The sequence below is a fragment of the Lepisosteus oculatus genome, chromosome 2, assembly GCF_040954835.1.
Source record: "Lepisosteus oculatus isolate fLepOcu1 chromosome 2, fLepOcu1.hap2, whole genome shotgun sequence".
NCBI lineage: Eukaryota > Metazoa > Chordata > Actinopteri > Semionotiformes > Lepisosteidae > Lepisosteus > Lepisosteus oculatus.
Genome location: NC_090697.1, coordinates 7,564,252 through 8,029,617, shown reverse-complemented (window position 1 = coordinate 8,029,617; position 465,366 = coordinate 7,564,252). Strand labels below are relative to the sequence as shown.

At 42.0% G+C, this 465,366-nt stretch overlaps 12 protein-coding genes and 1 long non-coding RNA gene across 26 annotated transcripts; 6 read left to right on the top strand and 7 right to left on the bottom strand.

The window, feature by feature from the left end:
• Positions 1 to 8,883: 8,883 nt before the first annotated feature.
• Positions 8,884 to 13,099, top strand: pnrc1 (proline-rich nuclear receptor coactivator 1). The gene is made up of 2 exons (XM_006626218.3): positions 8,884 to 10,054; positions 11,311 to 13,099. The coding sequence occupies exons 1-2, from the start codon at positions 9,644 to 9,646 to the stop codon at positions 11,782 to 11,784; spliced, it is 885 nt and encodes a 294-aa protein (XP_006626281.2). The 5' UTR covers positions 8,884 to 9,643; the 3' UTR covers positions 11,785 to 13,099.
• Positions 13,100 to 15,777: 2,678 nt separating this feature from the next.
• On the top strand, positions 15,778 to 18,780 carry LOC138241980 (uncharacterized). Its single transcript, XR_011191247.1, has 2 exons — positions 15,778 to 16,120; positions 16,319 to 18,780. It is a non-coding gene; the product is annotated as an uncharacterized lncRNA (long non-coding RNA).
• A 2,761-nt stretch (positions 18,781 to 21,541) lies between these two features.
• Positions 21,542 to 29,611, top strand: LOC102689303 (xaa-Arg dipeptidase). Its single transcript, XM_006626219.3, has 7 exons — positions 21,542 to 22,279; positions 24,115 to 24,263; positions 24,764 to 24,906; positions 25,064 to 25,218; positions 26,604 to 26,739; positions 27,758 to 27,865; positions 28,219 to 29,611. The coding sequence occupies exons 1-7, from the start codon at positions 21,851 to 21,853 to the stop codon at positions 28,419 to 28,421; spliced, it is 1,323 nt and encodes a 440-aa protein (XP_006626282.2). The 5' UTR covers positions 21,542 to 21,850; the 3' UTR covers positions 28,422 to 29,611.
• Positions 29,612 to 29,825: 214 nt separating this feature from the next.
• On the bottom strand, positions 29,826 to 66,011 carry LOC102689509 (gamma-aminobutyric acid receptor subunit rho-1-like). Of its 2 annotated transcripts, none has more exons than XM_069196446.1 (11): positions 65,478 to 66,010; positions 50,279 to 50,353; positions 49,325 to 49,384; positions 47,392 to 47,498; positions 42,359 to 42,426; positions 40,634 to 40,857; positions 36,130 to 36,212; positions 35,877 to 36,017; positions 35,312 to 35,464; positions 34,812 to 35,008; positions 29,826 to 33,738 (listed from the first exon to the last, which is right to left on the bottom strand). In XM_069196446.1, the coding sequence occupies exons 1-11, from the start codon at positions 65,579 to 65,581 to the stop codon at positions 33,445 to 33,447; spliced, it is 1,506 nt and encodes a 501-aa protein (XP_069052547.1). In that variant the 5' UTR covers positions 65,582 to 66,010; the 3' UTR covers positions 29,826 to 33,444. The 2 variants fall into 2 exon arrangements, with proteins under 2 accessions (XP_069052547.1, XP_069052548.1); XM_069196447.1 differs by having other exon boundaries at positions 33,490 to 33,738; positions 35,312 to 35,399; positions 65,478 to 66,011.
• A 29,215-nt stretch (positions 66,012 to 95,226) lies between these two features.
• Positions 95,227 to 131,123, bottom strand: LOC102693400 (gamma-aminobutyric acid receptor subunit rho-2). Of its 4 annotated transcripts, XR_001479176.2 has the most exons (10): positions 127,149 to 131,123; positions 124,642 to 124,748; positions 110,782 to 110,849; positions 106,301 to 106,524; positions 103,994 to 104,076; positions 103,102 to 103,242; positions 99,521 to 99,673; positions 98,098 to 98,294; positions 96,329 to 97,233; positions 95,227 to 96,197 (listed from the first exon to the last, which is right to left on the bottom strand). XR_001479176.2 is itself a non-coding variant. In XM_006626152.3 (9 exons), the coding sequence occupies exons 1-9, from the start codon at positions 127,271 to 127,273 to the stop codon at positions 96,928 to 96,930; spliced, it is 1,404 nt and encodes a 467-aa protein (XP_006626215.1). In that variant the 5' UTR covers positions 127,274 to 131,123; the 3' UTR covers positions 96,213 to 96,927. The 4 variants fall into 4 exon arrangements, 3 of the variants coding, with proteins under 3 accessions (XP_006626215.1, XP_015209659.1, XP_015209649.1); XM_006626152.3 differs by lacking the exon at positions 95,227 to 96,197 and having other exon boundaries at positions 96,213 to 97,233; XM_015354173.2 differs by lacking the exons at positions 95,227 to 96,197; positions 124,642 to 124,748; positions 127,149 to 131,123 and adding an exon at positions 117,405 to 117,505 and having other exon boundaries at positions 96,213 to 97,233.
• Positions 131,124 to 131,225: 102 nt separating this feature from the next.
• ube2j1 (ubiquitin-conjugating enzyme E2, J1) lies at positions 131,226 to 158,873 on the bottom strand. Its single transcript, XM_069196438.1, has 8 exons — positions 156,416 to 158,873; positions 143,019 to 143,092; positions 142,198 to 142,329; positions 141,355 to 141,439; positions 139,050 to 139,155; positions 137,429 to 137,558; positions 135,528 to 135,656; positions 131,226 to 132,210 (listed from the first exon to the last, which is right to left on the bottom strand). The coding sequence occupies exons 1-8, from the start codon at positions 156,444 to 156,446 to the stop codon at positions 131,962 to 131,964; spliced, it is 936 nt and encodes a 311-aa protein (XP_069052539.1). The 5' UTR covers positions 156,447 to 158,873; the 3' UTR covers positions 131,226 to 131,961.
• A 91-nt stretch (positions 158,874 to 158,964) lies between these two features.
• rragd (ras-related GTP binding D) lies at positions 158,965 to 183,683 on the bottom strand. Its single transcript, XM_069196434.1, has 7 exons — positions 183,181 to 183,683; positions 176,132 to 176,427; positions 175,024 to 175,223; positions 173,613 to 173,727; positions 170,135 to 170,277; positions 165,264 to 165,412; positions 158,965 to 161,409 (listed from the first exon to the last, which is right to left on the bottom strand). The coding sequence occupies exons 1-7, from the start codon at positions 183,311 to 183,313 to the stop codon at positions 161,258 to 161,260; spliced, it is 1,188 nt and encodes a 395-aa protein (XP_069052535.1). The 5' UTR covers positions 183,314 to 183,683; the 3' UTR covers positions 158,965 to 161,257.
• Positions 183,684 to 184,679: 996 nt separating this feature from the next.
• On the top strand, positions 184,680 to 239,119 carry ankrd6b (ankyrin repeat domain 6b). 4 transcript variants are annotated; one of them, XM_015352958.2, is made up of 17 exons: positions 184,680 to 184,848; positions 205,114 to 205,172; positions 220,348 to 220,620; positions 224,689 to 224,787; positions 226,254 to 226,352; positions 227,635 to 227,733; positions 228,249 to 228,347; positions 229,947 to 230,045; positions 230,444 to 230,542; positions 231,715 to 231,792; positions 232,599 to 232,703; positions 233,324 to 233,440; positions 233,775 to 233,951; positions 234,887 to 235,039; positions 235,844 to 235,957; positions 236,664 to 236,901; positions 237,590 to 239,119. In XM_015352958.2, exons 3-17 carry the CDS (start codon positions 220,498 to 220,500, stop codon positions 238,186 to 238,188), a joined length of 2,298 nt encoding a protein of 765 aa, XP_015208444.2. In that variant the 5' UTR covers positions 184,680 to 184,848; positions 205,114 to 205,172; positions 220,348 to 220,497; the 3' UTR covers positions 238,189 to 239,119. The 4 variants fall into 4 exon arrangements, with proteins under 4 accessions (XP_015208444.2, XP_015208437.2, XP_015208428.2 ...); XM_015352951.2 differs by lacking the exon at positions 205,114 to 205,172; XM_015352942.2 differs by lacking the exon at positions 184,680 to 184,848 and having other exon boundaries at positions 204,890 to 205,172.
• Positions 239,120 to 240,717: 1,598 nt separating this feature from the next.
• On the bottom strand, positions 240,718 to 242,885 carry lyrm2 (LYR motif containing 2). The gene is made up of 3 exons (XM_006626224.3): positions 242,682 to 242,885; positions 242,187 to 242,327; positions 240,718 to 241,396 (listed from the first exon to the last, which is right to left on the bottom strand). The coding sequence occupies exons 1-3, from the start codon at positions 242,724 to 242,726 to the stop codon at positions 241,316 to 241,318; spliced, it is 267 nt and encodes an 88-aa protein (XP_006626287.1). The 5' UTR covers positions 242,727 to 242,885; the 3' UTR covers positions 240,718 to 241,315.
• A 1,335-nt stretch (positions 242,886 to 244,220) lies between these two features.
• Positions 244,221 to 323,994, bottom strand: mdn1 (midasin AAA ATPase 1). Its single transcript, XM_069196410.1, has 102 exons — positions 323,708 to 323,994; positions 322,341 to 322,567; positions 321,989 to 322,213; positions 320,941 to 321,048; positions 319,714 to 319,897; positions 317,766 to 317,975; positions 317,188 to 317,319; positions 315,857 to 315,960; positions 315,109 to 315,223; positions 313,821 to 314,017; positions 311,625 to 311,706; positions 310,864 to 310,959; positions 310,136 to 310,248; positions 309,098 to 309,246; positions 308,227 to 308,287; positions 306,806 to 307,017; positions 305,658 to 305,761; positions 305,100 to 305,244; positions 303,563 to 303,659; positions 303,247 to 303,360; positions 303,002 to 303,149; positions 301,358 to 301,465; positions 301,095 to 301,246; positions 299,989 to 300,167; positions 299,207 to 299,415; positions 298,675 to 298,821; positions 298,455 to 298,596; positions 298,027 to 298,161; positions 296,731 to 296,869; positions 295,934 to 296,072; positions 295,342 to 295,472; positions 294,772 to 294,910; positions 294,437 to 294,566; positions 293,950 to 294,189; positions 293,448 to 293,645; positions 293,129 to 293,337; positions 292,778 to 292,900; positions 292,314 to 292,511; positions 291,701 to 291,808; positions 290,645 to 290,833; positions 289,129 to 289,218; positions 288,543 to 288,821; positions 287,863 to 288,118; positions 287,355 to 287,514; positions 286,148 to 286,264; positions 285,677 to 285,885; positions 284,600 to 284,748; positions 283,844 to 284,046; positions 283,129 to 283,349; positions 282,509 to 282,622; positions 281,789 to 281,918; positions 281,393 to 281,514; positions 280,873 to 281,009; positions 280,590 to 280,750; positions 280,145 to 280,265; positions 279,550 to 279,763; positions 277,487 to 277,730; positions 277,121 to 277,244; positions 275,299 to 275,466; positions 274,874 to 275,085; positions 274,007 to 274,397; positions 272,432 to 272,544; positions 271,524 to 272,187; positions 270,607 to 270,762; positions 269,740 to 270,016; positions 269,171 to 269,406; positions 268,833 to 268,928; positions 268,650 to 268,744; positions 268,393 to 268,517; positions 268,009 to 268,164; positions 267,249 to 267,358; positions 266,870 to 266,943; positions 266,480 to 266,663; positions 265,723 to 265,876; positions 265,004 to 265,150; positions 264,643 to 264,769; positions 264,170 to 264,275; positions 263,664 to 263,779; positions 262,000 to 262,446; positions 261,567 to 261,796; positions 260,998 to 261,141; positions 260,411 to 260,589; positions 259,879 to 260,040; positions 259,239 to 259,376; positions 258,688 to 258,826; positions 256,833 to 257,014; positions 256,326 to 256,466; positions 255,924 to 256,068; positions 255,426 to 255,718; positions 254,832 to 254,996; positions 254,245 to 254,346; positions 253,262 to 253,460; positions 251,991 to 252,158; positions 251,670 to 251,833; positions 250,830 to 250,919; positions 250,368 to 250,483; positions 249,483 to 249,657; positions 249,042 to 249,115; positions 248,193 to 248,307; positions 247,604 to 247,670; positions 246,246 to 246,388; positions 244,221 to 245,543 (listed from the first exon to the last, which is right to left on the bottom strand). The coding sequence occupies exons 1-102, from the start codon at positions 323,801 to 323,803 to the stop codon at positions 245,358 to 245,360; spliced, it is 16,656 nt and encodes a 5,551-aa protein (XP_069052511.1). The 5' UTR covers positions 323,804 to 323,994; the 3' UTR covers positions 244,221 to 245,357.
• Positions 323,995 to 324,868: 874 nt separating this feature from the next.
• casp8ap2 (caspase 8 associated protein 2) lies at positions 324,869 to 340,039 on the top strand. Its single transcript, XM_015355294.2, has 10 exons — positions 324,869 to 324,954; positions 326,159 to 326,263; positions 326,754 to 326,840; positions 326,952 to 327,058; positions 328,597 to 328,671; positions 329,647 to 329,762; positions 330,230 to 332,865; positions 333,249 to 335,799; positions 336,404 to 336,503; positions 338,026 to 340,039. Exons 2-10 carry the CDS (start codon positions 326,203 to 326,205, stop codon positions 338,086 to 338,088), a joined length of 5,796 nt encoding a protein of 1,931 aa, XP_015210780.2. The 5' UTR covers positions 324,869 to 324,954; positions 326,159 to 326,202; the 3' UTR covers positions 338,089 to 340,039.
• A 2,775-nt stretch (positions 340,040 to 342,814) lies between these two features.
• On the top strand, positions 342,815 to 347,811 carry gja10b (gap junction protein alpha 10 b). The gene is made up of 2 exons (XM_015353348.2): positions 342,815 to 344,537; positions 345,819 to 347,811. The coding sequence occupies exons 1-2, from the start codon at positions 343,029 to 343,031 to the stop codon at positions 345,855 to 345,857; spliced, it is 1,548 nt and encodes a 515-aa protein (XP_015208834.1). The 5' UTR covers positions 342,815 to 343,028; the 3' UTR covers positions 345,858 to 347,811.
• A 5,718-nt stretch (positions 347,812 to 353,529) lies between these two features.
• bach2b (BTB and CNC homology 1, basic leucine zipper transcription factor 2b) lies at positions 353,530 to 454,045 on the bottom strand. Of its 7 annotated transcripts, XM_069196357.1 has the most exons (6): positions 453,703 to 454,045; positions 452,304 to 452,335; positions 378,580 to 378,834; positions 367,067 to 368,602; positions 357,548 to 357,754; positions 353,530 to 355,591 (listed from the first exon to the last, which is right to left on the bottom strand). In XM_069196357.1, exons 2-6 carry the CDS (start codon positions 452,322 to 452,324, stop codon positions 355,085 to 355,087), a joined length of 2,526 nt encoding a protein of 841 aa, XP_069052458.1. In that variant the 5' UTR covers positions 452,325 to 452,335; positions 453,703 to 454,045; the 3' UTR covers positions 353,530 to 355,084. The 7 variants fall into 7 exon arrangements, with proteins under 7 accessions (XP_069052458.1, XP_015210414.1, XP_015210405.1 ...); XM_015354928.2 differs by lacking the exon at positions 452,304 to 452,335; XM_015354919.2 differs by lacking the exons at positions 452,304 to 452,335; positions 453,703 to 454,045 and adding an exon at positions 452,221 to 452,303.
• Between the last annotated feature and the right edge of the window lie 11,321 nt (positions 454,046 to 465,366).

The window sequence follows — 465,366 nt, the reverse complement described above, 5'->3', positions numbered from 1 at the left end:
CTAAACTGTAAAAGGGGCACTGTCCTTTGAAGGAGACATAAAACTAAGGTCCTGACTCTCTGTGGTCATTAAACATCCCAGCGTGTCTCTTGAAAAGAGTAGGGAGTAACCCTGGTGTCCTGGACAAATTATCCACTGGCCTTTACCAATCATGGCCTCCTAATAATCCCCATCTCTGAACTGGCTTCATCACTCTGTTCTCCTCCCCACTGATAGCTGGTGTGTGGTGAGCGTTCTGGAGCACTATGGCTGCCATCATCTAGGTGGGTGAGGAGAGTCCCTATTACCTGTAAAGCGTTTTTAGTGGGGTGTCCAGAAAAGTGCTATATAAGTATAAGCAATTATTGTTATTTACAGGAGGAAAAGCCAGTGGGCTCCCAGGACTTGATCTGTAAAACACTGTGTTGACAGGGTGCCAACACTGAATGCAGCTGGAGTTCTGTAGTGACAAGCCACTCCTCCCAAGTCTGGGTGATCTTAAATGTTTATTTTAGGGAAATTCCAAGTGTTAGTAAACCGGAAAGCGAGACCGTTTTAATAAAATGAACAATTCCCTAAAGTAAAGCTATCTCACTAGACTGATGTTAAAGAAAGAAACTGTCTACAAGACTGATGGTTTGGCACAAATCTGAAAAATACAGCCCCTTCTCCTAAATTTTATCTGGGTCCTTCCAGTACCAGATACTTGACAGGTTTCTGTTTGTTAATGGGAGCTCCAAACTGCGGTACTGTTTGTATTACACAAACTCTTAATTTCTCTTGTTTTTTCTGTGACTTTTCCTCATTCATCTTCCTTGCTTTGATCTGTGCTTTAAACAGTGTTGAGCACAAGTGCTAGCCCTCACCTCAAAAGGTGTCAAAACATTTGGTTCGCTCCACAAAATTGTGAGCTTCTGTCCAGTCTAATTACCCAGAGTTGTAATTACTTTACAAGAATTTACAAGAGACTTTACAAGAATTAAAAAAGAATGATCATAATGTTACTTTTGTAACTTGTAACTTTTGTAAGTGTTGAGTACATTTAAAGAAATAATTTTATGATTATTCTGTCAGTTGGGGGCTGCGCGTTGGTGGTAGTGAAGAGGGGTCCCCATTACCTGTAAAGCTCTTTGAACTAGTGAAGTGTCCAGAAAAACGCTGTATATGTACAGCATAAGGATAACTTATATGTATTATTTATAACAGTGCTATGGGTTCTTAAATATAAATCTAAAAACAAGAAGAAGAAGAAGAAGAAGAAGAAGAAGAAGCATTCCTCCAAAATTAAGGTGTTTCTGTTTATTTACTGTATGTATCCAAATATAATAACCCGGTATCAGAAATCAGTCTCAGCCCGACCTACATACTGCAGCGATCAGCTGATCACAGCCGTTTCTCTACTTTCTTTAGTTATGTAAAAAATGAAAACTTGCATCTTTTTTTATCTAACCAATCAAAAGGTAAAATTCAAAGTCATGTGATGAAACTTTCCCCCAGCAACACGGACTAGGGAGCTGTTGCCTGGCATATTTCCGAGTCCAATCCAATCCAGCCTGAAAACCCTGCTTAAACGCTTTGCCACCCTTCTGGGGATGCATCTCTAGTGCGCTGAATACAAATGTCTACTTGGAAAGCAGACCATTATCTGTGTATCGGCATTGGTTCACATTAAATTTTTTAAAATTAAAATACAAACTGAATGCAAATTTCTCGTCTTGTGCTTGTGTCCCGCGTGTTAATACCCAAATCGAGTAACTACAGCAGATCGCATTCCCAGATAGCGCCTTTAACTCGCCATTACTGACCTTTTTCATAAAACCACTAAATACAATAATAAAATCGAGGATAAGAATCGGTCGGGGAAACGGAGAATCAAGGCCAAGTTTCTATCAGCTAGTGAAACTAAAATTGTACAATTTAAACCGTCCTGTTGTTGTGATGGTGCTAATTAAAGGGAATATGCTGTGGCAACGGCTTTAAAAATACTGTATTTTTTAAAAATATAATGCAAAACCGGATTTTTTTCTAAGAAATGCAAATTGCAACTGTAAAACAAAGGAAACATTTGAGCGCACTGAGCACAGGTGACTGGCCACGTCAGCGCTGTACAAATTGTGAAACGAAAGAAACGTCTTGGAGTCGGAAAAAAAAAGACGACAAGAGGAAAACAGACGAAGCCACAAACTGTATCGAGAATCTGCTGACATTAGTGTGGGCTGTTAGGTGAAGTGTTGAACCCAAACCCGACCCCAGAATGAACGCATCCACTAACAATCACTCCCGGTGTTTTCTTCAGCAGCTCTATAAACACTCATAGCCCTAGCAGATTTGTTTTGTTTATCGTTAATGTCACCGAATCACTGTTTTTTTTACTGTTCTCAATTACGAAACAACAACAGTAATACAATAATCTCATCCACAGCCATGCCACTGTACATACAGTAAGAACAATGCTTATTTACTTAAAAGACAGAAAAATATCCAAGACGATGAAAGAAAAAAAAAGGTTTCCATTTGATTTTATTGGGTTCATACTGGCCACTGGTCACCAGTCCATCGCAGGGCACACACAGAGGCACAAACACACACTCATGCCAGAGCCAATTTGCCCAGAAGCCAATCAACCTACCAGTATGTCTTTGAGCTGTGGGAGGAAACTGCCAGAGGAAACCCACGCGAACACGGGGAGAACATACAAGCTCCACGCAGACAGCACCCCAGGGCCCCAGCACTGCTTACCACTGTGCTACCATGCCACCCTGTTCAATGTTCTTGTTTAATAATATTGATGATGTGCAACACACAACACAGTATAAAGCTCTGCTGCTGCTCTGCATGCTAACATAACATACTGTCATTGTCAGCAGCCACATCACCCTGCAATTAACAGCTGGCAGCCCACTGAAGCTCAGAAGGTGTGAGCCTGGCCAGTACCTGGGAACCTAAGGTTGCTGCTGGAAGAGGTGTTAGTGGGACCAGCAGGGGGCGCTTGCCTTGCGGTCTGTGTGGGTCCTAATGCCCCAGTATAGTGACAGGGACACTAGACTCTAAAAAGTCTTTTGAATGAGACCTAAAACTGAGGTCCTGAATCTCTGTGGTCATTACAAATTCCAGGGTGCTTCTTGAAAAGAGTAGGAGTGTTACCTTGGTGTCCTGGCCAAATTTCCCCTCCGTGTTTATCAATCATGGCCTCCTAATAATCCCCCTCTATGAATTGGCTACATTACTCTGCTCTCCTCCCCACTGATAGCTGATGTGTGGTGAGCGTTCTGGCACACTATGGCTGTCGTCGCATCATCCAGGAGGGGCTGCACACTGGTAGTGGTGGAGGGGAGACCCCATTACCTATAGAGGGCTTTGAGTGGAGTGTCCAGGAGAGAAATTATTATTAACATACTGCCTGAGACTCGGTGTATCGACTGAGAGATCCTGGACAGGCTTAGAGGATGCGAGGGATGTGCTTGTCATGTTCGGTAGTCTAAGGTACAGTCTGGAAAGGGCTTGGTTCTTCCTGGATGAATAAAAAAACTTAACAGCAAGGACACTGCCTCTCATTCTGCCAATTCCACACCAGCACCGGCGTCAGGAAAGCAGAAGGAATGCCAGGGCGATGTGATCTGTCCCAGACACAGGCTGAGGGACTCAGAAGAGCCATCAGAGCCCAGCTGCTCCCGTGGCAGCGAAGAGGGCGTAGACACCCTCCCAGACCCCAGGGGGCGCTGTGAGATCCAGGGCAGGGTGAGAAGCAGGTAGGAGATTGCATCACCTTGGTGCAAGGTGGCAGTGTGTGGTAGCTCCCAGAAGACACCCGGGTGTTGATGATCCCACGCCAAAGAGAGTGTCACGCCCTCTACTCACCACATTCTCACACGGAAACGCACACGCACTAATTACACTCCAGCCCTGTGCACTTCTGCCAAACGACACCGCCCCTGCAAATCAGCCAACCCCGACACTTCATCAATCAACACACCTTCTCCCTCGCACAATTCTTAAACCCTTCTGAACCCTCTGCTCTTGGCCTGGTATTGGTTGTTCTTTTGTGCATCTACCTCGCCTTAGAGTCTGTTCATGTCTCACTCTTTGTTACTCACCTCGGAACTCACCTTCAACTACATCTACTGTCTTGCCCTCCTTCGGATTTGGAAGCCTTCGCCTTTTGATCACGGAACTGCCTTTTTGACCACGACTTCAGCCTTGCCCTGTTCTGGATTGGAAACCTTCTCTCCTGCCTTTTTCTATGAACCTCGGAACTCGACTCGGACTTCGCCTCTCGTCTAGCCCCTTAGGTACCTCATAGGGTCCATCTTCCCGTTTCCTCAGCGGGTCACTCGTGACAGAGAGGAGAACTTGGCCTGTTGGCAACAACAGGCAATGACAGGCTGCTATCTGAACTGATAGGGGCTGGTGTGCCTCGGCGACAGAGTCAGCACAATGACTTTTACACTCTGGCATTAATCAATTGGTAAATACCTAAAAGGATGTTTCATCTTGGAGAAATATTATATATATGATTTAGTGTTGTATTTTGTTGCATCTACTTTTTCTGCTGTCTTTTCATATTTAAATGGTGCCTTGGCACATTCAGTGATTTCATCCCCTTTTGAAAGTGAAGGTTGCTCTTTTGCTAATTAATTCAATGATTCAATTAATTCAAATTGCTGAGCATTGGCAGCAGTGTCCTAATTTGGCCTTCCACTAGTCAGAGCCTTGGGAATTTCACAGGGAGAACAGTCTAACATTAGAACGAGATCATAAACCGTTCTATATCAAATGTGTCTCAGTATTACACAGTTTATATTACAGATCAATTTGTTTCATGGTCTCTGTTATTAGAAGTCCTTTTTTTAAAAAGCAAGCATGGCTAATGATAGCTGACACTGGCCATGCTAATAAATGCACTCATTTTGAACACACACAAGCACTTTAAAAGGACTACAATATACTGTACATCTATTAATATAGTATTTGTCTGAAAAACAGTGTACCACACAAATTGTGGTCTTTCATACATCCAAATACTACTGCATAACGCAACACTTTGGATCGTCCAAAAACCTAATTTGAAGGGCAGTTAGATCTTGAAGATACTCCATAAAGCGGTTTACATTAAACTTGAAGAGGCATTGGGATTCACACTGCTTTACGACATTAGCTAATATTGTAGCAGGGAAGTAGTACCCTACAAGAGGATGACGAAATAGAACTGAAAGGTCTATTTGCATAAGAGCGTGCCTGATATTCAGTAGTGGTGTAATTGATGCCGATTGTTGCTGGTGATGTTCTGAAACTATTCTCTGTGTGCTAGCTGACAGAATGTGTGGGCTCTAGCACTTGGAACCCTGTAGGGTAGTGTCTACTGGGCAGCTGAGGAGACTTCAGCTTTGGCTGCAGGCACCTGGCAAAAAATGGAAACATCTGGGTAAAGGAGAAACATCAAGCAGATTGAAAGCTTCTACACAGGTGTGGCTCATGCATTAATCCAGCGAATGACATTCCAGCATGTTTAGGGTCAAGAATAAAAGTTCTGGACAGGTCAGAACTAGCATGGCTGAAAGAGGAGATCTCAGTGACTTTGAGAGAGCGGGTGCTTCTTGGGACGTGTTTGGTAAGAGCTTCAGGGACCAAGATGGCTCAATTTCCTGAGGTTTCATGAGTAACTGTGTTGGAGGTGATGTCGACATGAACTTCTGCGGGAAAGCTGGGTGGAACAGTGGAACGGGAGGGCCCTACTCCAGGATTGTGAAATCTGTGCATTTGTTTGAAGCTCAGGGCAAAACAGTCGAGCAACTGGAGATCAAACTTTAATTAAACGGGCTGGTGATGGCTCCACAGAGCAGGACATCATCGGGCTGCAATGCACAAACTGCTTGTTGCACCTGACAGTGCATGTTTGCAAGTCCACTGGTGTAAAGAGTGCACTGCATAATCATGGAGGCATGTGATCAGATGATTCATCTTTCACTGCTTTCTCAGTAAATGGATGAGTGCTGACTTGAACTCTATTGCTGAGAGTGCCTGATCCCAGCTGTGAAGGGTACTGATGGTTCTGTGGGATTGCGGGGTTCATTTGTTGGTATTTGGGCAGACTCATTCCACATTCACTCGGTCAATGCCCATAGCTTCTTAATGGGTTTGAGTGACCATCTTCAACCCATTTCTCTCCTGCCATCAGGGTTGTTCCTGGATGATGCAGCTCCTCTCCACAGAGCTCCTGTGGTCACCCGGTGGTTTGCGCATGACAGTTATCCATATGGATACTGGACTGGCCTTCTCAGTTACCAGCCCTGAACCCACTGAGGTGTTTATGAGATACTCTGGAGTACCTGCTTGCTTTCTACATCCATTAACCAGGCATGAGTTGTCTGATAGTTGAGATGAGTTGCCACATCCCTCCTGCAGAATTCCAAATACCCGCAGACTCTGTGCTGTGGTCCATATGTGCCACACAATGCCCTATTATGTGTGTTTACATTGTTTGCATTTGCTGTCCACTACCCATAGGCAGTCAACGCTTTGTGTGAAGAAATGCCTCCTGTTCTCAGTAAAATATACTCCCTTGCACAGCTCCATCTGAGTGCTCTGGTTTGTGTTGTTGAGTTGGAAATAGTCCCTAGTATTTTGATTACTGAATAAGTTCCCCTTATTTTATTCTCTGCTTCACCATGTGATTTCTTAGTCTTAATTTGTGTTAATCTTCCAGCTCTAGTATAACTTCTGAACTTAACTTACTTTACCACAATCTAGATTTTTTTATATAAATTAATAAGAGTAGTGGTTTTCATATAGCTCCTGTGTGGTATACCACCACCTACAACTCCCCAGTTTTAAACACACCTTTGCTTTCTGTTTTATATGCATTAACCAATTCTCAATTCAAAGATACTTTAATTTGATTATCCACCACTTGCAATTTGAGAATTATTTTTCTGTAGAATTTTATCAAATGCCTTCTGAAAGCTTAGAAATACACTAGTTCTTGTTCTACCCATATCTGCTTTAAAGAAATTGAATACTTTGAAGCGTATTTATTCTGAAACCAGCTGAATGAGATTATTGTAAACAGGGGCCAAGCAACTAATTTCATAACGTGTTAAAGTATTTTTTGTACAGCTGAACTAATTTCTGTTTGACATAGCAAAGGGGTGAAAACCAAAAACATTATAGTTTTTCCTTTCAGTTTTTGTATACATTTCATTTCTTTCACCCATTAAAAGTTTTGATTGAAATAGTGCGTGCATCGCTTGCATTTCAGTAAAATAGGACATCATTGGAAAATAAGTGAATAATTTCGCAGGACACAAACACGAGAGGATGCAAAGTATTTTGCAGGACATTCTTTTTGAATGCAGCATGTGAGCATTAAAACTGAATAGCTGAACTCTTTTGCCCCATGCCCTGGCTAATCCAATTAGTGTTTTTTTCTATGAGTTGTACACAATTATTTGGTTTGTGAATCTATTGTTCAATTGTTCAGTGTGAACAGGAAGGGAAATGGAAAAAAAACCCATTACAAATACAATTCAAGAGCTGTTGGTTTCATTTTGTTATTGGAAAATCCTTTTCCATGAGGATGAAGTGAATTCACAGTAGAGGATTATGGACAGTTTTTGATCAATTTAAGTGCACATTGGGAAATACCCACAGTTAAGTGCAACTTTCTTTCTTCCTGCATGAAACATGACTGCACAAAGAAATTCCAGGAATGACTCTCACTTCTACTCTTCATTCTCTATGTTGTAATAATTCCTTTATTCTAGAATTTGTATGGCTATTTAATGTAGATTGTTTGAATATTTTTTCTCATCAAATTCACTTTGTAGTAGTTGGATCTGTGTAATTGAGTTGAAAGACTATGGGTTCACATTTTCGATGGAGCACTGCTGTTCGCTCATACTTCTATGGTAGAAAGCCGAGCTGTATAAAATGATACACATGGAAGTTGCTTTCGTTAACAACATCAGTTAAATAATTATTTGACTGAATTACTCTGATTGTCTTTTAATTATACCAAAATATTTAAATTACAGTAATTATTTATATATACTATGTCAGCACTCAAATAATCCTTGGGTTACAGTACAGCACGGTTACATCTCAAACAGTGGCCAAGTCCTGCTCTTGTAAGCTATATTTAAATCAAAAGGTTTTAGGGTAAAATACTGTACCACTTACCCTGGTTATGAGTATTAGGAGTAGAATATGAAGCATCACTAGCAGTAGTATTTACAGGAATATTCTCTTGAAATATTCCTGTAAAAGTCTGTAAATTACATCATATAAAACTTTCCAATACAATTGACCTAAATAAGAAGGAATTGATAAAGTTGATAAGGAATACCATATATATACTGTATAAACGTAGGGATGTCCGTAGTTTTTGTAGCTCACTAAACAACTGAACTTGTTGTTTCGCTAATACAATTTAGCCTGTATTAGCGAGTGAGAAATTGTATATGCACAATAAGTGTTAAGCTACAACACTAAATGAGCTAAATATTTTCTGTACAGTATTTCATATTATGAAAATGAGATTTATAAATGTTTTATAGAGCGTTACCAAAGAACAGTCATCAGAAACAATCCACGTTTTCATAGAATTTTAATTTAATTTTAATTAAGTCGGTTACAAATGACCAGATTACAGGGCTTCACATCGCTGATAATATATATATATGAAAAATATTAAACATATATGCATTACATACTTGTATATAAAGACCGACTTTACACTGTGAATTCCTTTGCAGCGCGTCACGCTGAATTACTGTACATTGCATCATTAAGCAGTTTCCACTACGTAAGGCAACCGGTCGAAGTTTTAATAACTTCCTCAAAACTCCCAGTTTCGGAAAGTCCCTGGTACAACGAGCAAATGAGATTGAGATGTTGCGTATATGACGTCTCTTAAAAAGGAGGTCCCAGTGGCAGGAATAGAAACGGGCGATTGGCGTAGCAGTTGTAGTTAATACCTTCGAGGCGTTCCCGTGTTTGTTTTAGCCTGCATTGTGTTGCTTTTATAGAGGAGGTGCGGACGGGGTTTGTGTTGGTAAAATCATTAAGCAACATAGTGGGAGACGGCCTTGAAAAGCATAAAGTTTGAATTTCTGAGAACATTTTAGACAAAGGGCAGCGTCTTGATCGACACCGAGCAGCTCGACCTAACACATCTAACTCAAATTTGCGTCGTGGTCTTGACGTTGTTTACGAAACGTAGCGCATTAAGTTTTCAGGTTTCAGAATACAGATGTTAAAATCCACGCAAAAGGGTAGATCGGCGAAAGTAGCACTCGTTTGCTTTTTAATCTTGTTTCTCTTTGCGCGGAGTCGTTGGCGTGTTCTCGGATTTTTTGTTTACAATAAGGAAGTGAATCTTCCTGCTCCGCCATTTTCGTTTACTCTGTATCCTGCGCCATCTCTTTAAAGGGGACTTTTTGGCAAGAGAAAAAACAATTTTTTCGGAAAGAAAAGATTTTCGGAATCGGAAGATAAACAAAGGCCGAGGCTCCAGGTACAGCTTTACTTGACTTGTTTAGCAAGCGAGCAGGTTGGACTCAACAAAGAGTGAGGAAACGGCCGTGCGGAGCAAGTATATGGGCTCATTGACAAGGAGTCGGAGCTGTTTTGAAAGGAAAGTTTTTTTTTTTGCCGCTCCAGGTAGCCGATGTATCCTCCTTCGTGCGACTTTCAGATCATGCTCGGGGAAACTCTCAGCCACCACATCGAGTCTAAACTCGATAACATCGAGAACAGCAAGCCCACCCCCGTCGGGTCGAACCTGAACAAAAGGCAGGCGCTGCTGAAGAAAGGGGGGAGGCGAGTGCGCTCAGCCTCCACGGGCTTGCAGAACCGACACCATTACCACCTCCTTCACCACCACCACCACCAGCAGCAGCAGCAGGGCCAGAAACACCCGGCTCTGCTCCGAAATGGCACCACACGCTTCACAGACATCAACAACAACAGCAGCAGCAGCCCCGGGGCTGGCATCAAAAAGACTGAGGCTGTCGCCAACCGAGCGCAGGCTGCTACTGCAATTACACTCCACCACCTCAAGCAAGGGGCCAAAAAGGAGGTAAGATGTCGATATAGTTCTCGTTTGTGAAACATCACCGGGTGCGTGATAAAGACGAGAACAACGGGTGGCGATATTACTGTTGTAGAGGGTCCCAGGAACCGTGTCATCGGTGTCAAAGGTGGTGGGGGGCAACAGCTTGTTTTGCTACCTGATGTAATTCGCTTGATGTATACCAATAACGGAAGTGAACATTTCACGTTTTATTTGTTTAGAATAGTTTAGTAACGCATCCATGCGTAAATATTGTGGTCGTTGAGGTGACGACACTTCATTAAGGGCTGTGGGTCCCCAGCGTTTGTTTTGTATACATTGCCCATTATGTGGTGCGCTGGGTTAGCTGCCCGCTACCGCTGTTCCAATTCGGCGGAAATCAAACGAGTTTGGTTGACCCACCGCTGGAAAATATGACGGCGGTTCTCAGATCAGCCAATCAGCGCGGCGGTCCTCGGCAATATGAATAAGTAATGAGGAGCCGCGAGCCTGCGGGGGCGGGCGGTAGTGGGTTAGGTTGTGCCAGGTGCGAACGTGCAGTTTGAGCCGAGGTTGATGAAGGATCCTCAACAGTTTTCTGATGGCGCTGTGCCAAGGCGGTCGGGTTATTATGTAATAATAATAACCCCGAAACCGGATGACATAGCCTAATAACCGCCTTGTTGTTTAAACGTCATTACTGGATTTATTTTTCTTGCGATATAAGCTTGACCTGCCCAGCAGCGGGATGAAGTTGGAAATTACCCCTGAATGTTCTTCGGTTACCTATTGTAGAAATTACATAACGTCTAGAATCACTACTGTAAACAAAAAACGCAGATTCCTTTGTAGTTTGTGATTGAAGTATCGGATAACATGGAAAGCATGTTGCACTATTGTGCTTTTTCGACACTCAATCTGAATATACCTATGCACGTTTTGTTTTACAGTGAGCATATTTTGCAAACACTTATATATTTATTGTGTATTACTGTACGTATTTTAATTTTCCGTCTATTCTGATGTCTTGTTTTTGCTTGTCTTGGGCTGGGCCTGCTGTAACGCCTCGATTTCCCTTCGGGATCAATAAAGTCTTGTCTCTCTGGAACATCAAAACCTCTTTAACCGACACTGAAAGTGACAACACAAAGAGTTCAAACAGCGAGGTCGTTTCTCCGATGTACTGCGAGATGGGAGAAACATTTTTCTAAGGAGCCGTCCTTAAACGCGGGTTTAAGTTGTTGCGATCTAAAGGCGCATTTATTCTTATTTATTCCCCTTAGGTATTGAAGTCAAAAACAGGAAGAGCCGACAGAGCCCCCTTTACCAGCGGCCACTCTGTGTACAACCTGAACAAATGTGAGCAGCCAGCCCAGCCTCTGAATGGCAGCAGCCAGAGGGCCAGGCCCAGCACGCTCGGCGAGGTCTCCCCAGCGAGGGGGCAGGAGAACGGCCCCCGCCTCAGGTCTCCTCCTCTGGAGCTGTGCGGCGGCGAGGGGAAGAAACCGCTACACTCGGGTGACGTTTTCCACAAGCTGGCCGCAGTCCGCGCGGCCGAGCCCGGCCCCGAAGAGCCCCTCAGGGATGGCGAGAAGAACTACGCCGGCGCCAAGTTCAGCGAGCCGCCCTCCCCCAGCGTGCTCCCCAAGCCCCCGAGCCATTGGGTGGGGGAGAGGGGCCCCCGGGCCAGCGGCCCCAGCCGGGAGCTCATGACCGTTCACCTGAAGACTCTGCTGAAGGTCCAGGCGGAGCCGTGACTGGAGATTCGGAAGCAGAAGAAAAAAAAAACGTCGTACCCCTCTGGGAATCGGCACTGAAAACACGACTCGGAGGAGCACTGGAATAGGAAATCGTTGCAACAGGAAGTCCCGAAGTTTTGGGCTGTTTTAGATTTTATACTTGTGCAGAACAGCGGCCTTGTACAGTTTAAGAAACTTGTGTAAATGTAAATACTGTAATATTTGTGTATATTTTTTCATGTTATTTTAACCAAAGTAAAATATAGTTTTGTTACTGAAACTTAAAATGTATTAAGCACCCCGAGGTGTTGCACTTTTTAAATGGTTTTATTTTGTCTAGAAAACAAAACTGAACAAAAAAAACCTATACATTTGAAGACTGCAGTACCCATTGGGGCACAATGAAGGTAAGAAGAGATTCTTACAAATTTGCACAAGACTGATAACCACACAGGTGCTGAGGCACCTAGCTTCTAACATAAATGGAATGAACTGTGGTTCTTAAAACTGCGTCATCCTGAATGGCTGCTATTCATTGAATGCACTGCGGAGGATTCTGCAATCCAAGTGGCACAATCTTTGTGAAGTCCAAGAGCTGGGATGAAGATGTGAAAGTTTTATAATGTAAGAATTGCGACCTCAGAGAAGGAAAGCTGCCTGCTAGACTGTTAAAGAAGCATCGTTCTTGAGGTGGTATTACCAGCACTGACCTGAAGTTCAAGAAAGAACATTTATTTATGTGTCTTTGTTGTATCTTATAATGTCATCTGTGAGTTCTTGGGTTAAGATCCAAAGAAAATATAATGGAAGTTGTCAAAGGAAAGATGTTTTCTTGTGATTAGATAGGTTGATTTTAAAATAGGCTTGTTCTCTCATGCCGTTTTTTAGGGGTTCCCAGCTTGTAGCTTTGAAATGTGAAATCCAGCAGGGTTTCTATGTCTCCTGTAGGTAGCTCTTCATCTAGGAGAAGTGTTAAATTGATCCAACTTTAAGATTTAATTGGAACTTTTTCCACAGCCTTAAGCACTTGTTTTAAAAAGAGACTCGAAAGACCTACTGGACTCTAGTCCATAGCTGGGAACCTCTGCCATATGTAGTCAGGCAGCTATTTTGATTTCTTGGATCTAAAAAGGTGCAGAAATGGAAAGTAATATACAGTATCAAAATTCCAGACTTTGTGTTGCAACAGTTTATTTTTATTATTCCAGGATCATGTGATAAGAAAAAAAAAAGCATTGCTGCTTGAGCCCACTAATCTGCAATTTGTTGAGTGTGTGTCACACACGTGTGTGTGCTCTCAAATTTGAATTAAAATATTTGGCATCCCCCACAACAGCCTTTTTGTCCTTCATTTAATTTTACCTTGAATGTGTTTTGGTTAAAATCGTTAAGTCCAAACATAAACCTGTAACTGTCAGGCATCTTGTTCTCTACAAGGAAAAAAAAGAATCTATAGGTCCTCATTGCTTTCTCTAACGAGGAGTATACAATATGGAGAATGATTTCTAGAAGAGTTCTCTGTGCTACAGGATATTCGAAAAATGTAAAATACACATGGCCGAATGTACAAACGTGGTGTTGTGATGGTGCGTGGCTCAATGTGATTGGTTCCCAGCCCATCACTTGCTCTATCCTGTGACACTGTAAAGTTTGAAACGTGAGGTGAATGCAGTGGCTCTTGGGTAGAAAATCATTTGCAAACAGTATACAGAGCTCCACGCATGTCCCCAAAGCAGTGGGAATAGTCGAGATGGGAAAACCCGAACTGTTTTGTTCAGCTAGTTTCTAGCTTGTTTAACTCGTCTAGAGCTGATCTGGAATGAAACCCAGCAGACACACCTCCTCTCTAGGACATGTGGACACATCTGGTCTAGTCCTTAATTGTATAAGAAGCAGACACTGGCTTTTGACACTGCAGGTTGTGTCTGGCAAGTAACCTTTGGGTAAGTACAGAGGTTTTATTGGTTATACATCCATCTGATGCAGACTACATGTCGACCTTTATTGGCATGTTTAATAAATACAAGAAGGAATAACCTAAGCAAAAGAAGAAAAGTGTGAAACAATGAGCCTGATTGTAATGAATGCAATATGTGTGTGATCGTGGTCTTGATAGCTGAGTAGTAGATCAGTCTGCCTAGTGTGTCACGACCAGCCAGAGCTTCAGCAGCTCATCAACATGGAAGTTGTCGTTTGACACTCCAGCAGTGTTTTACAACTGAAATTATGTAAAGGCCTGAAATGGAAATCTAATAAGTAAATTGATTCTTAAAATGTAGAGAGCTTTAGGAAAATATATAACAAGGATGTAACTGCTCTGCTACATGCAGATTTTTAGAAGACAGTGTGTCAACAAACTACGCACTGTCTAGGTTACTTTTAGAAGACAGTGTATCAAAACAGGATGTACTGTCTGAGTCATTAGATTAGCTGAAGGTAACTGTTAAGCTTTGAAACAAATCTATTGGTGCTTCTTCTTTCGTTTTTATGATGTAATCTGTTTTGTCTTAGGGAAAGGGGAAGTGTTAGAAGGGACAAAGTGCTGAGCTTTCTCTTACAGCGCAACATCTTATAAAAACCCTGTCCTGCTTGTAACGAGTTGAGTCTTTAATGCACGCTGCAGAGTGGCAGCAGGGCTCCCAATATTGCAATATTGAAATAAAGTCCTTACTTAGGTGAGAACTCTCTCTTGTGGCTTCCTTGATAGTTATATTTCCATGACAGGCCCCGTTTGACTATTAAAAGCACATTGAAATTAAACATTTAAATTCAGATTTATTCTGTCTGCTGTTTGAGCAACAGCCAGGATGTCTGTCACTATCACTAAGGTGCCTTATTATGCCAAGTTATAAATTCACAACCATCTTCCAAAAAACAAAAAAAAAATCAATGTTGATCAAATTTCTGATTACCAAAAGGACAGCCAGAGTAGCCAGAGCAAACAAAGCAATATCACAGTGTCTCTGTGCTGTTCAAATGTGTGTGTGATGCAGTTACTTAGGATCATAATAATTAATTCTTTACACTTATATAGTGTTTCCCCAGACACTCCACCCCCTTCACAACCACCAGTGTGTAGCACCACCAGGATTAGTCAACACCCCTACTCTTTTAGAGAAACACCCTCAGATTTTTAATGAGCACAGCAAGTCAGGACCTCAATTTAGGTCTCATTCAAAGGACAGGGCCTTTTTACAGTACAGTGTCCACATCACTATACTGGGGCATTAGGACCCACATGGACCACAGGGTGAGCGCCCCCTGCTGGCCCCACTAACACCTCTAACAGCAGCAGCCTTAGCTTTCCCAGGAGGTCTCCCATCCAGGTACTGACCAGGCTCCCACCCACTTAGCTTCAGTGGGTTGGCAGGTGTGAGTTGCAGGGTGATAATAGCCACTAACATGACAGTTCATTAATCATTTGTACTTATGACTGAAGGCCATTTTTACCATTTTAAATTTCTCAAAGGTTTTCAGTTTGATTTTTTTTTCATTTTAGAAAATACGATAACATGCAATCCAGATGAGAAAAATTCAGTTTTATATCATCCTGTATAACTGATATGTACATCTTATTTTTTTCTTCCAACAAATTGGAGGGCGTTGTATCTCATTTTCAGAAAGCAGGGTCCTGCTATTTAAATATGAGCTAAACCAACAAAGAAATATTGGCTATCAAAGAATCAGAGTAGTTGACTGCACCTCAGCTACAAAGTAGTCAGAACTAAGAACAACGCCTTGTATTTCTAACATTGTTATAGCCTGTTGGTTATAGTTAAGGTCTTATCCTACAATGCAGTAACTTCTGTACTGTTCAACAACAGTGCTGGTAGAACCCAAACTGCTGCTATATATCATGTAAACTGTAGAAACAAAGTTGAGCAAAATACATGTATTCATACATTAAGGGGCTGCTTACACACTACAGTATGTGTGTCACGATTGCAGTCCCTCCCCCTTAAGGGCGCTCCGGCTCGTTCACTTTTTAGTTGCTGTTGTGCACCTGCTCCCTGTTCCAGCCCACCTTTAAAAGCCCGGCGCTCACTCTGTTCCGGGCTCTGCTCGGGAACACGGGCGCCCGGAGACTCGCCTACCACCGAGTCGCCCTAAGTCCGCGGCTCGGGTGGCGTTCGCCTCCTAGGTGTCCTGACCCAGCCGAACCCGGGACCTGGAGCGCCTGGTTCCGTTCCCCCTTCCCCCCCCCGACCCTTCGCCGGATCCCGCTGCGGTTTTTAACTTTGTTTTATTTCGTCTTGGATTGATCTCCCGGCCCTGGACTTTCGCCTGCACTGGATTTCCCTTTGGACAGTTCGCCTGGACCACGGGCCCCCGCCCGCTTCCTCGTCTCCCCCCAGTGTGTGTTCACTCCCCTCCGGATTGTGTCCTCTGTTTAGGGTCCTGAAAGAACGTCTCGTAACAATGTGCTTATACGTTATGTGTTGTGTAGATATTGTGCAACCTCTATAATTATACAAACTATAATATAAATACATTTATGCGTGCGTGCGTGTCTAGTCCGGGAACAGATGTGTTGCTTTTCACTGCTTTGCAGATTGTCTTGCTCTGTTTCACAGCACTCCAATCAGTGCCTTTTGATGATCCACCTTCAAGCTAGAAAGGTCGGACAGATCTTTTAACCGACCTGCTGCGAAATGCAGATCAATTTCTTTCCACGGTGGGGGAAGTGAGACAGACCGTGAAGAAGCCTGAAGCTGTGTGATCGATGCCAAGGCTGTGGACGTTTATGAAGACGTAACCAGTTAGAGGAACATGACAGAAGCGTGTGAATTCTCCTGTAATTTAAAACGAAGAGCTTCTCTTTACTTCCTCAGGTTATTACAGCCAGCTGAAACATTTAATAGTGCAATTTTATTTGTCTTTATTGTCGGTAATAATTAATCGCTTTGAAAGGTGAGAAATGATCAGCCTCGCAGTTCGCAGTTCAATGTGGCTGTTGTAATATACTGTAAACACAGATGATGGATTTTGATTCACAGATGCCGAAAGCCCCCTGCTGTTGAAAACAGCAAATCTTGAATGTAGATTTTTGGGTACAATTCCAACTACTAATGCTGCTGCTGCTACTACTATCTACTACTGCTGCTACAAGTAGTACAAGTCCTAATTCTCAAAGCACCCTAATAAGACCGCGGTAAAAAGAAGACCGCGCCCCCTAGTGGCAAATGTGAAAACCTTCTGCGTTTGTAAACGACGTGTCCTGAGTTTATTCCTGGGGGTTGTAAACATCAAAGCTTTCGAGAACTTTGTAGAAGTCCTGAATATGTACAGTCATATGTGCCTTGTGGGTAATGGTCTTTCATGGGAAAAAAAACCAGAACAAATCTCAGACGAACAGAATGTACAGACACAGAAAACGATTGTTTTTTTAATAGTAATAATTATATATATGATAATAAAAACTATAATAAACTTTATTTTATATAGCACCTTTAAAGGTGGCTTCTCAAAGCGCTTTACAGGATAACAATAACAATAAATAAGGAGAATACACAAGATAAGACACAATTACAATATATAGAGGAGTGGTACTAAGGAGTGGATGGTGGTACTAAGAGCAGAGGGGTGAAGAATGGAACCAGTTAAGTAAAGGCTTTTCTGAAGAAGAGGGTTTTGAGCCTGAATTTGAAGGAGTTTAGAGAGGGTGACTCTCTGATATCTTTGGGCAAAGAGTTCCAGAGCTTGGGGCCATAACAGGAGAAGGCCCTGTCACCCATACAATGTAGATGGGCTTGGGGGACAGTAAGGAGGGCAGAATGTGAAGAAAATTTGGACATACTGCAGTTTGTTCAGAGTAGATTTTGATACCCCTGCGAGAAGAGCATTGCAGTAGTCAATTTGAGAGAATACAAATGTGTTGATCAGCTTTTCAGCCACAGTTAATGATAGCATAGGGCGTAGTCTTTCGATATTTCTAAGGTGAAAAAAATATGTTTTGGCAGTATGCTGCACATGTGGGTCGAATGTTAAGCCAGAATCGAATATAACCCCAAGGTTTTTCAATTTTGATTGAAGCTCAAATACAGAGCCATCTACACAGGGTTACAGGACTGGCTTTACGAAGTTGATGGGGGGTGCCAATAAGCATGACTTCAGTCTTGTCACAGTTAAGATGAAGGAAGTTTTGAGTCATCCAAATTTTTATGTCAGAGATGCAATTAGATAGAATAGAGACAGCCACATCAGTGTCAGGTTTGGTATGGATGTATATTTGAGTATCGTCAGCGTAAAAATGAAAGCTGAGGCCATGTGATCTTAAAAGCTGACCAAGAGGGAATATGTAAATGCTGAAGAGCAAAGGGCCCAGTATTGAGCCCTGAGGAACACCAGACTTAACAAGACCAATTTCAGACCTGTACCCATTAAGAGAGACAAAGTGGCAGCGATCAGTGAGGTAAGATTTGAACCAGTTGAGGGCAGTGTCAGAAACTCCAAACACAGTCTCGAGACGAGAAAGTAAGATGTCATGGTCAACAGTGTCAAAAGCAGCACTGAGTTCAAGGAGGATGAGTATAGAAAGAGAACCAGAATCAGAAGCTATTAGAAGATCGTTGGTGACTTTGACCAGGGCCATTTCTGTGCTGTATTACTTATTATTTATGTATATTGCGTATTAATTCACAGCTCGTCTATATATTTTTATTTGATGGGAAGTGGGGCTGCTGGTGTAGACGTAACCGATTGTGTAGCACTGCATAAAGCAAAAAACAAAATCACACAGCCCCAACTTCCAGAAACATAGGCATCTGTTTTTTGGATTTATTGGCTTGAACGGCCAAATACATTTAAACCAATCTATAACCTTAAAAAAGTTAATCTTGAGAACAACTTTAGAACCATATTTTCGAGCAAATATTGAACATCTGCTGTATGCCTGTATGCCTGTAATGTCATGTACTGTCACACTGCTTCGTTAAATGCCTTGGGGCAACCTTGTTGTGAAAGGCGCTATATAAAAATAAATGGAATTGTATGCTGACAGGAGTGCTCCTTCTACTGATGTTGTTACATAAACATTCTTGACATCGTGTGCTCACCAGGAGAATCGAGATGCTGTTTTATTAACTATTGTGGAAGAAATTCACATATAAAAATTAGATCACTTCACAAATAGCAAACAGCACCTTTAAATCACCAAACCCTACTGATAATGTGTCACATCCTATCACACCAAATCAAAACTGCAAGCAACTCCTCAGCTGTACGCAGAAATGTCTAGTGTGTAACACCATATCACGACGTTACTGCCCAGTCCACACTGGACGTGTGTATATTGGATAGCTCTCGGATATCCTCAGAACTTTTATTAAATGACCAAATTGGCAAAATCCACACTGTTGTCTGAAACAGCTGCTCACTAGAAGGGCTGGACATCGTTTAATGCTCCTGGGATGTTCCCGAGGAAGATCCTGAGCGAAGCAGGTGAGTTGCACACACTTCGGATGACAAATTCCAATGAGAATGAAAAAGAAAACTGAGTGCTCCCCGTCAGCCTCACCACAGTCATCATTTCTGCCCTCTTTTTCCAAAACCATTTCCAGACACCCCGAGTCTCCCAGAAATCAGCGGCTCCACCCTGACTCCCTCCCGCCAGTGATCCATGATCTCCCGGAAATCGGCCCCCCCACCCCCGCTCCCAACGTTTTCTGTTGGCCACACCCCCGGCCCCAAAAACCATCAGCAAATTATTTAATGATATAAAATGACCTTGAGCCATCTGAGAATCTGCTCAGAACTGCTAAACATGCCGCATCTCTGTATGACGAGAGTTTGCAAAGAAAGTGAGGTTATTCAAGTGGACTGGTGAGTTATAGTATTTATAGTGTAATACATACAGTATATATATATTATAGTATCTATCGGCAAATTATTTCATTACATGGCTGTGATTTTTTTTAAAGGGGGACGGGATGGACAACCCCCCCCTTCCTGAAAACAATTTTTCAAAGTTGGGATGTCTGCATCTCCTTTTAATTCTTACACCCACGATCAATCCATCTGGTCCTTTCTACGAGCCCTGGCACTGCGGCCCTTGGTCTTGCCTCATTGCCCCACGTGACTGGCACCTGTCACCCGATCCCTGCACAACAGCGGAAGGGGCTGGAACTGAAAGAGGGGTTTAGACTCACGTCTGCAGCTCCCACTGCCAAGAAAGCTGTTATTGTCCCCCGAGCGCTGCAACTGATACCAAGAATATCACTGTGACTGATTACTTTCCAAACTTGTTTATGCTCACTAGTTTAGAAGAATGCAGTACACTGTAGATATGAATTCTGTAAACTGTATAAACACTTCCCTTGCAAACTCTTCTCTCAATAGAGATCCTTATTGAGGTAATAAGTTGATCATATGACTGTTTTGTAATACTTAGAACTTTCTAGTTCCAATTGCAGTAGATGCAGTGGCACAAAATGTCCTTACCATATTGTAACAGACAAATAAGTTCTGGATCCCGAGATCAAGTTTAAACAACTGAGTTTATTGCATGAAAGGAACAATAAGATTAAAGTATTGTTTGTAATATAGGTACAAAACATCCAGTTTATACAGCAAACTTCAGCCACTTCTGACGCAACTTGTTACCATGGTAGTTGGGGGAGGTCACCTGTGTTCGGGCATTCCCAAGACCTTGAGCACTTTGAATGGCCAGTTGTATCTTCCCTTAGTTAGGGAGTCTGTCTTGAATTGGATTCTCTTATCAGTTAACTCCCATCCCTGCCATAACTCAAAAGTGCTTAAGCACTTGGAATGTCTTGCGTCACGAGAAGTCTTTGTGCAGAAAGAAATCAGTTAACCCGTTTTTCACATCTTATATCTTTCTTCAGTCTCATTCAGTACAGTTTCTAGCCTGCCACCTTACCATGTCCTACTCTTCCACATGATAATCTCCACAGTGGACTCCAGTAACCCCTAACCCTGGACTATCGTATTGTACAGTATGTGCGATATGATAGCCAAATACCAGCCACTGACCTACTAATCCCCTGCCACACTGGGGCTGAGCAGGATCTGGAATAGGCCTCCTTCACAATATCACACAGGAGAGACGTATCCCAATATGTCTGGGACAACACAGCATGAAGAACAGCAGGATGCAAACTACTGCATTTTGGAAGGGACCCAAAGACTGGCACAGCCATGTAAGAGATGTTTGCTCTGGGATTGAACGGCCAACACAAGGGGCAGGAATTTATATACAGTATTTCCCCCATTTTCATATATAAGTGTGGCTCCCTCGAGCAGGTGGAGTATGATTTGAAGAGTATTTCGCGCCAGGAATGGACAGCAGTCCCGCACCACAGAACAGCAGGTTCCAGGTTCAATAAGCGTAACTTCATTCAAAATCCTATTCAAATCCTTCTCTTTATTTTCGGAGTGCCACCTACCTCAGTTAAAATGTTTCCCTTTAAAGAAGAGTGTCTAATGTATTTTAGCTTTGTAGAGGTCCGCATGTTAATCTGCTTTTCACGGTACCGTGCAAGACCAGTTTTCTGGGAAGTCAACAAATACTTGATTGACCGCCCCAGTTCTGCGGCAGGTTGCGCAACTTCACGATCTGCGCCTGTCAGCAAACACAAGCGTCTCCTGGCTCAACTTCCAGAACTGGAAGCAAGAAAAAGCTAACTGCATGCATGGACATGTAGTACTGATCAATTTTGCTGTGAGGTTTTTCTGCCTGAAAGCAATTTCTGAAACTACAGTTACCACAATGCATCGATACTGACGGTCCCTTTAAAGAGAGGTTGGTCAGGGTGCAGAAGTGTATTGGTGCTTGGGTGTACAGTAGGTGGCTCATGTAACGGGAAAGCTCAGCTAATTTTAGAAGAGGACAGCTGTCATTAGACTTTTAGCGACACAAATAAAATGTATTATTTTTTAAAAGTCAGAAATATACAGTTACTCATACAGTAACTGTCGGATAGCCCAAAAGATTATTAAACTCACAGTTTTACTTATAGTTCAGGCAGCATCTTAAGGGTAAATCTATTAACCGGTATAGATTGACAGTTTTCAGACTTGTCTTCAGTCGGGGAAACACAGAGCAGTGGCAGGTGTGTTCTTGGCCATGTGCTCGGCGGACCGGGAGGCAGGGACGTCCCTGCAGCAGCTGAAACGACTCGCCGGCAGCTGTATCGACGCGGCTCGGGACAGGCTGTGCGCCTTGAGCAGGGACATATGGAGCTGCCCCGAGCTCGCTTACGAGGAGAAGAAGTCCCACGACATCCTGGTCCGTTTCTTCCAGGAGGAGAAGGGCTGGAGCGTCGAGCCCCATTACAAACTGGACACCGCGTTCCGGGCGACCTGGGGACCCAGCGGCGGCGGCGGCGAGGATGGGGAGAGTTGTCTAAACATCGGGTTCCTCTGCGAGTACGACGCCTTGCCAGAAATCGGCCACGCATGCGGGCATAACCTGATCGCAGAGGTCGGTGCAGCCGCAGCCATTGGGTTAAAAGGTGTGCTGGAAAGCGTGGGCGATCCTTCCGTCCGAGTGAAGGTAAGGCACGCCGAGCAATGTACAGTACGAATAGTGTCATGAGCTTATTATTATTATTATTATTATTATTATTATTATTATTATTATTATTATTATTATTATTATTGCCTTCGCCACAGTCAGCAGGATAAGCGGCGTCCTGATGATATGTAATGTTGTAATTAGACATGCGATAGAGGTGTCTGTGTGGCGCGTTTATCTTTGCGTCTTTTCTGTAAGTTTATATTTAGCTGTGCAGTGAGAGCAAAGTGCCTCCTTCCCGGCTTGCAGACAGTTTTGAGACACTGCGAGAGGGCACAGGACAAGTCATTTTGCGCGAGTGTCATAAAACAAGGTTAAAAAGTGTCAAAGCGTTTCATAAGCGACAATACAATCAATGATTTTGCCACGGAGGCAACAATGATAGTGCAAATTAGCTCTGCGTGTATAATTTCACGTACAGTATGTTGGGCACACAGCGCAGTTGTCATGTCATGTCATTTGCCAAACCACTTTATATCATACGGTGTCGCGGGAAGCCGGAGCCTACCCGGCAAGCAACGAGCGCAAGGCAGGGTACACCCTGGACGGGACGCCAGTCCATCGCAGGGCAAGTGCAAGCCAATCATACATGGGGACAATTTGGAGGCCACGGTAAAGGCCGAGGGGTCAGAATGTGTCCCGGACTCCGGCATAACTCCGTACTCTTATCGAGAAATGCTCCTGGATCTTTAATGACCACTGAAAGTCAGGACCTCGGTTTAACGTCTCACCCGAAAGACGGCAGCGCAGCGGTCATGTACCGTATTGCGTCAGTGTCTGTGCGCACGGTGGTCGCACACGAGAAATCCCTTTCGAAAGCTCTAGAAGCCGGTCGACGTCAAACTTTCCCCCCAAGTGATAGGACTTGCAACATAGGACACAGCCATTGGAATTGAGCAAAACTGAGAACAACCAGCTGCCTGGGCTGTGTTTTGGATCAGTGTAGTTGTAGCGAGTTACAGGTCCTGTTGGGGACCTGGGATAACAGGAACATGTTGTGAAGAGCGCTGCCGGCGTGGGAGAGGAACAGGGTGGCGAGTTTTACAGACTCGCTGAGAGTTTTTTTGCCCCTTCCATTGGCACCTGTATGTAAATAATTTTCGATAATTTATTATATTTTTTAATGATTTTATAAAATGTAATAATCTTCCAATAATTTTCGGTTTTTGCACTTACAAAATGTAGCCATATGATGAGCTACTACTGTTTCCCCATAGTAGAAAAATTATATGTTCAAATATTCGGTTTTTGGTTGCAAAAAAGTCCCAGCCCCCAGTTACATATCTGGATCCCTGACCACGGAGCTACACTGCTGTTTTGTGTCATGTGCTGTACAAGGCCTTTCCTAGGAAAAATTGTACAGTTAACCTTGGCCACCCTCAAGGTCTGGTTTGGTGCCGAATTAACCGTGATGTGAGTGCTTGAAATTTGTAATCCTTACAGTGCAAAAAGCTTCTACAGAACAGTAGGTTGGGAAATGCTCATGACGCATGCCTAATCCGGTGTCGGTGATCATGGTGCATGACTCGTCAGCCTAAGAGAAGGGTAATTTATCAATATTTTATAGGTAAAATATTTAGATTCTTTGGTAAAGCTGCAGCAAGTTGGCCTGGCGGCGGAGATATTGCTTGTTCGTGTCTTCACCGCGGCAGGAAGCCCGTCTGTTTGGCTGGCGCAGGAGAAGGCAGTGGCAGGTGCCTTGGAGGCTTCAGTAATCCAGAAGCCTGCCGCCGCTTCTACGGTCATCTCAGGCGCTCGGCGGGACGATGGCGGTGCCCTCCCGTGCGTGAGGAAAGAGTGTTTGGCGTCTGCAGGTGACGGCGATCGGGACTCCGGCGGAGGAGGACGGGGGAGGGAAGATCGACCTGATGGAAGCCGGGGCGTTCGAGGGCTTGGACGTGGTGTTCATGGCTCACCCTTCTCAGGAGGATGCTGCCTACCTCCCTGACATGGCGGACCACGAGTAAGGGGAGCTGGTTACCGCCGAGTGGGCACACGGGGGAACTGCAGGGCTACAGATGGAAAGCCCAGGAGCAAGCGTTTCTGCAATCATTGTCTCCCACACCTGTGCAGAATCGAAGTACAGCTTCAAAAACAGAGTTATTTATTGACCAAGCCTCGGCATTTAGCCGCAGAGTGATCCGAGTGGCTAATGCTAACTATAAATGTTACGGGACAGTGACGAACTAAAGATCTATACTCATTTTGGTGCAAAGAATCATGAATTGCGTTGGGAATTAACTCTACTCTTGAAACTCCAGTAAATAAAACAATGCAAATATGTAATTCCTCCAAATGTACAGCATGACCAACACTTTATCTGACAAAGGTATAGAGCACTGTTGCACACAGAGACCAAAAAAAAACATATTAAGTGGTTTGTAAAGTGCTTGTCTGTTGTGACCAAAGCTAAGTGAGGTCTGAATTTACCAGTACAGACGTTCCCGTGTTTTTGTGTTTCAGTGTGACTGTGAAGTTCTACGGAAAGCCTTCCCATGCTGCCGCTTACCCCTGGCAGGGGGTCAACGCGTTAGATGCCGCGGTTCTTGCTTATAACAACTTGTCTGTGCTGAGACAGCAGTTGAAACCTGACTGGAGACTCCATGGTGAGGACCCCCGCACTACTGCTGTTTATATTCCCTCTCGCTGACCGCGATGGTTACCTGAATGTAACTGTTTGCAAAACAAATATTGCTTTAGCTCCACGTGACCGGCTGGCTGAAGTTTCCAGTACTGTTAGTGTCGCCTCCCTTCCTGTTTCAGGCATCATCAAGCACGGCGGAGTGAAGCCCAACATCATCCCGGCCTATTCCGAGATGGTGTTTTACCTGCGGACGCCGAAGCGCTGGGACCTGCCTGTTCTCCGAGAGAAGGCCGAGAGGTGCTTCAGGTCCGCGGCCTGCGCAACGGGCTGCCAAGTAAGCATGAGGAGCAGGGTGTTAGTTTGGACCTCACGGTCTTGCGCTTCACTGTCCTCACACGCCACACGGGCCCCTTGTAGAAGGGGTTTGGACGGCAGTTGTGAGCATGAAATGAACCCCGCTGTAAAAGCAGCCTGGAAGATGTCTTAGAGCAGGGGGTCGGCAAACGTTTTACAGCGAGGGCCACTAAAAAGTTCTTACTAACCTTGCTGGGCGCCCCCGCGTGAAATCCTCTTATCTAGCCGGTAAACTCACCGACTGGACTAGGCCGCGTTTCTCCGCGCACATCTCCTCCGCGACCTCTTGCAGACGCTGCTGAATAAACTCCCCGTCCGCGGGGTTACAGGTTTCGTTAGGCAAAGCAGGTCTTGCCAGCTGCTGCTAGAAGCCGTGATACTCGATAACTAGCTCGGGTAGCCCCAACGTTTTCTCAGAATCTTCTCTTGAACAGTTTATGTAGCCCCCTAAGCGACTTTTTCAACTCTTCTAATTTTTCCCTTTGTCCATCTCCTGTGTGTTCCGGAAACTTAGCCTGATGTTTTGTCTTGTAAGACCATTTTTATGTTGTATTCTTTAATCACGGCGATTGTTTCCTGAATGATAAGACGCTGTACATGACCTTTTCTTTCCAAGGGACACAAAACGTTCTCTTCTGACCACTTGTCGTTGAGTTTCTGACCCTCTGCATCGATCTTTCTTTTTTTCGACATGGCAGGAATATCTTACAGTTAGCCTCTTGTCAGTTATGACTTTTAGAACCGTTTGAAATCATGACCTGCTTTCAAACAAGATAGCAAACAGTAGACGTCATTTGCGTGACTGAGCCAATCACAGTAGGCAACAAAAATCCGAATGTATCTACGGTAAGAATCAGCTGTAGCACAGGCGTATGTAACCTGAGCTAAAGCTAGTCTGATAGGCTAAAAGTCAAATGCTTTGTGCAAAAGGTGTTTTTCTGCAATTGACCGATAGTGCTGAGATAAAGCAGCAGAGCCACTGACGGAAGATTTTCAATATCTGATGCAAAAAGTTACCCCCAAGATTCAAACAGTAGTGGGCTGCAGGCATTTGGGCCGCGGGTAGTTTGCCAACCCCTGACGTACAGCCATATAGACAGGACTATCCTCTCCTTAAAGAGGATCCTTCCCACCAGACAAGTTCTGAGGCCCGTTGTCACGGCACTGGTGAAAAATGGCCTGTTTTGTGACGCTGCAGTTGATGGACTTTCTCTGCGTTGGAGTCTTTGGATTTTAAATTTTCCATCGAGTCCTGAAAGCTTCACATGAAGTAAAAGCCGGGACGTTATGAAGCAACAGTTACACAGTGCTTCTATTTTCAGCTCATTGTGAAATGGCAATTCAAACCAAGGCTTTGTGTTTCAGGTTGAGCTTCAGTATGCGGCACATGAATACCACAATGTTCTTCCTATTAAAACGCTTCATCGCCTCTATGAGGAGAATGGAAAGTTACTTGGTATCGAATTTACAACTGATGAGGAAGTCCTAACTACTTCTTCAGGTAAAAATAAAGCTGGTTTCACACGTGGTGCTGTTTTGTTGCTATGTTAGTAATACGAGTGGGCTGGCACAAATACAAACTTGTTTCCAGCAGTGGGGAGCGAGGCATGAGTAATATTACATTTCAGAAACCCTTATGAAAGTTAGTGGTTCAGGAGCTAGAAGCAATACTAAGTCAGCCACAAACCGCTTTTTAGTGTTTAGTTTTTTAAAGGACATCACAACTGACAATGTGCAGTGAAGCATTTTCAGTCATTCCTGAAGTTTTATGCCAGTGTCAGGGCTGTGTGACTCTAATTGTTATTTTTCTCTGCTCAGTTTGTGAAGATTTTAAATTTATTCCAAGAAGTAAAAGATGGGAATAATGCTTTTCAGGCAAAAGAGAAAAAAGGCTTCCTGACCAAAGTGAAAATAGAATGAGATGAACTGTTAGCTGCAGAGTCCATAAATGAAGCCAGTTATTTAAGAGCAAATAACTGGTTCAAGAACAAACCATGTTTAAAGTAGAAACAAGGACAAAATCCTTAAGGACTTAAACTCGCACTACGTACATAGGAACATGGAAACACGGTTTAAGAAAATTGTTAGTGGCTATAAGAGACGGTTGTGTGAATATCTTCTGAAGCCACATACTTGAAGTGTAACACAGTTAGACTTTGTGTGACGTATTTTAACTCATGTCCAAATACTCCCCTTTGGATTCCTGTGTAAGTGAGGTGATACACCTCCATGAAGCCTTGGGAGTATACGGTTTTAAATAACTCTTTTAATAAAAGTATCAGCATATCATTTTAGTGAAGTTCAATAAAACCCTTTAACAAAAAAGACAGGAAAAAGAGTTTATAGCACTTCTGGTTGTTGGTGAGGAACCTTGAATTCAAGCCTGTAACTCCTTTAGGACTGGCTTTTGAAAGTCTTATGCTAGGCATTTCTGAATGAACCTAGTTAAAAAAAAACGTTTTTGTGTGATTAATAGCACTCCAGTAATTAAAAAATAATCTTGTTTTTGTTCTTCACAGGCTCCACAGATTTTGGCAATGTGTCACAAGTAGTTCCAGGAATCCACCCCTATTTTTACATCGGCTCCGAAGCACTAAATCACACAGAAGAGTATACTGCTGCCGCCGGTACGACTGAAACACGGGTCAAAACGTCTACCGCTGTGCTGTGACCAAAATCCAGAGTGATGATCATAAATATTAGCTCCATAGGCGCCAAATAGCATTTCCTCACATTCAATAACAAAAACCTGTTTCATTTAATTACTGTATTTGTTTACTATTTCCCTTTTTATCTTTCCTGTTGAAAAGTTGAACTTCAAATCCATGCAGTTCCAGGTTTCGTTAGGCAAAGCAGGTATTTGTAAGACTAATTAAACGAGGTTCCAGGTTAGCAGGCATGGCTCAGTATTATGCCCACGTCTTTGATCGTTGGTGTTTTTGTGCTGAAATGTAAAAGACAGCATTACTCTCTCCTGCAGGTTCAGAGAAGGCTCAGTTTTACACCCTGAGAACTGCTAAAGCCCTGCTGATGACGGCCCTGGACCTGATTTTCAGCCCGGAGCTGCTGAAGCAGGTGAAGGAGGATTTTGCGCTGGCCAAGCGGAGTGAGGAAAGACAGCTGCGAAGGAGAGAACAGGGCAGAGAGTCAAACTCTGTGCACTGCAGTGGGGCGTCTCAGTGAACCAGAGCACCAGGCTGCTGTCCAGCCAGGCACCTGCTTTTATTCACTGTTCACCATCACTGTAACACTCTTTCTACTGTCAAACATTGTACCAGTGGCCTTTTGTACTACATATGCTGCATAGACTTTTTTTTTGCTTGAGACTTTTTATAGTGTGTTACCTTTACAACTTTGATATTTTATTGGATTGTGACGTGCAAGCTCTCCTGATGGAGCTTTTAAGGACTGACAGTGGAAATAAGGGTGGCATCTTTCCTTTTTGTTTTACTTTTTAATGAATCGTCAGGCAGCAGCTTGTCCAGGCAAGCCTGGGTACTGACCGGGAGCACAATGTGAACGCTGGCCATTGCTCCACACCTCCTGCTACAAGAGGACATATTTAATCCACCAAAGACGCACCGGCCTCAGGAAAGCCAACCTGGAAAATCCCTCCTCAACAAGGCTCATCCAACACCCTCCTGGCCTTCACCTCCCAAGACAAAAGTGCTGCACTCTGAACTGCTTTAGGACTCAGACTAAATTAAAGACTAAATTTAGGACTTAGACTTAGACTAACTTCAAAGAGAAGCTTCAGGAGAGGAGTCTCGAAGAATCCTAGTCAAGTCTCAAAGCCAAGGCAGGTAATATTTAAGGCAGAGAGGTTGGTGAGTGGAAGGACCTCTGTTCAATTATAGTGAGGTTTTGAATTGCTTGTTATTTTTAATCTCGCTGATGCTTTAAGTGAAAGCATTTATACTCATTTATAGACTTGTTGAGAAGAACAGATCACTTTGATGGCTTTGAACTGTGAGGGAACTCCAGATAGGCTGGAGGCCTGTAGATATTAAATACAAATATCACCCATTTTTGGGGGAAAAAAAAAGTACTGTATTTAGCAGGACACTTTAGGTTGGTAGTACACTAAAAAACTTGTTTCCATTTCTTGGACTTGCCAGGACCAGATATTTCAGCTGTTCTAACTACCCTGAATACAGGTGTATTCCCACAAATACAGGTGTATCCTCTTATTCAGTTTTCTGACTGCTGCAGGACAGTATGATGTCACAGTTTTTAGTCTTTGTGCTTCCTTTTAGTACAAAAGTATAATTTGCATATAAACTTTCCTCTATGAAGGTAAATGGATTTTTAAATTAGAAATGGAATACTTAAATTATGGCAAGAAACAATTGAATAAAGACAAAAGTGGAGTGTTTTGAAGTACATTTTATCTTCACTAAACTACATCTCTCACAAAGTGAACACAGATCTGTTACCTCATATTAGGAAAATAACAAATCGGGTTCATTCTGACAATAATAGTTAATCTTTCAGAATTTAATGTCTTTTCAACCTGTTCACAAAATTGTGCTTTCCATATTTCAAGTGGCACATAAGAAATTGGGCACAAAAAAGCAAATTCTAGTCTGAAAAATTGTTGTCGGTTTATTAACGGTTTCGGGGGGTCACATCTGAAATCTTGCAGAAAGACAACATGCCATTCTTCCAAAACTCAAACATGATCTGGCTTAAAAATAAAAAAGTGTGACAAGAAAAAGTTAACGTTATTTAAAAACAATAGCAAATATAAAAGCAAGACACCCTGGAGGTCCCTGGTAAGGAAACAAATATAAAAACCTGCATGTTCACATACAGCACGACAGTTTGCAACACAGTGATCATTTCAGCTGAGCACTTCAAGCTTTTCCAGATTCAACGTATTGGTGAAGTAGTATATACAAATCAGTTAATTAAAATGATTACAAATAAGACAGATAAAACATGTTTTAAATGCTACCAGGAGCATCTACAAAACACTCTACTGCACTGACTCCTCTTTCTAAGGACAAATGCTATCTCTGATAGTATCTCTAGCAGTCTAAGCTAATCAGTCTGTTGCTTACGGCCTTAGATTTTAGGAATGATAAAGACAGTTTAACTACAATACATTTTCCAAACCTACAAAAGATTTAAGACCATTCTTCAGAGCACTGCAACAGTGTTTTCCCAGTATTTATCCTTCTAAATGAAAACGAAGCACAGAATTGAACAGTACTATGTTATCTGGAAGCATCCATGAAGTCCACGAAAAAAAAAAAAAGGTTTCAGATGTTCCTGGTTTGTTTTGTGCACTATCAGACTGAAAGACACAAAATACTATGCAAGACATTCAAGAACTCAAGTTAGTATGAGCACTAAGCTCAAATACTGAAGTCGACAATAAATGCATCATAATAGTTGCGCAAATCATTTCAGGTAGTGCTGTAAGCCAGCTATTTAGTCAGAAAAAGTGGATGAATTATACAATTATAAATGCATTTCAGATTCATTTACAAAGAAATGTAACTCAAAATGTCAACATATTTGTATTTTAAATAAATTGTGGTTTAGTTGCTCACTTCTACACTTGTAACGTTTTAGGGGAGTATGTGGAGCCTTTATTTCCTCTGAAAAGATTTTATTTAGGTATTTCAATGGTCTATGTATATATAAAGAAAATCTGCCTTATTGTTAAAAAATCTATTTAATTTCCAAAATTCAAAGCAAAAGGTTTTCGGGACCTATGGTACCAAAACGCTGAAGGAAATCTAATTTAAAGCCCTCTGTTGAACGATGATGTACAGCATACTACCACCAGAGGGCATCGTTTGCTACATTTAGTTTTTTTAACTGTTGTAATATCGATCTCTACTCCTCTTTTTAATAGCAAATGTTCAGGACTTAAAAACTTCGAATGATTGCGAAGACTGTTAACCGCCATACTTTCACGGATTATAAACACTTGGGTCACCAGCCTGGCTCGCTTGTCTTGTTGTTTCAGAGCAGCTGAGGTGAAAAGGCTGACAAAGGAGAAACTTAAAAGTTGTGGCATTCTAGGTTCACAAGTTGAGACGTGATCTTTGCTGGGAAATGTAAAATAAATTAATCTGTTCAATAACTCACACTAAAAAAATAAAATCACTGTTGTAATAGGTCCTCCCTGAAGTGTGTTAGTATATGGAAGATTTGGGGAAAGGAGAAGGAAAGTGTGGCCTTTGGACCATCGGAGGTTCAAAAGTGTTTAACGCGGTTTTAAAAATGTCAGTGTAAAAACACGGACATTGCATTTTTCAGGGAACAATAACATCAGTAGTAAAATGCCGAACCTGTAACTACAGAATGTGACTTGTAGTCCTGAGTGTCAGTTTCCACAAATACTACAATCAGGTATTAACGCAGCCTAAGTATCTAAAAATGTACAATTTCCTTGTGGTCTCCTAAACATTTTCAATGATATATGGTCAGCATCTGGAGAAACGTTTTCATCACAGAGCTGTCTTCTCAAGCCAGTGACACTGATGAATTGGAGGGATTTATATATACTGAGCCATCAGATCGTCACTTCTTTTAATGAAAGATAAGCACAATGAAGTAAATGTGAGGGGCACAGCTCCACAGTCGTGATCATTGCAGAGCTCCAGCTCTGAGGCCCTGGGTTCAGTTCCAGATTTGGGGCGCTGTGTGCGTGGAGCTTGTATATTCTCCCCGTGTTCGCGCGGGTTTCCTGTCTCACAGGCGTGCTGGAAGGTCCATAAGCATCTGGGGAAACGGGACCTGGTGTGAGGGTGTGTGTGATGGACTGGCAGCCCCTACAGGGTGTACCCCACCTTGTGCCCTTGGCTTGCAGAGATTGGCTGTGGCTCCCCTGCGCCCCAGAATTGTTTAAGTCATTAGGAAATGGATTGATAGAAATAAATGTGCAATGAATTCAGAAAAAAATGAATTATACTCTATGTATTGTGGATATTGATGAAAAGCTTTCTGGTATCATTTGGATGAATTGATTGTTTATTACTGACTGTGACCTTTTTGCCTTGCGTATTAAATCACCTCACCTTTGCACCGTCAGTATGTCACTGATATAAACTGGGAAGAGCAGTGGTCTTACTGCTCTATTTCTTGACTTTCTCCTGAGGCATTGTGACATGACTGGATTCCAGCAGCAATACAATAGCTTTCTTATGGCATGGCAATGAGACCTGGGCCCCACTGGAAATCTGGGGTATGAGCAGCCCCGACCTGCGGCATCTGGGGCTCAGAGACCAGTGAACAGGCACAGACAGTACAGGTTCAGGGTCTATGAGGAATGAGACCCAGTGCAAAGCACGTGTCGCAGTTGTGCATTTTCCTAATGTGAATTTGTGGATGTTCTAAGTTTGTTTTGGTGCTCCGTGTACTGTATAGGAGTCTGAACAGGGTTTCCTTTCACCGTATCCTTCCTATAAGGCAGGGGTCACAAACAGGTGGCCCTGAAGACCTTTCATTGTAGCCCTGAGAGGTTACAGTTATAGTTTATAGCATGAATTTCAATGTCAAAAGTACACCTCTCGGGTTTTGCATTGCTAAAGATAAAAAGCTGTGGGGGAAAAGATAAAAATAAAGATAAAAATGTTGTTCTGTGTTGTTTGTGCGTTTATTCTACATTAGGACTGAGAAACTGTGGGAAAAGGTTATAATTTTAAGTGAGAAATGGTGGGAAAAAGTTTTACACTGTATTTTCAACTAGCCACGACTATGTTTCTTTAACACTAGTGATTGCGTGGATATGCTCCAGAGAAAACGCATTATCTAGTTGTTCTTTTTTGGCTCATTGTCAAAGGTTTCTGTGACACCTATATGGTAATTGAAATGTTTACATTCCACTACACGTTCTACACTTGCCATTTTGTTTAGGAGCTATTGAAAACCTGCACACTTCCTGCGGCAGTGCGAACTGTAGGGTAGACGGCCAATTCGATAGTGATGCTTTCCCACGTTCACGTCCATTGGTCTAAATCTCCCCCAATGCCTCCTCCTTAGAGTACAGCCGTGTATATCTGACATTTATATCTGGACTGCAATTCAACTTTCAAAGTTTCAACACGATTTAAAAACCTGAAGTGTTCTTGCTAGAAGCCGATTTTAAAATCGGTAGACAATGGTACTAAAAAAGTAAGAATTATTGCATCGCCACTTGAGTTAGAAACCAATTGATCTGCAGTCGTTTCCGAGCAATGGGACTGCAGGACTAAGAGTAGATGGACCAGTAGATGATGTTGAAGAGGATGTAGGCACCAGGAAAGATGATGCGGGAGTACTTGTCGATGGCGTGCGTGTCGATCCACATGCTCACGTAACTTCTTGAGTTCTTCCTTCTACTCGTCGTCCGATCATCCCCCAGCGCCAGGTGCACTAAGATCCTCTCCTGCTTTTCCCCGTTCTCGGGCACGCCGTAGGTCCCAGTGGTGTTGACGTCGACGTCGCTGTAGCTGGTTCCCATGATCAGCTGCCGGGGATGTGCCAGGCCGCAGGTGCAGGGGAGCTGCCGGCGGAAACACGGATCGCACAGGTCACCCGCCTACTGAACGTGCCCAGCACAGGACAGCCGTCTCACCTCGACGCGATCGCGCATCAGGCTTAGGGAGTGGTCGCTCGTTAAACTGTCGCCTTTATCGACTCGGGGTGACCTGTCTTCTAATGAAGGTGTTCACTCTGCTCGGCCTGTCTCGGCCCTCTTGCCTGTCCGTTCCAGGAGGGAGAGCGGAACTTTTGGAAATGCCCAGAAAAGTTGCGTACTACTGTGCAGGAAATGACAGATGTGAAAGGGCCTCTTTCTTTAACTAAACGCTCCTAACTCAAAAAGAGCTGGAATCTGTGAAAGAACTGAGAGTTTTCAAAAGAATGAGTGGAGAGAGAATCTAGAAGGTGGTAGATCCTTTGCAGCTTGCACTCTAGTGCAGCTCCACTCCAGAGATTTGAGCCTTACGCATTTGAAATAAACAGGTTTATCGATGCAGGGCCTATTCTCACCTCCCATTCTCTTGAGATCTCAGATTTAAACTCTTTCATCAATATTTATGCTACACACCCACCCAATCTGGGCCCACCAGTTGTGTTAAGGCTCATCTTTCTGGCAACGTCTCCTGTAACAACTTAAGAAAGTGACATGTGGTCATGCTGCTCTAGAGCTTGTCACGTGACACTTCATCAGCCCCACAAGGCCTAACAGGAGTGTATTCTCCAGTTCAAGTACATCCCTGACTGATACCTCTGTGTGTGCCGGCAGGCACCTGGAAAGATGCATCACTGTGTCTCTGACTGTCCTGTCCTGGCTAAGACAAATCCCACCAGCCTGGTGTCACTTCTGTGTCCTGTTGCTCCAGAACACCATCAAAGTCAGCTAGTGACAAGAGCTTAATTAATGTAGGCTTAATGAGGCATAGATTTGGTACATCTGGGCTCAACCTACTCTTGCAGCAAGCACCTTTACTGAATGAGCCTCTCGACACTTTCCCTCCCCCTTCCCAGCGACAGCAGAACTTGTGTGCTACAATAATAGGGATCCTACCCACATCTGGAATTCCTCCTCCTGCTCCGGCACTTGACAGATCTTACCCTGTCTCGTATCTTTCTCTCCTTCCTCTCCTGCACGGTGGTCAGGTAGTTGACGGCGGCGTACTCCAGCACCGACAGGAACACGAAGACGAAGCTGACCCAGAGGTAGATGTCCACCGCCTTGATGTAGGAGACCCTGGGCATGGAGGCGTTGACTCCGGTGATGATGGTGGACATGGTGAGCACCGTGGTGATACCTGTCACACAGCCAGAGAGCACCCTCGTTAACACGGGGCCCCGGGGCTCCGGCTGCTGCTCGGCCAATGGAAGGCAGAAGGCAGGGCTGTGGCCAGCGAATGGGAGGACCAGAAACACCCACGAGACTTGGCGGCAGCTGATATGGCTGCAGAGAGCAGCTTGCTATAAATTATATAGGAAACCAGTGCAAACAGCGTGCATGGAGGTGTCGATAGAAATACTGTTATAAGTCAACATGACTCCCTCAGATCTTTCTCATTTCCCCACTGAAGCCAGTACTGGCTTTGAAAAGACGTCCTCACCCAAAGGGACTCGAGCTGGTACGGCCCTGCGGTCGATCCAGAAGGACACCCAGGACAGCATGACCATCAGAGTGGCCGGGAAGTAGGTCTGGAGCAGGAAGAAGAAGATGTGGCGCCGCAGAGTGAAGTTGATGTACAGCCTGTTATACCAGCCTGAGAGGGAAACCGCAAAACACACCGCTGCACTTACTGTATAAGCCCATGTTCCCTAACACAGTCTGGGATGCTGAGTGCCTTTTCCAAAGAGGGGGACTTTTTCGCTGCTCTGCTTTTGCAGATTTTGTTTCAAGTGATTTCACTATTGTACGGTGTAAAAACAGTGGTAAATTCAAGATGGAGTTATTGTAAATGGCACTGACATCTCAGCATTTGAAACAGGCCTCTTGCATCTCGGTGTCAGATAAAGAACACATCGGCTTCCTGCCTTTTGTGCAAGATGCTCTTTCACTTCAGAAACCTGCATATGCTTCTCAGCATTGATAATGCCGGCAACATTTTTTGTCATATATATCATATATATTTTTTGTCTCCACAAAGAATATATAACAGTATCCAAAAACAATACCTGTGCTGCTGTAAAATGCCAGCTTTGTGGTTGTGTGGAACTTCTGAATGAGAAACTGGGACAGCGATATCCTGTCATCAGTTTTGAGCGAGTCATTCCCTTTCTTCCAGTACAGCATCAGATCATCATCAGTGTAGGCATCTGAAACAATATCAACTCTCTTGATTGATACCGAGACGATGAGCTGCCCGATTCTCTCAGCTCTACAATAATTCAGAAAGCAGAAGGTTCCTGAAGGACGATGGAAACTTACAGCTCTCGATCTCTAAGGAACAGGTTTGAGTGTCCAGTGGGAAACGACTCAGGTCCATGTTGCACATGGCCGTGACTGTCACCCTGAGGATACACAATAGTATTAGGGACGGTGTGGTGGCTCTGTGGTTAAGGATCTGCGCCTGTGGCTGGTTGCTGGTTCGTATCCCACGGCTGCCAGAGGAATCCTACTCCATTGGGCCCCTGAGCAAGGCCCTTCACCCCAACTGCTCCAGGGGTGCTGTATAAATGGCTGACTCTGTGCTCTGACCCCAAGCTTCTCTCCCTGTCTATGTCTCATGAAGAGCAAGCTGGGGTATGTGAAAAGACAAATTCCTCATACAAGAAACTCTATATGGCCAATAAAGTGATCTTATCTTAATAGTAGGGTAATGTGGGTACAATAAAATGTATTTCTACTTCTTTTTTAACAAGAGGAATGTTTTGGTTTATCCACTGGTTGGAAGAAATACACTCAAACATTTCACACATTTTAATCTATAATAGTTAACAATGCAAAGATAATTGAGTACTCCTGTTAGGTGCAATATCATGAAATTTCATGTTGAAAAGTGATCCACACAGGAAGCAGGAAAATACACTGAAATAATTCCTTGCATTTATACAGCACTTATAATCCTTCAGTATCTCAGCGCACAACATGTCCATCTACTACGCCCACCACTCAAGTGCAGTAAAACCTTGTGGATAAAAGCAAACACAAAATTGCAGTGATACATAACATATAAATAATGATACAAACGAGAGTAAAATGTAAAACAACAGGCAAGGGGCGTTATTACAGCTGTAATTTTCTGGCTGCTGGGGAAAGGATGACCAAAGAAAAATAACGATATATTAAGTTGTACCTGACTTCCCATTGTGTAAACACGTCATGTACCTCAAAATTATGGCAAGCTGGGGCGCCAGTGGGAGCTGCTACCTCACAGCTCTTGGATCCACAGTTCAGTTCTGACCTGGGGACACAGTCCGTGGGGAGTTTGCATGGTCTCTCCCCAGCCAAGTGGGTTTTCTCCCACAGTCCAAAGACGTGCTGCTGATGCACACTGTCCTCCCTGTTACCCTCCTCAGTGCACGTGTCTGACTGGCTATCTGTCCTACCCTGTGCCCACTGTCTGCTGCCTGGATCGCGCCGTGTGGTGACTGGAAACAGGTGGCTGGGAGAAATGATCTTTTGGCTCATTTGTCAGGAGCTGTCAAAACAAATTTCCAGTTTGTTTTGGAAAAAAAACTACTTATGAAAGGTGGCAAGCGGCCCACCAATGTGTTCTTGGTGTCTTCGATGCACCAGGGTGGGAGTGGGGGGTTTTAACGGAACAGCTGTCCGTCGTCGACACGGTAATTTAGATGCTTCCCACAGATCTCCTTATAGATTAGTGCCGTGTTCACTGTGTGAGCATTAAGCCTGCAGCCTCCCTGCGCCAGTACTCCTGTAATTAATGACATATTTGTTCTAAAGAGAAATGACGTGGGTGGAAACCGTCTTCTTCACAGCTTGTCGCGGTCAGTGGCAGGCGGTAGTACTCCGATTTAGCTGTAACGTGTTCCAGAGAATTAACTTAAAATAACGCACCACAAATCTTAAATTCACCCATCTGCACTCATGCCTCTGGGGTAACCAAAACATTTTCTTTGTGTTTGATAAACATCTCTTCAGTTCTTTATTATTTTATAAAATTCTATCTTCATTCAATTAACCATTATTATACCATTCTAAAGGAAAGTCCACAAGTGCTGTATTGGATTGCTGTAGGTCTGTGCCAGTATTTGAATCGGCTGTTTTTTTTTAAATAAACATGCAAGTATTGGGATTTTAAGTTTTCATTCTGTTAGAAAGTGAATATTTCGTTTGAAAGAAACATCAGATTTTAAACGTCCGGCATGAACGTTCAACAAAGTGGTGAAAGGAAGTTTTAATATTAATTAATAGTATTATTTTCACACACCTCTAGAAGAGGAGTGTGTCTTTTTTTTTATGTGGAATTTACATCTGCTGGCTTTGCAGCTGCCTTTTACGTTGACACGGCTCCCAAAATACAGTCCTCACATTTTGGTGTTTTAACTTGTGTATGTTCTGACTGGCCACAGGGCTACTGAGCATGTGTGTCTGGATTATCGTATAGCCACTCCGTTCAATCCAGACGGAGGAGAGCTGTGAAGTCTGTAAGGAAGCTGTGAAGCACACAGATACATAGAAACCCTTCTTTACGTCGGAGGTATAAAAAGCACTAGTGACTAGTATGTAGGAGGCACATGCCCGGAACAGGAAATCAATTTCTCGAATGCTTTATAATTATATGTGGAAGACTGTGTTTTGGAGGGAATTAAGTAATACTGGACCTGCCACTTGTGGTCACCAACAGCCTCTGGCACATGTCAATAGGAGCAACAGTTGATGTATTTACTGGATTATTATTGACGGGATTAAAATTACAAATTAATGGTGTGGTGGTATATAAAAAATCCAGGCAGAGGGAAAAAGTTTTGGTGTCGAGAACAGGGTTCTGTGGTTTTTGACCTGCTAAACCTCCACAATCATCATGAACCTCGAGGACAGTTATCGTGAGCTGTGCTCTCAGAGGTCTGGGCCCTTTTTAATGTTTTTTTTTTCTTCAAACTGTGTAGTTACCTAATCTGTTAAATTATTAAAAAATATTGTACACATTTCATAAGTATTGGAAAAGCTTGTTGTGATACTTTCAGACTTGAAGAGCTAGCATTTCTCTCTGGAAATCTCTTGAAGTGAAAAAATACTGGACAAGAGCAACAGTGCATTATTTCATGTAACATAACATAACTTTATTAGCCCTATACAATTTCTTGCACTAGAAATTCGTCTTTTCGTATACCCCAGCTTGCTCTCCATGAGACACACAGACAGGGAGAGAAGCTTGGGGTCAGAGCGCAGGGTCAGCCATTGTACAGCGCCCCTGGAGCAGTTGGGGTTAAGGGCCTTGCTCAGGGGCCCAACGGAGTAGGATTCCTCTACCGGCTGCGGGATTTGAACTGGCAACCTTCCAGCTACAGGCACAGATCCTTAGCCACAGAGCCACGACTCCGCCCCAAAGCTTTTTTCTTTGTGGGCTTGAACCCAGATCTGCACTGACCAGACATTAGTCTGGGTATGTACCCCATACAAACACTGATGCTTCAAATGTGTGGCCATCAGAAAGCCCTTTGCACTGGAAATGCTTACACTCTCCCCTCAGACAATAAAAAGAAGGTGGAGAGAAACTCAAACTCACAGCAACAGGGACTGCCTGAGTTAGAGTGTCAACATAAGCACATGAAACAATAATGGTTACAAATGAAAGGACACCGTTTGACTGCTCTCGTTTGGTAGTTAATTGAGCCAAGGATCATACAGCTGTTTCTTGAACAACAACAGGGTTTCAGCATCAAAAACACAGCTGGGTAGCTTGTTCCATACTCCCACAAGCCTTTGGGTAAAGAAGTGCCTCCTGTTTTCAGTTTTAAATGCGTGGAAAGTCGTGGAAACGGCTCTTGCTTGGCCATTGTTGTTAAATCGGTAACTGAAGCTCTGCGGGTGATGAGATCATGCACACAGTAAATGGACCTCAACTCCATCTGGACAGATGTTGTGTGAGAAGGGTGTAGGCATGTTCCTAGAGCAGGCATTGCTCCGCATAATCAGAAGAATCACTTTGGAACTCGGCTGTGGATATTTACTATGGAAATAGTGGAAATGTCCAAAAGGAAAGCATTTGCTTAGAGGGTTACAATAGTACTCCAGTGTGGCATCTGGTCAACTAAGTAACCACAACCTGGTAATGAGGTCCTGAAAAGAAAGAGAGAATCCCCTGCCTATCACTGTGCTGTGACATGTCAGAGCAAGACAAGTGTTCTTCGTTGGCTTGGTGTAAAGAATTTCTCTTAAATGATTACTTGGTAAGGTTTGCAGAAGAATGGGGAATGTTTGAAATTCTAGCAGGGATATCTGCCTGCAAAACCACTCCGTCAGCCTGGCCCACCTCCTGTTCGTCTTGGCAGATTGCTCAGGATAATGAGGTTTCGCCACCCAGTTCATCAGGCCACCCGGGTGCAAAGTGATTACATCTTTTATGTAACAAGAGTCTTTGGCTGCTAAACTGTTACCCAAGCATCAGGGCTTCTCCCTTGCCTGTCTGCCCATCTATTACATGGCCAGTCCTAGTGTTTGATAAGTACTGTGAAAAGCACCAAACAAATGATAAACTACACTTCCCATTTCGTTCTGCGGCACTGTGGGCACCCATTTAGAAGGAGGTGCAGTTAGAGGCTCTTGTAGTGAACAAAAAATAACTAGAAATAAAAGGGGAATGAAACAGTAGAGCCTTGATCAGGAGAAGAGCTGGGATCACGATAGCAGAAAGGGAACTGCCAGTTCCCAGGAGAGGAACCACAGAATTACCTCGCACCAAAAAGGGTGCAGATTATGAACAAACATATTGGTGCATCAATGTTTTCAGAAAACGAGTTATTACCTTAAGCTATAAAGGACCTTTCCATCTGGGTAAACTCTCAACATGACATTGTCGGTGGTTGTGTCGTGGATGAAGGACCTCTTGGAATGAACAAAGAACATGTCTGGGACCCAGATCTTCTTCACCAGTCTCCCATCAAAGGTCATGCTCTGGTTGTTGGTGCTCGGAAAGGCTAATCGCTCGTCTTTCCAGTAGTGTCTCAAGTACAAGGTCATCGTGAAATCCTGAAACACGCAGCAACAGTGTTAGATATTCTCAAATCGCAAAGTGGATCAATGGCAGTAAACGTGATGGCAGCAAACTACACTTTTCAGAAGGCTTTTTCTAAAGTAATGAATGTTTTTGGATAGAGAACTGCTTAACCGGTGAACAGACACCAGCAGAATAGACACTATTCAAATTTATCTTTATGTTGACTAGTTTGGGTTTTATGGGGTACGCCTGGTTGCTATTTTTTGTTAAAATATTTTGTGTTCACCCTCTTCTCTACAAAGTGCTTTCATGTGATGGGTGTAGGCCTGTTTTTGTTTTAGATTTGAACGCTTTTTTTCCTGTATCTGGATTTCATCAGTGACCAGGAAGGGGCTTCCACAAGACCCAGTTGGGAGGATGTTTCAAGAGCAGAATGTGGTGGGCACACAGATTTCACCACTGGACACAGTAGAGGACGGGGACACCAGAGGTGTACCCTACAGAAGGAAGGCTTAGAATCCATCTACCTCTCCCTGCCCTGTGTCAGACTCGCAGAAACAGGGTGAGGGAGGATAAGGGACCTAACTGTTTAGGAGGAGCAGGACTGAAGAATTTGCCTATCAACACCAAAGGGCTATACAGTGGAAGAAGACACACTAGGCTACAGATCAGAAGTATTTCATGTGAGTATTGCTTTTAGACTTTTCTTTCCTTATTTGGGCCTGTGGTTTTAGTTTACTGGGGACTGTGACCATAATGTGTTTCTGTGAGTGCATGTGTCCCTTGTGTCCTCTGTGTGATGGGTAGGCAGTGTTGACTGCTGTACTTGCTTGAGAATAAATGTGGATATTGCCTTAAGCAATCCAAATGGTTTTCAAGCCTGCTAACACGTCAATGATTCGTAATGATTAAAAACTAAGATCTCAGATTATTCAAATAGAACTTGCTATCCATAATGAGGAAAAATGGAATGGTTAGTGCAAATATTTAGATTATCACAAAGTAGTAGTCAGGATCCATTTAATGTCAAGGGACGTTCATAACCAGCACATCAATTTCAATCAAGTTATTCTTTTTGATTTAAGCAATTTAGGAGTAATCTGATGGTGTGCTTAAGGTTACCATGCTGCCAGACAAACCCTTAATCAATTAGCTCAGATTACTACACTGATCTGATCTGAATGTAACAGACATTACTACTGAACTGTCCTCCATTTTTGTTGTAAGCATTTTTGGCAACTAATACAGTTAAAATTCTTTAGACTTACTTTGTATGTGTCAACAGCAATGTCCCTGTGAAACTTTACTTACTGGCTTGAAATGCCCAGCAGCTACTTCATGTAATGCAGCACATTGGAAGCTGTTACACCAGCACGAACACATTAAAAATATGAACAAAGCAAAAGGGCCCACCGACGTCCCAATCAAGAGGCCAGGATAATTCGATCTTGGATTAACAGGGGTAAATGCAATACAAGTCTGGCAAGTCAGTCAAAAGCTATATGTCAAATTATTTGAATTTGAAATGTTTACCATATCAACTTCAGAAATCGTATCAAGGCTCTCAACCTGAACATCCACTCCAACAGGGATCGCTGGGCCTAGAATAAAATCAGAAAACCATTAAAAGGTTTACCCCTCTCACTCACCATGACGTCACAGGGCTGGACATCCAAGCTCTTTCACTCATTCAGACAGATGCTTGACACACAGACACATACAGTGCCTTGCGAAAGTATTCGGCCCCCTTGAACTTTTCAACCTTTTGCCACATTTCAGGCTTCAAACATAAAGATATACATTTTTTATTTTATGTGAAGAATCACCAACAAGTGGGACACAATTGTGAAGTGGAACGAAATCTATTGGATTTTTGAAATTTTTTTAACTAATTACAAAAATGAAAAGTGGGGCGTGCAAAATTATTCGGCCCCCTTGCGTTAATACTTTGTAGAGCCACCTTTTGCTGCGATTACAGCTGCAAGTCGCTTGGGGTATGTCTCTATCAGTTTTGCACATCAAGAGACTGAAATTCTTGCCCATTCTTCCTTGCAAAACAGCTCGAGCTCAGTGAGGTTGGATGGAGAGCGTTTGTGAACAGCAGTTTTCAGCTCTTTCCACAGATTCTCGATTGGATTCAGGTCTGGACTTTGACTTGGCCATTCAAACACCTGGATACGTTTATTTGTGAACCATTCCTTTGTAGATTTTGCTGTATGTTTGGGATCATTGTCTTGTTGGAAGATAAATCTCCGTCCCAGTTTCAGGTCTTTTGCAGACTCCAACAGGTTTTCATCCAGAATGGTCCTGTATTTGGCTGCATCCATCTTCCCCTCAATTTTAACCATCTTCCCTGTCCCTGCTGAAGAAAAGCAGGCCCAAACCATGATGCTGCCACCACCATGTTTGACAGTGGGGATGGTGTGTTGAGGGTGATGAGCTGTGTTGCTTTTACGCCAAACATATCGTTTTGCATTGTGGCCAAAAAGTTCGATTTTGGTTTCATCTGACCAGAGTACCTTCTTCCACATGTTTGGGGTGTCTCCCAGGTGGCTTGTGGCAAACTTTAGACGAGACTTTTTATGGATATCTTTGAGAAATGGCTTTCTTCTTGCCACTCTTCCATAAAGGCCAGATTTGTGCAGTGTAAGACTGATTGTTGTCCTATGGACAGACTCTCCCACCTCAGCTGTAGTTCTCTGCAGTTCATCCAGAGTGATCATGGGCCTCTTGGCTGCATCTCTGATCAGTCTTCTCCTTGTCTGAGCTGAAAGTTTAGAGGGACGGCCAGGTCTCGGTAGATTTGCAGTGGTCTGATACTCCTTCCATTTCAAGATGATCGCTTGCACAGTGCTCCTTGGGATGTTTGAAGCTTGGGAAATCTTTTTGTATCCAAATCCGGCTTTAAACTTCTCCACAACAGTATTACGGACCTGCCTGGTGTGTTCCTTGGTCTTCATGATGCTCTCTGCGCTTTCAACAGAACCTTGAGACTATCACAGAGCAGGTGCATTTATACAGAGACTTGATTACACACAGGTGGATTCTATTTATCACCATCAGTCATTTAGGACAACATTGGATCATTCAGAGATCCTCGCTGAACTTCTGGAGTGAGTTTGCTGCACTGAAAGTAAAGGGGCCGAATAATTTTGCACTCCCCACTTTTCATTTTTTTATTAGTTAAAAAAGTTTCAAAAATCCAATAGATTTCGTTCCACTTCACAATTGTGTCCCACTTGTTAGTGATTCTTCACATAAAATAAAAAATTTATATCTTTATGTTTGAAGCCTGAAATGTGGCAAAAGGTTGAAAAGTTCAAGGGGGCCGAATACTTTCGCAAGGCACTGTATTGTGTTTAATTTTAACCTACACTTTATTTGTAAAATCAACCTACATGCGAGTATCAACCTACAAACTTGTTGGTGCTCATTCCACTGTGTCACCCAGTCAAAGCAATGGGAAATGTTCTGCATCAGGTACCTTATACAGCAAAGTCTGCTCAGCATTTGATCAAAAAGAGCAATTTGTGGAAATGAAAAGCAGGGAAATTTCATGCAGTGTGAAATACATTTTCTAAATTTACATGATATCAAAGTAATGTTTTAATGCTCTTAAGATGTACTGGAAGTAGAACAGTCAAATTGTTCAGTAAGCCTGAGCAAAAAATAATTCCCATAGATGTAAAGTGTGAATTCAAAGATTAGTTCAGAAATTAGAACGTGGTGAAAATAAAATGTCCTTAAATAACGAATGGTTTCTTTTTTACAAAGGGGCACTGTGTGCAGTGAGCTCTTAAAAAATAGACCCAAAGTTCTACTTTAGCAGAACTGAAGTGGTGCAGGAATTTCTAATGGATACACAGAGAAATCTGATGATTTATCAATCGTCTTTCACTCCCTTTAAATATGTACTGGTATGTACAGTAGCTGTTTGGAAAGGGTGTTGCTTCAGCACAAAACATGGCTTTGTGATTTGTCTGTGTTTTGGGGTCATGTTGTGATCATAATACTATTTTATGGTTGCTTTTGTCTTAACCTTGTTTCAGCTTTTGTGGTATGTCATCCTCAGTGGAGCAGAAACACAATTAGGTCAGAGCAGAAAAAAACTCTGGACATTTAACAGCTGGACGGCATCCAAACAGCTCTTTTCCCTGCAGATTTTAAGCTCATCAGGGTGAACATTCAAAATTGTAGACCGCTGAAAGAGGCCAGTAGGGTCATTTTCTTCTGGGTGATCTTTATTGGGATTATGGAAGCATTTTGTTTTTCACCCAGGGGCAGCTGAGGAAGGTTTTCCTTTGATGCAACAAATCTGTTATTATTGTTGTCTGGTGCATATTGCCCAGTGTAGCGCAGCCATAAATCCTGATGTGAAATAGTTGAGGTAATGGAGAAATTTGACACCTTTTTGCTCAACCTGTTGCTGAATATTTTTTCAACACATTTTATTTATAGCCAGCTGACAAAAATTACATTTCATTCTGGCTCATAATAATGGTTTCCCCTGACTCCTGGCTAAAGGTGAATCAATTGTAGGTACTTGGTCTGACTATAAATACAGACAAATGATACTGTACAACCACTTCACAAGGCATCTGAATGCATGTACATGACATGAATAACTCAGGGTGATGTACACTCATTGGATATATAGTATTTATTGTTGCCTGTCCTTTGCTTTAGGGTGGTGCAGTGGTTCTGTGTCTGAGGATCTGTGCCTGTGGCTGGAAGGTTGCCGGTTCGTATCCCGCGGCCGGCAGAGGAATCCTACTCCGTTGGGCCCCTGAGCAAGGCCCTTCACCCCAACTGCTCCAGGGGCGCTGTATAAATGGCTGATCCTGCACTCTGACCCCAAGTTTCTCTCCCTGTCTGTGTGACTCATGGAGAGCAAGCTGGGGTATGTGAAAAGACAAATTCCTCATACAAAAAGCTATATACAGGTATGGCCAAAAAAGTGATCTGATCTTTACATTTTAGGCATCTTCTGTGTTCACTTCATATTGGTGTCTCCAAAGTATTTTTGCCCAGTTTTAAAAAATACTTACTGTAAATGGCTCACACCTACAAAAAGACCTTCATAGATATTTGATATTTAAAATGCAATCTTGGGTACACTAATTATCTAGAACATAATGAAATCCAGCACTTAATTCTGTTGTCCAAAAATCCAAAATATCTAAATACTGTAAACCCATCCTGTTTATTAACAATATATTCCAGTAAGAAATGGAAATTCAGAGTAAGGTTGGTTTGCTTCTGTGTATCAACAGGACTACACAGCAAGGTGCAAATGGAGCCCTAATTGCTGTGCTGGAAGTTTCCAAAATCATCTTGACTTAACCAGCTGTCTTGTGCAGAGAGTCAGCGGACAATGGGCTATAAGATCAAGGAAATGATATAATTTAGTACAACTTCCAAAAAAGAGAGGAACATTTTAAATTGGATCAATTACAGAGAATCTTGAATGAATTATGTGCATTTATAGCGAGCAAAAATACACATCTCCTCTATTCACTGTTTGTGCTGATAAAATCCCACACTAAAAGAGCCTGCAGCTCTGAGCTGCAAGACTGGAAAAGATTAAAGAACAACTTCCAAAAACTAAAGCTTGAAACTGGCTCAAGACTGGAACTAATGACTAAACCAGCCAGCGCTTAATCCTGTGTGAGTTATGTGACCGACAGATAGCATGAACTTCACAAGACTCTCTTGTTAACATCCAAGATGTTGTCCCTTTTATAACTAGAAGATCGATAAAAAGAATTATCGAATGATATCCACATCAGAAAGACAAAAATTCTCATATACGAACCTTTCTGGGGAATATTTTTCCCATGTCATATCTTCTGTGCACGAGGTCACAAAATTCTTTTTGTTTTTGTTTTGTTTACTTCAAAGACAACACGAGGAAATAATTCAGGCCACAGCTCACCTGCAGTCAGTCAGCAGTTATAACCAACTTTAAGCAGTTCAGGGGATATCCGTTGGCATGAGAAACAAATGACTTTTTGTATGTTTTTCAGTAGCTCTATCATTGCCAATCACAGAGCACTAAAATAGTACAAGGTAATTTATCTGCAGTCTGTCTATGCCGCTTTGGACAGATTCACGAGGAATGACAACGCCCAAAATCGAAGCGCAATGAACTACTGTGGAGCGAATATTTGTCTTAACCCGCTTGGCTGAGGGCCGACCTCCTGGCCAGAGGACGAGGAGGCCAGGACTCCCCCTCAGGATTACCAAGGGGCCGCTGCAGAGGTGGAGTTGGGCTGGAGGTGGGATGCAGAAGTCACACGCGAGGGAGAGAGAGATCGCATTCGGTATTTATAGTGTTCGGCGGAGGAAGGACGAAGGGAGTGATTGCTAATCGCCGACGGCTGGGGATGATTGAGCGTGGTTGTTGTCACCCCTCCCAAACTTTAGTTCAATAAACTCCATTTATCTCTTCCACTAACCAGTATTAGTTTAATTAATAATTGTTCACAGTAGATACGGTATTTGGTCAGTATTCAAGAGATAAAAAATACAGAGTACACATCAAGAAATCTGGATAAGTGCCTCACCTCCAAATCCTGGTCTCATTGTAAAGTCATGGTCGTCTATTCTTAGAAGCTGTTCAGATTTGGTCAGTGGTGCTTTGGTGATATCCGGACTTCTTTTCAGGATGGGGCTGGAACGAAACACAGATTTCAGGTGGCTGTTGGATAGTCCCGTTCTCAAGATAACGATTCTAGCATGTTTCATCTGAGCTGTGCTTCTCCGATAGGCAGCAGGGGACAGAGGGTTTTCTACATTTATAGTGACATAACTGTATTCTGGATTGGCAACGTCATTAAAAAAAAAATGCCCTTTACAGGGTAGATATCCCATACAAAAGCGAGCAGTACATGCAAATATTTTACAAGTAAAAAAAAATATTTTTGAAGGCTTTTGTTGTCTTAAACAAACAAAGAAGAAAAATAAAATGCCATGAAATAAGTTTTTAAGGCCTGTGAACCACTAGCTTATGTAGTTTAATACTTCTCCCCAAAAATGAAAATGTTTCTTCCTTCTTCTGGGGAACCTGCAGGCCACCCTAAATCCTGAGTTGCCTTTCCCTGCAGTGAGAGTCAGTCCGAGCAGGACCAAGGCACTCTGGCCACAGAGATTGTTACTGCCACGGTATCACGGCCAAACAGTTAGGAAGCAGAGGGGCTTAGCAGAGTTAAGCTCTCTAAAATTGTCTTTAGTGTTGTACGTGGATTAAAGGCGGGTGATTAATCAAAGCTGTTTTTGATTCTGACCTCTTCAGCCGGGGGTCTGCACAGTCTTGACCCTGGCTTTATTATTACTCTCGAGCAACAATATTAAAAAATTGTACTTGTCAAATAACCCTCACTGCATTCACAGCAGAAGAAAATACCACTATTATTAATACTACACATTGCTAATGAAGACAGTGATGGGCAACCTCCTAAGGTATTCAACTCATCCAAGAGCCTAATTAATTGAATTAATAATTTGAATTTGAATGAATTAGATCCTCTTTTGAGGTCTTATTTAGGTGCCAGTTGAACAGCTCCTGTTGTACACACACAGGAGTGGATTTGCATGCCTCTGATGTCAGATATGAATATCTGATAAGAACCATGTAAAGGCTCATACGTGACCCGCGAGTCCTCCCAGCTCTAGTGAGTTCTTTACCGTGTTTAAACATTTTCTACCTTGTAATCTCCTAGTGAACTTCCATTGTTCTGGATGTTTTTCATTGTGATTGAGTGTCGCCACAGAGGCGCCCAATCAGTAGCATTTTGCAATCCTCTGTAATACAATTAAAGATGCTGAGAAAGTGCTGTGGGGAACTTGATTACTTCATAAAGATACCCTTAGCACACCAGCATATCAGACTTCACAATGTAAAAGAATCAATATACTTAAGACTAATTTACCGTATCTAGGACTAAATCTGTAATCTACATGGCCATAATTACTACCACAGATAATTATATTTCTGCAATTCATAATTTTTTAGTTTTTAGTGTATATACAGTCTAGCATCACTTTTCAGTGTTGCTTCTTCACAGCTCTATACTCCAGGATTCAATTCTAGTTCTGTGCTACGTCTCCATCTGGAGTTTACATGTGCGCGTGTGTTCATGCGGGCTGTATCCAGACACCTCCCAAGGACACGCAGCACAGGTCCGAGCGTCAAATTTAAATCATCTCTGCCCGTCTGCAGCTCTTGGCTCTCTTCAGGAAGGGAGCTGGTGGAGCAATTTCATCACATGCCCAAGAATGGCACAGAGGGGTTCATTAAAACCTTCAGATTACCTGTACCCAGGAGCACAGGGGGTAGTTCTGTTCAGATTCGCAGAAAGAGTCCCCTTTAAACATTATGCTTGTAAATCTTTGCAAGTGGGAAATGTTCCTCCCGATCCGGACATTTCAAAAGGCTATGTGGATATTTGGGAAGAACTTGCCTTCGATATTCAGTGCAGCCTGTGGCTCCCCACTCACCTGCCAGGCTTGTGGGTCTCTCCTTCCTGTCTGGGGGCTTCTCTCTTTGCCCTGTGGCCCCTGTGGACAGTCATGGGGAACAGCAGAGACCCACGCATTAATATGACAAACACGCAGCTGTATCCTGTGCAGTTTCTCATGATGCTGTGGAGAATGTCTTTGAGCGCACAGCTGTGATACTAACACGAAACAATGCCCCAGGACAGCGACAGACCATGGGACATACCGCATCGTTCAGTTCAAAATAATGTGAATTGGCATGTCATCTCTCCAGAGTGCAAATGTTGGTCAAATTTAGCATCACTGGCAATATTGTAATGTTAAGCTAACTAAATCACTACATCACTGTATTGTTCACTACAATAGTTCACAACTCCAGTGTGCTCTTATTCACTAGGCATGAACAAAGGTGCCAGTGAGCAAAACCTCCAAGTTCAGTGCTGCCTTAATCATAAAGACACTTAAAAAACATTGCATTAATATACCAAGTGACATTGCATGGGTCACTACTGATGCATCCAAATAATTTGACTAAGCTCCTTTTTCATTATTTCCAGGAACGCTCTTCAGATTTGTGCACGGTTGCACAAGTGCATTATCACCTCTCTGCCCTCAGATCATCAGACTGATACTGGCTCTTCCTCAGTGCTCCTCTCCTATTGCCTTGGAGACCAGCTATTAATAAAATTAACCAGCTATTAACTACCAAACAGATGAGATGAGCTGGATCACCTCATGTCAACTGGAACATTAACCATCAATAATGTTAAGATGACAGCAAAAACCACAGGCACATTGAGCCCGAAAAGCCTGAACTATGAGGTCTCAGACATGTAATGACATTCATTTAAGCATTATGTTTTCAGACACTATACATCTAAGAGCTGTGCTCAACAAATATCCAAGCTCCTGTCTTGGAAAGACTGCACAAGTGCTCAGTCCTGCAGCTCGCACCTGGTCAGTTTGCGTGCTGCTGCTGTCCTCCAGGGCCTCTTTGAAAATGTGATGTGAACTCTGGAGGGTTCCCTCCTGGTGGAACAGCAGAGAGAGTACAGTATTAACGCAAGACAAGGCCACCCAGAAGGACACTTTCCACACAAGAGAGAGGGAACGGGCTCATATCCCGGGACTTGTTATCTGAGACATAAGGAAAATAAATTTCCCACCTGCAACGCTGTTCGGCAACAATCATCTCAAGCCTTATGAGATCCGGTGTATACGTAACCAGGGTACAAATGAATGTGACAGGTGACAGACCATCTTTCTTTCCTTCATGCTGAGTGTGTTTGAGCTCTTATCTTCATTCCCTACGGGATTAATAAAGTATTATCTATCTATTATATCCATTGCTTAAGGGCCTAATGAACTCATTTATCTAGGAGGTCGTTCCTGTAGTTTTGTTTCTTTTTCGTGTTTTACAGTGAGTTTAACATGAGGGGCTAAGTCAGTAAATAAAGTGAATTTGCTAATAACCCCCACCTGCCAAAACCCTGTTTTATTTTGCCTTCGTAATCCAATGATGTAGGTTGGTCCCTTGGAAACGCCTGCTGTACTTGGACTTCAACACCCCCATTGAAGATCTGACCCGGGACGGCTCCCTCTGGGAGCTCAGACAGGTGTGAGGGTGGGCTTTGCAATGCACTGTACTGCAGCCCTCTCAATGCAGACATGCTTGGCCATGTGGTAGAAGGGCAGTGGAGGTGAGCGCCCCCAACATGTCTGGTATCAATCCCAGAAATGCAGAGCGCGGGAATCTGTATTGACCAAAACATCCTCCTGGATCCACAATATTTCCACCTTGCCTTTTCTGACACTGGGACTTGAGGTGAAATTGTGGTCTACTGCATTGTATGAAGCACCATTCATTTTTTACTGCGCTGTGTAGTTATTCTCCCACGACTCCTCACCATGTAACAGTGAGCTTTTGTAAAGACCTTTAATTTGGCTGAGGCTTTTTTCCAAAGAAGCTAACAAAACGGTACCCATTTACTCCCACCAAACAGACTGGAACAAGCTGGGTAACGTACCTTGTGCAATACAACGGCAGGGTTGTATTATTAAAGCGTATTAAAGAAAAGGCACTCTAATATGAGCAGCAGACACGTATCTAACATGCAGGTATGTAACCAGAACAAATTGAAACAACTCTGCAAGAAACTTAAAAACAGGACCAAATCGGAATTTCTCAGGAATCCTACCACAACCGGGCAAAAGCCAACAATGGACAAAGATAATCTGACATCACAACACATAGATGGGAACATGATGTGCAGTAGGGAGCTTTAGATATTTTGGCCACAGACTATCTAGGATTACATCAGGACAAAATGGGCACCAGTCATCTTGACACGAGGATCCATGAAGGAGTCCGATAACATTTAAACTGGGAATGGATGAAGGGAGGAACCGAAGGTCATCGAACAGGGAATTACAAAGACCAAGGGAACCAAAGGGAAAAACAAATAAGCGAGCAAGGCAGACACCGGGGCACAGCGGTGAGCACTGCTGGGGCCCTGCGCTCAGTTCTGGCCCTGGGGTGCTGTCTGTGTGGCGCTTGTAAGTTCTCACGGCTTTTGCCTGGGATTCCTCAGGGTTCTCCAATTTCCTCACACAATTCAAAGACATACAATACATACATGGCCAGCAGTCATATCACCCTGCAGCTCACCCTGCCAGCCCACTGAAGCTCAGCAGGTGTGAGCCTGGTCAGTACACCTGGATGGGAGACTCCTGGGAAAAACTGTGTTTGGTGCTGGAAGAGCTAAAACTCCCAGGGTGTTTCTCAAGAAGAGTCGGGGTTTTCCCCCTGGCCTTTACTAGTCATGGCCTCCTAATCATCCCCATCTCTGAACTGGCTTCATCACTCTGTTCTCCTCCTCACTGATAGCTGGTGTGGGGAGTGTACTGGTGCACTATGGCTGCTGTCACATCATCCAGGTGGGGCTGCACACTGGTGGTGGTGGAGGGGAGTCCCCATTACCTGTAACATGCTTTGAGTGGAGTGTCCAGAAAAGTGCTATATAAGTGGAAGCAATTATTATTATTATTCTTATCCTGGAAGGTTACACGGATTGCTTGTTGGGATAGGCTGCGTTAACCCTGCAACCCTGTATTGGATAAAGGGGTTAGAAAATAGATGGATGATCAAGTAATTAAGTGTTTCTGTCTAAATGCTGGAAATATCAGAAACAAAAATCACATTAGAAAGCAATTATGATGTTACTGGAATCACATAGACTTGACTCACCAAAAATGTTGATGAGGAATGTAACAGTAGTTGATATATTCTGTTTCAAGAGAGAACAGAAAAGAGGAGCAGGTGTAGCACTACATCAAAAAGAGCATTCAGCTCAGGAACTCAAGCTGGAAGAATCAAGACTCTCTGACTACTTATTGGTCAACTCAAAAAAAAAATCTATCCAAAGGCATAGGGTTAGGAGTATGACTTAGTTCACTAAAAGAAGATTTTCTTTATAATTCAATCATCAATGTAGAATTAAATAATAACTTATGTGCAAAAGAAGAAATTGTATGGGGATCTTTCCTGACAGAGTAAAGAGATCTCTAGGAGTATTAGCAGCAGTGGTACACAGCTTTCTCAGCCCGTTCTTGGAGCACCTACAAGAGGAAATACTTGCACGGATCTTTCCACACGAAGATGGTGCGCTTTCAAGTCTGCTCTGAAACGGTTCAGGATCAGTCCAAAGCAAAAGAGAGTTTAACATTTCCAGGAAGATGATTTAAGGAATGAGACAGCTGAAGAGAAGTAGAAAGGGACAGAATACTGTGTTGATGGCCAACCCACAAATCACAAAATGTCGCTCTGATTCAGCTCATCACCTTAACACCCGTGCAGCTGAATGTGGTCCGCCACTGCATGTTACAGACAGAACCTCTTTGGGCCCCAATATGTGCCAGTAGAGAAACCCGCACAGCCCACTGTTCGGCTGCTTGTCCTTCAGAGATTTTAAGAACACACGCAACAATCCATCGTCCACTCTTCAGATCACCTCATCCGTTTTCCGTGTCTGGAAGGCCGTAGTGGGTGAACTCCTTAAGCTAGGTCTCTCCATTACATGACACAGACTTGTCCCTTGTCTACTCAGACACCTTGGTGCCTTTAGCTAAGCTCAACCCTTTACACCCAGTCTCTTTACTGTAGCAGTACTAATCACCTTCCCTAATGGGACACTGCAGCTTCATAAACTAAATACTGGCATAGGTCACCAGAGTAAATGAGCTACCCAGTCACTCTGGGTCTTTCTTTCAGTAATCACCACAAATCCTTAATCGCAGCTCTTGTGAACTTCTTCATTCACACTCACTCGTGTTAGAGCTTCTCTGGCACAGAGCCTGCAAGCCTGGCCTCTGGTACTGGAGCACATGAGCCGAAAGACCGCACCTGCGCTACAGTACCTACATGGATTTCTGAGCTCTCACTCTCTTGAACTTGAACTTTATTGCCATATGTAACCGGTACCTGTACTGGTACAGTGGGATTCTTACTTACAGAAAGTCTCTCGGTTGTTAAAACAAGTGTAAAAACACAAAGTGCAGACAGAGCATCAAGACAATACACAAACAAACAGTAGACAATGTGCAGGTAAACAAGTAAACAGTTTGAATGTAAACAATGCAGACATGTAAACAGTGACTGGAGATGTGCGATAGATAAGAAATCATAAAGAGGGAGATGGTGATGGTGTAGGTGTGGTCCGAGGGGCATGGCCAAATGTGTTCGCCAATCGCACTGCTTGTGGGTAGAAGCTATTGAAGAATCGAATTGTAAGTGTCCTTATGCTCTTGTATCTCTTCCACTCCTCCAGGAGCCCAGACACAGCTTCCAGCCCTTGGCCAATTACCCACAGAGCCAATGACAGAATCCACCTGTGTAACGTCACACTGGAAGTCAATAGAGTGAGCTATACATGTCTAACCTTCACTCCAATAGTGAAAAACAAAGCCCCCACTTTCACCATCACAGACAGGTAACGGTTACAATTAGGATGGCAAACTGATTCTGCTTAAAGGGCAGAACAAATTTACCCAAAAAGAGATTAACTCCGAAGTTAAAAACATGAGCACAAATGGCTCAACAAATAAATGAGGAAAAAACGATATGAGAAAAGAGAACCAATTATGAAATTATATAAAAACAACAGAATCCAGTTAAAGACTACAGAGTACAACAAATTGCAAATACAGGTACAAAAGGATATTAGAAAAGCCAAGAGAGAAACTTAAAAGGAATATTGTAGTTGGGTCTAAAATACATAAGACATTCTTTCAGTAATACAACAGCAAATGCACCATCACAGGTGAAGTAAAATGTATCTGTGACACAAGAGGTAAGCTCCTAGACAATGACAGGAAATGGCTGATGTACTGAACAAGTACGCCACTTCATTCATTCTTAATTGGACAGTATTAGCATAGGAGACGGATGTGTGTTTTGGATATAAGAAGCAGTCAAGATAAGTAAATCCCCAGGGCCTGAGGGCATTTTACCCACTGTAGTCAAGGAAAAGACCGGATTTGCCTAACCAACCTGTTAGAGATCGTTCAATAAGCAACAACAGGCATGGACAAGGGGCATATGGCATGGTGGGATTTAGATTTTCAGACTTCCAAAAAAAGCTTAAGTCTCAAATAACAGGTCTTAGACATTCAGGGAAAGGTTTGGGTTGAGAACGAGCTAGGATGAATGAGCATGCAGGGTGAATACTCAAAGTGGGGTGTGGAACATCACAAGGCCCTGTTCTACACCCACTGCTCTTCTTAATTAATATCAAAGACCTAGACTGCGGAATAATGAAGTACTTGCCACTCTGCAGATGTTACCAAATCAGGAGGATGAGCAAACATTGTAAAAGCAGGAAATAACATTAGAAATGATTTAGATCAAATTCAAAAGTGGGCAGAAGACATTCACTGTAGACAGCAGTCATGTAGTGTAGGGTATTGCACACAGGCAGTAAAAACTTAAATACATACAGCATGGGAGAGGTTGTGTCAGGAGAGACTGCTCAAGAAAAAGACCTAAGTGTTTATTTTGACATGTCATTTACATCTTCGAGACAATGTGGGGAAGCAAATAAACAGGCCAACAAAATGCTAGGATACAGTATATACTGTAAGATTTAGATGAAGGGATGTCATGTTATAGTTGGATTGTACCAGTAAAGCCTCATTTGTAATATTGTGTGCAATGTTGTTCACTCCATTACTGCTGCTTTACTGGAACCAGTCCAGACACCTTTAAGGGCATAAATGCACAATGTTTGGTCTTGAACAAAGGAAATCCTAATTTGGGCACTTCTTTACCCAAAAGATTGTGCAAGTATAGCTCCCAAGCTAGCCAGCCATTTTGTTGAAGCCGATACTCTGGTTTATTTCAATAAATGGCTGGATGAGATCCCTCAATCAATGAACTACTATCAACTGGTCTAGCTGAGACAGATGGCCTCCTCTTCTTTGAAACCTTTCTTAAGTTCTTATGTTATTATTACATCAAGGGCTTCTGCATTGTGACCCATTCATATTGATGTAAGCTACATCTAGCATATGGACAAAACAGAAAAAGAGAAAGCTCCATATGTTGAGTTTATGATATAGAGATGTTTTCAGTCCAAATTCAATCACTGCATCAAAATTCCCCTGGGTATCTGCAGTTTAAGTAGAAGAAGGTAAATGCCTTTACATACAGCCAAGGAATTAAATGTTACACAATAGCCAACCTCACAGGACTTCCAGGAGGATTAGACATGATGCTTACAAATAAAAAAATACCCAGAAATAAAGATATACTAATAATATGTAAAATAATACAGAACTCTTGATGCTACATGACCTCACAGCCTTGCAGCTAATGCATCCAAATACACATATCATGTTTTTTTCCTCAATGAGAATGTTATCCATATGCTTTTAATTCCAAACACATTCCTCCAAAGAAATAATACTACCCTTTTCAAGGTCATTGTAGATTATATTTGAAAGTGAAGTCCTTCAGTTTATCTGTTAGCCTACAAGGATTATGACCATAAAGTTGAAAATCCATCTGTACATCTATCATGATTGTGTCCTTCTGTTTACTGATGTCTTTTGAAAACAACATTATTAATAACAATCCCAGGTTTGAGAAGCAGTAGTATACATTTGGTAATAATACACTTTAATAAACATACTAAGCTTATTCCCATGTATTGTTTTACACACTAGAACAAAAATCATAATTAATAATTCCTTACACGTATATAGCGCTTTTCTGGACACTCCACTCAAAGCGATTTACAGGTAATGGGGATCCCCTCCACCACCACCAGTGTGCAGCCCCACCTGGATGATGGGACAGCAGCCATGGTGCACCAGTACGCTCCCCACACACCAGCTCTCAGTGGGGAGGAGAACAGAGTGATGAAGCCTTCTTTTGAATGAAACATTACACTGAGTTCCTGACTACCTGGACCTTGAAGATTCACCGTTATCCAGACAACAGTGAATGGAAATGCAAAATATTAAAGTACTGTAACACTAATGAATGAAAATCACTGCAGCTTGTGCAAATATCAGGACTGATTTATGCCTATAAATGCAGTGTTTAATCATATTTATTTCTAAACCCTTAAAGGTATCAAGTACTTTCCTCTTATCAGCATGAAAGCAGCTCTTACCCTTACATCTGCAAGGCTGAGTCTTTTGGAACTTGGTGCAATCGAGAGCTGTCTCATTCTGTGCACCTGTAATTTGTCACTTTCTTAAAGAGCAAGAACTCTGGTTTGGAGAGGAAAACGGCAGCCATACACCTTCCTATCCGAAAGAAGATGTAAAGCTGGAAAAACCTGCGTGAAACATATCAGTGTGATTTTGTCACGATTGTAGTCCCTCCCCCTTAAGGGCGTTCCGGCTCATTCACTTTTTAGTTGATCTTCTGCACCTGCTCCCTGTTCCAGCCCACCTTAAAAGCCAGGCGCTCACTCTACTGCATTGGAACACAGATGCCCGGAGGCCCACCTACCACCGAGTCGCCCTCCGCCCTCCGCCCTCCGCCCTCCGCCCTCCGCCCTCCGCCCTCCGCCCGCGGCTCGAGGGCATAGGCCTCCTATCGGTGTCCCGAACCCGCCGAGTCTGGAACCTGGAGCGCCTGGTCCTGTTAATCGTTTTTATTCCCCACCTCGCACCGGAACCCGTTCCGGCTTTTAACTGTGTTTTGTTTCATCTCCTCCTGCATTTTTTGGATTTTTTTTTACTTCACCCCGGTTTTTCCCCTGGATTCCCTTCGGACTGTTTGTCTGGACCACGCCCCCCTGTTCGTCTACCAGCCCAGTTCCTCGTCTCCGCCCCGTGTCTGTTCACTCCCTTCCGGATTCTGCTGTCTGCACAGGGTCCTGAAAGACGCTTCGTGACAGATTTGCCAGCATCACCATGATCCCGATGTCCTCCTGTCACGGTACAGTATATTTCTTATTTGTCTGCAATTTGTGACTTTGTGCTGTGTAGCGACATGGAGAAGGTACTGAGGGACTGTCACCAACCAAAGAGGCAGATTTCCCCACAAGAATACAGAGCACTGAAGTGTCTAATCTCCCTTTCTCCCGCACAGAAGGGAGTTCTGAGGCTTAACCTTTTTCAGAGAGAAAAAAGGGCAATAAAGAAAACTAACACTTCTATAAAAAACTGAAAGGAAAAAACTGTCTCAACCTTCAATGTCGTTAACAAAGGATTCCCAGGAAAAAGCTCACCGACCTTACTCTGTGGTCAGGGTAGTATCCTCACTAAAACTCTGAGTGCCATCTTAAAGTCTTGGAGAAACTCACTGAGATGGCTTCCAAGCAATGCACAGTCAACCACACTGCGGGAGAACAATATAAACAATACATTTACAAATTCACAAACACAGAAGGCCAGGGGTGACATACATAGAGACTGGCAGTTTAACATGGAGACAAACGCCTGCTCTTCCCACACTGGCATCAAAATGAAACTTTGTCACTTGTAAAAGTGTACCAATGTCAGTTTACAGCGGTAAACTGTGAGGTTCTCTTTTACATTATATGGTCGAACTGACAATATTTTAAAAATTCGACAGTTCCAATTATTAAGCAGTTTTGCTTCTAGCTTATAACCGCAGCGTGGGAGGACAGCTTGCGCCTCTTCAGGGTGTCTTGTGGATTGTTTTTCTCTCTGTGCAGCCCACAGGGTTAACTGACCACATGTCCACAGTGTCCACATGAAATGGAGGGGACTTCGCTGCCGTAGAGTCACCATGGCCGGTGATACACGGTCACTGTTCTGTAAGCGAGACACTTGCAGCACGTGCCACAGCTGGGGCGACACAGTCAGCTAACGCCAAAGCCAAGACCGTCAAAGTGGAGATCACTTGGGCCCGTGGTTCAACCTGCACGCTGAATGAATACTTTCACATCTCGGCTCACTGGGAAGGCTAAATTCTCCTGCTGTTTTCAGTAACAACAGTGCTAAACCCTGCATTTTCTCTAGCGATGATATGAATCAATATTTTCATACGCTGTATTCTGTAGCGATGCAGGTGCAGTATACAGTATGTGACTTTTCAAACAAACAGATACAGTACATTTTAAAAAGACCCTACCTTGGTACCAAAACATTCTCTATCTAAATGCCAGGTACAGCTTTAGTTAAGTAAAGCCTCAATATATCTGGTCATTGTTTACATTTGATGTTACCTACTGTATACAATTTGAGAAAATGAAAATAAAGATAAAGTGTTCACGTCGATGCCATCTGGAGCTCATATCGACGGGGCGATGTAGCCATACACGTTAGTTTATATTTTATCTGGCACAGAATTAACCAGGATATTCTGACACATTTAGTGACTCTCAGTGCATGTGACACGTCCAAACTCATTTTCAGTTTGAGGAACTGACTGAAGTGGTCTGTTTGAACCAAAATATCTGGAGCATCTGATAGTAATGGTACAGTTTAGAATTACACTGGTGACCCACTGATCAGTCCAAGCTATAGTAGTACAATAACAACTTATGCTCAGCACTAAATTCTGATGACTTTCTGATCCATTTTCAATACACATATAGAAGCTACATAAAAAGTGAAGAGCAACATTTGCCATAAATATTTTGAGTTACAGTATCTAAAGGCATATTCACTCCTCACAAGGTTTGCCATGTTCTATGGATCGCGCATCTTGAAGTAGCGGCTGGCTTCTCTTCTTTTTCATAGGCTTATGTGTAAAATATTTGATCAGGAGACATACAGTCCTGCTGTAATAAGTTTATATCTGAATAGCTGACATCGGGTTTATTAGTTAGTTTTGATTTGCAACCTGTTAGAGGCTGGTGTGCCTAAATGAGATCCCAAAGATCATGTTTTGAGAGATATAAATGCACCGTGTCTTTAAATACAAACATTTATTTAGATTCCTGGAAAGCAACTGATATGCTTTGCAGAGTGACAACTGCTGGATAAATTGTGGCAGAATCTGATGCTAAAAGTTTAAGCCAAGACCAGCTGCCTGCTAATCTAGCTGAAGCTATAATATCCAAACTTCCTGTACCCACAGTAAAAAGCTGCCTCCTCTTTTCCACAGGGCCACACATTGTCTGTAACCTCATATTCTGAATGAAGCTGAACAGAATTGGATGAAAAAATAATATTCCAAAGCCTACATACAGTATATTATGAAAGTAAATTAGAATATTTTGTGTTCTTTTGTTTTCATGCTGGTGTATTGCTCCAAGGGGGGCGTGTCCAGTGTGGAGGCGGAGCCCTGGAAGAAGGGTGGCGCCTTGTCTTTGTAGTCCCAGCTGTCCTGGCTTCTAGATGATGAGCCCCAGCCGGGCAGGTCCTATAGAGGCACACTGGACACCCCCCTACGGGACGAGCTAGGACAGCCCCGGAAGGGGGAGTTTATACCAACAGTCCCAGAGGGGATTGCACCTGTGTAAGGTGTTCTTTTTCTTTTTCTTTTTACCTGTCCCATCACAATTTCATCGGGACAGACACACACACATACACAAACACAACCTTTTTCACACACAAAGTTCTTGTTTTTTTTTTCCCTTACACACCCTGCTCACCAGACTGGACCCCGCTAAACCGGGTAAGCCCAGCCTGGAGGTCACGAGGCACAGCGGCACACTTTCTTTTTACCTTATTTGTACATTTTGTTTATTCACTCTTTTTGTGTCATTTTTGGTCCCTGCCAGTGCTTCTGTCCCCTCACCCGGGGCGTTGACTTTTTACCGGTGCCTGCCGCGGCGCCTCCCCCACTGCACTGTCACAGAGGATAGCACAGCGGACAGTGCCCAGTGGTTGGCATTGCCCCCTCACAGCGCTGGGGCCCCGGGTTCAATTCCAGACCAAGAATCCACCATCTGCGTGGAGTTTGTATCTCCTCCCCATATTCACATGGGTTTCCTCCAAAAACATACTGATAGGTTATTGGACTGCTGGGAAAACTGGCCCCGGTGTGAGTTTTTTCTGTTTGTCCTGCGACGGACTGGTGTCCTGACCAGGGTGTACCCTGCCTTGTGCCCACTGCATGCTGGGATAGGATCCAGCTCCCCTGCGGCCCTGAACTGGATGAAGCGGTCAGAAAATGGATGGATGGATAACGATTCGACAATATTCCACTTTAGATGTCCTTGTCCCAATATTTTCATGAATTAAATTGGAGTTCAAACAAAAGTCTGTGAAGGGTGAGGGCAGCCAGCCTAATTCAGCTCAGCTGCCGCAACCCACAACCAATCCTGACGTAATTCCTCAGATTCCCATATATACCGTACCACGTCACCCTCTCCTCTTCCTCGCTCATTTTGCATCCCTCCTCCACCCCAGTTCCACTTTTGCAGCTGCCCCTTGGTCACTCCTCACTCTTCACGGGCATCCAAGCCTTGCTGTCCTCTGGCCGAGAGATTGCCCCTCAGCCAAGTTTCCACAGACTCAATAAACTCTTCACACAATCTTCAGTCGCCCTCACTCCTCCTAAAATACAACGACCCTCAGCACGCAGGCAGATCTACTCTATTACAGTTTGAATGAGGAAGAAGATAAGGGCGGAGCGGTGGGACTGTGGCTCAGGATCTGCGCCTGTGGCTGGAAGGTTGCCGGTTCAAACTGAGCGGCTGGCAGAGGAATCCTACTCTGTTGGGCCCCTGAGCAAGGCCCTTAACCCCAACTGCTCCAGGGGAGCCGTAGAAATGGCTGACCCTGCGCTCTGACCCCAAGCTTCTCTCTCCCCGTCTATGTCCCATGGAGAGCAAGCTGGGGTATGTGAAAAGACAAATTTCTAATGCAAGAAATTGTAGATGGCCAATAAAGTGATCTTATCTCATCTTATTATGCATTTTGAATTGGCCAAAAAACATAAACCCTATTGGGATGTGACAGCAGAAACTGAAAGGAGCTGGTGATGGAAGGCCCTCAAATGTCCCCGACATGAAGCACTTCTGTAAAGACCAATGGGCCAGAATTCATCCATGTTTTTGCGAGAGATTAATCAAAAAGAAATGTCTACCTGAAGTAACTTCTGCTCAAGGAGGTGCAATCAGTTACTGAGGATATTTACTGTTATTAATCATCTTAATCTTTTCTTAAAGCTTTCATGAAGATCAAACGATCTGGTCATTAATCTATGAGAACACAGACCGACATAGGGGCTCCACAAGCTTTTTCTTGGCACCATATGTTTTAGCATTTACAAAATGGAGTGGTCAGGTCTGGTAGGTGAGATATAGAAGACAGCCTTCAGCAAACTTTGTGTGCTGAGCTGTACCTTCCTTTCCCCATAGCAACACTACAGAGCTGGTATCCTGCTATGCTATTAAATACTGGACAAAACTATAGGTTAAATGAGATTACTGGCAAAAAGGATGATTCAGATAAAAAAGGAGATTGAAACCTGACAGAATTGTTTTATGTCCCTGCTGGAGGGCTGTAGGACTAAATCATGTAAATAACTAATCCTTATTCCAATGCCTGCCCATTAAATTCCACCCCCTTTCATTACGTAAAATACACTGTTCAGCTGCCATGCTAAGAGAATGATAGGTGAAAAAAACATTTTTTGCGATCGGGTTCAGCAACAAAACCAGGCACATTTATAATACACCCTAAAAAGAGTCTTGTATCTCATTCTACCTGTAAATCAAGGATACTGTGTTCCAGAAAATCGGTGCAGTTGCCGAGGTGATGCATCATCATTGATTTAACAATGTCTTAATTGAAATTAATCTAAAAAATAAATATTTTTTCTATAATGGGCAAATTAAAATTTAACAACTAAATCTTCATGGGAACATTTTTAAGTTGCTGTATTGTAAACTAGGACCCAGTAAGAGCTCTTCTGCTGCTCAAACCTTAATCATAAATGCTATTTTCAAAAAGAAAGCAAAAATGTTTAACTATAGTTTTCAAAACCTAAACCCTAAAACTAGTGTCTACCTCCAACAGTTATCTCTACAGTAACTCTGGATTGATAGATCAGAATAAATCTTTACCTGATGATTATTCACATTTCTGCTCATTTACTGCAGTATCCTTACAGTTTTTTTAAAATATTTTAATTAGATAACAAAGCTTTTATCTTAGGAAGACCGGAATACTCTTTTATTTGTAATCGGTTTTCTCATTTGTATTTGAATTGACATATCATTTACATCTTCAAGACAGTGTGAGGAGGCCATACAAATGCAAACACAATGTATATACAGTACAGTCAACAATACAGAATTGAAATCAAAGAATGGTACATTAAAAACTATATATTGCATAAGACTTGTTTAAAATGTACAGTCAAGAGAAAAGCAACTAGCTCTAGTACATTCCTAGCCTCATACTGACACCTGGTCCCTTAGGAATGGCTGGGCAAGTTCCTTGGATCAGTTAGCTACTAACCAAACTACATAAGATGAATGGACTACTGTCATTTCTGACCTTGCCTGTGTTCTTCATATTTTCCAATCAGTTTGACATTTGGAGCAATAACAAACTACCACCTAATTTCTGGCCTCTCGTTAATAATTAACCTAAATAATTAATAATTCACAGAGCTAACACCCTGGAAATCACATTAGCACTACATACTATAATCCAGTAGCTGCTTTTAGATCACACCTCTTAGGAATTGCATTAGTATAATAAAGCCTTCTTCCCTGCCTGTAATTGCCAAACAGCTGCCAAAAACCGTTCAACAGTATAGGTATTTGCCTTGACAATAGTAGGCTGCTACAAGTTGGGTCATATACTGTAGATACAGATTTAAAGAAAGGTCTACAATACTGAGTTGTTGACCACGTTTGTTTAGAATTTTTTTTCAAGTATTTTATAAGAAGTATTTTATAATAGAAAGTTCAAGAACAAGAGTAACAGACTTTGATTCTGGCATTAGCTAATACAAATAAAGCTCATATTTCAGAAGTGATGGAGTTCCATGGGTTGGATGTGTAAATATAACATTACATAATTTATGTCACTGCTGTGACAGGGAGTAGGTAAATACCACTCAGCACTTCACAATGATTAAAGAGCACGCTGTAAATCCATGGATTTTTTTCTCAAATACTGTCAAGGACAGCAGTGGATACAAGAATTGCATGGCACTGGCTTGGACATACTGGGCAAATGGTAAAAAGTCACTGTTCAAGTCAGCGTTAGTTATTCAGTATGTACTGCCTGTGTTTTGTACACTGGAGTTCCAAGACAAACAAGGGTGTCTGCCTTCTAAATGGCGGACACCTCACAATTTAAAACTGTTCAAAAGTTGCCAGAATACAAATTGATTGAACAACATCAAATCATTTCTGGATCCTCACATGTAAGGAAAGCTATTAAACACTACAATACTAGGTGAATATGATTGTTTAAGGCTAGAAAATGGGCAGTATAAACTTAATTTTTTTATTGCACCACACTTTGATAGTCTGTTTTTTTTTCCAGAAACCTGTCTTTGTTCGAAGCAGCTATATTTTACCCACACAGAAACGCCCAAAACATACAGACAGTACCAGTAAACTTTACATTACAAATAAATATAACATTACATATCAGACGTATCTATCCATACATATCCATTTCACAAAGATAACCGAGATAATTTCAGATTGCCCCACTTAATCACCACAACCGATTATTAAAAAAGGGAGGTAATGACTCTACTCTTAAAACAGGGAAAGCAGTCTTTAAACATAGTCTTGAACGACTTTAATATAATAATACACATATTAATTAACTCACTTTTTATCTATTGTGCACGATGTAATACTTATTATATTATATATGTAATATATAAGCGTTCTATTGTGGCACAGCCATAAATATATATGCAGTATTTTTAAATATTCTCATCCCATTTTACTATTCAAAAAGAAAAAAACAGCAACATTTGAAATCAACACTCCGATGGATAATCGGTTTTAATCAAACACACTTCTGGTTTCCCAATGTAAAAAGAAAGGCGGGCCGTGCTAGCCTATCCTTCCCTTGAGATAACCTTGACCAAGCTGCCAGATTGCCGCCATCTGGATGATTGCAGAAAACTGCAATAAATTAAAAACGCAGGACAGCGCTGTAACAATAATAACGATTAACGTCTTTCAGGAGAAAAGACTAATTCCAAGTCTGAACTCACAGACGTTGTCTATTTTTCCATTTCAGGCAGTAAAATAATTTGGACCCAGATTCATTAGAAATGTGGTGATTTATTGTCAACAATAGCAACGAGATGTGAAAATCTCAACAGGTTGACATTTCCTCTAACAAATGGCTTTGAGGTGCAACCGAAAGAACATCAGAAGAGCTTTTGAACAAAATAGCCATTCCTGTACTGTCTTTACTGAGAGGGACGTGTATATTACTTTGCATGGTACCAGACTGGCAACTGCATGAGCCGTTTACAATCTCCCCCAAAATGACACGGTGTAAGTTTTTTTTTTTACATGAATAACGTAAGGATCACAAACCGTGAAACACTTTCAGTATTTCCAAAAATGACTCACTTTACAGGTCCTTAACATCAATTTGTGATTCCCCCCCTCCTCTAAATCAGATCTGATCTAGTCTTATCCAGAACTCCCCCCCCCCAGAAAAAGGCAAAGGCATTCCCTCGAAAGGTATCCCACACCCTCTTGGTTTTCTTAAAAGGCTTCTTCCTTACCTGCTTTTCTTGTATATTTCAAATGCCTGGCTGCTTTGCCGAGCAAATCTCCCAGCAGCCCCCAGCATCCAGAGGCAAAGCAACAGCAAAATATCAACCTGCATGGCGCACACAGCCCAGAGTCGGACCCAGGCACGGAAATCCGAAAGTTCAGTTCCCCAGCAGTCGACGTTAAAGAAACAAATCTTCTCCTCCCAGTCACATTATCGCTTGCTTCAGCGTTGTAACAATGTGCGGTTATACGCCCCCCAGAAAAACTACCCCACGGTATTTAATCTCCACAGTGGGAAAGCAATTTCGTCTAAACCGATAAATCCTTCAACGTCAGCTGGCAGGGATTTTCTTTTCAGTCTCAAATACGCGTATCTCCCGGACTGTTTCTCATACGCATTTTTTTTTTCAGTCGCGCAGGTTAAGGTGACTTACATTATGGTTCATCCACTGGCACTAAGCAATTCCATAACGAGTTTGCAAGTAGTACTGTACTCGTAATGCTCTTCATGTTGAGACTCTTGTGCTCCTGTGCAAGCGTTACAATGATACACTTAACTTTCATTCCACGCGTTGTGTTGTGCACAGTGTTTGGGTCAAGAATCAGACCTAATTGATGTTGCAAGCTGTAACTCAAAATGGAAAACGTGCACATTCTAATCTGGATATTCAGACATTCATAGTATTCTGAACTGTGCAAATTTCAAAGGGCGTTGCTGATAGAGCTTCTATACAATATCATACACACTTCTCCGTGTTCATTAGAATTATTTTTCTAATTCATTTTCACTCACAATACAATTACTGGAATGTATACTTTATGCATTGGCATGGATCCTGATAGACCAGTGTTTCAGCTGCAGTTCAGGCAAAACTAAATGACCTGATAAGATATTTAAGGGTTAGAAACTGTGGGGTAGGCTTATAACTGTCACTATAGTTTTAGATTACAGATTGTTGGGGAATCCCAAGAGCTGAAAATAAAAAAATGAGCAGATTTCAGAGGGATCAGCATGAGATGGCTAATCGTTGCATTTTTAAACTGTGGAAATCTGTTTTTTCCTCTCCTGTATTCAGAAATTTAAACATAATTTGGTTAGGACATCAAATCACATTTAGCCCTTGCCAAATCAAACAGGACATTTGGATAGAATTTATACATACTGTACTGTATAAACTTTATGCACACTTTGTTCTTATGGTCCATATGCTAACAGAGTAATTATGAAAGGTGAAGACACAACTTCAATTTCAACCTTGGAAGAGTTACAGCTGAAACATTCCCTCTCTGTGATCAAGAGTCAAAGAAAATTGTATAAAACAATGTTAACTTGTGCTGAAGCAAATATTACAGTAGGTAAGAGCAGAATCTCTAATGCTTAAACAGAGTTGCACAAATTTGTTGCACAGGGGAACATATCAGAACAATGGGGTTCAATGCACGTGAACCCACAAATTAACAACAATTAAAATATGTTTATGCAAGGTTTTCCCAAATTCATGTATTTTTCACTAAGAAGAAGACCAGGCTTTAAACAGGTTCTATCTTGTGAAAGAAGTATAACTTTTTGCTAATTGTTTGCTTCAGGACAGAATTTCCTCAGATTGCACACCCTCCAGTTTTTTTAAGGCACACACAGAACAACTGATTTGTCGCCTGATTCTTTGTCTTGTAACTTGATTTCATAGTGTCAAAGAGAATTCAGTCTTCACTCAGGTCAGGAGATTGTCAACAGAGATCTTTAATTCAATCAGCTGAAGGGGAGCACATCGCAGAGAAAGGGTTTCCCCTAGCACTCAAGACATGCTCACTGGACTGAAGTTACACTTTCCTTTTTATACATTAAAAGTAGGCAAGACTTTAACATATCAAAGGAACATACAGGGAAAGGGGCAGTGTCAGAAGTCATACGAACAGGACAGGAAGATGCCATTTGGCATCCTGCAATCTGTTTCAATTCTCTCTGGTTAACTGGGTGTGAGGAATCACAGGCTTTAGTTTGCAACTAAGACATTGGTCTTAGGTGTGAACAGAAAACCTTTCCCGCGCAGTCACCGTCTTGACCTTTTGTCTCGGTCTTCAACAATAGCCAACATTGTACCATTTAAATTGCCTTCATTTAATTTTTCCACAGTACGTCAACATGTGGCCAGTGTAAGCATAATGAAAGCAAATTTCCCACTTTTTCCTTTCTCATGTTCTAAGAAGTAAAGAGTTTCTACCGAAAGTTTGGGAGGGCTGACAACAACCAAGCTCAATCGGACTCAGCTGTCAGTAATTAGCCATTGCTCCTGACATCCATTCCTCCACTAAAACGCTATAAATACCTACGATCCCTATCTCTCTCTTGCATCCCACCTACACCCCAGCTCCCCCTCTGGAGCTGCCCCTCGGTCACCCTGCAGGGCGGTCCTGGTCTCCTTGTCCTCTGGCCGGAAGGCCAGCCCTCAGCCAAGAGGGTTAAGCCACAAGTTTGCTGCATAATCCTTTCATGACGCTTTGATCTTGGGCATTGTCATTCCTAGTGAATTTCCTTTCTCATGTTCTAACAGGCATGTGGGAGTCTGGAACAAGCTACAGTACAAAGCCATGTTGTTGAAGCCGATACCCTGGTTTCTTTCAAGAAATGTGAGATCCTTCGCTCAAATAACTAGTAACTACCAACTAGCCTAGATGACCTACAAGACCTCCTCTCATTTGTACTTTCCTTGTGTGGCTGGGTCTGGGAAATGGTAAATAATGTTGGAGGACCAAAAGGGTTTCACTTTGCCTTCAGGACCCAGATTTCCAAAGCCCAGTCCACATCTGTGGTGACAGGGGCCCCTGCTGTCCGAGGTGCTGTCCTGCAGATGTCCTGACAACTTGGCCATTAAAGGGCTCGCTCCTAATCTCGTCCACGGAAATCTGTCCCCTGATTCAATTCGTGAAGTAATTTCTCACTACACTGTCTGATCTCCTGTGCATAGTGGGTGTCGTACATTACTCAGTCTGGAGCTGGATGAAGTGGGTTTCCTTCATTTTGGGATATAACGACCTATGCAAACAAAAATAAGATTTATCAGCACATAATATTTTAAAGGCTCAGGGGGAAAGGCGTTACTCAAGAAATATCTTTTCAAAATGATCTGGCAAATCAAATATAAAGCGTGATTGCTTTAAAAAAAATAGGGACCCACCCCAAAATAACTAATAATAGTTCTTTTGGGGTGGGTCCTCTCACACCCAAAGAAGGCTCCATGGCCGAAATGTTGTGTTTTCTTTCTTCTCTTTTCAGCATGGAATAAACCTATTACTTGTTCCTTAGCCTAACTAATAATATATACTGTAGATGCAGCAGCACATATCGTGATGCAGCTACTCTTACAGGAGTCTTTAGGCAGTCAGGCAGAAGCAGTCAATGTCAGAGAGGACGTTAGGAGCCCCAGGTTGGACCCTATGCGGCGCTGAGCCTGAAGGTGATCGGATGCTTGGATGCTTTTGGGCATCCAAATCCCGAAAGCAAAAGGCAAAAGTTGGGGTTGAAACAAAAGAACAAAAGGTCGGGTAGCCAAAAGAATCAGGTCGAGTGAATCCAACTTCGAGACGAGAAGCGAGGGGAAGTCGAAGCAGGAGGAAAGAAGGTCAGGTAGCTGGGAATCAGGTCAAGAGTAGTAGCGCGCACGAGAGAAAGCCCAGGGTTATTCTCACTAGTGAGCGGGGACTAAGTGGAGTGAGAGGGTATTAATAGGGAAGAGTGTGAGGAGTGACAATTGATTAATTAGTGTGCGGGTGTTGGCGGTGAGAGGTGTTCGTAGGAATCTGTTTCATGACAGAAGAGAGGCTGACTCAGAGATCCCTTTAAAGGAGAACTGCAGTCCCAGTTCCTCAGACTAGTTATTAAATATCGGTAACAGAATAAATTAATTGATGGTATTGCAAAATGTTTAAAAATTCAGAATTAGGTACAACATCTCACAGGCTAGAGTGTGCAAAAAATGATGGACTAGAGAGAGAGTTCCCATGAATTGCGATGTGATGTGGCCCTTCCTGCTCCCTAGTCACTGTGATGACTAATGTAACACGATGTATGAGCAAATAAGTACAGGTTGTACAGCAGACATTAGAGTTCCAACATGATCTGCACGCAGAGTTAACAGAGTCGATTCACAAGCCTGCTTGTTTACAATGTTTTAGGTGTGCTTCACCTCGCTGGAAGTTTTGTTGCCTCGCTCTGAATCGCAGAATATGGCGCCGTGCATAGAAATGTAGTCTATTTTGTGATGGAAATTGGAGGTCTTCCACATTCTGTGTACACTTGCTTTCATTGTGATTGGAAATGCATTCATCAATGCTGATTCTTTCAAACCCCGAAATATAAAAATAGTGTTGGAGTTCCCCTTTTAAGTCCTGTGAGTGCCTCAGTGAGGGGTTCTGGTTAGGGCTTCTGCATTCACACTACTCATCATAGCTTTAGCTGAACACTTCTGCCTGTCAGGAAGCCAGTACAGTCTAGTACAAACGACATCCACTTGCTATGATCAGAGCATACTAGAAGCACACAATACTCCCCTGACACACTGTAATAACAAAGAGAGACACAATTCAGTAAATAGGATTGTTTTTTGATAGGTTGAAATGGTAAGTAACGAATCCATTCAATTCTGTGCCAGACAGAAAGCTCAGATTAACACATATAAAATGGCACGTTGATGCTAAAATACAGCATCTGGCAACTGGAGCCCTCTGTACAAATGCTCAGTATGCTGTTTTACGCAACTAGCTTTCTCCTCTGCAACCCACAAATTAGGGAGAACAAGTTTAGGCTTAAAGCACAGAAGCCAGATGTAGATCTTTCTAGTCTTTAACTTCACAGTGAACAAGCTATGAACCTAAACAATACCTTCCTTTTGCAATGAACAACAGCTAATGGAGAAAAAACACTGAAGTGTAAATTAAACTCTGATAATGAGGTGTGTACCTGTAATAACATTAAAAAATGATAGCATCATTTTATTGATTGGTTGTGTAAGCAATACCACCTATGCTTAATTCTTTATGAAAAGTGGGATCATCAAAAGAAACCTTTAATAACGTATTTATTTAAGCACAAAACACAATTATTTAATGTTGTAAAATGTCCTGTTTAGTGTGAGTGTAAAGTTAGGGAGTAGAATTGCTTATTATTTTTGCTCATCATGGTACTTAACATTTTCTTACATTCTCACCCCTTCCCTTTATCTGCAGTGCTTTAACCTGATGGTAGAGTGTGGTAATAGGACTCAGAAATAATCTGTCACTCCTCTACAGTTAAGATTAATTTTATGTAATTCCTATATAGGGCTGATGTGTATTTGTAGCAGTATACTGAAATGTTGGCTGCACCTGAACTGTGCTGTGAATATCATTGCATCGCTGTAAATTATGTCAAAGGGCTGATTCCAGTTGCCATACTAGGCTGGAAGACAAGGGTGTCAGAAAGTCAGCATCCGCCAAACTCAAGGCATACAAGGCTGCACCTTGGGCTAGCAGGGGAGTATTCATCGCTGTTATTTCGTGGAGTTTACAAATATCCAATAAACTACAATGAACCACCATCCTCCTCCATCTTTAGAACCTTTCTAATGTTCTTGAACATGATGCCAAAAAAAAGGGGGCTTTTGGGCCAACTCACTTCTTGACGGTGAAAACTCGCGGTCACTCATTATGAGAAACTCACCAACGTCAGTTATAACTGAGACCTAGACTGAGTCCATCCAAAGTATTCAATATTAAGACAACGTAAGTCCAATGTCCCTCAGATTTCTCCCAGTCCTATTTAGGAGGAATGAGTTTGAATTTCCATATTCTTCCCACTCCTGACCTACACTTTAATCCAGGGGGTAGTGTGATTGAATTTCTCTGCGGTTCTTCCTGTAGCCTGAAACTGCTGTCTCATTCCGGCAATGGGACTAAACTGCAGACCGACACGAGGGTTTCCAGGGCACAGCTCGAGAGCTACAGCCCAAGGCTGTGTGTTTGAGCCTGGGCCCAGTCTCCCCTGTCAGTTCTGGCCTGCAATGCCCACGCACACGCACACGACTGGCAGGGTGCCGCTGTGGGTGAGGCTGGGGTTCGTCAATAATGGGGTTCTTGCGGCTCTTCAGAAAACCAGTGACTCCCGGACATCCCCACTGCCTGTCACGCCCTCTGCAGCCAGAGGGCGCTCCTTCTCTGTCCTGTCCCTAGTTTCCGTTCTGCTGTCCTTCCTGTCCCTCTCTTTCCCTTGGGCTATATATTTCCGGGTCTTGCACTCTGTCCTCGCTCAGCATTGACGTTCGGATGTCCTGAGACCCGCCTAGCACCAGGGCGCCCCACGTCCGCTCCCTGAGGGCATAGGTTTCTATACGGCATTCCTGAACTCTTTGCACTAATGAGCCCGGGCCTTTTTCCCGTCTCGCCGCTACGCATATGGGTCTTTTTCCGCTCTCCTGCTCCCCACGGTTAGTCCCTTTGGACGTCCGTGACACTGCCGCAGAGTTGGTAATATAAAGAGTATACAAAGATTCATCTGTCCCACACTTGGCACCATCACTCCTGGGAGGATCTCCAGTGGAACTCAAGGTGTGTAAAATGAAGGCCTGGATAACCTCAGCGCTTCCCCTCTTGATTGGAATTCATCAGTTTCTACAGAACTGTTCCCCTGTGTGGTATTTTGGTCACTTCTTTACCTGGTCCAGTTACAGCACCACCCCAAGGTCAGGCCAGACATTGTTTCCTTACTGTTCAAAACTGTAAATATCTGCTCAGGACAGGTTTCGAAAAGGTGTCTGTAATTAAAGTTTCTTCGTTCCTGACTTTGGCGTTTCTCATTAAACACAGAAGTAAGTGGAACCTACTGTACCTATTTGGCCTTTAACAGTGCTGGTTAATTTCTGTACTGTAATTAACCAGCACTGTTAAAGGCTAAACAATAAAATAAAGATTCCCACACAGCAAGTTTTGATACAGAGGTTAACACTTTATCTTGAACATGCATGGCATGTATGTTTTGGAATTTTATTTTTCAGGCTTAGTAATTAATTTAGAAGTTACAGTACGTGTATACATGCAAAATTAGATTTTGAAGTAACAGATTTGTAACAAGTGGTCCTGGTTTTAGAAAGTACATAGTGAGCATAGGTCTTTTCATATGTCCCCTTTTGTCTCTTTATTTATTTAGCCACCTGAACGGTTGGATTTTAATAGTATGATTTGGGTAATCCCTGCCAAAATACAATTTAAAAATTAATGTAAGCATTGCTACGCACTGATCACGTGAAGAAAGGAAACAGGGACGTTTCAATCGACTTAAGATCTTCAGCACACAAGCAGGATACATCCTGCTGTTGTTGCTATTAAACAGACACATTAAAATAGAAATATGTAGGTCAACAGTACCGGGCCTGTGCTACTGCAGAGGATAATGTGATATTTTTTTCCTTCTACTGCTTCCACTTTGAATTCCATGGTCTAAACTCGTGTCTATACCTACAAAATGCCATTAGTAGATTTCTCTCGTTATCAGTTACAACAATCATACATCACAATCTGGTAGCATGAATCACATATCAGTAAGAACAGCTTTATTTTAATTGTATTGTAATGAATTAAAATACAGCCAAGCAGGGATGAGATACAGTGAGTTTACCTTCCTTTACCTTTAGTAAAGAAAAGGCAAGATCACTGTATCTCATCACTGTGAAAGTAAAGAAAAGAATGGACTTCATAAAAGGTGAATTAAATTATATTTTACATAGGCACACACATAAACTGAACTCGCTTCCACATGCACATATAGTGTGTACAGGTACTGTATATGCTTTTTGTGGTCATATTGTTTCACAATCAGTTTTTGACCACAAGGTCATTTCAAATGACTAATACTGTACATTTAGGTTTCATAGCAGGATGAACTGCAAAATTCTTTATATATACTGTATAAGTATAAATATGACATGTACTGATGCATTCAATAAATACATCAATTAGCTCTACTGGATTTATTCATATATTTTAAACATGCAGTAGAAAACAAAATCACAAAAATTTAAAGCAATATGGCTCAAAGAGTGAAGATGCATTGTCACAATGAAAACTTTACAATGTAAGCGCTGGGTTTGACTGCCCTGCACATTAACCTACTTCTCTCACATCATTGAAAATCACCAAAACAATCCCAGACATCTTTTCTCCACCATCAACAGACTGCTCAAGCCAAACTGCCCCACCACATTACCTGCCTCATCACAACTTTGCAACACATTCTTAGATTTCTTTAGTTCTAAGATTGACAACATCCGGCATCACATTCTCTCCACTACGGATATAATTTCCACACCTCCTCCCTCCTCATCCAACTTCTCTGGTTCCCGTCTCTCCAGCTTCTCTCTTCTTGACTCAGCATCCCTAAACAAACTAGTTACGCGCATGAAACCCACCACATCTATTTTAGATCCCATTCCCACCACTTTATTCCAGTCCTGTTTCTCTTCTCTCTGTCCCATTGTCCTCAATATAATACATGAATCCTTGAGCACCGGCATTGTACCAACGGTCCTCAAAACTGCTGCTATTACCCCAGTGCCAAAGAAGCCTAACATGGCTCTCGACAATCTTAACAACTTTCGCCCCATCTCCAACTTACCCTTTCTCTCTAAAATTCTAGAACGTGCTGTCACACTTCAGTTACATAACCACCTCATGACAAACAACCTTTTCGAACCCCTCCAATCTGGCTTCAGTCAACTTCACAGCACAGAAACCGCCCTAGTCAAAGTCACCAACGATCTCCTAATAGCTTCTGATTCTGGTTCTCTTTCCATACTCATCCTTCTTGATCTCAGTGCTGCCTTTGACACTGTTGACCATAACATCTTGCTTTCTCGTCTCGAGACTGTGTTTGGAGTCTCTGACACTGCCCTCAAATGGTTTAAGTCTTACCTCACTGATCGCTGTCACTTTGTCTCTCTCAATGGGTACAGGTCTGAAATTGGTCTTGTCAAGTCTGGTGTCCCTCAGGGCTCAATACTGGGCCCCTTGCTCTTCAGCATTTACATGTTCCCACTTGGTCAGCTTTTAAGATCACATGGCCTCAGCTTTCATTTTTACGCTGACGATACTCAAATATACATCCATACCAAACCCGACACTGATGTGGCTGTCTCTATTCTATCTAATTGCATCTCTGACATAAAAATTTGGATGACTCAAAACTTCCTTCATCTTAACTGTGACAAGACTGAAGTCATGCTTATTGGTACCCCCCATCAACTTCGTAAAGCCAGTCCTGTAACCCTGTCTGTAAATGGCTCTGTACTTGAGCTCCAATCAAAATTGAAAAACCTTGGGGTTATATTCGATTCTGGCTTAACATTCGACCCACATGTACAGCATACTGTCAAAACATCTTTTTTTCACCTTAGAAATATCGCAAGACTACGCCCTATGCTATCATTAACTGTGGCTGAAAAGCTGATCAACATATTTGTATTCTCTCGAATTGACTACTGCAATGCTCTGCTCCCTGGGGTATCTAAATCTACTCTGAACAAGCTGCAGTATGTCCAAAATTCAGCAGCCAGAATCCTGACCAGATCTAGTGCAAGTGTTCACATTACTCCTATCCTGGAGTCCTTGCACTGGCTTCCGGTCAAATTCCGCGTAGACTTTAAAATCCTCATGCTCACCTACAAGGCTTTACATGGCTTGGCACCTCAATACCTGTCTGAACTTTTATCGCCCTACTCCCCACCTCGCAACCTCCGCTCTTCAAATTCTGCCCTCCTTACTGTCCCCCAAGCCCGTCTACATTGTATGGGCGACAGGGCCTTCTCCTGCTATGCCCCCAAGCTCTGGAACTCCTTGCCCAAGGATATTAGAGAGTCACCTTCTCTAAACTCCTTCAAATCCAGACTCAAAACCCTCCTTTTCAGAAAAGCCTTTACTTAACTGCTTCCATTCTTCACCCCTCTGCTCTTCTTAATACCATCTTCCACGGTCTCCTCTATTGTTATTGTTGTATTGTTGTAATTATAATTGTGTCCTGTCTTGTGAAATTTTCTTATTTATTGTTGTAGTCTTCTTATTTATTGTTATTGTCATCCTGTAAAGCGCTTTGAGAAGCCACCTTTAAAGGCGCTATATAAAATAAAGTTTATTATTATTATTATTATTATTAACCCAGTCCTGACAGTTCTGGCACACGGACTTGTTCAGTCTTGGATCAGGAGAAAAAGCCGGGCACTGCAAGACCTTGACATTCTTTTTCAGACATACTGTAATGTCATTGTTACCGCAGCACTGTGTGGTCTTGCATTGTCCTGCTCAAAGAACTGATACTTATTTAGTCTGAAGGATTTAAATTAAAAGACTTATTCTAAAATTACAGGCGATAGGCATTTAGGGAAATACTTATGTTTGGATTGAAAATCAGGGAGTGGATTGCAAACAGGGTATAAACAGGCAGTGAATGTTCTGACTGGGCCAGTGTTATTAGTGGCATACAGTAGGGATCTGTACTAGGAACACTGCTCTTAATTGATAATATCAGTTATCTAGATTCAGTTTAGGTTAATAAACCTCTTGAAATATTTAAAACCCTTGATGGCATTGACAAAGTAAACTAACTAGAAAATATAAGTGGAAAACTACCTGGATGTATATTTAAACTCAAGAACAGGAAGGACTTCTTCATCTAAAATGTGTGTGTGTATAGAACAAGCCACCCATCCATACTGTTGAAGCTGATATCCTGGCTTCTTATATGAAATGATTGGAAGAGATCCTCAGATCAGTCTTCATAGTCACTAATCAGTGAGCACTACTCATTCCACAACCTTCAAAGGAGCTCAAGTCAGAGAAGGGCACTCATGGCATAAATGCCACATTTGCAGCTCCCAACAAACTGTTGTTACTGTACATGAGCAACATGAGGACATGTGTTGTCCTGGTTGAATGACCTCACATTAGAATGGACCTGCAGGGAAGAGAGAATGAGATCCTGAAACCTTATCCATGTAGCACCATGCGGTCGGGTTGCCACCAATCACTACAAGTGGAGACTTCTCTGAATATATACCAAAGAGAATCCAGGAGGAGAAGGCAGAAGGCAGACAAATCCAAAACGCTAGACGAGATCAAGTCAAAAGGTAAGATCCGGGTTCGAGTATCCAAAAAGCCAAGAGGAAGTTAATAATGCGAGGCGAGGAGTTCCGAAGAAGCTAACAATACCGAGCAGTGTTCAGTGAAACAGAGGAGGCATAAGTAAGTCTGGAAGTGGAGGGTGTGTCGGCAAGTGAGGAGCTCTGATTGGATTGAGGGATAGATCGGCGGCAGAGTTTGCGGAGATTGCCTCCGGCGGGCGCTTGATTGGGACGAGACCGTTTGTGTGGAGGGTTCTGGTTAGCAGTGGACGTGACAGAGATAGCCACAGGGAAGGGAGTGAGATGGAATCATGTTGCACCAGACATCATTGAAAGCTAATATGCCATCGTGCCTGGTGCAAGCTTGATGTTCCAGAGAATCTCAGAGCAAAGATGGTAATTAAGGGTCAAGAGCTGCCGGTTCTTTCTCCGTCAGAGTTCTCAGCTTTGTAAAACTTTTGTATTCAGAAGGTGCCCTAGCTGGATCTGAATTCAGTTTCTTCTGTAGTTTATCAGCCTCAATTTTCCTGAGACTGCTTCCAAATTGAGATTTGTTATAACTGGGGATTTCCATGGAGACCTTCGGGAACGCAACTATCACCTTACGGCAGGACTGGCTGACCAGTGCTGGAAAGGACAGATCTCATGGTTTGGAGGAGCACCAGTTGCCTGTTATAGCTGCTGAGGGCTACAGTATGTTAAGCTGCTACCCAGACCATCTGTTGCCACCCCAAGCATGTGGACAGCAAGTCTGGGATAGACAAGCACTTTGCCAGACAACAGAAATGTCCCCAAATTGCACATCAAGTATATTAACAATCAAACCAAACATTAAAAAATATTGAAAGGACGTCTGTTACTCTTCTGTGAATAGCCTGGACTGTGATTATGCCTTAATGCTTTTAAATTGTCAGGGTTGTTGTTAATAACAGCATAATACGGCCTGGGACTTTTCCAAACTCATTAAAGCGTTAAATCCCAAACTGGTCACAAAAACCTACGAGACTAACATTATACAACAAATCAGTTTGAAAAACAAGTCTCAGCAGTCCGTTACGAAATATGCATCTGCCAAAAGCATAAAGAAGCCCTGTTACCAGTTTTGGTAAATAGTTCTTGCTAATCTGTTTTTCTGTATTCAACCTTAAACACATGGATGCAACAAGCTGTACTGGTGGCTGAATATTCGCATAGGACTACTAATAGATTCTGCAAACATTCATCATGGAAAATTAAATGTTGGTACATTTGGTGCTAGAAATGTAGTGCAATAATCAGAACATTACTGAGCAGTCTGGCTTTTCCTGGTTTGGTTCCTAACTATAAGACACTTTGCAGGAAATAAACCAATGTAATTGCTAGAATTTATAAGATGCGAGGACTAGTTTCTTCTTGCACAGGTTTGCTGCTGTGCACCAACAGAGCAGCAAAGGGTTCAACTTCACAGAATTGCTGTATTATTCTAGCAATTACAATAAGGTGTCAACAATCTACTTAAAAACAAGGGAACACTAGAAAAAAACAGTACCCAAGTGTCCACAAGGGCAACACACACACAAAAAAGAAATTAATATGGGTCCCATAGTCCCCAGTCACCCCAAAAAACAAATACCAAGGAGCATTCCTTACATAGTATATAGTCTCATCCCTCTCTGTTCCTTGCCACATCCCCAAAATAATTCAACAGGGTCCAGTTTCTCAAATTATTCTTCAGGCCTGCTTCTTTCTGCCATAATGAAGAAGAAGAACTCATTGCAGGCCATTGGTAGTCTCTAGGATCCTCATGTAATCAAGCTCCTTACATCATGTTCTATTACACTTCCCCCAACCTGTTGTCTGCAACACATACTGTACAGAGGAGGGGGCAAATGGTCACACCGTGTGTTGCTGTTTTGTCCAGTGCTACACATACTGTACAGCCAGAGAAGGCAGTATTCAGTGATATGCTCTGGTAGGCTTTATTTCCCTATTATGCACTTATCTCTAGCTGTAGCTGAAGTTTTTCATTAGAATCGTCCATTATGCTTTTGTTAATCCCACCCTGTTTAGTGGTGTTCACATCTCCCTTATGGGGTCAACTGCAATGATCTTAAAGCTGTGTACCAGCTGGGAACAATCACATAGTTACTATGTAGTCCATTCTAATTCCTTAAATTCATTGTAATTGACCTTCAATGCATTGATTGCTCCATAGTAATATGTTTTGTATCTTAGCCTTTCCTATGTTATTTGTGGATTGTATTTGCAAACATCCGTGTGTTTTTTCTTCTTTAGACCTTAATGCATTTCAAAAGCTAACTATGTCCTGAGGGTTTTTTCTTAATTGAACTATAGACTCTTTAGATCTCTGTTCTCTTGACTTTCTCTTGATTGTGTTTGGGAAGACTTTTCTGTGTTCCTCTGGTAATACTTTGTTTCCGTCTTGCTGACCGTCCACAGTGATGTGACAGAATAAAATTAACACCTGTGTTTCGTTACATTGAAGTTCTTAACTGAAGTTTGTGAGGGAGGATGACAACCAAGCCACATTCACCCAGCTGTTCTTGTATCCCATGCAACCCGCCTCCTCCTTTGCAGCTACCGGTCAGTTAACAGGTTTGGCCAAATCTCACTAAACATAAATGCTGAACAAAAATTCTCAAATGCATCTAATTCTCGGGTGTTGTTATCCCTCATGGAATGTATCACACAGGATTTAGACTGTTGATGCAAGTCTAATATGGCTTACTCATGAAATATCTCATATGAGTTGGAAAAAGGAGGCAATGCGCTTAGAATATAGAGAGCTATTCAGTGAGCTCCCCTGGAATCGGTCTTATCCATTGCGGGCGTTAGAGAAAGGATGAAGTGTGTCGTACCGCAATAAAAAAATGAACACAATTTCCAACAGCATTATAAAATAAACAAATACGCAATGGAACGAGTTTTATGGCCGAAAAGGTTATCTTGGTTTTAGTAATATACTGTAACAAGACAGCACATGCTAGTGTCTCCTCTCAGCTGGCAGTGAAGAATGTTTATCTGAGAGCGCCATCTTCTGTTTGGTTCAAGCATCAACATTTCTGGCGGGTAAAGGCACAGACTGGAGCTTATTGGTACAGTACAGTATAGGAAAAAACAGATCTCTACTGCTCTCTGTCTACAACACATCCGCACAGCAGTACTTAAATACACCAGGGCCAGCAACAACATGCCTCCAGTATTTTCTTCCTTTGACATCTCAGTTATTTATCCTTCTATCCTCAAATTGTTTCAATCTCTTAAATATTTGTAGGTAAAATTACATACTGGTGTCATGTGACACGTTAAGGTTCATAGCGGAGAGAGAGACCCTGGCACTGATACTAGAAAATTCTTGAATTAAATTATTTTGATTCATAGTAATCATACAATTGGGCTTTGTTTATTTATTACATATCTCTTACAGACTGTATGTGTTTTTTTTGTAAATGCCTAAACTGTTAATTGTCCTTTATTTGGCATTAGATAGTTTTGCTTGTTTCTGTTAACATTGTGAATGTAATGTATACTCTGAAAATCAATTAAAATGAAAAAACTGTGGACAAAATAAATAATTAGCTTAATTTAAAAAATATTTCTGCTTAGTGATTTAGACCTTGATTCCTTTCTGAAGAAAATGTTAGAAATGAACATCTAAAGATTAAAACAGCAGATTTTTTTGTATTTCGTTTTGCTACGACTGTTCCTGTATCCATGCTCCTAGGCTGGGACATTTGTCAAAGAGTCCAGATCTTGGCTGGCTGAATAGGTGACAGACTGTGAAAGGAGGTGTGTCTGCTATGGAAATAATAACTTTGTGCTAAGAGGCGGGCGTCTGGCTCCCACCAGAAAGCTCCCATGAACGAGGGCCACGTTAGGAGGCATTTCCTGAAACGACTACTTCTCTTACTTCAGAAAGAGGTGGTGATCTTCGCTCCAGAGAATCAGATGCCTACTCTGTCTTCAGGGGTCGGAGCGCAGCACTGCTGACGCCGTGGAGCGCCTCGTCCTGCCTCTGACCAGCGGGGGTCACGTTTCCGGGGGGCTGTAGGAGGAGGAAGCACTTTCTCCAGTGGCCAAAATGAAAGGGTGGGGGGGGAGTGACCTACCCAAAAAATGGGTGAAGGCAAAAGAGAGTGAAGGGTCTCGCAGCAATGGGGGTAGCCTCTCCTCCCTAGTTTCCCAGCTGTGTCACTGGAAGCCCGCAACGGGAGCACTGCCTCAGTGGGTTTGTGTTGAGCCCAGTGAAAAATACGGGCCTGAATGAACTGGTGGAGTAAGAGGGAGGAGATACAGGTTGTTGACGGAGCTGCTGAGAGGCTCAGTACTACAGGTGCTGCTGCTCATAAACAGGGGGGATCATGTTTTCATTCCAGGCACTTTGCACTGGTTACTGCACACTGGTTCGGTGATGCCAAGCAGGGATACCTGTCCACAGTCAGCAAAGCCAAGAGACAGAAGGACATTAGGGGCAGGAAAACTGCTGGGCTTATATGCCACTGACACCTGCAGTCAAAGACAGAGCAGGCTTTTGCAGGCTTGTTGAGAGGCCTGACCTGCCCAGCCTACATGACCACCCAACCCCCACCTCCACCCAATCACTGGACTCATGAAGTCTGGACCAAGCGTTGCCGAGAGAGGAGAAGATAAACCTGGAAGACAGGGAAAGCAATCAGAGACTGAGGAGGACCCGAGTTGCCGGAAGAGGTGGAGGGAGAAGCCTGCGTTGCTCCACCTGAGAAATCTGAAAGCTCCTTCTATGGTGAATGAGGAAAGCATGGCCACCTGAAATCTAAACGCTGCAACCAAAAAAAGACAAGTCTAGAGCAGCTCTCTGTGACCAAATAGTTCTCAGGGAGTCTAGTTCTAGGGACAGACTGGTGAGGGCAGCATTTTGTCTCTGGACAGCTGTAACCGATTCAACACAGAGGACAGCTTGTGTGCGAAGCCCAGGCCAGAGGGCAGACTCTAGTTCTTGAATTCTGCCTGGCCCACTGATCCATGCTTATCTGGGCTTCATTTTTTCTAGTGGTTGGGGAGCAGCTGGAATTAGGAGCTTGAGAGTTATAACCTGGGGAATGGGTCTTATGGGTCATCTCACTGACTAAGAAGTCCAGCAGTCAGTTCCTCGATCCGGAGGACTGTCAACAGATGTTGGAGCTGGATCACAGTTGAGAGCCGTAGGCCGTGCCAGCCATGGAGCATCAGTGTGCCCCCAAGGGTGGAGAGAGGACGGGGCCGAGTCAGGCTAGCCCTGAAGAAGCCAGTCCAGACAGCAGATGGAGGGTTGCGGAACACCCTCCGACCCGAAAAGCTGAGCCAACTGCTTCCTGTGGTGAGGGCCAGGCAGAAGAGGAGCTCTGGGAAAGCAGCGAGCGTGGTAACGGGGTGACTCGGGGACAGCGCCAGCCCTCAGCTCCCGGCCACCACAAGGGCCCGTATGAGGAGGCAGAAGCAGACTGCAGCTGGGAACATGGTTGAAGCAGATGACAGCAAAAACACCGTGACTGACATGAGAGGCGACACCCGACCCAGAGGATGCGGACTGGATTTTCCCAGCCACCTCAGAGGACAAGCCGAGGCCCAGGGACTGTAAACGGCAGCTGCCCCTGCACAACAGCAGCGGTGTGGAGATCCCGACTCCGGGGGCAGCCGGGCCAAACCCGCCAAGCGCGGGCTGAGCAGCGGCAGCCTGTGCTGTAATGGACACAGCGAAAAGATCGGCGACAGCGGAGTGCGGCGTGGCTCAGCAAGAGTGGGAAGACAAGAAAAACGTGCTTGCAGCTGGGGATACTTGGGATAGAGAGGCACACCTGTCGGGAGCAGCATCGATCCACCAGGAATAACGACACCTGGGGATGAAGCGTATTGAAAGGATTATAGAGTGGTTCAGTCCAACTTTGGCTTAACCTGCTTGGCTGAAGACTGACCTCTTGGCCACCGGACGAGAAGGCCGGGACCCCCTGCAGAGTGAGGAGTGACCAAGGGGCAGCTGCAGAGGGGGAGATGTGGTGGACGGGGGGTGCAAAAAGATGTGTACAAGGGAGAGAAAGGGATAACATATAGGGTTATAATATAATATATTACTCGAGGAAGCGACGTCACGAGTGACTGCGGATTACTGACAGCTGAGTCTGATTGAACTTGGCTGATGTCATCCCTCCCGAACTTTCATTAGAAACTTCATGTGCTACAAACTCTGTGCTACCGGGGGCACCCCAGCAGGCCTGACGTGTGTTCAGCCACCGAGCTCAGACCGGCGGGGGGGGGGGGGGTCCTGAGTTATGGAGGATCGTGGTGGAATGGTTGAAGCAGAAGAGACGCTGTGGTCTACAACACGCAGGGGTGTGAGTTTGCCTTTGGAGAGCAGGTCAGCAGCTTTTGCGCCCCATTACGATCAAGGACTTTCACCTACGTTGTTCCTGGCCTGGAGGGGACACTGTGTTGTTGTACTGGACAGACTTTCAGGGGTTATTTAACGGGGCCCAGGGTAGAACTGTGTAAGCGAACGAGTAGTTCTGAACCCTGTGCAGGTCACTGAGAGGGCCCGATGGCTACGAGTCTGAGAGGAGTGAGGCAGCAGAGTGGTTGGTAGCTCCAGGCTAGAGGTCGGAGTCCGGTTAGAGAAGGCAGTGAGGCAGCGAGGTCAAAAGGTCCAACGCTAGAAAGGGCTGTATTTCAGTAGCCAGAGGTTCGAGGAGGTTCGAACCCCTGGCTGCTCAGGTGGCAGATGGATTCCTGATACCGAGCGATGTTACCGGGCGAACTGAGGGTTTAAATAGTGAAGGAAGGGGTGTGTGAGGGAAACTGGGTAATGAGGGGCTAATAAGGACCAGCTGCAGCCGTAACAAACCGGGGGCCAGTGTGAGGCGCTGGGACAATGGGACAGAGGAGCCTGTAATGACCGAGGAGGCGGACGGCCTTCTACCGCCCAGGGCTCCTGTACTGCCACCCGCGGGCCTGAGATGTGGCTACGGTACTCAGCAGCCCTGGAGTGCCTGGCTGTTCATGAGAGTCGTGCAGGAAGGCCGGGACTGTTGTGTGCCCAGGCGTGTGTGAAATAGCTTCTTTTACAGAAATAAAAACCTTTCTCCTCGGTGAAGGTGACCATAGGTTCTGTGTTCTGTCCCACTGATGCACTGCGCCCAAAACAGGCCTGTGACGAGGAGATGCAAGAATCAGGGGTGATCCCTAGAGCAGAAAGGATGACAATTGTATTTTTTTTCCAAGCTGAAGAGGACTTAGGACTTGTTCAAACACCCAGCTAAGGGGGGTGGGGACAAGTCTATGAAGGAAGTCGCAGCAGAGGGGTTCTGCAAATGTCAAAAAGCTACAAAATAGGTCAAAGGGGATTCGGGCAAGAGCAAAGTGTTCTTCATTGATAACATTACGCATTGCAGTACAGTGCATTACAAAACACATTGGGCCCCATTAGAACTGACATCACACATCCAGAGACATGTAGTTACACTTCTGTACAACATCAGTTTTCTGTAAGAAAATAAATCAATGGCATTGATAGTAAGTTCTTCCATGACACTGAACACAGGGATGAATATAGAAAAAAAATCATTAACTTTTTCATTGTAACTATTATTTTTCAGTCACTGTGAAATAGCCTTGTGAAAGGAGTAAACAATGGAATTGCTGACCACACTCGGCACAAAGTGGGCATGGCATCTGGTATTTGAATATCGTTAATACCTCCTGCGTACCTGTCCTTTCTTCCACATCTAACCGTTTGAACCTTTCGAATAAAGAACCAGAAAATCCTTCTTTGTTGACATTGGAAGAAGCCGGGCACAGTTTTACCACAAACACTAATCTTTCAGTTCTGAAAATGTCAGATTTTTCTGCAATCAAAACGTGCTGAAACCCTTGCTGTTTAGGTGCAGTTTTGTGGTACCTTGGACGGTAATTTTCGAGAGCTGCCAGATTTTTTTCCCCCCCAGCGGGGTTAATCCGGATTTTATGGTGAGCTGTGGGTGGAAGATTGTAGTACTTGATGTAAAGCCAAACGCATTACATTACATAAGGGTTTTTTTTCTCCTTCATTAGGAATTAATCTGTACTAACCAACTGTCAACCGAAGGAGACAGATCAACAGAATATCACAGGAGGGATATGGCAGTTGTATGGCTAGTTTTATCCGATGCTTCAGCGTAATATGAATAGTGAGCAGCACAGGGCTCTCGCTTTTGCACAAATTAAGTTCTTTCATTTTTAAGCCTTTTTGCTCACGTTTTTTCCTTTTAAAAGACAAGCATTGCAGTCCCAGAGTGGCTTATCTGATAAAAGCTTCATTTGTCAGAATGTGCCCTATGGCCAAAGCCAGCCTCTGTAACCACCTGCCTGCTGTCAGAAACTCACAAGTGGCTGAGCTCCAATGGCCTTCTCCCAATGTCCTCCAGGGGCAGAGAAGCGTACTGTACATATGACAGGGACTGGCTGCCCCCCATCCCAAACAAAGGCCTTGCTGTTAGCTCTTTGGGCTACTGAAAAGAGCAGTACAGGCGATCTGACATTTACATGACGTAATATTTGATACAGCCCGTTTCAAAGCTTACCGTGGTGTTTTTGCACTTTTACCATGGATGCATCTTACAATTGCCATGTTTCCCTTTGAGTTTTACTCTGCTTGTCTTCACTGGGCCTTAGCAATGCTGTGATATTCCATTTCAATTATTGTTTACAACCAATCTGAGTGGAGAGGTATAAACTACCAGTGTGACAACTTGGAGAAAACCTTACAGCTGAAACCTTGTGTTTCTTCCTTCTACTTTTCAGAGTGGAATAAACTTTTACGAGTTTCTGACCAACATCGACTATGTTACACCATCCATCCATCCATAACCAGCAGCTATATCACCCTGCAACTCTCAGCTGGCAGCCTGCTGAAGCTCAGCAGGTGTGAGCCTGGCCAGTACTTGGATGGGAGACCTCTGCTGGAAGAGCTGTTTGTGGGGCCAGAATCTAAGTTCAGACTGATGGATTTCACTCCATCAGAGTCTTATAGCTGAAAGCTTTCTTTGCAACCATAATGTGCTCAGGGAACTTCGTCTTAAAGAATACCCTATATTTTGAATCGATAGAAGTTCATTGAAACAAGCAGGAGCATCAAGCTGGATACATTTAAAAAGAAACTGGTATCAGTGCAGCTGTCACCTGTTGGAAAGCAATAAGCATTGAAGTTTCTCATACATTAGACAATGGTGGGTTCTATAAGGACATCCGAGAATAAATCAGCATAGATTGTTGTAAGTCACATCCAGCGTGGACAGCTGATTCTTAGATGCTTTCCCATTGATTGTCACCATAATCTATGAGCATCAGGGGCTGGGATACAAGTGTCTTTCTCATGTACAGTATATATTATAATTAATATGTTTTACAAAACACAATTCAGAGTGAATCCTCAAACCTAAGCATTTCAAGCATTCGAGCCTTTCAAGTGCTGAACCAACACTGGTATAAATTATCAAAGTATGTTTTACAGTTCTCAGCCTTTGTCTTGTACCGTATAAATAATATAATGTAGACTTTTTCCTGAGTAAACCTACTACTTTTGCGTCGCATCAAAGTCAGTTTGTAAAGACATTTGTATATGACAAATTCAAATTAGAGGTGTAAAGCATCTGTATATGAATGAATACTTGAAGTTGTACATAATAAGCATAATACTTTGATCAGAAACCAGACTGAAATGGTCGTGATAAATTGAACTCATTAAAACAATCAGATATTTGGGAACAGTTGTACAGATTACTGATATCATTCTATTATTATTTAAATCAGAATTGCCACCTTTATAAGGCACATGCTAGACTATAGACCTTTAAAATTGTGTTGTTGAAATAAATTCAAAATTTATTTTCAGCATTATGCTCTTATAATGGGACAGTAACGTGTGTCTGAAAGTTATGTTACAGTAGAACCTAGCGCACCTTCAGCAGATGTGTTTTGCTCAAAGTGCAATGAAAAGTCTATGGAAACATTCAGAAGTTCAATTTGATCAATTTAAATGAAGAAAGGAGGTTCTGAATGAGGCAAATGTGCAATACATGAAACAAAATCTTACCAAGCACAGAATACCAGAATGAAATGAGTGTAACGGTCATTGACAATTTCACAAATGCCATGTGTTGTCCAACCAAGAGTGAAGAGGCCAACAGAAGACTCAATCTCTAGAATATTTTGGACTAAGAGTCAGTAAGTCAACTGCACATTGCGGAAATGAAAGCTGTGGTGCTACAGAAGCTTCTGAAAGAATGGTCACCTTGCTGTGTGTCTGTGTGGAATGGCTGTGTTTTCATTGCGTTTCTGTGCGTCAGAACGGAATGGAAAGTGCAGAAGTCAGCAGGGGATGTGGCCGGACTCTCCGCACGCTCTGCAGGGCAGTAGTATGGAAGAGATGCTCCTGGCAAAAGAATGACATTCATCTGAGGAAATCCAGCACAAGATCATGACACACAACAGAATTTGAAGGGGTTCTGCACAACCACAACTGGACGCAGATATATTTGGGGCTTTTTCATAGAAACGAGGAATGAGTGCAGGCATTGTGGCATGAATACATTCAGGTATGTGTCCAGTAATTGTACAAGTGCTACGCTGCTGATTAGGTGAGTGGATGAGAATTACGCATGTGTCTTTATCAGCATGTACTTAAGGTACTGTATGTGAGCCACGTTCACCAGTACATCCGGAGGTCTGTGAACTTTGTCACATTTATTTGATTATATTAAGAATTTATGTATCCTGTGTTGATATTGTGTAGTTGGTATTTTGACTGATGATAATGTTTGTTAAGGGTTTGTCATATGATTGTGCCGTAGTGCCTAAAATGAACATTTCAATCAATTTCATGTTTTGATTCTATGAGTTGCTTTTACATGATGTATAGTATATCTCACATTTCCCTCCATTCCCTGCTACAGGTTTTTGATGCTTGCATGAGAAGTCTGGGTTTTTGGTGTTAAGAGTTTTGTACTTCAGCATGGATACTTACTGTATGGTATGTGTCAAACCAAAGGTAATCAGTTGAAAATTGAAACCAGATTACCAAATTACAATTCTGGCCTCTCCATTATGTATCATTGTAGATTGTGTGGGGAAAACACGATGCCTTGTTGACGACAGAAGAAAAATTGAACCACAGAAAAGTCACACGCAGCAAGTGCCCTGAGACTGTAGAGGATGACTAAAGCTGATGGTGTCCAAATTGAAGGCAGTATGGAACCCGTCCATAAACACTCAGTATCTTAGACCTACCTACTGACCATGGTTTTACACATTCATGGATCCCTGCTTTAATTAGTCTTAGACCTCACAACAACAATACAAACGTAAATGCTTGATGTCTAAATGACCTGGCGAAGATGAAGCTGTAGTCCCATTTAGGAAGTAAACACGAGTTTTGCTAAGCTACTGTACTTCCAAATGGTAAGGTTTGTGCTTTCAGTGTTCATCAGGAGGTGGAGGAGTTTGATTTGATGTATTACTAGATTTGATTCCTGGCTGATCCGCAGCCCTTTTATCCAGGACAGGCCACCAGCACTCGGGAATTGCAAAGGTGGCACTAACCATCTGTCAGCAGGGACCAAGTATTTATTCTGTATAGTACTGTACGTCCATGACGCAATGACTGGCAAAGCTCTGCATTTAATGGAAAGATGCGCATTAAGATGTATCAGTCCTGATTAGGTAGCAAGAGAACAATGCGTTTCTGACCAACGTCGGGTGCTACCGTACGTTACTGTGAAGGCCTGCAATCGCACTGTGTCGTACACATATTGAACGTATGAAACAGCTGCTTTATTGAAGAATGAATTATTTTAGGCACACAAAAAAATCAGATTCTCAGAAAGGAGGATCATGTGAGGCTTTGTAGTTTATTTATGGATTTCACTATTCAATTCTGTTTCATACTCTACTTTTCAGTTCAGCAACCCCAATGACAGCATTTTCTGCAGTGTTCGTGGAGGTCAGATTTGTGGTCATCGTGACATCTACGCATCTGTCTGTCTAAAGGTAAAGAGCCGTAAGCATGTTGCATGAATGTTATTCTATAGTTCCCAAGGGCCGAGTCCAGGTCTCTCCTGAGAGTTTCTGTTTTCAGTTCTTTGTACATCTGGACAAGTTACAAGTTGACCATATTTACAGTATATTTACAGTATGTTCTCTCTATATGGAGGAATGTATGCAACACACCGCACACTGTGATTTCTGTTCCTAAACAGCAGAAAAAGACAGCCAGATTTAAAGCCTCTGCTTTTTTGGTTCTAACTGTCTCCCAGCCATTTGTCTTTCATCAACGGGTCAGGTGACGGAGGACGGCAGATCACAACTCGTTGCCTTCTGAGAGAAGCTCCATCTTTTCTCAACCTACCACCCTGCTGCAATACATATGGAGAATCATTTAAAGCACAGCAATTTGGCATTAGAATAGGATTAGCTGAGTAGAAATGAAGACATTGCATTATGCAGCTCTTTAAATGATGCCTCTACGTATTACAGGTAACAGTCAATGTGGTGCACTTGCTTTTGTTTTTAGTTACTCATGCCTTCTGCTCTCTGCAGTTTTGTAAGAAGAGAGCAGTCTTTATTAGCAAACAAAAATAGTGAATTATTTTTATTAGATATTGACCATTGCAACATGAATGTATGTACTGTAAGCTGCTTGTATCAATATACTGACATATTCCTTGATCTCTCTCCTCTTCGGCCCTTTGGAAGTGAAGTAGAGAAACTTCAGAACTGCAGTTACTGATTAATTTTTTTTTCACCCTGACTGAACATGATCGAGTAGTAAAAACATTTAAAAAAAACAAAACTCTCCACAAGAGGGACTCACTCTTGATGACAAATGTCTTTTCACGCCTATGCATGTCTGTGTCTAAGTACTTGGAAATGGATTAAAAAAAAAAAGCAAGAATCAACATTGTGTGAACTGAGATCAATCAAACGAGGCAGGCAGCTGTCTTCTCTTGCTGTGATTCTCAGTTGGAATAATAAGACCAAAAAGGAGGCTTCACACGATTTTAGTGCAGAGTTCTGGACAAGGTGACATTCAAGGGCTGGCAACTTCAGGACAAAATCTTTAAAAGCTCCAAAACATGCAATTAAACCCTTCCAAGGAAACTGAAATGACTTCTTGATACATAGCCTCACCTCTCATTACTCCATATTCAGCTGGCCTCCCAAATCTAAATCAGAGGGAATATTCTTAAAATCTGCAGGATTATATGAAAACCTCAGACAAAGCCCCAAATTAAAATGTTAGCGACATATTGCATTAGCATGAAGTGATCTCAATTTGCTTATGTCATCTGCCCCTTCAGGCCATTAGAGAGGCATTTACTACAAAGAGATTAAATAAAACATAACCATTTGTATAGACAGAGTCTGAATTCCATAATACCCCATTTTTCAAGTTTCATAAATATGAACATTTATTAGTTTTTTCCTAAAAATGAAATTCAGGCTGTGAACCAAATATGCAATACAAAGCACATGAATATATACAGTATTTGTGCTGTACAGAGTAGACACCAGTAAAACCGATATTTAATACTCACATGTAAAGCTCTTGATATGGTTCCTTTTCCAGCTTCTAGTAGCTTCTATAGATAAACAGTATATAATTCATTTTTTCTCTGGTATTGTAGAGCTCTTATGGCGTTTACCATCATCTTCACCAGGGTCAATACAAATCCATTTGCACAAGTGGAGGTGGTCTTTTGTATGTCTCTTGTAAAACTACTATCACATTCACAGTTATTTGCTACTTGTAGTTGTACTTTTGGAAACTACTACTCAAAAGCAGTTGTAATTTATTTTGAAATATCATCACAGTCTTGAGACAAGCATTTTAAGCCTCTGGTTTACATCATAAAATTGCACCACAAGATAAATCCCAGCTTCGCTGAATTTTCCATCGCACTTCAACATCAGTATTTATTATGATCTGTGAAGGCATTTATATTTAAGTATTGACTCAAAGGTTACTTCTATTGCCTCGTTATAAAGTAAACAATCTTTCTCACAATTATCTTTATACTTGTTGTATCATCTACTAACTTGATGGCTCGCAATGTAAAATCAGTTTCAGCAGGTTTTCATACTTTGAGTCCATGCCAATTTGTTCAGAATTAATTTCCTATCTGACTTTCTATACCGAGGAATTAAAAAAAATACAACATTCTGTTTTCATGACTCTTAGAATAGTTGGTGGGTTGAAAAAGTCCTCCCGTTGTGAGCATGAGGGTTAAAACAAGCCCATTACAAGTTTATCATGGAGTCCTGTCTCTGGCATAAATTGTGTTTGCTCAGTTCTCAACACATTATTTCCATGCTGTGGAAACTGTTTACAAGCGGCCTCTTTTCTGGCAATAGATCTACAAGATCTATTTTGCAACACTGTTGGTATGTTACATGTAATTTTAAATAAGATAAATGAGCAACGACATCAATAGAGACGTTACATTAAATCAGACAACACTGCCACCTTGGTGCCCCTGCTGTGTGCTGTGTGTGTTGTACACTAACTCACAGGGAGGATGCCACTCTTAATTATGTGGGGTCTAAATTCCACTTTTCAGAAACAGAAATGAAAAGATGAGGGATACAATCAGAAACCAGATACCAGCTGTTTATGAGAGAAAATGCAAAAATGTGGAAATAAAAACGACCCTTAACCCAGGCCTGCCTGATATCTGAATTTCTGGACTCTCTCTTCATACGGGCTACAGAAGTGGGTCAGAGAGACAGCCAGGGAATGTTAAAGGGATGCCAACTTCCTAACTGGATTTACTCAGAAGAGCGGTTTGATTGCGCTCTGATAGTGTAACAGATCCTTCCGTGAAAGACATTATACAGCTTTATGCAACAGAGGAGCAATTACAGCAGATCAATGATGGTTTCATGGTCGCTTCAGACTGTTGTCAAATTGCTGAAGCAAATCTCTGAACTAGTAGAGCTAGTCTGTTGTAATGAATTGAAACGTCCGTGACCTTATTTTTTACTTGAATTACAATTTCAGAAAAGTGTGTGATTACTATGGAAGAGCGTTGCTTCCATCAACAAAATATTTCTTCAGTTATCTCGTAATAGCGAGTAAATTATCTTGGAAATACGAGATACCGATGATAATTTGAGTGTACGAACAACTGGTTGCATTGTGCAATGACGACACCTGGAAGCTTCCGGGCTCGGCTCTGACTGTGGAAAAGCTTTGGCTCATCTTTGGCTGTGTTCGTGACCGTGTCCAGCGCTCAGAATGTGCACGGTCATACTTTCCACCTGGGTTTAGTCATTATGACGTGTTTCAATTTGTGAACACAATCGTTATAACCATGAGGACAGTCACGTGTATTGTTAAACAAGAATGAGTGTAACATGCAAACGATTTCAAATTGAAAGTCAGCTAATGATAATGTAGGAATTGCATGGCAATTGTGGTGTCGTGTGATGATCACACACAGTACGCAAGAATGTGCTATCTCATTATTCCGATATAGTCTGCTATCTGGCAATTATGAGATAATTTTCTTGTTATTACGAGATAACTAAGAAAAAATGTTTTTGTTGACAGCAGCAATGTGCAATGTGTGGGCTACATCTCATTCACAAATGTATTCACCTATAAGGCTCTGCATGGCCTTGGCACCTCAGTACCTGTCTGAACTATTATCGCCCTACTCCCCACCTCGCAACCTTCGCTCTTCTAATTCTGGTCTCCTTACTGTCCCCCAAGCCCGTCTACATTGTATGGGTGACAGGGCCTTCTCCTGTTATGGCCCCAAGCTCAGGAACTCTTTGCCCAAGGATATCAGAGAGTCACCTTCTCTAAACTCCTTCAAATCCAGACTCAAAACCCTCTTCTTCAGAAAAGCCTTTACTTAACTGGTTCCATTCTTCACCCCTCTGCTCTTCTTAGTACCACCATTCACGGTCTCCTCTATATATTGTAATTGTGTCTTATCTTGTGTATTCTCCATATTTATTGTTATACTCTTCTTATTTATTGTTATTGTCATCCTGTAAAGCGCTTTGAGAAGCCACCTCTAAAAGGCGCTATATAAAATAAAGTTTATTATTATTATATTATTATTATTATTCTGATGCCAGTTCCTTTGCTTTCTGAGTGGTATTTTCCAGCAAAGGTAAGGAAAAAAGGGCACCTGAAGACATACTGGACATCCAAACTCCCCTCAATGAATTTTTTGAAAATAATGAACTGTAACTTTGCTTGTTTTTGTGACCAGCAGAAATCAATCCTTTATATACAGTAATGACCTAAAACAACATACTCTTTGCTTTCATTGATAGCTTCTGTCATCCATGAACTGGAAGTCCCTTGGAAAACACATGACTCGACCTGTGGCAAGTTGTTTTTGTGTATGATGACTCAGCACAAACAGTGGCCCTGAGAATTCCCTGAATGTCTTATGTAAGACCTCTGCCCGGTTGGATTCTCCAAATAAACGTTGACAGGATGCGGACTCGAGTGCTGGCGGCGCAAAGCACTTAATATGATTTGTTGATTGTAGAGGATTATGTCGTTCTGGAAATCTGGATCAGACCGAAGTACGTCACCCTGGAAGATAGTCTCAGGACTGTAGATTTTCTTCTGGGTTGAATAAAAATATGCGTTACCACGCCGCTCCTCATCAACAGAAAGATGAGGCTGCATTATGGAAGTGTTACGGGCACAGCCGGACCTCGTTAATTACCGATCAACATTCCGCACATGACTCTCTATTAAATCCCTCTTCAACCCGCACTTCACTGCTCGGTATTGGACAGCCTGCTGTTTTCCTGAGCTCCTCCTCCACCTCCTGAGACCTTCAGTGAATAACCCCTTCTACTGCTCTGGATCCTAACACTGCTTGCCTCACGACTTCGTCTTCGTCTTCGTCTGGCCCCTTCGGATTTGTTCGTTTTCATCTACGGAACTGACCTGCACAGGGTTCTTCCTGACGCTCCGTAACAGGAAGTTCTTCACTGACGGTCAGGAGTGAGAGCATTGACCAGTGACTCCTGCCTCAGCTGTTCCTGATGTCATTTCCTGAAAGTTGTGTATCGCGCGTGAAGCTCTGTTTTCCCATCCCTCCACCTCTGCTTCTACTCCTCCCTCTGCAAGGGGGATCTGAGCCTCCTTGTTCTACGACCAGGGGCCTGGTCCTCAGATAATAATAAAATAATAATAATAATATTATTATTATTATTATTATTATTATTATTATTATTATTATTATTATTATTAAACAAGAATAACAATTTATTATTAAACCCACAGATGTGTGGGTTAAGCCAAATCTCACTAAACCGAAAATACTCGATGAACAGCCTCAGATACATCGAGTTCTCAGGCTATGTTATTGGTCATGAAGTGCCTTTCAAATGACTGCGGCTCGTTTTCAGATCTGAACGCGCAGGGCATTGGTTAACAGGGCCGAAGTGGCAAACCTTTAGCCTGTTAAAACTAGAAGAGTCTAAAAGAAAACACTGTAGTTTGTTGTTGTAAGGTGAGTGGGTATTTTGAAGGGTCTCATCACAAATGGCAATCGAGTCAGACTTTGAAGTCTGAAGTGAATTAGAGTGGGGATCTGTGGTGTGTTTCTGATAACACAGAGGCTGGAAGGCAATGGAACGGCGTGCAGGCAAAGTCACTATTTCCCAGATGTTATAGCTTGGATATTTAAACTGAAGGTACATGTCTTCTTCTTTTTTTTTTTAAACGCCTCGACCGCAAGTTTTTGAAAGGGAGTTTCTGATTTTACTGCCTAGGTTATTTCTCAACACTGGAGGGCAACTGAAAACAATATGGACAAGAGTGTGTACACCACAAGGTCTGCGGATACAGAAGACAACAAAAGTACTGCACAAGTAGTATGACAATTTATGCCAGCAGTGCCTGATAGTGTATTTTCATTCTTTTCCAGGATACAGTATTACTTTAATCACTGTCACGATCGTAAACCCCTCCTCTTAAAGACACTCCAGCCTTACCTTGTTTATACTCATCTCCTGCACCTGCCTACGGTTCCAGCCCCCTGCGCTATATAAGCCATGCCTATCGGGGCTCAGCTTTGGAAGATGGACGCCCGGAAGCCCACCTACCCACGAGTCCAGGAGCGACTCGACGGCATCGGCTTCACAACGGCGTCCTGACCATCTGGGTCCGGGATCAGGGAGCGTCTGGTCCCGTTACCCCTTTTTTATTCCCCCATCCCTCCACCAGATCCCGCTCCGGCTTTTAACTTTGTCTGTCAGGATGGATCACCCGGTCTTGGACATTTGCTACACTCCTGGATTTGCCTCGGACTCCCTTGGACTGTTTGCCTCGGCCACTCCTCCCCCGAACACCAGCGCACCGTGGACACGCCTCCTGTTCTCCTTCCAGCCCCTTGCATGCCTCTTTCCCCGTGTTTTCTTCACTCCCCCCCGGACTGTGTTGTCTGCATAGGGTCCTGGAAGAACGCTTCGTGACACTAACAATATCAGTCCTATCAACGGTTCCAGTGATGTACAGTATTTGCAATTGAAGCGAGTTTGTTTTCTGCAAGTTACTTTTATAAAATAAAGACTTAATGAACATCATACTCATAGCCACATTGCTGCTGTCGGTAGGTCATAATTGTGACAGCAGACTCCTTTTACTTTGAATTACCGTTTAAGGCTTGAAGACAATATTCTCCTCACAGATTGTAGGAGTTTTCTTTTGTTTATTGAAGCACCTAAAAACAGCTTGGTTTATGTTTTTCTCTCTATTTTATTGCATTGGTCTTACATCTCATGAATTGGCTCAGCTGCCTGAGGCTTCTTTTTCTTTTTTTGTTAGACTTATCTTCAGACTCATAATGGGAAAATAAAACTGCAGTCAGGGAAGTGCTCACAAACACCCAGTGCAGTCCCTGAAGGGGTGTGTGGCATAGGCATAGGGAATTTCATTAAACCATGATCATGTTAAATATTCATGAGCCATATTCTTCAGAAGAATACACAGTGAGTGAAACAATTTAAAAACAGCGACAGCCTGAATGTTAATCTTCGAGAAAAGTAATTGAGGCAAAGCTGTTTATTATCCATAGATGCATTTAGAATATTTTTAGTGTTTTCTATCCAGTTTTACTATGTAGATCCTGATGAGTCTTCTTGTTGTGTTTTTAATAATATAAACAATAATGGAACGCGCATAATGTTTTATAGTATACACCCATCATCCTTCCTCTGAGCAGGTAAATTATAATGAGCCTACTAGTGTGCTACCAGAATGAAAGATTTTCCTCCCTTCAGAAATACCTTCGATGTCAGCTCTATTTCATGGTGCAGCTGATCCCATCACTGCCTTGCAGTCCTGAGCTGGGGTGCTAACCTATGTGTAGAGTTGGTATTTTCTTCCTGTGTTCGTGTGGTTTTCCTCCTGGTGGTCTGGTTTTCTCCCACAGTCCAAAAACCTATTGGAAGCTGAATTGGTTTCCGGGAACACTGGGCCTGGTATGAGTGTGTGTGCCCTGCGATGGACTGGCGTCTCTGCCTTGTGCCCATTGCTTTCCAGGATAGCCTCTGGCCCTGAGCAACCCTGAACTGAAAGAAGCAGTTAGAAAATAGAGGAATGTTTATGTGTATATTTAACAAATATATACACGTTTACATACACACATATATGTACAGTATATAAAGAAAGAACTTGTCAAACAAACTCAGGTGGGGCTCACCCAGATTTTGACTCATAACTCATAACACCCGAAGAAGGCTCCACAGCTGAAACGTTGTTTCTGTTCTTCTCTTTTCAGCAGGGAATAAACCTTTACGTGTTCCAGTTGTAGCTGTAAACGCGTGGCAAAATTGCATAAAACCATTGTGGAGCTTTTGCAATCACATTTGAAAAAATCTTTCAATATTGTTATTTCAGTCTTGTGTCGACAGAAGTGGGCAGCCGACTGCAATCTTCAACAACTGGGATTTATCTGGCATTGTTGACTGATTCTTGTGTCCGTATCCATCGGTCTCCGCAGTTCCCTTGTCTGGCAGCTGGGATGTCTTACTTGTTGAAGCACAATGTTGTTTTTGAAGGTCACAGGGCAGATACGGTAAGTAACGAGGATCGTGATAAAGCTGGAGTCGGTTAAAAGCCGGAGGTACGAGAAATCTTTGACTTTCGAGACGGAACATGCCAGACAAAAAAGACACCCCAACGCCCGCCGGTCTGGAGCGCGCGCGGCGGTCTGCCCCCCTGTCCCTCCCTCGTCAGGATCCCGCTGGCGCCGCCGTGCCGGCTGGAAACAGACGTCCGGCGGGATCCCGCCCTGGAAGATCAGCAGTAGACGGACCAGTATATCAAGTTAAAAAAAATGTAGGCGCCAGGGAAAATCATCCTGGAGTACTTGTCGATGGCGTGCGTGTTCTGCATGATCCGCAGTCCCCTGATCCCCTTCTTCTTGGCCGCCGTGGACTCGCTGCTCATGGACAGGTGGACCACCATGCGCTCCTGCTTCTCCGGCTCCTCGGGCGCCACGGCGGTCCTGGTGTAGCCCGCCAGGCTGTTGGCGTCGGCCTCGCTGTAGGTCCCGTCGAGCATCATGGTGCGGGTGTGGGACATCCCGCAGGTACAGGGCAGGGACTGCGGGAGAGAGGGAAGACACAGCGGCTGTGACCCATCCTGGCGGAGGGGTGGCTCTGTGGCTCGGGATCTGCGCCTGTGGCTGGAAGGTTGTCGGTTCGTATCCCGCGGCCGGAAGAGGAATCCTACTCTGTTGGGCCCCTGAGCAAGGCCCTTAACCCCAGCTGCTCTAGGGCCGCTGTATAAATGGCTGACCCTGCACTCTAACCCCAAGCTTCTCTCCCTGTCTGTGTGTCTCATGGAGAGCAAGCTGGGGTCTGCGTAAAGACAAATTCCTCATACAAGAAATTGTAGATGGCCAATAAAGTGATCTCATTGGGAGGCTGACATTTTGACTCTATGTACGCGGAGTTTTGTGTTCACTCTTTTCCACATGTTTTTTTTAATGTTTCTGATTTTTTTGTGTTCTTTTTTTTCCCTCGGTGTACTGTACATGGGTTTGGCCTTTAAACATGAGTAGGGCAAGCCCTGAAGAAATGGAAACAAATTCAGTATCGGACAAGTTCCTTTTTTATGTTTTTAAAGTATATTTGGAAGACACACGCTGCACCTTTGCCTGACAATATAATAAAAAGCAGTACCAGCTATACCAGCAGTGAGGCAAATATTCTACAGTCTTTTATGCAGGATGTCTATTTACTATTCACATCTGTAATCTAGAATTGAGTTGTTAGTTACTGTTTTTACATTACTTCAGCACCTACCTCCTCCTGCCTGACCTATGCTGATGAAACAGTTTGAATGATGGAGCAAACGCTGACTGCATCACTTCTACACACCACCAGGATTAGGTCTGACATCCAGACAGAATCCATATGATGGCGGCTGTAACAGTCTTGTGTTGCAACCTCCCAGTATTCTCACTTTTTCTCGGAGCTTTCTCTCCTTCCTCTCCTGCACGGTGGTCAGGTAGTTGACGGCGGCGTACTCCAGCACCGACAGGAACACGAAGACGAAGCTGACCCAGAGGTAGATGTCCACCGCCTTGATGTAGGAGACCCTGGGCATGGAGGCGTTGACTCCGGTGATGATGGTGGACATGGTGAGCACCGTGGTGATACCTGCACACAGCCAGAGAGCACCCTCGTTAACACGGGGCCCCGGGGCTCCGGCTGCTGCCTGGTTATGAAAGATGACTGATTTCTATAATGGAACAAGCCGAAACGTTGTTTCTTTTCTTTTCTTTTCAGCGTGGCATAAACCTTTACTTGTTCCTCTGCAGCCTACGCATGCTGACGCAGCTGCCTACTTGATTTCTATAATTGTATTATGGCTGTATGTCTTGAGAAAAGGTAAGCGTGTTAAGAGAGTAATCCTACTTTGAAACTCATCGTCCACAACATCCTGTAAAACACTGACATATTCCAGTTACGTTTATTGTGTACGAAGCGAATCCTTTCTAGTTTTCCTCTTAGGCACTACTATGGTAAGTTCACCCAGTGATGGGAGAATGAAAGGAGTTCTGTGTTTTGTCAGACGAGTGAAAACTGCTTGTGCTCGTGAAATGTTCACTTTCTGGGCTCAGCGTACGTTCTCCTGCAACGATGCAGATCAGGAGCACAAGAGAAACGCAAAAAAGGTGTTAAGAACAAAAATTACATCAAGTAGTGTGGTAAAAAATATTTAGGATAGAGGAGTCCCTGCAAACAGCATGCCCAAGGCAGGGTTCATCCTGGACAAGACACAAGTCTATCACAGGGCACACACACACACAAACATCGACACAAACAACACGCACACAGTCACAGCAAGTCCGGATTTCCCAGAAGCCCCTTAACCCACTTGCATGTCTTTGTACTGTGGGAGGAAACCCACAGAAACATGGGGAGAGCACGCCCACGTTTGGACTCCAGTTACCTAGGCTGGAACTGAAACCAAGGCCCAGCACTGCAAGGCAGCAACGCTAACCACTGCTATGCTACCAAACATTATACAGAACTCTACATATAAAGTGAAACAATACGAGACAGAGCATTTATAACAAAAGAGGAAAGGAATAGAATACATCTGAGCAGCAAATATGCAGTGGGATTAAAATATGAAATAATGCTGTTTGTAGTTTGTCCATCCTTGCTCTGTTGTGCCAAGCAGCACAGTTCTGGTAATGACAGATTGTAGGCTGGAAGTTAGCATAAAGAAGGAAATATTGAATGAAAGGCTCTTGTCATCTGACCTCCCGTGATGGGTAGCATGGACTAATATTGCTACATAATAGGTTTCTGCAGCCATTTGGCTCGTTCAGGGTCCCTACAACGAAACTCATCGTGGTGACGTGTGACCTTCTCACCCAATGAGACTCGAGCTGGTACGGCCCTGCGGTCGATCCAGAAGGACACCCAGGACAGCATGACCATCAGAGTGGCCGGGAAGTAGGTCTGGAGCAGGAAGAAGAAGATGTGGCGCCGCAGAGTGAAGTTGATGTACAGCCTGTTATACCAGCCTGAGAGGGAAACCGCAAAACACACAATTACTGGTCTTGCATTACTTCCCAAAACAATGATTATGAGACCAATTTGCTAACTGTATCATAGAGAGAAAATGTCAGAGAGAGGAATATCAAAACATTTCATAAACATTTAAATGATTTATTACACTTTTTGGAATACAGTTGTAATAACAGCAATACACTTTACGGTCATTTTATCTAATGAGATTTTGTTCAAATAAAGCACCATTATCTGGAGTTTTCCTAAGGGCATCTTACTCTGGAATATTTACTGCGTAAGAAGTTCGTTATAGAACAGTAACGGGAAAGAATACTGAGAATTCTGCAATAACACAACGATGAGTCGATAAACGTCCTCTGTAAGGTCACCCATGGTGTAGAATGCCGAGAGGAGGAGTCTCCTTTCTGGCCGCTTGTGTCTTGAGAGCCTGCAGTCTGTAGACTATCAGTGATTTGGTGAGCTACAGGTGTACTTATACACTTCAGACAGAGAGCTGGCGGGACACAGAAAAGATGCGGGAGAATGTTCCTCCCGAGCCGCATGTTGTAGTGTTGTTGTGTGCGCCTGGCACATGTGGAAGCACGGCAGTAAGGGCAGCAGGACCTGGAGCAGCCAGGTATACAGGCAAAGGCTGGCGGCTCCATGTGTAGTTGAGTAATACAGGAAGCTGGTAAGCAAAGTAGGCGGCAGTCTTCCTTCCCTGCAAGGGGAGTGAGTGTTGTAGCGTTCTTACCCCGGAAGGGGAGTGAGTGAGAGCTGCACTGTTCTTACCCCGGAAGGGGAATGAGAGAGCTGCACTGTTCTTACCCCGGAAGGGGAATGAGAGAGCTGCACTGTTCTTTTCCCGGAAGGGGAATGAGAGAGCTGCACTGTTCTTTTCCCAGAAGGGGAATGAGCGAGAGCTGCACTGTCCTTTTCCCGGAAGCGGAATGAGAGAGCTGCACTGTTCTTACCCCGGAAGGGGAATGAGAGAGCTGCACTGTTCTTTTCCCGGAAGGGGAATGAGAGAGCTGCACTGTTCTTTTCCTGGAAGGGGAATGAGAGAGCTGCACTGTTCTTTTCCCGGAAGAGGAATGAGAGAGCTGCACTGTCCTTTTCCCGGAAGGGGAATGAGCGAGAGCTGCACTGTCCTTTTCCCGGAAGGGGAATGAGAGAGCTGCACTGTCCTTTTCCCGGAAGGGGAATGAGAGAGCTGCACTGTTCTTTTCCCGGAAGGGGAATGAGAGAGCTGCACTGTTCTTTTCCCAGAAGGGGAATGAGCGAGAGCTGCACTGTTCTTTTCCTGGAAGGGGAATGAGAGAGCTGCACTGTTCTTTTCCCGGAAGGGGAATGAGAGAGCTGCACTGTTCTTTTCCCAGAAGGGGAATGAGCGAGAGCTGCACTGTTCTTTTCCTGGAAGGGGAATGAGAGAGCTGCACTGTTCTTTTCCCGGAAGGGGAATGAGAGAGCTGCACTGTTCTTTTCCTGGAAGGGGAATGAGAGAGCTGCACTGTTCTTTTCCCGGAAGGGGAATGAGAGAGCTGCACTGTTCTTTTCCCAGAAGGGGAATGAGTGAGAGCTGGGAACCTGGTGGAGATCCGTGCACAAGACTTCAGTAACAGCCTGTTCTGGAGGTGTGCCAAAGGAACAGCTGCAAAGCTGCTGAGCTGCTTGTCACGCCTGTATGACTGAGGAGTTAAGCAATCTACGTGTAAGTTTAGTGGCCTTATGTGAGTTACTGTAATGCTTGTGCCTGCAATCCCAGAGGGTACTGGGGTACTGGGGCGGAGGGGTGGCTCTGTGGCTCAGGATCTGCGCCTGTGACTAGAAGGTTGCCGGTTCAAATCCCGCGGCCGGCAGAGGAATCCTACTCTGTTGGGCCCCTGAGCAAGGCCCTTAACCCCAACTGCTCCAGGGGTGCTGTACAATGGCTGACCCTGCGCTCTGACCCCCAGCTTCTCTCCCTATCTGTGTCTCCTTGGAGAAAAGCTGGGGTATGTGAAAAGACAAATTCCTAATGCAAGAAATTGTATAGGGCTAATAAAGAAAGAAACATTATTATTATTATTATTATATAAAGAGACAGCCTGATCTGGGAGTGAGAGAGAACAGGTCTGTCTAAGTGAAGTGGATGTTTACTCACAGTATGTGTGTGAAGTTTAGTGAGTTAGTGAACGAAGTCCAGAGAGCTGTGGTGTGACAGAAAGTCCCTCACCTCTACACGGAAGGTCCAGAGTGATTCAAGGGTCTGACCAGCTGCTGCCTCTGGCCGTGGCGCGGAGCACGGGCTGGCAGAACACAAGTTAGCCCGGTAGCTCCAGGGTGAGAGTGACGCTGAGACTGGGCATGAGGAAGATGTGGCAGCAGCTGTGCATATTGTACAGTGTGAGTGCTCTTTGTTTATTTTAATATGGCAGACTGGCAGCACACGAACGGTTATCTCCACGTTATCTGTTAGTTAATGCAGCCTGGTGGTGAAAGGTACAAGCGCGGGCAGCCAAGAGCAAGTCGGAGGGCAAGCTGGCTCAGATGGCAGCGTGATGTCGATGCAACTGACTGGCAACTATCGGCGTGTTCAAATACACCAGCCCAGAGCTCCCATAAACAGGCCGAAGAGCCTGGTGCTCTGAGTTATGCATCTACTCCGTGTTTTTATACCTTAAAAACGACAGGAAATTGATTCCAGTTGTCAGATCACGTATACGCATACCTTAGCTTTGTGAAACAACCTGAAACTTTCGGGTACCAAAAATAATATTATTGCTAAACATATGCCATTCTAATCTGCAAGCGACCAGAATATAGAATACGAAGTTTTGTATAAAAATGCATTAAGTCCTGTTCTACACCTGCATGCTTTGGAAGCACTGGCCTACCTGTATACAAAATATACAAAATGCTTTTAAATCTAGCATTACCACACACATTATATATATAAAAAGTATTGATTTATATTAATGTCGAGGACATGAGTGCTCTGAGTTAGGGGAACCACACGGTGTGGAAATAGGCTCCGAAATCGTGGCAGGCTTGGTCCCTGCCGTGTCAGACCGCCGTTAAGGTTCAGGACGCGGTAGAGTGGTTCTGGCCAAACAGGGATGACTGAGAGATGGGTTTGGCACTGATGCTTCCCATGAGCAACATTTGTCCGAGACAGCTCTGCTCCGAGTCTCCGTGAGTAAGGGGAGAAGGGTGGGATGCAGCTGTGAAGAGGAGTTTCATGAAGAGAAGTTGAGACCAGTCTGAAATCCATGGCTTAGTTTGAAGGTGTCACGGGTATATTCAGGTGGGTAGCTGCGTCAGCATGCGTAGGCTGCAAAGGGGGTATATGGGTGTATTCATGCCAGACTTTAAGGAGATCAATTTCTACAAATGAAACCTGCCACAGATTTCTTTAAAAACAATTTCAATTGTTCAATTTCAATTCCACTGACTGTTATACCTGTGCTGCTATAGAACGCAAGCCTGGAGGTAGTGTGAAACTTCTGTATGAGGAACTGGGACAGAGATATCTTCTCATCTGTTTTTAACGACTCGTCTCCGTTTTTCCAGTACAGCATCAGATCCTCATCAGTATAGGCATCTGGAGAAAGAATTCAAGCAATCAGACCATCTCGGTTTCCTCATAGATTCTACTTGTGTCATGTCTGTTAGATTGAATTGTCAATGTAAGTCCTACATTTCTGTTCTTCCATATCTCCAATACTTTTAGTAAAACACATTTACTCTACACCTCCTAATGCTTATTAGCTAGACTAAGTCAATGGAGAACAGTAGTGTCACACCCAGGAAACACATAAACATGCAGATTTGAGTCTGGAGCACTAACATTACTACATACTGTATTGTCCATATTGCCACTATGTTGTATGAATTCCGTTTCAATAAGTCGACAAGTACTAACCTCAGTACCGGTATACCACAGTAATGTAATGTAAATTAAAAACCATTTAATTTACCACAAATGTAATGTAATACCTGATATTTAAAAATGATTACTCTTTCTCATAGATACATTTATAAATTAACAATTTCATGCAGGGCCTCTTATGGCTACATTTCTATTTTCTGAAGCCGAATTTGAGAGAAAAAAAAATATGTTAAAAAACGTCAGCTGGGAGCATGTAAATTATGTTCACAGTTTCAGATTAAAACCTGATAACATGTACAAGTCACGATAGGTACCATTTCTCTACCCTTATTAGTTACAGCCCCCATTAAATCTATCTCTCAGCTAGCCCAGCTTAAAGCTAAGTGAGCTGGCTTCACAACTGTGTGTTATCTGTCTGCCGGTCTGTCTATGAAATTCTAGCTGGTAAATAAGTGATACTTACAGCTCTCCAGTTCTAACGAGCACGTTTGGGAGTCCAGAGGGAAACGACTGAAGTCCATGTTACAGGCAGCTGTTACAGTGACCCTGACGAAAATAAACCACATAGCAGACAGACTATTAGGTATCACACCACATCACAGCCTGGAGACTGATACGGCTAAACTGAGATTATCCTCTTTTCCCTGCTGGAGAACTCCTTGGTTGCTTTATCTATATGTTTTGGGTCATTGTCACGCTGTATGAGGAAAACCTGCCACATACTGTAAATAAAGAAGCGATTTCTTCTACATAAGCAGTCAAAATGTTCCTGTAAACATCAATTCATTTTGCTGCTGCCTTCGTTAGTTACATCAGCAATAAAGACGAGTCAGAGAGTTCTTGATTCATCCTTGTGGGCCCATGCTGAGAAATCACCACTGCTCATCTTCAGAATTGGTTCTGAAGTACACAATAAAGCCAGTTTCAGTTATCTGATGTGTCTAAAATCCCTAAGTGTGATTGTGTGGAAATGACTGTAATCCATCTTTGTGCCCATTGCTTCTCGGAGAGTCTTTGTTGAGTTCTGCAGGAATGTGCTCTTGCCAGGAATAATGTATGGAAGGATTTAAATTAAAGACACTCAGACAGACCTAAAAGGCAGGGTGCTAGCCAACTTAGTAACAATAATTATCACCTTCTGTCAGTATTATACACTTACAAAAAGTGGGGCTTCAAGGTTGCTCAAATCTACATGGCCTTTCTGTAAGTTTGCTTCTTGACTGATAAACAATTCTGCTCACAATGGCTCAGGCCACTGTCTGACCATCGTTTGTAATCTAAAAGTTATTTCCAAACTGATTTCAAGCTTTTTAAAAGTTTTTTTTTAAATAATGTCAGAAATTTAATGTCAGAGTAAATTTTAGAAAAAAGCAATGGGTATATTCATTAACAAATAGTAAAATATTTTAAAATACACATTAATACAGTTTTGGCAGTTGAATTCAGTATTACCTATTTTATGATTAAACATTTTCAATTGTATTTTATTAATTGTGAAAAGTTTTCAGTTCAATTATAGTTCATTTCTACATTTTCAGCAAATTTGATTTAATCCGTGGTCAAGTTTCATGTTGACTGGATTCAGAATCCAGAGCAAAAACAAACTAGGACAGATTTGCCAACAGTGACGTCAAGGTCTTTGCATGCTGGATGCATGTCCTTGAAAGGTCAAAGAGATCTATAATCTCTTTCAATTATTTAAAAAAGAGGCCCTGTCTGATATTGGTACAAAGAAATATACAAACTCAGTGTCATCACCAAGCCTCTGGTGTTTTTCTTTGATGTGATGGAGACATAGTTCAGCTTTGTTTTCTTCTGTCTGGTGCATTTCAAAATGTGTAGACATCCTGCTGACCTCCTTACAAAATGTGATGAAACACAGCCATAACCTATCCCAAGTTTAATAAGAGGTTCACTTCTGCATCCAGTAATTTTCACACTGCATGACCCAGGATTGTGAAAGCAGTTGGGGCACTATGGAGTCTTAAGCAAGAAATCCTGAATTGTATGTTTTTAGAGGGGGGTACAATTATTAAAACGGAGAACTATTATAACACGAACTGGAGGACACAAGTGGAAATTCCATGGAAGTGCACTTAAAAACAAGAATAGGAGGCACTTCTTTGCACAAAGGATAGTGGGAGCATGGGCCAGCCTTGCCAGCCATGTGGCTGAGGCTTATTCTGTGGCTTCTCTAAAATGAGATAATAATAATAATAATAATAATAATCGCTTCTACTTATATAGAACTTTATTTGACACTCCACTCAAAGCGCTTTACAGGTAATGGGGTCTCCCCTCCACCACCACCACCAGTGTGCAGCCCCACCTGGATGATGACGGCAGCCATAGTGCGCCAGTACACTCACCACACACCAGCTATCAGTGGGGAGGAGAGCAGAGTAATGTAGCCAATTCATAGATGGGGATTATTAGGAGGCCATGATTGGTAAGGGCCAATGGGAAATTTGGCCAGGACACCGGCCCCACTCACATCACTTCCAGCAGCAACCTTAGCTCTCTTCCCTGGAGGTCTCCCATCCATCCAGGTACTGACCAGGCTCACACCTGCTGAGCTTCCCTGGGCTGACAGTGGTGAGCTGCAGGGGGATATAGCTGCTGGCCATAATGAGATCCTTGAATCAATTCGAGACTACCAAATTCGCTAGATGTTTTTGACCTCTCTTGTGCTCTCATGAGTGCACAGGATGTTTCACCCAGACACTAGGAACGGGAGTGCAAACTTCAGGGAGAAACAGCCTTTTCTCACCTCAAGCTGTACAGCACATGACCGTCGGGAAACACCCTCAGCATGATGTTGTCTGTGGTGGTGTCATGGATGAAGGACCTCTTGGAGTGGACAAAAAACACGTCAGGAACCCAGATTTTCTTCACCAGTCGGCCGTCGAAGGTCATGCTTTTGTTAGTGGTGCTGGGGAAAGACAGGCGCTCGTCTTTCCAGTAATGCCTGAGGTACAGGGTCATGGTGAAGTCCTACATTGGAGGAAAAGAGATCAAGGTATTTCACCCAGCACGGAAACCTTGGGCCCTTCTACAAAAACGGAGAAACATGAAAAATGACCACGGGATGGCTGTTATTTCATTGCTCATTTCCTTACGTTGTCCTGAAATGAAACTGCAACTTCACTTCAACTATTCACAGCAAGGGAGGGGAAGCGTGAGAGAAGTTAAGATTGGAAAACGTCTTAACTGTATCTCACCAAGCAATGCACTCCAAAATATACCATGGGAAGTAATAAGAAATCTGGAGAGCTTTACGTGTAGTTAAACAATGTCTTTGGCACTGTTTTGGAAATGAAAGATCGAGCTTGTAATGTTCTAAATCCAGACCCTTTAAAAATGTGTTTAAACTCTAAATTGTGTTTGAACCTTAAACTGTTAAATTTAAGATGTGTGTATGATGCCATGACATTTCAATGCATTGTTTTCACCTTTAGAAAACAACAGGTGTGACGTGAATATAGGAAGAGAAAGCAGAAGAAGGAACTCATGACAATGATGTGTAATAAACATGCAAATATTCTGGCAGTTTCTTATGATTAAAACTCTTATGATATCAGTATATCAGTTTCTTATGATTAAAAGATGGAACTATTATAAAGCAATGTTAGAATGCCAAACACACTGTACAATGACAGCTGTAGTAGAATTCAGCAAATACTTGTTAATCACAAAATGTATTGAAACTGGATGGATGGAGTTGTTAATGCATGTGGGTTGAAATTCTAAATTAACTGCATCTCATTCTGACTCATAAACCATATACACATACAGTCTGGCATAGGTGACGCGCTGTCAGCTGGGCACACTTTGTATCTGAAGTAACAAACATAGTTTTGTAACGAAATTAGATCTGGATGACGACCAACTCACTTTTGCCCAGCTGTTCTAAATCATAATGTTCCCTGGCGTTATTTCTCCTGAGACATGTACGGTATACATGTCACACACCGAGCCCTCTGCTCCCACCTCACCTCAAGCAGCCCAGCTCCACCTTTGCAGGTGATCTCCTCTCCCTACTGGGGGGTCCCACCCTCCTCGCCCCAAGTGGGTTGAGCCTAATACCACCTGTCTTGATTATTCAAACCTCCTCAGACACATTTAATTCCAGTGTGTCACCCCTGTTAGAGTGTTTCTTCACATCTTCTGTGCTGGATGACACAAACAGGAGCCCTTGCTATACATGGCTATACAGTACACATAACAACACGCATTAATTCTGCTTTCTAAAAATCCCACCTGTAGCATCCTCATCACAGTTAATATTGTGAGATCGATCTAAAAACATTCATCTGGAAGCTTATTAGTGCCATGGAGAAAATAAAAATGTTTGCATTTAAACAAGGTAGTATTGTATTTAAATTAGAAACGTACTGTGTTTATAAGAGATAGTATTGCATTTAAACGAGAAACCTCTTGCGTTTATACAAGATAGTATTCTGTTTAAATGTGATAATTAATTTGTGAACAATATTGCCTTCTATGTTAATATCTTGTATTATATATGCAGCAGTATTGTCCCATTCAAATTTGCATTGACTTTAACAACAGAAGAATATTATAATGTTATTCTTTTTGTAAAAAAATAATCTACAGGAGCACATGAACTGTCTTTTATATACCTGAAGTATAACACAGTGTCCGTTAGCATTCCTGGGTTAAATGCGTGTCGTTTTCTCTGTTTCTGTACAAAGTAGAAATAACACAGCTTTCCCAATGTATGTTACTCTGTTTCTCATATGAAACTGCAGAATCATGTACTGTACATGGGTTTCTGCCTTCTCTTTACACATTGAACGGAACACAGTCACGATGACCTGACAGTCACTTATACCTACTGTTCGCTTGTGATCTGACACAAGTTTCTTTTTCTTACTAAAGTATCTGTATTAATATACAGCAGTAGCTCGCTGATGGATCCAAAGATTCATTCCCATGTGGTACAATTACATAAAGCTTGCAATTCACAGTCTTTCTTTAGTCACTGAGTTACATGAACTGAAACTGTAGTGCCGAGGGTCTGCTGGTGAAGTTCATGATGAATAGTAGCAGAACGAGCACTAAATTCCCAAGACAGGTTCACGCTTTGGATCAGTAGCTGTCAGTCCTTCCTCTAAACCACCCATCCAGCTTACAAACTGTCTTATCCAGTCCGGGCTTGCAGGGGAGCCGGAGATTATCCCGGCAAGCAACAGGAGCAAGGCGGGATACAACCTGGGACAGGCCCACACTCACACCAGGGCCAATCTTCCCAGAACACACGTAACCCACCAGCATGTCTTCGGGCTGTGGGAGGAAACCGGAGCGCCCGGAGGAAACCCATGCAAGCACAGGGAGAACATCCAAACTCCACACAGTTACCGTAGGGCCCAAGATTCAGGATTTCTTTATCTGCCATACACAACAAGTGTGTTGCAATGCTTACTCGTTCAGCTGTGCCCAGTAACATAAGAGAAACAAAATAGGCACAAATGACAAACAGACATGGACAATAAATTTAGACAACAGACATTATAGTACAGCCAAGACAGGGCATACTGTAGTGCAAACAGTGCATTACCTTAAACTGCAGGCGCTAATTTGTGCAGGTGCTAATTTGAGCTGTTTAAGATGCGGCCTGCTTAGGGGAAGAAACTATTCTTGAATCTATTGGTCAGTGTTCTGATACTGCGATACCTCCTAACAGAACCCAGGGGTGAAACTAGGTCGTGGCCAGGGTGAATTGGGTCCCAAAGTATAGCTCGAGCCCGGCTGTGGCAGCGGTCGAGATATATCCTGTTGATGGAGGGTAGATCGGTCCCAGTGATTTTCTGCGCGGACCTCACAACCCTCTGTATGGCTTTTCTGTCCTGTACTGTGGCTCCAACAAACCACACTGTAATACCACCGGTCAGGACACTCTCAATGGTATTACAGTAAATATTGGTGAGTGTTGTCTTGCTCATCCCCCACTTCCTTAACTGTCTCAGGAAGTGAAGGCGCTGGTGGGCTTCAGTGAGGATGGGAGCAGTGTTCTCTGACCATCTCAGCCTCTCAGAGATCTGGAGTCCGAGGAACCAGAAGGTTCAAATGGTTTCGACTGGAGCCCCGTGAATGATGATGGGTGTGTGATGTCCATCGTGCCTCCTGACGCACAGTGTCCTCAGCACTGTATCCCCAGAACTGTGAGGCAGGAATGCAATAATGTGCCAACCCCCCCCAGACCAGACCACCTGAAAACAAGTACGACGCACCAGGACACTGTGCTGTAGGACGTACTCTCCTTTGGATGAGATGTTTATAACTGAAGTCCTGATTACTTGGTCTCTAAAAAGTCCACGGGTGTTCACTCTGGGTGTTGAGTGGATTACTTTCACTCAGCTGTCCAGTCTGACATCCCTTAAATTTCCCCCTAATGTAATAGGTGATAGTAATTTCTCACTTCTCTACCTGATCTGCTGTGCACTGGGTGCAAAACTTCAGGTGTTCTCTTAGTCCAGAGGGATTAAGTGTGCTCCTATTAGACACCCTTTAGTCTATACTTTTAAATAAAAAGTGGTTTGGGATCTTTACAAAGACAGGTAAATAAAATCCATACATAAATGCAAGGAATTATTATTATGTGAAGAAGACCTGGCTAACCACAGTTCAAAAAACAATTAATGTCCGTCATGAGCCTTCTCATTCCAGTAAAAGACCACCCCAGATATGATGAGTTAACCATAGTTCAATATATGTTCAAGCTAATTAATGCTGCATATTTATACAACTGTTTAAATGGAGCTATTAGGATGTAGTAATTTAGTGATTGGTGTTAAATTGCCTGGCTAAGGAAATGACAACCCTGGCTATAAGGTCAAGGATGACAGAACCCCCCCCCCACCTCACTTACAAGGAATGAACCAGGGGGGCAGCTGCAAGGGTGAAGATGGAGTGGAGAAGGAGGTGCTAGAAAAGATGTTTGCAAAGGGTCGCTCAGCAGGCAAAAAATTTATATGTGTGAGAGTGGAAGTGAAAGGTTACAAATGGACCTCCTGAGCTTCTGTTTAACAATGTTGCTCATTTACACAACTACAAAGGCTGCATTGCAGCACCTCTTGGGTTCTGGATTTTGAACACTAACACAGGACCATCTTACCCTTCAAATCTTTGTTGTTTTTTTTTAAACAGAGGTGTCGTCTCTTGATTCTGTACTATTGTGTTTTTGTGTTTACAAATGAAATGCACGATCATAAATCTTGATGTTCTTACCATGTCTACTTCGGAAATACTGTCCAGGCTTTCAACTTGCACATCCACTCCAACTGGAATTGCAGGGCCTGCAAATGAAATGTCAGAAATCAGATACTTTTACACGTTGGTTTCAAGATGTGACAATGAGCATCAACATCAGCATAGCTAGCTCAGGAGCAAAAATAAAAACTAAAATGAATGTGTTTTAGCTTCTCCTCACTGGGTCACTGTGGATTTCAGAATAAGATTCAAAATCTCTGATATTTTTTTTCCAGCTCCCTATACTTGAAGACAAATCTCAAAGTCAGTGGAACAATCTCCTGCTCATTTAAGATTTTGCAGGTCAGTCAGCACTTTCGAATCCTGTCTTAAAACCTACATATATGCACATAGTGTGCACAAACATATCCATTTTAATGAGTATTTATCTCCAGTTGCCTTAGACTATGTGTTGACAAGGTCTTAATCGACTTTAATAACATGGGTATCTTGTTCTATAAGCCTTTGTGTAACGAAATGCCTCTTGCTCTTCGTTCTAAATGCATTCCACATACAGTAGTTAGCACTTGTGTCCCCTGCTTTGCAATTCACTGTTCAATTGGAAGAAATGTGGTGCAGTTCAGAGAGTGAAACAGTGTGTCAAGATAAGGTTCAAGCTCTTTGTAGATATGAGAAAAGCCCTTGCACATATCCCAGGCAGCCCCTGCCCAGGGACAGAGGTTTTTTGGCATCACTGTCCTCCAAGGTAGGGCACTGTCTTTGTACAGGCTGCAGCATCATGGATTACTCTGTTTTCCACCTTTGCATGTTCGTATTTCACAGCTGTGTTTAAGAACGCTACAGCTCTTGATTTCATTACGTTCCTTGCAAAGAGCACATATGAGCACATATTAATTTTCTATTCTGCTCTAGAACACATATGAAGTAATACAGCATTCAGGCAGCATAGATTCAAGTAAGAATTTGAGTTAAACCACTTTACATCACTCAGCTGTACATCATGTAATGCAGAGGGATTACAACAGATAAGGGTGTTCTTTTTAGACCTTGGTGAGTCTACACAAATACTGTGCATTTGCATGAGAAAAAGCAGCATAGCTCATAAGAACTACTACATTAAAGCAATATCATATTTATTTTTTCAAGTACATATCTGTTCATGAACGTCTACACAGAACCATTTCCAACAACAACTACTGGATGTTGCATACCTGTAGTCTTCTATTACAAAATCCACTTACACCTTCAGAAAAGGGTCATTTCTACCAATTGGCAAGGGGCAATTTAATTCAAGCTTTTTAATTTAAAGACACTGATATATCCAATATATAAACAGAGGGACAATTTGTGTTCAGTCTTACAATACACTGTCAAAAACGGATACAAATGAATATCTGGTGAGATTTCTTTCGGTTTACTGGTCGATCTACAGTAGCGTACGTCTCTGTCCTCACCTATGGTCATGAGCTGTGGGTAATGACCGGAAGAACGAGATCGCAGATACAAGCAGCAGGAATGAGGTTTCTCCGCAGGGCCGCCGGGCTGACTCTCTGTGACAGGGTGAGGAGCTCGGCACTCAGGGAGAGCCTCGGAGCAGAGCCGTGCTCCTCCGGATTGAGAGGAGCCAGTTGAGGTGGCTTGGGCTTCTGCTGGAGCTGTTCCGGGCTCGTCCCACTGGGCAGAGACCCCGTGGCAGACCCAGGACACGCCGGGGGGATTATGTCTCTTGGCTGGCTTGGGAGCGCCTGGGGAGGAGGAGGAGCTGGAATCTGGCGCTGGGGACAGGGAAGTCTGGGCTGATCTGCTCGGCCTGCTGTAGCTGCGACCCTCACCAGGAAAAGAGGAGTGAAGATGGACGGATGGATGGAGATTTTATCTTCTGGCAGTATGGTGGCGCAGTGGTTAGCTTTGCTGCCCAGGGGCCCTTGGGATCAATTCCAGACCTGGAGGGCTGTCAGGGTGGAGTTTTTACGCTCTCCTCGTGTTTGTGTGGGATCCTTCAGGAGCGCTGTCAGGGTGGAGTTTGTATGCTCTCCTTGTGTTTGTGTGGGGTTCCTTCAGGGGCGCTGTCCACGTGGAGTTTGCACACTCTCCTTGTGTTTGTGTGGGGTTCCTCCAGGAGCGCTGTCTGTGTGGAGTTTGCACACTCTCCTCGTGTTTGTGTGGGGTTCCTTCAGGAGCGCTGTCCGTGTGGAGTTTGCACACTCTCCTTGTGTTTGTGTGGGGTTCCTTCAGGAGCACTGTCAGGGTGGAGTTTGCACACTCTCCTCATGTTTGTGTGGGGTTCCTCCAGGAGCGCTGTCTGTGTGGAGTTTGCACACTCTCCTTGTGTTTGTGTGGGATCCTTCAGGAGCGCTGTCAGGGTGGAGTTTGCATGCTCTCCTTGTGTTTGTGTGGGATCCTTCAGGAGCGCTGTCAGGGTGGAGTTTGCATGCTCTCCTTGTGTTTGTGTGGGATCCTTCAGGAGCGCTGTCAGGGTGGAGTTTGTATGCTTTCCTTGTGTTTGTGTGGGATCCTTCAGGAGCACTGTCAGGGTGGAGTTTGCATGCTCTCCTTGTGTTTGTGTGGGATCCTTCAGGAGCGCTGTCAGGGTGGAGTTTGCATGCTCTCCTTGTGTTTGTGTGGGGTTCCTTCAGGATGAATAAGCACTTATGGAAAGTGATGATGTGATAAAACACATGTACAAGTACAGGCTAATTCCATCAATGAAAGTAGAAAGAAGAAATAAAGTTTTGGTTACTGAAACTTTTTCAGGTGTCAACCTACTAAATTTCTAACGCAGTTAGGCACATGTGCTTGCCAAGTCATTCCACTTTCACATGCTACCATGTACAGTGTCCAGGACATGTTAATATATTTTATAGGCTTCACACATCAGGAGCATTTACACCCTGTCTCTGTTTTTGAAATGTTCTGCTACGAATGTGAATCCAGCTTTAATGTCATCCATGAACCCTGTGGTCTATATACTCTCCCTGCAGTGCAGGTCAAATATTCTGTCATTAGGATTGGGGGATTCGGCTTTTGAATTGAGCCAGTTAAATAGATATGTAGCTCCTCAGATAAATCGATTAAATAGTGCCCTGAGTGCAATCTAATATAAACTTTGTGCAACTCCCTGAATGACCTTTGTAGGGGGTTTATGTTTTGTGGATTATTTTCCCACTGTTTGACATCTAATATTCAATTTTGCAGACAATGCAAGAAAGATTCTATGTGTACCAACTCAAATCAAGCAGTTATAGACCAACTAGTTTAACTTGTATTGCATGTAAGGCTACGAAAAAACAATAATGTGAACTCGGGGATCATCTGTATGGCTACAGGATTGTGGAGGATAACCAACACCAGTTTAGAAATGATAGATTTTGCTTATCAGGCATGTTATAGTGCTTTGAACTATTACGGCTGTAAGGGATACAAACAGATATAAAATACATATTCTAATGAAAGATGAATTCTCTGTTTGAAGGCATTCAAGGTAACGTGTTTCTCTGGATTGAGACTTGGTTACTGGAGTGAAAACGGAGAATACAGTTATGAGGTGACTGCTCAAATCGGACCATAGGGATCTGTATTAGGACCACCGTTCCCACTGCTCCTTCTATTTTGCAGTGATCTACTGTAGATTCTGGTATAATAAGTAAACAACAGTAGGCATGTTTCCAGATCATACGAAAATACGAAAATAGTTTGGTCGGTGAACCAAATAAAAGCAGAAAGGGACCTTCAAACAGTCTTGGAAAAAAATCAAGATTAACTGAAGACCTGGAAGATGACAGGAATGCTGCTCTTGATACATCCCAGAGGAGAGCAACCAGATACATTCCTGGGTTTAAAGAAATGTCCGGAATGTTTCTAATCGTAAAGGCAGAAGACAATGAGGAGAGTTGATCTAAGTTTTCAAAGCCTTGAAAGACATTGGCAACGGACTTCTTCATATTCAGCAGTGACGAATCAGCAGTGAACCACAAGCCAGAAGAAACTTTAGAGAAGTGCACTCAAAATTGAGAACAGGAGGCACTTCTGGACACAAGGGGTTGTGAGAGTATGGAACAAGCTGCACAATCATCCTGTCAAAGTTAATACACTTAATTCTTTGAAGAAACAGGTAGAGCAGATCCTCAAATAAATTAGGTGATTGCTTGTAATGGTCCTTATTTTCTTAATATCTGAAATATTTAGCAAACTGAGAAAACCATGCCTGTAAAGTATGCATTTCTCTAAAAACAATCTTTAATGTAATTTTACTATTCTAAAGATCCTCCCTTCACAAATCAATACTTTTTTTGTATAGTATAGCATAGTAAAGTAAACCAAACATAAACACACCAGAACCACAGTCAGCCCCACTTTGAGAACAGCTCTCAGTGGAACCTTGTCTGTTGTCTTTATAGATGAAACCTAAAGGTCAAAAAGGAGATGGGCTGTGTATTCTCTTTACTTCAGGGAAAGTAGAAGGGAGTGAACTCACAATTATAGCTTGAAATGGGGAAGTGTTCATAGGAGAACAAGTAGGATTATGAGACTTTATCTAAATTGTGGAATAAACTCCCAAAACGTGCCCCTACACTCAGCCTTTAAATCAAGAGTCAAGACCTATTTCTTTAGTCTGTTTGTTTTAGCCTTGGTCAGCCTGAATGCTCTCTACAACATACAGTAGGATGGTAAAGAAGGCTAAGAGCATTATAGTGCGACTGGCTCACCATCAGCACTGTGAGCTTTACACTCCTCCCATCTGGGAGACAGCGCTGTGCGCCCCGGGGTAGTGGCTCTGCGATCTCACTCGCAAACACACCAAAATGCAATAGAAGTTAAAATGATATATTCTAATGAAAGAGAAATTCTCCATTTGTACACGTTCAAGGTAACACATTTCTTCGGACTGAGAGCTGGTTAACGGAGTGAAAACAGAGAGGACAGACACTGTATCTCTTACTTCCGAAAACACTCCTGTGTCCCATTCTTTAATGGTGATACAGTAGTTGTCTGTCTCTGTTGTACTGTTGTGTTGCACTCTGCCATAAAACAAACTTCCCCCAGGGGATAATAAAGCTTGAATTGAATTGATCTGAATACTAACGGGGATGCCAATGTCCAGAGTGCGTCAGATAAAACATGGACCTTAACTGTTTCTCCTGGTCAGTGTTACACACTTTCCCAGCTTTCTGTTTTCCCATTGCCTGGATCCTGGCACTGGGATCTGACTCTGAACACGCGTGTCCTGACCGACTGCCTGTGACATCTGAACCTGGAGCACCAGACGCAAGCTGGCAGACTCAGGAAACCTGTTACTTTACCCAGATAACCCTGTCGACAGACCCAGCACGACAGAATCCCAGCTCTTAGCCTTACGGAGACTGTTTGTGATCTATTATGATTTGTGCACCACTAAGTGCCAGGAGGGTTACCAACCACTTGGTCTGGAACCCCAGGGGTTTCATTCCTCCCACTGGGAGTTTCTGTTTTCTGCTCTGTAACCACATGACCCAAGTGCTGCTGGACAACTATCTGCCAGAGCAAATCCAAGAATGACCAAGCTTTGAGGATGACGGTAATTCACATACTGTCTAATACGCTATCTGCCTGTTTCTCTGTCATGGAAACGAAAAACAAATGTATTTCTCTCAAAGTACTGTGCAGACTTTTTGGAACAATACGCTTTACTTCCCCAGCGTGAGTGCAGTTGTATTAAAAAACGAAGAAAAGAGCAATCACTTGGCTCCTGCACATTCCAGTCCATCCTAGTACTTAGTAGCACGCAGGTTGTTAATAATAATAATAATAATAATAATAATAATTGCTTACACATATATAGCACTTTTCTGGACACTCCACTCAAAGCCCTTTACAGGTAATGGGATCTCCCCTCCACCACCACCAGTGTGCAGCCCCACCTGGATGATGTGATGACAGCCATAGTGCACCAGTACATTCCCCACACACCAGCTATCAGTGGGGAGGAGAGCAGAGTGATGAAGCCAGTTCATAGATGGGGATTATTAGGAGGCCATGATTGGTAAGAGCCAATGGGAAATTTGGCCAGGACACCAGGGTTACACCCCTACTCTTTTTGAGAAACGTCCTGGGATTTTTAATGACCACATAGAGTCAGGACCTCGGTTTTACGTCTCATCCGAAGGACGGCGCCTGTTTACAGTATAGTGTCCCCGTCACTATACTGGGGCATTAGGACCCACATGGACCGCAGGGTAAGCGCCCTCTGCTGGCCTCTCTAACACCTCTTCCAGCAGCAACCTTAGTTTTTCCCAGGAGGTCTCCCATCCAGATACTGACCAGGCACATACCTGCTGAGCTTCAGTGGGCTGCCAGCTGTGAATTGCAGGGTGGTGTGGCTGCTAATAAAATTAAAGAAATGGCTACAGTGAAATGAAGAGCTTGTTCTTGTTGTCCTTGCTGACCTGGACACTGTATTGCAGGGGAATGAATTGGGAAATTCCTTAGCGGAGAGACCCTATCCCAGACCCGTCAAATAAGGTCTGAATATCGAAACTGGATTACACACTCCACCGCCAGCGCTGCAGTTTCGCAGGTTGAGAGAAGGCCGGGCCACAGATCTCCTCAGTGCTGAATAAGGTAAAATCTACAAACCAGACACGGCTTTTTTTTTATTTACTTACTTCCAGCAAATCGCCTTAATGCTACTGCACACGATTCCCCTCTGTGCAGGCGGGGCACCTGGCCTGGGCCAACAGCTGCCGCGTGGTCACATGAGTCAGGGGGCTGTTGCGCGCATTAATCTAAGCAGTCATCAAAAACTCCCGCTGGCCTAATCTCCCGGCACAGAAGTCAGCTGCAGAGCCGGCCATGGCCCAGATGGTTTGCCGAATCCCGCCGCGTCGCGCTGCTTAGAGCTTAACGGGAAAGCGAAATCCAGAAAAGCGCTTTGCGAAATCCAGAAAAGCGCTTTGCGCGCCTCATGCCCCGTGTGCGCGGCTGCCGGCCCCGCGGGCGCGGCCGGGGCTGAGGGTGATGTCAGTCGCTGCCGTGACCCGCCCTGAAGGGACAGCCGCTCATGAAAGGAAACCGAATGATCACCAGAGAACAGAGACAACAAAAACAGTGAAGCTGCACAATCCAGCCACTTAAGCAATTAAATCCGCTCTTTATCCTCATCGAATTTCACACGGACGGTAAACAGACACTTGGCATATTGCATTTGTTACTACAGCATTTACAATAGATTATCAAAAGATGTCTGTTTATGTTCCCAAATGTGAATTTTTGATGGACTGCTTATATTATCTTTGACTCAGCCTACATCCTGATTTATAAACTTCCATTAAATAGCAAAACACATTTTACAGCTCAGAGAGTGGCGAGAGTTGTGTTGTTTATGAAGAATAAAGTTGATTCAGTATTTATCAGAATCGAGGAAGAAATGGAAACCTGAGTCTCCTATGTCCTCCACTGCAGTTCGGGAGCTCCAAGCATTTAAAAGGAGTTGTTTCCTGGGAGATTGTGGTAATTCTGTACCTCTTTGTAGTGTCCACTTACGCCCTCCGGTTCGTGTTTCACTGTTGATTGGAAAGAAATCTGCTGAGTTCACTGTGTCAATGCCTTTCAAGATTAAAACAATCTAATTTAAGTCCCATTGTAGTCTTCTGTGTTTAAGGTTAAAAAAGCATCAGTTCTTTGAGCCTGTCAGTACGAGACATTCCTTCCATTCTGGAAATGCATATTGAGAGAGTCCAGCCCCCATCAGAGATACAGGTCAGGCCCTGCTCTAGCACTGAAATCACACAGGAGGATTATCTTTGTCCTTCTTGCATGTTTTTGGCCAGGACTCAGTCAGTATTGTATATATCCATTCCCTGGCATCCTCAGGTGTCCCAACTGTGTACACGCTGTGTGTAGCTGTGCAATTTTACAAAACGGCAAACCACAGCAAGTACAGTACCTGAACACCTGTGCACTGCACATGCTGGGCTGTGCGGCAAGGGGCAGTCAGATTTGTTGGCTCCGTCCCTGCTGCCACTAGTCTGATACAGCAAGGGTCTTTGGCACTTTCCTGCTTGTGGACCTGTTCTCAAGAAATTACTTTTATTGTTGATTTACTTATGTTTTTTTATTAACATACAAAGGTAACCAGAAAGAAAAAGAGTTGCCAGTCATCTCAAAACCTCACGTATTACAAATATGAATGAGTATAAAGTCTGTTGTGTATCATACGTTTGCACCTGTACAGAGGGCGTAAGGCGCGAAGTAATTCTCATTAGGTTCTAGAAATAAGCCACCTCTCCCAGTATCTCTCAGAACCTTTCTTCTGGAGTCTTAACTGAAAGGTAACTTTTTTCCATTTCATAAATCTCTGAAACAATAACAATCTAATTTTCTTAGGTTGGGGGGTCTCTTTGTAACCATTTACATGTTGTAGCTTTCTTACTCATACTTTCAGTTTGGGTGTCCAGTTCAAATACTTAATCTGGTGCAGACACAGTTACTCTTAATCATTCTAATCAATACTATTCTAAAAACCATAAAAGCACATCAACATATCCCCCATACGGTTCTCCAGTCCCCTGGATGAAAACCACTGTGCTATAAGCAGACAACAGCACATCTTTTCATCAAGAGCACGTGCTGGGAGAAAGGAGATCCAGGCTACGTTCCCTGGAGCTTGTGTGAATACTGCCTTTATATTTGGAAGACACAAACTTGCACAGAGCATCAAAACAATAATAAACATAACCACACTGTGGTATTCATATGATCTGACTGTTAGTATGGGGAAAACACTTTCCTATCGGTAGAGAACACAATAATGTACTGTAGTCTCACATAGCTTTAGCGTCACTACATGCATGCTGGCTCTACAACGTTATTTATGAACAGGCAGTTATTTTTGGAGCACAGTCATCATCATTTTTGGTTTGTCTTATTGTCTTATATCTTGTTGTTCCCTTAAGCTATCATTATACCAATAGTCTTTCTCATTCTTACAGGGAGAATGTGTTGTATTAGCCAAGAAATGAAGATGACATTATAGGTGTAAAGGATTAATATTATAAAAGCCATGTTTGCAGTTATTATATAAAGGTTATATACCATTGTCTTAAATGAAGTCTGGTCTGTGGCAAAACTACTATTTTTGATTATGAGTTTTTTCTATTTGCTATTTTGAAATTTGCTACTTTGTTGAATTTTTCATGGCTCAATAACAGCTATAATGCTATTTGATTTGCTTGAAACAGTAAATAAAAAAAAAAGAATTCCTGGTTGTCATTTTGTTGATTACATTGCCAGAAAATATATAAAAAAATAAGTTAATCCATACAAATGAACACTTATTGAAAAATATATTTATCTTTATAACAATAATTGAGCGTATATTTTAAAACTCAGAAGATTATCGGCTTCTATTTACAGAAATGAGCTCAATCCATAAAGTGTTCAGGTGTGAAGTTAAGAGATCCAGAAAGTGTTCCTCATTAGAAATGTCTTATTAATATACATTTGCCTTCAACATTTTCACTGCCCACACCTAAAACAGGAGATTGAATGATTCGCCTTAACAAGGTGAACAGCAACTGGATCAGTGAAGTTCCAACACATCATAGAGTTACAATATTCAGCAATGTTTTGCATTTTAGTTTTACTGATATGTGCCTTTCCATAAGGACAATCATAAACTGTACAATTACACACCGTGAGATAATTCCCTTTAGTTGTACTTTTCAAAGGTTCAAAGGAACCACAATTAACAGTATGTACTATTACACTGTGCGCAAAATGCACAGGTTTCAAAGGAATTTGTGTAGGCAATCAGCTTAAAGTTCCAAAAAATCTTAAGAAACGATTGTATATATATACTGTAGTAGTTCAGGTGGGTAGCTGCATCAGCATACGTAGGCTGCAAAGGAACAAGGGATAGGTTTATTTCATGTTGAAAGGAGAAGAAAGAAAACACGTTTCGGCCGTGGAGCCTTCTTCAGGTGTGAGGAGCCTGAAGAAGGCTCCACAGTCGAAACGTTGTTTTCTTTCTTCTCTTTTCAGCATGGAATAAACCTATCCCTTGTTCCTATATGTACTGTATACTGTATTTCAATATATACAAAATAAAGTTAAAAGTTTGCTTTACTACAGTCTTAAAGGAAATGCAATCACCTAACAACTAGTTACAGCACATCATCCACTTGAGGGTCACAGGGGAGCCTGAGCCTATCCTCTCAAGCAATGGGCGCAGGGCAGGGTACACCCTGGGCAGGACGCTAGTCCATCACAGGGCAGACACACACACACACTCACACCAGGACCAGTTTGGAAATCAAACAGAAATAATGCAGGGCGTAGACAAATGTGAGTATGATGGAAAAAATGATCACATTGAAAAGTCTTTGATTTCAGTAAGGTGTTCTCAGGAAATGACTAGCTCTCTAACTCTAGCCCTGCTGTTGCTGCAGAGCGTTAGTGCATTAAGGGCAGGTTAACAACACCAGCCTGCAATTCACCGTTCTGCTCAGAGCTGTTCGGTTGTTGAGCTGGGTCCTCCTCTACCTGGAAGCTTCCCTTTGGGGTTGGAGAGGTTTGGGAACAAGGGAAAGCTGGGAAGAGAACCGAGTAACAGTAAGAAGCGGTGCAGGACAAGAGCTTCACCTGCTGAACCACCGAACCTCATGTTAGAAACACACCTGATGCCCCTGCTGATCAGAATGGATCCAGACGCCTCAGCTGCTGTGTTTCTAGCCGGCGGCTCAATCGTTGTGCCTCTCGAGGAAACGTTTCAGGGTCCCTCAGAAATGCTTGTGGCATGGTTCTCATGTGCTGGCGCACAAGGTTTTACTTTTTAAAAATCCACATTTAAATGACACAACACCAAGGGGTTGTGCATGCTGGCACCAGTGACAAAGGCATCGAGAGAATCTGAGAAGAGAGGCTGTAAGTTTCTTGTTAAATGTTAGATAAATCAGGTAGGAAAACAAAAAAATTTTCAAGACCCCGTTCCTGTAATGGGTAGGGTTTGTGATGCATTTAGCAGATTGTTTTCTGGAAACGTAGGACCCAAACAGTACTAACAGGGTGTCTGAATTACTGCGTTGGGTCTATACTACTTATTGTTGTTCTGGCCCTGATAGTGCTACTTCTTTTTTGTGTGTAGTGACACATGCACTGCACTTCCTTTAACATCCATATGCTCTCGTTTCTCATTTAATTTCTTAAAATTAGTTTGTGTATTAGTAACACCAAACTGTTTTTCAAAAAAAAGTAAAGGATATCATGTTACCTCAAACAGTATTCCCTGACCTGGGGCTGTATGTTTTATATATCTGGTATTAAATTGCTGTAGCTATTACAGTCGACAATCAGTCACATGAAGTACCCCTACAAATTCTATTTGTTGCGTTTTGTGAATAGTTATGCCTGTTTGAAATAACGGTCAAAAAGAGTGGTGTGCTTGTTACATACTGTATGAACACACAAAGTGCCAGGATGAGGACTAACAGGACAGGTTGCTGTATCTAAGGTGATGAAAACAGTGTACATAACCTCTACAAAAAGCAGAAACACAAAGTGCTAACCACTTCGAGAGAAACAGCGAAAGAGTCCGAATTATGGCGTGACTTTGGACAGTAGAAGTGTGTATATGTTTGCGTCCTGCAGCAGTGCTAAGCTGTCATCATTCTGCCTTCAACTTCAATCTATTAATGCGCAGATTTCCCGCCCCCACAGATCTCCGCAGCAGTAGGTTTACTGGCCATTTCTTATTACACTCATTTTAGTAATGGTCGTGTCGCGGAAAACAAACCAATTCAGGGTGGCGGCTGATCCAGGGCAAGCAACAGGCGCAAGGCAGGATACGCCTTGGACAGGACGCCAGTCCGTTGCAGGGCAGACACACAGACGCAGATGGATATATGCACACAATCACATCAGGGACAATTTGGAAAGCAAACAGAAATAATGCAGAACTGAGACAAATCTGAGTATGGTGAAAAAATCTGAACACGGCACCAGGTCCATACACTGAAGTCAGTAATAAAGTTCCAAAATAATTACATTACATACAGTAGCTACAGAATATGAGCTTTTTTATCTTCTGTGTACTAAGAGAAATGCATACTAAGCCTCCACTTAAAAATTAGAAAGAATTGTTCCATGCAGAAAAACTATGTTGATATTTATATACAGTACAATATATTACAAAGGAGTGTTTGCAGACAGGTCTTTAACAACATAAACATTTGTGCTGTTCTACTTTAATACAAGATTTATTATGGCTCTTATTGATGACAACTTGATCATTAATCTTATCCAGAGCTAACACAGTATGTCAAAAACAGCGAGGACTGGCCATTTTACTAAAAAGCTAAACACAAAAATTACTAAAAACAATACTCTGAATAAAAGGTTAAAAACAGCTTTATTTTAAGAAACCACAATTATGTTTGTTGTATAATGATCAATACAGAATAATCCATGAAAATCTATAATTATGTCCTTTCTTGTACAGAAATGTAAAATCAAAGCAGAAAATGAGCAGGAATTTATCTGGATATCCTTGTTGTTCTGCATAGGCAGCACACACCATTACTGGTGAATTAAAACGATTAAGTAATAAACTGTTCATAAATTAATTGTGAATTTGATAAACACATTTTGCTTTGTTTTTTTCTTCAGTATATATCAGATAAAACACAAAACCTATGTCCTGTAGTTTTGAGTCATGTACTCTAGAGGGCGCAATATTCAACCCTTTTGTGGTTAACAAACGGCAGCACTCCTAGAAAGTACAATTCCTATCGCTCAATCCCCAGGACAACGTTCTTTACTTTATACCACACAGCCTTAACCCATTTTCACTGACAGTTTAGTGTGATACAGGTGGAGACTAACCCAGCGCACCACAGGCACAAGGCAGGATACACCCGGGACAGGCCATCACAGGACACACACATATTCAGGGGACAACTGTGAGTCGTCCACCAACCCTGATGGCACGCCTTTGGCTGGTGTGAGGACACTGGTAGAATGCCTAAGCAGCAATGGGGAGAACATGCCAGCTCTACATAGAGGAAGGGAGGTGCCCCAGGCCAGTATCAAGCCCAAGAAACTAAACATCTGTGAGGCAAGACCATTAACCCGACCCCATGACAGGAAGGCAAACTCCCTGTATCATTCAGTGCTCTTGAGTCCCAGATATTGATGGTGGTGATTACCACTGGCTGTGTGTTCTGAACATCTGATCCATTACCTCACTAGTGCTTTGTGATTTTTCAATAATAAGGAATCCCAAACCACCACTTTATGAATATGAGACAGAAAATTACTTCACCAATTAGATTAGACATAATTTAACAATAATAATAACAACAACAACAACAATAATAATAATATTACTACTACTACTACTACTACTACTACTAATAATAATAATAATAATAATAATAATAATAATAATAATAATAATGCTTTTTCTGGACACTCCACTCAAAAAATTCTACTCCCCCCACCACCACCACCAATGTGCAGCCCCCACCTGGATAATAATTTATAATAATTCCTTACACTTATAAAGCATTTTTCTGGACACTCCACTCAAAGCGCTTTACAGGTAATGGGGATCCCCTCCACCCCCACCAGTGTGCAGCCCCACCTGGATGATGTGACAGCAGCCATAGTGTTTCAGTACACTCACAACACACCAGCTCTCAGTGGGGAGGAGAACAGAGTGATGAAGCCAGTTCAGAGATGGGGATTATTAGGAGGCCATGATTGATAAAGGCCAGGGGACACTGCGGGTAACACAGTGAAACAAACTGTTGAGTGGTTGATACTGTATACAGGTGTATCAAGAGGAGCTCCAGGCACCACTTCAGTGCAAAATCGCACATTTACAAAAGGTATTTGAATCATTACCTGCAAATGCTGGTCTCATTGTAAAATCGTGATCGTCTACGCGGAGCAGGTGGTCCGTCTTCACTTTTCGCGTTTTGGTCACGTCTTGTGTCTTCTTCGACAGAGGACTGCAAAAACACAACACCCGTGTGTCCCTCGTGACTTCGACCCCGGGCCGTGCTGACAGCGGAGCTCTGAGAAGTGCACAGCCACCTTTGAGAAACTACCAGCTTGGGCTGGGACCTTGCAGGGTGAGCTGTAAAAGAGCGTGGTGCTTGTCTCAACAAGAAAGCCACTCGCTCACTTGCTGTGTTGATGCTCAGTGTGTGGTGAAGACCTACACATTTTACAGCGATACTCTGTCGCAGGCGATATGCCAGCAGAGTTGTGATGCTCTAACTCTCTATTTCTGCGCTTCACTTCAGTGAAACTTACAGTAAGATCTCATTTTAAAACCCGGATCATCAGAAGGTTCCCCTTCCACAAATATACGGTCTGGTAAGCACTGGATCATTAAAGAGAGGAAATGGCACAGAAAAACAGCAGCCCCTGATTTGGAATTTGGATTTACCACAATACCACACAGCTCTCCTCACGGTCAGTGTGCAACATCTTCTCCTTTTCCCTACTGCAGCTGATCCAAGGGAAGACCTTGAATCTCGTGCCATTGTAGCCTTCTAATAGTGGGGTAATATCAAAGGGGTCTGATGGACACTGGACCTTGTTATGGCAAATTTACAGGCAGTGTTTCGGGTTCATTTTGAGAATCAGGTTGCACGAGGCAATCCATTCTGTAAGCTCTGCTGTGATCCAGGGCAGTCTTTAAGGGTTGTTTTTTAACGCATTTGAACGGAAGATGGGACCAATGTTCATATTGTTCATGCAATGCAAAAAGATCTAAGTGATAATAACTCTGACCTGGGGGTGTATGTTTTATATATCTGGTATTAAATTGCTGTAGCTTTTACAGTAATAACTGTATGATTACTGGATATGAACCCTACATATCAGGCGTGAGGTTGTTTTAACAAACCGCTGCAAAAGCACCTCAATAAACCCACTTCCAAGAGCTCTCTCATCGCGATTCCGCACTGGGAACAGGCAGTTTATACGTAATTCAAGGACGTCGCTGGATTCAGATAAAGCACAGCTCTTTTTCGGAATATTAACTCTAATATTTAGCTATTTTGCTAAACAAAGGCTCTAAGGCATTTTGGGGGACAATTTTGTCCATCAGTTTCCACATAAAATTAAAATTTCAAAGAAACGTACCATTTAAAAAGAGCTTTGAACACATTTAGAAACATGCTTGCTTTCTCCAAACTTCCATATTTAAGTCCTGAACATGGGCTAGTCTGGCCCCATCCTTATAGTTCCTAACATACAGTAAATAACATTCAATAAATAACATTTCGACTGCTTGAGGAGACCAGTTCCAAATGCAGCAGCACAAGCAACAGCGATATTATTGTCAATAAAGATGGTGATACTGATTGTTACATTTAAAAATATCCTATGATACGATATGGGAGAAAATGTAAAACGTTTTATTTTCTGATCTAACGGTAATCGAATCACTTTATTTGCCTATTAGGCATTTACAGGAAAAAAACAGATCTGTAAAAATACTCAGTCGTAAAAATGCTAGGATCTTCTGAATGGAATGTGATTAAGACACGAGGTGAGATACATGTAAACAAATCAAGAAATATCGATTGCCAAGATGGCTTTGCAAAAATAGCGGATATCTATTTAACGCAAACAAAACGTTTTCTTCAATGTATAGGTAACTGAGAAGTTAAAACGAAGATTACCTGTCGAACAAATCAATCGCACAGTAATGTAAAACAACTAGGATCGCCCTATCCCAAATTACTATATCAAGTGTGGCTTTAAAACCGCCGGATACACGTGGAGTAGACACCCTCACGTCGGCAATACAGCCCACCTGTCGCTGAGCTAAAGGTGAGAGAATCACCTGTGGAGGTGATGTCGCGTCTGCTCCGAGTGCCCATAGTGGCTCAGTCTGTGTCGAGCAATGCCAGTTGTACGCGTTTGGCAGTATGAAAAAAAAACAACTAAATCGCCTGCTATTTACACGGATAACGGGCGGAATTCAGACAGGCATAAAGACGAATAAAAATATGCCGAAAGAGGATCCCGTATCCGCAAACGGAGCGTGTGTTCGCTTATTCCAGGTACCGTATAAAGTTATATGTATTCTTGCCATCATGAGCGATACACCAGTTCCCAACATAACATACAAGCAGTGCTGTATGTAACTGGACTGCAGGTAAATTGTACGGTTAACGAAGTATACCGTATATTAGCGGCCATTCTCAAAATAACTTTATTGCTAAGTACAAATAAAAGCTGCTGCCAGCCGTGCAACGCGGGAACCGATCTTTGAAAAAACCCTGGATATTTGGGAAATGCCTTCATAGTAACTAGTATTAACAAATGACTCCAGCTGCTGAAATTATAGCGTTTTGAAAACCCGTTCTTGGGGGAAAAAAATCGCCACTTACAAGCCATGCTTATGCGGCTCCACGGCTCCCGTCCATCTCCTTCTCCTTGTCCTGTGCTTTCGGCACTCACCGATGAGGATCAGACAAAAAAGTAGAAAAAGTAGTTTTTCAAAATAAGGCATCATGAGTGCATGCTTAAAAATCCGCGAATTAGCTCAGAAACCCCTTTCATTAGTCCTGCGCCGCGAAGGAGTGCGCACTGGATCATCTTTCTCGCCAGAGCCGAGGAAGCGCCGCGCCCGTCATCGCTACGGGAAAGCTCTCTGCGGGTTGATTAAATATCGGAGACTGATATGTTTTCGACTCCAAGCGGCTTTATCGTGCTTGTTTTCTGATTGGTTCGCCGTCGTACAGATGTTCGCGGTGATTCAGAGCAGAGCACCCCGCTCGTAGGGTCGCGATAACGCTGAGCTGTGTGTAGTAAGCTTAGAGTTTACACAACTGGCTTAGATGCAGGGATGGGATTGTGTTCACACACTGCATTGTGCGTACATACTGTGCGTATCCATCACAAACATTTGGCAGTGGGTAAAAAGTGTGAATTCAGTACCACCTTTACAACGGGAAGGGCTGTCAAGACATATGGCTTAGTATTGAACGCATCACGACAAGGGAATGTCTTGTAATTCTTGTAACAAGAATTGCAAATTAAAGAAATAATATTGGTGAATGGAAAATATGTATTTTCCTAAAGCTTCATTGTACCTAATTTGTGTCTGTGGGACCGTATCACGGTTTTTGTTCCGCAAACAGATTTACGTTTATTAAGATAAAACCTTTTGTCATTTCAAGGAACATCTTTCAGGGGTTATGTTGTCTTTAGATCAGCCAACACAATGCAAATATTAATTGACTCTTTCCTTCTAAACGCACACACATTATGTACATTTATGACACATTTTGCTATTTTATTATTTCAACTCTCTCATTAAAATACTGTCAATCTCAGTTGTACATAACCTGGGCATTCTGTTATATAACTTCAGCTGTATTTTGCTCTTTACTGTTGCCCACATTGTGGTAATCTTTTGCCATGGCTCATTTGATGTCGAAAACACTTGTCAGTGAGACTTCGGAACACAATGTTTCCCTGAAATCTGCTATTTTCTATCTCAATTCCGTTTCTTCAGCAATTTCGTTGGTCAACGTGTTCAGCATAGTGACTTTGAAAGAAAATGGGTTTTAAAACTAATGTGCTGGTATCAATTAAACTTTAATGATGTGCTAGCTGCGCTGAAGCATGGATTTGACTACTGTTTTAATTGGCGTACTATATTCTAGGAAGAGATTAGGGCTGTTTAGACTAGAAGCAATATACCACTAAACTTAACTTAGGCACAAAATGTGCTACAGCAACAGCTGAAACGATGACATGCCTTCAAGACGAGTATATAACAGAATGAAAAAAAAATGTATTTAAACTCCTCCGGAGCCGATTACATTTTCAAGCATTAATAGTTAATGGTGATTTGTTCTCTCCTAGTTGCATTTCAGAAATCTGTGCAGATGAGCCCATCATTTTGCCTACTGGTTATGTAAGGGAGATCGTCCTAGTAAAGGTTTTTTTTTTTGTGGGAATCAGGAATAGGAACACTTGCCCCACCAATGTAAGATGAGTAACATTTCAGAATATACTGAAAAATACTGAAAACCGGTGTATTTTCTAATCACACTTTATTCGACTGTACAGCATTTTCAGCCATATGAAATGAAGGTGCTGCATGTGAACAGATTAATGCCCAGTGGGAGTGAAACACAAAGCAATGTTGAAGTGAGAGTGTATGTCTTGGAGGGGGTTGCTTCATATACAGTATTGCTTTGTGGATTTTACTGATCCACAAGGGACCACAGGACAGTATTATATCTGGTCTTTAAAAAATAAAATGTATAGATGACTAGGAGGAAAAAAGTCAATTGTTTTAATGGCCTACAGGATCCTAATTCAGAAATACTGTAATAATGTTTTAACTCTTTTCTCTCTGTAAATAATGGCTAGTAAGCAGCATCTGTAGATACATGATTTACAGAAACCTGGGATTTACAATCCTGTATTGCTATGACAGCTATGCCACAGAGTAACTAAAAATTAACCTAAGCAACAGTTAGACAAACTGTGAATAAGCAGGCTAATCCACAAGGTGATTCTCTAAACTTTCTACTCCAGACTAAAATCTGCTCTAAAGTTAGCAGCAAAAGACACCATACAAGCAGACACACACATTTTAACACCATATTGTTGGTGTACACATTACTGAGCTTTTCAGAGATCACAAAGCACTAGGCTCCACTTAGTGAACAGCACGCTACATTATACAATTATCAGTCAGCCCGTCAGCAGTGAGAGGATGCCGATAGTTGTGAGGTTAACTTCTCTAATTATACCAAATGCGTTTAAGGTGTGTCATCAGGGGACAGTCCTGGCCTTTGTACACCATTGCTTGCAGGAAGCCGAGAAGAGTCAAATCCTCCAACTGTTTAGATCAGGCTCCTCGCTGTTGCAAAACTCGCGATGTGGACAGAGCGCAACATCACAATGTCTGGTAGTTATCTGGGTCTCTGGGGCAGCACTGGTCATCACCTTCATGATTTGTAACCTTCTGTTGTGATCTCTTTAAACTTCAGAAGCTGCGAGAGGCCGGGACTGGTTTGTACAGGGACAGGAGACTTCTGAGGAAAGAATTTCCAAAACCTGTTTAACAATGGTGCTGGTGGACACTGTGCTGTCCTTTGGATAAGACCATAAACTGAAGTCATAATGACTTGGTCATTAAAGATCCAATGGCACTATTTGCCTGAGCAGAGGTGTTAACCTTGGTGTCCTGGCTGAATTCTGCATTAGGCTTGCACAATCGGGACAACCTACATTTCCTCCTCTACCTGATCTGCTTTGTTGGGTGGATGTTGGTAGATAATGGCGGCCGAAGTGGGTCCCCTCCTGTATGTGAAGTGCTTGGGGGATGTTTGGGACATTTGCTAGGGTGATAAGCGCTATACAAAAGCAATTATGGTGGACCTGCAGTCGAAAGCTGGGTTATGACACCTGCTCTTGACTGTTTAAGGATACCAGATCTTCACAACTGCTCCCAGGGTTCCCAGTAAAAAGCAGAAACAACCTTTGGCCACCGTGGGCTTTATACCAGCACCAAACTGAGGCAAATCCTCAAAAGAAGGATCTGGGAGTGTTGAATTAGCACTAAGATGTAGAACAAGTGGCACTTCTTTACCCAAAGGCTTGTGGGAGCATACAGTAAGATACCCAACATTTTGTTGAAGCCGATACCTGGCTCCTTTCAAGAAATGGCCGTGAGATTCTTGGATCAATTAACTACTCACTTCCACACTGGCTAGACGGTTTCAGTTAATTTGTAACCTTCTATTATGTTTTTACCTGCTCAATAAAATCCGTGTTTAAATGCACTCATGTGGGTTGCAGAAATAAATACCACTGATATTCTCTGGGACAGCACTGATCATCACATTCATAGTTTTTCCATTGCAAATCCAAACCTACACTGCCATTTCTCAAGGGTGACCTGAACTGCGATTTAACCAGAGGCCAGCATTATTGTAAACCAACTATTGCTAAAAAGGGACAAGTGATAGGTTTATTCCCTGCTGTAAAGAGAAGAAAGGCAACACGTTTCGGCCGTGGAGCCTTCTTCAGCTCATACCTGAAGAAGGCTCCATGGCCGAAACGTTGTGTTTTCTTTCTTCTCTTTTTTAGCATGGAATAAACCTATTACTTGTCCCTTTGCAGCCTACGCATGCTGATGCAGCTGCCCACCTGAACTATTGCTGAAAAGGGCACATATAATTAATATACTTTATACTATAAAAGTAAAAATTGTAGTTTTTCTCTTAATCATGTTGGGTTTCTGAAATAACAAGCCTGATGTGAATGAAACTGTATGTAAGTGACTGAAATGTAGTAACATTACAATGTAATGGAATATAACTGAAAAACTGTTAAGTAGGCCATATTTCTGTTATGGGTATGCTTTTCTTTTGCCGACGTTTAAACCTGAATATTTAACAAGACAACAGAAATGTAAGAATTATTTTTCAGTCCAACAGATGTTTTGGAATTTTAGGAGGATTGTATTTGGAGAAAGAAAACACAAAGCAAAACTTAAACTTTACAACTTTACAGACACGAACTATGTATGTCTAATTCTCTTTCAAAATGGGTACAGGAGCTGTGCTGGGGTCTTAAAAGAACTACCATTTCCAAATTTAGTGGATACGCAATTGAAAATACTTGGCAAGTCTAAATTGTTTTTTTAAAGTGTTTGGAACATTATCATGTCACAATTTAAAATGTTGCTGTTCACACATTATGATCAAAACCAACTGCAAATATAGAGTATGGTGTTAGTATAAGAGTTGAAAAGTATGCAGTTAAGCATCTGTATTAGTATTTTATTACGGGAGCGATTTAGGTCTAAACATTTGGAAGCACAGGTTTCACAGTTGAGATATGCAAATATGGTGAATTGAATACAATTAAGTTTAAGTGTTTCTTAAGAGAGAGGCAGAGAAACAGAAGGAATAGCTAAGCTACTGCTGCTTCTTTTTGATCGGGAAGATCATCAAAGACCACTCTAATATCAAGGTCTGCTGCTTACTTGACCTTGATCTGCAATCTGACCACTTGCTGACCTCTTGTACACAAACCACGAGCGAATCAGCTGTACGTATTGCTTGCAAGCCAACTCCCTCCGCTGCTGTAAACCGATGTTGACGGGACACTGCAGCAGACGGGACGACAGGCCGCGACGCGCCGTGTCCGGTCCGTGGCGAGGGGAGGGGGAGGTCACAGTTCGTAGTCTAGCTTGTACTCGTTGGCGAGATAGATCCTGCGGAAGATGAGGGCTGCCAGCGCCAGGGTGAGCAGCACGATGAGCACAGCCGAGCCGGTGTGATGGGCGTCCGCCGGGCGGCGCTGGATCTGGGCGAAGGCGGGAGAGGCCGGTCTCCGAGGCTGCTGGGCGCGGCGCTGGCGGGGGCTCAGGCGCCGGCTGGGCTGGGGGGGCTCTTCAGTGGGGTCACTCTGAGGCGCAGCCTGAAAGGGAGAAGAGGGACATGGCTTCTGTTCCGTAAAAAAACAAAACGCTGAGACGCATATCTAAAGGCATGTGCTGAAGGTCTGCATTATAAAGTTGCCTCATAAAGTAAATTAATTTTAAAGGTTAAGTTTACTCCTACCGTACATCACAAAAAGTGTGGTTCTGGAGAAAAGGCTTAGGGCTCAGTGCGACTTTGGGGACACAGTTTATGTTGTATAGATCCATACGTATGTTGTTTTTCAAGGCACCAAAAGCCAGTACCACAGGTGGTTTGCAGATTATTTCAGAAATTAAAAAATATTGCAAAGAGCCAAGTTTAATATTCAAAATCCTTCTTTTTGTACAGATGGCCAAGGAACACCGACCATGCCAGGAATTTGGAAAACTTTTAACATAACGGATGCACTGATGGACAATGGGGCAGCAGTCAAGCTTTTTTTTTCAGCTTAGTTTGTTTTTTTTGCCATTAGCCAGACTTTTCATTGCAGGCCCACTCTGTACAATGCCAAGCCCTGACCTAAACTTTCAAGCTCTAACCTCCATTACTGGCAAAATCACCCCCATTTAGTAACATGACTAATATATTCTAATATAGGGAATCACTGAATTTTAATAACAGGGAGACATAAACAATCCTGAAGGTCATTATTGGTTGTATTACAGCCAACCTTACATGTCTTTATAATAAAACTCGACTGACCAGGAGATGGTCGTCAATTATACCCTGTGGCAGACTGGTGTCCCGTCCAGGGTGTATCCTGCCTTACACCCAGTGCTTGACGGGATACACTCTGGCTCCCCAGTGATCCTGTATTGGATGAAGCAGTAAGAAAATGCATAACCATCCATCCATTACCAGAAAGCCGCTTGTTCCTGTTAAGGGTCACAGCAGCTCGGAGCTTATTCTGGAAATTTACAGAAGTACACAAATCAGGACTACATGGACTTTAGATCTGAACATACAAACACCAGCTCAAAACTGAACCCAGGACCCCAGAGCTGTGAGGCAGCTGCACCAACCACTACACCACCATGCCAAGAGAAGGAGATAATAATATTCTCATAACACAACACCCAGATAATCCAGAAGGATATTTTAAAACCTAAATCGCGATCATTATTAGGGAAAAAACATTTATTTTAAGTCGACTTCAAAGCAACGCACAGGGAAGAGCAAGCAAGACAATGCAGTTTTATTCGGAGTAAATCTTAGCCCACCAGATTCAGAGCAAAAGGCTTGAGGGGGAACCGTGGCTCACAAAACAAAGAATTAAAAACTGGCAAATCGCACAGGGTTTCTCCCAGCTTCGGCTGACCACAGGCTGCTCCGCCTTCCAGGAAGAAGTGCAGCAGCTGTAGCAATAGACAGCCCCTCGGTACAATGCTGGAGAGTTGGTTCTGCAAGCTGCAGTTACAGAGCTGTGTGTGTTTGGGGATTCAGGGCCGTGAACTGTTTTCTGCAGCACGACCGGACGTCACATGTAGCAGCAGATGGTCTGACGTTTTATGACCCCCCACTCATCTCTAGTCCTGCCACTGCGGAAACACAGCTTATCCAGGATTGCACTACAATTTATCACCGAATACCAGGCTGCATTCACTTGAAAAACGGTGACTGTACTGGACTAATGCCAGTGTCTTTAAAGGATCAGTTATGTAAAAGTTAGTCTGGCTTCCAATATGAAAGAATAAATCCTTTTGGTTTATTTAGGTACGTTTCACTTCCTCTGATATTTTTATATCCACAGTTATTTTTACAAAAAGCCCTCTGAAATACAAGGAAAGGAAATACCTTGTAATAAAAATGAAATGATTGCACTCATTGGAGAACAGGACTTGATATTTCTAATTTAAATGACTATTTAACACGTTATGCAACAAGAGTCTGGTTCAAAAATGAAGATCGGCACTGAATTACAGTCTGTACCAGCAAGAATTGTATTAGCCTAAGCACAACAGTGCACACAAACAACAAAAGTGGACATTCAGAAATATAATAACATACCCACTCATACGTTAAAAAATAAAATGCAAGATGTATTGTTTTAATTCAACACAATGAAAGCAAGAAAAGTGCTTGAGTTGAAAAATTCTTTATTTGCAAGTATTTATTGAAAACTGTCAAGTTTAAAATGTAATATTTTTTAAACCAAAAACTACATTTTTTAGTAACTCAACTTCTGTTCAATCTAGCCTTGTCATAATACCCCACACTGATACATACCAACTGTGGAGTCTCATCTAATATCCCTACTCAGGTTGATAGCATCTTCTAATGTTTATCAATAACGATTTAAAACAGGTCATCCCTGAAGGGAACTGATGCTGAAATGTGAGGAGTAAAAATAGTCCCCCCTCAGTGCTTGCTGTTCCCCACAGAGAGCAGTCCGCACCTCCGCTGTGAACTTGCAGTTTTAGTCAGTGGTTGGCGTTGTGTGAATTTAATCTATCAACCTAAAAAGTATGGGACTCATCTAACATTAAGGCCAGAATCTTTATCCAGACAGACTACTTTAGAGCTGCTATTATAAAAATATCATTGATCTACAAAAGGAGCTACACTTTGAAGAATTGGAAGATTACATAAACCACTACCAGAAATAAGGGATAACAGCAATTATATACTCCCTCTTTATCCTTCATTGTAGCTGTACATGACATGCTCAGATATTGAGCAAAAATCATTTTGCAATTAAACTTCTACCATAATGGGACTATTACAAAAGAACAAAAGGGCTGAGGTGGATTTAAAGATTTGAGTATTTGAGTGAACTGACCGCAAAAGAACCTGCTTTACTGTTGAAAACACTTTTGCCTCTCCTTTTCAAAGAGGAATATAGTGACAGTCATCTTTTTTGCACATTGCCTGTTGTTGTTTTGCACATTGCCTGTTGTTGTTTTTTGCACATCGTCTGTTGTCTCTGTCTTTCTTTTGCTACACAATTGTATTGTTGTTGTTGTTTTTTTCTCTTTGTACTACTTATGTCCGAGAGCTAGCTAAATAGCATTTCGTTATACCATATACCATGTATATGAGTGCAATGACAAACTTGAACTTGATCTTAAGAATTGCTCTAGGACTACACGGAAAGCACTTCGATATCCCAAGTGTCTGAGGTCGACACACTGATTTTTTTATCGGGCAACCTCACATTTTGCTCCCATGCACCAAATGGATTTGATCTGTATAACCGCAAAGTACAGTAAATAGCAAAGCGAGATAACTTTATCCCGCTAATTAAAGTTGGTTTTGCCTGGCTGCAGAGGGAAGAGGGTTAAAGACAAACAGATGCTTCAGAGAAGCATTTCTCACCGCTTCAGGCAGAGCTGCTGCTGCTGCTGCTTGTGTCCCTGATGAAAGGGCCTGTGCCTGTGTGCCAGAGGTGGGGCTGCTCTCTGCTCCTGGGCTCTGTGCATCTGTACTAGATGTGCTCGACTCTGCCTGCAGGACAAATGGGGAAAGAGCAGGCACAGGATCCTGAGAGGTGAGAAGGGTCAGAGTATGTATTCAACTCTGGGACTGACATCACCTGGCTTAATTTAAGGCCTAACAAGTCTAAGTTTGGAGGCCTTAAAAAAAGTCTCAATGGATCAGGGTGCCCAGACTTTCGCACATGCCACATTCACAGTTGTATTTATTTTCAATCTGTTAAATTCTGCAAGTAAATAAAAATTATCCATTAAAATGTGCAGAAATATGTCATGTTTACGTTTGTACCCTGTAGAGGTTGTGTTAACTTGTTTTCACTGAGAGATTCGGCGAAACATGCGATTTGACCAGGGGTGCCCAGCCTTTCGCCTACAACTGTACCTGTCACTGGGAAAAAAATCCTGACCAAACAGTACACAGCAGCATGTAGAAAAATGCTTTAGTATATAATCCTCATCACCTTAATAAGAACATAAGGAAGGCTGCAAACAAGAGGAGACCGTTGGGGCCCATGTTAGTAGCTATCTGAGAATCTCTTCCAGCTGTTTTGTGAAAGAAGCCTGGGTATCTGCCTTAACAGCTGCAAAGAAATTCCCCCTCCTCTCCTGATTTGTGTCCTTTGCTTTGGTTCAGTCCACTGGGTGGCGTTGGTCAGGCAAGACGTTTTTTCTGAAAAGTTGAATCAGGTTCCTCTGCAATCTCCTCTCTGAGTGGAGGAGGTTCTCTGAAGCCCTGGCACACCCCCGGTTTCTCTTCTCTGGACTGATTCCAAAGCAGCAATCTCTTTTTGTGATGTGGTGACCAACAGAGTACACAATATTCTACATAAGGCTTTACAGGTTTATGTAATACATTGTACAATTTTCAAAATGATTCTAACCTATTATCTAACCAGATAAGACATGAGAGAACAAATTCTCAATTACTGTGATATGCTGGAGAGCACCCATTTGTACAGCAGGGCTTTAACATGGAGCAATCGGAGTGAAACCCCTTGCTCAAGAGTTTTAAATATCCGCCCACCAGGAATTAAACCTCCAATGCAGGATCCTGAGCCCTGATGACTACTCCACACTGGTGCACATATTAATATAAGAAGCTTTAGGCATACTTCTCCCTGTACATGAGGTGCTTTACTACCCTGCCAGTTAGTAGTGCCTCTCTTGAGATTTCCATGTGCAAAACTCCTGCCAGCAACACTTCCAAGACTACATTCCCTCTCCTTCAAACCCGTTACAGTACGACTGAAACCAGTGAACCTGTATGCTGTTTGTGCACGCACACATCCTCTGCAAATTCACATTGCTCCGTTTACCATACTTTTCAGCATTTTGTACTCGGGGGTGTAACAAGGAGAGGGAAAAGCGATGCGACTTTTGACATTCTCTAGGGGGCAATCACTACTCAACCAGGTTCAACAGAGAGCACATCGTTTTCAACACCCAGGCCTGAAAACACACAACGTGGCAGACTAAAATTTCATGGAAATGTATTACATCAGAACTGAGATTTGAACCACTGCATGTGCGTGACCAGGTAATATGCAGTAGAGGGTAACTATTAATGTGACAGCTGGGATTATGAGCTGCTGCATGAAACGTCATAAATTAAAAAAGACAAACAGAACAGTTGGCAGAAATATCTGATGCACAAATCTGTTTTTGAGAACCACCACTATTTGTTTTGGGAGAGGTTACAGTCAGTCACCACCTTGTTCTTTCTGCAGCATATGCTGTCACGAGTAAACCCCGTCGTAGGTACACAGATAATTAGCCAGCTGCTACCTTGAAGTTGATCTGTTTTGCTAGTTCTTTGGCTTCCTTATCCTCCTGGCTGGGGTTGCTGTTGGAGGTGAGAGGCATGAGAGCCGTCCTCATGGTGCAGCCACAGGCCTCACAGTGGAAGTCCTGGGACCTGGAATACACAGGTGTGTGTGTCATTGTTTAACAGGTTGTCCATCCTTCATTACACAACTGACTTGGAACAGATAACATGAAATGGAGAAGAGGTGACACACCACAGTGAAGAGAGATCATTGTTGTTTGCGATTGAGTCACAATCCACTTGGAACAATTTTACATTTAATAATTATAATAATAATTGCTTACACTTATATAGCGCTTTTCTGGACACTCCACTCAAAGCGCTTTACAGGTAATGGAGACTCCCCTCCACCAACACCAATGTGCAGCATCCACCTGGATGATGCGACGGCAGCCATAGTGCGCCAGTACGCTCACCACACATCAGGTATCAGTGGGGAGGAGAGCAGAGTAATGAAGCCAATTCATAGATGGGGATTATTAGGAGGCCATGATTGGTAAGGGCCAATTTCAAATGCTAATACCAATACTATCAAAGGAGAGAGCTGGCCATATCTGACCTAAGTGAACTAACTGCTACTGTTAAAACGGATAAAAAAATCACATGGTCCAAATCATTCCAAACTGATTATTTTAGGGTGATTAATAATATCCGATGAACTGTGTTACACCGGACTTCAGTGTATTACAGCCTGTAGGAAGAACAGTCGAGGAGTTTAATATTATAACATACACAAAGTTAAAAGAGCAACCTCTTTCGCAAATAAGGAGCTGACTCAACCTAGGGCAATGTGAAGCCACATTTTATTCGGGATAAGGACAGAGTTTTATTTATAGAAATGAAGATGAGCTGTTTATCACAGTGGCTTTTCGTCATCCTAATGAAGCCGTCAGATACTGATACTCCTTCTGGCTTCCATTTCTACATCTCTGGAGCAAAATACACAAATTGTCTATCAAGAAATACCACAAACACTGTGATCTACATTTTTATTTGTGATTTATTTCAAATAATCCAGAGTGGACCGGTAGCATGGGGTCTACTTAGATTAACCACCAGTTACTACTAGTGGCAGCTACCCATTAACACACAAACTCAACATCTGTTTTCTCGCTAATAAATTAAAAACAATTATACATTTTTGCTCTTTCAGCTAACTAAATAAGAAAGGGCATAAATGACATGAGATAAAATAGAAATTCATCTGCAGTAGTGCAAATGCACACTGATGTAGCTCTATAGGGGCGGAGTGGTGGCACTGTGGCTTAGGATCTGCGCCTGTGGCTGGAAGGTTGCCGATTCAAATCCCGCGGCCGGCAGAGGAATCCTACTCTGTTGGGCCCCTGAGCAAGGCCCTTAACCCCAACTGCTCTAGGTGCGCCGTATAAATGGCTGACCCTGCGCTCTGACCCCAAGTTTCTCTCCCTGTCTGTGTGACTCATGGAGAGCAAGCTGGGGTATACGAAAAGATGAATTCCTAATGCAAGAAATTGTATATGGCCAATAAAGTGATCTTAATCTTCATCTAAAGTCTTAAGGTGACAATGTGTGCACTGGCGCAGGGACATCTCAGAGACTAACTTTTTGGCAAGAGATTTCCTTTCTTCTGGAGTATAATCAAGAGATCCAATCGCACCCTCTCCTTTGGTTGGCATGAATCCAATTATAGCTATTAGTGCAGTTCTTACTGAAAGAGAAATAAACATAAAAAGACAAAAATTAAAACTCAAAACCCCAGCCCATCGTTGCAATGATAAATTAAATGAGTCTATAATTCACATGAAAGAACATCACATTCTCTAAAGTTAAACACCCGTGTTATGCAACTCGAAGTAATGCATTGTTTTTTTCCCTGCGTAAGCCTGGATTTACAGTCTTTCTAAGGACAGATTCCCATTGTGTTTCTCCTCAAAAGCCCCCGGCTGAGACAGGCCGGCTTTCCCAATCCGTTTGTGTTGAGCAGACATAAGATTAAGCCACGGTGTCGATCAACAGACATGGGGAATACACAGGGCTGCAATACACTCGGCTCTGCTGAGCGGAGGAACATGGAAAGCAACAACATGAAAAGCAGCATTTGCTGGATTAGGCACCTCCTGAAACGCCTACAAACACGCGGGCTCAGATTCACTGACGTATAGCCACACAACATGACGGTTATGAAGTCCAAAATTTTAAAAGGCAAGACCTGCAAATTAATAGGTGCAGAAACTTTCATTTTTCTTTTTATAGAGAGCTGTAAACAGAGTCTGTTGCTCTCTAGCAGTTTTGCAAAACAGTTAGCCATGCACTTTCTTCACACAGGTCTGGTGTGAGATTTAGATCTTTTCCTATTTTGAAAGACTTTCTCTTCAATATGCGCTGCTATGAAAAATTAAATCCTCCTGTCAGTCCTAAAACCAAAAATTAGCGTTATCTTTCTAAAATCCGAATGTGGGAAGGTCCAGAACAAACATTTTAGTGCAGCAAATGCAAAGTACAGAAAAACCACAAAGAGTGAGTATGATCAGTAAAAACGAACAAGTAAAGGCTTATTCCATGCTGAGAAGAAGGCTCCACAGCAGAAAAGCTGTTCCTTTCACCATAGAATAAACCTTTACTTGTTCCTTTGCAGCCTACGCATGCTGACGCAGCTCCCTACTTAAAGGTGCTCACAATAAAAACACAATAAAAATTGTGAACGATAATTTAATTTAAAAAATGGTATGGATCCCCAAATGGCATAGTAAGTAAAGAGTCTTTTCTTAGTATATTAACACAATACAAACATTACTGTTGGCTCAAACATGGCCTTAAAAATCTCATGAGTGAATACCACAAAGGGATCTCAGATTCTGCAGTTGTGAGACATGATATTCTGAAGGTCTAGTCTTTTCTTCCAGACTATCTCTGAAATAATATAAAAAAACAGATAACTGTAGCTGATGAGAAAAAAATAATTTTGAAAGTGCTACTGGATTTCCTTGGAGGGATGACATGACTGAAATGAGATCTGACAAGCAGAGCAAATAATAAAAAGAGAGACTAACAGGTGTATGGAAACAACCATGAGCTAATAACTGGCAGCAATATTACAGATGCCTGTCAGCAGTGAAAGGAATCCGTTATAGTTTTCTTTAAAAAATTCTGCAAAAACCTGCTAAGAATAAAACCATAAGAGAAAGACAGAATATCACATTCAAATCTCTTATACCGAGTTATATCTAATGTTGAAAGACATCCCACAAATTAACGTCTGGGCCCTGTTGAATTGGTTTTAACATAAAACTACTGTATTTTCACACTTCAAATATTTAACTGAGATGTTAGCCAAAATATTTCCCCCCTAATTCGTTTACTAATGGTTTCGTTTTGAATCTTGTTTCCGAGGTTACTGCTTCTAGCTGTAGTAACAGATAAATAAGTTCTGGAACCCGAGATGAAGTTTAAACAACTGAGTTTATTGCATGCAAGTAACAATAAGACCACAGTATTGTTCGAAATATAGGTACAAGACTTCTGTTTATATAGCAAATTTCAGCCGCTTCTGACGCAACTTGTTACCATGGTAATGGGGGGGGGCACCTGTGTTTGGACATTCCCAAGACCTTGAGCACTTTTTAATGGTCGGCTTTATCTTCCCTTATTAAGGGAGTCTCTATCTCGCACTTGGAATTTCATATCATTTAACTCCCATCCCAGCCATAACTCAAAGGCGCCTAAGCATGACATTTCTTGTGCCACAAGAAGTCTTTGTGCAGAAAGAAATCCGCTAACCCCTTTTTCACACCTTGTATCTTTCCTCATAGCTATGGGAACTGCTTGGCACACGTACTGTACATGACCGTTCCGTATGGAGAGCGTTCAGGCTGAGAGTTAAGCCCCGGAGAGCTCTGTCTCTACTTACTGCTCCAGGAGGGCTGCCAGGTCTCAGGGTGGTGTCCAGAGATGCTCAGGCAGATCTTCTTACCAACTTCAAATCTTCCATTGGACTGTAAAAACAACCACACATCAACACTTCATAGATCTCCCTTTTGACTTAATTTACCATGTGTTTTATATACAGTGTATTCTTAACAAAGCCAGTCTTCAACAAAAACCATGCAGAAAACCTCTTAAAAGGTGACAGATGAATTATGAATTGAAAAACTAACATCCAGATAATACATAAATTGCTTTAGACCAGAGAGTTCTTGACTATAGTCATTCCCCCAAAACATCAATAACGTAATTTTAGGAAAATCTCTTTGAATTCCTTTGTTTCTAAATAACACTTTTTGCTCTATTGTACAGATTAAAAAAACATTTACAGTATGCATTTCTGAAAGTGGCAAACAGTTTTTCCACCACTTTGTAAATGTCATGTGCATTGTAAATCACAGTACTAAGAAGAAGTGTCCATTATCAGCCATTTGTAATAATTAAAAACAGTGTTAATCAGACACCAAGTACTGTATACGTCTACTATTAATATTTACATGTCAACATTATAATATTAGCAAAAGGTAAATTTTATTTAAATACAGACCTAATGAAATGCTAATAATTAACTCAAGGGGGTGGTTGAGCACTTTAAAACACTGTTTCACGTAACAATAAGTTGTTCACAAAGTGAGAAAGTTTCAAGCCAGGTGTTGACCTTGTTTGGAGGACCACAGGCTGACACTGAAGCCTGATGCGAGGGCCCTCTCGGATTACCCTTATCATCTAGAAACAGAAACGAGTTTGCGGCACGATGACGGGCTCTTACGGTGAGGAGGATAATGCTGGGCGGCTTCATGGGGTAGTCTGGAGGAAGCACTATCCTTCCGTGATATACCCCACCGTCGAACTCGGAGTCAGGAGGGCCCCTTACCGAGAAGTGCCACTCAAAAAGGTTATCCTGAACACAAAGGTAGTCAGAGCATGGAGACGGAATTAGAACAGTCGTCTCTTCCGCAGTCTACTGAAAATACCCAGGCAGTAAGACCTGCCTTTCTTGTAGTCAGCAATACTGAATTTGGAGGTTCCAAAGAAAAATCTCTTTCAGCAAATATTTTACATATAATCAATTTGCAAAAACACGTTTCCTCCTGATATTTTTTACACTACACATAATTAATAATTGTATTAATCTAAAGTTGTTCATCTCCAAGGATCCTGAGGCACTGTACACATAAGAGGGGCACACACGGCCTACTGCACCACTCAAGCAGGAGCCAGGACAGAACACAGGATGCAATGGGCACTTTCTTACAATAAGGTCTCTGGTCACCCTAATGGGGCACTGGTTTCTCAAAATTGCTGTGCACTAGAGGTCATGAGATTCTGACAAGATAATAGTAACATAAGTGCTTCAGGTTATGTGAAGAAGCAGGCTGTGCTGTGCTATGGTGTGAACAAACAGGAGACAGAAAGGAGAACTTCCTCGTTTGTTAGAAAGATGTCCTCTGGAAGACATGAAATCGAATTTTAATTGTCTCTACAGGCACCTAGCAAGACGTGTCATTTTCATTTCCCATCAACAGAGTTAGTACCCTTGTGAAGCTGTTTAGCTTACGCTGCTGCTGCAATATGTCAAAGTCGTCTCACCTCTAGGGGCTGTGCGTGGTAATGTTCTGTTGGATCCCTGAGCTCAGCTGCTTCCTTCATCAGCCGCTTCACAGCTACAGGTGCACAAAAAAAAAGATGTAAAACAAAAGGCTGATTTCTCAAGTGCAGGGACATGTCAAGAAAGGACTACACTCTGGACTTGATGTGTCCACCACAGCCCACCGCAGAGTGTACGCACACACGCCAGAAGAGACGCCAGTGACCCTGGCCAGTACATCCCAGGGAGGAGACACATGGAAACTGCATGAAGAAAAAAGCAGTCCAGACTGCAACTGAACCCAGGACTCTGATCTGATCACAAAAAGTGTCTTCTAAATCAATCATGTTTGTTAAGTAGTTTGATGTGATTATTGAAACCTGGAAGTTTATCCCAGTGGCACTGTAAAGCCGTTCGCTGGGAAATATAGAATAACAATCTGTCCCCTTCCATCAGTGGCTTTCCATCCAGATGCAATTAATGAACAAGAGGGAGGCCAACTTAACCTAAACTGTTTCTAGTTAATTGAAGCCATGTACTGTACATCACATGTTTAAAGGAGTGGCAAGCTGTTTGCTAACATGGTCATTTGCATGAGGACATTTCTCTTTGCTTAATCTGTGCTACTCCTAACTGTTTTTGTATGTGGGAAATGTTTTAGTCTGATTGACCACTCTTTACTGAATGATATCGACAGATTCATTTAAGAAATCTAAAACAAGACCTTTATTCCCTAAGTGTGCAGGACAGCAAGAGGCAGAGGAAGATTTAAAATACACTTTCACTCGGGAGACTGACTGATGGTTTGAACTCCTTTTACATTTTGAAATACTTGCATTTGCCAAAACAACTGCAAAGCAAAAAAACAAAATCAGGCTCATAACGGAAAAAATGGCATAAACAAGTTATTAAGGTCACTTAATTACAATCTGTGGGCATTAAGACACATGTGACATCCTTCCAGCAGTGAAAACATCTGTGCATTTTAACCCTTGAGTTAAAAGTATGCTGGGCTACAGGGCAAATTTTAATCTAAGGAAAGACAGACCTAGTTTTAGCCCAAACCCGATTATAGAAACCTGGGCCATGTGAGAACATTTCTGGAGAATAAGTTGTGGTTTATGTAAGGAAACTTAAGAAGCAGCCCCGGGCCTTAATGCTGTCAATGACAGCTGCTGGAGAGTATAACTGCAGAAGACATCATGCTTTAATCATGCTGCACTGCAATCAAAAGGCAAAATGAACACTCCTCCATGCTGCATTTGTTATTCATGCATATTTATTTATTTTTGTGCTTATCTTCTCGAACCCTGATTGAGAGGAGGTGCGGTCTTGACATTCAATCTGAATGGGAGGATCTGGTATTCCCCCGTGAGATCTGTCAAACCATCCTGAGGCAGCCTTGCTCTCTCTTGCACGGGGCTTGGCCTGTGGTTTGACTGCTTGTGCGCATTAATGGACTGACTTGGATGTTTTCTTGACATGTTCACAGTGCCTTTCGGGGTTCGATTTTCTCCTTTTCTCTTTCGTATCAAGGCCCCGGCTAGCTCTGTTGGTAGAGCATGAGACTCCAATCTCAGGGCATGTTTTGTCTAAAAGTCGTTATTTTGTTTTATGTAAATATGGCAGTGTGAGTTTTTGGGACTGAGTCAAGTTAGTGTCGGAGTATGTTTGGATTGAAGAGCGTATTTTTTTTTTTGATTCGCTTTTGTCTGGAGAAAGGAAATAAAGGCCTGTGTTCCGTATGTAAATCTGTTGTTTCTTTTATGTTTTGGTGTATGCTACGTTAATGATATTATAACAGAACCGGGCTTTAGGCTGTAACAATATTGTATGAATATATCATTAATAACCATCAAGTTGTACCCAGTAAGAGGAAAGGGCTATTACAGGGCAGGGGGTCTGAACCGTTTGTGCAGCTCCACAAGGCAAGAGGTGCAGTCCTGTCTCCCCGGGGGAGCACTGCAACAGCCTCATGGTTCAATAAGACCAGTTACATTCACGTGACAGTGCACAGCAGGGTTTCCCCACAGTGGTATAGGGGTCAGGTGGGCTGCCTGGCCAAACAAATGCATGATCGCCAGCAAAATGCACACAAGAAGTCTGTATTGAATCAGTGTTCGGTAGTGATACACTGCAAGATCATCTGTCAGCCAGCAGCCACAATGGTACAAAGAATTCAAACCTCCTGCCCATTAGGATGCCTTTCGTTTTACTGGGTACAACTTTATGGTTATTAATGATATATTTATACAACACTGGTATAATCTTACAGCACTCAAGTCTCACACACAGCGGGACCAAGTCTCACGGACTCATGCCTTGGTCTGACAACCTCACGCATCTGCCATCAAGTCTGGCTCGATTAAAAAAGGACAAGATGAATGGAAAATCTTGAACCTGCGGTAGAGATTAATTAACCAATGCGTTTCTTTATACCTGAATAAAGGAAACAATCAATTCAAGAACTATGCAATCGCAGTTTTCGACAGAAAATCTCCCGTTTTAGGGATTTGGACCTTCGAGAGCTACGTTAGTGACTGATGAAGAAACCCCCCCTCCCAAAAAAAAAACCCTGCAAAAGTTGGCAACAAACATCGTTTCTCGAGAATAACAAAGGAAGCAGAAGCCACTTAATCATCAAAGTGAAAAAAGACTTACTGCCTCAATGAGCATAAAATAAATAAACAGTGTCTCTACAGCAAAAACAGCACAGCGATGGCTGGATGCAGACAGAAAACTGCACACAGCAATGCATTTCAAGCACACAGCTCTTCCCTGGGCAGCATCATGAGCGGCTTACATCTTTAATGAAGCCCACACAGCGAAACTAGTTCTTGTGGTCACATGTACTGGGACAGGGTGTATCGTGCCATACTGAGCCTGCCAGTGGAGCGATCAAACTGCAGCTGAAAATGGGATTCAGCACAGACAGGCAGGTGCCCGAGTCCAGCAGCAGCACTTACAGTATACCAGCACAGTGCCACCCACACAACGGCCTGAAAGGGGACTATCTACCAACGTACCCCTGTGTCAGGACAAATAACTACGAAAGAAGCAGAACAAAAAATGGCAAAACTAGACCTCGCTGCTACAGTTCTAAAAGACACGGGCCAATAAAAACCTGTCTGTGATACAGCAAACAACCCAGACTGACCCTAAGCGCCACAGACTCCTCTTGACAGACGGGTAAGACTCACGTAAAGATTTAAACAGGAGGCGGGTGAGGGTCTGCAGCCAGACACAAAATGGCAGAGTAGACTGGAGACAAGGACAGCACTGTGTCTTGGCTGCGGAGCATGTACAAATACAAGTAACAATCCATCCATCCATTTTCTACCTGCTTTATCCAACTGGAGGTCACGGGCAGCCGGAGCCCATCCTGGCAAGGCAGGACACACCCTGGATGGGACGCCAGTCCACCGCAGGGCACACACACACACACACACACACACACACACACACTCACCGCAGGACTCCTCTTCCCTCAAGCCAGTTAACCCACCAGCATGTCTTGGGACTGTGGGAGGAAACCAGAGCACCAGGAGGAAACCCACACAAACACAGAGAGAACATAGAAACTCCACGCAAATACAGACACCCCAGGCCAGGAACTGAACCCAGACTGCAAGGCAGCCATGCTTACCACTGTGCCACCAATACACAATTCAACAATACTCATCATAAAAACGATGATGTGCAAAAGAATAAAAATAGAATAAAAGTATAAAAAACAAAAAAGTAACTACGTATTTGCAATAAACTAAACTACTGTAGGAAGGAAACAACCACTGATGAGCAGTGAAGGTGATGGCACAGAAGCTATCAAGCTGGTACTGTGGTTCTGTTGAAACATCTTTTTCTCACATGTTATCTCAAACTTGCTGCACAACATATTTCACAGCTAATCAACAAGGCCTATAGGGAGCTCTATCTCAATGACAGGCATTTGTGCACCATTAAAAGATTAATGGTATTTATGACAAATATTGCATGCTAAACCCTTAAGGACACAGAAAAGATTATGATATGCTCATACAGTACCCACTGAGTGGAAAATACAGTGCAGAATATTGCTACCACCAAAGAGTAAAGATGTACAACAAGTTTGTTTTTTGAAGGGTTTCTTCTTTACATTACTTTGAATACATTTTTGATGAGACCAGTTAAGCCACCTTCATTATCTGAATGAAATAAGCATTGAACAAAAATACACCAACTTCTTTTCCCACAGTCCTGCTCTGAGCATAACAAGATGTGTTTAAAAGCTACACAAATGATACAACCTACACAAATTTCTATGAAACTCTGGTTCTCATTTGGGGGGGGGGTCTCGCTTTTATTTGGAAAGGTTAGTTCTTGTTCCACTTTTTTAATGATAGCCTTCTTTATACTGAAAGCAATATAAGATCAGATCACTTTATTGGCCATATACAGTTTCTTGCATTAGGAATTTGTCTTTTCACAGACCCCAGCTTGCTCTCCATGAGACACACAGACAGGGAGAGAGAAGCTGGGGGTCAGAGCGCAGGGTCAGCCATTTATACGGAGCCCCTGGAGCAGTTGGGGTTAAGGGCCTTGCTCAGGGGCCCAACAGAGTAGGATTCCCCTGCTGGCTGTGGGATTCGAACCGGCAACCTTCCAGCCACAGAGCCACTACTCTGCCCTTCTCCTGGATACATCATCTCCATCCCATCTTTCACTCTTTGAACTGGGTTCACTATAAGAGTCCACCACTGAAAGGACACATCTGACGTCTGACCAGAATTTCAAGACAAATACCAAATCTGCTGGAAAGCTCTTGCAGTTGATTTTTTTTTAAAAAAAGACCATTACATGATGCAAAGCTTTTATGAACAAGCTGCCTTTCTGCAAAGCTGACAGACCATTCTGAGGGCAGCTTACAGGGCAACGACAGTGAAATTAAACTACTGGCTCGGGAATTAAAATAACAGTTATATAACTTTTAATTATTTTTAAACTTCAAACCATTTGTTATGAAGATAACACTATAAGCCTTTCCAATGAAAGTTAACGATGTTAATATAATATTGCCTTTTATTAGTCATTGCAAAATATAATCCATCGCACAGGATTTGTCTTCTTGCTTCAAAAGTTCTGACAGTTTCCAAAGGCAAGCGTTTTCCTCGAAAATGGAGTAAGCCAATATTGTCATTTTTTGCAAAAAAAAAGCAAAAATCTGGAAGTTTAAAACAAAGTTTCGTCAAAAATGTGTAGCTTCAAGGAAGCTTTTTTTGTACAACGCCTTCAGAAAAGTTTTTTTTTTAACAAAAAGAAGCAGAACCATTATTTACTGTAACTCCTGAGCGCTCTTGTGTAATACGTGCATCTGTTACAAGGGCATAACAGAGAACACGAGTTGAATCCAGTCACTTAAAATAAAACTCTCCAACGAATGCGTTTCGCAGTGGCTGGAGATGACAACGCGAGACAGTTCTGTGAATAAACATCTTTTAAGAACTTCGCGTGATGGCAGTGATGACAGAGGAGAAATAACAGGAGGGGGGAAACAAAACTATTTTTAATATCCCTGTGGGAAAAGGCCAGCTGCGCGCAGCACAGTACCTCTCTCTCTCTCTCCTCCGAGTGGGTGTAAAATCCAATCCAGCTTCTCCAGCAGCAGATGAAAAAACCCTCAATCTGAAGTGACAGCTGGGCAGGCTGGGGATGAAATGTGTCCTGACAGTGTCTGCCAAGGCCATGGCAGAGCTGGCGCAGTCCTGCCACAACCAGGTTCGGCCCAAGAAGAGCCCCTCCTTCCAAACAGGCTGGAGGATGCCCAAGGAAGATCTCAAAGTGCAGTAAGGGCTCTGCGCCGATTTCCACTTGATCACGGCAAGTGTGCACCAAGGACGGGAGAGTTTGTGGTCAGTTCTTGGACGAATAAAAAAAGGTGTTTCTGGAAATCGTCAGCAACGTCAAGGAAAACCCCAGAGTCTATTCACATACCGCTGATCAGAACGTTAATCAATTGCTTGTTTTAAAATAACCTGGACCAAATCTGATTTGAAGTAGAAGATGATGTGAAAGCGCGTCTTGTTTTCACCTTGAATGTTTGAAAAGAAAACAGAAGGTGGTAGGGCACTGTCATACACCTGGAATCTCTGACTGAACTAGTGAAATCCTTCAGGAAAGGTGGAAGGAGTCAACAGCCTGGAAGCTGGCTGATTGTTGGAAACTTACACCACACAAGACCCAACCTGACGATCTCTGCCAAGCAGACAATTTTCTGGGGGGGCGATCTTCTCTCTGGCCTCCCGGGAGATGCTTTCAGTAGGGGAAAACCCCGCCTTTCAGAGCCCTGGGCTGAAACGGTGTAAACAGCCAGGCAAACAACTGCTTCTCAGGCCAGGCAGAGATTTCACGGTTTTATTTTTAATCAGGGGGTGTCAACAGGCACGTTGCAGGTTAAACTCCCACATGCAGCAGCGCACAGGACCACAAATATTCTCAGAAAAGTCAGAAATACTGTATTTCTAAACAAAGGGGAGGGTGGATTTTGTGTCAGGTATGCCCCTGTCCATTTGAAAACCAAATACACAAAGGCAGGAACAAATCTGGATTTGACATAGAAATGGTCAAACGTGAGTTGGACTTCGTTAACAAGATAGGTGAGCACATGTGAAAACAGCAGCTGGAACCACAGATAGCACAGTGAGGCCAGTAGTTTCAGCTGACTTGCCACTAGAGATTATCTAGGCGTCTACAGTGTGGAAACACGTCCTGAATATTAAGTTAGATAACTGATGAAGAGCTGAGAGACACTTTCACACACGGTCAGATTTGACTCACCGTGCTAGTTGATGTTGTGTTGCTTTTGAGAATGCTGTTGTTTAAGGGGTATAAAGGTACATAGGATTTTTGCTGAATACAATCTCTTTGTTGTCCATCATGCTTTCTGTGTGCTCAGAGGGAGGGCTGGCATGTACAGCTGTACACAGGCAGGGTGACAGACTTCTGCGGTGCTGGCAGGAGTAGGAAGGCAGTCAGAATAATAGGACGAAATGGAACAGAACGAACCAGGGAAAACGAGAGGAGATCCACTTTATCAACCAGTGAACTGGAGCTTCCACCTCAGTGATACAGTCCAGCAGATCAGATGGAGAAATGAGAAATGACTTCACTGATTACATTGTTCAGAGAAATTGAAGTAGAATGGACACTCATTGCAAGTTTCAATTATGTCCAAATTAAACAGGAGGAGCACAAATGTTACAACAAAACAATCCAGGCTGTAACCTGGAGAAATCGGTTTCAAGTTTCCTGCTTCCACTGTAGAAAATGCTTTAAAAAAAGCACAGACTTCGTCTACTGAAAATGGTGATGACCTAGAGTCTCCCCTCCCCAAAGTGTGTGAAGAGAAAAGGAAAATTTAAATAGTAAAGCTGAAAATCGCAAGTCTCAAAAATTAGAATTTTTGTCGCAAGGATCTTTAAATCCTTGAAAGCCGTTTGGCGTCACAATGCAGTGCAGCCTACACAAAGCCATGTAGACTAATACAAAGAAACAGAACTTAGCATTAGTTTATCACTACCAAGCAGAAAAAAAAAAATCGCCTCGACTGCTGGATTTAAGGACAACAAAAAATAAACAGAAGGGAAGTTGCTATGGGAACTACCTGATTTGCAAGTCTGAAGAGTAATCTTCGCTCACCTCCCATGCCTGTTACTGAATGTAACACTTGTGTTTCAGAGGCTGCTGCCTCTTCTTAACTGTTCTGTTCTAGAGTGCCTGTCTAAAATGTGTAAATTGACACGAGCATTTTGTTCAAGCAAATCGTCAATTTACGTAGGAGGGAGCTCATTAACATGACTGAAAAAACGGCCACAGTATTTACCGGGAAAAAAGTCTCAGATTCAGGACAACACAGGTGAAATCAATATCCTTTCACAACAAAGGCTGGAAACAGGTCCTTCCTCTAAAACACAGGAAAAGTTACAAGGGAACCTTAAAGCTATGATGGACCAAAGACTGCAGCAGCTTAGTTAATTTCATGTTCACTGAAGCTTCTTATCAGACTGATATAAGTGGTTACTAACCCACACCTCCACTTTGTTTGGAAAGACGTAGACTAATGCTAAGTCTTTCTTAAGATACTTTTAGTACTGAGACAGATTTAAACTATTTTGCAGAAATATCTTGTGAAAGTATGGTCCCGTTGCTGTTGCAAACTCCTGATCTTGCCACGGGGGACAGCAACAGTTTTGCAAAACTTGAGATTCACATACAGCAGAAAAAAACGAATTAAAAATGACAAAACAACAGTGAGACGGATCCGTATCGGAAGTGCAATCCCTCTACAGCGCGAAGCAGGGTGCGAGCACCGTCCATTGAGCACTAAACGGCGTGCAGGTAAGGAATCGGCGACTCCAGTGACGTGGGAAAGGCACGGAGCAGAGACCAGAGCGAGTCCGTGATAAAAGCTCACAGCTGCGTGACCAAGATCAAAGGTGCCGTCTGAACAGATGAGTGTTGAAGAGATGCCGAAAGGCTGAGCAGCTCTGATTTTAATGCGTTGTTCATTTAACCACCGTCACCAAACATATGAATATAAATATTGTAGTAGGCTTTACATTTGTATCTCAATGCCCCTGTTTAATCTCTATTTAACCAGCACCACATCACTGAAAACCTGTTTATATGCTCTCTAAATGTCATTTGGAAAGAACTGTACTGCATTTTTACATACATACCCACTGAATATACACCATCTGATCTCATGCAAAAACACAAATTTAAGACTAATTACAGAGCTGATTTGTTTTGATATTTTCATTAGCCACTGTAACAGTATGACTGCCTGTTCTATAGAAATCCTATCTTTTCTTAAGATAAATGAAATATAGCAGGTATAGGTTTGATATCATGGTCATCGATTGTAATATTCACTGACAACTTATATACTCTGATACTGTACATTTTATCACAACATAGTGACCTGCGCTTTAGTGCAAAAGTTGATTCTCCTAGTGTTCTCCGTTATAACCACAGCCTTGTTTAAAACTTGATCAACAAAGCAAAGAAAACCACACATGGCCATCTATTATAAGGCTTTTACCAGCAGCTATATCACCCTGCAACTCTCAGCTGGCAGCCCATTGAAGCTCAGCAGGTGTGAGCCTGGTCAGTATCTGGATGGGAGACCTGGGAAAAACTAATGCTGCTACTGGAAGAGGTGTTAGTGGGGCCAGCAGGGGGTGCTCACCCTGCGGTCCATGTGGGTCCTAATGCCCCAGTATAGTGACGGGGACATTATACTGTAAAACGGCACCGTCCTTTGGATGAGACGTAAAACCAACGTCACTCCACTCAAAGCCCTTTACAGGTAATGGGGATCCCCTCCACCACCACCAGTGTGCAGCCCCACCTGGATGATGCGACAGCAGCCATAGTGCACCAGTACACTCACCACATACCAGCTCTCAGTGGGGAGGAGAGCAGAGTGATGAAGCCATTTCAGAGATGGGGATTTTTAGGAGGCCATGACTGGTAAAGGCCAATGGGAAATTTGGCCAGGACGCCGGGGTAACACCCTTATTCTTTTCGAGAAATGTCCTGTGATTTTTAATGACCATAGGTCAGGACCTCTGTTTTATGTCTCATCCAAAGTGTCCCCGTCACTATACTGTGGCATTGGAACCCACACAGGCCGCAGGGTGAGCACCCCCTGGTCCTGCTGGCCCCACTAACACCTCTTCCAGCAGCAAACTTTGTTTTTCCCAGAAGGTCTCCCATCCAGGTACTCACACCTGCTGAGCTTCAGCGAGCTATAATGCACTTCTTTGCGTTTTCAACTACAATATGGTTAGAAAACTGCATCTTGAATTCTAATACTAACTGGCTAGTATTCCACCCATCAATCTTCTAACGGCTTCTTCCAATGCAGAGTCACAGTTGAGCTTGAGCCTATATCAGTTCACAATGGGCACAAGGTAGGATACACACTGGACAGGACGCCAGTCCATCGCAGGGCAGACACACACACAAACGTTATGGTGCTTATAAATGTGATCTTCTTATTTACGTATGAGTATAAGTAAGAGGATAATCAATGCATTTACAGTATACAAATCTGAAAACACAAAGAACTATGAAAATGTGTTTTAACATATTTTGGTTTGATTTCTTATGTGAATTTTTAAATACAATTTGCACCCATTCTGTTGTGATTAATTTACCTCTCCTTGAAAAATTACTGAACTATGGTGTGTGTAGGGGGAGTGGTATAGAAACAAAAATAATGCACTGCAAATACCACTTCTTTAAATAAGGATTTCAAAAAAAAAAGTAATTTACTAGCAATTCAGTATTCCCAGCTCCTCAGATCACATGTTTTAAAGTTAAACAATGTAAAAACAAATGAACCTAAACTCCCCCCCAGCCCCAGGGTCCCTGTACTTTAACACACTGATTCTAACTAGCAAATGCCTAACAGATCAAAGTGCAGTGATGACGCTGGATTGGCTGAAAGTCATTTTCCACAGCCGCTCGGTCAGCCAGATGGCAGCAAGATTGAGATAAGACTTGAGCTTTGGCTCGTGCTTACTGTACTTTCCCATTACTTTCCCTGGTGAATGGAGAGGTGTAGGTTTTTGCAGCTTCGGTTATCGGTGAGAAAAGAAGTTGTGAGAATCGACAACTCGGATCAGCGGTCGCCTTGTAAAACAGCATCTCGAGAGCAGTGTCCCAGCTAGGTCTGCAGTGTCAGCCTCAGGCACCGTCACTGTCCACCCTCCTCTAAACTATCCTAGAACCCCTTTCCTGGCCCTTCGGTTTGTGTATACCGTGGTTCCCCAACAAATAAACCCCAAAGATACGTAGTGCAAAGACGCTGCTGGGAGTGGAGGAGATTTTTAGTAAGAAGGCAGTTGGTGGGTTTATGTTAATTAGGCCTTGTGTTTACACAGTGATTTTTATCCAAAGTGTTTTACAAATAGAACAGGACCAAAACCCCCACCAAATCGCAACAAGGGATCTTTCACGACAAAGCAAATCGGGACCTTGGACAGCAGCTCCTACATGTTCCCAGTCATCATACTGGTCTGTTCTGGGGAAATTCAGGTCCATCTGCCAGTATGCCAACACCACTTACTGCAGGAACCTGCAATTCCTTGGAGCTCTCGTCCCAGTACTGGCCAGGTCCAGTCTTGTTGCGGTCTGACACAATGAGGCTAAAAGACACATACTGTAGTTCAGGTGTGGAGCTGCATCAGCATGCGTAGGCTGCAAAGGAACAAGTAAAAGGTTTATTCCATGCTGAGAAGAGAATAAAGGAAACAACGTTTCGGCTGTGGAGCCTTCTTTGGGTTTGACACCCAACACCCAAAGAAGGCTCCACAGCCAAATCGTTGTGGCTCTGGTCAGCATGGAATAAACCTTTACTTCTTCCCTAAAAGACATGTAGGCACTCTGTGATAAAATGTGTACAGGCAGAAGACACTTTTGCAGAAATAGCTTGAAACAAGCATGATGCTTGAAATCCCGCACAACAATTCCTAACACTGTTACCAGCTCCTCAAGAAGAACCTGATTAATCTCTCACTTAAATACTGACACCTATTTTGGGTTGACAGGGGTTTATCTACTGTTACTAAACACATTACATAGTGAAATCAGCTACATCAAGCAAGGTACCCAAATGTGGTCAAAAGGCAGGCAGCAGTCACTACAGTACTTTTAACAAAACAGCACATTATTACTAAGATCATCGGTGACAAAAAAAGTCAATTGTTTTACAAAGTTAAACGGGACTTACTTAAAACAGAAAGAACTGTACCCTTAAGCCTGTGCACAAATAAATACCAAACTGACATTCAGTCCATTCTGGTCCTGCACATTAGCATAACGTTGGTTAAGAATTTACATTTACATCGTTTTACTGCATGTGTGGAAGAAAGCAAACAAAAACACTTGCTACGTCGGCGTTGCAGAGACGCTGTTGAAAGAGAAAAGACGGGCACAAGGCCTTGGGCAACACTGGCGAAGACGCACAGCTACCCTCCACTGTCAGCAAGGGTGGCTATATCGAGGCTGACGGCAGCCTACCCTGACTAATTTTCAGAGGTTCTTTTTCCGACAGCTTTTTAAAAAATGTTTTTTAAGGAATAAAGATGAATGAAAGTGACAGGAATAGCCCCTCCTGTATCCAGGAATAGATAATGGGAGCGACTCCGGTGGCCCGAGGGCTTTCAGTTAACTGCCGCAGGGGAAAGATTACAATTCAGAGCACACAGCCCTGTTGTATGAAGTCCCGTTTTTGAACTGAGAAGTATTTTTTGTCAAGCAAGGCTGTCGGTCTTACAAAACATGTCACATCTCAAGAGAACCAAACGCAGCTTTCAGTTAAGCCCAATATAAATTCTATCATTTCCCCCCAAAAGATGAAAAGGTTATTTTCTGTAGGCCTAAGCACACACAGACAGGACTGCATGGGGAAAGCCAGTCTTGTCTGTGATTAATGTCACCAGCTGCAGGAAGCCGGCGCTAAAACGGTTGGTTTCAGAACTAGTATGATGCTGTATATTAACATTTTATGTAAACAAAAAGCACAAAAATGCAGAAATAGTTGAACACTCCAACAACAGTGCTCACCACTGAAGCAGCTGCAGCCAATCGATGTCCTCGCTTCTCCGAGTGCCTTACCAGAAGCTACAGACTCTACAGACCATTACAAACTGGAAGAAGATGCGATAAGACAACCGCAGAACAATACCTTACCGTCAATTACATCAGGATCCCTCGCTTGTCACAGCCCTGATACTCACAACCTCACAACAAACACACATTTATGTTACGGATGTCATTTTCGCTCTACAGTCCGTAGATTCACCCTCGTTAAAAAAAATGAAAGGGAAGAAAAAAAATATTTCTGACACCTCTTTATATCATACTTTAATGCTTTATTTTCCCCATTTCCATTAACTGCTACAACACCTCACGCATTACTTTGTACTGTATGTCACGCCAGTGCGGACTGATTGAAATTCAGTGCCGCACAAGAGCAGTCGGGACTGAAAAGGCCAACAACATCAACCAGCCCACTGTCACTGACTCACGAAGTTGATTCATTTTCAAAAACCACCAGGGCCACAGCTCCAGCCCCACTACACACGATACTGCCCGCGAATAGCAATAAAGTTGACTTGAGCACAAAGCGAAACAAAGCCGACTGGCCGTCAACACAGCTCAGCGGCCCTCTGGTAAAGATTCAGGATGATCTGAATTGAAACTACTGCGTGATTGCGAGCAGCCTTAACAGAGCGCCCCTGTGGCAGAATCACCCCTCATATTTGTAGAACAAACAAAAATAGAAATACGGAAGTAAACCACAGCCCCCCCACAGTGCCCCTCGGCTACAGTCACAGTCTGGATCGCTTACCGGGACTCTTCAGGTTGTACTTGGTTTCCATCTTTATCTGCGCAGGTGGACGGGGGGCGGCGGGCGCACGGATGTCTTCCCACGTTGTTTTGGTCCGAACAGGGTTCGGTTTCTCGGTGCCAGCTAACGGCTTCGGTTTGTTTCCCGGCCCCCTAAAGCTGCCATAACATAACGGAGAAAGCCACAGGAACTACAAAAACGCGTCCCTTCGGTGTCGTCGTGCCGGAGTAGTTAACTAGCATCCCAATCTTAGCAGCCTGACGTGGCACAATCCTCCTAGTTTCGCTCAGCGGCACCGTGACAGGTTTGAAATCACTTTCTGTTGCTCTACGAACATGTCACATGAAGAGACGAAAAGAGGAAGTGTACATTTGAAAAACGAAACTTTATTTACATCCCCGGCCAGGAATCAGCTGCGTTTCTGTCGGTGACTGGCCAAGAGAGCACTGCCTGTCTCCGGGATGAAAGGACGTCCTACTGTACAGTCATCATAATACTAATTGGTGTGACAGGATTAAACTTTGTTACAGTATATACGTCTTAAGACTGTCTAAAGCACGCATTGCGTTAGAAGAGTCAGAGCAATACAGTACATGACAACTGGGTTGAAACCAAAGACAAAAGCAGTTTGAAGTAATGCGTTTTAAACGAAACTTTTAATGAAAATGTTTTTGCGTTATGTTCTCTGTTTAACTGATAATAAAGAAGCTGATGTATCACGATTACCGTCTGATTCCTTTGCTGTCCGTAAACTGAGTACGCAGATTGGTAGGAGACACTAATGAGACGTGATGTGTGTGACGCATAAACAGGAGAGAAAGTGTTTAATTCTAGCCTGACGGAATAAGCCCTGCAGGGAACTGTTTTCAAGTTGCAGTAGTTTTGGGTAAATTTCAGAAGTGTATACAATAACACAATCAAAACACACCCTTATAACTTCAATGAAACACCCATCATTTCACAAAAAAAACATAAGAAATAAATATGCAGTGCGCTGTATTAGTAACAAATGTGCAAATATGACAAAAACAGCAGCAGTGCTACCAGGCATAAGTACAGACAGCAGCAATGAACCAAAATAGGTGGTTTCAGAAATGTATAATTTTCTTCAGTTAAAAGAAGCATCTTCTATTAATTGGGAATATCTGGCAAAAAAAAAAACATTTTAATTCTGTTCTCTACTGTATGTAACAGTTATTTTCCTCAAAAGCTTCACTTTTTTCAGTTAATTCATTGCACATCGCAGGCATGTCAGGACACGAGTGAACATTTGTTTTTCATGTAACATACGGTACCTGTATGCCACATACAGTATATACTGAACATCCAAAAAACATTATTTATGTGCATTTGTAAAACAAATAAAGCATACTGGTTTTAGATAATGATAAGTCAATATTATTAGTTGCTTGGACATGGGCGATGAGGCGATTTAACCTGTTGAATGTCAAAGATGTGAAAATCGAAGATGAACAACACAGCAAACGATAAGCTCCCCATATTGATAGAAGTAGACCTTCATGCCTTAGGTATGTTGGAGGTTGAAATAAGCTGAGTCAAATGCACTTGCCAGCAATGCAGTCCTCTTTCGTCGTGAATAAAGAGCCTGATGGACATCAGTGTGTGTCAGATGTGCAGAACGATGCGCTGATTCTGTACAATAGAGCAACCAAGGGGAAGGTCCCAGCCTCACGGTCTTTAGTAAGTGGGCTACAGAATTCATGCATGACTCGTCCTGTGGACCTTGCTTGTTTGCCTTCCCGTGTTTTCATCTTGCAGTGACAACTCTCCTCACGCTGCTCGTGCATCAGAAGCCTTTTTCCGTGACGAGATTGTCTTAATTATCTCCTGCTTGCCGCCCTGAGTGAGCATTTCTGGGATCAGCTAAGACGGTTTGCGCCATCTGGAACAGACAGAGGTGCTTGCCCAGGCTCAGGGAGAGCAATGGGACGGATCCCCCCCAGGAAGCACCTGCAACCTGCCACAAGCCATGCAGTACGTTGCAGATGTACAGCTTGTATGGTGACACAGACTGCAGGGGCCCTATACTACACCCTGTTGAGAGCGAACGTTAATCAGAGATACAGGTCATGTCTGTTTAACATAAGATCAGTGCACCTACTACAAAACAGATTGTGTATTTTCCAGATATTTTGTGAATTTGGTGCACTTATAAGTGAAAAGATTTTTTGTTGCACATTATATGTACAGAGGCTTGATAAATAAACAGAAAAGAAATGACTTTGTTACTTCTCCCTGCTCTGCCTTTGACTGATGCATGACTGCTGTTGTCCTGCACAGATTTAGCATTTTCAGTCTTCAAAGCATGTTTTAGAGGAGTATTCATACAAGGACTGATTAGCATAGCCCCATTTTGCTCAGGGTGTCTTTTTCATCTTTGCTTTGTACAGGCAGTGTAAGCTAGTCATTCAATGTCTTCATTGGACATATAGAGAAGCTGCCCCTCTAATATAATATTGATGTATCCAGTGTACAGGCAGCTACAAAACCACCAGAGGTGACCATTCAGTTATACAAACAGTATCCTACACCAGGGATAGTCACTTTATTATCATTTACAAAAACATTTCAATTAAAAATTCCTGTATGGGAGAGTGCCTGAGCCCTGGCTTAGAAATTTAACTTCTGAACAATACATGGGAAAAAGGCAAAAAGGTAGTCAAAGAAACAGCACTGTCGAGAGAGAGGAGTATTTTGTTTTGCTGTTGCTGCTTACATCTAGATACCAACATCTGCTGGCTGGAATCACAGCATCTGGCTCTTTTGATCCCTGTTTCAGCAACCATCTCCCACTCAAGACCAGAAATGCTGCAACGCTGGGTGATATGAAAGGTTACATACGACAGCAGGCCAGTCCTTCCATCTAGCCCATTCGGTAGTAAGATCGATAGTCATGTTTCTTTTTGAATAGTGAAATGTCCTTTAACCGGATTTGCATTTCTTTATGTTCTGAGTTTCAATTTGTACTGTGCCCTACAATGCTTTTACATGGAGGGTGCAATATGCAAATACAGTGTGCATGTTGTAATTAACTCTGCACAGTAACCCATGCTGTGGAGATATACAGTATTGTATACTCCTAGAGTGATCTGGTGTTGAAGCTATGGCTGCCCTTCAGCTGCAATTGACCATGGCAATTACTGTTTTTTCACTTCATATTCTATAAGCCTCTCATCTGCAAACTACAGATCACCATGAAAGTACATCAGTACTCACAAAGCTTATTGTACAGCGGCATGTACAGTATGTGTTCTTATAGACTGCAAACACGAGACGTAAAAGCATGATATGGCTTATTTTGATTTTAACATTATCTACCTTTGGCACCTTGGTACCTTTCACAGGTCCTGCTCACCTGCTGTGGTTGGTTCGTTTTTTTGTTAAGATTACTTTATTAAGATCACTTTATTAGCCATATAAAATTTCTTGTTTTAGGAATTTGTCTTTTTTGCTTGCCCCAACTTGAAGCTTGGGGTCAGAGCGCAGGGTCAGCCATTTATACGGCGCCCCTGGAGTAGCTGGGGTAAAGGGCCTTGCTCAGGGGCCCAACAGAGTAGGTTTCCTAGAGCTGTAAAGCCAGGCTGTAAAACAAGAACTGGCAATTTCACTTCTAAAAACAACAAACACCTTTTTCCTCAGACAGAAATGGTGTCGTAAAGTAGCTCTTTACCTTTCAACATGACCAGCCTCTTTAAAGGGCTACATGTATCTTTTCAACATTATTCAGCATTAAAAAAATATATCTTTTAAAAAGATTTCTATAACACCTTAAATCTTTTTTTTCTGGACTCCAATTAAATGTCAATTTTTAGATTTGTCACAGGCCAGATTGTTACAGATCTGGATCCTTTCAAGTGTATTTTCAAGTGATTAACAGCGGTACCCGTGTAAAACAAAACATATGTTTCAGATAGATTTTTTTTTCTTCCCATGACTGCAATTTACCTCCTTAAGTTGTATGGCAATTGCCCTTAATATTTTTTAATTAAGGGCAATTAAGGGCAATTAAGGGCTAAACAAATTAGCATTGGAAAATGCCTCAATTAATTTATCTTGAAATGTTTCTCCCATAAAACCTACTGATTGTCAGATAATTTTGTATTTTGCATACTGATGATAAGAGTGTAATTCTTTATAGGTTTGCAATGTTTAAAGAAACTATATTGATTTAATTATTTTAAATGTTGCAATATATGACGTGGACTAGTGAGTTCACATTGCAGTAAATCAGCCAAATGATGCTGTACATTGTCAAAGTGTACAAAGTGTGGTGCCATACTGTGACCTCCATCCACTTCCACGAACTCAGGGGTGTGTGCTCTTATCCAGCCCATTCTTCGGAGTCTTCACTTGTAATGACCTTTCAGAGTGTTTGAGCACCTGTTTTTCACTCGGGGATCATGTGTCGCAGTGTGTAAATAAAGGTAAAAGAAATTATTTTTAATGCGTCTTGATTTCAGGCGGCTAGGCCACAAGATGTGCTACTCTGGAAAGGGCGTGGAGACCTTCTGCAGGCACTGTAGGTGGTTTGCAGGTGTCAGGCTGCCTTCTTGTTTAGCCCGACGCGTGGGAAGAGAGGACAATTTGGTTTCTCTGTCCTCGATTCTAAGACGCAGGCAGTACCTGACAGGTTTTCGAGTTCCCGGGTGGCAGCTTTCCGAATTTCCTACTTAGCAACGACCGCCGACGGTCTTGGGAAAGGAGCGGACGGAAAGGTGCTGGGCCGAGCCTTCGGGGCCTGGCAAAGCTCCACGGCCACAGGCACCTGGGCTCGGCTTCGCGCGTCCCCCTGCCCAGGACGTCCGGCGGACGGGGAGACAGTCAGTGCGGGAGTCCTGGAGTGCCATTGGGAGTGGCCTGCTTACTCCTTCTTCTCTGGCTCAGAAGCCTCCGGGACTGCAGCACCTTCACCCGGACCTCGAACACCTCCTGGATGGCTTTGCGGAAGCAGTGGAAGTTGTAGTCGATCAGTCCTGAGAAGAGACAGATCAGAGAGATCATTGTATACAGTATATTTGACTATATAGACTAGATATAGGGCAACTCCAATCTTTGAAGTTAGAGTCTCTCAGATTGTACAAGTACCACTGATTAAGATTAGAAAAACAGACAACTTGATACCAGGCAACAGGCAACTTCATTGAAAATAATTAATCTATTTAAAAGTTATGAAGATCACAGGAATCATGAAGGTAGAGGGCTCTGCTGCCCAAAAAAAAACACTGGAGTTCCAGGCCATTTTAGTTGGACATGATCATAAATTAATATAACTTAAAATGTAATACAGTATATACTAGATTGTATTTTAGAATGATCTATAGATATACTCATGATCTTGGGTACATAGCATATTGAAATACAATGTTTATATTTTGAATTAGGAAACAACAAGAAAAAATCCAACTCGCATAATAGAATACAAATGATCAAAGAATCAAGAACAGACTGAGCTATGGTTATTGTACATTTGAAAATAGGATATCTAAAGTCACTTGGGACCTTGGGTCTATTTTAATTATCTAAAATGAGGTGCCACAGGTTTACAGACACCCTTTATGACAAGGTATGACCACTTTTTAATGACCACGGTTTCACTACTCAATTTCTTCACACCAGTGCCAGCTTAGAACTCTGAACGCCAGTCAGTGACATCGTTCTGACAATCCAACAGCAGTATTATCAATGTTCATCCACACAATCTCCCCGTAGGCTTCCATCTGCTGTGTGAATGATGTGAATGTGACTGCAAGGTCATTAGGTGAGACGCACTGTACGTGTTTAGGAAATGGTGGCCAAAATATGTACCACTTGATGACAACCGCAAACATGTTGTTTGGCTGTATTGACTGACGCCAGAAGAATGGTAGTTACTCAACTCTGTTTAAAATAGTCATTAATTTGTAACTTTAACACGAGGTGGAAATGTGCCGACAAGTCAAAGTCTAATGACTAGTCTACTTGTTCATAGTAGCATACCGAGAGGACAAACACAAGATTTTTGTTCTCCATTGCAAAACTGCAGAAAATGGCCAGAATAAAAGATAGGACCCCAGAGCTGAGAACCTCATGTGTATTATTATATAGGAATAGGTCCATATATAGTTGTGTGCAAACATTTAAGCACCCCTGGTCAAATTTTACGTTTCAGTGGATCTAAGTGAAAAGAAGCTGACACAATCTCTGCATGGTACAAATGTAAACATCTTTCTGGAAATTTAAATGCACAGTTAGTATTTATGTACAGTTTTGTAGATTTTCAAAATCATAAAACAGTGTACGTGGGAAATGCAAACATGTGGGCACCCCGTCAGTACTTAGTAACACCTTCATGGAGGTGAAATCACAGCTTCTAAACGTTTCCTGCAGCCAGCCAAGAGTTTTCTGTTCTTGCTTTTGGAATTGTTTCCCCACTCTTCCTTGTTCCATTCTACTCCAGCTCAGAAATATTCTTAGGTCTTCATTGACCTCCCCACAGATTTTCATACTTTTCAAGTCTGGGGACTGTGGAGGCCATTCCTTTCGTTCCTGTAAGTACTTCATGGTTAATCTACAGGTATTTTGTGGATTGCTGTCTTGCTGATATATCCGACCACTTTCCAGCTCCAGTTTCTTCACTGACCCTGGGATATCAGCTTCTAGGACTTGTTGATATTTAGTTGAATCCATTCGTCCTTCTACCCGCACAATATTTCCTGTGCCACTGGCTGCCAAACCTCCCCAAAGCATAACAGATCCACCCACCCCCATGCTTAATGGCTGGCAAGCTGTTCCCTTTCCAAACGCTTCTCCCTTTTTTCTCCAAATGTATCTTCCGTGGTGGTGGCAAAAAGTCCAATTTTCATTTAATCACTCCACAGCCCTTTGTTCCAAGAACTTTCCATTGTGTCAAGGTTGTTTTGTTGCATACTTTAGACATTGGGTTTTGTGATGAGTACAGTACAGCAGAGGAGTTTACTGCCATATGTACCTGTACATTGGAATTCTTATGAAGTGGTCGTGGGAAAGGTTTTCTTCTGACAACTCTCCCATGAAGATCATTTTTGTGAAAGCAATGATATACTGTGGACCTGTGGACAACTACTCCTGCGTCAGCTAAATTGTTCTGGAGGTCCCCTGTAGTGCTCTGTTGGTTCTGCTTCACAGTTCGGACCCGTTTTCGAGCAGTTCGGTCAGAGAGTTTTCCGTGTCTTCCAGATCTTGCCTTGACTGCCAACAGTTTCCCTTAACTTCCATTTTTTAAGGATGTTCTGAGTCTGTCCCAGCTGCTCAGCTCCGAGAGGCAGCAATGCTAGAGTAACTACTGCTCCACCATGCCACCCGCACCTACAGTATTATCTAAAACAACAAAGAGCACCATGTACTGTATTTTCTACTTACATTAAAGAAAGGCTGTACTGTACATAAGATTTAAACCAGATGTTATTTTTGGCACCCCAACTAGCTGATAAAATGATAACTGAAAAATGATTTTATAAATTTATGAGACAGAGGTATTCCATTTTTCTTTACATGAATATACTGTATGGTGGGAAAGGAATTATATGAAAAAAAATGATTTTTTAAGTTCTTATTACTGAGCTAGATAGCTGAAGAGGAAAATACTGTATCCCTTGTGTGAAGCAGGATTAAACGCAATCCTGTGGTTCTTATTATTAACATGTGAATGCCGGAGCCCTCAGGGCTGCATTTTGATCACCTCTCCCCCAATAAATCAAACCTACCAGATGTCTACTCCCACCACACACGACACACACTGGAGACATTTTAAGCAAGCCAATCTTAACAAGCCTTTTAGCTCATAAAATGAGCTTTTCTAATTTTAAAAATTTCTGGGTATTATAATATAGGGCCTAACATTAGGGATAGATTTATATAAAATAGTACTGAAGTGGGGGAAGACAGGGGAACCTGGGTAATTTCATCTAGGAGTTTTCAAATCATGAGACCACAACCTCTTACAAGCCTTCTTCTTCAGGCCTGCGCGCTCCAAGGGACAGGACGTCCTCATGCATATATCCCTGCACTACAGTTTCCTGGCCTCCTCTCAGGAGGATTCGCAATTGGAAATGTCCATTTGTATGACACCCCCCCCCCTGCAAATTTCTCTGCGTTACTGCCTTCCAGTCTCATCTTGTCAAATCTCATAAAATCTACTGGATCCACTGCAAGTTGACGGGCTGGGAGACCTCTAAAGAAAACTGTGCTGTAAGTGGTGTTGGCAGACTACACCAATGCTCAAGTATGGTGGCAGGGGACCTCTGCCGTACATTAGATGAGACGTAAACTGAGGTCCTGATTATTTGGTCATCAAAGATCCCATGGGATTGTCTGAAAGAGCAGAGATGTAAACCTAGGGTCCTGGCTAACTTATATTCTGGGTTTATGCGATCTGTTTAACCTAAACTTCCCCCATTTATTTCAACTGGTGAAGGAATTTCTCAGTTGTCTTCCTGCTGTGTTGTGTAATGTGGCTGCTGGCACACAATGGCTGCTGCATCTTGGCCACGTGGGGTGCCGTCTATACTGTATGTTCTCCTTTAGAACCCAAAAGCAATATATAAGTTACAAATAATTATTACTACATTATTAATGATTACATCAAGAAGAAGAGTGTGTTTCATCTTTAAGGCAACTGCTTTCAAAGAACAACACCTGTGAAAAAGGTAATCTACCGAGGCTGTGAAACATGAGATACTGTAATAGTGTCACAATTAATCTCAAAGACAAGACTGTAGAGTTCAACACATATACTTTTCAGGGATATCACCAACGTTTTTTTCTCACTCCTAAACAGGTTGAAAGAAATTCCGTGTTTTACAAAACTCACCTTTCCTTTCAAAGCTCTCCTCTCTGAGGAAACACACCAGAGCCAGGAACTTGGTGACCTCTTTCAGGTACATGACCGTGGTGTTGTTCAGCCTGATGATTGCCATCGACTCCTTGTCATAGGGAGTGGCCATTTCATCCCCTGTCAGACTGAAAACAGAGAATTGTCAAAATCAAGTACAGGGGACTGCCTGTGCCATGCCCTTCATAATAATAATAATAATAATAATAATAATAATAATAATAATAATAATAATAAATAATTGCTTACACTTATATAGCGCTTTTCTGGACACTCCACTCAAAGCGCTTTACAGGTAGTGGGGTCTCCCCTCCACCACCACCTGTGTGCAGCATCAGATATTGAATCATACTGCACACCTCAGCTGTAGTAATGTTCACGCAAATGTCAGTCTTTATATTGATCTGTGGCATTAACATGGACCAGTGGTGAACAGCCCTGAGCTGGTGATGATCATGTTACTGCACTGTATCAATTCAGACAAATGAAGGTATGCGGCTCTTGCTTTATTTATTGAAACACCTTTTTCAGGTTTTACAGTCTGCAGGTAAACTACTAGTATTCAGATTCCAGGTGGAGAACAGCACTACAATAACAGCTCACATTACTCTACATGAAGGATCAACAATTATTACACCTAACATGTATTTAAAAACAAACAAACTCCTTTGTCTGTCCAGACATTTCCAGTTTGCATAAGAGCTAAATTCCTATTTTATCTCTCTGGATTTTCACTATTTTATTTAAAATTGCTACTGGAGGTCAAAGTACATCAATAATATGTGCTGCAGTATCGCATGGATGTCTACTTAATGATGCATTTAATATCTTAAATGGTGATGCTCTTTTGTTGGGTAATCAGATTAATAACACAAAGCTGCCATCATGTGAGTAGATGGTTCAGTTTTATGATGGAGGTAGATTAAATTGCATAAACACATTTGGACAAAATAAGCAGATGCTTCTGCATTACAGTTATGAACAACTAACACATTTTTCAAATTAGGCTGGACATCATTCAGATTGAATTATTCTGAAATGAACAGATATCATTAAAAATAAGTAAATCAAAACCTGTGCTTTGATTGGGATTAGATAAAGAAACTGTGAGTGGTCCTAAGCAGAAAACACATCAGCTTGGGTCCCAAAATAAATGCAAGAAAGAAAATCACTGCCAAGATTTCTTTCTCTACAAATCTCAAATGAGAAAAAATATTTTCCAGTTTTGCTCTATAAATCCATGAAAATACTTCACTGCATCATTTTGATATTCTAATCACTTTCCAATATTATATAAAGGATGACCTGACCTGATTACAAGATTCAATATCCAGGTGGTTCTGGATAAATGAACACCACTCGAGAAGCAAACAGAAGTTCACATTTTATGCTAGCACTAGGACTTTTTCCTTTCAAGATACCCTGACAATCAAAAGAAAATGACCAATTCTAAATCAATTTTCCACATTATTACCAGAAAAATGGCAGATATGGCAATCATATTTGTAGCAGGTACACCTAAACTTTACTGCAGGCAAGATACAGATAAATTCCTTGCAGCGATTTGTCATCCGAGAGCCTACAGTGAAGGTCTCAGACTAGTAGTAGCATCTGTGGTCACTGTCAGAATCAATACAAGCTGTACACCTACAGTACAGTGTCTCCTGTCTTTTGATACAGCTGTGGAGTTTAGCACAAATGTTCCTGCCTCCGGCACTGATGCTTGAGAATCATGCTGAAGGTCCCACGGATCTATGTTTTGTAAGCAAATGAGTGGGGGCACCGTAAGTGACGTCTGCGGGGAAAGAACAGTGATGCTTGAATCAGAAGTGAATGAGACAGTGAGGAGACTTTTCAATCGCACACACATTTTCTGCACAAGCCTTCACCTACCTACAGTACCTGGAAACCCCTTCACTGACAGCTACTGTACCAGCACTCCCCTTCTCCCATTTCAGAGCTTTGCTCGCAGCACCGTGCTGTCCCAAAACTTCTTCTTCCATCCCTGCTTCTTGTCCGTTTGTGTCAGTGGAGTGTACATTTATTATAGATAGTTTTGGCTGTGATTCTTTTGACATACATCCTCAGGCAAAACACAGTTTCTGCTTTCTGAGCTTACAATCATGACGATTTTCAAATGGGACTTAATATTTAGGATTTACACAATCCACTACAAATTGATAAACCTACAAAATGCTGATGTGTAAGCTGGCAGGTGAATTAGTATTTTAACGATAATGAGAACGCTCTTAATTGCATATGTATTCAATCCCTTTGTTACAATGACCTGAAGTCTGCACATGTGCAGAAGTGAAGCTTGAAAGGTGACAAGACGTATGTAGTGGTTATTGGGATGTATCTCATCAGCAGGGATTGGGAGGTTTGTGTCTGACTTGCTTGAGAACTGCAGGCCATCAGCTATCACCACAATAAACCCATCACTGGAGTACTGGAGAATGTTTTCCAAAATGACATCATCCTGTCAGGCAAAGCTGGTAGAGTCCTATCCACTTTGAGGCAAATATTAATAGTATAGGAGAAACGCATGTAACCAGGTGATTCTGTAATAGGTTTTCAAACTGTATCAAGGATTGTCTATGCAATAGATAGAGTGTTGGTAAGCTATTTTCTACATAATCAGAGAAATGCTTGGAAGTTCTTCAGCATTTTTTTCACTTGATTTGTTAAGTTTTGTTAAGGAAAAAAATGGCTGTACTGTATGTGCATAGCACCTACTGTACACAGTGGAGACACTAGCTTTGTGATGGGACAAAGATGAACCAATAACTGATATTGCATTTATGAAAATAAACAAATGAGTGGGTAAGGGCGAGGTACGAGGAAACATTCTGATTTGATCTTTTACCAGTAGGTGCTGAAAGGCTCGATTTTTACATAAAGATTCTCCTTATGTTATCTCTCCAAAAGAAAAACTTTTAAGCAACAGCAGTTGTAGGAGTCTTGAGGAATATACCATACCTGTGCTGTCGAAGCCGATACCCTGGCTTCCGCCATGCACGGTGCCCTCCTGCGTGCAAGCTTTCTTGTCCAAATATGAAATGGTGTGTGAGTAATGGGGTGGAACTGCCCACCAGCTGAGCCAGGCTTTACAAGGTTTGAGATACGGGCTGTTCTGGCCAGGGAACGTGAGAGAGTTTGTTCATTTGACTGCGGCTTCCTAGTATTCTGAGGAATAAATGTCTTAGATCCTGTATAAGATCTGTCCTTAAGATTTTGTGCTTTAACTCTCAAAAGAGACTCTGCGGTAACGCAGCACAACAACATCTAGACAAATGATTCAATTCCTACCGCCTGCACCGTATGCGTTGGTTTTGCAATGTTATAATGAAGGTATTCTACAATTAAAGGCACTGTATAAGCTTCCTAATTTTGATGATGTGCTCTGTGCAGGACATTCTCATTTCATTACATAGCTGGTGCTGCATACGGCCACTTTCTTGCTGCTCTCTGGTTGGGTTTTTTGAGGTCGTGTTCCTTCGAACGTCAGATCTGTATCCTGATGCGGGCGCTCTCCCAGCCCATCTGCTCTCCCAGCCCTTGCCCCCGGCCAGCTGTGCTGCCCCGGCGACGCCCCCATCTCCCCGCGTTCCTGCAAGAGCATCCCTGCGGAAAACCACTTCCCAGGCGGAGCCCGTCAGCCCGCGTTACCGGAAAATATCTTCTGCAAACAAAGAAATATCATCTCTCTTATGTGATCCCAAAGAGATTCTTTTTCCATACAGGAAGGGTTCTTTCTGCTGGCCTCAACAAAAGTTCAGTCAAAATGAATCCAAAAGCCAAATGCGACGTACTGTACACTTCATAGGTCTAAATACCACCTCACAAATTACTTTTCCCTCACATATTCAGACCCAATTACAATTTTGTGAAATAGTATGTAAGACCTCACAAACAAAGTCAGCGAATGATAATATACAGTAGGTATTGTATGACAATTGTGCCATTGGGCGACTATCACATAAGGTACGGGAGGATGTCCTATCTTGTAACACTAAGATCATTTTCTTGTAATTACGAGAAAACACAGGAAATATTTGTTTTTCCTTAATGGCAGCATTGTGCTTCAGTAATACAGTCAAAAGCTTCACATTTTTAAATTAACAGATGCTATGCAACTGAAAGGCCTCTTTTACAATCTCGGTCACCACACTGTAGAAACGATACTGCAGCTCTAAAGTCAGTTCAGAGAAGAGCAGCTACACGCTTTCCAAAACTTAAGAGAATGTCCTACACTGACAGGCTGAAACATCTGAACCCTTTTAGCCCTGAACAGCGAAGACTGTGAGGGAACCTGACACAAGTATTCAAATTTCTCAAACGCCTGACAAAGTCAAGCTGAATAACATTCTCCAGCACCAACAGCGAAGCAAGGACCACAGGGCACCCGTGTATACTGTGTGGCAGTGCTGGTACAGTACAGCCAAGATCTCTCAGCCAGCTCGGGAGCCCCCCAGGAGGAGCTGGAGACTGCTGCTGGGGAAAGCGGAGTCCGGCCTGCTACCACCACGACACTCTCCGGGAGTACTTGTCTAAAAAATGAACCAATGAACGAATCCACAGAACATCTAGCGGCATTCCAGAAACTGCTGGATGAGAATCTTAGATTATTTAGCTAATACCAAATCGGCTAAATGGGCCAACCTGCCCCAACTGATTTATAACCATTCTATGTTCCAACGTTTACACATACAGTAGCAAATGCAGTAACATCACAGCTCTCCTTACGAAGACAGGTGAATGCATCGAGGCACAAAAAGTTGACAGCGACACTTATGACACCCAGACCCACTGGTGAAGGTGCCATAGACATGTCTGCACATGCAACTCACCCGTATATGCAAGAGATATCAATGACCACGTCGATCATGTCACAGCACAGCTCATACGTCTGCATGTCCACTGGTGTGCTGTCTGTTGCGATGTAGATTTTACTGACAACATCAAAAAGAAATGCCTTTTCAATCCCAGAATTCTGCAAAGGAAAACATGAGTTAAATCAATAGAGGCATTTATTGAACAAGTGCAATCTATACATACTGTATACTTGTACACTGATTACCTAAAAAAATGTACTACTCAGGTTTTGTTAGTATTGATGGAACAAAATATGTACATTTGTTACTTTTTAGAAGCCAGTTTGCATTTGAGAAGGCAAAGCCTGGCCAAATCTTTCACTATTTCATATAAAAAACGTGTTTAGAATGGGGACCCTGAATGGAAGAAGCCTGTCATCATCAAATCTGCTAACAGAGTCAACTATTCAGTCTGCATAAATGTTCACATTATATGCGCTTTTACTGGCTTCTTTCAAGAAGCGAATCATTGAGATCCACAGATCAATCAGCTCCAAACAACCAGACGGGCTACATGTGTCAAATAGCCACCGCTTCTCAGTACACACTCTTGTGCTCTTACACTGAGTACCGGGTCTCTTACTAAAATATCAGATTGATTACCGAATCCCAGACATCCCAACGTACCCTACTTTAAGTGAAAACCTCTCTCAATTAATATTTTTTCAGTGTCTGCTTTACTACACAAATATGGTATTTTCTTTTTGCCACATATGGTGACCCAATCTTTTTTAAAATCTAAAACTGGGGAGTAGTGTGTGGGGAGGGGGGGTAAATGCAATGGCACTTTAATTCAATGACCTTAAAAGCCTTTCACATCTGTATGCCTCCTTCTAAATCCAGCTCAGGCTACGAGGACATTTGCCTTGCTGCTCTTCTCCCCAGTGCGACTGGCCCACATCACAACACTACCTCAAAGGTTAGAACAGCTGGCTACAATGTTTACGGAAAAGAGGGTGGATATTCAGCTAGTGCTTCATTTCTGTACAATTCTGGACCCGTGCCGTTCACATGCGACTTAAAAATCTCATTATTTCTAGTCCGAAATTCGTTCGCCCATCTTGTAATTTGTCCTCCTTGGGCAAGTTCTTGTGGTAACTCATACACCCACCCCCAGCAATGTTAAACATTTTAGGATAAATTCAGAGATTGTTTCTTGCATCTGTGAATCATTTTTTCCAATACCAAAATGAACAGGACATAACCAATTCTCTTGGAGCTGTGTTAATACCGCTCATGAATCAGCCACAGAAATTACACGCGGCTTTAAAGAGTCATCAACACGTTTCATTTACGGACCCATAGTATTAGCCGGCATCTCCCTTTGCAGTTCCATACGATGCAATAGTTTACTTCACACCCTGCATCCGATTTACAAAATACCACACCAAACCTAAACGCATGTAACGGTATGAATCAAGAAAACAACAGTCAAGTATACACAATTAATATGTATACCATCTATGAACTGGCTTCATTACTCTGTTCTTCTCCCTGCTGAGAGCTGATGTGCGGGGAGCGTATTGGAGCATTTTGGCTGTTCAGACGGTGGTGGAGGAGAGGTGGAGGACCTGTAAAGCGCTTTGAGTAGAGTGTCCAGAGAAGAGCTTTATAAGTGTGTAAGAAGTTAATAATAATAACAACAATAATATTATTATTATTCCAGATGGAGATCATATTCCCCCCATTTTCACATGTACAGTGCAAACTCACGGTACTATGCACATTCTTCATACACACAATCAGCATCTGATGAGTTTAAAACAAACTACTCTGGGGAATTTCAAATGAGCACTAAGATCGTTCTGACCCGAACTCAGTTGTGAAACGCTGGTCTGAACGGGGGAAGAAGGGATAGTGGAGGCTTTACTGTTTTAATCTCCTATTGCTAGAATACGGCATCATATGCTTTAAAGTTTGATCTCTTGTCAGTGGGGCTGAAATGCTACGCATGGAGGTGAAGCATGACTTTCTGCTTTGCTGTCTGCTTCCACCTGCTGTCTAAACAGAGCCTTGCAGCTTTATTGGTGTGTAGCGTATGCACGTTCCTGTACAGCAGCTCTTCCCAGACCGGGTACTGCCAGTTCATTTGAGTCTTCTGAGCTCCTAATCTGCCTATTAACCCCCTAAGTGAACCGAACGATTGATTAACAGTTTTGCAGGACTTCCTCTTATAATCTGCCTTATGTCTGCCATATTAAGATATGCAGTGAGTGGGAAGTTGTTTTTAGCTTGGCTTACAATTGTTGTTCACCTACAGAATAGCTTTCAGATCCGCTCTGTTTTCAATTGATGATGCACATATACGGGTGGGAAGGGCTGTCAAGCATCATCTCAGTCAGCTGTGTTGGCGTGGCACGGGCCCACTGGTGAAATTCCAGCAAGGCACTGAAACTATCAGCTTCATCCCAGCACCTGGTACAGGTTTCATGCTACTGTCTGACCCCCCCAGAAAAAAACAATGGCAAAGCCCAGCTGGAATGAAAGACAAAGGAGTGCTCCCGGACCAGGAGGGGAAGCACCACAGTACATAGTCCCCCTGCCACACCAGGCAATAATGTGCTCATGTCCAGTTGTCCTGACACGTGTATTACCATACACTTCACACACGAGTCTTGAACACTTGAGTGTTTTTGAAAAAAATAATGTGTAAGGAAACATTTAGTAGACAAAACATTACATAGTTTTTTTGCCCGGTAAACGTAAAACAGTTTTTAAACTTCTTTTCTGTTCAAAATGCTTAAAAGTGATACAGTATGTCCGGATTTGAATGTTCGCCTGAATTTTGTGGTTTATAAAAATATGAGCATGGCAAGAAAGCTAGTTGATGTGCAATTTAGATTTAAAACCATTACTGGAGATTAACCTCTAAGCCTCTTCTACACTCTTTGAAGTATTGAAAAGAGTACTATAAATGCACTGTTCGGTAAACAAATCAACTAAACTGCAGCTACAGTATATAGCCATTCAAATGATCATTGTTTCTCCACACTGTGGTTCTGTAAGTGATGCCTTTTATTTAATTCACTGCTGGATGCTATGTTAAAGAAAGAAACTGCACCAGATAACACATCTATACCATCACAAAAACGAGAGAGTCTGATTAGTACAATAGAGCAAGGCACCGTGTACTAGTAAATAACTATTTTTGCTTTGATAAACACTACAGGAATGCCTGTGTCACTGCTTAATGTTTATGCTATTTCAAAAGAAAAGGATTGAACCTAGTGAAGATGTACAGGATGCAAGAGCGTTCTTCCAGCCAATCAAACACGTCTCTGCACTTACTGGGTAACCGGCAATACTCCCCATAGTGCCTACAGCCCAACTTCTGTACATGCAAGTGTTTAGCACTGGAGAAACATGGCTGACATGTCAGATTTTATTCCTCTCTAAGTGCATGAGTTTCTGTTGCCATTATTTATAACTTTGCACTCCGTCAGGTTCTACTTACAGAAATAAAAATGTTCAGCAGATTCTCCAGTGTAGGAAGCTGTGGGATGAGTTTCTGCACCACTTTGCTGAAGGCCTCAAATATGGAGTGATCATAAATGCTAGTCAGATAAAAGCTGGAGGCAGAAAGATGTCAGATTAGATTTAGCACCACGTTATTCCCAGAAAACAAACCACAAAAGGTTATTCCCAAAAGTGACAATAATAAGAAGGAGCAGAAACTGTGAGTAGTTATGCAACACACTTCTTTTTTTATTTTCTTAAAGTGTTACATTTGAACTGCCATATTATTTTACAAAAGGGAAATTCTGTTCAGTTTCTCTCTGGATGGCAGATGCATGTATTCTTCTTGAGGGTTTGCAAAAAAAAACAATGCCAAATAATTCAAGAAATAAATCAGATGAATATTGATAAGGCAAACGAAAAACTGTGTTGTGAGAATGAATAATATGAATAATTATTATTACTGAAGTTTCAAATGTTACTGATACAGCATATTTTGGGAAATTAATGTACATATCTGTTTAATCATAAAGAAATGGAGAAGAAATAGGGCCAAACACATGATGTTCTGTTTAATTATCTTTTATACAGACCAACGTTTTTGATCCAGTGTGCCTTCAGACATTCAAGGGTGTAACGCAGAAGTTTGGAAACGTCACTTTTGAAACAAAAAATGAACGAGCTGTCGTTTACTTACATGTATATTTGGAGTAACCAAAGTGTCATATTGCACATTTGGCGTAGAAACACATACAGTACAAGCTGCTCTAGGGTTGTTTACGTGGGAATTGCTTGCGTGGGCTACAGTACTTCAATTCTTTAAGTTTGACGGACATAAAAAAAAAACCCGAAAAGAAGAGAAACTGTGGGAGCAGGAGCTCCGTGTTTCCCCGGCAGGCAGCTCCTGCCCGGAGGGGACGACTGCGCCCTTCGGGGCCAACTCGGAGTACACCCTGAAATCCGCTTCGTTCCCCAAGTGAATCGTGTCCCTGGGCCGGTGACGAGTCTGAGCGTGTCGGAAACAGCGGCGGTGTGCCGTGGGAAGGAACAGACAGACCGGGTGCTGGCTTTCAGCCTTGTGGCCCTCGCACACTCGCTCATAAATCACGTGTTACTTCATTTAGCGTACCTCGCTGTAAGGTCCAAAATGGCTCCGTTTACAAAAATAAAAATCAAGAAACAACTGCAAAACGCATGGTGTGTAGACGGCTTATCGTCACTGCCCAGGAACAACCGAGCTCATAAAAACCACACATCTTTCTCTTCACCTCTGGGGGCGACTCCTCAGGACAGGGAAGAGAACCAAGGCGGCAGGCTCATCGTTTTAAAAGTTTTTGGTAAAACTTCAGTTTCTAGTGCTACCCAACCACTTGCTTCATATGAACGTTCATTAAAAAAAAATACTCTACCTTAAATGTATTCTTTCTAGAGCAGCATCTGCCAGATCGTCATTGGCTCGCTTGTGAATATCCCTCTGCTTTTCAATCTTGTGATCATCTGACAGCCCGTCCACCTTATGAATGAAAACTTCGAAGTTGATGTCAGGATTGACTTTGTAGGCTCTGGTCACGGTAAGATGAAGCCTGTTCAGAGCTTCCACGTAGTCGTCCTGTGCAAGAACACGGAAAACCAAACTTGCAGGGACGGACTGGGACAAAAACACATTTCAGACATTTGGCAAAAAAGGACAAAAAATAATGCTGATAAACTTTCGTATCTTGTGAATGCCTCTTGACATAAAAAGGTTGATCGGTACTTAAGAAAAAGATTTGGTACACAACGGCAGCGTCGTTTTTTGTCATCAGAAGTAGTTTTTTTTTTACTTGTGAGAATGCGTTATGCATGTACAGTATTTCGCTTTCTTCTCAAATGCTATCAGTTCAGATTCTATTTAATTTACGAGACAGAAATGTGATAGGGCCTGTTCAAAACACAGCCCAGGGCACAATGGCATAGCTTCATGCTTTAAGAACACCGAGGTAAACAGGTGAGTAGTACCGACATTCAACCCAACTCCCCTTGAGGACTTCGACAGCCACATCAAATGAGTTCCCATGAGCTTTTTACAGTATGCCTGCGCCAGTGCAGCTAGTGAAACTCCAGAATACAGACACAGCTGTTCTTTCACTGTGGTCAGCACTGGGACATGTGGCTGGAAATCACGAATTTTCCCGAGTCCAACTGCTACGTAACATTTGCGAATTTCAATGTCATTCAACAGAATGATCATCTTGATCGCTACTGAGCCAAGAAAGCATCGTGTTACACGAGAGGTCATCTAATTTATTTGCCGCAGATAAACAATTTAAGAAGCGGTTCGGTCAAAAAGAAAACAAGGGAGCACTGGCCCAGATTCTAAAAGATGGAATAAACAGATTATATTTAGTCTGCGCCAGAATTAAAAACACCCTCATGTGCTCCGGTTACCTCGTGAAAGTACCGTAACGTTAGCATCACAGCAGAAACTCAAGACACACGCTTACAGGGCCCGCGTGGCCCCCTCTGGAGGAGCCTGACCTGGGAGTCGATGACGAAAATGAGCGCCCCCGTCCCCCGGAAGATCATCTCGTAGTCGAAGGTGGGGTCGAAGAAGTCGATCTGGCCCGGGAAGTCCCAGATCTGGAAGCTGACGAAGGAGCTGTTGGACACGTCCTCCCTGCAGATCTTGTTGGTGCTCTCCAGGAACAGCGTCTCGTTGGGGGACATCTTGTGGAAGACCACCTTCTGGATGGAGGACTTGCCGCTGCGCCTCAGCCCCATCAGCAGGATGCGGGGCTTCACCTCGCTGCTGAAGGGGTCGCCGAGCCCCAGCACTGAAACACAATCGCACGGTGGCTCAGAACGCGCCGCGGGATGGCAGCAGGCACGACAGGGTGGACCCGGGAACGAGGGGCTGTCGGCCCCCACCTTCATGACAGGAAAAGGCCGCTTTGAGGAAAAAAAACGTCTCTTGATTTTGATTTTGGTTGAAAACAAACAAACTGCATAGGCAGCACAGTGGTGCAGTGGCGAACGCAGCTGCCTCACAGTGCTGGGGTCCCGGATTCAACTGTAGACCTGAGGCTCTGTCTGTGTGGAGTTTGCATTTTCTCCCCATGTTTGTGTGGGTTTCCCCCGGGTGCTCAGGTTTCTTCCTACAGTCCGAAGACATACTGGTGGGTTAAATGGCTTCTGGGAAAACTGGCCCTGGTGTGAGTGTGTGTCTGCCTGTGTGTGTGTGTCTGCCCTGCAGTGGACTGATGTCCTGTCCAGTGTGCCTCCTGCCTTAAGCCTGTTGCCTGCCGGGTTAAGCACCAGCTCTCCTGCAATCCTATATTGGATAAAGCTGTCAGAAAAGGCATGGATGGATGACGTGCAGAACTAACATAAACTAAAGTTTGACTCTTCTCTCTTCAGCAAGACCAAGCGTTACTCGAGCAGTGGTAAATTTTCAGCAAGTGTCAACAGCTGGCTGATCTACAGTACAAGGTCTGGGGAACAGCAGTAGGCACGCTGGTCATCTGAGCGGAGCAGGTATCCGGTGGTTTCTATGACATTTTAAAACACTGCAAAAATATAATGCCAAGATAGGAAATATTGATGAAACAAATTAATTAACTACTGTATAAAATAACACTAGAAGGGTTTTTCAAGACTGCTCTGCTTTCTAGATGGTTTCCTTATACCTGTCAATAGTAATTAGTAAAATGACTCCAGCCTACATGTGGTTGAAAGAGGCTTGTTCCGGGGTGCAGTACTAAATCGAATCGGGGCTGTGTCAGTAGTGGACTGTGGACTGTACCACTGGTGTTGGGTGGGATTTACACAGCCTGTGGGTCCTCATCCCACCACACAGCGGAGACTCTGGGGATAGCAAGCAGCCAGTGCTGTCAATGCCTGACGGACACCTGCTGCTTCAACCCTTTAGCTGTCTCAGTGGCGCTCGGGGCTCACAATGCTCTCAGGAAGCACGTGCTCTGACAACTACACCCCCAAGATGACACACACATGGTCTTGACCTCTCCACTGCAAGTACAAAAGTTACTACAGTGATCATGAAAAGATGATCTGAGGGGATGAAAGGGAAAACAAACTTGATTCTTAGTCCAGACAGTCTGATAATGAGCTAAACTCATAAGAGCATTTCTTACCTACATTTGAAGGTTCCGATATGTATTATCTCTACAACTACAGCTTTTACAAAGAAAGGTGGGTTTCCACTGTATTCTCTGTTGACATCATTAGTTCTGCTAAAAACTGCAGGTGTTAGGCTGACAGTGAGATCAGTATTTATCTTTGTATGACTAATGAAAAGAGAGCTAAAAACAAACATTAGGCCATGCCAGGAAATTCCAGATGAAAGAATCTGGAAGTGAGGAGGTAGGACTGTGGGTTTATAATCACAAGGTTGTGGATTCAGGTCCCAGCTAGGAAAGCTGATGTTGTATCCATGAGCAAGGTACCTCCTTGTCTTTGTGCAACTTACATACCCAACTAAAATGTAAGTTACTCTGGATAAAAGCTCACAGAACGAAAACAGTTACAAGACGTACGAGCGGAGATCTGCGTCATACTTGTGTTGGCAGCGCAGGAGCATGTTAAGGTTACTTCCAGGCTGAAAAGACTGTTATCCCTCCTTTAGCTCCCACACACCGACTGTCCCATCGGAGAAGCCAAGAGCTTTGTACCGCAAGCAGCTCCACAACATCTTCCTTTTATTACCAGCTTTGTCAGGGCTCTCCTGTCCAAGCTCTGTTCCTCAGGACAGGTAAGGACAAAAAACAACTCAGTCAAAACAACACTAATCTTCTTGCAATACCCTCTCAACTTCCCCTTTCACAGGATGAGAGGCCCCTGCTCAGCAGTGGCCCCAGTTTTGTCCAAGTCTGCGAGACAGTGGATGCCCCATGGACCCAGGCTGACATCATCCAGCATTTTTTAACGCAGGATCTGCCTCAGAGCACATTTCTCTAACAAGACCCCCTCGCACCCAGAGCAGGCGCTCCAGACAAAAATGCTGCATTTCCCTATTTATCAGCATATAATTCACCTTCACCTGTTCAATAATAAGCATACAGTACGCTGCAATGCCATTCAGCAACGCAGGGAGTTCTATGTTCCTCCAATCACATGCTCAGATCAATTTAGAAACTGTGACCTGGAGAATTAAGTGGAATATATTGCAGCATTTAACAAACAAGAGTTCTGCCAGATTCCTTATCTACAAATAGTATATCATGTTTTTTTAAATCCACCCTTTGTTTCTGCTCCCAGGCTAGAAAGCATGCCAGGGTACTGGGAAATACAGTGTTGGTCCATTTTACAACATAAATCCTAAAAAACTTTTTTTGGAACTAGACAGCAGCTTCAAGTCTGAGAAAGAAGATCTTAAAGCCTGCAAATAGATCAGCTTAACGTGAGACAAACAACCTCTTCTTTTTCTTCTTTCACAGGAACATAGAAGTGAGATGTAAACAAGTCTAGTTTAATTTTATCACATGGTTATTTCAAAATACTCTACAGTGCCGCCCTTCTTCAGAGCCAAGTGTAGACCGTGCTCATTAAGCGACATTCAGCTTCACTGTGAGACTTTTTAAAGCAGATCTGTTAACTATAAATGCTTTTGCAAAAAAGCATGTTTTAATTCTTTCTGATCCTACAGTGCTATTGCAGTTAGGAGAAGCACAACACTCATATTAGCCTGTTAAATGTGTTTTTGCTCATCTATACTCCAGTGCCAAATGCATTAGCAGCTTGTGAAATGAGCACATACTGAACATCCCCTTAGAGCATAACTGAGAATATTTAGCTACCCTGACCAATCTTAAATGAGGACCATGAATAGAGCTGCAACTTCAGGAGATTCATCAGACTTCTGTATTTCTCAGGGCTTGCAGCATTTTCTGGATTTCAAAATTGTATTAAGTTGCATGCGATCATTTGACTGCATTATGGCGATTTAATTTTAAAAAAGTGAAAATCTTTTCACTATATACACTCAATTGAGTTTATCAGTGCACAGTTCTCCAAGAACCTAACTTATTTTCCATTACCTTTTAAAACAGATTTACTTTTTGAACAGTAAGTCTTCAACAGAACAGTAAGTTTTCAACAGAAGTCTGATGAAACTGTGCAGACCAATACAAAAACTGTAACTAAAAATGCAAAAAAAAGAATGATCTTAAAAGACGAAAATACTATTTTTTTTCCATTTTAAGTTACAGTTTTTGTTTTTTTCCTCTGAGTTTATTAAGGCAAATATGTCCACAATGACTGACAGAGGCTCAAGTGTAACGCCTGTGCAATAAACCTGTCATGTACTCTAGCGTGTTGATCGGATTAATAAAAATCAGCCGTGTTCATCCACACTGCCAAAAGAAAGGCCGCATCACAGCTACTGTACAGCATCTACAGAAACTACCACTGGCTTTATGTTCACAAAGTCTGGGTTCAGTGGCCATATTGAATATAATTAAATTAACTAATAAAGTTAATTAAACTGAAATTACAACCTTCACGCCCAGTACACCTAGAGAACACTCTACTTCTCTCCTGTCCCTAGGTCCCTGTGATTATTCATGTCTTTCCAGTGTGTCTTGTTGTGTAGCCTATTTACTTCCTGCTTCTGCTCTGCTCCTGGCTCGGCATTGGTGTTCAGTTGCCCTGAGACCCGCCTAGCACCAGGTCACTCCTGTCCTTGGCCTGAGGGCATCGGTTTCTACACGGCTTCTCCTGAACAGCTGAGCCCGGGCTAACCCCCGTCTCGCCGCCACGCATAGGGTCTTTATCGCTCTCCTGCCATTCCACGGTTCGCCCCTTCCGACATCCGTGACAACAACATCCCAAATCCCACCTCAAGTGTCACCAGTCTGGACTGACGATAAAAAACAACAGCAGGTGAATATTATGTATTCTCAACTGAGAGTCAGTCTTCTTCTGGGACACGCCATCTCCAGATTGGAGCAAAATCCAACAGCCATTGCTTACTCTCACCCCAAGCTTTCCCAGGAAAGAGATCTGAAAGGGTGACTGTCCTGCCTTGTGCCGGAAAGCTCGTATTGGAGGAAGAAGTGTGGAACAGTAGTGAGGACTCAACACTACCTAATGGGAAGGCAGCAGCTTCAAATCCCAGACGGTATACCACTGCTATACACGTGAGCAAGTACAAGAGTACCTACAGTAGCTAACTGTGTTCGGGATAAAAGTGTCGTCAGGATGCCGGAGTTACTACTTTAACCATCATAATTGGGAACAAAGAGACAAAGAGTTGTTGTTTTTTTTTTGTTTAAAAGAAAGGGAAATCTGACTAAACATTTGTTAAAAAAAGAAGCACAACAGATCTAGAATTTCATTTCTATTGGCCCAAAGGGGTGAACTGTGGAACTACTGTATTTTGTCTGGCTTCCTACAGTGTAATTGATGTAATTGTAAGTGCCCTGAGTTAATTTTTAAGCCAGTTTTGTTTTATGTGTAACTTATATGGTAATGTTTAATTGACATAATCTACTGTTACCTACTTCAAGTGTCAGGAGTTTGTATCCATTAATTTTTGGAGATTATACAGGTATTTGCAGTTCGATAGCTGTATTATTTTCTATGTGTTCTGTGCACAAAGATCTTATTGTGATGAAAGTCCTTGTGTTTTTTTTCTACAATTTCTGTGACTTGTGGTACTTTCTTATACAAGTGCTACTTTAGACATGCAAGCATCAGGTGTACTACATTATTTTCCACTGATTCTTTAAATAGCGTCTTGGCGTGTATCGTGGAAATTTGGTTCTTAGAAATCAATATCAAACCCTAGAATATAATACATACAAAAAGATCACTTTTGCTTATGGTGTACTGATTCCTGATCTACAGAATAACAACATCTCCCCTTGACACAGCAAGCACAGTACAACCACAAAAAGGTGCAGATAAAATGCAACACTGCAATCCTGAAACAGAGTATTTGGAACTGGTCAATCCAAAAATACATGCAGTGCTGAAAAACTAAACTAAAGTCACATGAAAAATCTAATGAAACTCCTGTTAAGGGGAGAAAACAGCACATTTAAGCTGTTTAAATAATTTAATAGAACACCAAGTCTTCAACTTCGCGCCGATGCCATTTCAACATTCACATGTCTGAAATTTTCAGATCCAAGAACAGCTAGTATATGAGAGGGGACTGTCAAAACGGTGTACTGTATGTCCCTGCAGTACAATATTGTAAAACAAAGATCTAGTGTTGCTTTTGTGGTACACAGTTAGGGGAAATGGCTTAATATCATCCCATTCTCCCACATCAAGATACAGCCTCAGAAAGCTGATGTGTTGATTTAAGGCCCGTTTTTTCAGAGAAGATAATGATAACGAAGCAAGATGTTAGTTGGAAAATTTGAATTTAACTGGGAAAAAAAAGCAACGTTTAAAATCAATTCACAGGTCTCTCCAGTCTCTTGTCGACATGGAACTTGTTCAACAAGACAGTGGAACAGAAGACTGCAACCATAATTATTATTAATATATTTTTGGAAATGCTTATGACTGAATGGACACAAATGGACAGAAATCTGAACGTTTTCTAATCTTTCCCTAATTTGCTACATTTCACTGAGTCCGTTCAGGTGACCCTATACTTTTTGCACCAGTTGAGTATCAATCAGAAACCCCAGGCATACAGCAGTCCTTATGACTGTCCACACTGGTTCTTTGTGAAATCTGGTCAAAAGCAGCTCTCTGTTTCCATATGAAGTGTTTAGGGAAAACTAGACCATTCCATCATATTTGGGTGTGCGACAGTATTTTTAAATTATCAGGAATCTACTGGCACATCACCACATACTGTATAAAAGTAACTTCACAATCCTAACCACATACAGTACAAAGAATGGAGAACTACACGAAGCATTGACTAGAGCCTGGTAATACAACTGATCCATTTCAAAACAATTCCTGAGCCCTCAATTGAGTCAAGAGAGCCCTGTGTAAATGTGGGACAAGGGTGACGGGCATTTTGGATGACGGGCTTCAGAGTGAGAGGAGAGATGTGTGCGATATGCTACCATCACTCCAATGAACTGCATTCTGTACACTACACACCTAAGGGATGTTTTAAAGGTTGCTTTTTTAAATGTGTCGTTTCTCTTTTCAGATTCCGGCAAACCGGGACTCACGAAGGGAAAACTTGATCATGATACCCCAGTTTACAGTAGGTAAACATTTGAAGGCAGGGCGCTCCTGAATTGTAGTTTCGCAGCTGTTAGGAGCGAGTCTGTCTTCCGTCAGTCCCCTGTGGACAAGCCCTCGGACAGTCTTCAAGCACTTCAAAAGTCATTTCCTGCATGCAAAATGTAGCGTCATAGTAGCGCTCAACGTTTCTCCTGTGGCGGTCTGGTTCCACACGTATGACACGACTACCCAATATCTTAGGTTACGGTAACAGAACTAAAGAGAGTTCTTCTTTTTTTAAAAAATGTAACTTTCCAAAGATAACGAAAGAAAGAACTCCGTTATGTGTATCATAATCAATGCTCGCTCGTGTCGTTATCTTTAAATGTTTTGTATGACCTTAGGAAGTTGTGGAAAAGAAAGTGTCCTACCCCCTTCATCGCAGCTACTACCAAGCTCCCCGTCCGTGAAGGCGTCGAGGTCGTCGTCGTCGTCGTAGTAGTATGTCGCCTCGTCCTCTCGGTTGTCTTCTTCGACGTACTTCGGGGTCGTTTCGCTGGTCATAACGGGGGTTTTCCAGAGTTAAGCCGCCCGAGGACTCCGGCAGCTACTCCACACATTGTCACCTGATATTGCCATGTCTTTGGTGAACTTTCACCCTCCCTTCCTCCATGCCCGGACCCGTCCGCCTCCATAAGAGGAGAGCAGGCGGCCGGATCTCTCTCCTCACCCCGTCACACTGATTACTGAAGGACCGGGACTGCGCTGTGACTTCTCTCGGCTTCTCCCCCTCTCAAATAATAATAATAATAATAATAAGCAATCGCTTTGTGTGCAACTATCATTGGGATGGAGACTCTGGCTTCTGTTCCCGTTGAGTTGAGTTTCATTTAAAAAGATTCAGCACCGGCCTCTTCCAGCCCGGGAGATATTAGGACGGACCCAGCAGCCTGTGGCTGCTCGTACCACCTGCCAGCTTGGGATCTTGGGAGGTGTAGTCGGCCCTCTCCTTTTCTTCTTTTTGTGGAGGGTAACGCACTGAACAGGGGGTAATATATACGACTGGGGTCGTATAAAGCCCAACGCAGACCTGTGGTGTTGCATTGCTGGATTAAGGAGCAAAAAGCTAAGCTGTAAACATGTCAATACTCCATAGCGATACGAAAGAAATGTGATGCAACCTGAGCTTTATTCACCTGTTACTGTACCTCTGCTGTACGTGGTATCTAACCAAAATAACAACATTTGCCATCGCTAGTAATTAAGTCCTTTGAGGACAAGGTCCAAAGACCACATTATGTAACCCACTTCTTATAAAAAAAATACCCTTACGATCTGGGAGAATATGAACCATAACAAATACGACATAATGATGTTAACTTCAGGACCAGGGACAGAGCATGAGTGACTCATCTCTTGCGACTGAATGAACAAACATCTCCGTTTTGTGATTGTATGTTCTGTCCCTCGTTCCCCAGAAAAAATACAAATCTTAGCTCGTCCAATAACAGAAAAAAAAGAAGAACGCTTGCTAAACGTAAGCAAATGGTTTCTGCTCAAAATACGTTTACATCTATCTAAATAATGCCAACAAAGGTAGTTAAGCTTCAATCATAATTAAACCGTTGACGCCTTTTATCTTATTTAGATCGATTCCAATGTTTACGGCAAATGGCACGTCGGCATCACACTCGATTTAATTTTAATTTTTTCTTCTGCACAATTTCTGGACACTGCGGTGCACATATACAGTGATCAGCGCAGTATACGCACATTATGTATACAGTATATGTTTGGTCATACTTTTCAAGGACATCAGTTCTTAATTCGTGTGCTAAGTCAAAGCACCGAATGAATAAAAAATGGAAACGTTTTACGGTACCTTCAAAATATTTATTTTTCACCACTAGAGGTCGCTTTACGATAGGCTTCCCAGCGGGCAGCGTGAACGCACTGAAGTTGGAAATGTTTCAGTTTCTTTCACGTTTTTGTTCTCACAGAGACTACCAGGGCAGTGATTAAGGCAGCTGTAAATCAAGCGCTTGCTGCGTTTATTATTCGTTTAAAAACACCCCGTTTGCAAGTCAGGATCACAGAGGGTAAGTTCAGGTCCGCTTCGGGACTTTTCTTTGGGCTGTTTTAGGTTTCCATAGCATTTGTAAGGCACTGGTTTTGTTTATGCTCAGTTTAAAGCTTTTAGTTACGAACTTTAAGGAGTCTTGAAACATATCCTTCCGATAAAAAAAACATGCTGTTTATTGTTCTTTTTAGGATCCATGGGTACACATACACATCAGAAATATTAAGTTTAAGACGGTACATGTGCAAGAATGTGCATCGTTGTTGTAATGTGTCCGGTATTGGCCGTGTACGCGCAGTTGTAATGTATTTTCTCTTTAAGCGTATCCGTTTAAATGCATCGTAAAGAAAGTATGCCAGTGCGAATTTATCGTAGTATACTTTTGTTCTGGTTTTACGTTAGCTTCATTTTGTTTACACATAATTTTAAGATGCTTTAGCCCTGCTTTACTACACCGTATATTGGAAATCGTAGAGTGTACAGTGTGTTGGTATCCTCATCGACACTACTACTGAAGTGAGGTAAAAATCACGATATCAGAACGAAAACAGATTAAGGATTAACCGTGATAACCTAGTTTAAAAGTTGAGGGGCGGAGAAAGTGTGCTGGTCAGATTTCTATCGCCAAGTAATTTGTATCCGAGGAGAAGCACAGTGTAACTGCGTTTACCGTTTACAGTAATGTATGTTCACGCCTTGTTTTCTGTGAGGGCTTAGTTGAAGGGAAACGAATTGCGTAATTTATCTTCCTCTGATTTCATTTGAAAGACGAAGAAATTAACATAGTACAGTTATCACAGATACAGTACATTCAGTCGATCGCTGCGTATTATTCTTTACGGTAAAATAATCATGAGAGTCTGTGTAATATTCTGGTTGGTGTGCTCGCATTTAAAAGTATGAGCGTTTGTATGGTGTTATCTATACTTTGATGCCTGGCTTTATTAAAGGGTGATAAAGGGGTGTACTAAAGTTGAAGTGGTCTTGTAAAAAATTAAATTGGAAAGTTGACAGCGAATTTCACCTGGGGCTCCGTTGCCCTGATTGTGATGATGACTCAGTCCAGAGCAGCGCAGCACGCGAGTGGAGTGGGGCTCGCGGTGCACTGCCGCCTGACACACATGCAAGCGCATCTTAGTCCGCAGAGTCATTGCGCCTGGTCTTGTACGGCCACTGCCACCTGACACACATGCAAGCGCATCTTAGTCCGCAGAGTCATTGCGCCTGGTCGTGTACGGCCACTGCCACCTGACACACATGCAAGCGCATCTTAGTCCGCAGAGTCATTGCGCCTGGTCTTGTACGGCCACTGCCGCCTGACACACATGCAAGCGCATCTTAGTCCGCAGAGTCATTGCGCCTGGTCTTGTACGGCCACTGCCGCCTGACACACATGCAAGCGCATCTTAGTCCGCAGAGTCATTGCGCCTGGTCTTGTACGGCCACTGCCACCTGACACACATGCAAGCGCATCTTAGTCCGCAGAGTCATTGCGCCTGGTCGTGTACGGCCACTGCCACCTGACACACATGCAAGCGCATCTTAGTCCGCAGAGTCATTGCGCCTGGTCGTGTACGGCCACTGCCACCTGACACACATGCAAGCGCATCTTAGTCCGCAGAGTCATTGCGCCTGGTCTTGTACGGCCACTGCCGCCTGACACACATGCAAGCGCATCTTAGTCCGCAGAGTCATTGCGCCTGGTCTTGTACGGCCACTGCCGCCTGACACACATGCAAGCGCATCTTAGTCCGCAGAGTCATTGCGCCTGGTCTTGTACGGCCACTGCCGCCTGACACACATGCAAGCGCATCTTAGTCCGCAGAGTCATTGCGCCTGGTCTTGTACGGCCACTGCCACCTGACACACATGCAAGCGCATCTTAGTCCGCAGAGACATTACGCCTGGTCTTGTACGGCCACTGCCGCCTGACACACATGCAAGCGCATCTTAGTCCGCAGAGTCATTGCGCCTGGTCTTGTACGGCCACTGCCGCCTGACACACATGCAAGCGCATCTTAGTCCGCAGAGTCATTGCGCCTGGTCTTGTTCGGGCACTGCCACCTGACACACATGCAAGCGCATCTTAGTCCGCAGAGTCATTGCGCCTGGTCTTGCACGGGCTCAGCCAGTGCAACCTTTAACAGGCATGCCTACTGTATGTTCAAGTACAGCATCAGAATCTTTGTAAAATACTTCATCTCGTATCTGCACTGCAGCGAATCAGGCAGATGGCTTATCTTCTTGTACCCGGTTCAAGTTGGTCTTTTCTTTTGAATGATATAATTAGGGCTCTGGATTTAGAAACTGTATTTGTGATTCACCTAACTGGAGTACATCCACGCACAGGAGTTTTACAGTGTCAGTGCCCTATAGAAACTCTGCTTGACATTTTAGTGTTGTGTAATATTGTACAGTAAATAGTGTATTCTAGCATAATAGTGCTTCTCAAGAATGAAAGGTATGTACAGTATTTGAACTAGTTTTTACTTAACTTGATTAATCTTGATAAACAGCAGCAGGTAAATTTGACAGAGGTTCCCAAAGATTTAGCACAGTCTTTAAGTCTTCAGTAATAAAAGACAGGATTACAAAGAATGATTTTAAAATTTGATTGGCATATTATTCCCAGAGACAGTGGTGTTGTGATAATATAATATTACAACCTGCTAATTAAAAATGAAAGGTTATAGATTTTAAATAAGGAAAAATACTAATGTTTAGAAATTTTAGGTTCAGTTAGTACAGTAGCTCAATATGAAACTTATTGTGTTACTCATACTGTACATTAATGGTTCCCCAAGGGATAATCAGTGAACTCAGTGATAATCGAATAAAGACGCTGTAAGAGCAGATCACGCAGTGGAAGAGAGGCCTGTTGCGGTTTTGTCATTGTGGAGGTACAGCTGACTCAAGCCACAACAGCTCAGAGCTTATCCTGCTTCCCAGGGTGTTAAATGAGCAAAGAGCTCCTACAGTACCTCCCAGCCTGGATGAGTCAGCAGTTCATCGCCGAGCCCCTCAGCATCCTCCACTATCCCTCCATGTGCTGTAGTCAGGCAGACTGGAGCTACTGGGGTAAAGGACCTCAGTCTAGGTACAGCAGCACTGTCCACAACAGGGACCCGAAGCCACACCCTGCCAGTCAGGAGTCCAGAGACTTTTCCACTCCTCTGCTACACTGCCCTTTCGGCCTCAGGTGGGCTCAACGGTAATAATTCAAACAGTAGCCACTGAGCAGCGCTGGAAAGGCCTAATGAAGTTTATTAAAAAAATCAGGGAAGGATGACGACAGCCAAGGTCAGTCAGGCTCCACTGGCAGTAATTCGCAATCACTCCTGCTGTCACTTCCTCTCCTGAAACACCATAAATCCCGTACTGGATCCCCTTCTCTCCCTCCGTCTCCCCTCCTCCCCCTCCGCAGCTGCCCCCTGGTCACTCCTCACTCCTCAGGAGTCCTGGCCTCCTCGTCCTCTCTCCAGCAGGTTGTTTACTGTCACTAAAATACTCCACAGGCCTTTCAGTACACTCGCTGTAATTGTTCCTAGCGAGCCTGCCCTTGATGTGGCACAGTAGCCGTGCCTCCTGGCTGAGCGCTGGCTCAGAGCAGCAGTCAGGCTGTGGCGGTGTTGGGAGGAGAAGTTGCTGGAAGCCTGGTTATTAGCCTTTGATCTTGCCGTTAAAGCTCTGGAGCCTCCTGCCAGGTTTATAGTGACAGTTTTCTCTCCCCGATGGGTGGGAAACCTGTTTCGTATTCACTGTATTCCCTGTATTCCCTGTTACACTGTATTGTTCTGCACATGACAAAAACAAGGTTAATGTCTGTCAGATTTCTGGATCATATCTTCGGCAGATCATCTTTAAAGCCCAGAGTGATTTCAGTATCGCCTTGGTGCAGGCTTTGTTAAAAATACGGAATTACCTGGTATCAGATTATGAGGCATACCTGTCCTACGTTAAGTATTCTTGTGATGTTTTATGTATTAAAACTTCTAGGGTACTACTACCACTGTATACAATATATACTGATGGGAAAAAGAAACGCAACATCTTCTGGAATGAGAAAACTATAGTATAACTTGTGTACTTTCACAAAAAGTTGTCAATTTGTTTTAAGCCCTCTGACCAGCAATACAGCTTGTGCAGTGAGGCATTGCAACTTGCCAATCACACGAAAACCCGTTAGGTGCACTTTTACCCAACGAGGTCCAGGTGGACCAATGCCTGATCAGGTCACCTTTAAAACCTTCAAAGGTTAGGTCACTGCAAGAAAAAGGCCACAGTTTTCTATGCATTCCATAATGCCTGGAATGTCACCAGAAGCAAGGGAGAGGGCCATCGGCATGCTGCAGGCAGGCCTGACATGTGCCAGCGGTGCCAGACACTATGGAGTGAGCCGCTCCACTGTGTCCCGACTGCAGAGAGTCCATGATCCGGTCGCCCTCGAGTGACCACACCAGAGCAGGACCGACACGTCAGACTGGTCCCTCTGAGAGATCGGTTCAGATCTGCCACCCGTACTGCTGCTGAAACTGCAAGCAGGCACAATGCCCGCCTCAGTGACAGGACAGTGAGGCTCCATGCTGCTGGCCTGAGAGCAAGGTGACCTGTCAGAGGCCCTCTGCTCACACCTCCTAGACGTCACACCTGACAGGCTTGGGCCACACAGAGGGGCTGATGGACTCGTCAGCAGTGGCATCAGGTCCTCTTCACGGATGAGTCACTCTTCAGCCTGTTCCACGCAGACGGGAGGGCCAGAGTGTGGAGCAGGAGGTGTTGCATTTCTTTTTTCCATCAGTATAGATAATACCAGATACTGTATATGAAGTATAAATAAAGAAACAAATAATCCTTTCCTTATTTTTACATTGGTTTAATGTAGTTTTTTTCAATATAAAGATGCGGTTGGAATGACAAGTTGGAAACCAATAAATATTTCTTACAAATATCACAACATAATGGCATTTAATGCCATTCTTGATACACTTATTTTTAAATATCTAACCCTAAATATCTGGTAGCTTACTGTTTGGTGTCTCTAAGCACTAACCACAACTGCATGTAGCTCTCCCTAATGCTGGTACTTGTCCGACCTCATGATCTATGAAAACATCATTAAATGTATAGTGCTTTAACATGTAGCAGTGTGGAAAAGCAGGGTGTTTAAGTTTGATTCCAAAGAGAAAAAGTCAAATTCTAAAGAATAAAAGCATGATATGTGGTGTTTGTTGCATATTCTCTTATATTCTTTTAAACATCCTATTTTAAGACAGCTGGTCATTCCGTTGTGTACTCTATGTCTACCTGACGAGATACGGTATATCAGACACAATATGTGACGTGCTGATATTTGCAAGACTCCGTTTTTCCACCTTGTCAGTGACATTATTGCCTCTGTTAACATCATCAACCACATTCTCAAGAGCAAACTTGTGTTTCAAACCCAAGTTCCTGGAACAAACTGTGTGTGCAGAAGAAGGGATGGGTGTGTCAAGGTACTGTATATATATTGAATACCTCACTGTAGTTTATTGTCAATCCAATAACAATCTGAAGAATACTGAAGAGATACTGTAGTCAGGATTTGTTTTTGTGCAAACTGGATTTCAGTAACAGTAACTTTAGACTACACCATTGCATACTCGCTGGTCTGACTGTTGGTTATTTCAACTCAGAACAGAAAAGGTGTAATAAAATGATGGTGCTACATGAATACTCTATTGGCAACATGGTGGGGCTGTGGTTAACATTGCAGGGCCCTGGGTTCAATACCTGGAGTTTGCATGTTCTCCCCACGTTCGCATGGGTTTCCTCCGGCTGCTCCCGTTTCCTCCCGTAGTCCAAGGACAGACTAGTGAGTTGACTGGCTTCTGGTGTGAGTGTGTGTGTGTTTGTTACTACTGTATGTGAGCCCTGCAATAAACTGGCATCCCACACAAGTGTTTACTATAGTGAATTTGCCTGAGGCGTTTCACACCTTTCCAGTGGTTTTATGGTTTTTTTTTGGTGATGGATTTCCATTGTTTCACTCTTTTTGTTGACCGCTGATCCACAGGAGCAACATGATGAAAGTTTCCAATGTTTTCTTTTAGTGGATTCTTGAGGCGCACACTGCCAACTGTTCTTACTCACCACTACTCATTTATACCTACTGTAAATGTCCCAGCACACCGCAGTGTAACAGTCAGGAGAACTTAAAGCACACAGAGTTGGATAGTTCCAGCCCTAACAATAGAAAATCGTGTGTGAGGTGAATTCGCTGAGTAAATGGAGATTGAATAGGTCAATTGTGTGAGAAACAGGTTAAGGTAGTCTGAGCTTTTTTTATTGAAAGATGATCTGCCCATGCCCTGTGGTTGAAACACTCGGGTCTCTGTCAGATGTTATAGTAATGGCAGATTCATTAGCACGCCTTCTGGATTTTGAAGAAAACAAGGCCAGAAATCCCCTTAGGCAAGTGCCAGTACAGTATTCTCAACCTGCTGCATCAAAGGGGCTATCTTTCCATTAACGTCTGATCCCCGGACACTTTACAAATGCTTTAGTGCTCACTGTACCGTGTTTTAATGAAAGTAGTGCCCAATCACAGCCAGGTCGCTTTTCTTACCCTCTTTTCCCCATCATACCTTTATCTCACAAGATGTTAGCTCATGGCTGCTGTTTAAGAACACACTGCAAAACGCAATAAATCCTTTGGGGGAAACCCATTTTAGGTCCTTAAAACACTTTAGCAGTAAAAATGATTTGAAATCGAAGTATAATTTTTTTTGTGGGTTGTCCTTCAGGAGGAACAGCTGGTTAACAGGACAGGTAGCTGCCTGGTGTCCTCTTACACACATTGACTGGGTTGCATTGCATATCAATAAATTGTTTTAATGAGTTTATTTTATAGTATTGTGTATAAGTGTCATCACTAAATTGATCAACATATTCCCCATAAATGGGTAAAAAAAAGGTTCTTTGAAATTATGCAACATTTAATGTGAATGCCACCAAACCAGGTATATTTTAGACTAATACTTATCTGCACAGCGACATTTTTGCCTTCCTTCCCGCCTCATGAACTGTACTGTGAAAGATTTTTAGTTCTGTATTTGCAGACGCATCATGACCTGTTGGCGCTTAACTCGTGTCCCAGTGTTATGAAATGTAATTCCTTTTTTAAAACCATCCGGGCGGGGAGCATGCACGCTGGACATGCAGTACGTAAATGTGCCGTATCAGCTATCTGCATGATTTCAAAAATAATAAAGGAATTCTCAAGCCCGATCAGCCCCGCATTTCCGTCAGGTATGAGGTGTTTTCAGTATCACTAATCTCAGAGTTCGTTTGGACTGAAATTAGAGCTACGGTAACTGGTGGGTCAGATAACCTCACTATTGGACTGATTCCCCAGCATGTTTGACACGGGGCAGGGACAGATGTGTGCTCTCTCGTCAACGGTCACATGCGAGCAGCTGGCTCTTAAAAGCGACACGTTTACTGTCAGAAACGTCCAGGAGGAAACCCTGTGTCCTTCCCCTGCCAGCCTGGCTTCCTCACCCAGCTGTCCGCCCCGGGGCAGTGCCCCACACATGCCCACCTCCTAAAAGAGGGACACTTTGTTTTTCTCCGTCTCGTCCAGAAGCTGTAATTTGCTGGATTCCGGTAACATTATCCGTTTGGCAGCCCTTGTCATAAATCTTGCCGCTCTCTGGCTTCAGTCATTTCCTGGACCTGTGCTGGCCTCCCTTTCCCATTAGTCATCCCTTTTACCTGAAACGCTGCTTCGCTGTTCTTGGAGGAACTTGAGAGGGCGCGGGGAGGGCCTCTGCTCTATCATGACGGATCGGAGTCACCCCTCCAGCGTGAGCCTTTGTTTGGAGTGGCACTCCCTGGCAGGCAGAGAGGGGGGAGAGACGGGCAGGGCTGGGGGTGAGGAGAGGTTCTCAGTAGCTTTGCCCGCATAATGTGTTTGTAAAACACATTTTCATGCTTGAACCGCTTGCTTTCTGCGTGTGAGGTTCACAGCTGCCGGAATTTCTCATGAAAAATGTTGCACACGGAACAATTTTTTTTTTTGCCAGCTTGTTTGGTCATCTCTTTCAGTCTTAACATAGGCATTTGAGAAACAACACTGCTGACGTATTTTAGACCAGTACCAGTACATATTGTAGCGCCCCCATCAGGCAGTGATGGGGCACCGAGCAGACAGGCAGTGGGGCAGGTGATGTCAGCCCCAGGAGAGCATGCTGGGATAGTTGGGAACTGTCAGGGACGTTGTTGACTCTTGGGACTCAGGGGGAGGGGCAGAGGTTTACAGTACGCATGTGGCTGTCCCATCCTCTCTGGCCTCAGGTTCCCACCCTGACCTGCCTGGCCTCAGTGAGTCAGGACCCCCACCTTCACCCTGTGTCACAGGTGCTTTAGTTTGTGCTGGCTGGTGAGAGCAGTCTTCTTAAGGATTTCTATTTGTGTTTTCCATAAAATGTGTTTTAATTGCTTGAAACCATCAAAGCAGTGTTACTTCATAGCATTTTTACTACTCATGCATATTTAAATGAGCTGTCTTTGTTTAAATCCTACTTTGTTGCTAGAAATAATTTAATAGTACTGTTTCTTTTTTCATTTTTTGTAGTTGAGTAAATGTTTTCCATTGAAGTTGCCTTGCAAAGGCAGTAATTTAATAAATTAAAGTTCCTACTTTAAAAACACACTACCGTGTCGCTGCTTGCAGAAGTTAATAATAATGGAGAGCCATGAATTTGGTATTTCCTGATTATTCACTGTGAGTGTCACTGGGGAGCACAGTCTTCTTTCACCGGCAGGTATTGAGATTACATCAACATTGTCCTTGCGCTGGAGGTTAGCTTGTTTCCTGCTCTGCTGGTTACTGCTTGTTAATGGACGGAAATTAATTGTTTTTCTCCACTATATTGTGTGACAGAAGCTACTAGACTCTTACTCCTGTGGAACTAACAGTGTTCAGTTCCCTCCACCCATTAGTATCTGTGCATAAAGGTATCTGTGCACAATTCACAACTAAATGGGTCCTGTAACATTTCATATACTGTGTACAGTACAGCATAATCAAAGACAAGAATGGAATATAATTTGTTTGATGTGAATATTTTAAAAAATGTTTCTAGACTGTGTAGATCAGTACGGGGGGTGGCTCTCAGCAATGAAAATGCTTTTTTTTAATACAGCAAAGGATGGGGTTTGTGGACAGAGACAAACAAACAGGCTTAACAGAGCAGTTTTATTATCGCGACTCAAATAAAAGAGTCTTGTGTTTAAAAGTCTTTGGACCTACATCAAGTTCAAGTTCGAGTTGATTTGTCATTCCTGCCATAGACAGGTATACAGAGGAGCGAGATATCGTTCTCCAGGTCTACGGTGGGAATACAGACAAGGGCTGACAGGACAGTGTGACAGTGGGATAGGTGTTATGCAGGTGCTTGGCTTGGCTGACTGAGTCCTGGTGCGGTCTGAGAGGTGATGTTTCTGTCCGCTTGTCCCGAAGAGGCCTAAGTCCTGCCTGTGTAAACTTACAGACTGCTTGTCTTGCCATACACACTCTTCCTTCCTTCTTGCTAACGAAGTCTATGTTGGAACGTGTTTCTTTTGGTAATGTTTTGTTTTCCATCACTTTATTTCTCTTAGAATAAAATACTGTCATATTACCCGTCCTTTTCAATTTTACACTGCTGTATTAACTGGTTAGCCTGCAGCTGTCTGAGCTTGTCATTAAACATGCAGAACCTTTAAGAGTGCGGTGAAAGTGAATATTTAGGCAAGAATCTTTTTTCTTTGTTTTAGTCTCACGTTCTCCTGTGACTTTACACTTTGAAATATTTTTATGAGGCTGACATTTATAGTCTGAAATTTATAAAGATCACTCGTATGACAGCCTATATTTATTCATTTTTGCAATGTATGGAATATTATTTTTTTCAGTTCAGTATATGGCACTAAATGGGTTCTGCTTACTTGGAAATGTACGTGCTACAAATGTGTGTGACACTTTATTTCTTGTTGTCTGATGGTCATAGGGGGTGGCATGATACAAACGTGGAACTCATGGTCATTCCTTCATCTGGAACACTAGAAAAATGAGAGAAATGCCAGTGAGAACTGATAACTGTTTTCAGTTACATTCTCTCACGTACTCACTGCTCTAAACCTTAGGTGCTAGTCAAATACCTTTCAGAAGTTACAGAACAGTGTCCAGAAGGTACATTTCTCTGGCTCCCCAGCAGGGTATAGAAACAGATTGCAGTATTGCTTGAGGATACGATCAAAAGAATTGGGGCGTAGCCTCCTGAACGCTAGATTTACAGTTTTTTGCTTTTTTAAATTGGTTCTAGTTAAAAATACCACTGCATGCCTCAGAGTGCTTCCCAGAGAATATATTAATCAGCGCACACTTTATGTCTAAAATGCCGTCTGGAAATGAGAGGAGATATATTGAATTCAGAAGAACGCGTTTGGAATGTCGTTGCATGCATGATCTGCAACGAAACACTTTGCTCATAACAATGTGTTGGCCCTGTTTGGGTAGGCAAATACGGTTGTGAAAGTTTTGTTGGAACAATAGATTTGTTGAGACCCAGGTGAATTATTAACAGGCTGCACGGTCTGTGAGCTAACGTAATGAATTATTAATTAAAAATAGAAGGGGACACTGAATGACTTGAGTGGTGTGTGATCAATGCGGATTCTTTAGTTTTTTTGGTGCAGAAACTATTTTTGTAAAACACCGCTATGCCTGTACGCCGCTTTAGAGAATTGTAGTGCTGTGCAAACAAAGGCAGCAAATCTTCACATCTGCCAACATGTTAAGGCAAAATGTGTTGAGCACAGGAATCAGGCACATACAGTAGGTGCTCCCTGTGCACTCTGCTCTATTTATGGATGGACAGCCTCACTCTAGACCATATACTGGGACTTCATTATCCCAGAGGCCAAAGGTCTTCCAAATGGCAGAGCTTTATGTCTAGTGTAGGAGTGAAAGAAAATAAAGCCTTTTAAAGTTTCTTTTCAGTGTCTGTAAAGCCTTGATGGTATTAAGAAAAGTAACTGTGTTTTTGTTTAATACTTGGACACGCACCAGAGACTTTGCAGGAATTATGCTCTTCTCAGTCTTGAACAGAATGTTTGATGATAAATCCGATTGCTTTCCTGCTTGAGCTTTTGTGAGTCTTCGCGTGCGTCACCCATGTCGGAGGTGGGTGAAATGAAGTCCTGTTATGTGTAAAACACTTTGGGATCCTCCAGGGTGAAACGTGCTACAGTATAGGAATACAAGGAATTTTAATAAGGAATGTAACTGTTCATCATGTATATTCTGCCCACGGAAAGTGAAAATAACCCAACTCTTTCCCAATACACACATTTAAAAAAGAAGCGAGATATTGCAATGTCCAAAAACTGCTGTTCCAAATGTTGACTCTGGCCAAGTCACTGGCCTCAGCTTCTTCTAGCACGATAGTTGTGAGATGAATGATGGGGCCTGTGAAGAAGATGTCAGAGAGCACGGAGGTCACCTTTTCTTTTTGATAAATTGGACATGGGTGAGTAGTGCGGGTGTGTTCCGATGGGACAGCAGCAGATGTGGCCTCTGCTCTTCGGACAAAGAGCACTGCCAACTGCTGCAGCTCCCTGGGGTCCTGTGATGTTGCCAGAGGCCCGCCGAGGTGCGTTGTGGGAAGGAAAGACAGATGGGAAGGGGCTGGGTGAATGACAGCTTCCTAATAGTGGCAGATACTAAACAAGGTGACAGACATTACAGAGGGTTCTAGTTGCACAGAGCAGTAGCAGCACTGCTGTAAACACATTTGTGATGGAAGACCAGGTTATTTTTTGATGGTACAAGAAATGTCTTTCTATCAGTCCTCCTCCCAGTTTCCCTATATTAGTTAAGATCTGATTTCCTGTGTTGCTGTTGGAAATGGCCTCCAGCTGTTATCACTGGAAGACGCTCTTTCTGTCTGCAAGTGAATCGTAGTGCTGTGTTGAAAACCCTTTGTTACCAGTGTGGCGTATTGTACCGTTAGTGGGAGGGAACAGCTCTCTGTACACCTTTGATGCACCAGACTGCCATTTAAACCTCAGGAGATGATTTCATGGGATTGTATCAAATATTATTGAAGGGTGTATTCCACAATCAAAGATAAGAGGTTGAAATATATACTTACAAAAATATCTGCTTGCTGGTCTAATTTCCATGTGCACATTCTCTGAGTCATGCCCCGTATTTGAGGTTGAGAAAGCTGCTTGCTGCCTTAATGTGCTAATAGGGAACTGTTGGCTTTTGCTAATATACAACAGCAGTTCATGTCTTCAGGAACTTCATTCTAATTAGGTAACAGTATTCATGCAATATAATTAGACTAAAATTCCACTTTCCTTGATAAGTGTGGTAACTGTGTGTAACAGACAGAGAAGTACTCTTTATGAACTTGCATTCATTTCAGATATTGCAAGGACAGAGCAAACAATGCCACACCCCAGTCCCCTCCCAGTCCCTCCCCTGTGACCCCAGTCCCCTCCCAGTCCCTCCCCTGTGACCCCAGTCTCTCCCCTGTGACCCCAGTCCCTCCCCAGTCCCTCCCCTGTGACCCCAGTCCCTCCCCTGTGACCCCAGTCCCTCCCCTGTGACCCCAGTCCCTCCCCTGTCCATCCTCTGTGACCCCAGTCCCTCCCCTGTGACCCCTGTGACCCCTGTCCCTCCCCTGTGACCCCCAGTCCCTCCCCTGTGACCCCAGTCCCTCCCCTGTGACCCCAGTTCCTCCCCTGTGACCCCAGTTCCTCCCCTGTGACCCCTGTCCCTCCCCTGTGACCCCAGTCTCTCCCCTGTGACAGTGCTACTCCCTCGCTTCAATGAATACAGAAAGCTGTAATGGAAGTACAGCGCAATAAGGATCTGATCACGTCCATAACAGCACTCCAAGCCTCCACTGCCTCCACTGCCTTCCCTCACTGTGGACCTGAGTCCCATACCAATAAATAATGTCAGGAGACAGAGTTGCACTCTAGAGTAAAGCGTCAGTACAATTGACACATCAAGACCACTATGACGGTTGCATTAAAATCAGATTAAAAGTTTCTGTTCTATTTAACAGACCACCTCCTAACCCCCAACTTCACGCTCACAGAAAAAAAAAGGGCCATTGGGAAATATTTGTCATGAAAATAAGTATTTTATTGTTGGATCTTTCTATGTCAGGTGCACCAAATGTTCATGTTATATAGAATCTTTTAAAAGTAATTACCCCAAATCCCTTTTTGCGATAGATGAGAAGCACAAAATCAAATTACAAAGGCAAGGAAACAAATCAAATACAGAAGTAGTCATATAAACCTTTCTAAAATAGTAGGCCTTCGCGACAGATTTAAAAGCACGCATTGTGGCTGAGTCCCTAATTTCTTTTGGGGTTGGTGTTGCAGGGCTTGGGGACAGAGCAACAGAAAAAGCACAGAGTGCAGACACGTAGACAAGCAGCTGGAACAAACAGACTGGAATCAGCTGAGCCGAGGTCGGGTGGAGAGGAGTTCATAGATCACACTGGGCAGCTATACCATGTAAAGTAAGGACGTCCCATCCTGGTCCTGGACAGCCTGTGTGTCTCCAGGTTTTCGTCCCACCTCAGCATTTACCAATTGTAATCTTCCCTTCATTGCTTTAACTGGATGAGTTGAACAACTTCTTACAGCTTTTCAGGTGCTGCTACTTTAAAGAGACCTTGAGAACCCAGAGCAGCTCTGGTCCTCTAGGACCAGGATTGGACACCCCTGCAGGAAGTGGAGGCCTTTTAAATCAACTCGAGCACTGGCAGGAAGCAAGGGGGCAGGGGTGATGAGCTCACCTGTCTGTAGAGGATTCGGGCTACTGAATGCTGCATGTTGTAACTTGCTAGGTGAAGTTTAGAGGGTTACAGTTATCAATCCTTGAACATACTATCATTTGAACCAGTTTTCCAGTTATTGATGCAGACAGGATGTAGCCCGGTAATATTTCCAATCTGGAAAAATAAAGTTTGTACAAAATCCTGCAGTGTTTCAAAATCAAGCCAGGATAAAATCATTCTTCATTTTGGACCTCAAGCTCAAGGTGCCATCAGTTAACAAGGTTGACTAGTACAAGGTAACAAGTTATCTAGTACATAACTAATGGAAAGAACCTAATCACATGACCTCAAGTCTTAATTAAGATACAGAAATGTTGTCTAAGATCTTACTACTGTATATACTGTGACAGAAGTGTAATCAGTACTTAATACGGTACTTAGTACTTAAAACAAGTACTTCGGTGTCTGGTTAAGTGTGAAAATAGATGTAAGTTTTATCCACATGGAAATATGAGTTCCGTCTATGTAAGTTTAGTATTTAGAAGTTGAGGAAACATTGAAAAGCAGGGGTCCCAGTATTGAGCCCTGTGGAACACCTGATGTAACAAGTCCAACCTCAGAACTAAAACCACCAAGAGAAATTAAATGTTTGCAATCGGCTAATAAGATAAGATTAAAACCATTTAAAGGCAGTAAACAGGAGCCAAACAAATCATCCAACTGAGTATGTGTAATGTCATTATTCACAGTATCAAGTGCATCGCTGATATCTGAGGGAGTTAATCTAACACTTCAGATGCTGTGAGGAGATTATTAGCCACTGTAAAAAGAGCAGTTCGAGTCCTGTGTAATTGTGCAAAGCCTGATTGAAATAAATTACAAATGTACTTGCACTTGTACTTGTATATTCCTATATTTTGGTAAGCAATGGCAAATTAGCTATTGTCTGAAAAATATGCAGATGAGTTAAAGCCATATTAGTTTGTTGCTACTGTTTTCAAAATGCCTAGTGCTGTACAAGAGGTTATTTGTTGGGTCAAACACAGGGGGCTGAAGGCAGAGAAGCAGGAGTGAAATAAAACAAGCTGGAGGTGTGATACCAGTAAGACATGCAGGTGCAGTCTGTGTGAAGTGTGATAAGAGAACCGGTAGAGTCAGCCACAGAAGGAGGCAGTGCTGCAGAGGCATGTGAAGAGGTAAGAGTGTGGTGCCAGATATGAGCAAACTTCACTGTCAAAACCTCCAGAAAGGTTTCGCACAGACGTGATGAGACAGGTCATTTTACAAGGCTGTAAGGCTTTATCATCTGGGTGGTGGGGGAAAGCAGGTGTCTGAGATTATTCTGATTATTCTCAATAACAAAGAAACATAGCTGGCTCTTGCACTTGCTGTAGATTCACTATATTCAGTCAGGTACTTCTTCCATGACTGAAGATATGCACTCCAATCAGAAACTCACCACCGACACTCCCGTTTGTGATAAACCAGCTGTACAGAACATGGCTGGGCAGGATACCACAAGGCATGGCAAGAACAGGAGACATTGTGCGTTTCGCCAAAGGTCAGAGTATTGAGTATATATTTTGAGGGAAGCAATTTAACTAAGGGGCAGCATGGCACAGTGGTTAGCAGTGCTGGGGCCCTGGGTTCAATTACAGCCCTGGGGTGCTGTCTGTGTGGAGTTTGTATGTTCTCCTCATGTCCGTGTGATTTTCCTCTGGGTGCCCTTAAATCCTCCCACAGTCCGAAACCACACTGGTAGTTAATTGGTCTTGGTGTGATTGCTGTGTGTGTCTCCCCTGTGATGGACTGGTGTCCCATCCAGGGCGTGCCCTACCTTGTGCACTTGCTTGCCTTGACCCTGAGTTGAAAGAAGCGGGTAGACAGCGGATTGATAGAAATTAACAAAAAAGCATTTACTGGATCTGTTGCTGCTCTTTCTTTACCTTTGTAAGCTTCAGAAATGTTTGTGTGAACCCTGTTAGACTGCCTTTTGTATACTTTGAATGCTCCTGATGAGGAAATGCAACATGCAGGGCTAGACACCTGGGTTTATCTTGATTTGATAACATTTATCTGTGCCCAAGCAGTTAGGAGGAAAAGCCGTATCAGCTGGTGATAAACAGCGACTGACGTCTTTCCCTTCGTAATGGCTCGTTCTTCTGTGAGGAAGTGTTTGTGAATCCTGTCCAGGCAAGTCCTGTTATCCTGTGGTAGTTAACGGCTTTATATCTGTTTTTGAGTGATTTAATTATGTTCTCAGGAAAGGCTCCAAGTCTCTCTAAAGGTTAAACTTAATACACTTGGGAGTATTAAATTCATAGATCATTTATACTGTGGATCAGATACGCCTAAATGCCTAAATGTTAATTTTGCCCATCTGGCCTGTTTAGTAGTTCATAGTGAATTGAGGATCTCTTCCAGCTGTTTTGTGAAAGCAGCCTGGCTATCATCTTCAGAAACATGCTGGGTAGCTTGTCACATACTCCCACAGATGCACTCCGGTGTAGTCTCTGAAGAAATCCTCTGGGTTGACTTTTTCATTGCCTTTGTGGATTTTGAATACTGTTCAAGACTGAAGAGTGTTTCTTCACCCTGTCAGTGTAGGACCCTCCTTTCAACCCCAGATTGCACCTGGTTACTCACTGTGTGGGTGGAGCTGTGGCACTGTGGCTCAGGATCTGTGTTCAGTTGATTTAAAAGGCCTCCACTTCCTGCAGGGGTGTCCAATCCTGGTCCTAGAGGACCAGAGCTGCTCTGGGTTCTCAAGGTCTCTTTAAAGTAGCAGCACCTGAAAAGCTGTAAGAAGTTGTTCAACTCATCCAATTAAAGCAATAAAGGGAAGATTACAATTGGAAAATGCTGAGGTGGGATAAAAACCTGGGATACACAGGCTGTCCAGGACCAGGATGGGACGTCCTTACTTTAGATGGGGTGGTTTTGTGGCTAAGGATCTGTGCCTGTGGCTGGAAGGTTGCCAGTTTTAATCCCACAGCCGCCAGAGGAATCCTACTCCGTTGGGCTCCTGAGCAAGGCCCTTAACCCCAACTGCTCCAGGGGTGTTGTATAAATGACTGACCCTGCACTCTGACCCCAAGCTTCTCTCTCCCGGCCTCTGTGTCTCATGGAGAGTAAGCTGGGGTATGCAAAAAGACAAATTCCTAATACAAGAAATTGTATTGTATATAGCCAATAAAGTGATCTTATCTTCCCTGGACTGATTCCATGGCTGCAATATCTTTTCTACAATGCGATGACCACAATTCTGATGTAAGGCATTACTAGTGTGTTATACAGTTTTAACATAACATCCTTTGATTTCAATTCTGTGTTTTTAACTGTATATTCTAAGATTTTGGTTGCCTTTTTACAGTATTTGCATCCCCATGTTGCCTAAAAAATGTACATGTTGTGTGAACACATAAGTCTTGTCACCAAGTAGCCCCTTCTGCCTCAGCATTTCCTGTAGTGCATTTATAGCTTTTTTGTATTTATAGTGTTTGTTTTTCCGCAAAATATGATCATCTGTCAGTTTGCAGATGGTGCAAGTGGGTGCACAGCCTGTTCTCTCTGGACAAACGGGTCTGCTCAGTTTCTATGGCCAGACTGTGTCACTGATTCGGTGCTATGTTAGCGTCCATTTCTGTTTGCTGTCTCTTACCCTGGTTAGATGCTCAGCTATTGTGTATTATTGCCGTTTTAGGGTCCTATAGCTTTATGCTTTTCGTTGTGTTTGCGTGTGGCCCGATGGGTAAGGTAGTGCTCTTTGGCTTGTGCTGTTATTGGGTTGACTTTGAGTCGTGTTGTTGTAGCTGTGATATTCTGAGGCTGGTTGGTGTCGGTGGACCACAGGACCAGCTGGCTGAGCTGGCTCTTCTCGGGGCTCAACGTTTGGGTCAGCAGGGCCTTGTGGTGGTAGTGTTGGTCACTGTTGTTGAGGTGTATCCAATATTGTATTATTCTCTTCTGTATATCGAAAAGCAGTGGCAATTCTCTGCACATGGAGAATACCGGTACAGGGCTTCCACAGGGTGTTTGATCCGTTTAGTGTGATTGGACTCCACACCTCACAGCTGTATAGAGCCATGTGTTGGATTGCGCTTCCAAATGTTTGGAGGTAGATTTTTGTGGGGAGGTTGCAGGACCTGCTCTTGCATTTTGGGGGCCCTAGGCAAAATCTCAGAAAGGGGCCCCTCCAAATGCCGATTTGTGCATTCACTACTTTTATCATCTACTCCCCACACGACCGTATTTTACTATTTATAACAATTAAATAAGTGATTTATATAACTAGAAAACATTAACCAGCTTTAAAGACCACATAATAAGTTACAACTAAGAATATGAAGCACAAAGTTTACAAAGATAACAAGTATGTTAACTTTGAAAGTCTAAAAATGGGAAGATTAATTAAAATAAATAACAATAAACAGGATCTCTGTTACTTCAAAATTATAGCAAATCAGAACTTACAGATTACTGCATTGAAACCTGCATTGAAAGGAATTGTAGGAATATCTAATTAAGTAAGCAAATAAGTGCACTAAATAACAAGGGAGGTACGCTTGGGCAAGATGGAAATTAAAAAAAAAACGTTCAAGATTTCAGGAGGCAAGATCATCAATTTCACCTTCATGTGACAGTCACCGACTCATTGCATGATTGATACTCATGGTGGCCAGTCCACTGAGACTGTATAGATCACTTTATTAGCCATATACAATGGTTTGCATTTTTTGCAAAATTTGTCTTTTCACATACCCCAGCTTGCTCTCCATGAGAGACACAGACAGGGAGAGAAGCTTGGGGTCAGAGCGCAGGGTCAGCCATTTATACGGCACCCCTGGAGCAGTTGGGGTAAAGGGCCTTGCTCCTTATGATTTGTTTTAATTTAAAAAAAAAAAAAAAAAAAAAGGGCCTTGCTCAGGGGCCCAACAGAGTAGGATTCCTCTGCCGGCCGCGGGATACAAACCATCAACCATCAGGTGCAGATCCTTAGCCACAAAACCACCACACCACCCCATCTAAAGTAATGATGTCCCATCTTGGTCCTGGACAGCCTGTGTGTCTCCAGGTTTTTGTCCCACCTCAGCATTTACCAATTGTAATCTTCCCTTTATTGGCTTAATTGGATGAGTTGAACAACCGCTCTGCTCTGTATTGTGCCAGGGCTGACCTCAGGTGTGATTTAATCAGCTGGAGCTCTGAAAAACTCCTCTTTTTTTCTTTTGTTTGCCCAGGCTGCGCCGATTTTTAACCAGGCGACCCTACTTCTTTAGGTTCTGAGAACTGCGAATGCTAGCTTTTTTGACCATTGTAATAAAATTAAATACCAGTAACTTCATAAAGTCAAAGATAAAATGTTCCCCATTTTTATTATATGCCTTTTCCATTCTCGGGTGCAGTCTTAAGTGATTTCATTAAAATGCTCCTTTTCCACTACTCATATACTGTATACCTACTACTACGCCTATTTCAACAACTATTCTACATGTAGCATGGAATTGCTTAAATACTGATCTCCAGCATTGACGCACAAGTAAATACTTTATTCCACGATGACCACAAGACTTTCAGTTGTGCAGCAAACAAGTGGTGTAATTTTTGATGTGCTGTGTTTTCTGAGAGACGTACCCATGTCGTTAAACTATGTACAAAGTAGAAGTACAAAGAAGTACAAACTTTAGGCATGTTCATCTGTTTCTATTCCAGGGAGGCACTGTCCCTCCCTGAGGTCACAAATACATGGTGGTGGTCTTCCAAACAGCACGACCCATGGTTTTCACCTGACCCCCAGGGCGCTCCTGAACAAAGCCTCTCGCAGAGGCGTTCCTTACAGCACACTGAGTGAACCGAACGATGAAAGTGCATGGGCCCTTCCATTTGAAAAAACAACAGCGCCACTTTTTCGGGGTTCAAAAGGAATAAAAAGAACTGAAAATGTGCTACTGAAAGATTTTATGTTTTAAAATTAAAAGTAGTGGTTTTGTTCTCCGACTGGTCATTTTGTGCTGGCTTAATACACGAGCTAGGCTCTGGGGAGCTCTGAAAAGCCTCAAATGAAAAGAAGATTAAGTCTTAAACCATTCAGAGAAGGTTGACTGTGGTTAGACAGCAACTGAAAGAGAATTCCTAAGTCACACTGATTGAGTACCAGAGAATATAAACATTCCCAAGGTGCCTAGCCAAGCACCAGGGCTAAAATCCCTCCCACCCCCCACCCAGCCCTTCTCCCCAGCAGCACACAGGAGCAGTCAGACACAGGCCCGGCTGAGAGCTCTCTCCACTGCCATTCATTCCGCTGACAGAGCCTGGGGATGTGGCTATAGACATGTAAATTGGAAGTGTTTTGCTACGGGTGAATACTGAGGGGGTGTTGTTGTCTCCAGCTGTCCGTGTACGTCGTCTTACTCGCTCGCTGGCACTCTGCGCTCACCCTTGCGTTTGTACAGATGTTCCTGCTACACGACATTGCTGGCTGAAAGGATCAACTTTTCTGGGTCCTGTCACCGTAAGTACCCTTGTACCCTTTTGCGCTCTGTTTTTACTCTGCATTATAGGATTTTACAGCCGTGTAACAGGCTTAATAAAGCATGGCTAGTCTCATGAGTCGATACCCAATTGCGAGGTTCTGTGATTATCCATTCACGTGCAGTATAGCACAGGAATGGGGGACACTTTTAGAGCCAGGTCTAATTTGGTGTTCGTCTTAGGAATTGCAAAAGGGGTGTTGCCTAACAAGCTTCAAACAAGCTACAGTATTATCATAGTAGACAGAGACTGCAATTTAATACTGCACTTTTAAAACTGCTAGCAGTCTCCATAGCTCATCCAACATAAAGTGCCAGGGCTGCGCTCAGTGCTTCCTTCGCCACCAGAGTTAGCCCACGTTCATGAGTCTTCAGGTTTATCAACGCTGAGGGTAAAGTTAGTTGAAATGTGATAATCATCTAAAATGTGGCTGGTTTTGACTCAGCCATCCTAGATGTAGGTCCATTCATTGAGTATCAGGAAGGCAGTTATTCCTGGTAAGTTATTCTCCTATGGTTCTGGAGCCAATCCCACAAAACAGAGGGCACAGGGCAGAACTGTGGCTGAATGGGACACCAGTCCATCACAGGACTATATGTAGGTCAGTATATGAAATGTAAACTTCATGATACTGTCATCGAGTGTTTGTGAAGATTTGTTTTTTTTTATTTTCATATGCAGAAAGAATTAAACATCTAAAAGCACAGTATGGAAATATTGCAATGTAACCAAAAACTGCCTTTAATAATATGCATACTGGATGTGTATTTTTCAACTAAAACATTTAAAACTCTTGAAATATACTGTAACTAAAAAAAGATTTCGGCCAGAAGAACTTTTAGCTCTGGTGTTTACATTTAGTTGTTTACAGTGTTTACAGTAAGTAGACGTAAGAAATAAAAGGGTAAATGTACCTTTTCCCTGGAATGTGAGTAAGACCTTCTCAGATTCAATTACAGGGTAACAGAAATTATGGTGGTGAGAGCAAATAATAAATAATGAGCAGGAAATCTCCTCTAGGGCAGTAAAATTTAAGTCTGATAGAAAGCTTATTTCTTGCCTTTAAATAAACGTGTGAGTTTCCAGATTTTTTGGAGAGATTTACATTTAAGTGATATGAAAATTGAAATGAAAAGGGAGAGCTGTGGAATGTATTATCTGTAGGAGTTATGGAGCATAGTATTTAATGACAAAAGTCATTGTTTCATTGCTTTTGTATTTCACTAGGTTGTGTTCCTGATATGCTAAACCCCATTGAAGAGAATCATGCAGACAGCTAAACAGGAAAATACATCTTTAAGAAAGAAAGGCTGTTGTTCTGCTCTTGTATTCAATACACAGGTGAAATTACAAAGAATTACTTTTAAAGTGCACAAATAAATTGAATAGGACAAAGACAAAGTAACTACTGTTTAGCAATCTTTATAATTACGTTCTAGTTATTCAATTTAAAGAGTATTCTTATGCTTATGTTTTTTTATAAGGTTTCTTAAGTGACTCTCTGAGGTTACAGTTGAAGAGTTTTTCAAGTTCCTTGTCTACAAAAGCCAGTTAACCTAAAACAAACAGAAATCTTTCTGGGATTATGGTACAAGCAGATCAGATTTCAGAAAATCAGAGTGACAGATTTATTCCTGCTCATTATGCTTCTCACTTTGTAATCTATTAGACTGCATTAGCCTGCCATGTGTTACTGTAGCTGAAGTTCCAATCTGCTTTCATGTTAGTTTTAAAACAGATTTATACATTTCATCTTATGTATTATCCAAATCCTCAGTCAGGTGCAAGTGTGATCATTTTCAAATTGCAAGCTATTGTTAGTGCTTACACTAGTGAGCTACTCACTGGGATTATTTTTGGAAAAGACTTGTGTGGTTTCACCAGATTACCACAAATCTAAATTACCTGCTTGAAGAGGCCCTGGAAAGAATGAAGTGCAAATGAATATGAAAGCATGGGCTTCATAGCTCTCACATTTGCAACTTGACCATTTCACCAAGACATCACAGCAAAGCAGCTCTTAAATAGTTGGAGAGGGTGATGGTGTTTATATGCATGTATGGCTGTGCATGAAGCAGAAATTTCTACTATATTTGCAGATGTTGAGAATATTCATCAGGGAATTCCTGATTTTTTTTAGTCCACAAATTGCACTGTAATCAATTTACAAGTGTATCTCATTCACTGTTCATAAAACCCAAGACGCTCCTGAGGGAATGTATTGAAGGAAATTCAGTTATTTAGGGGTAGAGGAGGTAGCAGGTGTGTCATGTGGAATTGTGGTCCTTAATGGGTTGTTACTTACAAGCTGCTCATTAAACGCACACAGTCTGGTAAAGTGAGCCTTGTGCAATTATATCCACACGTGAATACAGACAGTACTGTATGTATGATGTTGTGGTTTTCTCTCTTAGAATAGTTGAGGCAGGCTGGTCTATAAGAAGGATTTAGAAGCTGAGAATAGTTTAATTCTGATATAATGAGGAGATTATTCCTTTATTAATGATGTGTTTATCATATCTAAATAATGTACTTTCAGTTTACTTTTGTATTTAAGTATATTAAAATACTTAAAGAACTGAACTAGAGAACTATTTCTTTTGACTGCATTAGTAAGAATTTGAGGGTGGTAGAGTATAATATGCTCTCAAAAGGCTGTTCTGAAACATTTTTACTGCTTTGAGGGGTTTTCAGAATGCCAATGAATAGCTACAATAAAACTGCCTTTTGTTCTCTTTCTTGCTTTGCTAGAGCAATACATTTTCTGTGTTTATCACCTTGAAACAATAAACAGAAACTCCAGTTCTGCACAGCAGTGATTATTCAGAGGGACAGCATCTGCTCTCATTACATGTTTCAGAACATCGAGGAAAGAAAATATTGTGGTTTCATCTCATTTCTAAAGACTGAAATGCAAAGGTCTCAACAAAGCCAAACAGGCTCTTTGCAGCATAACTGGATTAGCTCTTCACATCTGCCAGTCTGCATTAATTATTCCACTCCTGCTTTACACTGGGTCTCCAGCTCTGAGCGTCTTTCCAACCTGCCCCACTGATTTTTTTCAACATAATGTAATGGTCTTAATCTGGAGCACTGCCAGCAAAGACAAATTCCTGATTAGGCTGCTTGGGAATGGCAGCAAAATGATGCCTTTTTACTTTTTACCTTAAAAAGGTAAATGTAATGGACCCTTCTTTTGTAGTTCGGGTTCTACAGAGTGATATATGTAGGGTGGAGCAGTGGCACTGTGGCTAAGGATCTGTGCCTGTGGCTGGAAGGTTGCCGGTTAAAATCCTGCAGCCGGCAGAGGACTCCTACTCTGTTGGGCCCCTGAGCAAGGCCCTTAACACCAACTGCTTCAGGGGTGCTGTATAAATGGCTGACCCTGCACTCTGACCCCAAGCTTTTCTCTTTGTCTGTGTGTCTCATGGAGAGCAAGCTGGGGTATGTGAAAAGATAAATTCCTAATGTAAGAAATTGTATATGGCTAATAAAGTGATATCTCTTATAAAACCTGTGAAGTAGCTGGTTATAGTACAGTATGTATCTGGATGAATTCGAATTCGGAATAACACAATAGAATAGCAGCTTCTACATCTAACTGCTGAAACTGGTTCAATAAATCTGTTAAATCAATATTTGTCTGTCAGAAGAGCATGCATACTGTAATGGTGCAGTGCTTCAATTCTGTTGAATTCTGTCCGGTTCTTTTGGACTAGTGTTGATTCACATACTGATTATTCAGTGGAAGAAGTACTGTATGTTGATCAGCATTACAGAAACTAGTGCATTGAATGTATCCACACCTGTTCAGACATTTGTATGGGTATTTACGTCAGTATTTCTCGGAATGTGTGTGATTCATGGCCATGGGCATACAACAGACAATGCCAGACGGTTTGGAGTATGGGCGTACTCCCTGCAGAGACTATTATGACTGAAACATTATCATAGTGTTACATATTCATACCGAAGGATGCCAGAATGGTACAAAATGGTAGATATCTACATTTTTATATGCTAGATATCTATACCAAAAACTAGTTCATTTCATGTATACAGTGTATATTGCATTTTAGGGTCCCATAGTGCTTTGCATAGGGGAAGGGACCCACATAGTTCTGCACCCAGCTGGGAGATACAGTACAGGGTAGCCGTTGAACACCAGCAGCTGATCAAGTGGAAAAGTGAGAAATGGCTTCACCAGATACATTAAGGGAAACATTTACAATGGAAAGAGTGCGATTCCAGAGGAGGGCAGAACAGGGCAGAGCGGTAGCTCTGTGGCTGAGGATCTGCGCCTGTGGCTGGAAGGCTGATTGTTCTTATCCTGCGGCTGGCAGAGGAATCCTACTCTGTTGGGCCCCTGGGCCCCAGCTGCTCCAGGGGTGCTGTACAATGGCTGACCCTGTGCTCTGACCCCAAGCTTCTATCCCTGTCTGTGTGTCTCATGGAGAGCAAGCTAGGGTATGCGAAAAGACTTCCTACTAAATTCCTACTGCAAGAAATTGTATATGGCCAATAAAGTGATCTGATCTTAGTAGAATTGCACTAGGAGCCCGGAGTTAACACCCCTGCTCTTTCAGAAAGTCATGGGATTATATGAAGTAATCATGACCTCAGACACTCTTCTTGTTCTGCCCCTTACAACCTTGCAACCTCTCCCTGTGTTGCCCTGGCATGTTTCCCACAGGGTTGTGTGAAAGAACAAAGTGCAAAAGCTGCTGTACGTGTTTTACAGATTTGACCATCATCATTCGATATGACTTCTGTTGAACAGGCATGGTCTCAGGTGCTTAATAGGATGGATGCACACCATTTCGTTCCATGAAGCTATTTTAGAATAAAAACAGAAAAACTACATGTGGTTGTATTGTTTGGCCAAGAACCTTGATCTTCAGAGATCATTGTCATCAAGGCCGTTTTGACATCAAATAGTTGGGACTCTGGAAAAGTGTTATATGAGCCAATGTGACACTTTAAGAAAGTGGGAGTCCATTGCCTGGGAACTCATGCAATGAACCACTTCCTTTATTCATTATAAAAAAATAATCCGGGTTCTGCATCTACTGCCTTGTTACTTTACAGAAGTAAAGTATCTGATGTTTGTTGTCTTGCTACAAACACCTGCTGTTCACTTCTTGTGTGACAGATCATGTATCATAGATGAGGGTCTATCTCCTGGATTTTTGGGCTTTTATTCTTACATAATGCTCTAATCCTTGAGGAGCTGGTTCACACAAGCTGATATACAGTATAACCTTAAACCTCGCTCTGGTGTTGAAAAGGTTAAATCCTACTGTATGATATCAGAGAGCATGTTGAAACAGGGTCTTTTTATTGAGTCTTAAGTTGGTCCTGACTTCAGAATGAGAGTGACGTTTGCTCCAATTTAAGGGGATGAAAAAAGGTCCGGCAAAGAAGCTAAAATGTCTTGTTTTGCATTTCATTTATTTTGTGTGGTGATAGAAAATGTTTTTGTTCTTCCTGTTTAAAAAGTAAAGCTATGCTGCTCTTAGTTATTCCATTGTTTTGGCAGTCGACTATCTGCGGTGCCAGATATTATTTGGTATGTCACATTATCCTCAGGGGAAGCTTCTGTTTCTGAAAACAGTTCTTTCTGTGTGTTTCTCTGTGGATTGTGCTTCAGGTCTTCAGCCATGCATGAAAAGCATAAAGCACCAACTGCGGTAGGTGCCTTCTCAGTGTTTATAGAGCGATTTCAGTTTGAAGGGTGATTGTGTAGACCTACTGGAAGTGTGAAATGGAATGCAACTGTGGTTTCCTGTTTTATACTTTTCCCTTTAATTTACCCTCAGTGCAAAACAGAAGATTAAGAATCTTACAGAGGAATGAACAAACAAAATGTTTTGTATTGCTGCTTGTAGTGACATAAATATGTTGATAAATTTTATTATTTTATGGTTATGTTTGTTTTTTCCGTTTTTGTTTCCTGCGCATGGTTATGATCATCAATGCTGATAAGATTTTAGATGTAGTATTAATGCAGAATTTAACCCATAAACTAACTTATCTGTTTTATTTAGATGATATACTGTAGAAGATGTTTAGGTGTTGAGCTTTTTTGGGGTGAAACATTTATTTCTTGTGATTTAAAAACATTAAACCAAACTCATGTGACATAATGTCAGCATGTTCTTTAGTTGTTCCATTTTGGCTAATTGCAGACCTTTCATTAATGAAATGAAATATAATTATGAAAAAGGATGCTTTTATGATAAGAGATGGGTGAAGTGCTGTAGCTGTGGACTTGAATGAGGTGAAAGACGGTGTTATCTCAACATATAAAAGGTTCTCATGACCAGAAATTGTGGGGGTCATTATATTGCTTCAGACTTTCATATATACTATATGGTGCCCTGAAAAAGTATTCAGACCCCTAGAGCAGTTTTGACATTTTTGTTGCTTTGACACTTATGTGTTACGTATGTAATCCCAACCAGAGATGTATAACATTAAATTCACATTAAAAACAAGACCTAGGTTCTTATTGTTGCTAATGTGGTCCACTTGAGTTACTTACTTTTGTAAAAAAGTTATACTTCTGAGTGGTGCCTCCACCCAAAATGATTCTGAACTGAAAAGATTCTGTTCAGGAATTCCAATAGTACTCCTACCAGTGATCACAAAATGTCGTGTTTGTGTACCCAGTTCTACCCTTCACAATACACTAAATTGAACAATAAACTTGGTTCTTCCTTTTCAGATTGGAACTTCAAACACATAGAAACCATATGCTGTACACAGTCAAATTTCCAAAATAGAATAAAGTTATAACCATTTGGAAAATGTTAATATCATGAGAGTGCACTCAGTCTGTTAAACCAAAGGGAAAATATCATCGATGCACTTGTTAAGAGAAGAAATGCTCCATTTCCAAAGCATCATGGAGCATTAAACAAATTGTCTTCAAGGAAGAAATATCTTGAAAGTAAAGTCAGTTTCCAAAAACAAAGACTCATCCACGGTATTAAAGTGGTCTACTGTATGTGGAGTCACAAAAAAACGACGTTCCAAAAAAACCCCACAGCGCTGCTGACAAACAGAATATACTACAGTACGTCCCGCGCCAGACCGTTCTCAGGTGTAAGTTATCAGGTTTCCTCTCAGCCTCAGACTTGCTCCCTCTTTGCTGAGCTCCGGCAGATCCAGTTTTTGATGAGGGGACGAACGTGGATGCTTCGTCCTCGTACACCACGATCTCCACACCTGTCGTCAACTGTTCGACCTGAATCCTAAAAGAACGCTCCGTTTTCATAGAATTAAGGCAACCTTCAACATTAGCTCATACTTCACTATGGCAAATTGTGTATTACATCCGATTTTCCAGTGGGATGGCTAAGTGGGGGCGGAGCAGTGGCTCTGTGTCTGAGGATCCGCGCCTGTGGCTGGAAGGTTGCCAGTTCATATCCTGTGGCCGACAGAGGAATCCTACTCCGTTGGGCCCCTGAGCAAGGCCCTTCACCCCAACTGCTCCAGGGGTGCTGTATAAATGGCTGACCCTGTGCTCTGACCCCCAGCTTCTCTCCCTGTCTGTGTGGGTCATGGAGAGCAAGCTGGGGTCTGTGGAAAGACAAATTCCTAATGCAAGAAACTGTATATGACCAATAAAGTGGTTTTAAGTATATCACCTTGATTCCTCACAGCACTGCTGTGTTAAATGACTCTGACTTTTGGGACATGAAGTTTCAGACCCTCTCCAGTTTACTGAGTTCAGTACATATTTGAACTTCAACCAAGTTAGTTAAACATAACTTTTTTCACCTGAATATATTCACATTAATATATATATAACTTCTTGAAACATACACATTTTGATATTATAACAGTTGACATTAATTTACTCAGGGCTACACATACACAACCTACTCCACACATTCAAAGCAAAGAAAAAAATCAATTGAACAATAAATATAGTAGGAAAATTGTAAAGTCATGATAAGTACTCAATTCTAAGTGCCCTTAATGAGCAACACACTCAGCTGAGTAGCAGTAGTGATTCACTTGTCAAAGGCACTGTGTCATGGAAGGCTTAGTTATTTTGATGACAGGTGTTTTGCGGGAGCAGAAAGAGTTTTGCCAAGGGGATGAGCTGAGACTGCACTGGGTGTGTGTCTGAGTGGAGGAAAGTGGTTTCTGTGGCAGAGCCTCACGAAAGAAATACTACCTCAAGGCACCTTCAGGAGTACAGTCATTGTAATTAGCAACAGGAAAATTTAATTGTTTTATCTTTGCCAAGAATAATTCTTCTTTTAGTTATTATGATGTGCATTTTTATGATGTTAAGGATGCCTGTTTCATCTGTACATTTGCCTTCAGTGATGGCATGCATTTTAACTAAAACAGGCTTTAAACAAATTTATTATGTATATAGTATGATAGAAGGAGGGCAAAGTAATTTAAATGTGGAGCATCTACAGGGACTGTAGATCCCTGTAGATCCCATCTACAACTAGTTGATAACTGTGTACAGTCAATATGTCATGTAGTTCTCTACTTATGATCTCCCAGTGTTACAGGTAGCCTGGCATCTGTGAAAGCTCTGAAGTTGCCCTCTCAGCCTTTGCCTCATATTTTTGTCACACCCCAGTGCCAGATTTAAGGCACTGCTGTTTTTTTCTTTATTTGTACCACAACACTTAAGATTTGAATTGCTTATTTAAACATCTCAGTGAGATTTGTGTCTAGCTCACATTTTCAAGAAAACGAAGCTGGTGAAACGGCGTAATCAACATATAGGGCTATCCCACCCACACAAGTCCCTAGATGCTTCCTGCGGAATAAAATGTTCACAGCACAGCTGAGGAAGAATGTCTGTCTGCGTCTGCTCATGTAATGTGAGAGGTGACTTTCCCTGATAAGCTCTGTCTTACTCTCAGAGCTTATCAAACTGCAGTTGAAGGGAGAAGGTTCAGGTGTTAATAGGCTGACCTCTGTCTAGAAAGAAGTGCAATACTACCGACCTAGCGAACGCCTCAGGAAACCAGCCTAACAATCCACTTTGCCTTGTTAGTGCAGACAAATGGAAAAAAAAGTGAGTATGATGAAAGATAAGGACCAGCAGTCGCACTCCTGGGCATTTTCGGCTAGTCTGCTGTCGGTGGCTTTGGAGTGAATCTGTATTACAGAAGGCACAGCACTTCACATCGTTGGCTGCCAGCAACAGATTTAAAGGTCTGTGGGGTTTTATTTCTTGTCATTAGTGGCATCTACACAGAAAGCACTGAAGACCATGAGAGCTTGGCATTTTTAGTGCTGGGATTTGTAATGTCGACGGAGTTATTAAACGGCTCTCACAAAGGCACTGTTGCCTAGCTGCACTTGAAGAGCTCCAGCCTGTGTGCACTTGTGTGGGTCTCTCTGTATGCCTGGGTGGAGGTATTCAATAGGATATCACAGGCTTTCTGAAAGTAAGCCCTTCTGAGCACTTTTGAGCGGAGGCACTTTGCGAGAAGAAGATTTTTTCTCGCTGCGTTTTATTAACTGTTCATTTTTCTACAAGCTAAAGCTCATCCCTGGAAGAGCTTCACGTGTGTTCAACTGGATGACTGCGTTTGCCCAAAAATAAAAGGAAAGCCCCAGCTGTCATTATGTAAATGCACAATGGGGACTGAGATAATGGTTCATTTCCTTGAAGTGTATTTATACAGTGGACCAAAGTCCGCTGTAACGGGTTGCATGTTTTGCACTGCATGAGACAGTCCACTGACCAGTGTCATTGTCAGTGAGTATGCGTTCCCAGTTCATTTATGTATCTCTTCATTTTGCCACAATGCTCCGTTTTACTACGTTAATGTAGATTAATGATATTGTAACATAGATGAATGATTTCACCAGCAGCCATATCAGCATGCAACTCCAGCCAGCCCACTGAAGATCAGCAGGTGTTAGCCTGGCCAGTACCTGGAGGGGAGACCTCCTGGGAAAGCTGAGGCTGCTGCTGGGAGAGGTGTTAGTGGGGCCAGCAGGGGGCGCTCACCTTGTGTGGGTCCCAATGCCCATGTATAGTGACAGGGACACTGTACTGTAAAAAGGCGCCGTCCTTCGGATTAGACATAAAACCAAGGTCCTGACTCTCTGTGGTCATTAAAACTCCCAGGACGTTTCTCGAAAAGAGTAGGGGTGTTACCCTGGTGTCCTGGACAAATCTCCCTCTGACCTTTACCAGTCATGGTCTCCTGATAATCCCCATCTCTGAACTGGCTTCATCACTCTGTTCTCCTCCCCACTGATAGCTGATGTGTGGTGAGCAGACTGGCGCACTATGGCTGCTGTCACATCATCCAGGTGGGGCTGCACACTGGTGGTGGTGGAGGGGATCCCCATTACCTGTAAAGCGCTTTGAGTGGAGTGTCCAGAAAAGCGCTATATAAGTGTAAGCAATTATTATTATTGTTATAATGTGTCAACTATCTCTATAAGCAACATGTGCTATCCTGATACCTTAGTTGGTAAGCTGAATGAAGAAGACCTGCATATCTTCTGCAAATATATTTTAGTTTTTGTAGCACCTTACCTAACGTTGCAGTCTATTCATCATCACCTTCCACTGGGGAACTTTTAGAATGTATGACACTTCTCATATTTTAGCGGTATTATGTTACTGCTCTTACTCCCTTACTGATCGAGAGGGTGCTGCCTCATGATTTCATGCTGTAGTTGCGATCGGCTCTGCTGTAAGCCTTTCTTCACCCAGCCCTGTGTTATATTATCCACACTAAGATACAGATTGAGAGCAGTGCGTCTAGATGCCATCAAGGGAATGAGCAAGGAATGGTGCATAGTTTGCAGACTGTGTAATCCACTAAGACTGAGTTGTCTTTACTATGTGTTGAAAAGGACCAGCTTGGAAAAACAGAAAGCATACCTGAGTACTTGCAAGAATGAGGAGTTCCTTTCACTGATTAATTGATGGTCCTGCTTGTATAGTAAATGTTAGATCCGGACTACTTTGAAATCAAAGGATCTTATGTATGGGGAATTTGAAAGCAAAAGTAAAATGTAGTTGTACCACATGTATTAATTTGTTTTGATAGATTTCAGTAGGTAATTTAGCATCTTAATATACTGAAATGTCACACACCATTCAAAGGGAAAAACAAGAATGTGTCACCTTGTGTTGTATACAGTGGATAGAAAAAGTCTACACACACTGATGGAAATTGCAGGTTTTTGTCATGTAAATCCAGAAATCAAGATAGATCATGTCAGACATCTTTCCATCTTTAATGTGACCTTGCAACCAACAAAATTTAAGAGCACTTTTTTTTCCAAGTTTTCTCTTGGAAAAATTGAAAAATGTCTGACATGAGTTCTGGCTTTACATTACAAAACCCTGCGATCTCAATAGACTTTTTGTATCCACTGCAGGTATCTCACACAACTATTTGATCTGTCAGTGAAACAGCAGTTATGATTCAGGCCCTTTTTACTTTCGTCGAGAGGCTGTTTAAAATCAAGCTCAGTAACTTAGTGTAAGTAATAAAGCAATGTGCAATTATTTATTCAGGGTGTGCTGGTCAGAACTGCAATCTTACAGCTCTAGGGTCCTGGGTTCGATTCAGACCTGTGATGCCTTTTCGGTGGAGTTTGCATGTTCCCCCTGACCGTCCCCCCTGTCTCTGCATGCATTTTCACTTCATGCTCCAGGTTCGTTCCACAGTCCAGACAGGCTGCTCAGTTTAATTAGCGTCTCTAAACTGCCCCGTGTGTGTAAGTGAATGTGGATGTGTCTGCCCTGCCCTGGACCGGCATGGATGAGTTTGTTTAGATATTGCGTCATTTAGGACAGGCCAAAGGGCTTTTGAAGTGTGTAATTTGTTTCCTCCATCTGTCAAGAAGAGATGACAATCTGGAGATGTTTCTAATGAGCTCTGGGATATCCAAGGTCAGTTTTATCTTATTTCTAAAGTTCACTCAGTTGGCTTGCCCTCTTTTATAAACTCTGCATCCTTGAATATTACAATTCCTTGCTACTGTAGGAAAGTGGATGTGTGTCTCACAGCCAAGAGGGGAATAAGATTTGGCATTGCCCCCTGCTATTCAGTAACTTTACAACTCTACTCAGAAAGCCTTGAAGGTACTGTCCAGGTGCAGTAAAATCACACATTTTCATGACAAGTAATTATAGTGGATTACAGCGTGTGATTAATTATTGATCTGACTACAGAAGCTGTCTCCTAAAGCGCTTTTTATAGGCAGCTTTGTCATTTGGATAGATGATAGAATAATCATGCAAGGCCAAATATTTGAACTTTTCAGGAGAAGAATTTATGACTAGTAATCATCTCCTGCTGTAGAAACGATTTTTGCAGTTCTGTCAATATGCACAAATGGCTGCTGGGTTTTGTTCTGTTTCATGTACTGAGAGATTTTGTTTTCTGGTGTTCCCTCATGTCATAAGTCACGTCTGTTCGGTTGGGATGTGTTCGTGAAACTCGAAAAGAAGAGTACCTTAGCTGAGATGTTGTTTGATACCAGGATCCCTAGATTAAGATATACAGCTTGTCATGGTCAGATGGTGGAAAGATTAGAGTTTTAGGATCTGTGCTTAATCTGTGGGCAGCATTACAGAAACAGAATCTCTCAGATTAATCCTTCTAATTGATACCATGAATTGTGTGTTAAAAGCCTGATTGCGTGGAAACCCTGATTAAAGTCTCACTGAGCGCAGAAGCAGTGATTTAATTTGTAGAGGCTGAGAGCGGGTCTCCATTTCAAGCACAGTAGTCACTGCTTCAGTTCAAAATACCAGACAACGCTGAAATGCGGTAAATATTATTTGCAAAACATTGAGTGATGGTGATTTTTTTAAGTCCTATATGAAAACTAAAAGTTTAAGTATCAATACTATTCCCATGCTTTTGTACTTCTGGAACCTAGTGATGAATTAAAGATTTGTACAAATAATCATTTTGCTAAGACATGTGCACTACTTAACACAAGAGAGGAGCAAGTCTGACCCCACTGAAGTGCAGTTTCCAGAATGTAGTTGATTTAGTGTTGTAAATGGTTCTTCTCCTTGCCTCCTCCACTCTGACAAAATGTCATGAAAGCCTACTGCACTTGAAGAGCTAGTATAGCTGACAGCAGCTAATGGGAAAAGCTAACCTACTGTATTGCCTCTGCAATATGTAATAATGCATAATAAAATACTAACAAAAGGCATTCTTAATAAGTGTTAGGCACACCTAGGCATCTCAGAGCACTTTTCCAGCTTCACTGTAATTCTATTTAATTGCAGAGTGCAGTGATTTGAATACTGTGGTTTATCATTCTCTCCTGTATATATATAGCGATGCACAATAAAAACACAACTGCCTACTGTAGGTATTACAAAAGCTGGTTATTATAATGGTCACATGATATTATTTTCATTTTAAATAGCAGGCTTGTCTTGTTAATTGAGTTTTCCTTAGGATAACAAAATGCTGAGCTCAAAATGCTGAGATGTTGGTTAAAGTTACAGCTCTTAACATCAGGGTATATAATAAAAAGAAAATTCCTCAATATATTAAACTGACAAACCTGGCAGACACTTTTATATTGCCAGAACTATAAAAATGTGTTTCTAATTGAGTACTACTCATAAAACGTTTTTCTGAAAATTGACATTTAAGTTGAGTTAAAATGGCAAGAATTTGTTAATTAAGAATATGTAAATACAGTCATTGAAGAAACCTGCTTTTAATTAAAACAAGAACAGCCAACGGTCATGTCCATATCCTGCAGGCATAATCCATGTCATGGTTGCTGGCTGCATTACTGTCAGAAGATGTCCTGTTTAAACAATCAGCAGACCAATCCACAGAAAACCGGCTCTGACTGACAGGCCATGTCCTGAGAATGAGAGGATTATCACACTATCACATCCAACCTGTCCATCTGTGTGTCAGAGGAAAGAACCTGCACAGCAGCAGAATGGCGGTAGCTCCCAGTCTGCATGAAAATGATCATCCTGGGGATTACACAGCTGAGAGACAGACTGAGAGGCATCTCATGTGGGTCAGGGCATGTGAAATGATAGACCTGGTGGAACACAGATACTGTATGGAGCGATGGTGGTCAGCACTATCCTGATTGTTGCGTAGGTCACACCGATCAGTGGGTAGTGAATGTGTGGTGATGTGAGGAGGAGTTCCTTTAACACAGAGATCTACATCTTTGCTGCAAATTGATTTTTTTCCCAGCCATCAATAAATTGACAAAGTGCTTCTTCAGTCAGCAGTGATAATAAAGATGTTAGCAGTTTAGAGATTCACAGAATGAACCATTTTATTGCATCCCCTCTTATTACTGAAGCTTCTTCTCCACTAGGAATAGGAGTCTTTGCAATATTTTCCTTTTATGGAAATGCAACAATTCTGTTTTTATTTAGTTCTGTTTTAATATCATGAACTTTTTAACTCCATCCCTCCTAAAACACTGAAGGAAAGAAAGATGTCTACACAAAGTGCCTTGCGATGCTTTTGTCGCTGTCTTGGAACAAGCAGAAGTGTATGTCACTTCACTGCACACTTGAGCATGCGCAGGAAGCATGTGCCTTCACCACCTAAATCGTTGGCCATCTTTCAGTTTGGACAGTCAGTCTGCTCTTTACCTGCTAGTTTTGAACGCTGGCATGACTCGTGTTTGTCAAGGGGGAGGCTTTGGAAAAGCCAGTGTCTTCCGGCGAGTCATCTGCCCTGTGGTTCCAGGTGTCATCACTCAGCGCAGCCTGGCTGGGCCACAGAGAGGACTCCATCCTGCTGTGTTGAGCAAAAACACTTGCACCTGCTTGTTTGGGGATTTCACTACGTCTTGGAAAGTGGTTCTAGAAGAGTACAGCTGTGCAGTCATTTATACCGCTGGTCTTGCAGAACTGGCTGTGCTCCACCCCAGGCCAGAGCTGACTTCGGCTCGCTTAGAATGGGTAGTGTGTCTGCCTTTGTTTTTAATAATTAAATCACGGCCTTCGACTTAATCCTGTGTGTACTCGCAATGTTTGACATGAGCAACATAATTGAAAATAGAATACCTCTTGTAAGGCGGTGAATGTCAACACTTATCTGACAAGCCTCATTGTAAATATAAGTATTCTGTGCATGTCTAGGCCTAGAAACTCGCTGACGCTGTCATTTCCTTTTTTATTGCAGAGCTAAAAGATGACATGAAGAGAGGAGCCCTGACGCGCAGCAGGACAAGGCTCTGGGATGAAAATGCTGTAACTAGACTTCCTGTGGCTGCCCTGGAGGGACACGTCGTGCCTACCAGTTGCTCTGGAGACATCACAACTCTTCTGATTCATGAGCCAGCAGGATGCTGCGGTCCATGTGCTTTCAGAACGGCTCCTCGTAGCAGCGTACAAAGGCCAGGCGGATGATGTGGTGCAGCTGATTAACAGGGGCGCAAAGGTAGCAGTTACAAAGGTAACTGGAAAAATGACAAAGTTTGTCAGTCCCTGAGATATGTGGAATACAGTCGAGTTGACAAACGTGAAGTTAAAAAGTGGCTGCACAAGACAGGATTACTCAGATTGTGTTTGTGAGTTAGTATGCGTCTTTGGCCATGTACATACTTGTAAAACACGCAGCAGTTTGGTTAAACATTGCTCCTGCAATTCAACATCTAACACATTACTGATTAGAATTACTTCTGGAAATTTGTTTGGATGCTCTTATCAAAAGGAGCTCGCATTTGCATCCCTCTGTTGTGCTGGGTATTTTACTGTAGCAATTGAGGTAACATACCTTGCTCACAGACAGGACAGCACTGTCGCTCCTGAGACTTGCAGCCATATCACCCTGCAACTCTCAGCTGGCAGCCCACTGAAGTTCAGCAGGTGTGAGCCTGGTCAGTACCTGGATGGGAGACCTCCTGGGAAAAACTAAGGCTGCTGCTGGAAGAGGTGTTAGTGGGGCCAGCAGGGGGCGCTCACCCTGTGGTCTGTGTGGGTCCTAATGCCCCAGTATAGTGATGGGGACACTATACTGTAAACAGGCGCCGTCCTTCGGATGAGACGTAAAACCAAGGTCCTGACTCTGTGGTCAATAAAAATCCCAAATTTCCCATTGGCCTTTACCCATCATGGCCTCCTAATAATCCCCATCTCTGAACTGGCTTCATCACTCTGCTCTCCTCCCCACTGATAGCTGGTGTGTTGTGAGTAAACTGGCACACTATGGCTGTCATCACATCATCCAGGTGTTGCTGCACACTGGTGGTGGTGGAGGGGATCCCCATTACCTGTAAAGCGCTTTGAGTGGAGTGTCCAGAAAAGCGCTATATAAGTGTAAGCAATTATTATTATTATTATTGTTATTATTATTGTTATTATTATCATTACTTGAGCACACAGCCTTCCTACAGATACTGTACAAGTCCAGAGCCCTAACCCCTGCTCCCCCACTGCGGATATATAGAAAGGTAACTAATATTACACTGGGCTGAGCTTTGACTTCGGCTTTGTTGTGGGTGGAGATTGTTTTAATGGAAGACACGTAAGAGTGAGCAAGGCAAAGACAGTCCGGAACTGCATGTGAGAATGTAATCCTTTTAACTGCAAATTCCTCTATTCCTCTAGTGCAGAATTGTTGGAGCTGGAGGTACAGCCCTTCAAAGTTATAGGAGTATATCTCAGGGCTGTTTACAGTATATCTCATTGCAAGTATTTTGGCTGATAGTCTGTCTATACAGAGCTGAGAGTACATAATTTTAGTTTAATAAAATCCAGATGAATTACTAGCAGGACAATTATTGGGTTGGTATGCAATAATTAGGTTTTGCCAGGGCAGTAAACACACAGTGTATCTCTAAATAAAACACATACAGTAGGTCCGCAGTCTCTGAGAGCACCAGTCATAAATATACAGGCTGTCACTCCAGAGCAACTGGGTAATACACACGCCTTAGGTCATGTACTGGGTTACAAACTGCATGTCTGAAGCTGGGGCTTCTTCATTCAGGTTTTGTAGGAAAGCTTTAAACAGATATTGGCAAAATGCTTTTTTCGGTAGTAGATATTTGAAATGTTAAATTGAAGACACCATGAAACAGAATGGTACATTTGCAAGAATTGAAAAATTCCATAAACAAATCTAAAGAAAATAACACATTGTTGCTATGGGAATTGCAGACTGAAGCATTACCATAGTTAATAGTATCACACTATTTTTTGATTAATTTATTTTGTGTATTTAATTTTTTACGCAAGAACAGAGAAACCACATTTTCTTGACATTAGAAAGCCTGATTGAATACTCTGTAAAGTGAAAGTTAAAAGCAGTTACTAATAGTAAGAGACCTTACTATTGTTTCATTTGAAGCGGAAATTGTAATTCTGTTTCATCAGGTTAAAAATAATAAAGATTTACAGGATTATTTTTACAGAGATTATATGCCGAACGTTACTGGGTCTCATTCCAGGTTGTTCAGCAGTCTTTACTTGATTAAGAGAAGTAGTTTTCTGAATAATGATCATTTGATCGACCCCTTTAATGTTCACTTTTTTGTTCTAATATAGACATTTTTTTTTTGTTCTGAGGGTGATTTCATCTTTCTTCTTTCTGCATCTGCTCCTGAATCCTCTGAGTTTGTCTGCATTTAGCAGTGAAACAGTTTTTTATCGTAGAATCCAAGTGTTGATCTTGGGTAGCATAGTGCCACAGTGTTTAGCATTGCCACCTCGCAGCACACGGGCCCTGGGTTCAAGTCACAGAGTGACTGCTGTGTGGAGCTTGTACGTTCTCGCCATGTTCGCACAGGTTTCCTCCAGGTGCTCCAGTTTCCTCCCACAGTGCCAGATTATTGGCTTCTGGGAACATTGGCCCTGGTGGGAGTGTGTGTCTGTGTGTACCCTACAGTGGACTGCTGTGCCATCCAGGCCGTATCCTGCCTTGTATCTGTTGCTTGCTGGGCTAGGCCCTGTCTCCCAGGTGACCCTTACTGGATAAAGCCAATCGAAAACGGAGGGGTGGATGAAGTGTTGAAGCTGAGCTTTAATTTCACTTTTGGAGTGAAAGATTAAAAAATGGGATCAGAAAGAAAAGAAGACATGGGCTCCTAGACACAGACAGTGAGGTTAGGAACGTTTAACCCAAGACGTGAACCACAAAAGTACAATGAACACCAGACAAAGCGAGCCCTTACTGGTTGCCTAGAGACCACGGGCTCCTATTCTGAGCAGAGTTACCTGAAATGTGGCTTTGGCCTCTCTCCAGGCTTAGATGAAATGTAACTCTCCTCACTGATGCCCTGCCAGCCATTCATTACCACATCCATTAAAGCCAATTATTACAGCTTTCGGATACCGCTTGACATTAAAAGCGATAAGTTAACTGTTTTATGTCATCTCATAAGAAATGTTTTTAAAAATCTGTTTCCGTTTAGCTTAGACAGCTGAGCTATTATTACCTTGTACTAAATAGAACGGGTGATTAAATATTGCTGCCGGCTGTGCATTTCTGGAAACTAATGATGAAAGTGACAGGCCTGGACTAAGACTTTATTTTCCATTGTATTTGAAAGAGCTAACAATTAGTTGTCTCAAGTCTCTTAATGAATCTTGACTTTACCAAAACTGAAAGATTATTCATTTGGACATAGGAAGAAAATAAGCCACTGGAGTCGGGACCTTTATAGTGTAGGACTTTCTGATTGTGCAATAACTGTAATTCATAAGAAATGTATGTCCTTTCATGCAAAAAGTGTATGTATGATAAAATAATTGTGCTTTGGAAATATGAAGTATCTTAAGTATCTAATTTAAGCTGGAGTGTTTAAGGATATTAGTGAATCATACTAATTCTGTTATACAAAACTTATACAATACGAGATGCGCATTTAAAAAAGAAATAGAAGTTTAACTCTAGACTGATCAAAGCTGTGTGGAATCTAAAGGAACAGTTTCAGAATGTCCATGTGAGTAACTTCCACAGGAACAGTGCGTTGTGATATACAGTACAGTAAGATGCACATCATTTGTGGTTGATAAAAAATGGAAGGTTAAATATGTACAGTAAGAATCTACTTGTGTGTTATGGTAAACAGGGTAAGTGTTCAGTTTCAGTTTAATCTCTAAGACTCTTCTCTTCAACCTTTAGCTTTCTTCTGCAGTTATAATACATGAAAAAAATGCTCTGGCAGGTTTTGCAATATTCCTTTTTTCTCTCTGTTGCCCTCTGTACTATCTTTTTTTTCCCTGTGCATGCAATTAATAATAATCCTTTTCTTAACCATTCTTCAGCTTATCATCTAGCTATAAAGCAGTACAGTATAGGCATATTGAGTTCAATACTTTATTTTAAAACAAATTTTGAAGACCAATTATTTGTCTTGCTTTTTTGCTGAATACCTGTATTTTTGGGGGCCACTGCCCCGGCTGGTTATTTAGCTGTGTTGTGACTGTGAGTGACCGTCTGCCCTGAAGGTCCTGTATTGTTATTGAAATCAGCCGGCGCCTGTCACATGATGGACTTGCATGTCTTCTCTGTTGATAGTACGGCCGCACTCCACTGCACCTGGCTTCCTACAAGGGTCACGTTGAGGTCGTCCGCATTCTGCTGAAGGCAGGCTGTGATCTCGACATTCAGGATGATGTAAGTACTCCCAGTGTGAGTCTGCTATGAGTGCTGACGGAGTTCGTCTTCTGCCACTGCTCCTCGTCCTCTGTTTTTACTGACTGTTGGACATAACCCCCCTTTCTACCGTGTCTTTGGGTTAACCATCCAATATTGATCCACTCTAACGCTGGAGATACCGAGATACTGTTCCTACGCTATGCGTTTTTACTTTAATGAAACAGGTGCAAAGATTTTAAGGTTACCGCCTGATCTGCTCTCCCACACGCTTTTTAATATATTATCAGGAGTGAGTGCTTTTACCCTTTCTTCTTTAATATTTTCCTTTCAGTTCAACACACCAGTGATAAAACCAGTCCTGTACGTCTACTTTTTGGACTTTTTACTAGCAGTAAAGATACCAATCTTTAAAGGTGGAAGTGACACAATTTTCATTGGATCATGGAAGAATTATAGGCCAGGTGTTAACTAATTATCTTCTGGTTTTGTGTAACTATTATGTCAGTTTATCTTGGGGGGGGGGTTATTAGTTTGCTGCTTGAAAATCTGAAATGTGGGGTTAATTTGCATGATGGGGTTAACACAAAGAAGTTGGCTGGTAAATATAATTGTAATTTGATTTTCCTGCAGATGCTTCTTAGAGAGTCTTAGAGAAACTATTGCTAGTAGAAGAATGACCTCCAGTGGCCTAGAGTGGGATTATTTTGACTGCCAGCTAGATGAAGCCAGCTCTCTGGTGCACTTGCCCGCTGGGCACATGCTTTCCTTGGCACCAGCGCATGCCAGAGCCTACCACACCTGCAGAACCACATCTGACGGGTCACTGAGCTCTCAGACAGCCCATACCAGTTCCTCAGAGGTAGCCAAGGACACATTTGCCATGGTGAACAGAAACAAGGAAGAAAGTGCTAAGACAAAGCAGTGGAGAAAGGCTAGGAGGCAGCCTACAAGATCAGAGAAAGTGAAGGAGGTCAGAGCACTTATGCTAAGCCAGTAGATGAAAAAACATTCTCACATTCTCCTCTGGCTGCTCGGCTTCTGGTGCATGGGATGCCTTCTGTTTCTGCTGTAATTGTCACACAGGGGTGGAAATTTGCATGTTTGGGGTTCTCTCTACTCTAAAAATCAAATCTCATAAAGTGACTCTGACACACCTCTTTAACATCTACTACAACAGTAAAGAGGTACTTCCTGCCCACAGGAAACAGTGACCAAGCCATGTCTGCATTGCCTCACGAGCACAGATCTCATTTGATTTCCAGATTCCCCTTTTCCGCAGTTTTATTGGTGTTATTGGCTGAATGTGCTCATTAAAAATCTGTCTACCACTGGCTAATGTGTACGTCAATGCAAGATTTAAATGTCTCACATCCTTGTTTCTTTGGTTAGTATCTGATCAGTGTGGTAGAGGTGTACTGTTTCAAGACCTGCAGTCTTCTAGCGAGATGTCTTCATTCCCTTGCTTTCATTATGTGTTTCTTCAGGGTGACCAGACAGCTCTCCACCGGGCAGCAGTGGTGGGGAACAATGACATTATTTCAGCTCTCATCCAGGAAGGCTGTGCTCTGGACCGGCAAGACAAGGTAAGTCTCTCCACCGTCCGGAAGTTTAGCACCTGTACATCTATACACGAGTTTCAACACAGCTGCAATTGGGAATGAAATGGAGTGTTTTCTTGGGGGCTGTCATGTTGTAATTTGGGATTACAGGGAAGACAATTTTGTTATTTTCTCCCAGTTATTTGCATACGTTACAAAAGTGCATTGCATTGCACTGAGACTTCTGCAGTGCGGTCTTGACTTTACTACTCTGGGACCAAGCAGTGCAAAGCAAATGGCCCTGAGAAAATGTGAACATTCACTATGGAAAACCACTTCTTCTGACTTTTCAATTTTAACGTAGTTAAGTTCCATTAAGTCAGCTTTTTATTCCTTTTTTCTGTTTTAAAAGTTCACTTGTGAAAACAAAAACAGTAAATGGAGTTTATAACACAATTTCGGGAGGGGTGACAACAACCAAGCTCATTCGGACTCAGCTGTCAGTAATTAGCAAATCCTGACAATCCATTCCTCTCCCAAATGCTATAAATACCTACAGGATCCCTATCTTTCTCTCTTCCATGGCAGGGTGGAGTGGAGTGGAGTGGTGGCTCTGTGGCTAAGGATCTGTGCCTATAGCTGGGAGGTTGCCGGTTCAAATCCTGCAGCCAGCAGAGAAATCCTACTCTGTTGGGCCCCTAAGCAAGGCCCTTAACCCCAACTGCTCTAGGGGTGCTGTATAAATGGCTGACCCTGCGGTCTGACCCCAAGTTTCTCTCCCTGTCTGTGTGTCTCATGGAGAGCAAGCTGGGGTATGTGAAAAGATGAATTCCTAATGCGAGAAATTGTATATGGCTAATAAAGTGATGTTATGTTATGTCTTGCATCCCACCTCCACCCCAGCTCCCCCTCTGGAGCTGCCCCTCGGTCACCCTGCAGGGGGGTCCTGGTCTCCTTGTCCTCTGGCCGGGAGGCCAGCCCTCAGCCAAGAGGGTTAAGCCACAAGTTTGCTCCATGATAATTTATTCTTGGGTGTTTGTCATTCCTCGTGAACTGTTGTTAGTTCTTCTGATGTAAATTACCAGCCACCCGTATTATAAACACAGGCAAATGAAAATGATGGCAGAGAAAATATGGATAGAGAGATTGTGAAATCTCAAGTGCAGCTCCATCTGAAAAATCATGATTTTGAAGAAAATGGTCCAGATTTAGGACGGAAAATAACTGTTCTACTGCTGTTTTCTGTGCTGTGCTGAGTGTTTAACTCCCCGTCATCGAGTTCCTCCAGCGGGAGCAGGTGATTTACAGTGTTCGCTGCTTCTTGCAGGACGGGAACACTGGTTTGCATGAAGTTTCTTGGCATGGATTCAGTCAGTCCGTCAAACTGCTGGTCAAAGCAGGAGCTAACATTCATGCAAAGAATAAGGTAAAGCAACCAATTCAGAAAGTTATATTGAAAAATCTAATCACAGGCTAGTATCCTGCGTAGGCTTTTGTTGGAAAGCAGTACAGTAATTTATGTGATTAAGTGTTTATGCAACAAAGCCACTTGAGTTTAACTATCAGTCCCAAATCATAAACTCATCAATATTATGCCAAAACCATTTCATCTACAGTATATTAAAATCATTTAGATTTTATACAGAAATATCCTTTGATTTTCTAAAAACATACATGGATCTGTAGTCGTGTGTTCTTGACGCTCACTATGCTGTTCTGTTCCCAGCAAACTTGTTCTGTGTTGAAACATGTCTGTGTAGGTGAATGAGGACAAAGTGTGAAATTGTTTTTGTTGGAATACAAGCTTCCTTCTAACCACGCAGTTGTCTGAACCTTGAAAAATATTTATGTACAGAAATATAGTTGAGCCTGAGAGCTACTTTACAAAAAAAAAACTGTGCCTTCAGCTAATTTCTCAAACCCCGGTTTCTCTTCTGCAAGGCAGGGAATACAGCTTTACACCTGGCGTGCCAGAATGGCCATGCCCAGAGCTGTCGGCTCTTGCTCCTGGGAGGATCCAGGCCAGACAGCAAGAACAACGTGAGTTTCAGGAAGGCCTGTGTCCGCCTGTGTATCGATGAAGAGGATTTCCTTCGTGCTCCTGCAGTTCCTGGCCTCGGACACTGCACAGTACACCCTGTGCCTTGACAGAATCAAATGAGCACACACACAGTTACAGTATCGGCGCTGCTCATGACTCGTGATTATTCATATCGACATAGACAAGGTTACACTCTTATTTGGTACTGTATTTTATTCATGAGAAATAAGGAACTTCACACGGAGAGGCAGTAGATCAGTCTGTAATCAATACATCTTTACTGACAGACTGGAACAGCCCTCTTGAAAACCTGGAGGCAGCAAAGGAGCCTTAGATTATCAGTGCCTTGAGCGAAGGGTTCGTATTGCTGGAAGAAAAGTCTGGACCAGGCTGTACATTCATTCATTCGTCTGTTTTCAAACCCCCCCATCCGACTTTGGATGGGGGAGCCTGTTCCGGCAAGCAGCAGGCGGAGGGCAGGGTACACCCTGGAAGGGACGCCAGTCCTTCACAGGGCCGACACACACACACACACACACACACACACACACACACACACACTCACAGCAGGGCCAGTTTCCCCAGAAGCCAGTGGACCCACCAGTATGTCTTTAGACCGTGGGAGGCTCCCAGAACACCCCAAGGAAACCCAGGCGAACATGGGGAGAGCGTTCGAATTTCACGCACACAGCACCCCAGGAATTGACAATGGGGCCCTAGCGCTGCGGGGCAGCACTGCTAACCACTGGGCTGCCCTGCCACGCGGGTATTATTACAGGAACAGCTTGTTCATTCTAAACAACCTTTAAAGCTGTGAGTTTTTCAGTCTTCGGAGCTGTGAGATTTGCCCTGTGTAGCTATTGTAACACTCAGGAGGTGTGTTGGACCAAGAGGGACCTGAGCCCTTCAGCTGTTGCCATCTTCCACCGCCAGCACCTAACCTCCCTGCAGGTCCGGACCTGCTGGCTCCCAGGAATCTGACTGCCTTGAGCGCTGTCACACTTAGGGGCGTCTCTTACAGTATATAAAATGACACTTCAGGGCAGCGGAAAACATGACACATTCGTTTAACACGAGACATCTGTTTGATTGATTGAGATTCATTCCCCTAGGAAGCTGCTTTTATCAGACCGGCTTATCCTCGAGGCGTACGCTTACCAATGGCTTTCATTTTTCATCCTTATTCTGTTCCACAAGATTGCTGTTGGAATTTGGTTGCTGGATGCGTTTTCCATAAATTAAAAATTCCTGTTAAATGCTGAATACGTCCATATTGAATTATTGTATGTAAAGGTTCATTCCATGCTGAAAGGGTGTGACACGAAGAAGGCTCCACAGCCAAAACCTTGTGTTTTCTTTCCTTCTCTTTTCAGCAGGGAATAAACCTATTACTTGTTCCTTTGCAGCCTATGCATGCTGACGCAGCTGCCTACTTGAACTACATATTTAATTTACTGCATTGCTACTGAAGGGAATCAATTTGCGGGACCCACGTCTGTGCCAACACTTCCAGGATGTAGTCGTTATTATTAATTAATAATAATGTACAGTAATTGTGAGACCTGGAGTGATGATCTAGATTATTCAATGTGTTTCAGGCAGGTGATACAAGTTTGCATGTTGCTGCCCGCTACAATCACGTGGCCATAATCCGAATTCTCCTGAGTGCTTTCTGTTCTGTGAACGACAAGAATCAGGTCAGTGCACACGCTGGACACATGGCGTTTATACCGTGTTTGTGATGTCTTTCATATCTGGAGAGTTCACTTCTGCTTTTCAGCAAGTGGCCAGCACATCGCAAAAGACCATTTTGCGATGAACAATTCTGCGTTGCACACGGTGTCTATGGATAATTCAAAATCCAATAGCTGTTCCGCTACATGTCATTTGAAATCTGTATGCTAAAACAGAACCTTCAGTTTGTGATCTGAAGAAAAGAAGTGATGGTCTTGATGGAATGGCAGGATATCAAATAGGAATGATTGAATATTTAGACCACTTTTGTCAGTTCTCTCCTGATCTTACTCTCATAGCTAATAATTCCATAATTTTTGCATATTGTTAACCGAAAATCAAATTGTCTATCTTTCAACAGGCAGGGGACACTCCACTTCATCTTGCTGCTTGTCTAAATCATAAAAAAACTGTAAGGCATCTTCTGGAAGCAGGGGCTGACTGTACCGTGCTGAACAATGTAAGCTGCTGCCCCTTACGTTGTCAATTGGCAATTCAAAACTAACAGCGACACAATATTTGTATTACTTAATTAACTACTTTTATTATTTTATTTTTCATTAATTACTTAATTAAGTAATATTGTCCAGTAAGAAAGAAGAAAAGAATAGTATTTTTCTGGAAAAATGACATGTTGATCTAGCTCATCTGTTTTTTTTATATATACAAGTACAGTAAGAGGTTTAACAAAGCTATAGAAAATTTAATACAATACATTTTTAATATGAAGGGTTCATGATATTCCACTGGTGCCATAAAAGAATGTTTTGAGGGTGCGTCCTTATGATACTGACTGCAGTGACTGCTTTTTATCTTGTGATGATTTGTTATGAACATAAATCTTACTTACCTTAGCTAATGTTTAATCCAAAAAAATAATGCTAAAAGTGTCGTCTTCTTTAGTTTCTAAAAATATTAATTCTGTGAATTGGTCTTGAATAAAAACAAAAACCTCTGTTATCATATGATTTCAAAACGTAAGTCTGTTCACTTTCGCAGGTTTTTACACAGACTATACAAACAGGGTTGTATAATAAATGAGAGGAAGTCTGTAAAACTGGATATACCGCAGTGTAGATTATTATAGTGAAACTGTGTAACCTCCAGGTGCAGAGGAGAGGAAAAGAATAAAAAAAGCTGGAAAAGGGAACATTGAGTGACTGTAATGATCAGCACTCTGGACTTTGAATCCAGTGATCTGAGTTATGGCTTGAGAATGTTCAGAATGAAATGCACTATATAAGAATAGAAATGATTAATTAAGTTTTGTTGTTTTTTAGTTTTTAATAAAGATTTGTTGACTTCTTGGAAGGGAATTTCTATTTTGTTAGAGAATATATTTGATAAATGTATAAAACCTGTAGATATCATTATTTTAATCTTGGACTTTATGTCATTATGGTAAATGTTGAACATTTGCATTACATTTTTAACAATATTTTTGTTGTTGCTTTTCTGTTATGCTATGTATTCTTTTATCAAACAGTATGAACAGTTTATAACAGCCAGGTCTATAAATTGAGGGGAATGGTGCGTACTATAAAGTTTGAAAGCTGTGGGAATGGTGCGTACTATAAAGTTTGAAAGCTGTCTTCTCTTCCCGCACTGGTGTCGATGTTTTCCTGTATGCAGGCAGGTCAGACTGCGCTGGATCAGGCCAGAGAATATAATAACCCAGAAGTAGCTCTCCTCTTGGCCAAAGCTCCTCAGGTCAGTTGGGGGTCACGCTCTCAGAGAACAGACTATGTAGGAATGCTTACAAACGAACCGTTGGGCCCATATAGTCCATGTGATACTTGGTTAGCTACTTGTTGCAGGAATCTCATCCAGCTGTTTTTTGATGAAACCAGAGTACTGGCTTTATCAACAACATGGATAGGTAGCATGTTCTATTATTCTCAAGGCTCTTTTGCAGACAGTATATCTGATTTTGTGTGGTTTTAGAGTACTTACAACTTTCATTACACAAAGGAATCAGGGTTCTCTATTTTTCTGTGAAAATGGAAAACGTTGAATTGATTTTATAATAAAGTCTATCTGTGTTTCTGTTTCACAGAGTTTGTCAATCCAGGACTGGTGCTAAAACCCACAACTGCACCCAGTGCGTTACTGTTATTCCAGTGGTTTTATAATTAAACAGTAGAGCCAGTACAAGGAGGAACAGGCCAGACAAACAGCTTTGACATACTGTAAACATCTGAGTATCTGATGAGACCCCAAAGAACTGAAGAGAAAAATAATTTAGGAAAATTTGCTCAGTATTCAAAAGTATTGGCCTAGGAATGAGCAGCGTGTATACTGTATAACTGACCGGACAGAAGTCAGGCCTTTTCTTTCCTGGCTCTTGTCCTGTACTTCAGGAAGGCTATTTGGATGGGTGGCATTAGACAGATGAGTTGTCTGGCGTGTTCTGATCTTATGGTGACCGAACCCCACCATTCAGCCCCAGTTGAAACAGAACCAGAGGTGTCCGACCAGACAACTCTTGCCAGCTGACAGTTTGCTCTTCTGGACAGGTCCAAAGCTTTAATCGTGGGAGGAGTGTGAGGAAGAGAAGAGAGAAGTTAAAAGAAGAACGACGGGCACAGTCCGTCCCTAGAGACGAAATGCTGCCGAGCAAGGCAAGTGAAGTCAGCCTTCTTCAGAACAGACTAAACTTATGGTTTAAACACATTTTGAAATAAAATAGATTTTACCAAGCAGTTGAGGGTAAGAATATATCTGCAAGAGGTCTCATGCTACATGGATGTGTATTTTGAGCCCTCATTTACAACGGGTTGTCTGATGAAAACATACGCATCCACTTCCACACAAATACGTATGTGGTCTTCAGCTGAAGTGTAACCTTGAGCTTTCACAGGACCACGGAGAATCGCTGAAGTCCATTGGCAGCTCAGCACTGTTATAAAAAGCCCTGCAACAGGTTTCTTAATGTACTACAATGTCCAGTTTAATTTTTACTGTTATATAGTAGTAAGGCTAATATTCCTTATACTCCACAAGTATTCCTATTAGTTAAAATACATCCGCTTGTTATACTTTAAGAAAAAAACATTTTGGGAAACTAAACCTTAATCCATCGTCTTATTACATTTGAATGAACTCAGTGTGGCTGCTGTGTGATGTTCGTTCCTCTCAGTGGTGGTGCTTCTTTTATGCCAACCTCGTTAATATCAAGCGAGCTCCGTGCAGGTCCGAATTCTCCGTGCTGACCCCTTCAGCGTCCTGTGCCTTTGAACAGGGGAGCGTGTCTGTGGCAGACGATACGCCCAGCAGCGACCAGCCACCCCAAAGAGGGGGGGAGAACCAGAGGAAAATCTCTTCCAAGAAAGACCGGAAAAAAAAGAACAAGGAAAAGGTACAGTATACCGGCGCTGGAATCAGAAAGGGGGTCTTTGCCAATAAAAGCTATGCTGGGCTTCTGTGATCTTTCGGCACTTGGGATATGGATTAGACCTGCTTACCTTTGAAATACGCACCGGATGTGTTTGGAATTCTGTCCGTAATCCAGTATCTTTGTCTTTACCCACTTTAGTTTTCTTTATTTCCAGTTCCTGTTCTTCATGCTCTGCCTGCTACAAAGGTCTGCATCAGACCCGCTCTCGGTTTCTCACGTGCTGTAGTTTGGCAGGGGCCCGGTAGCTCTCTGGTGCTCTGCTGGAGTCCTCCTCTGCTGCTTGTGTCTCCTGCAGCCCTCGCTGTCTGACCCCCTGTCGAAGACAGACACCCAGCGCCGCGAGGGCAGTGGCAAGAAGAGAAGCAAGCTGCACAGCTCTTCGCCTGCGGCCCGGCAGCCTCCTCTTCCTCACAGCTACAAGGCCTACCAGCTGTACACTCTCTACCGGGGCGAGGACGGCAAGATCATGCAGGTGCGCGCCGCTCTGTGCAAGAAGCGACAACGTAGACGGTTTCTGGGTTTGCCGTATACAGAGGGTTCCCATTATGTCACCCCAATATTCGACTTTGGCTTATACAACACCAGTTAAATTTCCATCCGGTTGCAAATGGCTTCTTCCAGTTCAGGGCTGTGAGAGACCTGGAGCCTGTCCCAGCAAGCTACTGGCACAAGGCAGGGTACGCCCTGGATGGGACGTCAGTTTATCTTAGGTCAATTAATTAAGGAAACTAAATTCGTTACACACCTGCACTGCACAGATTTCAAGGCTCCAGACGGCGGCCGGGCGACTTTCGTGTAGTCTGGGCTGCAGGCCTTGTGGTGCGGTGTGAGGCAAACCTCAGGCCTTTGTGTTGACCTCCCGACTGTCTGGACGTTTTGAAGGGAATGCATCACGAGCACACACCTATATTCCTGATACATTTATGTGGCTCTGTAACCATGGCTGGGACATCAAGTGTTGGTGCAAAGTTAAGTGCTATTAGCAAGAGGCAACGTGTAAGTGGGAGTCTTGCTGTGAAAAAAGACATGATAAAGCACATCCGAAATGGTGAATAAAATACGAACAATAATAACATACTTGTCTTATGTATTTCTGTTGAATATTTTTAAGGTTTATAGGTACATTATGTAAATACATGTGTATGAACTATATATGTAATATTATTTATTCCCCTTTTTTCCTGTACTTAGCAATACTTAGGAATGTAAGTTACTGTATAATAGGGACCCTCTTTACTTGACCCCAAAGGTGACCAATTTTGTCCACCTGATATATTCTGTACTTTAATTGAATCTTTAGTTTCTTCATTGTTTGAAATGATTATATTTCAATTCCTCACCAGAAATAGATTGGCGTGTTCCTGTGTGGACCACGAAGGCTTAAAAGTTTTCTCTTTCCTTCTGCAGGCGCCAATAAACGGCTGTCGCTGTGAGCCCCTAATTAACAAACTGGAGAACCAGCTGGAAGCTACCAAAGAGGAGATGAAGTCTGAGATCCAGACGGTGCAGGACCAGATGAACAGCAAACTGGGGCAACTGGATTCCAAGAACAAGCATCAGGTACACTCGAGGTTTTCAGCCAGGGCTCTGGGGACTCCTGGTGTCCCGTAGAGAATTTCCACAGGGTTCTCCTCATCCACTAGTGTTCAGAATTAATACTCGCACAACAGTGGCCCTGCTGACAAGGGCTTACTGTGGGTCTACCAGTCTGGTGTTAGTTAGTCTGCTCCTAGTATTTTATAATGAACAGTGCCGTTATTTATACAAAAAAATCTAGACTTTAATTGGATTTTAGGTATGAATTGGAATGCTACTTCCCAACAGTTTATATAGACCAAGACCCATGATGTGGATCCATCCATATCGTAGATTCTAGGTGAGTACATCGTCCTATACACAGAATGCGATCTGACAAGACTCAAATTCAAAGAAAAGCCAGACACCTTACATCAGTGGTACCCAGTCCTGGTCCTGGTGACCCACACAGCTGCTGGTGTTCATTTCATCGTACCTTCATAAGATCATTGATCCCTTAATTGATCTAAGAAGTTGCTTCATCGGAAGATTTGCATCTGGTTACCAGTCACAAGTTTGGGTTTTAATTTCACTTACAAGTCACAACGGGTTTAAAAGTTGAGAACCAGCAGTTCAAATGCAAATGCTGATGAGTAAGTCGGTGAAGGGTCTAAGAGTGTAACTGTCTCAGGTCCTGGACTGGGAGGCACAGCCTTACACAAACACCACTGGATGGGAAAATCACCTTGTCATGGCGGTGGAGTAAAAAAAAAACTTTTTACAGCTCCGTCTGGGGCTCAGAGTGAATAAAGCTGAAGGAAAAGATTTTGCCATGTCTTCTTTTCCCAGATGAAGGTGTTGGAAAAAATGACGGGAGAAAGGATCTCGGCGGAGAGGACAGAGTGTCTGCACCGCATCGACCAGAGGGCGGCGCTGGAGCGCCTGGAGGGGGAAAAGAAACAGGTAACGGACAGCGAGCGACACCGGCGGGCCCGCGGATTTGAGCGCACTTTGTTCGAGATGTTCAGATGCGCGCGTGTCGCAAAACGAGATCGCGAGAGCCGCGGTGGTCTGGTCCCTTGGCTGTTTTGTACAGGAACGTAAGACATTTCTGGCGATGGTAGACTGCAGCTGTGAGCATGTGAAATGTGTTTCACGGGGAATAACAGGACTCAGGAATTCAATCATGAAGAGTACTGGAAAGCAACGGGGCTCAAGCTGCCGGGCTGAGGGCCTGGTAACAGGCTGAGGAGGTTGGCGTTCCTATGAAGAAAGATGAATGGGAAGGAATAAAGGAATAAAGAAATATTATGTATAATGTTAATCTTTCATAGGAAATGACATCAGTCTAGTGCATTTGGTGGGTAATGGCAACAAATGAGCAAAAGGCAGAAAATTCAGCACTTGAAGGAAATATGGTCCAACAATTGTTTAGTACTCAACTTCAGAGTTTCTTACCTTTGACTTTTCCAAATTCTTCTACAATTTGAAACAGTCTCTGTTACATTGTTGCACACATCAACTAGATACATTTAAGATTTAAATGATTGTCCTATACTAGCGGTCTAAAAGAACTGAACCTTTTTATCTGGAACAGCCCTGTACTGGATAAAGCAGTTAGAAAATGGATGGATGGAGACCGAACAGCTTTTTTTTTTCTGTCGAGCAGGCGTCCGTGGTAAACGAACTTAAAAACTGGTGCTTGTCGAAGATTCAGAACATGGAGGTGCGTATTTCCGGAGACTCCAGGAACGCAAAGCCCAGCCCGCCTGCGTCGGCCGGCGGGGCCGATCCGGAGAGCCAGCGAGCCGCGCAGGAGAGCGTCGCAGGGGGAGCCAGCGTGGGCCCCGCGGCAGAAGAGACCTCAGGGAAACAGTACTTTGTGGTTCAGCAAGACAGCTCTCCAGGTACCGAACTTCTCTAATAATATACGACATTTTATCATACGGATACCAAATAATTAGTCTTCATTAATAGTATTAATTAAGCACTTTTTCTGAGTACATCGACAAATACATTTCATCATTTTTAGCAAAAGGAAATACATTGAAAGACGGATTTTTAAGCTCAAAACTATAGTGTGTCATTGCCTGTTTTAAAGACTCGTTGCATTTTTTCCCCACGACTCTTAAATATTGAATGTGGCGGCAGTACTGAAGCATAAACCTTGGAGCGATTAGAGTTTTGCATTATTATACATGACAGGTTGTATCAATGTATTCCCGTTTAACTAGAGCTTTATGAAACTGTTTGAAATGTGGCATTATTATGAACCCATACTGGAAAATACAGTAATGTAATTATAATAATAATTGCTTACACTTCTGGAACTCCATTCAAAGCGCCCTACAGATTATGGGGACTCCCCTCCACCACCACCAGTGTGAAGCCCCACCTGGATAATGTGATGACAGCCATAGTGCGCCAGTACACTCACCACACACCAGCTCTCAGTGGGGAGGAGAGCAGAGTGTAACCAATACCACAACATTTGTTAATAGTTAAACAAACCTAGACTCGTCTTGACATTACGCACTCATAGACTTTCATGTAATTCCACATTTATCAGCAGTTTTGTGTGTGTTATGTGTGTAGGTGACAAGCAAAATGTTCCCGAGTTCTCTGGCGCAGCCCAGCCAGGATCTCCTCAGGTCGTGAGGCCCAAGGAGCGGGCCCCGGCCTCTGCTGCCCCCAAGAGGCCGCCGCTGGAAGTGCGCGAGCCGGAGCCACCGGAGTGCCAAGCCCGGGGGGCGAACCCGCGGGTCTCGGACAGCCGCCTCCGCAGGTCGAGCAGCCTTTCTCCGGCCACCGAGCGGCGCTGCGGCAGGCCAGACAGGGACAGGGACAAGGAGAAAAGCAAGGAGAGGGGAAGACATGGGAAGAAAACCCCTCTCGGCAAGGCGAGGCCCGACGCGCCAAAGGCCCAGGCAGGCCGCACCCAGGCGCCCTCCGGCGGCCAGTCCCGGGAGACCCGGCACGCGCTTGAAATCACGCAGTACTTCTTCGAGGCCGTCTCCACGCAGATGGAGAGGTGGTACGAAAGGAAGATCGAGGAGGCCCGCTCCCAGGCTGACCGGAGAGCCTGGCAGGACCGAGAGGCCCTGCTGGACCGCATCGGCAGCCTGGAAGACGAGCTGCGCCAGCTGAGGGCGAAGGCGCAGAAAGAGGGCGAGTACGAGGGCTGGCAAGGGTAGCGTGCTCCCCGACTTTCGACAGGTGGCATCAAACATCCGCTGGCAACTCCCATCAGAAGAAAGGCAATACATAAAAAAAAACAAACGCACCCATTCTTTGTTCAAATACAATTTTTACCTGCCGGTTGCCTTCGGCACATCAAAAGGTCATTCCAGGAAAACCGACTGAGACGATGTGCCCTCTTCCTCGTTTTCCACTCGGTAGTCTTCTCGTGTGAATGTAAAACCAAACCGAGGTATTGGAAAAAAGTTTGTCGAAAACAGCCATTGACACTAAAACAAGTGTCAAAAATAAACTTAATATGAGGTTCCTGCATGTAGCTTTCACTTCATAATGATAATGAACCGCGTTTGAAAAGCAGATTGCATTAGTGTTAGAACACTTCCTCCTGCCTTTTTTAAGAGGTTTTTTTTTATAAAATGGAGCATCATTTCTATTATCTACTGGAATCTCTCAGATTTTTTACCTCAGTTCAATTTGCATTTTGAAATGTAACAAAAATGTTAATTGCTAGATGTTTTTAACATTCCACTGTTAAACTACTGCTTTACTCCGTATCCATCTGGAATTAACCCACCTGCTGTTAACCAATTTCAATCCTAAAATATCTACAGAACTTTTAGAAAAAAGGTATTTTGAGGCATGTGAAACTGTAAATACTGGAATAAACTGGTACATCCTCTATATAGGTGAAACCCTTAGGCATTCCCTCGTCTCTTGTGGAGTTTACAGACTGCACATACCGTATAATACAAGGGGAACTGTGTTTTTAATACAAGTATGAAAAACTGTGAAATACAGATATAAGCTTACTTTCACATTTCAACACTGTATCTTTAAAAGGAAGATCATATCTCAATTTTACAATTATGTGTTACCATGTTAAAAAACTAACCACGTTTTGTATAAATAAATGTTGCATTTCTTTAATCAAGGGATTTGTTTTTGACATGCCCATTGAAATGTTCTTTTCCTCATTCACACGGTGATAAGGATAAAGTTTCAAATGTTGTTTCCTTACAAGGAAAACCTTTCAAGATGATCGTGTCATTAATAATAATTAATTAATGATTGCTTGCACTTATATAGCGCTTTTCTGGACACTCCACTCAAAGTGCTTTACAGATCATGGGGATCCCCTCCACCACCACCAGTGTGCAGCCCCACCTGGATGATGCGACGGCAGCCATAGTGCACCAGTACACTCACCACACACCAGCTATCAGTGGGGAGGAGAGCAGAGTGATTTGGCCAATTCATAGAGGGGGATTATTAGGAGGCCTTGATTGATAAGGGCCAATGGGACATTTGGCCAGGACGCTGGGGTTACACCCCTACTCTTTTCAAGAAACGCCCTGGGATTTTTATTGACCACAGAGAGTCAGGACCTTGGTTTTACGTCTCATGCGAAGGACGGCGCCTGTTTACAGTACAGTGTCCCCGTCACTGTACTGGGGCATTAGGACCCACATGGACCACAGGTTGAGCGCCCCCTGCTGGCCCCACTAACACCTCTTCCAGCAGCAGCCTTAGTGTTTCCCAGGTGTCTCCCTTCCAGGTACTGACCAGGCTCACACCTGCTGAGCTTCAGTGGGCTGCCAGCTGTGAGTTGCAGGGTGATATGGCTGCTGGCTATTAAGTGAAACTATGACTAAATTATGGAAATGACTTTTACAGCAAGTAGCTCTTCACAAAGCATAGTAGACTAAACAGGCTCATAATTCCACCTTCTGCTTAAAGTCAGAGTGAGCAACTTTGTTGCCTTATAGGGATGGAATTAAATTAATAGCAACTGCTTGCTCTTGACTTCACAAATCTAAAAGGAATTGCTTGTACAGTAAGACACATATAGTATAATCTATTTCTCCAGGCAAAGTTAACTGCACCTTAGCGTTGCCCAGCTGCTGGTTCCAGTATGGGTGAAGAAACCTGTGGCTGCTAACTTTGACTTGACATATGCAAAAGCAGAATAGCACTAGATAACAGATGGAGCTAACTTGCATGTGAAGAATTAATGATTCACCAAGCCCCACAGTATCTAATAGGAGAACTAACACTGGGTGGAGGGACAGCAAACCCCTCACTGATCTTTTACTGATGCCACTGCAAGCTGGCAGATCTGGAGAGGTCTTACGGATGTCTCGAACAAGCTCTCTGCAGCACTGGTACTATGGCTCTGTGGTTTTCTCTCTGCTCGCCCTGCTTGTCCTGTCTTCTCCACCCATGACTGAAGCAACAGCCATTCAGCATCTCTGCGGGTCACACTCTGTATCTGGTCTGTGGAGAAAAGGGTTTCTTCTACAACCCCCACAAAGCCAAGAGAGGCATGGAGCCAGTACTGGGTCTCGTTGCGTGAAAGGCTGGACAGGAGAATGAAGCAGACGAATATCCATTCAAGCCGCAAGGAGAGACGGACATGGAGAGGCATGGTTGAACAGTGTGGCCACGAGCCTTGCGCCATACACGAACTGGAAAATTACTGCAATTAAAGCCAAGTGATTACCATTAATGTGATTTCAAATATCCAATTGTTGTTAATTATGCATTTATTAGAAAAATTAAAGATGGACTTCAGTTTTTTTTTTATTGTCTGGACTATGGGAAGAAACCCACACAAGCATGGGGAGAACATACAAACTCCACACATATGGCACCAGGAACTGAACCCAGGGTGTCAGGCACTATAAGGGAGCTATGCTAACCCCTTTGTCACCATGCCACCCAGTTTCAAACATTCTTTAATAATCTATCTGAATGTAGAACTGAGTATTTCAAATTTTTGCACTATTAACTTTTTACATAGTCTACCAATTTTGTGGTCTGACTACTACACATTGTTCCTTTCGCCTACATTGTGTGTTGTTGTCTATTGTACAGTGTATGTCCGGAGAGATCAGTGTGATTAAGAATTCCACTGTACGGGTACATATGGCGATAAACTACACTACTCTCTTTTGTTATAATCAAGAGCTGATTATAACAACCTGCACAGCGAAGCAGACTGGAATGTTCCGTTTCTTCCTCTGTTGAACCAAACCATATTAAATAAATCAGTCAACAAAGTCACAAAGACGCTCCAACAGTCTGTCAAAAAAAGTGTCCCAGTCCCAGAGTTTCTCAGCCCTGCTAGCTTCCAGCCAGCTGAAGTGTCTTCTGGAGGTCCTGGAGGTGCATGTTCCCTTGTGTAATCATCATTCGAATCGCATCCTGGAGAAGACCAAGAAGAGTTGTAGAATTCAGCACCACGGAAACACAACACCTGTGCATCTGTACAGTACAGCGTCAATAGAATAATTATATTTGCCTTGTGCTATTTAGCTATGAGGTTGTAAGTGCTGCACTGTTTTATCTGCTGAAAGAAAAATCACATCGGGGTGGAAGTGTTCAGCAAAGTAAATTCTTTAATAATGCTTCAAAATCTCATCCTGTCACACGGAACCGGCCATGCTTAAAGGGAATGAAATCTCTCCGAGTCTTTCATGTGTGTCCCAAAGAGATATCTGCATGTAGCTGGATTCCCTTTATCTTTGTTCGGGAAACTACTCTGAGCAACTCCTAATCAGAAAACGCTTTGTGGGTTTGTTTGGTGTGGGTGTGAACATTACCATGAAGGTTTACTGGGTGATACCCGTTTACGGTTTTCTGTCAGTGCTTTCCCCCCGGTGTCATGTATATCAGCCTCGACACGATATGAAAAACCACTCTGCCGGTTCCTACGGGTTTATTTTTCCAAAGATGCTCTGTTCACTCCTGCCTCTGTAATGACGATGTCCCTCGCGATCAGCTGTAATTATCGGCGACAGGGCATACAAGAAGTCAGAGGAATAATATATACGTCGGAAAACTGCAAGCTGATACCAAAAACATCTACCATGCGAACTACGTCGAAACTCTGTCCTCATCGCGCAAAAATGATTAAGCTAAGATCACTGAACGGTCGCCGTTTGAAGGGACATCTTAAAGCATGTCTGTAATTACTGAGGAGACGAGTCCGCACCTGGTCCGTCGCACCTCTGTTCCTCCGAAACTCCTCTCTTGCCCAGCTCTGAAGAAACTGTCGGTCCGCTGCGTCAGGGACCCTCCGGATAGTCCTCAGCATGCTCCTGTACAGACCGAGCACCTTCTGTCTCTGTATGAACTGAGACATTGAACACGACTTAACAGGACAGGACAAACCGCCGCAGTCGCCGGCATCCCCACTGAGCAGCGGGGTTCAGGCAGAAGTGCGCTCTGGGGGGTCTCGCAGTAAAAACACAAAGCCAAGCCTCCAGTCAAACGGTAAACTAGCATAACCTAATGCTTTTATCCTCGCCAACTCAGCACATTTCATCGGAAAGAACACGGATTCGCAATACATTCTTTCTGTTGCATGGAGAAAAAGACTTGACATGTCCCGACTACAATTTTATTTTTAAAAGAAATCTCGCTGGCAAATTACTGTGACCTTGCCGAACCGCTTACGGATACTTTCACCGCGTCCTTCATTATTCACCTGCTTCAGAGTTAGTGCTGTTGGAGGCAATCGTGAAGTTGCCATGTAGACCGATAACCTCTTTTTTTTTTCCTTCAACTACTTTTTCAAGTTTTCTCCAATGACATATCCCAACAACACACATTACACAAACTCGCTTTAGGAAAACACGTGACGTTCGAGCTACCATAGAAATGCGCACAAAAAAAAGGTGGGACAACGGCGCCCTGCTGTGGAGGGAAGGGAAACTGACTGAGCGGCTCCCCTTGTAGCGCCACCTACCGGCGCCCACACTAGCAGACATTGAACAATCTCCATCTTCCTATCACCGGGCGGGACTGACCTCAAAGGTGAACTTCAATTATGCAGTCCAGAAACTGGGATTGTGTTTGTATTGTAAAACATAACCTTTGATTCCACAGGACACACTCGAAGAAGGCTCCACAGCCAAAGCATTGCGTCTGCTTTCTTTTCAGCATGGAATAAACCTTTACGTGTTCCTTTGATTCACATTACCTTCATCTTGGACATTTTAATTTTTTTTTAGATGCAGGTGGTTTCTTAGAAAGAGACATTCTGTCTCGAGTTTCTGAGTTCACTCGATGACGTAGGACTGAAATTTGCAGTGTTTGTAATGGTGTGTTTTGTTTGTGGAGCAGTATATAAGATGTGGAGCTCTAGTCATTCCAAAATGAAAGCAAGGACTAGATACGTGCGGGTGAAGGATGGAGAACAGTGAGAAACTGGAAAAGAAAAGATTTGCTATACTTTGCCAAGGCCCTGGGTTCAATTCTGGACCAGGGGTGCTATCTGTGTGGAGTCTGTATGTTCTCCACATGTTCATGGGGGCTTATTCCGGGTGTCTCGGTTTCTTCCCACACTCCAAAAACATACTAGTAGTTTAATTGGTTTCTTGGAAAATTAGCCCTAGGTGTGAGTGTGTGTGTCTCCTGCGATGGACCGCCGTCCTGCCCAAGGTGTATCCTGCTTTGAGCCCCTTGCTTGCCGAGACCCTCAACAGAAAGAAGAAGGAAAGGAAAGTAACCCACGTTTTATCTGAGAAAAAGTCCTGCTTAGAACTACATTTCTCTTTAAAATGTGATCTAAAAAAACAGGAACGTATTTTCCTTTTCAGAACAGCACATCACTGAACAGTGAGAACTTTAGATTTACTCCTTAGTGATCATATTAGAGATTCGGGTCTCTTGAAGGAGGCGGTCTCCTGCAGTTTCTTCTCATTTTTCCTCTGTGGTCTCTCGTTTTGTGTTTCTACGTGTTTTTTTTTCTGGTCTTCTCAGCTGCTCCTTTAAAATCGCTGACATTCATTTAGACAGAAATGTGTTTAGGCTGCAAGGCACAATAGTGCAGTGATAAACATTGCTGTTGTATTAACAATTTATTTTCTGTAAATCCATGTGCAGATACAGCATTTTATGTTGCCCTATTGATTCTTGGGTAGCCATAAAAGCAGTCTCACAATTTACTCTTCCAGTAAATTCAACCATCGCTTATGAAAACAAATAACAGGAAACCAGTTCACAACAGCAATGACAAGGCAGCTCATTGAAATATTTTATTATAATCTTGACGAATGTTTTGTCCCATAAAGCATGCTATGAAGCAGTCTTTGATAAGGGTACACACTAATGGTTAGTGTGCTCACGGTATTGCAATGTCACCTTGCTATTCTCCTGCTGACCTGAGCAATATACAGTTTGCATACTAAAAAAAATGACAAAACATAGTTCAACCTTTTAAATTAGGTTTTGAATAATGATATCCAGCACTACAGTTACTGTATTTTGAAAATAAATGTTGATCTGGTTAAAGTATGAATTCTGCTCATTTGCTAACCTTTCTTAGGTGCTTTGGTAATTACTGCTATCATTATTCAAGGCAAATTAAATGTTCATTATTAAACAGCAACAGAAAATCCAAGTTATTTCACATTACTCTTGCGTGGAAATAAATGAAGGCACAGCATTGCAATTTGATTAAGGTAAACAGTGACATTTTCCCATCAGAATTGAAGAGCAACTTGTACTTAAAACCTCTTGTGCATTTTAACTCCATCTGGTTTCACATTCTGCATTACCAACAGTAATGCTGATTACAAACATGAATATAACTGCTGCTAATGCAGACTGCATGAATACATTATCTATTTGCACTTCCATTATTTGCAAAACACATACAATAGAGGTAATACATTGCATTTCTGTACAATAGTCTCACAAACGCAGATCATGTTCCTGTTCCTTCAGACGTGCTGATTTTTTTATGTCATGCTTTGCCTTTATTGAACTTATTGTTGCACTGTAAGGAACAACACACCTTTGAGGTGACAAGGCACTTGCTTTCTAGTACTATGTAACCTGATTCACAAACATCTTACTGTTAAAGAAAATACTAGATTTTGCTGTGTAGGGAATAGTGACAATTGCATGGTTGTGGGAATCGCATTTTTCAAATCCCCTGGGAAGAGCTAAAACTGTAACGACGCCCAGACTGATGCATCTGCTTTTCCGATGCATTTGAAGGAAAGTGAAAAGGCAGAAGATCGGCGGTAGTGAACAGAAGTTGAGCTCGTTCGTGAACACCTCAAAGGGCACATAAGCAGCAGATGTACCAGGACTTTGCTTCTGAAGGAGAGCAGCCGCCCAGATGCACAGAAGGCCCACACGGTTTATGAAGAGGCTACTGATCTGTGGTGGTGACCAACTCGAACCACTGCCGCAGGGCATCGCTCAGCGTCTCTGGGAGCGCATTCACGTCTCGGAGGATGATGTAGAAAGGGAAAGGAAACTCCTCCATGTAGGAGCGGATCTCGGGCATTTCTCCTGGGCCTTTGAAGATGGGTACTTTAATATCCAGTACCGAGTCCTGCAGGACACAAACAGCAGTGAGTGTTGTCATCCTCGGGCAGCTGGAGCGAGGACGGAAGGAAAGGCCATTGCAGGGACAAGCAAGACCCATGATGAGTTAGCCCACTGAAAAACCCATCTCCCTTCATGGCAGAGAACTGAAGGATGTTTGGGTTCTGCCACAAAGCAATGTATTAAAGCCTTTTTTAATAAAGACAGCGTTCACATCATTCAGACAGGTAAACACTGGTTAAATAAGAATAAGGCAGCACATTTTAATACATGACAGAAGGCTCCACAGCTGAAACGTTTTCTCTTGTCTTTTCATACCAGTTCCTGTGACACTACTAGTTAAGTTGTCCTCGTGGAATAAAATAACACTTTTTTTTCCCCACAATATTTCACAGAGAACCAGCGAAGGTTCTACTACATGAAAATATTTTTTTTCTTTACAGACCGTAAACTGTAAATTAGAAAACGGTGTCATTCACAGCATTTCTCATTCCCGAAAAAATAAAACCCTTTGCGGTCATTCGAGCAGTATGTCTCACTCCCAATATACTGAAAATATCTGCACTACAAAACCTGGCCACTCTTATTTTCACTACACTGAATTCTGTGAAAAACAGAACGGCTTCCCTGCCCTCGTGACATCGCAGGGATGGAGATCTGAAGTCAGCCGGATCTCATTCTGTCACACTCGCAGTGCAGCGGCGCTTACCCTGGAGTTGGGATTGTCGAGCACCACGAAAATCACGAAGACGTTGGCAGTGCGAGCCGCCTGCACTGCGGCCATCACGCGCTCCTTCCCCTCAAGGAATAGGCCCCTTCCGTCCGACACGATCAGCAGCAACTGGGCCGTCTCTGCGGGACGAGTCACAGTCTCCATCTCAAGACGCTTTTCAGCTCGTGAAAAAGCGCAATTGAGCCAACAGGCACGAAACAGCAGCCATATCGCCCTGAAACTCACAGCTGGCAGCCCACTGAAGCTAAGCAGGTGTCAGCCAGGTCAGTACCTGGATGGGAGACCTCCTGGGAAAAACTAAGCCTGCTGCTAGAAGAGGTGTTAGTGGGGCCAGTAGGGGGTGCTCACCCTGTGGTCTGTGTGGGTCCTAGTGCCCCAGTATAGTGACGGGGACTCTATACTGTAAAAATGCGCCGCCCTTCAGATGAGACATAAAACTGACTCCTGACTGTCTATGGTCATTAAAAATCCCAGGGTGTTTTTCTTAAAAAGAGTAGGGGTGTTACCCTGGTGTCCTGGCCAAATTTCCCCCTGGCCCTTACCAATCATGGCCTCCTAATAATCCCCATCTGGCTTCATCACTCTGTTCTCCTCCCCACTGAGAGCTGGTGTGTGGTGAGCGTACTGGTGCACTATGGCTGCTGTCAGGTGGGGCTGCACACTGGTGGTGGTGGAGGGGATCCCCATTACCTGTAAAGCGTTTTGAGTGAAGTGTCCAGAAAAGTGCTATATAAGTGTAAGCAATTATTATTATTATAAATAATGCACCATCATGCAGATGTGAGAGGTAACAGTCAGGAGTGTAACTGTAGGCACATCCTCCTTCTGGGTGAGCAAATCCAGACAAATATGGCTGAAGTGCTGAAAGCCCTTAATGGAGCTGACAATCATACTGTGATTTTTTAAGATGTACTGAGAAATATGAACCAGAAAACAGAAGTTGGAATTATAGTAAACGCTGAGAACAAGCAGGTTACACAAAAGGTTGTGGGTGCCTGGAACAAGCCATTGTTATGTAGCTGAGTAAGGTACTTTTAAGAGCAAATAGTAAGTGATCTAAGGATCTCATCTATGAATGAACACTATCCGTTTCTAACAGAAAAATGTAGAAAATACAATTTTCTTATGTATTTACATTACTATGCAGATCTGTAATTTTACCATCAAGGTAATCAAACAATCAGAATGTGGCAGTAAGCACCTGGGATTTTCTAAAGGCAAGATAACATTGTGCACCATCTACAAATAAGCCCTGTGTTTTGAATGTGGACTGCAATATTTATATATATATATTTATATTTATATATAACTTATTTAAATGTATAACAACTCACCTGAGTTACTGCTGTTTTGGGATTGTTGCCGGGCTGAAACAAACATGTTGGCTGAGGTTTCCAAAAACTGAAGAAATGGAAACAAGCAACAAAGTTTACATGGACCTTATCAGAAAAGTGCTAGAATGTTTTTAGTAGATGGTGATTTTAGAAGATATTTTTTTAACAGAGGGCTTATACAATTCAAATATTGTTGTTCAATTTTCAATGGTGTCAGCTCAAAAAATGATATTAATTCTAAATGGTATGTCCACCTGCAGGAAATACTGAAAAAACAGAATGCTAGCAGACGATGGCTCTTCACTTCTTTGACAGGGTGAGCACAATAGTGTGCACTCAATGTGATGTAACACCAGCAGTTTGGAAAGGGATGGAGGCACCTTTATAAACACAATCTGAACTGAAGGCAATTTTATAAATTCTAAAATACACCCTTACGCTCAGTATAGCATCAATCTGATGTCATTTATACAAGACACACATGCAGAAACGAGAAATGTCATTGAAAAGCAATGTGTAAAGTAATAAGAGTATCTAGCTGCTGCAGGCGAGATCACAGATTGTTCGGGAGAGGATCTGCTGTACTCACCTGGGCTATTCTTGTCTTCTTCTGCTCAAACTTGCAGAGTCTCAGTATTCGGGCTCCAGACTGATCACTGAACTGTTCATGGAATGGGTGCAACAGCTGTACGGTCTCTCCAAAACTACAGGAGGATTGGAAAAACCAACATTAAACCGATGGCCCGACATTTCACGGCTTACTGCAAGAGCAACGTATTTCCTCAGGTGTGTATGTTGCGAGCAGCTTGGCCAGAACACAGCCCTTTGTGGGTGGTTGCATTCAGAGGAAGCTCGAAGGGGGGAATATCTCGTCTTCCTCTGCTATAAAAAACTTGAGCAGTTCACCCCTTTGCACACTTGTCCAGCCTGACGAGACTGTGTATACCCACAGTGCTGCGGTATGGAAATACACAGCTCTAATCACAGTGGTGCGCCCTAGTCTTGACACTGTACCAACTCCATTCTCGACTCCATGATCCATCCGTGTTCTAAGCCCTTCTTCCAGTTCAGGGTGGCAGGGGAGGTGGAGCCCACCCCAGCCAGCTACGGGCGCAAGGCAGGGTACAACCTGGATGGGGTCGCCAGTCCATCACAGGGAAGGCTCAGACTCGCACACACTCAACACCCTAGGCCCCAGAAGCCAATTAACCTACCACTGTGTTTTTGGAGTGTGGGAGGAAAGCCACATGGACAAGGTCAGAACATACAGACTCCACACGGACAGCAACTCAGGTCTGGTACCGGACGCAGGGCAGCGACGCTAACCAGTGTACAGGCATGCCACCATCGGCAAGATCCAATCAATTCAGATAAGTGAATCGTGTTCTTTTGCATCAAGCAGAAAGTGACCTGTTCCTATGGAACTGCACCGCCCCACCTGCACACAGACACCTGTCCGACTTCGAGGAGAGTGAGAGCATTCCCGATCACCGAGAGGGACTCGAACGCCAGCTGCAAAACAGCAAACAACAGTACTTATACAGGGCTGCAGCACTGCTCCCACCGGACAGCATCGGCCTCTATCCCGAACAGCCCTTCGGAAAACTGAGCTCCGGTCTCTTTCTGCACACAGGAACCAGCGCTTTCCAACAAAACAACTCTCAATGACAATGCCTGACAAAATATAACACACACTACACATCCAAATAAACTATATTCCAACTTGCAATTGACTTTCTATGGCTTAGCAAGGATCTTCATAGCATTACTTTGCAAAAATGTAACTTTCTATATGCTTTTGAGTCTATAAACTATAGAAATACATCTGAAAATGGAAACTGTAAAGAAAAAGAAGCGCACTGTGTCATGAGCCCCGTACCTGTTTCGTATGGTTATCTATCATACTTGAAGAGTCATCGATGGCCAAGCAAATCTGGTACTCCCTTTTGCTGGGCTTGGTTCTCCTCAGCCAGATTTTATCCTTCCGGAACTGACTGGCAATGTACGGAATAACTTTGCGCATGTTCAATCGCTTCCCCGTCCGGAAATCTCCCCTATTTCGAGCAAAAAAAGAAACGATAAACAAAGCGATAACCCACTATTACGCATGACAACTGCAAAAATACTATAAAATAACCACAAAAATACTATCACTCCGCAGCTCACCACTGGCAGCCCACTGAAGCTCAGCAGGTGTGAGCCTGGTCAGTACCTGGATGGGAGACCTCCTGGGAAAGCTAAGGCTGCTGCTGGAAGAGGTGTTAGTGGGGTCTGTGTAGGCTCTAATGCCCCAGTATAGTGACGGGGACACTGTACTGTAAACAGGCGCTGTCCTTCGGATGAGATGTAAAACCGAGGTCCTGACTCTGTGGTCATTAAAAATCCCAGGGTGTTTCTCAAAAAGAGTAGGGGTGTAACCCCGGTGTCCTGGCCAAATTATCTACTGGCGTTTACCAATCATGGCCTACTAATAATCCCCATCTCTGAACTGGCTTAATCACTCTGTTCTCCTCCCCACTAATAGCTGGAGTGTGGTGAGTGTACTGGTGCACTATGGCTGCTGTCGCATCATCCAGGTGGGGCTGCACACTATTGCTGATGGAGGGGATCCCCATTACCTGTAAAGTGCTTTGAGTGGAGTGTCCAGAAAAGCGCTATATAAGTGTACGGAATTATGTTTTCTAAACAAAGCTGACAATATTAGACATTGGTCCATTCTAAAAAGCACTCCAGAAACGATTCTGTTTGACAGGCGAGATCTCACTTGAGCTTGGCGGCCCTCGTGGGCTCCAGGATGAGGCGCAGCTGCTCGCACAGCTGCTGGGACAGGGGGGAGGTCAACGCCTGATACTGCTGCCACATCTCGGCCGCGGCGCGCTCCTGCGGTGAACACCGGCCCAGGGAAGACACGGCATCAGCACTCGCTCACCCCAGAACCCAGCCCAGGTGGGGGTAGGAAGTTAACCGAACCAAGGATCTCATCCAGCCCTTTCTTGAGAGAAGCCAGGCTATCGGCTTCAACCACAAGGCTGGGCAGCTTGTTCCACACCCCCACAACCCTTTGGGTAAAAGAGACCAGGAGGAGGCTGGTGTTCTTGTTCTCCTGTTCTTGGTTTTAAATGCACTTCCACGTAACTCAATATTTTTCTGGTATATAGAAAAATCTGAATGTCTCATTATATTGTTCCTTCAGAACCTGCATTTACAAAAAAAAACAAAAATGTACCTCATCCTGGGTTCCAGGAGGCAGTTTCTGCCAGGCGTCCAGCTGCTGTTCCAGCTGTTTCCTCAGCTCTTCGGGGTCCCTCACCTCAGTCTACAACAGCCGTTGGGGTTACAGTCAGCACCAGTGGCAATGTGTTTATTTCAGAGTTCAGGTTAACAAGACTCACAAAGAAATGGCAGTGTGTGGAGAATGAACTCTCCATGCTTTCTTGTAATGCAAGGAGGACTAATCCCAAAATACAGACCCAGAACTATTTCACAAACGTACTGCTCCTGATTTCTGCCCTGTGCCTGTCTGTGTGCCCCATCAGCAGGGCAACATTATCTAACCAGCACCTCTCTCAGCTCTCCTCTGGAGCAGACAGTAGCCCTGTCACATGTATTTCACGTGGGGAAAGGGCGACTGCTACAATATAAACTGGCTGATTACTTCCAAGTGCTCATCAGACACAAAGTATACCGAAATCACTGTAGGCTTGACTTTGCTGATTAAAATCCATGATCAGTCTTCCTTCAACAAATAATAATGCTCAGATAGAAACTTAAGAAAATATTGATGAACAGTATTAAGTGGATTTTTTAATTCAATATAATGAACCCAGACGACACCAAATCTCCCTAAAAAGAAAACACACGTGCAGTGAATTTTTTTGTTTGTCAATTGCCTGCAGCGCTGTAGCAGCAAGACTGTGAAAGCCTGTATTGCTCCATTTATTTTGTCCAAAGTAAATATTACGGCTGGTGTGACATAACTGTACTTTACGTGTATGTTTCCAAATGAGTACTTTAAAAAGCATGTGAATGATTTTGACACAGTAACTGTGTTATAATGTGGGAATACCTGCAGTTGGTCTTCCAGGAGCTCGGGGACAGTGTGCACCGTGGACTCAGAGCTTCTATCTGGCAGGACCTCCGACTTGTCTTCTTGGGAGTCCTCAGTCTTCATGGTCTCTTCTTCATCTTCATCTCCCAAGGGCTGGTTCTCCAGCTCTCCACTTTCTACACCTGAAACGTGAAGATTAATCAGGGCTGAAGGAAGACTAAAACCCTGATGCGTCTGAATTTTGTAAACTAAAAACACAGAACTTGTACAAGACTGTCTGATTTAAGGTAGAACACAAGGAGAACCCCTGTGCACGGGTTCTGGGGAACACCAGCGTACCCTGTGGTCTAGTAGAGGTGGAGCGGTTCTGTTCTGGCTTGAGTTCCTGGGCGTTCACTTCTTGAAGATGCTCCTCCTCTTGCTCCGTTTCCATGGCAACATCGTCCTCCTCCTGCTCTGGCTCCTGGCTGGCTCCTTCAGCTTTCTGTTGTTCAGTACTGGCAACATCTTGGGATATGAGTAGACAACACAGATTGAAAACCGCCCCTTCTGATTCTAAATACACACGAGAAGGAGGCCGTCTGTTACATTATGACACTGCACAGGCATCTTCTGTCTCCCTTGCCCTCTCCCATGATACCCGACTGCTGGCCTGGTCTTGCCCTTCTTACTCTCTGCCCCTGGATCACAAGTCTACCTCACTGCGTTTCAGATCCCATCCCCACTTATCTTGTCCAGATCACCAGCTCTGACTCTCCGTTTCAACATCTCTCACCTACTTGGGAGCAGGCACCTAAAATAACCCCCACTCTGCTCTCGAGTCCCTTTTCTGCTCAGGCCGCTCGCCCTGCTCCTCTCTGACCACCACGTGTGTGCCCCCCTCTGCTCTAGTTCCCATCTTCTGTGTGTGGCTTCCTTCTCCTCTTAATCCTCTGTGCTCTTAACAGCTTTCAACACTACTGCTCAAACCTCACTTTTACCCCCTCTCTGAACTTGAGACGCTGGTTCTCTTCGTGCCTGCGTGGCAGCAGAATGCGCATGGTGCAGAGGAACAGGTAAATGATAATTCCATGCCTTCTCACACTTGGAGTAGCTGAAACATTGTGTCTTTTCTTTTCTGCACGGAACGGACCTGTTCCATTATCGTAGATGGTCATAATAAGCATTTCTCAACATACATTTGTTTTGACATATATGAAATTGCGGTGCTTCACCCTAGGTTACAAAAAGGTTTTTGTGTTGTTCTCTGTTCTGCTTGAATGAGCTGCAGTGGTTTTTGGCACCACAGTGCATAATTAGCCCCTGTCCAAGCCCTATCCTTTATCACAGGGCAGCGACTCGGCAGAAGAACTAGAAATAAGTCAAATAAAAACTTGAATCATTTTCAGATTTTAGAACCACGTCACGAAGCTCAGAACAAAATAAAAGATTGTTCTGGACAGTTTTCATTGGTTGGCATGCTGACGAGATGTCACTATGTTCAACATCAAAAACACATCCAATGACCCCTCTTTAGATGCCAAATGAACTGGATTTTCTCAACCTGTACAAAGAAAGGGGACACAGAAACTGCACATCCGAAGAACACGACGGACGGCGAGTCGTCTCACCGTAGGTCTGTGCGTCGTAGGCCTGCTCTCCTTGTCTGATGTGCTCGTACACGTCAGCCTCCTCCTGGCCCTCGGGCGGAGTGCTCTTCTCCTCCCGCTCCGCGCTGGCCTCCACCGTGCGCAGCCTCTTGTGGACCCGCTCGTTGCGGTCTCCTGTGGACCTCTCGTTGTCCGCCCTCCCCGGCTTCCGCTTGAAACTCTAAAACACAAAACACTCGTCCCGTCAGCCGCTTTGAGCCAAAACCAAGGATCTCCCCCTAGACAATCTCGAACCAAAAAGCCTGGAAAATTTAAAATAAAGTCATTATGTTGCCATTTACCAGCGTTCTACCTTTCTACACAAATTACAAGTTGTACATCCCCTCTTGTAAGGCATCTGCCCTCGGAAGTGAAAAGATTTAAAGAGTGTTTTCTTTCAGAAAATGAAACTGATTTCCAACACAATGTAGTTCTATTGTCATATGGAGCAGTCACTGGTCTAGAAACAAGGTAAGGAACATCAGGCAAGGGGAGATCTGCAAAGGGACAAGTAGTAGGTTTATTCCATGCTGAAAAGAGAAGAGAGAAAACGCAATGTTTTGGCCGTGGAGCCTTCTTCAGGTGTGAGAAAGACAGGGCAGACAGCGAAGATAAAATAGCACAGGAGAACAAAAGCTGGGAGAGAGGAGGAAGCAGGAGGGACAGAGAGGCCACTCAGGAAGTGGAAAGTGGAGAGGGGTGAAGAAAGGTGTGAAGTCAAAAAACCTGCATGAGAATAGAGAAGACTACACAGAAATAAGTCGGTCATTGAGAGGGGAATGGTTTGAACCTTGTTTCAAGAGGAGATCTGGGCCATCTTGCATGTGTGGCAAGAACTTAGGTAGCAGACTTCCTTTATAAATGGATGCTTGCTTCAGACCATTTGTTTACACGTGCATAAGGAGAACAGGTAAAAGCTAGAAACTCTCAAGTCCTTCCATCAATGACTCCGGAATATCTCTTACCTCCGTCTTGCTCCTGCTCTGTTTAATGGAAGAGACTCTGGCCATCAGCTTGGATTCATGACCTTCTGACTGGCTCGCATCGGCAGCCCCACTGCCATGCTCCTGTTTACCACAAGCAGGACAAACATGTAAGAAAGTCATTGATTCCCACGTCCTAAGCACCAGGAATAAGAAGGAAAAAAACACTTTAATCTGATGTACTTGAACAGATTTAAAACGGCATGTTTCCATTTATCAGTCTGGAAAGGACTGGCGAAGTAGTGAGTCTTCCAAGACTCACATTCAGACCAGATTCCTTTCTATGGGACGATTCTAATCGGTCTCCAGGTTGTAATGAAAATGTGGAAGCAGTTTGCTTCCACCACGTGTGGTCAGTCTTGATCCTGCACGTTATAAGTATGGGATATCTGTGAACAATCAGTGAAAAACCTTCCACTCCTTAACCAAATGCGAGTGTCAGTGAGGCCTGGCTCCCAGATAAATTCTCTAAAAGCACTCAGTGGAACTGTTAAGTGAGGAGACCAAACTGAGCCACACTGAACCAAAGTGACCCCCCCTACTGAAGATAAGCATCATGGGAGGTCTACCTCCTTAGCCTGGTCTCTCTCAGAAGCAGCTCCAGCCAGCTCTACAGCAGTGTCACTCTGCACGTTCTCCTCGCCGGTTTGCCCATCTGCATCGTGCTCCTTCCTCTCTGCAGACTCGGGCAGGTCTTGCTCCTCATCCTCCTTAGCGGCCTCCTCCTCTTCCCCCTGTGAGCAGAGTTATCAGGAAGTTAATCATAATTCCAGGTAAGAATACATCATCAGGAAGGGAACAGCAACCCTTAGGAAGAAAGATTAAACGAGTTTTATACTGCGCAGTACAACAATCAGTCAGACACGTTTACTCAGCATAAGGTGGAAATATGTTCCATTTAAGATGGGAATTTAAATCAAATAATTGTAGCAAAAGCATAATGGCTATCATCCCGATTCTGTTTTTGCCACTCCAGTAGCACACCACAGTTATGAATTGCATTCACAACTGCAGCTATAATCGCAATTCTTTGTGAAGACATGGATCCTGACAATGTGATGAAATGTCTTTCTGAAAGACTGTGGGCCCCTTCTCTGCCTCCAACATGAACCTCAGCTGTGTGTGTGTGTGTGTGTGAGAGAAAGTACAAGTGGGGTACAGACCTTGGGCTGCTGGCCTTGAGCAGCAGGGTCTCCCTTTTCATCCTCCTGGCCAGCATCGCTCTCCTTCTCTTTCTCCTCCTCTCCAACGTGCTCCTCATCTGGCTCTGCAGCAGCCTCTCTTTCAGGCTCTTGGTCTTCCTCCTTCTTTTCCCCCTCCTCCATGTCCTCCTCCGCTTCCTTCTGTGGCTCCTCTCCCTGGGCCTCCTGGGGCTCCTCTCCCTCCTGCTCCTCCACAGCCCCTTCCTTCTCCTCCAACTCCATGGGTTTCTCCTCTATATCAAATGGATTGTCTTCTAAAAAAGATAAGAAGAGCAAGGGGCTGCCATGTCAATACAGTTATTGTTAGCAGAGAGAAACGGCCACCAGAAAAGAGCTAAACTAAAAAGCAGCAGATCAAGCTGTTAAAATAATGCGCATGGTTACGAGCAAACATCCCCACATCAGTGTTGTCCTTTGGTTTCTACTGCCTGTAATAGCCATTTCCTCCTTTCCTCCCACCTTCGCCCTGCTCCTGCTCCTCTCCGGGCTTCTCGTCCTCCTCCTGGTCAAGGTTGAGCTCCTCGGGGAGGTTCATGGCCTCGGTGTCCGGCTGCTTGTCCTGCTGGCCGTGGTAAGGGTCCACCTCGTTCTCGTCGTACTCCCGCTGGGCGACACAAACAGAGCCGACACGCCGTGAGCCCCGAGGCGCCCGGACACCGCCTGCAGCCACTGAACACGTTCTCGGCACCAGTCCCACCGGGATTTCATTCGACTAGAACGTCAACGACCCCCCCCGGACCAAACACAGAGACAGATTACACCACCACGTGGAAGGCAGTACAGAACCGGTGTGGGATATCTTTTTATGTGCATGGAAGCCCTCTCAGTGAAAAGGGGCTCAAGGCAGGGGGCGTGTGGTACCTCATCAAGCTGCTCGTGGATCTTCTCTTTTCCTTCCTTGTTGTCTGCTTGTTCCTCCTCCTCCTTTTCCTGCTTTTTCTTGTCATCCTTGTCTTGTCCAGCGTCCATGTTGTCATCCTTTGCCACGAGCTCAGACTGCCCCTGCAACACGTCCAAGAAATACTAGAACCTTCTCTTCACCTCCGCTAGCAATGAAGATAAGAGAATTACTGCTATACTGAAACAATAAGTAACTAGGCTTTTAAGTGGAAATGATTTGGAATCGTAAGGATTTTGCGTTTGTTTTCTTTCTTAATTTCGGTCCACATGGCTGAATTTGTGGCCAAGATGGAGGCCTGGCCTCATGTTGCCTAGATTTCATGGCAATAGAACTAGCTTGGAAGTTGTCAAAACTTCTTGCAGTTCTAACATTTTTTAGAAAAAGACTAATTCTGCGTTATTGGGAACGGCTAGCAAAATACAATTTATCAAGATTACGTATAATATTATAAACCATCTCTGTTTAACCTCATCCATTCCTTGTCCAAACTCCTCTTCCTTGTCGCTGCCATCTTGGTCTTCATCGTCATCGTCTTCGTCTCCCCACAGCCGTTCATCCAGTTTGTCTGCTTCCCCCTCCCCAAGGTCCCCCATCTTCTTATCGAGGTCCTCTTCGTCCTCCCCCTCGGACTCCTCCTCTTCCTCCTCCCCTGCAGGAACAGAAAGGCGCTTAGAACAAGACACTCCACCCCACTCGAGGCCTAACTGGGGGTTACACCACCAGAGGGCGGCGTTGCACCAGTCCCAGTGGTACATTCCCCTGCACCCGCACAAGGAAATCAGGAAATCGGCTGCACCTGGTGGGCGCCAGCGCCCTAAAACTCCTTGTTAGTGTGGAGTCAGAGCTGGTCTGTCAAGACCCTCACAGTTGCTCTGCACAGCGAGTAAGAAAGATATCAGGGTGAGATCCTCAGAAAGCGTTTATTTAAAGGTTCTACAGTCTTCAAGCGGAGTGAAGTCGGGTAGAGACTCTTTTTACCAAGGAGCAGCCTCGGTTTGTTCCCCGCCGGGCCGCTGGTGAGAAAGATGGGCAAGAACGAGACAACCAGGTGAGGGCCTCTAACCGGGAGCTCAACGGGCAGTAGAGGGAAGAGCTCTGAGGAGGCTGCGGAGTAACATCGGACTGGTTCCCTGGGCTGGTCAGTCCCCCAGGCTGGGTTTATTCGCAGACTTTGCTATTTTTGCCTGAAATCTAATCTCTCTCGCCCTCGGGTTGGGTTTAAGTGCAGACCAATTGGTTACGTTACCACCTGGTCGGGGGGATCTGTTACAAAGCTACAAGGAATCAAACTGCAGAGTGAAATTGCTCACATTGACTAAAACTCACAAAACTTAGAGCCCCAGATTAAAAAAACAAAACAAAACAAAGCCAGCAAGATAAAAAGGAAATAATGTGATTAGTCTGAATCCTGACAATTTTTTTCACTTGGATTTCAGCCTATAGCTAAGATGGTAATTGGTCAAAAACAACAAACAGACCACCTCAAACTGGCCATGAATGCGAGAGCCGTTTTCACATCAAAGAACAGAAGTCAGTTTTTTACTTTTTAATTTGAAGTGCTGCTTTAAAGAAAGAAACAGTACCTATAGCATGATTTAATTTCAGGTTCTAAAATTGGATTCGATTTTTTTCCATATAAATTTACAATCGCCTCTTTGTCCTGTTCCCCTCACCAGCAGCAACACCGAATGCCAGCATTATTATTATTATTCATTTATTATTTTATTTATAAAGCACCTTTCCAAACCTTAGGATGCTGTACTAATAAAAAAGCACAATAATAAGTAAAAAATAAAAGCATACAGATGGAATGTAGGTCAATTACACTCACTCAGGCGAGTTTTGAGTTTGGATTTGGAAAGAAATTCTCTCTTGCAGGTTGAAGTTGGGCTTTCCATGACAATGGAGCAGCGACAGAAAGGGCACGATCACCAAATGTCCGAGATTTAGTTCAAGGTACAGTGAGCAAAACACCAGCCAGACCCTGGCTGACTTATACCATCCTGCCCTTAGAGGGACTCGACTAATTTGCGAGTTTGCTGCCTGGGAAACTGTAGTCGCATCTGTCCAGCACTGTGACCGGACTCAAACCTGTGCCCTGATCACAGAGTTCAAACTACTCAGGCAAGAGTGTTCATTGGCTGACGTCTTCACACAACAAACTTGTAAAACACTTTAAAAAAACATTTAAAGAACAAAACTCTATCCTTAGATCATTCATTGTTTCCATTTACCACTCCACAGGAAAGAGAAAAAGTCAGGATGCTTATTCTTCGCAGTTATTTTTCGCTTATTCTCGCAATTCTTCAAAAATCTACAAACCTGGCTCTTTGCGGTCTCCATCATGTAATTTTCCATCAAAGTCCTCGGACATCTCAATGGCATTGTCTTCCTCTTTGATATCTGCCCTGTCCTGGTCTTCTTCCTTCTTCTCCTGCCCTTCCTGGAATGTGTCCTCCACCTGTGTGCGATTGTTTTAGTTCAGCAGGGAAAACGCATTCTTCTCTAAATGAAAGCTACTGTTTCAAATCTAAAAGCGCCCTTGGGTCTGGAAAGGTGCTTAATAATAAAATAATAATCATCATCGTTGTCGTCGTCATCATAAAATTTGCATTTATAAAGCATCTTTCCAAACCCATGGATTGTATTCTTAATGAATAATTCCAGAACATCCTGGTGTTTTGTCAGTGTGCTAATAAAAGCAATGAGAAAGTAAGTAAAAAACACAAGACAACTCTTTCCAAAAATTACAGTTGTGAAAAATGCCCAGAGTTAACAGGAAGGGTGTACTTCAGTTCTCCCTGCTGCTTCATCTCGCTTAGCGCCGAGACACTCCTCACAAGGTCACCAGTAGCTCAAGCCGGTGTCCTCACCTGCTCTTCGTTCTCTATCTTGTCGCTGATGTCCTTCGCGCCCTCTCCTTCCCCGATCCCTCCTCCCTCGTAGTCATGGAACTGTGGGGCTCCCTCCCCTGACCCGTCGTCCATCAGCTCCTGGGGAAGGCAGAAGCCCTGGACAAAAAGAGACCGTGGTTGGGAAGGCTTCTCTCTCGGACCAGGACTTCCTCTGGTTCTCTCTTTACACCGTGGAAGGTGAAGCCTCACTGCTAAAACTGGCCTGCTGCAGCGGTGCTCTTGGGTTTGTAACCCAAAGGTATAAAGGAATTATTGAGCTCTGCTACACTACAGCACCTTGCTTTATTAAGGGGTTATGCTGAAAACATCTTGTACAACTACTGTTTTGAGTCATTTTTAGGGCACTTTTCCAAATATTGGAACACACATCAGCTCATTATAGACTGAATTTAATCAAAAGGCCAATAGCAATGTCCAACACTTTCTCTTAACTTTGTGCTCCAAATCCTGTATTATTTACCCCCATCACAAATCTGTGGGCTAAACCTCTCCTCGTATCTGAGTACTCAGGGGAATCGTCCCAGTTTCACAAAGGGGTGTTGAATACCAAGAACACAGCACAGATGAGCCCTAGGGCCCGTGCAGCCACAAGCGATACCTTCAGCGCGAGACTGGTGAAGACGCTGGCCAGCACCGCCAGCAGCTTCCCGGTGCTCCGGTGAGCCCCCAGCGAGACCGCGAGGTAGTGGCGCACCAGCTCGGAGTACACCGCCAGCATCGGCTGCACGCGCAGCAGGCTCCCCATGGCCCCGGCCACCTCCTGCACGGAGAACAGAGCACGCAGGAGCGTCAGCAGGAGACACCTGGTGTCCTTTAAGATCAAGCACTTTCCTCGGGGGCTCAACAGGTAAACGCTGCCTAATGGTTAAATGCATTGAAAACATGACACAGTCTGCAAAGCTTTACCAGTAACAGTGGCTAATGCAAGAACTTTAAATTACACACAAGCCTGTCCCTCATCTGGGACTTGGCTTTTCACCTATTCTAATACTCAACACCTAACCTGGTGTTAGGTGTCATTCTGCATCACACAATATAAAATGAGAGCTATCATCAGGGATAAATGGAAACACACACACACACACACACACACACACGTCCAGCTGTTCCTGCCGATGGCAAAAACTAACCCGGTACTGATGTGAGGAACACAAGTCCCGATGTGATCTGAGCATCTCAAGTAGCTGCTCCACTGAACCAGTGACCTTTTGCAGGGAAAGAGACGCCACGTCCATCGACAGTTCGTCCTCCAGCAGTTTGGTCAAATGTCCAGCCTTGAGCAAATCCTCTCCTTGTTCTTTCTCATTTTCTACAAAAATAAAGGAATGTTTTAACTCCTGCTGGAGGACCTACTTCATGCAAGATACAGGTGCAGGTAGGTAGATGTTCTTTAAACCAGAACCTCTGGAAAGTAGGGGCTACTTTTATTTTCAATTTTACTACATTTCTTTGAACACTTTTTTGTCTTTGAAAAAGGTGATTTGTGCCTTTACGTACAATGTCTGATTTTTTTTTGTGTGCACATTTTTTTTAATGGTTTGGACATCTTTATTAAAAAAAAACTAATTATAAGACCCCCAAAAATTCACAGAAAAGGTCATCAGACGTGATAGAAAGACAGGAAGCAGGATAATGAAAATGTGATGCGCACTGTGCTGGAGCCACAACACTGATTTCTTAACGAACAGGAAGCGGGAGAGTTCTTCTGGCTCCCTACCGTGCGAGGCCTCATCTCGCTGCTGTCCCTTCCCATCATCACTCTCTTGTCTTCTCTTCACCAGGCTCTGAACTGCACACAGCACGGAGCTGATGCCATTTTCCAGCTGCTCTGAAAAGTCAACTGGGAACGTGTTGGGGAAATCTGAGCAACAGAAAAAGCACACAAAACACGGGCGGTTATTGGATGCGTTGCACTTGCATGTATAATAAGCAGATTTAAAAACTCCTCTATTAATAATGTTAGAAATCTAAGGCATCAAGGAGGGCATCTCTTTGATCAAAAGTTATTTTTTGTGACCACATTTTTATTTTAACAAAGAACACAAAAATAATCAAGACCTCAACTGCTTAATTTTCATATCAAAACCACAGAAATGAATAAATCTATAATGTAAAAAAAAACAGAAGTCTTCAAAAACTTTATAAATATTCAGAGGAAGAAAAAGCTCACCAGCCGTCTTGTAAATATTCTGAATTGTGATATTATGTAAAGACACTAAAGGGTTCATATGATGTGACTCCTCTGAAGAGCCTGTGAGGTCCTATTAGAGAAGCCTCATCCCTTACCGCTCTCAGTACTGCCCAGAGTGAGCAGCTGTGTCTTCCAGGAGGTGAATTCTGTCAGGCTGTTTTCCACCTCAAGTCTGAGGTACTGCAGGCTCTGCGACAAGGCTGGTTGGGCCTGGTTGGCAGTCTGGGCCGCAGGAGCTGGGTTAAAGAGCTTCTCCACGGGCAACAGCTGAGCAGCCACACCTCCAAGCTGACTGAGCCCCGAGCAGCACGCCGAAAAGTGGCTCCTGTGGGTAAAACAGCATGAGGCTTAAAGCTGTCGAGTTTTATGATTCAGTATGGATCCCAGTCAATTAACTTCTAATTGAATCTAATTTTCTCTGCACCCTCCGGGACTTCCCAATCCACGTAAAGGAAAACACGTGTGGAATACTGCGGCCTGCTTTGGAGAAAGATACGCATGTGGCCACCTTCAACAGCATTTGCTTACCAGCTCTGCAACTTCCCTTCTGTAGGCCAGGGGTTGAGCTCATCGAGCTTGGCCTTTAGTGCCTTTGTTTCAGCCAGCATCCTCGTCACTCGGGCAGTCAGCTCTGTCCAGGCAGGGTCAGCTCTCCTCATGCGGCATCCAGCTGGCAAGCTGTCGGCGGGCAGGGGAGAGGGGCACCCCACTGCAGGATCGATCTCGGGGCTCCCTCTGCACGCGGGCGCTTCAATGACCTGCGCACCTTCAGCCGAGGCAGGGGCAGAGGGCTTCTCCTCCGGGCAGCACCGCAGGGTCAAGGACAGCTGCTCCAGCACCAGAACACACTGCGCCGCAAGAGCCTGGCTCCGGCGGGTCCACTGGAGCAGCGGTTCCTGAGGCGGCAGCACGCAGTCCGCCCCCACGGGCTGGCTCGTGCCCGACTGGATCTCCTGGATACAGCTCAGCAGTTTTCTAGGGGAGATACATCAAGAGGTGTTACCACTGCTGCCAGTATTGCCACAACGACGCGCCTCATCCTCATCCGTTTCTCATTTCTAAAGGCCGACGCGGAAACTGTGGAGTTTCATTCCAAATAGGTCTCAGAATGCCACCAATGATCAAAATGGGTAATTTAATCGAAATCAGTACCTGGATGGGAGACCGGTTGGGAATAGCTAAGGTTGTTGCTGGAAGAGGTGTTAGTGGGACCAGTAGGGGACGCTCACCCTGCGGTCTGTGTGGGTTCTAATACCCCAGTATAGTGACGGGGACACTATACTGTACAAAGGCGGCATCCTTCAGATGAGACTTAAAACTGAGGTCTTGACTCTCTGTGGTCATTAAAAATCCCAGGGTGTTTCTCGAAAAGAGTAGGGGTGTAACCCCGATGTCCTGGCCAAATTCTCCCTGAACTTTACCAATCATGGCTTCCTAATAATGCCCATCGATGAATTGGCTTCATCACTCTGGTCTCCTTTCCACTGATAGCTGGTGTGTGGCGAGCGTACTGGCCCACTATGGCTGCTGTTGCATCATCCAGGTTGGGGCAACACACTGGTGGTGGTAGCGAGATTCCCTATTACCTGTAAAGTACTTTGAGTGGAGTGACCAGAAAAGCACTATATAAGTAAAAGGATGATGAAGCTTACAGAAGAAATGTCATTCTTCTCCTTTGTGAAAGGCCATTGAAAGAAATCTGAAGGCAGATTAATTGTTGAGTGTGAAACAACAAGCAACAGATAACTGGCCACATTTTAGTCACACAGAGGATGTTGCAACAGTGTTACAGTGTTCACAGCTCTTAAGAATTGTTGTTTTATACTGGGAGGAGGTACAGTAATGATTTTTCGAGGAGTCTCGTTCAGGTATATTAGTTGGATAACAATATGTGTGCCACCATTAACTGATATTCCAGTAAGTCTGACCATATACATTTGTAAACTGATTTAAATATTACTTTAGCTGATACCAATATTTAACTAGTTGATGGGACGAACTTCTGGAAAGACACCTTCACAGTTTCTGTGTCCTTCCTACAACATCAAAATGTACTTGGTATGACTCAGTCCAGAATGATCTATTACTTGCCAAAGCAGTCAAAGATCGGATAAAACTGGTAACACTTAAGATTCGTCACCAAAAGTTACTTGAAAGAGCAGAGAGAGGAGATGGCTAAATAATAGACCTACCTAAGGTGGACCCAGTTCTGTGTAAGTCTTGCCAGCCTCTTCCTCTGTCTGATCAGCAGCTTGAGCAGATGAGCTGAGAATCCCTTACAGCGCTCCACGCTGCCCAGGCCCAGCTCCTGCAACACACAGCCGCCACTGAGACACTGGGGCAAGAACTCTTCAACTCTTTTTACTGTAACTCGTTTTACAGCTCCTGCAACACACAGCCGCCACTGAGACACTGGGGCACGAACCCTCGGATCAGCTCTTTTTACTGTAACCCCAGCAAGGGCCACATGGCTGGGTTAGGTAACACCGCCAACACAAAACTAAAGCAGCAGATATAATGCGTTCATTTGAAGTGCATCTGAAAGGAGAGCTGGCCAAGACAAGACATTTAACACAACGCTCCCACAGTGGCAGAGTTGGTTCAAAAGCAACAAATGACGAGGAGAGTGAGGCCTCGTTAGAGGGCTGTTCTTTCCCACCACAGTGTTTACCGCCGTTCACTCCTTCTCCAGTCTTACCTTGGCGGGAGTCTGGAGAGCAGTGTGCAGCGCGGCCAGGCGGGCCTGGGACCTGTAGAAATACTTCTGACAGCCTTCCCACGCCGCAGTCATTTCCGCCAACAGCCTGTAAACAGTCACATCCCAACTCTCACAGTTCTTCATCAACTTTTCCGTCTTATCTCAGACTCAGAGAAAAAAGTGGTTCTTTTAAATCGTACGAATTTGATTCACAGTGCGTCTCCCACCGAGACTGACAACAGGCTATAGCAGGGATACACCTAAACCAATATCACGGTCAGAGACGAGCCAACAAGCTTTAAAGAGCACTAGGCTGCTTCCCACACTTTGCAGATCACATTCCAGGTAATAAAGGCAAATCTAAAAAAAGTATTTTCTGCGCATACACCAGTGAGGTACTTCTGTGTTAGAAGGTTTGAACGCATTCTCTCTGAAACTGTCCACTGTTTCTAACAGGCCCCTGGTGTCCTTACGTGCTCTCCTGCTTGTCTGCAGCCTTCACCACAGATAGGGCACTTCTCAAATCCAGGGGCTCCAGGCACAGAGTCTCCACGGGGTCAGCTACTCGCCTCCAGGTCACTCCTTTCCGGTAGGACAAGCCTATGTGTAGCAGTAACACAGTCAGCAGAAGAACCTTACATTTGCTGCTTCAGATACAGAGCACCTTTCTGGTGGGAACTCTAGCCAATGACTGCAGTGGTCTCTTGACACAAGGAAGTTGGATTCCGCAGCAGACACTCAGAGATGGGGGGCAGCAAGATGAGATGTTCCATTACACAACATCCCGACAGTGGAAAATATGACTGCCAGTTCCCAAGACAGAAACAAACTTACCAATCTGAGCCAGCATCTTAAACAAATCCGAGAGGGCTCTCTGTTTGTGCTGAAGGATATGCTTGACCTCTGACTTCTGCTTCTCCTTTTCTGCTGATGGGGTCACAGTGAGCTTCTGGAGCTCGTGCACTGATGTTATGACTTCAGCTGCAATTACGCCAAAAATGAGAGAAACACAAGTTTTCATAACGCAATTATACAGTACTAGCATATAAACCTACATCTCTATATACTTAAAAGCGACCAGCACCATGTATAAAAAACTGCTTAATTGAGCTTATTACTTGTCCATGAGCTTTTATACTATGGTTTCCACTTCAGAAAGTTGAAATCTTCCCTACAGAGCTTCAAGAGATATTCATTTCAGTTTGCCGAACATAAGTATTTCTGATCAAAGAAGCACACAGGGATAAGCACGCTAATTTTCCCAGAAGCCCATTAATGCTTTTGGACACTGGGAGGAAACCGGAGCATTTGGTAGAAACCCAGACAAACGTGGCATAAACATACAAACTCCACACAGTCAGCAGCCCAGAAGCTGAACACAGGTCCTCTATGCTGCAAGGCAGCAGTGCTAACCATTATGTCACTGGGCTGTCTGCTTTAATTATCACGGCATACTTTTATTAATTTGACTAAAAGACTCTTTTAAACAGGAGTTTGCAGGTGTTTCTAGATCGACACAGTGTCATGTTTACACTGGACATCTCCATCTTTACCAGTAAACTGATCCAGCTCCTCTGTTAACTCTGGCAACGGACTCTTCTTGACCAGGTTGACACACATCTTCTTCATCTTCCCCGTGAGGAAGGGCAGGCGCACTTGCAGGGATGAGGGGTCCAGTGGGGTGGGTCCTTCCTGCGGGACTTCAGCCTGCCAGACCCAGTACACAATTCAGTTCAGTGATATACCCTGGTGAGCACGCACTGGGCATCGGGAACTTCTCTGTGCTGTAATGAATTCGCCTATTTCAAAAACTGCAAAATGTTTATTTTATAAGTTAAACTATTCAATATTATCCACAGTGCATAAGAACCTACGTTCTCATAGGCGTTAGGACCCAAACAGACTACTCACCCTGCAACACCCTGTTGTCTACAACAAAATATTTTAAGACACTGCCGCAATATTATTTTCAACATTTATATTGTCACTTATAAATCCCTAAGTTCTCCCAAGATGATCTACCAAGAAATATATCTTTCAATAGTAGAATATGATGTGACACAAATGAATGGATTTAAAACAGCAGTGGTTACTTCACTGATTATTTTAAAACTGGTCGGACTATTAACATCTGCTTTTACCGAATGTCACTAGTATATATAAAAGATGGAATCAGCGTAGCAAGTATTTCATCTCACAGTAAATGTTTTCAGTGGAATCTGAAGAAGAGAAAGACCAGAGCTTTTTCTGCGGGTCTTGTTATAAAAGTTAGTTAGAAAGCTAGAAGGCGTCTTTCCCCGTGAAGATTACCTGGGATATTTTTCCTCTCCCTGGGATGACCCTCTGCAGGGCTCTGTGGAGCCTGTGGATGGGCGTGTCCTCTGGCTGACTATCCACACAGTCCAGATCTGCACTGCTCCCCTGCTCTGTCAGGGCAGGGCAGCACGGACCGCTCAGAGCCGCCTCGAACTTCTTCACAAATTTAAAAAGGGTTCTGAATAAAAAAATAAGAGCAAGCATTTAAATCACTGTCCAATCTGGATTTACACGTTAGGCAGACGCATACATGCATGCATGAATGCACACCTAAATGATTCATTTCCTTAAAGCTAGGTAAATCTTTAAGAACTGATCGGGGAATTCGGCACATTAGAACATTAATACTCCACAACATGTGATATCGCGCTGTATGAATCTCACCGGTGAGTCTTTTCCACCGACTGCTTGATTGACCAGAAACTAACGTCATTCCACCTGGAGATTTTCACAAAGTCCTGCAGGTGGAGAGCGTGAGAAAGAAGAAGTGAACGCGTGTTTGGTAAAAACGAAACTTGGATAAACTACGTGCTTTCAAATGGCCATTAATTTAGCTTCACTTATTGAGAAGCAGATTAACTTCTACAGCTATAGCTCCAACCATGTGCGCAGGGCATCTGTGAGGTTAGGTCAGAACTGTAGCATTAACAGATGACAAAAACAAAAACAAATCCCAAGAAAAAACAACAGATAACAGGTGAGGCGAGATTCCCTAAATGTTCAAATGTTTTAATTTTGTTCAAAAGACAAGATTTCTTTTTACCTTCAATTCCTTTTCAATGGGATGACGGAGTTCACTGATTTTTGTCTGAACACTCTCAGAAAACTGCTTGTAGTAGTTGTATAAGTTCCACAAGAGGCTACACAGGGATTCTGCAGAACCAGACATGTTCATCAAATTGAGAAAAACTGTTTCTACCACACATTAGTGATGACAACTAAATTTACTTTTTACATATCATAAAACACTGCATTCATGTTGATCTGGACAAGCTTTAATTATAAATAGTATGAAATAGGCATGAAACTTTCAACATTTGTATGAGAATTGAGTCAACAGCCTGTACTAAGAAGAGAAATCTTCAATTGCCACTACTGATCTCCATTACATGCTTTTAATATTACTCATTTTATTTGGCTGACCACTTTACCCAAAGCAATCTACAAAAGGTACCCATTCTGGGAATTTTTCTGGAGCAATGTTTTGGGTGAAGTACCTAGGTCAGGGGTAGAAAAGCAGTGTCTCCATTGGCATTCGAACCCACAACCTTCCAGTGAGAAGTCCAGAACCCTACATACTGCTCCACACTGCTACCCTCTGTAGGGACTGATGGACACAGCACACTACTGCAGACTTGCAGGAGGGTTTTCACTTTTCAAACATGACCAAGCAGTATTGTCAGACAAGTTCAACCCTGATGCCACTGCACAAGTGAAGAATTACTTTGAAAAAGGAACACGGTGGGTCCGGTTTTGATACGGGGTGCGGTATCGGAGAGGCTGTGGGGGGAGGGCGCGCCCACCTTTCTCCTCCTGCTGAGGGGCGAGAAGCACGTGGCAATGGAAGGCCAGCAGCATGTCCAGGCGGGTGTGGAACTCCCCCAGTGAGGCTCCCTCTATGAAGGCCTGCAGCGTGGTGGACACCGAGGACAGAGAGGACGCCCCCTCTGCATCTCCATCTGTGAGAGAGACAGGCAGCCGAGCAGTCATGCCTGACAGCCCAAGAAAAACAAAATATTCTTCCCCGTCTTAACAGAAAGCTAACACTCACGCCAAGCACCTCTGTGAAGTTAGGGCTGATTAGTGAAAGGAAAATGCAACGTCTTTCCATTTTAAGAGTTTCACTTAAGTAACTATTTCATAAACATCTGCTGCACAAAAAAAGGCCGAGAGCAGCGGACCATTACCAGCCATGCCGCCCTGTCTGTGGTCCTGCAGGTGCTTCTCCACCAGCTGGTAAATGGAGAACCAGCGCTGGGTGGACTTTTCCGCGTGGCGCTTCAGTGCGTTGTCGAGGCTGCTGGACCAACAGCTGTGCAAGGTGGACAAACAGACATGTGATTCCCATAGAGCATCTGCTGGCGGAAGGAGCAGGCGACAGTAACGCTAAACACTTCCGCTTTAAAATCGGGAAGAGTCCTGCGACCAACACGCCAGCTCTTACTTCAGTTCCAGTCTGCGCCACTGTATGACGAGCCGCGTCACGGCTTCCAGCTCCTTCCTCAAAGACACGGACCGGCTGGCGTTGCTCTCCCAGTCCTGGGAAAGCGGAGGAGAAGTCGGTTACAGGACACTGCTCCGTCTCGCCCAGGGGAAGAGTCCGTCTAATCGGACGCGCCTGCCTTACCTGTGCTTTAGCTAGCAGAATCTCTAGGCCATTCAGGAACTTGGCCAGCGGGCTCGATAGGCTGAATCCCAGGATCCGCTCCATCACAACCAAGAGCTGAAACGAAACCACATGCGCACCCGTTTCACAGACATGTAGAGACACAGCGGATTCGGCAAAAATCGAACACCTCTGACAGCTACTTGCTCTTGCTTCTGTGGATCCATTTTGCAAAGCCTTTCCAACCCAACTGCGCCTGAAACCACCCGTGGCCCGACCCTGAAATTCCTCGATCCCCATCCCCCCCGTAGTGAAGGGCGGGGCGGTTTTATAGAGGCAGCAGAGCGCGATGCCCTCACCTGCACGAGCGCGGGGTGCTCAGGCCAGTCCTCCAGCCGTTGCTTGACCGCCTGGCCGAGCCCCTCCAGGACGGGCAGGCACTGCCGCGCCTCGGCCGTGTTGGGGTGCTGGTAGAAGTCGTAGGGCCCCCTGGATTCCAGCTGTAGGTCAGGCTGCCCCCCACCTCTGACTGCGTTCAGAAGGAGCGAGCCCAGCAGGAGGTGGCTCCCCATCAGCTGCGCATTCACATCCGAGCCTGAAAGAAAGCGTGCGGATTTCAGGAGGGACAAGGTTTCTCGTACCTGACAACGGTAACAAGAATGAACAGTACATTTTGCCTAGCAGACGGCCTTATCCAGCGAGATTGGCGGCCCTTAATTCCAGATTAGGAGATTTTAAACGTCAACATCAGGAAAAATGACAAAAAAGCAAATGATCCACGCAGTCCCAAGTTTTTATGAAACACCCTGAACGTATATTGCCAACTGTGATGTAAAATGCATGTTACATCTTGACGATTCTACCTTCTTAACAACTGTGAGGTGGAACACTGGATGCCCCTACAATAGAAAGAGACGCGGATACATACCAATCAAGTGATAGAAGCGCGTTATCAAGGGGGCTGCGATCTGATAGGATGACACAAGAGCGCGGAGAAGGTCTTTTTCATAACTGGCTGGCAGGTGGGGTTGATACCACAGTGAGCGAGAGAATCCCAGGCACAGCTGCTGATGAACCTGCACCACCATGTTCATGCAGCTCTGAGAGACAGAGCCGCTGTCTGCCAGCTCGCTCTCTGTATTCTCTTCCTCCGCCATGGCGGCATCCTGCTCGAGGCTGGGCTCCGATGTGATGTCTGCGAAATCCTGTGTAATAGAGCAAGCAGAGCTTAAGCATAGCACTAAGGATATAATACAAACCTAAAACCAGCCACATACATCTAACCAAATTGAGCATGGACTGTAAATAAAAAAAAACATCTGTGTTGGAGAAATATAGTGTTGGAGAATTTTTTTCCCCACTTCCCCTTAAAAGCCAGTCAGGAGTCCACCTCAGAAGTTAAAAGACGTTTTTATTTCACGCGCATGAGGGCGAAACACACACAGAGATGCTTGGTGTATGCGTCTCAAAGTGATTAAACAGAAGAACAGCCCTTTAATATTTGTATCTAGCACGCTTTCCTGCGCTGATCAGAATGGCAGCGTTCCAGAATCACGCACAGCTTCCTCTCCCCTATATGCCGAAGACAACTTCTTTCAACACAATAGGCGACTTCGTTTCGTAACATGCGCTCACAACACAGCAGCCCTCGAGACCCGGGGCTCTTCCACTCCAGGCCAAACCAGTGCTGAATGTCCAGAGCTCACAGAGGCCCCTCTCGGCAGCAGCAGCAAGACGCTGTTCAAGGTCAGCAGGCTCACCAGAAGCAGCCTGCGCGGCGGCGGGAGCAGGTTACCTTGCCGTACTGGGGAAAGGAGCGCCGGAAGGCCCTCTCCTCCTGCTCCTCCTCGCCGGCTCCGGGCCCGTGGCTGCGGGCGCGGTACAGGCTGGCCTCCTCCCGCTCTCGCTCCCGCGCGCGCCGCTCCTGCTCGTCCCACTCGTTGACGACGGCCTAGGAACAGCGACGCCTGGCGTCAGTCTCGCGGGGGGGACGAGGTCGCGCACGATTTTCTCAACGGCTCCCCGGGGAGCCCCGTGAAGACGGCACCCCTACCGAACAGCCCCAACAGTGAGACCCACCGCACTCGCACTGCTTTCCTGGCTGCCTAGAGGGTCCTGTATTCGAGATCTTGTTGCTGACTCTGAACAACCTGACTCCATCACACATCTCTGAACTCCTCCATGTGCACACTATCCCCCGCAGGCTCCATTCAGGTCACTCTATCGCTGTGGGCCGGACTAAATCACGGACTTCGGTGACCGTGCCTTCTCCGTCGCTGCTCCAGTGTTGTGGAATGACCTGCCTCAGACTTTACGCGAGAACTTCTTTCAAGTTTAGATTTGAAGAGAGTTATAAACTTGCCTTTTTACCGAGGTGTTTATCTGCCTACAGTCAACATGTAAAAACCTGTATGCTCTTTTCATTTACTTTTATTGTCTTTTTCTTTATTCAGGATGTACAGCGTCTTTGGGCTTGAATAAGCGCTTTATAAATAAGTTATCATTATCATCATTTTCATTATTATTATTATCGTCATTACTGAGTTCCAAGCTGTGGGGTGCTCTTTGCGCGATGTAACGTTCCCGAGATATAAGCACAAACAAATGAGGTGGGTTTCTATCTCTGTGCCCTGTGAAGGGGTGCCAACTTCACGGAACTCTCTTTATATCACAGAAAGGCTATAAAATGAGGAGAGGAACTGGAGTATCAACCTGGCAGACATGTCGGAAGAGTCCCACGGTGTCCTCTTCCATCAGGCCCTGAGACAGCGTGTGGCACTGCAGGTAGAGAAGGGCATTCGCCAGCAGAGCCGACGGTCCGGGGATCAGCCTCCGGCTGTCTTGCGGAGGAAGGAGTTTCTCAAGACCCCGGAGCGCGTCCAGGCAGGGCCGAGAGCAGAGGTAGTCGGCGCGGGCCAGGTAGGAGGGAAGGCCAGCAGAGAGGGAGGGGGAAGCCGAGAGGCAAGAGATGAGCTTCGGCAGGCCGGGCAGCGGGGCCAGCGAGGCCGACAGCTCGGAGGCCAGCAGCCTCATGCCGTGCTGCATCTGCAGGACGGCTGCCCGCAGCGGCCCCAGCACATCGGGGTAGAGGGCGTACTCCTCCCCCAGCTTCCTGACGAAGTGCTGCTGGGAGGACTGCCAGGCGGCCTCCTCATTCAGTAGGCCCCGCACGCCGGCCCCGGGCCTGGGGGGCCGGAGCGCCCGCAGCAGGCGCGAGAGCAGGCCCTGGACGCGGGCGGGCTGCGCGATGCTGCCGACGTAGTGCTGCACGTCCTGGAAGAGCCGCTTGTACAGGGGCTCCTTGGGGCGGCACGCCTGCTTCCGAGACAGCTGGGCAATCTGGTCTTCCAGCTGCCGCATCCTGGACCAGAGGAACCTGCGGTCACAGAGAGGCAGCGTTTAACTCGCCGCCGAGACGCAATGACAGCACATGTAGCTTCGTTCTAACACTGTAATTAAGCCTCAGATTATATGGATTACCTTGAGACTAGGAAGTGCATGCCATCACTCTATGTCTCAGGAGCTGCTGTTCTGTAGGCATTGTACTTGACGATTGGGTACATGTGGAATGTGCACTTGAAAACGCGCGCGCCTATGGTGCAGCAGACTGCGTTACACACCTGATACGGGGGTGATGGTAACTGTGAGAGATGTCCTTCTCTCCCAGCGAAGACCCGGACAGCAGCTGGGTGGACAGGCTGCGAGCTCTCCACTCTTCCTGCAGCGAGCGCAGCTGGAGCACAGACACAGAGCAGCACGGATCAGCACAGCCCACGCAGTGAGCAGCCATCACCCACCCCTCTGGGGCAGGAGTCTGCAGCTGCTCACAGACTCAGTTTAAGGTGCCTTTAACTGTTTTCCAGAAGAAAACCCTTCATGTCTTATACACATACATACTGTGCTGTGGGAGAAATAGACGTTAAGAGTTTGGGGCCTTGCGTTAACATGCAAGCTGAATGGGAACAATCACTGAAACAATAAGTGACTACATGATTTTTTAAAATCTCTTTCTACAGATTACTTCCTTCTACAATTTCTCTAGATTTTGTCACAAAGATATCTTTTTACTCTTCTTTTTTCCTCTCCCTGACCACTTTTGTTCTCTTTCTTCCACATTGACTTACATATCCGAAGAAGCAAAACGTTTTTCTCTTTCTCATTTTCTAACCGACATTAGCCTTGACCTTTTACTCTACTGAAAACTGTAACACACATACTGAGCATCAAAAGAAATCACCTTTAAAACACGATAAATTTCCCTGAAAAATAAATATTTTTGCAGCGGGTGTGCCGACACGTCACTGAACAGACAGAGGTAAACAGGGATGACAAACAGGAGCTCTACTATAAAAGTCACTGACTGGCAGCATGAGTGATCAACTTTGAAGCAATATAAGCTGCACATCTGCAGCATGCTTTGCTCCAGATTAAGGTTGCAGATGCTGCAGAGTTTCTGTCCCATTCCTCTCATACTGCTTGAAGAAGCACGTGCTTTTTTTGAAGGTTTCCAGCAAAATTGGAAACAACTACAGGTTTTAGACATCTACGTCAAGCAAACAGTGCAGAATGCTAATATAATCACTGACTGTCATGACCACCCCTTGCACAGTGAATTTGAACTCCTTCTGTCTGGGTGTCGAATCTAGATAGCCTAGATTCAAGAATAACAGATCTAAGTCTGCTTTTATTCCAGCAACCTGTTCAATTTGGACAATTGACAATCTATACGTTTATTTATTTTCTTTCTCTCCATGCATCCGTTAAACATGTTGTGTTATGGCTTTTCCTGCCTTCAAAGCAAATTCCCATCCTTGACAATATTGTTAGTAAGTGAGGGTCCCAGGACTTGATCAACATAGTACCATGTAATCGGGGTGCCCGCACTCACCACAAGTAGATTTGGTACATCTACAGCCCCCAGAGTCACTCAAGCACATCGTGGTCAGTCATGGATGTTCAAGTAATCACAATGACACCAAAACATTTAATCAATGTCCAAAATCCATGTGCTTTAGTTTTCTAAAAATATACATACACTGAGTGATAAGCTTCTTTTGATGCTCGGTGAAAAAAAAATCGATACAGTTTACCAGCACTACAGAAACACAAACAAACGTCTACAAAAGGTCTACAACAGAGGCACCTAAACCTGCAGCAGGCAGTTTCCGCAGAACTATTGCGCAGACCGAACTCACCTCCTCCTGGGCGTAAGTGAGCTTGTACGCTCTTTTCACAGCAGGGTCAAAGATGGTCTGGGGTGTCCAGACCTGGACCTGCAACAGGCCCATGTTGACCCAGAACACAGCGGACCGGGCCAGGGGGGGCAGCTCGCCGTCGGACAGCCTGCCCTGACCGAACTGCTGCAGGCACGTTGTCACGGTGGCAACAAAGCCTTCAGGAAGCAGGTCCGAAGGAAAGGCGGCGCCGAGCACCGACTGCACCGCGTCCACTGCCGCGGCATCTCCCGTCTCGGCCAGGCCCTTGCAGCTCTGCAGAAAGCCCTCCTGGAGGTCCGGAGAGAGGAGCCCTGCCAGAGCCTGCAACTGCCTCTGCAGCACCAGCCCCTGAAGCCGGCAGTCTGTGGTCCTAGGAGGCAAAGAAACACGCCTTCCGGTCTGAACCACTGCGGACGTAACGAGGCACTGACTTGAGAATTCGTAAAATAAAACATACTCGTGTTAAAATGGGTGCATAAAAACATAAGAAAGGGTACAAATGAGAGGAGGCCATTCACTGTTTGGTAGTTAGATCTCATCTGAGCATTCCCTGAAAGAAGCCAGGGTAGCGGCTTCAACAACACTGCCGGGTCGCTTGTACCGGACTCCCCCAGCCCCATGATTGAAGTGCCTCCTGCTCTTGATTTGAAGTGCAGTTTCACTTAGCTTCCCCTTGTATTCCCTGGTTTGTTTGTCAACCACAAGGCAAAATCTTATCACGTTCAGGGCATCGGGAATCATAACGAGCGCCGGCACAGCATCGCTGCGGCGTGATCACTTGCGTGTCGAGGTAACCAGGTGAAGCGACGGGCTTTTCTTTCCCTCCCCCCCTCCCCGGGGCCCTACCTGAAGTCTGCCACGGAGGCGGCCATGTTGGTCCACAGGAGCGTGCCGATGTCCTGCAGCTGCCTCGTCCGCTCCTTCCACTCTCCCAGAGTCACGCGGGAGCAGGAGAGCACCTCAGTGCCGGTGGGCTCCCAGCGAGCGGCCGTCTCGCAGCTGGTCAGGATCTCAAACAGACACTTGGACCACACTGCTCTGCTCATCAGGCCAGGACCCTTTGCCACAACGGAGGCACACCTCTGTTAGCAGGCCCCAGAGGACACACTTCCCATGCCCACCTCTCAAATCTTCAGCATTATTAAATTAAAAACGAATACATCCTGCTTTGAAGCAGTTTGGCACAGTACTACTGCAAGTCCCACGAGTCACTTAAAATATAAGGAAGGTCTGGCTCTCATTGTTCAAAACAATGAAGTGCACCCACTCACCTTGTCTGCTGTGCTCAGCAGCGTCGTCGGCAGCTTCTGCTCCTCGTTGGAGGTCAGGGGGTCCCACGCCAGCCAGTGCTCGGGGTCAGAGGTCACGGCGCTGCTCCAGAACACTGCCAAGGCCTCGGACAGCAGCTCGCAGCGAAGGAACTGGAGCTCCTCTGCCGGCTGGCCAGAGACAGGACAGACAGTGAGCGAGAAGGACTCCCATCAGAATGGTGACACCTGGCCAGACAGGATCAGACTCCGGGCCAGAAGAGCAGCAAGGAGACGGACTTAAGCCAAGCCCAGTGCTGCAGTGGACTTGCTTCCTGGTGCAAGCCTCTGGCCAAGAGGCGACTGACTGACTCGTGCTCTACAAACTCGTAGGAAAGGCTTCCTCTAGTGATACAATACTTCTGTTTATGGAACCTTGCACGTCAAGCGGGAACAATTTTCCCCATTAACCACTGTTACCTTCCATCTTTGTTTTAGGAATCATTTTATACCTTGATTTCACTATTGTTATTTACATGTACAGAAGGATGACATGTGCAGAAATGCATTAGCATGCCTGTATCAGTATTGGCAAGAACGGACTGGATTTTTTTGTGTTGGCATGTCTTTTAGTGTGTAGGAATGGGCGAGCCTCCTTACTAATTATTAAGGACAAGACCGTGTGCTTTGTACCTGGAAAGAGCTTTAGTTCTATAGCCTTCAAAGAATTAAATCTATCAATTTTAGTACTTCAAAACCCTTTTTGAACTGTGACTCAATGCATCTGATTTTTACCTCTAGTTTGCTGATTTGTTGCAATGTAGATCTGTTCAGCTTGAAGGCATAAGAAATTGTACTGCTCTGTAATACTCTAACTGTATAAAGCTTCGATGTTAAAAAGTGGAAGTAAACTGATTGTCTCTTTTTATCAGCTCTGCCACTGTCAGCTTTTGTTTTACTGCTGATGGTGTTAAAAATAGCCAACTAAAAGTAGTCAACTAAGGGACCATGGGGTCACCTTTGATCTGAGTTTTGCACTGAAAGTTTGCATATTTTCCATGTTGTGAAGGTGTCTTTAAGTCAACTTTGTAAAACACTAATACATGGTCATCTCTCCAATCTGATGCACAGAAACGAATGCACACATTTGTCTTTTTCAGACTTGATTACTGCAATGTAATGCTTGATCATATATATACACCATACTTATCAATATTCAAATTGTTGAAAACTCAGCTGCTTGGATTTTAACTTATACTAAAATGAATCTCTCCTGTTTCAGCTTCCTTGTACTGGCTCCCTGTGGATTTCAGAATATAATTCACAATATTGGTCTCAATTTTAAGTACTTGAAGAGATTGGCACCTGGCTATATTGGTGAACTGTATTCTTTTGCATTTGAACTTTGACCTTATCTCATCACCACAAGGCTGTGGAATGATCCCCTAGCCCTAATTAGATCTTGCAAGACTGTCAATATTTTCAAATCTTACTTTTATCCACTTCAGTTTAATTGTTTATTGTATGAAATGGTGTATTCACGTTTCTCTTTTCTATGAACTCTGTACATTCTTTTACTTTTGTTTTTATTGAAAAGTGGCTCCAAATAATGTCACACCAGGCTGTATATTAAAAGATCACCTGGAATACTACAAACCAGTTAGACTGGAACTTTCCTTACTGATAAAAGCAAATAGAAATTAGGATATACTCTTGAACACCGTCTGTTGAGGTATCTTTTGTACATATTTTCGACAACATAACTACTTCTACAAAAAACTACTTAACGAGATTGTCCTACATTTTCTTTCATAGACATAACAAAGGACGGAGAGCAGTTTCTGACCTTATCACTGTTCAGTAAAAACCAGAGTCCCTGGAGCTGCTTCACATTCATAGGTGTGGAGTGCAAACAGAAGTTTATGTGCTGAGAAAGATGATTCTTCAAGGGAACGGCAAGGTTACTCTCCCTAGGGTAAAGATGGAACAAGAAATGAAAGCGGGCAATTCCGAAGCCTCGGTGAACAGGATGAGGAGGTCCTGAAAAAACTACGCAAATAACTGTAATCATAACTGAAAATTCTATAAAATATCATAATGCAGTCCTCAAAATAAAAATAAAAAAAGAAGAGTATGAATGAAGTGGCTGTGACTCCACCAGTCAACCGATTGAGCTGGCACGGTGAAAGGAGGAGGCTGGAGTGGCTCATACCCCTGCGGGGCAGACAGGTCCAGCAGGTCCGCCGTCAGCCGGTACTGACTCAGGACGGCCAGGTGCTCCAGCAGAGGCCACAGCTGCGTCCTTCGGCAGAGCTGCCGGAGGGAGGCCTCGCTGGCCGGGCGGGGGTCCCCGGCGCCCCCGTCCTGTTTCTGGCTTGAGTGGGAGACGATCAGGCCCGTCGAGGTCATTTCTGACTGCCGGAGCTCCACAGAGGACCTGAGCACCTCTGAAATTTCTTCATGCCGCAATTAAATGAGATGGAAAAGGGGAAAATAAGGCAGAGAATTTAATAATTTGCGTTTCATTGCATACACTCGATAAAACAGTAGAAAAATTAGAAACAGTAGAAAAACGACCGAGAATAAGGCTGTTGCTATTTACAAATCAATATCCATTTCTTTCACTAGATGTGGACATCACAGTCAGAAGTACACTGAAAGTCTTGTGTGACTTGCAAGGTACCCTTTTTAATTAAAGAATAAAGTACAGTTTAATGGTATTACGTAATGGGTATTAACATCTGTGGTTGTGATGAAGAAATAAAAAGAAAATTCACATCTCTAAAGATAAAAACTATTGATAATTATAAATAACAATCAGTGCAAAAAACATGACTTTTGTGTAAATATGAACCGTTTCCATGCAAACACAGAGTCTAGTCCCAAGTCAGAATCTTCTGATCCTATGCTTATCCTGTTAATTTCATTAATATCACACGAACACCTACAAAATGTACAATCAAATGGCATTCAATAACTATACGACATACACCTATACCTCTTTTAACAAATATTAATTGGATGAAAATGCGATACTAACACGCACATGAATTGTTACCCACAGTTTAGCGAAAGCCAACTTCGAAACTGTGAAGAAGCACTATTTAGAAAAATTTCGAAACCTCCTCCAAAAGAAGAGAATGAAGAGGAAGGCATCATAGGAAGGTTTCATATCGAGTGTCTTTCCTCTAACCAGTGTGGGTGAGCCACGCACAGCCTCTGGAGCGGCTGGAGAGACATGTGTGAGGCAGTTCAATATGCATGGCTTCATGCGTTGTGTGCGCTTACTTTTCTTAAGAATGCTTGTGGTTTAGACTTTATTATGGACCCTAAAGGGGTTAAGAAAATGACAATTGTGAGTGCGCGTGCAATTACATGAAGAGGATACTGTACAGTATGGTAATGTACTGTACGTAGGTATAATTAATGATGTCTAATAACTGCAGGTAAGCAGTATATTTTATTACTAAAAAACCACAAACCAAAGTATGAGGGTTAGTTATTAATGCTTCTTTTGTCATTTTTGGTGAAAAAAAGTAAAAGTAGGGGGTGACATTTGTGTGGTCTGGAACAGATCATTTTTCCCTATAAGAAATAACGGAAAGAGGTTTTTCGTTTTTATGAATTTTTGCTATATGAAACAGTTTCTCAGAACAAATTCAATATAATACCATTTAATTAATGAAATCATAATTTAATGTCACTGTATTATGGTCATTTAGTTAATTAATTGTTAGAGCTCTTTAAAACTTCTCCACTTTGACGAGATTTAAATCGTTTGAATGATGTTTGAAATGATTCTTGAGCTAAAATCGTCACTTAAAACGCAAACTGGACCCGACTTTTATGACTTCATCTACTGGTCATCCCCTTCAGCTACAGAGTTCTGAATGACCACTCAGGGACACTAGAGGCACCTGGACTGGCAAATATATAATTTAATTGAGGTTACCGGGCCACTAGGCTATAATATTGAGAAGGTGTGATGAAAGAATTAAATATCTCAAATTGTATTACATGGCACATTTGTGTTTCTACGCTCCACTTAGTCCAGATAAACACAGACTTGAAGCATAAAAAACATAGCATTGCACACTCTGCTGTGCTGCTGACGCTCTGCGCAAGCCGCCAGTGTAGAGTGAGTCATTGGCTCCAATGGTTTTGTATCAGGAGGGACAGGGAGATGTCAAGTGAAGTAAACAAAAATCTTGTCAAAAGCACGACTCGAGTGAATCAGCCCAGAGAGGGCTCCGGCTGTCGATTTACAGCAGTTACCCGTGCAGTGGGGCTCTGGGCGATGGTTGGCTTGCAGAACCAGGCCCCAGGCTTCCAGAAGGCCTTTCTTGGTGCTCAAGCCCATAGCTGCTTCTTCCAGCCTGCGGATCTCCTGGCTCCACTGGGATCCGGTCCGCTCCGGCCTGAGACGGCACACATCCAGCAAGCTGCTCAGGACCCTCAGCTGAGAGGCGCACTCGGCAACAGACTCCGCCTTGATGGGCGAGAAAAAGAAACTGCGCGCTTAGAACTGCCCGGTCAATGGACAAGGTCCGGTCCAGCGCAAATCCAGTCTGGTCGTGGGGAAAAAAATAAATAAATCAGAAAACTGAATGAATTTGTAAAGCGCCAGCCCTTAAGGGACATTGGACAGGCTTTATCTTCTCTTTCACATCAGCCTTTCTTTTATGTCTCCCTGCGACACACTTTAGACTAAGCAATGCGTTTGTAGAGCCCTTAAGATGTGAGACATGGCAAAAGATACAGCGTGCATTATCGGCAGCTTCTCTGCCTTTCCTCCCGACTGCCTCACAAACCCGGAAATGAGTGACAACAGTCGTGTGTACCGTCACCGTCAGCCACACATTCGAAATACCTTAAATGGAAGAGGTTTGCCCAGAACCTTCTGTATTCCTTTCACAGCAGAGTACACACAAGTGGGACTGGAGAGTAATTTCTGAATGTTTGTAGATACTGACTGAACCTCCTGTTCACACCTATTGGGAGGAAAAAAAAAAAGATGAAGGATGCAATGGAAATCTGAACGGTTTGCCGAAATCAAGCAGCTTTCCGTGCTCATTTCCACAGACCGTCAAACAAAACCAATTCGATTTCCTTCAGGAAATATTAACAATGCAGAGAAGCTCAGGCATACAACGCACATCTGAATGTCTCATTGATTTTGTGCCTTTTTTGTCTACTTATGGCACATAAATCTAATAGAAAATATGTAGTATTACAGATATCTCCACAAGCAGACGCGCAGGCCGCCAGTCTGACCCTGCTTTGGATTTTGTACTCATACTTATTGATGTACTCACTCATACTTATTTGGTCCCACCAGGAGCCGGGGCAGTTTATCGACAAGGTGTTTCTGCACCCACTGCCAGTGCAGCGACAGCAGGGCGATGCCCTGAGGGTCTGCCGCGACCGAGCTCGAGACGGCCCAGAAGCGGTCTCGCCACTGCAGGAGGCCCAGGACCTGCGGGAGGAGGAACCTGAATGAATTAATGAATCCCGCCGGGTCTGGGCCCTGCCGGCGGCAACCAATCTCTCGGACTGAGGTTGGGAATGCAGGAGAAACCGTTCACAGCTTGCACTGACCTCAAACATCACATCGTCCGCGAGCAGCGTGTCTTGACTAGCCCGGACGCACTGTAGCACGCAGGCGTCCCACCGGTCAAAGAAAGAGCGCAGGTGGGCCAGCACCGGATGAGGCAGGTGACCAAAGTCTACTCTCCCTTTCAGGTCAAAACAAACACGCCTAAGTGGTCCATCTGTAGACCTTTAAATAACTGCAGTCCCTGAACTGCCAGTCTGCACAAAAATCTGGTTATCCAGGATCAATGGTCATAACGGTTTGCCAATGAACTGGTAAAAACAAAAGGTTTTCCCATAGAAAACAGTGGACATATAATAAAAAAACAAGATTATGATATCAACGCTAGATTTACTTGGCCTGGAACAAAAGGGGCATTATGCCGCTACTTTGAATCAAGACCTAAAATGCTAAACAAAGACAAGTACCAAAATATTACCAGAAAATTTTAATTTAATGTGGTCAACAAACATTTTTTTTTCCCCATATCCCCTACATCTACAGAATTTCTTTGTGTTGGTTTACCTTTACAGAAGGCAGTTGATAATCTCAAGGCACTGTTCGGAGCGGATTTCTTAGCAGCAAGACAACCCAGAAGCACCTGTTCTTTATGGGCCTGCTCCTCTCTGTCCATTAGAAGAATCATCCTTAAAAAACAAACAAAGGCGTAGGGATTAAGTTGTTTAATTATTAGTAAGTCATTTAGCACCATTAATACTCCAATACTCTTCACTGGTTTTCCAAATCTGGATTATTTACCAAACATGATCTGGAAGCCTACAACACAATCAGGTTTGTATTAGTACCAGTGTGATCAGCACACGTTGGGACAATAATTAGCTCTTTCAACTAACACACTCTACACTAAGTGTAAACCAGAAGTTCCAGTGACCTATGAGGAGAATGGAAAATACTACAGACCTGTTTGTTACTGAATTCAGGAACTCCAGGTACTCCATGTAGCTTTCCTGAGACCCGAAGTTGAAAGAGGTTGTTAAAATATCCAGGTACTGTTTGTTCCACCGCATGTCCAACAAAACCCTGCTGTCATCTGCAAAAGAGAAGGGAAAATGTACAGTATATACACGTTGTATTATCGCAGCTCTATAGTAGGAAAACAGGCGATTTCAAGTAACTAATAAGTCTGGAAAGAGCATTTACTAAACAATTAAAATATCTGGGGATTTAATATTGCTTCCGTCTTTATGAAACACCAAACAGTCTTTTAGTCTTGCAATTAGGATCTCATTTACTTTTTAAATTAATTCAATTTGGTTAAAAAAAACCCATAAGAATATCAGTACCACACACAACGCGCTATTACTCATTTACATCTTTTAAATAATCACTAGCTTTGTTGCCTCACGGACACGAAGGCTGATATACAGATTGTACAGTTTCACCTACAATTTCTGTTAACTACAAAATCGTGACCGGAAGACCATCTGTACTTTAGGAGACGTACACGTTTAACTTTTCTTCGCATCTGCGTTATTGAGACAGAGCAGAAAGTAAGCACAACTGAAAGTCAATGATTCTGACTGCCAGCATGTTTATCTGGGTCAAAGGGCAGTCCAGCGCAGAGGATGGCATTCTGGGAGTTCATCGAATTCCACACAGAGGATCAAGGTGATGGATTACCTTTAGCGTGGGACTGCAGGAGGCCGATCAGATGTTTGCCCTCTTCACTCAGTTTACTGGAGAAAGCTGCTTTCAGAGCCTTGACCCCTGCCTCCAGCTGGATGTGGACCAAATCTGCAAGACAGAATATGTATCTCCTAAGCAACACCTGCCTCTGTGACAGGCACACCGAAGACAGTACGATGTACAGGGCTGAAAAGAAAGACTTTTGCTAGGAATACTGCTCAGTCCCCAAGAAACAAAGCCATAATGGGATCTGTACAGTATACAACCAGAAGTAACATAGATTGGTTTAAATTACATATAGAAAATAAAATTCTAATATTCATCATTATAAGCAGAAGAGAATATGAAAATAGAGGTGTACACATTTTACTGTTCTCAGACTTGAACTCAGTATTTCCCCGACAGTAAAAACATGTGAACCCACGTTCAGTGTTTCCATTCAGAAAATGCTTGGGTGAGCTATAACCAGGTTTCAATATCCTTTTCATACTACTTTTTTTGCTAAACTGTTCCGCCCCCAAGTAAAGCCTGATACACTGGCACGTGGTAACGAGGTTCGGTGGCCCAAAGCTTTGAGGATGTCTGAGGGATTCTCGGTCGCCGTGAAGACGCACCTGGGGCGTGTTTGTGGCTCCTGGACAGGTGAGAGAGCCAGCTGGCCCTGAGGAGACAGTCGCCGTGGGAGGCCCTCTCGGTGACCAGCCTCACGGCTGCTGGCAGGCGTCGGAGGGCCTCGCCTTCGGGGTCCGCCTCGCCCCCTCCCACAAACACCTGGCCCTCCAGACTGCCGCCCTGCAGGGCTCTCCGCATGTCGCTCAGGCTCAGGGGACAGGTCCTGGGGAGGTCAGGGAGAACTACTAAACCTAATCCAAAAATGACACACTTCCACCCGCACTTGCAAATGTGAAGCAATTAAATGAACTTCTGCTCCTAATCCTGCAATGCAAATATAATTCATCTGGACTTACTGGGCCCTACCATGTGTTTATTGTTCTGCGCATTTAATTGTTCAGTAGCAGCCATTGTATGTTGTTGTGCTTTGTTGTACTGTCATTATTTATTATTTACTGTTTTGTAATGTATTGTGCACATTGCGTGAAAGTGTTGTACTGTGCAGATATGAATCCCAATGCACATGTACATATGGCAAAGTAAACTCCTCTCTCTCCCTCCTTCTGCTATTAGATACATTACTTTTTCAAGCTACATTAACACTGGCAAAAAATGTGAAAGGCATAAAAAGCTGAACACAGCTTGAATACAGTTTTGATGTTTTTGCACCTATAAAGCCAGCGCTGAAAAGACTTGCAGGGCTACCACACCACGTACCTCTTTCCCGCCAGGCTCAGCGTGGACAGACAGAAGGACAGAACCTGTCCATCTCTCCGGACGGTGGAGAAACAGGAGTCCTCAGCTGCCTGCACGGCTGAGGAGATCCCGTCTGGCCACACACCAGCGCACAGCAGGCCATCTCCCCAGGACGCGTCAGAGGCCATGGTCGAGACGTGCTTCTCTATGATCGCCGCCGCTTGCTGGAAGCAGGAGGAGCGCAAACGTACCGCGTTACCGCAACAGGACTGCTAAAGAAAACTACCAGAAGTGTTTCACACTGAAGCTAAATGATACCAACTGATACAGAAAACCCACTGCTTTACTCTTTCTCTCCAGATTGGACTGCAAACAAAGACTCCTTTATTTCATGGTTTATACTGTCATGACATCTACGGCTGTCACATCACTAAAAAAAAAAAACATGGAAGCCGCTGATTTTTTAAAAATCAACACTGTTTGGGATTTAAACCGATTTGGACACACATTAATACAGACATATTCCAATAGGAAAAAAACAGCTAAAAAAACGCCAATTTCAACATGCTGAAATGTAGACTATCATTTATGCCACCCCATAAAAAATGATGCTGTGAAGACGGAAAACATCTGAAACCTCAGAAGTACACAGTATTCACACGGCATCGTGCAGGTAGAGTATCGTAGCTGGCTGCCTGTATGCCAGCGGATCACGGCGAGCTGTGGGAGGGATCTCGCAGTGAAATGAGGACACTGAATCGCACAGAGTGCGGATACCTTCTGGCTGGATGGGGATCGCTGGGAGAGCGAGTACACTTCTCTGCAGGCCTGCTGGAGGGCGCTGGGCAAGCTCCGGCCTCTCTGCAGCTGGCTGTTCAGCAGGGCAGCAGCGTGAAGCAAAGAGGAGACCGAGGAGGCTGGAGAGCCTGCAAACACAAATCGGCGTGATCGGACATGAGCATCCCAACCCAGAGAGGAACGAGGGCGCTGACACACGCTCCTATATTTGTTTGTAAACTTCTTCCAGTTTGAAATGACAGTTTTGTATGTTACACCCAGGGCCGTCTCGAGGAGGGGGAGAATCCCCAAACGCATAGAAATATAAATCCATACATGTTTAAATATTTTAATAACGCAAACACAAAACTCTAATTTGAACTGGAGGCATGTCCCGCGATAACTACGTCATGGGCCATGAGCTGCAAAGTGATTACGGCAGAACTAAACCAGCCTGGGGAAAAAGTTAGCCGGTGGAAAATGGCGAGCACAAGCAGAGATCGGGACAGATTTAGAAAATTCAACAGCGGGTGCGAGAAAAGAAAAGGGAAGCAGAAGAGGGAGGATGCAAATGTGACCCTTAAAGGGTCTTCAGAATGGTGCGTTGTAAAAACCAGGAGAAACGGACATGGGTACTGATCTCGACAACGACGACGACAAGGATGCTGGCACTGAGACACCCGAAGGTACCGATAGCATTAGCAACAACGGCGATTAGTAGTTCTGTTGGGTTGTGTATGTCTGTTTGCGCCGGGCAGTCAGGTAGCCATTTCATCACCTCAACGCTGCTCCCTGCCGCCACCACTACACACAAGAACCCGCCCACCCTGGGCCCCGTGACACCAACCCCGCCCCGGGCCCTGCGACACCAGCCCCGCCCACCCCTTGAGACGGCCCTGGTTACACCACCCAGCTTGCACTCATGTGGGTTGCTTGTCAGCTGTTTCCGGCCACCATACATGTAAACTGAGCACCAGTGGACGTGCTCCCTCAGCGCTGGTCTCTTTGACACACTTCCAAGATAAACTCCGTATGTGAAGCACTGACAGTTGACAGTTGCTCCTTCCTCCAACTCACCCAAGATGGTGTCCTTGATCTCCACATGCACCGCAGACAGCAGGTTACATGTGCAGTCTCCCGTCACGCCAGCCGCATGCAGCACTGTCTTCAGATCCTGGGGGTCCCAGGGGGCTCCCTCGCTCTCTCCGGGAATGTAGATCTCCACTCCTCGATTCCTCATGGCACGGGAGATCTCTCCATGGACAGGATCCATGGTGAGAAACAGTCTGAAGGGGGGAGAAGCAACCAGGAAGGGCTTGGAATGCAAACATCACGCAAACATGACGAGTAGCTGCACAAGAATGTCGGCACATTTTAGACAGAAACGTACTCGTGATCAAATTCTTCCGAGAAGGATACTGTGTGAAATCAACGGAACGCAAGTAACCCGGTCAGGGTCTCGCTCAGCGTTACGGCTCGCCTGCTCGAGATGGGAAAAGGGGCATCACCGTCCTTTGCAATGAACCCGCGCTCCTCCCAGCAGCTCACCTGAAGTTGGGGTGCGGCGTGATGGTGGGGGTCGTGCCGTCAATAACGCCGCGCTCGCCGACGGAGAGCGCCCCGCCGGGTTCCAGCAGGGCGTTCAGGCGGTCCAGCACGGAGGGGCTGCACAGAGCACAAGAGTCACCACCGTCAAAGCGGCGCAGAACGCACACCAACCAGAACCGTGCAAGGAAAACGGCTGGTAAAGATCATGCCGCCACACAAGTGTTCCTTCCGTTTTACACACCGAGTCCTCCTCGACAGTTTATTAACTGATTATTAATTCATTAGAAAGAACTTTACATCCCTAAGGAACCCTGAAGAATATGACAAATTTATTGCATCATTTAATTTTACAGGAAGGGTCCTCTTCATATACCGCTGAAGTGCGGGGCCCAGCTGGGTGACGTGAGGCAGCTGTATCGTCCAGCAGCTCCACTACACTGTGTGTCAGGTGACGAAATGTGAAATTCGTGTGTCAACAGAATTATGAGATGGCTTTATGTTTGCCAAATGGTTTAAGTCCAGAGTAGAAATTAGCTTTGTCCCCAGGGTTATTACCCCCTACACATTTAAACACTGCAAAGACTAAAGTAGTCCCATTCAAAGGGCTGAATGTCCTACAGTCTACAGCCACCGTGACCTTGCTGGGACTGTGGTTCAGACATTCTGGTCCAAAGAGAAGAATTCTATCTTGTCTTCTGGTGCAATTCAATTCCACTCACAACTGTTAAATGGGAATTTCATTAGAGTTCCCAGTACTGACCAAGCCTTGCTCGACTTCTGAGATCTGACACTAGTGTCAACAATACAAATCTTCAAGGATATATCAGGAAAACCCACAATTTTCCACTCCTTCCAGCCCTACCGTTCTTATTACAGAGATCTATTGCAATTGCAAGGGTATAGTTTGATATAGCTATACCATCTTGTTTTTCCCTGGTAGAGATTCTTCCAAATACTTCAAAATCCCTATAAAATGCACAGTAATCAAAAGAATCCGTTAATTATCAGAAAATGTGCTTATTCCTGGCAAGTGTTGCAGCAGCCCATTCTGGAAGCACAGGGCGCAAGGCAGAACTTTACCAACGAACACGAACAGACAGACAATTTAGAGACGCTGAGTGATTTGCTTAACAGCCCTGCTGAAATTTCAAATCAGATTTAAACCGATAACCTCCAGGGTGGGTAATGTCATCCATTTGCTCCTCACCTGCAGAAGTTGACATTGTCCATGAGTAGCCAGTCACCCGCTTGGAGGGCCTGAATCAGCATCCCATCAATCCACTCAAAAGTACCATGAAGGTGACCACCCACGACCTGACGGTGCTTCTCCTTGAACTGCAGGAAACTGGGTACCAGCTTGGACATGTCTGCAAACGTTCAGCAGGTGAAGTTAGAGATTAACCGTTTCAGAGAGCATGGGAAGCAGACGGAGTTACGAGGTCACATGGACAAGCGTGATCATAAAGCACAACACAGAATGAAAAATGGCACCATTACTTCAGTTTGTCATGAAGTTTAAAAGGCCAATTTTCAATGGAAATATTCATGTAAAGCAAATATTTTAGATCTCTTCTGATAATTTTCCATTTCAAAACATCAAGTTGTTTAAGCCTCACTGCAATGACTGAAAGGTTGGTTTCACATGAGCAAAAACAAATCTTTCCCCTCAAGGAGAGCAAGAATCTTTCGAGAATATTTTTCATATTTCCATTCACCTGTAAAAACCTTTAGCTTGGTGTTGAGTTTCTGCAACAACGAGATTATGGCCTCCAGTTCATTGAGGGCCTCAGTACTGACTCCACTCCGTTGCTGGTCTTTTTTTTGGGCCTTGCGGAAATCACTCCATTTCTTTAACAGGTGCTCCGTGTCCGGAACAGCCTCGTCTAGAGACAGAAGGCCTCTTCTGGTTACCACAGCAACAACATAGTCCACGCTCTCCAAAAGCTGCTGCCAGGGTCGCATGAGATCCACCTTCGGGTCAGAAACAGGAAGAGACAAGCTGGTGTCTGCATTACAGCAGCAGGACACACAAGCAGAACCGACAGCAAGTGCAGATTAACTCCTGTCAATCCATTAGAGCTCAGCTGAGACACCAAATAAAGTTCAACTCGGCAGAATCCCGAATAATCTGAAAAGTCCAACCAGACATTTCTGAAACAGAGCCTGGACTGCGGACAAAGTGAACAGATCTGCTCAAAGATGTGTAAAGCGAATTGCTCGGCATTCAGAAACAAAGCAGAACTGATCGTGCGGAAACTCTTTTTATTTCTTCTTATGCATAAACATTACCTGCTCAAACCCTCCCGGCAGCTCTGTGGTGCCCATAGCATTGCTCGGCATTCAGAAACAAAGAATTGATTGTGCAGGAGTTCCTTTTATGCAGAAACAACATTACCTGCTCGAATCCACCCAGCAGCTCTGTGGTGTCCATGGCGCTGTTCATCGCCATGACTCTCAGCTTGTGACCGGCCAGCAGTGAGAGCAGATGGACCAGGCTGGTCTTCCCGCTACCTGCTGGGCCCACCAGGATGGCCATCCAGCCCACCTCCACGCACTTCATCAGAGACTCCAGCGGCCGAAGGGCTTGGTGCAGGATGGACAGGGGCAGCTCCTGGCGCAGGGAGCTGCCGCCTCCGCCGCCGCCGCCACCGCGGGAGAGGACGGAATGGCCAACCTGAACACGGAACGGCAACGGGAAAGAGGAGACAAGATGGCCGAGAGGTTTTTTCGACGGCCTACGGCAGACGCGCATGAAAAGCTTTCACATGTATTCCACTGAAATTTAAAAAAAGAAATCAGTGCGCTGGAGAATTTAGAACTTAAGAACTTGAAAACAAAAACAATTTAAAAAAAAAATCAATACTGTAAAGCGTTTTCTCACGTTCTTTTAAAAGATTGAAAGGTAACTACTGAATCGAGATGTGTCCCGAAGGGATGTGAATCCAACACCAGAAAGATGAAATTTGAGAAGTCTGACTCACCTGAAGACTGAGAGGAGTGAGGTGAAACTGCAGAGAGCCAGTGTACGGCACATAGTCTTCACCAAAAACATTCCTGAATACAGACAGGACCTAAAACACATTTACTTTATAAGCAGAAGTTTCCACAACAAAAAAACATTGATAAATTTCACAGCTCCTTTATCAGTGACAAACTCATAAAGACTTTACAGCAGTTTGCATTTACACGACTTGTTAACAGATAAGCACACTCATTGCACACAAGTGAGGTTAAATTCACTCTTAAGCTTTTTGTCTATTTTTGCTAGGGAAAATCAACTATTACTAAACTGTTAAGAGCAGCTTCCAGAAACAAAGGCCAATTCACATTATTGCAATCAGTACTCACAACCAACACTGCCCCCATGCTTCAGAAGTGGAAGTATTTTTGATTGTATTCAGTTGTTCTTTTGTGAGATTCATTTTTCCAGTATAATAGGAGTTTCTGAGACTTCTCAGTACTAACCATGGAAATGACAAGGTATGAGGTTTGTATGAAAGCTTCACAGCTCAGTCCACAATTCCTTACCAATAGGAGTGTCACAGCATTGTACACCCTCAGGTACTCAAATTGTATCCTCTTTGCAAAATAACATTAATTGTGAGAGACCAAGAATAACAGCAAAATGACCAGTATGCAAGACCAAAGATGAGAAAAGGTAAATTTGAAGAAATCTTTCACAAGGAATATGCAATTGAAAATAAACATTCCCTTGAAAAATGAATTAAAATATGAATTTGTCCTGAGGGGCCAGTTGATTGCACACGGGGCTGATCGTCACCCTGCAGGAACCCATGGACCGAGGGGGACAGGTTTCGCAGACGTCTGCTCTTTATTGTGCGTCACTTAGAACTGACAGAAAAATGGAACAACCCACCATGGCACCCTGGTGCCTCAACACAGTAGCCAAAACATAAGCCCAACAGCCTTGTTAACACAAATGGCTGCTGTGCGCCAACAAAACACCGATGTCTGCACCTGCAGGATGCACAGGAGACTTTCAGCGGCTGAGGAAATGTTGTAGATACTACGCCAAACATCGAACTGACAATTTGTACATGTACATTTAGATAACACATGGATGCAACAAAAAAATAAACCAAAATTAAGACTTACTAATGAAAGCCTGGAATTTGTGACAATTATGGTTCACAATGCTTATGATGGAATGAATGAAAAAACGCTAATTGGAGATATTAACTTTAAAATGCCTTCACCTTCACTTTCCCCAAATATCCTTGAAAGAAGCATCTTCTGGAAAATGTCTGCCCTGTCTTTCTCACACCTGAAGAAGGCTTCACAGCCGAGACGTTCCGTTTTCTCTCTTCTCTGTTCAGCATGGAATAAACCTACTACTTGTTCCTTTGCAGCCTACGCATGCTGACACAGCTACCCACCTGAACTAGCATCTGGAAAACACCCGTGTCTTAAATGTCATAGACACAATCAAAAACGTGTTGTTTTTTTCCCCATTACGATCACCAGGTCCGGCGTTACCTGAGCCCGGTCTGCCTCGGTCCTCATCCGGTCGGCGTACACCAGCCCGACGTGCTTCCCTGGGTCCCAGAAGCCCGGCGACTGATCGGCCTGCATCAGCTGGCACCAGCGGGACAGGTCCCGGAGGTTGAACTCCCAGGGGCCTCCTCTCTGGCCCCATTTCCTCTCAACAGACACTTCCCGAACCAGCTGGAAAACGACGAGAACAGCCCGTTGAAAATCGGTTACTTCCCCTAGCACAAAAGTCAAACAATCCAAACGGTATTTATGCTGTCAAGTGCCATTTTTCGTGAAGGCTCGTCACCTACAGAGTTACCACAGAGCAAGTGTAACAACCAGCTAACCAGCTGTACCAGATAACCATACAGTCACAGTGCACAGCTAGCAAGCTTTCTTATGGCTTACTTCTTTAGTGGTAAGCCTTTGTCTATCATCACTCATGATAACCCAATGAAATTGTTTTATAATTACCCCCACAGTGCAATAATGTAAAACGTATACTCGTACAGTACCTGTGTGATGCTGACTTTATTGCTCTGGGAGTTAACAACATACGGTCACCACTGGAGTAAGGTAGGCATGCCACTTTGGAGTGCCAGAAAGTAGCAATGATAAAAATGGTTCCGTCAGAGACTGCTAAAATCGTCAACTCTGCTCTGCCGCAAGAGTTCAAGTACCCTCTGTGACTGGTAAGGTCGGCTGTTCCCTGAGCATCTTTAAAGGTCAGTGCTCCAAGTGGATCTATTCTGGGAACATTTTGGTCTTCTATGAGCCAACAGCTTAATATTTCCATTTGTTAATGGCCTACAATCTGCATGCCAGGGCACATCAGCAGCAGTGCGTGGTGACGGCATGTCCTCGCTTGGCTCAGGGGAAGCGATCAATACTGCACAGGAAGGGGAGGCGGGACATTCCCACGCTGCACTGCTCTCAGCACAAACCAGCAGCGGGGAAGCCATTTCCAAATCCTTCTTCAACCCCTGCTCATCAAATCCCGCTTCTGGAAAAAACGGGCGTACAAACAAAAAAGAAATGCGATTTGCCTCGCTTTCTTACCTGACTGCTGAACTGCACGATTTTGGAAATGATGTGGTGGTCTATGGCAGAAAAGACAAACTGCCCGATCAATTCCATGTCTTCATCTGAAAGGTGGTCCACATATACCTGAACACATGAAGCACTAGAGATGACCTGCCTGAACCCAAAATGCAATCGAGGTGCATCATACATCTGTGCATTCATCCACTATCATACTGTTATTCCCAGTAAACATATTCTGGGAGCACAGGACAGGAACGGCAGGACTGCACAAGTTCATCCCAGGGTACAGACATGCAAACAGGAGGATAGGGCAGAGATTCCAGGCAACTTTTCGAAGAAGGAAGGAAAACAGAGGAGCATCTGTAATCACTTTTCCCTTTTTGGATCAAGTCCCTCAAATGGCAGTGGTAAAAGCTGCTGACCTTGAAGGGTTTAATATCGAGCTACTGTTTTATATACTTCCAGTTGAAAGAATTAGCGAGAATGATGATTTTTCCACAACTTCATTAGAAAAACAGAAACTCTGCTAATGCATCATGCAGCATCATACAAAATAAGTTGTGAAAACGCCACTCTGTCACAATCCCCAGTGCTGGAGAATTGCTGGAGGAGCAGCAGTGGGACTCACCTGCGTGAACCTGTTGAGGAAGGACTTGGGCAGGCCCTTCCGGCCTCCGCCTTGCGCAAAAGGGTTCTGGCAGCCGAAGATCTTGGTTCTCTCGTGCTGCACTTGGAAGCTCATCCCCAGCTCGGGCACAAAGATCTCTGCTCGATGGTCAAAACAGGCGTTCAGCCCTTCTAACACTGACTGAGAGGCCAGGTTCAGCTGCAGCACAAACAGACAGGAGGATTATCATCTGCTTATTTAGGTTAAAATCAGAGCATACACAGTTTGATATGGCCCATATACCACTCCAGCTGACCAGAAGGGAAATGATCCCTGATTTACCTTAACAAATGCACAATTTTCTTTTTAGAAAATGCAACTGGAAACAAACCAGCTTTTTGCAGAAATGAGCATTTCTGAGTCGGTAGAATATTTGTGTGACACTAATAGCGACAGTGTTCTGCTGTGATCTTTCCCTTCGGTACCTCGTCCAGTACGATCCAGTGACCAGCCTTCAGGGCTGCCAGTAGAGGGCCATCACGCCAAGCAAACTCTCCTCCCTTTCCCCCTTCCACAGGCAGGTCTGTCCCGAACAGGTCCGTCACGTCCTGCAGCCAAAAAGACAACGGCCCACAGCTTCTCATCTAACTGTAAACATCATATTCGAATGGGTTCTGACAAACTCAGGGCTACAGCTAATTCGGAAACACAAAGTTTAAAGACATCACATCCTTACATTATTGCGAAACATTACACCCACCACCACCCCCTGGATCTACATTTCGGCTTCACTGTTTATCCTAAAAAACAGAGCGAGTTAAGAGACGGTATCTTACAGTTTGCTCCGATAAGTTGATTCTAATGAGATGGTTCCCAGAAGCCTTTGCCAGAGCCGCCACCAAGCTTGTTTTGCCAACCCCTGGCGATCCCTCCAGCAGGACAGGCCTGCTGAGCTTCAGCGCTCTCAGAACCCGTTGCGCGTTCACTGCAGTGGTTCCCGCAGCTAGAGCGTAATCCGCCGGAGAGCCAGCGTCACGCAGCGGGCCTGTGAAAATAAGAGCCGGACAAAACGGCGGCCATCTTTAAATACACCCCTTCAAATGGTCACTGGATGCTGTATGTATGTGCTTTGGAGAGAGAGAAAAAAAAAATCACCCTTTGCTATGTAAAATGGATGGATCCCAAAACAATTCTCTCCCCACGTAGGTTTTCTTGCCGAAGTGGTCTCGTAAATTTGGAGCGCGCTTATTCTTTCTTCGTTCAGGGACACAGATTTGAGCAGCTTCTTGTGAAGAAAATCCAGACATGCTCTCCGAACCACAAAAGCACTTTCTGCTGCAGGGGATGTTGTGCCTGGAACACAAAGGGTGTGAAAACTGACAGATCAGCAACTATACAGGATTATCATAGAATGACCTAACGGGGAAAAAAAGAGCCCAACAGTAATACAAAACAATAAATGGTTCATAATTTTATTAATTGACTTAACTGCTGTTGTTTTTTAATTCGGAATTTACACCTGTAAGACAACTTTCAACAAATTTCTACCGAAAATGACTTTGGAAATGATGTTTCATACTGGTGTTTGAATGGGAAAGGTTTTTCTCTCAGTCTAGCAGAGTCAAGAGTTCAAGGTCTCTTTGTGCTTGGGATTTACCTGAGCCAATTCCATCAATGTACACAAGACAAGCCGCATGTACAAACGCAGTCACTGGATCCACTTTCAGGTCCCAGTCTGCGTCCGTCAGCCTGGGCTGTGCGCCGGTCTTTTCAGACACCAGGTTCATGAAGTTCACCCACGACAGCACGTCGCGCACACTTAGGATACAGCGCCGTGCAAATTCCTGGCGGGTCAGCCAGTCTATGAAGTCTAGCATGAGCTCTGCAATGTCTCTTCCTGGAGCAAAAACAAACAAATGTCTCTTTCACTGCTTTCAATTTTTCTTTACCAAGAAAAAACATTGAGCTGCTTTTCGTCATTTCTAGCTCCGAATCTTCAAAAAACAAAACCCCTCATGAAAGATGCCCCAATTAGAGGTTTAAATTATTCACTCATTACCACACTCATTAGTTTAACCTTATGTAGTTAATGTTTTTGTTGGGGGGGTTGGGGTTCAGACTCTTTTGCTAGATGAATGACTAACCTTGATGATTGATATGATCCAGAGAAAGTCCAGACCTCAAGTTGTGTTGAATGATCTGGACCAAATCGCTCCGACTGTTGCTTTGTGGGCACCAAATTTCTGTGAACCTGTTCCTTAGAGCTGGGGAGAGCTGAAAATACACAACATTTTGATTATAACAGTTACCTTTAGCTACATATCGAGTGAGAAAGTGTAAGACTACATTCGAACATACCTATGGTACATGCCCATATGATCACACGTCATGAGAAGGAACCTGGCAAAGATTTCTACCTCATCTGTTTACACAGTGTTATATCATTGTCTAAACTCTTCCAGGTCTCTATAAGTCTTACCTCTTTTTTACCGAAGTCTCCCCCAGGGTTCATGGTTGCTAAGAGACGGAATTTCTTGCCCGCTGTAATCAGCTCCACGTCATCATTGTCTCCACTGCCTTTCTCAGCCAGGACCAGAGTCTTCTCAGTCTCCAGCACACTGAGGAACATCCAGCACAATGTGAGTCGGGAAATGTTTTCGGCATTTGCCGTCTAAAAGCAAACATCTAAAACTTCTGAATAAAAACGATTCAGTACTTGGGAGTTTGTAACCTTCGGAACATCAGCCAAATCAACTACTGCACAAAACAAACACGCCAATCCATGACTCATTTGTTTCATACTATTTTAAAACCAGGATCTGGTTGGCTTGCCAGCAATTTGAAATTTCAAGAGATTCATTCTCAGCAATTTACAGACAGAAAATACATTTTAGACCTATTTGTTGAATTGCACAAAATGATATGAACGCAATGACAAAAATCTGTACAGAAAAAATAATTAAAAATGTGTTATCCTCTCCGAGACTGCAACAAAGTGTAGGTGGAACTTCAAGATAAATTACCACTAGCCGAGTCTGTTTTCTCTTACCTGTTGAGTCTCTCTAGTACAGAATCGTCTGCCAATGAAATCTCATCCAGGAGAAACACGCCATCCTCCTTCATCGCCAGTACAAGGGGGCCGTCATGCCACTCAAACAGTCGTGTGCCTTCACCATCACCCTGCGTTACACCACATGTTTTAATGAAAATGACCATTAACGGGTCCTGAATGAATTCACTTGAGCCTGGAACAACTGTTCATGGTTAGGACAATGATCAAGTGGAATGAATCTGACCACGTACTGAGAAAATAATCTCATTTCAGATACATCAAGCATCTAGTTGGCTCCAACGCCATTTACAGCTTGCCGTTTTATAAGGCGTATAGGATTTCTTTTTTAAATTCCATATAGATCCATTCACCTGGAGCAAATTGATAAAGCAGCAATCTGAATGCTAAAGACGGGCAACACTAGCTCTTTCGGATCACTGCTTAAATATTTCTTTTAACAAGAAGAACAGCACCCAAGGTAATTAAAAACTCCAACAAACATTTATAAGCACAGAAATATCTTCTGCCTATGACGCTGTTTTACCACTAGTGCCATGAATGCTTGTAGAAGTGGCCTGCTGACAGGTACCTCCTCTTTGCTTGTGTGTCTAACAGGTCTGAGGCCCCCCAGGAAGTCTGATGTCTCCATGTGCAGGTGACAATTCACGGAGAAGAACTTCTGTCCTGCCAGAGCTGCAAACAGCTGGCAAATAGTGGTCTTACCACACCTGTTGAATAAAACATCTATTACAACATCTGTTACAGTTTCCTGAACCCGACACAATTCGGACCTAACGCACTTCACTCCCATGCTTCAATGTACTCGGCAACTTACTTCAGAAATAAAATCGTGACATTGTGCAAATCAAACCGCAAATACAAGTAAAACCGAAAACCCACAACATTGTTCACTGAAGCCATCCATCCATCTTCTAACTGCTTCTTCTAATCCAGGGTCAAAGGGGAGCTGGAGCCCATCCCAGCAAGAAACGAGTACAAGGCAGGGTGCACCCTGGCCAGGGCGTCAGTCCGTCACAGAACATGCACACTTCAAGTGTCGCAGAAGCCAATTAACCAACCAGCATGTCTTTGGACTGAAGAAAATGGAGCTCCCAGAGAAAACCCATACGGACACGGGGAGAACATGCAAACTCCACACAGACAGCACCCCAGGTCTGGAATTGAGCTCAGGTCCCCAGCACTGCGAGGCAGCAATGCTACAAAACCACTGTGCGCCTGTGCTGCCCCACTGAATACACGCTGACCTAAATTTCGTTTTATTAACAAACTTTTTTTTTTAATTATAATATTCACGGGTTGACTAATTAGCATCACGAGACTAGCAAAACGGGAAATGAAGTTGCAGTGGGAGGTCAGAGGTCATACCCAGTGTCCCCAACGAGGAGGACCGGCTCCCCAAATCTCAGGGCCCGTCCAGCCAGAACGGCCAGCCTGCGCATCCCCTGAGTCCAGACGACATGGCGGAACTCCTCGGGCAGGTCAGCCACGTTCGGCGCACCGTTACCTGTTGAGGAAAACTTTCAAGTCTCAAACTCACAGAACTCGCTGCCCGTTTTAAAACAAATCTTCGTGTTTTCTGGGCTTCAACAGCTAGGTTGCATGGAGTAAAGCCAAAAGCGTGAGTCGAGAAACATTCGGTTCAAATTACCTTTTGAAAATTTGTATTTAAGAGCAGACATGCAGCCTGTAATAAGAGCTGAACTTCCTAAATTAGACCAGTTCAACGACTTGTCAGATAATCCATATTAACTACTCTTAGCTGCAGACTGGCTGTGCTTAACACTTGTATTCTGTATTCAAGTTATTTGATATATTTTAATCATGTTCAAAAAACACTGAAGGGAAAGGACATCGAGGCAGAGAAGATTTTAAAAAAATCAGTTTTTTTTGCAGCATTTGTATTTTGGACTTTAAAAAGGATAACAGAAGGATTAATTGGAAGAAATTTGTCTAATCCTTCTTAAATACTAGAAAAAATTAGATCAGTAACTTATTCTGATTGTTACCCAGTTATAGATCCCTTAAATTTTGGACACTTTGCATTTTCTGGCCTATAATTTGTAAAATATATTTTGCATTTCTGCTTTGTCCATGAATGAAGAGAGATAAGTTTCATGTTCTGTCATTTTGGTTAGTTTGTTGTCTGAAAAGAAAAAGTTTTAATTACAGAGCTTTCAAAACCAAGGATGACTTGGGAATGACTGTACTTTGGTGTTCACATGACAGAGATGTTTTGAAAAAACAGTGTTCTTAGGGCAGGTCAAGCAGCAGTAGCACAGATATAAAACCAGGTTTGCTAACCCAGACTTCATAAGAAAAGACAAAATAAAGGGTGACTGAAGCTGTGTGGACTTTAATTACTATAGTCTGTCTCTGAAGAGCTCTGAATGCTAAATCAGTTCTGTTCCCTGAAATTCACCTCCAGTCAGAATCTTACATAACGTTCACAGACAGACAAAGCCAGACTGAACTTGTCTTTTCTCACTGTCGCAAGAGACTGGAGCTCCGGCATACGTTTTTCCATGGAAAAATTCACCGCTTACAGGACCAGTACTGGATTAAGCACAGACATGGTAAACATCACTTTTACACAGTAACGAAACGGAAAAGTTTTCCGGTGCGCTGCTGACCTGCTCTGTCCTCACTTCCCCACTTACTTACCGAACTGCCTTGCCACGCCCTCCTCCGAGAAAAGAGCTTCTGGGTTCACCTTCTTTTTGAAATGCTTCTCCAGGATGGCCTGGATGGTCTTCGCTTCTTCAGGTTTCCTGACACGGCCTGCCAGCAGCATAAAACCTGACAAAAGGCGATTTCAGTCAAGTGACAGCGGTGGAGGGTACTCTGTGAACTTCATCCATTTCCACAGTTTACTTCCAAAAGGACCAGGGGCGATCATTACAAAAATGGCGCAAGAGGAAAATTTGATGTCTTTGAGAAAATGTTCTTTTCTTAAATTAAGAACCAACAGAGTTGAGACCCCGTCCATTGACTCATTTTACTTAGCTAAGCTTAACTTTAAAACTTTATGCCGGGTGGGACAACCACCACCACTACACTGCGGTGTGTGTTTTAAGACGATCGCACTGTACCATCGTTAGCCAAATGCTGAAGCCAGTCATAGGAGCTCTCAGTCTGGTCCTCAAGCCTGTATCGCTCTGCCCACCTGAAGACGTCCCGCAGGGTGATGAAGCCGTACTTCCCAGCAAACACCGTGGACCCCCTGCGATGGGACTGAAGGAGGAACAAAGTGTTTGGAGAAACGATCTTTCAGACCGGCTGGAGAGGAACTACACCCAGCGCAAGGCTTACCTGGAGCTCCAGCATGACTTTAACCATCCTGATGCAGTAGGAAGGGGGCAAGCTACACCTCTTATGGAGGATGATCTCTAGCTCGGCGCTGGGAAGCTCATCAAAATGCAGCTCAACAAAGCGATTTCTGAAAGCCCTTGACAGCACCTGGAGAGAATGGACAACCCTGTGTGAATCCACCCAATCCTGCCAAGTACCCACCGCTATTATGATAATTCCACTCACTACCAGCCATTCAGCAACCTGGAAACAGGAAGGATGTTACCCATTGAGAAGTACACATTTAACAATATGCCTCTTTTCTTGTGCATGGAAGCAGTACCCTGACTGACTGAGGAGACTATATTGATGGAGGAGTTTTATTGTGCCTATCTTAAGCACCTCACCACAAATGAGTAACAGATTTGATTCATCAAGACATTATGCCAATGATTTCCATGTGTTTTCGGTTGATAAATTCCATTAGACACAACTGCCACAATATTGCCCTTTCCGAAGGTCAGGCACTTTATCAGAGTGACAATTAGGATACCTTTCTGCCTCCATAGAGTCCAGGGGGGTTCTGAGTGGCAAACAGCATGAATCTGGGATGTGCTTTCACGACTTCCTGCGTTTCGGCAATGAAGAGCTCGCGGTTGTCGTCCAGCAGTCTGTTCAAGGCCTCCAGGACATCAGTGGGAGCCAGATTCAGCTCGTCCAGTATAATCCAATAACCTTTGCGCATAGCGTCGATAAGAACACCTGCAAAAGCAAAGGGACCATTTATTTTCCCCACACAAAATAAAATTAACATGCTTTCAGACTATGCGTTTTACACATTTAGACTTTTATGCAGGCACTTTTAAGGTTATGGATCGGTTATGTACACCCACTGCACATTTTGCTGGTACCTTAAGATTACAATTAATCCTTTCCAGCAAGTTTCTGAATATGACTGTCTGCAACCTACAGTCCCAACGGACCATCTGGAAAACTCTTTCCTTTAGATCAGATTTTTGTTTGTTCATTTTAGGAAGACATTTCTCTTGTTCAGCTCTGATGGTGAACACCAGCATATTTTACAATGTGACTATCAAAAGGCAAGACCTGCAGATAACCTTTCAGCGATCAAGCGAACTTTGCGGAAATACGTGAAACAAATGTTATGTTTAAGGTTGATTCTCTGTAGCCTGATTTCATGATCATGAGGAAATAAAATCTTAAAGGTGATGTAGTGTCTACAACAGAAAAGAACTTGATGATGGTTACTGAAGATATCTGGGTCTGAAAACCCAGGCATGAATGACTCCAACAACAACTGATGAGCACAGCTACCTTCTTTGAATACCAGTTTGCCCCTGGTGTCGGAGGTGTAGCAGCCAATGTACTCCTGTATATCGGTGTGTTCATGGTTGTTGATTCTCACACACTGGTTTCCAGTGGAGGCTGCCAGCCATTTGATCAGACTGGTTTTCCCAACCGAGGTCTCTCCCTGGATGAGTACGGGATGTGTCCTAAAAGAGGCATTAAGAAAAGAGTAGAAAATGTAACATCGGAGGTCTTAGCAGAACTTTCTATCTCAGCTCTAGCAAACACCTCACTTACAGTTTAAGCAGTAAAGAAAGTTTTCATAGTACTTGTACTAATGTACTTTATACAAAGGCAGGAATATTATTTTTCTTCCTGAATAATCACTCGGTTGTACTACAAGTAAAAGGACCCTACGATGACCAAGAGCAGCAGTGAACACAATAAACATCAGGTTCCCAGCATGTGTGAAACCCAGCAGATGACTCAAAGGACACCCAATAAAGACAAAACCCTATCCAGATATGGGCACCCTCGATATTTTGTGCATACAGTATAACAGGAAACCTTTTCATACCATTGTGTCTCAATCACTTCATTCCAAAAAAAGAAAAATAAGATGAAAGCAACTGTAATTGAGATCTGTAACAAACTTGGGATTCATGTTTCAGCTGCTCCACTGCATGGTACAGCACAGGAAAAAGTGCTTTCTGTGGTTCCCTCAACCACGGTACAAAATATTCTATTTATTTTCTGCCAAAAAATGTCATTGCCTGCCCAGCAGAAATCTTGTCAGAAAAGAAAACTATGGTATAGAGAATTATCTACAAGCCCTTTCCACCACTCTTATATTTTATTACTCTTTCTAAAAGGAAAAAAAAAAGCCTAGATTGAGTCGAAATGTGCTGAAATATTTTACACTTTATACCTGCTTGCTTTCTTACTAAGGTACCAAAGCAAATATAAATACCCAGCATTCAATTTGTTCGAGAAAGCGATTTAGCTTTCTCTAGTACTGTGACTAGAGAAAAACTTACAATTACAAGATTTGAATTCTTCATCAACAAGATAATATATAGATATTCATGCCCTTATATGAAAGTAAGTAAAATGTGTGCAGTTCAGTATCCTACCCAGCAGAAACGACTCTGGCCAAATCTCTAAGGTTTAGCTTCACAGTGGGGGTGAGAGTGTAGCTGCTGTCAATCACAAGCTCCATGTCCCCCTTGGAAATCCAATAGCCTTCCACCTGGACACAGTTTTTCTTGGGAGGCTCTGGAATGGGCTAAAAAGAAAATCCGAAAATCCGAAGGGCAGTTAATCATGTGCACAGCGACTCACTATGACCCGTGATGATACGATTGACTGAGAGCCGCTGTTGATTTTTCCTGCCTACCTGTTTCAGACACTTGGTGTTGCCTCCAAGGACATGCTGACAGATCAGTTTCTGGACGAGGGGATGGGAAGCTCTGTCCAGCTGCGTCAAGAAGCTCAAGCAAAATCCCTGAAAAAAATAAAGGTTCTACATGTTCTGTTTCTTAACAAATACTCTAAAACCTCTTTAATTCCTTTGGTGTGGGTTTCTTGAATAATTTCTTAGCGTTTTCCATCTAACTGCAGTAATAATATTATAATAATACTTCCACTTATATAGCGCTTTTCTGGACACTCCACTCAAAGTGCTTCACAAGTAATGGGGACTCCCCTCCACCACCACCAGTGTGCAGCCCCACCTGAATGATGTGAGGACAGCTAAAGTGTGCCAGTACGCTTGGCACACACCAGCTATCAGTGGGAAGGAGAACAGAGTGATGAAGCCAGTTCAGGCCAGGAGAAAATGTGGCCAGGATGTTGGACTAACACCCCTACTCTTTTCGAGAAACGCCCGGGGAGTTTTAATGACCACAGAGAGTCAGGACCTCAGTTTTAACGTCTCATCCGAAGGACGGCGCCTGTTTACAGTATAGCGTCCCCGTCACTATACTGAGGTATAAGGACCCACACAGACTGCAGGGAGAGCACCCCCTGCTGGCCCCACTAACACCTCTTCCAGCAGCAACCTTAGCTTTCCCAGTAGGTCTCCCATCACATTAAACTCAGACATAACAGTCTGAAAATATTCACGAAACAAAACCAAAAGACAGCAACGGAAACAAGTAAAACGTTTTGCTTTCCACCATCATGGGTATTATAAATGTCTGCTACTCTACTATAACTAGTTCTGCCTTTGTTTTTGCAACACTAGATTTGTCATTATTCATAAGGACATGAGAAAGGTACTGAAAGAGAATAGGCCATTTGTCCCATCTTACTCTTAATTCAATATCTCAATGAGTCATAATTGGTGTCGGGTCGTTTCTTGAAGGTGTATGGAGTTTGTCGCTCAACCACCTGGCTGGAAGACCTGCAGTGTTTTCCAATTGTAACTCCATGTGCCTGTTTCACTACTGTGAAGTAGTCCCTTGGGGGAGACCCCACCAATAACCCCTACCTATACTCACAAGTATGTACGTGGATCACCAAAACCAAAACACCACGCTCTAAATCATTTCTTACTCATTAAAAGTAAAGAATGGGCACAGTTTGAGTTGATTCATTGTTCACCATTTTTGCTATGAGCTCAAGCATTCCATTTGATTTTACACTGCTTGTGCATATTGTCTTAACAGGAGGACAGAAGAAACTATTTTATTGCCAACTGAAACATACTCAGTTCAATATCTTTTAAGTTAGAATTTCAGGATACAATGAACCAAAATAAATAAAAAAAAAGGGTCTTAAAGTTGTACTGGTCTGTTTTGTATTTTTCCCCAGCAAGGCCAGATGAACAAAAATAAATGGCAGATGTTATATAGCATGAAGACTTGCTTATTAGGCAAAATTAAATTATTTTACGAATACTCCAAAGTGTAAGCTCTTTCAAGTGTGTGCAATCTGTGTGGAACAAAACACGCGTGAAGCAGTATCCTAACAAAGAGCAATGTCATTGAAGACAGCAATAGAGAACCTGGTCAGGCAGCGGAAAGACACTCCTGCATACCTCGTAGAGAGAGCGCTGAACGCTGTGGCAGGGATTGGAAGCTGCGTATTTCAGAGCTCGGCAGAGGGTCCGCAGGCTGTAATGAGGCCGGTGTCCAGTTCCGTCCACCAGCCGGGAGTTTGCCTCTTTGCGCACAGCCAGATAAAAGCTGATGAAGAAGGAAAAATAATAAATATCCATGGGGGTGCAAGTGCAAACCTTGGGAGGGTATTAATATCAACCCTGAAATGAGGGAGGCTCCCTACCTTATGATTCCACCGAGAGTGGTCTTGTTCACATTCAAACCCTTCAGGTAGTCCGAGACAAGGACGCGCAGATCGGTCTCGTTTTCAAGTTCTTCCACATACAGCTCTGTGAACCTGTTGGGGGAAATAAAATATTTCACCGGCCACGCTTGAGCAGTTAACACAATACAACAACCAAGACGCAGATGCGTACAGCTTTTCTTACAGATGAATCATCCTTCATCCTGCAGCTCCACACTATGTAACCAGGGTATAATAACCATTCTAGACAACGACCTGGCATTTCTGTTTTGCTCATTGGCTTTCTTGCACTAACCTGTTCCTTATTCCCGGAGGCAGATTTCTCTTCCCGACATCAGTGGCTGGGTTCATGCAGGCAAACAAGCGGAAGTCCTGGTGCCGAACTAAGGGTTCTAAATAAATAATAAAAGGCACACACCATCAGCACACACCATCCGGTGGCTCTGTGACTCAGCATCTGCGCCTGTGGCTGGAAGGTTGCCGGTTCGTATCCCGCGGCCGGCAGAGAAATCGTACTCCGTTGGGCCCCTGAGCAAGGCCCTTAACCCCAGCTGCTCTAGGGACACCGTCTAAATGGCTGACCCTGCGCTCTGACCCCAAGCTTCTCTCTCCCTAGCTGTGTGTCTCATGGAGAGCAAGCTGGGGTATACAAAAAGACAAATTCCTAATACAAGAAATTTTATATGGCCAATAAAGTGATCTTATCTTATCCAGACATCCTTCCACACCACATTCATACAAGTGTACAGAAACAGAAAACCAAAAGACGAGACACTTTCTTCATTAACCGCAAGAGGGCGTTTTCAACTTCACAAAGCTGCAGTATGCAGTCGACTTTATAACCACAACTTCAACATATTGTACTTCTAAGTTACAAAATCTCCCAAGCACATATTATAAAAAAATAATACATTTATACACGTAAATTTGGCAAAGAAAAGAGAGACAGTTCTCAATTGTAACAGGTTTAATTGATGGTTCTTTACAGGTAGCACTTACCACTGTAAGGATCCCATTTACATTTCTCTGAACTGAATACATATACAGTAAAAAGCATAGGTATTGGGACAGCGGAGAGAAATTTGTCATCTTTGCGGTGTTCAACTAAAAATATGAATTCTGAAGCGCACATAAATATTGTGACTGCCCATTTCCAGACACAAAAATATCTCCAACGCCTTTGGGCAAGTATTTACCCAGCTGCAAGACACTGACTGAAAACACACTTAATCAGTGGAAACTTCTGAACTGGCCACGTCAGTCTCCTGATTTGAACTGTATAGAGCTGCATAACACTTACTGAAGAAGAAACTAAAAAGTAAAAAAAAAAACACAAATATGCAACAGCTGAAAGTGGCCGCAGTTAAGGCTTAGCAAAGCTACACAAAGGCGTCGCGCCACGACTTCTCCACCAACCCCGCCAGTCAGGAGGCGATCCGGGAGTTTGTCTCCAAACAGGGTGCAATTTACTAACTGGGATCAGAGAAACTGATTTGATTTCAGTTAACTAGTAAAGCAAAACTAACTTAGCAAGGATCCGAATAAAAAGGGCAGAGATCCAAAGAAAACACTTCCACAAACACAGTAATCTTTTAACAACCATTTATGCTTAATTAGGCCTACTTACCTGTAACTAAATGCTTGCTTATCCCTGTTAACACCTGGATGCGTTTAATCATTTTACAATAATCTGACACTCATCCACTTGACTACATGATTCAATCATGCAGCACTGAGCACTGAGGCTGAAGAGGTTATCAGCTGGTTTTGGGACAGTAGGTCAAGTTCCACCACTTTATTTCAGGCACCCTCTGACGACCTACAGGACCTACCTGTGTCTCCCCTGTCCAGGAGCACCAGAGATCCTGCAGTTCCTTCCAGTAAGCCACTCAAACACTCCAAGGTCTCAGCTGCTGCTAAATTAATCTCATCCAACAGGATCCACTCGCCTTTTTTAACAGCTTGTGCCAAGGTACCCTAAAAGAAACAAAAACATCTAAATCCAAGATCCTTAGTTTTCTTTTTGTGTGATATTTTATTATCCAATATTTTAGGCTTCTGTGCAGTTATGTAATGATTAGACAGGATAATCAACATATTTTATATTCACTGATTAAATTCTCGACATAAATAACAAATAAGACACTGAAAAGCAAGAGCTTCTAAGAAGGATTTTTTGTTGAAACAATTGGTAAAAAATGCCTAGAGAGACTATACTATCATTAGTACATTTAATCATGAAGATTAAATTATTCCTATTCCATTTCAAAAGTTCCAGTCAACTTTAAAGTATTCTCTGGCCACAACAGAACATCATCGTGTGTTCAGGAGAAATTTCCTTCACAAGAAAAACAAAAAAGAAGAAAAAAAAATGTAGAAATGAAAATCACCTCCACAAAGGCGAAGACCAGAGCGGATTCGGACACTTTAATCTGTTGCTGGGCCTGGCTTAACCTCAGAGCAAGGGCCTCCCACTGTTCCTTCAGCAGCACCGCTAACAAAGAGCACACAGCCGCAGGTTAAACAGGCCGAGTGGCCCACGTGCACATGACCAGACACCCAGACACCCAGACACCCGACCCCATACTGAAGCAAAGACGCCTTTCACACACACAGGCATTTCAAACCACAACAAGATAGAATAATGGCTGCTCAGAGATGGTTTGCTCGCATTTTAAAGGATTTTTTAGTGTCCCACTCACACTTGCAAGTGAATCGTTTTTGTTTTTAGAAGTTAGACGCCACAAGAGCAAAGAATATGCGCTCTCAACCCAATTCCTATTTTCGGGACCAACCACTGGTAATCGAGAACTCCGTACAACATAAAATGGCAGGGGATAATGTAACTAAAAGAGCTGTATATGGTGTTTTTCTTACACACTCTGTAATGGTTCAGTACCTGTAAAATACATGAAAAGTCTGGAATAAGTAGGGGTCTTAAAACTCTGGGGTCAACAACACTGGGATCCAGTCCTGTGTCTAGTTTGCCTCTTTAAAAGTAAGAAGGCAATAACAAGAACAACAACCAAAATCATACAAATACACAACTCTTGAACATGTGACATCAGTGGTCTTAACAGAAGCATTTGGTGTTGCATTTCTGATTGTGTAACTGCCACACTTGATACATGACGCACAGTCCATTTATTAATTTAGAAGTGACAGGGCAGCAGCAAAAAAGTTTGAAAAAACAAAAGGGGAAATAAAAGTCTTAGGTGTTAATTAAAACAAAACTTTGCCCCTACGGTCGCTAAATGGACTGTTGCTTTTTGTTTAACAGATTTGCGACACTCCATTCCCCAGGAAACTTGCCACCAGCCTCTGGGGTTGTGAATGGAAAGGTCTTGATTTTATCTGTGCTATAATTACTTTTTGGAATAAAAAACACGTTCACATGGTATGAAAATGGCCTTGTGAAAACAAAGCTGAATATGAGGGAATGTGCAGCGAGGAGACGAAAAGGATCACTGCTCCATTTCCAAGGTCTCAAACCCGTTGCTTATCCCAGTGGAGCTCACGGCGATGGTGGGACACGTACCGTTTTCTTTCTTGCTCACTTCTTTGCTGATGGCTGACCTACAGACGTGATTCATGAGCTTGAGCAGGTCAGGCCAGCGCTTCGCCTTGAAGCAGGTATTGACGTGTCCCAGGAAGGTCAGGTTTTGCTTCCTGGAAAAGGTCTGGGAAAATAAGTCCTCAAAGGCCTCCCGCAGGGGCAGGAGAATCAGTTTATGGTCCACTGGCTTGTACCTGAGGACAAGAATGGGAGAACATTAACAATACAATGCCAATCACCTTACACGTTAACACAAATACAGCACCACAGTTTTTACTATTGCAGCATTACATTATTTGTTTATGGAAGCTGTAAACCTAAGGTACACTATGTACTTGAAAAAGGAGGGTAGAAGCAAGCATACCTTGAACACCTAAGATACCTGCAGAGCCAAACAAATCTGTTTGGAAACAGGTAACTAGAGACCGGCCAGTACATAACCCCATCCCAATACAATTAATGACCCGTTGTAAACCATATAGCGATCAAACTTCCACATGAATGAATAATGGGACAGAAAATACACATCTTGTAAAAGCCTCTGTGATCACATTGACGTAAAGAACACTCTGTCACATAACAGGTTCAGCTCTTTTTCTGCAACACTTTTTGGGGGTGAAGAGGTAATTTATTTCTTCTTAGGAATTGCTAGACAAAAAATAGATATATACACACATACAATTTGAAATCTCCGATTGTTTATCAACGCAGCTTGCCAGCACAAGATGAGAGGTCCACAGCACCTTACAGTAGAGCTGACTGAATGAGCGGCGCTTCTCTCACTAACATCCCTGCAAGCTCATCTGGAGTCGGGAGTCACTATTATCACCCTACAAGGAACCCCTGGACTGCAGCGGCCCCCCAGAGCCCCCTGGACCCCCCAGAGCCCAGCCTGCTGTAACCTGCCGAAAAGAGCAGCGCTTGGCCAGCTGTGTACTGCAGCCTGGAGATCACCAGCCACAGCCGAATACTGACTCAACTGACACAATGAGGGATGGATCCTGGACCGGTCCTCTCAGAAGCCCACATTTAGGGTCCTGATTTCAATGATAACAATACTTCAGAAAGGAATCAAATCTGAAATATTACTGGACTTGTATTTGGTGCTGTAAGAACTCATTTTCTTTTCGTGACTGGGAATACGACCTGCCTATTTGAAAACCATTTCAGATTTGAGGCTTGGGCTCCTGTTCTCATGATGGTGTTCAGTGATTACAGCATGAAAGGGCACAAGCTAAACTTTAACAGGCAGAATCGCCAACGAAAGTTCAGACCGGAGTGATCTGAACACACTGCGCGCACACTACGACCCTCAATCATTTCACTGGATGACCACGATAAGGCTTTCACCAACATAAATGTCAGGAAACATCGTTGAAAATAAGTGCAGCTCTTTCACTCACCCTCCTAAGAGGTCTGCCGTGTCGCTCTGCTGGTTCATGTTTACAACCCGTAACCTGTGGCCTGCAATATGAAAGACCACGACTTTAATTTCTTTTATTCTTGCAGCTTTATATTACATGCAAAACACATTTGAAAACATAGATGTAAAACATGGAATGGGAACTTCAAAATACAGAAACACACAGAAATAATGACTGACTAGAATTTACCCTGAGCAGTGGTGGCATTCTGCAGAATAGTGACGAGAGGGGTGGCCACACCTGGTGTGGGAGAAGCGGTCTGGGCTGGGAGTTGGGAAACCGGGGTCACCCTTAAATGATCCATTTGTAAAGAACTGAAACACGAGTTTTTATCAATTTAAGTTCATCTGGTCCTCTGGAGGCAAGGACGGACAGCGGTGGGCTTAGAGCACTGCACAGTGTTCGATTTTCATTTCAAATAAAGTTTAGAGTTCGCAACTGAAAACATCGCCTCCTTAAGCCGTCACAATGACTCTTCCAAGTGCTTACAAATTGCTGGCGATGCGCAACACCCGCTAGACTGTGGCTCTGCAGGACCGATGTTGGCCACTCTTGGTTCAGGATAAGGTCGGGATCATAATGAAGCTCATGGCGAGAGCTGTGGCTAGCAGGAATGCCAAGGCTCAGCTCAGGACTCAAACGAGATTTCAAGCTAGCGTTTGGCAGGAGGGTAGCAACTCCTCTTTCACTTCACAAACCGCACCCTGAACGAGAATGCTGGTGTGAAAAGTTTCAGAAGACTCAAAATACAGGAAGAATACACAAAGAAAATACAGCTGCAGCAAGGCAATCTGCAGTCAGGAAATGTTCCCGACTGGCTCCTCCAGTACAAGAAGCGGTCAGCGCTCACCTGTGATGCCTGCAAGGTACTGGACTGTGGAGGTCTTGCCAGTTCCCGTTTCTCCCACCAGCAGAATGGGTTCACCTTTGTTCACGCACACCGACAGCTGCTCCAGCAGAACAGACGAAGGCCGAGTGGCTGCAAATGTCTGCTTCTCTCTGGGGGGAAAAAAAAACTCTTTCTGCTCCGGTTGCTAAAAGATGATTCATTGTGCCTTCAGCATTTCCAACTGATACAGAATGAGCGACCAGTAAACTTAAAGGCAAACTGATTCTTCCACCCCCCCCAAAAAAAAAAACACAATACAGAAATGTCCAAATATGTTCCTGAAGTCTTCAATGTTTTGGTGAGAAAAAAATTAATTACCCATTTAATCAATAAACATTAAAACTAATAACTACAAAGCTAAAAAGATGAGTATATACACCATACACAAGATACTTTTATCATCCAAACTTGACTGAATCAATTCCACTTTTAAAGTAACACAGAACATTTAGTATTTATAGTATTTTTAAAAAAAGCACATGCATAACCATTACAAGGCTCACTTTATATCATTCTCTGTTTGCACAGGCCGATTTTAGTTTTTATTCTTCAGGACTATAAAGTTACTTCCCATTTCAGCGCTGTGCTCAGGCTTAACAGACCCAATGAAACTACACTTTCTAAGACATTAACTGTTAAAATAAGTGCATTATTAAATATAGAACACGAAGGGACTTATATACACAGTATTTTTAATAATATATATATTTTTTAACTCATTTTATAAGACATTCTGTTGTGGGTTGACTCTGCTCCTCAATAGTCAATTAAGAAGGCTATCAATTGTTTTTTAAAGAAGTAGAGTTATAGGGATATAATAAGGGCACTTTTATATGCTGAGGGCAGAAGTTTTATCTATCATATGGGAGAGATCAGGAATCAATTCAATGTTTATTCAAATAACCAACAAGGAACTTAACACTCTGCAAGCATCTGTTGACCTGATCATCAGACTTGTATAAAGATCAGAGGACGGCCCGCAGTCCCAGACCAGCTTACACGTAGAGACGGATTGCTTCATTCTGTTTGCGGGCAACCGCGGCTCTGCCCACTGCCACTTCCATCTCCGACAGCCTAATCGCTGGCTTGTACATCTTGCAGAAGTGTTCCGCCTGTTGCAAGAAGAGCACCATGTCCATTAACTAGCCCACTGACCAGGCCAAGCCCAAACCAAAAAACATCACACTTGTAAAACCCATTGAATCCTTATTCAAGTTAAAAAGAGAATTTAATGTGGGTTTAAAAAGTGATATCATTGTTTTTTTTAATAATTTGACATTTTTCATTTGTGGTTTGAAATCTTTAAACAAATTACACAAATTACAAATAGTTTTAATCTGCAGACCCCTCAATGTAATCAAAACAGTCTATATAAAATCAAAATGCAATTATAGCTCTTTAAAGCCAACTGGTTTATTAGACCCTATATACTAATCTTCAGCAATGAGATCAATATACTGTAGCCTGGTAATGTAAAAATCTTGACTTCTTAAAGTTTTACAAATGAGAACTGAGCTTGTTTTAAACAAGGGACCATCTATCTACAGTATTTGAAACTAAGCAAATCTCTTATTCAAGTCTGTAAAACATTAGTGATGTAAATGTGAAAGCTCTTAAGGTGACACTGCACTCGGAGTCTCGTGGACATTCACTGAAGCAAGTGGTTACTGCTGATAAGGGCCTGATGGATGACCACAGCTGTTCACAATGAACCATTTAATCAATACCTTTTCTTTTGAAATGTTGAGTTTGCTCCCGATGATTTCTGCAGTTCTCTGCCTCCTCTCGGGATTAGACAGCATAGCAGCAAAACAATCCAGTGCCTAAGAAAAGAGACAGTTTATCAGATGAACACAGCGCTCCTTGCTAAATAAAATGAAGCACAAAAGACACCTGCTATTATTCTGGTCCTACTCCACAAAGATTAAAACAGAATTAGCTATCAATCTACTCATCTTTATTGTTTTGAGGATTATCAGCTCAATCTAGTAAAAGATGAAGTGAGTTAAAAGGGCAAATTGATTGAGATAATATAACAGTCACTTATACAAAGTGCTGTATCCTGTAAGGAATCATAAATCTGCAAAGAATAATTAGGTTGTTAAACAGGTATACAGTTTTTAACATTTTCAAGCCTTATGTTGCAGTAACTGTAACATTGTCAATTTTCTTGCATCTGGTACACAGTGCATCATTTATTAAGATTTTAGTGGGGCTCATACAGATTTTCAACTGCTTCACGAACCCCTCCGATCTACCCGTTTAAGGACGAGCAATTGAGAAGCCAAAGCGTAAACCACAAACGCAAACCCGAGCCAGACACCCTCATGTGCTACAAGAGGGGGTCAGCTAAATTCCTTACACAACTGAATCGCAAGGTCCAAAAAAATCAACGACTGGGCATCCTGAGTCTCCCGCTAGCAAAGCGAACGCTGCAGCTGAACCAACAACCTCACCCCGGGTGAACCCCAGGCCTCTGGAAGCTTACCTCTTGGAACACATTGAGTGCAGTGGAGGATGAAGTGCTGTCAAAGTTATTGGCAATTCTTTCGCACCACTTCAACAAGTCTCTGAAAGAGTTTTGGACAAGAAAACGGGAATAAGCTCAACAACAGACAGGCGGGCAGGTAAATACGAAGGTTGTCATCCAAGAAGGCTGCCCTCACACGACACAAGCGACCTCTGCGGTCCCTGTACTGAGGAAAAGCCAATCGATCTCCCATCGACTGCGGCAGGACACAGCGGAAAGCTAATTAAAAGCCAGAGGGCTCGTTATCTGATGTGAAGTACGAAGCGAACTTGGTACAACGCTGCTGTCAGGAGGACTCATAGACAGGAAAATTTTAATAATCCTTTATTTTCCTATCCTTAAAACACTGCTTCTGTGGTATTATTCAAATGTGCAAAATGGTTCCCTGCCATTGAAATGTGCCTCACAATGTTAACATTCACCGTGTTCAAAAACAGTGCTGCCATGGTCAGCAGAAGACTTTCCCAAGTCATCGTGAAGACAGGAGAATAACCTCTCCATAATATTTGACATTTCATGTAACTTTGCTTCCCATCATGTTATCATTTCTTCCATCTGGGTTTTGTCCAGGATGATATAAAGGGATGCTTTTGCTAGGTAAATACAAGACACTGGGTCCAACACAAAATATATAGAGCTTCTACAAAGCTAGTGTGTAAAAGAATCGAAGCATTATTGCAAAAAACTAACTAACTTTGCTTTCAGAAACATATTTATGGATGTTGAAGGTGACATCTTTGCGTCTTTTCAACGTATTTAGCTGAAAACAACAGCGCTTTATCAGAAATTATACAGAGCAACATATTTCTAATCTTAGACCTAGGATGACCCAACCCATCCACTCTTTATAGAACATACTCTCCTACCCTGTGGAGGGTGATACCAGATCCCCTCCATAAAGACAAAGAGAGAATTTACTTCCTTTATAAATAAAAGCATAATGAATTATAATAATTAGAAGTTTGTTTGTGGGTAAGGATGTTATTATTAATGTTGTTGTATTAGACATTTTACCTGCTAATTGACTATTTTTCTTATGGTATTGGACTGAGCTCTGACAGAGCAATGTTGTTAAATGTTGTTGTGCAGCCTAGTATTGTACTCTTGCTGTATTATCGTCATATACAGTATGTTACAGTATATAGGAAAATGAAAAGCTTTATTCCATGCTGAAAGGAAAAGAAACAAGAATGTTTTGGCTGTGCAGCCTTTTTCAGGTGTCAACATATATATGAGCTATTGATGTGTAGCTCCCTTAGGCAATAAAGGTTCACTCAATTCTATTCTCAATAATAACCCACACAATAGCAGATGATTCAAGCGTTATGTGATTCTTAAACTAACTAGCTGAAAATTCTTTGATTTTTACAATTTGATAATCAGATTTTATTTTTTTAGAAGTCCAAAACTCTTTAAAATGAATTTACTTCCTTTATACCTAAAAGCATTCAATTGTTGAATAATGAAAAGATTGTTTGCAGGTAGGGATCTCATTATTATTGCTGTTGTATCAGACATTTTACCAGTTAATCGTCTGTTTTTAATCTTACGACACTGGATTGTGTTCTGAGTGAGCAATGTTGTTCAATATTGTTTTGTATCACAGTATTGTACTGCTGCTGTACTGTATTATTGTCATATATGTTATATATTAAGAGCTCTTGATGCGCAAGAAAAGCTCCCAATAACTTTCAATTCTCAATAATAATTACCAGTTCAATGTGAGAGGATTCAAGCATTATGATGTGCGTCTTAAATTAACCATCTGAAAATTCTTTGGTTTTTATAATTTGGTAATCAGGTTTTATTTTCTTTATAGAAGTCCAAAACTGGATTTGTCAATGTCAATTAATTTGGCCTTACAATGCATATACTGTGTACAATACTGTTCCACCACCACGTGAACAAACTCACACACTCTACCTAAATAAGCAGTGTTGAGTAGTTCACCCTTTCCTCCCCACTGTAAGCCTTTCAGTGCCCATAGCAGAGTCAGCATCAAGCATAATAACCAAACAAGTTTTTTGCAGAGAACGTACATGATAATAGATAATAACACGTGATTGATAATAGCATGAAGTTAAACACAGCAATAAATATGCTAATGGAACCAGAACTGATGGTGAACAGAATTCCCTGCTGCCAAGCTCCTACCTCAAAGACAAGCCTCTGCCCTCAAGGCCTGCTCCTCTGTCCTCCATTTTGGTTGGAAACATGTCAACAGTCGGATGACTTCCTTTGCTACATGAGGAGAAATTTTCAGACTCGCGTTTGTCTCCAGTCAACTGGCAAAAGATGTCTAGAAGTCGGTCTATCACAATGGATAGATTAGGATATCTCTTAAGCATCACCTGTTAAAATATGTTTAAAGAAGAAAATTTGGTGTTATACCGATATACTTAATCATAACTTGACATTCATTACAAAGGTTCACAAAACCTCAGAAGACATGTATTTCATTCCCATTTTACATGTTTATTCACTCCTTCAAATATTTTCTTTTTCACACTTAGATCCTTGATTATCTACTATAACCATAAATAATAATTGGCATTCTACCACATTTTAATCGTTGATCTTTACTAGTTCTAGAACTTACTAATAATATAAGCTTCCTCGTTCCTCTTTCTTGTTACTTACAGCTCCATACTCCAACCGAGAAAGCCTAAAAGTCTCCCTTAAACCGGTGAAGTAATGTCATTTTTCTCCACCTAAATGGAGGCGTAGTCAGTCTACTGGTATTTAATGTGTGAACCATCACCCAGGTGGGTGCTACATTTCAGTTTCAACTGAGATCTTTGTGATGAAAATGTACTCTATAAATGAACTATTTTTATACACACTTTAAAAGATCTTACTTCTAGTAAGCGAGATGTGAATATTATAGATGAAGAAATGTCTTGGAACCATACAGTATTAGTATAAATCTGTTGCCTAGTTCCCTAGTCCTTTGTACAGGCTTTGTCCAGGCAGCACTGTTAACATGTTGCGGGAATGTCCAATTAAGGTTACTTTGGAAACTGGTTTGTTCCTTTTTTTATCCACTGCTACGAATAAGAATACTACCAGCTGCTGATGAGTACTTTTACACAAATTATAACTTGAAACTTGGCTCAACAACTGAAAGCATGTCTCCCACCACAGCAGAAAAAATGTTGGTGCTGTGCTGGGAGACTGCATGGATACATGTAGATGAACCCTGCTGCTGCTGGTATCCATGGCGACGCAGGAGTGCTGCAGCTGAAACAGTCAAATCCTGACTGCAAAGTGCCTTTATCACAGCTGTCTAATACTGCTTGAGGGGCGCTCATGGTGTAGAGCTTTGTTGTTCGTTTGTTCTCATTTTAGAGAAACTTCAACTAATAAAAACACTAGTTCACAAGAAAAAAATAAATAATTCCATGAACACTATCATCTTCTGATACAACGATTTTGATCTCACCTCCTTCAGTTCCTCTTGGCTCATACTGGTGAGCTGTATCCTGGCCCAGTGTTTATCCAAAAGAGCTGCGTGGCTGTTCTGTGGCCTGTACAAGCCCCCACCACTGCTCAACAACCTTCAAATCAATAGAAAAATAAAAGACATGAGACAAAAAACTATCATAAAATAACAGTTATTTCCACTACCACATTTGGACAGCACCATGGAGTTAGGACTGGACTCAGGACTCTGGACTCAAAGGTCATGGCTTTAAACCTGAGCTAGCACACTGCCGTTTCACCCCGATTCAAACTGCTCCAGCCAAAGCATTATCAATGGGTACTTCTTGAGGTAGAGCTTTTACAACGAGTAAATCTAAATTGACTTGGTTAAAATGATTTAAAAAAACGCAATATTTTGTCATAGTAAAATTACAGTTCTATAACATGTCAAAATATTTCAGATACACTGATTCGATAGAAAAATAAAGGTCAAGGTAAACTATTTGCTTTACAATGTGATGAAAACACTGCTCTGATCGTGACTTAGTGACTCAGTCAGAGCAAAGCCCTGGGGCAGAGGAAGAATATTCTGCTGTATGAGGAGAGGGGAAATGCTGTACCTCAGACTTTGACAAGCTACGTATAAACGTCATTAAAAACTTCATGTTTAACTCTCACTATTTAAGAAAAAGAAAGGAAACTTCGATCTCTCTTTCACTTTCAGGAATTTCCTCTTGCTGCTCAGAGAGCTCCCGATGATTTCTCACCTCCTTGTTGCAAAGAACTGAAAGCCCGGGGCCACTTCGATACAGTCTCCGCGGCCGGGGATCACGAGTTTCTTGTTCTCCATCAGAGGGATCAGCACAGAGATCTGCAGTACAAACACAGTGAGCGGCAGAATGATCACTGAAACCACCAGCGGTGAACTTCTCATTGATTCAAGAGCTAATTTGCTTCATTTTATTCCCCACAACGGCCTTTGGTCATTTAGATATACTTACATTATCTAGCACGTAAAATTCACATGAATACACAGGGGGGTACTGACAGATGTTGAAGGTAGGGACCAGAGAAGGGCTACTTACACTGACATGACTTATAATTAATTTCACTTATATGGCGTTCTTCTGGACACAAAGTGCTTTACAGGTAATGGGGACTTCCCTCCACTACCAGACTGTACCAGTACGCTCCCCACACACCAGCTATCAGTGGGGAGGAGAGCAGAGTGATGAAGCCAGTTCATAGATGGGGATTATTAGGCCATGACGTACAGAGGTGAGGGGGGAATTTGGAAATTTGGATTTTCTTCTCAAGAAAATAATGTAAAATAGGAAAGATAAGGATGTGGACCTGAGAACATGCACAACTCAATTTTCTCCTCATAAGAAATAATGGAATATGGTAGGAAAAGAGACTATAAGTTAGAGTAACATTGGGTATTATGTGTGGTGATCCAGAAACTGTACATGTACAGTACAGGTATTTTACTGTATAACACACATGCATATTTAGAACAATTTCTGAGCTTATAACATCATTTTCACCAACCAAACACCTAATTGAAATCTGCATTAAACTCTTTTTCTTATATTATAAATATTTTATTCAGGATTAATAGAAAACCATACTTAGATTACATTTTAAGACCTTAAACTATAACCTCTCACACTTAAAAAAATGTAAGAATTATTTTAATAGAAACCCACTATAGTGCACAAAAACATTTTAAAAATAAATTTGCCTTGATACATCAATCATTTTTATGATCTTGAGAAGCCGACGAGTTGTGGTCCTTTGACCTAATGATATATAACATAAGACAACTCAGACAGGACGTAAGGAATAGATGGTAACCCAACACTGATGCAAAATACTGTACCGTATGACTTTGCAGTCTTTTTTCAAAAGAAATTCACAAAATGACTAAGTTAGGGCACTTTTCCCAAACTCACATCTTTTACTTTTTGAGTAACCAATTGTAAACTCTTATCATTTCAACTCCCTGAATTTATACAAACCTAACTGGACAACCAGACCTCTCTGCACTAGATTTACAGCTAAAGCCTACTGTTTGCCCCCACTTGAAAATACCCACCACATCTAAAGGGGCATGATCGATGTCTTCTAGGAGGATCCAGTGACCACTGGCTACAGCTTGTGTCAAAGTGCCAGGCTGCCAGACAAACTTTCCAGGAACATCCGTACAGCGATACATTCCCAGCAACATCTGTGATAAAACACGAACAAAACAAAGTTGCTTCAGTATTGTACTTCATTGTATCTCCACAATTAGAAATAACACACAACCATTCCTGAGCAGAATGCTGCTTCTCCAGATGAGTGTCTCAGAAAGAGAAAGTGCATTCCAGAAGCACAGGGTTACTCTCCTCCGCGAATGAACCGCAGAGAAGTTGTGCTGTCTGGAGAAACCAGACCAAGAACAGGGAACTATAAGGCAGCACTGCTAATTACCATACAACCATTCTGCACAAAATAATAGCATACACAAACCTTTAAAAGACACCATTTTTAAACCAGCAACCATTATGGAAGCCCACACAGAAGGAGAGAGAAGAAACACACATTTCCTTTTGTCCATTTAACCTTTGATTAGGTACCAATAGGTGTCAAACCCACGGCTTCAACCGATGTTTAGCTATTATTTTTTTTTACCTTGCTGTCTGTTTGATCTCCAAGTTGCACCTTCAGAATTTCTGGAGGCTTTAGGTGCCCAGTCACTTCAGCCAGGTATTCTACCAGAGCGGTTTTGCCACATCCAATGGGCCCTTCCAGCAGCACAGCCTTCTGGGAGGCAACAGCCATAGCGAGCCTTTGCAGGCTTTGGCAGGTAGAATCCACCAACACAATGTCTTTCGCACGGCCCTGTAAAGTCAAAAACACAAGCTAAATCACCACATACTTTATTCTGAGGTTTAAATGTGCATCTGAAAATGTAATGTTAACACCTCGTTCCCTAAGACCATGAGAAAATGTTTTCTTATCTTAATTGATAAAAAACACAATCTTTAAAACTGATGCTGTCAGCAAAACAGAAACAGTTAACTATAACTTAAGGATAAAAAATAAAGTCTTCACTACCACATAGTCTAAGATTGCCATCACGCTAACTTATCCTACATACCGTACTTTTTCAGTTCTATTATGCTATACACCATTGTCTATGAAGTGTTCTAATGTTTTATTTAATCTCTTATTTAACCAGGCAAGTCCATTAAGAACAAGTTCACATTCATCCATTATACAACTGTGGAGTAAAAATCCACCGGAGACCTTTTTGCTGAGCAGAAGACGAGTTCATTGTATGTTCGGCTAAAGAGAAGCACCTTCCTTGCAATTAGGAAGATGGTTCCCTCAAGAGAAGTTACAGCTGACCTTTTATACACTTACTTGATAGGGAACACAAAGAGCTTAATTCTCAAAAGAAAAAACTTCAGTCTTAATTAATTTCTATTGGTTAAGCAAACTTCTGCTTTAATGTGAAACTTTTACGGAAGATGTCTATGTAACTAAGCTATATCAGTGTTATCTTCAGGCAGGTAGTTATAGTTGGCCTTCTACACAAAGTTAATTCTTTGGGATTCTTAAAACCAGCATTCTTTGTGCCTGCAGGCCCCTAGTCTTATCAGCAGCAGATATTGAAATGTTGCAGCTAGCATTTTTACTGAACAGAGAAAGAATTTTAACCCTTCACAACAAACAAATTTTCCCTAACAATCCTAGTACTTTGCTCAAGAGCACAACAGCAGCGTCCCATCTAGGGAACTGAACCCGCAACTCTACGATGCAGAGACCAGGGCCCCAATAAAACTCCACACGGATGTCCCTAGCCACTTTTCCTTTGACTTCAAAATGGCATGTTACAAGTGGAGGAAGAAAATACCTGCTGAAAAGTCTTCTCAGAAAACCTGCTTGGAAACTTGACTGAGAAGCACTTTTAGACAATACTAACCAGGCCCAGACCATTTGGAAAGGCCCTGCACTCTGGAAAATATAACAATAACCAAACAAAATCACTTGGAAAGTGCATTAGTGAATTAAAAATGGATGCTTTATGCTTTTCATAAGCAAACTACAGAGTGCTACATAGTGCTTTCTATTGCTAACCAATTGTACTATCAAAAATTGGCTCCTGAGGAGCTGCTTTAAGGCAGGCAAGTTTAAGTTGAAGCAATAGGTCCACTGAGTGGGCATCAGTGTTTACAAATAAAAATGAAACAATATGCCTTGTAGCTGTTAAATCATCCCCTAATCTTGTTTCAATCTACCTTGCTATAGCTACTACTGTCACCACAGCTACAACAATTTCTGGACATCCCTTCATACCCTATTTTGCCCACTATTGCCCTACTGCCATCTATCCCAACACCACCCTGCAAAATGTCCATCTCGAGGTGCCATGGCAGAGCTCTCAGCTTACCGAACACAACTCTGATAAAAGCAACTGTTGGAACCCCTGCTTTTTAAAAAGGCAAAGATTCCCATGCAGTCGTCAACACACAAAACAAAAAACATTTCCATCACTTGTTACAAAAAAAACAAAAGCCATGCCTGATGCTCTACACAGGTTCGAATCTTGCTCCTGGACATTCTCAGCACCCACCTGCTCTCGGCTCCCGAGGGCCCTTCTTGGTAGCAGAACCCCACAGACTGCAACGACATTCTGGGACAGGTCATCAGGCCCGACCCGGTCCCGGGCGATCCCTCCCTGGTGTGTGGGTGGAGTGCCTGGGTTGGCCAGCATTAGGGCTTTTTCAACATTCTGCAGCTGCTCCTCCTCCAGGCTTCTGTATTAATCCAGAATGAGAAACACACACATCAGCACTTCAAGTCTGAGAGGACGAAACCCCAGCAATTACTATGAGACGAGTCGAATTCTGGTGCTTTCAAATAAACGTTGCACAAAATGTGAAACACATAAGTTCCATAAGTTTCCCCAAACGGTAAATACCTCGGCCGTGAAGAGAAAATCCCGATTAGGTCTAAATCAAAACATAACACTGCATGCTCCACAAGCATCCATTACTCTACAGTAGGGTGTATTCGTGAACCTCACTTATTCGTGATTCAGGGTTTTGGATGGAAAAAGAGCAGAGCGGGATCAAAAAGAACCGAAGATTTTTTTAAGCGCAGCTTTCAAATGTATTGCACCACACACTAGGAGCGCTTGACACACCTGGCCCCTGAACACGCTTCTCCCTGCCCACGTACCCAGATCTCAGCGGGGTCTTGTTTTCATATCGTAACGGACACTCCGGGTTCTGTGTCGGCTGCGTGGGAATGACAGACTGGAGCCAACTTCCCAGGCTCACTGACAGTTTCATTACCCTTTGCATTACAGTGGAGTGTGCTAATCATGGAGGCCCGAGAGAAGAGGTGCAGGCATCGGCCAGGCACCGGGGAGGGATTCATGTTGTTTATTTGAAAATGGAGGCCGAGAGAAGAGGTGCAGGCATCGGCCAGGCACCGGGGAGGGATTCATGTTGTTTATTTGAACTGATTACTTTAAGTTTGTGATCAGTGTTGATCAGTGTTGAAGATCAGTGTCTTTTTAGTTGATTAATGTTATTTAAACTAACTTAAAGCCAAAGCATTAGTACTTTAATTATCATGCATCTTATGTCTTTAAACTAATCACACTATATACTGTAGCACATTTACAGGGGTGGACTTGGTTATATGCGAATATGGCTATTCGTGATGGTTCTCTACACAAACCCTTGCAAAAGTCGAGACCCTGCCGTACTTATTATGTCACAGGGGACTGGAAGTGTATTTGTTTAACATCTTTCACAATCACATTAGGGAACTATATCACTGATGCTCTTACTTTATTTTAAGATGGAGTATTTCATCGCTGGTAAAGATCTTTCTAAGGAAGATTTTTTTCTGGTTATCATTCATGTGCGACACCATGGCCAAACAGTGTGCGGTATACCTGAAAAACAACAGAAAGAAGATTGCAACCGTGTTTCACACAACTAGTACTCTTGACTTTTTTTATATACACATTGAGACCTACACTAAAAGTATATTTGTTCACTGCACTTAAATATCACAAAAGATGGATTAAACACCACCAGCATGGTGAAGGAAATGCATCCGTCACAGCAGTGTGTGTGCTCACCTTTCTACATGCATGACTCACACATAGAAATGATTTCTGCAAACAAAAATTTTCCACCCCGATCCTGGAGAGTTCTATGACAGATCTCGTAGGTAACTATTAATCAATTTAGAAAGACTTGAAATAATTTGTGACTGTTTATACAGATGATTACTTCAATCAAGTCATTTAGAGATCATCCATCCATTTTCTAAGTGCTTAACCTTGGCAAACGCCAGTCCATCACAGGGCATACACACACACACACGCACAGACTCACACCAGGGCCAATTATCTCTAATTAATGTGTGTTCGGACCGTGGGAGGAAACTGGAGCACCCAGAGGAAACCCATGTGAACAAAGGGAGAACATACAACCTACACCCAGAGAGCACCCCAAGAACTGAACCAGGGCCCTAGCGCAGTGAGGCAGCAATACCGTCCCACCATCTTTCGAGATGGTTTGGAACAAAAATCACAATACTTGGCTTATCTATCCCTCAAGGATACAAGTTCCTTAAAATAAATCACACAAGACGTCAAAGAAGTAATATACAAGTACGCCCAGCCTTTAGAAATAGGTGATATTGGTTGACCTACAAAGCTAATCGGGTGGTGGCTCATGGAGGAACATAAAAGGACTGCAAAAACCTGAAATCAAGCAATCACTGTAGCGTTTTTACGAATGGAATTACTGGATGCAAGATGTTTCTGACAATACTTGATAAGATGTCATCAGGTAGCAGAACAGGTTTAAAAACACAGCACAGACCATTTAACCATGACATCGCTGGTCCGGAGCTGTGAGACGCAGACACTCCAGTTCCACAGCTCTCTGAACTTGGCACAGTCGCTCTTCAGGAACTTGAGGGTGGCACCCATCAGGTCCCGCAGCTTCATGCGCTTGGGTCCATACGAGACCGCGCCAGATTCCGCGCTGGTAAAAAACAGCCTCTGAAACACGGGTGGCGCCTCCTCAAAATATCGCAAGGCAAAGCTGGAAGTCGAAATGAAATAAAAGTTGTTGTTTGTTTTTTTGTATTTCCCACAAAGCATCACTTTCACTCAAGCCAACTTCTTCCCGTTATTTGGAAATGGGAAATTCTCTGATAGGAGTTACTCACGGCAGAGCATCGGGACTGATATGCAGGAGTTTGCTGAGGGCCACACACAGCCTTTCGTGCAAATCATGGTTGATCCGACCATCTGCTTTGATTTTCTCTGCGTTCCTTTCTAGCAGCTCCAAAACCAGGGGCCGCAGGTGCCGTCCGATGAGAAGGGTGTATTCTTTGTCGAGCAGTAACTGAGCTAGGCAGCCGAGGATGCAGTGGCGGTCCTGTCGACTCCAGACCTTTCACAGGCGGCAAAACACAAAACAAACACAGCGGCGTTTGTGCACAATGGTTAGTCCGCTTGATCCAAAACCACCCCTGCTATTTTAAAGCTTTTCAAATGTCTGAGGGCTAGTTTCTACAACCACACACCCCATATTCTCTATTGGCTTTAAACTGACATAATAGATTGGGTCAATGAAGAAAATAACCCCATTTCTACTGTTGTTGTAGCCTTTTAGATCACACATTACCCAATAATTTATCACACAAGTAAGATATTAAACCATGACATCTCTTCATCTTTGACCCACTGTAAATGTATAGTATACTGTCTAAAAGGTGCATGCCACATGGACAGTGAACACATAAACTTGAAAACAATAAAACATTAGATAAAAAGCGGGACCTTCATATGTTTTGACAATTTGACATTATAGCATGGTTTGTTTTTAAAATATAAATACAAAACCAGCAAACTAATCAGACCCTACAGTAAAAGAAAAGGCTACAGTTCAAGCTTTTTCCTATCCAAGACTGAGACATCAGAAAGCCCAAAGTAATTGCACACCTACCACCACATACAGTTGTGGGTGGTAATCCTGTTTATTTTTCCATTCATCTATTGATCTACATTCCCTGTCCATGTGGCATGCACCTTTTAAACAGTATACTGTACATTTACAGTGTGTCAAAGATGAAGCGATTTCACGCAGTTTAATATCTCGCTTCTATAATAAATTAATGGGGAAATGCGTGATGTAAAAGAATACAAGAGTAGAGAACAGATTGTTTTCTTCATTAACCCAATCGTGTATTTCAATTGTACAAACAACTTCTAATATTAGACATGTACACAGATAAGACAGAATAAAATGTTATAAATGCAGGTTTTTATACAGTAAGACACTAAAACATTCATTCCTAAATTGTCTATAGTGCCTGTCAGACTGACAAAGAACAGTTTAACAATTTAAATGCGTTTAATCACGAGATATTTATATTTATTTACGGTATGTACAGTGAAATAGGTTAGACCTCCATTTAGTTATCTAGACTTCACGGAGACGAAAGTGGATCGGATTCTAATTTTTCATATGTGACCAAGTTACACTAAGCCCCCTTCGTGTTTTGTGTCCTTAAATTAAAGCAGATCTTACCTGCTTTGCCAAGTACGTGCCGAAATCGCTGCTGCTTTTTTCAACGTGTTTCGAGATGATACCAAGTGATGACAGACTCAGCTCTAAATTCTCCATGGTATCATTTGCGTTTCCTTTCTTTTGTGTCTCCCGAAAGCTTTAAATGTAATATATTATAGTATCCAATGATATTTCTTTTCCTACAACAGGGGTAGCTATGTCATTACTTGCTTTCCTTAGATGGCTTCACTAAGCATGTTCGCCTCAGTTATCACAGGCAGTCCACACGTGGGTATTTTAGTAGTATTTCCGGGTCAAGAAGTATCTCTACCCAATAAGAGGATTGCAGTGTGGTTTTTGCATGTTTGTGTTTCTGGTGTAAAGTCAGTGTTATGTGACATACGAGAAATGTTTGTTTCCTATATTCATTTAAAGTGTCTCCGAGCAGTACGTCTTGTATTGATATATAGCTAGTATATAATCAGTAAATTAACAAGTAAAGGTTTATTTAATGACCAAAGTGAAGAAAAGAAACACCGCTTTTCTTCCCTTTTCAGCATGGAATAAACCTTTACTTTCATCTTTGCAGCCTATGCATGCTGACGGAGATACGTACTTGAACTATATACAGTATATTTACATAGACTTACAATTGCAGTTACGGAATATAGTAGAAATATGTGTTCTCAAGTAGTTACCATTCATATTTTTAATTGTATGGCCTCATAAATGTTTGATGGGGATTCCAACAACGATAATTACTATTCCCAGCAACAATAATCAAGTAACAGTAATAATCAGCCGCTTTCGCTGCAACATATCGATTTTATTCAGACGGTGAGCTTCGTGTCCTTAGAAACTGTAGCGATTGCCGACAAGCTTTGAAAAAAAAATAGATAACTATTTTTCAGTTACATACAGGAAATAAAAAATAATAATAATAACTTCAGTCATCTTAGGATTGTACTGGTCGGCATACTTATGAATCCAAAACGTGAGAGAGGGTGACTCCTTCTGTGCCTGGTTTATTATAGCTTTCCTTCGACCTACAAGCCCATCGCTGTTGCTAGGAGAGTCACCTGCTTCAGGCGCCCCGTGCCTGACAGTAACCCGGCCCACTCCGACCGGAAGGGGGCGGTGTTTCTGTGCGAGGCAGACCGCGGGAAAATGTCGTTATTTCCTGTTTCGTGAGGGTGGCTGGATTGGCGCGACTGCAGCTGTAGGGGAGCGCAAAACAACGTCTGTAGGGTACTGGACACTTGGAATTGGTAAGGCCGTGATGAATTTTCCAGTAATGTGTGCGTGTTTTTCTAAGAATTCCTGGTTATGAAAAGTAGACGGGGGAATGCCTAACATCTTTTTCAGCAGACCAGGCGTCGTTTTCGAGGCCTCATTTTAAATAGCAACAGATGCATAACGTTATCGCCTATCACTCAGCGATTGTATGAAGCAGCAGCTAACCCCTGAGAAAGTATTAGGTGAAAAAAAGCTCTACTGATCATCTGTAAACGCAAAATAATGATAAAAACAAGTGCTCAATAACCCTGTCGCCGGTCCAGTTTGTGTTGTGTAGCTGCCGGCAAAATGTGCTTGCTGAATATCCAGACTCGTTTGAGCACGAGTTTTACGTACAGCTTTTATGTATTGCCATTTGTTTTTTTGCCTCTTAGCGACTGATAGGTGTTCTGTCTTTAAGAGTATCAGACTTCGCATTTCCCCTGACAGCTGAACGAGGGTGTTTTGCTGTATTATCTTGTCTGTGTCTTAACATGCACTCAAACAGCGGCTGTTCTCTGCTTGGAAGAGCTGACAGTATCCACATCTGTCACATACAAAATCCCGTCTCTTAATCACAATAAAAAGCTGTCCTGTGATGATCAAATCTGCTGTTTGCGGTTGTTTCGTTGAATTTAAACACAGGAATCGTCGGTGTCAGCTGTGCTTTCCAGCCCCAGCTTTCCTTACTCTGATGTGTGATTTATAACATCATTATCTAGCTGTTATAGTGAAGGGTGTGATGGGATTTACCAAAGACTTTTAACAGTGAAGTGAAGTCCTTTTTGTCAGTGCATTGCAGTGAAAGGTTAACCCGGGGGCAACAGTTAAGTTTTTGTCTCTGCTCCTTTCCCTGTTCAAGATGTCTCCAGCAGTTTTGAGAAGTCTAGTCCTTTCCCATTGCAATTTCTCTGTGCTAATTCGCAAGCTCTTTATTCTGAGGATCAGGTGAAACAATGCAGTTGTTTGTAGCTGGTACATTGTGCAACAAGTACAAGGTTAAACGATGGAAAAAGACAATGGAGATAAAATCAGCACCGACAGTGGCATATATAGACCTACAGCTTGATAGAATGTGCTTTGTGAACACGCATCTTACACTGTGTCCTGTGTTTGCGTGCTCAGGTCATGCCATTGATGCTCCACTGATCTCTAACTTTTCACATTGCTAATAACAGACTTGTATGTGTTTTTAAGGTTCCAAGTGCATTTATATGTGAGTTTCGGAATACAGAAGCGATATGGAAGCGGAAGGCGATTTCTGTGATGAACTGTACGGCGATTTCAGCCAGGGTCATTCTGGTGAGCATTTTTCGTGTTGGGTATATGCCGCGGTCGGTTTTCTTGCTTTTAGAAATCGAGTGGGTCCTAAGGTCAGCTTGGTTTCCTTATTTCTGATGTTGACATGAATGTAATGAGGGTGGCGTGGTGGTGCTGTGGTCAGCATTGCTGCCTCACAGCGCTGGAGCCCTGGGTTCAATTCCTGGGGCGCTGTCCGTGTGGAGCTCGTATGCTGTAGGTTGCCTCCTACAGTCCACATCCTTTCAGGTTAATTGGCTTGCAGGAAAATTGGCCCTGGAGTGAGTGTGTTTGTGTCTGTGTCTGCCCTGTGACAGACTGGCGTCCCACCCAGGGTGTACCCTGCCTTGCGCCCGTTGCTTGCCGGGATAGGCTCCGGCTCCCCCGTGACACTGATTTTGGATAAAGGAGTTAGAAAAAAGGATGCATGGCTGAATGTAATGAAATGGTGTGAAAAGTACTAATGAATACTTGTTTCATACATACGTTTCAGATTCGCCTTTAGTCTACGATGACAATTCGGTGGATATCTACTCGGGGCTGGACGGTGAAAAAAGTCCCAATAATGCTGCAAGTGCAGGTGAGCCTTGAAATAAGTAGTTAGACCCTACCGTATTTGTATTGTGCACATCCACATTCAGTCATCCTTAGACAATGAATAATACTGTTCTTGTGTTTTGTGTTCTTCAAGAGATATCCAGCACGCTGTTCTCACCAGACAGGCTTAAAGAGTCTATGGACTTGTATGAAGAATTCCTCACTGAAGAGGGGAAGAAAAAGGAGGCCACTTACAATGACGTATGTTACCTTATCACTAGATTCTAAGGCATTGTGTGGCTTTCAGTGTAGTGAATACCTTTTTATACACCATCCAGCACGCACATGGGTTCCTGACATGGAAGTGATGCCCTGCCACGTCAGAGGGATTTTCTGAATGAGCGACAGTCACCCACAATAGAATTCAGTCGAGTGCCCTTGAATGGCAGACCATTCTCAGTGTTCATGTAACACCAAGAAAGCCTACACAGCACAAACGGCATAAAAAACAGACCATGGTCTTATAGATGTGTTAGACTTATATACACATTTTTCTCAGTTTAAAATGCATCTTTCATTAACCCCAGACCTTAGTCAGTGCAGCCGATTTGTTTTGATACACGAGTTAGTGGTTTTTTTCTTTTAAATGTGGAACTTGATATAAGCGAATAAGTGAGCTTGTAGATTAAAGAATATTTTTGACATTTTTATTTTCTGCCAGTCTCGATACTGTTGCGTACATTTTAAATTTTTTTTGCAGAAATGTGCTAGAGCCTTCCTTCTCTCCTTTAACTCCTTCCCCGCCAGGACTCTGGCCCCCGACGAAAGGGAGAGTGTTATTGTGTCATGTATGAGGTCCCACGATGCTGCATGTTGGAATTGTATTTGTTAGTTGTTTCAGTTCTGCGGTTGTCTTGTGGACGTCTGGTGTTTCACAGGACATCAGCAGTGGGGCGTCTGCTCTTTGGTGGTTATTTCCTCCTGGTCTGAAATGACACGTTCTGAATGGTCATTTTCCATGTAGGTGATATGAGGGTCTATGTCCACACTAACCTGAAGTCCAAGGTAGCTATTTCAGTGCTCGCCAATTGCATTTCTCATACAAACGTGTGGAGGACATAACATATTTGGTTTTTAATTGTGATGAATCGGGTGATATTATTGGGTTCCTCCCATCAGTTGCATCAAACCAGTACTTTAGTCTCGTCAATTAATGTTTGTGTGCTTGAGCTGTGATCTGAAATGAAGAATGTGGGGGTGATCTTGATCTCTGATTGAGATGAATCCTTTTAAAAGCCGTTACATCCTCATTTTGGAAAGACATTCTTTTTTTTCTATCTTAAACTGCCAGGCTACATCCTATGCTGTCGATACCAAACTGGATAACGACAGACTTTCTTCTGTGTTGGAAAACCATTGAACACATCTAAGGGCATCCTAGTTTTGGCCACCTCTGCCCCTTGCATGCTTTTATACGAGCAAACTCACAAGTACATTTCTTTCCATGTGTATGTTGTCACTTTCATACTTCAGAAGTAGCAGGAAGTTCAATTAGCGGATATGAATTTTAATGTAAAGTCATATAACAGCCCCTCATAATATCGTGCTGAAGCAGCTTAGCATTTCTTTTTGTATAGTGAGGAGTGGCAGTGTTATATATTTCTGCATAGTTTCAGCTCTCTTGAATTTTATTATTGTGTCTATAGGTCACATCTGGGCACTGGTGAGCTTAATGAATTTTTTTTTACTCACTTTGTAGATTTTTGTGTATACTTTAAACTTTTTTCTTTTCACTACAGCTGAAGGCTAAACTGGGGGAAACACAGAAGCAGGTTAAAGAATTGCTTGGGAGACTGCAGCAAGTTCAGACTCAGGTTTGTCCTCATTGTCAATAGCTTTGTGATAAATCAGACCAGAAGGACCACATGCCTTAACTGTAACAGGACTGCGGTCTGTGTTTAAATGAGACCGGATTTCCCAGGAAAAGGATCTTCTCTGTTTCTTCCAACCTGTCATTTTTGATTCTGGAAAATCCGGATTTAAAGGGTCAGTTTATACAAATCACATTGGAAAGGTTAACTAGGACACCCTTTAATCCATTGTTAGAACTTGTTAGTAAAATAAAACATTATATGGCTTGGAAAAATTAGCATATTCCGACGTAAAGTGGAAAAAAAACAGGTCCCTCAGCCTATTCCAACTTTTGAACACTGTATGGCTCATACATGTCTGCTGAGAAATTCTGATTAATCATTTTGACTTGTAAATAAATCGTGCCTTTCTGTAGATAAATCATGGTTGCGGGTCTTTTAATGAAAAGCAGATCGCTGAAAGGGCATTAATGTTGCAAATTATCTATACCAATGAGCGACACCAATGCTTTGAGCTACAACTTGGTGTGCTTACTTTAGAGCCATCACTGCCAGTTGAAACACTGAGCATAGTATAAGTACTGAGTGTTGTTTATGTCATGAATTACCATTATTGTAAGCAATCTGCGATTCGGAATATCCTCTGATTTGCAATAGTTTTGAAAATACAGTTGTAGAGTATGATGTTAATACTATAATTGAGTACAGATACTGTTATTTTAGATCTTTATTACACTTTTATTGCATTTTATTTTTAGAAGGAGGAGCTACAAGCATGCAGCTTTTGAACCTGACAATGTAGGACCCGTAATTTGTGTTATTTGTAGTTGTTTTGCTGGCAGTGTTGCTCGTTTTTGTTCGAACAAAAAGATACTAGAAAATTTAAGCTTATGCGTCTAAAGTGGAATAGCAGGGGAGTCTTGCATTTAAAAATTGTATTGATTGTGCCCTGATTTTGAAATGTCATTGTCTTAAAAGAACATCGCTCTGCATAACGAAAACGCACATCTGAAGAAGAACATATGCTCCCTGCTCAAGACGGCTCGGATGGAGATCATCCGCAAGGACGAAGAGATCAACAGACTTAATCAAAGGTAAGTTTGTACTAAAGCCTCAGCATAATGCAAAATGTGGTTAGTTTAAAGGCATCCTGCTTGAAAAAAAACTATCAAATTTCCTCCAGAAGATGGGCGTTCTATAAAATTAAGTAAAAGATGTCAAAGTTAGAGTACAATTGATCAGGTTAATTAGGTAATGATGTGGAACGATTTTGCTGTTCCATTACTGAGTTTCATTTTAATGATTTGAATGGGAGCAATGAATGTGAAAACAAAAATACTTGTTTTTCTTCTAGCAGATTTTAAAAATGGATGAATGCACTGGAGGCCTTGATTATATTATATTGTTTTAGTCTAAATTTAAGGCTGAAGCAGTAGTGATTCAGTTACATATAAGTGGTAGAATTTGTGGTTCCTCCCACTTGGAAATTATACGACTTGTCATTGAAAAGAACTCTGTAAAAATAGGGGAAAATTAATTGATCACTTGTGCTGGTTTTCAGATCTGTTCGTGGCGGATTCAGCCATTGTCTTCCTCGGCCAATGATGAACATTAGTAACAAGAGACGGAGTTACACAGAACCACAAGCACCTGTTGGAACATATGAAACCCGAGTTAACTGCACTTCAAGGGATGCATCTCAACAGATGCACAAGGACAATACTTCTAGTCACACAGATGGAACTTTGAATATAGAAAACTCTGTTATAATACCCAGCCCTCATAATAGTGCAGGGTGTAGTGTGAATTCACTAGTGTCCAGTAAACACGCTGTTTCAACTGCTGACAGCTGTAGTAAGGACTCAAGAAGCCTGGTGCCTTTATGCAGAGAGGAACTTGGTCTGTCCAACAAGTCTTGTTTAGAAGATGACAAGAGACAGAAACCACCAGCAGAACCTCCAGAAAGCAGGAGAGCAAAGCTCCGGTACCCCGAAGAAAAGAATAAGGTTGATAAAGATTTGAACAAGGCGGATCAAACGAAAGACAGGGAAAAACCAGACAGAGAACCTAGAGACTCCGATAAAGAGAGTATGAAATACAGCCGAAGGAGAAGCCAGTACCCGGAGAGGGTTTCTGAGCTACCCAGGAGATCTGGAAGAGGGAAAAGCCCCCCGTTTGATAGCTCTCAGCAGGCGACTGCCGATTCACATGGTTCAAAGGGCCGCGTCAGAGACGGCGAAGTTCAGACGAGAAACAGCAGTCGGGATAAGAGACAGAGCCAAGACCAGGAGCGCTCGGAGAAAAAGCAACATGAGGCTGGTGGCAAGGAAGGCAAGACCGCATCGAGCTCACATCAAAATCGCCACCGAGACAAACTTTTAAGTTCCTCCTTAAGCAGGAAGGGGGACAGAAGCCCCCTGAGAGAGGAGCACAGGAAAGAAGAGAGGAGGAGAGATGACGCTAAAGGGAGACGGCAGGAGGCTAGCAAGAAGCACGAGAGAGCAAAAGAAAAGCAGAAGGATAAAAGGGAGAGAAGTTCGGAAGTAAGAAAAGATGAAGAGAAAAGACCGTCTGATTGCTCTCCTAAATCTAGTAGGCACAAGGATGTCTCTTCTTCTGGCAGGCATTCTCCTGTTAAAGAAAGCCGCACACCAGTGGAGAAAACGGTTGTGGACAAATGCGTCAAGCAGAGGGAGAAGGAAACCCAAGCAAACACAGTGGACAAGTTAGAGACTGTTGTCAGGACTTGTGAAGGTGAACATGTAAAAAGCCCTGAAGACAGTAGGAAGTTTAAAAAATTAAGCTTCATGGAAACTCTGAATCTCACTCTTTCACCCGTGAAGAAACCAAAACTTTTCACTGAAAGCTTGGAACCAAGTAACTGTGTTACAGAAGAGGGAGTTCCGGAGAGTCAAGTGGAACAGCCCAGTTTGTTTGAGTTAGGGGAGAAATATTGCGTCATAGATGAGATTGAAACTAGCAGTGAGTCTTTAGAACATGCAGAGGAGGTTATTGGATTTCAGGCAGAGATCAGTTCAAGCTGCACTGCAACCGATCCCATAGAGAAACCTTCGTCCACTGCACCACTGAGTACCGGAGGGCAATGTGGGACACCTCATGAAAAGGAACAAGTCCAGCTCAACGTCGCCAATATACATCCGGAGTGTGAAGCGGGAAGAGAGCTGGATCAAGAAGTAGCCTCGGAGACTGCTGAAACAGAAGTGCCTGATGAAATGGAACTGGAGGTCAAAAGTACTGAATCGGAGAAAAACCCAGTTCCCAGTGGTTCCGACTCCCACACAGAAATTCGGGGCTCTGACTTACTTTTAAAACCGCCCAGTGAGTCTGTTAATTGTGATTCCCAAAGTGACGCTTCGGTTCAAAGTCTAGCTGTGGATACTGATCACCATGCATGGGAACCTCAGCATTTAAAAGAGAAAACTTCAGATTCCAAAGCCTGTGATTCAGTAGCCCAGGATACTCAAAGCCTGATGGATGCATCTCAGGAAAACTGTGAGGCACAGAACAGTGTTAACTCAGAGAGCCAGAACAGTTCAGCTGTTATACAGACACAGACCGTTACATTAGATGATGCAAACAGCCCTGTTACTGTTGGCGCTGGTGTCCAGGATGCTACACTGAACACAGAAGACAGCAACGCTACGGTGTCCAGTACCGTCAGCATAGAAGTGGAATCTCAGAGTTCTTTCAGTGCTGCAGCTGTTTCAGACACGGGTGAATGTACTGCTCCTTCTTGTTCGGTTGCCGCAAAAGAAAAAGGAAAAGAAACGCCTGACGCCCATCTCAGTCCGCAGAAAGTACAAGTCCCAGATGTGCCCAGATTGAGCTCCACCTCGGCTGCTGAGATGGTGCCTGCAGACGAGGGTTCGGTTAGTTCTTCCAAGCTGCAGGAACCTTGCCAGAGCTCGGAAGAGACGGAAAGGACCAGCCGTAATTTAGAACCAGATTCTACCAAAGATGAAAAACGGGATCTTGAGCCGTCTGCCCCGGAGCCAGTGTCTGACCGGCTGGCAGAAATTCAGCTTTGCGATGAAGACTCCATGATGGGCGCACTCAAAAATATCCCAAAAATGCCTGTAGCTATTAGCCCCCTCACAAGTCCTGTCCGGCCTGCCAAGAGAAGTCTAGGGCCTTGCTCACCTAGCAAGGCACCGTATGTTAGGAGTCAGAGCAAAGGTATGTTTCCAGCTTTTTTTATTTGGGCTTATTTGCTTTTAATTGTGTAACTTTTTTTTCTGTAGTAAACAGAACAAGAACCGGGTTTGTCCATTATCTGAACATTGTTCTATGTAAATTAAAGTACTAAGTGATTTTAATTAAATGTTTTAGTTCAATTACATTTTTATATTTTTTCTTGGCATGTTACAATTTTCATTCTGGATCAACTTTGGAAAATGATTTTTCCTCTCCTGTTTTTGCTGCAGTTTTATTTTTTGCATGACAGACTTGTTTATTATTAGTTATTAGTTTCAGGTAATTGACATCTGTATGATGAATTTTATGTTAGATGTTTCTTATACCTTTTCTGATGCAATCTTTTGTTTTCCTATTTGCTGAAGAGCTATCCACTGTGCCTGGGATCTTCACTTTAAACTCCAAAATGATGGAAGTGAACAAGGAGAATCAGAAACCAGACTGCAGTTTGCTGCAAGACCCATTAAAAGACACTGAGGACACCCCACCTTCCTCTTCTTCTTCAGACGAGGAAGAGTTAGAGGAAGGAGAGATAGTCAGCAACAGTGAAGCAGAAGAGGTTTCAGTCATCACCAGTCCCCAGCAGGGTAAACAGAGTCCAGAGAAAAGCAGAACAAAGTTATCCAGCCCAGAAGAACCGACTCTGCCAAAGAGGAAGCATGCTAAGAGCCCACCAGTTTCTAAAACAATCCCTGCCAAGAAAAATAAAACCATCTCTCCTACACCTAACGGGTCACCTTCCAACAAGAGACGCTTTCGCACAGTTCTGCCTTTTTTGCCCAAAACAGATCCTTCCAGTATACATGATGTCATGGACATGTTAAAATTCATACGCAAGCAAATACGGAAAAAGTATATGAAGCTTCAGAAAAGCTTTCCGAAAAAAACTTTCTACAGCATCATTGACATGTCTCTTTGGGAGTTTACAGACTTTGTTAATAACCTGAACTGTACTAAACTCTGCAGCCTGGAAAACAATTTGAAGTCCAGGCTGTGCAAGATTATTTCAACCACTCTCAAAAAGATTTCCAACAATGGTATAGTGAACCGCATCTTTGAACAGCAGGCCCCTAATCTTAAGAAAAAGCTTTGGATGTTTGTCGAAGATCAGTTTGATTTCTTATTCAAAGAACTCCAGACTAATCTCGTCAACATGTGCAAATCCTCTGACCCTGAAGTATCAAGCACAGCAAGAAGGAAAGTAGAACAGAAGAGAAATAAAGAAGAGCACCAGGCAACAAACTCTCCAAAACTAGTTTCCAAAGGCAAGGAAAAAATAGCTGTATCTGAATCTAAAACACAGGAATTTAAAATTCAGTCCTCAACCATGAACTCTATGAAAAGAGGCTTAGGAAGCAGAGGCAAAAATCTGAAAATTGCCATGGAGGATGAAATTCATAAACCAGAAGAGCAGTGTAGTCCGTTGATCCCAGATAAGCAAGACTCAGCAGTTGTTAGCAAACACTCTGCAGCCATGGCCCCCAAAAATGTGTCTTCAACAGAAAGCCATTGTCGAACCGTCCATAATAGTGCACTCCATGATAAGTCAGACTATGAGATCCTTACAGAGCAACAGGCATCTAGCCTAACCTTCAACCTTGTTACAGATTCTCAAATGGGTGAAATCTTTAAGTGTTTGCTACAAGGTTCAGACCTTTTGGAGCACAATGTTCCTGGGGGAGACAACCATAACTGGCCCATTAGCACTCCTCGAAAAGAACCCCCCTGTGGGGAGAGTTTTGTGGGGTTGGCCACTCCAAGTAAGACTTTAACACCCCTAAAAACGGCAGCACTCATCCCTTGGTCAGCCATGACCCCGGAGAAATTCCTGTCTTTGAGCCCTAAAACGGGGGTTCCCTTGAATCCAGCTGTGCTGGATGAGAGCTGCATGCTGGAAGACCCATCTAATATGCTTTTTAACAAAGCTGCACCATCCTCTACTGTTACCCTCAGATCGTATTCGGTTTTGGCTGAAGATCTAGCAGTTTCTCTCACCATTCCTTCTCCTCTCAAATCGGACAGCCACTTAAGCTTCCTACACCCCGTAAACGGAGCAGCCCCACTGGCACCAAATAGTGTTCTTAGAGCCCATTACAGCGAAGATGCCTTACTGGATGAAGAAGATGCAACTGAGCAAGATATCCACTTGGCCTTGGACTCTGACAACTCTAGTAGTAGGTCAGAAGGTGGCAGCACGAGGCAAGAAGATCCACCAAGTTTCCAGTTTAAACCCCATTTGCCCATGCAGGCAGTAGTGATGGAGAAATCGAATGACCATTTTATTGTCAGAATAAGACACACTTCCACTGGGCCGGATCAGGATGCTCCAAGCGATGAAAATGAGCCACTGAACGCCTCTGAAAATTCGGAAGTACGACCAGGTAACGCGTGCCCAAGCACGGCTGTGGCGTCTTGTTCTGACGCCCCTTGTCCGAGTCGTGATGGAACAGATGCCTCCCTCACTGACAAAACTCCGTCAGAGCTCCCGGCTCCAGGCGGCAGCCCCCTCGGTCAAGAGGTCGACTTGCGCGGTGGAAACGGTGAGCATATACCCGGGGACCCTGCAAAGAAATTACCGGACCCCCAGGAAGATGACTCCGCTGGAGCTTCTGAAGAGCCGCCCCTTCCTGACGAGAACGGCGGGGAGGCCGGTCAGGACTGTAGCGACGACCGCGTCGCCAAGAAACGGAAGAGGCGTCACTCGGCGCCGAAGGCAAAGAGGGCCAAGACGGACGCGAGCCCGGAGAGACGCGCCACACCGAAGAAGAGGAGGAGGTCCAAGGAGAACGTGGATAAGGCGCGGAAGTCCCCCAAAACCAAGGCGAAGGAACGATCTTCTCTCGCGGTGTCGCCTAACAGCCTTTCCGCCAAGAACGTCGTCAAGAAGAAGGGCGAAGTGGTGGTGGCGTGGACCAGGTAACTGCTTTGCTGGCCCCTGTTCTTCAACCATTGTATTCACTGCTTCCTTCCATCAGTCACGGACAGGGTGCAGAGTCCTTAATTGTTAGTTTTGTCTCAGTTGATGTTAAAAGATTGCTGGGGGCTTCAGTTGTACACTTGTGCACAGCTCTCTTTTTAATGATGGACACCAGTGATGTTGATATTTTGCTGATATTGTTCAGTATTGATATCCTGAATATGTAATTGTTTCAAGTCTGTAATTTAAGACCAGAATTCTTTGTTGAAATCGGCAAGATCTGTTGCCAAGTCACAGGTAACACCCACCACCGGCAGCTCTTCATGGAGACTGATTGACCAAATATGGTTCAGACTGTGGCAAAGTCAAAGACTATTGGCCATCCTTTTGGGTTTGCCTTTAGTGAGACATAAACTAGTGAAATCATGCTGTGCTCATTCCCAGTTTTTACCAGAATTTATGCAAAACGCATCACAAAAAGTCACTTTTTCCTTGAGTTTGTTATAAAAATGGTGCTTTGCTTTAGCTCTGTTAGAGATGTTCAAGCCAGTGTTAATATCCAGTACACTCTGTAGTCATACACTCCTGGCGTGTTTCCTGCAGGGATGATGATCGCACTATTCTGGTTGAGCTCAAGAGGAAAGGTGCTTCTGAAGAAACCTTCTCTTCTCTTTCTGCAGATCTAAACAAGTCACCATCTCAGGTAATTGCAGTTTCCTTCACATGCAAAAGAGTTATATCACTGGGATTTAAAAAAAAGTACCACTGGTTTTTATGCCTGCTGTAAAGACTGAATAATTGTTTCTTTACACCATATATTTCAGTAACTATTTGCTCTTCACCTGGCACCTGTTTGCAGAATAACAATATTTCTTTCATCCAGAAATCTCGTTACAATTTTTTTTTAATTATGGTACCTAGCACACTCACATGGCAACAAAATGTAGCTGTTGTGACACTTTCCAATAGGACTTTACATTTAGCATCTACACAGTTAACTCCAAGCTGATCAAGTTAAAACAAATGTTGGTAAATAAGGAAATCAGGAAAATAAGATGATTCTCTTTGGCCTTTTTCACCGCCTTTGCTATGACAAACCTAAATCAGTACAGTTATAAAGAAATAGTTTGAAAGGTGTGTGCAATCAGAAGTTTAACCTGACTTCAGAGCAAATGTATCTGCCTCTGTATATCCCCTCAGTTAGATATTGAATGTCAAACCATAGCTCCCACAATGATTTGACAGGCCAAGCATGAAGGCTAAGGGCCAGTCATGGTTAAAGTAGTAGAGAAGCCCAGATCAAGAGAAGGTTACAAGAAAATTGCAAAGTTTGAAGTGGTATGTGCATTATACAACTGACCTACTGCAGTTAGCCTTCCAAACAGAGCAGCTGGACAAGCTGAATTTTCTCCCCTCTTAGTTACTGAACTCTATAGCCCTTTCAAAAAACTCCTTTGTCCTCACTGCAGAATCCCTAACGTGTTTCCTCCCTGCCCGTGCTCAGTTTGGAAGGTCATCCTGATCTAGGCAGTTTGTGGTCAGTGGTACGATGCACGTTCCACTTCTTGATGATCAACTTCTCCATGCTTGAAACGATATTTTTAGTGTCTTTGAATTTTTTTAAATCTCTTTCTCCTGATCTGTACCCTTCTACAAATTTATCCCTGTGTTGTTTTGAATGCTCCTTGGTCCTCGTGATTAAATCTTTGCTTGAAATTGACTGACTAAGGGACCTTACAGAGACAGGTTAATGGGTTATTGTATTCTGGAATCATATGAACCACTATTATTGCACACAGACGGAGAGGATACAACTAATTATGACTTGGCCATAGTTAATTTTGTGTCTATGGACTAATTTAGGCTTGTTGGAGCTAAAAGGTGAAAACTTGTGCAATTAATATTTTATCTCAGTTTTTCTTTAGTTTTTTACATCTACAGTTTGCAAAAAGTGTATCTGTCACCTTTCACATGTACAAGTGTTCAGTTTAATCATTGAAGTTTTGCTTACAAGTGTTGAAAAGATGTGTATACATTTGCAATTCAGCAAAATGAGATAATCGCAGGCGGTGAATATTTTTGCAAGGTGCCGTACGACAAATACATTATTAGATCTGCTCTTCAACAACTAGTGCAACTAACTGTGTCTGCAGTGTTAAGCATGTCTTGAGAGAGAGTCTTATCAAGTGAGGTGTATGGTCAGTTTCTTCATTATTCTTTTCTAGATTGCCGAGAGGTTCTGCCAGCTGATGAAACTCTTCAAAAAGAGGGAGCGAATGAAAAACTGACTTCCTTCAGGCCTTGTGGGAAAGGCAATGACAGCAGGATGAAGCAGTGTGGAGTTTCCACATGTGGAAGTGAGAATGCAGCCACAGAATCACAGTATTGGCGGCATGGGTCAGGAACACTGTGGCTTGGAAGACTGTGCGTCTCACTGCCTGTCCGTGTTCTGAGGACGCAGGAAGTAAGAAGGTGGATCTGCGTGGGTTACTGATCTACAGATGCACACGCCTGTATCCTCAGGAAAAAGAAAGCATCACAGTCCTACAAGGACCTAAAAATTACAAGGGCTTTTGATGCTGTGCTACACAGCACAATGGGAAAGATGTATTTTCTGTGGCTTTAAAATGGCTTTTTTTTTCTCCAGGACATCTGGCTAAACTGAAAGTGCATTGCCAGAAAAAATCTGTAAAGAAACTCAAGATCAAGTTCAGCACTGAGAACGACAGGAGGGGGAAAAAATGTTTAGCACAAACCTTTGTTTCTTCAGGTGTTGAAAAGGCTTGAACTCGAACTTCATAATGGCATGAAGATACACAGAATTCTGAGAGAGGCAGAAATCATTCCAGCTGAATACTGTAATGAAATTGTGTGAAATGATGACACCTAGTGGGGTAAAAGAAACAAGATGTAATGTTTTTGAACGAAAACGTTTTTCAGTTTTAAATGACTGAGAATCGTAGTGCATTTTCAAGTACTGAATTAACTGAAACAGCTGTATAATGTGAATTTCTCATAAGCATTGCACTTTTGGCAGATTGCGAAAAGTGTGCTGAGATATTTGTTAAAGTTCTCAAACCTAGTTAATCTGCATTGTCAGTCCCTGGAGTTACTGTATATCTGCAGGCTTGATTATACTTCATTTAGCTGCTTTTTAAAAATAAATTCTACCTCATTTTGATTTTTCTATCAAGACCCACAAAGCTTAACAGGATGTCCTATTTTGATTAATGCACATGCTTTTTAGCAGCGTTGTTAGAAGAGCAGTGCATGCAATTTCAAAAAGACAGCTGAATGTTTTAAACAGCTTTTAGTTAGGGAATAACTTCAGTTAACACTTGAATGATTTCTACTCATTTACTTTGCTATGAAAGTGCATTGGCTTTGAAGTTTAAAATTTAAGTATTAACGCAGCTAATAAATTGTCTGCAAACTACAGAGACGGAATTCTTCCATCATGTTTCATTATGCTGTGTCTCAGTATGTTTTTAAATCACTTTTCATTGCTGGACCATACAAATGTCAGAATCCACAGGTTCACTGACTAGACTTTCAGCATTCAGCCTTACAGTTGACATTTGCTCGTATTTTATTTCGGTATGTGTTTAGAAACACCATGCTGGATTGTATCCCATAAGGTTCAAGTGTCATCAAATGAGGATATTTATTGCCCATTCTAAATATCTGTGCTCACATAATGAAAAATATTCAGGTAGTACTTTAGACATTTGGAAAATTAGTTGAAAAGTATGCATGTTTTTTCCAGTTTTTGTTTGTTTAAAACATGGTTAAATACTTAAAAATGGCACTGGAAATGACTTTCTGGGTTTTATGCCCAGTTTTCTTTGTTAATGGTGTCAAATTGTGATGTCAAAATTATCTTTTGACTATCCAGGCTTTCTTGCTTTCTGAAGTTTTAACTGATGTTTTTAAGCCAGTCTTCTTTTTAAAGTTTATATTTGAAAAATGCCAAGCAATATAACTAAAAATGTTAACTTGTATAATACAACTGCTGTGTAAATACTTGTACATAAAATATAGGGATTTTTTTTCTGTGTAAAGTTGCTTTTTTATTTCAATTGCCATTATCTATTTTGTGTACATTTTGATAACGTTGAAGAGCAGTAAGACTTAACTCATCAGTATCTGAAATTTCTGTTCATTGCAATCAAAGCCTAACTGTGAATGTTGTATATATTTTTCATAATGTTTTAAAATAAATTAATTTATTTCTGCTGACTGGATTGTTGATCCATTTTAGAAAATTTGAGACGAAAGCATTTATTCAACATTAAATAAATTCAATGGGGAAAGATTATAAAAACTTCATGTTATAATACATGTTCCTACAAGTGTTTTTTCTGATGTTCTTTTGAACATCTGCAAGAAATACACCAGGAGTCTGCAGAGGTGATCCTGGAAATCCGGAGTCCTGCAGGTTTTAGTCTTAATCCTTGCTTATTCGGTAGCATTAAACTGATCAATCCAATTAACCCATTAATAACGTTTCTTTATTAGCCCTATACAATTTCTTGCATTAGGAATGCGTCTTTTCGCATACCCCAGCTTTTCTACAGGGAGACACAGACAGAGACAGGGAGAGAAGCTTGGGGTCAGAGCGCAGGGGTTGGGGTTGTTGGGGTTGTACGGCAGTTGGGGTTAAGGTCCTTGTTCAGGGGCCCAACGGAGTAGGATTCCTCTGCCGCCCGCGGGATTTGAACCGGCAACCTTCCGGTCACAGGCGCAGATCCTTAGCCACAGAGCCACTGCTCCGCCCGTAAGTACCCGGGTGTAGTGAAAACCAGAAGATCCCGCAGCTCTCCCGGACACGAGTAACGGATCCCTGAACCAGGTCAGCTGTTTTTCTCGGGGATCAATTCCGGACATGGGGTGTTATCGGCATGGAGTTTGTTTTCCTTGTGTCCACATGGGTTTCCTCCCGGTGCTCCAATGTGTCACACAGTCTACAGACATACGGGTAGGTTCAATCAAATCAAATCAAGTCAAAGCATTTTCTAACTGCTCCACCCAATGGAGGGAGCACAAGCCTTACCCAGCTTGCAGCGTGCGCTAGGTGGGGAACACCTTGGACGTGACCCCAGTCCACGACAGAGTACATGAAGACAGGTGATGCCCCCACTCCCTCCCATCATACTGTGGTCTCTCTTCACTTGGTTAATCGTCTTCTGAGAAACTGGCCCTGGTGCGAGTGTGCGCGTGTCCCTGTCTTCATGTACTCGGTCATGGGCTGGGGTCACGTCCAAGGTGTTCCCCAGCTAGCGCACGCTGCATGCTGGGTAAGGCTTGTGCTCCCTCCATTGGGTGGAGCAGTTAGAAAATGGATGGATGTTGATCTATTGGGTGAGGGTTGGGCCAGAGTCTCTTTTCTCATTTTCAGTTCGATGTCATTATAGGTACACGGGTGCATAGTATAGTGAAAGTTTTTCTCATTAGTCTCGCAGGTGCAGTGTATACATATAGACCAGCGGACAAGACAATAGACAGACGTACAATAACAATAACAGTGTAAACAACAGCATAGTGCCGGTGCAAAATTGTCAAAAATTGTGCGAAGGTAATACGGCGAACAGGGAAAAAAAATAGTATGGTGATTCATGAATAGTACAACCAGTACAGTTTTACTGGTTTACAGAAAGTACAATTTCGGCTTACATTGTTGTCGTGTATGTAGTGGTGGTGGAGTACAGTCATTGTGGGTACAGGAAGTAGTGAGGAGAGATCATAGTATGATTGGAGGGCGTCACCAGCTTGACGGCTCTGGGGAAGAAGCTATTTTGGAGTCTAGTTGTGTGTGACTGGAGCGTCCGGAACCTTCTACCAGATGGTAAGGGAACAAACAAGTTATGACTGGGGTGAGTGAGGTCAGACATAATTCTGTCAGACATAATAATTACACTTTTAATATTAAACATGTTTCAGTAATCATTTGAGTAAGGTGTTGGAATAACAATTAACAGTAAACCTGCCTCAAGAACTGGAATTGTTCAGTCCTCTCTGGAGATATAATTTCCAGTTTATCCCTCAAAACCTTTTAACATCACTTCTTTTTGGGTTGTATCGCTGCTGCTTTATCACTTAAGCCTCAGAGTTCTAACTGTAAAATCTCCAGATACCAAAATGTTAAGAAAACATTAAATGCATAGCTTGTATTTTTTGTTTGTCGTATTTTCCGATGTACACCTCCCTAAGCTCTTGTAAAATATTTGCTAAAAAAACATGCAGAAGACCCTGAACCTCATCATGGTATTGTCTTGTTATGCAGTAGTAGTGGTTTATCATGGTTTTAACAGCTATAAGATTTAAAAGGAAGTCAGCAATTCCTTAATTCTTCTTTTTCTCTTTTTAGAATGGATTAAAACATGTGGCTAGTACATTTTTATCCTGTTCAAAATTCTTAATGCGTTCAGATGCGCTAGGTGACCCACCTGAAACTGTTTCTTGCATTAAAAACGTACTCGCCATATTTAATAGGGTTCAGCTTGGGTGACAGCTTCAGAACACCACAAAATGAACCAGAGTGAATTTGGTTGAATACTTTTAAAGGTTTTACACGTTTGTACTTGGGCGTTTTATTCATATGACTGGTAGACAAACCGTGGCTTAAAATAGAACCACCATGCAGCTGACTATGAAATCGGACATGACTTATTGATCATCTTGTCTGGCTGTACACAGCACAGATTAGGCATTAGAATAGGCAGGGATTTGCATCGTTGATTTATGAGGTCTAGAAAAGTAAATGCTTTACTTTTCAAACAACCCCTTTGAAAGCTAATATGGAATCTACTGTAGAAATGTGAAATTAAACGAACACTTATAAGGTTTAGAGATCAGAAATGTGTTATTGATGGCACCAGAAACTACGTGTTAGGCTGGCAGTGCGCTTTGCAACAGTTGCATGGTAAATCTTGCTGCAAGGCATTGTTCAGTCAACTAAAGATCAATTTCTATATATTCTCAACTCTGCATCCCAGGAGCTGTTAGGCATTTGGAGTGCAGGGGTGTACTGTGTAGCAGGTGAATTCTGGACTTAAAACATCTATTCCATGCAGGATGATCAGACTGGAATAGATCCTAAATTACATTTTTGTATGTCGTTTTTTAAGTACCTGGATGTTGAACTTCACCCCTTGTATTTAACTCCGTTTTGTGCCTGGCGTCTGACAGTCTTGATTCTTTTTATTGTAAGGAAATGCGGCACTGAAAAATGGGGGACTGGAACTTGCTCGGCAGCATCTTGGAAGAAGTCCACATTCACTCTACCATAGTGGGGAAAATATGGCTGACCATCCTCTTCATATTCCGGATGCTGGTTCTGGGAGTGGCGGCTGAAGATGTCTGGGACGACGAGCAGAGCGAATTCATTTGCAACACGCAGCAGCCCGGGTGCAGAAACGTCTGCTATGACAAGGCTTTCCCCATTTCCCTGATACGGTACTGGGTACTGCAGATCATCTTTGTCTCTTCGCCCTCCCTGGTGTACATGGGTCACGCACTCTACCGGCTGAGAGCGCTGGAGAAGGAAAGGCAGAAAAAAAAGGCTCAGCTGAGGGCTGAACTGGAGGAGATTGAACCTCTTCTGGAGGAGCACAAAAGACTGGAGAGAGAACTGAGAAAGTTGGAAGAGCAGAAGAAAGTCAACAAAGCACCTCTAAGGGGCTCCTTGTTACGGACGTATGTTATCCATATCCTAACAAGGTCAGTGGTCGAAGTTGGCTTTATGGTGGGCCAATACGTCTTGTACGGAATCCAGCTGGATCCGTTGTATCAATGCGAAAGGATGCCATGCCCAAACGCGGTGGATTGTTTCGTTTCCAGGCCGACCGAAAAAACCGTTTTCATGGTTTTTATGATTAGCATTGCTGCGGTTTCGCTGTCTCTGAACCTTCTTGAAATTTCCCACCTGGGAGTGAAAAAAATCAAGCAAAGTCTCTACGGGATCGACGGGAAGCAAGGCGCCGACGAAGACAGTGTTTGCAAATCCAAGAAAAACTCTATGGTCCAGCAAGTGTGCGTACTCACGAACTCTTCGCCACACAAAGTGATGCCATTGACGCAGACAACGTACAAAATCCTTCAGGAGGGACAGCTGGAACCCCTGCCCATTTACATGCCCTCGGCTGGATTTAAAACGTTGAATGGGCCCAGTGACGCCAACAACGAGGTTTTGAGAAACAACAACAACTGCGGGGGCCGAGACCAGGCGGACGGCCCCGAACCGCAGCCAAGGCACTTCCGAGAAGCCAGTCACGGAGACCTCCGCGCTCAGCACCAGGAGAAAACTTCGGAAAGCCGCAATACTTTAGAAAACCGGGACCACTCGTGCAGCAGTGATGACTCCAATAGCAGGTTCCACCATAACGGCATGTGTCCCAAGAACTACAACCTTTCCAAGCACGGCGCCCCCTCTGCCAAGGCTTCTTTCCAGTCGAGCCAGCTGGAAATCCCCGCCGCTGTGCGCAACGCGCTGCGCATCCAGAGCCGGGTGAGCTGCGGCAAGGACTACAGCGAGGACCGGAGCGATTCTCCGGACAGCGGGCACTACCCTTCCACCAGGAAGGCGAGTTTTATGTCCAGGGTGGTGTCGGAGAGCAAGCTGGCGAGTCGGTCCGCCAGCCCCGACTCCAGAAGCGGCTCTGGATCCGAATCCAAGCGGCTGGGAAAAGGAGAAAGCCCACCGATCACCCCTCCTCCGTCGGGGAGGAGAATGTCCATGGCAAGTAGACGAACCACAAGACCCGCCGGGCCTTCCGATCCGATCACCTTGGAAAAGATATTATAATTGCCCCCCTCTTTAACATAACGCCTGAGTTCCGACTCTGTCGGCCGTTGTCCGTTTCTAAAGCTCTCAAAGCCTGACGTTTCTGGGAACACGTTTCTGGGAAATAGCGAAAAGGGCGCTAACGGCGAAATCAGTCAACTCTCCTTCTCCTCTTAGAGATGAACGCATTCACTGATTATATGAGTGACACCAGAAGTATACAAATGATAATCCACAGATTTATATAGTAAATTTGACATTTTAAAGTATAACGCATAATAATGACATCTCGTTCCTCATAATTATTCTTGCGCTGGGCGGGGAAGGTTTTGGTTCCAGACTTTAACTGGTTTTGTACTTTTGGTCAACTTTCATCACACAAATATTTATTCCCAAATACCCAGCTTTATGCAAATATGTGCCGAATTAATATTGTTTTGACAAGAGTATCAGGCGAGTGTAAGATGAGCTCAAAATGATACATTATTATTGATGGTTCTACTATGACCAATGCCGGTAATGGACATTAGTTTTATTGTCGTTCAGGTAGGTAGCTGCGCCAGCATGCGTAGGCTGCAAAGGAACAAGTAGAAGGCTCCACAGCCAAAACGTTGTGTTTTCTTTCTTCTCTTTTCAATTTGGAATAAACCTATCACTTGTTAGTTTATTGTTATAATAATGAAATGAGCTAATTTGCCAAATAGGCATGCAGTTAAAAATGCAGTTTTACACATGTGACCTGTAAGCTGTGAAAATGAAGACCAATTCTCATTTTCCAAGAAAAAGTTTTAGAACTCCAAAAAAAGAAATACCATTTAAAAAGAAGTAACATTTCTGAAGTCCAATCTCAAGTTTTGAAGTTTATACGTAACTTTTCTGTGAAGTGGGGCTTAAATATGAACCTGATTAGTGACCTAAGCACACAAATCTCACATTTCATGTTCAAAAAATGTTCCAAGGTACCAACAAACTTTTTTCTGATAGCGTGTATTGCAAAGCGTGCCTAATAAAAAAAAAACTGTTGTTCCTCTATTTTACCAACAGTCTTCAATGTGAATAAGCTGTACAACTGTATTTAATTATACCAACTAGCATGTTAATAATGCAGTACATTTTAAGTTTGTTCTTTTATATTTACATTTTAAAAGAATTAAACTCTAAGTACACTCTTACATATCAGGTAGACTGTTAATACCAAGGAATCACACCTGAAAAGTCTTATTTTTCTTTTTTCAGAGCATGATCTTGGAGCTTTCATCCATCATGAAGAAATAAAAATTGAAAACTGAAGAATGAAGGCGTACAACAGTGCTACAGTTGTTGAACAGGGCTCACCAGGAGACCTCCCTGAAACACCTTACATTGTTCACAATTGCATTTTCATAAATTAACACTTTGCTTTCTGCTGAGTTCAAAGGCTGTACTAAGGGTGAAAAATGCTGGCAAGTCTATGTAGTGCTATTAATGCCTGTTTTTCTAACTTAGATTTTTCTTCCATATACAGTAAATATTTAAAGCACTTTATAATGATCGCATTTCTGTTTATTGTAAACTTGATTTCTACCTATTTTAACCTGGGAGGTTGCTTATCATAGCAAAGGAAGAAACTGGCAGAAACGAGACACTAATATGCTCTTTGTATAACTTGCTGGACAAAATAACCTTAATTTTCACCCTTCCGATTCAGCAGCAAACGAGAGGCAAGCTTATCTGAAGTTTTCACACTACAAGAAGCTGCTTCTTGCTTGGTAATAGGAAGAATGTTTTAGAAATGAGTACTAAATGAAGCAGTTACAGAAATGCTGATTGAATGCTGCTCTTATATTCATCAATGACTATGTTAAGATACTGTATAGTCCTGCTTCCTTGCTTCCTGGAAGTAAACTAGCCAACAGTGAAGTACTGTATTCAGAATAAATCGCGATTACAGGAGAGTTAGAATTGCTGGGCAAGTTAGAAGCAGCCTAGAAAATTGCACAGGTGTAAATTACTGATTTGAGAAATAGAACATTTCTATTGCATGTTATTGTGAAATTTAAGTTTAAGGGCTTTTTCTTCCAGTTTCCTTGTTAGAAGACAGAAATGAAACCACCTAATATCTTGGGATGTTGTTGATCAAACTTGAGTTTTACAGAACGTAAGTCTGGAAGGTTCTTTTTAGTGGGCAGTTTGAAGTGCATTCATTTATGTGATTTTATGCAGATTTATGCAGAAGAGAAACCAGCCAGTACCAGCTGAGAAGAGTGATCCACATGCTCTGTATATAAATTATATAACATTGCCATGTGGCTCTTACTAGTAACATTTTAGCACTTTCAGACTTTTTAAACAAGTTTATCCATTCTAATATCATAATTACAAAGTAATGTATGTCCTCTTTACTTACCAAGTACTATTGCAGCTTTTCTGTAATAAAAATACAAATTTTGTGTTAAAATCAAAGTAATCAGTGCACTCAGTAGGAGAAATGTTAAAATATGTTGTCCCTTTCTTTACAATAGATAGTTAAACATGAAAAAAAAATGAATATAAGTAACCCACACTTTATTTCTTTAAAAGTATTTTGATGTCAGGGAAATTAAAACTACAGAAAATGGAACTGTAGCAAAATTCCAATCATGGCCAATTTCAAGTTTTTTTTGTCAAATGGCATGTTTAAATGGAGTGTTCTAAAAAAATAAAGAAAAAAATAATGCATGGTAGTTGAAAAACGGTTCATAACATATAGATACTTTAAGGCACATATATTTGACATCCCTTTGTAAGTTTCTTTGTCATACACTGCTTTATTCTCTAGATTGAGGTAATTATGAATCTTTCCTTTCTAGAATCATTATGAATTAAAATTAAGGAAAAAATGTTCTGATTTATTGACCTTAAAATAAAAAATAAAAATCTTTTGACAATCAATTGAATAGATATAATGAAAGCCTTAGGTTAAGAACCAGTAGATAATGCAGGTTCTTTAAAGGGGCGTTTTAATAACATTCATAGCTTTGTAGGAATATGCCATTGGAGGCTGAGATATTATAAGTATCAAAAACAAGATTAAAATCATGTTTCATTTAAATCATAACTTGGGGAAATTAAATGCCTTGTATTTGGAAACAGAAGAAAGTGGAAAGATCTTGCAAAATGTTTTCAATATTGTCATGTCAGTCATCGGATCTAAATAAAGCAAAATACCCTGCAGACAAAACGTTGATAATTTTCTTAACTTTCATCTGGAGTAAAATAATTAAATGGACATTTTTCTGTTTTAAAACGTTTTTCAGATTGTGAGGTTGTCTGTTTTTATTTCAAATAGTATATATTTTTATAACATTAACTAGGCTTTGTCTACAAACATACCACAAATGAAGTTTGGACTGTCAGGCTCGTATGGCATTTACAGTTCTTTATAATGATTTTTTGCAAATGTTATTTTCCCATAAAGTATGTCTTTGGCAAATTGACACTACAGCTATTTAAACTGAACCATATTTTCAAACATAAAGGGCCGATGGTGTGTACAAACATGACACAATTTTGTAGTGCCCTCCGTGTTTTCCAATGCTATTATTTTGTGTTCAGGCATCCAGAGCATGCAGAAACATATGTCCCATGATCTTCAGACGATGAACACTGCAAAAACTAAGAAACTGACTACTACAGACATGGATGCGACAGCAGTCAAATCTAATTTTTGCCTTAATGTCAAGAAATTTGTGATAATTTGATTAATATGGATGTTAAGAACAATATACATTTTTTGGCTAACTCATTTACACTAATATACACATTTGATCATATTGGAACAACCCAGTGATTTCATGTGAATGCAAGTATTGAGACACACTCACTCTGCCCTCAGAGAACAGACGTAAATTGAGTAAACAGCAGGATTTGAGGTTATAACTGCATGGAGTCTGTGGCTCATTGAGCTCGCCCATGTCTTTGTGTGATCATTTGAGCTGCTTGTCGGGAGCCGTTTTGAGTTCCTGTTTATGTGTGGGGTGTTCTTCTGGGTTCCAGCTTTAATTTAAATTGGTTAAAAATGCTACTCAATTGGATTTACAGCTGGTGACTCTTGACCAGTCTAATGAACTCCTTGCCTGAATTGGTCTTATGTTATTGTGTAGCATAGTCTCATAAACGCGGAACAAATTCTGTAATTCCAAGCAAATTCGGAAGCATATAGGAAATAATATCATAGCCTAGGCATGTGTAGTCATTTTTGGAACTGGCTTTCATGATGTACAGTGCCTTGCAAAAGTATTCAGACCCTTCCACAGTTTTCACATTTTGTTGCTGCAATATTACTATTTGCCATACTGTATGTACAACCTACTTCATATATCTAAAGCAAAAAAATAAATAGATTATGTTGTAGAAAAACAGAACTCGTGACTGCAGAAATAGTCAAACTTTTTTTGCTGTGGAAAACTGACATTTTGGAATAGAAAATTAAAATGACTTGAACATGCCACATAATAAGTGGTGTCCTTTGTCTGTGAGCAATAGTAGAAGTTCAAAACAATGACTTCACTATAAATATACAGTACCTGTATCTCTGCATGGTCCCTCCACCAGGTAGTGAATTTCAAGCAAAGATTCAACCATGAAGACCAAGGAGCTTTCAAAACAACTCAGGGGTAAAGACACGGATCAGAAGAAGTGCACAGAAAACATTTCAAAGACCCTTAATGCCCCTTTGAGCATGGCAAACTTGATCATTAAGAAGTGAAAGGCATCCCAACACTGGCGATATCAGGCTGTCCCTCCAAACTGACCTGCTGGGCAAGGAGGAAACCAATTAGTGAATCTACTTGGAGGCCAACGACAATGTTAAAAGAGCTACAGGGTTCAATGGCTGAGATGAGAGATAAAGCTCATCAATAAAGAAGATCCTATTTACTCCACAAAGCTACAGTGGACAGTCCCAGCGAAAGGTCTGACTTGAATCATATTGGGAATCTGTAGCAAGACTTGAAAACAGCTGTCCAGAAATGATCCCCGATCATATAAGCTAAGCCAATTAACTTTAGAGAGCTTGAGCAAATCTGCGGAGAAAAACGCGCACAAAGTGCAATGACCCGATGTGTCAAGTTGATCCCGACTCAAAATGACTTGCGTCTGCAAGTGCTGCCAAAGGTGCTCCCATCAAATACTGGGTTCACTGCTCTGAATATTTATGAAATAAACATTTCCTTCTGTTTTTGCTGACATTTTCTGTAAGTTAAGTTAACCTCAGACTCCTAAACATTCATGTTTTGAAAAGTGAACTTTAAAAAAATGGGTATGCGTCATTTCATTTTCTTACAGTTACAGACAGCCATGCAATAGATGGTACTGTATATGTACTACCTCTCTTTTAACAATTATGATCCTAAACAAAAGCTGAGAAACAGATGCAAAATATAGATTGAAATTAGTTTTAGTTAGAGTTAGCATTCTATAAAGGAACAAGTAGTAGGTTTATTCCATGCTGAAAAGAGAAGAGAGAAAACACAACGTTTCAGCTGTGAAGCCTTCTTTCTTTTGTGTAGCTTTAACCGGTTGTTTCAAGGATAAAATAAAATACAAGAGAGCAGAATAAAACCCACAAAGATTGTTATACTTGATATGTTCTTTATTTCATTAACAGAAATGGTGTCTAGACAAAAAAATCAGTAATTTTATAACACTAGCAATTCAAATGAATGAAAGGGGATTTTTTGCACAATACTGTATTTACAATGGGTTTAGGGAGTCATTAAATTCATTAGGATCATGTAGCAATTTTGAAAATAAAAACGGTAAAAACTCTTAGTAACAGAAAAAGCAAATAACAGCTATCTCAAATCGACAATATTAACACAAAAACACAGTCTTCTAGAAAAAAAAATAACTTGGAGACTACAAGCTTAAGAACCAGTACATTAAAAAATGATGCACCAAATCTACTAATACAATAATCCCATAGAATCTGTGTAAAAAGCATGTAGAAAAAACACCTGATGCAGTTTGTTGATACAGTCATTGACCAGTTATGAGAGGTATGAAGGATTTTACAGGTAGATAAGTGTGAGAAAGTCCATACTGTTGACAAGGGGGTGGGGGGCTTAGGCCCCTGCATACACTCAGTTCACGCTGATGTGAATATGGCCTCTGAAATTTGTAAGGCAAAAATTGGAGGTGCACTTGTATCCACATAATTCTGAAACAAACCGGTCTACTGACAAGTTGTAAAACGCATAGTAAGTAGTGGGCATTGTCATTCAAACATATCTCAACACATTATCAGTCTCTTCTGGCAATTTTATTTACATGGCAAATCGCTAAAAAAAAGGTGACACTTTTTGTAAACACTTGTCCTTTGCTGTAAATTATCTCAGATTTTTGCGTTCCGCGAGGATACCAGTAATTATAAAGTTTAGCAAATTTTCAAAAAGGTGAGTCGTGTTCACTGTGACACAAAACTATGTGGACATAGCCAGTGTTAAAAACTACTGTCATGATAAGCAGCACAGAACACCTAAACGAACCCCTAAAAGCTAGCAAGGATAAGAGTACTCTGTATTCAGTCAAACTGGCTTTTCGTCTTAAACATTAACAATATAAAATACACTTTAAAAATCTCTGTAAATCAGCCCACTATATGCAGCACAGATAACAAATCACTATAACACTGCACATCTTTGAGAGTTTGTTTGGTTTTTTTGAACATGTGGATATACCTGTAGTTCTTATGCTAGTCTACAACTCTTCAAACTAGTTTTTATAAATTAGACCTGGTCTTTGAGGCTCATTTTGCAGTGTCAGTTTTAGCCCTTTTTGGGGATTTCTTGGTTTTGTGCAAATCTAATTTCTCAGCTTTTGCTTCTGATCAGCGATCACTTTCGAGCTCGTACAATTTGTAGGTGTGGGGCAGGGCCCGTGGATGCAAACACAGCCACCCAAGCAGACAAAACAAAATCAGGAGGAAAAAAAAAAATCAACCCATGAATGAATAACAGTAAAAATGTCTGTTCCAGAATCATAAATGGATAAAAAATATCTTATACTTTTGGCACCCTGAGACAACATATGAGAGCATCTGCACTATATACAGATTACTACGTGCTCCAGAAACAGACGCAGGTATACGTGACCGAGGCGACAGCAAAGGCTCCTCGTGAAGGACGGCCGGGACCATCAGGTCTCAGGGCCGATGAATCACACCTTTGTTTTTGTTTTGTTTTTTTTCCCCAGTCTCTGGGAGACACTCCGAGGAAGAGAGGGCGCGGGTGCAGATATCGCATTAGGGCCACAGACGCTGGGGACAGCGGAGTCCTCCAGCCACGGTTTCCCATCTGACTCCGACTGCCCTGTGGCAGTAAGCATCGCATTCCAGTCCTAAACAAATCATCCCCTAGACTGCTACATGGCGGAGGGGGGTCGCTGTGACATGAAAGGGATGATCTGTATCGAGTGACGATTTCCGTCTCGGGCCACTGCACCACCATCAGATCTCTTTTTCCCTGGGTGCTGTTCCAAGCAAAGCCATGGAAAATATTTACAAGACAGAAAGTGCTATGCACTCATTGCTACCTAAAGAGCACAAAATAATAACAAAGAAAACGTTACCTATAGCTTATAGTTATTTATCTACGCAGGACAAGAAACCTTCAATGTGTTTGAAAAAAATCACAGCCCACTTGACGTAGATGGAGATACTTCTCAACATATACAGAATGTGCTTTTCATACTAGAAGGTCACCGAAATTGCTTTCCATATGATTGGAACATTAAGTAAGAAAGAACAAAATTATAGGGATGACCTGCACATACTTGTACACCTCCCTAATTCTAGTCTCCCTTTTATTACCTGATGTTGTTTTTTCGAATTTCAATAAAATTCCATATAGCAAAAGCATATGGACTAGCATCTGAAGAAAAAAAAACACAAGAAAAGAGTAACAACTTTACAGACTAGTCACAATAACTAGCTAGCTTTAAATTCGGAAGCTTAATAAAACATCATGTGGATGAGCAGTGGTTCATATAAGTTTAATTGTGGAAGCTTTTCCGCAGTGATTTTACCCGGAGTTTGTGATGGCCAGTTTCACTGCTGTTAGTTGCTGTAAAATGTGAGCAATTGTGGTTTGTTAACCACAGAAATAGTCTCTTAGCTATTGGCTTGCCAAGACGGTACAGTATCGTTCAGTTTTGTGTTCTACCAGTGTTAGTGAAGGACTGCCAGATTATTCCTCAATTCCAACATGAGCTGGAACATTTTGTTTGCCAACACAAATATTCCATATTGATTTATGCATAATGAAGCTTATTTTTAAAATGGCAATGTAAAATTTATAATGGATGCTACCCATTTTTTAATAATGAAATGGTTCATTACAGCATTATCCTCTGTATTTTAGGGTAATGATTTTCAACCATATTTCAAGATTCTTAGTTCTTTGTCAAATTCAACAGTGGGAGAACATACTTCATCCTACAAATGAATAGAAGGCATTCAGCCCCTTCTCCTTGCACTTCAGAATACAAATATTTGAAATTCCCTGTGTTAATATCTTTAAAAACACTTTGTTTGTTGCCTTGTGCAGTACTCATGATCTCCAATTGCTGGTGTTTTGCAGAACACCACTAACCTAACAGTAGTTAAAGAGCTGCAAAAATTTAGTGGACTTAAAAAAGAAATGGAAGCAAATACAGATGACTAAAATGATAAAGGTAACAGGCATTACATTATTCCACAAAACACATATGCATGGGATAGTTATGTTCTCCATAAACTTCACATTGAGGGCAAGTGATCAATATGTGACTGTTTTTAAATGATATTTTCTTGAATTATAATCTAATACCTAGATAGAGGATAAAATATCTAATTTGACTGGGCTTACTTCCTGTTTTATAAATAGAGTTTTTCCGTATGATGTTAAACTAATTCTCATAATGAAAATCACATGACAATGGCAAAAGAACATACTAAAATCAGATTCCAATTTATTTTAAGGAAAAGATAAACGGGATTCATATAGAAGTGTGAGCCTAATATTCTTGACAATAATAAGAATTATCCACGAGAAGCTGGCTTCTACGTGCCAAATTAAGTGCTTTCTTCAAGTGGTTGTGGCTATGATATAACCTCTATGAAGTGCTCATTTGTGTTTTGAGTGCCAGGTGCATTTTGTAAAAAAAAGTGCCATCAACTGACATGAAATGCAAAAGTAAACACGAAAAAAAAAACCACATTAGCTAGAAGATTTAGCATATCCCGAAACACGTTTATCCTGTTGTTTCCAATTATTTCCATATTCTTTCACAAAATCAAAAAGTAACACTGAAAGAAATTCACAAAGGTGAGAAGTGTCCAAAATCTCACCAAAGTTATTTTTTTAAATACTGACTTTTTTTCTTTTAAAACTCTGAAACACAAACCCTATTTAAAACAAAACTGTTCTCACATCTACAGAACTGTTAGCAGGCCCTCATAAAATTCACACCTCACATGACCACTGGGTAATATCCCACAATACCTGTTTGCCGGTCAGTTTGAACACCCAATTAGCATAAAAGAGGCGGTTTTATTTTAAATAAGCCTGACATCCTGAGTGTAGGAATACTTTACTGTATGGAAAACAATAGCCTACTGGCAGAAAACATCTAAGAAATCACAGGAACGTTATACTCCTGGAAAAGGTACCTGATGTAACCCCAGTGTAAATGAAAGTTTAACCTTTACTGTACAATTTTTTCATGATCAAAATCACCATGCTCATGGACACCCTTACAGTGCCACAATTATATACATTAATCTGTCTGCCTAACAAAGATTTTAAATATCTAGAATTAAAAAAGCAGAGAATGATATTGCTGATGTGTGGGGACCCCTAGCAAAGTAACTGATCATCAAACCAATTTTTCTTTATTTTTCGCACTGTAAAAGGCAAAAGAGGAATGTTTAAATACAAACTTCTGTACAATACACATTAAGTGTTCCAGTATAGAAACTCTAAAAATGAGCGATGCAGAAGAAATTTTTGCATATGAACGCATACAGTCTAGCTACTGTATAAAACTCTCAATGTACAGAAACCGTCTTATTTTTTATGAACAATATTGAACATTCAGAAGAATTCCTGAGCTTGAATTGCTGTGACCAGGGCCACTGAGAAACTGAAAGAGAGAGACAGATAAAGAGAACAAAACAGTTGCTGTTAGGTCCATAGAGGTTTTAAATCTGAGATGTCATCTGCCCATTCCTCTTGCGAATGAACTTTAATACATAAAAACAGTGTTCCCACTGTTGTGATCCCTGCTGGGGCAAGGTGTAGCACCATTATGAGGGTTTTAATTCCCCACTTGTTATGGTTAGGAGAGAATACCTGGAGAACGATATTGCTGCTGTTAAGACAACTGTAGTGTCAACCTTTTTAAAAAAATCAACAACAACAAAAAAAGTTCTAAAGAACACTGGCAGATGATGACCCACCCCACAGCCTCTGGGAAGGAGGTGTTTTAAAAAATGCCCACCACTACTAGGTACAGTCTTTCCTGGGCTGTTCGTCAGTTGTACATTTATCAGTCATTTCCTGGCAAAAGTCCACCGTGACTGTCTGGTTACACTGTTCAAACGATGACCCCATGTCAAGGAAAGTGCTGGGGTCATGCTCTCCTATCGTGATTCCCCCTAGACTTTCGGCTCCGTTGCCTGGCAGCCACTGAGCGCCCATCTGAACGGGGCTGGGGTCAGCGCAGCACTGCATGCTGTCCCCGGCACACGGCGACTTGGCGAAGTTTTGTTCCGCCCCAGCTGCTGCAGAGCTGGAGGAAGTGAGGTTGATGCTGGTGTTGGCGGGGGCGGGGGCAGTTTGATCCACAGGCCTGAGGACTGGACAGTACCTGTGCAGAGACTGAACCTGCTCGGGGCTGAGCTGCACATCCCTGCACACCTCCTGGGACAGGCAGGAGAAGTTCTCCCACAGCTCCCCCATGCAGGCCTTCAGCTGGTTCCTCTCCGTCAGCAGTTTCTCCTTTTCACATACCTAGCAAGAACACAGAGCGGCAAGTTTAAAGCAGCTGTAGCTTGGAATACGTAAGACCATTATGCCCTACTTCACATTAAGTAGAGCTTTCTGGGCGGAGCGGTGGCTCTGTGGCTAAGGATCTGCGCCTGTGGCTGGAAAGTTGCCGGTTCAAATCCCACCGCCAGCAGAGGAATCCTACTCTGTTGAGCCCCTGAACAAGGCCCTTAACCCCAACTGCTCCAGGGGCGCTCCAAAAATGGCTGACCTTGTGCTCTGACCCCAAGCTTCTCTCTCCCCATCTGTGTGCCTGTGCCTCTCAAGGAGAGTAAGTTGGGGCATGCGAAAAGACAAATTCCTAATGCAAGAAATGGTACATGGCTAATAAAGTGACCTTATCTGCTCTCTCTAATACTCAGACAGGTATTCTCGAGGGAGAGCTTCACTGAAAACATTCAAATGGCAAGGAAACAAGGGGAGAATTCAGGACCTCTTCTTGTCGGAGTGCTGGATGTGGTTTTTTAATCTAAGGCCAACATACAAAATTAAAGTTGTGCATGGCTGTGCTATCAAGTCGAGATTCGCTGGCATCTGCGACAGCCTCTCGTCCTGTGAATGTGCATTCATTCCCAAACAATGCAACAGATGCACTTGCAGGCATCTGATGAAAACTAGATTGAGTTTCTTGTGGCTTTAAACCTGTGGTTATCTACACTTAAAACTGTGACACAACAACAGCAACAAAACCATTTGAAATCGCATTGACGTTCATTTGGCTTTATTGTAAAGACTCTCGACATTTTGTTCGCTCCTATATGGCGTGGACGGCTTGTCAATGAAGCTAAATATCAAAGGCTGAAAAAAGACACAGGCTTCTGTCCTGTCATGGAAACATCCTGCGTCCCCACGCAAAGCTGCCTCCGCTGATGCTGTGGAAGGAAATCTGTGGGCGTGTGCTGTGGGGGAGATGGGCAGCTCTCAGAATGCCACTCTGGTTACACATGCCGTAGTTAGAACGCGGTTTGGTTGACCTACATAACGCTTTTTCTCCAGAACAGCTAGAACCGGCAAGAACTAGCATCTAATCCCTGCTCACTCCATCAATACAACCATCTGCAGTGCAGGGGGCAAAGGATGATTTCCAAAGGCTGCACTTCAGCAACTTGCTCAGGAGCAGATTGCAGAGAGATGGTCAACGAGTTTCCCACTGCAGACTGTAGAAACATCAAGACAATGACGGCTCTCCCTGTCAGTTAACAGGCAATGTGACACTTCACTATACCACCAAGAAAACCAGGGATCTTCCAGATAAATATCTAAACTATAGCAAAGTGGTTCATTACTAAAGCACACTGCTCAAAATATTATACATAGAAATCCCTCATTTTTGTACTGAGACAGGGTCATTCAGTCCAAGATCCAGAGCAAATATCCTAATAGTCTGAAGAAACTTATGAGTTCAAGTTAAATGACAACAAAAACTAGCAAGAGACAGTCTAGCTTTAGAATAGAAAGTAAACATTAATTTATACATCCATTTTTACTTTATCTAGTCTAAACTAAACATAAAACAACTGTAAATATATAACAATAACCCCGAAACTAATAAAAACAAAATTACATCCTGAGAGCACACAGAGTGACGTCTTTGGTTTAAATAAGATCTCACTATTTCTGTGTAACCTTAAAATGAGCGCTCGTTCAATTTAAAGGTTGACCTGCTGTTGCTGACAGGGGGGTCAGAGGTGAGGGGCAGGGTTTGAGAGACTGTGTTCCAGTAAGCGCATTAAACAACCCCCATTTGAATCAACTGTACGTGACATTTATTTAACCCGTACGAACAGGCAACGAGACCAGTGTATCTCTTCCCGCGTCATTACTTCGGCTTGGCACTGCTCAAGCCCCTCTCCAGCACCCTGCTTTGCTCGGTCCTGTGCACTGACAAGCGTGGTCAGGGCAGGTCTGGAGGGCACGTACCAGCTTGCGAATCTCACACTCCAGGTTCTGAATGCAGTCCAGTTTCCTCTTCCGACAGCGCTGCGCGGCTATTCGGTTCTTACTCCTCCGCCGGACGTCGTGGATGAACTCCAGCTGCTCTGAGGTTAGTTTGTGCATTTTTATCATCATCTGGAAGTCGTTCCTGGGAAGATCTGTGATTTGATCGACAGGGAAAGGAAGCTTGACCTGTAAGGTTGGAAGAAAGGCAGACGAGTTAAGGGAAGCCAATTTTTTTCGGCTGAAATCGCCTACTTCGCTCGGAGATGGACAGGTTTAAAAATGTGTTCTCTGTTCTCAAAGCAAAAAGTAAAACAAAGATTGTTTAATGATTCCCACTTTACAGGTATGTCACGGTGTACACGCTTGCTGTAAGGGTTCAGAATGTTGGATTTGTTTTCAGACGTATGTTTTGTAATAAAACTGTGAGGTCTGGGCCAGGAAAGCCAGACTCAGTTCCTGGACCATCCTAGTACCATCTGTTTTTTTTTTTTTGTTCTAACCTGATCTTTCTGTTATATTTTGGGTCCAATTACTTAATGAACTGCATAAGTGTAATACTTAGAGCTTGGTTCTGAGGTGTTTGATAAATACAGCAGCTGTAGCTTTAAGGTAGTGATCTCTTTGAGGAACACACTGTAAAAGACCTTACGTAACCTTCTGTATATGCCTGACTGAGGAAATGTATGAAGTGACTGTTTTGAGTCATCAGCTATAAAGGACATTAAGTAACATTTTATATACTGTATGTCTGATGTTAATTGAGTACTCAGATTGGAACAATAAAAGGCAGATATTAGGCCCTTCTATAAGAGATTTGGACACTCCTGATCTAGGGACACTTAAGTGATTCATGCAGTAAAAGCTTTATTCCGGGCAGTATTACGAGATGTGGTGCATGAAGCTCGTTGGGGTGAGATTCCCAACTGGCACTGGCAGAATTGGAGAGGGAACCAATGTGAGCCCAGATATAGGCGAGTTCACGTCCTTTTCTCTTTCACACTGAAAACTAAAGTGAACGTTGTTGCAACTACAATTTACCCTAGAGGATGGAGATGGATAGCTACGCTTCTTTATAAAGGGGGTTGAACAGCAAGAGGTGATTTAAAATATCAGTTCTAGATGTATACGTGAATATTATAAATACTCTTTCCATCCTGACATGAAATTACTGTAAATTTCAGTTTTCTCCTGTTATTTTTAATACTGTAAAACAACATTTTATTCTATTGGAATTTGCATACGATGCATTCCTGAAATATGGTGTTCTGATTCTGACTGTAATTTAGGTGATAGAACAAGAATATAGATATTTATTATCTTCACATACGTATATTAGAATAGTTGATATACTGATGATCTAATATGATCTACATGTTGCACCGCTATTTAGCACGTACTTCCAAGCTGAGAGCAGTTATGAGAAATATTTCAAGAGATCGCTAGCAATATTTAGTGCTGCCACAAGATGGCGCCATCATTTTATTTACTGCATACAATGAAAACAGCTGCAAGACGGTGCGACTCAAACTGCTGCATCGAAATTTCACCTACACATCAGTTTAGAAGTGAAGGTGACCCCAGACACTCCTCGTTTCCTTATTTTGTCTTTTTTTTTACAAATAAGAAACTAGCAATGTATCAACACCTGTCTAGAACTGGTACAAAAGAAAACAGCACGACAGATAAAACGAATCTGCATATTGTCACAGGCCACCCTATTTAATATAACATGTCAGCGAATTCACAGGGGGGCAGATCTGCGTATGAGAACAGATCCTGTGCAGGAGAAGGAGATCGGCATTTACCCCACTGGGAAACTGTACCACTGGTGTAGCAGTGACAGCCCAGTTAATCATCATGTAAGATCATTACAATAATAGGAAAGACCAACTTAAAAAGCAAAAATCATACCTAGGTGAGACTTGTTTCTTTACGATCTGTGTAAATGAAGCTGGGTAACCTAGTTTTGGCCTCTTTCTTACTGGCCATGGATAATGGTGCCTTATGTTGCCACTGGTTTGGCCAAGATATTAATTGCCTCCCTGATTTTTAAATCGTCAAAGTTGCCTGCCTCTGTCCCGCATGATCAATGAAGTGTAGCTACAAGAACAGTCCAGAATAGCCCTGAGAGATGTAACAGGGGACTCGGAATGACAGTCAAAGAACTTGTGCGTGAGGTAAAGGTGAGAGACAGCTTGTGAAAAACAGGTTTTAAGAACAACAACACATCTCGGAAGAAAGCATTCTCTTCCCAAACTGCCGTTGTCAAACTGCAACCAGCGTGCGTCATCGCCAGGATATACAGTACTGTACAACAACCCAAGTCCTTAGCTATCAGCAGGGTTAAAATCATTGTGCCAGGAAACATCGTACATAGAAGGGACTGAAAGGGGCCTGGATGTTCTTCATTTGCCTATTTATCCAGCCATGTTGTTTCTGTCAGAATTGAGCACTACCTATGTTTATGGCAGCAAATAGACAAGAACAAGGATTCGCATGAAGGTGGTGAAAAAACAAACTTTAAATACAAAATGGGAAACAATGAGACAGATGACGCTACTTATAAAAAAACCTTGGGTGTTTATGTTGATACATTGCTTACATCTTCCAGACTATGTGAAGAAGAAATAAAAAAGATAACCAAAACGTTGAGCTACACCATGAAACGTGAAGAATTAAAATCAAGGGTTGTGATGTCAAAATTGTACAGTACAGTGCCTCATTTAGAATACCGTGTACATTTTTTGTCACCACGTTAAAAAAAGATATTGCAGTCCGGAGACGAGCAACCAAATGCCTTCAAGGATTTAAAAGAACATCCTCCACTGACAGGCTGACAGAACTGAACTTCCTGAGCCTTGAACAGCGAAGATGACAAAAGGGCTGGAACAAATATTCAAAATCCTCAAAGTCTCTGATACAGTCAGGCCAGCAGATTTTTTCAAAAAGAACCGTGAAACATGATCCAGAGGACACGAGTGGAAACTACAGTATGTGAAAGTGCATTTAAAACAGTTGCCATTACGCAAAGGGTTGTGGGAGTCTGGAACAAGCCACCAAGCCACACAGTTCAAGCCAATATTTCAGACACGTCTGAATGAAATCCTTGGATCAATGAACTGCTACCTGCCAAAATGGGTCAGAAAGACTGGATGACCTCAACTGGTTTGTAACCTTTCTTATGTTCTTAGGAATCATAATTAGAATACCATGAACAGGGAATACTTGGGAAATACATGTCTAGTAGTAAGGTAGATGAGTGGCAATGAGGTATAAATTTATATATTTTATCTGGGTCCTAGCTGGGTAGATAAGACATTTCTCTTGAGAGCAGATGACTTTGGTTCAGCCTCTTCAGTATCTTCAGTGCAAAGCTAAGGACAATAAGCACTACCCTGTGTACCATTGCATTACTTTTCTATCTCATTGTATTCCTCAATGCCCATAATATTTAAAAAAATACATTTTACTATAGGCTGTTTTTTCCAGCTGACATTCTCTAATCCTACATACATTTAGAAAAATGACAGATTTCAAGAAGGATGACATAGGCAAAAAAGGGATCATAAAGAAGGCACGAATTTGCTGCCAATACAACACAAATACACACTAAGTATTAGCTACCAAAAACAGAAGTTCATTTTTGGTTCAGTAATAGATCTCCCTCTCCCATTTTCACTATCAGAAGCAAGCCCCGAGGGCTGTCTTCACTGCCTGCAACTAAATATGTTAAAATTTCATTCTTTCAGTGTAAGCCTGGAGTTAACAAGCTCAGCTGCTTTGCCATTCACAAGGACAGAGCCCAGATCAAAGGTTCTAATTAGTGAAAATCAACTGCAGCCTTTGTTTCAGAATTTACACCTAGATGGAGGTCTGCAGTGCTTTCTATATGATTAATGCCCCCATGCCTGTACGAGGCACACAGTGTGACAGTGTGCAGACAACCTTCAATCTCTGTGACCATGACTCCATGAAGCTCATACAGATAATGCTCAAAGCCTGCACACAGCCAAATAAATCACAGCTCTTTTATTTGTGTTCTTTAACTGTGCAAGTGGAATATAAAGTGAACACAACAGAAGATGCTGCATACTCAACCAAAAACACAAAACCTCACAACCAGAAATCAGAAAAAGCATCATTGAAAATAAAAAATGGATCAAAATGAAATGGATATTTTCTGTGTGTTAAGGGTATCAAGAATTATTATTTGATAAAGCACTTTTCATTGGGAGCCTTTAGCCTTCAAAGAATTGCATAAAACCAAAGCAGAAAAAATAGGGAAAAAAATACAAAGAGTAAACCCAAGTCTTTGAAAAGTTTAAATGTGAATTTTAGGTGAGATATAAAGGATTCCAATAAACCAGATTCTCAGATGTCTTTTTAAAAGGCATTACATAGCCTAACATCACTGGAATAGAAGACTTTCAGCTCTAGTTTACAGTCTCATCTGTAATGCATCATACTGGAAGTCCTTGTGCTAGACTTAGTTACCAAAGAGTCCAAGTTTCTTGAATACTCGTTCATCCTAGAAAGTGGAGTTAATATATCCTGGTGAATGGGCTCATTGCCAGCACTAATGTCTGCAATTCTACATACCACAAAACCTGCAATTCCTTTTTCTGACAGAAATAAGTTAGGTTTTGTCTGGATAGGTTTTCAGGATTATCGTCATATTGAAAACAAACCCACAAACTACAAATCATCTTCCTGGCTGTTTCACTTAGTGCTTTGACTTAGTACTTACTGTATGCAAAAGTCAAAGAAACCTGAGTGTCTCATGTACTGTATTCATGGTCAATCGTGAATGATCGATTAATTCAAAATGTGCCAAAACGTTGAATCAATATCCAGCATCTACAGTATAAACTTTAAATTTCTACATAGAGTGACAGGAGTCTTTCAATGCTCAAAACACCTTCTATTCCTCCTATTTCTGCACAAACAAAACAAGTCCATATCTTTACATTACAGTACCTCATCCACGATTTCTGAAAGATATTACTCAGTCTTTTTATGTGCTATTCCCTACTCAGGCAAAATCCAAGCCAACAAGGTGAAACAATAATATTTTGAAAGCTTATAGATTCAAAGGAAATTACCACATGGTTTGTAAAAATGCTTTTACATTGTGGGTACTATATTCTACATAATTCAGCTGTCTGAGTTGCTATCTTTCCGCAAAGTTTGTCCCCCCTACGATGCCCCGCTACACACATCGCGATTAAATAAAAGGTGATTTGCTGTTTTTACGAAAAAGCAAAAAAAAAGGGAATTTACAGGCCATTAAACACTATCAGGAAGGCTACAGGAAACAGGTTAGATTTGACCTTGTAAAGTTTCTTTTCAGCTGTGAAGAAACTCCTATATATAGCAACCCCACAAGGAAAACTAGTCCAGTAATAAGGTTAGGATGACAAAGTGTGCTTCTAGCAGCAATCATAAATCCCATCCCTCTTGTTGCTTTCTTGATTTTTTTTTATATCGTTTCTGGTCATAATTTTAAAAACAGGTTGTGAAAAAAAAAGAAACGACAGCTTCTGAATAATGATGCAAAACATCTTTCGCAACAGTACAAGCTAAAAATGAAAATGAAACTAACTGGTTGCCTTCTGGTTATGAAATCTAGGTACATGTTCTGCAACCTAATTTTGTAGATTAAACTATAGCTGGGCCAGTAGGACATACAGTAAGCACTATAATATCAAAGGAATAAAATACTGAAGTGCAGTACATTTTTTATTAAGCTTTGTAAAGCAACAAAGCGTACAATACAGTTCTTAGTGCATCAGAGGAAAAACAAGCTGTAGGCCTTTGCATACGTACAGCACATACACAGTGATTTGAGTTTGATGACATGTAATGTTGTTACTGTGAATGTGTTTTGAGTTCTGCTGATTAATGTTACCATGCCTATTTGGTTTGGTTCTTGGAGGCTTTAAAAAACATACACAATACCTATCCCTGTAACTGGCTGACACACTGCAGCTGTGTGGCTCACTGTATTTCTTTCAAACAAAAGAGAGGCAAGGCTTAACCTGTGCAGCTTATTAAGGATGTCAAGGTTTCCTACAATAAATGATGGCAAGTAATAAGAATAATAATTGCTTACACTTATATAGGGCTTTTCTGGACTCTCCACTCTCCACTCATTACGCTTTACAGGTAATGGGGACTCTCCTCCACCACCACCAGTGTGCAGCCCCACCTGGATGATGCAATGGCAGCCATAGTGCGCCAGTACACTAGCCAAACATCAGCTATCAGTGGGGAGGAGAACAGAGTGATGAAGCCAGTTCAGTGATGGGGATTATTAGGAGGCCATAACTGGTAAGGGCCAATGGGAAATTTGGCCAGGACATTGGGATAAACACCCCTACTCTTTTCGAGAAACGCTCCGGGTTTTTTTAAGTACCACAGAGAGTCAGGACCTCAGTTTTATGTCTCCTCTAAAAGATGACACCTTATTTACAGTATAGCGTCCCCATCACTACACTGGGGCATTAGGACCCACACAGATTGCTGGGTGAGCGCACCCTACTGGCCCCAGTAACACCTCTTCCAGCAGCTAACTTAAGTTTTTCCCAGGAGATCTCCTATCCAGATACTGACCACACCTGCCTAGCTTCAGTGGGGTTGCCAGTTGTGAGTTGCAGAGTGATATGGCTGCTGGCTATACAGAAGTGTCAGTCACAAGGACCGCTAACACTTTGAGGAAGACATTCCACTCCTTCTTATACGGTAAAACATCCGAACTAAAGAAGTGTACAAGAAAAATAAACCAGGAGGAGAAACACACCACAGAAACACAGACCCTGAGACGCAGTTACAAACAACAATGTAAAACATAATTTAATGCGGTTTTCAGATTTCAACTGAACTTCTTATGCCTAATAATATTTAGACCACAATTTATCATATCGAGAATAGAGAATGCTTGTAGAGATCGTGAAAGAACGGAACTGGTGTTTCGGGCATTTTATTTCCTGTGTGAGTAACACATTCACTTATAAGTTAATATTCAGCATATTACCAAATAATAACAAACAGCAGATGTTAAAAGAGAATTCATCTTCAAGTAGATGAGGATAAAGCTCATTAAAAGAACACTGTATCACATTACTGTAAGAACAGAAATGGATCTGGGTGTAGAAATTATTCAATCAATTCAATGCTAAGAAAACCAAATCGACCATTCCTTGTTTCTATGCAAATAAAAAAAGATAACCTTGTGCTCTGTGTGCTGGGAGCACTCAACTCATGTCTCAGACCTTTTGGCTCTGAGCCATCTGCTGTTATAGCCCCAGAGAAATTCCATATATGTTGACTCATCATAGGTTTTACCTCAGCATTTTGATTTAGGGATGATGAAAAGAATTCTACATACAATGGACAAGGATGATGTTCATTTTGTCCTGGCAACATCTAAACACAGAATGTACTTTCAGACTGCTGTACTCATGGCGGGTTTATTTTCTAGGCTTGTGCCAGAAATACAGCTACGGCTTTCTTGCCTTGGGCACAGAGCATCAGAAAAACCCTGTGAGACTAGAAGCACCTTGAATAACTTTTGCCTTCTGAGATAAGCCTACAGTTTAACAACTTCCTTCCTTACTGGAATCCATTGTTTTCAGGCTCTCTGGTTTCTATTTTAAAAATGCACTTTCAAAACATTGTTTCTGCTTATAGTTGGCCATAAAAACCTCAGTCCCAGCAAAGCTTATTTTTCTAGTTGACTCTGAAGATGGTCTTGAAAGCAAGAGAGTAGTAATTTGTTGATTGGGGTCTAATGAAAGCACTTTGGCTTGGCACATTTGAGACTAGATTATTTTAATTAAGCATTTCATCTTCTGTTATTAAAAGTCCCATATTAAAATCTGAGACACCGCTATATTCACACAGAAAAAGGTAACCGGCCCAGCAGAAAAATAAGCAGGTTCCCATCCTTCCATTTTCTAACCTTTTTCCCAATCCAGTTGAGACACAGTTTATCGCGGCAATTAACAGGCGCAGGGCAGGATACACCCTGGACGGGACGCCAGTCCATTGCAACACCCACACTCATACCAGGGTCAATTTTCCTAGAAGCCAGTTAACCTACCAGTAAGTCTGGACTGTGGGAAGAAGCCAGAGCACCTGGTGGAAACACATGCAAACATGGGGAGAACAAACAAACTCCACACAGACAGCACCCCAGGAATTGAACCCAGTGCCCCAGCACTGAGAGGCAACAGTGCTAACCACTGCACCTCTGTGCTGCCCAAATTAGGTTCCAAATTAAGAAAATAAAATACATATTAATGATGACCATTATTGCAATGAAATTCTCTGTACAGCAGTATCTATACAGCATACAGACATTACATGACTGACAGCAAACAATAATATGATGTTTACAAATTCTGACTAGGTGTAATTTTAATGCTTATCTGTTTGTGCAGTAAAACGGGATTTACAGACAAATTCTTGCCATAGTTCAAATGAAACCTGTGTTACAATTTTCTCATTTTTCAATTCAGCAGCCAAGAACTGTTCAGAAATGGAGATCACCATGGCAACACACCACTTTCTTTTGCCAGAGAAAATGTAGTTTCCCTCAGATGTATGCTTTAAAGATGACTAGACTGAAAATCCACTTCTTCGTTATGAATAAAACAACACATCGACTTTCTAGAAGGATATCATTTGTTTTTTTCCTAGCCTGCAGTCATTTAAAAAGCTTTTAAGTCATAATTAAGGCTTTAAGATAGTTAGCTCCTAGTAATTAAAATACTATGTCCTACTCAGCTAAGAGGATTTGCAATTAATAATACACATGTTGATGTACAGTTTACATTGGAGCGTTAAAAAACAACATCAGAGTGCAAGTGTTTATACAAGTCCATTTCCAAATTTCCAAAGACAGCTGCGTTGAAAATAAATGAAACATATGACTGTTTCCTGGTATGTGGGCACTATTGTTGCTGCTGATTGATCAGGAGCTGAAAGGTGAGGCAGCAAATTTGGTCAGCTTTAAGTCACTTTTAACGGGTTCCTGAAATGATCAGAAATAATACTGAAAACCTGTCCGTCCCACCTATCACAAATATCAGAAAATTAGTACATTTAAGGTTTTCTATTCCTTTCCCTAAAGCTATTAGAATGTGCATCTGTCCTTCATGGCTGCTCTATGAATGCATTAACAGCCAATGCATGCCAACCGATTCATCCTAATAAAGACTAGTCTGTATTAAAATGTGCAGGCAATGACACTAGTTTCTTCTTCTTTATGGTAATGCTAAACATCTTGATCTGTGTATTCATATCTCTAAAATGTATACTGAGAGGCATTCAAATGCAAACAAATAAGACATGCTGTGTGTTTAATGGCTCTCAGCATATTTTCATTTCACAAGAAAGACTGTGATGTGGCCAAGAGGACCTTATTTTAAAGACATCACAATGCACAGCAGTCACAGACCAAGGGTGGAAGAAACAGCATGAAAGTGTTCTCTTTACCTCAGGCCCTCTTTCCTGGACATGGCACGACTCGCTGTCTCCTTCCGAGAATGACCCCGACTCATCGCTGGAATTGGTGCCGTAGGACTGCTCACATTTAATCTTGGGCCGGACCTGGCTGTACATGGAATCCCCCGCCATCCCCTGGTCTTGTTGATCGACAGTCAGGCACCGTGCTACGTTGGAGCACGGAGAGGAGGAAAACTCAAACTGGGGTAAACTACAGGGGGAGCCCCCACTTCCGTCTTCGGCGTAGGAGTAGGAAGAGCAGGAACTCGAAGTCCTCGTCCTCGTTTCTGAGGGGGGAGAGCGGGGGCACACCTTGATTGGCACGGGGCAGCTGGTGACCGGGCGCGACCGACATGGCAGCATGGGTTCTGAGGGCACCCCGCCGGGGGAGTAGGTCTGGGAGCAGGGGAGGGACTGGCTCGCGCCAGTCCAGAGGCTCTTTGGCATGTGATCCGAGAGGTCTTTTTCCAAAGAGTTCCCCCCAGGATAGGAATGCGCTGGAGTTCCCAGGCGATCGCACGATCCTGAGGAGAAAATGACACTCCTGCGGTCGAGCTCCGACTCCTGTTTGCAGACCCCGTCACACGAGGTGGTCTTTAATGATAATTCCTCAACCTCCTTAGGAGATGCCACAGGCAGCCCCAGCTCCCCAGCGAAAGGCCCATAGTCCTTTTTGTGGTCAACCTGAGTATCTTGGGGGCAGGCCAGTCTGTTGGTATAAAGCTGCTGTGGTGTGTTTGGCAGGCTCACCAGTTCAATGTTCTTACTGATGAGGGACCTCAAACACGTAGGTGACTTGCTTTTAGGTCCGTCCGCAAACATGTAGCTATGCTGCTTCCCATCCATCTCCATCTCCGACACTCCATCTTTCTCTTTCATGTCTTGCTCGTCTCCCGACAGGCACAGGGAGATGGTCTCTTCCTCTGCGCGCGGCTCGTTCTTTATCTGTCCCAGCGTGAGCCTTCCTGGTACGTGGGCACTGCTGTTGCTGCTGGAGCTGCTTTCCTTGAATGTGCTTGGAAAACCTGAGGTACTGGTGTGTGAGGAGCTGTCATTATTGTGCTTGGCACAGGCCCACTGGTATTTCCTGTACTTGGGACAGCGAGGAAGGTCCGAACCCCCTTGTTTTTCAAAGTCCACCCTGCCATCCTGAAAGCCGCCAGGGATGGGCACAGCTAGCCTGTCCTCATCCAGCAGCCTGGATGACTTGTTGAAGTCCAGGGGCTCTGTGCAAACTCTGGCCCTGGGCGACGTGATCTTGGTGGTCTCCGACTGCATGCTCACGTCCTCCCCCTCCGAGTTGTCATCCTCCTGGGACTGGGGGTAGGGAGCCACTTTGCGACAGAGGAGCAGACCATCTTCTTCGCTCAGGAGCTGGGCTTCCAGGAACCGAAAGCAGGAATCCTCCAGGTTGTGCATGCGCAGGAAGTCTGCGCAGCGGATGACCTCCTGGATGTTTTCTCTGCTGAGTAACAGCTTCGCAGTGTACGCAAACTGCAACAATGGGCCAAATCCCCTGGCAGTGACCTGCAAAGAAACACGGACATGGGCAGCATTACCATCAGCAGTGCTATTGTTCTTGAGTTTTCAAGTGTGGTGAGATAACCCGACAGGTCTAATGTCTATAAACAAACACTGTAAAGTATCAGTTAATCTTTCATCAGGTCAGCACCCCACATTCTGTCCCAGAGTAAATACAAACTAGCACAGCAGCTCAGCAGTGTCTGGCTCTGTGTAACCTATTCTCATCATAATAACCCTTTTTAATATCTTTATATTAAGATATAACTTTCGGCTTTTTAATATTGAGTCGCTCCCATTCTTGAATCGAATCACCCGTATTAATTACCCACCGATATTCCTCAACCTCCCGCTGTCTCAATTTTGTTACTAGTTAATATTGTACAGGGCAGGATATCTGAGACTTCTCAGAAAAAGTCATGACAATGCCTACTTGATCCTGACCAGCAATGTCAAGATCTACAATTGTAATTCATGATGGTGAGACCTGAAGGTCTAATATTGAGAATTTCTAAAGGTCTTGACAAAGTACTAAATTATTTTAGTGTTGCAATGAAGAGAAAATGTTATTCATTCCATGTTCCAAAAAATCATCTAACCAAATAAGGTGTCTTTAAAATATGAATTTCTGAAACATACGGGTGTATAAAGTACAAAGAAAAAATGCAAGGAACAACAAGTTTTTAAGGACCAAATATATCTCTGTATTTACTGGTACTTTATTTTAATGTTAAGTTAAACACAATCAAATGAGAATATTTCCCACCATCAGGATAGTAACAGCCTAAGAGGTCGATATCAAAAACCCACTCTGTAAAACTGAATTTTTTTTTTATTTCTCATTTTAATCATTAAAAAACTTATTTCACATGTGGGAACACACTGTATACATCTGTTGCACAAAACTGTAAAGCTGATGTTTTACATTATTGTTTGTTATTGTTATGAATCCAAAAATAAGTAGACCCATGTTGGCATGAAAATTTGTCTAGAGACTCTAGACTGTCGAAATGCAGCTTTAACTAAACTTTTTGTCACGTGAAAGTCAAGAACTGGCAATAAATTAAATTCCATATTTTCCAACTCATTTTGTTCTTTAGGTAAACGCATTTGAATGATTCGGTTTTATTTCCAGTATTCAACACTGAATTGCAGGGAAGCATGCACTCAAATACAAAATCAGGTCACTCTGCTCCTTACAGTAATGTACTTCCAAGGCCACAAGTCTGGCAGACAGGATCGAGGGTGCCTTACATAATAATTTAACACACTGTCTTCGGCCGAGGAAACTCCCTTACAACATCCTTGCCAGACTACAGCTACTGTAATTCAGGGGCATAATGACAAGTGCCTGCCAAGTCCACTGTAGCTGCCTGACTAATCTACAGTATATCTGATCCTCATCCTCCAAGATCCCCCAGCTAAAGTTGTCCTGCCTGTCCCCTTTGGCAGACAAAAACACAAAAACAGCGAGTGTCTTTCTACTAAACGAGGTCTGTGTGTAATTGTATGGTTGCAAAGCGCACGTTATTTGTTTGGGAAACAGGGACCCCTGATGGTGGGTGTATCACAGTGCATTACCTCTGGAGAACTGTATCATGCACTCCAAGCATTGTCTCCCTGTGTCCCACAGACAAGTCCCTACCCACAGCTGGGCAGGAAGCCAGCTGTACGAGCATAGTGACAGGGACTTCTTTTTTATATGAAATTGAAATAAAAACGTAAAGCAATATAAATGTAGATCAAGAACACCCTGGTTCATAATGCTATAAAACGTGCTAACATCTATCAGTTCACAAGCGCAATAACAATAGCTGGTGCACTGTCATTGGAGGTGAAAGTCATTTTGCTTAAACAAGGCTTTGAGTTCTCCTGTGCTGAGAATGTTACTAATAAATAGAAGAGCTTGGGGAAAAGTGCTGAGCGCACGCTGGATCTATTTTCAGCTTGCATCAGCAGCTGCTGCCCGTGGGATCACGTCTTTATGTGTATCCTACACCATATGCGATTACTCTAGTGTTACAACCAGCAAGCTAATGAAGGATCGCGGCACAGGGAGAGAAACACAATCTTTACTGGAAAGGAATACGAAATGAAAGAAATAACACTGGAAAGTACAAAATAACCCACAATTTCTAGTCATTAGAGCAGAGACTTTGACATATGAAGTGTTTCAGCTGTTAATAGCACTTATTGTACAGAGTGGAGACAAAGAGACAAATTAATCAAACTGACAGATCTGGGACATTTTATGCTAATGCAAGCTTGTGGGCTTGAGATTGCATTGCTCTCTGTCTGCCAAACTGATATCATTACAGCACAGGAAACTGTATGCATATAATACTTTACAGATCTTCATATTTTACACACCATTTTCAGGAATGCTGCCAAGCTCCCTACAAATAAGCACATAATGTTACCCTCTCCCAAGAAATCCTCTACTCTTACAATGGCCTTTGCTTCTGTAACAGAAGCAGCTAATTTATGTAAATGTGCTTCAGCATATTCTTACATGTCATGCATTCTAATGACACAGGCCACGACAATCATGCTATTTCTTCTGCAGAAAAAAAGCATCTGTGCCTTTCTAGAGTTGATTAAATGCACTGTAAAACTGATTTTTGCTGACTAACACGAATCTTCATTTTTAAATACACTCATCCATGTGGCCCCACATCAGAGTAATGTAAACTCGTTAGTGGACAAGGTTATATTTCTTTTCTGCCCTTTTCATTTTTAAATTGACCTTTTGGAAAATAAATAAAACCCACAACATCAGTATAAATACAGGTTGTCAATAAATATAAGCTATTTTCATTCAAGGCCAGCGTATCTGACATTTTATCTAGAAGATCTCCACAAGTGACCTAACAGGCACACTGGGAATCATAAAAGCAACATACAGAACTTACTTACATACTTTTCACTTTCTGGATACCTACCACATTATACATTAACCATTCCCTTACTTCCTTCCAAACACATTTTGCTCAATGTACTAGTATGCCTGAAAAGCCCTGTGTATGTACTATAGACTCTGTAGACAGCTTTAATTAGCAAGGCTGCCTCACCTTTAGAATAGTTTTGAACAGTGCAATTTCCTGCTGAGGGAATAATGAGTGCACAAAAACTCTTGTCAATTCCATTACATATTATGAATACTGTAAGTAATTCCTTTTCAGGGACAAAACATTAAATTCAGCAATGCTTGACACACACACAAACACAGTATAATACTGTACAGTATATGTAATTGTACGTGCACATACTGTACAGCCATTGATCTTAACAAATCCAAAAAGCAGCTTTTGTGATAATATCTTTGTTTTATTTCAACACAATCACACATCTTAATGTACAGAATGTATTTACCTACCTAAATATTAGACAAGACATACTGTCCAGTATTAACACAAAATATTAAAGACACAATTATAAGAGACCTCTTATAATTGGGACCTCTCAGCAAACAACAGTTGAGGCAGCTCTGAATTGTTGCTTCATGTTTTCGTTGGTTTAGCTACCAAACACTGCCAATAAACACTACAGCCTGTCTGAATTGGCACATTAGCCACATCTGTTGTTACTTTCAGCAACAGACCAGAAGCATGGTGTGATGTCACTGCTTGAGGTTTTGGTAGTGGTTCAGTTGTTTCTTGAAACCTTAGCTGAGCCTCCAGTTCACTGTCTGTCAACCCAATGACGCATGAACAGAGGCTGTTCACCAGCAGCCGATGATGATGATATTACTATTATAAATTAATAATAATAATAGTAACAGTTCTCAGTGGGGAGGAGAACAAGAGTGATGCAGCCAATTGAGGGATGGGGATTATTAGGAGGCCATGATTGGTAAAGGCCAGGGGGAAATTTGGCCAGGACACTGGGGTAAAATCCCTACTCTTTTCAATTTTCCATCTCATCAGAAGGACAGTGTCTCTTTACAGTATAGTGTCCCCCTCACTATACTGGGGCAATAAAACTCACATTGGCTGCAGGGTGAGCGCCCCCTGCTGGCCCCACTAACACCTTTTCCAGCAGCAACCTTAGTTTTTCCCAGGAGGTCTCCCATCCAGGTACTGACCAGGCTCACACCTGCTGAGCTTCAGTGGGCTGCCAGTTGGGAGTTGCAGGGTGATATGGCTGCTGGCAATCGTCTGTCCTCTATCCCGCTCATCAGTCCCCAAGAGTCAGGGCTTTTCCCACTACATGGGGCTCGACGGCCAAGTCCTTGGAATGCAGTTGTCTAATATTTTGGTAAGGCGCATTCCTTTGTGAAACAATATCTGCATTTAACAAGATTGTGGCACACTTTTATTTTTAAAAAAGTGGGTATCTTTATACTTCTCCTCACCTGGTCGCTGAGCATCTTACAGTAAAGGTGTTATGATCTGAAGAGGAGCTGCACATTAAAAATGCACACCCCAGCAGGTCACTTTGCAGAAGACATGCTGAAGCGCTAGGGTTTCTCTGAGATGCTCAACGTGATCTAATTAGCTGCTCATGAGAACACAGACAAAGGTCCCAATGAGGTCTGGCTCAGCATGAAGAACAATTTGCGACCTTTTGCGTGAGAATTACAGCCAAGATGCATGTCTGCAGTAAATATAGCGGAACCAGGTCCTCACTCATTACCAAACTCCCAGAGTGGGTATATGGAGACTGCACTGCTGGGTGATGCCATCTGTCTACCAAGATCTACAAGTGTTATGCAATCTGCTTGATGGGCATTAAATTCACTTAATATTTGGGTACTTATTCCCAAGTTGACCAGTATTGGTTATATTTATGGCTTCAAGCTATCTGTGATTTTCCAGCAATACATGTCCATTTAAACAGTAATTGCAATATCTACATCCTAATTAAGAGAAATCACTTGCATGTTGGTACTTCCTAAAAACTGTGAAAACCATTCAATGCTACTGTTTTGTTTTTCCAACGAGTATACATTTATGCAGGTAATTTATGCTGAAATAATATGTCTCAGCAAATCTCATGCAAAAACACATGTGAGGTGAAAATAGCTGAGTGCAATGACATACAACCAGATATTGAATATTAGGTGACTGGAGGAGTGAAATATGAGATTCCGGGGAACAGTGATCAACACCACCTGTCAACAGTGTTCCAGATACAAACAAGGTGAAACAATCAACTGTTTAATTAGGGCACAAATGTACAAGCTACTAAGCTTGTTCCAGAATGAAATAAGTATTGTTATTTTAGCTATAGTACAGTACGGATAAAGGTGCTTTATGCTCTCACCAATCAACAAAGAAACCTTCTAGCCCTAGTTCTTAATATTTTGGATACATTCTTTACAAGGAGAGAAAAATACAACTTGCCAAGTAAAAACTACTCCTAAAGAAGTATTTCGAATGACTCATTCAAGAGGCAGGATGTAAGGTTGTTTGTTTTTTTTTTACCTGGAAGAGGTAGTGAGAGCGAGCTCACTAAAACAGAAGTTTTCATCTTTATTCCAGAAAACCCAGCAGATGCATCAATATTGCACAGTCAGTTAACTCTGCATGCTGCACCCTTTAATACCATTCAAGGAGTGCAGTCAACACTTCAAATAGATGCTGAAGCAATGCTCACAAATGCTCTAGTTCACAGTTACAGTATACGATAAAGCACTCATTAGCAAAGCCTGCAAATACACAGAGCTCCCAGCACAAGTAGGTCAATCATATTTTAAAATGCTCTGTCAGGGAAAAAATCTTGTTTCACCATACCTGAAAGAAAGGTTTTCCTCTTTTCACATTTTGGCACCCCAACTATTTTCAGATTGCTATATTTACGTTCTGAAAGTGCAATAATGATCTACCTTTCTTCATAACCTAATTAAGATGTTTTCTGGGAAAATGTTTTAAACCTCCTTTTTGTGATGTTTTTGTTTTAAATATGACTTTCCACAAGGTATATAAGCAAGAGGAGTATTGCGACTGAATAAAACCAATCTTTTTACCTTATAAATGAAATAACCTTATAGAACTATGGCACTCTAGTGCAAAACAGTTATCTGAAGGGCAATATTGAAAACTCTAAGTCAACTGTACTGTAGCATTACAATGATATACAAAAAGGTCAAAAACAATTCTTTAAGACCTCTCCTTATTCTTTCCTTTTGAGTAGGAGAAAGTCAAGGAAAAGGAGATAAATCCTGTCTATTAGAACTCTCAAAATCATTCTCTACTGCAGTTTGCTTGCCAGCTCATATTCTTATTCAAAGAAAAAACCCAAACAAGACACAAACACTCCTTTCACCAGTCAACAATTACGTATGAAAACAGCAGAAAGGGTCACTTCAGTCACAACGATGCCTAGATTACCAGGCTCCCATTGGAGTGGATAAGTCAGGAATAGATGATGTCACTGTATGTAGCCCCGGAGGCTGATCAATGAATGAATTGTCTGTCTCGCATTTCAACTGGGGACAGTTACACATGCAGTAGTTGCAGCTCCTGTGTTCTAAAGCCAAAAGAAAAAGAAAAACGTACTGTAGGTTGTAAAAAAAGAAGTGAGCAGCTCTCTTTGATCCTTGTTACCCTGTCTTATAAAAAAGGTGACGGTGTTGTACAGCACACTGCACACTGACCAGTCTGCCCTAGTGTAACCAGGCATGCCCACACTGAACAACACTGCTGCACTTTAATGAGGTCCTCGAAGCATATGACCTACTGCCTCATCAAACTGACAGGAGGTCAGATCTACCCATCTGGGACTTGCTTTCCATTAAAGGCACTTCAGTCTCAAGGAGGATGTCCATAGCAACAGCACACCTGCCACAATCCTAGCTACATCAGGTTATTTATGCTGCTTTGAAGATATGACTAAAAAGGAGAAAGTGACAGGGCACCTAACAAACGTGAGCAATGATATCATTAAATTATATTCCCCCTTGCTGTGAGATGACACTTCTTGCCTGCACAAGAATAATTTAATCACAGCACCAGTATAGTAAATACTGTGTTCTGCTAAACTGCCACAAATAGTGCACTCTAGTTTTGATCTGGAAATGTTAGTTAAGCATTAGACCTGGCTGAATGTAACATTTATTCTGAGCCCTTTATTCAGCATTTCTCACCATTCATTAGCACACAGAAGACACATTTTTAACCTCCTATTAATGTGTCAGATATCTCCCTTTTCCACACACAGCAGACACTGAAGCAAATGCTTTCACAAGTTAAGAATAACCGCTTAAGAAGGGAGATTACAATACTCTCAGACTCACAATAGGTAGATTTTTTTTTAATGATGATATATCCAAAACAGACTCACATTTGTGTGTAATGAAGAATACCTACAACTTGTGCATCATTTTAAAACAAAAACTAAAAACTCCATGCATCTCATGATGCAGCCTGGCTATATGTCCCTTTTGCAGTGCCTTGCAAAACTACCTTTTCCCTTCCAATGTCCCCTTTTGTTGAATTACAATTGAAATTTACTAAAGTGTATATTTTTAATTGAAATTGGAATGCTAAAACATAACATTTTTATGAATGAAAGAAGCTAAATATCAGCAAAAATGGAAAAAGTAAATAGAAAAACTAAAATATTTAAATTGCATATTCACCCTGCTGAGTCAATACTTAATAGAACACCTTTGACAGGAACTAGAATTGCAAAATTATGGGCAAGTCTCTGCCAAATCTGCACACCAGCATGGTGCACTGTGCAAATTGCACCTATTCTATTTTTACAAACTTGCTAAAACTCTGTAAAGTCATATGGGATCTGCGCCCATGGCTGGAAGGTTGCCGGTTCATATCCCGCGGCTGGCAGAGGAATCCTACTCTGTTGGGCCCCTGAGCAAGGCCCTTAACCCCAACTGCTCCAGGGGTGCCGTATAAATGGCTTACCCTGCGCTCTGACCCCAAGCTTCTCTCCCTGTCTGTGTGTGTCATGCAGAGCAAGCTGGGGTACGCGAAAAGACAAATTCCTAATACAAGAAATTGTACATGGCCAATTAAGTGATCTGATCTGATCTGTACGGGGACTGTTGATGGGCAACAAATTCCAAGTCTTGCCATTGATTTTCAGATTCAAGTCAGCATTTTGACTGGGCCGCTTAAAACACAACTACTTTGCTTTTGTTAAGCCGTTCCAGTGTAGCTTTGGCCATGTGCTATGGGCAATTATGCTGCTGAAATGCAAATTCCCAGCATTCTTTTAGATCATTAGCAGACTAAAACAGATTTTCCTCCATCCATTTTCACCTCAGTCTTGACAAGTTTCCCAGTCCCTGTTGATGAGAAGCAGCCCCATAACATAATGCTGCCACCACCGTGCTTGACAGTAGGGATGGTGTTAACGGTGTTGTGTTGGGTTTTCATTTGAATATATATACAGCAGCAGAGTGCGAATATACATCTTAAACAGACATTACTGCTAAACACTACTTTAGGTCTTTAGGTGAAAACACTTTGTTATTAGGTACAAAAGTACTGAAAAGCAAACAAATCCACAGCAAATAGAATTAATGACACCAGAACTAAAATTCTATGTTGTGGTTCTAAATTGTTTTAAGTTATAAATGCAATATCTTTTCCCCATTTTATGAACCAAAATATAACCTCAGAATTCAATCTCAGCTTATCCTCTTGCAGGCCACGTACTGTACTGTAAGTGTTGAGACCAGTGATGGTGACTTGCTCAGATTCTTTTTAAATTAAACACTGATGGTTCAGTGCCACTGGGCAGTCTGACTTCAACTGCAGAAAGCTGAATCTCTGTCGGAGAGTTGAAGAGACGAAGATCTTCCATTCATTGGAGCTCCTCTCAACAATTCCAAACTGTCCGCAGTGTGCAGCTGAGACGTGGAATACTATCCTTGTGCACACAATGGCTTTAGTCATACTTTTATGGCTGTGTTCCACCAAACACTTACATCATACAATTTACCTGTTCTGTTTCTCCAAGACAAATCTTATGTCACTTTCAAACTGCCATGGGATCATAAATCACATTTCTTGCAAGAACACAAAAGGACTATGTCTGATGAGCAGTGCAGAAAATAAAAGGTTTTCTTGTGAAAGAGATGGCATGAAATAAGTGCTACTCAGCTTTATTGCAGAAGGTGTTAATTGGTGATTGTAACACTGCCAGCTGTACTGTTATTGCCAGTGAGATTCACCTATTATATTTCATCGACAAGTTTCACCTCTTTGCTATTATCTTATCATAAATTAAATGCTTGATTAAATTATCCTTTTAAACAGAGGAAGTCAGGTGCCAGCTATGAATTATGATGCTTCAGTCTTTTGTTGTAATAAAGTGATTAAATATTTGAGCAATGCCTTGTGTAAATACAGAATTAAACACTTTTTAATCAGTGCTTTTTAATCAAAGCCTCTTCTATCTGAATACAAAGAGGCAGAAAGACTATTCAAATATTTCAAGCAGAATTAGCGACACTTTCTGAGGTATAGTAGATGCCTATTTGTCTGAGATTGTGGAGTGTGGCAAAATGTACACAAATCTAACTTTGATAGCCAAAATAACTGCCACACTATTTAGAAAAAACAAATGTCCAAGTCAGTGTAACAATTCTCTGAGTTTTGTGAATAAGATGCCTTTTGTGATTTTTTATTTTACTAATGTTTTATGAAGATCACATCAATGGATTCTGCAGTGTAAACCTCACAGTGTGTCACACTAAAAACAAAATATTATACATTATACATAAGTTCGGCTCATATCCCAATAAACCTGTTTATCCTAACCAACGACATACAGTAGGAAAGCAGGTGGGGCTGTTGAAATCACATTCATTTGCCCAATTTCTTGCTACCTAGTGTCTCATTTGGCCTAACATGCATCCGTGTCCGGTGTAAATGACTGGAGGACACACTGCAGGAAAAAAAAACTGAACGCAGAAAGAGAACAGTTTTACAACAATGGCAACACAGCAAAAGGGGACGGGGACGGGGCATCTCAGGAGGTGGTAACCCTGTAACTTTGCTCACGGGACATACCTCCTCAGGCAAGCTGATAACCAGCTCATATTCGGTCTGTCCCACCAGGACCTGCAAGAAGTACTCGCTGCAGGCTGCCAGGACAGCTCGGTGAGCCCGGAATTCCTTCCCCTCCACTACGATGGTCACATCACAGAGGATGTCCTGCTTCCGCTGGTCATTGAGGCACAGGAGGATATTGGTACAATGAACTGTCGACTCATACACATACATGGGGGATTCAGGCTTCTCATTCACGGACATTCCGCTCACACCCTGAAACAGAAAGAAAACAAAACAGAGGAGATCGCGTTACAGCAGGGCTGACATCACTCCCCCTCTCACCCCGCGGAGCTTCTCCCATTCCAGCCAGCAGCGTGGACGAAGATTCAACAGCTCAACCCCGACGTGCTTTTGCGGCTCGCTCCCCGCCAGAGTAGCCCCTGAAAAAGGCACAGACAGAGGTGCCCTTTCGCTGCAACGACACCCTGATCAGTCCAGTGGGCTGAAGGGATCTAAACAAAAAAACAACTGCGCACGACCCCTTCATTGGAAGACTCTTGAGCCAGGAGCACATCATGCACATACTGTACAGTAACATGCAAGCCAGAAAAAACAAGACAAAGAAAAGGCAGAGAGGAATTAAAACATGGGGACAACACGGTTTCTTTTTAAACCGACTGGACTGAGCGTGTTTATGAAACACGAGGACTGTACATGCATCATGCTTTCACATGGAAAAAAAAAAGTTCTGCTTTTGGCAATCTTAACTTTCGACAAATACTTTCCACCCACATGGTTGCATAAATTTGTTCCACATCTAGAAGCGTCAGATGTCAGTTCAACATGTAATTCAAATTTCAATGCCCTGTTTCTTTCCGTAAATTTACATGCAGTGCATAGAATTTGAACGGCTAGTTCTCCATTTCGTTTCTGACACTCACCACCACTAATTTAGCATCATTTAGGCCGCTACATGTTAATTGTGTAATTGATTTTTTTAGCATTCCGATGTTACTTAATTAAAAAGGGAGAAGTAACAATATTTTCTGTTCATTAGATATATGACATGTGAATTAGTGAGCATTAGTTTTATTCACATAAGAAAATGACTGCGCTACTGTAGCTCTGCTCTTATTTGGCTCCTCTTCGGTGTCTTCTTCAGACCATGGCACTCCACATCTTATCTCATTCTCATTTTAATATATAAACATACCTCTTGCTGCCATTTTCAAATACCCCACTTAAGCAAAGCGTCCCACCTACGCAAGGTGAAGTAATTCTTGACTCTTCTACCTCGGGTTAATCCCGGCTTTGTAGAAGTGCAATACGATATCACGGTAGTAAAAAAGAAAAAGAAAAAAGGACGTCTCTTGACTACCCAAGAGTGTTCTTTCTTATGTTAATCGAAGTGACTTGATTTTTCTAAGGCTGATATATTCTCACAGAGCCCAGGCTGTTGGTCCCCGATCGTAACCGCGCGCATCCTAGGCGAAAAGGAATATTTACAGCTGTCATCAAAACGCAAAACACTTAAATTGCATCAACAAAGGGTTATTGTGTATTCTTTTTTCCACACGTTACTGCCCTTCAAAAAATGGAGGAGCCTTGAATTTGACATCTTTTTAGACAGAGTTTCTTTTTTCTTTTTAACTCGAGGATAACACCACAGATACAGAATGGAGAATCATTCTGAAGAGCAAGGAAGAAAAGGCAATCTGCAGAAAATACGGATTTATATGAAATGCATTAGCCTACTCAATAGAAGGTGCAATAGAGCACATTGTGGCATTGTGGTATCATGTGTCACCAGCGTCTGGTACCATTCCAAAGAGGACATGAAATAAACAACTTGTCAGTCTGGGGAGTGGTTGTTCCCCTTGAAACTTTCATATTCACAGGGGGTCCTCCCCTCCCTTGTTTTCCCCACAAAGGAACTACAAAATATTTAAACTTCCACATTTGCATAATTCACCATAGAAACCGATAACTGCTGCCACGTACAACCATGTCCTGAGACATTGCCAGCTCCCGTGTGTTGCAGCCATTTCTCATTGCAGTATCAAACACAGCCACACGCACTCTGTCTAGTCTGTCTCAGCCCTGCCTCTACAGTATATGACTGCAAACTGTATGGCTGGACCGGGTGGCTAGGGTAACCATATGATATCTTAACCATCACTCCTTTTTTGGCTTTCCTGTCAAGCCCTTCTCATTATCTTCATGTTCAAACTTAATGTTAAATGTTTAGCATCTTAAAGTGTTAAGGTTAAAGAATTTGTGAGATTTCCTGTTGTTCCTCATTCTGAATGTAGAAATGTATGTTTAGCTTTTACACTAATGCTTCTATGTACAGTTGTGTTTCACTAAGGTGTCCAGGTGTCACAACTATGACAGTCCATATATGTACTGTATAGGTATACCTACGAAATTCCTCTCTTTTTCAATTGAGTGCTGTAAATACCAGCTGGAAGAGATACAGTATGCTCCTACACAGAAACCTAGCATGCTCCACCTAATCTCAGATCTTCTTTGTTCTCAGAAGAAATATTTGTCAAAGCCTGGGCAGAATTTCACGGTGGTTGTCAAGGAAGCTTGTTTCATTACTGCTAAATGTTATTTTTTGGTTTGGATGGGTAATGACCTGTCTTCCAAGAACAATACTTCCAGATGTGAATGCAAGGTTCAAAACAATTAAAACATGACAATCTTCCGCTAGCGTTTCCTTGCCTGTGCTTCGCCACGGAACAGCTGAATTTCAATCACAATGAAGGAGAAAAAGAGTATCTGGTCCCGTTATTTTTTAATTAGAATTGCAGAGGATGGAAAGGGAATCACACTGCAGGCATTTTAACTTGTTATACGTTAAAAAAAATGCGATGCAGCTAACAGGCTTTCAGAATAAAACTCCTACACAGATCAAAAGCCTGGGATCTCAGGGCATTTCTGACATCCATCTACACTACAGATCTCTGGCTTCAGGGTCTCCCACTGCTTCCCCTAAGCAGTGATAGATCCGAAGGTTTAGGATTAGTATTAATCTGTTCTGCTGAATGAAGAAGGAAAAGCTGCCTCCCTTATGGTGTCAATATTTACTTGTCCTGAAGGCTTGGATCCTCACCAGCGCCCTGAGTTAATACCTCCAGCCTGAATACATTATTTAAAAATCAGGGCATAAAAATATGATGGAAAACACAGTGCTTAAAGGGGAATGTGGTAATTATAAAGTTTCCCTCAATCCACATTTCATTTTAACGATCTGCATGTCCCTGTAAAATCTACCTATAGTTAAATGGCTTATTCCAAACCGGAACTTAACTTTAGCAGCATGGAAAACCTCAATCAAAGAATCCCCAAAACCAACCGACTGGAATCAGTTCAGAGTAAACAATGTATCTTTCACAAAATATTTCACGCATCACGGAAATCAGTAGGAAATACAGTATACAGCACAACTCAAAGCACTGCCATATGGTCATGACAGTTTCTTCAATGTTTACATTGAAAAAAAAGGCAAACAGGTTAAACTTTTCTTGTAGTATTTTTAGGAGGACAAAGTGGTTATTGTTGTATCCAGTGTATTGCAAAATTATTCAGACCCTTCCTATAGTGTCCCATTTTGCGAAAATACAAAATATTGCATTTTAAAAAAATGAATATATAAAAAACTGAAAGCTCAATCTTAACACACTTTTAAGGGTAAGAAAAGTGACAACTAATTTCAGCAAAACTAAAAAAGAAAAAATCAAAATATGTTGATCGCACAAGTATTTGGACCCCTGAACTCAATAAATCACTCAACACAACAGGTGGAAGCACCACTGGCAACAAAAATTGAATTAAACATGAGGCTCATGCAGGTAATTTTCTGCACCTATTTTACTTTAGGTTTGTCACAGCAAAGGGTTTGGACACTTATGCAATCAGGACTTTTTGATTATTCTATCATATTAATTATCTATTCACTTCTTTTTGTTTTTTGCTTTGAATGCATGAAGTAGGCCTTGTATGTAACAAATATTCACTGCCACTTTAATGTGCAATGACTAAACTTCAAATAAAACACACGAAAACCACGCAAGGTTATGAATACTTACACAAGGCACTGAATGCAAATCACATTTTTGCTTTCACATGCTGATATAGCAGTGTGCAGTACCTCATTTCTTTCTAGGGTACCCAACTTTCACTATGTAACAAACATTTTTCCAGCTCTAGCTGTAGTTTTCTGAAGAAAAAGAACATGAAAAGGGAGAGAGAGAACTGACTGACATGGAACTTCTTCTTCAATAATATAATTGAATCATTTTTTTTCCAGAGCTGTGTCAGTCTGTCACATAAACTCTCAAAAAATGTTTGATTTTTTCCCTCAAAGCTGCTAATGGGGATCAACGTATATTTCTGAACATGGAGAACTGAACTGCAGTGGCAAAAGTTGAGTGCACAATGTAACTACAGCTACATCTGGACTTTGTGCCTTAATGTCAAGCAACAACAGGACAGTATTCTTTTTTTACAAAGCACTTATTTCCAGTTCTGCAAACACAAAGCATGTTTTCCTTGTGTGTATTAATATAAAACATAAAACAACAAACAAATACAGTATATGTAGTTCAGGTGGGCAGCTGCGTCAGCATGCATAGGCTGCAAAGGAACAAGTAATAGGTTTATTCCATGCTGAAAAAATGAAGGAAGAGAACACAATGTTTCGGCTGTGGAGCCTTCTTCAGGTGTGAGAAGAAGGCTCCACAGCCAAAACGTTGTGTTTTCTTCCTTCTCTTTTCAGCATGAAATAAACTTACTACTTGTTCCTTTACAGTAAATATGTAGTTGTGTATTTAACAAAGACACAGCAATGATATTTTTTTTTATGTACAGAAGGCCATATTTATATTTAAATAATATAATATTAATATTTATAACAATGGTGATACAAAAGTCTTATTGTCAGAATTTTACAGATTCACTCTCAGGCTTGCTTATGCAAAGTGAAATCGTCCAAAGCAACAAAAAGCAATTAATGAACTGTTTCATTTGCAGTATTGCTTCATCTCTGCATGACGTTTGAGGCAGATGAAGACAGACAGAGTCATGAGCCCCAGTCAAACCCTGACTGCTAGGACTTTTAACAACTTCAGGCCACCACAGATACTGTAAATACTGACACCCTGCACACTAAAGTTAAAATAACTTGTGTTATGAAAAGTAAGCATAGATTAACATAATCTAGATTAACATAATGTTCGTTAGCGTAACATTAGTCAATAACATTTATTTAAATACCCATATTCAGCCTCACCACTAAGATCTGAAAATAAAAAAAAATCAATCCACAGTATTCATGAATTAAGAGTACATCTTTTTTCTTGTCCACAGTAGCAACTGCATGATGAATGGCAAAAATACTTTTCCAACATGTAGTAAAAGCTCTCCTTTAACCTTTCTGACATAAAAACTGGTTCAGTGGCTCATTAACTACAGCACACAAGCTCCTTGGGGAATTAATAATAGGTTCTATGACTAATCCCCTTGTTCCACATCCCCACTAATAAAATGTACTTTAGACTGCAAAGAAATTTAATTACACGGTTCATACATACAAGGCAATCAAAACTGTTCAAAGTAATATTAATACTAAATAATCTCTAACATGTTGCCACTGTCTCACAAAATGCTTTTACTCAAACAATTAAACTCGAGATCCCTTTTTTAAACCTGATAATCACTCACACGCACATTTGTAAGATATAAATTCCTGTCACTGTCTGTGGAACAGGCCACATAATCAATCTCTAAACAGAAAGGTTCAATTGTTGTGTATTAGCTTTTTTTCTAAAATTCTTAGTGAATCGATTATAGATAGAACTAAAGGGGCTGTGTGGTAGTTAAAAATAAGTGAAGATCATGTGTACCAATTCATATCCAGTTCCTGTTGGTATGACATGCGGATCGATGATAACAGCAGCGCTATGAGAAATGGTAGTTGAAATAATGAAACACCTTAGTTCCTGAAGTCCACTGTTGTGATTAATGTACTGAAATGAAAGACTGTGTAGAGCACAGAATAGACAGCTCATTGGACAGAGCAGGGAGAAGGCTAATAACAACAGACTAGAGGTTTGATCTAAATGCTAGCAAGCAATAGGTCAACAACTACTGTACACAGGTAGACCCTCAAGTATTTCCACTCCGTATTCTCAGGATTTTACAGCAGGGAAATCAGCCATAAGCCAAGGATCAGAAACATGATTGTACAGAAATGGCACAGATAAGGCCTAAGGCCACAGAAAATAGGGTACATAACAACAGAAACACATGCTGTGGAGTTGTTAGTCCAATTATACATTGTCTGCTTTCTTTGACAATCTGGACATGACAGTAACAAGGTAAGTTACCGTCATGGCTTGTACGATTCAGTGCAGGGGTGATATTGTGAAAGGTGACATGATCACAAGCAAATATCTTCGCATTTTGGACAAAGTGGTGCTGCCAGCATAGAAAGGATTTTACAGTCTCGTTCATTTCTCAATACAAAGAAGCAACACTTAAACAAATTAAAACAATATGCCACCAAGCTTGTAGCGTGACTGGGGATTTCCAAAAACATTTACTCTCTTACTTAACTTAGTCCTAAGAATCAGTCTTATCCTTCAGTGCGATGAATATTGCTGGTAATGGTTTACTTACACTAGCTGTTACAATCTTACAATGACATTACAATTACAATCAGTCATGGATTATAAACTACTCACTGGGAAGTGGAAATGAGACTATAGATTTGAACTCAGACTTGGTGCTAGCAAAGTACAAAACTACAAAATATTTGTTTTGTAAGTTCAGCTGCTTGTACGAAAAACAGCTTTTCTTAAACGCTAAAATAATGTCTTCACACAACCTCCTCTGAACAGCTGATGTTGAAACATCTGTACTTCTAGTTGCATGGAGCTCAGCTTGTACTTTTGGAAGCAGTTAGTCGCCGGTTTCGCAGACTTGTGACTCTAAAGAACGTATTCCCTGATTCTGAGGTCACCTTTGGCCTGCCTGAACTTTTTCAGTCCTCAGTTTCTTCATATCATTTGATAGTCTTGGCCACAACAGTTACTGTCTAAAAGATTGACCTTCATTTCTTAAAGTAATTATAGACTGTCTTTTTTCCTTGCTTAACTGAGCAAATTTTGCCACGTTCATTCAGGAATTACAAACTTTTGCTCATGCTCCCTATATTTATAGTAATCGTGAACCCTCACCTGTTTACCAATAACTGGTGAGAGAAGGTAAATGAGGTTAACTGTGAGAACATCTAACAAAGACAATTTTAAATTTCTTTGAGTGTTCTAACACCATGTTATACACATTTCTGACTTTTAACTAACCTAGACTTCAGACTGAAATCCACTTGCTTTGGGTGTTCATTTTATTGAAAATGAAAAATTAACATTTTCAATGCAGTTCACTTAAGATTATAAGTACACTTATCACGTAATTAAATATTAAGTGTTTGTAGACAAGTTTATAAAGTTTAAAGCACAGATAATCATGAAAAACCTGGTTTCGAGGACATGTACTCAAACTTTTGACTTGAACTGTGTCATAACCCAACAATTTTGGTAATGCAAAATGTGCCCAGAAAGAACAGAGCCAAAGAGGAATGTAAGAAATTAATTAATTCAAATGATTTCACCTTCATTAATGATTGATTAAGCCAGGAAGTTTCAAAAAAAGAAATAATAATGAAATATTCAGCAGTTCCTTTACGAACTTCTGTCTGTCCTACAAAACCTACTATGATTACAATAAAATAATGTATTGCCCTGCTGTTTCTATGAGATACATAAACTTCCCCTAAAACAACATAGCTAATGCCGAGTTAAGTACATGTACGTGATTATAGTCAAAGCAGAACATTTTCCTTTAAACAGCGTTTAGCTTGTGTTTCTTTGCATGTTCATTTTAGCCATTTACATTGTCAGTATCATGTCAGACATGATAGGATGCCAGAGTTTGTGAGAAATCAGAACCAGACAAGGAATAGTATGACAAATATCAAGAAATCATTTAATAAAATAAGAAATATCAAATGGAACAAAGGTTTGGAACTCTTAGGTGATAAATATGCCTCTAAAAAGTATTCTTTTGTAGTTCCTCTATACAAACACTGCATATTATTGTACTCTGTGGAAAAAAGCTGGGTTTCAGCTTAGGCAATCGTACCATGCACTTTTTCCATATATCAACCTGTTTAATAGGAACTATTTAGCTGGAATCAGTCCTGCAAATTCAGAATATTTTTATGTATTTAAACTTCTTGTGTAGAATTAGTTTTGCCCGATGACCAGTCACAAACCTGGGAAGGATGAGAAAGCTATATTAACGAAGGAGGCCTAACATGTATCTTCAGCAAAAGGTTTGAAATAGTGAGATATTACCATTAAGAAATTAAAGATATAGTGGGATTAAGGTTAAAGGCTGGAGTTTGCAGCCAGGATTAAGGTTAGGTGAAGAGCCTGAAACCCTTACTTTGCTCTCAAATGTACCCAGGTACAACACAGTGCTGTTGACACACTTGTGAGACTGAGACATTTCCTGACATTGAGTCTGGGAGAAGCGATGCAGCCACACTGTTGAAGCTGGCCTCCTTCAAGAAACAAATGGGATTCCTGGATCTATCACGTACTAGGAATAAAGCACGTTAGACAGCCCAGATGGTCTCCCATAATTTGTTACCTTTCTTATGTTTTTGATTATAGGCTTTAGTTAACACAAGGTGTATAAAGCATCTTCACCAGTCCCTTATACATTTTTATAGTACTGTATACTGTATATTGTGACATATAAAACAGTTATATGATAATATACTTTGATTCAGTGGAATACTTCACCAAAACCAGGTGAAGTAATCCACTTAAAATGAGACTTTTAATTGTTAAAAAATACCAATTTTCATACAGTATAATGTTATTCACTAATGGAGTTTTATTCTATGCCATCTTAAAAAAAAACACAAAAGCTATTACAGACTGCCTACAGGAATTCTATTAATAAAGATCAGCAAAGGTTTCTCAGTTTTTTCTACCAAAACTTTAAATTGATCTTTTTTAAGTACTGAAATATAATTTAATTTAGAGTTCTTCAAAAGTGCATTTGTAGCACAATACTTATTTCCCTCAGCGTCCTTGCAGCTTTTTGTGGAACCATAAACCTCTGTGCACTGCACAATACCAATTCAATTCCCACAACCAGTTTCCTACTACAATGCATTCCTCGACAACTACACTTTCGAAACAGCACAAACAACTTAAGTAATGAATGTGAACATGAAAGCTGAGCAGTATTTTACCCTTTCAACCTCTGTTCCCTTTTCTGCGTTACAAAAATTGTGTATGTCTTATTAAATCCCGATAAATTATACATTAAATGTCAAATATACCCTGTTTGCATTACCTAACTTTTGATTTTCATCTACAAACATTCTTCGACTTTCAGGACTGTTGTTAAATTCAGTGTCATTGGTGTCTTACTCTCACTTTATTACCCTACATGTTAATTATGTCTCTGTTATTGACAGCCAGACAGTGAGTATAGCTTTTACAGTTTGGAGTTAAGCTGCAAAATGTAACTGTGCTTTGAGAGAAAAGAAGCTGCTGAAATCACTTTTAGTTTTAGAAGAAAAAAATTACCAGGCAAACTTGAGAAACTATGATTATCCCGGCAAGCCACAGGTTTAAGGTGGGTTACACCCAAGACAGGACGTTAATCCATCACAGGGCACACACAGGCACAAACACATAACAGGGCCAGTTTACCCAGTAGCCAGTTAACCTACCAGTATGTTTCTGAAAGGTGGGGAGGAAGCTGGAGCACCCAGAGGAAACACACACAAACACAGGGAGAACATACAAACTGCACACAGGAATTGAGCCCAGGGCCCCTCTGCTACAAGGCAGCAATGTTAACCACTGCGCCACTGTGTTGTCCTGATCTCCCTTTTTTTACTAAATAAAATGTTATAATGATTGTCAGCACATCCAGTCTTTTCTGATCCGTGCTACCATGTTTTGAATAAGAAATAACACAGAAAGAAAGAATCACATGTATAGTACGAGGTGGTACACGTCTAGTGACATACAGTACAGTATTATATTCTGTAGTCAAATGTGTTTTTTTCCACTAAATTAGTGGCTGCTTTGAGAAAATGGGCTTGCAAAATTGTACCCAGCGTCTGAGTTATGGAGAAACAAGAAAATATATTTTAAACCCTATTACTTTATTTTAATTTTACTCTAATTAAACCAAGAGTGTTCCAGTTTTTGTAGTGAAACCTCCTTATAACCAGTGGTTTAAAGTCATCCACCCCTAATGAAATCTTCATACATGAAGATATTTGTAGGGGAGTATTTGAACATTCATAGGATCAACAGAAGCAAAGCCTGTGATTCTGTGAATATGCTTCCTTTTTTTACTAAATTATAATCTTCAGTTTTTTACATTTGGAAAAAAAGTGTTGCAATGAAACAGGCATGTAGCCTAGCAACACTGACACACATAAGGGTTTTTATTCTTTGATACAAATACAAAGCAAGGATTAAAAATAATTTTGTCAGTTCTTTTATAATTATCGGGTTCATTCGCAATTGCTTTGGCAAACTGAGAGATTAAAAACTGACCCCTCGGTGTAGCTCAGCATCAAGACTACTATAAGGCTGAAATAATAGGAACTGAGTACTGCTTAGCTACAAGGTTGCTACAGTGCTGTCATTGCATGTTTGTGTTGAAGTGTATGTGAATCTGCAAGGAAGGCAATCTTGCTGTTTTTAAAATCTGCAGTCACTACTGCCATGACAGCTCTGGCACAGCACTTAAACTGTAGGGATTATCAGCAAACTGTAAATAATTTATTAGGGACTGTAAGAACCGAGAATCCATTTTCTGTTGGAGTGGATGCAGTATGATTCATTAAAATATTTCATATTTAAAGCTTTTCACAAGAAACATGAACAGGCTGCTCCACCAAATGCTGAGTCCTTTTCTGATGGTGGCAAATGCACTCCACTGCATTTTATGACACAGAATAAAGCTTGAGATATTTTTATATGCTTTTCAGAATCTTCTCAACAACAACAAAAATTCTTCCCCTTCCTAAATAAATCTGATCTGAATTGAACTGAGTTTCAGACAACAGCACACAACAGATCCAAACAACCACCAGCAACCTTAGTTTTTCCCAGGAGGTCTCCCATCCAGGTACTGACCAGGCTCACACCTGCTGAGCCTCAGTGGGTCACCAGATGTGAACTGCAGGGTGTTGTGGCTGCTGGCTATGATAATAAAGTTATGCAAATAATGAAGTTTGGTAATGACGAGCTCTACTGGAATGAAATCCGAACGATCCCAAATTATTCTAAGATATAAACTGTGAAGGTGTATGGAACATCATCTGAAACCAAATCCACCCTCACAGCCAAGCTATCAGGGAGGATGCGCTGTAGTAATTCAGTCAGTTAATCCTTCCTCCTAAGACACGAAGAGCTGCCTGAAGAGCTGGCAGAACTCACTGTCTCATCCCACTTGCTAGTGTCTAGTTGTAACAGCTGAAGAGAAGAATGAGCATTCTGGTGTGCCTTACTACTGGTAACACTCACACATCAAGGGTATGATGAGAGAAAGCCTACAATCGCACAGACCTATCTTTTCTCTCCGTGCTCACGTACAGTCATGCTAAATGCATGAGAGTGATAGACCAGGTACACTGAAATCACATGGAGAAAAAATAAATTCCACAACCATGATTAATACCACAAGCATAGCAAAGACAGGTATCTGTAAAAGATATTCTGTGTATTATTGCAGACGGAGCATTTACTTCTGTAAAATGTGTTGAAATAATCCCATGAATTTACATACAAAAGCAATGTAACGACGGGTCTTCTGGGGTAACCCGAAAATAAAATGCTATCTTACATTCCCCACAATAGATATGCAGCCAATGACGGTAACAAAATAAAAATAAAATCATCCTCACTCAACGGAAGATTTTGTGATTGGAGGGAATTGATGACCCCACAGTTCTGAAGCTGTTCTGTGATCAGCATGCGCTTATAAAATATACAATTGAAACATTTTTTTCTAAAAAAAAAAGTAAAAAAACAAAACAGCCGAGTGCAGAGGATTTAAGAAAACATTCAGTCGCTGCACAAGTGCCACCTTTCATGTCAAGGAACACAGAAAAAACATCTAGACTTTCACGATAACAGTTGTATCTCAATCACATGTAGAGGTATTTAACACCTCAATTTGATAAGCCACATTTGCTGTGAAGCAATGCATTAAAAGCTTCTTGCCAAGACAGAAATAAATGACAGAAACCGGCATATAAGCCCGGGCAAAACAATTGGCAGATCACCAGTTCTAGCATTTTCTTCAGTTTAAATATTCATGCTTCAGTTTCTCCTTGCCACGTGCGACACATTTATAATTGAAAATGCACGGGATGAAACATGGCTTTGCAAAGCCGAGATTTCAAAGCCTGCAGCCACTTGTAATATCTGGAGTTTGGTGCTGACAGTCTTTATTCTCATTCAGATGCAATTCCTCCAGGTCTGGCTGAGTGATGTAATTTACCAGAAAGAGAAACTCCCATGATGCCTGCAGTAGCACTCTGTGGCAGCATCATTTATACACCACACTTTAATGGCATGACACTGAGGCCCTGACTTTCATCGCTCATTCGCACTGGAATGGGAAATTTCACCTTCTATTCTGCCCCTGTGCTTTATGCTTGTACACATCTGCTCTGCTCTCCAGCTAATGGTCTTGCTTTACACTAAAGAGATTATCTTTACACGGGGAGGGAAAGGATGTTTTCATTGTTTGACAAGAAGGGTTAAATAAATCTGTGTGGTAATTGCTTCCGGAGAAAGAGAGTGATATGAAGAAATCAGTACCAATCCCTGCATATCTATGCAAGATGGATCAATGATATGCTTGACACAACATTCATAATGTCAAGTAGCTATATAGTCTTAAAATAAATGTGAAAATCTTTTGAAAAAATACAGCTGTTGAATTGTATTATATGATTGAGTGTTCTTGCAAAACAACACTAAGAAAGTAATTACTTAGATGTATTGCTCAATTAAAACAAAGGATGGCTACAATTAGTATGCAGTTGCAAACAAGGACAGCAGCCCTGTCAGTGTACACGAAGACAATCAGCACATACAGACCCTTTTAAACCCAGTTCTCGGAAATAAGCTTTCTCATATGATGCTTGGGGTCCCCTGACTTCTTTTTATCATGATTGATTTTTCAATGGGTTGCATCTTAACAAACAAAGAGCACAACAATAGTTATGCTACATAAAGGAATCACATTTATCGTAGTCGCTTTTGTGGATCTTTAAAATCAAACTCCTTAATCATCTCATTTCAAACTTCCAAACGTTCCTTGAAATGTACGTACTAATTTGTTTATGTTATTTAATTTGACCTGCTTGACCAAAATGTTTATTGCAAAACACTGCACAACATCAAAAACAAGACATAATTACAAAATTCCTAGCTTAATTCTGCTTCACATGATCATATATGTTTCATTTAAGGCTTAATTTATTCATCATTACAATGTTAAAACCAAGCTATTTTTCACTAAATGTTCCACAAATCATTTCTTCCTGGAATTCAAAATCTTATCTTTTAGTCATTCAGTTTGCCACCTACTCTAGCTTAAAATTCCTTACAGAAGTACTGATATATACTTCCATATCAGTAATGACAGTTGATTTAAGGGTCTTCAATTCAGGCAATTAACTGCTGCCTCACAACCCACAGCAATAAGATTTAATCTTTAGTATGTAAATCAGTGCTTGTAACACACACCATTTGCCATTAGAAAAACAGAGGTTATCAAAACAGTACAGGAATATAAGCATGGTTACAAATGAGAGGCCATTTGACCTATGTACTGTACAGTAGCTCTAGGTTGTTCTGGAAATAAACCAGGGTATGGGCTTCAACAATATAACTGGGTAACTTGTTGCATTCTCCCACCACCCTTTGGGTAAAGAAATGCCTTCTGTTCTTGGCTTTACAAGGACCTGTTATAATGTGAAAACACCCCCCCATGCAATGTTTATATCATGAGGGCTCAAAAGCAACAACAAGCACTTGAGCTAAAATGTCTATACTTTAGTTGATTATTTAATACTAATATATATTATATTATATCATAAAAACAAGATTCCACATTTTCTGGGCTTTCTAACATTGCTCATAATTCAGAGCTGACCCCAATAATGGAATAAATCACTACAAAAAAATATAATGTGGGAAGTGGCCAACACAATTTAACAAAATACAATAACCGAATCCTATGACCAACAGTCTTCCCAGGTCTATCCGCCCTCTGTAAATCTTTGCTCTATTTATTCACTTCCAGCTTCTGCATCTGCAGTTTTGCAACACAGATGTGTCTAAAGATAATGCATTCCCAGTACAGGGTTATATCAGCATCACACCTAAAAGCACTATTGCCGGTAGGATAACAATACATTAAAAATGACATTTTGTTGTTTGATTAAAGCTACATTGTGACGAGCTTGTAAATTTACGCATGCTCAACATTTTCACACAAAAATGTCCTTCCTTCCTCGCTAAACATAAGAAAGGTGTTTGAACAACCAATAGATGAGAAAATGCAAATATATTCAATAGTAGATTCTCCTAAGAAGGATTTCTGCGCCTGGAAAATTCATTGGTGATAAATCTACATCACACTGTAACAAAAGATTGATGATCCTTGGCTAATTACTCCTTTGGTACTGTCCGGATTAGGTCTTTGTCCTAAATGATCTTACGAGTTTCATGTCAAAGGTAAGGCTAAGTAGTGTGTCAGAATCATATCTATATAAGATTAAACAGAACAGATTAAGATATATACATACACAAAAATCAGATATGATAGAAGACCGCATGAAATATATCCTCACTCAGTTAAGAACAGTAACACTTTCAAAATGATGCTGAAATACCGTGAAAGTTTAACTTGAATGGCGGCTAATACTTAAGTATTTAGAGCTCATCACTCTTTCAGTATTGATTGCGAAGGGTTTGAAAAGAGACCTGACCACCTGTGTGATTGTGCTGGTTATATCAAGGCTGTTTCGAAGCCGCAGAAACTGTTCAACATTATGCAAGACAAAACCGCGGAGCCACTATATTGCATCCTTAAAATACAAGAGAGGCAAAAATTCTTAAAATGCAAGAGAGATAAAACAGAGAAACGCTACAGTACTTTACACCACTTCCTTCCAAACACGTGAGCGATGCAGTTCATGCCAGGAATTGCCTTACAATACAGACAAACACGATATTACCTTAGAACAACGACTGTGCAAACCCCTTATTTTTTTTACTGCCGTTTTCATCCAGTTAAGTTCCATGGTCATTACATTCCTGTGACTGTAGTCAAACAACGTTTGCATTCCTAAAAAAAATGCCAACAAGACAACATGACACAATGCAAAGCTCAAAACCAGGGTTGCGTGTTCATGTTGCACTGTGTAAAAGACATTGTGCCAGAGTATTTTCGGCCCAGGATTATTAAATGCAGCTCAGATGAATCATTACTTCCCACAGTGCATGTCAGAAACCAAAGTGAGTCATAACGGGTTCTAATATGGTAACACAGACATGTGACAGAAATACTGAGATATTTATAACACAAAAATATTATAAAGGCAACATTTTATAAAGCACAAGCCTCATTCATTGCGCATCTTACATCAAAAATGAACTGATCTGTGTGATGATGATTGCTAGTGTTGATGCCAGTTTTGCTCTTTCTCATCGATTTCTCCACTTAAAGACATTACACAAAAGATTCCTGTTTATAAGTATAGCTGTAAAAAGCTGCACTATTCAAAATAAGGATTTAATAGCAACAACATCATCATGGTACACTATTAGGCATGCAGAAGTGCATGGAATAGAAACAGCTTCATTTTGTGTAATTTCTCTTCATTTCACATTATTGTATTTTCCCAGTGAAGCTTTTTTCCAGCTTGCTTCTAGAGAAAATCCTCATCAACCAGCATAGGAAGTACTTTATTAAGTGAGTATTGACTGGAGCTAATAGAATCATTGGAAACGTTACTCAGAGATGGCTGAAAGCACATCGGTGTAGAGGAGTCACAGAAATGTCTGTTAGTACAAGAAAGGTTATGTACTGTATATAATCTAAAAGCATTTACTGCGTACCTGTGGCAGGAATACCGGTGCATCTGTAACTTGAGAACAGAAGACACCCTTTTGATCATCTTTTCTGTTTTAACCAAAAAGGAATAGACTTGAAAAATGTATCATCTGTTTTCCCGGTTGTGTTGCCTGCCAGACAAGCATCATATTTATAAGAGAAGAAACAAAGAACTGATTTGCACTCACAACTATGGTGTTTATTAACAATACCAGACAGACTACTGCCAAAATTCTGCTGATGCAAACATTGTCCAGGTTCTGCTTAACACATAACTGTCAGTTTATCAACCGGGGTGTTGCTTCATTTAAATCTGATATTTTACTTTTAAAGTCCAATCTTTTGATATTACATTATTACAGACATGTAATCAAACAAAACCTCTAACAAGAACATTAAAAAAGAAAAGCCTAATTTTCTGTTAAAAAAAAATTTTGACTGTTAGTCAATATGATACTAATTAGTAACACCGCATTCTGCATCTCCTATTTGATGAGGTATTTGAGCTGCATTCTAGCGTGAAACGACTCAGGAGACTTCCACTTAAACAAAATCCACGAGCCAATTAATGCCATGATTGATAAGCCAGTTGGCTGCTAAGTTTTGCCAGTACAGTTGACAGGCATCTATGTAAAGCAGGATTTTCTGTGCTAATCCTGGCTAATTTCATTGTATTCTTTACAGTAAATGATGACACAGGAATGAAAAGGAAAATGCAAATCTGTAAATCGATGATTACCTTTCTCCTTACTGTGGATCCAAGTTTAACTCCATCCAAAGGGGGGAAAATCTTTATGGCAATGCACATGAATAAAGCAAAGCACAGATGCAATACAGATAACAATACATGTATAAGAGTGTAGCTCTAATGGTGTAAATGCCAAAACACAAATGGAAAGTATTATCATAGGAAAGAGAGATCTTAGAACCACCTACATCTGTCCTCCTACAAATATAAGAGTGTGAGTGTTTGTGTGTGTGTGTGCTTGTTTATGTAGAATTATATACCACCACCAATCCCAGTGCGACACATACTGTACTGTCAGTACTGGTATTGAAAAACACAAGTCAATTGCGGCCCCAGAGAAGAATCCAACATTTAAAAAATTTACATTTTCTGTAGTTCTGTTTCACACTACCTTAAAATAGAATGACCCAGAATAGAATTTCCAGAATGAGAAATGTTGGTTAGGAAAGTACAGTAACTCCTTTACCTTTTACCTTTGACAATCATGAAATCTGCAGAACGACAAGCCTACTTACAATACGCATGTCGCATGTGCAGGATGCACTAATCTTTATACAATGCAACAGATTCTTATTAATGCCCCATAGCTTTAAGGTGGACAACCTACATTGACATTATCTACGCCTTCCTATCAAAACATTATGGTTACAGAAATCATTGCACAAACGTCTCAAAGATGTCTTGTGGAAGCAGCCCTAAATCTCCCTATAATCACACAGAATAGTAAAAATAGAGAAAAAAAAACTACTTATGTTTTAGCTACGTCTTATACTTGCTACGCAACCACCAAGCAGTTATCAATAGTATTGAAAATGAAAATCAAATACAGCAGTATCGATAAGAGGTGCGGAGGAAATCTCATTTATTACTGTTACGGCACAGTGCCATCGCCTAGTGCTATAGAAATCTGAAACTTTGTCTCATATCACGACCTGCATAAAAATTCCTTTCAGTTGTGCATTTGAATTTTAATATTGCGCAGAGGAAATAACATTTTAAAGGTTCCTTACACTTCCTTCAGCTTGATCCCCAGAGTCTCAGGCATGTGCCCATTGCAAAAGCGACTTACAATCTCTGGCGAGACAATGACACATTTCGGCTGGCTCTGTGACTCTTCAGTTTAACTCTGAGCGGAAACCTTGTGTGGGAGGTAACTGGCGTTAAAATGTTATCTCTTAGATAAAGCATCACTTCAGATATATCAGCACATAAAAGAAAATTTAATATGAGCGCGTAATGATTTATAACAACTGACATTTAACACCATAGTTTTGAACGCACACTGAATTCGAACTGCATCCCTCAGCAGTTCAAAAAATACGTGAAAGGAAAAGAGTGGGTTCTGATTATTCTGTATCAGAAAAATTCTTATAACAAAGTTCAACAACAGCTGGAAAATTACTAAGAGCCTTTGGAGAACTGATCATTAAGGTATTACATGTTTCAGATGTTGGTTTCATACACCAGGTGCCCCAAGATGGGAATGTCAGAATTTAGCCTGGGTCAAGCAATCTCTGCATAACAAGTCATGACTAGACTGAATGTGTGAAAGGAGCACTTGACTACATAGTGACATGGGAATATACTATTAATCAACCTCCAGCCTCCTCTCTGAAATGAGGGTTGCACTGGTGAGATAAAGTCATAGTCTGGGAATTCCTCAGTGGGAAGAGTTTGAAAAAAAAAACCTTCAAAAATTTCTGACACAAAGCTTACTTCACGCTTAAAAAAAAAGAGATTTGAGATAACAGAAATAATGAAAAAGCAGCAAATCGAATGGTAGGGAATTTAAAGAAGAACCTTAATTTTTGATATTGGGAGAACAGTTAACAACCTCTTTTCATTTAACTTTTAGGACAGATCTAATATTAAAACAAGGATACTTGCTCTTCCTTTAATATTGTTGCTAATAGTTTTGTACTTTACATTTGATGGAGGGGGGTTTTGGGGGTTGCTTTATAACACTTCTTGTTAAGCCACTATTGTAGCTTTGGCCTTGTGCTTTGGGGTCATAGCCCAGCTGAAATGTGAATTTTTGTCAAGGTCTTTATAAGACAGGAGCAGGTTGTCCTTTAACAACTGTCTGGTTTACTCCAATCCATTTAATCTCAATCATGACTAGATTCATGACTAGATTCCCAGTCTCTGTTGATGAGAAACAGAGCTATGACACAATGCTGCCACCACCATGCTTGACAGTTAGGATAGCGTTGCTGGATGATGTTGGAAATTCCAACTTTGAAGTATGACGAATCTAAGCACTGTGATAAAGATATGAATGTGAAAGTAAAGGATTTATTGGGGGAGAAGCTAAAGTTCGCTTCATAAAATGTGTATATCTCATTTGCAATACCACAAAATGTGACACGCCTGGAAGGCACCGAGGACTTTTGTAAGGCACTATATGCAGATATTACTGACACGGCTTCTGCACTGAGATCAAACAGATATTACACCTTTTTTTATAATTTACACATTTCTTCTGTGAGGCTAAGGAAACTTATATGAAGACCTAGACAGTATGCTTCTTTGCTGTCTACCTGAAATGCTGCCTCTGTATATCTTCCTTACGTGTTGAGGTTTTGCATATATACAGTATAGGCTGATACAAACAAGAAAAAAAAATATAAAGTGTTTGAATATGACTAACAGGTATAAAAAAGAATACGTTATGTAGTGTCTTATAATAGAGCAGACTTTTTTCAGACCTTGAAATGACACATTTGGTTAACATCGTATAAAAGGTTAATGTGTCCAGATATGTACAATGTGTCACCATTTGTATGGTTAGCATTTGTAAGACTGCAGTACACAGAATCTAACACAGATGTAATGCCCCTATTGAAGATTTTACATTGGAAAGGACTCCAGATATAATGGAAATATCCTGTTGGAGGGAGTAACATTAGTTTGTACCGTACAGTGTAAAACAAAATTCTGTGCCTACACTGTGCAGCCCACCGAGCATAGCACGGACACTATTTGAGTCTCAGATTGTCAGCTCTCCTAAGCACATTTATTCTCATACAGATCAGAAAGTAAAACACATGGTTCAGATATGTCACAGAGGAAGACAACTACATGAAACAATGAAAGAAATAAGATGAAAATATGGGTCATGTAGCAATAACTAGAAACCACAAAAGCACCCGATGGAGGCTGGATGAGTCTTAGCTCTGCGATAAAGACAGGAATGTGAGCTCAGTGAAAGTAAAGCCTTTTCTTTTGTGGTGAAGCTGAAGTTCAGTTTTTACTCGTGTCAGAAGACAGAAATTTACTGTGCCGTCGCGTTTACATAGTTACCTCCGTAAACCGAGACGGGACAGCCCACCGGAAAAAAAGACAGACGTTTATCGCACAATTGACAGAAACATCATAAAAACAAAAACAAAAACAAAAACAAAAACAGAAGACGTGCGCGTGACACAGCAAACCCAGAAGATGCCCAGCTTGCTCTGTATACGGAGAGACTAGCTGTATGCAGAGTAAGGACCGTTGCACTAAAGGAAATGTCAACTGTCTTTCTCAAATGTTAGCAAACAAATCAGTGTTTTCTTAACAGGAAAAATGTTAGCATTTGATTAAAATTTAATTAACTGATAGTACCATATGTCTGAATGCATTCTTAAAAATATTTAACTGTATCACGACCCCTATGTCTAACAATTCTGAACAAGCGTATTGCAGTTTGACATTTGAGCTGCCTACAGTCTTGCATGTGCAATATTCTGAACATTTTTTCCCTGTTCCAATTTACATGCACAAGCTGCAACAGTGCCTCAGCAACCTCAGACCAGGAGTCACTTTTGCTCAAAAGAAGGGAAATCGATACGTATCTTCTGAAACCTAGCGTGTTCATAACACTGCAGCTAATCAGTCTTGCTTTAATGGAGAGTCCATTCGGTGTATGGGCTATGTGCCCTGTCACGAAAACCAAAAAACTAGAGAACGTGAGAGCGTACCACTCAGAACAAAGGAAGGTTACAAATGAGAGAGCCCAATTTGGCAGTAGCTCGTTGACCCAGAGATCTCACCGAGCCATTTCTTGAAGGAAGCCAGGGTATCGGCAGGCTAGCCTGTTCCATTCCCTCACAATCCTTCAATCAGATTTCCATTGGTAGTACGGAGAAGACTTGGTGGAATCTGTTCATTTCCAAAATGAAACTCCACACTGCGGGACTTTCACTGTTCCTGGTACCTTTTGCCCAGAGTCTGTGAGACAGTTACAAGAGGTGAAGTGTAAGCAATAGTATTTATTGATGATAATAATCATCATTTCTTACACTTATGCAGCACTTTTCTGGACACTCCACAACACTCGAAGTGCTTTACAGGTAATGGGAACTCCCCTCCACCACCACCACCAATTTGCAAACATCCACCTGGTACAGTACTTATAGGCCTGTCTGCTAATGGTAATTGCCTGGAAGATCTACCAATTCCCAATGTAGCCCTACACTTGCAAAATAATACTGCAAGATCAGGCAGTGAAGCCAAGCCTAGATCAGCCCAAAAAGTATTTTGCATTCTTTCTGTTATCTAGCTAGAACCAGTTTGGATATTGTTGCTGACTTTGGTTGATTTTGATTGCCAACTCTAGTAACGCTTTGTTAGTTATGATTTTTGTTGCACTGAAAAAAATGACACATAGAAATGCATTAATCTTTGCTGATTAGTGCACAACGGTGTACTGATTACATAAAACAACTCAGTGAATTGTAGATACTGATGTTAGACAGTAACCGATATTACTGCATCGGCGATTTCTCCTTGCAGACTTGCCACCTTGCAGAGAATCATTATTATTTCTATAAAACAAAAGCATGAAAAAGGGTAAAACAATATAAATTATGCAAACCAAAAACGTATTGCACATTTTCTAGGAATTCTATTTCTGTTGCTATTTCTTCTTTTTATTATGGAATACTAATTATTGTTAACGTCGCAAAGATCAAACATGAATGAGAATAACATTACAGACTGGACACCTGAGCAGCTCAATGATTCCCTGAATACTGCAAGGTTCTGCTTCCCATTCATTCTTTTAATTATACTTCATGAAACTGCTTTTATTGGTGCTTGAGGTGGAAGTTTGTAAGCCAAAGTTCAACCAGTGTAATTTACTAATAACTATGTACAGCATTCAAAACTGATTTGATATGTTTGTAATATACAGTAACCTGAAAACACAATGAAAATGGTTTCAATATCAAATACTATAAAAAACAGCAATGTGCAATTCATAAATACATGAAAATATACAGTATTTCCATGCAGCATGTGTCCTGTTTAGGCCACATGTTTGCACAGAGTATTACAATATGAATAGGAGTGTATGGAAAGGAATCAACTAAATGTCATCTCAGGTTCACATTTATGGCAGTGCCTCAGGATTACAGCAGCACAGAATCACAGACAACTGAAATATTTTGTTGACTGAAACTACCTATTAGTACTGAGAAGTGTCCACATAAAACTGCCTTTTGTACAACTAAACTACTAAAAGCGTTCTTTATAAAAGCTAAAATTAGTTTGTGAAACAGTTGTTGAATTAATCGAAAACTAATCAAATAAACTCAAATAACTCTGCACATACACATACCCATATTTTAACTCCTCAATGTGGAGAAGTGAAATTTTTCAACTGAAATTATGAGAAAGGTACTAAAGTGGTTTGCAGTAGTGAGAACTGATGCATTTGACAGTAATCAATTAAATCTCCGCAGTCTGCCTTCCTGATTTGAATTAATACACTGTAATTGGTCAATGTGAACCGGAGGTCCTACAATTAACAACATAACCAGTATGAGGCCGTTGTTTTTCTAAAATCAGAACACTTTTTTAATAGCTACATTCTGGGCAAGGCAAGAGCTACAATCCTAAGCCTTTTATTTCAACCTGTGTTTTAAAAGGGTTACATAATATTTTCTTTCCTGACTTCAACAATCTATGATGATTAGAGATTAATGTAAGAGCTAATGATATTAGAATCCTGGCCCACAATTATCCCCAAGAAACTCTGACTTATGTGTCAGGAACATAATCCCTTTGTTAAAGAGCATTAGAGATCTGCAAATAAATAACACAAAAAGGGCAGTGCAGTGCAGTGCAGCCTACAATCTAACACACTGGAATAAAAGCAATTTGTCCCACCATCCTCATGGCTGGAATTCTGAGTGATAATAAGGATGACAGCATTTCACTAGGAAAACTAGCAGGAGAAAACTTTCTGTCAAAGGTGACAGAATTTAATAAACCTGCAGCACAAGTCCTGCCTCTTTAACCAAATCAGCTTATGCAGGACGTGCCTTTGGTGATATCCAGACAGGTTTGACCTCAGCAGCGTGTGGGAACGGAAAAGAAAACAGCTACAGTATTTCAGGCAAAAATTCAAAGCCCCCTACAGATGAGAACCACACAAATCAAAGCTATACCCAAATTCAAAGCTGCACTTATTCAGAAAGGAGGGGATAAATGAGGAAAATTACACAAGCAGCTCTATTTTCGGTACAAAGGGATGGCTGAAACTGCATGCTAGATGTCTGTACAGAGTGGGTTCCTTTTTCAGCGTGGCTCGGTTCTTGGAAGACATGATTGATGCTCACGGCTGGCAAAGCATGGCCCTGCATCCTAAGCATTTTATTCCCATCTGCAGTCTGTATCTCTCCGTTCCCCAGATAGCACGAGTCGAAACCGGATCAGCCTTTTAGCAGTCTTTGAATTAGTCTCAAAACGATGGTGACCCTTCTCTTTTTTATTTTTTTGGGGTGCTCCAGCCAAGGCCAAACTGCAATAAGGCGCAAATTGACCACTGAAATATCTGGATTGTACTGACAGTTTTTTTTTGGGGGGTTGAGGGTGATCTGTGAATGATATACAAATAATTTATTCTCATGAGAGGATAAGGAATGATTTTTAATAGCTATCTACAAAACAACCAAGAAAGGCTGGTTTCTCTCCATTACACCACAAAAACAACTTAATGGAATGATGTTTAAATCATTCCTAAATTATTTCACCTATAATTAGTACTAACTTAATGAAGGTGATGTAGCAGACGTATCTACCTCCAGTTCTTAAAATAAAAATGAGACACGGTGCAGCCAATCGCCTGAAATTATGAAAGATGTACCCAGAATGTCAAAGGAGAATTTCATGACAGGAAGGCAGGAAAAAGCTAATAAAATATGCAGTTTGTGTACAAAGTATAAGCAGGGAAAGAAGTCTTTAAAGAAAACATTTCCATTACCCCAACCCAACACTTAAATGATACCACCATCCTCCACAGCGTGCATTAAGCAACAAAGAAAACACAGGAAAGCTTACCCAAGATTAAAAAATGAACAGCTGAAAATATTATATTGAAGCTCCCCATTAAGGACACACATTTCACATGCGCCCATCATTTACGGTTCTACATGACGTTCCAGTTGACATCACGTATTTGTGACTTGAACCCCGTTGTAACAGATTCCTGCCACTTTCTTTCCTATCTGTGTGTGAAGGAAATGGAGGTTACCATGCGGAATACTTGACTTCACTTTTGCCTTTGTGTTTGTACGGAGTCACAAACGTGTCAAAGGCCAGGCCATGCTCTCCACTCCAGCTAATTCATACTTATTAATCGACACCCTTTCTGTCCCAGTCACAGGACATCTTAGTATTTCCGTGTAATTTCCTCACGGATGTGTGACCCAGAGCACATCGACTCAGAACATGGTACAGCGTGTGCGGTACTACCACTTGTGTATGTAAGAGACGACAATGAACTCTACATCTGTGGTAGAAAAGGGTTCTTTCTGCAGCTGTGGTGCAGTGTTGCTTTACCCAGCATTTCCTCTTGGTCTAAAGATGCTTTCAAAGCAAGTTCTTCGAAAAAGGCAAGTTCTTCTGGTGCAGGATTGTGTTTATTCTTAGACATTTACAAAGGGTGAAGAATGAACTTTTTGTAGTAAAAAATGAGGCTTTGCTAAGTTCTTGCTGGATGTTCTCATATTTTCTGCTATTGAAGCTAAGCCTAGTGCACCACTATGTTTCAAGGACAAGATGCTGCTTATTATGACCGCATTAAAGATTTCAACAGTACAGTAGCAGTTCTTTGCTCCATTGTTGGTGGAGAATGTCATCGGCCTCTTTTTATTATGGTCTTTAGAAAAATAAGACAAGCTTATTAAAAATGATATGAAAATCCGCCTGGAGAACTGAACATGTTTAAATTTAATATCAGACTAACAAACAGCTTGTTAACTTGTTAACTGTAAACTATAAAAAAGCTTTGTGGATACAACAAATGCAAGCAGCAAACCCAAAATGGAAAAATGGAAAAAAACCCAACTTAATAAAATTAACAAGTTCTGCTTAGAAACAGTGCACTCCAGACTATAAATTGTAGCGCCAATGAAAAAGGAACAACAAAAATCACCTAACGCCATCCCAAGGCACCCAGGCAACACAACCAAAACTTATTTCACTTGCCTCACAGTCAAGAAATTTGTAAATAAGATTTATATAAAAAATACAAATGTAACATTGTATTTATATTGTATCCTTTTTGTTTAGATTTTTGTATTTATTTTCTCTAGTCAAAACTGTCCAAAATGTATTTTGGATTCAACTCAGTGATTTCAAGTGACCATAAGTGATGGGACACATATACTTTAACCCTTCGAAGTAATAACGTCATGAGGTATGTGACCCATTGAGCTCTGCCTACTCTTTAATAATTACGCAGTAGAAGTCTTTTACTCCAGCTATTCGACTTCATATTTATTCTTGCTGTGTTCTGACTTCAATTACTTCTTCAGCATATTAACGGTTGGGTATATTAACGTTTGTAGCAATTGCTACTTCAAAGTATCATGACTGTAAGCTGTAAAACAATAAAATGTGAAAACTATACAAGGGTTTGAATACTTTTGCAAGGCACTGCATGTAAATGCATCTACTTAACTGCGCCTGTATTTTAACCTTCAGTACCTCCAATTGAAGAAAACAAAAATCCAATTTTAAACAGGGAACAAATACTGGAGAGCAGAACGGTAACTTGTGAAAATGTCGTGGGAATGCAAGCTGAATGCAAGCTACAGCCTGGAGCATAACACTGCATCAGCCCTGAAAGATTCACCAGTGCTTTGCTTTAGAATGTTTTGAAATCCAGCAACAGGATTTTCTGCTCTGTCTTAGGGGACTTTGTAGAGTCCCATGCAATATAAACCTGTTTCATATATTTCACTTGTCGTAGATTAGAAGCAAGAAGACAAGAAGACTGAGTTTAAATACTTTGAGGATTTTGGTAACATTTAGTTTATTAACTATTGATTTTGTTTTTGCGAAAGTATCCTTATTGAACAGTGATATATTCTCTAGGTTTATTGAACACTTATTCGTCTTACCAGATGATAAAGATGTGTAATGAATTAATTAAGATAGAGGGTGTGAAGACGTATTTCTGCAGCCTCATATGCATAGAGAAATACGCACATGCAGATAACCCTATATAAAATACAAGATTGTAAATCCCTATGAAGTCATACACGCCATGGGTTCTACGGAGACTGTAATATTAGCTTTGCGGAATATTTTCTGAGTCATCTACTACTACGTCTGTGAAATACTGACTCAGAAAGAGACATGTTAACTATGTGGCCCGGATGCAACAGGAAGTGCAAAGTTTCAGAAGGTGCTGCCGAATTAACAGTCCCAATTTACTTTATATACAGTAACTTCACTTTCTTATCCTTCATAATTTAAAGTTTTCTTTGAACGCAGGCTGTGGTCCGTGTTACATCACGAGCGTATTCAGGCGTCATCGTCAGCCTTTCATTTTTGGATTTATGAAAGGAATTCCGTGGCTTGATTGCACGGCCTCCGGTGATGTCTAATGTTATAATCATATCTGCTAGGACTTGTTCTAAATCTTCCGTCAGACAGGGTGTTGGCAGATGTGCTCAATGAAGAAAAAAATTACCATACAATGGTTGGCATTATTTTTGAATTCTAGAAATCAAACTATAGTGATGTGGTTTATGTTGAGGTTGTGTATTCTTACTAAATCTGCAAAGCAGCGTTCCATTGATAGACAACTTCTTGTATGTTTTTTCCTAAAAGAGTCTCCAGGTATATTCATACGCCTGTTGAAAAAGGAACAAAAACATCACATAACATATAGGATTCTCAATTGGGTGCTGTGTATTGCTTTAAATGAAACAATTCTTAAAATATTATACTGTAAAGGCAATAGCACTGCACAGAGCAAAGTTATATGTATAATAACTAACTGAGTCTCAGAAAACACAGGAGTTACATTAATTCACACCTTTTTTTCCTTGTAATAAAATCCAACAAAAACAAATCCACTGTAACATGCTGCTCTTTGGAAGTGCACTGAAAGCATCAGGAACTATAAAGTTCATGAATGGCTTCCTTTTTCCCTCAGGTATAAGAGGAACACATGGCACACGTTATACTGAATGAGATACATGCAGGATCTCCTACCTCATCGTAATTAAGATAAGAGACCTCTCCAAATACTGTTGGCCAGCGGTCATTGACCTCCCCAAGCTTGAGGATGACTATAAAAACCCATAAAGGGTTGAATCAAGCACATTCCACTGTAGTGTCCGCTGTGAAGACATTTAAGGCTGCTATTTCGAGGTAGCCCTTCCAGGAAGAGGATACAAGTGTATTCTGCCAGACAAAAGGTTCAGGAGGCAGCAGTAAATCCAAAGGCAACAGTTGGAGATCTCCAATACAAAAAAAAAGCCAGGTGACAGTTTGCTCAGAAGTGCAAAAAAGAGCCAGATGAGTTTTGAAACAAAGCTTTACAGACAGATGGGACAGAGTGATGAAAAATGTAAATCACGGAGAAAGAAGTCCAGATGCTCCAAAGAACACCACTTCATCGGTGAAGCTTGGTGGGAGTAATGTCGTGGCCTGGAGTTGCATAGCTGCTTCTGGATCTTTCTCACACATTATTGATGTTGTACCCCATGATGGCAGTAGAAAAAGGTGTACTGAAATCTACTGTAAGACCTCATCTGTTTGTGCAGAAGAAAATGTTTCCATACTTATTTTGGCATTCCTTCATTGTGCAGCACGATAATGACCCAAAACATACGGCCAAGTGTATCCATGGAGTTCAAGGACAGAAAAAAGTGGAAATCTTTGATTGGTCAAGACACTCTCTGTCTACCAATCCAATTGCGCTTGCATTTTACATGCTGAAGAAGTAATTGAAGTCAGATTTGCCACAGCAAAGGGTTTGAATACTTATGCTATCATGACTTTGCTGTTTTTCTTTCATACTAATTGACTGCTTGATTCACTTATTTCTTTTGTTTTGAATGTGGAGAGCATTATTCTCCAGTGTATTTCATGCCTACAATATCATTCTCCAGCATATTTCATGTTAGAGTATTATCCTCCATTAAATCTACTCATTTCAGACACTGCAATAAATGAACTAGTGTTTCAAGTGCCTTCTACAGAGTCATGCTAGGAACTGGAGCACTATTTCTATGTAATAGGAGGGAAATGAGGATGTTTCTTTTTTAATTGATCAGTGAATTAGTCAGCACTGCATAAAATTATCTGCTGAAAAATGACTTTGTTCTGTAAGGTGTAAGAAACCTAATAGCACAACAGGTACTTGTTTAACTTCTGTAATTAAACAGTTCATTGATTCTACATGTAACGGATTTGTAGTTTTCAGCCTGAAGGTGTTATTCTTTATGATTCAGATGCAACTTCACTTTTTCCAGTTCCTGAAATCCTACCTGACAGGAATTAAAGCATCACAAAATTTTCAGTTAAGCATTAAAAGATAGCAATCTCCCTAGACAAAACTGATAATATATATATATAAAATACATACAAGTAATTTATAGTTTGCTATTAAACAAATTTTATTGTGCTTTTTTCTGTATCAAACCCGGCCTTTGCAACTTATTTTGATTTGTATATATTTGTCTAAAGGATATTTAAAAGTGTGTCAATACATTTTAATTTTTCAGCTACAAATACATTTGGAGAGGGAAATGTATAAAACATTTAGACAGAAACAGCAAAGAAAACCCTTCCACTAATGCTCACTAACCTTTCAAATACTGTATTTCAAGTTTAGAAAATGTTCGTTTCAAAAGGAGGAATGCACAGTTTACTTTTCACTGTAATCCTCCTTAAATACTTTTTGTTTGTGTTGACATAGGCATTATGTGCAACCTGTTCTGTAGTCTGTTAAGTCTAAATAAGAGCTATACCTGCTCCAATAGGAATATCTACTGTACACATAAATTAAGTCAACGTTTATTAATTGTTATGAAGACTAAACAGTGATTTTCAGATTAGCAACCAGCCAGCAGTTTTTTCCTTGACAGCGAGTACCAGTATTAACTCAGCAGTGAACAACGAGAAAAGGACAATAGGATCCATAGTACTTCAAGCCTGATACTGATGTCATACAGCTCATTTAGACATTATCTGTTCTATTGATTGGAAGCATTTCACCCTACAGTGCAATTATAGTAGATTATATCTCCCAACAGTCTGTAACTCATTTATGCAAACATGGAATATTTTCAGCATGATTTCTCCAGGATTGTGGATTAATTCTGCAAATGTTTAGTACATGATCAAGTGGAATATTCACAGCCTTGTGTCTCTTGTCTTCGCCTAGTGGAAATACAGTAAGGCACACAAACCTGTTTCAAAGATCTCCAGGTAAAAGGATGTAGCCATTTCTATACTCTTCTCTCAATGCCTTTGTACAACAATCTGTATCAGTACTATCATATCCTCAGAGTAATTTAAAAACCAAGGGCTTAATAAAACAGAAAACAAATCCTTTTTTATAATTACACATTTAAATAATGGTTGCATTCCCTGACAAAAGACCCTATTAAAATGCAGCAGTGCACTTGCCAGAGAATTTTCCATTGTTGCCAATTCTGTCATCATAATGAGAATATAACTATTAAAGATGGTGTCATATGGCTTTGTTAACAAATTAGTCACAGACAAAGAGATGAACATCTTTTGCCAAATGCATTTTATATGGAAAATCTGAATTGCACAGAAGAACTTTTTTTTTCAAAGAATAAAGTCAAGCTGGAAATGTGGGCTGTACTGTGCTTTCAGCATTTCCATGGGGGAAAGGCAGTATGATTTTTACCAGAATCATAGTTCATTATTTTCTCCTTCTGTGGGACTTTGAACTCTTAAGTCAAGATCATTTTTTTTTGTGTGAAGAAGCTAAAGCAGTTAGGATTTTGACTAATGGTTGCTTTCAGAGCTGTAAACAATTTTATTGTATTTACCTAGCTTGAAGATTTTATCCTAAGCAACCTACATTTGTATTCCTTTATACAACAGGGCATCTTACTGGAGTAATTAGGGGTAAGTACTTTGCTCAAGGGGTATATCAGTAGTGCCTCACCTGGGATCTGAACATCTAGTGTCAAGTCCACAGCCTCAGCCACCACTCCACAACGCTGTTATTTTGCAGGCCAAGCCCTTACTATGTAATGTTTGCACCTCTTCAGTAAGGTTCAACTATAACAGTGACAAAGAAAGTTATTACCTAGAACGTTACTAATATTTTGTAAAACAGACACAATCGAACCCGATAAAGACATACAATTAATGTGGCTAAGTATGAAGTTGCTTTACTGCATTTAACAAAGACCATAGCAAAGAAGAAAATTCTGTATATAGAACTGGCTGACCCAATAAAACTGATACATTTAGGGTTGTCAGCACAAGACAAGTATTCTGTGAGTGATGTTTCAGGTAAGAAATGCTGTACAGACTTTTTTACAACTGGTCTGCATGTACCAACATGTCTGAAAATATAACATCATCATCATCTGTAAGTATTCTTGCAGTGAACATCTATGAAAAATTCTGAAATTTACAAAACCAAGTACTATAATTCAATAGGAAAAAAAACATCTTTACTCAAATTATAAAGGAATCAAAGTAGTACTCTCTTTCTTTATACATCTTTCTGTTTTGTCATTAGACATTTACTCCAACACTTTTGGAGATACAATCCTGCTTGATACAAAAATGGCCAAATAGTAGATCCACAGTAACTTCAAAAAAGAATGGTAAAAAAAAGCAAATCTTCACCAGTACAGTAAATTGAAGATATCAGAGACATCACATACAGTACATGCAGCTTCATCATTATCTCAATTCAGAAAAACTTTGATCTTCCCAAGAATTTCCCAGGAACATCTGCTACAGTATCGGAACTATCAGAAGCCACCTCAATTTTTTGCTCTGCAGGAGAATAACACAAGAAATATCGCTTCAATAAAATGTTCAGTCGCACACATTTGAAGTGTAAAGAGGAAACGTTGTACAATTAGCTTGGAAAAGTTAGGTCTCTAAGAGCAACGGCTATGAAAAAAATGTTTAAGGTTAGCTACCCTACAAGGTGTGAAAGTCTTAAATCTGCCCTACCCATTCACCTCATTGCTGGCAAAGTGCCTAGGTTTTGTTATGTTCTGAAGTCCTTGATAACACTGACATCATTTCTTGCCTGAAACTCTGTTTTTTTAACAGGAACATCACTCATTGTACAGTTGTTGTTACATGACCAACACATTATTAGTCTTATAGATCAGATGTCACAAAACCTTAGTGCTATGGATTTAGCAATGTCTTCAGCTGAAACTCTTGGGGAACTCACAGGTCCAGTGTTACTGTACTTTGTGAATGAAAAGGAAGTCAGCAGAAGTTTTACTATAATTTCTGGGTCAACAGGGAGAGAGTAAGGTGCACTGCAGGACAGCACCGTAGCGAGGTGCTTAAGGCTAAGTAATTTAATATTATGCAAACAAAAGTTATGTAATGCTTAATATCAATTTAGTAAGATATATTAACTGCAGAGATACAGTATACGATCTGCAATGCTTTTGAACTATTCTGTGTACTAATCCGGAGCTGTTAGCTGGACTGAAGATAGGTTTGCAGTTTTAAAAAGAGCAGTTCTACACTTCACAGTACATACTGATTCTAGCAATTTCTGCACTGCCTTCAGACGTCAGGCTCTTCAACCTAGTAGTTTATCAGTGATTACAGGAACCTGTGTTGCCTGATTTTATCTACCAGTGTTTTGTTATTCTAGCCACAAACTGAAATATAAAAATAAATATCTTTTAAATATTTCAGCAGGTGGGGAGGAAGAGGCTGTACAGAAGTTGAAGAGAAAATCTGATTGGTTTAATGACCTGTATATATTCTTTGCAAAGCCCAGCACTGCCTGCCTGCAAGTGTAAAGACAGGTTTGTTCAGTTCAGTGGAAACAGATGTCAAACAGGAACTCTGTGTTTACAATTTTCTGCACCAAGTTTCCTGGAGTCTGATTCTGCTGCTGAGTTGTTGGTTACTCTGTAAACTGCTGCCTCATACTTTACTGAGGTCATTTTATGACCTACTTTCTTGTAAAGAGAAAGATATCGAACATACAGGTAGAGTGTCACTTCTGTTGACAGGCTTTCCTATCAGATAAATAGCACTTCAGAAACTGAAATGCAGTGCACACGTCCAGTGCCTATAGTATATAAGTCATCCAAAAACACTATGAAATGAAAGAGCACATGTCCTATTTCTCCTGTTGAGCATCTTCATAGCCATCGTAAATACAGAATACAGGGATGATAAGTGTTTGGTCATGTAAAAAGCACAAGTCTATTTGAAAAAATGAATCATCCAGGACGCCTTTTTAAAGTGTTTGTATAAACTTTGAAAAGCTAGACAGATAAAACAATTACTTTTCCTCTCCCTTAGATTCCTGTAAAGAGTCTGAATATTTTCTTGCCAAGTTTTTGCTTTGAAGCAGAATACCAAAACAGTGAAAAAAAGAAAAAAAACTTTAATAAGTGACTATGAAAAAATGTCTAATTGTGGACACCTTTTATTGCAATTGCTAAAAGTAACTCTTATATTATAGTTATACTATTCTCAATACTGCTCTAACTGACCAAATTACAGAATGTTTTAGCTACTACCCTCAGTCTATAAAAAAAACCATAAAATGAAAAGTAGTTCAAGTAGGCAGCTGCGTCAGCATGCGTAGGCTGCAAAGGAACAAGTAGAGGTTGACACCCGAAGAAGGCTCCGCAGCCAAAATATTCTCTTTTCAGCATGGAATAAACCTATTACTTGTTCCTTTGCATAAAATTACAAGTATTATCTGTGGTAAATAAATAACAAATAATGCCAGACACAAATACATTCTACAGTTTTTAAGAAACAAGTTAGCAATTTGTCTTTTCATTATTCACTTCTTGATGAGAACTTAAACTTAATCTCCAATGTCCAATGGCAGCTCTTTTGAGATGTCAGCATGTAGGTGTGTCCTTAAAGCTGCTGTCTGATATTACACCAGACATCAGCAGCTGGCACTTCAGTCATATCAAGATGTGTAAAAAGGCATCGCTCTTGAAGCTGTGAAGGATATCTGTGCATGGTGACTGACATTCAGACATTCTGAAAGATCTGTAGTAACACTAGTTTTAAAATGTGTCCTCACATGAACAATTAAAAGTAAAATGATGTGTTATGGAAAGAGCTGAACGAACACACAATGAAATTAAGAAATAATATTTTAGAACCCTATTTTATATCCTTTAAATTATTGTAGAGAGGAGGTTTTAAAGGTCAGAAGAAATATAAAAGAAAATACAAAACTGGAAGCCCAACATACAGTATAATGCTCAATGTACAATCACAATTGTATTACAGACATACAATTATAGTTTGCTTGTCTCCAGTACCCATCACAACTGCAATTAAAAGAACTTAATCCTCCTAAATTACTTTATATTTTCCCTAAACTCTGTGCTAATCTTGATAGCTACACTCAATACTGGTCACATACTGTACTGACCTTCCTATAGGACACTGTTTCTGGACAAATCCACACATACTCTAACTCTTGTTATAGTGCATCAGCTTGCATATACTTTCTTTGGTTGCATCAATTAAGGCAAAGGGTGCATAGATACAGAAGTATCTTTATTTAAATATACTATAAAATGACAGATACATGCGAGGTAACTGCAGCCAAGCAAAATACAATTATTTTTCATCCTAGGGGCAGACCCCAAGATTAATGGAGTCATTGCTTGTTTTCACTGGAGAATAGATATACTACATCCTAATTCATACAAAAAAAAGGCAATTTAACAGCACTCTTCCTCACAGAGGTGAATAATTGATTTCCCTTCTGTGTTGTAATGAATTCCAACATGTCAGGTTCAGTGCTGGTACAAAACACTACATGCAGGTTCCAGTGTTCTTTCTGTCCGTCATCTCCAGGAAGAAAAGATGGGCTGAGTCATCTTCAGCAGTCTTCTATTTTTTTTTTGCCACGGTCATCACTGCATCAAAGACCTTGGCATCTACAGCACATTGACAAACACAACTAAGGTTAATAAGGAAACCCCAACTATTCAGCTACGGATACTTCCAAAACTGTAGACTGCAGCCTGTTATACTAGTCAGACAAAGATAAGACCTGCTGGCAATGATTAATCCAGAATAAACACATAAATCTGCAGCACAAATCTACTGTAAAAATGTTACCAACACCCACCAGACAACACATTTTCCACAAGCATCTATCAGCCATGCTTTCAATATCTATTGCTTTGTCAGCCCTTTTCATGTCTAGCTCAGAAAACAAGTCAATTTCACTGCAGCCTCCTGCTGCCTCTACTAACACAATGAAAGTAGGCGCAAAGTAGCAGAGAATTCTGCATTCATTGACACAGTATTTCCATGCTACACTACCCTGTAATTTATACCGACAGGATAAAGCTCCTTTGATTCTGCGATTTTTTTCACATATCGTAGTAACCCTGATTAGCAATGAAATTGCACTGCAGGCAGGTGCGTGTAATCCGTGCAGTGCTGTGGATTATTGCTCTTCACAAAGAAAAGGAATGAGAAATTCCGCAAGCTCTGCTTTAACAAAGGCACAGGGATAAGGTGCATATGGTCTTCTTCCTTAGGAATAACAATACAATCAGGAATCTGAAAATGTATCCTTAAACGCATCTAAAAAATGAAGGGTTTGGGTAAAACACGCTGACAACAAGGCAAGGACATGGGCTTTTGAATGCCGTTATTAAATATCTATGAGCCTACTTCCAGTCATCAATTGAAAGTGATTGTCCACAAGATTCTGGTTGAAAAGAAGAAAGCATTTGGTTCCCAATACACTGTTGAGGAACATTCAGCAAATGCATTCTTTAAAAGGACACACAGCCAGGCTAAATTATTCAAAATGTGTTTTACATGCAAACTGAACTGAAATGGTTTTTGAGGTAAAAGTCTCTGTTTACATGTGCAATTAAAGGATACTAAAATGAAATATGATGGAAATGTTAACTTTCATAAAATGCACAAAAAAGAAAGCTGTTTTTTAGGCAGTAAGAGCATGCCAGATTATGTTATCTGAATAAAATTAGAATTAGAAAAAATAGAATTCTAATCAATTTTAGTGTAGATGGTAAATAAGTCAGCATCTAGACAATTCCATTATTCAATAATTATAATTTTCAAATGATCAGAAATTACAAACCTTACATCATTTGTAACCTATTATAAATTTTAACCTTCAGAAAGAAGACAGATTAAGAAAACCCTTATTTATTTGTATCTGTTGGTTATATTTGCCCTGCACACTGTATACCTGGAGAAGAACAGAACATCCTGATATTTGGTAACAGTGCTTTAGATTTGGTTATGTCAATCAATTTGTAATACGTAACTGAGAGACAAAACTCCCAAAGAGAAGCCAATCTTTTTCCACAAGCACACACAGCAAAACAAGAAAGATCAGAATGGCCTGTCATTGGATTTCCTCCTCCAAGACGGCTTATAATGGTTACTATCATTATTCTCAATTTATATAGCACTTTTCATCCCAAAGGATCACCAGTTTACAGAGAAAGACTATATCCACAATACACAAAACAGCAAAGTTAAGTTTAGGAACGGATGTGGGAACTGCCCTCTGATTAGATTAAATAAAGCTTAAGATACATAAGGTGGTTGTTAATGATCTGAGAAACAAAAATGAAAAATGAATTGAACCCTGAAAATGAATTAACATATGCACCACATTTATGTGTGTAGCCATTATGAATAATCCTGTTTCCGTCTTGAATAAAATTGAAAAATATAAATTCAAATATCAAAGAGGGATCCATTTTTGCAGATAAACATATTTACGTTTGTTTTGTAATGGTTAAAATAATGCCTCTGCAAAAAGGACCTGATTAAGGACTCAAATTCTTCTTTCAGATGGCAATTTTAAGAGTCACCATGATAATATATAAGCCAGGGAGTATTCATATGTTTCAATAAAGTCTAATAAAAATGATTCCTAGTCTCAGCGTTTCGAAATTAAAATTGATTGCAGTTTCGAGCCTGGGTCATGTCACTAGCCGACTGTGACTGGCACTGGCCAAGCAGAAGAATCGGCTGAGCACCACTGAGGGGGGGGGTAGGAAAAGTCCGCGGCTCTCTGCAACACAGTCACCCAGCACTCGGTCGTGGAAACTGTTGTGAGCTGAGACATGAAAAACGCACAACTAGCTGTTTCAAACGCACAACTAGCTGTTTCAAACGCACAACTAGCTGTAACAAAAATAATTTTTTGTTTTAGATTTACGGAGAAAGTAAAAATACGGTTACAGAAAATCATATGCTAATCCTCATTTTCTAAAAGATTCCAAGTAATAAGCTGACTGTTAATTTCAGCCTGGGTCATGTCACTATCCAACTGTGACTGGCACTGGCCAAGCAGCAGAATCGGCTGAGCACCACTGACGGTAAGGTAGGAATAGTCCTAGGAAGAAGGAATAGGAAGAAGAAGAATCAGCTTGGACTTGCATACGAGGCACAAGTCCTCATTCATTCTGCCGAATAAATAAAGACATTTAAGACTAAGCAAATGTTCCAAGAAAATGTTATTCTTTAACTGCAGCTATTATGTTGCTGGTATGTGTAATATCCTCCAAGCCACTTTCCATTCATATCAATATTTTATCATCTGTCTCCAACATATGTTCATCTTGATCCCAGCATCCCTGAGGGGGGAATGAATGTTAGTCCAGAGGACAGCCAATCGAAGAGCAGCCTCATTGAGCATGCTCAGAGCTCTCTTTGCTTCCTGAGATTTAAAGTCGCTGACTCAGTCCTCTTTGCTCACCAGGTTCAATAGGTTCAGCCTGTTAATAACTGATTCCTAGATTGCATTCCTATACTTCACTTCATTCTCATGTCAGGAGCGTCTCTTGGGATTCCTGAGGTTTTATTTTTTGATTGCACTTAGTTGCAATACACTTCTGTGCGTTTTTTTATGTTTCTATTGGATGAACTATGCATCGTGCTAATTTAAACTGGTTTCTGCGAACCAGCAAGGGAAAGCACACTCTTCTTTCACGCTCCACAGCCCATTAGGAAGGCCACATTTGAGTCATAAAATCCAAGTGGCATTTTTTCTTCGAGTTCAATTTAACTTGATACAATGCAAAAATCTTTAGAGCTAAGCAACCTAACCTATAGCATACAGCATGTGGATTAATACACCCCGAGCACTGCAAAGAGTCTGGTTGTGACACCATCTGGCTCAGCTTCTGCTAATCACCTCTGCCAGATGGGTTAGCAGATTTTTTTGAAAGGCTGTTTTCAGTCATGGCAAAAAGGTTGCACAATTCAGGGTACCAAATGGCAACAGTGCATTTATTTTTTTTATTTTAAATTACAGTTTCCACTTAAGTGGGTGGAATTTACTTACTGTACTGAAAAGTTATGCAGCTGGGATTTTATTTTACTGTATTTATTTGATTAACGCCATTTAACAAAATATATATTTGCATATATAATTTATATTTATATATACTATATATAGATCAAAATGTAGGTTCAAACTATCTTCACAAGATGGTAGATGAAATCTTAGATTAGGTACAGTTCAGCACAAATTATTTTCCATAAACAGCATATATTTCAGAACATCTGCTCTGAATGTTCTATTCATTTTTCATCTGCTTTAGGTTTAAGCCGTTTACTGTCAAAATGTAAAAGCCTGTAGCTCAGGTACTGTGCCATTCATACTGGCAATGGACAGTTTTAAGGGCTGCACACAAAAATGATTCTTTACCACTCAGTGGAAAACTGATGTCAAGCTGTGAACAGGATTTTCCAGTGGTTGGTTGAGCAACTATGCACAAACAGTCGACAACATTCTCGAGCAAATGTTAACACAGGGAAAGTGCAACTGCCTACTTCACACCACAGAGACGTGGTTTTGCATCAGAAACAGATTTCTCCTATTGCTAATTGATAGAATTGCAGGTTTGGGATCAATATGGTAACTATATCCTGTCCATGACTCCTCCCAGCAAAAACAGCTACAACATGACAGAAGACACGATCTGCAGTCTGAATGTGAACAAAATCTCCCCGAAAGATAAAAAAAGAGATGTTTAGTGTGTAAGAATTCAGTCCCTTAGGCCAGTACTTGGTAGAAACACTCTTGGCAGTATTTTTGGATAGGTGTCTACCAGCATAGCACAGTGGGATAGTCTAACTTCTGCCCATTTTTCCTGACATAAAATGAAATAAATTTTATGACAAGTTTGTGGGATACAGTTGATGGACTGCAATTGTCAAGCTTCAGCACAAATCTTTTGGATTCAAGTCAGGTCCTTAACTGGGCCACTCAAGGACATTTACTCTCTTCTTTTCAGACCACTTCAGTGCAGCCTTGATCTTGTACTGCTGAAATAAGATTTTCTGACCCAGTTTTAGATTATTGAGTAATTCGATAGGTTTTTCCCTACGACTTTCCTGTACTTTTTTCCTCTCAATCTAGACAACCTTCCCAGTTCCTTCTAATGAGGAGAATACCCATAACAAGATGTGTGATAGCTGTGATGGCGCTGACTGGGGGACATACTTTGTTGGACTTGAAATAATGCTTTGCATTTGGACCAAAGTGTACACACAGTAGGTGTTTTTAGCATCAGTTTGGAGTAGGCAATGTATGTAACAATGAAATAATCTAAAATTCCCTTTCTGCTTGTTATTGTTATTATTTATTAATAATAATATGATTTATTTATTATTACTAATAATTACTAACACTGGTTTGACACCTACAAATTTGGAATAAATGCCCAGTAATAAAAGTAATGAAATGACAGTCTACAGAAGTCAAGGAGTTTTGGCATTAGCCATGGTTTCACAAATTGTTACCAGAGCCACAGCAAATATGCTGTGTGGCAACAATCACAGAAGGTCAGTGGTTTGGGTTCCACCTGGGTAAATAATTACGTAACTTAATTATTTACAATTCTTTACTCATAACCAACAGTTTAGAACTTCAGTCAATCCTGTTTTTCAAAACGCCTTTTGTCACAGCGGTATTTTCGATCATCGAAATGTGTATGTTGAATTTTTCTTTGGAACTTGTTGAATCCTGGCACTGCGCTTTCAGAAAAGAAGCGGGCTCGCTTCAGAGAGTGCAGTTCTACACAGCTACAGCAATAGCAGACAGCAACTACCCCAGGGCTGTTCCCATGGAGACCACAATAGGCTGCACACAGTGACCTCACCAAGCATTTCCTAAATTTTACCTACATTCCAGAAAAGAAATGTCTGCTGCAAAAAAAGAGTCTGAAAATTCTGTTATTTATCGAGTTATTTATAAGGATTTAGAAATATAGCCTTGAAGGCCTGCTAGCCATTTCCACTATATCAACAGTTCCAGTAAATATTACGTAGTTTTGCGGCAATCTGCTTAACTAATCTCCCTTTTTTACAAAAAATGAAAGGAAGCAAATGTTTATGAGAACACAGCAATTAATGTGGAAATGTTATGTTTGCAGCTTTAAGATACAGTTTGTTTCACAGCTGTTCCACAAAGGCTGGAGGGACTAAGTGTCCTCGATTAATTCCTCAACTGCATTTGATTGTACTTGTAAAAACATGTAAAACATTTTACATGTGGTAAAAGACACTGCCTGATAAAGCTTATAAGGTCACTGTTGTTTACACCTGCTATGAGCCGGCACAACCACCTTCACCCAGAGAATCACTAACAACAGATGGAGGATTATGGCAAAAAAAACCAAACCATAACCCCTCCATCTCTTCCTCAGTGTCACGTACATCTGGTCAAGATTCTAGTGATTGTCTGGTGTGTGACACTAGTTCCCACAGAAAACATTTGCATGAAAACTGGCAATTTACGATGTGGTTTAAAGTAGTAAGTCATATATTCAAGTGTCTGAAACAAAGATGTATAAAGACAAAATATTTTTATATATTAAAAATTTACCTTATTCTAGTGTTCTCAAAGGGAAAAGAATCATTTTACAAGCTTATTAACAAGGTGTTTTCATTTATTCTGAGCTACAGTACATTGCTCTTAAATGGATTGGTTGCTCACAAAATAGAATCATGCAATATTCATTACCTAACATTTTATTACTTAGAAATATGCAAACCTTAACTGTCTTTGTCAACTTGCCTCTGAACTGCCCTGAGATTCTATATAGTTTGAAAGACTTGTTACTTACAGCACATATGGAGATCTAGTCATTCTGGAAACACCAAAAGTGCTGTCACCGAATGGTTAACCATGGAGAACAGTATGTCAATAATTATTTTAAATATTTAAATATTAAATATTAAATATTTAAGGTACCAAATATCTTTTAAGTGTACTTTTCCAAAGAGTTCCAAATGCAACAAATCTCCACCTGCATTGTGACCAGAAATGGCATTCTTTCACAGCATTAGGAAATAGTCATAAGATGTGCTCTAGGAATAGACTCCCTTCAGCAAACGTTTTTGTTACTACTGTACTCATGGTTTTATTAATAAGATAAATCCCTCACCCAGAACTCTGTGCCAGTACTGTTAAAACCATTAATTAAAAAAAAGATATACTTGAAAACTTCAGACTTATTTTCCTTCAGTGAAATGTATCTGAAGGCTTAAATTCTGCAGTGTTTTGATGTCACAGTTACTTTTATTACCCTGTTAAATTTTCCAAACTTCAGTGGGAACGTTCTGCACATATTACAGCATTTATTTCATTGTGAGATTCCTTTTAATGTAAAACAGTTTTTTTATTACAGATGAGTTACAATATTAAATAAGATAGTAATGTAACCTAAATTCACTAAATGTATATTTGACATATACTCATATTACTTCCGTAATATATGCTAATACATATTAATATTAAGTTTTAAGCAAGCTAACAAACTAATATGAATTGGGATTAAATATTTTACCTTTTCTCATCAACTAAAAGAAATATAGGCCTAATTCATTTTATGTTATATATTACAAAGTCACAAAAGACATCCATGGTGAGTTTTTAGAAAGCTGTATTAATAGTCTCCTTTACTGAAGTTCAGTTTCCAAGGTGATTAAAGAATTTCTCCTTTTTACCTCAGCAAACAGAATCAAAATAGAAGTACTTTGCTACAAGGAAAGTAAAAAAAAGGAAATCTGTCTATATACATTAAGGTACTCCAGATGACGGCTTCTACTATGCATAAAGCTTTCTTTGTAATCTATGGTTTTCCAACATCAACATGCTTTCAACGTGGAGTGCAAAACCAAAGATTTAAACTTTGGGAACCATTACACCATGCACTACTCTAACAAAAAAGTTTTTGTTTTTTTACCAGAAAACTATACTTACACAGTATAACAATACATCACATCAGTATATAGTTCCGGTTTATAAGAATACATCAGAAGTTGAAATTTCTCTCCACATATTTAGTGCAATGCATTCTAACTCAATGGCTCCCATGATGCAGAATACATCTAGTCCTCAGTTCCACCATCCTTGGCAACTGAAAATTTGACTGGATGTACCAGAGGGCAGAAAACCCATTTCACCATAATCTCAGGATGGGTTTTCGCATTAGGATGTGAGAAGACAGTGCTTCATGCTTCCCTGTCAGACCTATTAAATCATCAGCCATTCAAAAATGTATCCTCCTGATCAAGCCATGGCCAACTATGCCAAAAAGAACAGCTGACAGCTACTGAACCATGTCATGTTGGGGAGTCATCCGCAAAGGTGTCTGAGTATATTACCCCTGTCACAAGAAGGGTCCCGCGGGATAATTTGATCAGCATGTCGGTATACCGTTATTTACCAGTTTTTCCAGCCATGTAAAAGGTAAACTTGCACAGTGCATTTTGTAGAATGTCTATTATAATCCCCCGCATTTAAATAAACACTGATAAATTATCTGGTGTCATGAAACAAAACATTTAAGACAATACAACCAGTGCAATTCCAGATGAATGCCATTTGATTTTTACAGTTAGCACTAGTTGTACGACTTCTTCATGCCATGAAATATAAATCAGCCACTTCTTGCATAAACAGTCCGTAGTTGATATTCCCTTCAGATTCTGCTCAGACTACATATGAAAGTGCAGTTAATTTCAAAGAACGTATTAAGAGGTGTTAAAAAAGTTCAGTAAGTTTAATTTTAAATTAGATTTTTTTTTCAGGTTTTGTGCCACCGAACTTATTTACATTTAATTCAATGACAAAAGAAAACTTAAAGTCAAATTGTTACAATGCTCAGCTATAACTTACCATGCAATGAAACATTTGAGATCAGTTGGATCATAGAGATGTTTTTTTATGACTGAAGACATTCCAACTTAACTACATTTACCATGAACGCAGAAAGAAATCTGGTCATCGAAGTTCCAGATCTCAAGTGACCGGACCTTAAATGAATGAACCGCACAAAAGAGAATGTACATTTAATGTTTTTTTGAGAATGTGATGAACTTGTTCTGCTGGGGTACAGAACAAGGGAACAATGCTATCTATCCAAGTCAAAGGTCAACACAGAATTGTTGACCGCATCCCCTTCTAAATTTGCAACTAATGTGGATCTACAGCAGTAGACATTTGTTCCTAACCTCTGTCACCTTTAGCCTAACTATTAATGTAATCCTGGGGCATGGTTACAGCCTGCAGGATTCCCACCCCCAAATACTTCTTTGCCAGCAATGTGTTAAAATAAATCTTTGCAGATGTCCCCACCCCTAAGTGTCTGCTAGACATTACCTTATACAAGACTGACTCTGCTGCATTCCTATGTCTGTTGCCTGTGACCAGATTTCCTACACTCCCCCCTCCACAGCCCCCTTTTCAGTCTCACTGTGTTTTTGTGTACATGATCTCACATGACTCAACAAATCCATCTGCCTGGAGTAGGCTAAGTTCGGAGCCTTCCCAGGAGGGAGGAGAAGAATTACTTTGTGGAAGAGACCTGGAGCTCTGCCCTTTTGCTGGCTCAAATTACCCGCTTGTCAGGCCTGATGGATTTGGCTAAAAATAAAAGAAAGCGGGCCATGAAAAGCAGATGAATGAGCTCAGCAGTTCCTTCGATAACACACATCGGTGTTGCCCAGACCTTCAGAACAAAGATGTTTCAATACTGGCCATAGTTAAGAGCCCCATGTCAAAAACAAACGTCCATTTTCCCAACAGCAGAGAGAAAGAAAAAGAGAATGCATAACGAATGAAAGCTTAGCCAAGATAGTGGGAATTTTTTTTCCCTACCATCATGCTTTTTTTTCACAGAAAACAGAAAAGTAAGCCTCTAGACTTGAAAGAAGGGGGGGGGGGAATCTAAACACAAAAACGGCAAAAGCCATTCGCTTCCTTTTGTGTGCCAAGTTAGTGCTAAAGTCATTCCAATCAGTGAATGCTCAGCACTCTTTTGTGTGTAGTAAACACTAAACCTGGCACAGATTTACAGACTGCAATGCACTGTAAATGCAATGAGCAATGCCCTGGCTCAGGAGGTTCTTTTAAAGTATTTTTTAGCTGTTTACCATATGCTTTGCTCCTCAGAGGTCCGTGCGGGTGTTCTAGTCTGCCATCTGGTTCCTATCTCTGCTCTCAAGAATAGTAGTACAGTAACAGCAGCAGCAGTAGTTTCAGTAGGTGTCAGAAAACGTTCCGCCAATACATTAGGCCACCCGAGTAACCGGTGGGTCCCCACTCCCATTCAGCACTTCTGAACAAAACCTAACTTCATACGTCTCCCAAGGCATTTACTATAATTATTCAGGAATGCAGCGTGGTGTTGCAGAGGGGACGAGGGGCAGGCAGATAATAGCCCACCTCACAGCCGAGCTAGATTTCTACACACATCGAAGCAAAACCTCCTCCACACTCAACAAAAGATAAAAAAGGCAAATGCTGATATGTGATAGTGCAAGGTTTAAAAATAGATGTGCTCCTGACAGATACAGCAGATTTTTATGGCCTGCCAGCTACTCAGTTTACACTCCAGTGAAGTAAGCCTGAAATTATTCAGTGCAGCTGAACAAAAACAGCACTGCAAGAGTCTTGCATTTTGAATCTAGAGAGGATGTACTGCTTAGATTATTTTAACAGTACGACTGGAAAAAACAGTAACTCACTCGTTAAAAATCTCACTCGGCTTTAAAGTCTGCACCTTATCGGAACAGAACTTCCAAAAAGGAAAGTACATATTTTGGTATAAAGTCTAAAGCACAGTCTTAGTGTTCAGAGCCCCAACACTTTCTGAATTATTATTATATACTATGAATTACAGTTTATAGTATGGAAGTAAAGCACTCTCTCAAAATGTGTTTCTCAAAAAAATGTATTTTTTTCTCAAAAAACTAATTTGAAACATCAAAACAGTTTAGTTTCACCATTATAAAAGCAATAAAAAAACATTGTGTGTCATAAGCTACATTTGTGCCTTTTAGCTCAAGTATTCAAGAAAACTTTTTCAAAGGGTCTTTGAAAATCATGACATAGAGACTTCTTCTATCCTGATGTGTAGTTCTAAAAAAAAATGAATTAAGAAACCTTTATTGCAGCTGTATCTGTGAGTAGATCATGAAATTATTTGTATGGCTCAGTCTTAAAGCAAGACCTTAATTCTAGACCTCTAGATAGCCCTCTTCTATTACCTTGCTCTGTTTATTCAACTACAGAACTTGTGTGAAAACTGTTTTTAGCAGTATTTTTTTGTACAGGGAAAATTAATGAAACTGTATTATTCTATAAAAAGGTACTTATCTGTGTTTTACATTTTTGGATCACAAAAAAATAGAGAAGATGCTGTCAAAAATGTTCCATCAGCAGAAGATATATATTTTTTTTCCTATGGACTTCATACATAGAAAAGAAAAAAAACCTTGGAATGTACTTCAGATTCAGGAAGTCTGCTAAACATTCTATTTTGTCTGCAATTCATGTTTAAAATAAAGTGTCAGTTATCTGTACCATCACATGGGAAAATACAGAAGTATGGGATATAAATGTGCATTCACATATTTTCAGAACAGAAACGTTCTGTAAAATCTTCGCTTCTCAGATTCCCTTTTAAAAACCACTGGAAACTCAAAGCTTGCCATCTAGCACAATCAAACATTAAGTCAGCAAAGAACTCACCCCGACTCAAAGTTATCAACTGCCTAAAACGCCTATAAATTATATCCATTTTACACAGGGGTTTCACCTAAAAAAATAAGAAAATAAACGTTTGCCTTTTTGTCACAGCTCATTGCCCAAAGCTAAATTATAAAGTGTCTCTATTCTTCTCACTATTAGTTTTAAGCAATGATCTTTGAAGCATGTGGTTACTCCTACAAAATAAACATTAAGCTGTACGCATCACAGTTTTCTTAAATATATGACAAATGCAGAACATAAAGCAAGAATAGAAAGACTAGAATAAATTAGTCTAAAGACTAGTTTAAAAACTATATAAAGAATAGAAAGACTGAAAATATTAACTTGTGAACTGAAAGTTAATTTCACAACTACTAGTGACCATGCTGTGTTCATTGCATATTAGTCATTTTTCAATGAAAGAAAGAACAGAAAATCTAGAACTGAAGTCAGGTGTGCCTGTAATATGCAGTAATATTTTTCTGGGATATGGTGGGATATGTTACAGAAACGCTTGTCCTTTTTTAAATTCAGTAATAACGGTTTTCATTAATTTAACACTCTTTCATACGGTCATCTTTAGCTTTTTTTAAAGAAGATGCTCAAAAATGTTTGGTTACGTCTGTACACAAATTTGAAAATTAAATACTAAATATTTAGAATACTAAATATTTTGCAGTCGTCATTCTAACCACATCTGGTTTAAAACTGGATGTAAATGTAGTATTACTTTCACTCCTCAAACACCATTCGGCCATCAGGATGTGTGAAAAGTAAATGGGTGGGTTAATCTAGTTCTTTACAATGCTAAACAATCCGCGTAAAAGAAATCCCAGAATTAATAGCTAAGTACTCCTACTCAGAAATGCAGTAGCAACCTAAATAAAGTATATGCAGCTTTGGCTTGGAGGGACAAAACAATAGACTCTTTCACTCGCTGGCTAATGAAACCAGCTGCAGTGTCATGAAGGAAAGAAAGCATTCTTACACAGTGTCTATATAGGCTCTTAGCTGTCCTCTAGAAATTGAATGAAATAAAGGGTGACTCCAAAAAACAAGTTTCTTGAACAGTTTTCTCTTTATGCCTTGAATGTGTTGTGAATGCAGAGAGACTTTATTCATTTAAGAAGCTGTGCAATCCTATAATAACATAAACTCTTGAAAAGCAGGTTCTACAAAGGTTATGAAGCAATTTCAAATCTGAATGTTTTATGTACAGGCTGCTTGAAAAGACTTGGATATTTCTAATCTTTTCAATTTCATACTGTTGTTATCTTCTACTGAAGATGGGCACCACTTTTCAAAACCGATTACATTGCTCCTGTCAAGAAATCAGCAAGAAAAAAATCTGTCAAGATAAAAAGCAACCAGACTCACTGCTGGGAACAGACAGCTAAAACTCTAGACTTTAAATCACAGGATGTTTGTTGTACAATGCACCAACCAGGAACTCATTCAGAGTACTGTGTTCATTTCTGCTCACCTTATTAAGAAAAAGAAAAAAATATTACTGGAATTAGGAATGTGGTATCAGTTGAGGGAAGAGGGACCAGATATACTGTCGGCTTAAAGAAATATCTTCCAATGACAGGCTAGAACAAAGCTTTTTTTGGTTGTGAACAGAAAAAACTACAAGGAAACCCGATTCATGCAGAAACAATACTGAAGTACATTCAAAGCTGAGAATAGGAGGTACTTTTTTACACAAAGTATTGTGGAACTATGGGACAATACCCAGCCATGCTGTTGAAGAGAATACCTTGACTTTCTTTAAGACACAGCTGGATGGTCCACATGGATTAATTAGCTTTCCGGCAACCAAATAGTCTGAATAGCTCCTTTATTACTTTAGCAATTATGTTTTAAGGTCTCAGCTAATCCTGATAGACCTGTATTGTACAGCACAAAAAGTAGCCTTTAGTTACGTGTGTACAGAAGAACAAATTACGGTCACAATGAGGAACACTTGACAATGAGTCAACTAAATGTGATAAGTAAATGTCCCGAATTAGCTACAGTAACACCTCAATTTAGCTGTTCATTTACTAGTCTACCTTGAGATGCTGTGATCACGTTTCTGCAAATTCGGATCAATGTAAATGAAAGATTGATAAAAGATAAGCTTCGTTTCTTCTAGCCACATTAAAGCGTACAGTAGGGTCTCGACAGCTGCAACTTCAGCATTTGCAAATTCACTTCCTCGAGATTCAGGCTGGCCAGTGAGGCCTTGGATGGAAGAAGAGGAGAGGGGGATGAAACGGAGCCGAAGGCTGGAAAGCGCAGCTTTCAAATCAGCTGTGGGACAGACAAAGATCGAGAGATGAATCTAGTGAGTGAGCCTCCCCCTGTCCCCTGCCCAAGCACCCACTACCCAGCCGCAACTCAGCATGTTTTTATATTGTACCAAACGCTCCTGGTCCTGTGTCAGCAGTGTGGGGAATGACAGGTTGGAGACGGCTTTCTCCACACTTCCCTCTGACAGTTTCACTGCTCCTTTTGTTACAGTGGAGTGTGCTAATCACACAGGCAGAGAGAGAAAGTGCAGGTATCCACTAGACACAGAGGAGGGATTCATGTTGTTTAACTGATTACTATACGTTTGTCATTACTGTTCTGTTTTAGTTGATTAATGCATTATTACTGTAATTATCATATATAAAAGAGGGTTAAATTTCTCTTTTAACCATACATACTTTATACTATAGCACATTCTGCGATGGGATGGGGAGGACTTGGTTATTTGTGAATTTGGCTGTTTGTGAAGGTTCTCTGCACTGAAACCTCTCAAATGTCAAGACCCTACTGTATTCATAGATCTAACAGATAAATTAAATTAAATGGATAAATTAAATACTCAGCAAATGTAAAGGTTTCAGAGCTTAACGGTTTTATTTGGAGCTACAATTCCGTTCTAAATGGAACTTTGCATGTACAGCGGCTAGCCTGCAAACAGAGCAACACAATCTTCAGGACACTCCAAGTGCAGTGCAATCCTTACGATTACCCCTTTATACCGAGTATTAAAACTTACAAGCTACATCAGAGAGGGTTAACGCCCGCTGCACCAGGGTTTCCATCTTCACAGTAACTGCAACCCCTCACTCATCACCACCCAGATTCATCCTGCAAAGGCTTTCAAGGGACCAAGCAATGAAGACTAATCACAATTCAAAACTCTAATAATCTCAAAACCGAAACTGAAGCCCTTTTCCTGCAAGCTCATATCATTGTGAGCAATAGCTTGCTTACACATAACAACCTGTGTGAGAATGTGACTGCCCATACCCATGCCTCTGCTACAGTAACTGTGATGTTAACCTTAAGCCACAGCCCTTAACCATAATGCTAAGACACAGTGATTTTGTTAAAACGGTGCCTAAACTCTACAAGAGGGACTGCAGAGAACCACGACTTTTCACAGAAAAGTTCATATCATATTGGACAGACTTTTCTAAAAGGGAAAAGTTGATAAAAATAGTTGAAATATGAAATATGATGCACACAGTTTAGATTATAATTGCAAGCCAGAAATGTTTAAAATGTTTATTCATTCTTGTAAAAGGCTGTCTTAAAATTAGAAGAGGGCACAGAATCTCATTTTTATTTGAATAAGGTGAAGTTATCTACTATTTGTGAATCAGGATTGACTAAGTGCTGTTGGATTTTCTTTGTTAAATATTGTCGCTTTTAAAGAACAATAACAAAACTAAACAAATAATGTCTGAATTTAAGGTTCTGCTTAAGCAAATTATGGCGTTAAATAAAGGCATAAAAATATACACCAGTTATTTTTCAAACACCTGCAAAGGAAGTAACAAAGGAAGCATTATTTCCTTTCACAGCTTAAACAGTCTCTAATGGAAGACCCCATGGTTTACATTTAAAATTCAAACAAAAATAATTTAATATAGCTATTAACAAATGGTATACTTCTATTCTATTTTTAAAATACTCAGTGAAAATAATTCAATATATCGTATATACGGTAAACTCCTTATTCTAGAATTAAACCACCAGTGTTTCTCTGAAATATTAGATGTCATAATTCCCTGAAATGTACTGCTGTAACATCAAGGTTACACTTGACAATTGTGGTCTCTCCAAGTATCTATGAACTTTTAACCTTCCTTTTTTCCTAGGGTTCCTGAAAACAGATTATTTCTGTACAAATCTTATGGGACATGACTGAACACAATCTCCCTGAAAACCAACTATGTGGTTTGCAGTGCACCTTATTTAGTGAACACTCAGTACATTTACTGGAGAAAGTGCTTTTCAAAAATAGGATGAAAATGTTGTGAAAATAAATTAAATCATCACTGCTTTATACCTCTATTTCCCTAACCACATAGAGCTGTTTTAAAAGCTCATTTTGTTCAATTTTACATGTTTATTTTTTAAGTTGAATAACACTAGCTGCTCAGTACAGCCAATATATGTGCACAAAATGAATTACTCCCTTCCCTAACCAGACAAAGAGATCCAATACTAAAGCTGGAATGTTCTTCGGTAATATGACACCACATTGTTATTATTTACAGATAGGAATGACCAGATCATATGTACACAAGAAGAAAACTGTTGAAAGGGATGTTTATCTGGAACACTATTTTATGCCGTTGGCTTAATTTGGCTTTGTTGTAAATCCTGACAGCTTGACTGGGAATGACGAAATGAAAGTTCAAGTTATATGATGTCAGATTTAAGTTCCCCAAAAGGGGCATTATTGGGACAAGCATGTGCCCTTTGAAATATTCTAATACTTTTCCAGGAAACCATGTTTGCAAGTCTTTTGCCAGCACGAACTACTGCATGTAATTAAGGAGAACATCAAGTACAGTATCTGCAAGGATACAGCAATGTCAGGACTAAACCAATCAGATGGTGGCCACAAAACAAAAGGAACAGAAATAAAATGTAATGTTTGACAAAGACCCCCACCACCACCTCCATTTTAAACTGTGGAAAGGAGCATTGAATGTTTCTTCCCATTCCACATGAATAAAGAATTTCTCATATTCCATCTAACCTAATACTTTAACAAAAGAGGAATTCTCATAGGTCATCTATCATAATACCTTAACGATGGAGAAAGTCTCACGTCATCTATCTTCATAACTTAACAATGGAGAAAATCTCATATCCCATCTATCCTAACAGCTTAATGAAGAAGAAAGAGGAATCACGTGTCTTAAAAAAAAATCAAGAAAAGGAGAACATTCATTTTATTACAGAGACACAAATCCTGAAAACTGGAAAAAGACAGCTTTTCCTAGAAAGTCGGATTCCTCCACTGAAAACTTTAGTAGTAGTAATACACACACAGACCAAGTAGTTTTAAACCCTGACAGATCATCAAACACAAAGGCAGGAATTTGGAATTTATTGCCCACATACTGTACATCGGAATATCATGAGCATATAGCAAATGCAATATGCAGTCTGCAAACTCATAGATATTCTCACATGAATTGGCCAAAGTCTTCCCAGCAATTAAATTAAAGAACAGGATAGAGAGAAGCAATCTGCATGGCTCTGTGGCTAAGGATCTGTGCCTGTGCTGGAAGGTTGCCGGTTAAAATCCCGTGGCCAGCAGAGGAATCCTACTCCGTTAGGCCCCTGAGCAAGGCCCCTAACCCCAACTGCTCCAGGGGCGCTGTATATTGTAAATGGCTGACCCTGTGATCTGACCCCAAGTGTCTCTCCCTGTCTGTGTGTCTCATGGAGAGCAAACTGGTGTATGTGAGAAGACAAATTCCTAATGCAAGAAATTGTATATGGCCAATAAAGTGATCTTAATGTGGAGGCGGCGACAGCCAACACCAGACTCAATATGACTCTTAAAAAGAGTCCCTATAAGCGTGGTGCACTCATTTGGTCCAAAAGGCCTCCAGCAGTAGAAAGTGCAGGATCCCTATGTTAATAACCCAAAAAAGGATAATTTCCCAGCAAGTCAAGCAATTACTCTGATGACTGATCAGAGTAAGTGCTCTCATCACCTGACCAGTCCGGAGATCAGACAGGCCACAGCATCAACCAGGAAGCAAAGAATTCCTGGTAGCTCCAGCAAACCTTTCGCCTGCATCAGGGTGCAGATCCTTTCCAGGGCTACTGCACAGAAGGGGGAGAGAGAGTCAATGACCAAACCATCCAGCCAAGTGCTTGGATTTTGTTTTGTTTGGCCATGTTATTCTGTTGTGTTAAGCTGGTAAGCAGCTTAGTTGCCCGCTTAATAGTCCCGGACTCGAAGGGGCATGTCAACACAGCAGAGAAGGTGTGAGGCCTTTGTTGAGGAGTCTGGTCGGGCATCTATTCGTCTTTATCGCTTTGTCTGTGCTGTGATAATATAAGGAGTGCTGTTTTGCACCTTGTCGCTGCCTCAGCTCGTTTAATTCCCCAGTTCCTTACATGTTCAAAGAGTCCATGGCACCAAGCCACCCCACATGATGTCAGCCTTACGACAGCAGGTAAAGAGCTGGTTGCGCTGAAGAACTGCAGAGGAGTGGAGTGGAACAACTGTTAGTTGAGAAGCCCTTTGCCCGGTAATACTAAACAGACAGAATTCTAGATGTCATCCACGAGCACACACACATGACTTCAGGACTGCCAACCCAGGGTCAGTTCAAGAACCTTCCCCTAACCTGCTGAGCACTCGATAACATCTGCCCTGACTACACCTTTCATCTACTGACCCACATGTTAGAAGAGGGCACTTCCTCAGATACCGTTTTTCATTTCATCAGCAGTCACCACTCTGAAGATGAGGCCCCGCTGCCTCTTCCTTGCTCAAAGCTTAACTGAAGTCACATCTCTGAGATGAATCCCTGGGAAATAATTCATTACCTACTATAACCCATGTGATATTTTTGTTATCTGTTTGAAAAAAATATTCAAAAGAAAAAAAACTCATGTGGTATCTGAACAACCCCACCTCAGTTTATATTAAATCCCTAGCTTAAATAAGCATTTCATTGCACTTGTGCACATGATAAAAATAAAAAACGAACTGATTATATTATAGAAGAAGGAATTAACTTTTAATTCTATTATGTATCTACACCTTGAGAGATCCCTAATTGGCTTTAATATGCTTGCGGCTATACTGTTAAGATGAACCTTTCACTGCTCTGTATTAAAGCTCTGAAAAGCACATTGAGATGGTGTTCATTAAAAGAATGCATTCTGTAAAACAAAGACTTCCAGAAGTGCACTTAAAAACCACGATTGGCTAAGTACTTCAAATAAAATGTACAGAACATAAACAGGAAAAAACAGGTGCAATTCTCAGGCACTATGGAGACACGTTCTAGCGTTAAAGACATTTCAGCACTAACAGTTTTTTAACAATGGTCAAAACAAAGCTAGATGGCATTTCTTGAGAGAAAACTTTCTGACATCTTAATTAGTAGTTATTAAACTACCCAACACAGATACAAGTAACCAAAAGCTGCAGTGTAAAGCAACTTTTGAATAAAGCCTACCTTTTAAAAAAGATGTTACATCACTTAGAAATAGATCTTTTTATGTAGGCCTGCATGACACGACTGTAAATCAAAACAAGCGTACCTGAAAACACAGCAACATAGTGTCATTTACTCACAGAGCATAAAGGAAGAATGAAATAAGTCCATGTCAAATACTTACATTTATGTTTCACTTTGTGATCTTAATATGTAAATGTTGAACACAATGCTGCACCGGGAACCCAGAAATTGTAATGCTCGATTTGAGCAAGAGCACAAAGCATCACGACATAGACACCAAACAAACTGAAACATAGAGTGGGCCTCTCAACGTACAGGAAATGAAGGCACCTTTGTCATGCTGCCCACTTACTGTAGTCTCCCAGTTTCTCAGACTACGTTAATGGAAACACTCACATGCACTGTGGGCAGTACCACTTTCTTCTTTTGGTACTGTGGGAAATGTGTGTGACAGCACATAATCTTTGACAGTACATAAAAAATAATAATTACTTTATATATAAACCACAGCTTAAATACTAGCTTTTAAACCCCCCTAAATATTGTAACTAATGCCTATACTGTATGAGATTTCAGAGTACAGAATCATAACTAAGCTGTTACTTAACAAGTAAATAGGAAATAAGGGGATAAGTAAATTAGCTTTGTAAAACATCTTAATATATCCGACTGCATTCTAATGCATAGGATGAAAAAAAAATCATTATTAATTGCAGTAAATTATTAATGTTTCCCGGTTTTATTAATGCCAAACATCTGGCAGATTTATGTGCAAGATACTGAAACAGTCCACTTTTTAAAAGGGGAAAAACCAAAAGAATGAGTAATTTTGTAAGGGGCAAGGGAGACTCTCAAGCATTTCAAGAAAGACTGCAAAGAAATCACAGACAAAGAGAAAAGCTGTCTCTTCTTCCTTTACACAACAAATTCTCATACCAAAGGAAAACAGGAGAGCGAGTCAATAGATTCCTCTCAGACTTTGAAACCCTTTAATGAGGTCAGAATAATCAATAAAACATTTTAAATGTTTCTAAAGAAATTGAAGTTACCAACTCCACGAGGCTTCATGCTATTTTAGAAATGAAGCAAATCAGCAGATATTGAAATTAAACAGATTTTTGTAATCATATATATATATAACAATAATGTCTATAAAAAAGTGCACATTGTGAAAACACCAACAAGGAAAAATAAAGCAGACACCATCTAATTTGCGAGTGGTAGCTTGGCCTTCACCTAATGCAGATGAACACACTTAAACCACAAAGTTATACCTTAGGCACAGAAGTACTGTGGGAATGCTGGACAACTCCACAGCATTTTGCTAATTTTTCATTTTAATACAGCACTGATTCGTATGCTGATTTCAGACCAATAAACCTACTGTATCGAAAGATTTATTCATAAGAGAATCCAAATTGATTTTGTTTGGGGCACTAGAAATTACATGGTCTACTATATTCAAATAGGTCTCCACAGCACAGAACATTCTGTATTGGTATTGTTTGTGAAGACTGGCTTCCTCTTCAATCACTTTACAATGAGGTAATGTAAGTTACCACAGCTGTCTGGCTGAACACTAAGATCCTAAAGAATCAGACATGCCTCTTTCCAATGAGATTCATCGAGAACGTGCTTGGTAAAAAAACAGTCGTTGTTTTAGCCTGATATGCAATCATCTTCTGTGTGTGCTGTCCTGTAAATAATGATTTTCTAATTATACTCATTGTCAGTTAACATGTCTCTAATAAAATGTACAACTAAAGAAATCAATTAGTAAATAACAGAGAAAATTCTTTAAATCATTAGCAGAAAGTTATTTCAATGACATAATTTGCTCTAGAAAATACCCTTTCTTAAAAGGGACATTCTGGATTTTCTGCATTACAGTAGTTTCTGCTGTCTGTATTAATAATGGCAAAGGTAAAACACAGTATCAACTATTAATTTTACGTGCAAAAGAAAGAAGTAAACATCCTGTTAATAAAAATGTAATGAATTACAAAACTTCTTTAGGTGAGGGTAATATTTAAGCCAAGTGATTATACTAAAATGAGGAATATGAGACTAAAATGTGTAATCCTGTCCATTTTGTGCTATTTTGTACATTTCATTGTGAACAAAACAACAATTCTTAGTATATTCAGTGTTTATTATGTGGAGTTTCAGCCTGAAACATATGAAACAGAATGTACACACTAGCCTCAGTTTCTTCACTTTCTTAATTGAACATTTAATTATCTTATTTTTAAGGTCTCATTTTTTTAGTGTACAAAAACAGCAAACCAATTTAAAAAATCAAAATGTAACTAAAACTTAATCTGTTGATAACATTGAAAAACAATGAAATCACAAAAAACAGGAGAAACAACAGTTTACTGGTAACAACAAACTGAAGTCTAAGTCTCAAAACACAGGAAATGCTGCAGAAATATTACAATAAATAACTGGAAACAGTTTACAAATTGTTGTGGATGAATTCCATTGCTGTTCTTTAACCACTCCCTTGCAAATGTGCACATGTGCCTGAAATTTGTGATGCATCAGTTTGTTTGTTTTTTATTGGCAAGAAAACATCTCGAGATTATCAATAGGAAGATTTTTTTTTATGACAATAGAACATTGCTTACTTTTTCTATACCAAAACTAGTGCAGCTCAGGCAAAATTCACAAAATTTAAAATTACTTTTAAGAAGGTAAATTTAAAAGTTAAAAATAAGAGTTTTTTAGAATATCTAATGAACAGGAATTATTTACTGTACATGTGCATTTTTGCACAGAATATATAATGGCATTTTCTTTTTTAGAAAAATATGAAGAGGTTGATGCTTGAGGTAGACTAATGAAATTAGTAGAAATACTTCAAATTGAATTTTAGGTAAGTAATAATCAGTCTAGAAGAAGTATAGAAGAAGTAACTGTAGGTGATTCTTTTACAATTTCACCTACTTTACTTTTGGAAAATATACTTTTACACAGAACATGACCTTTCAACCAACCATATGTTCTGCTAAAATTCAGGATCACACTTCTGTCAATCTATCTTCAGAAAATATAAATGTATAATGAATCAAAAGGAAAATAAAATGGCAATATCCGGATTCTCTACATAATTATTCAAGACAAAAGGGAACTATCTTGCAGAATGCCAAAAGAAATGATCTGCCCAAATTTAACTCCCATGTCAAGCAAAAGTTATTTGATTACAATCCAACATAGGTGAAACAGTTTTTTTAGATAATTTCACAGGAAATGGACTCTTAAATCATTTACAAACATGTAAAGAAACATTTTAACTGAACTAAAAAACACTGATGCTTTTCTAAGTACATACATCTTCTAGTAAATTACTAGCTTTGATCATGTTGGGGGAACTGTCATGGACATTTTCTATAGAATACACTATTGTGATTTTTAAAGGCAAAAGCTGCATTAAACATCTACATTTCTGTCAGTAAATATCTATAGAGAGGAAGGAAAATGGTTAACATTACTGTTTGTATAAAAAACCTAGTAAGGACTTTTAGTTATAGGATAGCAAGCCTTTTCCATAAATTATCAATTTGCCATTTCCATTTCCAGTTATTTACTTTGTAATAACTACAAACAAAAAATTATATTTGGGTTATTTATATTTAAGTTCAAATTAGACCCTTAACTTAAAGCCTTTCTTATTAGTTTACAAAAACATTACTAGAATTCATGCTTTTCTGCATCACTGATAACCTGAACAGAGGTTAGACTGTGTAATACTTTCCATATGCTTCTATAAGAAATCATATATTTTTGCTGTCATTGTTTTCTCACTGATCTCTGCATCAATTAACTGTGGCATAGTCATATACGTGACCATTTTATTTCTAGAAAATAATAATGTTGCTGCCCTGATAATTAATAATATCAGCACGTAAGTTTTTACTGAACATCCACACTACTGCCCTTTGTGACAGCATGTGTGATCTCCGATGTATCAGTTCTTAATTAACTTTTTAGTCAATGGAAATTACAGATGACACTGGAAAACTAACAGCTAAAAAAAGACAACCTTCTTTCAAAAGGCAGACATTTGAATCAGAAATATCAGTGCCTAATTGAAACCTGACATTCCTAACGTCGACTTTGAATACAAACTCAACCTTATCATGAGGCATTTAACATATTTTCCATCCAATAAGGTCATAGAGATTTAACACCCTCTTTCCGTTAAAATAAAAAAAGCTTTATTGTGTCATCTGTGAGGGCTGCTGAACTTATTGGTAGCAGAAGCACCTCAAATGTGGGTAACTGACCTTTGATGAAGATGCACTCTGAAAAGGAGGGGGTTATGTGTACATGAAAACAACTAACCCTTCTAAACACTGAACATTTTTGTGAGCTTGCACAAATACTGGAGGAGAATTCCTTAGTGTTTGGAGTCTGATGCAGAATGATTTTGTTTCTGTATTATGTAATGCAGTCTGCAATCAACTGATACAGAAACTCTGTCAGCAAAACAAAAAAAGCATGACTGACAAGAGCAAAAAAACAAAAACACGACTTTTGAAATTACTCTTGAAAATCATCGCCTAACAAGAACTTAACATCCTGCTGAGTTTCAAAGAAAACTCAGAGGTATCTCTAAGCAGCTGGTATGATGAGCACAGCAACGGCTTGAACATTTTTGTTCCAACAAGAAAACTTCGGAAAACGCCTAGAACAGTCCACTACATACAAACCGGTGTAGAGGGAAGGAGGAGCTTTTTCTATATTATTTTTATTTGTTATTAATAATATCATCAACAGCAATTCGGTTTACAGCATACCCATCATTAATAATCAGATAGCCAATAAGGCAGCACATCATGTCCACTGATACAAAGAAAAAACAGATGACAAAATATTGTAATGTAAATTACATTAGAATTGGTGATTTTCGATATAAGACCAAAGGGGTGACCAGATCTTCCAAAGATGTTCAGGTCTCGAATGGAGATCATATGTTCTTCATTACAAGAGAATAAGCCATCCCAGAAGAAAAACAGACCTGTCACAATGTTGTTGGGTCCTACAGTACAATACAGCTCTTTAACTGTGTGAGCAGGAGATTTTAATAGAAAAGGATCATTCTCTTCCTGCATTTCACACAAAAATTTCAGAATGTCATAGGCTCCAAACTTAAACTAAGCTAAAACAATAGAACGTAACTAAACTGCTGCACTGGTCTCTGCAGTTCCCAGACCATACTCCCTCCAAAATGTCTCCGGGTGAGATTTGCAAGAGAGGGGAGAAAAGGATGACTCTGACAAGAATAAGCATAGGACAAGCTCCGCAGGCTGACTGGGACTGAATTTACAGAATCGGAGTGCAATAATCGGCAAAAGAATTTGAATCAATGATTCCTTACTGCTCAATGCGCACTGCTTTCTCTGCCCATGGACTGCACTTCTAACCTATACCTGCTTCATGATTTTGTTTTACTTTTCATTTGTGTGTTTTACTTATTTCTGTTACAGTATTTGAATGATTTTCCTGTATTAATGTATTTTTGTAAGCTGTCTTAGAGAAGGGAATTGGATGGGTAAATAAATAACATTATGACAAAGTTCAATATGAATGTCCAGAGCATATACAGATCTCATTGCTAGTGAGGAGGACAATTTTGATGAGAAACATCTGCAATAAAATCCAGGTGAAACCTATCCTCTACTGACGATTCTTTTGCAGTTATATGAGCATAGCTCCAGTTCAACAGCTTAGCGATTCTTCATTTTTTATGAAGTTGTGTTTCACCAAGTCTTCCAGGTAACCTCTTTTAATTTCGCCTGCCAGTGCACATGCATTTGCTATTTCAACTTGTGTATCTCTCTGGAGATAAAACAACAAAAGCAAAAAGAGAACTCATAAAACTGTGTGCCACGAACCGCGGGTTCTGTCGCTGAAGACAGTCAGATCAAAAGCAGTGAAAAGCCACCGCAAGCAAATCCTGTTGATCTCTGTGTCAGGAGATGGACCGGCGGGTTACAGTACCTCACAGTGTACGACACAGGAAGTGGGCGCGACGCCCTCCTTCAGCTCCCCCTCCTCCTCCCAACCACCTGTACAAGTCTCACAGGATGCAGACGCCCCCCAGGTCCTCCCCCTCCCCACCTTCGCGCTCACAAGACTCCATTTCCAGCTGCATTGTAAAAACCACAGATTGCGCATTTAAAAAAGAAAAGAACTTTCACGCTTCGTTTGTTTGTGATGACTAATCTGCCCATAAAAATATATTTTTTTTCTATTTAAAAAAGCACGGGGCTCGCTCGAATCGAACGAATTCAAATAAAACGAGGGTGAACTCAATGTTAGCCTTTCAAAATTAGCATACTACAGTATAGTGACTTTTCCACTCCCCTGGGGGACACTGGTGATAGACTCTGTCGGACGTCTGATAGACAAAAAAAAAACATTCTGTTCTATATTAGAACTGTTGCATAGATTAATAATGCTCAGTTTGTGTCTTCTTTGTTAGAATGAAATCAATGGCTCAATAAGGTTCTTTGACACAAAATGCAAGTGTAAAATAATTCTTTGCCATTTTGACTATATCATGAGGTCATTGTCGGACTGGTGGCATATTAAGAGGTAATTTACTTATTTTTTAATGTAAAACCAGGGTACCCTTCATTCTGAATTAAGCCATTAAGATCAGGAAAAATAAAGTTTTTTGACACCTTTTTTCACTTCCACTTCTCAGATTATACACGCTTTCTCACTTCCACTAAACAGTAATATGCCCTCATCTGAAAATATGCTGGGCCCCCTGGAGCTCATGTCATTTTTCAGCAATTAAGGTTTTGCTCATCATCCGACACACTGATAAATCACAGGACCAGCTCTTACGAACTACTTAATAAGTATGAATAAACATAATGAAATAGCAAATCTGTTTGTCCGAGTGGCTATGTACTGAGAAATCCAAACATATCAGGCTCCAAGAAGTTTTGATCTGTATGAAACCCCACTCTACCTCAGGAACACCAGCCAAGTCAGCGAGTTCACAGCGCTCACAGAACAGCCCTGGCAGCCAGACAATAACGACGGAGCCTCAGGGTCATCCTGGCCCCTTTCTTTCCCTTGCATTTCATAACAATGACCTCACTCCTGTTCCCGGGAATGTGCCGATTGTTTTTAAATATCCTCTGCACTTTCACGTGCAGCGCTCCCTCCCCATCCTATGAAAACCTCCGACAAACGAGAAGGGGGAAAAGAAAACAGACTTCAGCAGGGAAAAGAAATCTTGAACCTGCCACTTCATTCACGTGGGCTTTTAACCGATGGTGCTGCAAGTGACAGTGGACAACTCAGCAAAGCGTCTGTAACCCTGTAAGAGTCAGAGCACATGGGGAGAAGATCCAGCTTTTCAAATTTGTAATTTTTGGCAACAGTAGAAGGAATCTGATGACGAACACTACTGCCAGTGCACAGGCATACCCAGAGCTGACATTTTCCCATGCACATACTGAAAACTTCATAGGCTGGCCTCCACAGATACCGAAAGACGCTGCATGACTGGACCTGGGACATAACTCAAAAGACAGAAATGACCGAGACAAAATTCTGAAAAAAATGATTTTCTATCATCACCAAATATTACTTTACATTTACAGATATAAATCAACTTAAAATTTAAAATTGGACACAGATGTGTAGACCAAGATAATTGCTTTTTGCTTGTATGTTTTGTACCAAATGTGTTTTTTTTAGCTTTTGTCTGCAACTCACCTACCCCAAAACATAACTTATTCAGCTCCTTCACCACTAGGATCCTTCAAACCCTCTCTAACTGACCAAGTTAGAACATGACATGAAAAAGTAAACATTTCTAGAATCCGTGAAAACAATATTCACGTTGTTGTTGTTTTTTCACGTGAGTTGTCAAAATTGCACAAGTACATTTTGAAATAAACAATTTGCAGATAGACCACAACAAAAAACATCTCATATTTTCCAATTCTGGGGTAGCTAAACTGCTTCACTAACCACAGACTCTGCAGGTTTTATTAATAGTACGTACAATATTGACATGCTAGAAGTGAGTCATATGTGCCGGCAAAAGTCAGTGACACCCATGTACTCCCTCACACATTTCCTCAGTCTCTGCAATGTGGTTTTCAAAGGCGACATTTTATGACAAACGTGCAAAGCACCTGTCCTGAGCAATAACCTCCTTCCTTCGTGCCACACTGGCATCTCCATGCCCAGGTGAAGCCAATCATGTCAGCTACAAACTTTTCACTGCAATTCTCAAACGCGATAACTAAATAAAAGACAGGCGGAATGATCTTTTATCCTCACTTGGTAACTCCAGTTGGAATTACAGAGATACAATAATGAACACAAACTTCCCAAATCGCATACAGACAATGGAGCAACACAGCATGTCGGTACTCTGTGGAAGCTGTGGCAGCTGTGCAGAGAAAGGAAACTTTGATTGCACTTTCAAGAAAAACAACGAAGAATCTGTCAATAGCAAGTGGTCACTAAGGTTACAGTGGCTCTATCCCACATGTGACTCAGCAGCAAACATAGGAAAATGCTGACAGGTTGTATCATTCTAATCTTAACAGCAGCACAAACACCTACTTGTTCAACACAAGTTGAGAACATCAATAGAGACACCTCCACTGAGTTCCTGTTTACAAAGCGGCACACTCAAGAACTCAAAATAAACAAGGCTAATTTCTTAAATGCTTAAATAAAACACTTGTGCCACAGTGACAAAAATGAATCACCCTCAAGGAACTTAAATGTCACCAACACAGTGCTGATCTTTCTTGTAAACAGCTTTTACACTGTGAATCCTAAAATAAGAAAAACTTGACCATATTCCTTTAAGCTATTTTGTTGGCGTTTATGTATTGACTTACAGATGCATGTGTGGGTTAAATACCATTGAACACAGAAATGCCCTTTGGAAGTATGCAGTTACGACAGCACTAAAAGCTAATGTTTTGAGAAAGCATTCTGATTTTAAGTACTACTGGGCAACTGAAGCAGTTTCAGTACTTAGGAAAACAGAACATCTGTTTCTTTTAGCGTTTCAAAAGTATGATATGGCAGATAGAATCAATATAGCACAAAGCCACAGAAGCGACTAAGCACCATATTAATAGCAAGCATCAGAGCTTGTACCAGATACACACAGAAAAATCCCTTTCTAATATTTTGCTTACTTTACTAAACCATGTCACTTAATTACCTGAATTCCCCTATTTGAAAAAGCAAGGGTTTATTAATTTAATACCCAAAAAACAAAAATATTCTGCAGTTTCTAGGGAAGTTGTACATACTGTACCATTTGCAGTTCATTTTTACATACTGCATTACCCCAATGAGTACTGCACTTCGGTGGTGAATGGTTGATGTTGTGTTTTATCCGAATTGCTTTGGGATTCTTTAGGAAGAAAGATGCCACACAAATGCAATGAATTACTATTAACAGGTATCTGCTTCAACCCAAAACATGTTTTTGTTATCCATGGAGGACTTAAGGTTTTCACAGGCAATCTAGACTTCAAATAAAGCCAATAGATTGAATGTTTCATGGCCTTTAGCACAGAGAGTGATTTATTAATGTGTACAGGAATTTCTCGTTTTTCTCAAATTTAACTATTATTTCATATTAACTGCTCCGGCAAAAAGACTTTTCAAAAAGTAAGGAAAGAAGAGCTCTCATTGTTAAAAACAAGTTACGCTGGCAAGTTTGACTAAAGCATTGTAATACCATGGCCGGCTCAGTGATGTAGCCCACAGAACTGTACCACCTGTTTATAGTAATTCCTAGGATCGGCTGTCCTATCTATACACATGGAGAAACACCGAGGACATGATCGTATGCACAAAGGCCTCGACAATGGCTGAAGTTCAGTGCTGTCTCACGGAGGTGTCCACCGTGTCATGGGAAGAGGTGTGGGTGGGGTGCAATACTTTTCATACCGGCAGGACTTGAGATGAGCAACAACCTGGACATCCAAGTACCCCCTCAACAGACGAGAATGCTTGGAAGCTGTGGAAGTCATGGAAGACCGAAAAGTGAAACCTGCTCCCATTACATGCAAATGCATGCAAATATGGCCAACAGCCAAATCACCCTGCAACTCACACCTGGCAGCCCACTGAAGCTCAGCCTGGTCAGTACCTGGATGGGAGACCTCCTGGAAAAACTAAAGTTGCTTCTGGAAGAGGTGTTAGTGAGGCCAGCGGGGGGTGCTCACCCTGCGGTATATGTGGGTCCTAATCCCCTAGTATAGTGACGGGGACACTATACTGTAAACAGACGCCAACCTTTGGATGAGACATAAAACCAAGGTCCTGACTCTCTGTGGTCATTAAAAATCCCAGGGAGTTTTTTGAAAAGAGTAGGGGTGTAACCCCGGCCAAATTTCCTGGCCAAATTTCCCCCTGGCCCTTACCAATCATGGCCTCCTAATAATCCCCATCTGTGAACTGGCTTCATCACTCTGTTCTCCTCCCCACTGAGAGCTGGTGTGTGGTGAGCGTTCTGGTGCACTATGGCTGCTGGCGCATCATCCAGGTGGGGCTGCACACTGGTGGTGGTGGAGGAGAGTCCCCATTACCTGTGAAGCTCTTTGAGTGGAGTGTCCAGAAAAGCGCTATATAAGTGTAAGCAAATATTATTATTAAGTCAACATTTCTCTGGGCGCTGGCTGCCAAACAACTCGTGGGCATTTGGGTGCTGCAAGGTGTTGGCTCGCTGGATATCGCAGCCACTCACAGATGTTCAGAAAGCTGCCTGAATGGGGCTCTCTCAGGAGCATTTGACATGCTACTCCCGGTCATACAGTTCCCAGCTGCATCCATGAATGATCATGGCTTTACATGTGGGCTGCGCTGGACCACCCACCCACCCACAGCCCTGGCCCGACACAAGTGACTTCCATCCCTCCCATCCCTTAAAGAGACTCCTGCCCAGCAGATGATCTGCAACACATAGGGTGGGGTAGCAGGCCCTTAGGTTTTGGCTCTAGGAGACTGGCGGGTTTCTTACAGCACTGAATATGATGATTTGGTGCCATAGCACAACACATTTAAAAAGGTTTGGACATGTATAAGGTTTGTAGTGTATAAGGATCTTCTTAATGGTTTTATATCTGCCTCATATAAATAATGGCACTAGTATGGGAGCTCTTATTTATCAACAGACCGTTGTATAATTCAGTCATGTGTGTTATGAGTAATTCATATTTTTTTATCTCCATGCTTGTTTCCTTCTTAAGAAGTTAAGTCTTAAGTCTGAAGAACATTTTTTTCCTGCACATCAGCAAGTGACTCCAAAAAGTCTGTATCTTATCCTCTCAAAGCTGTATCGTGAGGTATTGATTTACCTGAATAAAAACAGTGGGGGAATGTATGATTTCCTTGGAAGTAATATAAGTCTTGCTCAGTCACATACTATGACATTTTAGTCATGTGTTAATGAAACGGTATGAAAAGGTAATCATGTGCAAGAAATACAAAGAACAGTCATACAACTTTCTGAAGATATCTCCATGTATAATTACAACAATTAACTTACAACAAAATTATATTCATAAGAGAGGCAATAAGCACTTTAGACTAAATTTGTTCTTCGTTCAGATAAAGCTGTCATATGTAACAGGACTAGAAAAATAATAGTTCAGGTGGGGAGCTGCGTCAGCATGCGTAAGCTGCAAAGGAATAAGTAATAGGTTTATTCCATGCTGAAAAAAAGAAGCATGGAATAAACCTATTACTTGTTCCTAGAAAAATAATGCCTTTCAGGCTTGAAAAGCATGCTTTTCGATTATGCTTGAAAGTAGAATTCCGATTTCATTCATTCAAGAATTCTGAAGATTTTAATGCTTCACTTTTTAAAATTTATTTTTTTGTCTAAATTAGAAGCATTTTGGAGGGAGTAGTAATTGTTTTTATATCTAACCCTTATCTGTGCATAGCACAGAAATTACCTGACATGTCACTGAAACCCACTATAAATCAATGCCTGAAAATGTCATATGTTGGATCTTCCAGGAGCATTAAGCTCCTTTATTGCTTTCCTGGGCATCTGTTTTTCACACATACCTAGTGTAGGTGATGGCTTGAAAGAAACGTAAACCTGGTAAATGTTTCCTGTGATAAAATGTACAAAGAGGCTCTCATCTTTCCTAGTGAAAATGTAAATTACAACAATCCATGCAGTACTTTATGCTTAGACAACTGCCACAAACACTTCACATGGACTATCTCCGAAATAACAAGGACTAACTAATACATTTATTAAAAGACATTTTAGACTCAGAACTACCAGGCAAAACTGAGCTAAAGTACCAAAGCAATATTCAGAAAAAAATTTAAATGCAGCCAAATGCAAAGCAATACTTTTATCAAATAAGTGTTATCAATTTTAAAAAAGGCATCAAACACCTTCACTGCAAATCTGAATAAAAATACTAATAAAATAATTATGATCCATTTTCAGTATGGCACATGATGCACAGTTAAAATGAATATAATGTTAATCACAGGTATGACCTCCCCGATCATTACCACAACCCTGGAAGCACAGCAACTCAAATCCAGGACAAAGTGCTTTGGGATATCCTGTCTGTCTCTAACTGGTGAAGGTTGGCCAGTCATGGTTGTCTGCTGTTGACACCACTTATCCCATAGTTCTATGGTACACAGTACTATTGACTATCAGGTCAGGAAAAAAAGCTGGCTGTGGCAAGACACCGACATTGACATTGACTTTTTGAGGTTATGCCATTGTAATCCCAGCACTCTGTGCTCTCGCATTGCCCTACTGGAAAACTAATGATTCTTGCAGGATCATGAAAACTGCTGGGTCAAGGGATTTATTTCTCAGCAGTAAGGTAGCTACTGATTTGGACCACAGGCATTCTTGTTTTAAAGGAGATTCCTCGATACATCACATTTCCATCACCCCACAGAACGGCTGGAACAATACAACAGTCAGCATAGTAATCGCCACGACATCTCCACACTCATTGTCTTCTGTCACGTCTGCCAAGGACAAACCATCATTGACTGGTGAATTAAATCCTCCGCTACTCTCTCTGCTGACGTTCCCTGGCCACAAAAGAGGGTAATTTCATCTCTCACTTGTCAACACGATACCTCTAAGCAGCCTCTGTGAATGCAGATCATTTCCGTGTAGATGACAAGCTACAGCCTTTCTGTTGATATGTGGGATATGTCCTCCTGGAATCTCTTGTAATGGAGTCACTGCTGTCTGAAAATGATTATTCAAATGGATGTAATGATCCCGGGCCAGTGTGATGACCTGCTTTTTAGACTGCGGCCTGTCCTTCACAAAGCCAGCTTTGTGGTTTCTGCTGGTTGTCGAAGCAGAACATCTGACTCTCCAGGCATCGTCCCTCAGACTGTCTGTCTGTCTTCAATCACATCAATGACAATCACACACTCATCCTTACTCATGGAGCACGAGCGTGCCCTTTGTCATTCACGTATTAAATCAAATCCTGTCTTTTTAAAGATAGATTCTTAATCATCAAATTTTAGTAATCTCACATCAACTGCAATTCTATAAATGGAGTATTTATGAAAGTATTTTATTCATCCCAAAGTACAACCCTACTCAAGAAATTTACAAAACTACCACATTTGAAACAAGGCAAATAACCATATGTACAGTATGTGACTTAATGACTTAAACGCTTGCTCCATTTTGTGTGTCATTATATAGGCCAAATTAAATTCTTATGCACAGTGTGATGACGGCATGGTAGAATATTTCAAGTAAGAATAATAATAACCAGACATAGCATCAGAGCTCATTTCTTTTTTCAGTCAGAAAAAATACATTTCTCACAAGAAAATAAAACAAAATCAATCTTCACAAAAAAACATGACCTACAGTATGCAAACTAAGTGCAACCTCTAATGAATCATGCAGTGTAATTGATATGTGAGGTAGAGTACAATTTATTTGACTCATTCGCATTCCAAAAAGCTCCTCTTCAATGCTGGTCTAGTGCCATTGTGGAGACAGGACTGGTTGTCTTTGTGAGAAGAGCTCACCATGCCTAAATGGCAGCTGCGCTGTGTTAAATATGCTCTCTCAGCTATGTGTGAAAAAAATCACTTTGAAAGATGTGCTGCCACTTCCCTGTAGTAGTTTCTTTTTCACTCATTTTAAAGTGAATTACAGAGGAGCTCCCCCTTACTGCTCCAGAAAAAAAAACTGAGGCTGTCATAACATGTAAATCACAATGTGATCGGCACTGACTGATCTTTGCAATCTATTTCTCCCCAGCAATAGATGGGCAAAAAGTTCTGTTTTTCTACAATACAGACCCAAGGCCCCCCCATCATACAGTATATCAAATTACACCTTTCCAATAATCTGTTAATTTATCTAATTATGAATGTCATTCAAAAAAATCTAAACATAATGTTTTCCCTTTAAGGTGGCTAAATTCATGATTAAGGGCTTTCTGGCTTGTGATCTCCTAAAACCAGCTATGATATGGCAAAAACAGAGTGTAAACACAGTTGAAAAGATCTTTTCCATGCCAGCCTTGATAAAGGTTGCTGACCTACAAGAGGATACTGTGTTGTGGACAAAAATGAAAAGCCGCCAATTTTGTAAAAAACGTTCCCATATAACCGATCTCCTGGTCCACAATTTACTTGAGTCTTCAAACAAAACACCTCTGACTAGAAATGTTGTGTTTTTAGATTGATAGCTTGACTATAATAGCCTGTTTTTGATTTAAAAAACGTGTTATACAATTAATAATATATTTCTATTTTAAAAAATAAAACTAGTATGGATAGGATATATCAGAACTGCTATTGCAAACCTCTTCCGATATGCAATTCTCTATTCTTAGATAATCATCATGCATATGTCTAGGAGAGACTGGCATTCTGCTGCGTACGCAGCTGGAACCAGTGTCACAGGCACATGCCTGAGCCTCAACTACTGTAGCATCAAATCAAATCCAGTTTGTCAAAAAAACAGTCCATTAAAGTGCGAGGGCCACAGAACTCTTGCTCTCGACAGATGTGAACCACCATCGCAGGCAGACACCCCAGAACTCCAGCTGCACAAGTCCAATGAAGTCAAACCTGCTACCTCTTAACAGCTCATTTTCTGCAAAATATTGAAATAAGCCTTTAGACTCATGGGTAGAAGTAAACCAATCTGAAATGGATCTGTTTTGAACATGTTGTTTTGTCAGAGGTATTGCATGAAGATTGTTAGTTAGGGGACAATGCAAGCAAACATATAGACACATACAAAGGAGCAATGGGACCATGGCTAAGGATCTGTGCCTGTGGCTGGAAGGTTGCCGGTTCGTATCCCGCGGCTGGCAGAGGAATCCTACTCCGTTGGGCCCCTGAGCAAGTCCCTGAACCCCAACTGCTCCAGGGGCGCTGTACAATGGCTGACCCTGCGCTCTGACCCCAAGCTTTTCTCAATGTCTATGTGTCTCATGGAGAGCAAGCTGGGGTATACGAAAAGACAAATCCCTAATGCAAGAAATTATATATGGGCAATAAAGTGATCTTATCTTATCTTACAATATTGGAGGACAATATCAAGAACATACCTTACCTGAAAATCCACATCCAATCTTCCAACGGGTTCTATTAATCTTACCACACTCAGCCATCTATATTAAAGACTTCAGCAGCCATCACACGGAATTGGGCTACCAAGACTAGTGCTCACAGCGAAAACCTCAATATTGGAAATACCCTTGGCAGTGTGGCAGCCATTATGCACAAGCCGTCCCACATTATAGAATATTAGGTGGAAAGGTGAAAATTTGCTTCACTAATTGAATTAAGGCCAGATTGTACAAGAGTGGAATGTAGCCAGCCCACTGGGGTTCACACCACTGATCTCAGAGGTGTCAACCCCTAAGATCATGCTATGGGGTCTTTGGTGACCAAGTCAGTCAGGCCCTTAGTCCAACATCTCATCTGGAAGCTGACACCTCACACAGTGCAGTGTCCAGCTACCAAGAAGTTGATGCAGACAGAGAAAAACTCAAATGAGGAGTCAGAGCATGACTGTGTCTATATTCCAAACATCCTGGAACTTTCCACTCTGCTAGACTGAAAGATGGCTGTGCTGGGTCATTAGTCCATTGCCTGCATATTTGTGTGAACCTGTACAAAATCCAATGGTTGAAATAGTGCGCAGCGAGGTCCTGAACAGTATCATCCCACAATATCCCCGCAGAGCAGGCATACATCTGTTTTTGGAGAGTCTTCTATAAGGCGGCCATGTGGACCATTCTATAGAGTTATTGCCATGCATCTATACTGTAAACCCTTCTGCAATTTGGTTTCATTGCACGTGGAAAATAAAAGCAAAGAGAATAAATATCCGTCGAACGCAAAACATTTGACTTCATGCAGTCATAAACATGCTGCCAAAAGTAGTATTTATTATTTTTATAGGTGCTCAGGAAACTCATAGCAATACATATCTTCAACACTTCCACACCATGTACACCATCCTCTCCCTCAGTCTCAAGTACCCTGTTACCACAAGAAGCTCAGTTAAGTCATACAGTTTAGTAGAGAAGTGGTGGTCGTGGAGAAGTGGCCTTTTTCGACCTTCTTGAACTTTTGTTTTGGTTTCTAGCCTTAAAAAACATAATGGAGTCAAAAGGCATGGCACCTGAACAGTAGGTTCTGGCATGAGTGGGGAAAAAAACACAAATTCTGGATGGTGTGGAGGTCTGAATGTCCTACACTCTCACCATTTAAAGGTAAGCATTGAACTACTTTTGTATCATATGTAAATGTAATAAATGTTTATGATTTTATTTTACAGTAAATATCTGATTTTTTTATATAGTTTCATTTAATCCACTATTCCGTTTGTGTGTATTCATACATGTATATTAGTATTAACAGGTGACTTATACAGTTGCATTCATGTATCCCTATTTATTACATAAGGTGTTAAGTTTCTTCAATGCAAAATAGCCCTAATGCGCCACTTTGGAGGAATGTAACCCCCATGTTGGGCAAAGGTCAACTCTACCTTGCCTGCATACTTCAGCAATATGGGTCACTTGTTCAGAACAGACAGGACACAGATCATCTACACAGCTATGGAACAGCCCAGCAATCAGGTCAACTGGGATTCCTGGGTTTCCTATGGGAAAGTTATGGCAGAAAAGGAACCGAAAAAGCGAATCCAGAGCAAAGTGGGGGAACTCTCCAAGGGCAGCAGAAACAGTCTCTTACTCTTCAAGCCTTGGAATAGGACAAAGAACTGCTGCTGGCTGAGACTACATCCAACCAGAACCCTAAAAACCCTGAGCAAAATGTTCACTTCTAGGTGGATCAATTATTTACATAATTCTTGCACATGTCCGAAATTGCTTACCTCCCAAAACCAGACAAAGACCCAAACCGTCCAGCGAACTGCTGACTAATATCCCTGCTAGGAGGCAGCTACAGTAAGTGCAGGTCACTTGGTGACTAGAGCAAATACTTGCAAAGCATTCACAAATTTAATTTGAGATCCTCTGTCTTTGTTATCTAACAGCTAAATACTGCATAGCTGCCTTGAACTAGGAATGTTTAACCCCCTGATAGGCATGCAGAGATGTGTTCCTGGCATGTTGGGAACTTATTGATGGGCGATGTCATTTCTCACTCATCTGCCTGATCTATTGCAAAGTGTGCAAAATCCCGTAATAATGTTTCTTAAAGTACACTGCAATTTCACACTCACACTTTCCCCTTTTGTCGGTATTGCTCATTAACTAGATCCACACCTGTGAAATTAAAGCTAAAGCTCAGTCCAAACACACTTAAATATTATACTGTTCATAAGATGAACAGATGATGCATGGCATAATTGCTTTTATTGCTGTTGTGCTCTGATGCAGTGAGGTGATATCTGGATGAATTCTGAACTCTGAACAATAATTGCATCGTACATGGTGGTGTTTCGACATGTACATTTTAGTATGAGAGATGTCCTCTCCTTTTTTTACTGCTAGATACAAGTTTTGTGGGCCAGGTTTTAAGACTGAAACTTTAGCATCAGGACAATTTTGAAGAACTATAGCTAATGTGATACACACTGTAATTATTAATGTCATAAATGTCCTGTTGACTGGTCACACATTGTATTTATTAAGAATCTAAAATATCTTTAGCTTAACACTGTTCACTTAACTTTAGAACCACTATTGTACCATCGTTCTTCTTCTATCCTCCAAGATCACCTGGACTGGGAAAGGGTTGCCTTAGGTTTTCATAATCAATCTCATTTTACGAATCCCGCACAATGCACTGAGCACAGAATGACATACAGTGACAAATGTGACCATTCCCATAAAGTACAGAATTATATCCATTGACTTGAAACCCTAAATGATAAATCTTGGTAGAGAACAAGAAAGCTACATTACATCATCAAAAGACTGAACAGCTGTCCTCACTGCTTGCACTAAGGTTACAAGCTGCAGTTGGCTATTATCCGTACACATTGTATACACTGGCAATAATGCACATCTTTTTTTTCCAACCAGTCTGCCTAGGGATTACTGCAGCCCAAATCCCAGTCTGCATTCACTGACCTGCATCTGTGTATTCATATTATGCAGCATGTTTGCATATTTTATTATGTGTAATTTCGCTATTTGATTTACAATTTCTTACACAAAAAATGTTGCAGCATAACTGATTTGACGCATTGCAAATATCTATATAAGTTTTGTACGTATCAGGATATTGAAGGCAGTGTATTAGGTAAAGACTAAACGTGAGGACAGAATGTTTCGTAATTCTCGAGCACTGTTAAAATTGTACTCTCCACGAACAGATAGCTGCCTCTGTTATATATATAAGGAGAGAGCGTTTTATCATTAACAATTAAAACAGCGCGTTTACCAAATGTGCTATTTTTAAAACATGTGAATGTTGCTTTTTCCTCCTCTAAATGAAGAGCACTGACCTATCATCAAACTGTATTCATTCAGAATAAGACTGAACTCATTTTGATTCATATTCTTACAATACACAGCTCCTGCCGAAGGTAAAGATGTTTATAAAGGGGACATCACAGCTACATATCAACTGCACGTTAAAATCCTTTGTACACTTTCCTCGTAATATCTACACTTCTAGTGTACTGTCGTAATTACAAAGAAATCTGGTTTCAACTTTATAAAGGGAACCTTTGTGTGTGCCTAAATGTGCCTAAAGTTCGAGGCCACCCAGATTTAAATGTATTGCTAATGCTAATTGTGTTAAGATATAAATCCAGCACTAAAAATTGCGTCTGTGGAGGAACATTCGCAAACCTGATGTGTGAATAAAACGGCCATAGGCAGTATTTACTAATGCCATCCGATAACCTCTAGTTTCCATTTGTTTGAATACTGAACGCATTCTGACCTCTAGGAAACTCGCCTCCCCTCAGTAGCAGGCACTATCGAATTGATCCATTTTACTGCATACACGTTACCTTTTTAATGACTTGAAAACCTGGTTTGTGCGACTGCATCACAATGTACTATGCTTTTGCAACTGTTATAAAATGACATGAAAAACACCCGCCCATTAAATCTCAATTTCTGCCATCAGCAACTGCCCATCAAGTTATGCACCACAATACGTTTAAAAGTTGAACTTAAAAGTTTTTTTCACCCCCTCTCTCTCTCTCATTTTCGGCTTTTATCCACAACGGCACATCGGCACCAGCCCTTCTGACCAGCCGGGGAACGAACGCACGCCAAGTGAATTAAAGTTTTCCCAACCTTGGAAGAAACGCTTCATCCCGGGTTAATTTAAGAAACAGTGCAAAACAAAAGATCAGACCGCGGTCAAATGCGGAAGAACAATGGACTGGGGGAAGAAAAAAAAAACCCCGCCGCTGCAGCGCGCACAAGTACCCCATAAATCAATCCGATAGCGGAGAGGAACGCTATTGATTGAGGTGCAATTCTGCCATGCCGCAGTCTTCACGTGCGCAGTACGGCGAACACGAGCAAATGATCTCACCCTGAACACGCACTTGCCATCACATCCGAGTTTGCCCTCTTCCCCCCGCAATCAGCCTAAGAGCATTCAATGACTTCTATTATTTTTAGACGCATGTCACTACACTGTAAAAATAGCCGGGAGTGCAGGGGGAGAGGAGGCGATTTCACACTCAGCTTCTTCCCTGGCCGTCAGTGCCGGGGTACCGCCATTCCTCCTTCTTCACAGCTCCCTGCGATCACGCGGAAGAAAGCCGTTTGCGCCTGGACACGCTTGGAGGAGACTTGTAAATGTTTACGAGGACCCCCCCACACCCCTATCTATTCTCATTTTTTTCCTGTCCACCACAACAGCAGAGCGGTACACAAAGGCGTTTCTTGACTCCGGCTGTCACCCCGGTGCTCCCTACTGCTGCGACCCGCACGCCAGCTTCAGCTACACCAGAACCCATCACCGACGCCGGTGAATATTTCACCCATCAGCACCTTTCGTCTCCGCGGGCACGTTCACTTCCTTCGGGTGATTCTCTGCGCACACCCCCCCACCCCCCCAAGATCTGCTTATCATCCAACCCTGTTATGTGAAACCGCCACAAAACGTCCCATAGACTCGGCACTGCAAGTGGAAAACGCGGATGAGACCGAACGCACACGAACCCCGGTTGACGATCGCTACATCAGTCAAGTTCTTCCAAGATTTCAGGACAAAGCGTTAGCACTCGTGTCGCGGTCCGATTCACCTTTCTCGGCGGCATTCCCATTTGGACTGTTCCTTTAGAGCACAATCAGGAGAAGAAGAAAAAAGCGCACATGAGATTGACAGAGTCTTTTTTTTAAACACTCATCTTTTTTTTTTTGTACTGTCCCGCGCTTCCACGAGTCTATTTACAAATCTGATCAGACACCACCAGAAACCGCACACAAAGCAACTGTATTCATTGGCGGTCAGGTTTAAAAACACACACACACACACGTCTATATTTCGAATTGACCTATAGAATTATTTTTTTCTCGGTTAGACATATTGTGCTTGACCAGAAGAATAATCTGTTTAAAGCAAAACTGGACCCACGATCTCCTACAAGCTTGAGAAAACGCGCGTCGACATGCCCCTGGTTTAGTCTGAAGTGACATCTACGGGTTATCACGCCGTTTGCGTTTGCAGCGGAACCAAATAAGGACAGCGGTGCCTTACACAGCAAATAGTTTGCTGATTTTCTGCGGATTAATGGGGATTGCAGCGTGATGGCTTGTAGATTTTATTTCCACTGTGGCTGCAACGAGTACCAAGTGCACCCCGCTTTATGCATCACGCAAACCGGGACAAAAAAAAGCGGTTTTTTTTGTTGCATTCGTCCAACAATGACTATTTCCCATTTTTGACGTCGCAATCTGCTGTAAAAGGCTTGAACGTTAGATACGATGGTGTCAGCGTCCACGGGCGTTAGTACTTATGCCTACCAGCGACGGGTTTTTTTTTAATATAAATCGCACAGGCACACTGGCCGTATTCTCACAGCGTGGGGCTAAACAGCGCAGAAATTGGGGTGCACGGGCGAAGCCTGCGGCGGTTTCATTTGCTCTCCTGGTCTCGGTTTCGTTCCCGGGAGCTGCGGGGCGAATGAGGGCGGGAAGGACTAACGAGGGGGTCTCCGTCTTGGCCGCGGCTGTCCTGAGCGGCCAGGGCCTCTCGCCGCTGACAGCCCCTTCCCTCTGCGCACACAAGAGCCGTGCCTGACCCTCGGCACTGCCCCGCGCCTCCTCCTCCTCCTTGCCCGGGATCGTGCCGCGACAGGACGTGGGGCTCTCCGGGCTCCGCCGGTTTCACCCGGGCTGTATGCCGAACGGGGCTGCAGGCAGAAGCGGTCAGCAAAATGTGCAAAAAAAAAAAAGAAAGACACTGCCCGACGGCCAGAAAACAGAGCGCACGCACACACACACACGCAGTCCCCTTTTCCAGCCTCGGACGCCAGCTCCAGCTACAGCAGTACGCGTTCAGAGGGAGCCCACCCAGCGCACAAGTTTTGAAACCGCAGTACCGCAAATGTACAAAATGCTACTCGGGAACAAAAGCCAGGAAACGAACATCAGAGATCGAAGCAAAGGATTTAAAAAAAAAAAAACGTTCATGCTGCTCACCTTTTAACTTTCGATTTTTTTTCTCGTAATCCAGCCTTTTTGTTTTTGTTTTTTTTGGTCTGTCTGTTTACCACATTAGAACATTTTTTCACATGGTGACTTCCTTGCAGAGTTTCCTAAAGCCGCCCCCCCCACCCCGTGACTGCACGGAGATTGCATTTGATGCTTTTAAGGTTCAGCCGTGTCTTTGTGCAAGAGGGCCGTTCGGTGGTTCTTTAATGTTATTGTTGACGTTGCCCGGTAAATGTCAGTGTGTGAGGCTCCAATACAGCGTGCGGCTCCTTCTCCCCTGTTTGTTACACTCTAATGGAACGCCTACTCTCAATCGCTACATTGTTGACATTCGAGCGCTGACGTCACCCTATCCCTCATTCACAACAATGCACGGTACAGATTGCGTGAATGCCCCGGGCGGTTAGGCACCTACTCAAGAAACTGTCCGCAGCGCGGCTTGGTGAATCGCCCTAACGAGCGCGCGCCGCGCGCCCCCTCGCCTCGCATTAGCTCAGCAGCCTCACGCGGCGGGATTGTGTTTCTGTGAGTGCGGTGCTTTTTCGCCATGACTAATGAAGTATGCAGTTAGGAGGAAGGGGGGCTTGAGCTGCAAAGCTGTGTGGGATTTGTAGTACAATGCGAGAAAATGTCAAATTCGCCCGCATGAGCGCTGTGCGTTCGATGGGAAATCGCCGGTGACACACACAGGAGTGTGTCTCCCGTGTTCTCCGACACGTTTTCTTGGACGCCGTTGTAAATGGATAAGCTGCAGATACACGACATGCTCATAATTACAATTCACAACGCGAGACACCTCATAGACACCCCGTCTATAAAAGGCATGACCTTTTTCCTAGCACATTTGCTAAAAGCGGCCTCACACTGTTGCGGCGATTACTAAATAGAGGAAGTCCCTTCTGACTTGCAGGAGGATTGCGAGTGGACTCAGTCTCTCAATGTCAATGTTGAAAACCAACCAACCGGCAATGATAACGGGAGGCCCCTCTTTACCCAAAGGGTGGTGGGAGCAGGGAACAAGCTCCCCAGCCACGCAGCTGAAGCCCTGGCGTCCTCCAGGAAACAGCTGGACGAGATCCCCTGATCAAATATCCACGATCAAACAGAATAGCTGGACTGACTAACCTCCCCCCTTCAGTTCCTACCACAATCCTTTGTAAATCACCGCTCACTTAGTCTCCTTAAGCAAATAATTGGTTCAGCTCGACCAGAGCAGCGCCCAGAAGACCTTGCAGTTCTTGGGGTCTGGAGCAGCCCCCCTCAGAGCAGATTAATAAAAGTATTCAGTTCACTACCCTGCTGTAGAGAAGAACAAAGGTCCCAGCCTGCCTCAGTGTGTCTGGGACAGATCAGCACTATTTTAGCCTTTTAACCATTTTAAACTATAACACATCGCATGATTTAATATAATACTGCGCAATTAATCAGGTTTAGTATTAAACCAGGGCAAGATTAATATTGTTATTCAGAAATCTTCTTAACATATGTCTCAGGTAAATGTGTTCCTGCTAGTAAGCTGAGGAAGCAAAAGGTTGTGAGTTGACTATATCACCTGTAATCCAAGCAGGATGAAAAGGATCTCGCATTTATTGGTAAAATGAGTTCGTCTTCAAAATATCCACACTGTAACTGCAGATTAAGTGAAATTTCAAAATAACGTGTTAATATGTGGTAAAAATAAAACAAGAAAAACGCACTTCTGAGAAAAAAAACATGCACATTTGCTCGCACTCTGTTAGTTTATGTGGTTTTCATGGCCTAGCTAACCACAAGCCTGGTGGAATCTCCCAGTCAGAAAAAACGAATGCCCTACTTCACCTTCATTACAACATGATACAGTATATTGTCAATATTTTTCTGCTGTAAAGTTTATCATTCATTCATATTGTTTTACAAAGCCATCTCAGATAATAGCCAGGATCAACGACTGTCCAACTCTTCATGCAAAAAGGGAGGACTGTAGTACAAGTTCAAGTACAGTGGGTAGGTGTGTCAGCATACGCAGGCTGCAAAGGAACAGGTAAAGGTTTATTCCACACTGGAAGGAAAAAAGACACAACGTTTTGGGTGCGGAGCCTTCGACACACCTCCTTTCAGCATGGAATGAAGTATATCTCACTATACTGAATATACATTCAGATGCAAATAACAAATCTACTGTTACATACGTTAAATGAGGCGACTCCATTAATTAACAATTACAAAGCCATGTTGTAATGGGTTGGAGTTCTGGCTTCTTGGAAATCGACCCCAGTGTGTGTCTGTGTGCTCTGCGATGGACTGGTGTCTCATCCAGTGTGTATCCTGCCTTGCACCGGTCGCTAGCTGAGTGAGAAAGCAGATGTTGTAATGGGCTTATATGTTTTTTCGTCATACGAGATTTTGTTATGGTCTCAGCATTCACAGTCTAGATGAAACATTACGGAATGAAGGTACAGGAGTACAGGAAAGAGAGGCACAGCCAGTAGAGGTATAAACATCTAAGAAAGGTTACAAAGCAGAACAGACCTCTGTCTCGCTTGTTTGGCTAATTGATCTAATGATCTCACCAGCCATTTCTTGAGGGAACCCAGGGTATGAGGTCTAACAGTGTAGCTGGGCAGCCTGTTCCACACTCCCACAACCCTTTGCAGTGCCTTTTGAGGGTGTTGGGTCAGGTCCTTTCACTGTCTTCTCAGCTCAAGACTAAAAAGGTTGGGTTTCTTTCAGCCTGACAGTGAAGGACACTTTAAGCTCCAGAATGCAGTTGGTTGGTCTGCCCTAGGCTAATTCCAGTGCAGCATTATCTTTTCAATACTATGGTGACCATATGAACATACTGTGCAGAGTGTGTGAGTCTGTTAGCCTGCATGATTGCTAAGGGACGATATGCTAAGCAAAAGACCACCTGTGTATGTAGATTAAATACATAGCGAGATCTTCTCTTTAGATTATCATTGCGAAAGCATCCCAAACTGAAATAAACTACACTTGTCATTCAGATGTTCAGGATCACTGGTTTACTAGTTGATAAAAACAAAACTATGTTGTCATGGTTACTGTAGTATATTGAGAATGATAAAGGTCTAATACTTCTATAAGTGGAAATAGAAGGATGTTGTGATTTAACCTGAAAACTGTTATACTCTAGGCAACACCTATTATTTAACTTAAGAACTCTGTCCCAACATTGAATATTATCACACACAACCAGTCAAATGTTTTTTTTTAATAACTCCCGGACAACAAGGCTTTAACTTTTCTTGACCTGTTTGTATCAGGCTCCGCACACGTTCAAATGAATATGTGCGTTTTATCACAGACAAAATGTGGAGTTCCATTCATTCTGGAGATACTGTTTCTACCACACTCATGTTTTTTAAACCTTCAATTAGCATTAGTTCATTACTGTCAAGCAGACAGGCTGTGCCAGATCGGCAAATTCTCTGTAAGTCCAGCTTGCCGCACTCTCTTCAGGAAGGGACAAAGTGATGATGCTAACACAGACGAGGCAGCGCAAGCCTTGTACACTTGACAGACACTTTGTTCAGCACCAGCCCACATACTGTTTGTAGAACAGAGCTTTCTCCAGCATAAAAATGATTTCCAATGTAGAATTCTGCCCTCCAGGAATCTGCATTTATTTATAAATTATCTGGGCACCACAGATTTTACTTTTTAGATGCCACATCTTCTCTTCCACTCCGCTTAATCTGTACAATCGAAAAGCACTTTTTCCCTGATCAAAAAGAACACCCTGCCACTACTATTTCAAAGGTCCTACAGGAGTGGCTTTAGCATTAAAGGTGTATTTAATAAGTGACAAGAAAAAACAAAGTTATATGAATTTTGTTCGCTCCTAGTGGAAATTCGTTCTGCTAGCAGCATAATAGAGGTTTCACTGGAACAAAACAGGGTGTCTTTTTACCAAGAATGAAAAATGACTTAGCGCCTTCTTTTACGAAATTACAGTTCTTTCTTTCTCATGTCTAATCCAATGGTTTGATAACTTCCGGTCTCCGGTCGGTTTTAAAAAAGAAAGATTACAGCCAGTATTAATAGTCAATACACACTGTATGTAACTTCTGTTTATACTACATGCTAGAAAAAGCAAACCTGGAGCACCCATTGTCAACAACATGCAGTAGGAGCTACAGAAGAAGCCAGTCATGCTATATCATCGATTAGCATCATCCTGTTACTTTAGTTACCATTATGTTAAGGTAGTAAAGAGGGCAGTTTAACATCCTTGTTCATTATTCATTGATTTGCCTTCTCCAAAATTTCATGAAATTTGTTGCTTTGCCGGATCGTATTTAGTCTTGATGAGAAATATCCAGTGATGTGATATCATGGACATCCAAACTTGTTGCATATATGACCTGAGGTGTAGCTTATTATTTGTTTCATATCTTAAGCCACATTCGTCTCCCAACGGCACATAGCTTGCGATTTTTAATAAAGGATGGATATTCTTTTGGCTATTTCATTCGCATTTCAATTTAATTCAAGCTTTATTGTCCCATTTGGGGAAATTTGTTTTACAGCACACAATGGCGGACAAAAGTTTACCAACCATTTGTTTAGCTTAAAGGATAATGGATTAATAATGAAAAGATGTACGAGAAAAGTCTTAAAGCGAGGATACGAATTTCATCATGATTGTCTTCTCATTAAGCCATTTACAGTTTCTATCCTTCTATACAGTATCTGTAGTAATTGTGCCGCACTGCACTTGAAACAATGCAGGTGGATTTGCGAGAATGAAGTTTCTCCAACACATTAATCAATCAGCTTTCTGGTACAGCAGTCCCATAGACATTGAAAATTATTTGGGAGGTTTTTAATTGGCTTTCATTTTACAAAATTGCCTTCTGAGACAGCAAGCAAATCAGGCAAAAAATAAATTCCTAGAAAAATACAATGCTATGCTAATCCACCAGATTAGTGACTCCATTTCTACTTATCCGTATGTAACCCTTTAGGCTATTTTGTTCATTAATTCCGAACCTGAATATATCTCACCAAAGCTTTGCTGCAAACTTTAAAAATCAGTTTACATTACAGTGAGTATCTGCACTGTGACAAAAAGGCATTGATCTTTTGTGCTTCTGAAGTAAATCTTAACAACTGCCTAGACAGCTCTGTATGTGGAAAATTCCCAGAGGACTCATGTCAGAATATAAATAGTATTAATCCAAAGCAGCACAAGAAGGATTCCTGTATTGTGACCTTGTTACTTATGACCCTGTTGATTACATTAAGCATGAGCAAAAGTTTTATATGAATGAATCCATAAGATCCATGACGAAGGGCCAATTCTGTGCCTTGGTTTTGCAGTTTTGTCATACTGCAGTGGTTTTCTAGTCTCTCAATGAAAGAGAACGTGAGAATCATGCAGAAGAGCATATTTAAGCTAATGCAAAAAGTATGTGCAACAACTGATCAAAAAGTAATCTTGAAAAGAAAAATAATATCAGCATTATATCTGGCAGACTACAAATGTTTATGGTCCAATTCACCAAATTACGGTCCTTATTAGCTGGGGTTCATGGAAAGTTTATTTAATACTGTCTAAAAATGTAGCTTCAGTTTATTTTGATCATTTATTGTATGATACTCAGAGTAAATACCTTGCAAATTCAAAGTGTTCACAAAATGCTTCCTCTTTAGAACACCAGGTGAATGTCAGAAGATCCATTCGTGATCCATAAGCTTGACAAATGCTTCAGAAAGAGACTAACAGAACATTAGAAACCTGAAATTCCATTGCTGTCACTAAAAGGGTGAACGTCTTCCAATTAAAGACACATAGTAATATTCCACGTTCTATAGCCCTAGGATGCTTTTTGATGTGTAAAAATACTGTAAAAAAATGGACAGTAAAATAGACAGACAATGAGGAGAATAATACAAATAGACTGAACGTTAACTATTACAGTTATATAGTATTATAGTCCTATGACTAGTATGTAATTAACCTTTTTGGTGCACACTGATAAAATATGTAACATACTCAGTTCTCATTCGAAATACTGTTGTGTCAGGTTGTTTAGATTTGACAAATGTCACATTTGTTTCATTTGTTATTGTTTAAGATATTACAGAGTTGAATTAAAGTTTGATTTGAAAATGAAGATAAGAAGTGTTAATTATAGTACATGAAAATGAAATAATATAAAACCTAATATTATCAGAAGAACAAATGTTTGAAGGGACTGTAAAGCAGTAGAACTGACACAAATGTATGCATGTATAGCAGCATTTTCGTGCTCTCCTGCATGACATCAGTTGCAGAACAATTATATAAATATCAGAGAGAGTAAAAAAACTAAAAAGTGTTTCTAATGATTGCGTTGTAGATTTAAGAACAGATACAGATGGCACATATGCTTTAATTGCATCATCTTGTGTTAGAAGATCAAGTGTCTCTCTTCCAATGTATTGAAAACTTTGTGCATTTGAGGAAAACTTGTGTTAGATTGCTTAGTAAACATCAGTTTCTCCATTTCATTTTACATCTTTTAAAATTTCAAATCTCCATTTTTTAAAATAATCATTTTATAGGCCTTTCAGTTTTCTGAAAGAGGTTTTATTCATTGTAAAGCAAATACCTTTAATGCATGAAAAAATGGTATCCGAGTCAAATCTTATGAATATGTAGGGCAGTTTCAGCACTTTTTACAACGCAGAATAAAAGAGAACCATTTTCAACTACCTTTGTAAACATGACCTTAAATAGCCCAATAATAAATAATTAATCTATTTACAAAGAGCTGAGAGCTGGTGTGTAATGAGTGTAGCTGCCACTGCATCATCCAGGTGGGGCTGCACATTGGTGGTGGTGGAGGGGATCCCCATTACCTGTAAACAGCTTTGAGTGATGTGTCCAGAAAAGCACTATATAAGTATAAGCAATTATTATTATTATTATTATTATTATTATTATTATTATTATTATTGTTATTAATAGAAATAATAACTCTAGCAGGGAGTTCCAATTGCAAAGTTGAAGCGCCTCCTATGATGATGCATTTATTCATACATATCATCATGCATACAAATTACAGGGCAATGGTACACATTACTTTTCCGCATAATCTCCAGACCTGCTTAGCTCTGTGACTTACTATGATATCAATGCATTAAATCCAGTGTAGTACACCTCTGTGTTAAGGCCCTGGAGACCAGGCTCGGCTGTCTTCTGCACTGTGTTTTTTTATGCAGATCTTCTGCTGGACAGGAGCACTTCAAGCAGCACCGAGAGGTGGACATCACTGGTCCCACAGCACATAAATACTCACAGGTGGAGCTGGCAGCCCACCGCATCTCTCTGATTTATCCAGTGAGCCAGTGAGCAGTTCCCCAGCTACTCTTGCACAGTAGGGTACACATGAAAATCAAGGGTGCCCAGAAAAATGGTGAGTTTGGTTGCAGTGGGGGCAACCATCACATATAAGTGTTCCATAGTCGTGCCTTCAATACAGCAAACATTCTACATGGTGGAGGTACTTGGGTTCCTCAGTGCTCATCTTGAATATCCATGTTGCCGTTAAAAATGGCATTACACTAATCCTACTCTTGGCTCAACGACAGAACCTAAAGTCTGTTAAACTCCACCTCCATGTAACATTATGTGAGATAAGTTTTGTTTAAACTGATAATTGGCAGGACCACAAACAGGTAATGTTTAATATTAATATTTCTTTATTAGCCCTATACAATTTCTTGCATTAGGAATTTGTCTTTTCACAGACCTCAGCTTTTTCTCCAAGGAGACACAGACAGGGAGAGAAGCTTGGGGTCAGAGCACAGGGTCTGCTATTGTACAGCACCCCTGGAGCAGTTGGGGTTAAGGGCCTTGCTCAGGGGCCCAACGGAGTAGGATTCCTCTGCCAGCCGCAGGATTTGAACTGGCAACCTTCCAGTCACAGATGCAGATCCTTAGCCACAGAGCCACCGCTCCACCCAGGTGACACTCTCCTATGGGCTCAAGATGAAGGAAGCAATGGTGTTACTCATTCACTTTGGAAACCCTTCTGGGTAACTTGTTTTGACTGTGAAAGGTCTTGTCACCGCATTTGTGACCCTAATAAAACTAAACAGCTACACCTTATATACTGATTTGTGTAAGCTTTAAAGGTCTGAAACACAACAAAGCCCATAACAGCGGGTTTACTTTCTACTACAGAAGTGTAAGTACAGTAGTACAAAAGTAAAAGTATTTCGATTCCTGTATGTAGTGAGCTGAATATGAGTCATAGCTGGAGTGTTTGGTGTAAAACCAAAACAAACAATAATTCTACATTGAACAAATGCTAGAGTTGGTCAAGGAATCTTATTTGAAAGGAGATGACTCATCTTGAAGTGATTCACAGGGTTTGCGGTCAAGTAGCACTCTGTGCCAGAACACATCCTAGAATATGCTGGCTAAGGATGTAGGCAAGCCCGGGCACTGGTGTGAAGACGTAAATGCACCTTTTTTTACGAGATGGGAGCCGGCACAAGGGAGTCAAATACCTTGATGACGTCAATCATTGCAGCATGAACCATGCTTAAGGGATTTTTCTAACCACCATTCACAACAGGGCATGCTGCAGACAGACTTCCCCATATCAGGTTTCCATCCCGCCAGGTCCCGCTTCCCATACAGAAAGAGGAACAGACAGAGGTTACAGTAAACACAAAACTGTTGGAGCAGGTACAACACCGGCTGAGCGTTTCAAGACTAAAGGCCCAGGGTCCCTAGCCGATCTTCCCAGAGCCACTTACAGTTCTATTTGTGTGATGTAGATGTATCACAGTGAACAAAACAGGAGAACTCGAGCTGTTGCAATCTGAATTTCAGCAGCTGTGGGGAGACCTTTTTGGCAAAATGTGTAGCTGTGAAGAGACGTTCAAAGGCAGTCACAATAAAAACAATGCACTACAATATTTTGGTAAGGCTTTATTTGAACGTTGCTGTCTAATAGCTTCATTACCACTTGATACAGTAACTGGTACACAAGAGACTACAATCATATGCCTAATGCTTTAACAAAGATATGCACAAATGACATGATGTCTGCATAAGAGGTCATGCCATTTGTTTTTGCATCATTATAGCGCTTGCTATGATGCAATGCTAAAACAAATCGTCAAGACTGCATATACTGTACACACTCCATGTCATCTGTGCATTTTCTTATTAAAGCATTATGCATGTGATTATGATATTTATGGAACAGTTACTGTATGAAGGGTCATGAAGCCATTGTGCAGCAACAGTCAAATAAAGCACTACCATTTTTTAAAACCTTTGCACATTTGTTCTTCTGTGGGGACAGACATGGAAAACATTTTAAAACACAAAGATGTGGCAATGCAAATCTAGACTTTCCTGTACATGAAAGAGTTAAAGAAGGCATGTATGCTTGTGTGCATCCAGTCAATGTCCTTTTCTTGCTAACAAAATATAAAATGATTACTCAATGATTACTTGCTTAATAAATTAATGATTGCTTGCCACATAAATGTGTCATTCACTACCAGGAAAATCAACAACACAAAAACAGTAGGCAAGCTTTTTGAGTCAAATACATTTTGAGTTGGGTAGTGTCTTCAGAGATTACTCCAGTGGGAAATGGGGATCTGAGTGGCCGTTTATGTGTGTTGTTTATATTACCTCTTTCATGTAAAACAACAACAAATGTGGCTTCTGTGATGTTATGTGACCGATCCTGACCCATTTGTAATACTGTATATATATATACAAGCCTTTGTAATACAAATCTTTAAATCAGCAACTCACTAAGGCACAATGAGCACTTGGTCAGAATCAACACTGAATAACCTGAGTTCGAGTGTTTTAAGCCTTTAAGCCTTAAAAGTTGTGTATAGAATTCTTCAAAGATAAAATTCCATCATTTACTTGCTTCCAGATGTAATTTCCTGGGAGCAAAATGTAACTCTGCTCGTGTTATACAGTCATTTCAGAGTTTAAAGTACTTTATTTAGCAGGCACTCTCTACTGCTAAAGATTTGTGTTCTAGCAACATTTAAAACCGACACTACGCCGTTGTGCTAAAACCTGCAGAACAAACAAACAAGCAGAAGTAAATAATGTGCAAAATGAGTCATCACTTTTAAACCTTGCCGTGCTTTAGTCTGTTGCACATCCGTTTCTGTTCGAGATGTTCACCACAGACACACCTCAGCAATTACCTACTGCCCACATGGTGTCAATCAGGACACTCAGAAGAACTGCAACGCATTTTTTTTGTCCCCTCAACAGTATGCAAGAGCACATCATTAAAAAAAAAAAAACACGGGATTTTAATTTCTTGTTTGTTTTTTTTTGTGTGTGTGTGTGTCAGATGTGTCAGCTTTCAACCTGGGAGCAGAGCGATCTTGGCGATAGAAGTGGAAGTGAGAAGGCATGCTGTAATTAAGTGTTACCAGCATTACTGACTTCACAAATGACAGGCTGCGGCTGTCCTACCCACCCCGCCTGTGTGGGAGTTCAAACCTTCGCCTCGGAATTACAGCTCTTCAGCCCTCCTTCGCTCTCTTTATTGACATTTCAGTGACATCTGGGGAAAAGATGTTGTGCGCTACATATTTTTCTATGCATGGAGGCTTTTATTTTTGTTCACTATGGTATTACATGATGTCATTTAAATGAGGTTACTGGACTATCACAAAGGAAATTTTCTTATGCACTCTGCGTGGGGGAGAAGCCTGAATTCTCTCTGCGCTTGTCGTCTTGCCTGATGTGTCACTGTCACTTCTGCTAATTATTTCACAAGTTAGTTTAGCGCAGTGTTTAGGCTACACTTCCAGGATGCATGTCTGCCTTCGATACAGATTTATTTCTCTCTTTTTCGGTGACCTTTTCATTGTAATGTGGTGTGTTCACTGTGTTTCCTCAATGAGGACTTTTCTGTCTGCAGTATGCCCGTTGACGTCAGGCTGCTGCTTTTTTCTGTGGTTTCAGGGAGATCCTTTTTCTGTTTTAATGATGGGGCACGAGTGACTGAGCTACAGCTCTACAAGACTGTTTACTCTCGTCTTTTTCTTGGATGCTTTAACAGGGCAGATGTGCAGTTAATGAACGGGTGTATTAAACAATTCCGTATAAAGTTCATTATATAACAGGCTGTGGTCGTGGAAAACTGAGAATCTCGTTTAGACTGTTGCAAGGAAATGTCCTTGTTCTGTGAATAGCTGACTCTTTATGGTTTCTCAAAACTACTTCATTACTGTCTGTGTGTTTTTCATAGCAGAGGGGCTAAACTCTAACAAGAGAAACACACCCCATCATCTTATGTAATTAAATAGAAGATTGCCTTGTAAGGACCAGAAGGGATTGTCAATCATATCTTTGTACCACAGGATTTTAAGATTGAACTACCTTCTGGACTGTCTGAAAACAAAGAGTGAAATATATAAACAGTTTTGAAATGGTTAGTAAAAATGAGTCATATTACCTTGTGTATACTGATAGATCAAATGTTTGTCACAGCTTAGCTGTAAGACAGCTAAACCTTTTTTGAATAGTAGGAACTTTCTGTTTGTTGGGACAGTTGCCCTTTAAAAATAGTTGTCTAAAAAAAGGCAATCTCTGTGGTGAGGTAGGCTCTCTTTACATCATCATCTGTGACCTTTCACATTTTCCGTTATCAGATTCAGAGA

Coding starts and splice junctions, on each gene's coding strand:
- casp8ap2 (XM_015355294.2), top strand. CDS start 326,203: ATGGAAGCGGAAGGCGATTTCTGTGATGAACTGTACGGCGATTTCAGC. Junction 327,059..328,596: donor AGGAGGCCACTTACAATGAC/GTATGTTACCTT, acceptor TTTTCACTACAG/CTGAAGGCTAAACTGGGGGA. Junction 335,800..336,403: donor GTGGTGGTGGCGTGGACCAG/GTAACTGCTTTG, acceptor TGTTTCCTGCAG/GGATGATGATCGCACTATTC.
- LOC102689509 (XM_069196446.1), bottom strand. CDS start 65,581: ATGCAGGTTGATATTTTGCTGTTGCTTTGCCTCTGGATGCTGGGGGCT. Junction 36,213..40,633: donor AAGGTCCTTTATAGCTTAAG/GTAATAACTCGT, acceptor GTGTATCCTCAG/GGTGACAGTCACGGCCATGT. Junction 35,465..35,876: donor GGCATTTTACAGCAGCACAG/GTATTGTTTTTG, acceptor TTTCCCTCTCAG/GCTGGTATAACAGGCTGTAC.
- pnrc1 (XM_006626218.3), top strand. CDS start 9,644: ATGTATCCTCCTTCGTGCGACTTTCAGATCATGCTCGGGGAAACTCTC. Junction 10,055..11,310: donor AGCAAGGGGCCAAAAAGGAG/GTAAGATGTCGA, acceptor TATTCCCCTTAG/GTATTGAAGTCAAAAACAGG.
- mdn1 (XM_069196410.1), bottom strand. CDS start 323,803: ATGGAGAATTTAGAGCTGAGTCTGTCATCACTTGGTATCATCTCGAAA. Junction 268,165..268,392: donor CAGACAGGGCGGCATGGCTG/GTAATGGTCCGC, acceptor TCTCTCTCACAG/ATGGAGATGCAGAGGGGGCG. Junction 250,920..251,669: donor TCCTGGAAGACCAACTGCAG/GTATTCCCACAT, acceptor CGGCTGTTGTAG/ACTGAGGTGAGGGACCCCGA.
- bach2b (XM_006626154.3), bottom strand. CDS start 394,000: ATGACCATGGAACTTAACTGGATGAAAACGGCAGTAAAAAAAATAAGG. Junction 368,603..378,579: donor TTATCAGCTTGCCTGAGGAG/GTATGTCCCGTG, acceptor GTTTCTTTGCAG/GTCACTGCCAGGGGATTTGG. Junction 355,592..357,547: donor AGTGTGAGATTCGCAAGCTG/GTACGTGCCCTC, acceptor TGTTCTTGCTAG/GTATGTGAAAAGGAGAAACT.
- rragd (XM_069196434.1), bottom strand. CDS start 183,313: ATGACCAGCGAAACGACCCCGAAGTACGTCGAAGAAGACAACCGAGAG. Junction 175,224..176,131: donor TTTTCGTCATCGACTCCCAG/GTCAGGCTCCTC, acceptor GTTCTTGCACAG/GACGACTACGTGGAAGCTCT. Junction 170,278..173,612: donor TGCTGAACATTTTTATTTCT/GTAAGTAGAACC, acceptor TTTCCTTTGCAG/AATTCTGGGATTGAAAAGGC.
- ankrd6b (XM_015352951.2), top strand. CDS start 220,498: ATGAGCCAGCAGGATGCTGCGGTCCATGTGCTTTCAGAACGGCTCCTC. Junction 231,793..232,598: donor TCTTGGCCAAAGCTCCTCAG/GTCAGTTGGGGG, acceptor TCTTCTGGACAG/GTCCAAAGCTTTAATCGTGG. Junction 232,704..233,323: donor ACGAAATGCTGCCGAGCAAG/GCAAGTGAAGTC, acceptor GCCTTTGAACAG/GGGAGCGTGTCTGTGGCAGA.
- gja10b (XM_015353348.2), top strand. CDS start 343,029: ATGGGGGACTGGAACTTGCTCGGCAGCATCTTGGAAGAAGTCCACATT. Junction 344,538..345,818: donor CGGGGAGGAGAATGTCCATG/GCAAGTAGACGA, acceptor TTCTTTTTTCAG/AGCATGATCTTGGAGCTTTC.
- LOC102693400 (XM_006626152.3), bottom strand. CDS start 127,273: ATGATGCCTTATTTTGAAAAACTACTTTTTCTACTTTTTTGTCTGATC. Junction 124,749..127,148: donor GAGCCGCATAAGCATGGCTT/GTAAGTGGCGAT, acceptor GTGTTTTTGCAG/TCCTCTGTCGAAGAAGACAC. Junction 98,295..99,520: donor ACCAGCTCGAGTCTCATTGG/GTGAGAAGGTCA, acceptor GGCTGTGTGCAG/GTATCACCACGGTGCTCACC.
- LOC102689303 (XM_006626219.3), top strand. CDS start 21,851: ATGTGCTCGGCGGACCGGGAGGCAGGGACGTCCCTGCAGCAGCTGAAA. Junction 22,280..24,114: donor ATCCTTCCGTCCGAGTGAAG/GTAAGGCACGCC, acceptor TGGCGTCTGCAG/GTGACGGCGATCGGGACTCC. Junction 24,907..25,063: donor ACCTGACTGGAGACTCCATG/GTGAGGACCCCC, acceptor TTCCTGTTTCAG/GCATCATCAAGCACGGCGGA.
- lyrm2 (XM_006626224.3), bottom strand. CDS start 242,726: ATGGCAACTTCACGATTGCCTCCAACAGCACTAACTCTGAAGCAG. Junction 242,328..242,681: donor CAGCACTAACTCTGAAGCAG/GTGAATAATGAA, acceptor TCAATGTCTCAG/TTCATACAGAGACAGAAGGT. Junction 241,397..242,186: donor ACAGAGGTGCGACGGACCAG/GTGCGGACTCGT, acceptor GGTCTTCTCCAG/GATGCGATTCGAATGATGAT.
- ube2j1 (XM_069196438.1), bottom strand. CDS start 156,446: ATGGAAACCAAGTACAACCTGAAGAGTCCCG. Junction 139,156..141,354: donor CTGGCAGCCCTCCTGGAGCA/GTAAGTAGAGAC, acceptor TTTCTCTTTCAG/TAAGAACTGCACTAATAGCT. Junction 135,657..137,428: donor CAAAACAGATCAACTTCAAG/GTAGCAGCTGGC, acceptor TTTGTCCTGCAG/GCAGAGTCGAGCACATCTAG.